Source organism: Salvelinus fontinalis, chromosome 7, assembly GCF_029448725.1.
Source record: "Salvelinus fontinalis isolate EN_2023a chromosome 7, ASM2944872v1, whole genome shotgun sequence".
Classification (NCBI taxonomy): Eukaryota; Metazoa; Chordata; class Actinopteri; order Salmoniformes; family Salmonidae; genus Salvelinus; species Salvelinus fontinalis.
The window spans coordinates 43,961,658-44,538,373 of NC_074671.1; the positions used below are offsets into that span (position 1 = coordinate 43,961,658).

The following is a 576,716-nucleotide window of genomic DNA, read 5'->3' on the forward strand; positions in this document are numbered from 1 at the left end:
CAGACGGGCGGCTCTAATGGCTCGTGGCAGACGGATGGCTCAAAAGGCGCTGGGCAGACGGATGGCTCAAAAGGCGCTGGGCAGACGGATGGCTCAGAAGGCGCTGGGCAGACAGATGGCTCAGAAGGCGCTGGGCAGACAGATGGCTCAGAAGGCGCTGGGCAGACAGATGGCTCAGAAGGCGCTGGGCAGACAGATGGCTCAGAAGGCGCTGGGCAGACAGATGGCTCAGACGGCGCTGGGCAGACAGATGGCTCAGACGGCGCTGGGCAGACAGATGGCTCAGACGGCGCTAGGCAGACAGAAGGCTCAGAGGGCGCTAGACAGACAGAAGGCTCAGACGGCGCTGGGCAGACAGGCAGTGCAGAAGGCGTTGGGCAGACGGCCGACTCTGCCCTGCTGAGGCGCACAGTAGGCCTGGTGCGTGGTGCCGGAACTGGAGGTTCCGGGATGACGGCATGCACTTCAAGGCTAGTGCGGGGAGCAGGAACAGGGCACACTGACCTCTCGAAGCGCACTATAGGCCTGGTGCGTGGTACCGGGCTGAGGGCACGCACCTCAGGGCGAGTGCGGGGAGAAGGAACAGTGCGTACAGGGCTCTGGAGACGCACAGATGGCTTAGTGCGTGGTGCCGGAACTGGAGGCACTGGGCTGGAGACACGCACCATAGGGAGAGTGCGTGGAGGAGGAACAGGGCTCTTAAAACGCACTGGAAGCCTGGTGCGTGGTGTAGGCACTGGTGGTACTGGGCTGGGGCGAGGAGGTAGCGCCGGAAATACCGGACCGTGCAGGCGTATTGGCTCCCTTGAGCACTGAGCCTGCCCAACCTTACCTGGTTGCATGCTCCCCGCAGCCCGTCCAGTGCGGGGAGGTGGAATAACCCGCACTGGGCTGTGTTGGCGAACCGGGGACACCATGCGTAAGGCTGGTGCCATGTAAGCCGGCCCAAGGAGACGTACTGGTGGCCAGATATGTAGGGCCGACCTCATGACATTTGGCTCAATGCCCAATCTAGCCCTACCAGTGCGGGGAGGTGGAATAACCCGCACTGGGCTATGCACCCGTACAGGAGACACCGTGCGCACTACTGCGTAACATGGTGTCTGCCCGTACTCCCGCTCTCCACGGTTAGCCTGGGAAGTGGGCGCAGGTCTCCTACCTGCCCTCGGCCCACTACCTCTTAGCCCCCCCCAAGAAATGTTTGGGTGGTACTCACGGGCTTTTCGGGCTTCCGTGCTAGACGTGTCCCCTCATAACTCCGGTTCCCTTCTCCGGTTGCCTCTGCTCTCCTCAGTGCCTCCAGCTGTTCCCATGGGAGGCGATCCCTTCCAGCCAGGATCTCCTCCCATGTGTAGCAACCTGTCCCGTCCAAAACATCCTCCCAAGTCCATTCCTCCTTCTTGCGCTGCTGCTGTCGTTGCTGTCCGTTAACCCGCTGCTTGATCTGGGTTTGGTGGGTGATTCTGTAACGGCTCTCTTTCGGTGAGTGAGTTGACCAAGGCGCAGCGGGTTGTGAATACATAATGAACTTTATTTAACAAGACGAAACTAAACACACAAAGAACACTTGAATAATTTTACAAAACAACAAAACGAACTAGACAGACCTAAACTATGAACTTACATGAAACGAGGAACACATACACAGGAACGACCGAGAAGAGACAGTACCGTGTGGTGCAACAAACACAGACACAGTGACAATCACCCACAAACAAACAGTGAGAACCTCCTACCTTAATATGACTCTCAATTAGAGGAAAACGCAAAACACCTGCCTCTAATTAAGAACCATACCAGGCAACCCAAAACCAACATAGAAACGGAAAACATAGACTGCCCACCCAAAACTCACGCCCTGACCATCACACACATACAAAACAACAGAAAACAGGTCAGGAACGTGACAGACAGAGAAATTTAAGGACAATCCTCTTTGTGGTTCATTATCCATCAAGTGATGAATCCCATTGACACATCATTATCTCAATCCATAACTTTCTGACTCAACATCCTTCTGTGGCTGTACCCTTAGCCAATTGGTAGAAAACATGTTGGTCATTTTTTATCCAATATCCAATTAGTGTGACCTTTACCACTGTGACAATTAATATGAGGGAGATCCAGTGTAGTCACATGCTCTTTGTAGTGGAACCAATTAATAACCACAATGTTTAATTAGTTTGACCTATAAACCTACAAAAGCACACATTGTTGTATCAACATGATTGAAATTGTACCTGTGCCTTGATAAATGCATGTGCAAACGAATTCCTACAGGCCAACACTACAATCAGACACTCAACATAACACCTTTGGATCTATCTATCTATCCTGATTGAAGGTGCCTATTCCTTTTATAGTGCACTGCTTTTGACCTGGGCCCATAGGGAATATATAGGGAATATGCTGCCATTTGGGATGCAGACTGAGTGTTCAACTCCCTGTGCTGATATATTCACAGTGGTGGAAAAAGTACCCAATTATCATACTTGAGTAAAAGTAAAGATACTTTAAAGTCCCAGTAAAATCCTACTTGAGTAAAAGTAAAAAAAGTATTTGGTTTTAAATATATCAAAAGTAAATGTCATTGCTAAGTAAAAGTATAAATAATTTCAAATTCCTTATATTAAGAAACCAGACGGCACCATCTTCATGTTTTAAAAATGTATGGATAGCCAGGGCCACACTCCAACACTCAGACATCATTTACAAACGTAGCATTTGTATTTAGGGAGTCTGCCAGATCAGAGGCAGTAGGGATGACCAGGGATGTTCTCTTGATAAGTGTTCTCTTGATAAGCATTCAAAATGTAACGAGTACTTTTGGGTGTCAGAGAAAATGTATGGAGTAAAGTTCATTATTTTATTTAAGAATGTAGTGATGTAAAAGTTGTCAAAAATATAAATAGTAAAGTACAGATACCACAAAAAAACGACTTAAGTATTTTTACACCACTGTGTACAGTATATTCACTCCCCATTTCAATTGCAGCATGGACAGTTACAAGCAGTAAAAAAAATCACATGTCTATTTTCTGGGGGGACCAATGTTTATTTTATTTGGGGGGGGTACAGATACAATGGTCACAAATATTCGTACAATATTCAAACAAGAAAACAAAAAAGAAGTGGGCCTCCATCCCCAACACCACCCAGTCAACATGTCTTCATCCAACCACTCACCTCCCCACCCCCTCTCCCTAACACACGGTATAGCAACGTTATAGCAAGAGTAGGAACTACGCTGTGTAGTGGACAGTACTCAAATGTGTTCATCTTCCCTGTTTTCAATTGTGTTTGATGAGCTCATGCATATTCATTTGGTGTGAATTTGCAAATGTCTTATCCACCATAAGGTTATTATCCATAAATGTCAGCCTGTAATGAATTAATCCTGTCTGTCTCCTCGCTCTCCCTGGCTCATTAGAAAAGCTGAGCCTGGCTTATTGTCTTCACGTTCCAATTCCAAATATTATGGCTGTATTTCGGCTCCTTTGGCAGACTTCACCGGACTTCATTAATAGTTTGGTACTGAGTCGCCAGAGGGCCAACTGACTCCCGCCAGCTCGCTCTGCACTCACGCAGTGTCTTGTGATTTTGGGTTTAAAACGCAGACCCGACCCCCAAACCGCTACCATGTTGTGGTGCCGTAGTGGCGTTGTCGCCGGTAATGATAGGACACAAGCGCTGTGCTCACAGTCCCTGAGTCCTCGCAGAGTCAAACAAATGCATTCATAGATGGGCAGTCAAGTTGACTCTCGGTCGAACTGGAATCACCTTCAACAGTAATACAATCCAATAAGACAATTAGGTGGGTAATTGTGTGGTGTTTAGGAAATAGATTTTTTTAAAGCTACCCCAGAGGCATTTCTATTACCGTTGGTTTGCATTGTAATAAAAATCCAATATGAATTTGCACAAGCCGAGAGTGGAGAAGCTTGGGCACATTCTACTAATGGAAGTGAATTCCACTGTCCATAACAATGAAGTCTAATGGTTTAATGTTATCCCCCTCTCCACTCAGTTGGCTGTTCATCAAGATATATTTTCAGTTACAAGTGATTCAAGGGACTCACTGCTATAACAATTGTCATAGGATTTAAAGGGGGAATCTGGGATTGGTACGTCCATTTTTTTACTTTTGAAATTCATGATATATAGCCATTTATTAACATTGTCGTTGTTTGAATCCCAGATTGCTCCTTTAATCATTGGAAGCAGTTACGCTAAATATTTCATAGCTTTTTAATGGTTTGTTGACTTTACATCCAGTCCAATCCCAATCTGTGGAATAGGATAAGCGAGTTAAAACTATGCTTAAATGATACTCTTTAAATGTAAAAGTAACACGGTATCTAATAATATGTTTTCTATTTGTTAAGTATGTCAATGAAATGTAGTAAAAAATAACATAATCAAGAGGCAATTTCTAAAATATAGAGGGCTGTAATAACGTTAGCTCGAACATCAGTCTAGATTACTTGATTCTGTGACTGAGAAAATATTAAAAGTCTGAACGAATCGTCAGCAAGTTTTTGGATACTTTATGCATGGCAATACTCATTTCCGCAGGCATTGACAATAACCAATTGAAATGCTGTGAGTGGGTGGCCTGACCCCGTTCTGAGCTAAAACAAATCTAAAAGAGAGAGCGGGAGGGAGTAAAAGGAAACAAACTCAGCACATTCAGTACTGTAGCTGTCCCTTCCCCTGAGATATTGTAGCATGTTGAAGATGGCACACTTCTAAGATGTAATGCCTCGGCTGTGAGAAAGTCTAAAGAAATAATGGGACAAGTGAAAGCTTTCACATAAGTTGCTGGTGCTGTGTGGTGCACAATTGACGTTTCCATAGTGTGCTCACATAAGTAATTGACTAGGGGGGCTTAGCAATCCCAGGGTGCGATGCATGCATGCCACATCGGACAGACTCACAGGCTCATACATGTATTAGCTTTGTACATGCTTCAAATTATGTTATGACATCAAAAACAGTCTACTCAAACAGTGCAATGTTAACACCTCTTCTTATAGAGTTAGGGAATAATACTGTATGATCACAAACATAGGAACTGTGGATCCAAGTTCCACCAACATGTCTTTGACAGATAAACAGATTTGCTTTTGTTTGTGACTTTTTTATTTTATTTTCCCTCGTAGGATTACCATGCTCGAAAATTAAAAGTGTCTCACTATCCCCATCATGATAGTACCTGCTATGTGAGACTGAGGGCCCAAATAAAGGCAGGGCTTCGGCTGCAGTCAAGATGGTCTCCCCGGTGCTCCACTCCTGCAGCCGGGCACGCCTGCAGCCGGGCGTGAGCTGCAAGATGCAGCCAGAGGAACGGAACATCCCTCCCCCTCTTTAATTAGGAAGTGGTTATCTGCACGTGTCCCTCCGGGGCCACTGACCTCCCCCTCCTTCTCTCTCCCTCCTCTCCCGTTATCAGAGGTAAGGCGAGCCTCAGGATAACCCCCACAGCATCGTGGGAGATTCTGAAAGCGTGAAGATTAAGGAGGGGAGGCAGCACCTGCCAACAGGCTTACAGGATTTGCTCATGTGGCGTAGAGTTTGGGGAGGCCTCTCCGCACTTCAGGAAAAGTCTGACTTTGTTGTGTGTGTGTGTGTGTGTGTGTGTTTGTGAACCTGTGTGTGTAAGTGTGTGTCTATGTGTGTATGCTTGGTTGTGTATCTCTACCTGTGTGCGTGTGTGTGTGTGTGGTAAGTCTATGCAACAGTGACATTAACTATTCCCTTGCAAACTTCCCAGAGTTCTCTCATTGTGCGGATTAAAGTGCTGTCAGCATCATGGGAGATTCTGGAAACAGGGAGATTAGGGGGAAATGTACCTGGCTGAAGGCTCGCTGAGACATCTGTTCATGCAGAGGAGTACATTAGACAGAGGAAGCGGGTGTGTGTGTGTGTGTGAAAGACAGAGAGAGGGGGGTGGAGAGCGAGAGGGAGAAAAGAGAGATAGTCTGTGTATATCATCGTGTTCACTTATGAAATGCATAAAACAACAGTTTATCCTTTATAGCCTAGCCATAGGTACCATGTCATGCACTCGGAATACAGAGACCTTCCTCACTGTCGTTGGCCCAACTGAACACACCCAGTGATTGACATATGGTCATAGAGCACATCTCCCTGCAGCCCCAAGACCATCTGCTGTCTTTCACTGCTTCCCAATGGCATAGCCATTATTCTTTATCAGGCCCTGCACTTTGTAGGGAATAGGGTGTCATTTGGGAAGCAACCACTCACTCACTCACTCACTCACTCACTCACTCACTCACTCACTCACTCACTCACTCACTCACTCACTCACTCACTCACTCACTCACTCATTCACACAAAGAGTACACTGAGTATACCAAACAATTGGATCACCTTCCTAATATTGAATTGCACCCTCTACTGACAATCTACAAGATGTCGAAAGCGTTCCCACAGGGATGCTGGCTCATACTGGCTCATGGGGCGGCAGGTAGCCTAGTGGTTAGAGCATTGGGCCAGTAACCGAAAGGTTGCTAGATTGAATCCCAGAGCTGACAAGGTAAAAATCTGTTGTTCTGCCCCTGAACAAGGCAGTTAACCCACTGTTCCTAGGCCGTCATTGTAAATGAGAAATTGTTCTTAACTGACTTGCCTAGTTAATTAAATACAATTAAAATGTTGGCTCCAATGCTTCCCACAGTTGTGTGAAGTTGGCCGGGTGTCCTTTAAGTGGTGGACCATTCTTAATACACACAGGAAACTCTTCAGTGTAAATAAAACAGCAGCATTTGGCTCTTGAGTGGCGCAGCGGTCTAAGGCACTGCATCTCAGTGCAAGAGGTGTCACTACAGTCCCTGGTTCAAATCCAGGCTGTATCACATCCGGCTGTGATTGGGAGTCCCATAGGGCGGCACACAATTGGCCCAGCGTTGTCTGGTTTTGGCCGTCATTGTAAATAAGAATTTGATCTTAACTGACTTGCCTAGTTAAATAAAGGTTAAATAAAAAAAATACAAAATTGCAGTTCTTGACACAAATCGGTGCGCCTGGCACCTACTACCATACGCCATTCAAAGGCACTTATTAAATCTTTTGTCTTGCCCATTCACCCTCTGAATGGCACACATACACAATCGATGTCTCACTTGTCTCGAGGCTTAAAAATCCTTCTTAAACCTGTCCCCTTCATCTACAATGATTGAAGTGGATTTTAACAAATAACATCAATAAGGGGATCATATCTGTCGCCTGGATTCACCTGGTCAGTCCATGTCATGGAAAGAGCAGGTGTTCTTTATGTTTTGTTTACTCAGTGTCTATGAGCCCTCTGATACAAGTGTTCTCATAGAGCTCATGAAGGAGATAACTGGGGGGGTGGCCATCTCTTTGATGCATTAAAGGTCCCGCAAAGTTATCCTATTTCCCAAGTAAAAATAACCTTTGAATGACCAAAACATCACCACCCATATTTCTGTATGCTATTAATAATTTCACGCGTGAGTTCCATATATCTCTAACAGTTGCCTCAGCCTGAGTTTTTTTGTCAGAATGCACTCACTGTTCCAAAATGTGATTGTTATGCAACAAGCCAGTCAACCCGGGCTAACCAAAACACGCTGCCTGCCTGCTAATTATCTATAGGCTATGTTTCAACTCATTCTCTAACAAGTTCTATTTTCTAACAACAGCTTGAATTGAATTGATGAATTCAAGCATTCACATAGAAGTAGCCGATTTCACTGTTTCAGTCAAATTATGTTTGAGGCTTTACTGAGCCGGACAAACTTCTCTCTATGAGAGCCCAAGCACTTCCCCAGTGTTTCTGCAGATCAAGTATGTGGACATTTGCGCAGTCAAGCACAAACATTTTCCCCCTGGACATTTTCTGGATGGCACTCACATTGCCTTAATTGTTGTTTTCCTTATAAATAATAACTTTGGACATGTGTGTGTTCCTATCGAAGTAAGTGCCTTATTTTCTGTATATTGCATTGTCGTTTCTACTGTAGCATACAGCATACTGTATTTACAGTTTTATTCACATGTTTTCAAGTTCTGATGACAAATCATGCACTCCGATTATTGCATACATTGTAATGGACACCTATGATGTCTGTAAAATACTTGTTTGAAGGTTGTACTGATTATGATGAGCTAATGCTAAGCTATTTGCCAGCTATGTGTGGTGCCATGTTCGTTGTCACAAACCGGTGCGCCTGGCACCTAGTACCATACCTCGTTCAAAGGCACTTAAATCTTCCAATAGGGTGGCGCACAATTGGTCCAGCATCGTCCGGGTTAGGGGAGAGTTTGGCCGGGGTAGGCTGTCATTGTTAAATAAGAATTTGCACTAAACTGACTTACTTGGTGAAATATATATATTTTTTATATCACAGAAACGTCTGTCAGAACAAAGATGTTATAACAAAATGAGGTCATGGAATGGTTCACTCATCTTTTGAGTAAACTTCCGGAAGTGAATGAAGGGAAGTGAATGACCCCCTTCAACATGCATACTGCAAACAGACCAACCTCATCTTGTCTCCTCTTCTTATCTTTGGTTGACACGAAAAAACTAACATGGTGGCGCGCACAAACTATCCCATCGTCAGATTACTTTTGATTTTTAGAAAGTGTTTTACAAAATCATTTAGATCAATTGTAAATGGTAGCTACGTGCTATTAGCTAATTCATATTGTGGTTTCTGTCAGCAGAGAGTTAGCTACATTTAATCGCTTATCAATCTTTCCTCAGTTAGCCCTAGGACTAATGTAGCCTACATTTTATGATTTGGCTGATTGTGTTATGCTGTCGTTACTTCTGTAGGATGTACTCCTTTCTCGGGAACAGGCCCAAATCCCCAGAATTTGCGTGAAGAAAATACGGAGAAAAAAGGGGCGGAGGTCGGGCTGCCTTCTGAGAATTTGTAGGCGAGCGAGTAAACTCCCACTGCCATCCGTTCTATTGGCCAATGTGCAATCATTGGAGGGAAAAAAAGCGATGACCTCCGATCAAGATTATCCTACAAACAGGACAATAAAAACTGTAATATCTTATGTTTCACCAAGTCGTGGCTGAACAGCAACATGGATAGCTGGCGGGATTTTCCATGCACCAGCAGGACAGAGAAGCTACGTCTGGTAAGACGAGGGGTGGGGATGTGTCTATTTGTCAATGACAGCTGGTGCACGATGTCTAATATTATAGAAGTCTCGAGGTATTGCTCGCCTGAGGTAGATTTCCTATTGCTCACTAATTGCTGTTCTGATGTCCAGAAGTTCACTCAACGTCAACAAAACAAAGGGATTGTGGACTTCAGGAAACAGCAGAGGGAGCACCCCCCTATCCACATCAATGGGACAGCAGTGGAGAAGGAGGAAAGTTTTAAGTTCCTCTGCGTACACATCACGGACAAAATTAAATGGTCCACCTACACAGACAGTGTGGTTAAAAATGTGCAACGGTGCCTCTTCAACCTCCAGAGGTTGAGGAAATGTTGCTTGTCACCTAAAACCCTCAAACTTTTACAGATGCACAATTGAGAGAATCCTGTCGGGCTGTATCACCGCCTGGTACGACAACTGCACCGCCCACAACCGCAGGGCTCTCCAGAGGGTGGCGTGGTCTGCACAACGCATTACTGGGGGCAAACTACCTGCCCTCCAGAACGCCTACAGCACCCAATGTCACAGGAAGGCCAAAACGATTATGAAGGACAACAACCACCCGAGCCACTGCCTGTTCACCTCGCTACCATCCAGAAGGCAAGGTTAGTACAGGTGCATAAAAGCTGGGACCAAAAGACTGAAAAATAGTTTTGATCTCAAGGCCATCAGACTGTTAAACAGCCATTGTTTACACAGAGAGGCTGCTGCCTACATGCAGACTTGAAATCATTGGCCACTTCATAAAATGGATCACTAGTCACTTAAATAATGCCACTTTAATAATGTTTACATATCTTGCATTACTCATCCCATATGTATACATTGTATTTTATACCATCTATTGCATCTGGCCTTTGCCGCTCGGTCATCCATATATGTATATGTATATATTCTTATTATTTTTATTTTTTATATTAACCTTTATTGAACTAGGCAAGTCAGTTAAGAACACATTCTTATTTACAATGACGGCCTGTGTTAACTGCCTTGTTCATGGGCAGAATGACAGATTTTTACCTTGTCAGCTTGGGGATTCGAGGCTACCTGCAATCACTTTACTTAGATTTGTTGGTATTAGGTAGTTATTGTGGAATTGTTAGATTACTTGTTAGATATTGCTGCACTGTCAGAACTAGAAGCACAAGCATTTCGCTACGCTCACAATAACATCTGCTAACAATGTGTATGTGTACAATTTGATTTGACCTTATGAAAAGCTGTAGACCACACTATCTACCAAGAGAGTACTCATCTATATTACTCGTAGCCATCTATTTACCACCACAAACCGATGCTGGCACTAAGACAGCACTCAACCAACTCTATAAGGCCATAAACAAACAGGAAAATGCGAATCTAGAAGCGGTGCTCCTAGTGGCCGTGGACTTTAATGCAGGCAAACTTAAATCCATTTGACCTAATTTCTACCAGCATGACACATGTGCAACCAGAGGAAAAAAAAACTCTAGACCACTTTTGCTCCACACACAGAGATGCATACAAAGCTCTCCCCCGCCCTCCATTTGGCAAATCAGACCATGATTCTATCCTCCTGATGCCTGTTTATAAGCAAAATCTAAAGCAGGAAGTACCAATGACTCGCTCAATACAGAAGTGGTCAGATGACGCGGTTGCTACGCTACAGGACTGTTTTGCAAACACAGACTGGAATATGTTCCGGGATTCATCCAATGGCATTCAGGAGTATACCACCTCAGTCATCGGCTTCATCAATAAGTGCATCGACGACGTCGTCCCCACAGTGAACGTTCGTACATATCCCAACCAGAAGCCATTGATTACAGGCAACATCCGCATCGAGCTAAAGGCTAGAGCTGCCGCTTTCAAGGAGCGGGACAATAATCCGGACGCTTATAAGAAATCCCACTATAACCTCAGACGAACCACCAAACAAGCAAAGCGTCAATACAGGATTAAGATTGAATCCTATTACACTGGCTCTGACGCTCGTCGGATGTGGCAGGGCTTAAACTATTACGGACTACAAAGGGAAACCCAGACGCGAGCTGCCCAGTGATGCGAGCCTACCAGACGAGGTAAATTACCTTTTATGCTCGCTTCGAGGCAAGCAACACTGAAGCATGTACGAGAGAATCATCTGTTCTGGACGACTGTGTGATAACGCTCTCGGTATCCGAAGTGAGCAAGACCTTTAAACAGGTCAACATTCACAAGAACGCGGGCCCAGACAGACTACCAGGACGTGTACTCAAAGCATGCGCAGACCAACTGACAAGTGTCTTCACTGACATTTTCAACCTCTCCCTGACCGAGTCTGTAATACCTACATGTTTCAAGCAGACCACCATGGTCCCTGTGCCCAAGAAAGCGAAGGTAACCTGCCTAAATGATTAACGCCCCGTAGCACTCACACCGGTAGCCATGAAGTGCTTTGAAAGGCTGGTCATGGCTCACATGAACAGCATGCTCCCGGATACCCTATACCCACTCCAATTTGCACACCACCCCAACAGATCCACAGATGACATAAGCTCAATTGCTCTCCACACTGCCCTTTCCCACCTTGACAAAGGGAACACCTTTGTGAAAATGCTGTTCATTGACTAAAACTCATCGTTCAACACCATAGTGCCCACAAAGCTCATCACTAAGCTAAGGACCCTGGGACTAAACATCTCCCTCTGCAACTGGGAGGTGTTGACTTCCTGACAGGCCGCCCCCAGGTGGTAAGGGTAGGCAACTACACATCTGTCACGCTGATCCTCAACATATGCCCTCAGGGGTGTGTATTTCGTCCCTTCAGGTACTCCCTGGAGGCTTGCCGAACATGCCCCCATTAACTTCGACAGGGCTGGAGTGGAGCGGATCGAGAGTTTTAAATTCCTTGGTCTCCACATCACCAATGAACTATCATGGTTCAAACACATCAAGATTTGGCATGGGTTCCCGGATCCTCAGAAAGTTCTACAGCTGCACCATCGAGAGCATCCTGACGGGTTGCATCACCGCCTGGTATGGCAACTGCTCGGCATGTGACCGTAAGGTGCTACAGAGGGTAGTGTGTACAGCCCAGTACATGCTGTGGCCAACCTCACTGCCATCCAGGACCTATATACTAGGCAGTGTCAGAGGTAAGCCCAAAAAACTGTCAGAGACCCCAGCCACCCAAGTCATACACTGTTTTCTCTGCTACTGCACGGCAAGTGGTACCAGAGCGGCAAGTCTAGGACCAAAAGGCTCCTTAACAGCTTCTACCCCCAAGCCATAAGACTGCTGAACAATTAATTAAATGGCCACCGGACTATTTTACATTGACCCTCCCAATTTGTTTTCTACACTGCTGCTACTTGCTGTTTATTATCTATGCATAGTCACTTCACCCCTACCTACATGTACAAATTATCTCGACTAACCTGTACCTCTGCACATTGACTTGGTACCGTTACCCCCTGTATATAGCCTGGTTATTGTTATTTTATTGTGTTACTTTTTTAAAATGTTAGTTTATTTGGTAAATATTTTCTTAACTCTTTCTTGAACAGCATTGTTAGTTAAGGGCTTGTAAATAAGCATTTCACGGTAAGGTCTACACTTGTTGTATTCGGCGCATGGGACAAATAAAGTTTGATTGGATTTACAATAGGCCAGCACAGACTAAATATTGATCAACATGAACACTCATGAGTAATAAAGGTGCAAAATAATGGTGAGACATCATTTGACATTAAAAAGAATTAGAACCATAAGCCTAATATAGCCTGTAATGTTTTTTGAAAAGGGAAAAGTTTGTTAAATGGTTAGTGAATTTGATTTCCTTTAATTTACTGTTCAGTTATGACGCTAGCAAAATGTTGATCTAGTGATCGACTCATTCTATGAATGAATAACTATGACATACAGTATGTTGGGTCTGTCTTCACACGCTTCACAGCATATCCCCCCTTCTTTGCCTTGGGAAAGCTGATTTTATATCACAGCATTCGATCTGCGGTGGTTGCCTGGGAAGCTGTGCTGTGACGACCCTCCCACTCTGTCTGCCGTATTCTGTCTCTTTGCTCTTGTTTTCCTTAATAGGATGTCTGCGGGCGGAGCCGGGAGGGTCGTCAGCAAAATTGGACACACCTGGGCTCGGGTGTGTCCCGGGATAAATACACCTCTTCCCCATTCAATGGGGAGACTCTCTCCATGCAGACACACTTACATATTTTGGTTGTGGCATTTTTGTGGCCGGTGGTTTACTTTGGTACCTATTCACAGCCCTCATTATCACATTTATGCACGCAAACACTCACTTACACTACTGATTACTGACTACACACACCATTGTTAATTGTATTTAGTTTACTTCAGTTAATAAATATATTTTGTTATTCCTTATCTCCACGTTGTCTCCCTTTTTGTTACGAACTTCGAGCCGGTTCGTGACATGTGCAGACAGAGTAGATGTTGAATTTCTAAAATGTCTATCATTACAGTGTGGTGATAGTGGAAGGACAAAAGGAGATGGCAAAATATGATTTTCAGAGGTAATTTACAAATACTATACACACCGCAACTATGTGCTGGCAGTTCTAAGACTCAATGTATGGGGCTTAGGGATGGAAGAACAAAAACAATATAGCGACTATCAGGTATGTTACAGAAAATACACTGTTCACAAGTCAAAGCATCTACAGCCACAGTTGCATTATCTAACTTTAATGTTGGCTAACATGTCAGACTCATCAAATGCTGATACTTACATAATGGTCAACGCTTGCAAGATCCACTGTCAATAATGGTACAGCATCTGTCTTCAGGATTAGCTTCCTGGCAAGACCTATCGTATGTTCTCCCCCAACTGATAAAGCAATTTCACTCAAAATATACACTGCACATGCGTGACCATATCGTAATTTTATGTGCAGCCTTTCCACCCAAAATGCAAAGCAGCCACTGCTGTCGGATGTCTTCATTCTTCGGGAAATAGTGTAAGGTTATTTTTACACTACGGCATCCAGTCACAACACAGTGTGCTTTTTCCAGCATGCTGGTAAGTAGCTTTCTAGCTAACAGTCAACCCCCAGATGAAACGTTACCAGTATCTTTGGTAGTACGTTCTGCTTGAGCTTTACGGTTTATAAACAAAGCCAAAGCAAGGTAAAGGTGCACATGTGATAACGTTTTTAAAGCGGTGCATATTGAAATTATTTAAGATGATAAGAGGCTACCATTGGTGTATTACATTTCTGTCTTTATTGCATAAAGCCGGAAGTAAATCCATGGTAATGCCTGCCTCCTCAATCCAATTGTTTGACACGGGGGGAGGGGACCAGTAACTTCCTGATCAAACTTGATCAATGTACCAGTTATTCATTTTTCATATGTGGGTCACCCTACTTTGAACTGGTTTCAGCCAAATATCATCCAATTTGGTGAAAAGTCCATTAACATCGAGCAATAACATAGAGAAGCCCTCAAAGCCAAATCAAACCATCAGTGAACAGTGCCCTCTCGTAGTGAAAACAGAGCAGCGAGGAGAGAGGCGAGTAGTGCGAGTACATGTTATCTATAAACTTCAAATGAGGTTTGAAGAGGGGGCAACTTTGAACCATTTGGAGCCCTTTGAGTTGAGCTCTAAGTTTTTTGGGGTAAGTTATCGTTAAGAAAGCACTTTGTCTCTTGAAATAGAATCAAGTTTAATATGTTTTGCTCGGCCCCTCTCATCCGAGGCTTGCTGATATGGTTTGGAAGCAACCTTGGTGCGATTGAGGTTTATTTACAAATATGCACTTACTGACTTTTCATAAAGTGCTAAAGCATGCTGATAAATGGTGTTTTTGGAATATTCTCAGTTAAAATACTATTTATTGTATTTCAATTACTTTCGCATACATTTCGAAGTGAGTATTTGACTATTTTCTCTTTGAAAATAAAAGTAGTACACTTGTAAAATATTGGCATATATTTGAAAATACTCCAATACAAAGAAAATAAATATTTAAAATACAAATGCTTAAATACAAATGTATTTCAACCCAGGTCTGACATTGAATCAATTCCCATTCAAGTTTTGTGTTGCACCACTACACTCTGTGCTCTGTATGAGGATCTGTGTCCCAAATGACACCCTATTCCCTATATAGTGCACTTCAGTGTACCATTTGGGACACCCCCAATTATTCTTTAATTCTCTTCACATGGGTCACCAAATGTAGTAAAACCAAAACCAAGATAAAAGACGAGATGAAACCTCCTGAATGGCTGACTCCCACATGCATCATCTTTTACCAGGACATGTTTATTTACAGATGATACAATGACAGGAGGTTTGTTACAGGGTGTTCCACAGGTTACAGCCACGTCGACAGTTTCCACCACCTGCGTAAGCACACTCAGTCTGGGGAGTCCAGAGGGGGACAAGAGGGGGGGACACAATCCACGGAGCTAGAAACACACCAGTACTCTCTACAGAGACAGAGACGGAGTCCGAGGGGGAGAGATTTGGGAGGAGGGAACGGGGGAAAAGACTCATATTCAGATGTAAAATTACATGTACAAATCTCATGGCCATCAGGCACTGTGTTCCCTATTTACAGTTGTCTTAACAGGCTACAGAGCAACTCCAAGATTGCAGGTACAGTTTACACATCGTGCTTTGGGGGAGAAAACAAAGCCAGTTTTATGGGGTAAAACCAATGGAGCAAAAAGGGGTAGAGGGGATTCTCAGACACACATGCAGAGCGCTCCAGCCAGAGAATTGATGATAATCCGTTTTTAAATTCAGTGTAAGACACACGCAGCACACATGGACTTATACTTACTTACTTATGTATGTACAGGCACGCACACACACGCGGTATCACACACATTTCAGTGCTCAAATACTGTATGCTGCCTGTGCTAAAACCCCAGTCACCCTAGCAGAGCTAACTGTCAGAGTCCACCTAGCTCTCAAGCAGTGGCAAATACTAAATTTCACAGCATTCACAGCACCACTGTATAATTAACGACAGGTCATTACAAACTAATGGGCAGCACGTCGGTGTCCGTTACGTCAACTCTGCAAGGAACAGTCCAGTCTCCAAAGAGTATGTGTGCCGCTCCCTCGGCTAATGGCAAACAAGCCAATTATTCAATTTTTATTTAATGGTTTACACTGTTGCCACTGCAGCAAGGGACCAGGGGGACAATGGGCCGTGGGAAAACCAAGGCATGCTATTATCTTTGTTACAGCCTCCATTGAAATGCTGTGAAGTGGCCTAAGGGCTCACTGTGTGTGTGTTTTCTTGAGGGTAAAGTGATGAATAGTCAAGATCACTGTCACGTCATCACTGAACTGTCGGACCAGAACTAAAATAAGTGTTTTTTTTTCAGCTGGAGAGCGTTCACACAAGAAAGCCTGTTTTTGCTTTTGAAAAAAGACTCATATTTTCCGGGTCTATTTACATGAGCTTTGTAAAATATCTTTTTTTTCTTTACCTATTTACATGACAACATCGGATACATAATATGACCAGAAAAAAGTTATTGTTTTTTGATCATTAATTTTGGCATTAAACTAAAATCAGCTATAATGTAAGTGTATCTAAATAGTATGACTGAAATACTTTATGCCCGTGTGTTGGAGTCTAGTCTTTAGCTGTTGAGAACAGAACAATTAGACATTCATTGGTTTTCACCTTTAGCCAATAGAATGGTGGCACAACTTTCAAATGAAACAAACAATATCGGGCATGACCGTCTTTTCCTTTTTATAGACTACTTTTTGTCCCAATAACTACTCACAAAACTGCATGACAACCACATTATTTTCACATTTCAATTTCATGTCAACCACAATTGTTTTTTTTCTTGTCTTTGAGAAAAAATGGCCAAAAAAATGTTTTACTGCAAAAAATGAATTAAAATAACATTCAATGTAAAGCAGAGTAACCATGAAATAACACAAAATGGTCTCTGTTGTTTATTGTTGTGTGAGATAACAAGCGCTGTAGCCTGGTTACGGATACACCATGAAGACGGTTAACATATACACAGGAAACATTACCTATAACTCTAAGGGCTCGGTACAGATGATATTTCTGCCAAAAAACAGCAGTACTCTGTTTTTGACATTATTGGTTATGGCATCACATCAAAACCAGTGCTAAAACACAGCCTTGCACAATCCCCTACAATGAAGCCAGCTCATTGGTCAACAGTGGCAGGTGTAACTATGTTCATATTCTGTTCAAAATATTTTAAATTTCCTGACTAACTTCCTGACCACACAGACCATGTGTACTGACCATGTAGTCTTCCCAGATGTAACCACCTAGAACCATAATGAATCTTGGGGGATTCTTTCCGACTGGCTAACAAATAGTTGTTATCATCAGAGATTTTTTTCCTGTCATGCTTTCACCTTATGGAAATACATGGTACACTAGTAAAATAATGGAGACAGACGGTCTGCATAGTTAACGCAAACGATTTTGATCAAATATGCTGAATATATTTACACAAAAATAGCTCTCACACTTATAACAGCAGACACACGCTTCGGTGGAAGCTCTCATTCAGACACACCAAGACGAGTATCACTACAATGTGCAAAGGTACCTTTACAGTACCTGTTCATTTTTTCATCTTCTTTAAAAGAAAAACAAAACAAAATGGTGGCATAACCGATGAGCAAGCTCCACATTCTCTGAGCCGGAAGCTCAAAAGAGGAGTGGGCATACTCAGTCATACAGGGGCGAATGTAGCGTAGTACACAAGCATTAGACAGGACAGCCCAGACATCACATCTTAGACCAGAGCCGCAATAGAATACAGACGAGACTGCTGCAGTGAGGGTAGGGTAGCTTACTCTGTCAATGCTACTGTTGGAGATCTTTTTATCAGGCACAGCAGACTTGAGTGGGAGTTGATAGTGGCGGTACTTATCCGTGTGACAGAGAGCTTTGGTGTGTATGTGTGTATGTGTTCGTGTGTTTATGCATGTGTGTAGGAGCGGGTGTGTTTTTGCAAATGAGGATTGAATAAGAGGGGGAAGGAAAATAAATAAAAGCAACGTATAAGCAACGGCAAAGGCGTAAAAAACAACAACAAAACCAAAGTCGGAGGGAAAAATTACAAACAATATTACAATCACTGATCAACACGAAGTGTCCTCGACTGGAGCCATCTTGGATAGAAACAAAATAATTGATTAGTCACATAAACGCTTGTTGTTGGGGACTTCCTCTCTCTTTCTCTCTGGCTTGCTCTCTCTTATTTGTATTTACACACACTTTTCTTTTTCTCTGGGCCCTTATGGACATTTATTTTTTTATGTGTTGTGTTTTTTTCTGTGTTTTGATCTCAGGGTAAGATGCTCCGAAATGTTCTCGTTTGCAGCGAGGGGCAAAAAGGCACAGACGTTTTATGCTTTACTGTCGTCCTGCTTTGTGTGGATGCTGTTGTCGCTGTGCACTTTGATCTCGATCATGTCGGGCTTGAGCGTCTCCTTCCCGTTCTCCTCCTTCAGCGGTAGCTTCCTGTGGGAGAGAGACAGAGGAGACAGACGCGTCTGAGTGAGAGACCTCAGATGAAAGGGTTAATTATAACTACATATTTCACTAAACCCACGTCTCACTCATGACCATGGCTGTTCATTGTTAATTACGGTAACAGTACAGAGAAGACACTCATAAACAATCAATACATAGAAATGTGGAATGTGAAAGGACTTTATCACCCTGTGAGCCGTATACATTTTGATATGACATTTAGCTAAATCATTTACATAAACACATACAGAGCATGCATCCTTATTGGCAAACTATAAGAGGTGGGATGAGTGGTAGTTTCCATGGCAGCATAGAGTGAGCACGATGGAGAATGATGCAACCATAACATAGGTAACGTTCCCCTACTGCTACTAAATGCATGTAATACATTCAAAGTTAGCACTACCTGACTGACTGTCTAATTCATTAATTTACTTTGTCAATATATTAATATGGTGGTTTATAATGTCAACAGTTTCAACAGCCCTCAAATGACTTACTGAACATACACTACCGTTCAAACGTTTTTGGTCAGTTAGAAATGTCCTTGTTTTTTTTTTGTCCATTAAAATAACATCAAATTGATCAGAAATACAGTGTAGACATTGTTAATGTTGTAAATGACTATTGAAGCTGGAAACGGCAGATTTTTTATGGAATATCTACATAGGCGTACAGAGGCCCATTATCAGCAACCATCACTCCTGTGTTCCAATGGCACGTTGTTAGCTAATCCAAGTGTATCATTTTAAAAGGCTAATTGATCATTAGAAAACCCTTTTGCAATTATGTTAGCACAGCTGAAAACTGTTGTTTCTGTGTTCTTTTGCCCATCTTAATCTTTTATTTTTATTGGCCAGTCTGCGATATGGCTTTTTCTTTGCAACTCTGCCTAGAAGGTCAGCATCCGTAGTCGCCTCTTCACTGTTGCCGTTGAGACTGGTGTTTTGCGGGGCGTTTGTTTCTCAAACTAGACATTCTAATGTACTTGTCCTCTTGCTCAGTTGTGCACCGGGGCCTCCCACTCCTCGTTCTATTCTGGTTAGTCATCTTGCACTGTTCTGTGAAGGGAGTAATACCCAACGTTGTACGAGATCTTCAGTTTCTTGGCAATTTCTCACATGGAATTTCTCAGAACAAGGGTAGACTGACGAGTTTCAGAAGAAAGTTCTTTGATTCTTGCCAATTTGAGCCTGTAATCGAACCCACAAATGCTGATGCTCCAGATACTCTAGTCTGATGAAGGCCAGTTTATTGCTTCTTTAATCAGAACAACAGTTTTCAGCTGGGCTAACATAACTGAAAAATAGGTTACTAATGATCAATTAGCCTTTTTAAATGATAAACTTGGATTAGCTAACACAACGTGCCATTGGAACACAGGAGTGATGGTTGCTGATAATGGGCCTCTGTACGCCTATATTGATATTCCATAAAATATCTGCCGTTTCTAGCTACAGTAGTCATTTACAACATTAACAATGACTACACTATATTTCTGATCAATTTGATGTTATTTTAATGGACAAAAAATTAGCTTTTCTTTCAAAAACAAGGACATTTCTAAGTGACCCCAAACTTTTGAATGGTAGTGTACACAAGAAATACGCAAACAAAAAAGGATGTAACTAAAACAATCCTTACTCTATAACGTCGGAAATACAACCAAGAACAATCTACACCGATTCATTTACAGTACTCATACAAGCTCAGTCGATTAAAGACAACACTACAACTATCAAATCCAGTAGCGTTCAACGATCCCATTGGCAAGGTACACCCTTGTGTTGAAGAGGCCTGTTATAAGATGGAATAAACATTGACTTTGGCCCCTGGCTGTTGAACCATATACTGTAGAACGCTCTTCAATGACTGGACACGGTTGTGGCCTGAATTCACCATACTCTTTCATACTAAAGCACATTTCCACCACTATATGTCCAGTCCATTACTACAACCTATAACCATGTCCTTAAATGATATCAGTTAAGTGAGTGCAAGGGCAACACCATTAGCCAAGACCTAGAAAACACACTAAAACACCAACTCCTTATGCTTCTTGTCATTTTCAGCTAAAGTGCCCTTTTCTACTAATATGGCTGCATATTTGGGTTAGGGTGGGGTTACATTATGCAGCATTTAGACGAGGGACGCAAAACACATCATACCAGTAAGCATAGCTGGACATGAACTCAAGAAAGAGGGGGATGGCAAAAGCAAGCCAGCACGCTCGTATGCGCTGCTAGGGTGATTTCAGTAAACAATCACTGTAAATCAACATCCGGTAGAAAACAACGCTACGGCAAAAGTTTAAATATTTGAACTCTGGGGGAAAGTCCCTTCTAAAGTCGCAACTGACGGCATTCACCGCCTGCCTCAATGGCATTTACCGTCGTGCTGTCATTGAAAACAATGACATTCGGATTGTCGTCTACCTCGTAACCATCTAAATACAGCATTAGGGTGGACAGGGCCTTAGAATCCTAGTGGTTCTGGTTCCTTACTCTGGCTCTGTGAGCGGTGTAGTCTCGTTGGGTTCGTGCACTGGGCTCCCATCGTGGTTAGTTATTCTCTCCTCTTCCGTTCTCATCTCAACGATAGGATCCTTGGACCCATCGCCCCTACGCACAAACACACACAGGCATGAGCATGCACATGCGTGCGCACACAGTTACACACAAACTTCAGCACATCCATTTGTTACACAAAGCAGACAGAAGCAGCGCTTTCCTGTTCTCCTCTCTCCTTCTCTTCTATGATATCTCCAGCGGCCATGTCTCCACGCAACCTTGTATACTTAACCCTCACACAGAATGCTGAGGCGATATCTCAGTGTGCCTGCCTGTAATCTAACAGAGCCTCCAAGTGACACCAAAGTACAGTGGGGAAGCCTCTCTCGTTCCCTCGCTTGCTCTTTCCTACGACAACGTTAATCGCGCCAATAAGGCTATCCACACCAGTGCTTTGGGGCTTGCTGACAATCCAAAGGGATTGAATTGGGCTGAGCCGGGGGAACCTGGCTGGCCCTGGGTTCAACCACTTCCTATCTCAGGGGTTTTGGGTGTTAAGCTCCACAGTATGTCAGTAGTGACTCTGAGGGGGCCGATGTCCTATAATAAGCCTGAAAAATCCAAATTGCCGGGCATACACTGCTCAATTTTTTTGCCACAAATTCGCCACGTTTTTGCCGTACCAGACAACTTTCCATGATCGGGGTGAAATCCTATGAAATAGGGCTAGGATTAGTACGTTGGGTCTCACAAAGTTTGAGCGTGTCAAGGACACACGCATGATGGCTGTTCCATTCTCCAGACCCCTGTCGGTTGTCTGAGAATTTTCTGACATTTGGTCGTACATCTTGTAGTATGTGCAGTACTATGATGCGATTGGGCAAGGACTGCTGACAATAGCCAATGAGTACTCAGCATGTGAGACCAACAATGATGGCGAAGAAGAAAGCAACAGCAACACACACATGGAAGATAGATTGGAGAAGCTGTGGAGAGAACGCAATGCCTTTTCAATGGCAAGTTCATTTTACATGGCCTGGTGACCCGGATGAGCGGAGTTTGCTCATTTTAGACCATTCCATTGGTCCTTAAGTGAAATCTCCACCCACCCGTTGGCACCAATATTACATCTGCATCCTACCATGATAGAAACCAAAAAGATAATTTCATATTATCATTTTTATTTCATATTAAGTCCATACTCTGCTCCTCTGTCTCTTTTTTTAATGTTTCTGCACATAATAATATGCACACTAATAACTCACTGTTTGCGTGTCAGAAATTCTTTCCTATGACAACCGAGAATCTCAGGGCAAGATCAACTAGGGAATCATTGTGTAATGTGAGCAACCTGGGGTTGAGGAGGGACAGAATGAAATATTTGGGACAAGGAAATTGGCGCACGTCCAAGTTGTTAAGATTTTAGAAGCGTGTAGTGTATGCCAAGCATAAGGTTCATTCCTCAAACAGTCTGAGAAGGCCGAATATAAACATGTAAAGACAATTGACAAGTACCATCCACATTAAAGCGGCCCCACTCTGCATTTGGCCTACAGGCTTGTAGTTTGAGACCCCTGCTTTAAAGACAAGGGAGAAATGAGTCCAAGTCCTCTAAACAGCATGTAGGAAGCACATATAAACCATGCTTTTTACGAAGCTAAAGTGCAGTGCTCAAGTCCCACCAGACCTTACATATTCAATTATAACCTAAAAACATAAGACAACACTCCTAAGCCAAAGATTACTATTTCCTCCAAGATGCAGAACTAGTCTTACAAACCTAAAAAAACACGGTCAGTTACTTTGCCACTATATTTCCCACTTAGTGAAAAGTGTACAGTGCTTTAAATGCTAAACAATAATTAAGTATAGGAGATTACTTGTACATTTATCTCTGTAGAAGACATAAATGGGTTAATCAATCATGTTGGGTGTTCATAGTTATTCATAGTAGTATTAGGTCCCCAAATGCATTTCTCTCTATTTTAACATGTGTTAATTTGTTTTTTATAATGCTGTGCTTGTTTATTTAGTTTTTTAAGCACTTTGAGATTATTTTTTGGTACTGAAAAGCACTATACAGTATAAGCTAAATAAATGATTCTGATTATGACTTATTTCTGTTTGTATAGAAACACAATGTGAATCTATTAAAAAGGGCACACCGTTTATTAACACCTTTTCCACATAAGCACGTCCTTGCTCAATACAAAATGAATTATGGCAAAAACACATCAAATATGCAACTAAATAATTATACATTGCTAATGCACATTTGTATGCATAGTCACCTAAAAATGCTGAAAGCATGCATTCCTGAAATCAATTAATAGTTCATTAGCCAGTGAATTAAAGTAATTTTAATTTCATCAAATTGTTTAGTGATAATGTGATTCTTTGGGAAATATAAAGTTGGCCGCTATTGTGCAGGAAGGAGTGGGAAATAATAGCAAATACGGGCTGGTTGGTGTCCCTTTCCCTCTGCCCTTGTTCAACCACCCTGCAGATCTGAGACAATGAGTTGGTATAAGCAGTAGTTCTAGCTATTTTCTTCTATTTTGCTTACACTGATTTTAATCAGATCTAGCGAGGCTGCAAAAAAGGGAACAACTTTTTGGAATGAGATGCTGCCCAAAGCAAACTGGTAAAACACGCTGTATGCTTCCCGTCATAGACATGAACCATACACGAATTACGAATCACAACCCTACACAAGTCAACTCCATCACAATCTAATGTTACTATACACACGGTATCATCTCTTTCCATTCACCACTTACTGTCATCAGTAGGTGGACCATTTACATGTAAGTGTCTTACATAACATATACAATCCTACAGAACATTCAACACATCTCTAAGACTTAGAATCCCATTTTAGCACCACTTAAGCACCGTGGTGGATCTGATTTAGCATCTTAAACTTAAAGCATCTCCTACTTTCCATTAATCCAAATCCCTCAGATGTGTAGAAAGGCCCAAGTCAGAGGCAGTCTGCAGTCTCAGCAGGAAGATACAGTGGCTTGCGAAAGTATTCACCCCCTTGGCATTTTTCCTATTTTGTTGCCTTACAACCTGGAATTAAAATAGATTTTTGGGGGATTTGTATCATTTGACTTACACAACATGCCTAACACGTTGAAGATACAAAATATTTTTTATTGTGAAACAAAGCGTGTATAACTATTCAACCCCTCAAAGTCAATACTTTGTAGAGCCACCTTCTGCAGCAATTACAGCTGCAACTTTCTTGGGGTATGTATCTATAAGCTTGGCACATCTAGCCACTGGGATTTTCGTCCATTCTTCAAGGCAAAACTGTTCCGCTGGTGTACAGCAATCTCTAAGTCATCTCTAAGCCACAGATTCTCAATTGGATTGAGGACTGGACTTTGACCTGCCATTCCAAGACATTTAAATGTTTCCCCTTAAACCACTCAAGTGTTGCTTTAACAGTATGCTTAGGGTCATTGTCCTGCTGGAAGGTGAACCTCTATCCCAGTCTCAAATCTCTGTACGACTGAAACAAGTTTCCCTTAAGAATTCCTCTGTGTTTAGCGCCATCCATCATTCCTTCAATTCTGACCAGTTTCCCAGTCCCTGCCGATGAAAAACATCCCCACCGCATGATGCTGCCACCACAATGCTTCCCTGTGGCGATGGTGTTCTTGGGGTGATGAGGTATTTTTCCTTGATGGCCCAAAAGCTACATTTCTGTCTCATCTGTCCAGAGTACCTTCTTCCAAATGTTTGGGGAGTCTCCCACATGCTTTTTGGCAAACACTAAACGTGTATGCTTATTTTTTTCTTTTAGCAATTGTTTCTTTCTGGCAACTCTTCCGTAAAGCCCAGCTCTGTGGAGTGTGCGGCTTAAAGTGGTCCTATGGACAGATACTCCAATCTCCGCTGTGGAGCTTTGCAGCTCCTTCAGGGTTATCTTTGGTCTCTTTGTTGCCTCTCTGATTATTGCCCACCTTGGCTGGTCCATGAGTTTTGGTGGGCGGCCCTCTCTTGGCAGGTTTGTTGTGGTGCTATATTCTTTCCATTTTTTAATAATGGATTTAATGGTGCTCCGTGGGATGTTCAAAGTTTTGGATATTTTTTTATAACCCAACCCTGATCTGTACTTCTCCACAACTCTGTCCCTGACATGTTTGGAGAGCTCCTTGGTCTTCATGGTGCCACTTGTTTGGTGGTGCCCCTTGCTTAGTGGTGTTGCAGACTCTGGGGACTCTCAATGCAATTGAGAGTTTGTGGTATGACTTAAAGATTGCTGTACACCAGTGGAACGCATCCAACTTGAAGGAGCTGGAGCAGTTTTGCCTTGAAGAATGGGCAAAAATCCCATTGGCTAGATGTGCCAAGCTTATAGAAACATACCCCAAGAACTTGCAGCTGTAATTGCTGCAAAAGGTGGCTCTACAAAGTATGGACTTTGGGAGGGTGAATAGTTATGCACGCTCAACTTTTCAGTTTCTTTGTCTTATTTCTTGTTTGTTTCACAAGAAAAAATACTTTGCATCTTCAGAGTGGTAGGCATTTTGTGTAAATCTAATGATACAAACCCCCCAAAAATCTATTTTAATTCCAGGTTGCAAGGCAACAAAATAGGAAATATGCCAAGGGGGAGAATACTTTCGCAAGTCACTGTATATACTGATATCATGTGACACTTAGATTGCACACAGGTGGACTTTATTTAACAAATTATGTGAATTCTGAAGGTAGTTGGTTGCACCAGATCTTATTCAGAGACTTCATAGCAAAGGGAGTGCATACAAATGCACCCACCAGTTTTCCGTTTTACATTTTTATTTATTTTTTAAACAAGTAATTTTTTTAATTTCACTTCACCAATTTGGACTATTTGGTGTATGTCCACAACATGAAATCACCAAAAAATCGATTTAAATTACAGGTTGTAATACAACAAAATAGGAAAAACGCCAAGAGGATGAATACTTTTGAAAAGTACTGTATCACCTACCCACCCACAGACCAGACAGTCACACGCAAGCACGCACACACACAAACACACACACACACACACACACTGTAGACTCCATTAGACCTCCTTGTAACTCAGCACAATGTCAGTCTAGCTACACGCTGTCTTGTTAGGCTCTTCCCTTCCTTTGCCTTGGCTGAGAGACAGCAAGTAGGCACACTGACAACTCTCCCACTATCCATCTTTCTCCCTCTGTCCCTCTCTCCTCTTTCATTCTCTTTATCTCTCGCTCTCCCTAACCCCTCTCTCTCTTTCCATCTTTCCCAAGCTCTATCACTCTTTCCATCCATTCTGCTGTGCAAGAGTCATCAGTCCTATCTTGCATTTATTAATTATTCATGCTGTTTCAAATTAAACTCCAGCTCCATGGAATGAAAGTGGAGGTAAATAGTAATAGCTGTGGTTTTGTAATGGCATGCTCAGTGAATCCTGAACACAGATAAGCACACACTGTAACCTAGATTTAGACACTCTGAACAAACACATAGTCTTGTATTTCCACTCTTTCACATATACAGATTTTTTCACGTACACATGTATGTGCACACACGCCACAAATGCTGCTTACAAGCAACAATTAAAGCAGGAAGCCCCAGTGACTAGATGAATAAAAAAGTGGTCAGACGAAGCAGATGCTAAGCTACAGGACTGTTTTGCTAGCACAGACTGGAATATGTTCCGGGATTCCTCCGATGTCATTGGGGAGTACACCACATCAGTCATTGGCTTCATCATTAAGTGCATCGATGAGGTCGTCCCCACAATGACCGTACATACATACCCCAACCAGAAGTCATGGATTACAGGCAGCCTCCGTACTGAGCTAAAGGCTAGAGCTGCCGCTTTCAAGGACCGGGATTCTACCCTGAAGCTTTTAAGAAATCCCGCTATGCCCTCAGACGAACCATCAAACAGGCAAAGAGTCAATGCAGGACTAAGATTGAATTGTACCACACCGGCTCTGACGCTCGTCGGATGTGGCAGGGCTTGCAAACCATTACAGACTAGGAAGGAAGCACAGCCGAGAGCTACCCAGTGACACAAGCCTACCAGACAAGCTAAACTACTTCTATGCTCGCTTCAAGGCAAATAACACTGAAACATGCATGAGAGCACCAGCTGTTCCGGAAAACAGTGTGATCGCACTCTCCGCAGCCAATGTGAGTAAGACCTTTAAACAGGTCAACATTCACAAGGCCGCAGGGCCAGACAGATTACCAGGACGTGTACTGCGAGCATGCACTGATCAACTGGCAAGTGTCTTCAACGACATTTTCAACCTCTCCCTGTCCGAGTCTGTAATACCAACCTGTTTTAAGCAGACCACCATAGTGCATGTGCCCAAGAACACTAAGGTAACCTGCCTAAATCACTACCGACCCGTAGCACTCATGTCTGTAGCCATGAAGTGCTTTGAAAGGCTGGTCACGGCTCACATCAACACCATTATCCCAGAAACCCTAGACCCACTCCAAATTGCATACCGCCCCAACAGATCCACAGATGATACAATCTCTATTGCTCTCCACACTGCCCTTTCCCACCTGGACAAAAGGAATACTTATGTGAGAATACTATTCATTGACTACAGCTCAGAGTTCAACACCATAGCGCCCTCAAAGCTCATCAATAAGCTAAGGACCCTGGAACTAAACACCCCTCTGCAACTGGATCCTAGGCTTCCTGACGGGCCGCCCCCCAGGTGGTAAGGGTAGGTAATAACTCATATGTTACGCTGATTCTCAACATAGGGGCCCCTCAGGGGTGTTCGCTCAGTCCCCTCGTGTCCTCCCTATTCACTCATGACTGCACGGCCAGGCACGACTCCAACACCATCATTCAATTTGCCGATGACAAAACAGTGGTAGGTCTGATCACCGACAACGACGAGACAGCTTAAAGGGAGGAGGTCAGAGACCTGGCCGTGTGGTGCCAAGACAACAACCTCTCCCTCAATGTGATCAAGACAAAGGAGATGATTGTGGACTACAGAAAAAAGAGGACCGAGCACGCCCCCATTCTTATCGACGGGGCTGCAGTGGAGCAGGTTGAGAGCTTCAAGTTCCTTGGTGTCCACATCACCAACAAACCAACATGGTCCAAGCACACCAGGACAGCCATGAAGAGGGCACGAAAAAATGAATTCCCCCTCAGGAGACTGAAAAGATTTGGCATGGGTCTTGAGATCCTCAAAAGGTTCTACAGCTGCACCATCGAGAGCATCCTGAATTGTTGCATCACTGCCTGGTATGGCAACTGCTTGGCCTCCGACCGCAAGGCACTACAGAGGGTAGTGTGAACATCACTGGGGCCAAGCTTCCTGCCATTCAGAACCTCTATACCAGGTGGTGTCAGAGGATGGCCCTAAAAATTGTCAAAGACTCCAGCCACCCTAGTCATAGACTGTTCTCTATGCTACCGCATGGCAAGCGATACCGGAACGCCAAGTCTAGGTCCAAGAGGCTTCTTAACAGCTTCTATCCCCAAGCCATAAGACTCATGAACATCTAGTCAAATGGCTACCCAGACTATTTGCATTGCTCCCCCCCTTTTTTACACACCTGCTACTCTCTGTTGTCATCTATGCATAGTCACTTTAATAACTATCTACATGTACATACTACCTCAACTAACTGGTGCCTCCTGTCACGATCGTTTGGAGGATTGACGGACCAAAATGCAGCATTAGGAAAATAAGCCATCTCCTTTTATTGATGAAGAAGGCAAAACAAAACAAACACACTTAAGAACTAACCAAAACAATAAAACGATCGTGAAGCTAAATAAACGATGTGCACACACAGGCTACAAACGTTTAACATAGACAACTACTCACATCAAATGAAAGCCTATGGCTACCCTAAATATGGCTCCCAATCAGAGACAACAGAAATCAGCTGTCTCTAATTGGGAACTCATTCAGGCAACCATAGACTCTCCTAGACAACTAAACATACATAGACAACGCTAGACACATGTACTCAACACAAACCCATATACTACACCCAACACCCCCTTTACCATAGAATCACCCAAAACCAACCAAACACAAACATTCCCCATGTCACACCCTGACCTAACTAAAATAATAAAGCAAACAAAGAATACTAAGGCCAGGGCGTGACATAACCCCCCCCCTTAAGGTGCGAACTCCGGGCGCACCATTACACAGTCTATGGGAGGGTCTGGGTGGGCTTCCATCCACGGTGGCGGCTCCGGCTCTGGTCGTGGTCCCCACGTCACCACAGTCCCTAACCGCCTCCTTAGCTTCCTCCAAATGACCCCCCTCCACATTAACCCCACTGCATTAAGGGGCAGTTCCGGACTAAGGGGCAGCTCCGGACTAAGGGGCAGTACCAGGGTAAGGGGCAGTACCAGGGTAAGGGGCAGTACCAGGGTAAGGGGCAGCTCCGAACTAAGGGGCAGTACCAGGGTAAGGGACAGCACCAGGATAAGGGGCAGCACCAGGATAAGGGGCAGCTCCAGACTGAGGAACGGCAGCTCCGGACTGAGGGACTGCAGCTCCGGACTGAGGGATGGCCCATGGCTGGCTGACAGATCTGGCTGCTCATGGCTGGCTGATGGATCTGGCTGCTCATGGCTGGCTGACGGATCTGGCTGTTCATGGCTGGCTGACGGATCTGGCTGCTCATGGCTAGCTGACGGATCTGGCTGCTCATGGCTAGCTGACGGATCTGGCTGCTCATGGCTAGCTGACGGATCTGGCTGCACATGGCTAACTGACGGATCTGGCTGCTCATGGCTGGCCGACGGATCTGGCTGCTCATGGCTAGCTGACAGCTCTGGCAGATCCTGTCTGGTTGGCGGCTCTGGCAGATCCTGTCTGGTTGGCGGCTCTGGCAGATCCTGTCTGGTTGGCGGCTCTGGCAGATCCTGTCTGACGGACGGCTCTAGCGGCTCCTGTCTGGCGGGCGGCTCTAGCGGCTCCTGTCTGGCGGGCGGCTCAGTAGGCTCATGGCAGACGGGCGGCTTTGCAGGCTCATGGCAGACGGGCGGCTTTGCAGGCTCATTGCAGACGGATGGCTCAGATGGCGCTGGGGAGACGGATGGCTCAGATGGCGCTGGGGAGACGGATGGCTCAGATGGCGCTGGAGAGACGGATGGCTCAGATGGCGCTTGGCAGACGGGCAGTTCAGGCATTGCTGTGCAGACGGCAGACTCCTGCCGGCTGAGGCGCACTGTAGGCCTGGTGCGTGGTGCCGGGACTGGTGGTACCGGGCTGGGGACACGCATCTCAGGGCTAGTGCGGGGAGCAGCAACAGGACGCACAGGACTCTGGGGACACACAGGAGGCTTAGTGCGTGGTTTAGGCACTGGTGGTAAAGGGCTGGAGACACGCACCATATGGCTAGTGCGTGGAGGAGGCACTGGTGGTACTGGGTTGGGGCGGGGAGGTGGCGCCGGAAATACCGGACCGTGCAGGCGTACTGGCTCCCTTGAACGCCGAGCCTGCCCAACCCTACCTGGTTGTATGCTCCCCGTCGCCTGACCAGTGCGGGGAGGTGGAAAAACCCGCACCGGCCTATGTAGGCGAACCGGGGACACCATGCGTAAGGCTGGTGCCATGTACGCCGGCCCGAGGAGACGCACTGGTGACCAGATGCGTTGGGCTGGCTTCATGACATACGGCTCAACGCTCAGTCTAGCCCGGCCGATACGTGGAGCTGGAATGTACCAAACCGGGCTATGCACGAGTACAGGAGACACCGTGCGCTCTACTGCGTAACACGGTGTCTGCCCGTACTCTCGCTCTCCACGGTAAGTACAGGGAGTAGGCGCAGGTTTCCTACCTGACTTCGCCACACTCCCTTTAAGGCCCCCCCCAAGAAATTTTTGGGTTGAACTCACGGGCTTCCAGCCTTGTCTCCGTGCTGCCTCCTCATATCGCCTCCTCTCGGCTTTAGCTGCCTCCAGCTCTTCACGAGGAAGGCGATATTCTCCCGGTTGTGCCCACGGCCCCTTACCATCCAGTATCTCCTCCCATGTCCACGAATCCTGTGTAGGTGGGTCCTGTTGCCGCTTTACATGCTGCTTGGTCCTGTAATGGTGAGTAGTTCTGTCACGATCGTTTGGAGGATTGACGGACCAAAATGCAGCATTAGGAAAATAAGCCATCTCCTTTTATTGATGAAGAAGGCAAAACGAAACAAACACACTTAAGAACTAACCAAAACAATAAAACGATCGTGAAGCTAAATAAACGATGTGCACACACAGGCTACAAACGTTTAACATAGACAACTATTCACATCAAATGAAAGCCTATGGCTACCCTAAATATGGCTCCCAATCAGAGACAACAGAAATCAGCTGTCTCTAATTGGGAACTCATTCAGGCAACCATAGACTCTCCTAGACAACTAAACATACATAGACAACGCTAGACACATGTACTCAACACAAACCCATATACTACACCCAACACCCCCTTTACCATAGAATCACCCAAAACCAACCAAAAATAATAATAAAATAATAAAGCAAACAAAGAATACTAAGGCCAGGGCGTGACACCTCCACACATTGACTCTGTATCGGTACCCCTGTATATAGTCTCGCTGTTGTTATTTTACTGCTGCACTTTAATTACTTGTTACTTTTATCTCTGATTCTTATCCGTATATTTTTTTAACTGCATTGTTGGTTAGGGGCTCGTAAGTAAGCATTTCACTCTAAGTTCAACACCTGTTGTATTCGGCACATGTGACTAATACTATTTGATTTGATTTGACACACATGCGCGAACGTGCAAAAACCAACACATGCGTGCATACACACCGAACATACCACATACAAGTTCACATGAAAAAACAAACTGCCAAGTATATTTCTGCATAATGAAGAGTGAGCATTAAAAGATTGAAGGAGTGATTTACATATTTTGACAGTGGGGAGTGTCCGGGTGAGATATAAACTGTCTCAATAGTCTAAATTGGCTTACTTTCCATCATCTGCAATTATATGTAAAGTTTGGACAGGTGAAAATAAATATGTCAGAAACAAAATGGAGGATTAACTTTCACCTATCCAATTCTTCCAGATCAGAATGTATGAGGGAAAAGGGAGTAGAAAGAATTGAGATACACTCTGAGAGGGAGTGAGTGAGTAAGCAAGTGAGTGAGTGAGCAGGTAAACAATCACTTGCGACTAACTGCCTGACTGACTGACAATGTCACATCACACATTCTATGACACAAGGTCAGTCTTCACAATTCAAAGGTCCACTCACAGGTAGGCGGCCTTGCCCTCCTCCATCTCCTTGCTCTTGCCGCTGGTGGCCGTCTTCTTGCTGCAGAGCTTGCGCGTGATACACATGAGCAGGCCGCACTGGCGCAGGAAGTAGCAGCTGACGTCCACCACCACGAGTACCAGGAGGAAGCCGACCAGGCCCAGGCCCACCACAGGTCCCAACCCCAGGCCGCTGAATAGGGAGTCTGCTGGATGGAGGCCGGACAGAGGGAGAGTACTGTTACTCAATGAGTTACAGAGAAAGAGTAAGTGACACACATCTTATTAACATAACCCTGGCCACCCACAGGCCTGAGTCCAAGGCCCCTGAACAGGGAGTCTGCTGGATGGAGGCCAGACAGAGAGAGAGTATTGTCACTCAACAAGTTATATACCGAGTCACCACCGCCCCTAGACCCAAGCTGCTGAACTGGGAGTCTGCTAAGATGGGAGAAACAGAGAGAGAGCCCTGTGGGAAGCTGCTATAGACCACCAAGTGCTAACAGTCAGTATGTGCTTGATAATGTATGTGATATCAACAGAGTGGCATATTTTCTGGGTGATTTTAATATTGACTGGATTTCATCAAGCTGCCAAATCAAGAAAAAGCTTCAAACTGTAACCAATGCCTGCAACCTGGTTCAGGTTATCAGTCAACCTACCAGGGTAGTTACAAACAGCACAGTAATTATATAATCAACATGTATTGATCACACCTTTACTGATGCTGCAGAATTGTGCTTTAAAGCAGAATACAAACCCATCAGATGTGGTGATCACAATACAGTAGCCATATCTAGGAAAACCAAAGTTCCAAAGGCTGGGCCTAATAGAGTGTGTAATAGGTAATACAATACGTTTTGTATTGATTCCTATGTTGTTGATGTAAAAATTATTTGTTGGTCTGTGGTGTGTATTTAGGAGCAACCAGACACCTCACGTTTATGAAATTGCTTATTCCAGTTACTAATACTCAAGCAGCCATTAACCTTTCTGAACCACCCATCCCGGATCCGGGATAATTGTCAACAGAAACGTTGTTGCAAAATATATTGCAAAACACAGCTTAGCCTTTTGTTAATCCATCTGTCGTCTCACATTTTGAAATTATGCTTTACAGCGAAAGCAATACAAGCGTTTGTGTAAGTTTATCGATCGCTCTACAAAACAATAAGTACACCTAGCATCAGGTAACTTGGTCACGGAAATCAGAAAAGCAATCAAATGAATCGTTTACCTTTGATCATCTTCGGATGTGTTCACTCACGAGACTCCCAGTTAGAGAACAAATGTTCCTTTTGTTCCATAAAGATATTTTTTATATCCAAATACCTCCGTTAGTTTGATGCGTTATGCCCAGGAATCCACCGGAAAGAGCGGTCGCGACAACGCCGACAAAAATTCCAAATTATATCCATAATGTCCACAGAAACATGTCAAAAGTTTTTTATAATCCATCCTCAGGGTGTCTTTCAAATATCTATTCGATAATATATCAACCGGAACAGTTGGCTCTTCACTAGGACCGGGAGTAACAATGACTGCCTTTCTCTTTTGCGCACAAGTCACTCTGAGAGCCCTCACCTATCCACTTACGCAATGTGGTCGTCCACGCTCATTCTTCAAAATAAAAGAACTTCCGGAAGTGAATGGTGGGTTGTGAACGATGGTAGACGACACACCCCCTTCAACATGCATACTATAAACAGACCAAACTCATCTTGTCTTGTCTTATTATCTTTGGTTGATGCGAAAAAACAAACATGGCGGCGCACATACTACATATTGTCGGATTACTTTCGATTTCTAGAAAGTATTTTACTAAATTATTTAGATCAATGGTAAGCTCACCCGTGATGTAATTAATTATACATAGTAATTGCTATTAGCTAATTCATATTGTAGTTTCTGTCAGCCGAGAGTAAAAATATATGACCTCTTGTTTTATGTCAATCTTTCCTCAGTTAGTGCTAGGACAAATGTAGCCTACATTTTTCCGGTTTGGATGATTATGTTATGCTGTAGATACTTCTGTGAATGTCTGAACATTGCATCCAAAAATAAACTGCTCACATTCTGGACATAACTTTGTAAGGACTGTGTTTGTGTAAATAGTTTCTGAAAAAAGTGTTGCCAGCTCAAATGCTGATGGTTGCATCATTTTAAACTGGCCTGTTCTAAATAAGCATTCTAAATAAGAGTATATGAATATGAATATGTTAACAAAAAGTGCAGCTGGTTTCAGAATGCAACTTTAGGGTAAGACAACTTTAGGTATTTTTGAACGTAACTAATCGATACAATTGAAGACGGGATGATCTGTGTACAATACCGGAAGAAAACAATGTGTAGCATGCTTTCTGGTCACGCGCCTCTAACAAACAGTACACTTCACTGGAGCCTCATTCTGAACATGGCTACTTCTTAATTTCTCAAAGGAAAAACATCAACCAATTCCTAAAGACTGTTCACATTCAGTGGAAGCGATAGGAACTGCAGGAAGGTCCCTTAGAAATCTGAATTCCCAATGAAACCCCATTGAAAAAAGAGTGACCTCAAAACAAAAAAATCTGAATGGTTTGTCCTCTGGGTTTTACCTGCCAAATAAGTTCTGTTATAGTCACAGACATGATTCCAACAATTGTAGAAACTTCAGAGTGTTTTCTATCCAATACTAATAATAATATGCATATATTAGCATCTGGGACAGAGTAGGAGGCAGTTTACTCTGGGCACGCTTTTCATCCAAACGTCAAAATGCTGCCCCCTATCCTAGAGAAGTTAACAAGTAGTGATGAAGTCAATCTCTTCACTTTGAACCATGAGAGATTGACATGCATACTATTAATGTTAGCTCCCCATGTACATTAACTTCTCTAGGGTAGGGGGCAGCATTCGGAATTTTGGATGAAAAGCATGCCCAAATTAAACTGCCTGCTTCTCGGGCCCAGAAGATATGATATGCATATAACTGGTAGATTTGGATAGAAAACACTCTAACGTTTCCAAAACTGTTAAAATAGTGTTTGTGAGTATAACGGAACTGATTTGGCAGGTGAAAACCTGAGAAATCCATTCGGGAAGTCGTTTTTTGTTGTTGGTTTTGTAGTTTTCTATTCAATGCCATTACAGTACCCATTGACTTAGGACTCAAATTGCAGTTCTTATGCCTTCCACTAGATGCCAACAGTCTTTAGAAATTGTTTCAGGCTTGTATTCTGAAAAATGAGGAAATAAGAGCAGTCTGAATGAGTGGACCCTAAAGTGTCCCAGAGCTTTTTCATGCGCGCGACCAAGAGAGTGCCTTTCTTGTTTACCTTTTATATTGACGACATTATTGTCCGGTTGAAATATTATCGATTATTTAGGCTAAAAACAACCTGAGGATTGAATATAAACATCGTTTGACATGTTTCTATGAACAATAAGGATACAATTTGGATTTTTTGTCTGCCTGTTTTGACTACGTTTCAGCCTGTGGATTACTGAAGAAAACGTGCGAACAAAACGGAGGTTTTTGGATATAAAGAGACTTTATCGAACAAAAGGAACATTTATTGAGTAAATTAATGTCTGCTGAGTGCAACCATATGAAGACCATCAAAGGTAAGGGATTAATTTTATCTCTATTTCTGACTTGTGTAACTCTTCTACTTGGCTGGTTACTGTTTGTAATGATTTGTCTGCTGGGCTATGTTCTCAAATAATCGTAAGGTATGCTTTCGCCGTAAAGCATTTTAAAAATCTGACACCGTGGTTGGATTCACAAGAAGTTAATCTTTAAACCTATGTAAAATATGTTTTGTTTTCTGAATTTTTATAATGAGTATTTCTGTATTTGAATTTGGCGCCCAGCAGTTTCACTGGCTGTTGAAGAGGTGGGACGCTAACGTCTCACGTACCCAAGAGGGGTTAACGAGTCACTATCTCCCGATTTAAACTCAAAAGATATAAATATCTCTTACATCAATCACAGTCAATTATTAATCATTACCGCATCAGTCTCATTCTGAACGTCGCACAATTCTTGGATATCTGCACAAACCCTAACCTAACGTATAAATCAGCAATACACAAATTGGCTTAATTATTTATTTACATACTCACTAAATAATCACACAGAAATACATAAACACACAGTATAGGCTGAATTGATTATTAACATAATGCAATGAAAAGTCCCTAGTGGACTAACCCGATATGGCGGATAGTTACACAATGGAGAGAGGGTGGGGACAAATAAAGGTTGGGGAAGACAGAAGGGGACCCATTGTACATACAGTTGGAAAACTATGCTCATGGGAATGTGAATACTTTGCACAAGAACGACCGCTCATTCGAAAAGAAATGCAATGTACACTACCGTTCAAAAGTTTGGGGTCACTTAGAAATGTCCTGGTTTTTGAAAGAAAAGCACATCTTTGTCCTTTAAATAACATCAAATTGATCAGAAATACAGTGTAGACATTGTTAATATTGTAAATGACTACTGTAGCTGGAAACGGCAGATTCTTTATGGAATATACATAGGCGTACAGAGGCCCAATATCAAAAAACCTTCGGTCTATATCAAATCTCCTATTCCTCTCAAAGATCTTTAGAAAAAGCTGTCACTGCCTTCCTGAGTGGTTCCTCAGTGGTCCCGTGTGGCTCAGTTGGTAGAGCATGACGCTTGCAACGCCAGGGTTGTGGGTTCGATTCCCACGGGAGACCAGTACAAAAAAGTATGAATGTATGTACTTGTAAGTTGCTCTGGATAAGAGCGTCTGCTAAATGACTTAAATGTAATGTAAATGAAGACAAACAATGTATACAAAACGCTTCTGTCTGGTTTTAGACCCCGAGACTGCACTTGTGAAGGTGGTAAATTACCTTTTAATGGCGTCAGACCGAGGCTCTGCATCTGTCCTCGTGCTCCTACACCTTAGTGCTGCTTTTGATACCATCGATCACCACATTCTTTTGGAGAGATTGGAAACCCAAATTGGTCTACACGGGCAAGTTCTGGCCTGGTTTAGATCTTATCTGTCGGATAGATATCAGTTTGTCTCCGTGGATGGTTTGTCAAATCAACTGTATATTACGGTGATCCTCAAGGTTCCATTTTGATGTGATGTCATTCGGAAACATAATATTAACTTTCACTGCTATGCGGATGACACACAGCTGTACATTTCGATGAAACATGGTGAAGCCTCAAAATAGCCCTCGCTGGAAGCCTGTGTTTCAGACATAAGAAAGTGGATGGCTGCAAACTTTCTACTTTTAAACTCGGACAAGACAGAGATGCTTGTTCTAGGTTCGAAGAAACAATGAGATATTCTGTTAAATCTGACAATTAATCTTGATGGTTGTACAGTTGTCTCAAATAAAACTGTGAAGGACCTCGGCGTTACTTTGGACCCTGATCTCTCTTTTGACGAACATATCAAGACTGTTTCAAGGACAGCTTTTTTCCATCTACGTAACATTGCAAAAATCGGAAACTTTCTGTCCAAAAATGATAAAGAAAAATATATCCATGCTTTTGTCACTTCCAGGTTAGACTACTGCAATGCTATACTTTCCGACTACCTGGATAAAGCACTACATAAACTTCAGCAAGTGCTAAACAAGGCTGCTGGAATCTTGACTAGAACCATCATTTTTGATCATATTACTCCAGTGCTAGCCTCTCTACACTGGCTTCCTGTTAAGGCAAGGGCTGATTTCAAGGTTTTACTGCTAACCTACAAAGCATTACATGGGCTTGCTCCTACCTATTTTTCCAATTTGGTCCTGCAGTACAAACCTACACGTACGCTACGGTCACAAGACGCAGGGCTCCTTATTGTCCCTAGAATTCCTAAGCAAACAGCTGGAGGCAGGGCTTTCTCCTATAGAGCTCCATTTTATGGAATGGTCTGCCTACCCATGTGAGAGACGCAGACTCGGACTCAACCTTTAAGTCTTTATTGAAGACTCATCTCTTCAGTAGGTCCTATGATTGACTGTAGTACGGCCCAGGAGTGTGAAGGTGAACGGAAAGGCACTGGAGCAATGAATCGCCCTTGCTGTCTCTGCCTGGCCGGTTCCCCTCTCTCCACTGGGATTCTCTGCCTCTAACCCTATTACGGGGGCTGAGTCACTGGCTTACTGGTGCTCTTCCATACTGTCCCTAGGAGGGGTGCGTCACTTGAGTGGGTTGAGTCACTGATGTGGTCATCCTGTCTGGGTTGGCGCTCACCCCTTGGGTTGTGCCGTGACGGAGATCTTTGTGGGCTATACTCGGCCTTGGCTCAGGATGGTAAGTTGGTGGTTGAAGATATCCCTCTAGTGGTGTGGGGGCTATGCTTTGGAAAAGTGGGTGGGGTTATATGCTGCCTGTTTGGCCCTGTCCGGGAGAATCCTTGGATGGGGCCACAGTGTCTCCTGACCTCTCCTGTTTCAGCCTCCAGTATTTATATTGCAGTAGTTTGTGTCGGGGGGCTAGGGTCAGTCTGTTATATCTGGAGTATTTCTTTCTTTCTTTCTCTCTGAGGACCTGAGCCCTTGGACCATGCATCATGGCTACCTGGCCTGATGACTCCTTGCTGTCCCCAGTCCACCTGGCCGTGCTGCTGCTCCAGTTTAAACTCTTCTGCCTGTGGCTATGGAACCCTGACCTGTTCACCGGACGTGCTAACTGTCACAGACCTGCTGTTTTCAACTCTCTAGAGACAGGAGCGGTAGAGATACTCTAAATTGTGATCGCCCGCAAAAAGCGATCACAGGAGCGGTAGAGATACTCTGAATGTGATCGCCCACGAAAAGCCAACTGACATTTACTCCTGAGGTGCTGACCTGTTGCACCCTCGACAACCACTGTGATTATTATTATTTAACCCTGTTGGTTATCTATGAACATTTGAACATCTTGGCCATGTTCTGTTATAATCTCCACCCGGCACTGCCAGAAGAGGACTGGCCACCCCTCATAGCCTGGTTCCTCTCTAGGTTTCTTCCTAGGTTCTGGCCTTTCTAGGGAGTTTTTCCTAGCCACCGTGCTTCGACACCTGCATTGCTAGCTGTTTGGGGTTTTAGGCTGGGTTTCTGTACAGCACTTTGAGATATCAGCTGGTGTAAGAAGGGCTTTACAAATCAATTTGATTTGATTATCAGCAACCATCACTCCTGTGTTCCAATGGCACGTTGTGTTAGCTAATCCAAGTTTATTATTTTAAAAGGCTAATTGATCATTAGAAAACTCTTTAGCAAAGCTGAAAACTATTGTCCTGATTAAAGAAGCAATAAAACTGGCCTACTTTAGACTAGTTGAGTATCTGGACCATCAGCATTTGTGGGTTCGATTACAGACTCTAAGTGGCCAGAAACAAATACTTTCTTCTGAAGCTCGTCAGTCTATTCTTCTTCTGAGAAATTAAGGCTATTTCATGTGATAAATTGCCAAGAAATTGAAGGTCTTGTACAATTGTACAACGATGTGTACTACTCCCTTCACAGAACAGCGCAAACTGGCTCTAACCAGAATAGAAAGAGGAGTGGGAAGCCCTGGTGTACAACTGAGCAAGAGGACAAGTACATTAGAGTATCTAGTTTGAGAAACAGATGCCTCCCAAAGTCCTCAACTGGCAGGTTCATTAAATAGGACCCGCGAACTACCAGTCTTGTCACGTTCTGACCCTAGTTCTTGTGTTTATCTGTTGTTTTGTTGGTCAGGACGTGAGCTGGGTGGGCATTTCTATGTGTTGTGTTTCTATGTTGGGTTAAAGGGTTTCCTGGTTTGGCTCTCAATTAGAGGCAGGTGTTTGGCGTTTCCTCTGATTGAGAGTCATATTAAGGTAGGTTGTTCTCACTGTTTGTTTGTGGGTGATTGTCGCTGTGTCTGTGTTTATTGCACCACACGGTACTGTCTCGTTCGTTTTTCCTGTTCATTGCGTGCGTCGTATTATGTAGTTTGCATGTTCAGGTCAGTCTACGTTGTTTGTTATTTTGTAATATTTCAAGTATAGTTCGTGTCTATTAAATTCATTATGTCTACATACCTTGCTGCACATTGGTCTTCCGATCCCTCTCTCCTCTCCTCGTCTGAGGAGGAGGAAGAAGTAGACAATCGTTACAAGTCTCAATGGCGAAGAGGTGACTCCGAGATGCTGGCCTTCTAGGCAGAGTTGCAGAGAATAAGCCACATCTCAGACTGACCAATAAAAATGTAAGATTAAGATGGGCAAAAGAACACAGACACAAGACAGAGGAAGATTGGACATTTTTTTATGGACAGATAAATCTAACTTAGAGGTGCTCACAAAGAAGAACATTTGTGAGATGCAGAAAAAATGAAAAGATGCTGCAGGATTGCTTGACGCCATCTGTCAAGCACGGTGGAGGCAATGTGATGGTCTGGGGGTGCTTTGGTGGTGGTAAAGTGGGAGATCTTTACAGCGTAAAAGATATCTTGAAGAAGGAAGGCTATCACTCCATTTTGTAACGCCATGCCATACACTGTGGACGGCACTTAATTGGAGCCAATTTCCTCCTACAACAGGACAATGACCCAAAGCACAGCTCCAAACTATGCAATAACTATTTCGGAAAGAAGCAGTCAGCTGGTATTCTGTCTATAATGGAGTGGCCAGCACAGTCACCGGATCTCAACCTTTTTGAGCTGTTGTGGGAGCAGCTAGACCTTATGGTACGTAAAAAGTGCCCATCAAGCCAATCCAACTTGTGGGAGGTGGTTCAGGAAGCATGGGGTGAAATCTCTTCAGATTACCTCAACAAATTGACAACTAGAGTGCCAAATTTCTGCAAGGCTGTAATTGTTGCAAATGGAGGATTCTTTGATGAAAGCAAAGTTTGAAGGACAATTATTATTTCAATTAAAAATCATTATTTACGTCTTGACTATATTTCCTATTAATTTTGCAACTAATTTCATGTATGTTTTCATGGAAAACAAGGACATTTCTAAGTGACGCCAAACTTTTGAAAGGTAGTGAATATATTTACGCTTGTATGTCTTTGTCATCTCGCTGTTGAAACCACTCGATCTGTCTATGGTGAGTTCGATGCAAGTCTCTGGTTGTCCACCAGAAGTCACAATATCCTTAGTAGTTGTAGTAAACTTCTTTGTCTCTGAGTGTTCGTTAGACTGGTTCCATCAGCGGTACCCACGCATTTGTCCTCGGTCAAGTTTACGAGGCTACCGGAATTTAAACAGCTGCAGACTGAATGTTCCTGTATAGTCCCTATCCTCTTCACTCGAAAGTTCCAGAGGGTCCCACCATTTTCTGGTCTTGTAGTGTTAAACCATTTGTTATGTATTCAGCTCGCGCTGCAAGTGGACTGGTTTCAAATAGAGCTAGGACCACTTTACACACCGGCAGCAACACGGCATGTTTTGGTCTGATATGTTAATTCTTCAGCGAGTAATTTTAAGCACTCACCTTGGAGGGCGGTTTCATCACATTGCCACAATGTTGGCGCTCACGTGGGCGTGGTTACTGACTTGGCAAAAGATTAGATGAAAAACAATTACCTCATTTAGACGGCTAAAATCACATTTCATCTTCACAAAAGTATTCTTAATCACATAAGTTTTACAACATTTAGATGCAACCCTGGTAAGTCGGACGTGTCTACTTTCAGAGTATATTTATCTTGTTATACTGTCCTTAATGATATCACAAAACAATATACTTTTGACAGGATGTATTGTTTAGATCCCCCACCAAACATTTCCCACATTCTTTATGTTAGAAATATTGTTTCAATGTCCAATTTTTTATGTTAATGTTTTAGCCAAGTGTCTCTCTGTTGTAACACTCAGACATTCCATTCTTAATACTGCAAAGGCAAGAGAGAGAAAGTTTAAGACTGGCGTTAACTTCTTTGGGGTAGGGGGCAGTATTTTTACGTCTGGATGAAAAGCGTGCCCAGAGTAAACTGCATGCTACTCAGCCATAAAATCTAGAATATGCATATTATTAGTATATTTGGATAGAAAACACTCTGACGTTTCTAAAACTGTTTGAATAATGTCTGTGAGTATAACAGAACTCATATGGCTGGCAAAAACCTGAGAAAAAATCCTACCAGGAAGTGGGAAATCTGAGGTTGTTCATTTTTCAACTCATTCCCTACTGAAGATACAGTGTATATTGGTCATGTTTCACTTCCTACGGCTTTCAGTAGATGTCAACAGTCTTTAGAGCCATGTCTGATGCTTCTACTGTGAAGTGGGGCCGAATGAGAGGGGATTGAGTAATGTCTACCATGAGCTGAACATGCGCTGACCATGCGCTGATCATGTGATAGAGAGCTCTGTTCCATCGCACTTCTGAAGACAAAGGAATTCTCCGGTTGAAACATTATTGAAGAATAATGTTAAAAACATCCTTAAGATTGATTCAATACTTTGTTTTTCATGTTTCTACGGACTGTAATATAACTTTTTTCACTTTTCGTCCGTACTTTCCGCTGGACTTGCACGCGCGTCTTGAGTTTGAAAAATGTACTGAATGCTAGAACAACAAGGAGGTATTTGGACATAAATGATGGACATTATCGAACAAAACAAACATTTATTGTGGAACTGGGATTCCTGGGAGTGCATTCTGATGAAGATCATCAAAGGTAAGTGAATGTTTATAATGTTATTTCTGACTTCTGTTGACTGAACAATATGGCAGATATATTTTTGTCTTGATTGGGCTCTGAGCGCCGACCTCAGATTATTGCATGGTTTGCTTTTTCCGTAAAGCTTTTTTGAAATCTGACAGAGCAGTTGCATTAAGGAGAAGTGCATCTAAAGTTCCATGCATAACACTTGTATTTTCATCAACATTTATAATGAGTATTTCTGTAAATTGATGTGGCTCTCTGAAAAGTCACCGGATGTTTTGGAACTACTGAACGTAACGCGTCAATGTAAACTCAGATTTTTGGATATAAATATGAACTTTACCGAACAAAACATACATGTATTGTGTAACATGAAGTCCTATGAGGGTCATCTGATGAAGATCATCAAAGGTTAGTGATTCATTTTATCTATATTTCTGCTTTTTCACCTAACATAATCGTTTGGTTTCCTTTCGTCGTAGTAAAGCCTTTTTTGAAATCGGACACTGTGGCTGGATTTACAACAACTGTATCTTTAAAATGGTGTAAAATACATGTATGTTTGAGGAATTTTAATTATGGGATTTCTGTTGTTTTGAATTTGGCACCCTGCGGTTTCACTGGCTGTTGACGAGGTGGGATGCTACCATGCCACGTACCCTAGAGAGGTTAAAACTTCTCTAGGATAGGGGGCAGAGTTTTCACTTTTGTAAAAATAGCATGCCCAATTTCAACTTCCTTCTACTCATCCCCAGAATATAAGATATGCATATTGTTAGTAGATGTGGATAGAAAACACTCTGAAGTTTCTAAAACTGTTTGAATAATATCTGTAAGTATAACAGATCTTATGTAGCAGGCAAAACCCCGAGGACTAACCATCATTTTTTTTTTTTTAAGTCACTGTCTGTTCAATTAGTTTTCATTGGGAAGCCAGATTTCTAATCACTCTGTTCTCAGTTCCTACTGCTTCCACTGGATGTCACCAGTCTTAGGAAATAGGTTGAGGTTATTCATTTGTGCAATGAAGAAGAAGGCCATCAGGAAGTAGAGTAACGTCATGTGTACTGTTTGAGAGTTGCGCAAGACTAAAGAAAGTAGCGTTAGTTTGTTTATCTCCTGTATTGAAAACAGATAGACCCGTTTTCAATTTGATCGATCATTAATGTTTACAAATTCCTTAAGTTGTATTACAAAAGTACTTTGAAATGTTTTGGCAAAGTTTAGAGGTAATTTTTGAGATATTTTGTAGTGACTTTGCGCAAATTGGAAGCTATTTTTTTTTTGATCAACCACGCCAAATAAATTGACAATTTGGATATATATGGACGGAACTAATCGAACAAAAGGACCATTTGTGATATTTATGGGACATATTGGAGTGCCAACAAAAGAATCTCGTCAAAGGTAATGCATGTTTTATATTTTATATCTGCGTTTTGAGTTGCGCCTGCAGGGTTGAAATATGCTACTCTCTCTTTGTTGACATTGTGCTATCATCAGATAATAGCATCTTATGCTTTCGCCGAAAAGCCTTTTTGAAATCTGACATGTTGGCTGGATTCACAACGAGTGTAGCTTTAATTTGGTATCTTACATGTGTGATTTAATGAAAGTTAGATTTTATAATTTTTTTTGAATTTGGCGCTCTACATTTTCCCAGGCTATTGGCCAAGTGGGACGCTACCGTCCCGTTATCCCAGAGAGGTTGAGGCATAAAACCGGCCCAACTTCTCCCCCATCTTTGATCATCACCCAGAAGCGAGAGTAATTTTTGTACCCACTGTGACTATTAAAACCTACCCTAACCAGAAACAATGGATAGATGGCGGCATTCGTGCAAAACTGAAAGCGCAAACGACCGCATTTACCATGGAAAGGTGACTGGGAAAATGGCAGAATACAAACAGTGTGGTTATTCCCTCTGCAAGGCAATCAAACTAGCAAAATGTCAGTATAGAGACAAAATTCAACGGCTCAGACACAAGACGTATGTGGCAGGGTCTACAGACAATCACGTACTACAAAAAGAAAACCAGCCATATCACGGACACCGCCGTCTTGCTTCCAGACAAACTAAACACCTTCTTTGCCCGCTTTGAGGCTAATACAGTACCACCGACGCAGACCACTACCAAGGAATGTGGGCTCTCCTTCTCTGTGGTCGACGTGAGTAAGACATTTAAACGTGTTAACCCTTGCAAAGCTGCCGGCCCAGACGGCATCCCTAGCCGCATCCTCAGAGCATGCGCAGACCAGCTGGCTGGTGTGTTTTCGGACACATTCAATCAATCCCTTTCCCAGTCTGCTGTCCCCACATGCTTCACGATGGCCACCATTTTTCCTGCAGAAGGCAAAGGTAATTGAACTAAATGAATATCGCCTCGTAGCACTCACTTCTGTCATAATAAAGTTCTTTGAGAAACTAGTCAAGGATCATATCACCTCCCCCTTACCTGCCACCCTAGACCCACTTCAATTTGCATACCGCCCCAATAGGTGCACAGATGATGCAATCGCCATCACACTGCACACAACCCTATCCCATCTGGATAAGAGGAAGACATATGTAAGATTGCTGTTCATTGACTACAGCTCAGCATTCAACACCATAGTACCCTCCAAGCTCATCATTAAGCTTGAAGCCCTGGGTCTCAACCCCACCCTGTGCAATTGGTCCTGGACTTCCTGACGGGCTGCCCCCAGGTGGAGAAGGTAAGAAACAACATCTCCAATTCACTGATCCTCAACACTGGAGCCCCACAAGGGTGAGTGCTCAGCACACTCCTGTACTCCCTATTCACCCATGAATGCGTGGCCATGTACGACTCCAACTCAATCAGAAAGTTTGCAACTCAATCAGTTGTAGGTTTGATCACCAACAACGACAAGACAGCCTATAGGGAGGAGGTGAGGGCACTCGGAGTGTGGTGTCAGGAAATTAACCTCTCACTCAACGTCAACAAAACAAAGGAGATGATCATAGACTTTTTTAAGTTCCTCGGCGTACACATCACGGACAATGGTCCACACACACAGATAGTGTGGTGAAGAAGGCACAACAGCGCCTCTTCAACCTCAGGAGGCTGAAGAAATTTGGCTTTTCACCTAAAACCCTCACAAACTTTTACAGATGCACAATTGAGAGCATCCTGTCGAGCTGTATCCCCGCCTGGTATGGCAACTGCACCGCCAACAACCGCAGGCCTCTTCAGAGGGTGGTGCGGTCTGCACAACGCATCACCGGGGACAAACTACCTGTCCTCCAGGACACCTACAGCACCCGATGTCACAGAAAGGCCAAAAAGACAACAACCACCTGAGCCACTGCCTGTTCACCCTGCTACCATCCAGAAGGCGCAGTCAGACTGTTAAACAGCCATCATTAGCATAGAGAGGCTGCTGCCGACATAAAGAATTGAATCATTGGTCGGTTTAATAAATTGTTACATTAATAATGCCACTTTAATAATGTTTACATATCTTGCACTTCTCATCCCTTATGTATAAACTGTATTTTATACCATCTATTGCATCTTTACCATGCCGCTCGGTCATTGCTCATATGTACAGTTGAAGTTGGAAGTTTACATACACCTGAGCAAAATACATTTAAACTCAGTTTTTTTTTTTTTTTTTTTTTACAATTCCTGACATTTAATCCTAGTAAAAATAACCTGTCTTAGGTCAGTTTGGATTTTAAAAAATCAAATCAAATCAAATTTGTCACATACACATGGTTAGCAGATGTTAATGCGAGTGTAGCGAAATGCTTGTGCTTCTAGTTCCGACAATGCAGTAATAACCAACGAGTAATCTAACCTAACAATTCCACAACTACTACCTTTTACACACAAGTGTAAAGGGATAAAGAATATGTACATAAAGATATATGAATGAGTGATGGTACAGAACGGCATAGGCAAGATGCAGTAGATGGTATCGAGTACAGTATATACATATGAGATGAGTAATGTAGGGTATGTAAACATAAAAGTGCATAGTTTCAAGTGGCTAGTGATACATGTATTGGCAAGATGCAGTAGAGGATATAGAGTACAGGATATACATATACATTATATTAAGTGGCATTGTTTATGGTGGATAATTTCCATCAATTTCCATTATTAAAGTGAGCTGGAGTTGAGTCAGTATGTTGGCAGCAGCCACTCGATGTTAGTGGTGGCTGTTTAACAGTCTGATGGCCTTGAGATAGAAGCTGTTTTTCAGTCTCTCGGTCCCTGCTTTGATGCACCTGTACTGACATCGCCTTCTGGATGATAGCGGGGTGAACAGGCAGTGGCTCGGGTGGTTGTTGTCCTTGATGATCTTTATGGCCTTCCTGTGACATCGTGTGGTGTAGGTGTCCTGGAGGACAGGTAGTTTGCCCCCAGTGATGCGTTGTGCAGACCTCACTACCCTCTGGAGAGCCTTACGGTTGTGGGCGGAGCAGTTGCCGTACCAGGCGGTGATACAGCCCGACAGGATGCTCTCGATTGTGCATCTGTAGAAGTTTGTGAGTGCTTTTGGTGACAAGCCGAATCTCTTCAGCCTCCTGAGGTTGAAGAGGTTGAAGAATGCGAAATGTCAGAATAATAGTAGGGAGAACGGTAGAGAGCGTTAACATACACTCAATTAGTATTTGGGGCATTTCCTTTTAATTGTTAATCTTGGGTCAACCATTTCAGGTTGTCTTCCACAAGCTTCCCACAATAAGTTGGGTGAATGTTGGCCCATTCCTCCTGACAGAGCAGGTGTAACAATCTCAGGTTTGTAGCTCTCTTTGCTCACATACGCTTTTTCAGTTCTGCCCACAAGTTTTCTATAGGATTGAGGTCATGGCATTGGGATGGCCACTCCAATACCTTGACTTTGTTGTCCTTAAGCCATTTTGCCACAACTTTGGAAGTTTGCTTGTGGTCAATGTCCATTTGGAAGACCCATTTGCGACCAAGCTTTAACTTCCTGACTGATGTCTTGAGATGTTGCTTCAATATATCCACATAATTTTCCTGCCTCACGATGCCATCTATTTTGTGAAGTGCACCAGTCCCTCCTGCAGAAAAGCACCCCCACAACATGATGCTACCACCCCCGTGCTTCAAGGTTGGGATGGTCTTCTTCAGCTTGCAAGCCTCCCCCTTTTCCCTCCAAACATAACGATGGTCATTATGACCAAACAGTTCTATTTTTGTTTCATCAGACCAGAGGACATTTCTCCAAAAAGTACAATCTTAGTCCCCATATGCAGTTGCAAACCGTAGTCTGGCTTTTTTTAATGGCGGTTTTGTAGCAGTGGCTTCTTCCTTGCTGAGCGGCCTTTCAGGTTATGTCGATATAGGACTCGTTGTACTGTGGATAGTGTCACGATCGTCAATGGGAGAGAGTGAGGACCAAAATGCAGCGTGTGGAAAGTACATCTTCTTTATTTCAGAAAGAAGATGAAAACGAAACGAACACTATACAAACTAAAAAAATAACAAAACAGACGACCGTGAAGCTATACAAACATAAGTGCTGACACTAAACACTTAGACATAGACAATTACCCACAAATGCATGATGCCCATGGCTGCCTTAAATATGGCTCCCAATCAGAGACAAATGAAAGACATCTGTCTCTGATTGAGAACCACTCAGGCAACCATAGACATACCTAGACACATTCACTCAACCATAGACATACCTAGAAACATTCACTCAACACAAACTCATACACTACACCCAACACCCCCCTTTACCATATAACCACCCAAAATGACAAAACACAAACATTCCCCATGTCACACCCTGACCTACCTAAAAATAATAATGAAAACAAAGAATACTAAGGCCAGGGTGTGACAGATAGAGATACTTTTGTAACCGTTTCCTCCAGCATCTTCACAAGGTCCTTTGCTGTTGTTCTTGGATTGATTTGCACTTTTCGCACCAAAGTACGTTCTACTCTAGGAGACAGAATGGGTCTCCTTCCTGAGCAGTATGACGGCTGCGTGGTCCCATGGTCTCTATACTTGCGTACTATTGTTTGTACAGATGAACGTGGTACCTTCAGGCGTTTGGAAATTGCTCCCAAGGATGAACCAGACTTGTGGAGGTCTACAATTTTTCTTCTGAGGTCTTGGCTGATTTCTTTTGATTTTCCCATGATGTCAAGCAAAGAGGCACTGAGTTTGAAGGTAGGCCTTGAAATACATCTAAAGGTACACCTCCAATTGACTCAAATGATGTCAATTAGCCTATCAGAAGCTTCTAAAGCCATGACATTATTTTCTGGAATTTTCAAAGCTGTTTAAAGGCACAGTCAACTTAGTGTATGTAAACTTCTGACCCACTGGAATTGTGATACAGTGAATTATAAGTGAAATAATCTGTCTTTAAACAATTGTTAGAAAAATTACTTGTGTCATGCACAGAGTAGATGTCCTAAATGTGTGTGTATTAGGTAGGTGTTGTGGAATTGTTAGATTACTAGATATTGCTGCACTGTCGGAACTAGAAGCACAAGCATTATGCTACACTCGCAATAACATCTGCTAACCATGTGTATGTGATCAATAACATTTGATTTGATTTGTGTACCTTTCCAAATCATGTCCAATTGAATTTACCACAGGTGGCCCCAATCAAGTTGTAGAAACATCAAGGATGATCAATGGAAACAGGATGCACCTGAAGCTCAATTTCAAGTCTTATAAGAAAGATTCTGAATAGATATGCAAACATTTCTCAAAACCTGTTTTCACTTCGTCATTATGGGGTATTGCGTGTAGATTGATGAGGAAATGGTTTTATTTATTCCATTTTACAATAAATCTGTAACGTAACAAAATTTGGAAAAAGTCAAGGGGTCTGAATACTTTCTGAATGCACTGTATGTAGTGGTGTAATAATGTTATATCATGTACTGTTTTATCTTGTGTTTTATGTGTAATGTAAGTGCATTAATGTGTTCGGACCCCAGGAAGAAAGGAAAGGGAAGGGGGATACCTAGTCAGATGTACAACTGAAATGTGTCTTCCGCTTTTAACCCAACCCCTCTGAGTAGCTGCTGTCAATAACCTGGACATACATAGTACAAATCATACAGTAAAACACCCCAGTTCCACAACAGAGACTGTTAAGGCAGGACAAGAGGGACAGAGAGAACACTGTCACTCACCAAGCCAGATATTTATAGTCTGAGATGCTTCACGCCCAGGATCCTGCACAGCGAGCCAATAACCAACCCAGACAGACACACACTTCACCTACGCCGGTAACCTGGACAAAGGTGGTCATTACCAAACACATACAATACCCCTCACTGAAATCTACCTCAGCGATTTCCACATAGATTTTTTTTACCCCAGCAAAAATATCTAATTTCATACATATTATGCGAATACACACTCAAGCAGTTAGCTCAGATTCCTCTCCTCTCCTCATCTGGGCTGTGCCCCACTACTGTATTGCCATTCGGGGGACACCCCTGGTGTTTTCTTTTTGTGAGCACTGGTGAGCACCGGTAACTTTGGTGTTGATCAAACAGAACCTGTGGTATGGGGTCAGAGCCGAATACCTACAGACACACCTGAACGAGAACGAACGACGCTGGCGGCGAGAGCAATCAATGGCAAGCACCGTCAGAGCTAACGAGCAGCTTAGCGCAAGGAAGAGAGGGAATAGAGACAGAAGGAGAGAGGAAGATTGAGTGCATGAGAGAAAGAGAGAGAGGGAAAGCCTTGTGGCTAGGAATTTAAATTAAAGTAGTGTGTTTTTAGTGTTGCATCATGGGACGTGAGGCAGCGGCAAACCTCTTTGATTGGATCAATATTTTCCCTACGCCACGGGGCTCTCTCTGTCGGCAAATGTATCTGAATTCATTTGAAGGTAGATGAGCCAAAGCTTAGTAGGTGGTAACCACTTTCCTGTCTCCCATTAAGAATGTTAGCTTGCATCTCAAATGGCACCCTATTCCCTTTATCGTGCACTACTTTTGGCCAGGTGAGCGGTAGTGCAGTATATAGAGAATTGGGTGCCATTTGAGATGCATGCATAGCTTTGCAAGTACTCCTCAAGGGTAAACAGAACAATGATAAAACATGTTTTACCTTATTGACCTTTTCTCATCAAAACTGCACAATGTCGTATTGAACTATTTTGCTCTCAGAGTGCATTAAAACTCAGTTCAATTGACTGTTTTAATATTTTGATGAAACACTCTGAAATCGTTTGTGTTCAGATTAGTGATAACTGCTCTGAATGCGCATCTGAAGGTTGGTCAGAGCAAATCTTTGTGAAAGATTCAATAGATTTAGACAATAGTAATAAAAATAATAGACAGCTTAATGTGGAGCTGTTTTTCTTTGGCGGTAGAGGTGAGGCCTTGAAGACCGTGTCAATGAATGCAATCACTTCAGCATTGGTAGTAATAAAACAGTTAAACAAACATAGGATGAATTGAACTAAATCAATTGAATAAAATAATCACACAAAAGCCGCCGTGTTACGAAAAGAGAAAACCTATGGAATACGTATACAAAAACAAAACAAAACAATAATGGATGATTGCTACAAACCCCATCCTGAACAAAGGATAAGGAGAAAATAATAATTTAAGGACATAGAAGAGACAAATTACTTTTATTTATGCATAGTTACCTTCTAAATAGCACATTATGAGAATTTGGCCATAGAAGGGAATTATACTGGCACATTCTGCACACATCCTGGTTCGTGTCCAATCCACTCCTTTGGTTTGGAGGCTGGTGGCTCATGCCCTCTACGGCTTTAAACCCCTTGTAATCATACTAATAAAACTTTACTATTCAATTATAACCTCTTGAAGGACAGGGCAGATCCTTGTCGATCAAGACAATTACAGGAAAAAAAAGAGAGACAAAACATTGTGTTAGTGCATCACTTTAATGTCGTAGAGTTTGGGGGTTATAATTAAGAAGATTTTTACCTGGTTGTAATCTGACATCTCTATGACTAGAAACCAGTTTACCAGTAGGAAGCAACGTCATTATAATGTCCAATGTCAAATTTGCCGACTGGGTATGATGGTTCACTGACCTCGCTTCAAATAGTTGAAAGAACATTGTCAAAGCATATATAGTAAATTAGAAATAGATAGTGATTGAAAATGGGGCATTCCAAGGGAGAGAACCCATTAACAGTGTCTTTTTTCCTCACAGTGGCACATACTCTCTAAACCATATCAATCTTTCTTGAGCCGCTAGCTCAGCATTCGTTTGCCTTGCATTCCATTGCGAGCCTGGTTGGATCTCTTTATTATTGGAGGGAATCAATGGACGTGAAGCAACACATTTCAAATAAGCGGGACCAAGGAAGGAAGCCAGGGGGAAATACATGGCGCTTTTTTACTTTTCACACCTCCGATTTCCAATTTCCTGAGCAATAAGGTGAAATGAAAAAGAATCCTCGCCAAGTGAATGCAATTCAAATCTTGACAGAGACAAATGTCTATTAGGGGCCTTGCAATGTTCCAACGATGACAGCTGGGTGTCTCAAGGTCTCGGGGTAGCTAAATCTCTCGACTGAAAACAATGAAAATAAAGAAAAAAGGTGGGAAAACGGAAAAGAGGAACAAGGAGAAGTCTTGTTCTGCTGTCAAGTGCCTCTGGGGTTAGCTGCTCTAGCGGCCTACCTTGTGTGTGTTCGAAATTCATTCCAATCTATTCCGCCAAATATATTACCTGGGTTTGGCTTCAAAAGACAACTACGACTACTACTTCCTTTCGCAGTGCCGAATTATGTCTTTGAGGTCGTTGAGAATAACAGAGACCACATCAGTTTCAGAGCCCCAGTGAGAGGATAGACACTCCAAACCTCATAGCTTTTGATCTTATCCTCATAATCCAAGCAGTGACAAATCAGCTCATAGTAGCAGCAAAGAACGGAAGTGACGTTTGTTAACTTCTCTGGGGCAAGTGGCAAAACGTCCCACCGGCCAAATAGCCAGGGAAATACAGTGAGCCATATTCAAATAACATGATATAAAAATCAAACTTTCATTAAATAACACATGTAAGATACCAAATTAAAGCTACACTCGTTGTGAATTCAACCAACATGTCAGTCCACCAACATGAATCCAGCCAACATGCTTAACACGCACCACTGGTGTGTGTTAAGCATAAGATGCTATTATCTGATGATAGCACATCAGTAAACAACAGAGTAGCATATTTCAACACTGCAAGCACGACACAAAACTCAGAAATAAAATATAAATCATGCCTTACCTTTGACGAAATTATTTTGTTGGCACTCCAATATGTCCCATAAACATCACAAATGGTCCTTTTGTTCAATTAATTCCGTCAATATATATCCAAAATGTCAATTTATTTGGACCGTTTCATCCAGAAAAACACAGCTTCCAACTTTCGCCAAGTCACTACAAAATATATCAAAAGTTACATGGAAATTTACCAAAACATTTCAAACTACTTTTGTCATACAATGTTAGGTATTTTTAAACGTTAATAATCGATCAATTTGAAGACGGGATGATCTGTGTTCAATACAAAACGAAACCAAACTGACGCAACTTTTTTCATAACGTGATTCTCTCCAAAAATTTGCTTCATGTGACCCTCATTTACGATAGCCCTACTTCTTCAGTACACAAAGGAATAACCTCAACCGATTTCCAAGGACTGGTGACATCCAGTGGAAGCGGTAGAAATTGCAAGCAAGTCCATTAGAAATCTGGTGTCTCTAAAAAAACTAATTGAAAAGACAGTGACATCAAAAAAATACAAATTCTGAATGGTTTGTCCTCAGGGTTTTGCCTGCTACATAAGTTCTGTTATTCTCACAGACATGATTCAAACAGTTTTAGAAACTTCAGAGTGTTTTCTATCCAAATCCACATATTATGCATAATATGCATATCTTATATTCTGGGGATGAGTAGCAAGCAGTTGAATTTTGGCATGCTACTTTTCCCGAAAGTGAAAAAGCTGCCCCCTGTCCTCATGAAGTTAAAATTCGCTAATTGTGAGTCTTTCTAGTCTTCTACTCTATATCCTATCAAACCGATTAGCGATGTATATCAATTTCCCTGTCCGCTTATTCCATGTGATTAATCTAGAAAGCACGTCCTATTGGCTCTTGATTTATTAGCCCATTAGCGGCTCAATTTGATAGTCTGTTAATGCTAGTCATCCTGCATCTCTCTCGGAGTGGGAGACATCCGTATACATCTACTGACATCAACTCATTAGGCCAGAGCACTCATTGAGTTGGACTTGATTAGATCTGAGAGGTGGTCGGTCAATTAACGATGACAAAACGGGAGCCATTGATTGGGCGGAAACTTGCGGGTGCTAATGGTTTTTAGGGATAAACATCACTGTGAGTGGGTGTGTGCCTGTGAGTGTGACGCCATCATAGCAACACTTAAGGGTCCAATTTGTGCTCTATGCCATGGGGAAGTATTGCTACTCCATTAGAGAAAGCCTTGGAAGAGAATCAGCCCACCCACACCAGATCCTCTTATTTAAGAGATAAGAGGAATGATGAGTCTCCACCATTACTAAGGCTGAATTAAAGAGCCTTGACATAGCTGAAGTACACTTCAATAATCAGGAAATGGAAAACCCATCAAAAACTATTATAATGTTGTTTTAAACTAGAGTGTTGTCTGGAGCAACATAGACTATGTTGTAAATCATTCCACTCATGCCATTTCAAGCAAACTAAGAAGTGTATAACTTTGCACGTTAATGCTTGAATTGCATGTAATATTATAATATCTACTCTATAATTTAATTTTAAACATTCTCCTTGCAGTTACGAGACAAAATTGTCTTGACCAAAAGTTCCCAGTGCATTTACAATGTTCCGTTTATACGGTATACTACATCTCTTCCACATCCAAGATCAAAGGTCACAGAAACATTAGACACAGACATTCAGGCACTTTCTCTCCTTAACCACTCTCCAACAATTCGTCAAGAATGATGACTCGCGAAAAGGCCCCGAGATCTGGCCTGCACGTAACTCCTAAATGGCGAGCCCAAATGGAGCGTTACCACCAAACACACTTTTAAAGAGCAAAGTACCCTCGTTGCCGCTAGGGTTGTGGAACGAAATGGGGCCGGTTATTTGGGCTCGATGGTGTGGTGATTGCTGTAAAGCACAGACAAAAAGTGTTCCTGGGAAAGGAGAGTGATAGGGCCTAGAATCAGCCACTTGTTAAATCACAGCTCAAATGACTCAAAATGGCCGCCTAAATGGGACGCCTGACAATCAAACGACTGTAATCATAGTGACTTGACATGGTCTGTCCATTCGGAGAGTTTCTGTCATATTCAGAGGTTCCACCAGGGATTATTGCCTAGAAATGTTAGAGAAAGTATGGAGCCCCTTAGGGGTCATGGCGGAGAAGAAATAAAACAGCCAGATTAATCTGTTCCCTCTTTCTTTTTATCTGTTCCCTCTGATTTTGTATTCGTCCCCTCTTCTTTTTATGTAGGCTATCATAACGGTCCCACTTGGCCAACAACATATTGCAGCCTAAATGCTTCAAATGGTTGTGATCAATGACCATTCAATAGCTTATTTTCATTTGCCTCCGAATCATAAGGGCATATTAGTAACGAGCGTTTAAAACCACTCAAGGTGCAAATATGGTGCAATGATGCACTCTCATCCCTAGGCAGGAATTCCGTCTGGCTCTGCTTCATGACCTTAGCTGTTCTATATCTATATTCAGAAGGAATAATTGCACCTTTTACCCCCGAAGACTCTTGTAAATTATGCACAATAAATTTGCATGCCTTTACGTTCTGCCTCAGATAAGTCACATGCTCAATTGTAAACAACATAAACACATGCAGGTGCTTGGATGCACCATGTTGTACTGGACTTATATGGCCCTAACTTTATGCATGAGGGGTAAGCACACAAAATTGACAACTGTTCATGTTGTCCAAGTTGCATAAATACGAGTTTGCACAAAGTGTAAACATACAGTACCAGTCAAAAGATTGGACACAAATTCAGGGGGATTTTCTTTATTTTTACTATTTTCTACATCGTAGAATAATAGTGAAGGCATCAAAACTATGAAGAAACACATATGGAATCATGTAGTAACCAACATTTTTTAAACAAATCAAAATCTGTCTTATATTCCTAGGTTTTGGACTTTCTAGGGAGTTTTTCCTAGCCACCGTTCTTCTACACCTGCATTGCTTGCTGTTTGGGGTTTTAGGCTGGGTTTCTGTACAGTACTTTGAGATATCAGCTGATGTAAGAAGGGCTATATAAATACATTTGATTTGGGCTGCAATATCTGAGGCTGGTAACTCTAATGACTTATCCTCTGCAGCAGAGGTAACTCTGGGTCTTCCTTTCCTGTGGTGGTCCTCATGAGAGCCAGTTTCATTATAGAGCTTGAAGGTTTTTGCACAAGGAAATGCTCAAAATTCTTGAAATCGACTGACTTTCATGTCTGAATTAAAGTAATGATGGACTGTCTTTTCCATTTGCTTATTTGAGCTGTTCTTGTCATAATATGGACTTGGTCTGTTACCAAATAGGGCTATCTTCTGTATGCCACCCCATACCTTGTCACAACACAACTGATTGGCTCAAACACATTAAGAAGGAAAGAAATTCCACTAATTAACTTTTAAAAAGGCACACCTGTTAATTGAAATGCATTCCAGGTGACTACCTCAAGAAGCTGGTTGAGAGAATGCCAAGAGTGTGCAAAGCTGTCATCAAGGCAAAGAGTGACTACTTTGAAAAATCTCAAATATATATATATATTTACACTTTTTTGGCTACTGCATAATTCCATATGTGCTATTTCATAGTTTTGATGTCTTCACTACGATTCTACAATGTAGAAAAGAGTAAAAATAAAGAAAAACCCTTGAATGAGAAGGTGTGTCCAAACTTTTGACTGGTACTGTCCATCATTCAGTTATGACTGCCACTGTCACTTTTTTAAATTGAAATTACTTTGGCTAATTGAGGGGTTTTTCACACCCGTTACCTATTATTTGCCCTTATGATTTGGAGGCATATGAAAACACTGAAACTAGAAATAAGCTATTAAATGTTAAGTAATCATCACCATTTGAAGCATGTAATTTACTAAATATAATGATATTTAGGCTGTTTTCGGCAAGTGGGAACAACATATTAGTCTACACAAGGAGAACATGGAACAAATAAAACATCTGAGGGAATGGATGAAAAAAACTAGGGAATGGATTTGCCTGCCAGTCTTTTTTTCTCCACCATGATCCCTAAGTGGCTCTGTAGGAAAGTAAACATTTTCACAGCATTTCTAGGCTGCTTCCCCAACATAGTTAATTTCCAAACTGAAATGACTCTTGATGAAAAAATGTATTGCAACCGTGTTGAGTGTTTTGTATGTACATGCTTGTGAGTTTTTTGCGGTGTAGGGCGTGTTCAAGATAATTGGCTGTACATCACCTTGTCTTGTTTTCCTCTGAAAAAAGAAACGGAATTCATGAGAGCTGCGGTTACATTAATGGGCATCATTATTATTTTGATAGCAACAGTAGTGTTGTACTACAATAGTTTAAGCATGCATATGTTGTATTCTTCCAAAATGAAGGGGAATATTTTAGAAGTTTACATTACCAGTGAAGAGTGGTTCAACTTACAACTTTAATGATCCTTTAAAGGTGTTATAAGGAGCACATAGTTTGCGGGCATTTCTGTTATGTTCTTTTCAATTTATTTAAACCAGCACCACTGGTGTGTGTTAGAAGTGAGTAGCATATGATATTGCACAGGAGAATGATTAACTCTATGGTAGCTTTAAACAGAGACAAACACTCGCCATATCATTCAACATACAAAATGTTCCGTTCTATTCACTTCCATCAGTCCATATGGTAAACACATAGGGGGCATAAAACCAAGATGGATGCCAAAAATCCTAGAAAGGAGATCATTCAAAAAGAAACAGCCGGGACGAGACAGGATTTAGGAGGGAAATCGGGAAGACTCTATAGTGATTCAGGAGGTCTAAAGTGAGTGGTGCTATGATTTAAGAAGGATAGAGGGAAAGAAACCAAGGGCAGAGTGGCAATCAATGACATTTTTCAAAGGGGAGTTCATGGATGGGGGAAAAAAGTAAGGGAGGGGAGGTGTAGTGGCAGTTCATTGCAAGACAATCTAGGAGAGAGAAAGAAAGGGAGTAGAGGTGGGAAAAAGAAAAGCAAGAATTTCAGACCCAGGGAACGCATAATGCATAAAGAGGGAGAATTGAATAGAGATTGTCTAGAAAAGAAACACAGAGGCATATTGTAGATCCTTGGAGGTTATACAGCATATCAGATACACTGCAGGTAGGCATTTAACGGTGTCACTACAATATCAAAAGTCAAACAATTTGGATGTGTTCAGTGAGGGGAACTATTCAGAAGTTTGCAGTAATACATATAATGAATAGAGCTGTCACAAATCCCTATTCAACAGAAAATCATATCTATTCTACATAATATGTTTATCTTATTTTTCTTTAACATTTCACCCTCCTAAATAGACCCCACGGGTGGCGATTAATGACGAATACTGACAGGGGACAGGACTCCATTGTCATTGGTCAATTTTGGCCACTCCTTTCCCTCTCATTGGACCCTTCAACAGGAAATAAACTGGGATAAAAGTAAATGTTTTTTTATTTATTTTTGCCCCGGTCTCTCTCTCCCTCTGTTCGCTAACGAGAGGGGACAGCCAATCGAAGTGACTCGGCTTAAACACTGTGTTCGCAGCCTTGTTTTCCATTTAAGGAGCAGAGCACACACACACAAACACAGACACACAAACTCACAGGCAGTTTAGCCACTCCAGTAATGAGAGAGGCAAACAGTCGCTCCTTCATGAGCAGCAGCAGAAACGACCTAAGCAACAAAAAGAGTAAACACTAAAGAAAACACGCTCCCCTTGTTTTTTGAATCAGGCTCCACAGGGGGGCATATATATGGAAGTGGTGACTCACTGTAAACTGTTCCCTTTGTGACGGTTTGTGTATGTGTGTGTGTGTGGTCTTACATAAAACTCTGGGGACTGTTTGATAATGATAAGCATCCTACAGGTCGGCCTCTTCTCTCCCAGGAACATTGAGAGGCCCAGACAGATACGCTTTTCAATCAGCATGGCCTAATCAAACCAACGCTCTCTGCGTTTGATCCTGCTCCCTTTACCCACACATAACCCCAATAGAAGGAGATTGGAGTGTGTGCTCATAACTCTACAGTGGGTTTAACTGGGTGAGTAGGTACAGTGCAGTGTGTGTATGTACAGTGCCTTCAGAAAGTATTCGGACCCCTTGACTTTTTGCACATTTTGTTACGTTATAGCCTTATCCTACAATTGATTCAATATCCCCCCCCCCCCCTCATCAATCTACACACAATACCCCATAATGACAAAGCAAAAACAGGTTTTTAGGATGTTTTGCTCATTTATAAAAAATGAACAACTGATATATCACATTTACATATGTATTCAGACCCTTTACTCAGTACTTTGTTGAAGCACCTTTGGCAGCGATTACAGCATTGAGTCTGTCAGGTTTGATGGGGAGTGTTGCTGCGCAGCTATTTTGCAGGTCTCTCCAGAGATGTTCGATCGAGTTTACATTTACATTTAAGTCATTTAGCAGACGCTCTTATCCAGAGCGACTTACAAATTGGAAAGTTCATACATATTCATCCTGGTCCCCCCGTGGGGAATGAACCCACAACCCTGGCGTTGCAAGCGCCATGCTCTACCAACTGAGCCACACGGGACCAAGTTCAAGTTCAAGTCCGGGATCTGGCTGGAGAGGACATTTAGACACCTTTCCTGAAACCACTCCTGCGTTGTCTTGGCTGTGTCCTTAGGGTCGTTGTCCTGTTGGAAGGTGAACCTTCGCCCCAGTCTGAGGTCCTGAGCGCCTGGAGCAGGTTTTCATCAAGGATCTCTCTGAACTTTGCTCTGTTCATATTTGCCTCGATCCTGACTAGTCTCAGAGTCCCTGCAGCTGAAAAACATCCCCACAGCAGGAAGCATTGGGCCGACCAACCAGTGCTCCCGCACATTGGCTAACCGGGCTATCTGCATTGTGTCCCGCCACCCACCAATCGCCAACCCCTCTTTTACACTACTGCTACTCTCTGTTCATCATATATGCATAGTTACTTTAACCATATCTACATGTACATACTACCTCAATCAGCCTGACTAACCGTTGTCTGTATGTAGCCTCGCTACTTTCATAGCCTCGATACTGTATATAGCCTGTCTTTTTACTGTTGTTTTATTTCTTTACTTACCTATTGTTCATCTAATACCTTTTTTGCACTATTGGTTAGAGCCTGTAAGTAAGCATTTGTTGTATTCGGCGCCAGAGAATCTTGTTTCTCATGGTCTGAGAGTCTTAGGTACAACGGCAAACTCCAAGCAGGCTGTCATGTGCCATTTACTGAGGAGTGGCTTCTGTCTGGCCACTCTACCATAAAAGCCTGATTGGTGGAGTGCTGCAGAGATGGTTGTGCTGCTAGAAGGTTCTCCCATCTCCACAGAGGAACTCTAGATCTCTGACAGAGTGACCACCAGGTTCTTGGTCACCTCCCTGACCAAGGCCTTTCTCCACCAATTGCTATGCACAGTGTGTGCAAATGTAGAAGAGTAGGGAGATAGGCAATAAATAGGCCATAGAGGTGAAATAGAGGCGATTGCTCAGTTTGGCTGGGCGGCCAGCATTAGGAAGGGTCTTGGTGGTTCCAAACATCTTCCAATTAAGAATGAACTGTGTTCTTGGGGATCTTCAATGCTGCAGAATTTTTTTGGTACCCTTGCCTTGATCTGTGCCTCGACACAATCCTGTCTTGGAGCTCTACGGACAATTCCTTCGACCTCATGGCTTGGTATTTGCTCTGACATGCAATGTCAACTGTGGGACCCTATATAGACAGGTGTGTACCTTTCCAAATCATGTTCAATCAATTGAATTTACCACAGGTGTACTCCAATCAACTTGTAGAAACATCTCAAGGATAGGATGATTAATGGAAACAGGATGCACCTTGGCTCAATTGCGGGTCTCATAGCAAAGGAGCTGAAAACTTATGTAAGTAAGGTATTTCTGTTTTTAATTTTTAATACATTTGCAAACATTTCTAAAAACCTGTTTTCGCTTTCTTATTATGGGGTATTGTGTGTAGTTTGCTGATAATAAAAAAAAATCAATTTTAGAATAAGGCTGTAACATAATTTTTTTGGAAAAAGTCAAGGGGTCTGAATACTTTCCGAAGGCACTGTATGTGTTTGCGCCCAGCAGTGTGTGTCACAGGAGGCTGGTAAGGGGAGGACGGCTCATAATAATGAATGCAATGGAGCAAATGGAATGGTATCAAACACATGGAAACCAGCTGTGTAATGTGTTTGAGACCATTCCATTAATTCCATTCCAAACATTACTATGAGCCTGCCCTCCCCATTTAAAGTGTCACCAGCCACCACTAGTATGTGTGTGTGCGTGCGGGCATCTGTGAGTGTCAGTGAATATAAACACAACTGTGTGTCTGTCTGTGTGCAGAACTGTCTTTGTGTGTGTGTTTGTCTAAGGATTTTTGTCAGTATGTGTGCACATGACGGTCTGTGTATGCATGCTTGAACATGCAGGTCCCACAACTGTGTGTACCTATGATGTCGGGTTTCTGGGGCATGAAGAACTGGTAGAAGGTGGGCTCCGAAAGGCCCTTGACGTTGCGAGCTGTGATCTCCACCTCGTAGCGCATGTTCCACTGCAGCGGCTGCAGCAGGGCAAAGTCATGCTGCCCCGACACCAGCTTCGTCATCCACTGCTCCTCCTTGTCCTATGGAGAGGGGGAGGAGGGTGGAGAGAGCAGAGGGAGAGAAGCAAAGAGAGAGAAAGGGGGAGGGGAATATGGGAAGGAGAGAGACAGAGGGTTAGATGGGGAACAGGGTATTGAGGGAGGGGGAAAGAAGAAAGGGTGAGAGAGAGAGAGGGGAAGAGAGAGGGAGAGAGAGTGTTAAAGACAGTATGAGAACAAGTATGCTCAGTAAGTTACAGCCTTTGTATACACTTCATCTTTATATGATCAAATTCAAATCAAATACAGATCAAAGTACACTACATGGCCAAAAGTAGGTGGACTCCTATTAAAATGTGTGGATTCAGCTATTTCAGCTACAACCGTTGCTGACAGGTGTTTTAAAATTGAGCACACAGCCATGCAATCTCCATAGACAAACACTGGCAGTAGAATGGCCTTACTGGAGAGCTCAGTGACTTTCAACGTGGCACCGTCATAGGAAGCCACCTTTCCAACAAGTCAGTTTGTCAACGTTCTGCCTTGCTAGAGCTGCCCTGGTCAACTGTAAGTGCTGTTATTGTGAAGTGGAAACATCTAGGAGCAACAACAGCTCACCCACGAAGTGGTAGGTCACACAAGCTCGTCACTACCAAGTTCCAAACCGCCTCTGGAAGCAACGTCAGCACAAGAACTGTTTGTCGGGTGCTTCATGAAATGAGTTTCCATGGCCGAGTAGCCATCGGCCGGAGTGGTGTAAAGCTTGTCGCCTTTGGACTCTGGAGCAGTGGAAACACGTTCTCTGGAGTGATGAATCACGCTTCACCATCTAGCAGTCCAACAGACACAACTGGGTTTTGCAGATGCCAAGAGATTGCTGTATAGCGCCAAATGTAAAGTTTGGTGGAAGGGGAATAATGGTCTGGGGCTGTTTTTCATGGTTCGGGCTAATCCCCTTAGTTCCAGTGAAGGGAAATCTTAACGCTACAGCATACAATTACATTCCAGATGATTCTGTGCTTACAACTTTATGGCAACAGTTAGGGGGAAGGCCCTTTCCTGTATCAGCATGACAATGCCCCAGTGAGGTCCATACAGAAATGGTTTGTTGAGATCAGTGTGGAAGAACTTGACTGACCTGCACAGAGCCCTGGACTGAACCCCATGAAACACCTTTTGGCTGAATTGGAACACCGACTGCGAGCCTCACTAATGCCCTTGTGGCTGAATGGAAGCAAGTCCCCGCAGCAATGTTCCAGTATCTAGTGGAAAGCCTTTCCAGAAGAGTGGAGGCTGGCAAAGGGCGGACCAACTCCATATTAATGCCCATGATTTTGGAATGAGATGTTCGACGAGCAGGTGTCCACATACGTTTGGCCATGTAATGTAATTACATTGCGAGTGTACCTAACCTTTATGTTTGTCTGAAAAATCGGAGAAAATATTATTTTGAGCTAGAGTCAAGAACATTGTTGTAATAGATCCAAATCAAATCCAAATCAAATCCGTTTATTTGTCACATGCAACAGGTTTAGACTAACAGTGTTATGCTTTGTTACTTACTTCCGAGCAAAGCAGAGAGACAAATAAAACAATTATAGAAAAATAACAACATAAGGAATAAATACACATTAAGTAACAATAACTATGCTATATACATGGGGTACCAGTGCCGAGTCAATGTGCAGGGGTACGAGCTAATTTAAGTAGATATGTAAATATAGGTAGGGGAAAAGTGACTAGGCAACAGGATAGACAAACAGTGGCAGGAGCATGTGTGATGAGTCAAAGAGTTAGTGCAAGAAGTGTCAATGCTAGTCCAGGTAGCGATTTGGTTAACTATTTAGTAGTCTTTTGGCTTGGGGGTAGAAGCTGTTCAGAGTCGTGTTGGTTCCAAACTTAGTGCATCCGTGCCGCTTCCTATGCGGTAGCACAGTCTATGACTTCGGTGGCTGGAGTCTTTGACAATTTTTAGGGCCTTCCTCTCACACCGCCTAGTATAGATGTCCTGGATGGCAGGAAGCTCTGCCCCAGTGATGTACTGGGCCGTAAGCACTAATGTCTGTCGCGCCTTGCAGTCGGATGCCAAGTAGTTGCCATACCAACTGGTGATGCAGCCAGTCAAAATGCTCTCATTGGTGCAGTTGTAGATCTGAGGGCCCATGACAAATCTTTTCAGCCTCCTGAGGGAGGAAGAGGATTTGTCGTGCCTTCTTCACAACTGTGTTGGTGTGTGTGGACCATGATAGATCCTTAGTGATGTGGACACCGAGGAACATGAAGCTCTCGATCTGCTCCAATACAGCCCCCTCGATTTGAATGGGGGTGTGCTCGTCCCTCCGTTTCCTGTAGTCCACAATCAGCTCCTTTGTCTTGCTGACGTTGGGGGAGAGCTTGTTGTCATGGCACCACAATGCCAGGTCTCTAACCTCCTCCCTATAGGCTGTCTTGTCTCATCGTCGTCGGTGATCAGGCCTACCACCGTCATGTTGTCTACTTAATGATGGTGTTGGAGTCGTGCGCAACCACGCAGTCGTGGATGAACAGGGAGTACAAGAGCGGGTAAATGGATACAAATAGTGGAATCATGCCATATTTGGACTAAATGCTCAACAAGGTTGGAAAGTTGTTATATCATTTCAACAAAAGACATTAATTTGTCAATTGGACAAAAAAAGTACAAATCTGTTAATCACACTGTGGATATATTAGACTTCAGAATTGCATTGGGGGCATACCTATATTTCACTGTACAGCCTTACCTATGGACAACCTTACCTATGGATCAATGAAATAGAGTATTAGTCTACTCAGCGACACCCACAGAACACAACTGTGAAGAGTGTACAGAAATATTAGCGTCACAGCTCTTATTGAGGGAATTTGACTACCCTATTTCATTGATCCACAATCCAAAGGTAAGGATGTACAATGCAATTTCGAATGTCCAACAGGATACACATAGTAGGTTGACTGACAAGCTTAATATGGCTCCTTTTACAGTGGTTTCAGAGTCCCGCAATATGAGGTACAACGCTAATATTTGTGTAAACTCTTCAACGTTGTGTTCTGTGGGTGTCACTGATTAGACTGCACATGAGCTTGGCAAAAGGGGGCATGATTTGTTTACATAATTGTGATCCAAACTCAACCTTATTTTACTCGTTGTGACGTACTGAGGTTCCAAACTTTGTTTTAGACGAGACTAACTTTATGTCCAAAATTATCTTATTTACATTTTGCAGTCAATTTTGACACTAGAATAAATGTTTCTGTTTTGAAAGGGATTAGTTGGCTTTTAGGGGCGGTTGCTCTTGAAAATACATATTTTTTTTTTACCTGTTTGGGCTGCAAGCCCGAGGTCGGTACACCTATGACAACATCCAGCTCAAAGTGCAGGGCGCGAAATTCAAATATATATATTTTTTTTATATTTAACTTTCACACATTAACAAGTCCAATACAGCATATGAAAGGTACACATCTTGTGAATCAAGCCAACATGTCCGATTTTTAAAATGTTTTACAGGGAAGACAAAATATGTAAATCTATTAGCTAACCACGTTAGCAAAAGACACAACTTTTCTAACTCCATCAGTTTCTTACTCCATCAGGTGCATTCACAAATTCGACCAAATAAAGATATAAATAGCCACTAACCAAGAAAAAACTTCATCAGATGCCAGTCTGATAACATATTTATTGTATAGCATAGGTTTTGTTAGAAAAATGTGCATATTTCAGGTATAAATCATAGTTTGCCATTGCAGCCACCATCACAAATCTCACCAAAGCGACTAGATTTACTATAGAGAGCAACGTGTACTACCAATTTACTCATCATAAAACATTTATTAAAAATACACAGCGCATAGCAATGGAAAGACACATATCTTGTGAATTCAGACAACATTTCAGATTTTCTAAGTGTTTTACAGCGAAAACACAATAAATCGTTATATTAGCATACCACATATGCAAACGTTACCCGAGCATTGATTCAAGCCAAAGAGAGCGATATCGTTATCATCGCCAAAATATATTAATTTTTTCACTAACCTTCTCAGAATTCTTCCGATGACACTCCTGTAACATCATATTACAACATACATATAGAGTTTGTTCGAAAATGTGCATATTTATCCAGAAAAATCGTGGTTATACAATGAGAATAGTAGCCAAACTGGTCTGAAAATGTCGTGCGCCATCTTTGAGAGTGATCTAGTCTAATCGATAACTAATCATAAACTTGACTAAAAAATACAGGGTTGACAGGAATCGAAAGACAAATTAGTTCTTAATGCAATCGCTGAATTACATTTCTAAAATTATCCTTACTGTGCAATTTAGGGTTCGCCAAGTGAAGCTACAACAAAAAAAATTGCGGAATATGTTTAACATTTTTCTACAGAACAACGATTTATCATCATAAATAGTTCTTACTATGAGCTGATCTTCCATCAGAATCTTGGGCAATGAATCCTTTCTCCGGTCTAATCATCTTTTGGTCGAAAGATGTCCTCTTGCCCTGTCGAAATGGCCACTAACGTTCGGCATGTACTGGAAACGTGCCCAGCCGTTCAAAGTGCATCAGAAAGAAATGCCTCGAAATCGCACTAAACGGATATAAATTGCTATAAAACGGTTTAAATTACCTACCTTATGATGTTTTTAACACCTATAACGAGTAAAAACATGACCGGAGAAATATTACTGGCTAAACAACAGCTTGGAAAGAGAGCCAGTCCGACGTCCATCGTGCGTCAGGCGCAGGAAGAAAAGAAAGCTACTTCCACCTTGTGCTCTTTCATACAGGCCCTGATTGCGCAATCGACTCCATTCAAAGCGTCACCACGTAATGACATCCAGAGGAAGACGTAGGCAGTGTTTGTATCCTCATAGCATTTACAGGGACCTTAAAACTGACCCCAGAACAGAGGCCAAGATTTCTGAAATCTCACTCCCTGTCAGGAAAAGTGCTGTAGAATGAGTTCTGTTTCACTCAGAGACATAATTCCAACGGCTATAGAAACTAGAGAGTGTTTTCTATCCAATAATAATAATAATATGCATATTGTACGAGCAAGAATTGAGTACGAGGCCGTTTGAAATGGGCACGATTTAACTGGCTACTCAATACGCCCCCTGCAGCCATAAGAAGTTAAAGAAGATATTTTCCTTTTTCAGCACAACATGAAGGAATGCACAGGAAATGGCTGAGTGATGCCCCACTAAGAATGCAGGTAAAAATAAATTTCCAGTTCTCAGTAACCTGAGGGCCCATGAAAAATATTTTCAGCCTCCTGAGGGGGGAAGAGCCATTGTCGTGCCTTCTTCAAGACTGATTTGGTGTTTGCGGACCATGTTAACTCCTTAGTGATGTGGACACCAAGGAACATGAAGCTCTCGACCCACTCCTCTACTGCCCTGTCAATGCGGATGGGGGCATGCTTGGCCCTCCATGTCTTGTAGTCCACGGTCAGCTCTTTCATCTTGCTGACATTGAGGGAGAGGTTGTTGTTCTGGAACCACACTGCCAGGTCACTGACCTCTTCCCTATAGGTCTCATCGTCATAAGTGATCAGGCCTATCCCCGTCATGTTGTCAGCAAACTTAATGATGGTTAGAGCGGTTTGTCTGCACGCTCTAACCACTAGGCTACATGTATTTTGTCAACTTCCTCTGCTTCCTTCTCCTGGTGCCATACAGGCAGACTTTGCAGTGCCTCCGTGTGCAACTACCTTAAAACCTCTTTAGGCTGGGGGGTGCTGTTGTCACTTTTTCTGGAAATCGTGTAATTTTTAAACGGCTTCCTACTCAATTCTTGCTCGTACAATATGCATATTATTATTATTATTGGATAGAAAACAGTCTCTAGTTTCTATAGCCGTTGGAATTTTGTCTCTGAGTGGAACAGAACTCATTCTACAGCAATTTCTCTGACATGGAGTCAGATTTCACACATCTTGGCCCCTGATCTGAAGACAGTTTAAAGGTCGCTGTGAATACTATGAGGATACTAACACTGCTTACGTCTTCCCCTGGATGTCTTTACGTGATGACGATTTGAATGGAGTCGATTGCGCAATCACAGCCTCTATAAATCAGATCAACGTGTAGGTAGTATCTCTTTTCCAGCTGCGCCGGACGCGCGGTGGACACCGACCTGCTCTTTTTCCAAGCATTAGTGTAGCCAGTAATATTTCTCCGGTCATGTTTTTACTTGTAATAGGTGTTAAAGACATCATAAGGTAGTTAATTTAAACCGTTTTATAGCAATTTATATCCGTTTAGTGCGATTTTGGGACATTTATTTCTGAGACACTTTGAATCTCTGGACACGTTTCCAGTTCATGCCGAACGCAGTGGGCATTTCCACATGGCAAGAGGACAGCTTTCGACCAAAAGACGATTAGACCCAAGAAAGGATTCTTTGCCCAAGATTCTGATGGAAGAACAGCTCAAAGTAAGAACAATTTTATTATGATAAATCGTGTTTCTGTCAAAAAATGTTAATCGCTTATGACGCCATTTTGTTAGACGTAGCTTCGCTTGGCGCAAACTGTATTGAAAAGTAAGGATAATTTAAAAAATGTAAATCAGCGATTGTATTAAGAATTAAATTGTCTATCAAACGCTGTCCACCCTATATTTTTTAGTCACGTTTATGAGTATTTATGTATACGACTAGATCACTGTCTAATATGGCGCACGACATTGTCTGACCAGCTGGGCAACTTTTGTCATTGTCTAACCATGATTTTGGTGGCTAAATATGCAAATTTTCGAACAAACTGTATATGTATGTTGTAATATGATGTTACAGGAATGTCATCTGAAGAATTCTGAGAAGGTTAGTGAAAAAATTTATATATTTTGGCGATGTTGACGTTATCGCTCTCTTTGGCTAGAATCAATGCTCTGGTAATGTTTGCACATGTGGTATGCTAATATAACGATTTATTGTGTTTTCGCTGTAAGACACTTAGAAAATCTGAAATATTGTCTGTATTCACAGGATCTGTGTCTTTCGATTAGTGTATGCTGTGTATTTTTACGAAATGTTTGATGATTAGTAATTAGGTAATACACGTTGCTCTATGTATTTATTCTAGTCTAGTTGTGACGGTGGGTGCAATTGTAAACTGTGATTTATACCTGAAATATGCACATTTTTCTAACAAAACCTATCCTATACCATAAATATGTTATCAGACTGTCATCTGATGAGGTTTTTTCTTGGTTAGTGGCTATCAATATCTTAGTTTAGCCGAATTGGTGATAGCTACTGGTGTTGGTGGACAAAGAAAAGATGGTGTCTTTTGCTAAGGTGTTTAGCTAATAGATTTACATATTGTGTCTTCCCTGTAAAACATTTTAAAAATCGGACATGTTGGCTGGATTCACACGATCTGTGTCTTTCATTAGCTGTATTGGACTTGTTAATGTGTGAAAGTTAAATATTAAAAAAAAATATTCTTTTTGAATTTCGCGCTCTGCCTTTTCAGTGGAATGTGGGAGGAGAGCCGCTAGCGGCACCCCGGGGCTAGACAGGTTAAGCAGCAGTTTGAGGGACTTTGCAGGGAAAATAAATCTCAGGTTTTCTCTGTACTTTTGGTAGGGAATTACTTTACCTATAAGGGAGTGGGAAGGATGATGGAAGAGAGAGAATGATGAGGCAGTGGGTAGGTGGGTGAGATATTGTCACTATAATTGCATAATGGAGCTGTATGTGATTTGTATGTGAACTGTACGTCCAATTACAAAAAATACCTTGTTCATGAATCATCTCACCTGTTAGTTGGCAGTGAACTATGTGGCCATTGAGGGCAGCAGTGTTGATCAGATAGAAAAATATCTTCTTATACCACTTGTTCGTTTTCCGAGTGCATTCCACAAAGCTGTTTATCCTGTTTGGGGTGCAAGCCCGACCTCGGACCAAAAATGACAACAGCTGCAGAGCGCGAAATTCAAAATCTATTTTTTAAAAATATTTAACTTTTACACATTAACAAGTCCAATACAGCATTTGAAAGATAAACATCTTGTCAATCCAGCCAACATGTCCGATTTTTTAAATGTTTTACAGAGAAAACACCACATATATTTATGTTAGCTCACCACCAAATACAAAAGTGGACAGACACGTATGAATTATGATTATGAAGTATGAATTATGATTGAAGTAGCATGCACAACCAACCGAAATAAACTAAAACCAACCTAAAGAGCCCAGAAAAAACGACCTCAGATGACAGTCATATAACATGTTACACAATAAATCTATGTTTTGTTCATAAAAAGTGCATATTTTAGCTATAAATCTGTTTTACATTGATGCTACCCAAAAATGCTAACACATAGCTAGAGTCTGAATCCAGCCGGGAGTAGCCAGAGAAAATACATACACCAACGTCGGCTACTAATTACACCTCATAAAACATTTCAGAAAAACATATGGTGGATAACTAATGAAAGACAGATATCTTGTGAATACAGACAACATTTCCGATTTTTGAAGTGTTTTACAGCGAAAACACAATATATCGTTATATTAGCTAACATCATAAGCTAGCATAAGGCAGCATTGATTCTAGTCAAGCGCTAGCCTAGCATAGTTAGCAGCGTTAGCATTCAACAGTTCGACATATATATGAAAAAGCATCCCAAATTGGGTCTTATCTTTCTTGGTACTCCATCAGAATGTTGTAACGGGGTCCAATGTCCAGTAGAGTCTTTAGTTGGGTTCCAGAACGAAGGATTCCCCTCTTTGGTTAGCTAGCACGGTAGCATTGCTGCGCCAGAAAGCGTTTCTTCAAAAAATTCTTCCGTCGTTTCACATCTAAAGTCCAGAATAAATTGCAATAATATAATTAAAGTATATTGAAAAAACAACCTTTAGGATGATTTTGTGACATGTAGCAAATAATATCGTAGTCAGGCATCATATTCAAAGTTACCTACCTTGTTCCAGAAGCCGAGATCAAATTATCCTTCGCGCCCGGATTTTTATTTTAACTGCGCATGTCTCACAAGAAGTTCTGTTATTCAGTCCAGGGACGAGATATTCGACCCCTTTCAATTCTCACTTCCGCATTACAGTCTAAGGTACGCCTCTGACGTGTCCCTATGGTCCTAAGTCAAATGGCCTTTTATAGAGAAGGTCTTAAAGAGACACATCGCATTTTGGGAAACTCAATTCGGCTGGGAAAATGGCTGTAAAAATATTTCTGTTCGACTTAGAGAAACAATTCAAACCTTTTTAGAAACTACAGACTGTTATCTATCCAACAGTAGTAAATATATGCATATTGGAAAATAAAAAGTTTCTTAGGAGGCCGTTTGAAAATGTGCACACATTTTCCAGTTTTTTCAATATTCAGCGTGCAGCCATAACAGGTTATCATGTCTGCCTTATCCACTGCCCCCATTTTGAGGTTATAGTCAAGCACACAGTATGGTTTGATGTTTCTCTCTCCCGTCAGGTGGTCCACCTTCCCTATGGCCGACATGGTTACTGTATGGACAGTGGAGAGGACATGGACGTCTCGTTTGTCATGCCAGTTTACTGCCATCTGTTGACCGTTCTCCTTGAACTCCACCTCCCCTCTCTGCATCTTCCTGCATCCGAATGCCGGCATCCCCTTCCTGGTCGACCTGACTGTGCCACAGGCCCCTGTGCTGTTGGAGAGCAGATACTGGAAGAGTGTGGGACTGCTGTACCAATTGTCCACTTACAAAGTGTGTCCCTTGCCAAGATGAGGAGCCAGAATGGTCCTCACCACGGACCTGGGCACCCCAAGCCCCTCATAATGTTGGATGTCAGTGGTGGACCCTGTGTAAATTATAATGTCTTAGACAAATCCTGTCTTCATGTCGCACATGACAAAGAACTTGACCCCAAACCTGTGCCTTTTGGAGGGAATATATTGACGTAACGCCAGCCTACCTTTCCATAACATCAGGGACTCATCAATGCATAGGTCCTTGTATGGCACAAAGACCCGACCAAATGCTGATGTCAGGCTGGTATGAACATTTCTTATTTTGTATAACGGGTTATTTAGGTTGGCAGTAGCATTGTTGACGAAATGTAGGCTTGCAGCAGAACTAGGAAACGGTCTTGGGAAAAAAAGGTGGCAAAGAAGGGAGTTGCAAACATAGGATCTGTGCTCCAGTATTCTCGTTGGTAGTTCTGCTTTACTATTCCCATGAGAAAGACTGTCACCAGGATGGTATACATTTCACTAATTATGGTTGTCACCCATTTAGTGAGTTTCCCCATCACTCCTGGCTCTCTCTCCTCCTGTAGCTCCAAGGCATAGCGATTGGTCTCTGCTATGTCTCCCACCAGCTCCTCTGTCAAAAACAACTTGAAGCAATCTGCCTCAGATGGAAATGCCAAGGGGCTTTGCACTTCAGACTGGGACTCAACAAAGACAAACAGCAGGGCCAGGAGGGGTGAAATGGCTGGCGGCCTTCCAGCTACCACAGAACTCCTGTGCTTCATCCACTGTCGGTCTGCCTGCAGCACCACCAGCATCTTCAAAGGGACCTGGGACTTCGTCAGTGGACAAGGAGTCCTCAGATTCAGGTTCTCAATGGTTACAAGGTTGGGGGCAGCTCCTCACTGTCAGAATCCGATTCCTGACTTCCAGACTCATTGTCAGAATTTTAAAAAATCTCCTGAATTTCCGCATTTGTGAGTTGCTCCTTTTGAAAGACATTGCTAATGCTACAGCTTATCTCACTAGCTACATACATAAACAACAACACTGAATGGCTCAAAGAGGGAGTGAGAGGTTACGTGATTGACTGCCGGCACATGCCATTTGTATCAATAAATCACTATCAGAAAATGTTTTGTTTGGTAATTATTTATGTATTTGCTGTTTTATTCACATGTTTTCAAGTACTGTGACAAAACATGCATTCCAATTCTTGCATAGATTGTAATGAACACATTATGTGTGTAAAATACTTTTCTGAAGTTTGTACTGATTATGATGAGCTAAGCTAATTCCAGCCTTGTGTGGACACATGTTTGTTGACATACAATGCATTTTGGGGTTCACATCGTCTGTCGTACCAAAGATATTATAACAAAACGAGATGAGTAAGGGTTCACTCATTTTCGAGAACTTCCGTAAGTGAATGGTGGGATGTGAACGATGGTAGACGACACACCCCCTTCAACATGCATACTATAAACAGACCAAACTCATCTTGTCTTCTCTTATTATCTTTGGTTTCTGTGAAAAACAAACAAAGCGATTTCTAGAAAGTGTTTAACTCAATTATTTCGATAAATGGTGAGCTCACCCATGATGTGATTAATTATAACTAGTAATTGCTATTAGCTAATTCATATTGGAGTTTCTGTCAGCCGAGAGTAATAAAAATATGACCGCTTGTGTTACGTTAATCTTTCCTCAGTTAGCGCTAGGACAAATGTGACCTACATTTTTCCGGTTTGGATGATTATGTTATGCTGTAGATACTTCTGTGAATGTCTACACATCGCATCCAAAAGTAAACTCTTCCGGCGCCGACCGAGATGGCCGCCTCGCTTCGCGTTCCTTGGAAAATATGCAGTATTTTGTTTTTTTATGTGTTATTTCTTACATTGGTACCCCAGGTGATCTTAGGTTTCATTACATACAGTCGGGAGGAACTGCTGAATATACGATTAACGTCAACTAACCATCGTTCCTACCAGGAATATGACTTTCCCGAAACGGATCCAGTGTTTTGCCTTCCACCCAATACAATGGATCTGATCCTAGCCGACGACCCTACGCGACACCGTAAAAGGGGCAAACGTAGCGGTCTCCTGGTCAGGCTTCGGAGACGGGCACATCGCGCTCCACTCCCTAGCATACTACTCGCCAATGTCCAGTCTCTTGACAATAAGGTTGATGAAATCCGAGCACGGGTAACATTCCAGAGAGACATCAGGGATTGCAACGTGCTCTGCTTCACGGAAACATGGCTAACTCAAGAGACGCTAACGGAGTCGGTGCAGCCAGCTGGTTTCTTCACGCATCGCGCCGACAGAAACAAACATCTTTCTGGTAAGAAGAGGGGCGGGGGGGTATGCCTCATGATTAACGAGACGTGGTGTGATCAACAACACACAGGAACTCAAGTCATTCTGTTCACCTGATCTAGAACTCCTCACAATCAAATGTCGACCGCATTATCTACCAAGGGAATTCTCTTCGATCATAATCACAGCCGTATATATTCCCCCCCAAGCAGACACATCGATGGCCCTGAACGAACTCTATCTGACTCTTTGTAAACTGGAAACCACACACCCTGAGGCTGCATTCATCGTAGCTGGGGATTTTAACAAGGCTAATCTAAAAACAAAACTCCCTAAATTCTATCAGCATATCGATTGTGCTACCAGGGCTGGTAAAACCCTGGATCATTGTTATACTAACTTCCGCGACGCATATAAGGCCCTCCCCCGCCCTCCTTTCGGAAAAGCTGACCACGACTCCATTTTGTTGATTCCAGCCTACAAACAGAAACTAAAACAACAAGCTCCCGCGCTCAGGTCTGTTCAACGCTGGTCCGACCAATCTGATTCCACGCTTCAAGACTGCTTCGATCACGCGGATTGGAATATGTTCCGCATTGCGTCCAACAACAACATTGAAGAATATGCTGATTCGGTGAGCGAGTTCATTAGGAAGTGCATTGACGATGTCGTACCCACAGCAACGATTAAAACATTCCCAAACCAGAAACCGTGGATTGACGGCTGAATTCGCGGGAAACTGAAAGCGCAAACCACTGCTTTTCACCAGGGCAAGGTGACCGGAAACATGACCGAATACACACAGTGTAGCTATTCTCTCCGCAAGGCTATCAAACAGGCTAAGTCCCAGTACAGAGACAAAATAGAATCGCAATTCAACAGCTCAACACAAGAGGTATGTGGCAGGGTCTACAGTCTATCACGGATTACAAAAAGAAAACCAGCCCCGTCGCAGACCAGGATGTCTTGCTCCCAGACAGGCTAAATAACTTTTTTGCCCGCTTTGAGGACAATACAGTGCCACTGACACGGCCCGCTACCAAAACCTGCGGGCTCTCCTTCACTGCAGCCGAGGTGAGTAAAACATTTAAACGTGTTAACCCTCGCAAGGCTGCAGGCCCAGACGGCATTCCCAGCCGCGTCCTCAGAGCATGCGCAGACCAGCTGGCTGGTGTGTTTACGGACATATTCAATCAATCCTTATCCCAGTCTGCTGTTCCCACATGCTTCAAGAGGGCCACCATTGTTCCTGTTCCCAAGAAAGCTAAGGTAACTGAGCTAAACGACTACCGCCCCGTAGCACTCACTTCCGTCATCATGAAGTGCTTTGAGAGACTAGTCAAGGACCATATCACCTCCACCCTACCGGACACCCTAGACCCACTCCAATTTGCTTACCGACCCAATAGGTCCACAGACGACGCAATCGCAACCACACTGCACACTGCCCTAACCCATCTGGACAAGAGGAATACCTATGTGAGAATGCTGTTCATCGACTACAGCTCAGCATTTAACACCATAGTACCCTCCAAACTCGTCATCAAGCTCGAGACCCTGGGTCTCGACCCCGCCCTGTGCAACTGGGTCCTGGACTTCCTGACGGGCCGCCCCCAGGTGGTGAGGGTAGGTAACAACATCTCCACCCCGCTGATCCTCAACACTGGGGCCCCACAAGGGTGCGTTCTGAGCCCTCTCCTGTACTCCCTGTTCACCCACGACTGCGTGGCCATGCACGCCTCCAACTCAATCATCAAGTTTGCGGACGACACTACAGTGGTAGGCTTGATTACCAACAACGACGAGACGGCCTACAGGGAGGAGGTGAGGGCCCTCGGAGTGTGGTGTCAGGAAAATAACCTCACACTCAACGTCAACAAAACAAAGGAGATGATTGTGGACTTCAGGAAACAGCAGAGGGAGCCCCCCCTATCCACATCGACGGGTCAGTAGTGGAGAAGGTGGAAAGTTTTAAGTTCCTCGGTGTACACATCACGGAAAAACTGAATTGGTCCACCCACACAGACAGCGTTGTGAAGAAGGCGCAGCAGCGCCTCTTCAACCTCAGGAGGCTGAAGAAATTCGGCTTGTCACCAAAAGCACTCACAAACTTCTACAGATGCACAATCGAGAGCATCCTGTCGGGCTGTATCACCGCCTGGTACGGCAACTGCTCCGCCCACAACCGTAAGGCTCTCCAGAGGGTAGTGAGGTCTGCAGAACGCATCACCGGGGGCAAACTACCTGCCCTCCAGGACACCTACACCACCCGATGTCACAGGAAGGCCATAAAGATCATCAAGGACAACAACCACCCAAGCCACTGTCTGTTCACCCCGCTATCATCCAGAAGGCGAGGTCAGTACAGGTGCATCAAAGCAGGGACCGAGAGACTGAAAAACAGCTTCTATCTCAAGGCCATCAGACTGTTAAACAGCCACCACTAACATTTAGCGGCCGCTGCCAACATACTGACTCAACTCCAGCCACTTTAAAAATCGGAATTGATGGAAATTATGTAAAAATGTACCACTAGCCACTTTAAACAATGCCACCTAATATAATGTTTACATACCCTACATTACCCATCTCATATGTATATGTATATACTGTACTCTATATCATCTACTGCATCTTGCCATCTTTATGTAATACATGTACCACTAGCCACTTTAAACTATGCCACTTTATGTTTACATACCCTACAGTACTCATCTCATATGTATATACCGTACTCTATACCATCTACTGCATCTTGCCTATGCCGTTCTGTACCATCACTCATTCATATATCTTTATGTACATATTCTTTATCCCTTTACACTTGCGTGTATAAGGTAGTAGTTGTGGAATTGTTAGGTTCGATTACTTGTTGTTATTACTGCATTGTCGGAACTAGAAGCACAAGCATTTCGCTACACTCGCATTAACATCTGCTAACCATGTGTATGTGACTAATAAAATTTGATTTGATTTGATTTAAACTGCTCATATTCTGGACATCATTTTGTAAGGACTGTGTTTGTGCAAAATGTTTCTGAAAGAACAGTGTGGCCAGCTCAAATGCTGATTGTTGTGTCATTCGAAACTGGACCTTCTAAATAAGCATTCTAATCAAGTGTTGTAATCACACCGGTTTGATCATATGCTACAGGGACCACTGTAGAACGATCACACAAATGTGTTGGTATGTGTGAAAAAGTTAAATAGGCTACACACCTACGGTTCTGTATTTATTTTCTTAGTCAACCTTGTGTTCTGTTTCGTTGTGTTCTTTAAACGTAGCCCTGTTTCTTTGTGTTCTTGAACATAGCCCTGTCTTTCATTTTTGTTTATTGTTTTCACCTGTGTTAGTTACTCACCTGGTCTCATCAGCTCCTTATTTAGTTCAGTTCATTCTGTTTGTGACTTTGTGAAGTATTGCTCGTTTTGACTCTACAAAGCCTTTTCCTAGCTCGTTTGTGAGAACAATTTATAGCCTTCAGTCCTAGTTCTGATTCACCTGCCTGTTTGCCTTCCTGTGTATGACCATTGCCTGCCTGCACCCACGATTCCTGCCTTCTGCAAAGGCGAAATAAACACCTGTCGTGCTCTGCGCATGAATCTAAACCTTTTTCTCCCTGAGTATTCATTACACGCACATGTCCACAATGACAGAGAAGGAGAAATTCACTTTTTGTGTGTTAAAAACAACTGTTCAGATCACCACTGCCACATAGCTTATTTCTTATCCTATTATTTCCTTTCCCTTCCCTCTCCTTTTCTTTACTCTCCATACCCCTCCCAGTTATTTATTGTTTTCCTTTTCCACTCCTTTACTTTCTTTTCCTTTCTGAAATAAACTTTTTTATCTCATCATAGGGAAACAGAGTGAAGTGTCACAGTGTGAGGCCTTTGCTTTGACAGCATGCCAAATGCATATTCAACCATTTAGCGTCCTTGGATTCTTCCACAAAATGTCAAAATAGAAAAGAGAGATAATAGTGTGGAATGGGCTTTAGGAAATGGGCCATGGTTTTATTTTTCAGAGTCATGGAAGGTGGAATAAAGCTAAGGCCATTCAAGCATTGGAAAGCAGTTAGATACGGGTGACTGTGTGTGTTAATACAAATATGTGTGTGTGCATACTGTATATGTGTTTGTGTAAGAGAGTGCATATACACTACCGTTAAAAAGTTTGCGGTCACTTACAAATGTCCTTGTTTTTGAAAGAAAAGCACATTCTGTCCATTAAAATAACATCAAATTGATCAGAAATACAGTGTAGACATTGTTAATGTTGTAAATCACTACTGTAGCTGAAAACGGCAGATTTTTTATGGAATATGTACATTTATCAGCAACCATCACTCCTGTTACAATGGTACATTGTGTTGGCTAATTCAAATGTATCATTTAAAAGGCTAATTGATCATTAGAAAACACTTTTGAAATTATGTTAGCACAGCTGAAACCTGTTGTTCTGATTAAAGAAGCAATAAAACTGGCCTTTAGACTAGTTGAGTATCTGGAGCATCAGCATTTGTGGGTTTGATTATAGGCTCAAAATGGCCAGAAATAAAGCACTTTCTTCTGAAACTTATCAGTCTATTCTTGTTCTGAGAAATGAAGGCTATTCCATGTGAGAAATTGCCAAGAAACGGAATATCTCGTACACTGCTGTGTACTACTCCCTTCACAGAACAGCGCAAACTGTCTCTAACCAGAATAGAAAGAGGAGTGGGAGGCCCCGGTGCACAACTGAGCAACTGAGTTCTTTGTTTCTGGCCATTTTGAGCCTGTAATCGAACCCACAAATGCTGATGGTAAAGATACTCAACTAGTCTAAAGAAGGCCAGTTTTATAGCTTCATTAATTACATTTTTTTTTTTTAGATGTTCTAACATAATTGCAAAAGGGTTTTCTAATGATCAATTAGCCTTTTAAATTGATAAACTTGGATTAGCTAACACAACATGCCTTTGGAATACAGGAGTGATGGTTGCTGATAATGGGGCTCTGTACGCCTATGTAGATATTCCATAAAAACTCTGCCGTTTCCAGCTACAATAGTGATTTACAACATGAACATCTACACTGTATTTCTGATCAATTTGATGTTATTTTAATTGACATGTCACGCCCTGGCCTTAGTATTCTTTGTTTTCTTTATTATTTTAGTTAGGTCAGGGTGTGACATGGGGAATGTTTATGTTTGGTTGGTTTTGGGTGTTTCTTTGGTAAAGGGGTTATGGGGTGTAGTATATGGGTTTGTGTTGAGTTCAGATGTCTAGCGTTGTCTATGTATGTTTAGTTATCTAGGAGAGTCTATGGTTACCTGAATGAGTTCCCAATTAGAGACAGCTGATTTCGGTTGTCTCTGATTGGGAGCCTTATTTAGGGTAGCCATAGGCTCTCATTGGTTGTGAGTAATTGTCTATGTAAGAACGTTAGTAGCCTGTAAGTTTGTGCACAACGTTTGTAGCTTCACGGTCGTTTTGTTATTTTGTTAGTTTGTAAAGTGTTTTTGTGTCGTGTTCATCTTCGTTCGTGTTAAAATAAAAGAAGATGGCATATTTTCCAACTGCTGCATTTTGGTCCGTTAATCCGCCACACGATCGTGACAGAATTACCCACCATAGGACCAAGCGGCATGGAAGGCGGCAACAGGACCTACCCATAAAGGATTTCTGGACATGGGAGGAGATACTGGATGGTAAGGGGCCGTGGGATCAACCTGGAGAATATCGCCTCCCTCGTGAAGAGCTGGAGGCAGCGAAAGCCGAGAGGAGGCGATATGAGGAGGCAGCACGGAGACAAGGCTGGAAGCCCGTGAGTACAACCCAAAAATTTCTTGGGGGGGGCCTTAAAGGGAGTGTGGCGAAGTCAGGTAGGAAACCTGCGCCTACTCCCTGTACTTACCGTGGAGAGCGAGAGTACGGGCAGACACCGTGTTACGCAGTAGAGCGCACGGTGTCTCCTGTACGCGTGCATAGCCCGGTTCGGTACATTTCAGCTCCACGTATCGGCCGGGCTAGACTGAGCGTTGAGCCGTATGTCATGAAGCCGGCCCAACGCATCTGGTCTCCAGTGCGTCTCCTCGGGCCGGCGTACATGGCACCAGCCTTACGCATGGTGTCCCCAGTTCGCCTACATAGGCCGGTGCGGGTTATTCCACCTCCCCGCACTGGTCAGGCGACGGGGAGCATAGAACCAGGTAAGGTTGGGCAGGCTCGGCGTTCAAGGGAGCCAGTACGCCTGCACGGTCCGGTATTTCCGGCGCCACCTCCCCGCCCCAACCCAGTACCACCAGTGCCTCCTCCACGCACTAGCTATATGGTGCGTGTCTCCAGCCCTTTACCACCAGTGTCTAAACCACGCACCAAGCCTCCTGTGTGTCCCCAGAGTCCTGTGCGTCCTGTTGCTGCTCCCCGCACTAGCCCTGAGATGCGTGTCCCCAGCCCGGTGCCACCAGTCCCGGCACCACGCACCAGGCCTACAGTGTGCCTCAGCCGGCAGGAGTCTGCCGTCTGCACAGCAATGACTGAACTGCCCGTCTCCCCAGCGCCATCTGAGCCATCCGTCTCCCCAGCGCCATCTGAGCCATCCGTCTCCCCAGCGCCATCTGAGCCATCCGTCTGCAATGAGCCTGCAAAGCCGCCCGTCTGCCATGAGCCTGCAAAGCCGCCCGTCTGCCATGAGCCCACTGAGCCGTCCGCCAGACAGGAGCCGCTAGAGCCGCCAGCCAGACAGGAGCCGCTAGAGCCGTCCGTCAGACAGGATCTGCCAGAGCCGCCAACCAGACAGGATCTGCCAGAGCCGCCAACCAGACAGGATCTGCCAGAGCCGCCAACCAGACAGGAGCAGCCAGATCAGTCAGCCAGCCATGAGCAGCCAGATCAGTCAGCCAGCCATGAGCAGCCAGATCCGTCAGCCAGCCATGAGCAGCCAGATCCGTCAGCCAGCCATGAGCAGCCAGATCCGTCAGCTAGCCATGAGCAGCCAGATCCGTCAGCTAGCCATGAGCAGCCAGATCCGTCAGCTAGCCATGAGCAGCCAGATCCGTCAGCTAGCCATGAGCAGCCAGATCCGTCAGCTAGCCATGAGCAGCCAGATCCGTCAGCTAGCCATGAGCAGCCAGATCCGTCAGCTAGCCATGAGCAGCCAGATCCGTCAGCTAGCCATGAGCAGCCAGATCAGTCAGCCAGCCATGAGCAGCCAGATCCGTTAGCCAGCCATGAGCAGCCAGATCCGTTAGCCAGCCATGAGCAGCCAGATCTGTCAGCCAGCCATGGGCCGTTCCTCAGTCCGGAGCTGCCATTCCTCAGTCCGGAGCTGCCCCTTACCCTGGTGCTGCCCCTTACCCTGGTGCTGGCCCTTACCCTGGTGCTGCCCCTTACCCTGGTACTGCCCCTGACCCTGGTACTGCCCCTTACCCTGGTACTGGCCCTTAGTCCGGAGCTGCCCCTTAGTCCGGAACTGCCCATTAATGCAATGGGGTTAATGTGGAGGGGGGTCATTTGGAGGAAGCCTAGGAGGTGGTTAGGGACTGTGGTGACGTGGGGACCACAACCTGAGCCGGAGCCGCCACCGTGGATGGAAGCCCACCCAGACCCTCCCCTAGACTGTGTAATGGTGCGCCCGGAGTTCGCACCTTAAGGGGGGGGTTATGTCACGCCCTGGCCTTAGTATTCTTTGTTTTCTTTATTATTTTAGTTAGGTCAGGGTGTGACATGGGGAATGTTTATGTTTGGTTGGTTTTGGGTGTTTCTTTGGTAAAGGGGTTATGGGGTGTAGTATATGGGTTTGTGTTGAGTTCAGATGTCTAGCGTTGTCTATGTATGTTTAGTTATCTAGGAGAGTCTATGGTTACCTGAATGAGTTCCCAATTAGAGACAGCTGATTTCGGTTGTCTCTGATTGGGAGCCTTATTTAGGGTAGCCATAGGCTCTCATTGGTTGTGAGTAATTGTCTATGTAAGAACGTTAGTAGCCTGTATGTTTGTGCACAACGTTTGTAGCTTCACGGTCGTTTTGTTATTTTGTTAGTTTGTAAAGTGTTTTTGTGTCGTGTTCATCTTCGTTCGTGTTAAAATAAAAGAAGATGGCATATTTTCCAACTGCTGCATTTTGGTCCGTTAATCCGCCACACGATCGTGACATGACATTTTTTTTTGCTTTTCTTTCAAAAACAAGGACATTTCTAAGTGACCCCAAACTTTTGAACGGTAGTGTATGTGCACACATGCATCTGTGTATGCACTCCAGCCTGTGCGTGCTTGCCTGAGTCAGGGTCACAGTGTGAGACAGAGGAGGATGGATGGTGTGATTACTGGGGTGTGGAGGATTGTCCTATTCTTCCCCTCGTTCCCATGCCTTTGGCCTTCAAAGGGCCTGCTGGAGAGTCCCTGACCTTCTCTCCACACACACACTTTCATCTGCTATAGTATAACTACACATCGCTGTCAGCCTCCCAATGAGACAGAGACACACCTGTATGGACATATTAACATTGGTTACATCAAATCCCACAGATCAATGTGTGTATGGTTGGATTGTGTGTATGTACATTTCGGTGTTCCTCAAGGTTCCGTTTTAGGACCACTACTGTTTTCACTATATATTTTACCTCTTGGGGATGTCATTCGAAAACATAATGTTAACTTTCACTGCTATGCGGATGACACACTTCAATGAAACATGGTGAAGCCTCAAAATTGCCCTCGCTAGAAGCCTGTGTTTCAGACATAAGGAATTGGATGGCTGAAAACTTTCTACTTTTAAACTTGTACAAAACAGAGATGCTTGTTCTAGGTCCCAAGAAACAAAGAGATATTCTGTTAAGTCTGACAATTAATCTTGATGGTTGTAAAGTCGTCTCAAATAAAACTGTGAAGGACCTCGGCGTTACTCTGGACCCTGATCTCTCTTTTGACGAACATATCAAGACTGTTTCAAGGACAGCTTTTTCCATCTACGTAACATTGCAAAAATCAGAAATTTTCTGTCTAAAAATGATGCAGAAAAATGTATCCATGCCTTTGTTACTGCTAGGTTAAACTACTGCAATGCTCTACTTTCCGGCTAAAGCACTAAATAAACTTCAGTTAGTGCTAAATACGGCTGCTAGAATCCTGACTAGAACCAAGAAATTTGATCAAATTACTCCAGTGCTAGCTTCCCTACACTGGCTTCCTGTTAAGGCAAGGGCTGATTTCAAAGTTTTACTGTTAACCTATAAAGCGTTACATGGGCTTGCTCCTCCCTATCTTTCCGAGTTGGTCCTGCCGTACATACCTACACGTACGCTACGGTCACAAGACGCAGGCCTCCTAATTGTCCCTAGAATTTCTAAGCAAACAGCTGGAGGCAGGGCTTTCTCCTATAGAGCTCCATTTTTATGGAATGGTCTGCCTACCCATGTGAGAGACGCAGACTCGGTCTCAACCTTTAAGTCTTTACTGAAGACTTATCTCTTCAGTAGGTCATATGATTGAGTGTAGTCTGGCCCAGGAGTGTGAAGGTGAACGGAAAGGCTCTGGAGCAACGAACCGCCCTTGCTGTCTCTGCCTGGCCGGTTCCCCTCTCTCCACTCGGATTCTCTGCCTCTAACCCTATTACAGGGGCTGAGTCACTGGCTTACTGGTGCTCTTTCATGCCGTCCCTAGGAGGGTGCGTCACTTGAGTGGGTTGAGTTACTGACGTGATCTTCCTGTCTGGGTTGGCGCCCCCCCTTGGTTTGTGCTGTGGTGGAGATCTTTGTGGGCTATACTCGGCCTTGTCTCAGGACGGTAAGTTGGTGGTTGAAGATATCCCTCTAGTGGTGTGGGGGCTGTGCTTTGTCAAAGTGGGTGGGGTTATATCCTTCCTGTTTGGCCCTGTCCGGGGGTATCATCGGATGGGGCCACAGTGTCTCCTGACCCCTCCTGTCTCAGCCTCCAGTATTTATGCTGCAGTAGTTTATGTGTCGGGGGTTAGGGTCAGTTCGTTATATCTGGAGTACTTCTCCTGTCTTATCCGGTGTCCTGTGTGAATTTAAGTATGCTCTCTCTAATTCTCTCCTTCTCTCTTTCTTTCTCTCTCTCGGAGGACCTGAGCCCTAGGACCATGCGTCAGGACTACCGGGCATGATGACTCCTTGCTGTCCCCAGTCCACCTGGCCTTGCTGCTGTTCCAGTTTCAACTGTTCTGCCTGCAGCTATGGAACCCTGACCTGTCCACCGGACATGCTACCTGTCCCAGACCTGCTGTTTTCAACTCTCTAGAGACCGCAGGAGCGGTAGAGATACTCTTAATGATCGGCTATGAAAAGCCAACTGACATTTACTCCTGATTATTATTTGTGAACATTTATAAACATTTGAACATCTTGTCCATGTTCTGTTATAATCTCCACCCGGCACAGTCAGAAGAGGACTGGCCACCCCTCATAGCCTGGTTCCTCTCTAGGTTTCTTCCTAGGTTTTGGCCTTTCTAGGGAGTTTTTCCTAGCCGCCGTGCTTCTACACCTGCATTGCTTGCTGTTTGGGGTTTTAAGCTGGGTTTCTGTACAGCACTTCGAGATATTAGCTGATGTACGAAGGGCTATATAAAATAAACTTGATTTGATGTGAGAGAGAGAAAGAGAGAGAGAGAGAGATTGTGTGTATGTGTGTGTGTGTGAGAGAGAGAGAGAGAGAGGAGAGAGATTGTGTGTGTGTGAGAGAGAGAGAGAGAGGGGGAAGAGAGATTGTGTGTGTGAGAAAGAGAGAGATTAGTTAGTTCACAGTGTGTAGTTTAAGTAAGTAATAGGCAAGCCAGATTTCGGACACCGGCCATAGTACATACTAGTCTCTCCACAGAATAATATACAGTATTTACCTCCATAGTTTCACTGCCAAAAACACTTCAAAGCAGACATAAATAAAGGTTGGTGTACTTATTATTTTTAGGCATTGAGCGTGTGTGTGTGCATGTCAGCATGAGGACAAAAAAATAGAGCATAAGCCTTGTGCGCACACAGTCAAAGTAATGCGATTGACACTGCTATTTGCTATTACCTTAAGTGTAGGTATGCAACATTATCTACTACCATTAAACTAGAACAAAAACTACTTGTGGTCCCGTGATTGTGTTTTACGAGAGTGCTTTAGAGAAGAAGTGGCCATCTTGAATCTGTGGTAATTGTGTGGTTGAAAATGCGTGGACCAAATTGGCCTTGTTCAGGGGCACTGGCAGTCCGTAAATACTGTGGTTCTTGGCTGTGTCCGCATGGACTCTACAAGGTGTCGAAAGCGTTCCACAGGGATACTGGCCCATGTTGACTCCAATGCTTTCCACAGTGGCTGGAGGTCCTTTGGGTGGTGGACCATTCTTGATACACACGGGAAACTGATGAGCGTGAAAAACCCAGCAGCGTTGCAGTTCTTGACACAAACGATAACCCGTTCAAAGGCACTTACATTTTTTGTCTTGCCCATTCGCCCTCTGAATGGCACACATACACAATCCATGTCTCAATTGTCTCGACTTTAACCTGTCTCCTCCCCTTCATCAACACTGATTGAAATGGATTTAACAAGTGGAATTAATACAGGATCAAAGCTTTCACTTGGATTCACCTGGTCAGTCTATATCATGGAAAGAGCAGGTGTTCTTAATGTTTTGTACACTCAGTGCATGTAATGTATTGCCATAAAACATATGCAAATAAAGCTAACTGAACAGTTCATGGAGGGTTCTAAGAATAACCCTTCAAATATAAAAAGGTTCTTGGAAGAACCCTTTATAGAAGGTTCTAGGTAGAACCTTCTGCAAAGGGTTCTACCTAGCACCAAAAAAGGTTCCCCGATTGGGACAAATTGAAAAACCTTATGGTTCTACTAAGCACCTTTTTTTCTAAGAGTGTACGGTAGTATTTAATGGCAATCCTGACATCCAGCTACTCACTGTCTTGTACTTGACAATGTACTCCACGATGGGCATGCCCCCGTCGTCTTGCTTAACAAGGCCCAGCCGGTAGGCCTTGCCCATCCCTCTCTGGCCATGCACTGCCGGGGGGCTGGGCTCACGTATGGGTAAAGTCTGGAAGGACTCCGTGTGACTGAACTCCCCCTGGCCCTTCCCATTGACTGCAGCCACTCGCACTTCGTAGGTGGTGTTGGGCTCTAGGCCTGTCAGCAGTACTATCGCTGTAGGAGGACAACCAGGGAGAGCGTTAGTTAGCACATTATCATGTTGTTAGCTTGTTCACAGACAGACAGAGAGTTAGAGCGTGAGAGATAGAGACTTACAGAAGGACAGACATACAGTCAGACAGAGGTAGAGAAGAGAAAAGACAGACAAAATAAGAGAAAAATAGAGAAATACAAAGAAACGTAGAAAGTCAGAGGGATACAGACGGACACAGAAGTGGAGTGACAGCGAAACAGATAGCTGTGAGAGTGAAACCTCTCACGCCGTGTGTGTATGTATGTGAAAGACGCCTACCACCTCCCACTCTTCTCTGTTGAATCCCACTAATCCACCCCAGCGCCTCTTTGTTCCACCTGGTAAACAAGCTGGCTTAACGCGCTAACAGCATCGGTTAACAGTGCCACAAACACCACTATCAGTCAATGGGAGGGGGCGGGGTCGCCAGCTACGCTAAAGCTAATCGCTAACAGAGCCGCTAACACCACTATGTGTCAAAGGGGGGACCGCAGCATACGGTAAAACTAATGCTAGTGCCACAAATCCCCTGTTCATATCAGAACACCTCTCTTGTCAATACAGGGGGTGGGACATACCATAGTGGAGTGCCACAGAGGGATCTGTGTACCTAGCTGTGTTGTGTGAGTATTTCACTGCAGCTGAGCTAGCCAGCATTCTTCCTCCCTGCCTCCTTCCATTCATGGCCAGAGAGATAGTATAGAAGGTAAAGCTGTAAGGGCTCTAAGCCAATATGTGGGAGTGCTGTTTGCGTGGAAACAGTATGAAAACAGTAGTACTCCATTGTTGATTCTCTGGGATCAGTAGATAGTAAAGCTTCAGCATCAATGTTCGGAGTTCCATGTCTTTGGAACTCTTGGACTCTACCGAAATACTATGTGACAACTTCACAGTGTGCAGTGAAATGATAAGCATCTGTCAATAACATCTTGAACATTTTCAAATGTAATGATATTGAATATCGGCGTAAAATATTGGCCATCGGCTCCCCCAAAAAACGGTATCGACATCGACCCTACAAAATCCATATTGGTCATTCTCTAACAAAGCCATTAGATCATTCAACCACTCCTAAAATAGCAATACATTAATCAGTAGAGCTTAATAACTTTTTCTCAGCAGTCAGCCCAAAATCATAGATTTCTATGTAAATTCTACAATAAAGTAATTTACATAGTTCCTCATGCGGAAATTACAAAAGGACGTCCATGCCGAGTTAGGTATCCAAGATGGAGTAGCAGTGCAGACGTGGTTTTTCGTCCTCTCGTGTACTTTTTAATTTTTCGTATTTTTTGTATATATTTCAATTTAGTTTCAATCTCTTTCCATTTTTAAATTAAATATACCTTCCGGTAACCCGCCTCACCCAATGTGACACGGATCCGCTATTTCTTTTAGACCTTATAGCCAAGAACCTCCATCAGAAGCTAGCCAGCTAATTAGCTACTAGCTATTTAGCAATTGTTAGCCCTATTAGCGGCATTTCCTTCTGCACAGACACCAACCGTTTTTTTAGCCTGGATAATACTTGCCAGCATCGGACTGTTTTCTCCACTACAACGCTGGATTCCTGCCGTAAACCCTGGACAATTACTCCTGATCACCACAGCTAGCTGCCACCGAGTGACCCAGCCCCGAAGCTAGCCCTGAGCCAGGCCTACCTCCCGGCCTACTCTGTGATCACCTGGCTACTCAGCCGATGTCTTCCGGACTCTACCCCAACATGGCTAGAATCCACCACTCCACCGGATCCTTGCCGTAAGCTCTGAACCTGTGCATCGGATCATCGCTGCTACCGAGTGGCTATAGTGACTAACGCCACTGCCCCGAAGCTAGCACCAGTTAGCCGTGAGCCAGGCGCATCTCCCGGCTAGCAAACTAAATTACTACAACTACAATTACCTCTTTCGCCATCTGGTCTGGACCCTTTGTCGACACGGCGCCCCGCCGTACCACCACGACCGACTTAACTCCATCCGCTGTGCCCTCAATCGCCATTCACCGGACGTCGGAGCAGATGCCGGCCTGCTAACTTTAACTTCTTGTGAATAGGGGGGCGCTGTTTTCACTTTGGAAAAAATCATGCCCAAATGAAACGGCCTCGTACTCTGTTCTAGATCATACAATATGCATATTATTACTATTGGATAGAAAACACTCTCAAGTTTCTAAAACTGTTTGAATTATATCTGTGAGTAAAAAAGAACTCATTTGGCAGCAAACTTCCATACAGGAAGTGAAAAATCTGAAAACGAGGCTCTGTGTCATTCAACTGGCTTTTATTTATGGATCTGTATGCACTTCATATGCCTTCCACTAGATGTCAACCGGCAGTGGAAGATTGAATGGGGTGTCTAGCTTGATGTGAGGCCGAATAAGAGCTTTTGGAGTGGCAGGTCTGCCCTTTTGTCAGTTTTCGACGGCGCGCGAGGGAGCTCCACATTGTCTTCTGAAAAGCGTTCGGTATACACGGCGAATTGCTCCGGCTCTGATTTTATTTGATACATATGAACTTTCGCTGAACTTGAGTGAAGGTTGTTGTTTTGCAACTTGCGCTGCTTTAAACGTGCGCTAAGGGTAATGGTTGCTTTGCAATTGTATAATGGGGGATCTAAATGCAAAATGAGCTAATTACTAACATTTTGTCTCTACCAGGGGTTTGACGAGACCTTTAGTGAGCGCCAGTGGCATTCAGATGAACAAATTGTGCCAACTCATTATACACAGAGCTGTTTTATAGTGTAAAGTGCATCATTACTATTAAGTCCCTGAAGTGACTCCAAATAATATTTGCGACTGGTAATTAGTTGATTTGGCTATCTCCGTTAACGTGCTCACCTCGAGACAAGGAAGGTGGTGAAACAGGTGGGGGTGGAACACAAGAACTAACACCATTTAAGAATTCATACAATATACTTCACAACCTTGATTTCTTTCTCACTGTACATCCCCCTCGAATATATCCCTCTCCCAAATCTCTCTAAAATCCTATTTTCATTTTTTTCTCTCTCCATCTTCTTCATATTTTCTCTTTCATTCTATCCTCTTTAACTCCGTCTGTCTTTCTTTCTGTTCGCATTGCCTGTATATATCACTTTGTTCTCTCTCTATCCCTCAATGCTTTCCATGCTTCTCAGCATTCTCCGCGCTCCATCTCACTATTGTAATAGACTCCAAAATGAGGGATATTAGCGATAAGCCCTTCAGGTTTGTCAGACCTGCTTATCGTCTGAGAATTCGTCCTTCTGAGGTGGTCTTTTTTTGAAGTCCTCCACATCACGCACACCCACTCCCCTGAGTGCCTCCAAAATCAATTTCGAGTCGTGGAGCCAGAGTAGAAAGGGAAAGACAGTTGCTTTTCAGACCTGCTGGTTAGCTGCCTCCCCCTCTCTCCATCCCTCTCTCTCTCTCTCCCTCCCTTTCACAGGCTTTATGACCAGAGAGTAGGAGGCCTCCTGATCTTGTGGAGGCTTGCCGCAGAGAGACGGTTCGCAGCGCGAATCAAGTAGCGACGTCTTCCTGTTCACGCTTGTTTGGCTGGTTCGCTGGTTCGATATGTTTGTGTGAGGACGGGGGACTAATGTGCGGAAACAAAGGTTCATCAAGGATTGAGGGGTCTTAGTCTGACTTAGGTGGGCAGGACCCTGCAGTGAAAGACCTAACCTTACTTAGTCCCCAAAGACGGCAGCTTTTTCTTTGTCTGAGTAAATGTAAAGCATGTAAATGTAAGAAAACATGAGATATGTCGCTGATGGTCATCTAGAATGTCCGTACCATTGTTGATGATGATTGTACATTTTTATGACGATAATGACAATGATGATTGATGATGACAAAAATGTTGTTGAAGATGATGATGATGAACATGATGTCCATTTTGATGTAGATGATGATGATGGCAATGAAAATAACAATGATGATGACATAATGACAGCGACAATGATCAGAATAGGGATAATGAAGATCAGAACAGTGGAAACAGGGGAACACACTCACTCTGGACACCATGTGACTTGACGTCTCTCCAGGCCTGCGAGCCCACATCTTTATAGTTGACCAGGTAGTGGCCAATGGGTACACCGCCATGTGAGTCGGGTTTCATGAATGTCACCGTGGCGATGCGCTGTGACACGGCCGACAAGCGCACCGAGTACGGGTTCGAGGGCACGTCTACAAAAAAGCAGAGAAATAGGGTCACACTCATAAACGTCCCCCATTGAAACAACACACATCCAAACACACATACATTGATGTCTCTATTTGTTTGGAAACATAATATCGTTGGTGTGTCGTTATTGGCAAATCAAAACTCTCACAAGTGATACAAAGATGTTGCTATGGCAACTCAGCCTTATTGGGTTTTACAATGCAGAATGCTTTGTGTTAACCCACATACAGTGTTCAGGCGTAGCAACAAAAAAAAAAAGCCAAGGCCATTATATTTATCAGCGGTTGACTCAATCCCGTTATCACACAAACACTTCCCTTTTATCTGGTGGAGCCACAGGGCTTTGAGCAAATCAAAAGAAACCGTTGCTGTCCTACAGAGCCTCTCTTTTATAAGACCAGGAATACATTAAGGAGAGAGAGGCCTTTCAGCACAGTTGTGGGGCTACACACAATCGGGCACACACATGCACACACGTACAAACACAAGCATAAGCACACACACGTACACACTGATATGCAGCCTGCACACACACTAGTATAAATGCATGCACACACACACACACACACACACACACACACACACACACACACACAAGGCCATGTGCGCGCACACACACACACACACACACACACACACACACACACACACACACACACACACACACACACACACACACACACACACACACACACACACACACACACACACACACACACACAAAGGCAAACCATCAACCACATGGATAAAAGCAAAGTTTGAGCTATGAATGTCTATGTACAAAGCCTGATTCAACAATTGATTCTGAAAACCCAGCACATACCTTCTAAATGTATTTATTTGATTTATTTAACCTTTATTTAACCAGGTAGGGAAGTTGAGAACAAGTTCTCGTTTACAATTGCGACCTGGCCAAGATAAAGCAAAGCAGTTCGACACATACAACAACACAGTTACACATGGAGAAAAACAAACATACAGTCAATAATACAGTACAAAATTAAGTCTATATACAATGTGAGCAAATGAGGTGAGATAAGGGAGGTAAAGGCAAAAAAAGGCCATGGTGGCGAGGTAAATACAATATAGCAAGTAAAACACTGGAATGGTAGATTTGCAGTGGAAGAAAGTGCAAAGTAGAAATATAAATAATGGGGTGCAAATAATTCATACACGTTGCAAAAGTTGCATAGTTACAATGTGTATCTAACGACAAGTTATTATTCACACATAAACTGTATTTCTTTCAATCTCTGTTGCTATATGACACAAAGTTAGAGTGGGAAGGGAGACAAATTGAACTATCTTTGCTAACACTGTGGGTATAAGCAGTTCAAGCCTTTAGAGTCAACCCTTAACAGCCTTATATACTGCATTTTTAACTTGGCACAACCCCATGGTATCTTGAGTAATACATCAAAGACCATATTCACGATACATCTCAGAGTAGGAGTACTGATCTGATTTTGCCTTTTAAGTCATAATGACTAAGAGGGTGGACCTGATCCTACAGTAGTTCAGCACTCCTACTCTGAGAGGCTTTGTGAATTCAGGCCCAAAACTTCTTAACATCAGGGATAATGCATGACTTTTCAACTATTATCTGCCATTTACTTGCATCAGTAAAATTCATAATATCATTCAAGTTACATAAGGAGTTGCATAAGCGGGTTAGTGCTGCGTCACGGTTTCCATAGGAATGAACTGATCATGAATCAAGTGTTAGCATTTAGCGGGGTAGTTGGCTGACAGGGTTGGCTCACAGTCGTCTATCTAGAGTTGTTACACTAGAGTTTCCTCTCTCTTTAATGATCAGACTTTGAAGCCGAATCCAACTGATGGGCGGGAGAGTGTGTGTGAAGGACCCATTGTTTCATTTCATGGATCCCCCAAACCTCTGTTTTAGTCTTATGGTTTGTTATTCACAATGTGGCAACACTCCATTCATTGCGATAAAGGGGAAAGAGATCTTAATCTTAATTGAGCGAAGACTTGTTTACTTTCCTTTAGTGATTGTGTCTGTGTGTGCGACAGAGAGAGAGTTTGTAAAGGTGTCTCTGTGTGTTTGAAATGTGTGTCCCGACGTGTGTGTGTGTGTGTGTGAAAAATGCATACGTATATGGGTATGTGTGCGGAAGAATATCTCCTAAAACTACATCGTAAGTCCTTTTTTCTCAGAATTCTACTTCTAAGAGGCCCTGTGTTTGAAGTAATTGAATCTGCACTAAAGTGAATTGGACTGTGTTATTTTATATTAGCCTGCTCTATGCACCATAAATTAGGGGGTACTTTAGTAAATAGAGGGAACTACGTTAAATCAGCGAGCACTATTTGAGATTAGGTTAGGCTAAATAGAGGTTGGGGGGGGTTGTGGTGGGGTTAGTGGATTTACTGCCATGGAAATGGCAAATAAGTAGGTTATCAACAACAACACCGAGCGAGAGGGGTGCAAAACAGTTGGAAGACACTCTCTGGGCAAGCATAAACGCACACACGTACATACAGTACACATAGTAATGCACGTACACACTAATATGCAGCATACACACAAACACACTAGTATAAATGCACACACACACACACAAAGGGAAGTTTGAGCTATGAAGGTCTGTGCACAAAGCCAGATTCAACAATTGATTCTCAAACCTTCCAAATAAGTCGTACAAGTCGCTAAAGTTGAATAGTTAGAATGTGTATTATCTAAACATAAACCGTACTTAGGCGGTACTTTAGTAAATAGGGGGAGCTACAGTATGTTAAATCAGTGAGAACCATTTGAGATTAGGTTAGGCTAAATAGAGGTTAGGGGGTGGTTATGGGATTTACTGCCATGGTAACGGCAAACAAGGAGGTTATCAACAACAAAAGAGAGAGAGAGAGGGGTGAAAAACAGTTGGAAGATACTATCTGAAGTGGCGCTTTGTTGCTTTGGTCAGCACTAGATATTTCATTGAGTGATTGGGGCGATATTTGGTCGATCATACCACATGGATGATACACAGTTGGAGCTATTTGATGAACTTTGATATGTTGATGGTTTACCCGATTGGTGCATGGTTTACCCGATTCCATATGTATGATATCAAGGGAAAGTCCAATGTGCTATAATGAGGGAGGATTGGTTACTTTACGAGGCCAGCACTTACCTGCCTGGGCCAAGATGAACTCCTGGTATTTCACTCCGATGTTGTTCCGGGCCGTGCAGTTGTAGCGTCCGAAATCCCTGTCGGACACTGGGGTGACCTAGGGACAAACATTTGAGTGAGCACAGAGACCAGAGGTAAGTCAATACAATGGCACTGGCATTACACTAAGTGAAGACTTTGGGAAACACTATTTTAGCCATTATAAAGAATTGTTTATTTCATTCAGCCCTTATTTTACCAGATAAGTTGGCAATGACCTAGGGAAGAGATGCAGAGGAGAGGAAAGGAGTTGAATAGACCACTTGGAAGCTGGGGATGATTTTTATTTCTGAAGTTAGATTGTTACCGGTGGGTGCCCTGTTGCTTCCTATACCCACCTCTAGCAGGGACTTGCCGTCGGTCGTGTGGATGCGTGTGTTGGCAGTGCCCTCGGCTGAGACGGTGAGGCGTTCTCTCTTCCACAGCATGGTGGCGGGCGGGTTGGACTTGACGTCACAGCTGATGTTTACCGGGTTGCCTTCCCACGAGTAAAATATGGTTTGGTTGGTCTGGAACTTGGGCATGTCTATCCAAGACACAACGTGATTGGTCGGTTAGCTTCCAAGTCATGCTTAACCAGGGCAAATAAAAAACAGCCAGAAAATCTGAGATGAAAAATCCAAAAGATGGGTTGTTGGGCGAGTGAAAAGGGAGAGTGTCTCATGAATGCCTCAATACACTCTCGCCAAAGTTAAAAGGAAGCTTAAACTTAATTGAAGACACCTCATGCTGGGCGAGAGATCTCCATTACGATACTCTTTCTGAGTGTGTGTGTATGTGTGTGTGTGTGTGTCGTTGTGTGTGTGTGTGTGTGAATCTGCGGTACCGAGCTGGATGGGCGCTAATGAACAATCCCCCCACTGCATTGGGGGGCCGCTTGCCATAACTGCTCGATGCTGCATTCACCCAGTAGTCAGTAGAGTGGCATTATGGTCTGTTTGATGCTTGCTCGCAGTATTCCATTAGGGAGATTGATGCCTGGCACTTTGTCACGAAGGAAGATATGCCTCTACCTCCTCTCGTCCCGCCACAGACTTAATAAATTAGTTAATTAGCTCTGCGGTGACAGTTGGCTTAGCTCACGCCGCTGCTACGCTCAGTCACACACTTCTTGGGCCCATTTTGTCCATCAACTTTCTGACTGTCATGTGTTGAGGGAGGGCTTGATGGGTCACTGCTCTGAGGGTGTGGCACTGCCAAGGGTGGCGTGGGCAAAGTGAGGGCAGTGTTGTCATGCACGCTAACCTCAAAGGGTGCCACTTATAGCAAGTTTGTTAGAAAATACAGACACCTGGGTCTATATAGTTGCTTATTGCAATTGCACCTCTACTTTGGCAGTTATTACATGTGTGTTTCATGCCATTAGCCTTTCACGCGAGTTCCAAATATCTAAAATGGTCGCTCCAACATGAGTTTTTTATGCGTGTGATGTCAGAATGCACTCACTGTTCCAAAATGTGATTGTTACGCAACAAGACAGTTAACCTACGCTGCCCTCAAACCAAGGCACGCTGCCTGCTAATTTTCTATAGGCTGTTTCAACTTGTCCATTTTTTTGTATTTTCTAACAAGTTTTATTTTCTAACAACAGATTGAATGGAGGTGTATTGCGCCTCCTCATTACTTCACATAAGAAGTAGCCCATTTCACATTTGGTGACAATTTATGTTTGAGACTGAGCCGGACAAACTTCTCTCTTCAACGAGAGCCCAAGCACTTCCCCAGTTTTTCCCTAGATCAAGTATGAAGACATTGCACATCCCTAGGCAGAACAGGTCTTGCACAAACTTTTTCCCCCTGGCACAGTTTCTGGCTGGCTATTCTTCACAGATAATAACTTTGGACACGTGTGCGTTCCTATCAAAGTAAGTACCTTATTTTCTGTATATTGTGTTGTCGTTCCTACTGTAGCATACCGTATGTATGTATGTATGTAATGTATTTACTGTTTTATTCACGTTTTGAAGTACAAGTGACAAATCATGCATTCCAACTCTTGGATAGATTGTAATGGACACATATGTGTACTGATTATGATGAGCTAATGCTAAGCTATTTTCCAGCTATGTGTGGTGCCATGTTTGTTGATTTCATACAATGCATTCTGGTTGTCACATAAGCGTCTGTCAGACCAAAGATGTTAAAAGAAATATTAGGTGAAGGCATAGTTCACTCGACTGACATGACATCAGTGATTTTTAGGTCAGAAAGAGGCCCAATTTCCCAAGTTGGACGACCATTAAAAACTATTTTTCTCAAGTCGGAGATAGTTTTTTTCAGACTTCCCAGTTGTCTTGAACGCACTGAAATCGGAAGTCGGAGATTTCTGAGTTCCCAGTTGTTTTGAATGCGGCATCAGATTGTAACTATGGTACCTCAGGGTTGCCAGCTCAGACCCCCCTTTCAAGGGGTTTTATTTTTGTTTAGCGTATAAACTCTCCTGTGTTTCCTCCCCATTTATTGATAAATCCCCCATTATAGTAGTATTTCCTGCATCATATCTCCACACAATACCTTCCCCCATTTCTACCGCCCATAGACTTGAAAACCCCTCTAAAATGGTTTCATCCCTGTCTAGCTTTCGCGCTACCGCTAGGCTAGGCAGTAGGCTTATATTTGAGGTGATCATCTGTGTCCTTTGTGATTTGTCAAAAACGGTAAACGACTTGTCAAGCCATGTGCTTATATTTTTTTCAGGAAATGGGCGCAGCCATCTTTGGGTTTGAATATGTTTGTTTGTGTCTTATAGTGAATGGCATTCTGGCATTATGGAGTTTTCGCTTGTCAAACATAAACAAACATGGCTGCCATCATAAAGTATTTAGCTGCTGTTAGCTTAGCTGACACACAGCTATTTTCTAAACAGTATTACATTTCTCCCTTGTGCTCACCAGAGATGTGGTACATTGTAAACAAATCTAGCTTTTAGGTCGCTAACTTATGTTTTGTTTCTTGTAAGCGCAACCTGTTATTTAGACTGGTTTATGGAATGAGTTTGGCTGTGGATGTGTTCCATGTGATGTTTGGATGATGAAGATCGCATTTATCTTTTACAATAAAATGTGAAATTGAGAAATAAAGTTGTGAAGACATTTATTTCCCATCAGTACAAAACATTGTTTAGATGCTTTCAGACAAAAATGCTGTTTAGACACGTTTCTTGCATCAGATCTTCTGTTGCTACTGTTTACAATCACATATTTGTAATGGTACACTGCAGGGACCACTCAACAATGATCACAAATATGTGATCGTATGCATCAAAGGTTTAAAGTCCCATTGGGGACTGTGTTCTGAAATGACTGTGTTCTGAAATGAGATGGTGAGATCTTTAGCTTTAATCTTATTATTAAAGAGTACTTAAGGAAGCAGTTTTTTCACCAGGTTGTGTGTGTGTGTGGGGGGGTGGGATAAATGATGCAGCAGGATATCCTCCTACTACTTAGCCTTTCTGGGGGGGCAGACAACTCTGTTGTGATTAATCTAGCATTTGCTAAAAAAGGGAAAACAGAAACAGTGTTCAACAATGGAATATTACAAGTCAGCAGATTTGTGTGTGTGGTTTTGATGTTTTGCTTGGGCAAAACAAGTTGTATTGGTTTTAGATGTAATAATGAAGACGAAGCTTTTTAATAGAGAATCTTATCTCTACTTCAGTTTGAGCCTCAATTCATGCACCTTGGTTAAAAAGCGAGGTAGAGGCTGTGCACTATTCCCTTTGTTTGTATACTGTGCAGATGTGCAAACGTGTGTGTGTATACTGTATCTGTGTAGGCATGTGTGTTTTTGTTCTCAAACTGTACTTACACTCTATATCGAGGAACATGCTCTTTTGGTGGCCCCCGATCCTGCTGAGGGCCTCACAGTCAAAACGGCCTAAGTCAGTTAGCTTCACCCCGCTGATGGTCAACATGGACTTGCCATGGCGGCCCCGCACGTCCACACGCCCATCCTGGCTCTGTGCAGGCACACATGCATGCGCACACAAACACACGCACACACAAACACACACACACGCACACACACGAATGGATCGTGAATCTATTGTATACTGTACATCTCAGGTGAAGAATTTGCTTTATCCACTCCATCCACTCACAGAACTTTCTTCGTTGACCTTTTACTCCAAAACAACCTCACACAACTTCAAAACTGTTAAACCCCCCTGACACTCAGTCAAACCATCTATCTGATGTAAAATCAGTTTTACACCTCTGGCTAGGATTAATGTGATTGACTATCAATTGATTTGCAATAATTAGATAGAGAACTGTGAAGACAGATGGTCTCAATTTGAAGCCAAGGGTCAATTAGATTGGGAGCAGCAGTCATTCCTTGTAATCATCAATGATACTTAACAAAGACAAACTGGCTCAGCGTGATCATCACTTAGAAAGGAGATCTTTTGGGTTCTTCAAATACTTTGAGAGTTTGATCAAGCCTGTCTGGTGTGCCAGATGGGCGGGGTTTGCACTTTTGGGACTAGTCCATTGGTGATTTTAATATTTGAAAGTAAACAAATACTATTTGAACACAGGTCTGCTAGCTGTGCGGACTCCCTAAGCAGATAGTGACTGCAATTGATTAATCAAGTGCTAGGGTTAGAAACCAGCAGGACTGGGCCCAGCATTCGTAACCTCTGGAGTTCCCATGCCAATTTGGCCTATATATATATATATATATATATATATATATATATATATATATATATATATATATATATATATATATCTCCACCCTCTGGGACCCATCTCTGTGTCATTTTCCTCCCTTCTCCTTTAGTCTTGAGCCTTGATGTCTCCTGGGAACTCGCCCCTGCAGTGTGCAGATGTGGCAGACTCACACAGACTCCAACTGACTCCGACGCCCACTCTATAGATCTCCCTAAACAATCGATGCATATCCAGCTCCAGCTGTTTAATGCCCATTATAATGCCTCAGTCGTATTAGCCCTGACTGTGAAGTCTCTTGCAGTCATTTCAGCTCACACAGTCTCTCGCTACTGCCAGGTTAAAGAGGCCTCCCTTTAAGGAGTGATAAAGGGTATAATACAGTTGGTTTGATCTCGGGTGAATCGTCACTTGTGTAGATTAAAGTTGGTTTGATCCTGGTTTTACCTTGAATGTGAATATTTTTAATAAAATTGGGGTTGGCTATGAAAGTGGTGCTTTCAGTAGCATGGTCACAGTGTGCTACTGCACATATACAGCAGGTGCCCTCCACATTCCATTTGAACAATTCAGGAGTGGAACTGGACATTGCATTTGGAGTGAATTGAAACACTGTCAAATAAACAGGGGGGTGGGGGGTACAGAAAGCAAATCTGCCAGAGGAAGAGAATGCTGACTCTGGGCTTTATAAATTCTCTCTCTCTCTTGCTCTCTCTCCTAGATGTGGGTTATTTATTCCCAGGTTCTGCTGGCTGAGGAAGGGATGCTCTCTCTAGGGAGAAGGAGGGAGGCGATGGGGGGAGGAAAGGGAGGAGGGAGAGAGAGAGGGAGGGAGGGAGGGACTGAGACACTAGTCTGTTTGATATGCAGTGCAGAGGAGCTGACATGGACAGGAGACACTGCAGGAGCACACACTCAGACACAGACAGACAGAAGGAAGGAGAAAGAGAGAGAGAATGAGACAGCAAGCCCACATAGCAAGAGGAAAAAGGGAGAGATAGGTAGAGAGAGAGAGGTAAAGGTAGGTGGGAGATGAAAGATGGAGAGCAGAGCAGATCAGTGGAAGCCCTCTCCATCTGATGTGAGGAAACTGGACATGCCCTGCTACACCCTGCAATGATCACACACGATCTTAAATAAGATATATCCAAAGCTGAACTCCAAGTAACCCCACACAAAGTTCTCCGATGGTATTAGTGCTGGCACTGGATCAGTTAAAACAAGATGCATCATCTTTCCTTATCCTCTTTCTTCAGTTAAGATACAGTGGCTGTGGCTGTTGACCTTGGGAGTGTCGTCTCGCTGTAAGACCTTATTAAGCTGTCGTGAATGGGGAGCTGCAGTGGCTCGCTGCTAGTGCTAGCATAACCTCGCCAGTGGCATTGAGACGAGAAGTAAACAGAAACCCACAATGCTCTGTTACTATGTATCATTGACTTTCAGTCAGCGTACACTGTTTCTCAGCTAGTTTGCTTGGTTTGTATTTGCTTTAATGAGAAACAAATACACTAGCTGGCTAGCGACATGGCAAAAAGGAGACAAAACAAAACAATGCTCTTGCTCCATTACCCCGACGTAAAAGTAGTGGCGTTACGTGTTATGGTACTGTATAAGAGAACAGAGAGCAGCACGCTGGCTATGTCTGGATATGCAGATGTAATTTGAAAGAAGGGGCGACTAGCTTTTCACCTAAATAAACATGGCCATCCATCAAGGCAGCAGTAGACACAAAGCCCTGTTTGTTCTTTCCCATACATTTAGGTGTGTTGCTCGGCGCTCACATTTCCATAATTTCATTTGCCTCAACGTGCAAAGAAGTATTTACTCTCATTCGGTGCCTTGATTTATCAAGCCGAGCGGATTACGCCAACGCACACATTCATTTATCTCAGCCATTGACCTTTTTCCCGGGGAAAGCAGAAGCCATCTTTGCTAATGCAGCGCCTCTCGAAAAGCATTAGTGCTCGGCGGCTACTGAGACAATGACAGAAAAACACATGGTAGCTGTTTACTCTTAGCCATGATTAGAGCATTTCTTTAACCTTTGTATGTTGAGGCACTATGTTTCACAATGTATGCTCCGAGAATCTCAGAGATGAACCGTCTTCATTGAAACCATCCTAGTCGTATACAACATGGTTTTGTTTCAAATGAGTGGGTGAGTATAACTAATGAGTATAACTAACTAAATAACTAACTAATCTTTGGATGAGGTAGCTTACGCTATGGCCTACCTTTCTCTCTTTGTTCAGTAACACAATTAACAATCTTTTACTTCACATATACCTTATTGCGTGGCGGATATAACGTAGTGCCTCTAAAGAGCTCTAGGAAGGAGATGTTGGAATTACTGGGCCCACAAAACATATACTTAAAAAATGTCTCAGTACTAAGAATTACTCTGTGACGCAGTCACATCCATCCTCAAAGTTGAGCATTCTCCTCAGACGTGCTCTTTGTTAATACCGGCCATCTGGTCTGTGCATGTGTGTCTGTGCAAGAAATAAAGGGTGAGAGAGGGTTGAGGACGGTACTTTGTGTGACTGTAGGCAGTACGCAGTGAGTGGAAGGTGGACAGTAAAAGCAGGGACAACGGGGTTACCTTGTTTGTGTGTGTGTGTGTGTGTGTGTGTGTGTGTGTGTGTGTGTGTGTGTGTGTGTGTGTGTGTGTGTGTGTGTGTGTGTGTGTGTGTGTGTGTGTGTGTGTGTGTGTGTGTGTGTGTGTGTGTGTGCGAATGTATGTGTCTAGAGAGGGTGATACGGGTACCAGTACAGTGCAACAGTAGGCAACATACAATGAAAAGGGGGGCGGAAGTAAGAGCAGGTGACAGCCCAGTGTTACCTTGTCTCCATCGGCGAAGCTCTGACCGTCACTGGCTCTCCTCCAGGAGATCTCAGGGAGCGGCTCCCCCTCAGCCACGCAGGAGATCATGGCGGCGCTGCCCTCTACCGCCGTCACGTTACGCAGCTGGGTGATGTGTGGCTGGACTGGAGGGACAGAGAGAGATTTAAAAAGAGGGAGGGAGAAGGGGGGAGAGTCCAAGATAGATAATGAGAGAGAAATAGAGAGAGGGAGAGCAGGAGAGAGACCAAGAGAGATAGAGGGGATGAAAGAGAGAGAGGGGATGAAAGAGAGAAAGAGAGAGATAGGGAGTCAGAGTGAAATGAAGAAAGAGAGATAGGGAGAAAGAGAAAGACAATCATTTTAGACAGGAGACGCCTAGGGCTAACACCATGTATTGGAGGATGGACAACTTTGGGCTTGACTATTGAGGCCATACGATCTAAATCTTCTGTTCAGAATCATTCTTTTCCACTTCTGAAAGAATACAGTTTTTTCCAGACAACCCATTTTTTTATGCTGAGCGCCCCCGATAAACAGCATTAAGGAGTGGGGAATTGTGGCTGTGGTGTAGAGGTCCGCTCATCGTTAAGTCACTCTCTCAGATATGGCCATCTAAGCCAGCGCCCGAATGTCACGTGTGTCATGGGCAAATAGTGTGCAATATAAAAAAGAAATGACAACCCGTACAAGTAAACTAAAGTAGCAAGGGCTGTAAAACTGTGAAGAAATGGAAGTGAATGGAGAAATAGGCCTAAAGTGTGTCTGGTTTTTAAGGCTGAGATCAAGAAGTTGTTTGTAATTTTAAAAAGAGTGAACCTTAGGGTGGATGAGCCATCTAAGGTGATTTAGAGCTTGTCACCTAACGGGGTCATACACATACATATGCCTATATGCACCAACACACACACACACATGCACGCACGCATACATATAAACACAAAATCAATTACTTTCTTAATTACTGTCTTAATAGTTAAATTAGCTTAGTCCTTGAAGAGCCAAAAATGGAAGCATAAACAATTATCTTTCGACAGAAATAACAAGTCATTCATATTTTGGTGGATATTCTTTTTTCAAGGTAAGCTAAATACTTTCAAACATGGCCTTGAGACCTGCCTCAAGTACTATAACACTTTTTTATTTACACCCAGAGGCCCTAGTGGGAACCAATCAGCAATAAACAGATGAGGCCTATGATTCATACAATAACTCCAGGGTGGGAAAGTTGCTGTAAAGGATGAACAATATCTTACCCGCTTCAAATTAAATATGATAGTATTTATCAATATGATATGGGAATGGGCTTAAGCTTCTGAACAACAGGTATAAGAGATGGTAAATGCTGTGCAAGTGTGTCTTATCCTTTATAGACGTATAACTGCTCAGTGGAGCAAGCTCAAGATGAAAAAATATTAAGCGACTCTTGGTAGCACAATGGAAGTTTGTTTTATTGTTAAAATCAACGCATTTAGTCAATACCTTCATCAAGGTCTTCTCTTATACACATTAATGTGTAAAATAAGCTTTTGCTTCAAGTTTTTTAACATGAAGATTAGATTCCCATTTCAATATAGCCTACTTTGGTTCCTCCTTTAAAAGTTGCGAGCTTATACCCCGGGACTTAGAGGTACCCAACGCTACGGCTTCATTGCTCCAGACCACAGCAAGGGGAAGTTAGAGCACTCATTATGCATTTGGATCCCAAGGTTTATATTTGACCAATCATATCGAGTGGTTCCAATGACGAATTCGACACGAGCCACCCGTCGCTGGTGACTTTCTTCAGCAAAGATGGCTGACAAAACATTACGGTGGAAGCAAATGTAAGTAATAATGTCACAACGAGTCAAGCAAAAAATGTATAATTCAGAGGAATATGTTAGTAGAGACAAATGATTGTGCATATTTTTTTGTCATAAAGTTAATTTACGAAAATCGCTATTTAGCCTGTTTTTTTTTCAGTCTTATCCAATACCAGGTGTATAAAACTGCTGTGCTGTGTCTGCATGTATGTACTACAATTATACACTTCAACAGTGTTTACCACTCCTGCTCCTGGGACATCAATGATTACACATTGTAATTATGCAATGGACTAGAAACATGATTTAAGTAAAGGCTAAATTGTAATTCATATATACAGAAGAAAAAAAACAGTACAATACACTTCCTATGCATATCTAACTCCCTTCATCTGCATTAATCTGAAGAGGTTCTCCCAGCCATGTGGACGATTGAAAACAGGGCAGCAAAGTTTGTTTGTCACAAGAGCGGTTAAGAGCATATTACTATTTGCCTGTGAATAACCAGACCTTCATACAAGCTTGCTATGCTGAATACTTGACGCATAACCGAAGGTGCTGCCATATCCTGCCAGCACGCCGACAAGCGAGCCACTCAGGGGGAGAATGACGCGTGGAAGAGGGCGAGAAACGAGATGGGAGTAACAATCCAGGCTATTTGCTCTGAGACCAGCACAATAATGTAATGAAATAAGCAGGGAGCATATATCCGACCATGATTGGAAGTGCTATAGAGCAGCGCACAATTGGCCCAGTGTCATCCAGGTTTGGCCGCGAGTGAGGCAGCGGTCTAAGGCACTGCATCTCGGTGCAAGAGGCTTTACTACAGTCCCTGATTCGAAAACAGGCTGTATCACACATCCGACCATAATTGGACGTGCCATAGAGGAGCGCACAATTGGCCCAGTGTCATCCAGGTTTGGCCATGGTTGGCCGTCATTGTAAATAAGAATTTGTTCTTACCTGACTTGCCTAGTTAAATAACGGTTACATTTAAAAAACAACTGGCAACCGCAGCACAATCAATAGGAGGTGAACAGTGGCTGGTGCTGAAAATATAGCTAACTTGTTATGTAAATGTTGCACACCAACAGATGGAGAAAACCTACAGCATTCAAGCAATTCATTTCAACCATAATCTTCATTTTAATTTTACTTCACAAACAACAAGAGGGTTTAATTGGAGTCTATTTCTTCGGCGCCTAGACCTATTGTAACGGTCGTCTGTTGAAGAAGGTGTGGACCAAAGCGCAGCGTGGTAAGTGTTCATGCTTTTTATTGAAACTGAACACTAATAACAAAATAACAAAAACAATAACCGAAACAGTTCTGTCTGGTGCAAAACACTAAACAGAAAATAACTACCCACAAAAACCATGTGGGAAAAAGCTACCTAAGTATGGTTCTCAATCAGAGACAACGATAGACAGCTGCCTCTGATTGAGAACCACACCTGGCCAAACACAAATAAATACAAAACATAGAAAATGAACATAGAATGCCCACCCAAATCACACCCTGACCAAACCAAAATAGAGACATAAAAAGCTCTCTACGGTCAGGGCGTGACACCTATATAAAATAACTTAACTGGCTGAGGTAGGTTATGAGGCTTAACAGCCTTCTAGAAGTAAGATTTTCTTTATTAGGCCTACATACAATTGCAACTGTTCAAAAATGTATTATCCTTCATAAAACAATAATTTAAAGAAAAAAGTCTATAACAATGTAACTAATAATAAAAAGCGAACATTTGTAAATCCCAAACTCTAAAAGTAATTGGAATACAAAAGATACAAATTATTTGTGACATTGTGGTTAAAATAAAGAATGTAAACAAGATGTAAGCAAGATGCTGTGTTTTTATTTACAGTAGTGATGGACAACTGGAGGCATTTTGAAAACAGGTTTTCAAACACTTGTTTTTCACAAGTGTACTGTAGTACTGTAGCAGGTGTAGCCCATCATGCAAATATTTCCTATTAGCAGGACAATATACTTTTTATAGCCCTGCTACTGTTGTGAAAATCCCTCAACTTGCAATGTATTTGATGCTTAAGTACTCTAAAGTGTTACATTTCTAACTCAAAACAGCAGTACAGTATTTCTTCATCACCATCTTTATGCTTTCGTTAATAAAATAACGGGAAAAAATACATTCAAATGCAGATGTTTATTTAAACTACATTTTAGTCACACTTCCACCCAGATCCATGACCACAGGTAAAACCTTGATGAGATGATCAATGTATTTGTTGCATTGTTGTATCGTCAATTTCTCTAGCCAAAACATCTTGATGGCCTTGACCAGTTTATCTTTGCTTGTCGGCTTGGCAGTTACGGATGAATGTTTTCAGTTGATGCCAAACAAGTTCGATCAGGTTTAAGTCAGGAGACCTACATGTAAAGATGAAAAAAATATTTTGAGATATTACTTATTTATTTTTATTACACCTTTATTTAACTACATGAAGCTCTACTTACTCTGCTGGTGTCTTGACCCAATTTATGCGCTCATTTGTAATACAAACCCGGGCGGCAATGTGTTTTGGGTCATTGTCTGCATTTGGAGAATATTTTTTTTAATTTAGCCAACGGCCAACATTAGGTACTATAATAGGAATGTACATGTAAATAGGCCTAAACGTAACAAAATATTGATATAATCCTACCTTGAAAGAAACGGTGTGGTCCCAGAAACACCTCTCTGACATAGGGTCCAGCATATCTCTTGATGATTTGTTCCTCAAAGAAATCTCGAGCCACAATACATGAATAAGGAGGCAAGAGTGAATTATTGTGGAACACATAACAATCCGTAAGGTGTAGGCTACAATATTTTATATACCTTTTGCTTTGTAAATAGCCAAACTTACCATCAAAAATCAAACATGGGCCTGGTCCCTGCCGAGAAATTGCCACCCACACATGGAGTTTGAGCGGTTACTTGGGACTCGGCTTGCTTGATCTTCTTCCTTTTTTTCTGTAGCAATTTTGAGCACATTGCTCAAGGGCCACGGTTGATTCGTCTGTGAAGATGACGTCATTGAATGTCTTGCCAGCTTTGATCCATGCCTGGGCCTGCAGGACGCGAAGTCTTTCTTTGTCAGACAAATTATTGGGTCGAAACTACAGAACATTATGGCTATTAGCAGGGCTATATTTTGGCCTTTATAAATATTATTTTGGCCTTTATACAGATTACAATTGCTCACTGTCGTTTTTCTGAAAACAAAATAATCTCCAAAATATCGTTATAAATAACCTTCCCACTGTGGACATCTATTTCAGGACCGTTTCACGCTGCTCTGAGACAAGCATGGAGAAACGAAAATGTTAAATTCTATTACATGATATTCTTAAGATATATGTGTTGACTGAATATAAGCAAGTGATGTCTGCTAAATAATCCATTTAGGTTTCTCCAGAAATAAACAATTATAAATAACAAACTGGCTTTAGTGAGAATGTCTCACCCCACGTTCAAGAATTGCCTTTTTCTCGCTCACTCTAGGTTAAATGAAAATGAAATCTCCAAAATATAGCTTATTTTTAAACAAAGCAATTAATATTATTAATACATTTAAAATGATATAAAATACCCTTAGATATTCTCAGATATTCTCACAGATCCTAATGGAAAATTCCCCTTCGATATTAATTTAGAATCCTCCAATCCTCTAAATGTAATTATTGGAGGAGAAAAAAATATTAATTAAAAAATATATTTTTAGATATACTGTAGGCTTACCATAGGCGGAATGAGTCTCACTAGTGTTGAGTACTGTGCTGTTAAAAACGGTGTATGTCTGATTTGTTTAAAAACCATATTAAAGTTAGAACCAATATGATTTGAAGCAATAAGATTTTTGAAGCAATAAGATTTCAGCATTATTTCACGCTGCTCTGAGACAAGCATGGGGACTGGTCTTGATAAATTAATGAGATTTTTATTTTCACTGAATCTCCTTTTGGGTATTGGTTAGACTAGAATTAGAAAATTAGGGTGCAGTTCAGTTCTTTACACCCCATCACTATGAGGAATTGTTTGTTTTGTGACAAACGTCTTTCAGAGCTCTGTTTTTCCCGTGAATTACTTCTCTCGTGTATGATAGTTTTTGCCTGCCTCACGGATTTCCTGTTATCTACCTATTACCTGATCTCCCGGACTATGTTACTAGCCGTTTCCCTGCCTGTACTGTTGCCTTTTTGGACCCCCTGTGTATGACCTTCTGCCTGCCCCTGGACACAGCTTCCTGCCTCCTCCTGTGGTCCTTTGCAATAAACACCTGCTGCACCCTGCGCTTGAACCCAGCTCTCTGTCTCCCCTCGTGTTCATTACAAGCACCATATTTTCCGTTCCATCCTAACGGAAACCCAGAGGGTTTTTCGTTTTTCTTGGAATAGAAACACCATTATTTTAATCAAATTAATTAAGCCAAATTTCTTAAAATCAATCCCATGTACTATGTTATTACAAAAAAGGTTTTAAATTCTCTAGTAATGCCAATAATGGGAGACTATCAAATGCTTCTGAAAGATGCCCTCTGGTGGTCAAACTAGCACTAACCGGCATACACAAAACATGGCTGACAATTGAATAACGTGCCATAGAATACTGCAGCAGCCCGCAAGGTGTGTTGCAGTATGACGCATTTTATATTTTTTTTTACCCCCTTTGGCCCCAATTTCGTGGTATCCTATTATTAGTAGTTACTGTCTTGTCTCATCGCTACAACTACCGTACGGGCTCGGGAGAGACGAAGGTCGAGAGCCATGCGTCTTCCGAAACACAACCCAACCAAGCCGCACTGCTTCTTAAAACTTCTTACAGCTGCAATCCCGCTAACGGGATCGATATGACAACAGCCAGTGAAAGTGCAGGGTGCCAAATTCAAACAACAGAAATCTCATAATTAAAATTGCTCAAACATACATGTGTCTTATATCATTTTAAAGGTAATCTTGTTGTTAATCCCACCAACGTGTCTGATTTCAAATATGCTTTTCAGCGAAAGCACTACAACCGATTATGTTAGGTCACCACCAAACCACAATATGCACAGCAATTTTTCCAGCAAAAGATAGCAGTCACAAAAAGCAGAAATAGAGATAAAATGAATCACTAACCTTTGATGATCTTCATCAGATGATACTCATAGGGCGTCATGTTACACAATACATGTATGTTTTGTTTGATAAAGTTCATATTTATATAAAAAAATCTGAGTTTACATTGGCGTGTTACATTCACTAGTTCCAAAAACATCAAGTGATTTTGCATAGCCACATCGTTTCAACAGAAATACTCATCATAAATGTAGATGATAATACAAGTTATACACATGGAATTATAGATATACCTCTCCTTAATGCAACCGCTGTGTCAGATTTCAAAAAAACTTTACGGAAAAGCAAACCATGCAATAATCTGAGACGGAGCTCAGAACAATAGTAAAATTAGCCGACATGTTTGAGTCAACAGAAACCAGAAAATACATCATAAATGTTTCCTTACCTTTGATGAACTTCATCAGAATGCAGTCCTCGGATTCCCAGGTCCACAATAAATGCTTGATTTGTTCGATAATGTCCGTTATTTATGTCCAATTAGCTACTTTGGTTAGCGCGTTTGGTAAACAATTCCAAAGTCACAAAGCGCGTCCACTATAACGTGACGAAATGTCCAAAAGTTCCCGTAACAGTCAGTAGAAACATGTCAAACGATGTATTGAATCAATCTTTAGAATGTTGTTAACATACATCTTGAATAACGTTCCAACCGGAGAATTACATTGACTTCAGTTGAGCGATGGAATGGAGCTGCCTCTCACGTGAACGCGCGTGTTCAATGCGTGGTCACCTCATGGCAGTGGTGAATCATTCCTGTCTCCTTCGGCCCCCCTTCACATTAGAGTCATCAGACAAAGTTCTATTGACTGTTGAAATCTAGTGGAAGCCGTAGGAAGTGAAAACTCATCCATATCTCGCTGTAATTTCAATGTGAGCTTGTTTGAAAATCTAGCAGTCTCAGAAAAAATCCAAACAGGAAGTGGAACTTCTCAGGTTTTTGCCTGCCATATGAGTTATGTTATACTCACATACATAACTCAAACAGTTTTTAGAAACTTCAGTGTTTTCTATCCAATACTACTAATAATATGCATATATTAGCAACTATGACTGAGGAGCCGTTTACTCTGGGCACCTCTGTGCATCTTTCACCCAAGCTACTCAATACTGCCCCTGCAGCCATAAGAAGTTAACACAGCGCGCATCCAACCCGGAAGCCAGCCACACCAATGTGTCGGAGAAAACACCATACACCTAGCAACCTGGTTAGCGTGCACTGCGCCCGGCCCGCCACAGGAGTCACTAGTGTGCGATGAGACAAGGATATCCCTACCGGCCAAACCCTCCCTTACCCGGATGACGCTAGGCCAATTGTGCGTCGCCCCATGGACCTCCCGGTCTCTGCCGGCTGCGACAGAGCCTGGGCTTGAACCCAGAGTCACTGCGATGCAGTACCTTAGACCACTGCGCCACCCGGGAGGCCCATAACGCAACTTTTAAAGGAGAAACCACTGTATATATTGATGTTTCATGGTAGACCAGATGTTGGCCAGTGCAGCGCTCTGCGGGCAACACCAACCTCTCTTCTCTTCATCCCCTGCTCTCTCAACTGTCAGGGATAATAAAACTATCTTACAACTGTGTTTCACGCCGCACTTTGCGAAACAAAACTCAAGCCCTCTGCTAACTTCTTTAATTTAAAATGCGCATTTTGAAGAACAACCGGATACTTCGCCTTGAAAGGATCTTGATGACTAGAGCACAAATCTCCATATATTTTCATAAAGAGGAAAGAGCTCCATCAGAATAATCAGGGAGGAAATATGCTGGCATCTTTATGAAAATATAAATGTAAACTTTTATGAACAGGGTGTCACCGACTGTACAATAAATTAGATGTATTTTTTTCCATCTGGAATTGTATTATATTCAAGTTGTTGGATGATTGGTTGAGGTAGTGGCAACTGTATGCAACTGTATGCATAGTCATATACGCATAGCCACATCTACATGTACATACTACCTCAATCAGCCCAACTAACCGGTCTGTATGTAGCCCCGCTACTGTTATAGCCTCGCTACTGTATATAGCTTTGCTACTGTTACTTTTCACTGTTAATTTTATTTCTTTACTTGCCTATTGTTCACCTAATACCTTTTTTGCACTATTGGTTGGAGCCTGTAAGTAAGCATTTCACTGTTGTTTTCGGCGCACGTGACAAATAAACTTTGATTTGATTTGTATGGTGAAAGTTTTCCTCTGAAATAATATTTTTCCTTGGTGAATAGGAATTGGCTGTTTGTTGCGCTCAAGACGAAACACCTTATATTCAAATCAATATGTATTAATAATAACACAGATAGAACAATGAGCCAGATATTTCACAGGATGTATAATTGTGAAGCATCTGGTTGGCGTTTCCACTCAATGACAAATATGGTGATAAGAAGAAGCCCAGTGGCCAGCAGTGGGAGAAGATGGAACAAAATGGATTTTGGCCGACATTATGCAAATGTACTCATTGATTAAACATTTGATCGCAATATAGGTTTCTGTTCCCAAAACTAGAATCTTTTACAAACAGAGTGGACTAAGTTTTGTCGATTTTACCCTGTGCAAAAGTTTTTAAAAAGGGGGGATATAGTTATTACACACGTGCACTTCACAGAGTATGTGTTCCCCCTAACGGAAATATGGAAATACATTCTAGAAAAAGGCTCTCCAACCCTATTCCCGGAATGCCACCCTCCTGTGGGTTTTTGATTCGTTAGTTACTCCAGTTGTAACTAACCCATCAACCAGCTAATAATTAGAATCAGGTGCGCTAGAATAAGGTTGTAGCGAAAACCTACAGGACGGTATCTCTCCAGGAACAGGTTTGGGGAGCCCTGTTCTAGAACGCTCGTGCTTGGTTCTGCCCCCTTCCATACTTGTTCTGCTCACTATGACTTATTTGTTCTCATTGGAAACAACAGGCTGTGGTCTATCTTGGGTTATTTCTAAAAAATCTTTGGTAATACTCAGGAATATGTAGTTTATGTTGGAATATGTTGCTTATAATGCACAGGAAACATGTAGATTATGGCAGAATTTGCAGTTTGTAGCTCTCAAGACGCAGCATCTTTCATTCCAATCCATTATTCATAGAGAGAGGTGCAAAGGGTCAAAGACTTTACACTCCCGAGGAACATCAAGAAATACACAGTAAACATGTTAAAAGCTTTCTATAGTGCCTAATACCTATAGAAATCTAAAGAAAAACTTAAGTAAATGGGTATGCAAAAATTACATAAATTATTGGTCCAATTCTGGTTTTCTGGTCGAAGCAACATAAAAAAAACTGATAAAATCCAAGTACAGTAGCATGACGACATTAAGAAGGCTGAGAAGGACATTATATTTTGGTTGTAATTGTTAAATGTGACGTGAGACCATTTGACATGTTTACTTAAATTTGAGAATGTCATAACGTAAGTATGGATGCCCACGAAGAACATGCTGCTACACTCACCAAACACTTTGAGGAAGAGCTCCCTCTCCTCTGCCCCGGCCTTGTTGGTGGCTCGGCAGGTATAGTCGCCCCCGTCCCCCTGGATGATGTTGCGGATGGTCAGGGTACTCCTGCCTGCCTCCATGGTGTCGAGGACGTATTGCTCTGACCTCTCCAACTGCTGGCCCTTCCTGTTTACAGAGAGACAGTGCAGGTAGAGATGATTAATTCGTACAATACACATAAAAACATATAGGCTAGAGGTGCACAACCAATTCAACTACACACACATGCAAACATAGAGATAGAACATGTACATCTCTATGCATGCACACAGACATACCCCCCCCCCCCACCACCACCACAACCACCTTCACCTTGATACGATAAGCATAAAAAAAAGCTTTACTGCATTTCAAAATAAATAGTTTGTCACACGCACACATCCCCCACACACATTATAATGATGTTAAAACCCCGTCTCTCAAGGAAAGAGAGAGCGAGAGAGAGGGAGGGTAATTGAAAGTGGACTGGGAGAAACGCTGAGGTATAGTAAGTAATAAGGCTGGAGGGAGCCAAGGAGGAAATGAAGAACTGTGTGTGTGTGTGTACGTACAAGCTGGTCTGTGGAGCGGGCAGCGCGCTAGGTACAGGAAATTACACTGGCCGTATCAGAGTCTATGACTGACTGAAAGCAGGCACAACCGGCCAGCCAGGTGGAAACACCACAACAGGAAATGTAACTGAGGGAGGAGGGGCAGGAGGGTGTATGAGAGAAAGAAGATGAGAAAGAAAGAGGTGTCCTCTAGCTCCTTAATACCATTAAAACCAGAATGGTTATGAGTGCAGTCTTGCAAACCAGTGTGAGGGGGAGGGAGGGGGGTATGGTTATGGTGGCACAGTGGTCAGATTGCAGTTGTCATGATGAAGAGAACACAATGGACATAGTGGAGCTGTGGTTAGAGTTGAGTTGTGGTCAGTGATGACCTGTGGTCAGCGTGTGGAGCGATGATCAAAGTGTTAGGGTGAAGCTGCAGTCAGGATGGAGTTACGGTCCGGGTTGAGTTGTGGTCAGTGTGGAGTAGTGTTCAAGGCAGAACAAAGAGGGCAGTACACTCTTAGACAAAAAGGTTCCAAAAGGGTTATTCGGCTGTTCCCATATGAGAAACCATTTTGCTTCCTGTTAGGACCCTTTTTGGTTCCAGGTAGAACCATTTTTGCTTCCATGCAGAACCCTGGGTTTTACATGGAGCCCAAAAGGGTTTAACCTGCAACCAAAAAGGGTCCTTCAAAAGGAGATCAGCCAAAGAACTCTTGAAAGCATCTTTTTTTCTAAGAGTCACAGTACAGAGTCAAGCTTGGTGGTCAGGATGGTTAAAAACCAGAGCTTTCTAAACCATTTATTTGAACTCAATACAGTGTGACAGTCTACATGGAGCAATTAGGCAAGCCAGTGGTGCAAGGCGAGGCACATCGAGATATCATTTTCACAGGATAAACTTAGATTTAACATTTCAATTCGCTTTGCGTAATTACATGGCCAATTAAAACTCCATCTCTCCCATTGATAGAAAAGCAATTACAAGAGTGAATTTGAGGCGCGGGAACAAAAGAAATTGTCAGTCAAAATCCTTCCCACAGCCAATACAAAAACGGTTATATTTGGAGCCACTCCAAAGGTTAAATGCATGGCACAGTTCAGACTTATCTTCTGAAAGTTGAAAATGAACTTTGACATATACACAACATTTATGAATTCCTCCCACACAACTGTATTAGCATTTGATAGAGCAGCATATATATGAATGCGCATTTGGGAGACCTAAAGTTTCCCAAATCTCTCCTCAAGTGTCTTTAGCCACTCCACTTATTACATCTATTCCAGCACTAGCATACATGATCGAATTAAAGGCCTGATGATTAGTTGACTAGAAGAATCCGGTGTGCTAGCACGGGAATGTACAAAATAAGGGGAAAGGCTGGGGGTCTTTCGCAAAAGAGAGGATGGGAAACACAGATCTAGAAAGAGAAAAGGGGGTTGTTGTCTTGCTGTGAAGAGGGCAGAACAAGCCATTCATTCACGAAAGCTACCAACAAGTTACAGGTGTAGGATCTGTCACAGATGAGTTTTATGATTTACATAAATTCACTGAAAATCTTCACTAACACACAGTAACAGTATTGCACTTTTCACTTTTGTCCACCTAATCGCCTAACCACCGGACAAGCAACATTATGGATTAAACGCTCAAATCCCGTTGCTGCAGGATTATTTTGCTACGACAATACTGGTCAAATTAAGATCCTACATCTGTAACAGGATAACCGTGTTGTGTTCATTAGGGCATACAATGAATAGTGTTTTAAAGCGTTTTGCAATGGAGGAAACATCTGCATTTCTAATTGGACAAGCCCAAGTGGTTCCTCCTTGTTTCAGACTGTTTTCTTCCATTTGGTGCCTAATGAACACAATCCTGTTATTATAGCTTCTAACACCATGCTAATGAGTGTGTCACTCAGGTTCAGGATGTATGCAACAGCTGTTGTATGAATGAATGAGTGTGTTAGATGTAACATGTTACTGATGCAGGTATGACTAATGTGGCACACTCTAGAAGGACATGTCACAGTGTCAATGCGATGTCATCGTTTACAGTGTCTGTCGACAGCACTGGCTTGTGAAGAGTGTGTGTGTGTGTGTGTGAGTGTGTGTGTGTGTGTGTGTATCATTTAGAACATTGCGACATTGAAGGAGGCACTAGTCTGTAACAGTGATATACAGTTGAAGTCGGAAGTTTACATACACTTAGGTTGGAGTCATTAAAACTTGTTTTTCAACCACTCCACAAATATCTTGTTAACAAACAATAGTTTTGGCAAGTCGGAGGTGTACCTGTGGATGTATTTCAAGGCCTACCTTCAAACTCAGTGCCTCTTTGCCTGACTTCTTGGGAAAATCAAAAGAAATCAGCCAAGACCTCAGAATTTTTTTTTTGGAACTCCACAAGTCTGGTTCATCCTTGGGAGCAATTTCCAAATGCCTGAAGGTACCACGTTCATCTGTACAAACAATAGTACGCAAGTATAAACACGATGGGACCACGCAGCCATCATACCGCTCAGGAAGGAGACACGTTCTGTCTCCTAGAGACGAATGTACATTGGTGCGAAAAGTACAAATCAGTCCCAGAACAACAGCAAAGGACCTTGGGAAGATGCTGGAGGAAACAGGTACAAAAGTATCTATATCCACAGTAAAACGAGTCCTATATCGACATAACATGAAAGGCCGCTCAGCAAGGAAGAAACCACTGCTCCAAAACCGCCATAAAAAAGCCAGACTACGGATTGCAACTGCACATGGGGACAAAGATCGTACTTTTTGGAGAAATGTCCTCTAGTCTGATGAAACAAAAATAGAACTGTGTGGCCATAATGACCATCGTTATGTTTGGAGGAAAAAGGGGGAAGCTTGCAAGCCGATGAACACCATCCCAACCGTGAAGCACAGGGGTGGCAGCATCATGTTGTGGGAGTGCTTTGCTGCAGGAGGGACTGATGCACTTCACAAAATAGATGGCATCATGAGGTAGGAAAATGATGTGGATATATTGAAGCAACATCTCAAGACATCAGTCAGGAAGTTAAAGCTTGGGTCTTCCAAATGGACAATGACCCCAAGCATACTTCCAAAGTTGTGGCAAAATGGCTTAAGGACAACAAAGTCAAGGTATTGGAGTGGCCATCACAAAGCCCTGACCTCAATCCTATAGAAAATGTGTGGGCAGAACTGAAAAAGCGTGTGCGAACAAGAAGGCCTACAAACCTGAATCAGTTACACCAGCTCTGTCAGGAGGAAAGGGCCAAAATTCATCCAACTTATTGTTGGAAGCTTGTGGAAGGCTACCTGAAACGTTTGACCCAAGTTAAACAATTTAAAGGCAATGCTACCACATACTAATTGAGTGTATGTAAACTTCTGACCCACTGGGAATGAATTTGGCTAAGGTGTATGTAAACTTCCGACTTCAACTGTATAAACCAGACTACATTTGGTGACATCGCCATAATATGAATCAAAACACACCCCAAATGTGGTTGAGCTAGTGGTCTGGTTGGCTAATAGTTTTGTCAACGAATGGGTGGATTGCATTTGGTTTGCCAAGCCACAAGCGTATGAAGAAGTTTAGATGTATGAATAGGACACATTAATCATGTATATTAGGTCACAAGGTTCCAAATCGTTTTGCAGTGTAAAACGAAAACAAGGGTTTCTTATTGAAGTTCAGGTAATGCCTACTCTGTGTTCTTCCGTTTTGTGATTAATGAACACAACCATGACGTAGTGTGTAGGGGGCTAACTGTACCTGTGCCAGGTGACCTCGGGGTTGGGGGATCCTGATGTGATGCAGGTGAAAGTCACTGACTCCTGGTAATCTGCTGTGGCATTGAATGACTGCTGTAGTACCGACAGCACAGGAGGAACTATAGGAACAAGACAAAGATGACAGTTAGTGGTGAGAACGTCATCAAATTACACATATGAGAGCAAAACAATGGCAGTAAAACAATATGCACACAGGCAACTAGCATTGTCATCTTCCCCACCCCATCTTCAAATGAAGATTGTTGTGACTTAACTAGACAGATCAACACGAATGTCGGCCGTGCACAGTGGTTGTGCAGAGAGTGGTCGTGCTATTGCTTCTGACCATAGAATATCAGCCATTTTTTTCAAATTTCCAAACGATTCTACATGTTAATTCGCCACCGTTTATCATGAGCAAGTGATTTACTGTGCCCGGTCAATGCTTGTGTTGGACTGTCTTGTCCTTAGAAGGGAAATGGGTACACTGTAATGTCACTCTGCAGTCTTCCAAGGGACAGGTAGGCAGGTAATCATGCTAGCAATGGTAGTTAGCATTTAGCCTATCATCTTAGCTAGTTAACCAGGCTAACATTGAGCTAGCATTTAGCCTGTCATCCTAGCCTAGCTGGTTAACCAGGCTAATAGTGTTAGCCAGCATGTAGCAAATCAATCAAGCCTAGCTAGTTAACCAGGCTAACAGTGGTAGATTGCATTTACCCTGTCATCCTAGACCTAGCTGGTTAGCCTGGTTGACAGCAGTAGCTAGCACTAGGCCTGTCGTACTAAACCTAATTGGTTAGCCTATATGAAAGCAGTAGGTGTATTCTTGTTATTACTTGTTAAACAAAATCTCGTTCTCTAAGCATTTGTATTATATACATATATATATATATATATATATATATATACACATATATATATATATATATATATATAAAATAGCATAACTAAGTATTTTAATTATTTTATATAGTCAATATTGCTCATCTTTATCAAGGGACCCCACTGTATATGAATATCAAAACTTTCCAAGCTTCAGGCTATTGAAACGGCCAAGCAATATCAATTGCATGTGTTTTATTCAGTACTACTGTGCCACAGGTTGCGCTGAGACAGAATTTCTCTCTCTCTCTCTCTCTCTCTCTCAGACAAGATTACCATTGATTTGCTTGCCAATCGAATACCACTCTCTCAAGTCCCTGATCCAATACAGTCCATTCCCACATCAGTGAGCCTCATTGAAAACAGCTCAGTTAATGGGAGACCCATACTAGGCACAGAGACAGCAACATGCTAAGTAGCAGAGATAATAAATGTTTAATCTCCTTTATCATTTCAATTTCAAAGACTTGGAGAAGAAGAAAGGTTGAGAGATATATGTGGGGGAAACACATGCTCCCTTGTGCACACAAACATACGGTAATAGACACAAGTGCCCAGAAACACACACATATGCATACACACACGCACATATAATTGAACTAGTTCATTTTTTGATCATACAGTGTAATTGACTGTAATCAATCGCAAAAAAAAATGTGGGAAAAATCGACCTAAATCAAACTTATTTCTGAAGGTCGTCTGAACAATGATGAGTTTGAAAAGGCTACAGCTCCATTTTGTATTTAAAAGTTGTTTCAATTGGAAAGGGTGAGGTAAAAGCAGGTGTAGCCGAAGGGTTTCAGCCTAAAATGACTCAGCCTCTTCCCTGGCGACCTTTTCTTTTCAGCCAGCCAATCAGAAGAGGAGTAGGACACTCTGCTGAGTTGACCCCTATCCACCAGCCAATCAGCGGGAGGCCAGCCCTTAATGATAACGCCGGAGTCTGAGAGGGAAGGGTACGCTAGGCTAGCCACACTGTCTGCATGATAATGTCAATGCTAATACTAATCAAAAACATCTGAGCCGTATCGCGGTTTACTCCATTTTAGACCAACTCTGTACTGACTGACACACTGACTGATGTAATTATTCCCCCCTCAACTAAACTTATAAATATGTTTTTACACAACTATTTGGTTGAATCTATAGTTTCATATATAATTCTGAGGCTTTGGGAAAATGATACCCACTTTGGGACAAGCTGTGTTACAGAGTGAGTAAAACACACAAATGACTACACATATTTATGTTACTTAGGGCCTTACTTTGGGTGTTTCTTTCTTTAGTGTTTCACTTATGGTCTCCTAAGGTCTAGTTCACTTCTTAAGGCACGTGTAACTATACTTCAAATTCCATTAGGGCCACATATACAGTGGGGCAATAAAGTATTTAGTCAGCCACCAAAAGTTCTCCCACTTAAAAATATGAGAGAGGCCTGTAATTTTCATCATAGGTACACTTCAACTATGACAGACAAAATGAGAAAAAAAATCCAGAAAATCACATTGTAGGATTTTTAATGAATTCATTTGCAAATTATGGTGGAAAATAAGTATTTGGTCACCTACAAACAAGCAAGATTTCTGGCTCTCACAGACCTGTAACTTCTTCTTTAAGAGGCTCCTCTGTCCTCCACTCGTTACCTGTATTAATGGCACCTGTTTGAGCTTGTTATCAGTATAAAAGACACCTGTCCACAACCTCAAACAGTCACACTCCAAACTCCACTATGGCCAAGACCAAAGAGCTGTCAAAGGACACCAAAAAGAAAAAATTGTAGACCTGCACCAGGCTGGGAAGACTGAATCTGCAATAGGTAAGCAGCTTGGTTTGAAGAAATCAACTGTGGGAGCAATTATTAGGAAATGGAAGACATACAAGACCACTGATAATCTCCCTCGATCTGGGGCTCCACGCAAGATCTCACCACGTGGGGTAAAAATGATCACAAGTACGGTGAGCAAAATTCCAGAACCACACGGGTAGAGCTAGTGAATGACCTGCAGAGAGCTGGTACCAAAGTAACAAAGCCTACCATCAGTCACACACTACGCCGCCAGGGACTCAAATCCTGCAGTGCCAGACGTGTCCCCCTGCTTAAGCCAGTACATGTCCAGGCCCGTCTGAAGTTTGCTAGAGAGCATTTGGATGATGCAGAAGAAGATTGGGAGAATGTCATATGGTCAGATGAAACCAAAATAGAACTTTATGGTAAAAACCCAACTCGTCGTGTTTGGAGGACAAAGAATGCTGAGTTGCATCCAAAGAACACCAAACCTACTGTGAAGCATGGGGGTGGAAACATCATGTTTTGGGGCTGTTTTTCTGCAAAGGGACCAGGACGACTGATCCGTGTAAAGGAAAGAATGAATGGGGCCATGTATCGTGAGATTTTGAGTGAAAACCTCCTTCCATCAGTAAGGGCATTGAAGATGAAACGTGTCTGGGTCTTTCAGCATGACAATGATCCCAAACATACCGCCCGGGCAACGAAGGAGTGGCTTCGTAAGAAGCATTTCAAGGTCCTGGAGTGGCCTAGCCAGCCTCCAGATCTCAACCCCATAGAAAATCTTTGGAGGGAGTTGAAAGTCCGTGTTGCCCAGCAACAGCCCCAAAACATCACTGCTCTAGAGGAGATCTGCATGGAGGAATGGGCCAAAATACCAGCAACAGTGTGTGAAAACCTTGTGAAGACTTACAGAAAACGTTTGACCTCTGTCATTGCCAACAAGGGGTATATAACAAAGTATTGAGATAAACTTTTGTTATTGACCAAATACTTATTTTCCACCATAATTTGCTAATAAATTAATTAAAAATCCTACAATGTGATTTTCTGGATTTTTTTTTCTCATTTTGTCTGTCATAGTTGAAGTGTACCTATGATGGATATTACAGGCCTCTCTCATCTTTTTAAGTGGGAGAACTTGCACAATTGGTGGCTGACTAAATACTTTTTTTACCCCACTGTAGTATCTATGCTTCTATAGAGGGCCTTACTTTGGGCTCTTTAGTGGGGTTTCCTTCCCTCCATTCTACTTAGTGTTCCGCTCGTTAGGACTCTTAGGTTAGTCTTTCCCTATTTCCTCCCTTTTAGAAAGTTCCCACTGGGCACATTACATAATTTCAAAGTGGAACATTTTTTACATTGTATTTTTTATTTAACCTTTATTTAACGAGACAAGTCAGTTAAGAACAAATTCTTATTTACAATGATGGCCTACCAAAAGGCAAAAGGCCTCCTGCAGGGACAGGGGCCTGGGATTAAAAATAAAAAATAAATAAAATATAAATATAGGACAAAACACACATAATAACAAGAGAGACAACACTACATAAAGAGAGACCTAAGACAACAGCATAACAAGGCAGCAACACATGACAACACAGCATGGTAGCAACACAACATAACAACAACATGGTAGCAACACAAAACACGGTACAAACATTATTGGGCACAGACAACAGCACAAAGGGCAAGAAGGTAGAGACAACAATACATCACACAAAGCAGCCACAACTGTCAGTAACAGTGTCCATGATTGAGTCTTTTCTTTGAATGAAGAGATTGAGATAAAACTATCCAGTTCGAGTGTTTGTTGCAGCTCGTTCCAGTCGCTAGTTGCAGCGAACTGAAAAGAGGAGCGACCCAAGCATGTGTGTGCTTTGGGGACCTTTAACCTGTTTGGGCTGCAGGGGCAGTATTGAGTAGCCGGATAAAAGGTGCCCATTTCAAACGGCCTCGTACTCAATTCTTGCTCGTACAATATGCATATTATTATTACTATTGGATAGAAAACACTCCCTAGTTTCTAAAACCGTTTGAATTATATCTGTGAGTAAAACAGAACTCATTTTGCAGCAAACTTCCTGACAGGAAGTGGAAAATCTGAAATCGATGCTCTGTTCTAGGGCCTGCCTATAAATGTCCACGATATATATCAGTATACATGCACTTCATACGTCTTCCACTAGATGTCGACAGGCAGTGAGAGAAGAAATTGAGTGTATAACTTGATCTGGGGTCGAATAAATGCTCTTTGTATGACGTGTCACCAGTTTCCTGTTTTCTGGAGAGCGCGTGAAGGGACCTGGTTTTGCCTTCTGTACAGCTGTCGTTATAGACAACTAATATCTCCGGCTTTGATTTTATTTGATACATGTGACAATATCATCGTAAAGTATGTTTTTTCAATATAGTTTTATTAGATGATTGAAAATTTTCGGGACGTTAGGCGTGTTTTGCGTTGTCTGCGTTTGTTCACGAAGGAGAGCTTAGCGCCACTTTGCTAGCTTTCCGTGCTAATTGACTGGAGAAGAGGACATTCTAAATCCAAACAACGATTGTTCCCGACAAAGGACCCCTTGTACAACATTCTATTGAAAGAACATCAAAAGTAGGACCCATTTTATGATGTTATTTCATATATCTGTCGAACATGTTGTACTAGTAGTTTGCGCCCAGGTTTTGGGCAGGCTCTCGCCATAACGTAAACTGCATATCATAATGAAGTTACTTTTTAGAATTCTAACACGGCGATTGCATTAAGAACTAGTATATCTATCATTTCCTATACAACATGTATTTTTTTGTTATGTTTATGAATAGTTATTTGGTCAGAATATGTGAGTGCCAGAAAAATATCCGGACGTTGTGGGAAAAAGATGCTACGTTAGCACAATGTATAACCACTGATTTCAGATCTAAATATACACATTTTCGAACAAAACATAAGTGTATGTATAACCTGATGTTATAGGACTGTCATCTGATGAAGCTTATATCAAGGTTAGTCAAAAATTATATATCTTTTGCTGGTTTGTTACGATCGCTAACTTTTGCTGCTGGGGAATGGCTTGTGTTTCTGGCTATTGTGGTAAGCTAATATAATGCATTATTGTGTTTTCGCTGTAAAACACTTAAGAAATCGGAAATATTGGCTGGAATCACAAGATGCCTGTCTTTCATTTGCTGTACACCATGTATTTTTCAGAAATGTTTTATGATGAGTATTTAGGTATTTGACGTTGGTGTCTGTAATTACTCTGGCTGCTTCGGTGCCATTTCTGACGGTAGCTGCAATGTAAAACTGATTTATAGCTCAAATATGCACATTTTTCAAATAAAACATAGATTTATTGAATAACATGTTATAAGACTGTCATCTGATGAAGTTGTTTCTTGGTTAGTTTGGTTGGTTCTTGGTTAGTTAGGTTGGTTTTGTGCATGCTACCTGTGCTGTGAAAAATGTCTGTCCTTTTTTGTATTTGGTGGTGAGCTAACTTAAATATACGTGGTGTTTTCGCTGTAAAACATTTTAAAAATCGGACATGTTGGCTGGATTCACAAGATGTTTATCTTTCAAATGCTGTCTTGGACTTGTTAATGTGTGAAAGTTAAATATTTCTAAAAAATATATTTTGAATTTCGCGCCCTGCACTTGAAGTGGCTGTTGTCATATTGTGCCCGGCTTTGGGCTTGCAGCCAGAAGAAGTTAACCGAATGTGACTGGCAGAATGGGTATTGCATGTGGAGGGCTGCAGTAGATATATCAGATAGGGGGGTGTGAGGCCTAAGAGGGGTTTATAAATAAGCATCAACCAGTGGGTGTTGCGATGGTTATAAAGAAATGACCAGTTTATACTCCTCTGTAGAGTTCAGTGATGTGTCGAATAAGGAGCATTGGTGGCAAATCTGATGGACGAATGGTAAAGAACATCTAGTCGCTCGAGAGCACCCTTACCTGCCAATCTAAAAAGTATGTCTCTAGCATGTGTAGGATGGTCATCTGAATCTGGGTTAGTTTGGCAGCTGGGGTGAAAGAGGAGCGCTTATTATAGAGGAAACCAAGTCTGGATTTAACTTTAGCCTGCAGCTCTGATATGTGCTGAGAGAAGGACAGTGCACCGTCTAGCCATACTCCCAAGTACTTGTATGATGCGACTACCTCAAGATCTAACCCCTCAGAGGTAGCAATAACACCTGTGGGAGGAGGGGCATTCCTCAAACCAAGCCACATGACCTTCGTTTTTGAGGTGTTTAGAACAAGGTTAAGGGTAGAGAAAGCTTGTTGGACACTAAGAAATCTTTGTTGTAGAGCATTTAACGCAACATCCGGGGAGGAGCCAGCTGAGTATAAGACTGTATCATCTGCATATATATGGATGAGAGATTCTTACTGCCTGAGCTATGTTGTTGATGTAAAATGAGAAGAGCATGGGGTCTAGGATCGAGCCTTGGGGTACGCACTTGGTGACAGGCAGTTGCTGAGAGGGAAGATGTTTTTACTTTATACACAGCACGCTTTGAGAGAGGTAGTTAGCAAACCAGCACAAAGACCCCTCAGAGACACCAATACTCATTAGCTGGCCCACACGAATGGAATGGTCTAACGTATCAAATCAAAATAGGTTTGCCAGTTCTTGCTGTGAGATGTTATCCCACTCTTCCACCAAGGCACCTGCAAGTTCCCGGACATTTCTGGGGGGAAATGGCCCTAGCCCTCACCCTCCGATCCAACAGGACCCAGACGTGTTCAATGGGATTGAGATCCGGGCTCTTCACTGGCCATGGCAGAACACTGACATTCCTGTCTTGCAGGAAATCACGCACAGTACGAGCAGTATGGTTGGTGGCATTGTCATGCTGGAGGGTCAGGTCAGGATGAGCCTGCAGGAAGGGTACCACATGAGGGAGGTGGATGTCTTCCCTGTAACGCACAGTGTTGAGATTGCCTGCAATGACAACAAGCTCAGTCCGTGATGCTGTGACAGACCGCCCCAGACCATGACGGACCCTCCACCTCCAAATTGATCCCGCTCCAGAGTACAGTCCTCGGTGTAACACTCATTCCTCCAAAAATAAACGTGAATCCAACCATCACCCCTGGTGAGACAAAACCGCGACTCGTCAGTGAAGAGCACTTTTTGCCAGTCCTGTTTGGTCCAGCGATGGTGGGTTTGTGCCCATAGGTGACGTTGTTGCCGGTGATGTCTAGTGAGGACCTGCCTTACAACAGGCCTAAAAGCCCTGAGTCCAGCCTCTCACAGCCTAATGCGAACAGTCTTAGCACTGATGGAGGGATTGTGCGTTCCTGGTGTAACTCGGGCAGTTGTTGTTGCCATCCTGTACCTGTCCCGCAGGTGTGATGTTCAGATGTACCGATCCTGTTCAGGTGTTGTTACACGTGGTCTGCCACTGCGAGGATGATCAGCTGTCCGTCCTGTCTCCCTGTAGCGCTGTCTTAGGCGTCTCACAGTACGGACATTGCAATTTATTGCCCTGGCCACATCTGCAGTCCTCATGCCTCCTTGCAGCATGCCTAAGGCACGCTCACACAGATGAGCAGGGACCCTGGGCATCTGTCTTTTGGTGTTTTGTCAGTCATTAGAAAGGCCTCTTTAGTGTCCTAAGTTTTCATAACTGTGACCTTGGTTGCCTACAGTCTGTAAGCTGTTAGTGTCTTAACTACCGTTCCACAGGTGCATGTTCATTAACTGTTTATGGTTCATTGAACAAGCATGGGAAACGGGGTTTAAACCCTTTACAATGAAGATCTGTGAAGTTATTTGGATTTTAGCGAATTATCTTTGAAAGACAGGGTCCTGAAAAAGGGACATTTTGAAAAAGGGACAGGGTCCTGAAAAAGGGACAAGTAATATTTCATGATGAAACGCTTTGGATAAATCTAAAAAGATACCAAGAGCATATTCATTGTTTCTAAGGGCTTTAACGATTTTATCCACAAGTTGCAAAAGAGGCATATCTGTGGAGTCCTTTTATGAAAACCATATTGGTGCTCATATGGAATATAGAATACCGTGTTGATTTAAATGTTTCAACATTCTCTTACACACAAATCTTTGTAGGATTTTAAAAAAACATGATAGTACTAATACTGGGCGAAAATTTGTAAAATATCTTGGATCCACAGATTTATAGAGGGGGTTAACTTTGACAATTTTCTTATCTTTAGGAACAATACCAGTTTGCACAGATTTGGTAAAGATATATGTTACAGGCTCAGTGATCGAGGAAGCCACTGATTTCACCAAAGAGACACCAATCTCATCATGACCTGCTGCTGATATCTACCAACTACCTCCATCACCTCCATTACACCAGAAGGATCAAACTGAACCAGAGAAAGGAAATGTCCCTTAATGTAATCCAAGGGATTTCCATCAGTTTTCTCTTTTTGGGGGGACTGAGAGGAACCCACATTCACAAGAAAGTTATTTAATTGACATTAAATAACATCAGGATCACTATAGATCTTAAAAAAAAAAAAAAAAAAAAAGAAATGGAGGGACTTATTCAAGAAAAATCAAGTGTAATATATATGTATATATATATATATATATATAAATATATATATATTTTTTAAAGTGAACTAGATGGAATATGGGAAAAAATGTACCCAATATATTTTTTATCTTCATAGGAACATAGAAATGAATGTATGGAATCACCTTTTTCTCCAAAATATCGCAATTTTTAAAACAAGCAATATAAAGCTGGTTGCAATTTCAATTTAATGCAACAGAAAAGACAGAACAAATATTAGAACAAATATTGTGTTTAAACTCAATATACTAATACACTTTTTTATATTTAAAAGTTAGGGGTTCTCTAAACCAGCTTCATGAGGTAGTCACCCGGAATGCATTTAATTTAACAGGTGAGCCTTGTTAAGTCAATTTGTTGAATATCTTTCCTTCTTAATGCAATTGAGTCAATCAGTTGTGTTGTGACAAGGTAGGGTGGTATATAGAAGATAGCCCTTTTTTGGTAAAAGACCAAGTCCATATTATGGCAAGAACAGCTCAAATTAGCAAAGAGAAACAACAGTCCATCATTACTTTAAGACATGAAGGTCAGTCAATGTGGAACATTTCAAGAACTTTGAAAGTTTCTTTAAGTGCAGTCGCAAAAACCATCAAGTGCTATGATGAAACTGGCTCTCATCAGGAACGCCACAGGAAAGGAAGACCCAGAGTTATCTCTGCTGCAGAGGATAAGTTCAGTAGAGTTACCAGCCTCAGAAATTGCAGTCCAAACAAATGCTTCACAGAGTTCAAGCAACAGACACATCTCAACATCAACTGTTCAGAGGAGACTGCATGAATCAGGCCTTCATGGTCAAATTGCTGCAGAGAAACCACTACTAAGGGGCATCAATATTAAGAAGAAACTTGCCTTGGCCAAGAAACAATGGACATTAGAGCAATGGACATTAGACCGGTGGAAATCAGTCCTTTGGTCTGATGAGTACAAATTTGAAATTTTTGGTTCCAACCGCCATGTCTTTGTGAGAAGCAGAGTGGGTAAACGGATGATCTCTGCATGTATGGTTCCCACCGTGAAGCATGGAGGGGGTGGTGTGATGTGTGGGGGTGCTTTAATTTAGAATTTATTTAGAATTATAGAATTTATTTAGAATTAAAGGCACACTTAACCAGCATGGCTACCACAGCATTCTGCAGCAATACGCCATCCCATCTGCTTTTGCGCTTAGCGGGACTAACATTTGTTTTTCAACAGGACAATGACCCAACACACGTCCAGGCAGGGTAAGAGCTATTTTACCAAGGAGAGGGATAGAGTGCTGCATCAGATGACCTAGCCTTCACAATCACCCGACCTCAACCCAATTGAGATGGTTTGGGATGAGTTGGACCGCAGAGTGAAGGAAAAGCAGCCAACAAGTGCTTAGCATATGTGGAAACTCCTTCAAGACTATTGGAAAACATTCAGGTGAATCTGGTTGAGAGAATGCCAAGATTGTGCAAAGCTGTCATCAAGGCAACGGATGGCTACTTTGAAGAATCTCAAATATAAAATATATTTTGAGTTGTTAAACACTTTTTTGGTTACTGCATGATTCCACGTGTTATTTCATAGTTTTGATGTCTTCAATATTATTCTACAATGCAGAAAATAGTAAAAAGAAAGAAAAACCCTTGAATGAGTAGGTGTGTCCAAATGTTTGACTGGTATATGGGGGATTGGAAATTATGCAGACAATTACACTGATAGAATCCACAATGTATCTGCAATATTAAAGCTGATCTCCCCCTAAAAAATAATTAAAAAATAATACTAAATAAATCAGTTGATGACTCTTTTTAAATCCAATCTATTTTCCACGTCAGAATAAGTTGAAAAATTACATTGAACAATGTTGATTCAAGCAGTTTGTGCCCAGTGGGTTACTTCAGAGTTTTTCCTTATCTCAGTCGGACACACTATAGTGATGCTGCAGTGGACTGTTCCATCTCCGTAGCCGGATGGCGGGTGCCATGTTGCCGGGTGGATAATAGGATTCACCTCATTGAGCAAGCTTATTGGATCTTCCTCACAACTATAAGTGGTGCTCTAAATTGAACGCAATCCGTGTTTTTTTCCCCCACCGAGTGCGTTTATTACATTAGGTGGGAAGAGCAAGATAGCCGAGACAATATTGTGGGCGCTCATGCATAACCGGTGCTTATAGCTCGCGAGAGATCACATTTCAATCACTCCCGAAACACTCTCAGGTGGCTTGCATTCCTGGCTTCACTGGGGCCTTCCTGAGGACACATTAGAGAATGAAAATGACAACCTTTTGCTTTTTGGGCTACAAAGCCCCGAGCTGGCGCTAATTGAAATCTTCAATCACAGAAATAGTGCGACAATAGAGGAAGTCAAAGGAGCGGTGGCAGCAGCTCCTTTGATCATTAAGTAGCTCTTATAATGAGCCTGTCTTGATCGGTGAGTCTGTTCTTCCTCTCAAACTAAGCCGATCTGAGGTGAATGCTCAGTTCTTATGTTCAACACAGCACAATTTAGTGACTCTACAGTTCTACCAGCTGGAGTCACTGCCTTTGTAGCAGTGGTGGTTCAAAACTACACTTGCGTGATGAGTAACCTTGCTTGAGACCTGATGGACAGCTTCAAACCATTGTCCATCACACTTCCAAAATGGCTCATAATAATGTTTGGAACAGAGCAAAGGGAATGGCATCAAACACAAGGAAACCACGTGTTTGACGTGTTTGATACCATTGCACTAATTCTGCTCAAGCCATTACCACGAGCCCATTCTCTCCAATTAAGGTGCCCCCAACCTCTTGTGACCTACACAATTAGCAAGATTAATTCTGAATCAATGACTCGATTCTTACACACCAGGTATGATTATTTTCGTATCAATAACTCAAAAGAGAACCTGAATTGAATCAGATTAGAGAAAAATACATTTTCCATCACTATTGACAATTTAATCCCTGCCACCGGAGAAAGAAGTTCCTTCTTTGTGTGAGACCAAGTGTGTCTGGACCAATAAGCGTTTCATTTTGCCCCTGGTCCTGGGGTGCGATTGTTTGGGAGCTGGCAACCCTGTACCTGTGTCAGTGCTGTGACTGTGGAGTGTAGGAGGGGAGAATGATTCTGTCTCACTAGGTGACTCTATTTTCACCCTGAGAGGAGCAACAATTCTGTATGCCACTGATCGATACACCCCAGTGCCTGGCCTAAGAGAGCCTTTACACTGTGGCTCCGTAAGGGGCTTTTCATCCTTAACATCACTGCTGTATGGCTGCTATTGTAGAAGGGACCACTGTATATGGTTGGATAGGCTTTTGATATGTATAAAACGAGAGCAGGTAGCCGTACTGTATGCTACGCTAGTTTTCATAAGTCTGTTCTGAGATCAGGCCCAGCTGCTACAGTTAAAGGAAAAATATGTCTGGGTAGGGTTTTAATGATTCTGATTTGTTTAGCTTTGTTCCTTCAGAGAACCAAAGTTACATATATAACTGAACGTTTTGGCTATGATAGTCAAGGGGAGATATGATATGCTAGCTAGATGACTAACTCTTCGTTCACCACTGCATATGAATGGATAGGTATTAGCTATAGTGGACTCTATAGCTTCTCACCATTCACCACCAGCTCGATGTCGACAAAGTTGATCTCGCCGCGGGCCTCCACTCGCGCCTCACAGCGGTACACGCCCTCGTCCGCCTTGGTCACCTTGTGGATCTGCAGGTTGTTGTTGGGCAGCACCTGGAACCTGCCTTCAGGGGGAGGGTATAGAGAGAGCGATACAGGGTGACAAAGGGAGTGATAGAGAGGGATAGACAGAGAAAACGGGGCAAGAATAGAGAGGGATAGAGCATGAGAAAGATAGAAAGAAAGAAAGAAGGGTGGAGAGAGAGGGGTAGAGAGAGAGTTAGAAAGAGATGTGAAATAAGGAAAGAAAGATACAAGGAAAACGATAGAAAGGAAAAATAGTGAAAGGAAGTACCATGACTCCAATCACACACTTGCTATCATATAATAATATTTTCAGAAACCTTTATCACTTTTAGCTTTTTAAAATAAAGTTAGCTAAGCGAAGTGAGATAAATACTTTAGCAATTAGGTCGGCAGTTTACAAAAAGTTTCCCATCCTTCTTAATTGTTGTCACTGGCAGATAAGTGATAACCCTATCTCTCTCTGTCGAGCGCAAAGATATTTAAAACCTTGTCCAGTAATTAGCGTGGATTTTTTTTTTAAAGCACCGCTATCTCTACCTTTAATCATTACTGCACGGCAAGGGGAGATAGTGTGTCGAAGGGAAAGGGCCTTTGAATTTCAATTAGAAAACCTGACTTCTTTCAAAGGATTCAAACAAATCATTTGCCTAATCAGCCTAGGAAGTCTGTCTATGTGATGGGTGAATGAGAGGGAAGGTGTGGGAGGAAAAGTAATGATGGGGTGACAGAGTATTGGTAAACAAGTCTGAACCTGCAAATTAACTTCTGTCCATCATGCACGAGCCATGAATGTGTTCCCAATAGTCGAACATTCCTTCTCCTTTCTTTCTCAGCCCCAAGATGCGTTCCAATAATCTACGATACATTACTTTCCCTCTCCTATCCTTCTAGCATTGGAATGTGTTCTAATAGTTTAAAATAACTTTCCCTTCTTCTTTCCTTCTAGGCCATAGGATGTGTTTCAATCTAAGACACTGTTCTTTCCTTATCCTTTCCTCCTTAGTTACAGGATGTGTTCCAATAGTATATGACACCTTTGTTTCCTTTCCTTTTAGGAGCAATGATCTGAAATAACGAATTTAATGAAGAAAAATAAAAGTTGAGAAATATGGTGGAATGATTTCCTGTGCTGTCACTTAAAGTATCAGTGTTCAAGACAGACGGAATATCCACTTCATATCCCCACATACTGTATGTCAACAACATAAGCACACAAAAAATAAGTGAAGAAATAATACAAAATAAAGAAAGAAAAAATAAATAAGGTGGAATAATATCCTGTACTGTGACTTTTCTGCGGCCATGAGAGAAGGAAGTGGAAAGATCTTCTCTCCACAGATCTCAACAACATGGGAACAAAACAAAATAATTGAATAAAAAGTAGAAAGACATATGGAGGAATAATATTCTGTTCTTTCACTATTCAGTAGACATGAAGGAAGGAAGATACAAAAGGAAGAAAGGATGATTCACACAGATCTCAACAGCATGGCAGTGAGCATCGGACCACCAAATGACATTTGCATCCTCTACCCTCCATCTTCTAGGCAGGCTCGTTAACATGTTTTATTGTCCAACAATATGTTTAATGAAATCACATGCTGTGGCTTTTATTGCTAGAACTTGCTATTTATAACGTCAAACCCCTGACAGAATCTGGGGAATACATTTTTCATAAGTAGTTTGTTTAAATAGGTTACATCCCAAATGACACCCTTTTCACAATACAGTGCACTGCATATAAACAGGGACCCATAGGTCTCTTGTCAAAAGTAGTGCACTATATAGGGAATAGGGTGCAATTTGGGAACAGCCATGTTCTACAGTAAGCACATTTATTAAACGGATATGTCTCAAAATGGTGTATGAAGCAATCTGACATGTAAACTGAATTCATTTGATGTTACATTTTTTTGATGCGCTAGCAAACCCGTTAATTGGCTTCTGATATCAATGATAATGTAATTATCAGCTGCTTCATTAAAAGCAGACTGTAAAAATACCATCAAAGAGTGGGCCCATAAAAAAAAAACATTCAATGACATGTTCACATGAAAACATCACTTGATTTCTTTATGGTCTGTACTGCTCAATATATTACTTTTCATGAGTAAAGTTATGTTGCTGTTATGGTCGCTACAGTAAGCACGTCGCAAAGTTAGGCATTTTAACAAGCAAATAAGGTTCATCAACAGAGGCAGCATGTATCAAATGACCATAAGCAGACTTACTGTGGTGCTCCTCTGTGATCTCCATGCTCCTGAAGCCCTTTTGGTAGAACCAAGAGACCGCGGGTGCCGGCGAGGCGATGACATCACACACCACCTCTGCCGCCTCGTCGTGACGGAACTCCTGGGGGGACCTCACGTCGCGGAACGTCAGCTTCTCTGTCACATAGGAAATGAGGTAACAGGAACTGAAGACACATTAGAGATGTCTTTCCAAGAGAGTTTATGTTACAATATTCACACAAGTATACCATTTAGAATGCATGGCCTAACACATCACCTCATTCTAAGTAGTATGCGAGTGTGGACTTTGGAACAAAACTCAAGTAACGTGTATTGATTGAGGGGAACCCTGCAGTGGAGTAGAGAGTAAACTCCATTCAATAGAACAAACTGTTTTACATATTGTTTATGATTCTACACCACTGAGACAACTCGGATTCTCTGTGCTCTAAAATAGTCCCATAAACTTTCCCACAGCATATTGAATGAATCCTCCCACCCCGAAAGTTCTGTTTGTAATCAAATGATTGATTCAACTTGTGTCGGTCTAAAGCTGTGGCACCTGTCTGACAAGCCCTGGCAGAGGGTTGATAGATTACACCTGGGGAAAGCTGACTTGGGACCTGCATTTCTCTTCTCTTAAAAAAAACACTCCACCACCCTCTCAGAACCCGTAGTGCTGGCTAGTGTCGTCAACTTATCACACGGCGTGTGTGTATGGCGTATGGAGAGAAAAAAAGAGTGCGCATGCATGCGTGCGTATTTGGCATGTGGAGTTTGACACCGGGTTATCCACTGTGTGTGGCAAAATGAAAGTGTGCATAAATCACATGCATGGCCTTATTTATTTCAGTCCCATCCACTCGATCACTCTGCAACCTAGCACATTAGCAGTTTTCTATGTGATTTATGTCAGGCGGCTCTCCAAAACATACTTTTCTTTTCTCTTCGCCGCTCTTTAAAGTGCCTTGCATCCTCCTGACTCTGAATGTGAGATTCAACCCTCCTCATCTGCCCGGTTTCATTCCACGGCACGTTTTAGAGCTGTTATTGTAAACACTTTGTTTTTCATTTTCTCAATCCGTCGCTTGGTCTCTCTCCTCTCTCTCTGTGTCTCATTCCCTCACCCCCCTCTTTTGTGCTATGACATTCCCTTTAATTCCCTTACCCCCTCTCTTTCATTCTCTCCCTCTCCTTCTCTCACTACATCTCAAATTCACCCACCCCTCTCTCTCCATTTTTCTCTCTCTTTCGCGCTCTATTTAATTCCCTCACTCCCGCTTTCTCTCTTCCCCTCATTCTCTCTCATTCCCTCTCCCTCTCTTTCCCCCAGTTCTCTCCCTGGGATTCAAACACGTTGTTCTCCCTTGTTCTCCCCCTACTTATTTTCATTTCCTGTCTCCTTTGTCGTTACCCTGCTCGACAAGAAAATCAGTACGAAAAACAAATCCTCTCATGTAACAGTCTACCGCTCGCTTGACACCGTCAAATTGGTAACACAGTGAGAATTCCTCTTCCGTCATTTTGCCCACATAGCTGCAAGGGCAACTGTCAAAGTGGGGTGACATGACAATTTTCTTGGAGCTTCCTCAGGTGGGACATCGACTGCCTCCAATGTCTCCTTTCTGAACTGGTTCTCCGTTGGCCGGTGCTCAAAGATAGACTCTGGAAATTCTATACTTGTCAATTACTCAGCAGTGCGGAAAATTATAGTCTTTCATCCGTGAGCTATAATAAAGTTATAATTTGAGCTTGAATATGGATAGCTTTTGTCAGGTTGTGAGTTGTGATGCACGAACACATATGATAATGTCAAGACGTGTGCACGTGTGTGTGGGTGTGTGTTGACGTCTTCTGGAAATGTCAACACTGACAAATGGTAATGTGCAGCACATTTAAAGTGGCCGTTAATTTTTCGTAACATGTGGTGTTTATGTTTATCACAAGAAATCGCATTCGGTATCGCCTCAGATGGGTGCTGGCTACTACTGGCCTGCTCAAGCCCTTTAGGTGACTATCTTCCTGGTACTGCTCATACATACTGAACACAGAGCTGAACGGTGGCTGACTGATGTTGTCATGGATACAGCTGCCAGCTGCCAAGCTGTGGTGCCGCTGTAACGAGGTGTGTGAGAGAGGAGGTAGGGGGACTTGTGGAGAGGGAAAGAAAGGTAAGCACCCTCCAGAGGGGGTGTGCGTACGTGTGTGTGTGCGTGCATGAGAGCGTACAATATGTACATACAGTTGAAGTCGGAAGTTTACATACACCTTGGCCAAATACATTTAAACTCAGTTTTTCACAATTCCTGACATTTAATCCTAGTAAAAATGCCCTGGGTTAGGTCAGTTAGGATCACCACTTTATTACATTTACATTTAAGTCATTTAGCAGACGCTCTTATCCAGAGCGACTTACAAATTGGTGCATTCACCTTATGACTTTATATTAAGAATGTGAAATTTCAGAATAATAGTAGAGAGAATGATTTATTTCAGCATTTATTTATTTCATCACATTCCTAGTGGGTCAGAAGTTTACGTACACTCAATTAGTATTTGGTAGCATCGCTTTTAAATTGTTTAACTTGGGTCAAACGTTTTGGTGTAGCCTTCCACAATAAGGGGTGAATTTTGACCCATTCCTCCTGACAGAGCTGGCATAACTGAGTCAGGTTTGTAGGCCTCCTTGCTCGCACACGCTTTTTCAGTTCTGTCCACAAATGTTCTATAGGATTGAGGTCAGCGCCTTGTGATGGCCACTCCAATACCTTGACTTTGTTGTCCTTAAGCCATTTTGCCACAACTTTGGAAGTATGCTTGGGGTCATTGTCCATTTGGAAGACACATTTGTGACCAAACTTTAACTTCCTGACTGATGTCTTGAGATATTGCTTCAATATATCCACATAATTATTATATCTCATGATGCTATCTATTTTGTGAAGTGCACCAGTCCCTCCTGCAGCAAAGCACCCCCACAACATGATGCTGCCACCCCCGTGCTTCATGGTTGGGATGGTGTTCATCGGCTTGCAAGCCTCCCCCTTTTACCTCCAAACATAACGCTATTTATTATTGCCAAACAGTTGTATTTTTGTTTCATCAGACCAGAGGATTTTTCTTCAAAAAGTACGATCTTTGTCCCCATGTACAGTTGCAAACTGTAGTCTGGCTTTTTTAATGGTGGTTTTGGAGCAGTGCCTTCTTCCTTGCTGAGCAGCCTTTCATGTTATGTCGATATAGGACTCGTTTTACTGTGGATATAGTTACTTTTGTACATGTTTCCTCCAGCATCTTCACAAGGTCCTTTGCTGTTGTTCTGGGATTGATTTGCCCTTTTCGAACGAAAGTACGTTCATCTCTAAGAGACAGAAAACATCTCCTTCCTGAGCGGTATAACGGCTGCATGGTCCCATGGTGTTTATACTTGCATACTATTGTTTGTACAGATGAATGTGGTACCTTCAGGCGTTTGGAAATTGCTCCCAAGGATGAACCAGACTTGCGGAGGTGCACAATTGTTTTTCTGAGGTCTTGGCTGATTTCTTTTCATTTCCCATGATGTCAAGCAAAGAGGCACTGAGTTTGAAGTTAGGCCTTGAAATACATCCACAGGTACACCTCCAATTGACTCAAATGATGTCAATTAGCCTATCAGAAGCATCTAAAGCCATGACATCATTTTCTGGAATTTTCCAAGCTGTTTAAAGGCACAGTGGATGTAAACACTGACCCACTGAATTGTGATACAGTGAATTACAAGGGAAATAATCTCTGTCAACAATTGTTGGAAAAATTACTTGTCATGCACAAAGTAGATGTCCTAACCGACTTGCTAAAACTATAGTTTGTTAACAAGACATTTGTGGAGTGATTGAAAAATGATTTCAATGACTCCAAAATAATGTATATAAACTTCCGACTTCAACTGTACACACACAGTACACACACCACACCGGTGATTCAAATCAAGCGTCTGCCAGATGGCTACCAGCTGCAAAACTCCTCCGTGTATCACGTCCCATTAACGGCCACAGAAGATTCCCTCTCCCATACGATTAGAGCCTGCCTCCTTCGCCTGCACACATTCAATACTATCCATCACACACACCACCAGACCCAGCGAACATTCACTACACTCTTTAAATGGGCAAGTTATTACGGAAGTGCAATGGAATGTAAATATGGTGTATCTTTATGATCTAACAGAGGAGACGGCGATGTGTTCAACTCATGTCTTTGTATGTCTGAAGGACCCCTACAGAGGCTGGAATGGATACAGAGGGGATGAAGAGAGTGTGGTGTGTGTGTTCTCCTCTGTTACATTTGCATGTAAGTGACACTCACGGTACATCTCCAGCACCATGGTGGCCTCCTGCGTCTGTCCCTGGGCGTCGGTGGCCTGGCAGCGGTAGATTCCCGCGTCCTCCACCTCAGCATTATAGATGGTCAGCCTGGAGCTGTCCTCCCCGGTGTGCAGGGCCACACGCTGGGACGACACGATGCGCTCCCCCTGGGGGTTAAACCACTCCAGGCTCACCGGCTCTCCGATCACTGGTGGGACAGAGAAAACTTATAGGTAACATTAAGTAACTGTAAAAAGAACCGAGCCAAGTCGTAGACTTTAGAGCAGTATTTCCCAAACCTCCCCTTGAGTACCCCACCATTAGTTCCACTTATATTTTCATTAGCACACCTGAAATAAATGGTAACTTAATCAGCCCTTGTTCATCATGGGAAAGTTATGCCTCTTTGAATTTTGATAAACTGTTATCCCACTTTGGAGACGAGTAGGAGAAAAATGCCGTTGAAAGATTTTCACACTTTCGAGAGCATTGGTGCCCAGGACGTCGATCGTAGTCGACCGCAAACTTCTTTCTAGCAGACCGCAAGTCTACAAAAAAGTTTTGAAAATGTATGCACAAAAAATATATGTTTTGGCAATTCACAGCGTTACCATCGAGTCTGCTTAAAAATAATAAAGTCCACAGTTCTGAAGCACCGTATGCTTTGCTTACAGGTTAGCTTCTTTCTCGAATATTATTGCACAGCCAAAATAAAAATAAAAACAGCTTGATTGACATAAAATTTGACCAACCCACGGCACTATAGTTGCTACATTTGTTTTCCAAACTGTCGCTTCCATAGCAACCGTCTGCAGTTAGCACGTTTCCATTTCCACGCTTGCGAGACCTGTAACAGAATAATCTTTGATGTTCCAGTGGCAGTAATTGTTTTACAATGTTTATTTTTATATGAAGTTGCGGTTACGTTTTTAATATGAGCGCTGGACAAAGCAGCAAGAAAACGAAAATCTACCACTTTCACAGTGAGTGGGAAGATCTGCCATTCAAGCATAGCTCTTGCTAAGAAGGAAAATGTCAATAGGCATTTCAAAACCGTTTACAATAAATATGAAAGTGACTTTCCAGGTAAAAGTGAACTACGTAAGACAAAAGTAAAAGAGTTGAAGTCTCAACTAGCTGCTCAACAATCGATCATTACAAGGTCACAGCTCAAAATCAAAGGCAACCACGATTGCATCATTCCGGGTGAGTCGCATACTAGCAAAGCACAAGAAACTGTTCCAGGATGGAAAAATGGTAAAAGATGCCTATTTTAGAGGCAACATAATGATTGTTTGATGATTTCAAAAATAAATCCGAAATCATTTCTGCTACTAAGGATGTTCAGCTATCCAGGAATATGTTTTTGTTTCAGTCTCCTCCATCTCCTCTAACCGAAGCTAGTTTTATGGATTTGTTTTCTATTAGTACAATTAACAGCCATACAGAAAGACTCATGTGAAGGTGAAATTACAGAGGAGGAACTTCTTGATGCAATTAAAGCCTTTAAGTCCGGGTAAACTCCAGGGCTGGATGGCAAACATTTTTTGATGTGCTCAGAGCATTAGCATGTTTTAACCACTCCTATGTAAATGGTAGATTATCAGACACTCAACAAGAAGGTCTGATTTCTTTATTACTGAAACAGGATACAAGTGGGAAATATAAAGATCCAGGCCATTAAAAAAATTGTAGGCTCCTTACACTTCAGTGTGCGATGCAAAAATTCTAGGAAAATGTATAGCGCATAGAATTTCAAAGGTATTGTCGGATATTATTCATTCTAATCAGAAGGCTTTTTACATGGACAATACAGGAAACAATAGAACACAATGAAAAATCTGGGAAACCAGGCCTGCTATTCATTGCAGACTTTGAAAATGCTTTTGATAAAGTATGACTGGAGATTATATTTAAATGCAAGGAACATTTCAATTTTGGATAATCTCTTATAAAACGGGTTAAAATAATGTATAGTAACCCTAGGTGTAAAAGAGTAAATAATGGCTACTTCACAAAATGTTTTAAACTGTCCACTATCGCCATATCTATTTATTATGACCATCGAAATGTTAGCTATTCAAATCAGATCCAACAATAATATCAAGGGATTAAAAATGCAAGGCTTAAAAACAAAGGTGTCAGTGTACACTGATGATTCATGTTTTATTTAAAATCCACAACTTGGATCTTTTTATTGGCCAGTTGGAGATATTGCTGTTTCTTTGCAACTCTGCCTAGAAGGCCAGCATCCCGGAGTCGCCTCTTCACTGTTGACAGTGAGACTGGTGTTTTGCGGGTACTATTTATTGAAGCTGCCAGTTGAGGACTTGTGAGGCGTTCAAGAATGGCCTTTTTCTCACTCACCTTCGGTTATTTGAAAATGAAATCTCCAAAATATCCTCATTGTTTAAACAAAGTAATTATTATTATTAATTCATTTAGAACGATATAAAAGCCCCTTAGATATTCTCACAGATCAGATTTGCCGTAAAGAAAAATGCCCCATAGATATTAATTTAGGAGACTTCCGGTTGAGCAATGTAGATAGAAGTCGCACGAGGTCTGTTCTCCGACAACTTTTGTAAATAATCCTCAATTTCGCCTAAATTCATACTTCTCATGACCTCAAAAGTCATTTTAATTGCCCAGTAATAGTGAACCTAAGTTAGAATGTGCAAACCAGTCACACGCTTTGGAAAATCGACGGAAAGAACTTCACATTCCACCAAATCAACTTCAGCTAAAATGGCTACCACCCCACCTCCATTGAAGGCTTCAATAGCCACTCCGGGTGATAGGGCTAACCCGATAACACTGGAGATCCTTGTCAGAGAGCTGGCAAAATCGCGTGAAAGTTTGGTAGCAGAACTCACCGAATGGCTGAATAACTCACAGGCGGCAATTCAGGCAACCGTGGAAACCATCCGGGGTTCTGTGGCATCTCACACTACCACACTGGCCGAAGTTGAGGCCGGGCTCTCAGGCCACAGCGACCAACTCACTACGCTGGAAACCAGTCTTTTTCAAATTTAATTTAGTTATTTATTTATTTATTTATTATTTATTAAAATAAAACACAAGAAAGGGGTAACATTAAAGTATTAGATCATGAAGGACAAACAATACAGCATCAAGACACTATCAAACATGTATCAGTCTTTCCGCAACAGAGCCATTTTTATGTGTGACGGTGCATGTGCATGTGATATAAAATATATGTCAAAGTTTCCTTTTTCATGATCACAATCTTGTGAAACCCGAACCCCCCACAATTAAATTTTAATAGAGGAAGCTAAATACTTTTGAGGCTATTAAATCCTTTCAGTCTGGAAAAAGTACATTACCTTTTTTGATATACTAAAAGCTCCATTGTTAGATTGTTTTAACTACTCCTATAGAAATGGTAGTCTGTCAAGTACTCAGCAGGAAGGTCTGATTTCTCTATAATTAAAACAAGACCCAGATGGCAAATATAAAGACCCAGTCTATCTAAAAAACTGGAGGCCCCTTACAATTCAATGTTGTGATGCAAAAATAGTAGCGAAATGCATAGCACTCAGAATTAAAAAGGTTTTACTAGGTATTGTTCATCCTGATCAGACAGTTTTTTTAGATGGACGATACATTGGAGATAATATACGACAACTACCAGAAATAATAGAACATCATGAAACATCTAAGAAGCCAGGCCTGGTATTTATAGCGGATTATGAAAAGGCATTTGATAAAGACTGGATTTTATTTATAAATGCCAGGATTTTTTCAATTTCAGTGATTGTCTTATAAAATGGGTAGAAGTAATGTATAGCGACCCCCATAGTAAATAACGGCTACTTCTCAGAGAGTTTTGAATAGTTAAGAGGAGTTAAACAAGGGTTGTCCGCTGTCACCATATCTATTAGTTATGGCCATCGAAAGGCTAGCTATTAAAATCAGATCCAATAACAACACTAGAGGATTATAAATCCAAGGCTTAAAAACAAAGGTGTCCATGTATGCCGATGACTCGAGTTTTAAATTAAGTCCGCTAGCTAGATCCCTGCAATGCCTTATTAAAGATCTAGAGACACATTTCTGGAATCTGGACAAAAACCTAATTATGATAAGTGTACAATATTGTGTATTGGATCTTTAAAAAATACAACTTTTACATTACCCTGCAGTTTACTTACAAAATGGGCTGACGGTGAAGTAGACATACTTGGTATTCATATTACAAAATATATAAATAAGCTTTCCTGTAACGATTGTTCTCCTCCTCGTCTGAGGAGGAGCATGGATCGGACCAAAACGCAGCGTGTTGTGGAGACATAATGAATTTATTTAAACAAGACGAACACGAAGCACACTTGAGAAATTACAAAACAAAAAACGAAGTAGACTGACCTGAACATGAGAACTTACAGAAACACGAAGAACGCACGAACAGGAACAGACTAGACAAACGAAACAGTCCCGTGTGGTACATACACTGACACAGAAGACAATCACCCACAAAGAAACGGTGTGAACAGCCTACCTTAACCTCTTTGGGCTCAAGGGGCAGTATTGAGTAACCAGATAAAAGGTGCCCATTTCAAAAAGGCCTCGTACTCAATTCTTGCTCGTACAATATGCATATTATTATTACTATTGGATAGAAAACACTCTAGTTTCTAAAACCGTTTGAATTATATCTGTGGGTGAAACAGAACTGGACTCAGAGCAATTTTCCTATGTGTATGTCAGAATGCAGAATTTTGCTGGCTGTTCTGAGACCTGTGTATTAATTTGCCTGTCCTCTATTGGTTGAGATGCACTAAATACGCCTTCCACTGGGTGTCAGCGAATAGGGAGAGTTGAAATGGAGTTTCTACATAGGTCCCAAAGGTTATAAATTGCTTGGAACCGAAGTGTCCCATCTTTCCACCCTTCGCTCTGACGCAGGAAGGGTCTTGGCATGTCATTTTAGAAGCTCCCGTATTAGCTCCTAGATATATCCGGCTCTGTTTTTATTCGATATAGGTGTTGAAGACATCGTAATGTTGTTATTTTAAACCGAATTATATCAGTTTATGTCAGTATATTGCGTTTTTCGGGTATTTATTTTCGTGACGTTTTAGGAAGTTGGGTATCTCTGGCCCACATGGCTATTGTTTATTGCTAATTGCAACGTTGAAGACGACGTTCTCCAACCTAGCAATGATTCTTTTGGACAAAGGACACATTTCCCAAGATTCTGATGGGAGTTCATCTAAAAGTAAGAACTATTTATGCTGATAATTCATTGTTCTGTTGAAAAATGTCAAATGCATAAGACGCCATTTCCTGCAGTGTAGCCTTGCGTTATCGCAGCCTGTATTGCGCAGTAAGGTTAATTTTAAAAATGTAATTCAGCGATTGCATTAAGAACTAATTTGTCTTTCAATTGCTGTCCAAGCTGTATTTTTTTAGTCAAGTTTATGAATAGTATTCGATAAGAAAAGGTGCCTTTACAAGATGGCGCCGGACAGATTGCTTGACGTTATGGACACTATTATCATTGTCTAAGCACGATTTGTGCCGCTAAATATGCACATATTCGAACAAACTCTATATGCATTGTGTAATATGATGTTACAGGACTGTCATCTGAAGAATTCTGAGAAGGTTAGTGAAACAATTAATATATTTTGGTGGTTTATACGTTATAGCTATTTTTGCCTTGAATCAATGCTGTTGTTTGTTTGCTATTGTGTTTTCGCTTTAAAACACTTGATAAATCGGGTAAATATTGTCTGGAATCACAAGATGCCTGTCTTTCAATTGCTGTACACTATGTATTTTTCAGAAATGTATTATGATGAGTATTTAGTTATTTGGCGTTGGTGTCTGTAATTTTTCTGTCTGCTTTCGGTGCAATTTCTGACTGTAGCTGCAATGTAAACTATGATTTATACCTGAAATATGCACATTTTTCTAACAAAACATATGCTATACAATAAATATGTTATCAGACTGTCATCTGATGAAGTTGTTTCTTGGTTAGTGGCTATTTGTATCTTTATTTGGTCGAATTTGTGATAGCTACTGATGTAGTAAAAAACTGATGGAGTAAAAATAGTGGTGTCTTTTGCTAACGTGGTTAGCTAATAGATTTGCATATTGCGTCTTCCCTGTAAAACATTTTAAAAATCGGACATGTTGGCTTGATTCACAAGATGTGTACCTTTCATCTGGTGTCTTGGACTTGTTAATGTGTGAAAGTTAAATATTTTAAAAAAATATCTTTTGAATTTCGCGCCCTGCACTTCGAGCAGGCTGTTGTCATAAGTGTACCGACGTCGGGCTTGCACGCCAAACAGGTTAATATGGTTCTCAATCAGAGGAAACGTCAAACACCTGCCCCTGATTGAGAACCATATACGGCTAATTAACAATGAAACTAAACATAGAAACAAACAGACTGCCCACCCAGCTCTAGTCCTGACCAACGAAACACGGCTAAACAGAGGAAAATAAGGTCAGACTACGTGACAGTAGTCTGGCTGCTCATGGCTGGTGGACGGCTCTAGCGGCTCCTGTCTGGCGGACGGCTCTAGCGGCTCCTGTCTGGCGGACGGCTCTAGCGGCTCCTGTCTGGCAGACGGCTCTAGCGGCTCCTGTCTGGCGGACGGCTCTGAGGCTCAGGACAGACGGGCGGCTGTGAAGGCTCAGGACAGACGGGCGGCTCTGAAGGCTCAGGACAGACGGGAGGCTTTGAAGGCTCAGGACAGACGGGCGGCTTTGAAGGCTCAGGACAGACGGGCGGCTTTGAAGGCTCAGTACAGACGGGTGGCTTTGAAGGCTCAGGACAGACGGGCAGCGCAGGCGGCGCTTGGCAGATGGACAGCTCAGACGCCGTTGGGCAGACGGGCAGTTCAGGCGCCGCTGGGCAGACGGCAGACTCTGGCCGGCTGAGGCGCACTGTAGGCCTGGTGCGTGGTGCCGGAACTGGAGGTACCGGGCTAAGGACACGCACCTTCAGGCTAGTGCGGGGAGCAGCAACAGGACGCACAGGACTCTGGAGACGCACAGGAGGCTTGGTGTGTGGTGCCGGAACTGGTGGTACCGGGCTGGAGACACACACCATAGGGCTAGTGCGTGGAGGAGGAACAGGGCTCTGGGGACGCACAGGAGGCTTGGTGCGTGGTGTCGGAACTGGTGGTACCGGGCTGGAGACACGCACCATAGGGCTAGTGCGTGGAGGAGGAACAGGGCTCTGGAGACGCACAGGAAGCCTGGTGCGTGGTGTAGGCACTGGTGGTACTGGGCTGGGGTGGGGAGGTGGCGCCGGATATACCGGACCGTGTAGGCGTACTGGCTCCCTTGAGCACTGAGCCTGCCCAACCTTACCTGGTTGTATGCTCCCCGTAGCCTGACCAGTGCAGGGAGGTGGAATAACCCGCACTGGGCTGTGTTGGCGAACCGGGGACACCATGCGTAAGGCTGGTGCCATGTATGCCGGCCCGAGGAGACGCACTGGAGACCAGACGCGTTGAGCCGGCTTCATGGCACCTGGCTCAATGCCCAATCTAGCCCGGCCAGTGCGAGGAGGTGGAATAACCCGCACCGGGATAAGCACACGTACAGGAGACACCGTGCGCTTTACCGCAAAACACGGTGTCTGCCCGTACTCTCGCTCTCCACGGTAAGATCGGGAAGTTGGCGCAGGTCTCCTACCTGACTTCGCCACACTACCCTTTAGTCCCCCCCCCCCCCCCCCCCAAGACATTTTTGGGCTTGACTCACAGGCTTCCGTGCTAGCCGAGTACCTTCATAATGCCGGTTCCTCTCTCCGGTTGCCTCTGCTCTCCTAACTGCCTCCAGCTGTTGCCCTCATTAACTCTTTAGTCATATCTCAGTTTAGTCGGAAGGTTGAACATAGCCAAATACATTTAAACTCAGTTTTTCACAATTCCTGACATTTAATCCTAGTAAGAATTCCCTGGTTTTGGTCAGTTAGGATCACCTCATTATTTTAAGAATGTGAAATGTCAGAATAATAGTAGAGAGAATGATTTATTTCAGCTTTTATTTATTTCATCACATTCCTAGTGGGTCAGAAGTTTACATACACTCAATTAGTATTTGGTAGCATTGCCTTTAAATTGTTTAAAACCTGTTTGGGCTGCAAGCTGAATATTGAAAAAACTGGAAAATGTGTGCACATTTTCAAACGGCCTCCTAAGAAACTTTTTATTTTCCAATATGCATATATTTACTACTGTTGGATAGATAACAGTCTATAGTTTCTAAAAAGGTTTGAATTGTTTCTCTAAGTCGAACAGAAATATTTTTACAGCCATTTTCCCAGCCGAATTGAGATTTTCAAAATGCGATGTGTCTCTTTAAGACCTTCTCTATAAAAGGCCCTTTGACTTGGGACCATATCAACACGTCACCCGCATTCGTCAGGCTGTAATGCGGAAGTGAGAATTGAAAGGAGTCGAATATCTCGTCCATGGACTGAATAACACACCTTCTTGTGAGACCTGCGCAGTTAAAAAAAAATTCCGGGCGCGATGCAGAATTTGGACTCGGCTTATGGAAGAAGGTAGATAACGTTGAATATGATGTCTGACTACGATATTATTTGATACATGTCACAAAATCATTCTAAAGTATGTTTTTTCAATATACTTTAATTATATTATTGCAATTTATTCCTCGCCCTTAGATGTGATACGACGGAAGATTTTTTTTTTTTTTTTAAGAAACGCTGTGTAGAGCCGCAATGCTATTATGCTGGCTAACCAAAGAGGGAAATAATTCGTTCTGGAACCCAACTAAAGACTCTACTGGACATTGGACCCCGTTACAACATTCTGATGGAATACCAACAAAGATAAGACCCAATTTGGGATACTTTTTCATATATCTGTCGAACTGTTGTATGCTAACTGTGCTAACTGTGCTAGGCTAGCGCTTGACTAGAATCAATGCTGCCTTATGCTAGCTTATGTTGTTAGCTAATATAACGATATATTGTGTTTTCGCTGTAAAACACTTCAAAAATCGGGAAATGTTGGCTTTATTCACACGATATCTGTCTTTCATTAGTTATCCACCATATGTTTTTCTGAAATGTTTTATGAGGTGTAATTAGTAGCCGACGTTGGTGTATGTATTTTCTCTGGCTACTCCCGTCTGGATTCAGACTCTAGCTATGTGTTAGCATTTTTGGGTAGCATCAATGTAAAACTGATTTATAGCTAAAATATGCACTTTTTATGAACAAAACATAGATTTATTGTGTAACATGTTATATGACTGTCATCTGAGGTAGTTTTTTCTGGGCTCTTTAGGTTGGTTTTAGTTTATTTCGGTTGGCTTGTGCATGCTACTTCAATCATAATTCATACTTCATAATCATATCCATACGTGTCTGTCCACTTTTGTATTTGGTGGTGAGCTAACATAAATATATGTGGTGTTTTCTCTGTAAAACATTTAAAAAATCGGACATGTTGGCTGGATTGACAAGATGTTTATCTTTCAAATGCTGTATTGGACTTGTTAATGTGTAAAAGTTAAATATTTTTAAAAAATAGATTTTGAATTTCGCGCCCTGCAGCTGTTGTCATTTTCGTCCGATTTCGGGCTTGCAGCCCAAACAGGTTAACTTGGGTCAAACGTTTCGGGTAGCCTTCCACAAGCTTCCCACAATAAGTTGGGTGAATATTGGACCATTCCTCCTAACAGAGCTGGTGTAACTGAGTCAGGTTTGTTGGCCTCCTTGCTCGCACACGCTTTTTCAGTTCTGCCCACAAATGTTCTATAGGATTGAGGTCAGGTCTTTGGGATGGCCACTCCAATACCTTGACTTTGTTGTCCATAAGCCAAGTATGCTTAGTATGCTTGGGGTCAGTGGAGGCTGCTTCTCAAATGATTGCCTCGCCTGGTTTACCAACTACTTCTCTGAAAGAGTTCAGTGTGTCAAATCGGAGGTCCAGTTGTCCGGACCTCTGGCAGTCTTTATGGGGGTGCCACAGGGTTCAATCCTCGGGCCGACTCTCTTCTCTGTATACATCAATGATGTTGCTCTTGCTGCTGGTGATTCTCTGATACACCTCTACGCAGACGACACCATTCTGTATACTTCTGGCCCCTCTTTGGACACTGTGTTAACTAACCTCCAGGCAAGCTTCAATGCCATACAACTCTCCTTTCGTGGCCTCCAACTGCTCTTAAACGCTAGTAAAACTAAATGCATGCTTTTCAATCGATCACTACCCGCACCTGCTCGCCCGTCCAGCATCACTACTCTGGACGGCTCTGACTTAGAATACGTGGACAACTACAAATACCTAGGTGTCTGGTTAAACTAAAAACTCTTTCCAGACTCACATTAAGCATCTCCAATCCAAAATGAAATCTAGAATCGGCTTCCTATATCGCAACAAAGCATCCTTCACTCATGCTGCCAAACATACCCTTGTAAAACTGACCATCCTACCGATCCTCGACTTCGGTGATGTCATCTATAAAATAGCCTCCAACACTCTACTCAACAAACTGGATGCAGTCTATCATAGTGCCATCCGTTTTGTCACCAAAGCCCCATACACTACCTACCATTGCGACCTGTACGCTCTCGTTGGTTGGCCCTCGCTTTTTATGGAGGTTTTGAAACAGTGCCTTCTTCCTTGCTGATCGGCCTTTCAGGTTATGTCGATATCTATCCCGTTTTACTGTGGATATAGATACTTTTGTTCCTGTTTCCTCCAGCATTTTCACAAGGTCCTTTGCTGTTGTTCTGGGATTGATTTGCCCTTTTCGCACCAAAGTACATTCATCTCTAGGAGACAGAACTCGTCTCCTTCCTGAGCGGTATGACGGCTGCGTGGTCCCATGGTGTTTATACTTGCGTACTATTGTTTATACAGATGAACGTGGTACCTTCAGGCGTTTGGAAATTGCTCAAGGATGAACCAGACTTGTGGAGGTCTACACATTTTTTTCTGAGGTCTTGGCTGATTACTTTTGATTTTCCCATGATGTCAAGCAAAGAGGCACTGAGTTTGAAGGTAGGCCCTGAAATACATCCACAGGTACACCTCCAATTGACTCAAATGATGTCAATTAGCCTATCAGAAGCTTCTAAAGCCATGCCATCATTTTCTTGAATTTTCCAAGCTGTTTAAAGGCACAGTCAACTTAGTGTATGTAAACTCTGACCCACTGGAATTGTGATACAGTGAATTATAAGTGAAATTTGTCTGTAAACAATTGTTAGAAAATTACTTGTGTCATGCACAAAGTCCTAACCGACTTGCCAAAACTATAGTTTGTTAACAAGAAATTTGTGGAGTGGTTGAAAAATCATTTTTAATGACTCCAACCTAAGTGTATGTAAACTTCTGACTTTAACTGTATGTGTTGCACAGTGGAGGCTGCTAAGTGGAGGACAGCTCATAATAATGTCCGGAACGGCACAAATGGAATGGCATCAAACACATGGAAACCATATACATATACTCTTTCTCGTCACACACACACTTTTTAAAATTTCTGCTACACACACCTGTTTCTGCTAAACAGGAGGTTGGTGGCACCTTAATTGGGGAGAAAGGGCTCGTGGTAATGGCTGGAGCGGAATTAGTGGAATGGTATCAAATACATCAAACAATTGGTTTCTATGTGTTTATGTGATGCCATTTCATTCGCTCTGTTCCAGCCATTATTACAAGCCGTCCACCCCTCCACTGACACACGCGCGCAGGTACATGCACACACTCTTAGAGAATACTTCAGGACACTCTGGGAGTCATCCAAAGAGTCAACAAACATGAGACAATTACCGCTCCTTCAGTGGTTCTCTTTCTCTCTCTCTCTCTGCCTAACTAACTTCTTCTCGCTCTCACTCTGTTTGTGTGAGTGTGTGCGTGTTTATGTATGCTTGTGTGCTTGTACACTGTACCTGTGCAGGTGTGTGTATGTATGAACTGCCTTGGCTGTGAAAGGAGAACTGAGAGGTCACTGCACCCCGTGGCAATAAATATATCCTCAGTCATTGAGACCAGTGGAGGAGTGATATGCTATAGAGCTTCCATTCTCCAGCATCCTCCATATTGTCTGCAGAAGGATCTGTTGAGCTAACATGATGTGCAGGGATTGTTTGAAGGCTGGGACACTGGTAAAACTATTGGATGTCTCTGGGAGAGGTATTCACCTGAAGTAAAACATATTTTGACATGTCTTGCCAACCAGCATGTGGTTAACGTGTAACTCGAGACTGAGTGGAGCACTGAGAGGCACCACTTAGCAATGATTTCTGATTAAACCCTGGCAGAACTCTATAATACTATTTTTAATAGTGACAAATGGCAAGCAGATAAACCATGCAGTTTGCTGGATGTGTTTAACTATACTTGCGGGGGACCAGAGGTCCTGACAGTAATTGTAAACGGACATGTTTTGACCAACTGGGGACATTTTGTTAATCCCCACAAGGTCAAATTCTATTTCTAGGGGGTTTAGGGTTAAGGTTATAATTAGGTTTAGGGATAGGTTTAGGGAAAATAGGATTTGGAATAGGACTGAATTGTGTCCCCCCACAATGTAAGTTGTAGAAGACTGTGTGTGTGTGTGTGTGTGTGTGTGTGTGTGTGTGTGTGTGTGTGTGTGTGTGTGTGTGTGTGTGTGTGTGTGTGTGTGTGTGTGTGTGTGTGTGTTTTAGGGTTAAGGTTAGGTTTTGGGGTTAAGGTTATGAAAAATAGGATTTTGAATGGGACTGAAAATGTGTTCCCACATGGTTAGTTATTGTAGACTGTGTGCGTGTGCGCCTCTCTCTCCCATCCCTCTTCTCTCCTCTCCCCCACTTTCACCCCATTATTCTCCACCTACCCATCTCCCCACCCCTCTCCTCTTCCTTCATCTACTCTCCGCACTCTACATCTCCCTCCACCAACCACCCTCTCTCCCTGTCCCTCTCTTCTCTGTCGATAAGCTCTCCTCACCATCTCCACCCCTCACTCCCCTCGCCACCCTCAGTCATTCCTTCTCCCTGCCCCTTTCCTTCCTGTCCCTCTGCTGTTAGCTCCATGTTGTGCTGTGTTGGCAGAAGAAGACAGGGACACAGCAGGGGTGGAACTGTGGACCAAAGCACTGCCAGCCCACACTGCCACCCTACAGAGCTGCAGGTACTTGGCTTGGGGCCCATGGCACATAGACCCCCCAAACAGGGGCGGATAGGACAGGATCTGCAACAGGGTGGGATGGGCAAGGGGTTAGGTGAAGGCTGGGGGATTGGGGAGAGGGTTGATACCGTTGGTTGGTTGGGAGGGATGATTATGTGTGTGATGGGGGGCAACCGTGTCGCCCAAACAACGGTTCCATCCACCCCACCACCTCCATCCAACCCATCGCCCATCTCACCACACACTCAGAATGACATGTCCACATTTACATTCGATTTAACACACAGACAAGCATGTTCTCTTCACCATAGCCATCTTACCTGTGCATTTGAAGAACTTGGACTCTCCCACACTTAGCTCCACCTTGTTCAATGATATGGATACCTGTAGAACAGCTGTGAGGAGAGAGAGAAAGAGAAAAAAGGTGAGTATATACACACACAAAAACTCAGTAAGATAACATAGGAGAATAAGAAAGAGAGAAAAAGTTCTGTTAACATGGGGGGGTGGGGGTGACTGGATTTAAAAATGTGGCGCTGTACAACGTGACCGGTCGGGAATAGGCTATTCAGTGACTGCGGGTGAAAAGCAAAATAATCAGAATATTGATTTATCAAGACCAGTTCCCATGTGTGTCTAAGAGCAGAGTGAAACTGTGCTGAAATAGTTGACCACACGTGGGTATGCTGTTGCTTAAAATCCTATTATAACAATTGGATGACTTTTGGTGTTCCAGTATGCAACAATATGTTGCCTTCAATAGTCTACTTTATTCTTAAAAGAACACCAGCACAGAGAAGAGAAAGGAACCTTAAATAATACAACAATAAAGCGATTCATAAATGCATTTGACTGTTTTTAATATTGGCCATCAACCAAAAACACATAATCTACCATGGTTTTCCATTTCTAGCGAGATGATTCAAGCCATCGACTCACTGATGACAGTTGAAGAAACTTGAGTGGACTAATGGAAAGGCTCTGTAAGACATTTAATATTAATATATACACTACCGTTCAAAAGTTTGGGGTCACTTAGATATGTCCTTGTTTTTGAAAGAAAAGTACATTTTTTGTCCATTAAAATAACATAAAATTGATCAGAAATACAGTGTAGACATTGTTATCAACTGAAAACATTAATCCGTAACTATGCCAAGCCTACAAGCAAAGATGAACTGGTGAACGCCATCAAGACGTTTTGGCTTGAGAAATTGACGATACAACAATGCAAAAAATGCATTGGTTATCTCATCAAGGTTTTACCCGTGGGTGTGGAGATAGGGGGGGGGGGTGCAACTAAAATGTAGTTTAAATAATACATTGCAAATTGTTGGGATTTTCACACATATAGTAACCGGGCTATTCAATTACCATTTTGTTTATAAATCGATGTATGAAGAGTCTAATGTCCTACTAATAGCCCATCATGGAAACATTGTTTGCATGATGGTCTACACCTGCTAGAGTACACTTGTGAAAAACAAGTGTTTGTAAACATGCTTTCAAAATGCCTCCAGCTGTCCATCACCACTTTAAATAAAAACACAGCATCTAAAAAAAAATGCACATAACGCTTGATTCCATTTTTCATCGTAACCACAATGTCATAAATAATTAAACACACACACAACATGAGCAGATTAACTTGGGTCAAAACAGCCAAAGCATTTTTCGTTAGGGCAAATCTGGTCTGTGAGAATATCCAATGGGCTTTTATATAATTATAATGTAGGGTTAATTATAATAATAATAATAATAATTGTTGGATAACAGATCGGCTCTCGGAACTCATTGAGACGTGGCTTCTATATTCAATATAATAATTCATTCAGAAGGTTAAACCCATACGTTTTAGTCCTGCAGTAGGTTATAATGAACTGAAAATGGTGCGTCAATTCATAAAGCTATTTTGCAATCTGTATGTCACAGCTGTCAATTTTTTGGTTCTTAAATTAAACTGGTATATATTTTTAGTTATCGCAATTTTGGTCTTTAATGCAGGGCCGACAGACAAGTTACTTACTTTTTTATTTTCCCCTCCGGGACGGTTGAGCTAATGTGCACTAATGTGAAAAGCATGACATGGTAATTAAGAAAGAACATTTGCCAGGACATAGGCATGTCTTATATGGGCAGAAAGCTTAAATGATTGATAATCTAACTACACTGTCCAATTTACAGAAGCTAATACAGTGAACAAATACCATGCTATTGTTTGAAGAGAGTGCACAACAACAACAAAACTTTTAACACAGTGTATTTTCTGTAGGGAAGCTAATTATCCATCATTTTTGCCATTCCTGGGAGTGTGTAAACTTAAATGCTTTATTACCATATCATTTTTGTATGTTCTCTATAGTTATGTACTTGCAAATATATCAATTGACCAATTCGGCACATTTTGACAGACTTGATACCACATTTTTAACAGTAATAGAATGGCTCATTGGATGAGTCTAAAACTTTGCACGTACACTGCTAAATTGCGCCTAGACTCCTAAGTCATATAATTGCCTTTCTGAAAATGCATGTTTTTTTCTTTGTATTATCTTTTACCAGATCTAATGTGTTATATTCTCCTACATGAATTTCACATTTCCACAAACTTCAAAGTATTTCCTTTCAAATGGTATCAATAATATGCATATACTTGCTTCAGGTCCTGAGCTACAGGCAGTTAGATTTGGGTATGTAATGTTAGGCGAAAAAAAAGGGTCTGATCCTTTTAACTGAAATTGCAACCAACTTTTTTGTAATCTGAATAAAGAGAAAAGGGACATTCTTGAACATGTGGTGAGACATTCCAACTGATTTCTAAATAAAGCCAGTTTGTTATTTAGAATTGTTTATTTCTGTTTGTAGAGGGAGAGAAAAAAAAAGGCCACCGTGTATATTTTTTTCAGAAAATCGTCAGTCCACATGTCAAGTGAAATTCCCCCATTGTATTTACCTAGGTTCTCTCTTAACTCCAGGACCACCGACAGTTGTTGTTGATGCGTGATGCAGGACTCCAGTGCCAGAGGAGAGACTCTCAGACTGAAAACGCCTCCATTAATTGCCACAGTTTAGACTACCGCTAGATCGGCGTTCAAACTCCCCCTTGTGATAGTGTGGTGCAATGACAGAATACCACCATCTACCACTAACGGTCGCGGCATAAGCTTGTAAATTTTAAAGGAAGAACCACTGTACCATTCTATAAAGCTCAAATACTTAAAATTATGCATCACAAGAGGCTTACTTCAATGGCAGTCTTCAAAAGTACAAAGCAATGAGCCGTTCCCCTTTGCTCGGAGACTGCTACTACTAGGGTATCGGGTATCATGCGGAGGTTCACATAGGATGAAGGACTAGGTAATGAGTGGAGTTGCGACACTTCACTTTACCATATAAAAGCTTGAAATCACCCACACAATTCGAATGTAGACGTTCAGCTGTACCTCATTGCAAGGTGTACTTAAGTGCCTTGCTTGCTGCTTACCCCTACCCGAGCCAAGTGTGCATCCCAAATGGAACCATATTCTCTATATAGTGCACTTCTTTTGACCATAGGCCTGTGAGCTGGTCCTATGGGCCCTGGTCAAAAGTAGTGCACAAAATGGGGAATAGGGTGTCATTTGGGATACAGTTGCAGCCAGAGAAGAATAGCGTGAATCTAGTTAGGGAGGAGAAAGCACCTTTGATCTTTTCTCTCTCTCTCTCTCTCTCTCTCTCTCCATCTCTCTGTCCTTTGATTATCCCTTCTTTCCATCTCTTATTTTATTTCGCTACAGTTTGTCTTTATGTTCTGTAGATGCGCACACACACACACACACACACACACACACACACACACACACACACACACACACACACACACACACACACACACACACACACACACACACACACACACACACACACACACACACACACACACACACACACACACACACACACACGTGCATGTACACACACACACACTCTAAGAAATGTTCTGTGTCAGAGAGCTGCCTATAGATAGCAGTAGGTGGACACTACTGTAATGTCAACACCTTGCTTCATGCCTGGTAATACACATCTACATCACAAGAGTTGTGATTTATCTATACTGAAAAAAACTATAAACACAAAATGCAACAACTTCAAAGATTTTACTGAGTTACAGTTCATTTAAGGAAATCAGTCAATTGAAATAAATAAATTAGCCACTAATCTATGGATTTCACATGACTGGGCAGTGGCACAGCCAATCAGAATATGTTTTTCTCCACAAAAGGGCTTCATTATAGACAGAAATACTCCTCATCACCCCCTCCGACCTCTGCTCAGACGATCCCGCAGATGAAGAAGCCGGATATGGCTGGAGTGGTTACACGGGGTCTGCTGTTGTGAGGCTGGTTGGACCTAATGCCAAATTCTCTAAAATGATGTTGGAGGCAGCTTATGGTAGAGAAATTAACATTCAATTCTCTGGCAACAGCTCTGGTGGACATTCCTGCAGTCAGCATGCCAATTGCACGCCCCCTCAAACATGAGACATCTGTGGCATTGTGTTGTGTGACAGAACTGCACATTTTAAAGTGGCCTTTTAAACTCTTGATATGCCACACCTGTCAGGTGGATGGATTATATTAGAAAATGAGAAATGCTCACTAATATGGATATAAACAAATTTGTGCACAAAATTTGAGAGAAATAAGCTTTTTGTGTGCAGGGAATATATTATTTCAGCTCATGAAACATGTGACCAACAATTTACATGTTGCGTTTATGTTTTTGTTTAGTCTATGGGCTCCAGAGTGGCGCAGCGGTCTAATGCACTGCATCTCAGTGCAAGAAATATTACTACAGTCCCTGGTTCAAATCCAGGCTGTATCACATCTGGCTGTGATTGGAAGTCCCATAGGGCGGCGCACAATTGGCCCAGCGTCGTCCGGGGTAGGCCGTCAATGTAAATAAGAATTTGACCTTAACTGACTTGCCTCGTTAAATAAAGGTTCAATTAAAAAAATATACTGTATATATATTCTCCCTCTTTGTACACACACAACCCCCCGGCCCCACCCCACGCAAACACAACACACTGCCCCATCCCCAGGGTAGCATTATATTACATTTGCCAGTTCTGTCCTCTCAGCTCTGCCCCACTTCCTCCTCTTCCCTGTGACATGGAGCTCCAGCTGTGCCTGGTGCCCCTGCTCTCAGAGGTAACAAGTAGACCATCTGCCATACCTTACAGTCGCTCCAACTGGCTGATTAACGAGCAGAGGACTCATATGCACGTACGCAGATACACAGACACACACACAGACTCTGGCCCAATGCCTGCACACACACACACACACACACACACACACACACACACACACACACACACACACACACACACACACACTCCACCTCTCCCTCCATCACCACTGCATCATTAACTACCAGCCAATTCCTGCTTACAAGCAAAAACTCAAAACAGGGAGTACCAGTGACGCTCTCAATACGGAAGTGGTCCGATGAAGAGGATGCTAAGCTACAGGATTGTTTACCACATCAGTTACCGGCTTCATTAACCCTTTGACACGTATGAACCCATATTTGTGATCATTGTTGAGTGTTCCCTGCAGGGTACCATCGCAAATATGTGATTGGAACAGTAGCAACAATACACATGATGCAACAAACATATCTAAACTTCATTGTTGTCTGAAAAGCATCGAAACAATGTTTTGTATTGATGGAACATATAGCTCTTAACTTTGTTCCTCAATTTCACCTTTTATTGTAAAAGAAAAATGCAAACTTCATCATCTAAGCATCACACGGAACACATCCACAGCAAATATAATTCGATAAACCAGTCTAAGGTTACGCTGACAAAATAACTAAACATAAGTTGGCGACCTAGAAGCTATACTTGTTTACAATGGAACATATCTGGTGAGCACAAGGGAGAAATTGAATAGTGTTAAGAAAGGAGATATGTGTCAGCTAAGCTAACAGCGGCTAAATTCTTTATGACGGCAGCTTGTTTATGTTTGACAAGGAACAACTCCCTAATCCCAGAATGCCATTCACTATAAAACGCAAATAAACAAAGTCAAAGATGGCTGCGCCCATTGGCCAAATAAAATCAACTTAGTTTGGCCACAGAATATTACAAATCTTCAATGTGTTTGTTACAGTGTATACACGAACCGGAGCACATGACTTGACAAGTCATTTACATTTTTGGACGAATCACAAAGCAAATAAAATGTTATCACCTCAAATACTAGTATACTGCAACAGTGTTGCCAGATTTGGGTGGAACCATTATAGGGGGATTTGTAGTTAGTAATACTTGAAGTTTATACAAATGTAACCACGTTTTAGAAGGAGATCAATAGCTGGTCCACGCACATAACATTCAGCCCTTAGATGACGCCAAAGCATAAACCTACATAATCCTGTCTAGCTACATCGTTTATGATAACCCATATCTACAACCTCACCTCACTCATGCCACGGTCTCTGCACACAGTACACCGTAGCTGATAACACCAACACACACCATTCAATCTGATCATCCCCACAAACTACCTCACTTTGTTGCTTACATGACTTGGATCCACCCTGTTCACACTCTCCTCCGTCCCGACCAGGCTAAAACCTATCCAAGCCATAATACTCACCACATTTGATGATTGCGAAATATCTTCTTCGCTTGCTGACGACGCAGGCATCTGTAGGCTACATGTCCAGTGGTGATAAAATGTTGATAAGAACAAAAAGTATTTACAAAGCCAGCGTTTACCTTAGCCATGGTTGGCATAAGTCATATATGCTGATACCCCACTCTCACTTTGTTTCTTCGCAACTATTGTGTCAAACACACCGGACTTAGCACCTCAGGTGTTCCGCCCTGTCTTACATGAGCAGACCCCTCAGACAGGCTAATACCAAAGCCTCTTTCGGATAATAATACATGTAACATAGATGACTATAATAATGAAATAATTATCAATGATTCTATAGATACTCGCTGCTACTACTATAGATAGAAAGGATAAGAGATTGAGTGGTAAAAAAAATACAGTTTAATAAAACCTAATACGAAGCAGAAAAATGCAGTCTTGATGCAGTGAGTTGTGCAGAGAATAATGGCAGCATAGAATTCTGGTACCGTGTGCAAAAACAACTCACGTTGTAAGGGTTGTTATTAATATTTAGAACTTACGCATTAAACGTTTAATAAGTGCATCGATGACAGTCCCCACAGTGACCGTACGTACATCCCAACCAGAAGCCATGGATTACAGGCAACATCCATATTGGGCTAAAGGCTAAAGCTGTCACTTTCAATGAGCGGGACACTAATCCGGAAGCTTATAAGAAAACCAAGCTACGCCTCCGACGAACCACCAAACAGACAAAGCGTCAATACAGTACCAAGATCAAATCCTACTACACCGGCTCTGACTCTCGTTGGATGTGGCAGGGCTTGCAAACTAGCACAGATTACAAAGGGAAACGCCGCCGCGAACTGTCCAGTGACGTAAGCCTACCAGATGAGCTAAATACCTTCTATGCACACTTCGAAGCTGGCAACACTGAACTACGCATGAGAGTACCAGCTGTTCCGGACTGTGTTATCACTCTCTCCATAGCCAATATGAGTAATACTTTTACCCTTTTACTGCTGTGTGCTAAATCATTATCAAACAGAGTGTTTCTTGGTAGTCTTAAACAAATCTACTTTAAAACAAAAAAATACACCTCACACACATAGTTATGGGCTTTCAAAAAAGAAGACACCTGTGCCATGTTAGATATAGAGTTGAAATGTATTACATTTTGAGTTTGCATTCCAATATTAAACTTTATATACATCACAGAAGACTGAAATATAACAAAACCGTTTGACATAGAAACACCAGATTTGTGGCGGGTTTTTAAAATAATGTTTATTAAAAAACATTAATAACATTCCACCCATGAGACCACTAGGTAATTTGACTGCAGGAAAGGGCTACACAGGTTAGCATTCAAAAGGCTGCAGGGCCAGACGGATTATCAGGATACATACTCAGATCATGTGCTTACCAGCTGGCAAGTGTCTTCACTGACATTTTCAATCTCTCCCTGACCACCATAGTCCCTCTGTCCAAGAATGCTAAGGTAACCTGCATAAATGACTATTGTCCCATAACACTCATATCTATAGCCATGAAATGCTTTGAAAAGCTGGTCATGGCTCACATCAACACTATCATCCTAGACACCCTAGACCAACTCCAATTTGCATACCGCTACAACAGAGCGGTATGCATCCACAGATCCACAGATCAGTGGATCCACAGATTACGCAATCTAGATTGCACACCTACGTGATAATGCTGTTCATTGACTACAGCTCAGCGTTCAACACCATTGTGCCCTCCAAGATCATCACTAAATTAAGGGCCCTGGGATTAAACACCTCCTATGCAATTGGATCCTGGACTTCCTGACGGCCGCCCCCAGGTGGCGAGGATAGGCAGCAACACATCTGCCACGCTTATCCTCAACTCGGGGGCCCCTCAGGGGTGTGTGCTTAGACCCCTTCTGTACTCCCTGTTCAACCACGACTGTGTGGCCGTGCACGACTCCAAAAACATCATTACGTTTACAGACGACACAGCGGTGGTAGGCCTGATCACCGACAACGATGAGACAGCCTACAGGGAGGAGGTCAGAGACCTGGCAGTGTATTGCCATGACAATAACGTCTCCCTCAAAATCAGCAAGACAAAGAAGCTAATCCTGGACTACAGAAAATGGAGGTGTGTAACAGGTTGAGAGCTTCAAGTTCCTTGATGCACACATAACTAAGGAACTATCATGGTCCACACACAACACAGTTGTGAAGAGGGCATGACAACACCTCTTCCCCCTCATGAGGCTGAAAAGATTCGGCATGGGCCCTCAGATCCTCAAAAAGTTATACAGCTGCACCATCAAGAGCATCTTTAATGGCTGCATCACAGCTTGGTTTGGCAACTGTTTGTCATCCGATTGCAAGGTGCTACAGAGGGTAGTGCTTACCGCCCAGTACATCACTGGAGCCGAGCTCCCTGCCATCCAGAAACTCTGTACCAGGCGGAGTCAGAGGAAGGCCCAAAAAATGGTCAAACACTCCAGCCACTCTCTGCTACCGCATGGCAAGTGGTACCGATGCACAAGGTCTCGAACCAACAGGATCCTGAACAGCTTCAACCCCTAAGCTTTAAGACTGCTAAATAGTTAATTAAATAGTTAACCAATAGCTACTCGAAATATCTGCATTGACCCTTTTTGCAATTATCTCTTTAGACTCATAACATACGCTGCTGTTACTGTATATTATCTATCCCGCCACTTTATCCCTACCTATATGTGCATACTGTATCAACCTCATCTACCTCATACCCCTGCACATCTACTCTGTACTGGTTATCATCTAATTATTTCCTATCTGTATTGTTGGGAAGGGAAAACCGACATGGTCTGGCAGTGTCACTTTTGCAATCATCTTCTACTATCATCCCAAATGATAACTGTTGCCATATCCTCCACAACAAGAGACTGTGCAATCACCACACAATGGAATGCGAACACATACTAGTACTAATTAATTAATTAGAAGGCCCAATCAACAGGCCAATATAAAATACTTCAAGCTGCTAAGTCAATCACATACTCCCCCACTCCTCTCTCCCTCTTTCCTCAAATGATAGAATAACCCAGATCCCCCACTTCCCCCCCAGTCATAACCCCTTGAGGTTTCCTTCCTGACAGGCTGTCACCTCACAGCCTGTGGTCACGTAGTTGAGGAAATTACCCAGAATGCATTTTACTTTCCTTTTCCTCTGTTGCTGTATAGTAGCTCTGTGTCGAGGGGGCTGAATGGTGTGTGTGTGTGTATTGTACACCAGCTATGTGATGTCAAGAGAGGCGCCTGGAACGCCTTCAAGTCCTCTGTGAAATCACAGGGAATTACAGCTGAGCAGTCTCTTTCAGTCTCGCCTCAGGGCACATCTGCACTGTGTGCTCAATTACTGCTAATACACACGCTCTATGCAGGGGTGTTTGTTTAGAATGCCAAGCAATGGAAGTAACAGAGCCTGTTATATAATGGGACTACTGTAGGACTATAATGCAAAACAAATCCTATGCAATATATTGGGCAGTTGATTGGGCACTCTTGTCAATCAATTAATGTACTGGTAGGGAAGAAAGAGAGCAGGTGACTGATGCTCGGACACATCTGTCTGTCCATCCATCCGTCTCACTCCTCGTCCTGTCACTATGGCATCCAATCCTCTGGACACGACAGTGGTGGCTCATGTCACCAAACCATGTCCAATCGCACTGACATATCAGCTCATGTATGGTCCCTGGCAGAACTAGCTCTCTTTCCCTCTCTCAATGTATCCCTCGATGCATTGCTCACCCACTGCTTTTCCAATTTCCCTCTCCTTTCTTTAAGCCTCTCATACCGCAAGCTGGCCTCGTGGAGATGGAGAGAGAGACCACCCTCTATTTGCTTGGACTCCGATGGATGGAATCATACACACACACACACACACACACACACACACACACACACACACACACACACACACACACACACACACACACGTGTGCACGCATAGACCCACAGACACTCACACACACACAAACACACAGGGCTGTCTCTAGCCTTTTGGCGGCCATGAACACTTTGCCATTGAATCAGTCAATCTTGATGAACAATAGATGTGCAACATGTCAAGTACAATGTCAAGTACATGTCATGGTTGCACCTGTCACCAGAGGACGGCAGAGACCGTCCTAGAGACATTAATGACACTCAGGTGTGTCCTATTTACTCGTTATGATTTCCCTGTTAAAATAAGAGTTTTCTGTTGTCCTTTGCAGAAGCTTGGATTATTTACCGCGTGCATTTGTTTCCTGAGGGAGTTTGAGACTTAGTGTTTATTGTTTTTTCAAGTGCACTGTAATCCTGCAGCTACCGTTTCTCAGTAAAGTATGATGTTTATCCTGAACCACTTATTCCTTGTCTGGTCTCTTCTCTGCACCTGGGTCCAACCTCACCACGTCACAGCAAGCTTCTGCCTCAACATGGACCCAGCAGAGATCACCCAGATCCAGAATGCTATAACCCACCAAGGAGCACTGCCGGGGTGGCAACAAGAACAACTCTACCAAATATCAGAGACCCTCCGGGCACTTACCGATTCCACGTCCCAACCTCAACCCAGGAGGAGCCAATGCCCAAGTCTCATCGCCTAGTGCTACAGGCTTCGCCATAGTTCCTCCAGGGAACCTGCACCGGGAACCCAAGATCCCAGCCCCCGAGTGGTATGACGGCCACCCGGAAGGATGCAAGGTGTTCCTCACTCAGTATTCTCTGGTGTTTGAGCTACAGTCCTCCTTGTTCCACACCAATCGGGCCATGATCGCCTACATCATCTCTCTACTCTTGGGCAAGGCCCTGGTGTGGGCAACGGCGGTGTGGGAACAGCAGCCACCATCCTGCAGCTCCATATTAGCCTTCAGTGCCAAGCTGCGATGAGTCTTCAACCACCTTGTCGGCGGACGAGAAAAGGCAAGCTGACTGTTCAACCTCCGCCAAGCGGCCAAGGCACTGGTCACCACTTTCCACCAAGGTCTGTCTAACTCCATCAAGGATGGACTGGCCGCTCGGGAACTGGGAGAGGACCCCGAGACCCTGATAATGCTAGCCATCAGGAATGACAACTACATCCGAGAACGTGTGAGACAGCATCTTTTTGATGCCACCCCTGTATCCCGCTTCCGGAGCCCAGCATTGAGGAGCCTAGGCAGCTGGGATGCACACGTATGAGCACACAGGAACATGCCAGGTGCATGTGTGACGGCTGCTGCCTCTACTGCGGAGGTATCGGCCATCTCTGTGCTACATGCCCAGAGTTGACAGGAAACGCCACGGCTCGCCAGGACAAGGGGAGACCCTGACGAGCTGTGCAGTTATACTCCAGCTACCGCATCACCATCTGACACTACCCACAACCCTCAATTAGGATAACCGTCAGCACCACATTCAAGCCTTCATGGACTCCGGAGCCGCGGATAATTCACCAGAGAATTACAAATCCCCTGCGTGAAATGTCCCATTCCTCTGCCGGCTCCAGCCAGGTGGAATATCAGACCACTGCAGGTTGGGGTGAACAACTCAGAGACTCTCAGTTTTCTTTTGATCACTGCTCCTGAGAACCCCCTTATCCTAGGGTACCCCTGACTAATGTTACATAACCCACTATTATCCTAGTCCACGGGACACCTACTAGAACAGGGTAAGAACTGCCAAACTAAATGCCTAAGACCCCCACCAAGAGCCTCGCCATGTTCCCCGGCATCCATTGAGGACCAAGACTATTCCACTCCGCCACCCTCGCTCTTCATCGTCCATACAACTGTGCAATAGAACTCCTACCCGGCTCCACCCCTCACCGGGTCCGCCTGTACTCCCTGTCGACCCCTGAAGCAGAAGTCATGGACAATTACATCCGGGAGCGCCTGGAGGCAGGTTTCATTCCCTCCTCTACACCCCCATTACAGAGGGCAGATTAACGATTAAGAAAATTAAACCCTATCCCTGATGTCCGCTGCCTTGGAGTTGGCCCATGGGGCCCAATTCTTCACCAAACTGGACCTCCGCAACGCTTACAATCTGGTGAGAATCAGGGAGGGAGATGAATGGATGATTGCCTTTAACACTCCGAGTGGCTACTATGAGTATTTAGTCATGCCTTTCAGATTATCGAACTCACCGGCAGTCTTCCAAGCATTGGTCAATGACACACTTAGGGATATGTTGAATCGGTTCATCTTTGTTTACCTTGACAACATCCTGATCTTCTACAAGATCTTTCCGGAACACACCCTGCATGTCCGCCAAGTCCTGACATTCCTCCTGCAGAGTCAGCTATACATGAAGAAAGAGAAGAGTAAGTTCCATGTATCCTAAGTTTCTTTCCTGGGTCACATTATCTCTACCGCCGACATCCAAATGGACCCCGTAAAGGTGAGGGTGGTCACCGACTGGCCCCGTCCCGCCTCACTCAAACAAGTCCTGCGGTTCCTTGGGTGGCAATGCCTCTTACGGCCCTAACCCGCAAGTCCCAGAACCATTTTTGCTGGACCCCGAGGCTGACAGGGCATTCGGGGAGCTCAAGGGACATTTCACCTCCAGAACCATCCCGGTCCATCCTGATCCTACCCGTACGTTCGTGTTAAAGGTGGACGCCTCAGACATCTTTCACAGCGGAACAACTGCACCCAAGTGCCTTTCTCTCCAAGCAGTTCCTACCAGCAGAATGCAACTACGATGTAGGCAACCGAGAAATCTTGGCAGTTAAGTAGACCCTTGAGGGTTGGAGACACTGGTTGGAGGGAGCACCTCATCCTTTCGTGATCAGGCGGACCACAATAAGTTGGTCTCCATTCAAGAAGCCAAAAGGTTGAACGCTCGCCAGGCTAGGTGGCCTCTGTTCTTTGACAGGTTCAACTTCACACTAACCTTTTGCCCAGGATCCAAGAATCAGAAAGCAGACGCCCTGTCCCGCCAACACGTGTCTCTAATGAGGAGAAGGACTCCGAGTCCATCATCGCCAGCTCCTTGTGGCCCCCGTGATATTGAGTATTGAGACCACGGTCCGATGAGTCAAGGCCTGAGAACCTGACCCCGGCGGGGGTCCCACTAACAGACATTATGTTCCGCGATCAGCCCGTTCCCGAGTACTACAATGGGGACACTCCTCTAAATTAACTGGGCATCCAGGGGTTAATCAGACAGTGGAGTTCCTGAGGCAGAAATTCTGGTGGGCCAACATGAGGATGAAGATGTGAGATCCTTCATTACGGCCTGCTCCACCTGTGCCCAAAGCATGTTCTCACGACAGCAACCGTCTGGGTTGCTCCAACCTCTGCACATCCCCAGCTGGCCCTGGTCACACCTGTCCGTAGACTTTATCACAGGGTTACCCCCAACCCAAGGGCTTACCACTATCCTGGTGGTTGTCGATCAGTTTTCCAAGGCAGCCCATTTCAATTTTCGACTACACAGACTTCCCCAGGACATTGTCGCGGATCGTGGGCCCCACTTCGTTGCACGGTATTGGAAAGCCTTCTGCTCCCTGTTGGAGGCGTCGGTGAGTCTCTCCTCGGCCTTCAACCCCCAGACAGAGCAGGCCAACAAGGAGCTGGAGAAGTTCCTCCACTGTTTCGTCTCCACACAGGCCAGCAACTGGAGCAAGTTTTTCATCTGGGCTGAGTAAAGCTGATTAAACACTGTGATCATTACACAGGTGCCACAGATGTCTCAAGTTGAGGGAGCGTGCAATTGAAATGCTGACTGCAGGAATGTCCACCAGAGCTTTTGCCAGAGAATGTAATGTTAATTTCTCTACCATGAGCTGCCAACCAATGCCCACCCATGGCTGCACCCCTGCCCAGTCACGTGAAATCCATAGATTAGGCCCTAATGAATTTATTTCAATTGACTGATTTCCTTATACGAACTGTAACTTAGTAAAATCTTTGAAAATGTTGCATGTTGCGTTTATATATATTTTTAAGTCTATCATATCATTGTGTCCCAATATACCATTCTCTGAAAGGGGGCACTCTGTAGAAATATTGATGCTACACTGGAAATGGAAATAACTTACTTTGATGTACTGTAGCTGATTGACATGTTCAGTAAAGTTTGCTGAAAGTTCGAAACACTGTCATACACTTGGTGTACTAAAAATAGCAGAAACTCCAGCCCAATACACACTTATAGGGTGAAAGTATACAAAGAATTGGAGCACAGCAATTGTAACACAAAAAAAACAATGATTATAGAGGGGGAAAAAATGCTGTCTCATCGCACAAGCTATATCAACACCGTAGTCTGGTAGAGCTGTGGAAAATAAAATAAGGAAAAAAATGAAAGCAATAGGTTTCAATTACTGCCTTGCAATCACTACTTTCAGAAGGCCTTGCGTCTGTATGGCGTCAAAATGGTTTTATATTCACACAGGGTGATGGGGGGGGGGAACACGGGCATTGAGAGACACACAGTCATTTATTTGTGACCATTGTGACCTCTATAGAGTTGTCGGGTGCCCCCAACCCCTCCCCATTCACAAGCCAAACTGTGGAGTCACACTACGATAGAGCAAATTAAGAGTAATCGCATTGCTTCCAGTATTGTCCTATGTATTTATAGAAACGCATTAGCTAAAATGCGGGACATGCCCCGGTAAACATAGGTAGGAGAAAATGTCCTTAAAATGGTCTCTTTTCAAAATATAAATGAGATTAGCATTGGAAAATACAGTTGGGCATCGTAATAATGCACTCTCTGTTTTATGTCCTCTGTCTACGCCTCTTTCTCCATTTTGTTCTCTATCTCCTCGCACTCATTATATTTTCCTCTGTTGTTCTCTTTCTAAGACTATCAGTAATTCTATAACCTACTGTCTGTATCTCTTTTCCTCTTCCTCTCTCATTGGCTCTCTCTTGCTGACAATTTTTCTCTCCCGCTCTCTCTCACTGATTTTCCCTCTCTCTCTTGTTAACTAGGACAGTATTTCTTGGCCTCTCTTTCTCTCTTCCTCTCTCCTATTTCTCGATCTGTCATCCTTATCTCTCTCTTTCTCCATGCTCTCCCTCTCTCCCTTGGTTAATTAAATCAGGAGCTGCCACATGTTTCTGTGTATGACTACATCAGCCCTTCAGGCGCGCTGGGCTTAGTCAAGCGGATCACAGAGATTCTGCAACTAAAAATACAGGTAACGCTGCTCAGAGATGTCCCTCCTGTCATTACCTCCCCCATCCCTATATCTCTGTCTTACATTCGGAATCATCTTCTCTCTCTCTCTCCCGTCTCCCATCCATCTCTCTCTTACACTTAGCCTCTGCCCCTCTCCCTCTCTATATCTACCTTCCTCCCTCTAACTCCCCATCATTCTCTTACACTCAGTCTCTCAAGCTCTCTTTCTAACTCTCACTCTTTTAGTCTTTCTCTGTATGTCTCTCACTCCCCCTCTATTCCCCACTTTTTCATTGTTATCTCTCTCCCTATCTGATGCTTGCAGTCTCTCTCTCCATCACCATTTAGCTCCCTCTGTCTCTCTCCTCTTTAATGGTGATTTCACAGTGATTATCACCCACTCTTTTTAGCGCTAACCCCTGAGCCCTTGAGCTGGTGAGACATTCTCTTTCTCTCTCTGAAGGAACTGAACAAAACAAAAACAAAACAGTATTTCCAGGAAGCATGCTGATGATGCTTCAGGGGAAATGAAGAAATTAGACTCATTCTAGTTCCATATCCCAGTAAAAGCCTGTGACAACACAGCTACAACCGTTCACTTTACTAAAATTATTTTAATGGGAAATTGCAAATATATCAACAATTCTGGAAAACATTTCAGGAAAAGATAGCGGTAAGGGACGCAATTAGCTGATTTGCCAGGTTACACAAGCATATTAGCAGTTGAGAAGTTTCTAGAGACTTTCACATGCTGAGATCGTCAGAGCAAGGTGGATGAGGAGTAGTCATCAACCTTCTGTATAATTATAATCCGCTATGTAGTTCAGCTCAAGGACCCTAACTTAAGTTGGAGTGAAAGCACTAAGCATAAGCATAGCCTGATGCTGCCTGTTGACTAATCTTGCACAGTCTTCTGCCAGGTCACTGAGCAGATGAGTGTGTGCGTGCGTGTGTCTGTGCATGTCCATGAAAATATAAATTAAACACACCAGCCCGACCAGATCTCAATGAATGACAATTGTTCATCAAAATCTGTCAGATACAAATTCCTTTGGTAAACACAAACTAATCAGAGCCCACTGAATCCACCCCAACTATTTCTGTTCCAAGCAGGCTCTGCCAGTGTGATAGCCTCCTGGGGAAACTAAATCCCAGTCATTTCCCTAAACGACTCCACACTGGCTCATGCTATAGGCTCACAGTAGCGACAGCAGTTAAACACCACTTATCCAGTGACACTGCATTCCCCACACAGCCAACACATAGGCTAGAGTGGCATTCCTCCAGCCCTGTCAAAACACAGCTCTTAGCCTGGGACTCAACTTCCTCCATGCTGTGTCAATTAAAAGCACAGTTTTAGCTCTGACTTCATAACATACTATTTCAGCTGCTAATAGTGTGACTACCAATCAATCCAGACCTTATACAGACACTGCATGTATGTCACTCATGTTATTACCATTCCACACAGGGTAAAATTGCTATACCTGCAGTAGGTAGGTCAAAGTAACTACTCTCTGCAACAACAAAAAAGAGAAGTATCAATGAGATGTACCTGTAATAAAAAATAATAATTATAGACAAGAAAAACAACTAATTAAGCATCCCTGTTTTGACCATGAATTATGTGACTCACCATAACTCTATCTCTTCTTAGTCCAGCAGCTACATTAGTCTAATAACTGAAAATTCTAAGTGGAGGTGAGGTAAAGTATGTAATTGATAAGAAGCTAGCTTGCACTGTTAGCCGTCCGTGTCATGTATCACTTTGTATGGGTCCCAAATGACATCCTATTCCCTACTCCATCCCAAATGACACCTTATTCCCTTTGTAGTGCTCTACTTTTGACCAGGGCTCTGGTGAAAAGTAGTGCACTTTATAGGGGACAGGGTGCCATTTGGGAAGCAAACCCTTCATTCTGCATTAATCAGCTCCTCCATCAGTGGGGAAAAGGTCCCCTGTCACATGATTAGGGCAATCAGCGCATTATAAATGGCCGCCTACTCTCGCAGAACTGGACGTCTAACCAACTGATTTAATGTGTCCCCTTTTCAGAATGAAGACATTTTGAAGAGAGTCGAAGGGAAACATTTCCACGGTGCCGTAGGGTTCAGAATAATAAACAGGTACATGTTTGAGAATAATCAGTTCTGAGATAGAGTGGCACTGAATTCCAAATCTATCCATTTTTAAATTGATATTTTGTTCATTTAGCATACACTTATCCAGAGTGACACAGTGAGTGCATTAAACTGAGGTAGGTAAGACAAAACACATATCATAGCCATTGCAAGTAAAACTTCCCTCAATAAAGCAACTATCAGTTTAATTAAATCAGTACTTAAAAGAAAAGCCCCCTTGCTCCAACGCACTATGGGCTTTACTCCAGTAGATCTGTGATGATTGGATAGATATAAGCATTATAGTAAGAGCTTCATATTGCCTTCCGATTGGCTGGGTGGAAATTGTAGACATTTGTGGAAATTGCATTCACATGTCTTTTTAATTAGCCTACAGTACCTTTCATGTGCCATCTCCCATAGCTTAAGCACCAATTAGAAAAAGGCTATTTGAGTTAGCAATTCAATTGGCAATTGCATCACGTGCAACACAGTTTCACACTGACTAGACCTAGACCTAGATATGTAAGAAATGTACCATCATTTTAATAATCGCTCGCTGAAATCACACTCGTGAAAAATACATTATTTTGAGCGGAGATCTGTGATTTTTCCGTTTTCAACAGAAAATATCGCCCTGCGATTGAACGGCAAACAATCAGAGCAGGAGAGAGTGATGGAGCTCCAACAGCCGCAGAGCTCTGTAGATGATCTTAATTTGTATGAATGGCGCCTTCATGCCCCATTTGCCCCCGATAACGCTCGATTAGTGCACCTGCTATGTGATGAGGCTCACTACCGAGACACAGAGAGGAGACTGTCATTCATTTCACTGAGAGACCCTATCAGATCGCTCACTCGTCAAAATGACCCGTCTTTAGTCTACAGCCTGCCTCTCAGGGCCAGTATGTCAGACACCGATTTAGCCTAGTCCTGGAGTAAAAAGCTAATTCATTGAGCATGCAGTTTAGTCCAGGATTTAAAATAGAAAAGCTGACAGCGAAGACCTGCACCAAGCACTAAATTACCGTGCAACTGTACAACAAAGAGTTTCAGAGTTATGTTATTTTCTGTTTACGCACTGTACTGGTTATGAACATGCATGTCTATTTCTTTTTTGAATTGCCCTGTGTTAGCCAGGTCTCCCTTAGGGAAAGAGGTCTTATGATCTCAATGGTCCAGCTAGTTAAATAAAGGCTACATAAAACAATGAAGAGAGGAAGGCTATCTCCTGCATGTCTATGGTCTTAAGGGAAGAAGTAGTGCTATTATGTTCATCATACATTTCTCAGCGCATTATGTATTAGCAGACATATGGGGCAGTAACGCGGTTCAGTAGGGGATCTTAAATGTAGTACAGAACATGTTGCATTATTATATTATATATTATTACATTATATGTAAGCTGATAAGGTGGCGGGTAGCCCAGAGGGTAGAGAAGCAGACCAGTAGCCGGAAGGTTGCTGCATCGTATCCTACGCCTGGGAAAAAACACGTTTTGTGTAAAATCCCCTACTTGGCAAAAAGGCTCAACTTCTGTATCGTACACCACATGCTCAGTTGAGACCTGACATTGCAACGAAAGGGGAGTGCCTTTATAAATTATTGTCCTAAAACTTTGCCAAACTGAAAGTTGAAAAAAGCGAATAACCCCACTCTCAACAGGCTGGTATGAAACCCTTGAGTCTATCTAGAGAACTGAACCCATGCCGTGAAGAAATCATTATTTTTTAAATATTTCCCATTAAAAATTGCACTCTACAACAATCTGCAGTCTAGTGCACCGAGGACGAGACCTTCTTCGTCTCTGTAGATTTGGCTTCTTCACTCTGCTCCACTCCGTCTAGACTCCAGTTGCACCCACGCCATGACCCTCGAGGTCTCGGGTTCTTGGGATGTGTTGAATATTCAGTGTCGACTCACAATAATGCGATGAGGGGTCGGGACCTGCTGAGTGGAACTGGAGCTCCGAGAGGCATATGTTCTTTTTAAGGCCTCTCCCTAATCCCTTCTTCGATAGATTTCCGGACCTCTCTGCCACTTGTGGGGTAATTAGACTCTAGCCTAAGTGCCAGCATCCCAAATGGCATCCTATTCCCCACACAGTGCACTACTTTTGACCAGAGCCTTACAGTTCCTGGTCAAAAAAGTGCACTACATAGGAAATTTGGCGCCATTTGGAACTCAGTTGAAAACTCTTAGTAACTAGCAGGAGGGGAAGAGAGTGTTCTCTTTGGCTCATTTCTATATAGACCAGGGTTGCAATTATTAAGCACCAAACAGAATAAAGCTGACTTAAAGAGGGAGCCAAATTTACCTGAACTTGTCCAATAAGAAACACTTGAATTCGTTTTCCTATGCTATGTTTTGCTACAATATACACTAATATGACCCTGGTTGTACCATACTATTTTTTAACGGGCTTCTTGATGCGAATGTGAGGACCTTTGAGAACCGCCTGGCTGTAATATAATCTAGGAGAAACACTGTTGTACTCTGTCATTTCTCTGAGAATGGAATTCATTATGGAACCCATTATGTCTCGATAAATCAATGAGTCAATGATGTCTGCAGACTGAACCCCACCCGCACCCGCCCGCACACACACACACACACACACACACACACAATTCGCCAGTCCTTCATTCTCACCAATGCATGATAGAGTAATACCATGATGGAGTATTCCTCTCCCCTTTAAACCAGTGCCCCTTCTTACAGTATACAACCCATTTACGTGACAGGACATGAACAACTATTAAATTCAAAGTCTACTGAACCGGCCTCTTCTCATCTCACAACATTGAATTTGTTAGTGTATGGATGGGAGGCTTGGAGTGTCGTTGAATGGGATACTATTGACAAAATCCAAAAGAAGGAAGTGAAACAAGCATTTTTTTCTGTTTGGGAGCAAATGTGTCAGATTCCAATCCGACCTAATTGCTCTGTAGAAAAGATTGTTTTGCTGAGAAACAAATACCTGCTTTGAGCCCTGTTTCACTTAAAGACACAAAGCACTATTGGGCCTCTCAGCGCTATCCACAGTCCCTTTGATCTTCTGCATCTCTATACAACAATGAATAATTCATGGACAAAAGAAGCCTCTTGTAAAGCAAAAAAATAAGCAAAGCAAGAAGATAACAGCCAGCCATCCTAGTCAGCCTGATTTGCCATAAGTGTCGGAATCTTAATGTTTCTTTTCAACAAGCTGCACCGTGAATGCCTACACAGCTGAATGACTGACATGATTTGGTTCTGGGAAGAAATAGAGAAACGGCCATTGTCATCATTGTTGTGTTGACAGCGTGATTACGTGTTCTCGCTTGTCTCTCCGCCTCGTGCCTGAGACAAGGCCATTATCCTGGATGCTAGGGAATTAATTTCACCTGTGAGAAGGGGTCACTATGCTTTAGCACTGCTAAGCAGGGTGGAGGGATCGGGGGAGGAACGGGGGACTTTAGGGGTCTATGGGAGAGGAGGTGGGGGTCTCATGAGACATTAATAGACATCAAAAGGTCAATTGATTGTAATAGAGGGTTGACACAAAGTCAAGTGACTATGTCCTCCTCTGATTGGTGCAGGTTTGTGGAGCTGTTGTCATGGAAACATATTACTACATTGTGAATGTGATGCATTGTAAACCGGATACAATATTACAATGTAATCTGAATTAAGTGTGTAAAATATTCTCATTCTATTCAGGTGTTAAAATATCAACTGGATTCCAACAGAGTATGGATTCAATTGTAATCGAGATTACATTAATCCGTAATGTATAATTCATGAGATTACATAAAGAGAAAGAGGGGGCGATTTTACACATTGAATACTCATAAACTCATCAAAAAAAGAAACGTCCCTTTTTCAAGACCCTGTCTTTCAAAGATAATTCGTAAAAATCCAAATAACTTCACAGATCTCATTGTAAAGGGTTTAACTTTTACTGCCTCAGAAACCCAGATCCGGGAGCACCCCCCACCACCCCCCCACTGACTAGCATAGCTAGCATAGCGTCACAAGTAAATTGTAGCTTCTAAATATCATTAAATCACAAGTCCAAGACACCAGATGAAAGATACACTTCTTGTGAATCTAGCCACCATTTCTGATTTTTAAAATGTTTTACAGGGAAGACACAATATGTAAATCTATTAGCTAACCACGTTAGCAAAAGACACCATTTTTCTTTGTCCACCATTTTTTCTCTCCACCAGTAGCTATCACCAATTCGGCCAAATAAAGATATTGATAGCCACTAACCAAGAAAAAACCTCATCAGATGACAGTCTGATTAACATATTTATTGTATAGGATAGGTTTTGTTAGAAAAATCGAAAGATGTCGAAAGATGTCCTCTGTCCGTCGAAATGCCCACTAACGTTCGACCGGGACCCCGAAACGTGCCCAAAGCTTCAAAGAGCATCACATAGAAATGCCTCAAAATCGCACTAAACGGATATAAATTGCTATAAAACGGTTTAAATTAACTACCTTATGATGTTTTTAACACCTATAACGAGTAAAAACATGACCGGCGCTATATTACTGGCTAAACCAAGGATTGGAAAAAGGTCAGTCAGATGTCCTTCTTGCGTTGAGCGCAGAGTCCAAAAGAACGCTACTTCCGGTATTTGGTGATTTATAGAGGCACTGATTGCGCAATCGCCTCCATTCAAATTGTCACCACTTACTGACATCTAGAGGAAGGCGTGGGCAGTGTTTGTATCCTCATAGGATTTACAGAGACTTTAAAACTGATCTGGAACCAGAGGCCAAGATGTCTGAAATCTCACACACTGGGAGGAAAAGTGCTGTAGAATGAGTTCTGTTTCACTCAGAGACATAATTCAAACGGCTATAGAAACTAGAGAGTGTTTTCTATCCAATAATAACAATAATATGCATATTGTACGAGCAAGAATTGAGTAGGAAGCCGTTTAATCTGTAGAGCAAATTATGCTAATGCAAAACAGCACCCCCTATAGTGGCAAAAGGTTAAACTCCGTTTCCCATGCTTGTTCAATGAACCATAAACAATTAATGAACATGCACCTGTGGAACGGTCGTTAAGACACTAACAGCTTACAGACGGTAGGCAATTAATGTCAGTTATGACAACTTAGGATACTAAAGAGGCCTTTCTACTGACTCTGAAATAACAACAAAAGAAAGATGCCCAGGGTAACTGCTCATCTGTGTGAACGTGCCTTAGGCATGCTGCAAAGAGGCATGAGGACTGCAGATGTGGCCAGGCAATAAATTGCAATGTCCGTACTGTGAAACGCCTAAGAAGGCGCTACAGGGAGACAGGACGTACAGCTGATTGTCCTCACAGTGGCAGATCACGTGTTACAACCGGTACATTCGGACATCACACCTGCGGGACAGGTACAGGATGGCAACAACAACTGCCCGAGTTACACCAGGTATGCACAATCCCTCCATCAGTGCTCAGATTGTCCACAATAGGCTGAGAGAGGCTGGACTGAGGGCTTGTAGGCCTGTTGTAAGGCAGGTCCTCACCAGACATCACTGGCAACGCCTATGGGCACAAACCCACCGTCGCTGGACCAGACAGGACTGGCAAAAAGTGCTCTTCACTGACGAGTCGCGGTTTTGTCTCACCAGGGATGATGGTCGGATTCACGTTAATCGTCAAATGGAATGAACATTACACAGAGTCCTGTACTCTGGAGTGGGATTGATTTGGAGGTGGAGGGTCTGTCATGGTCTGGGGCGGTGTGTCACAGCATCATAAGAACTGAGCTTGTTGTCATTGCAAGCAATCTCAACACTGTGCATTACAGGGAAGACATCCTCCTCCCTCATGTGGTACCCTTCCTGCAGGCTCATCCTGACATGACCCTCCAGCATGACAATGCCACCAGCCATACTGCTTGTTCTGTGCATGATTTTCTGCAAGACAGGAATGTCAGTGTTCTACTAAGGCCAGATAAGAGCCCGGATCTCAATCCCATTGAGCACATCTGGAACCTGTTGGATCGGAGGGTGAGGGCTAGGGCCATTCCTCCCAGAAATCCGGGAACTTGCAGGTGCCTTGGTAGAATTGTGGGGTAACATCTCACAGCAAGACCTGCCAAATCTAGTGCAGTCCATGAGGAGGATATGCACTGCAGTACTTAATGCAGCTGGTGGCCACACCAGATACTGACTATTACTTTTGATTTTGACCCCCCCCCCCCCCTTTTTCAGGGACACATTATTTCATTTCTGTTAGTCACATGTCTGTGGAACTTGTTCAGTTTATGTCTCAGTTCTTGAATCTTGTTATGTTCATACAAATAAGTATGTTAAGTTTGCTGAAAATAAATGTAGTTGACAGTGAGAGGATGTTTCTTTTTTTGCTGAGTTTATAAAATCACACTAAAAAAAGTCAACTTAGAATCCATTGTGTTCTACAAAAAAATATTTATTTGAATTTGCCCATGGGATAATTATGAACATACTGAGGTACTGAGGGCTTTAAATCAGATTATCACTATCAACATGGGACCAATACAATGAGATAAAATGTGTTGAATAAATAACAAATGGCCTCTCTCTTTTCATGTCCTCACCTCCATTAACGTCGCCTTCCACACCCTTCTTCCCTTATTTTCTCACTCTCTCCTAATGGTCTTTCCCTCATCTCCCTGCCTCATTTCCCTTTTCTCACTCTCTGTCAAGTCACCTAATAACTGATTTATTTGTCTGTTCTGTCTCAGCCTTTTTATCTCTAATTTTCTCTCTTTCTCCTTCTCCCCCTCTCTCTCTCTCACTCTCTCTATCCTTTCCTCTCTTCCCCTCTCTCTCTCTGCCGCGCTCTCGTTGCCTCTCCATCTCTCTCTCTCTCTTGTTCCTTGTCTCTCTCTGCCAGATTCATGGTTTGACTGGTGCTGTAACTGTCAGGGGCTGCCACTCACTGTCATCAGGTTGTCAGAGCAAGCCTTGAGAACGAGATCCTATCATACCAGGGCAGGGTGGCACCATCGTGACATAATGCCCAGATACAGTGTATTCGGGAAATATTCAGACCCCAATACTTTTTCCACATTTTGTAATGTTACAGCCTTATTCTAAAATGTATTAAAATGCTGTTTTTCCCTCATCAATCTACACACAACCCCCAATAAAAGTTTTTGAAATGTTTGCACATTTATTACAAATAAAAAATGGAACATTTTTGGAACATAGGTACTCAGACCCTTTACTCAGTCAGTACTTTGTTGAAGAACCTTTGGCAGGATTCTTAGGTATGACGCTACAAGATTAGCACACCTGTATTTGGGGACATTTTCCCATTCTTCTCTGCAGATCCTCTCAAGCTCTGACAGGATGGATGGGGAGCGTTGCTGCACAGTTATTTTCAGGTCTCTCCAGAGATGTTAGATCAGATTCAAGTCCGGGCTCCGGGCAGGGTCATTCAGAGACTTGTCCCGAAGCTACTCCTGTATACTAGTGGCTGTCTACTTAGGGTCATTGTCCTCTTGGAATGTGAACCTTCGCCCCATTCTGAGGTCCTGAGCGCTCTGGAGCAGGTTTTCATCAAAGATCTCTCTGTACTTCGCTCATATTTCCCTTGATCCTAACTAGTCTCCCATCACTGTCTCTGAAAAACATCCCCACAGCATGATGCTGCCACCACCATGCTTCACTGTAGGGATGGTGTCAGGTTTCCTCCAGACATGACGCTTGGCATTCAGGTCAAAGAGTTAAATCTGTTTCATCAGACTAGATCATCTTGTTTCTCATGGTCAGTGTCCTTTAGGTGTCTTTTGGCAAACCCCAAGTGGGCTGTCATGTGCATGTTAGTGAGGAGTGACTTCCATCTGGCCACTCTACCATAAAGACCTGATTGATGGAGTGCTGCAGAGATGGTTGTCCTTGTGGAAGGTTCTTCCAGCTCCACAGAGGAACTCTGGATGGTCAGAGTGACCATCGGGTTCTTGGTCACCTCCCTGACCAAGGCCCTTCTCCCCTGATTGCTCAGTTTGGCAGGGTGGCCAGCTCTAGGTAGAGTCTTGGTGTTTCCAAATGTCTTCCATTTAAGAATGATGGAGGCCACTGTGTTCTTGGAGACCTTCAGTGCTGCAGAATTTTTTTGTTACCCTTCCCCAGATCTGTGCCTCGACACAATTCTGTCTCTGAGCTGTATGGACAAGTCCTTTGACTGCATGGCTTGGTTTTTGCTCTGACGTGTACTGTCAATTGTGGGACCTTATATAGACAGGTGAGTGCCTTTCCAAATCATGTCCAATCAATTGAATTTACAACAGGTGGACTCCAAACAAGTTGTAGAAAGAGCTCAAGGATAATCAATGGAAACAGGATGCACTGAGCTCGATTTCGAGTCTCATAGCAAAGGGTCTGAATACTTATGTAATAAGGTACCAGTTTTTTTTTATACATTTGCAAAAAATGTGTAAACATCTGTTTTTGCTTTGTCTTTATGGGGTATTGTGTGTAGATTGATGATGGGGAAAAAACTAATTTAATACATTTTAGAATAAGGCTGTAACATAACAAAATGTGGAAAAAGGGAAGTGGTCTGAATATCTGACCAGGTCCCACTATCTCCCACACTGAAACATGTATCCTCTCATTCCACTCCTAATTCTCCTCCTCTCTTCATTCCTCCACTCTCCTTTTCTACTTCTCCCGTCCCCTCTCTTCACCCTTGCTCTCTCCTCCCTCTTATATTTTCCTCACCACTCATCTCTCTCTTGCTCTCCCCTCCATTCTCGCTCTCTCTACTCTCTACCCCACCATCTCTCTCTTTCTCTCTATTTCCCCGGCACTCAAGTGGAGTTGTTTTGTATGCTGTAAGTACACAGACTGTAACGGTCCTGACCTGTTTTCTGTTGTTTTTGTATGTGTTTATGGTCAGGGCGTGTGTTTTGGGTGGGCAGTCTATGTTTTCTGTTTCTATGTTGGTTTTGGGTTGCCTGGTATGGCTCTTAATTAGAGGCAGGTGGTTTGCGTTTTCCTCTAATTAAGAGTCATATTTAGGTAGGGTGTTCTCACTGTTTGTTGGTGGGTGAATGTCTTCCGTATCTGTGTTATGTTTTGCACCATACGGGACTGTTCGGTTGTTCGTTCGTTTATTTTGATGTAGTCTGTTTCCTGTCCGTAAGTTTTACGTTTAGTTATGTAAGTTTCTGTTCAGGTTTCGTCTACGTCGTTTTCTTGTTTTGTATTTTTGAAAGTGTTTTGTTTTTCGTGTTGCCATCGTCGTTACAAATAAAGAGATGGCTTATTTCCCTAATGCTGCATTTTGGTCTGATGATCCTTCTCTCCTCTCCTCATCTGAGGAAGAGGAGAGCGACAGCCCTTACAGAATCACCCACCACGCTAGGACCAAGCGGCAAGGGAAAACTCAACGGAGTAAGGGACAGGAAAAGAAGGAGCAATTGACTTGGGACGATATCTTGGACGGAAAAGGTTGCTACACATGGGAGGAGATCCTGGCTGGTAGGGATCGCCTCCCATGGGAGCAGCTGGAGGCACTGAGGAGAGCAGAGGCTACCGGAGAGAGGAACCGGAGTTATGAGGGAACGCGTCTGGCACGGAAGCCCAAAAAGCCCGTAAGTAACACCCAAAAATTTCTTGGGGGGGGCTAAGAGGTAGTGGGCCAAGGGCAGGTAGGAGACCTGCGCCCACTTCCCAGGCTTACCGTGGAGAGCGGGAGTACGGGCAGGCGCCGTGTTACGCAGTAGAGCGCACGGTGTCTCCTGTACGAGTGCATAGCCCAGTGCGGGTTATTCCACCTCCCCGCACTGGTAGGGCTAGATTGGGTATTGAGCCAGGTGTCATGAGGCCGGCTCAACGCGTCTGGTCTCCAGTGCGTCTCCTCGGGCCGGCATACATGGCACCTGCCTTACGCATGGTTTCCCCGGTTCGCCTACATAGCCCGGTGCGGGTTATTCCACCTCCCTGCACTGGTCGGGCGACTGGGAGCATTCAACCAGGTAAGGTTGGGCAGGCTCAATGCTCAAGAGAGCCAGTACGCCTCCACGGTCCGGTATTTCCGGCGCCACCTCCCCACCCCAGCCTAGTACCTACAGTGCCTACACTACGCACTAGGCTACCAGTGCGTCTCCTGAGCCCTGTTCCTCCTCCACGCACTCTCTCTGTAGTGCGTGTATCCAGTTCGGTGCCTCCAGTTCCGGCACCACGCACTAAGCCTCCTGTGCGTCTCCAGAGCCCTGTAAACACTGTATCTTCTCCCCCTACTAATCCTGATGTGCTTGTCCTCAGCCCGGTGTCACCAGTGCCGGTACCTCGCATCAGTTATAGAGTGGGCTTTGAGAGTACAGTGTGCCCTGTCCCTGCTCCCCGCACTAGTAGGAAGGTGCTTATCCTTAGCCCGGTGCCTCCAGTTCCGGCACCACGCACCAGGTCTACAGTGCGCCGTATCCGGCCAGAGCCATCCGTCTCACCAGCGCCATCTGAGCCATCCGCCTCCCCAGCGCCATCTGAGCCATCCGTCTCCCCAGCGCCATCTGAGCCATCCGTCTCCCCAGCGCCGTCTGAGCCATCCGTCTGCAATGAGCCTGCAAAGCCGCCCGTCTGCCATGAGCCTGCTAAGCCGCCCGTCTGCCATGAGCCTACAGAGCCGTCTGCCAGACAGGAGCCGCTGGAGCCGCACGCCAGACAGGAGCCGCTAGAGCCGCCCGCCAGACAGGATCTGCCAGAGCCGCCAACCAGACAGGATCTGCCAGAGCCGCCAACCAGACAGGATCTGCCAGAGCCGCCAACCAGACAGGATCTGCCAGAGCCGCCAACCAGACAGAATCTGCCAGAGCCGCCAACGAGCCATGAGCAGCCAGAGCCGTCAGAGAGCCATGAGCGTCGAGAGCCGTCAGCCTGCCATGAGCGTCGAGAGCCGTCAGCCTGCCATGAGCGTCGAGAGCCGTCAGCCTGCCATGAGCGTCGAGAGCCGTCAGCCTGCCATGAGCGTCGAGAGCCGTCAGCCTGCCATGAGCGTCGAGAGCCGTCAGCCTGCCATGAGCGTCGAGAGCCGTCAGCCTGCCATGAGCGTCGAGAGCCGTCAGCCTGCCATGAGCGTCGAGAGCCGTCAGCCAGCCATGAGCGTCGAGAGCCGTCAGCCAGCCATGAGCGTCGAGAGCCGTTCAGTCAGGATCTGCCTGAGTATATCAGCCGGGACCTGCCCCTTGTCCCGGTGCTGCCCCTTGTACCGGTGCTGCACCTTGTACCGGTGCTGCCCCTTGTCCCGGTGCTGGTCCTTGTCCCGGTGCTGGTCCTTGTCCCGGTGCTGGTCCTTATCCTGGTGCTGCCCCTTATCCTGGTGCTGCCCCTTATCCTGGTGCTGCCCCTTATCCTGGTGCTGCCCCTTGTCCAGGTGCTGCCCCTTGTCCCGGTGCTACCCCTTGTCCCGGTGCTGCCCCTTGTCCCGGTGCTGCCCCTTGTCCCGGTGCTGCCCCTTGTCCCGGTGCTGCCCCTTCTCCCGGTGCTGCCCCTTCTCCCGGTGCTGGCCGTTCATTTAGGGGATGTTAGTTTTAGGGTGGTCATTGGGAGGGGAAGACAGAAGCGGGGAGTGACTATGGTGGTGTGGGGACAGCGTCCAGAGCCTGAGCCACCACCGTGGTCAACTGCCCACCCAGACCCTCCCCTGGACTTTGTGCTGGTGCGCCCGGCGTTCGCACCTTGAGGGGGGGGTTCTGTAACGGTCCTGACCTGTTTTCTGTTGTTTTTGTATGTGTTTATGGTCAGGGCGTGTGTTTTGGGTGGGCAGTCTATGTTTTCTGTTTCTATGTTGGTTTTGGGTTGCCTGGTATGGCTCTTAATTAGAGGCAGGTGGTTTGCGTTTTCCTCTAATTAAGAGTCATATTTAGGTAGGGTGTTCTCACTGTTTGTTGGTGGGTGAATGTCTTCCGTATCTGTGTTATGTTTTGCACCATACGGGACTGTTCGGTTGTTCGTTCGTTTATTTTGATGTAGTCTGTTTCCTGTCCGTAAGTTTTACGTTTAGTTATGTAAGTTTATGTTCAGGTTTCGTCTACGTTGTTTTCTTGTTTTGTATTTTTGAAAGTGTTTTGTTTTTCGTGTTGCCATCGTCGTTACAAATAAAGAGATGGCTTATTTCCCTAATGCTGCATTTTGGTCTGATGATCCTTCTCTCCTCTCCTCATCTGAGGAAGAGGAGAGCGACAGCCCTTACACAGACTGACAACAGCACTGTAGGGGGACAAGACAATACAAAAAGAGATAGTTGCTGCCATGACTTCCAGTTGCTTCAATCAAATATATTATTGTATGATTGCAAATATAGGCTCAGGGCTCGACATTAACGCTTGTCCGAATGGACAAGTAAAAAAATCACACAAAAATCACAATATAAAACAATTAGGCTACCTGATCATTATTGGATCAGAGTGTCCTCCGGACTGTCGTCCCAATCTCTGCAGAGCGCATTAGAGTATGATTATTGTAGGCCTGCATTGACGTCACAAGTGGTCTTTCAATCATGCAGTCGTGAGCTGCGTTTTTGAGATCAAAGCAGAGCCTAGTCACGTTCGCACATCTGCTGACAATAACTGTTAGTGAGTTATTTGCCCAGTAATTTTTGGTCAACAATTAAAATCCTGGAAAAGTCATGGTGGTTGCATCGAATGCGTAGGTGCCAGTGGGCCGTTGCCAGAGGAGAGAGAAAGCGAGCGACAGAGAGAGAGACATTTGCGTAGCAGGTAAAATAACGATATACAACAGACCAACTACAGAGAGTGTACAAAACATTACGAACTCCTTCCTAATATTGAGTTTCACCCTTTTGCCATCAGAACAGCCTTACATTCGTTAGGGCATGGTCTCTACGAGGTGTCGAAAGCATTCCACAGGGATGCTGGCCCATGTTAACTCCAATGCTTCTCACAGTTGTGTCAAGTTGGCTGGATAGACCATTCTAGATACACACAGGAAAACTGTTGAGTGTGAAAAACCCAGCAGCATTGCAGATCTTGACACAAACCGGTGTGCCTGGCACCTACAACCATACCCCATTCAAAAGGTATTTCAATATTTTGCCTTGCCCATGGCGCACACACACAATTTGTCTCAAGGCTTAAAAATCCATCTTTAACCTGTCTCCTCCCCTCCATCTACACCGATTGAAGTGGATTTCAAAAATGACTTCAATGAGGGATCATAGCTTTCACATGGATTCACCTGGTCAGTATATGTCAAGGAAAGATACATGTTTTGTACCCTCGGTGTAGAGAGCCAATTTAAAAAACAAAAAATGTTCGGGTGGTTCTCACCAGTTAACTATTTAGCATGTCATGTCCGATGTCCTAAAATAACTTTCCACCAGCACTCGTGTATAACCGCGAACTGCCAACACGCAGGTGATATGGGTGCACAGTTGATGAAACCAATGCTGCATATTCTGGTTGTAAAACAGTCTCTCAAGCTCTCAAAATAGGCTAGGATTCTCCTCTGTTCAATACTGGCCATGTCATTCTGACAAAGTAAAAATATATATATTCTTAGAGTAGCTTAATTGACAAGTAACTCCTATGCTGTCAAGATTTCCCTGAAATGTATTTTGTGAAGTGGTTCCTTGCATCATACAACAACATTTTCAGTCACATTTTTTACCAATGGTGTTATAGACCTTTTATTGTTGGGACAAGTGACTTGAGCTTTCAGACAAGTAAAATAAAAAAGTCTACTGGACAAGTGGCTAAAAAAGTTAATGTCAAGCCCTGTAGGCTGCACGTACACAAACACACAATGTCCGAGTGTCACGACTTCCGCCGAAGTCGGCCCTTCTCCTTGTTCCGGTGGTGTTCGGCGGTCGACGTCGCCGGCTTTCTAGTCGCCATCGATCCACTTTTCAGTTTCGTTTTGTTTTGTCTGTATTATCCACACCTGTTTTCAATTCCCCCATCATGTTCCCTATTTAACCCTCTTGCTTTCATTTCTGTTTTGTCGGTGATTGTTTATTACGTTAGTGGTTGTTGTTAGTTCTGTTTTTTCCCTTTGTGGATTTTTTGCTGTATTTTGAGTAAACGTTTTATGTTTCGCTCAAACACCTGTGTCCTGCTTTTGACTCTGGTACTTCGCTACACACAACCCTGACAGAATCACCGACCGGACTTCAAATGGAGTCAGCAGGCACAGCCAGCCCCTCTATCCAAGTCGAGGAGCAAGTTCAACAGCACGCGACCATGTTACACAGTTTAGGGACTGCCATGGATCGCGTGCTGCAGACAATGGACCGATGGGAGAGAGGAGGTCTCCCGGTAAATCAGACCCCATCAACACCACCCGCGCCTATCCTTATTCCACCGGTCATCCCTCCATCTTCAGGACCCAGTGGGATTCGGCTCTCGCTCCCAGGAGCATATGACGGTACAGCAGCCGGGTGTCAGGGGTTCCTCCTACAGTTGGAATTATACCTGGGAACTGTTCATCCGACCCCTTCAGGACGAGAGAAGGTGGGCGCCCTCATCTCCTGTCTGACTGGTAAGGCCCTGGAGTGGGCCAACGCCATCTGGGGAAGAGAGGGACAAACACTGGACAACTATGATGACTTCTCTCGCCGCTTCCGGGCGGTCTTTGATCATCCACCTGAGGGGAGAGCGGCGGGAGAGCGTTTGTTCCATCTCAGACAGGGGATGAGGAGCGCTCAAGATTTCGCCTTGGACTTTCGTACTCTGGCCGCCGGTGCAGGATGGAATGAGCGGGCCCTGATCGATCACTACAGGTGTAGTCTACGAGAGGACGTTCGTAGGGAGTTAGCCTGCAGGGACACCACTCTTAACCTGGACCAGCTGGTGGACTTATCTATCCGGCTGGATAACCTGTTGGCCTCCCGCGGACGTCTGGATCGGGGTCCGCCCGTTCCATTACCCAGCCCCTTGGATCCTACACCGATGGAGTTAGGAGGGGCTGCTAGTAGGGAGACCGGAGGGAGGACCACTCCATGCACCAACTGTGGACGCAGAGGACACACTGCTGTCCGGTGCTGGGGTGTTTCTCCTGGAAGTCGAGGTAGCAGGCGGAGCACTGATGGGTCATCTCCGGTGAGTAGGCACATAATTCACCCAGAGTCTTCTGTTGCGCACATGTGGTTACATATAGAATTTCCTGAGTTTTCCTCGCATCCTCAGCATAAGGCGCTAGTAGATTCAGGCGCAGCTGGGAACTTTATTGATCGCTCTTTAGCACATAGATTAGGGATCCCTATTATTCCTGTTGATGTTCCCTTCCCTGTACATGCCTTAGATAGTCGTCCTTTGGGGTCGGGCCTGATTGGGGAGGTCACAGCGCCCATCGCTATGAGAACGCAGGGGGATCACGAGGAGAGAATTAGTCTCTTTTTGATCGATTCTCCTGCGTTTCCTGTTGTGTTGGGTCTTCCCTGGTTGGCCTCTCATGATCCGATTATTTCGTGGCAACAGAGGACTCTCAAGGGATGGTCCTGTCAGTGTTCAGGTAGATGTGTAGGTGTTTCCTTAGGTGCCACTACGGTGGAGAGTCCAAACCAGGTTTCCAACATGCACATTCCTCCCGAATATGCCGATTTGGCACTCGCCTTCTGTAAGAAGAAGGCGACTCAATTACCACCCCATCGACCGGGGGATTGTGCGATAGATCTCTTGGTAGACGCTAAACTTCCCAGGAGTCATGTGTATCCTCTGTCACAGGAGGAGACGGTGGCTATGGAGACATATGTCACCGAATCTCTGGGACAGGGATACATTCGGCCTTCTATCTCACCTGTCTCCTCGAGTTTCTTTTTTGTGAAGAAGAAGGATGGAGGTTTGCGCCCGTGTATTGATTATCGAGGATTAAATAAGATCACGAAAAAATACAGTTACCCGCTACCACTCATAGCCAGTATGACCGAGTCATTACACGGGGCGCGCTTCTTCACAAAATTGGACCTCAGGAGCGCTTACAGCCTGGTGCGTATTTTAGGGGGGAGATGAGTGGAAGACAGCATTTAGCACCACTTCTGGGCATTATGAGTACCTCGTCATGCCGTACGGGTTAATGAATGCTCCATCAGTCTTCCAATCATTTGTGGATGAGATCTTCAGGGACCTGCACGGGCAGGGTGTAGTGGTGTATATAGATGACATTCTAATATACTCCGCTGCACGCGCCGAGCATGTGTCCCTGGTGCGTAAGGTGCTTGGTCGACTGTTGGAGCATGACCTGTACGTCAAGGCTGAGAAATGTCTGTTCTTCCAACAGTCCATCTCCTTCCTAGGGTACCGCTTTTCAGCATCAGGGGTAGAGATGGAGAATGACCGCATTTCAGCCGTGCGTAATTGGCCGACTCCAACCACGGTAAAGGAAGTGCAGCGGTTTTTAGGGTTTGCCAACTACTACCGGAGATTTATCCGGGGTTTTGGTCAGGTAGCGGCTCCCATTACCTCACTGCTGAGGGGAGGACCTGTGAGACTGCAGTGGACAGCTGGAGCGGACAGGGCGTTTGGTCACCTGAAGGCTCTGTTTACTTCAGCTCCCGTGCTGGCTCATCCTGATCCTTCCTTAGCATTCATAGTTGAGGTGGACGCGTCCGAGGCGGGGATAGGGGCTGTGCTGTCTCAGCGTTCGGGTACGCCACTAAAGCTTCGCCCCTGTGCATTCTTTTCGAAGAAGCTCAGCGCGGCGGAGCGAAACTATGATGTGGGGGACCGGGAGTTGCTGGCTGTTGTCATGGCTCTGAAAGCGTGGAGACACTGGCTTGAGGGGGCTAGACACCCTTTTCTCATTTGGACTGACCACCGCAATCTGGAGTACATACGGGCAGCGAGGAGAATGAACCCTCGCCAGGCAAGGTGGGCCATGTTTTTCACCCGTTTTGATTTCACCCTTTCCTACAAACCAGGTTCCCAGAACGTTAAAGCAGACGCACTGTCCCGGCTGTATGATACAGAGGAGAGGTCCTCAGATCCCACTCCCATCATTCCAGCCTCTCGCCTGGTGGCACCGGTGGTATGGGAGGTGGACGCGGACATCGAACGGGCGTCACGTTCAGAGCCCATTCCACCTGACTGTCCAGCTGGGCGTATGTACGTTCCGTTTGATGTCCGCGATCGTTTGATCTGTTGGGCTCATACGTCACCCTCCTCTGGTCATCCTGGGATCGGTCGGACGGTGCGCTGCCTTTCTGAGAAGTACTGGTGGCCCACTTTAGCTAAGGACGTGCGGGTTTATGTTTCCTCCTGTTCGGTATGTGCACAGTGTAAGGCACCTAGACATCTGCCCAGAGGGAAATTACAACCCCTTCCCGTTCCACAGCGACCATGGTCACACCTATCGGTGGATTTTGTGACGGATCTTCCCCCGTCGCGGGGTAACACCACGATCCTGGTTGTTGTGGATCGGTTTTCTAAGTCCTGCCGTCTCCTTCCTTTGCCCGGTCTCCCTACGGCTCTACAAACTGCGGAGGCTCTGTTCACCCATGTATTCCGGCACTACGGGGTGCCTGAGGATATAGTTTCTGATCGGGGTCCCCAATTTACGTCTAGAGTCTGGAGGGCGTTTATGGAACGCCTGGGGATCTCGGTCAGCCTTACCTCAGGTTTCCACCCCGAGAGCAACGGGCAGGTGGAAAGAGTAAACCAGGATGTGGGTAGGTTTCTGAGGTCCTATTGCCAGGACCGGCCGGGGGAGTGGGCAGCTTACATCCCCTGGGCCGAGATGGCCCAAAATTCCCTCCGCCACTCCTCTACCAACCTATCACCTTTTCAGTGTGTGCTAGGTTACCAGCCGGTCCTGGCACCATGGCATCAGAGCCAGATTGACGCTCCTGCGGTGGATGAATGGTTTCGGCACTCAGAAGAGACTTGGAACGCTGCCCACGTACGGCTACAACGGGCCATCAGGAGACAAAAGGCGAGTGCCGACCGCCACCGCAGTGAGGCCCCCGTGTATGTGCCGGGGGATCGGGTCTGGCTCTCGACCCGAAACCTACCCCTTCACCTGCCCTGCCGGAAGCTGGGTCCGCGGTTTGTGGGGCCATTTAAAGTCCTGAGGAGACTGAACGAGGTTTGTTATAGGTTACAACTCCCCCCTGATTATCGTATTAATCCCTCGTTCCATGTGTCTCTCCTCAGGCCGGTGGTGGCTGGTCCGCTCCAGCAGTCTGAGGTGCGGGAGGTCCCTCCGCCCCCTCTTGACATCGAGGGGGTCCCGGCGTATACCGTAAGGGCCATCATGGATTCTAGACGTCGGGCGAGGGGCCTTCAGTACCTCGTGGAGTGGGAGGGGTACGGTCCGGAGGAGAGATGCTGGGTACCGGTGGAGGACATCCTAGATCCATCAATGTTACAAGAGTTTCACCGTCTCCACCCGGATCGCCCTGCGCCTCGCCCTCCGGGTCGTCCCCGAGGCCGGTGTCGTCGCGCTGCTGGAGCCGCGCGTCAGGGGAGGGGTACTGTCACGACTTCCGCCGAAGTCGGCCCTTCTCCTTGTTCCGGTGGTGTTCGGCGGTCGACGTCGCCGGCTTTCTAGTCGCCATCGATCCACTTTTCAGTTTCGTTTTGTTTTGTCTGTATTATCCACACCTGTTTTCAATTCCCCCATCATGTTCCCTATTTAACCCTCTTGCTTTCATTTCTGTTTTGTCGGTGATTGTTTATTACGTTAGTGGTTGTTGTTAGTTCTGTTTTTTCCCTTTGTGGATTTTTTGCTGTATTTTGAGTAAACGTTTTATGTTTCGCTCAAACACCTGTGTCCTGCTTTTGACTCTGGTACTTCGCTACACACAACCCTGACACCGAGTCCTTTTGTAAGTCATTTCAAAAGTAATAAAGGTCATTGTGTGCATGTATGATGGTGATACATCCTTTGAGAAAATATTACAATGGGGATTTCTATTCTCAGGTTGTATTTATTTTCACCTATGCTCTACCAAGAGATACAGTTATAGTTGTAGCATCAATAAGAATGAGAAGAAAAACAATTATTGGGATTTTCATACTGTTTGTGACCACTCTGGAGATATTTAGCCTGTCTCTGGTCAGGTTTAAGACTGCAGGAAAGTAAAATCCTATCCATGTAACCATATGGGCTTCCTCTAGGCTACTAAAGTCTGACAGGTGGGGAGAGGAGGAGAGGGTAGGGGTGAGGAGGGGACGGGGCAGGGGAGCGGAGGAAAGGGTAGGGGAGAGGTGGGGACAGGGCAGGGGAGCAGAGGAGGGGAGGTGTGGGGAGTGGATGAGAATGGTCAGAAAGGGCTGGGACAGGAGGCAAGGAGACATATATTATAAGGACTACAAATGAACAATTGGTCATATATATATGTACAGTATCTTCAGAAAGTACAGTATTTACACCCCTTGATTTTTTAAACATTTTGCCAAGATACAGCCTGAATTTTAAATTGATTAAATATATTTTTTTGTCACTGGCCTACACACAATATCCTATAATGTCAAAGTGGAATTACATTTTTAGATTTTAAATTTTTATTTTTTTTAATTTCAAATGTCTTGTGCCAATAAATATTCAATAAACCCTTTTCTTATGGCAAGCCTAAATAAGTTCAGGAGTAAAAATGTGCTTAACAAGTCACATAATAAGTTGCATGGGCTCACTCTTTGTGCAACAATAGTGACTAACATGATTTTTGGAATGACTACCTCATCTCTGTACCCCACACATACAATTAGGTCCCTTCGAGCAGTGAATTTGAAACACAGATTCAACTACAAAGACCAGGGAGGTTTTCCAATGATTTGCAAAAAACAGCACCTACAGTATTGGTAGATTATTTAAATCCAGGTGTGTAAAGCTCTGAGAGACTTAAAACTTCTTGCGACTATAGGGGGTGCTGTTTTCTCATTAGCATAATTTGCATTACAGATTAAACGGCTTCCTACTCCATTCTTGCTAATACAATATGCTTATTATTACTATTATTGGATAAAAAACACACTCTAGTTTCTATAGCCGTTGGAATTTTGTCTCTGAGTGAAACAGAACTCAATCTACAGCACTTTTCATGATAGGGAGTCAGATTTCAAACATTTTGGCCACTGATCTGGAGTCAGTTTAAAGCTCACTGTAAATGCTATGGAAAAACAGACACTGCTTACGTCTTCCCCTGGATGTCAGTGCATGATGACGCTTTGAATGGTGTCGATTGCGCAATCAGTTTCTCTATAAGACACCAAATAGCGGAAGTGGCTTCCCTTTGCTGCCTGCGCCTTGCGCGCGAAGGACATCGGACTCGCCTCCTTCCAAGCGTTAGTTTAGCCAGTAATATTTCTCCGGTCATGTTTTTACCCGTTATAGGTGTTAACAGCATCATAAGGTAGTTAATTTGAACCGTTGTATAGCAATTTATATCCTTTTAGTGCGATTTTGAGGCATTGCTTTGTTGTGCACTTTGAAGCGCTGGGCACATTTCGGGGTCCCGGTCGTACGTTAGTGGGCATTTCGACGGACAAGTGGACATCTTTCGACCAAAAGAAGATTAGACCCAAGAAAGGATTCTTTGCCCAAGATTCTGATGGAAGAACAGCTCACAGTAAGAACAATTTATGATGATAAATCGTGTTTCTGTCGAAAAATGTTAAACGCTTACGCCGCCATTTTGTTTTGTATAGCTTCGCTTGGCGCAACCTGTATTGAAAAGTAAGGATAATTTAAAAAATGTAAATCAGCGATTGCATTAAGAACTAATTTGTCTTTCGATTCCTGTCAACCCTGTATTTTTTAGTCAAGTATATGATTAGCTATTGATTAAACTAGACCACTCAAAGATGGTGACCGACATTTCCAGGCTTGTTTTGCTACTATTTTCATTGTATATTTATGGCTAAATATGCACATTTTCGAACAAACTCTATATGTATGTTGTAATATGATGTTACAGGAGTGTCATCTGAAGAATTCTGAGAAGGTTAGTGAAAAAATTTATATATTTTGGCGATGATACGATATCGCTCTCTTTGGCTAGAATCAGTGCTCGGGTAACGTTTGCATATGTGGTATGCTAATATAACGATTTATTGTGTTTTCGCCGTAAAACACTTAGAAAATCTGAAATGTTGTCTGAATTCACAAGATCTGTGTCTTTTCATTGCTGTGTATTTTTAAGAAATGTTTTATGATGAGTAAATTGGTAATACAAGTTGCTCTCTGTAGTAATTCTAGTCGCTTTGGTGAGATTTGTGATGGTGGCTGCAATGGCAAACTATGATTTATTCCTGAAATATGCACATTTTTCTAACAAAACCTATCCTATACCATAAATATGTTATCAGACTGTCATCTGATGAGGTTTCTTCTTGGTTAGTGGCTATCAATATCTTAGTTTAGCCGAATTGGTGATAGCTACTGGTGTTGAGAAAAAATGGTGGACAAAGAAAAATAGTGTCTTTTGCTAACGTGTTTAGCTAATAGATTTACATATTGTGTCTTTCCTGTAAAACATTTTAAAAATGTGAAATGGTGGCTTTATTCACAAGATCTGTATCTTTCATTAGGTGTCTTGGACTTGTGATTTAATGATATTTAGATGCTACTATTTAATTGTGACGCTATGCTAGCGATGCTAATCAGTGTGGGGGGGGGGGGGGGGGGCTCCCGGATCCGGGGTTGAGGCTCGTTAGAGGTTAAACAGAAAGACTCACGGCTGTAATTGCTGCCAAAGGTAATTTTAACATGTAGTGACTTAGGGGGTTGTGTCACGGCCGTCGTAGGGAGGAGACCAAGGCGCAGTGTGGTATGTGTACATTCTCTTTATTATAAGAATGAACACTGAACAAAACTAACAAAACAGACCGTGAAGCTAAACAAAGAGTGCTGAACAGGCAACTACACATAGACAAGAACCCACAAAACCAAAAGGGAAAATGGCAACCTAAATATGATACCCAATCAGAGACAACGATAAACAGCTGCCTCTGATTGGGAACCAATTCAGGCCACCATAGACCTACATATGCCTAGACTTACAAACACCCCTAGACATACAAAAACCCTAGACAATACAAAACAAGCATACCCACCCTCGTCACACCCTGACCTAACCAAAATAATAAAGAAAACATAGATAACTAAGGTCAGGGCGGGACAGGTTGACTACCTAGTCAAGATATTAAGCTCTATTTTTTTTTTACATTTTTAATTTTTTTCCTCCACTTTGACAGAGTATTTTGTGTAGATCGTTGACAAAAAATGACAATTAAATCCATTTTAATCCCACTTTGTAACAACACAATGTGGAACAAGTAAAGGGTGTGAATACTTTCTGAAGGCAATGTATATTATGATTTATGTGTGAGCGATTCTTTGACTCCTTTCATATTTTTCACATTTTCATTTGTTACATTTAAGTGTAAATCAATTATATTAGAGGGGAAAATCAATGTGATGATCTCCGTTTAGATATATGGAAAACTGTTGCCATGGGAAACCATCTCCATCGTCTGACTAAATGCCATGTCTTTGGGAGGGTGATGCCGCCACTTTGAAATTGGCCAGAAATGCCAGAGCTGTCAACATTTTCTTTAGCTATCCAAATGACGCAGAGGAATGGTCTTTTTCAAATGTTTGTGTGTGTATGAGTGTAGAGGGAGAGAGAGAAAAAGAAAGAGAGAATGAGTGTGTGAGCATGCATACTTGGATATGTACTGTATATGGATGGTACTGTATATGGATGTGTTCAGGCTATACATTATCGGAAAGCATTATATGTACACTATCATTCAAAAGTTTGGGATCACTTAGAAAGGTCCTTGTTTTCCATGAAAAAACATACATGAAATGAGTTGCAAAATTAATAGGAAATGTACCCAAGAGTTGACAAGGTTATAAATAATGATTTTTTAAATTGAAATAATAATTGTGTCCTTCAAACTTTGCTCTCGTCAAAGAATCCTCAATTTGCAGCAATTACAGCCTTGCGGACCTTTGGCATTCTAGTTGTCAATTTGTTGTGGTTATCTGAAGAAATTTCACCCCATGCTTCCTGAAGCACCTCCCACAAGTTAGATTGGCTTGATGGGCACTTCTTACATACCATACGGCCAAGCTTCTCCCACAACAGCTCAATAGGGTTGAGATCCTGTGACTGTGCTTGCCCCTCCATTAAAGACAGACTACCAGCTGACTGCTTCTTCCCTAAATAGTTCTTGTGTAGTTTGGAGCTGTGCTTTGGGTCATTGTCCTGTTGTAGGAGGAAATTGGCTCCAATTAAGCACCGTCCACAGGGTATGGCATGGCGTTGCAAAAAGGTGTGACAGCCCTCCTTCTTCAAGATCCCTTTTACCCTGTACAAATCTTCTACTTTACCACCACCAAAGCACCCCCCAGACCATCACATTGCCTCCATCATGCTTGACAGATGGCGTCAAGCACTCCTCCAGCATATTTTCATTTTTTCTGCATCTCACAAATGTTCTTCTTTGTGATCCGAACACCACAAACTTAGATTTATCTGTCCATACTTTTTTTCTCTCCAATTTTCCTCTGTTTAGTGTCTGTGTTCTTTTGCCCATCTTCATCTTTTCTTTTTATTGGCCAGTCTGAGATATGGATATTTCTTAGCAACTCTGCCTAGAAGGCCATCATCGCAGAATCACCTCTTCACTGTTAACATTGAGACTGGTGTTTTGTGGGTGCTATTTAATGAAGCTGCGAGTTGAGGACTTGTGAGGCGTCTGTTTCTCAAACTAGACACTCTATTGTACTATTGTACTTGTCCTCTTGCTCAGTTGTGCACCGGGGATTCCCACTTCTCTTTCTATTCTGGTTAGGGCCAGTTTGCGCTGTTCTGTGAAGGGAGTAGTACACAGCGTTGTACAAGATCTTCGGTTTCTTGGCAATTAGGCAATAGCCTTCATTTCTCAGAACAAGAATAGACTGACGAGTTTCAGAAGAAAGTTATTTTGTTTCTGGCCATTTAGAACCTGCAATCAAACCCACAAATGCTGATGCTCCAGATACTCAACTAGTCTAAAGAAGGTCAGTAATATTGGTTCTTTAATCAGAACAACAGTTTTCAGTTATTTTAATGGACAAAAATGTTTCTTTTCTTTCAAAAACAAGGACATTTCTAAGCAACGGCAAACTTTTGTACGGTAGTGTAAGTCGAGTATATGTGTTTCCATCGGAATGTATTCAGATCAGATGCACATCATTATTCTTCAATGTGTGCGTGTGTGCATGAATATGCCCAGTGTATTGAATGCAGTGGCTCAGTGGAGTGTGTGTATGATGTGTGAGCGGCTGCTGCTGGTGCTCTGGTAGGCACATTAAATAGGAGTCTGAGCGCACGGACGAGTGCCTCATCCCTCCTTCCTATCTCTCTCCCTTCTCCTCCACTCTCTCTGATGGATTGGAGGAACGTGTACATCTGCATACATAGACTGCACACAGCATGGCTTTCAATTACCACTGTCAAAGAAATATATACTCCAGGATCCTATTTGAGATAAAGGTATGCAAACACATGCATATGGATGCGAGCGCACACACACACACACACACACACACACACACACACACACACACACACACACACACACACACACACACACACACACACACGGAATTGTGTTCACACACACGTACACATATGCGCATACACACCAGTGAGCACATACAAATGCATGCATGTATGCACGCACGCACGCACGCATGTGCACATGCACATGCACACACACATACATAAACACACACACACAGTACAATATTTCTCTTGGTACCAATGACTTAGATAATTGTCACCACCGACACTCAAAAGACAACATATCCTCCAGTTTAAGAATTAGCATATTCATGATGGTAGCTGGAAAACTGTCAAATTTGCAAATTAAATGCGTATAACATTGTTTGTATGAATTTAATTCAAGTGAATCTAGGGAATATACCAAAGAAGGAAATTAAAATACATTCATAGGAAAATAGAAGGCAGAAACTAGGCTAAAAACTCAAATCTGCTACAATAAATAGGCCTACCTATTACTGTTATCATTTTGCTATGGATACCTACTCACTAACTATACCGAACAAGAATATAAAAGCAACATGTTCCATGAGCTGAAATAAAAGATCCAAGAAATGTTCCAAATGCACACATTTTTTATTTCTTTCAAATGTTTATTTCTCTCAAATGCCAAGACAATCCATTTACCTGCCAGGTGTGGCATATCAAGAAGCTGATTAAACCAGCAGCCAGCAGCATACCACCCTGCATACCACTGCAGGCTTGCTTCTGAAGCTAAGCAGGGTTGATCCTGGTCAGTCCCTGGATGGGAGACCAGATGCTGCTGGAAGTGGTGTTGGAGGGCCAGTAGGAGGCACTCTTTCCTCTGGTCTAAAAAATATCCCAATGCCCCAGGGCAGTGATTGGGGACACTGCCCCAGGGCAGTGATTGGGGACACTGCCCTGTGTAGGATGCCGTCTTTCGGATGGGACGTTAAACGGGTGTCCTGACTCTCTGAGGTCATTAAAGATCCCATGGCACTTATCGTAAGAGTAGGGGTGTTAACCCCGGTGTCCTGGCTAAATTCCCAATCTGGCCCTCAAACCATCATGGTCACCCAATAATCCCCAGTTTACAATTGGCTCATTCATCCCCCTCCTCTCCCCTGTAACTATTCCCCAGGTCGTTGCTGCAAATGAGAACGTGTTCTCAGTCAACTTACCTGGTAAAATAACGGTAAAATAAATGAAAAAAATAAAAACAAAATGATCATTACACAGGTGCACCTTGTGCTGGAGACAATAAAAGGGGGGATAATAAAAGTTGTCACACAACACAATTCCACAGCCGTCTCAAGTTTTTAGGGAGCGTGCAATTGGCATGCTGACTGCAGGAATGTCCACCAGAGCTGTTGCCAGAGAATTGAATGTTAATTTCTCTACCATAAGGGGGGGGGGGGGGGGATATGCCCTCCCAATGGATTCGCTCCTGCCCAGTCATGTGGAATCCGTAGATTAGGGCCTCATTTATGTATTTCAAATGAATGATTTAATTATATGAACTGTAACTCAGTAAAATTGCTAAAATTGTTGTGTTTATTTTTTTGTTCAGTATACTTAGCAATGGTTGTGTACCTACAGCCTGGCATATTGTAGAGCAGAAAAACAAAGCACGTGAAGATATCGAACAAAAACATTTACTATGAATACTTACTGACTAGCTACTATGCAATAGTGTTCTATAGTAGGCAGTAGTCAGTTGTGAAACAAAGGACAATAGCACACGTTGGAATATAGACCAAATACATTTACCCATCATGCATTGCCAAGTCATCAAAAAAACAGGCGAGGGATTAGAATAAAAGCAAAGCTCAACTCCGGCACAGGTATTTGACTTTAATGAACTGCTGTAGGAGCTGACTGACTAAATCAGTCTGTCACTAAATCAGTGGGGAAGGGGGCCTCATGAAAGTGTCCCCCTTCACGTACCTTACTCCTCTCCTCCTCTTGGCTCATTCAAGTTAATGACACACACTCTCCTGCCGTATATCAGCATCCTGTTTGCTCCAGCTACCGGCCATTAAAGTTTGATGGGCCACATACTCTTCCACTACCCCTGGCTGGGTGTGTCAGGAGGCGTAGGGGTAACGCACTATATTGCGTCCCTGTCGGATAAGTTGCAGGTGGAAATGTTCTGAGTCATGCTCTGGAAGATAGATAACTGGGCATATGTGAATCACCATGCGAAGACTTTGACAGATTTTACCCCAATAAAAACTCCCTGCGAAAAAGTTTGCTACCAATTGAGTGCATTCAGGTCTTAAGAGAAGGGAGGGGAGGATGTTTTGGTATTGGAAGTGTATCATACAGAGCCTTTGATGAATAGCAGTAGAACATAATGGAACAAACAAGAGCGTTGCTTTGTCACACTAGCTTGGGTTTGGAAAGTGTGTCAATCTACTCAAGTCTTCATAATAGACATACTGAGCGTTTCCAACCTATTCCCATCTGATCTACGGATGAGACTTGCCATGACAAAGTCATTTTGTTGTCATTTATTTTCCTTTTCCCTCTCTTTATTCAGTCAGTTATCCTGTATAAAAATGGTGGTTGGATGGCTGCGGCCTAGCATTATCTGGCTGTTGTCTAACCATTGTGCTATACTCAGAAGAGGCGTTCTCCCTACAATGAGTGACTGGCAAGCTTTACCATGCTAACGTGCTAACATCTGTGAGAGAATAGCTGGCCCCTGCTGGCTTTGCGCGATGCTCAAATGTGTCCCCTCCCTTTATCTCCTCTGTCTTTTGTTGGCTGTTTCCAGTTGCTGCTGTTGTTTGAGGATGGTTATTTGTTTTCGGCGGAGTGGGAGATGGTGCTGGCTCCCGCCACTGCACCATGGATGCCCGAAGACATCCATGGTGCAGTGGATGGTGGTGGCTCTGACGGCGAGCGATAATTGTGTTATGAAGAGCTGAGAGGAGGCAGAGCACTGCTCTCAGAACTGGATGGATCTCTAAATTTCTGATTACCATTTGAAATGAGCTACTCCACCAGGACACATGGAACGTATGAGCCTCGAAGGTTGGAAAGACATCTACATGCATTATGCATTGTTTGTTGGCTGGAGCGTGTGTGTCTGTATGTATGTGTGTGTGTGTGCGCGCATGTACGCACGTTCTAGAATTTGTGTGTTTGTTCGCATTTGTGAGTGTGCATAAAAAGTTTTTACTCTTTGGATAATTTCACTGACACAAACATAATAGTTGCAGCGGACAATGAGCACTGACACTAATTCTAACTTATTTATTGTAGAACCCGTTAAATAGAGCCTACAACAGTTGCTAGGCAGCTGAATATTCTCCCGTCTTTAGGGAACGACGTGCTGACAAAAAAAAAAAAACTACATTCAAAGCGAAGTTTTCCTCTCCTTTGCAGTTTGTCCCTCGTCATTAAAGAGCTTTGTTCTCTGTTGCCATTATCACTTGATGGCCTCCTCTATTATTCATGGTGGCCTGTTTCTCCCGCTATTGTCGCTGGGAATCCATCTCAACTGCTGTGGTTTTCTCACTCTTCTGAGAGAGAAATGACTGTGTTTCCATGCAGCCAAGTGAGGGAGCCTCAGTGAATGACAGTTAGAACAGAGGATGCTTGGCTCAGGGTTCGTACAAACAGTGGCAAGTCAAATTCAAGGAGTTTAACCCTTTCAAATGTACCATCACATGGGTGTGATCGTTCTACAGTGGTCCCTGAAGCGTACGATCACACCCGTGTGATCAGAATGCTTATTTAGAACGCTTTTTTACAACGGCCAGTTTCGAATGACACAACAATCAGCATTTGAGCTGGCCACACTTTTTTCAGAAACTATTTACACAAACACAGTCCTTACAAAGTTATGTCCAGAATGTGAGCAGTTTATTTGTGGATGTAATGTTCAGATATTCACAGAAGTATCTACAGCATAACACAATCATCCAAACCGGAAAAATGTAGGCTACATTTGTCCTAGGGCTAAGTGAGGAAAGATTGACACAACACAAGTGGTCATATTTTCTAACTCTCGGCTGACATAAACTACAACATGAATAAGCTAATAGCAATAACTATTTATAATTAATCACATCACGGGTGAGCTCACCATTGATGGAAATAATTGAGTAAAACACTTTCTAGAAATCGAAAGTAATCCGACGATGATTAGTTTCAGCGTGCAGCCATGCTTTTTTTCCTTACAGAAACCAAAGATAATAAGAGAAGGCAAGATGAGTTTGGTTTGTTTATAGTATGCATGTTGAAGGGGTGTGTCGTCTACCATCGTTCACATCCCACCATTCACTCCCTGAAGTTCTCAAAAAATGAGTGAACCCTTACTCACCTAATTTTGTTATAGCATCTTTGGTCCGACAGACAATTACGTGAAACCCAGAATGCATTGTATGTCAACAAACGTTGCTCCACACATAGCTGGAATTAGCTTAGATCCTCATAATCAGTACAACTTTCAAAAAAGTATTTTACACACATACTATGTGCCCATTACAATCTATGCAAGAACCGGAATGCATGATTTATCACTGGTACTTGAAAAACATGTGAATAAAACAGTAAATATATCAATAATTACTGCACAAAACATTTTCTGATAGTGATTATTGATACAAATGGTGCATATAGGCAGTCAATCACGTAACCTCTCACTCCCACTCTGAGCCATTCAGTGTTGTTGTTTATGTATGTAGCTAGTGAGCTAAGCTGTAGCATTAGCAATGTCTTTCAAAAGGAGACAACTCACAAATGCGTAAATTCTGGAGATTTAAAAAAATTCTGACAATGAGTCTGAAAGTCAGGAATCAGATTCTGACAGTGAGAGTGAGGAGCTGCCCCCCAGCCAGAGAACCCTGAATTTGAGGACCCCTTGTCCACTGACAAAGTCCCAGTTCCCTTTGAAGATGCTGGTGGTGATTGAGGCAGACCGACAGTGGATGAAGTACAGGAGTTCTGTGGTAGCCGGAAGGCTGCCAGCCATTTCACCCCTCCTGGGCCTGCTTTTTGCTTTGATGAGTCCAAGTCTGGAGCGCAACGCCAGGCAGAGTGCTTCAAGTTGTTTCTGACAGAGGAGCTGGTGGGAGACATAGCAGAGACCAATCGCTATGCCTTGGAGCTACAGGAGAAGAGAGAGCCAGGAGTAGGGGGGACAACCACGATTAGTGAAATGTATAGCTTCCTGGTGACAGTCCTTCTCATAGAGATAGTAAAGAAGAACTCCCTAAGAGAATTCTGGAGCACAGATCCTATGTTTGCAACTCCCTTCTTTGCCACCCTCTTTTCACAAGATTGCTTCCTAGTTCTGCTGTGATGACTGCATTTCATCAACAATGCTACTGCCATCCTAAATGACCCGTTATACAAAATAAGAAAAGTCAACAGCTGACAGTGAAGTGGCATGACAAACGAGACATCCATGTCCTCTTCACTGTCCATTAAGCAACCATGTCGGCCACAGGGAAGGTGGACCACCTGACGGGAGAGAGAAAAATCTAACCAGACTGCGTGCTTGAGTATAACCTAAAAATGGGGGCAGTGGTTGAGGCAGACATGATAAACAGCTTTTTGGAATGCACTCAGAAAACGACCAAGTGGTATAAGAAGATATTTTTACATTTTTCCAGGGTAGCTTCAAAATACAACAAGCCAATACTTCTCTGACGCAATTAGCATTGTTTGACAGAGCTAATAGAAGAATATAGCTAGCTACATAAGTATTATTGAATATAACACCATAAAGGTTATGAAATGAGTAACGTTACCTCGCGTGTCCGCGGTTATAAGGAATATACACAAATATATTATGCTACAGTAAACGGCATAACACGACATGCAAAAACTATTATAAAGTAATAAGGCACTTACTTTGATAGAAAATAAAAAACTTGTTAGAAAATAATTTGAAATTGACAAATTGAAAACAGCCTATAATTAAAAACAGGCTGCGTGCTTTGGTTTGAGGGAAGCACGGATTAAATGTACTGTTGCGTAACAATCACATTCTGGAATGGAGAGAACGTTCTAATGTCACGTGCATAAAAAAACTCACGCTGGGGCGACCGTTTGAGATACTTGGAACTCACACATGAAAGGGTTAAAGTACTTTTTCAAGCAGTAACATTTATTTTCACGGACCATCCATTTGTAATAGTTCCTATTATGCAATTGTTTGTAGTCGCCACCAGGTGTTCTGTGGTGGCGACTACTGACTATTCATCACTCCCTTACAAGCTCCACTCAATAATACAAGTCTTACAGGGCTCCGGGCAGCCGAGCGGAAATGGAGGAAAACTCGCCTCCCTGCGGACCTGGCATCCTTTCACTCCCTCCTCTCTACATTTTCCTCTTCTGTCTCTGCTGCTAAAGCCACTTTCTACCACTCTAAATTCCAAGCATCTGCCTCTAACCCTAGGAAGCTCTTTGCCACCTTCTCCTCCCTCCTGAATCCTCCCCCCCCCCCCCTCCTTCCTCTCTGCAGATGACTTCGTCAACCATTTTGAAAAGAAGGTCGACGACATCCGATCCTCGTTTGCTAAGTCAAACGACACCGCTGGTTCTGCTCACACTGCCCTACCCTGTGCTCTGACCTCTTTCTCCCCTCTCTCTCCAGATGAAATCTCGCGTCTTGTGACGACCGGCCGCCCAACAACCTGCCCGCTTGACCCTATCCCCTCCTCTCTTCTCCAGACCATTTCCGGAGACCTTCTCCCTTACCTCACCTCGCTCATCAACTCATCCTTGACCGCTGGCTACGGCCCTTCCGTCTTCAAGAGAGCGAGAGTTGCACCCCTGCTGAAAAAACCTACACTCGATCCCTCCGATGTCAACAACTACAGACCAGTATCCCTTCTTTCTTTTCTCTCCAAAACTCTTGAACGTGCCGTCCTTGGCCAGCTCTCCTGCTATCTCTCTCAGAATGACCTTCTTGATCCAAATCAGTCAGGTTTCAAGACTAGTCATTCAACTGAGACTGCTCTTCTCTGTATCACGGAGGCGCTCCGCACTGCTAAAGCTAACCCTCTCTCCTCTGCTCTCATCCTTCTAGACCTATCGGCTGCCTTCGATACTGTGAACCATCAGATCCTCCTCTCCACCCTCTCCGAGTTGGGCATCTCCGGCGTGGCCCACGCTTGGATTGCGTCCTACCTGACAGGTCGCTCCTACCAGGTGGCGTGGCGAGAATCTGTCTCCTCACCACGTGCTCTCACCACTGGTGTCCCCCAGGGCTCTGTTCTAGGCCCTCTCCTATTCTCGCTATACACCAAGTCACTTGGCTCTGTCATAACCTCACATGGTCTCTCCTATCACTGCTATGCAGACGACACACAATTAATCTTCTCCTTTCCCCCTTCTGATGACCAGGTGGCGAATGTCTGGCAGACATATCAGTGTGGATGACGGATCACCACCTCAAGCTGAACCTCGGCAAGACGGAGCTGCTCTTCCTCCCGGGGAAGGACTGCCCGTTCCATGATCTAGCCATCACGGTTGACAACTCCATTGTGTCCTCCTCCGAGAGCGCTAAGAACCTTGGCGTGATCCTGGACAACACCCTGTCGTTCTCAACTAACATCAAGGCGGTGGCCCGTTCCTGTAGGTTCATGCTCTACAACATCCGCAGAATACGACCCTGCCTCACACAGGAAGCGGAGCACGTCCTAATCCAGGCACTTGTCATCTCCCGTCTGGATTACTGCAACTCGCTGTTGGCTGGGCTCCCTGCCTGTGCCATTAAACCCCTACAACTCATCCAGAACGCCGCAGCCCGTCTGTCGTTCAACCTTCCCAAGTTCTCCCACGTCACCCCGCTCCTCCGCTCTCTCCACTGGCTTCCAGTTGAAGCTCGCATCCGCTACAAGACCATGGTGCTTGCCTACGGAGCTGTGAGGGGAACGGCACCTCAGTACCTTCAGGCTCTGATCAGGCCCTACACCCAAACAAGGGCACTGCGTTCATCCACCTCTGGACTGCTCGCCTCCCTACCACTGAGGAAGTACAGTTCCCGCTCAGCCCAGTCAAAACTGTTCGCTGCTCTGGCACCCCAATGGTGGAACAAACTCCCTCACGACGCCAGGACAGCGGAGTCAATTTAAGGAGTACCTAGGATAGGATAAAGTAATCCTTCTGACCCCCCCCCCCCCCCCCTTAAAAGATTTAGATGCACTATTGTAAAGTGGTTGTTACTCTGGATATCATAAGGTGAATGCACCAATTTGTAAGTCGCTCTGGATAAGAGCGTCTGCTAAATGACTTAAATGTAAATGTAAATGAAATGATTTACTACATACATGAGTGTTAAGTCAGTACTGATGATGTTGACTGATTTCCTAATACGAACTGTAACTAAAAGCTTTGAAATTGTTGCATGTTGCATTTATATTTTTGTTCAGTGTACATGATAATATTAAAATTGTCTTTATATTTCACCACAGGCTGTCCCAACACAGAATGATATGAAAATGAATGCTGACAGTGTAAAAGACCCTTAGTTGAAATATACTCCCATTTCAAGAGAAACAAGTAATTAGTGTGTTTGATAGGATTTAAGATTCTCTCAGATTACATTTTAGGGGACCCCACATGGATCCAAGACCCCAAGTTTGGGAACCACTGTATACTACTAACCTCTCTCCCTGCTTGATGCAATGCTTCCTCTCTCTTTGCATCTCCTTCGCCTCAAGTGCAGCCTGATTCCCCACTGTCTGTCTCACTACTATCTGAAAATAAATCCATTTTGTTATGACAACTTATAGTAGCCCATATTTTGATTATAGCTAATTTAATTTCAGTCAACTGCACCTGCTGAGGACAAGATCCATTCAACATTAGCTTCTAACTTCATCCTTCTATCCAGCTAGTTATAGCTAGCTACCTGGCTAACAGCCAAAGCCCTTGAGCTACCTAGCTAGCTAGGTTGACATCTGACTGAAATGTCTGCAACTATTTACCAGTTGTACACTCATTCTCCGAGAGTGAGGGGGGTTATGTTTAGGGAAGGTCTGTTGACATGGCAAGAGTCGAGGTATGTCACAAATAAAAAGGTGAGTGAACGGCGTTTACCCTCCACTACATCCCTGGTTGGGTCTGGCAAAACACATTCATAAACATCAATATCCTGCCAGGCAGGATTAAATCTACATTTGCCCGGCATTTTAGCTATTGATGTGGCATTTTCCGGGGCGCATAATCAGTCAGTTCTGTGCCTGTCTGGCCAGTGCCAGTGTGGGTGGAATGAGCGAGCTCGCCTGGCAACCAGAGCGCGAAATATGTTAGGAAATAAAAATTGGTAGTCTGCCTGGAAATTAATTTGCAAGACGAACACAATTTTCAAATATTTTTCATAAAACATATTTTATCATTTTATCTCACCTTTAAAATACCAATTTGAGAAAACGTCCGATTTTCAAGGTACTCCAGTACTTGAATTTCAGTGCCAAATTAAAGTACTTTAAGCACCTCAAACACCAAATCCCGGGAAAAGATGAACAACAAGAAGTTGGCCAAGATCTCGCGATACATGGCCCCATCCATCCTCCCCTCAATATGGTGCAGTCGTCCTGTCCCCTTTGCAGAAATGCATCCCCAAAGAATGATGTTTCCACCCCCATGCTTCACGGTTGGGATGGTGTTCTTGTGGTTGTACTCATCCCTCTTCTTCCTCCAAACACGGCGAGTGGAGTTTAGACCAAAAAGCTCTATTTTTGTCTCATCAGACCACATGACCTTCTCCCATTCCTCCTCTGGATCATCCAGATGGTCATTGACAAACTTCAGACGGGCCTGGACATGCGCTGGCTTGAGCAGGGGGACCTTGCGTGCGCTGCAGGATTTTAATCCTTGACAGCATAGTGTGTTACTAATGGTTTTCTTTGAGACTGTGGTCCCAGCTCTCTTCAGGTCATTGACCAGGTCCTGCTGTGTAGTTCTGGGCTGATCCCTCACCTTCCTCATGATCATTGATGCCCCACGAGGTGAGATCTTGCATGGAGCCCCAGACCGAGGGTGATTGACCGTCATCTTGAACTTCTTCCATTTTCTAATAATTGCGCCAACAGTTGTTGCCTTCTCACCAAGCTGCTTGCCTATTGTCCTGTAGCCCATCCCAGCCTTGTGCAGGTCTACAACTTTATCCCTGATGTCCTTACACAGCTCTCTGGTCTTGGCCATTGTGGAGAGGTTGGAGTCTGTTTGATTGAGTGTGTGGACAGGTGTCTTTTATACAGGTAACGAGTTCAAACAGGTGCAGTTAATACAGGTAATGAGTGGAGAACAGGAGGGCTTCTTAAATAAAAACTAACAGGTCTGTGAGAGCCAGAATTCTTACTGGTTGGTAGGTGATCAAATACTTATATCATGCAATAAAATGAAAATGTATTTCTTAAAAATCATACAATGTGATTTTCTGGATTTTTGTTTTAGATTCCGTCTCTCACAGTTGAAGTGTACCTATGGTAAAGATTACAGACCTCTACATGCTTTGTAAGTAGGAAAACCTGCAAAATCGGCAGTGTATCAAATACTTGTTCTCCCAACTGTAAGTGTCGTTCGACAAATATCACTCAGTCTTGTCTGTTTAAATGATGAAAGGAGATTGAGCAGTGTTAGCAGAGACTTTGGGGATGCAGTGCTCTTCAGAAGCGTTGATTAATAAATAACTTGGCATATCCTAGATTCTTTGGATTTCACAGACGCTGACTCTTCCATGGAAACCCGAACCTGGCCCATGCAGCGTTCTCTAGTGGCTGTCTCGTCACTGCATGGCAGGTGGGCTCCATTTCAACAGTACATGCTCCCTTGACAGGTAGCATTCTGAGGGGCATGCATATCCTAACCTCGAGCCGAACAATTATACTTCATCCATATTGGAATCATAAGAGTGGATCTATCAATCAAACTTGAAGAAAAACACGTTGTGGTTTTATTAGAACCCCCCCAGAGAGTACCTCCTAGTGACGGGGTGGGGGATTGATACAGTTACATGTCGGGATATTATTGTTGATGATGTATCGTTTTAACAACATAGTAATATTATTTGTGTGCTAGTTGGCTGTACCTGCACCAAAACCCCTGTATTTTTCCTTCATAGCTTGTTCTCCATCTTCTTTTTAAATAGAGAGGCAATTTGTTTCACACATTTGCATTTACATTTTAGTAATTTAGAAGGTGCTCTTATCCAGAGTGACTTACTGGAACAATTAGGGTTAAGTGCCTTGCTCACCTAGTCGGCTTGGCCAGTAACCATTCGGGCCCAACACTCTTAACCACTACCTGCCACCCTTTTCAGCAATTATATTATTGAATATTGAATATATCAATACTATTAAATAACACATATGGAATCATGTAGTAACCAAAAAAGTGTTTAAACAAATCAAAATATATTTGATATTTGAGATTCTTCAAAGTAGCCACCTTTTGCCTTGATGACAGCTTTGTACACGCTTGGCATTCTCACAACTAGCTTCGAGAGGAAGTCACCTAGAATGCATTTCAATTAACAGGTGTGCCTTGTCAAACGTTACTTTGTGTTATTTTTTTCCTTCTTAATGTGTTTGAGCCAATCATTTGTGTTGTGACAAGTTAGGGGTGGTATACAGAAGATAACGCCATTTGGTAAAATACCAAGTCCATATTATGGCAAGAACAGCTCAAATACGCAAAGAAAAACAACAGTCCATCATTACTTTAATACATAAAGGTCAGTCAATCCGTAAAATGTCAAGAATTTTTTACGTTCAAGTGCAGTCACAAAAACCATCAAGCGCTATGATGAAACTGGCACTCATGAGGACCACCACAAGAAAGGAAGACCCAGAGTTACCTCTGCTGCAGAAGATAAGGTCATTAGAGTTAACTGCACCTCAGATTGCAGCCCAAATAAATGGTTCACAGAGTTCAAGTAACAGACACATCTCAACATCAATTGTTCAGAGGAGTCTGTGTGAATCAGTCTTTCATGGTTGAATCTCTGCAAAGAAACCACTACTAAAGGACACCAATAAGAAGAAGAGACTTGCTTGGGCCAAGAAACATGAGCAATGGCCATTAGACCGGTGTAAATCTGTCCTTTGGTCTGATGAGTCCAAACACTGAGTCTTTGTGAGATGCACAGTAGGTGAACAGATGATCTCCGCATGTGTGGTTCCCACAGTGAAGCATGTAGAAGGAGGTGTGATGGTGTGGGGTTACTTTGTTGGTGACACTGTCAGTGATGTATTTTGAATTCAAGGCACACTTAACCAGCATGGCTACCATAGCATTCTACAGCGATAAGCCAGCCCATCTGTTTTTTTGCTTAGTTTTTTAGGGATAGGGGGCAGCATTTTCACTTTGGATGAATAGCGTGCCCAAAGTGAACGGCCTCCTACTCTGTCCCAGATGCTAATATATGAATATTATTATTACTATTGGATAGAAACCACTCTGAAGTTTCTAAAACTGTTTGAATGATATCTGTGAGTAAAGCAGAACTCAAATGGCAGGCAAAATCCTGAGAAAGAAATCCAACCAGGAAGTGGGAAATCTGAGGTATGTAGGTTTTCAACTCATCGCCTATCGAATACACAGTGGGATATGGGTCAGTTTGCACTTCCTACGGCTTCCACTGGATGTCAACAGTCTGTAGAACCTTGTTTGATGCTTCTACTGTGAAGTGGGGCCGAAGGAGACGGGAATGAGTAAGGTCTATCATGACCTGACCATGCTCTGACCATGCGCGTTCACATGAGAGGGAGCTCTGTTCCATCGCACTTTTTAAGACAATGGAATTCTCCGGTTGGAACATTATTGAAGAATTATGTTAAAAACATCCTAACGATTGATTCAATACATCGTTTGACATGTTTGTACTAACTGTTATGGAACTTTTTGACATTTCGTCTGCTTTTAGTGAACGTGCTTCGTGACTTTGGATTTGTTTACCAAACACGCTAACAAAAGTAGCTCTTTGGACAAAAATTATGGACATTACTGAACAAATCGAACATGTCTTGTGGAAGTGGGAGTCCTGGGAGTGCATTCCGATGAAGATCAGCAAAGGTAAGTGAAGATTCATAATGCTATTTATGACTTTTGTTGACTCCACAATTTGGTGGGTAACTGTATGGCTTCCTTTTGTGGCTGAACACTGTTCTCAGATTATTGAATATTGTGCTTTTGCCGTAAAGCTTTTTTGAAATCTGACAAAGCGGTTGCATTAAGAACAAGTGTTTCTTTAATTCTATGTAAAAGATGTATCTGTCATCAAAGTTTATGATGAGTATTTCCGTTATTTGATGTGGCTCTGCAATTTCTCCGGATATTTTGGAGGCCTTTCTGAACATGGCGCCAATGTAAACTGAGGTTTTTGGAAATACATATGAACTTTATCGAACAAAACATATATGTATTGTGTAACATGAAGTCCTATGAGTGTCATCTGATGAAGATCATCAAAGGTTAGTGATTAATTTTATCTCTATTTCTGCTTTTTGTGACTCCTGTCTTTGGCTGGAAAAATGGCTGTGTTCTTCTGTGATTTTGCAGTGACCTAACATAATCGTTTGTGGTGCTTCGCTGTAAAGCCTTTTTGAAATAGGACACTGTGGTGGGATTAACAAGAAGTGTATCTTTAAAATGGTGTGAAATACTTGTATGCTTGAGGAATTTTAATTATGAGATTTCTGTTGTTTGAATTTGGCGCCCTGCACTTTCACTGGCTGTTGTCATATTGATCCCGTTAACGGGATTGCAGCCATAAGAAGTTTAAATTGGACTATAATTTATTTTTCAACAGGACAATGACCCAAAACACCTCCAGGCTGTGTAAGGGCTATTGACCAAGAAGTAGAGTGATGGAGTGCTGCATCAGATGACCTGGCTTCCACAATCACCTGACCTAAACCCAATTGAGATGGTTTGGGAAGAGTTGAACCGCGGAGTGAAGGAAAAGCAGACAACAAATGTTCAGCATATGTGGGAACTCCTTCTACTGTTGGAAAACCATTCCAGGTGAAGGTGGTTGAGAGCATGCCAAGAGTGTGCAAATCTTTAATCAAGGCTACTTTGAAGACTCTCAAATATAAAATATATTTTGATTTGTTTTACACTTTTTGGGTTACTGCATTATTCCATGTGTGTTATATCATAATTTTAATGTCTTCACTATTACTAGAAAATAGTAAAAACAAAGGAAAACCCCTTGAATGAGTAGGTGTGTCCAAACTTTTGACTGGTACTGTAGAATCTTGAGAATCACAATACATATCATATCGGCACCTAAGTATCATGATAATATTGTATCGTGAGGTCCCTGGCAATTCCCAGCCCTAGTACCTACCAGTAAATTGGAATTGCAAAGCACACTAGATTAAAATATACAACATTCAAAACAGAAGTCCTACATGTAAGCAGCTCAACAAAAGATTTTAACTATCGGACTACATAACTGTTAGATCCCTGAACACAGGATATAACTAGTAGCACAACAACGACAAGGAAAGGAAACTTCCCACGCAATGGACAGGTAACCTCATGAAAAAAAAAAGACATCAAACATTGTATGATTTTTGGTCGGTCCCATCCGAGCGTCGCCTGAAAATATTTTGGGTATGTCAGATTGTTCTGGCACTTCTCAAATACAAACTTCATTGGGAGAAAGTATTTTTGACCTGCTTTTAACATTTGTTTCACAAGACATATTTTTTGTTGTTGTTGATGAAAGTGGCAATTTTAGAGCCCTTTTTAGATATATACAGTATATTTGGAAAGTATTCAGACCCCTTGACTTGTTCCAGATTGTCTTTAATACAGTGTTGTGTTAATTAATATGGATTACATTTTTAAAAGTCCTGATCAATTTACACACAATACCACATAATGACAAAGCTTAAACAGATTTTTGGAAATGTTTGCTAATTTAATAAAAATCAAAAACAGAAATACCTTATTTACATAAGTATTCTGACCCTTTGCTATGAGACTCGAAATTGAGCTCAGGTGCATCCTGTTTCCATTGATCATCCTTAAGATGAGCTTCTATAACTTCATTGGCGTCCACCTGTGGTAAATTAAATTGATTGGACATGATTTGGAAAGGCACACACCTGTCTATGTACTGCAAGGTCCCCCAAGCCATGAAGTCAAAGTAATTGTCCGTTGAGCTCAGAGACAGGATTGTGACTAGGCATAGATCTGGGGAAGGGTACCAAAACATTTCTACAGCATTGAAGGTCCCCAAGAACACAGTGGCCTCCATCATTCTTAAATGGAAGAAGTTTGGAACCACCAAGACTATACCAAGAGCTGGTCACCCGGGCCAAACTGAGCAATCAAGGGAAAAGGGTCTTGGTCAAGGAGGTGACGAAGAACCCGATGGTCACTCCAAGTGGACTGTCATGGGCCTTTTACTGAGGAGTGGCTATAGAGCTCCTCTGTGGAGATGGGAAAACCTTTCAGAAGGACAACCACCTCTGCAGCACTCCACCAATTAGGCAATTATGCTAGACTGGCCAGAATTAAGCCACTCCTCAGTAAAAGGCCTGAATGCCAAGCGTCAAGTCTGGAGGAAACCTGGTACCATCCCTATGGTGAAGCATGGTGGCAGCATCATGCTGTGGGGATGTTGTTCAGCGGCAAGGACTGGGAGGCTAGTCAGGATCAAGGGAAAGATGAACGGAGCAAAGTACAGAGATCCTTGATGAAAACCTGCTCCAGAGCGCTCGGCACCACAGACAGGGGTAAAGGTTCACCTTCCAACAGGACAACAACCCCAAGCACACAACCAAGACAATGCAGGAGTGGCTTCAGGACAAGTCTCGGAATGTCCTTGAGTGGCCCAGCCAGAGCCCAATCGAATATCTCTGGAGAGACCTGAAAATAGCTGTGCAGCAACACTCCCCATCCAACCTGACAGGGCTTGAGAGGATCTGCAGAGAAGAATGGGAGAAACTCCCCAAATACAGATGTGCCAAGCCTGTAGCGTCATACCCAAGAAGACCCAGGGCTGTAATCGCTGCCAAAGGTGCTTCAACAAAGTACTGAGTAAAGGGTCTGAATACTTTAGTAAATGTGATATTTCAGTTTTTTTAATTTTTAAAAAATTAGCAAGAATGTAAACAAAAAAAGTTTTTTCATTTGTCATTATGGGGTATTGTGTAGATTGATGAAGGAAAAAAACAATTTAATACATTTTAGAATAAGGCTATAACGTCCTAAATGGATAAAGTCAAAGGGTCTGAATACTTTCCGAAGTAAGACCCTATGATCCGTGAACCTTGAACCGTACATGATGCAGACAACATCTTGGTGTCATTATACTCCTTATACTGTACTGTGCTCTAAAATATGGAGTATGTATAGATTCTGAAATACGATTTTACAATTTATTCAACATTCAAAATATTAATATGAATAACTCAAAAGTACACTTTTTGGATTAGATTTTTTTGTAGGGGTGGGGGAATAATATACTTTCGTAAAATATCAGTTAAAACGATAAGCAAAATGTATAAAATTCCATGTGAATTCACAATGCAGCTGCGGTGCTGCCAGAAACAGTTAGGCTCTTACAGTGCATTCCTTTCAGATGGTAAAACATTGCACCTGTACTACCATTACTGTACCTCAATTCCACCTTGCAAAGTTTGCCTTTTCTTCACATTTAACTTCTCAAAGTATTGCAATAAAGGACTTTGCTGCTGTCACTTGTCTTTCTCTGCTATTTTCCCAACTGTTAACAACGCTGATGTTCTGGCGGATAGTTGACTCCAAAATAATTGATTCCTTGTTTCCTCACACGTAGACTCTATTGATCAATTCCTAACTCTCAAGATTTTTTGAAAGGAGGAGACTGATTAGTTGTCGTACTTCCGATAACACAAAGACTTGCATCTTTCATAGCGAGCTAGTGAGGGATGGAGAGAGAGGGGAGGGGCATAGTCTAGGCAGGTCAGCCACCAGGCAGATAGTCAGAACCGTGCACTAGGCCTATCTATCGGCGATCAAAAGTTGTATCTCACAATGGAATGATGTATCTCACAATTTCTTGGCTTGCAATGTCACGCAACTTCAGTAAAGTAGGGCCTATCATCAATGAATAGGCTAGGATATTGAGATGAGCAAAATGCAACACTTCGCTCTCACACAGTCATACACATTATATGGCATTGTGCACGGGTTCGCTTCATGCTGTTCACAGCGTGGTAGCCAGGGCACCAAAACAGAAAACAATTGGCCCAGCGTCGTCTGGGTTTGGACAGTGTTGGCCATCATTGTAAATAATAATTTGTTCTTAACTGACTTGAGTTAAATAAAGGTTCAATTTAAAAACTATATTTTAAAAGTCCAACTTTTAAATGACAAAACTTTCCCCTGGCCTTTATGGCCTATAGTCTCGTTAAGCTATAAGACAGAAAATCATATGTTTTGTGATAACTGCACTGTGATATTAATTTTGTGAAAAAGAAAAAAAAGAAAAAAGATTTGTGGATTAGGGATTTTTCTTAATGTTAAGGATCCCAATTTGATTAACATTTTATAATGTTTACACCCTTAATCTAGACATACTCCAAATTTTTGCGCCCATTATCAGTATAATGGCACCAAGATGATGTCTGTATCATGTATAGGTATAAAAAGAGCTTAAGTCATGATCATTTTTTAAAAGCTGAATACAAAAAAGCATATCAAACATCCTTCCTCCCAATTAAGTTTATATGTGAGAGTTTCCAGAACAATCTGATATACCAAAAACATTTTCGGTCCACGCTGGGATGAAATCACCCTTTATACTTTCGGGGTTAGCATGAATATTAAGAGCCATGGCGATGATGAGTCATTCATCCTACAATAAAACATATCTAATGAACATACAGTATTGAAGGGCCCGTCTAAAAGCCTGCAGTAGCGTGTGAACTCTACAGCCCCATTTAAAGTAGTAAAGTTCCGCACAAACTAAAGTACGGAGCAATCTGGCCCTGAATCAGCCAATCGTCTGTCTCTTCCAGTGTCTACATCTTTTCTGAGGTGGGAGAATGGGAGTACTAGGGATGACCCGACCATGCATTGAGTGGTGTTACTGGGTCAAGCTTTTGAGACAGCGTCTACACTTGTGACAGTGGGGTTCACGTGGCCGGTCGGTCTGTGTGTGGGCACTGGACGTTCAGGCCGAGGCCTTAATAATGTGTGAAAGCTCAATGACCCAGTTCAACTGACTGGTCGGAGCCTGTGTTGAGACGCAGCTGGGGCCGGTGGTCCAGGGATGGACCGGTGTCACGTGACGAAGGTAATGCAGACTGAGAGACCGCTGACCCGTGGTCACCGTCGAGACATTTCCGGGTAACATACACTCATTGTGGAATTGCTAACGATAGTGGGGTCCAGGTGAGGCTGATGCTGTGCGACATTGAGACAGGCTAGGGAATTTGCTCTGAAAAAAAGTCTGACCCAATAAATGTAGTGCAGAAGAGTGACTGTGCATTGCAGTCACAAAAGACAATATCGGAAATCATTGCCATTGTACCAAAGCTAAATTAGAATGCACAGTGATTGTTTGAGATTAAAGTGGCTGAACCTGGACATGGCAAAAAACGAAAGGTTAACCGGTCAACATGGAGAAGGACCAATGTAGATAAAATCACCTGCAGTCAAGAAAACTGCCCAGAATAGGATTCAGTAGAGATGCATTGTTGAGTCCCTTTGCTCTTCAAGAAGCTAAGAGAAATAATTTGAAGTATGTCTACGAACCTAGACATTATAAAGTTCAAAGTCATATTTCCATTTCAATTATTGTAAATGGCCCATAAAGTTGTGGATTTCATTTAGCTGATGTGCCTAATGTGATCATGTTCCCATGCTCTATTTCCCCTTTGATTCTAATTTACTAATATTCATCCACCCACTGACACAGTCCCTGACATGGATTTGAACTCCTCTGACGGTTTTATTCTGTTCTTCCACTCACACCCAGGGGTCTCCTAAGAGGAGGAGGAGGGTGGAAGAGGAGGGTGTGAGAGGAAGAGGAGGAGGGTGTGAGAGGAGGAGGAGGGTTTAAACTATCTACTAACCCTAACCCTAAACTTAACCCTTTCACTATCCCTTATTCTAAACCTAATCCTAACTGTAACCTTAGCAAGCAGTTGTTTATCAACAGATGGTTTGATAGTATGGTCATCTGTAGAGCAGGACTATCCGGACTATCCAAATGAAGTGTAACCCTTCAAATGTGTTTTTGTTTGTGGGACTGTTCCATTTTACCACTGGCTATCTAAATGTAGTGCATCTCAAGTATTTGAAACTACTGTATATGCATTTGACCCAAGTCAGATATGGATTGAGACAGTGTAGCAATGATGGCGACAATTCTATTATTATTCACTGAGACTTTGAAGGCATTTATCAATCATTCACCAGTCCTTCAATATATCTGCCCTTTTCCACTCACACCACTTCAAAAGAGCCAAGAGAGAGAAAGATATGACCTTTTTTGCCTCTTCTTATCCTATCTAGATATTGGCTTAAACTCATCGTGGGAATGTAGTCCTTTTTTATTCACCTCACACAGTAAGTCAGTTAAAACATTTTTTTACATTTTTTTTTTTTTACATCCATTCAAATTATAAATAGTTCCTCACAGTATTTGAAAAATCATTCCATCACTATCCCCCTCGATAATCAGTGTCACTGATAAATAGGCTATGCTGCGTGTATTTGTTTCCATTTGAATGATTGTCAATAACATTTTCATACTACAGCATTGCTGTCATCTTTATACTTTCCTCGTCATTTCATGATCGTATAGCCTACTTTCAGAAAACCTAAGGTATGATTCCTTTTTGTTTTATATGTTTAAACTATCATGGTCCAAACACACCAAGACAGTTGTGAAGAGGGCACGACAACACCTTTTCCCACTCAGGAGAAAAGATTTGGCATGGGTCCCCAGATCCTCAAAAAGTTCTACAGCTGCAACATCGAGAGCATCCTGACCGGTTGCATCACCGCCTGGAATGGCAACTGCTCGGCATCCGACTGTAAGGCGCTACAGAGGGTCGTGCGTACGGCCCAGTACATCACTGGGGCCAAGCTTCCTGCCATCCAGGACCTATATACTAGGCGGTGTCAGAGAAAGGACCAAAAAATGGTCAAAGACTCCAATCACCTAATACTGTTCGCTCCGCTTCCACACGGCAAGCAGTGCCGTAGCACCAAGTCGAGGTCCAAAAGGCTCCTTAACAGCTTCTACCCCCAAGCCATATGGCCACCCCGGACTATTTACATTGTCGCCCCCCCCCCCCCCCCCCCCCCTTTGCTTTTACACTGCTGCTACTCACTGTTTATTTTCTATGCATAGTCACTTTACTCCTACCTGCATGTACAAATTACCTTGATTCGGTACTGGTATCCCCTGTATATAGCATCGTTAATGTTATTTTATTGTGTTACTTACTATAGTATTTTGTTTGTTTGTTTATTTATTTAGTAAATATTTTCTTAACTCTATTTCTTGAACTGCATTGTAAGTAAGCATTTCACGGTAAGGTCTACCTACACCTGTTGTATTCTGCGCATGTGACAAATAACATTTGATTTGATTTAAAAGGAGAAGTTTCTGCTTGTGTCTGACATTTGCTGGTGGCTTTGATTGACGGGTGCTTTAATGGGGGTGTGCGTGTGTGAGTTCGCTGATTTTCTCTATAGGCATATATGTCCATAGAAAGTTTCCTAAAGTACCCAGTCTGGATGCCATCTCTTCAATAAAAATATAATGCTCCTGTCATGATTTAATCTCGTAAAATGCCTATTTTCAGTAGCTTAGGCTACATTATTTATCTTATTACGGCGTCCTCTCTTTGAAAAACATATGCCAATACCAAAATATGACCGCAGCATGGTTTGTGACGTTATGCAAATATTTCGGGGAAAGTGGGAGAAAATCCACCGCACTTTGTTTAAATGGTTTGGTACTTGGAAATACGATTTGTGTTTATTACTTTCTTCTGCAGAAAAGCCAACAGACAAGGAAGGCATATATCTTTCTTTTGACTCCGTTAATATTGTGTCAATAAAAAAAAAGTGTTGATTGATATTTATAAGTAACAACCTAAATAATAATAACACTTAGGATAGACAGCTGAATGTATGGGGTCATCCCCTGAACGGTTATGTCGGTGACCGTGTACATTGGCCTGGCCAATTGCCGTAACCTCAAATTCCAATACCATCACAGCGCGCATCCAATGTGTCGGAGGAAACACCGTGCACTTGGCAACCTGGTTAGCGAGCACTGCGCCCGGCCCGCCACAGGAGTCGCTAGTGCGTGATGAGACAAGGATATCCCTACCGGCCAAACCCTCACGACGCTAGGCCAATTGTGCGCCGCCCCATGGACCTCCCGGTCGCGGCCGGCTGCGACAGAGCCTGGGCTCGAACCAGAGTCTCTGGTGGCACAGCTAGCGCTGTGATGCAGTGCCTTAGACCACTACGCCACCCAGGAGGCCCCTAATTATTAGCTTTTTACAAATAGTTTTTTAGTATGTTGGCTATTTAGAATTGTGGAAGAGTAGCCAAGTCAGTTGAATGAGGGAGAGCCAACTGAAAACTATATTGAAGAGAGAAGCACCAGATAAACTAAACTCAGCAAAAGAAAGATACGTCCCTTTTTCAGGACCCTGTCTTTCAAAGATAATTCGTAAAAATCCAAATAATCTTCATTGTAAAGGGTTTAAACCATGTTTCCCATGCTTGTTCAATGAACCATAAAAAATGAATGAACAGGCACCTGTGGAACGGTCGTTAAGACACTAACAGCTTACAGACAGTAGGCAATTGTGGTCACAGTTATGCCAACTTAGGACACTAACGAGGCCTTGCTCCTGACTCTGGAAAAAAAAATAATAATAAAAAATAAAATGCCCAGGGTCCCTGCTCATCTGCGTGAACGTGCCTTAGGCATGCTGCAAGGAGGCATGAGGACTGCAGATGTGGCCAGGGCAATAAATTGCAATGTCCGTACTGTGAGACGTCTAAGACCGATGGAATGGAATGGAATGAGCGTTACACCGAGGCCTGTACTCTGAAGCGGGATCGATTTGGAGGTGGAGGGTCTGTCATGGTCTGGGGCCGTGTGTCACAGCATCATCGAACTGAGCTTGTTGTCATTGCAGGCAATCTCAATGCTGTGCGTTACAGGGAATACTTCCTCATCCCTTATCTGGTACCCTTCCTGCAGGCTCATCCTGACAGGACACTCCAGCATGACAATTCCACCAGCCATACTGCTCGTTATGTGCGTGATTTCCTGCAAGACAGGAATGTCAGTGATCTTCCATGGCCGTAGAAGAGCCCGGATCTCAATCCCATTGAGCACATCTGGGACCTGTTGGATCGGAGGGTGAGAGATAGGGCCATTCCCCCCAAAAATGTCCGGGAACTTGCAGGTGCCTTGGTGGAATAGTGGGGTAACATCTCACAGCAAGAACTGGCAAATCTGGTGCAGTCCATGAGGAGATGCACTGCAGTTCTTAATGCAGCTGGTGGCCACACCAGATACTGACTGTTACTTTTGATTTTGACCCCCCCCCCTCTTGTTCAGGGACACATTATTCAATTTCTGTTAGTCACATGTCTGTGGAACTTGTTCAGTTTATGTCTCCGTTGTTGAATATTGTTATGTTCATACAAATATTTGCACATGTTAAGAAATAAACGCAGTTGACAGTGAAAGGACGTTTCTTATTTTGCTGAGTTCATTTAAAATCTTTAAGGTTTCAGACTCCCTTCATTCTTCTCACCATACCCTGTCCAGGTCCCTAGGTTTAAGAGGGTACACTAGACCTACGCTTTGCCATTGCAGAGCAAGTAGTCAATGTTGCATAATGTGAGTACCATAAATTACAACATTTTTGGTCACTTTAGCTGAACACCGATGGGAGACAGACCATCAGACAGAGTGATACACAGAGGCACAGAAAGAGACAGAGACACATAGGACATACAGAGAGATACACACAGCACTATCGCCTAACTACCATCCACAGGATCTTTAGAAAGTAATTCCAACACTATGTGATCCATTGAGATGTGAACACTAGGGTGCCTTTGTGTGATATCACCTGAGGTATTGTATCTCATGCATTTTGTAATCTAAGTGAAGGCAACTGAGTACTGAGTACACAAACTGAGTACACAAAAGTGTACCATGGTAGTACAATGAAAAGAATACTATGGCACTATCATTTGGTCACTACCATAGCAGGAAAATACAATGGTATTGCTGTCACGATCGTTGTTACGTGAAAAAGAGGAGGACCAAGGCGCAGCGTGAAATGAACACATATTTAATCAACGAAGACGAAGAACACTTACAAACTAAACAAAACAACAAACGTGAAGCTATATAATGACAAGTGCAGACACAGGCGACATAGACATAGACAATCACCCACAAACTACCTAATGACTATGGTTGCCTAAATATGGCTCCCAATCAGAGACAACGATAGACAGCTGTCTCTAATTGAGAACCAATCTAGGCAACCATAGACGTACATACACCTAGACTAAACATTGCCCCATAAACATACAAAAAACCCTAGACAATACAAAACACATACATCCCCCATGTCACACCCTGACCTAACTAAAATAATAAAGAAAACAAAGATAACTAAGGCCAGGGCGTGACAATTGCATGGTATTTTCCTGCCATGGTAGTGACCGCAAAAAAAAATTATAGTGCCATGGTCTTTTTTTTTGTACTACCATGGTATATGTATTTAAGGGGTGCCCTACATGGAGAGGAGACAGGAGGCTTCAAAGTCCTCAGTTGCCTTCACTTACTTTAGATGATATTAGATGATATACATGATATACAGTGCCTCAGGTGATATCACACAATGGCACCCTAGTGTTCCCATCTCAATGGATCACAAGGTGTTGGAATGACTATGTCTAACGATCCTGTGGATGGTAGTTAGTCGATAGTGCTGTGTATACAGTTTCTTTATGTCCTGTCCTCTCTCTGTCTCTCTCTGTTTGAGGTCGGCCGATTATGATTTTTCAACACCGATGACGATTATTGGAGGACCAAATAAAGCCAATACCGATTAATCGGCTTATTTATATATATAATATATTTGTAATAATGACAATTACAACAATACTGAATGAACAATTTTATTTTAACTTAATATAATACATGAATAAAATCAATTTAGTCTCAAATAAATAATGAAACATGTTCAATTTGGTTTAAATAATTCAAAAACACAGTGTTGGACAAGAAAGTAAAAGTGCCAAATGTGCCATGTGAAAAAGCTAACGTTTAAGTTCCTTGCTCAGAACATGAGAACATATGAAAGCTGGTGGTTCAATTTTCCCAGTTCTTCAATATTCCCAGTTAAGAAGTTTTAGGTTGTAGTTATTTTAGGAATTATGACACGTCAAATATTTCTCTCTATACCATTTGTATTTTATATACCTTTGACTATTGGATGTTCTTATAGGCACTTTAGTATTGCCAGGCTAATCTCGGGAGTTGATAGGCTTGAAGTCATAAACAGCGCTGTGCTTCAAGCATTGCTAAGAACTGCTGGCAAATGCAGTAAAGTGCTGTTTGAATGAAAGCTTACGAGCCTGCTGCTGCCTACCACTGCTCAGTCAGACTGCTCTATCAAATATCAAATCATATACTTAATTATAATATAATAAATACAGAAATACGAGCCTTTGGTCATTAATATGGTCAAATCCGGAAACTATAATTTTGTTTATTTTTTCAGTGAAATACGGAACCATTCTGTATTTTATCGAATGGGTGGCAATCCTAAGTCTAAATATTGCTGTTGCATTGCACAACCTTCAATGTTATGTAAAATTCTGGCAAATTAATTCACAATGAGCCAGGCGGCCCAAATGTAACGCTCTTCTGAAGAAGTGGACCAAAGCGCAGCGTGGTATGTGTTCATGATAAATTTATTCACCAAAAACGCTCAAGCAAAATAACAAAGTGAGAAACGAAACAGTTCTGTAAGGTGAGGACACAAAACCGAAAACAATTACCCACAAAACACAGGTGGGAAAAGGCTGCCTAAGTATGATTCCCAATCAGAGACAACGATAGACAGCTGCCTCTGATTGGGAACCACACTCGGCCAAAAACAAAGTAATATAACACATAAAATGCCCACCCTAATCACAGTTTGGGCGTGACACCAAACTGTTGCAAATATCCTGAATCTGTTCGCATTGAACGCAAGAGAAGTGACACAATTTCCTTAGTTAATATTGCCAGCTAACATTAATTTATTTTAACTAAATATACAGGTTTAAAAAAATATATACTTCTGTGTATTGATTTTAAGAAAGGCATTGATGTTTAGGTACATTTGTGAAACGATTGGGCTTTTTTCGCAAATACGCTTTTGTTAAATCATCTCCCGTTTGGCGAAGTTGAAGGAGACTGTGATTCGATGATAAATTAATAGACACCGCATTGATTATATGCAATGCAGGACAAGCTAGTTAACCTAGTAATATCATCAACCATGGGTATTAACTAGTGAAGATTTTTATAACATACATTTAATGCTAGCTAAAAACTTACCTTGGCTCCTTGCAGCCACAAGGTCCTTTTGATGCTGCACTCGCGCAACAGGTGGTCAGCCTGCCTCGCAGTTTTCTTGTGGATTGCAATGTAATCGGCCATAATCGGCAACCAAAAAGGCAGATTACCGATTGTTATGAAAATTTGATATTGGCCCTAATTAAATCGGCCATGCCAATGAATCAGTCGAACTCCAATCTCTGTGCCTCTGTCTCCATTTATCACTCTGTCACTATCTCTGTTTACTATCTCTGTTTATCTCTGTCTATGAATTTGTACCATGTGGATATCAAAGGAGGCTAGTTAGTTGAATGTATGGGGTCACCACTTAAGAAGCAGTGCGGCTTGGTTGGGCTGTGTTTCGGAGGACACATGGCTTTCGACCTTCGTCTCTCCCGAGCCCGTACGGGAGTTGTAGCGATGAGACAAGATAGTAACTACTAACAATTGGATACCATGAAATTGGGGAGAAAAGGGGGTAAAATTCTAAAATAATAATAATAAAAAATAAATAATAAGCTAATAATTATCTTATCTCATAGATACATTTTCATCATGTAATTCTCAACATAGCCCTAAAAACAGCAAGTTATAATGTTTCCCTTTATTTAGACTGTGTGAATGTTCGTTGGTCTTGTCGCCATGACAACGACAGGCTAACTTGACTGGAGCTAACTTTTGATGATTTTAGCTTCTATGATAACAGACTTTTTCAATTAATAACCTATCAAAACATCATAAAAAAAGTACAACTATATAATTGCATCCCACTTAACTTGGTGTTACATATCATATGCTTTATAACTCGCTCACTGTGGGGTTTCCGAGTGGCTTAGCGGTCTAAGGCACTGCATCTCAGTGCTAGAAGCGTCACTACAGACCCTGGTTCAATTCCAGGCTGTATCACAACCGGCCGTGATTGGGAGTCTCATAGGGCGGCGCACAATTGGCCCAGCGTCGTCCGGGTTAGGGTTTGGCCGGGGTAGGCCAATTAAAGAAATAAAGTTTCAAATATTTTGTTTATCCGATGCTTCTCTCTTCAGTTGTCACTTTCATTCAACTGACTGACTAGGCAGGTTAGTGCGTGAGTGAGAGCGCCTGAAGCAGCCGCTAGAGCGAGCGGCTCCTTCTGTGGGCCAAAACAAGCCCAACACCCCTTGGCTATGAATAATATTAGGCTACCATATATCTTACATTCTCCCAAATTCCAGGTTGGCAACACAGGGAACCCAAACATTAACAACATTTTTTACAATTAATACAGAATGTATTGCCCCTTTCTCCAGTGTTGTGGTACTCGAGTCTGGTCTCGTGACCACATGTTAAGTGGCTTGGTCTTGTCTCAGTTATACATTTTCACTCAGTCTAGACTTGGTCTCTGACACTGAGGACTCATAATTTCTTCCCGAGACCAGCTGAGACCAGAGAGTAAAAAACTCATAATTAGCAGCTTCCAGTCAGTCAGTGCATGAAATCGCTTTGCCAGGCCAAATATATCTACTCCATTCCCTGAAACATGAATATGTTATTGCCTATTGAAACCTATTGAAATGATTCCTACTTTACTTGTAACATTACTGTCTTATACTTTCATTGAAAAATATCCATATTTCCTTGACTTCCTGGAAGGAAAGAGTGGGAGAACTTGTTGGAATGTTGTGAACTCACTAATAGTGAAGGGAAGACGGAAAAATGGTAAGTCTTTATATCTACTATTGTAAGTCTTTATATTGCGTAGTGGCAAAACTATTGGACCTTCAGTGTGTGACAGGCTCGTGATGTTGAAAGGACAGCAACGGTAATACCAGCACACTCATGTAGGAGTGCACTTTTTGTAACACAAAAAGGGCCGGTGGTGTAGTAGAGGCTATATGCAGGTATACGGCTTAAACCCACTTTTTCTTCAGTGGGCATTGCCTATACTCACTTCTTAATTCCTTCTGTTGCGTATCAAAGTAGTGTAGTGGAGGTATACAAATTATTAAATATGTAGTACAATAGAGAAATCATGAATGCAGAAAGTAGCCTACACAAAGTATGTGAAATATATTCACGTGTGCAGCACACATAGTCTAGTTTCAGCAGAATATCATCTGCAGGCTGCAAAAGCGCACACCTCGCAACTGCTGGTCGCATGGAGCAGCTCTCAGAAGAATGACATCGGTAGCCAGTAGGTAGGAAAGACCTTTCAACTTATGATATCTACCAGTAAATGCTATCTAAAGCAACAATGGGTATGCAAACCAGGTATTGACAAAAAAGTTGCTCCTTAAGTCTTGGTTAGTAGGCTATTTGCGATGTGCAATCCAGTTATCATGCACTGTTTGCATGAATATTTGGCAAGGCTTTCCCAAAAAACCTTACCATTTAAATGTTGACTGCAACGTAGGCCTTCATGACATTAGTACATAATGCTGATGTGCATCAATGGGGAGGGCATTTGTTTTGCTCAATTGAATTAAAAGCAACTTCACCCTCCAAAAAATATATTTTATAGATTTTTCCCAGACCTCAAAAATGGTCTCCTGATGTGGTATAAACATTGTTGTCAACAAATCATATACAGTCAAACATAAGATTTTTCCACATAGGGCACCTTTCCTTCACAAAGGACCCCACTTCTCCAGGCACCACTACATCACTGCATAGGGCCCGATGGAAAGACAGCAGTTCATTCATTCGGATATAATAATCCAGTAGGTCACAAACAAAAACACAACCAATAGGCTAAGCATTTCCCAATCAAAGTTTAAGTAAGTTAGCAGTGATCTAAAGTTTAAATGCAACAATGTTTCACACACAAGTTATTTTCTAAGAGATGGCTAACGACAAAAGCTGCAACAAAAAATATGTTATACCACTTGTTGAAAGTTATTCTTGAAAAGGGAGAAGCTAACAAATTAGCAACAACATCCTATTTCGATAACACAATGCTGCAGCCACGGCAAACTAGCTTACAACAAAAGCTAGCTAGCTAGACGGTGGGAAAACTACTGCTCGCTATTGCACAGTTACCTGTTGGCCATTACAAGTCAATGTGATTGGTTGATTCCACTGTCACTCCAAAATGTTGCCCTAATACATTATCCCAATCTTCTTCTGGATCATCCAAATGCTCTCTAGCAAACTTCAGACGGGCCTGGACATGTACTGTCTTAAGCAGGGGGACACGTCTGGCACTGCAGGATTTGAGTCCCTGGCGGCGTAGTGTGTTACTGATGGTAGGCTTTGTTACTTTGGTCCCAGCTCTCTGCAGGTCATTCACTAGCTCCCCCCGTGTGGTTCTGGGATTTTTGCTCACCGTTCTTGTGATCATTTTGACCCCACGGGGTGAGATCTTGCGTGGAGTCCCAGATCGAGGGAGATTATCAGTGGTCTTGTATGTCTTCCATTTCCTAATAATTGCTCCCACAGTTGATTTCTTCAAACCAAGCTGCTTACCTATTGCAGATTCAGTCTTCCCAGCCTGGTGCAGGTCTACAATTTTGTTTCCGGTGTCCTTTGACAGCTCTTTGGTCTTGGCCATAGTGGAGTTTGGAGTGTGACTGTTTGAGGTTGTGGACAGGTGTCTTTTATACTGATAACAAGTTCAAACAGGTGCCATTAATACAGGTAACGAGTGGAGAACAGAGAAGCCTCTTAAAGAAGAAGTTACAGGTCTGTGAGAGCCAGAAATCTTGCTTGTTTGTAGGTGACCAAATACTTATTTTCCACCATAATTTGCAAATAAATTCATAAAAAATCCTACAATGTGATTTTCTGGATTTTTTTTTCTCATTTTGTCTGTCATTGTTGAAGTGTACCTATGATGAAAATTACAGGCCTCTCCCATCTTTTAAGTGGGAGAACTTGCACAATTGGTGGCTGACTAAATACTTTTTTGCCCCACTGTATTTAGTGGCTCTATTTTCCCTCCGCATAAGTTGTTTCACCATTCTGAATGTCTAAAAAAATCGAAATGTTCTTCTGAAATATGAACACAGAAATACTGGACATTTTGAACTCTTATGGAGACGATTTGACAAAATTACAGTCTCGGTCTTGACTCGGTCTCGAACCTCTTGTCCCCCTCCCGGTGTTGTTCGTGACTCGGTCTCGCCCACCCTCCACTCTAGGTTTTGACTCGGACTCAATTTGCTCTGGTCTTGGCCTTGAATCGGTCACACCAACCGTTTCCCTTTTTCTTTGATGTTACAGAAAAACTAGGACCAACAATAGTAGCCTGACTGACTTCAGAAACATGCCCAATGCAAAATTAACAAAGATGGTACCATATGATAATCATCTTATTTCCATAATCTACATCTACCATCGTTTAAATGATGCAATACCATGGTATTATTTAGGTGCATTGCAGTACCATCAAACTTCAAAGCTAAAATCATGGTCTATTTCCATGATTAAGATTTATACCATGGTAATGATTAGGTACAATGCCAGTACCATGGTAGTGCCATCATACCTCAACGCTAAAACCAATGGTACATTGTAGTACCATGGTATGAATGAAATAACCATTGAATGAAATAACCAGTGCTGTAAGGGACAGCACAAGGCTTCAGCTCAACAGAAACAGTGTGAATAATATACATTTCTATAATACATTCTGCTTTTTCTCTCTTATCAAGTGACACATTTTTGCCTTGTCACAGCACTGAAAGGGAAGTCACACATTGAAATTGAAGAGCAAGTGTGAAGAGAGACGAAATTGAAGAGCAAGTGTGAAGAGAGACATTTCAATCTTTTCTCATAGTTTTTTTTATTTCATATACTTTGTTTTTATTGAGGAACACAAAGAAAGTACAAAGTAAAAGAACAGAAATAAGGATCTGGCAGTTATACATTTATAATTTGATATACAGAAGAATATACATAACTGTCTTATGATTTATATTATCTTGTTTGATATTGCACATTTAATTACACACACACACACACACACACACACACACACACACACACACACACACACACACACACACACACACACACACACACACACACACACACACACACACACACACACACACACACACACACACATCACACAACATCATACATTCACCATATTAGTTACGTTGACATCATCTTTGAATTGGACCATTTTCAAATACGAAACCCATTTTTACCAGTATTCCTGACCTCTCTCCTCTTGACTTCTTAAAGCAAAGGTCATACGCTCCATATGGTGTATTTCTTTTACAATATCTAACCATTGTGTCACGGTGGGAGGGTCTTTTTGTAGCCATTTCCTAGGGATAGCCTTTTTACTTGCTGCCAGTAGGACCTTCAACCGGTACTTTTCTCTATTGTGTAAGTTATCCGGTATTTCACCCAAGTACAAATAAATGAATGTTTGTTCTATGTCAAATCCCATTATTTTTCCAATGTTAGATCTTATTTCTCCCCAGTAAGTTTCGATTGCAGAGAAGGTCCAAAAGATGTGAGAGTGATCCACCCTCGATAGACCTCATTCTCTCCAACAAGGGTGTAGGGAGCCAGTCTGTTTTGATTTCAGTTTAGGTGTTATGAAGAAACGTATAACATTCTTCCAACATAATTCTCTCCATGACCTTGAGTTGGTGGAGCTTTGTTGAGTCTCTAACATGTTCAACCATGTTTCATCAGTTATTTCAATGTTAAGTACCTCCTCCCATTTCTTTTTAATATAGTTTGTAGAATGTTTCTTTTTTCTCTCATAGTTTTGTATGAATTCTGGATAAATAGGGTAAAAGGGTAACGAGTCTGGACAAATTGTGAGTTTGATGGCCAATTGAGAGACTGACTTGAGTCGGGGGAATAAAAGGCCCAAAAATGACGCTATACTGTCGATCTGGATGAACTGTTTTGAGTGCTAGTTGCCCCACCACCACTCAGACTACACTGCCTTCATTGAATCATAGAGAGACAGATGGCTGATCCAATTCCTCCTCCTAAACTCCACACTCCCTGTTCTTTATCCCTATGCCCCCCACTCCTCAACCCCATCCTCCCTTACTCCTTGTTACCTAGTCAATGTGGAGTGATCCATACACGCACATACACGTGCACGCTCAAGTATTCAAGCACACACACACACACACACACACACACACACACACACACACACACACACACACACACACACACACACACACACACACACACACACACACACACACACACACACACACACACACACACACACACACACACACACACACACTTGGCTGAAAGCATGGGTATTACTCGATTAGCCGCCCGGCCTGCCCTTGACTCATCCTCCATGTGTTTACCTGGCAGCCCCCAGAGCCAACACCATCTCCTAAAACACACATTCACTCAGTACCACGCCTCACCTCTTAGCTACCAGCGTTAAAAAACACACACGTAGACACACACACACACACACACACACGCAGGAAAGACACACACACACACACACACACACACACACACACACACACACACACACACACACACACACACACACACACACACACACACACACACACACACACACACACACACACACACACACACACACACACATACCTGTCAGCATTAAACACACACTCTTTATATACCCACACATCACCCCATGGACAAGGTGCCTGGACCGGGCATGGAATAACAATGTGAATAACACTCTAAGCTCTCTGGTAAAGAGACAAACCTCAATGCCCGCTGCTCATTAGCATGGTACTAATTGGTGCCATGCTGGAATGCATTCCTACTATGCTGGCGGGCAACGCTGGGCTGCTCTCCGCAGGGTTCTGTCAGTCTACGTCTTTTTACCTCTTGTGTCTGAGCCTAGCTCTAAAGGAAGGCTCTGGCCTCAGGTTAAAAGAGACAATTTGGGTGTGTGTGTGTGTCAGGTCCATTCACTGCTTTGACAGCATATTGTCAGGACGGCACCCACAATGCTCTGCATCCACAATGCAAAGGGACTCAGTGCTTTAAATATCCCTCAATTCACACCCCCAAAAAAAAAAAAACATTACAGTTTACAATAGAATGCAATAGTACTTACTATATCATTCTGTAGTCAATTTTTGTATACTGTAGAATAATATACTACACACTGTAGTATCCCTCGATGATGTGTAGTACTTCCTGTAGAATTGTGTGGTATACTGTAAAATACTATAGTAAATGTTACAGTATTATATAAAAAAAGAACACGAGTAAATACTACAGTAATGTCTGAAAAACACTGTAGTTTTTAGAACCAAAGTAATAACACAGTATTCAATGTGCACATGCCCTGCCCATTCCCCTGACCCATATCTCAATTTGTGACACCCATAGGTGTCCATGATCCCTTATTGATGTCATTTGTTAAATCCACTTAAATCAGTGTAGATGAAGGGGAGGAGACATGTTAAAGGAGGATTTTTAAACCTTGAGACAATTGAAACATGGATTGTGTATGTGTGCTATACAGAGGGTGAATGGGCAAGACAAAATATTTAAGTGCCTTTGAACAGGGTATGGTAGTAGACGCCAAGCACAGCAGTTTGAATGTATCAAGAACTGCAACGCTGCTGGGTTTTTCACGCTCAACCGTTTCCCGTGTGTATCAAGAATGGTCCACCACTCAAAGGACATCCAGCCAACTTGACATAAGTGTGGGAAGCATTGGAGACAACATGGGCCGGCATCCCTTTGAAACGCTTTCAACACCTTGTAGCGTCCATGCCCCGACTAATTGAACTGGTTATGAGGGCAAAAGGGGGTACAACTCAATTGTGTTCCCTACAGGTTATAGAAAAGAACAGAAGCTCTGACCTATCCATTCAGACGCCAGTCCTACCTACTTACAGGTTATGTAAAATGTGCTAATTTAGTATTTCTCCAGTAGGTTTCCTCAAAGAGAAAGCCCCCACTTCTATAAACTACAGTGATGTCCACAAAAAACACTACAGTAAATACTACAGTCCGCAAAACCACTACAGTAAATACTAAGGTACTACAGTAAATACTATATACTACCATGTTCTTTTACTACAGTATTTATACTATAGTAAACTGTAAATACTACACTACACAATAGTATACTTCAGTGAATAATACAGTGTAAAGTCAAAACATTAAATAATATAGTATTTTTCCTGTGGGCAAAGACAATAGTGTGTCCCAAATTGCACCATATTCCTCATATAATGCACTACTTTTGACCAGAGCCATATGGACCCTTGTGAAAAGTATTGCGCTATATGAGGAATAGGGGACCATTTTGGATGCAGAGAAGGAGACCCTGAGAAAAAGCCAGATTGAAATGTTGGATTGGTCTGTATAGAACTGACATGCACGTGGGCTATCTACTTTGCTCTGTTTCAAAGAGCAATTGTTGTAATTCTAATGTTGTAGAATCATTTAATACAGTGGTACATCACTAACACTCAAAAAGGCATGCAAGCAAGTACATGACCGCACACACACACACACGCTTGGCAATAACCCATTGCTGCTTGCCATGCCTGTGCCGGTGGGAATATCTACTATTGATCTGTCCCAAAGTAAATGTACTATTCAGAATCTGCCTTGGACTCTAATTCATATTTGAGCGATAGTCTGATATTATTGGAGCTTTGCCTGGAGCGGGATCTGTTCCAAGTCTAGAGAGAGTGACTCTATTGTCTCCTGTTTTAAATAGCCTGTTGGGTGAGCCAGAAAAGTGGCCTGATGTTGGAGAACAGTACTGTACTTTAACGGATGAGTTATTGTTGTCTGATATTGACCTGAATATGTGTGTAGTTCTGGCTGTCCTCAGTTGACATCAGTAACGTGCGAAATGTGACATTGAAAATGATGGAGAGCAGTAATGAGTCATACGAGTCACACTACTTTTCCACTATTTCTTTCTCCGGTCTAAAATGAATATGTGTAGGTGAAAAGGATCATGAATGGGTGAATACTGAGAGCGTGTTTTTGCTTGTGTGTGAGTATTGGAGTGTATGTGTAGGTGGTCTTTCTGTTTGCGAATGTGTGGCAATGAACTGGAGAGAGTGGGTGAGTATGTTTGTAGGATGAAATGTATGAATGAAGAAAGGAGGAAAGGAATGAAAGAAGGAATTACACAATTAAAAGGAGGAAGAAGCAGGTAAGGAAGGCATGAAGGAAGGGAGGAAGGCAGGAAGGCAGGAAGGCAGGAAGAAAGAAAGAAAGAAAGAAAGAAAGAAAGAAAGAAAGAAAGAAAGAAAGAAAGAAAGAAAGGAAGGAAGGAATCAAAGTAGGAAAGAAGCAAAGGAATGGAATAATACAAGGAAGGAAGGAACAAAGGAAGGATGGAAAGAAGGATATCAGGCTGGAGACACGGTGCCATCCCTTGTGCCAGCCCTACTCTGCTCCAACCTGTTTACCATGTCCCCTGTCTAACCATCTGCCTGTCTGGCTTTGCGAGGACCCCAGTCTGCTGATAGCTGTCTGAGCGTGTGTCCGTCCTGTCTAAATGGGTCCCAGGGCTTGAGTGGCTGCTCTGGCTGTGTGTGGTTTAATGAGTTAGAGCAGGAAAACACACAGCTAATGAAATGCAAAAAACAGACAACCCCATGCTCCCCATCCATCTGAATAGGGGCAGAGCCGAGCAGGCAACAGATGGTCGGTCTGCATTGTGAGTTGACGGGTAGGCCACACACACACACACATGCACACAACGCCGTGCACATGCATGGACACGCACAGAAAAGGTGCATGTGGACTCCACAGGTTACACAGATTACACACTCCAATGAAAAGCAGGAGTAAACATGACGTAATGTCAAGGCCATTCTGCAGGCTCATTGTTAGAACAGCACTGTGTGTGCCAGTGCAGTTAAAGTGTGTCTTTCCACAAAACAGAGAGAGAAAGAGAGGGAGATGGGCTAACCACACAGACACCATCTCGATAAGGCCCCCCTCAGGAGTGCGGGAGCCAATCGTCAATAACAGCCATCGCAGCGGGAAACCAACCTGGGGGACGAATGGAGGGCTGGAGGAAGTCTCCCAGTATTCTAGCAGCTTTGTGGTCTGGTGGAATCTCAGTCGCGCGACCTACATTCCATTAATTACACCGGGACACCAGAAAACTTTGGGACCCCGCGAGGCCGGGCAAGCGCATAAATCAAATGCGGCGGACTGGGTTCAGATAAGTCCTCAGACCTGGACATCGACCTTATTTCACTGTGCGAACACACACGCGCACACACACACAATATCCATTAACTATGTCTGGCTGCAATCTGGGTGCAATCGTATCAAATGATTAATTAATGTGATTGCTACTGTTTCGTGTCTTATTTGACGTACTGTCTGAGCAACTCGGTCAATATGGCTAACTTATAGTTAAAATGATCGCCTTATGGATGAAAATGAGGGTATTGAAGACTTCAGGATTGGGATTTTGTTGATTAATAGGGGTGTGTGTGTGTGTGTGTGCAAGTGAATGTGAGCAAATGTGTGTGTTTAAGTGTTGGAGTGTGCATGTGTGTCTCTGTCCGTGATTGCACGTGAGTTTGAGTGTGTGTTTACGTGTGTGTGTGAGTAATGGAGTGTATGTGTAGGTGGTCTTTCTGTTTGTGAATGTGCGGCCATGGACTGGAGAGTGGGTGAGTATGTTTGTTTGTGCTTACAGTGAGTGGGCTGACGTGTGTGGGTGGGTGTGTGTTTGTCTAACAATGCATTCATATCTGGACCCGGGGCTGCACTGCTTAACTATACACATTAGTCACCCAGACAGGCTTTGCAGAGATACAGCCACGGTGGACCCTGTATACACACACACACACACACGCACGCACGCACGCACGCACGCACGCACGCACTCGCTCGCTAGCCTCTCATCCCTATACAGAAAATCCCATTATTACTCAGTAAGAGGCTACCTGGGGCTCGCGTCCATGGTCGGTGACCCACACACACACACACACAGCAGTACTCAGCAGCACAGGGAGATGACCAATAATACGATTTTAGTCATTTAGCAGATGCTCTTATCCAGAGCGACTTACAGTTAGTGTAGTCACGCAAATGCCACCCTGCTTCTAGGCTCACCTCAACATCACATATCCTACCAGCCCAGTTGTGCTGGGATAGTAGAGGATATAACTAAAGTACCAAGAAAATACTGCTGATAGACAGTCGTGAGAACCAGGCTGGTACCAAGAAAGAGACGTCAATTTCGGACATTTAAAAAAGGTCCCGAAGACGTCAATATATGCCTTCGTCGGCACTCACCCAAAAAATGGCAGAGCACTGGGATCAAACTCATGAGACTCAGAGCCAGAACACACTACTTAGACCACTGCGCCACAGCAGTTCACAATTCCCTTGCAAGCAGTGAGAGTACTTGATGATACTAAGCCTTCCCCAAACCACAGTCCTAACCTTAAGCACTCTAAATTAATACTTAAACGTAACCCTTTGAGTTGCTTCTGTTTTAACCATGTAACCATGTGGAATTAATAAAAAGGAAAAGAAAATCTATGTTCATCCAATTTTGGCAAATTTGAAGTGAAATAATGAGGTCAAGTTGGAAAACACACACATACACTGTCACATATTCACAACACACTAATGAGCACTCTCTCACACACATGCATGCACACACATGTCCCCTACATCACACACAAACACATTCCCCTGACATAAACACACACACAGAAACAACCACCATCCACCGTCCCACGCACACACACGCCACCACCAGAGTGATAGTTACATCTGAAGAGGCAGTATGTCGGATCACCACTTGCACCCAGTGTGTTCATTTTTTAAATTTTATTTCACCTTTATTTAACCAGGTAGGCTAGTTGAGTACTAGTTCTCATTTGCAACTGCGACCTGGCCAAGATAAAGCAAAGCAGTTTGACACATACAACAACACAGAGTTACACATGGAATAAACAACCATACAATCAATAATACAGTAGGGAAATCTATATACAGCATGTGCAAATGAGTTAGGATAAGAGAGGTAAGGCAATAAATAGGCCAAGGTGGCAAAGTAATTACAATATAGCAATTAAACACTGGAATGGTAGGATGTACAGAAGATGAATGTGCAAGGTGAGATACTGGGGTGCAAAGGAGCAGAAAAATAAATACATAAATACAGTATGGGGATGAGGTAGATTGTTTGGGCTATTTACAGATGAGCTATGTACAGGTGCAGTGATATGTGAGCTGCTCTGACAGCTGGTGCTTAAAGCTAGTGAGGGAGGTAAGAGTCTTCAGCTTCAGAGATTTTTGCAGTTCGTTCCAGTCATTGGCAGCAGAGAACTGTAAGGAAAGGCGGCCCAAGGTAGAATTGGCTTTGGGGGTGACCAGTGAGATATACCTGCTGGAGCGAGTGCACGGGTGGGTGCTACTGTGGTGACCAGTGAGCTCAGCTAAGGCGGGGCTTTACCTAGCAGAGACTTGTAGATGACCTGGAGACAGTGGGTTTGGCGACGAGTATGAAGCGAGGGCCAGCAAACGAGATCATACAGGTCGCAGTGGGGAGTAGTAAATGGGGCTTCTAGCAAGCTAGCAGTTAGCAAGCCGGGGCTTGCAAGCTAGCACAAGGGCCTTAGAGGGAGATCGCGATGGGGGAAAAGTCTGTTTTTGCCTCCTCGTGCGGTGACGTCGATAGACCAGTCGTGGAATTAGTAGGGTTCCAAGTAGCAGAGGGGTCCAAGTCCAATTGGCAAAATGGGTATAGTGGTCCAAAAAACTGTCTCGTGGATCAGCTAACAGCCCAATATGCTATAGATAGCTAGCAGGCCGCGGTTAGCAGAATGGTCCTTCAGGGGACGTCGCGCCTGAGGGGCCTGTTGGGATTATGTCGGTATTCCAGTCGTGAAGGATTGGCGGGGTTCCGTGCCCCGCATCGGCAGTAGAAGGGGTCCGGATATTGTAGCCGAGGAGTGGGCTTCAGGAGTAGCCCAGGAGCCCTAGCCGGGAGATGCACAAACACACACACACACACACACACACACACACACACACACACACACACACACACACACACACACACACACACACACACACACACACACACACACACACACTCAGCAGCTGAATAGATGTGTTCACCAGCCAAACATTAACATGTGATTGTCTCATTAATGTCTCACAAATGTCCTGTTAATTTCTCATCAGCATAGATTATGATCCAACACAAAGCATTCCCGATCCAGATATCTGCCTGTCAGTCAGTGTGTGAGGTGGGGGAGGGGGAGAAAGTTTGTGTGAGTCTGTGTATCTGTGTGTGTTTGTGTTAGTTCTGCTGTCCATCAATGATAAGACACAGAAACATATTGGGTGTGCTGAGACTAGAAAGACAGAGGCCTCAAAGCATCCAAACTGGTCCAAGTCAACACACTCCAACCGTGAGAGAGAGGGACAAAGCATAACCAATCATGCAAGTCCAAGCTGACTGGCTCAATGGCACGTGAAGTTCGAGCCGTTTGGATGAACAGCGCCATGAGGTCCAATGCAATTGGCCAGACTAACCACCAGACTTGAGCGCCAGCAGAAGGCTGCGATAGCTGCACTCCACACTCACATCTCTCAGACACACACTCACACTTTCTCCATCTACACAGGGAGTGATTCCCGGACACTGTCTTGGCAGCATTTCCATTCTGCGTGCAAGGTCACTCTGGCCTCATGTGGCACGGTTGAGCCGTTTGACCACGTGCAAACCTTGTCACAGTTCGTGCTGAATGACAGTCATGTGTGACTGTTACATATGCAGGCCATCTCTGGCAGCCATGGACCTAGAGCGCTAGAACCTCTGCCATTACCATTTAGAGTGGGGAGCGGTCCAACTTGCTAAATACATGGTTCATCTGCTGTGTGGAAATCAACAGATACCCAACTCTGTCTTCCTGTGTCCCAGCTCGCCATCCTTCCCCACACCCAAAAGCTATTAGCTTGAACCCGATCCATCATTGTTTCTCTCTCCTCCAACCAACTGGTTCTCTCGCTCTCCCTCCCTCCTGACAGACAATACACACTATACAGTTTAAGACCACAATTAACCATTTGGTTCATGAAATTTCAACATTCACAAGTAAGGTCTCCAGCTTAGACAACAGAACCTACAGCACAGTAAAGGTAATACACAATGCAGTGGCGATAATAAAAGTGTTCAACCCACTGTGGGTTCCTGTCAGTTCAGTTGCAGAGCAGCAGCATACATTATGGGGAACAGACTGCCTAGCTGTCTGGCTGCCCTTATCGGTCCAACCTGCCCTGGAGCTGGGAATGAGAGCCAGTCACGGTTCTTTGGTCTGCCAGGAGAGGGGTCATTATCATGTGTGTCTGCGGCCCTATCTCCTCTGGAAAATCTCTTTTATATGCTCGGCAGCCTTTCGAACACATTCACCTTTTTTCTTAGGGCCCAATGTGAAAGGATGTCCATAGTGAGCATTGGAGATGGAAATATGTAGCTATAGTACATCGAAAAGGTGTGTTAAGATGTGTTTCACTCCATCCATGGAGTCCGCATCCCAAATGACACCATATTCCCTTTAAGTTATACTACTTTTGACCAGAGCCCAATGGGCCTTTGTCAAAAGGAGTGCACATTATCGTGAATAGGGTGTCATTTGGGACGTAGAGGGAATGTTTGGTAATTGAATGATACAGTCTGGGGAATCGGCGTTTTCTATCTGGCTCATTCATGCCCTCTCCTCTGCAACTATTTCCCAGCTAGTTGCAGTATTTGAAATTGTGTTCTCAGACAATTTGTAAGATAAAGGTTCAATGAATAAATATTATTTGTGACCTGACAATACCTTCACAATTGCCAACAACTGAGGGGAGGTAGACATGTATTTAATTGTAGAAAGTAAATTGGTGACCATAATATGTTTTGGGTCAGTACTCAATGGGGGGACAATGAAACTCGAATTAACAAATACACTTTGTTGACCCCTACAAGGGAAATTGGATTTGTCACCAGTATAAAGATACATACAGGGAAAATAAAGACACACAGGAATAATGCTTAAAGATGAAATTGTTTGTTTTTGTGAAATTGTTATAATTTTTCATTACTGAAAATGTGTCAATTAATCCTGTATATATTATGTATCACTAAGAATGACTTGACACAAACATAAAAACAAGATTCCTTCTTTCCTTCATGAATTAACCCATAACATTTTGTTTTTTGTTCATTCATTCTAAAATGTGGCATTTATTGTTGTCAGTGTACAAATGATGTGCCCTCTCTTTTTGTGAACAAATGAAACACTTGCCTAGAAAAGTACCAGCCAGACCACTACACATATTGACATTACATTTTATACACATGAATCATCTACAGACAGACTGAGTAACATTGTGAAAATGTAATGATGAAACTGGCCGACATGTTTGATCATGGTAGGGAATCCAAAAAACCAAGATCAAAGCGTATAACATATTTAGCCTTTAGGTGTATCACAGCAACAACCCAGGGTGCATTTACATACATGTAGTTCTGAACAAACAAACTGGATTACAGGAGCTGGATCTCGATGCAGGATGCAGACATACATTCAATAATCCTCCAGACACACACACACACATAACACCCCCCCCCCCCCCCCCCCCCCCCCCCATACCCGCGGCAACATTCAGCCATAGAAAAAAAAACGCCATTATCATGATTGGCACATAGTTTTGTTGTCCTCGTGGTCGGTCTCCGCGATTTGATAATTAACAAAACCGTATCCGTTAAGGGCCGCTATTGAATGCCAAGACGGAGGATGTGAATACCAAATGTCAGTTAGTCATGATATTCTCGCCTGGCTCGTGTCTCCACCCGCCGTCATATTATTTGTTTCTGTAATCACCCCTCTTTCAAAAAGTGTGGTTTATTAATGTAATGCTAATCGCTGTGCCCTGGCGTGAAATAAGCCAGGGTGGATGGGGGCCAGATTCGCGCACCGTTTTGTTTGTGTGTGTGTATTGTTTGTTTTCTGTATCACATTTGATTTCCATAACATTTGTTTTCCTCCCACACGATTCAGATTTAGCATTGCCATAGATATTCTGGTGGGAGATGACGAGCGCTGTTCCCCATCACTAGGTTAAAAACCTATTTTAGACAGTGAGAGACAGAGAGCAGCATGCAGATGAATGAGGGATTCTGATCTGTGCATTGAGAGGTAAATGATGAGGTGGGTGTTAGGTGGAGAGACACAGCCGATCGCAGCCTCCGGGGCGTGCTTTGTTTTTCTCTCTGCTATTCCTATGCTGTGGAGAAGGAAATCACACCAGCACACATTAGAGGAGACGTTCATAAAAACAAAATTGTATACGCAAATGTGTGTCTGCGGGTATATACACAGACACAAATCAGCACACACACGCACACACACACACACACACACACACACACACACACACACACACACACACACACACACACACACACACACACACACACACACACACACACACACACACACACACACACACACACACACACACACACACACACACAGTCCTCCACCCCACCCGCACACTGCATTGCTAATCTGAATTGTTCAGTCAAATCCAGCAGTAAAATCTGCATTAGCAATGTGATACTGTACTTACTGAGCAGATACAAGCAGACATCCCAGCTAGCATATTTGGTTCCTTGGAAGTTGTGGGAACATATGTTTTTGGTTTCACATTAGTTGTGGGAATGAAGGCATATGTTTCCTGATCGGTACAACTGGACTTTTATAAACGTTCTGAGAACATAAGTGACATTTTTGCCTATTCTGGGAACATTTATTTTTAGGTTGCAGGGAGGTTTAGATAATGTTTTACTCCAGTTCCTTGAAAGTTGTCCTGGGAGGTTTTAGTAATGCTCTGAGAACGGAAAGTATAGATTATTTTGATGTTTTTGAATAAATTCGTTAAAACTTTCACTGACTGTTTCAATAATACTGCTAGGATATTTTGAGTTAACTTTTTTTATTTTACTCCAAGCACAGATAGGACATATGGAAATGCTTTTTTTTAGGCATTAATCATGAAAATATATATATATATTTTTATTGTGAAACAGCATCAGTGAGATTCAAATATATAACCTTGTGTTCTCTATCCATGGTATTAGTCCACTGCGCCACCAGGATGGAGGTGGCATGCTATATTTTCTTAAGCATACAAAGCCGTTCATTTTAGTCTATTCAAACAGACCCCATTTCAAAGGAAACAATCACTTATTAAGAGCAGGTGTGGCCAATAAGAGGGCAAAGCACCACTCCGGGAAACACTTCACATGATAGAGGTTAGAGAGAGTTTTGTTGATGCTGAAAATGGAATGTAAGAATGTTTTTAAAGAACATTCTTAGAAAGTTCTCTGAATGTTACTAGTTTTCTTGTGGTTTTTAATGGAACATTTTCTTAATATTCTCTGAACAATGAAAAATGTACTTTAAATAGAACCATAAGGAAACATTATGCTGAAGTACTGAAATTCCTACAGAGTAAGTGGTTTTTATGGAACATTTTCTTAACCTTCTCTGAACAATTGGAGAACATTTCCATTGTCAAACCAGTTGGAGAACGTTCCTAGAACATTACCAAAATTGTAATTAAATGTTTGAACTTTAGGGAAACGTTCTGTTAAAGTAATGAAATATGAAGAAAATAGTGTTTTTTGTCAAGTTCCTTAAATGTTCCAAAGCCAAGCAACTATTCTGCACAATTCCCAGAAAGTTATGGTAAGGTTGTTCGCAAAATAACCATAGCACAACCATGCTCTCACCAAGCACTACGAAACATATGGTTCTCAGAACGTTATGTGCTAGCTGGGATAGGAATAAAACCACCCGAGACATTATACCAGTTATCTGATACAATAGCATCATAAAGGGTTCAGATAGGATGAAGGTGACAATTAGAATTATCCCTAGCAAAGAAATCCTCCTTTTCTGCCCTGGTAATCTCAACACATAACAGAACCATTAACTGAGATATGGAAGTAATATGAGCAGTGAGAGTACGGCGGCAGCAGAACACGTGCATGTGCGTGCGTGTGAATATGTGCAGCAATACTTGTGTGTGTATGTGTGTGTGTGGTGTTTGTGTTTTTTTGTAGTGTGAACAAGAGAGCAAGAGCCCCCTCAGGAAACAAAGCATTAAGATCAAACACGGAGGGTTAGTAAACAATCAAGGCGCAATCTGCACACAAAAAGTCACTAATGAGCTAGCAAGCTAGCAGGAGAGCTAGCGAGAGAGACAAAAGTCATGGGGTGGTGGGTAGTGGTGTCATCCCCGTAAGAGGAAAGAGAGCAGGGCGGAGGAGGGGAAAGAGGAGGAGAAATGTTTCGCCTCTGGGTCTCTACTTGTGGCACGTCGTTACATTTCAATTAAGACAGTCGGTACACACACTCGCACCCACCCATGCCATACTGTGAGACAAGTGGGTTACCTATTGCTTTACTGTGGGCGAGGACTGGTGCCAATGTGCTTGAACGGATGACTCGAGCACTGTGCCCAGGCAGTTTCTGGAGTTATGATTATGACTGCTGGTTGTGAGTGAGCGAGAGTGGGTAACTTGCTTACTGTGTTGGGTGATTAACCTTTTGAGAGGGCACTATAAACTCTCTCTTTCTCTCCTCTCTCTCTCTGTGCTAACAGGGTAACGAGGGATGGGTGTCACTAGGAATGTGGTGGTCATGACATTTCGTGGTCATGAAATGACTGTCAAGCAAATAACTGCCGGCCTCACAGTAACTGGCCATTAATTAACATAAATTTGGAACATCTAAATGTAAAAAGTTTAATAAATCCATGTAATATCGCCTACACCATCACAATAAATCCATTATTTATTTTAGACAGGTCTAAAGAAACATGATATGAAGAAAATGTTGTTTATTTCAGAATAACAGAATAGCATAGTCTGAGTTCTCCTCGTGTAAGGCCCTGATTTGGCTATGCCATATGTCTGTGGGCTACGCTAGTTCATCTAGCAGACAATTTTTGCTTAGAATTCCATGGATATTTTCTCCAAATGATTTGAGGGAGTGCGCACATGCGGCTATTCTGTGTTGAGCAGTTAACAATGAAACAGGTACGGAATCTAATATGCGTAATCTATAGTTATTTATGTAACTTTAGTTGTGTTACGTTCTGACCAAAGTTCTTGTGTGTTTTACTTGTTTTAGTGTTGGTCAGGACGTGAGTTGGGTGGGCATTCTATGTTGTGTGTCTAGTTTGTCCATTTCTATGTATGCCTGATATGGTTCTCAGAGGCAGGTGTTTGTCATTGTCTCTGATTGGGAACCATATTTAGGTGGCTTGTTTTGTGTTGGGGTTCGTGGGTGGTTGTTTCCTGTATTTATGTTCTGCACCAGATAGGACTGTTTTCGGTTTTCACATTTATTGTTTTGTAGTTTGTAGTGTTCACGTTATTGTCTTTATTAAACATGTTGAACACTAGCCGCGCTATGTTTTGGTCCTATCCTTCATCCCAGGAAGAAAACCGTTATAGAACCACCCACCATACTCGGACCAAGCAGCGTGGTAAGGGGAAGCAGCGGCAGCAGCAGGAGTTAGCAAGGCAGAGCGGCTGGAAGCCCGAGAGGCTCCTCCAAAAATTTCTTGGGAGGGGGGACACGGGGAGTGTGGCTGGGTCAAGTAGGAGACTTGAGCCAGTTCCCCGTGCTTACCATAAGGAGCAGTTGGCGAAATTGAGGTACGAGTTGGAGAATGTGGAGGAGTTATTGGACAGATTGGAGGAAAGTGAAATGATGGGAGATTGAGACATTCGATGAGTTGTTGGTAGAATTGGAGGAGCTGTTTGTTTGGCGTAGTATACACGGTACTCGCCCTGAGGTGTGTGATTACCGTGGAGAGCGGGAGTACGGGCAGACACCGTGTTATGCGGAAGAGAGCACGGTGTCTCCTGTACGTGTGCATAGCCCGGTGCGGTACATCCCAGCTCCACGTATAGAGTGGTCATCAAGCCAGGTGCCATGAAGCGGGCTCAATGCAGCTGGTCTCCAGTGCACCAGATAGGACTGTTTTCGATTTTCACATTTATTGTTTTGTAGTTAATTCTCTTTATTAAACATGTTGAACACTAGCCGTGCTGCGTTTTGGTCCTCTCGTTCATCCCAAGAAGAAAACCGTTACAAGTTGTGATACAAATGTTGGGTTATATTTTTAGATTTTTTTATACATTCTAAGGCTGCATGATGCGACTCTAATGATGAGTCACTCATTCACAATTTGACAAGCACTTGATAAATGTCTCAAATTTCCTGGCTGCATCCCGTTTGTGTGGCTGTAATGCCCCCTAAAGAAATCCATGCCTTTTGCGGCCAGTCGCCATTTAACCCTTGGGCTGAATATAATAATTATAATTCCCTTCTCCCGGCTGAGTGCCGAAGCACATCTCACTCACATGGCTCTCCGTCACATGATTGGGTCTTTCTCACAGGCTACAAGTGAAGATAGACACATTGAGTATGAATCAGTAGAAGCATCAAACAAGGTTCTAAAGAATGTTGACATCTAGTGGAAGCCTTATGAAGTGCAATATGACCCCATAGACAGTGTGTATTTGATATGCCAAGAGTTGAAAAACTACAAACTTCAGATTTCCCACTTCCTGGTTGGATTTTATCTCATGTTTTTGCCTGCCATATGAGGTCTGTTATCCTCATATACATCATTCAAACAGTTTTAGAAACTTCAGAGTGTTTTCAATCCACATCTACTAATTATATGCATATTCTAGCTTTTATGGCTGAGTAGCAGGCAGTTTAATTTGGGCACACTTTTCATCCAAAATTCATACCCTAGAGAAGTTAAACACAGTTCATTGATTCGATAAAATAAGTCATCACGTTAATGATAGTCACGTCACGACACCCCCATAGTACAAAAGTTGACCTATTCTATTCTGTGCAAGAAATACATATTCCAAACATAGTCTGGGACAGTTGTGGGATGTGATAGATCCCAAATTAATAAAACAACTAGCATCAAAAAACCTGATATAAGCAATAAGCCTGATGCAACAGATGAGAACATTTAAAATGTTGATAAACTTTCAGGCTATTTATTCACATTATCAGCACACCAATGTGCACAAGGCAGTAGGCTATAAGTGTGAATGTTCCACGAGCAGGAAAACACCATTCTCAAAAGTGATGCATGTAATGTTTTTATTATAAATTTTTATGGTGAAAATTATCTTCCCCAAACTTGAAACTCAGGCACTGCCTGAGGTATGCCAGTTAGGCTCTACACCCATTGTAAAGATGATTAATGTACTTCATTTTAAGATGTTATTTGGCCTCTTTAGTTGTTATACAAACCGTATCAAAACATATAGGCCTATGGGCTTGGCTACATGATGTGTGCGACTGTTTAATAAAGCATGCACTGTTTTCCTTAAGCTGGGCATCATTCACAAGTGATAATACTGTACATCATTCACAAGTGATAGGCTAATATTGTCACCCATCACACCATTCTTGATTTAATATTGTCTTTACATATACAAAATTATATACAGTACCAGTCAAACGTTTGCCCACACCTACTCATTCCAGGGTTTTTCTTTATTTTTAGTATTTTCTACATCTCTCATGGGCTCTCAAAGTATTTGATTAGAATTTCGATTACATTTGCATTGATGTCAAAGTGATTACAGGGATAATAGAGTGCTAAGTACCAGGCAGACGGCACGTTTGGTGCTAATGACCATCAGCAGCATCAGAGCTTGGAGAAGCCTAATTGTCATGACTAAAATGTCACGTGGAATTTGACTGCCGTCATGACTCGTGAACGCCGGTGTGGCGGTAATACGGTCACTGTAACAGCCCGAAGTGTCACTTTCTACCTCTGCTATTCTCTCACATCTCTGGGGCTGTGAGTTCTGCCACAAGGCCTCGAAAGGGTCCAAACCTCCAAACAGGTGCTTGTTTCAACCCTCCACTGATCTGCCATACAGCTACCTTTTCTACGACCAATTCACACACACAAGCATGTATGCATGCACGCACGCACGCACACATACAAACACACACACGAACAACGTGCAAACCAACACCCACACACAATACAAAGACACACAAACATTTTCATTCAACTATGTCCTCTGCAAACCGCCTTTGGGTATGTTGTGATTTCTTTCTCTCCAATCTTAATCTGATTACTTTCCAGGCAGATGTTGACAACAAGGTTATCCTTCAATTAACCCAAAAAACATTTGATTTCCTTCATGCTTTTTAAATGTTAATCTACAGATTTCTGTCGATTTATCAATGCTCCCCATGGAAAAACAAATAACCAAACATTAAGAGATGAATCAAGAAGTGGTTACCATGAAATTTGAGTTTTGTGTATTCACATATCATGATCTTTCTGCAAAGTGAAGACCACTTTCAAAGGCCTTGGATATAGGATACCCTTGAGGATAGTTGAGTATACAGTATGTGGCAAAAGCTTTGAAGACATTCCAAAACGCATACTGTGCAAATGTTTTGGGCAGTGTCAGCTCTGTTTGAAGTGTATAACCTCCCAACGTGACTGATTTGACGGGCACATCACTGAAACAATTAAATTGAAAGAAATCAATCACATGACTCATTGATATACTGTACAGTCATTTGTAGCCTAGATGGAACAGTTTCAGCCCCCAAAGCCTGATTAGTTAATACCATAGAGCCGTGTTTCCCAACCCTGGTCCTCGAGTATCCTCAACAGTACACATTTGTATTGTATCCCTGGACAATTACACCTGATTCAACTGTTCAACTAATCTTCAAGCCGTCAATGAGTTGAACATATGTGGACACATTGACTGTAAACACAGTGATCTTTCCAGAAGGGAATGTATCTTCCAGCCTGTTTCTTCTTACTGTCCCTACATTATCTATGACAGGAAGACATTATGTGTTATGGCGGTAAACTTATTCATCAGTTAAAGCATGTTTTATGTTGTAGCAGATTAAAGATAAAGAGATTTGTACTTCTTCGCCTTGCCGAACGTATAATATTTATATTTCCAAATACCCTAATGGATTTCTCTAGATATTATTCAGAAAGCAAGGTTCTTATTCACTTGTTCTGTACACTGGGGGTAAATCATCCCATGTATATTTTGTATTTGGCAGTAGCAAGCGGAACATACAGTTGAAGTCAGAAGCTTACATTCACTTAGGTTGGAGTCATTAAAACTCGTTTTTCAACCACTCACACACAAATTTCTTGTTAACAAACTATAGTTTTGGCAAGTCGGTTAGGACGTCTACTTTGTGCATGTCAAGAATGTTTCCAACAATTGTTTACAGACAGATTATTTCACTTATAATTCACTGTATCACTATTCTAGTGGGTCAGAAGTTTACATACACTAAGTTGACTGTGCCTTTAAACAGCTTGGAAAATTCCAGAACATTATGTCAAGACTTTAGAAGCTTCTGATTGGCTAATTGACATCATTTGAGTCAATTGGAGGCATACCTGTGGATGTATTTCAAGGCCTACCTTCAAACTCAGTGCCTCTTTGTTTGACATCATGGGAAAATCAAAAGAAATCAGCCAAGACCTCAGAAAATAAATTGTAGACCTCCACAAGTCTGGTTCATCCTTGGGAGCAATTTCCAAACTCCTGAAGGTACCACCTTCATCTGTACAAACAATAGTACGCAAGTATAAACACAATGGAACCACGCAGCCGTCATACCGCTCAGGAAGGAGACGCGTTATGTCTCCTAGAGATGAACGTACTTTGGTGTGAAAAGTGCAAATCAATCCCAGAACAACAGCAAAGGACCTTGGGAAGCTGCTGGAAAAAACACGTACAACAGTATCTATATCCACAGTTAAACAAGTCCTATATCGACATAACCTGAAAGGCCGCTCAGAAAGGAAGAAGCCTGCTCCAAAACCTCCATAAAAAAGCCAGACTACAGTTTGCAACTGCACATGGGGACAAAGATCGTACTTTTTGGAGAAATGTCCTCTGGTCTGATGAAACATAAATAGAACTGTTTGGCCATAATGACCATCGTTATGTTTGGAGGAAAAAGCGGGAGACTTGCAAGCCGAAGAACACAATCCCAACCGTGAAGCACGGGGGTGGCAGCATCATGTTGTAGGGGTGCTTTGCTGCAGGAGGGACTGGTGCACTTCACAAAATAGATGGCATCATGAGGAAGAAACAATGATGGGGATATATTGAAACAACATCTCAAGACATCAGTCAGCAAGTTTAAGCTTGGTCACAAATGGGTCTTCCAAATGGAAAATAACCCCAAGCACACTTCCAAAGTTGTGGCAAAATGGCTTAAGGACAACAAAGTCAAGGTATTGGAATGGCCATCACAAAGCCCTAACCTCAATTCTATAGAAAATGTGTGGGCATAACTGAAAAAGCATGTGTGAGCAAGGAAGCCTACAAACCTGACTCCGTTACACCAGCTCTGTTAGGAGGAATGGGCCAAAATTCACCCAACTTATTGTGGGAAGCTTGTGGAAGGCTACACGAAACATTTGACTCAAGTTAAACAATTTAAAGGTAATGATACCAAATACTGATTGAGTGTATGTAAACGTATGACCCACTGGGAATGTGATGAAAGAAATAAAAGCTGAAATAAATCATTCTCTCTACTATTATTCTGACGTTTCACATTCTTAAAATAAAGTGGTGATCCTAATTGACCTAAGACAGGCACTTTTTACTAGGATTAAATGTCAGGAATTGTGAAAAACTGAGTTTAAATGTATTTGGCTAAGGTGTATGTAAACTTCCGACTTCAACTGTATTACTGGTCTTTACAGTGAGGGCAACCAAAGTTGGAGAGCCAAGGTGTTTCAAAATAATTATATTATGTGATTGGGTTCAAAGAAACACACAGATGCATGCATATAACCTCCCCCTTGCACTTTCTGTCTCGCTCTACACACCCACATGAATGTGCATACACACACCTGATACATTATACCATAGCAGGTATAGCAGCATTGTAGTTGCACTAAGGACCACTCACGGTAAAGTTTAAATCAGTTGATCATAGCAATCAGCTTTGTTGGAGAAACTTGTAGAAACTCAACCCAATGGAGAACCATATCAAACCCATCAAGTCAAACCCTGATCCCAGAGCAACTCATAGTTGTAAGCCTATGCAAACTGTCCAATAATTACATAACATTACAGATGCAGGACAGGCAGGTATAAATACATAGTAATAAAGTGATGCAGCGTCCCAAATTGTACCCTATTCCTTATATAATTAACTATATTTGATCAGAGCCCTATGGTTGATAAGTGCAGGGTTACAAGCCCTATTATTCGGTGTAAATTGGACTCAGCTGCGAGCGTTTGTCTAGGGAGAGATGTGCCAATGTACTGTAGTGCCATGTGTCAGCGATGCCACCCAGAGAGAATACAACACGGGTTATCAAACAAGCTGGCACAGAGGGAGGTAGAGAGGGAGGTGAGATAAGCTACAGAGGAGGAGCATAAAAATATATGGCACAGATTGGAGAGAGAGAGAGGTCAGATAAGTTAAAGAGGAGAAGCATGGAAACCGTAGTCAACCGGGTGATTCCTTGATCCACCTCTACGTAGACGACACCATTCTGTATACACCTGGCCATTCTTTGGACACTGTGTTAACAAACCTCCAAACGAGCTTCAATGCCATACAACACTCCTTCCGTGGCCTCCAACTGCTCTTAAACGCTAGTAAAACTAAATGCATGCTCTTCAACCGATCGCTGCCCGCACCAGCCCGCCCGACTAGCATCACTACTCTGGACGGTTCTGACTTAGAATTAATGGACAACTACAAAAACCTAGGTGTCTGGCTAGATCGTAAACTCTCTTTCCAGACTCATATTAAGCATCTCCAATCAGCTTCCTATTTCCCAACAAAGCCTTCTTCACTCACACTGCCAAACATACCCTCGTAAAACTGACTATCCTTCCAATCCTCGACTTTGGCGATGTCATTTACAAAATAGCCTCCAAAACTCTACTCAGCAAACTGGATGCAGTCTATCACAGTGCCATCCGTTTTGTCACCAAAGGCCCATATACCACCCACCACTGCGACCTGTATGCTCTCATTGGCTGGCCCTCGTTTCATATTCTACGCCAGACCCACTTGCTCCAGGTCATCTATAAGTCTTTGCTAGGTAAAGCTCTGCCTTATCTCAGCTCACTGGTCACCATAACAACACCCACCCGTAGCACGCGCTCCAACAGGTATATCTCACTGGTCATTCCCAAAGCCAACACCCCCTTTGGCCGCCTTTCCTTCCAGTTCTCTGCTTCCAATGACTGGAACGAATTGCAAAAATCGCTGAAGTTGGAGACTTATATCTCCCTCACTAACTTTAAGCATCAGCTATCTGAGCAGCGTACCGATCGCTGCAGCTGTACATAGCCCATCTGTAAATAGCCCATCCAACTACCTACCTCATCCCCATATTGTTTTTATTTACTTTTTTGCTCTTTTGCACACCAGTATTTCTACTTGCGCATCATCATCTGCACATCTATCACTCTAGTGTTAATTTGCTAAATTGTAACTACTTCGCTACTATGGCCTATGTATTGCCTTACCTCCTCACGCGATTTGCACACACTGTATATAGATTTTTCTATTGTGGTATTGACTGTACTTTTGTTTATCAGATGTATAACTCTGTGTTGTTGTTTTTTGTTGCACTGCTTTGCTTTATCTTGGCCAGGTTGCAGTTGTAAATGAGAACTTGTTCTCAACTGGCCTACCTAGTTAAATAAAGGTGAAAAAAAAAAATGTGATCATATAAAAGAGGACAGGAAAGAGAGGGATGCTCACAATGCATCATTGCGGGGGAGGAAGTCAGTACTATAGATAGAAAACATACAGCCACATCCATCCAGGCTCCCTCAACCTCTCCTCTACAGTCAATCTAAGCAGTCGGAAGCTATTACGGCTCCATATAGGCTCAGTGTCTCCTCATTGATGTGAATCCACCACAGTCTAGCACACGTTTCTGAACAAACCTAATTAAGGAGTGGCAGCCTGGCTAATGCTGAGCTTAACGCAAACCCTACCACTATGTCATGTGATGGAATGTCAGAGGTATCCCTTATTGGCTTGTTAATGTGACGAGAGCTCTGAGAAAAACACCAGGAGAGAGAGGGAGAGAGATAAATGGGAGGGAGATATAGGAAATGAGTGTGAGAGAGAGAGAGAGAGAGAGAGAGAGATAAATGGGAGGGATAGATAGGAAAGGAGAGAAAGGAGAGAGAGAGAGATCTATCTCATCCTGGAATATCCCAGGCCTGAGGTCATCTGCCTTTGGCCTAAAGAAGCAGTAACCTGAAATTGGAAATACAGACATTGTCATCCTACAAGAAACATGGTATAGAGGAGACGGACCCACTGGTTGCACTCTAGGTTACAGAGAGCTGGTAGTCCCATTCACCAAACTACCAGGAGTGAAATAAGGAAGGGACTCAGGGGGTATGCTAATTTGGTATAGAGCAGACCTAACTCACTCCGTTAAATTAATCAAAACAGGAACATTTTACATTTGGCTAGAAATTCAAAAAGAAATGATCTTAACAGAGAAAAAGTCCTCCTGTGTGCTACCTATATCCCCCTACTAGAACCCCAATACTTTAATGAAGACAGCTTCTTCATCCTGGAGGGGGAAATCAATCATTTCCAGGCCCAGGGACATGTAATAGTCTGTGGCGACCTAAATGCCAGAACCGGACAAGAACCTGACACCCTCAGCACACAAGGGGAGAAACACCTGCCTGGAGGTAACAGCATTCCCTCCCTCATATGCCCCCCTAGGCACAACTATGAAAACATAACTAACAAAAACGGGTCACAACTCTTGCAGCTCTGTCACACGCTGTGTATGTACATAGTTTATGGTAGGCTTCGAGGGGAGGCCTACGTTAGGTACACCTATAGCTCATCTCTTGGCAGTAGTACTGTAGACAATTTTATCTACTTTATCAAGACAAGATCTGTGGTGGCATTGTCTCTAAGTATTTTAGAGTGGCCTTTTATTGTCCCCAGCCCAAGGTGCACTTGTGTAATGATCATGCTGCTGAAGTTAATCAACTTAATGATATGCCACACCTGTTAGGTGTATGGATTGATTAAGGAGAAAGGAGTCAAGGTGAAATGCTCACTAACAGGGATGTAAACACGTTTGTGCCAAACAATTGAGAGAAATAAGATTTTTGTGTGTTTGTAACATTTCTGGGATTTTTTTTATTTCAGCTAATGAAACACGGGACCAACACTTTACATGTTGCGTTCATATTTTTGTTCAGTGTAAATCAGCTAGTTAGCTATGGTGTTGAAGCAATCTGACTAGACCTTACCTGTGATTGGAGTTTTTTTTGCTGCTGACATCTGCCTCTTAGACCAACTAACAAATAGTCGAATTGAAGCCTTCCCTGTTTCTGAATGTACACTACCATTGGCAGGGGCGGTCCTGGCCGTTCTGCTGCCCTAGGCGAGACAAAATTGCAGCTCTCTGCAAAACTAGAATAGTCCCAGTAAGCAAAAATACATCTAAAATATGTTGAAGTTAGGTTCGATATAGGTTCTGAATGAAAGGTCATTTATTTGGCTCAAATCAAATCTGGTCCAGACTGGACAAAATCTTAACCGAACAATCTATGATTGGTTCAGATTTGGTTTGAACCGAAACCAAAAATCAATGTCCGTGGATGTCGAAATCAAGACGGGTCCGTACCACACCAAATCTGAACCAAACATAGACATCTATGATTGGTAGAGACTTGATCCGGACCAAAAACCCATTGTCCGTGGAAATCAAGGCCGATCTGGACTGCAACAAAAAAAGATGTCCAAAAGGCGTCAGCGTCGATCCGTGCTTGCTGAGGTATAGCCTACGGTGTTGCCTGAAATTTAATTTTAGGCCCCAACGTTTCTAAAACAGACCTTTACATTGGATTTATTAGTCCTGATTCCTGTGACTCATCACTTTGGCTATTTAAACTTAATATCAGCTACCAAACATTATCAGGAGGAGTTATCCTGAGCCTATTTGCGATGTGTTTACGCAGCGGGAAATGCAAAGTATTAATTTTTTTCGCTTTGATCAACTCGTCAAAAATGTATGGATACAAACTTGAAACCACTGATCATGACAATTTAGCCCATGGGATGAAACTCCTTGACATCAGTGGTGAGTAGCTTGACTGTCCATTCCATATTGTCCATTTTACTTTGACCTGTCCATAACATGTCCAAAATTGTATTTGATTAATTGGGGGGCATTTAGGTTAGGCTATTTGATCAGAGAAACCTGCATGATGTAAAATATTTGTCTCATTACATTGCCAGTATCTCAAGCCTGTAGTCTACAGAAAAGGCAACATACTCTTTCTATATCTGTTACATGATTTATGCTAGATAATTTTTTTGACGAAACGTTGGTGGAGCACCGCAGCGATGCGTCTCTCCAACAGCACCCTGGAGAGGCGCGCTGGGAATGGACAAGATAAAAGTGGGCACTGCTTATCACAGGGTGGCATCAGCGCTCACATAAAAAGCCCATATGCTACTGGTTGAGAGAAATTGTCATTATTTTGGGGCAGAATTATGTGAGGTTTTACGTGTTGTTGGAGGTGCATCTTGGTCAGTTTAGCTCATAAAATGCTATCCTCGTCAATCTACCGCCATAGGTGGATGCCTTCCTAATGAGCAGGCCGTCTCTGACCGCTAGGTGCCAGTAGCTTCTGTCTTCAGGACGAGTGCTGTATGGGGACGACTGCTTGCATGGGGGCAGAGGAGAGGGGGAGAGGGGATTTTCAAATATATATATATTTTTTTAAATAGCCAGTTTGATGGTTAATTAATTAAAATAGTAAAAAGAGAAAATAGACTAAAATGCAATAATTAACATTACGCCACCAATCTGAAAGGGCACTTTTCTCATAAGAGGTTAAAAAGGCAGCTGCTCAGGCACCCTTAAATATCCATCTGTGCACGTGCCTGGTTGTAGTTTTTCTAGTTTTATTTTGTTTATTTTGTTCACAACAAGCTCCAGTTTCTGCATCCTGTGTTTTGCTGCTTTGGCTTTCCCAGAATGCATTTTGTTTAATCCCAGTCCAGTCCTGGGGGGGCTTCTTTATGTTTTAACACAACACTTGGGTTAACCTGTTGAGGATGGGGGCGCTGTTGTCACTATTTATGGTAATCTTGTAATTTTTGAAACGGCTTCCTACAAAACTCTTGATCGTACAATATGCATATTATTATTATTATTGAATAGAAAACAGTCTATAGTTTCTATAGGAGTTGAAATTTTGTCTCTAAGTGGAACAGAACCCATTCTACAGCAATTTCCCTGACATGGAGTCAGATTTCAGAAATTTTGGCCACTGTTCTGGAGTCAGTTTTAAAGCCAATGTTATTCCTATGAGTATACGGACACTGCTTACGTCTTCCCCTGGATGCCTTTACGTGATGACGATTTGAATGGGGTCGATTGCGCGTTCACAGGCACTATAAATTAAAAAACCCTGTAGCTAGTCACTCTTTTGGAGCTGCGTTATGCGCGTGGAGGACACCGACCCGCACCTGTTCCAAGCATTAGTGTTGGGAGTAATCTTTCTCCGGTCATGTTAAGACTCGTTATAGGAGTTAAAAACATCATAAGGTAGTTAATTTAAAGCGTTTTATAGCAATTTATATCCGTTTAGTGCGATTTTGGGACATTTATTTCTGAAACGCTGTGAATTGCTGGGCACGCTTCCAGTTCATCCCGAACGCAGTTGGCATTTCCACATGGCAAGAGGACAGCTTTCCACCAAAAGACGATTAGACCCAAGAAAGGATCCTTTGCCCAAGATACTGATGGAAGAACAGCTCAAAGTAGGACATTTTTATTATGATAAATCGTGTTTCTGTCGAAAAATGTTAGTGGCTTAGGACGCCATGTTTTTTGACGTAGCTTCGCTTGGCGCAAACTGTATTGAAAAGTAAGGATAATTTAAAAAATGTAATTCCGCGATTGTATTAAGAATTAAATTGTCTATCAATCCCTGTCCACCCTATATTTTTTAGTCACGTTTATGAGTATTTATGTATAAGAGTAGATCACTGTCTAATATGGCGCCCGGACATTTTCTCACCAGCTGGGCTACATTTCACATTGTCTAACCATGATTTTGGTGGCTAAATATAAACATTTTCGATCAAACTCTATATGGATTGTGTAATATGATGTTACAGGAGTGTCATCTGAAGAATTCTGAGAAGGTTAGTGAAAAAATTAATATATTTTGGCGATGTTGACGTTATCGCTCACTTTGGCTAGAATCAATGCTGGGCTGCTATGTGCTATGTGCTATGCTAATATAACGATTTATTGTGTTTTCGCTGTAAGACACTTAGAAAATCTGAAATATTGTCTGTATTCACAGGATCTGTGTCTTTCGATTAGTGTATGCTGTGTATTTTTACGAAATGTTTGATGATTAGTAAGTAGGTAAACACGTTGCTCTATGTAGTTATTCTAGTCCATTTGTGACGGTGGGTGCAATTGTAACCTATGCCATCTACCTGAAATATGCACATTTTTTCTAACAAAACCTATCCCATACCATAAATATGTTATCAGACTGTCATCTGATGAGTTTTTTTGTTGGTTAGGGGCTATAAATATCTTAGTTTAGCCGAATTGGTGATAGCTACTGGTGTTGGTGGACAAATAAAAGATGGTGGATTATGCTAATGTGTTTTTAGGTAATAGATGTACATCTTTACATATTGTGTCTTCCCTGTAAAACATTTTAAAAATCGGACATGTTGGCTGGATTCACAAGATCTGTGTCTTTCATTAGCTGTATTGGACTTTAATGTGTGAAAGTTAAATATTTAAAAAAATATATTTTTTGAATTTCGCGGCTCTGCCTTTTCAGTGGGGGTGGGGGGGGAGCTAGCGGCACTCTCATCCTAGACAGGTTAAGGCTAGGGATTCCCCTTGTGTCGTTAGACCTACCTTTCCCCGTGCACTCCTTAGATAGTCGACCATTAGGGTCAGGAGTGGTCAGGGAGGCCACGGTACCGCTGGACATGGTAGCCATAAGGAGCAGATTAGTCTGTTCCTTATCGATTCACCTGCGTTTCCAGTGGTGTTGGGAATTCCCTGGCTAGCTCAGCACAACCCGGTGATTTCTTGGTGACAGGGGGCTCTTAAGGGGTGGTCAGAGTAGTGTTCAGGCAGGTGTATAGGAGTTGCCGTAGGTGCGACTACGGTGGAGAGTCCAGACCAGGTTTCCACCGTGCGCATTCCCTCTGAATATGCCGATTTCGCTATCGCCTTCAGTAAAAAGAAGGCGACCCAATTACCACCTCATCGTCGTCGAGGGGACTGCGCGATAGACCTCCTGGAGAACGCTGCACTTCCTAGGAGTCACGTGTATCCATTGTCCCAGGAGGAGACAGTAGCTATGGAGACATATGTTACTGAATCGCTGGGACAGGGATACATTCGGCCCTCCGCATCACCCGTCTCCTCGAGCTTCTTTTTTGTGAAGAAGAAGGAAGGAGGTCTGCGTCCGTGCATTTATTATCGAGGTCTAAATTCCATCACAGTGGGGTTTAGTTACCCACTACCTCTCATCGCTACAGCGGTGGAATCATTTCATATCTGGGGAGGAGATGAGTGGAAAACCGCATTCAGTACTACATCTGGCCATTATGAGTACATCCTCATGCCATATGGGTTAAAAAATGCTCCAGCCGTCTTCCAATCCTTCGTAGATGAGATTCTCCGAGACCTGCTCGGGCAGGGAGTGGTAGTGTACATCGATGACATCTTGATCTATTCTGCCACACGCGCGGCGCATGTGTCTCTGGTGCGTAAGGTACTTGGTGCGACTGCTGGAGCATGACCTGTATTGCAAGAAATGTGAGAAATGTGTGTTCTTCAAACAGGCCGTTTCCTTCCTGGGTTATCGTATTTCCACCTCCGGGGTGGTGATGGAGGGTGACCGCATTACAGCCGTGCGTAATTGGCCGACTCCGAACACGGTGAAAGAGGTGCAGCGGTTTTTAGGGTTTGCCAATTATTACCAGAGGTTTATCCGGGGTTTTGGCCAGGTGGCTACTCCCATTACCTCACTGCTGAAAGGAGGACCGGTGCGCTTGCATTGGTCAGCAGAGGCGGGCAGATCTTTCAGTCGTCTGAAGGAGCTGTTGGCGCATCCGGACCCCTCTTTAGCATTCATAGTGGAGGTGGACGCGTCCGAGGCGTGGGTCGGGGCCGTGCTGTCCCAGCGCTCGTGCGTGCCACCCAAGCTCCGCCCTTGTGCCTTCTTTGAGGAAACTAGGTCCGGCGGAGCGGAACTATGACGTGGGGGACCGGGAGTTGTTAGCTGTAGTCAAGGCTCTGAAGGTGTGGAGACATTGACTTGAGGGGGCGAAACACCTTTTTCTCATCTGGACTGACCATGTGGAGACTAAATGCGCGTCAAGCTAGATGGGCCATGTTTTTTACCCGCTTTCGGTTCACCATCTCGTACCGGCCAGGCTCCCAAACAGCAAAGCCGACGCGCTGTCCCGCCTCTATGATACCGAGGAGCGGTCCGTTGAGCCAACTCCCATCATTCCACCTTCATGTCTCGTGGTACCGGTAGTATGGCAGGTGGACGCGGAGATAGAGAGGGCCTCACGGTTGGAGCCGGCTCCCCCTAACTGTCCAGCGGGGGCTCAGTATGTGCCAGGAGGGGTCCGGGATAAGCTAATCCGTTGGGCTCATACTCTCCCCTCCTCGGGTCATCCTGGCATCGAGAGGACAGTGCGGAGTCTTAGAGGGAGATACTGGTGGCCCACGTTGGCTAAGGACGTGAGATTTTATGTCTCCACCTGCTCGGTGTGCGCTCAGAGCAAGGCTCCTCGGCACTTGCCTAGAGGGAAGTTACAGCCCCTCCCCGTTGCACAACGACCGTGGAAACACTTATCGGTGGACTTTCTTACCGACCTTCCCCCGTCCCTGGGAAGTACTACGATCCTGGTCGTTGTGGATCGGTTTTCTAAGTCCTGCCGTCTCATCCCGTTGCCCGTTCTCCCTACGGCCCTGCAGACTGCGGAGGCCTTGTTTACACGTGTCTTCCGGCACTATGGGGTGCCTGAGGACATCGTTTCTGATCGGGGCCCCCAATTCACGTCCAGAGTTTGGAGGGCGTTTATGGAGAGACTGGGGGTATCTCAGCTTGACCTAAGGTTTTCACCCCGAGAGTAATGGGCAGGTGGAGCGCGTAAACCAGGATGTGGGCAGATTTCTGCGGTCATATTGCCGGGGCCGGCCTGGTGAGTGGGCGAGGTATGTTCCTTGGGCTGAGCTCGCTCAGAACTCCCTCCGCCACTCCTCAACGAACATGTCCCCTTTTGAGTGTGTGTTGGGTTACCAGCCGGTCCTGGCCCCATGGCATCAGAGCCAGACCGGGGCTCCTGCGGTAGAGGAATGGGTACAGCGCTCCAAGGACACCTGGAAAGCCGTCCAGAAATCGCTAAGACTAGCGGGAGAGCAGCAGAAAAGGAGCGCTGACCAGCACCGCAGTGAGGCCCCCGTGTTAGCACCGGGGGACCGGGTCTGGCTCACGACCCGAAACCTGCCCCTCCGCCTGCCCTGTCGGAAGCTGGGGCCGCAGTGTGTGGGGCCGTTTAAAGTCCTGAGGAGAATAAACGAGGTGTGTTACAGGTTACAACTTCCTAGGTATTACCGTATTAACCCCTCGTTTCATGTGTCTCTCCTCAGGCCGGTGGTGGCTGGTCCCCTGCAGGAAGGTGAGGCGTACACAGTACGTGGCATTTTGGACTCGAGACGCTGGGTGAGGGGCCTACAGTACCTCGTGGACTGGGAGGGGTACGGTCCGGAGGAGAGATGCTGGGTTCCGGTGGGGGACATTTTGGATCCTTCTCTCCTGAGTGACTTCCACCGCCTCCACCCCCACTCGCCCTCAGGGTCGTCCTCGAGGCGTCAGGAGGGGGGTACTGTCACGACTTCCGCAAAAGTTGGCTCCCCTGCCTGTTCGGGCGGTGCTCGGCGGTCGTCGTCACCGTCCTACTAGGCGCCACCGATCCCTTTTTCGTTTGTCTGTTTGTTTTGTCTAATTAGTTTCACCTGTGTTTGTGTTGTTTGGTCTAATGAGCTTTCCTATTTTTAGTAGGTGGACCCGCCCTTGTTTTGTGCGGGATTGTCTTTATGTTACGTGTCTGTGGTTTAGGTAGAGGTGAATTATTTTGCTATTTACTTGGCACCCTGTGTTTTTGGGTTGTCAAGTTGTTCTCTGCGCCCTGTATGTTTGGGCTTATCATTTTTTTTGTGTGCAATAGTAAAAGAGCACTTTTCCCAAGTGGAACTCTCTGCGTCTGATTCCTTCACCCACCTAGTCCCACGTGACAGAGAGAGAGAGAGAGACAAAAGACAAGAGGTGGTGAGGTCATGTGAAAAGATGTAGTTGAGGAGAGACAGAAACAGAGTAAGAGAGAGTGAAAGAGAGTGAGAAAGAGAAGGAGAGGTGGGGGGTCACTCTTTCTCTCTCCTCCTTGCTGTAAAAAAGCCACTGCCTGAATTCCTACTATCTCCTGCTGTCAGCTAATGGACTCCTAGGGAATAGAACTCGGTTTTCCTTTGGTCTGCAATGAAACATTTATGAAAGGACCAATATACTGCATAAGTCCTCCCAGAAGAGAGGAAAATATATGCAGGTCTAATGGTTAGCAGCATAGGTGGAGGGTAAACTCAATAAACAGAGAAAGGGGAGAGAATATGCCCTTGCTCACTCATATAACAATCTCAACTTTTAATATAGTAAACAAAAGTCATTTGAGCTATTCTACAGATTACTTTGTTGTCCAATGTACAGTACTTGGAAAGGTTGGAGCAGAGGACAACCATCTTACGGAGCTATTATATGACATTATTATCTTTCTACAAATAGTACAAAAATAGGATGATGGTGAACCCATACCCACTTGCGCCTCAACATGCAATTTCTTCCATTACCCCTTAATGTAGCCATCAGAAAGCAGAGTACAGTAATTGCAATTGTGGACTGTTGTTACAAAGAACTTCCCCCTGCTCTGAACCACTTGAGCCCTCAATGACTCTCCGACTCCTAATTTTGCTCTTACCTCGCCCATTCCATCTCTCCACCCCTCCCTCCTCGACCTGATCTGCCTGTACATAGTCACTCTACTGACATCCGACAAACGCTTGTCACTGTGTACATAGTCACTCTACTGACTATGTACACAGCGCGTTTCTTTCCGAAACGCGCTTGTCACTGTGTCACTAATCAATTGCATGCGGTGTCGCCCAACAGGCTCTGTTTCGATGGTCAAGGATGAGGGTTAGTTAAGTGGGTGTTAACTGCCGGATGAGCCAGGCTGTGTTGGCTTGTTAACTTCGTCTTTCTACTCCAAACCTTTTATCATTGGTGAGCAAAGTGTTCACCACAGTAGACACCGCCGTCCTGCATAGTCACAATCCAAGTACACTCAACAGGGTCAGTTGTTGGCACAATGAGAATCTGTAAAATGTATCAGGGGATGAGAACTAATGGATATTTTAATGATATGGACTTGGCATTCTATGTTCTGTATACCACCACTACCTTGTAACAACACAACTGATTTGCTCAAACACATTAATAAGGAAATAAATTCCACATATTAACTCTTAACAAGGCACACCGGTTAATTAAAATGTATTCCAGGTGACTACATCATGAAGCTGGTTGAGGGAATGCCAAGAGTGTGAGAAGCTGACATGAAGAATTTCAAATATAAAATATATTTTGATTCGTTTTACACTTTTTTGGTTACTACATGTGTTATTTCATAGCGTTCATGTCTTCACTGCTATTCTACAATGAAGAAAATAGTCAAAATAAAGATAAAACCTTGAATGAGTAGGTGTGTCCAAACTTATGACCGGTGTTGCATATTTTTGCTGCTACTTAATTACCTGGGCATCATAGCATTTATGTAAATAAAAAGGATGCTTCATAACGTCATATCGACTGCAATTGTCATCATCCCTCGGATACACTTTTGAAGTTTAACTGGGATGGGAGTCGATTGAGGTTTGGTGAAAGAGCACATGGTCTCCTACTGCAGTGGCCCCCGAAATAGCTCTTTCCTTGAGTCCCTTCCCTGCGTGCGGGTCCTGTCGGCTCAGCCATTCTACAGTTTCATGGATCACTTCCCTCAGCATTTCCTTATTATGCCGACATCATCAACAGGGTGGAAGAAGAAAGGGAAAAGCCAGCAGTGCCACACAGGACAGTTGGCTCACTTTGATGATGCGTCTTTGATGTGCCTTGGCGTTGGCACCATTTCAGACATCCCGGCTAATTTGACAGCCCACTTCGGCATCCGTTGAAGTTGCGATGCAGGCGTCGGGGGAAAAAACACCAAAAATAGCAATCAAACATGAGGTTTACAGGCAATCAATCACACTAAAGCTTGGCGATATTGACAAAAATACATATCGTGAAAAATATGATGAATTGATGCGATAAATAGAATGATAAGTTTAGAACATTAATGTGCCCCACAGTTGTTTTTAAATTATCCTTTAAAACTACTACTACTAATTATCCTAATGAACGATATTAGCAAAATGTCTGCGATAAGTGTTCGGTATGGTTGGTGTCGATACTTTTCAATTTATCGTCCCAACTCTAAATCACGCTGTTAATGGGTTTAAGATTAACCTGTTGGGGATGGGGGCGCTGTTTAGACTATTTATGCTAATGTGGCTAATTTTTTAAACGGCTTCCCACAAAATCCTTGATCGTACAATATGCATATTATTATTATTATTGGATAGAAAACAGTCTATAGTTTCTATAGGAGTTGAAATTTTGTCTCTAAGTGGAACAGAGCCCATTCTACAGCAATTTCCCTGACATGGAGTCAGATTTGAGAAATGTTGGCCACTCTTCTGAAGTCATTTAAAAGGGCACTGTCGTTGCTATGACTATACGGACACTTCTTACGTCTTCCCCTGGATGCCTTTACGTGATGACGATTCCAACGGGGTCGATTGCGCGTTCACAGGCCCTACAAATCAAAAAACCCTGAAGCTAGTCATTCTTTGGGAGCTGCGTCATGAGCCTAGAGGACCCCGGCGCGCACCTGTTCCAAGCGTTAGTTTAGCCTGTTATATTTCTCCGGTCATCTTTTCACTCGTTATAGGAGTTAAAAACATCATAAGGTAGTTAATTTAAAGCGTTTTATAGCAATTTATATCCGTTTAGTGCGATTTTGGGACATTTATTTTTGCAACGATGTGAAAAGTTGGGCACGCTTTTCAGTTCATCCCGAACGCAGTTGACATTTCCACATGGCAAGAGGACAGCTTTCCACCAAAAGACGATTTCTCCCAAGAAAGGATCCTTTGCCCAAGATACTGATGGAAGAACAGCTCAAGGTAGGACATTTTTATTATGATAAATCGTGTTTCTGTCGAAACATTTTAGTGGCTTAGGACGCCATGTTTTTTGACGTAGCTTCGCTTGGCGCAAACTGTATTGAAAAGTAAGGATAAATTAAAAAATGTAATAACGCAATTGTATTAAGAATTAAATTGTCTATCAATCCCTGTCCACCCTATATTTTTTAGTCACGTTTATGAGTATTTATGTATAAGAGTAGATCACTGTCTAAGTGGCGCAAGGACATTTTCTGACCAGCCTGTCTACATTTCACATTGTCTAACCATGATTTTGGTGGCTAAATATAAACATTTTCGATCAAACTGTATATGCATGTTGTAATGTGATGTTACAGGAGTGTCATCGGAAGAATTCTGAGAAGGTTAGTGAAAAAATTAATATCTTTTGGCGATGTTGACTTTTATCGCTCACTTTGGCTAGAATCAATGCTGGGCTGCTAATTGCTATGTGCTAAGCTAATATAACGATTTATTGTGTTTTCGCTGTAAGACACTTAGAAAATCTGAAATATTGTCTGTATTCACAGGATCTGTGTCTTTCGATTCGTGTATGCTGTGTATTTTTACGAAATGTTTGATGATTAGTAGTTAGGTAAACACGTTGCTCATTGTAATTATTCTAGTCCATTTGTGATGGTGGGTGCAATTGTAAACTATGCCATCTACCTGAAATATGCACTTTTTTCTAACAAAACCTATCCCATACCATAAATATGTTATCAGACTGTCATCTAATGAGTTTTTTTGTTGGTTAGGGGCTATAAATATCTTAGTTTAGCCGAATTGGTGATGGCTACTGGTGTTGGTGGACAAATAAAAGATGGTGGATGATGCTAATGTGTTTTTAGGTAATAGATGTACATCTTTACATATTGTGTCTTCCCTGTAAAACATTTTAAAAATCGGAAATGTTGACTGGATTCACAAGATCTGTGTCTTTCATTAGCTGTATTGGACTTTAATGTGTGAAAGTTAAATATTTTAAAAAACTATTTTTTTTGAATTTCGCGGCACTGGTTTTTCAGTGGGGGGGGGGGGGGTGTGCCGCTAGCGCCACGCTGATCCTAGACAGGTTAAGCGATTGGTCTCTTCGTCTCTCTGTGATCTGCCTTGACAGATCATATTGACATAGCTATAGCGGCTGGGGATATAGGTACTTGATCCCAAGAGCCCGGGTTGCATCTGTGATCCATGTTAATTAAAAATACAAAGAAATGCAGAGGATTTCATCTAAGATATTTATTCCCACTGTAATTCCTTCTCATTCAGGTTCTGGTGGCAATTTGTGATTGGCTTCATGGTTGACATCACACCACTGCCCTGTGGCCCGCTTGAATATGAGAGTGAGATGGCGTCCCGAAAAGTGTTGAACTGCCGTCACAAACTTGGTGTATTGAATTAGTTATGAATAAAAACTAATTGTGCCAAAACCAACAAACCCATTGAACTGGTATATTTTATTCGGTACATGGGAATTTAACCGCAAAAGTAATTTTTATGTGCACTACGTCATCACACATAGCCTTTTATCCGCAACAAGTCAATTTGATGGTAACATCTCTGGCGGGAAAATGTGCATATTGTTTTCATGCAGATTTCAGAATATTCGTATTAAAATCTGTCGCCAATTGGATGGAAACCTACTTACACTGTACAATTTCCTCATACCCCGTCATCTCTCCAGAAGGCATTACATCACATTGGTTGCGTTCCAGATCGTCTTGTTGGCAGTGGAGCTGCACATCTCAGAAGATTGCATTGTCATATTCATGCGGTTCCTGATATAATTAACGCAGTGTGACTGCAATAAAGTCATCCTGTAACGTGGTCCTTCTGAGAGAGAACCCAAAATCAATATTTTAAGATAAAGGGAGAACGTGGATACAGCATGAAGAGCGGCGTCACCAGTAATAATGACTCCAAAACAGATGTTAAAGGAAGGAGAGGAAGAACGCCTTATGGCTCATTAGATGGATTATTGGCTACAGTTGGAACAATTAAATGAAGGTGGCTGAGTGAGATGAATTGAAGTCTGCTAAAATGCCCGGGCCGTGTACTCCTATGCCTCAGTGCCGTAATGGAAGCCCGAAGTATTCATCACCATCATATCTAATACCCTTTCGATAATGTTGCCACACGAGGGACGTATTAGTCAGACATTCTCCCCCAAAATTACAACACTGCATTATTTGAACGTTTTGGAGGGTTATTTTGGCAAACAGGCACTAGATTTGTGACTCATATGATGAAATCTAACCTATTTAGGCATATAATGAGGGACTGGGACAGAAATATAAAGGACCGTCAGTGTAGTGCAGAGATATTGCTCCAGAAGGTTGATTAACAAAAGAGTTTTGATGAGGTACTCAAGTTGTCATATGAGACAAGTGTGCTTGGATGATGGCAAGCCTCCATGCTGCCTCCAAACAAAGGAACCACAGGTCACAACATTGCAAACTGTTAAGGACTAATAAAAGGACTGAGGAAACAGTTTGACTAAGAGAAGTAACTTTTCCCATTTCACTATATATTCATAATTGTCTTAGTCATTGCATGGTTGATGTTTACGCATATTGTGACTTACTGATACCGGCTGTGTGAAAGAAAAGGGATTTAAAAAAAGGGCCAATTTGTGTTGAGTATATACACACAATTTTGCATCTTCATACAGCTGCCAAAAGTTGATAAAAAACCCTTTTCAACTTCAAAGTCCTTGTGTGAACCTTCTAAGAAAAGCAATTTGTTCAAGAGTGAACAGTAATTTGCCCCGGGACAACAGCTTTGAAAAATCAGCTGTTTTCGTGAACGGACCATTATGTTGTTACTGGGAAAAACGCACGCTTTTGCACAAAATATTGCACCCATATGCTGTGTGATACAAGTAATGTATTCCACTGCCTTGGGATGACCTGAGGGAACCTGAGGGAATATCACCAATGTCATTTTCTCAATTAAACAGTGTTCATCTCTGAATAATTATGCATGCCATTAGTCATTAAAGCTGCAATAGCTACAGCCTGTAAGGGTATAAATAATATGATGATATGATGTTTTCATTTAATTCTCCTTTGGGGTTTCAAAACATTGCAACTAACCTACTGAAACCAAACCTTTATAGCAACAACATTTCACTATGTACTGGTAACTAGTTCAGTTAAATCGGACTATGCAAAGTAAGAAGAGAAACAGAGCAAGTGCATAGCACAGCCCTTTTTAAACATCATAGTATGTAGATCCCCCCCCCCCCTGTAGAATTCAAAATCAAACTCACACTGCAGAAACCCACCCAGCAAACTGACAGCATGTTTAATTTCATACTGGGTTCTTGGCTCCAACAGTCCATATTAAGAGAGGTCAATGAAGTCCCCTCAGAGGAGTTGTAACGGTATGTATTGAGGTAAGGAAGAAAACATTTCACCTCATTCGTAGGGGTTAATGCCAAGGGCGGTCACATGTCAAACTGGGTCATGGAGAACACCTGCAGCTGTCTGGATGTGAAACGGTGCGTGTGTGCACATTGCATTGTGCATTCTAGAATGGGGAACGGTGGGCACTTTCATTACTGGAACACTGAAGCACATAGAACTATATTACAAAGAGTTGATAACGAGTATTCGCCAAAATAAAAAAGACAAGTGTACAAAGAAGAGCAGAACAATACCGAAGACAGTGCCGGAAAATAAAACACTACACCTTCATTCAGCTGTTTAAAAAATAACATGAGTCATTGTCGACCAAGCATTTGAAATCCATACTTTAACACAAATCCCATCTTCAGAGACATTACAAAAGGAATATTCCCCTTGAAGAGAGAGAGACATATTGACATGTTTGCCAGACATTTTTGCTACCTTTGAACAGTGGAGTTGAGTGAAATGTTGATTGGCACATGTCAACTGAAGGACAGTTAAGGTGCCACATCTCAAACTGACTACTGCAATGCAGTGTTCACTTTTCCTTCATGACACCTGTGACTGAAACCAATATAAAACACTCAACAAGCCAACTGGATAACCACAATGTAGCAAAATCAACATATAAAAACAGTGTGCAGTTGCTTGCTACGTGACTATGTTCTCTTGGGTGAACTTTCCTTGATCATTGATTAGTCAGAATTACCCTTCAATGGACGATCAAACATCGTCATCATCTTCATAATTTATCTGACACAACCACTGAGCCTCTAAAAACAGTCATCACTTAGGGTTTTTCCCTTTAGCTCATCTCATGACTGTAATTAACACCAATTAGTACATTTCATAATCTACCTTAATTGACAATGTGGAGTTAGTTGCCTGACAACGAACGATAGGGTTGATCTCCCTAGCTGAGCACAGCTCTGTCATCACTCATTAATTGTGCAGCCCACCATCCACCCACAGCAATATTCCTAAAGATGCCATTACATCTATGGAATATAATTACTAGCCTGCATTAAATCTAATCAATCCTCCCAACTGGCCTCTATATTCTGTGATATCTATTGGCAGCTATTGGATCGGAAGCAATGAATTAGCCAGAATGCCCTCATGACCATATTGCTGCAGTAAATATATATTGAGGCTATGTCTCAAATGGCACCCTATTCCCTGTATAGTTCACTGCTTTGGACCAGAACCCTATGGGCACTGGTCCAAAGTAGTGCACTATGTAGGGAATGTGGTGACATTTGGGACACATCCTTAGTGATGCACATCTGTCAACCACTCCTTGTAGATAAACTGGAAAGATCAGTCTACCTGGGGCATAAATTGATTCTTAAGCAATTTCAAACTGCTAACAGATTGGTGTTGACTGATATCCAATTGTGTCAGAGTTACACCTTTGTGAGTTAAACCTTTGTAATTTTGGCTTGATTGTTTGGTTATTGTCCTCGGCAATGGCCAAATGGGGTCAATTGAGGCAACCTATTTCCCTAAGCACCGGGAGTCTAGGAAACCAAGGAAAGAAAGAGAGAGAGAGAGAATGGAGAGGGAAAAGAGACATAGAGAAAGAGGCATCTAGAGGTCCAAATCAATGTCAGAATAAGAAAGAAGGAATAAGGCAAGAAAGAGTTTCAGTGAATATTGACTGCCGAGGTGGGGAAACCAAACCGTTAATAACAAGTAAAAGAGAACATAAAATGTAGACAGACAGACAGACAAAAATGCCATTAAGCTAGGGAACAGAGAGACATAAATCCAAGAGAGAGAATGTGAAAGCAATAGAGCGGGAAGGAGGGAGAGAGAGAGCGGGAAGGAGGGAGAGAGAGAGAGAGAGAGATGAGGGAGAGAGGATAGGAGGGAGGCAAGCGGCCGGGCCTAATGTCAGACTGACAGGTGATAAAGATTAGGTTGTCAAAGTACAGGAGGGGCTGTCAGCTTGATGGTGTGCAAGCTTCACTTCCCTCTGACAGATACAAGAGTGGCATTGAGCATGCCAGGAAAAAAGAACACTGCAATTGTATTCCCCCCCATCGCATTTCTCAGCAATTAGCAGATGGGTGAATATGGCCAACTGCAGTTTATCCATTTCTGTTACATTTAGAGGGGGGGGGGTTTCAATGGGAGTTTAACAGTTTTCTCCCTACTGCGGTCTACACTCGCGGTCAATAGGCTACAGCTATGCTATGAAGATCAATACGATTTGGTTTGATGTTAAGAGACTACATAACACTTACATTACCAAGAATATAGACCAATAAAGAATAGTTCTACACATTTGTATCCTCTGTTATGCTTGTCTCTACAGTTTATTGTACATTGCTGTGCGATGTCCTCTTAATTTGAGTATTGAGAAAAGACTCAATAAGGTGTAGTACTTGCCTTCTCCAGACAGATTAAACTGTCTTCAAGTATTACATTATCAAACCTTGTGTATGGCTATTCTATAGGATCGTTGTGGATTTTTGACCGACTGGGTTAAAACCTCAATTCTATGTTAGCAAGCTGAGCTAAAGCATATTAAATAAATCTAAAGCTAAAATAAGACCAGTCTAGCGCAAACTACTAAGTAATTCTATGCAACCACACACTGTATGGACACTACATAGTCGGATGAGATTTTATTTATTTTTATTTATTTAACCTTTATTTAACCAGGTAGGCAAATTGAGAACACGTTCTCATTTACAATTGCGACCTGGCCAAGATAAAGCAAAGCAGTTCGACACATACAACAACACATAGTTACACATGGAGTAAAAACAAACATATAGTCAATAATACAGTGAAAAAAAAAAATGAAAAAAAATAAGTCTATATACAATGTGAGCAAGTGAGGTGAGATAAGGGAGGTGAAGGCAAACAGATATATGTATAAATAAATAAAAATATAAAAAGGCCATGGAGGCGAAGTGAGTACAACACAGCAAGTAAAATAAAAACTTTAAAAAAAAACACTGGAATGGTTGGTTTGCATTGGAAGAAAGTGCAAAGTAGAGACAGAAATAATGGGGTGCAAAGGAGCAAAATAAATTAATAAATAAATACAGTAGGTAAAGAGGTAGTTGTTTGGGCTAAATTGTAGATGGGTTATGTACAGGTGCAGTAATCTATGAGCTGCTCTGACAGCTGGTGCTTAAAGCTAGTGAGGGAGATAGGTGTTTCCAGTTTCAGAGATTTTTGTAGTTCGTTCCAGTCATTGGCAGCAGAGAACTGGAAGGAGAGGCGTCCAAAGGAAGAATTGGTTTTGGGGGTGACTAGAGAGATATACCTGCTGGAGCGCGTGCTACGGGTAGGTGCTGCTATGGTGACCAGCGAGCTGAGATAAGGGGGGACTTTACCTAGCAGGGTCTTGTAGATGCAACCTCTGTGTAAAGTATATTCTACTGAGGTATCCGTCACTGTAATTTGTATGTTGTGAGTTATAGCAACTGTCTTTCATACTTGGTTCCAGATTGATTCTGGCTAGCCTGTGTTGGCCTGGGAGCATAGCGGTCTGTTTATGATCATATTGATCCAGCCTCAGCCTGATAAACACTGGTAAACCCGGCCCATCAGAACAGAAAGGTCACTAACGTCCATCAGCAACTCAAGACATGACTGATATACACTACATGACCAAAGGTATGGGGACACCTGCTCATCAAACATCTCATTCCAAGATCATGGGCATTAATATGGAGTCGGTCCCCCCTTTGCTATTATAACAGCCTCCAGTCTTCTGGAAAGGCTTTCCACTAGATGGAACGCTGCTGCGGGGACTTTCTTCCATTCAAACACAAGAGCTTTAGTGATGTCGGGCAATGATGTTGGGCGATTAGGCCTTGCTCGCAATTGGCGTTCCAATTCATCCCACAGGTGTTTGATGGGGTTGAGGTCAGGGCTCTGTGCAGGCCAGTCAATTTCTTCCTCACTGATCTCAACAAACAATTTCTGTATGTACCTTGCTTAGTGCACAGGGGCATTCTCATGCATTCTCATGCTGAAACAGGAAAGGGCCTTCACCAAACTGTTACCCCAACGTTGGAAGAACATAATTTGTCATTGTATGCTGTAATGTTAAGATGTCCCTAAACTGAAACTAAGGGGCCTAGACGAACCATGAAAAGCAGCCCCAGACCGTTATTCCTTCTCCACCAAACATTACAGTTGGCACTATGCATTAGCATTCTCCTGGCATCCGCCAAACCCAGATTCGTCTGTCAACTGCTAGATGGTGAAGCGTGATTCATCACTCAAGAGAATGCGTCTCCACTGCACCAGAGTCCAATGGCGGCGAGTTTTACACCACTCCAGCCGACACTTGGCATTGTGCATGGTGATCTTAGGCTTGCGTGCGGCTGCTCGGCCATGGAAGCCCATTTCATGAAGCTCCCGACAAACAGTTATTGTGCTGACGTTGTTGGCAGTTTGGAACTCGGTAGTGGGTGTTGCAACCGAGGACAGACTATTTGTTTTAGCACTCGGCAGTCCCGTTCTTTGAGCTTGTGTGCCCTACCACTTCGCAGCTAAGGCCATTCTACTGTCAATGTTTGAATATGGAGATTGCATGGCTGTGTGCTCGGTTTTATACACCTGTCAGCAACGGGTGTGGTTAAAATAGTCGAATCCACTAATTTGAAGGGGTGTACACAGTTTCGTAGAAATATTTTATCAGTGCATTATTAGACATGCCTCGCACATATCTCACCGTCTGTACATACAGATGGAAAACAATGTGACACATGGGCTGACACAGTCCAGTGTAGTATTTTAGTACTCTAAATGAGTGCCCTCTTTCTACTGTGATCTGAAAACAATGATAATTGGACAAGGAGAGCGAAAGTACAGTTGACGTACAAAACTACAAAGACCAAAAGTAACACTCTTGTTCTAGAGACTACAACACTACAGCACTCACATGGCAGTAGCACCATATTCCAAAAGGCCCAGTGCTTATACTCTTGACACAGCATTCCTGTCTTCCTCAACGCTCAGGTGGAGAGCATATGATGAAGCCAAGGTCAGAGTCAAGAGCAAACCTATCCGGCACGGGAGGGGAGGTAGGGCGTTCTAAAAGACGGAGGGGGAAAGTTAGAAATGTATTATTGTAATCTTAATTAACACAACCCATTTGCCTTCAGGCTGCGATGGAGGAAATTTGAGTGCATTCTACAGAAAAAAGTGAGGACACAATTAAAAAAATTCTTCAAAAATGGGTGTCGAAAATCAGAGTGAAATGGATGTCTTTTGATATAAAAGAAAATGAAAGACCTCGGGTTGGGGAGAGGAGGGGAAGGAGGGATAATTGTTCGACTTTGAGGGCAGGGAAATGGTCCAGTCTTACACTCAACTAAGTGACTTGGTTGGAGGGGAAGGCCGTAACGGTTTAAATATGATCTGAAAAATCGGAGAGCAGTCATTGAGTATTAACTAAAGAAGAGGGAAGGTCAGGGTCATATATACAGTACCAGTTTAAAGTTTGGACACCTACTCATTCAAGGGTTTATCTTTCTTTTTACAATTTTCTACATTGTCGAATAATAGTGAAGACTTTAAAACTATGAAATAACACATATGGAATCATGTAGTATCCAAAAAAGTGTTACTACATGATTATATTTTAGATTCTTTAAAGTAGCCAACCATTGCCTTGATTACAGCTTTGCACACTCTTTGCATTCTATCAACCAGCTTCACCTGGAATGCTTTTCCAACAGTCTTGAAGGAGTTCCCACATATGCTGAGCACTTGACTGCTTTTCCTTCATTCTGCGGTCCAACTCATCCCAAACCATCACAACTGGGTTGAGGTCGGGTGATTTTGGAGGCCAGGTCATCTGATGCAGCACTTCATCTTCTCGTGCTTGGTCAAATAGCTCTTACACAGCCCGGAGGTGTGTTGGTTATTGTCATGTTGAAAAACAAATGGATAGTCCCACTAACATACAGTCGTGGCCAAATGTTTTGAGAATGACACAAATGTAAATTTCCACAAAGTTTGCTGCTTCAGTGTCTTTAGACATTTTTGTCAGTTGTTACTATGGAATACTGAAGTATAATTACAAGCATTTCATAAGTGTCAAAGGCTTTTATTGACAATTACATGAAGTTGATGCAAATACAGTGATAGGTGATAAATATTGAGTGAATTGGATTTGAAATTATCGGTATGCCATTATAGGAGGTCTGTGGTCTATACACAGTCCTATCTCACATGCAATACCTCTGCTAGCATATCACCTACAGTATTATATTGTGAGAAAGCAACATTTCCATTCAAATGTTGTGATTTAGCAGACACTTTGCAGTCAGTGAATATAACTAATGTAGGTAAGACAACCACATATCACATTTCACAGTCATTGCATGTCAAACTTCTACATTTACTAACGAGACAGAATTATTCGACAGAAATTGGACACCACCAAAGATTTCCACTGAACAAAAATATAAACGCAACATGCAACAATTTCAAATAATTTAATGAGTTACAATTCATATAAATTAAAATAAACTCATTAGGCCTTCATCTATTGATTTCACATGACTGGGTCTATGCCCTCCCAATCAGAATAATTTTTCCCCACAATAGGGCTTTATTAAAGACAGAACTAACTGACTAAGTGCTGGGACAATCCCTTCTTTAGATAGGGGAGGAGCACAGCAAGAATAAGCCCTCGAATGGCTACAGTTTGTCTCAGTTAAGGTATGTACTATGTGTGTGTGTGTGTGTGTGTGTGTGTGTGTGTGTGTGTGTGTGTGTGTGTGTGTGTGTGTGTGTGTGTGTGTGTGTGTGTGTGTGTGTGTGTGTGTGTGCGTGCGTGTGCCCTCTCACTTTGCCTCTTCTTCTCTGCTTATGGTGAATGACTTGAAAGAGAGGCTTGTAGAATCAGGACACCTCCGAGTTTTCAGTTTATCGTTCGCTGATAGGGGTTTCTGAGTGCTCTGAGCATTGCTGACTCAAATCAACGAAATTAGTAGAAAGATTTGTTTGACAGAACGACCCATCACTATCTGTCATTACTTGCTGAAGAATGAGTGTCACGACTTCCGCCGAGGTCGGCCCTTCTCCTTGTTCGGGTGGTGTTCGGCGGTCGACGTCGCCGGCTTTCTAGTCACCATCGATCTATTTTTCAGTTTCGTTTTGTTTTGTCTGTATTGTACACACCTGGTATCAATTCCCCCCATCATGTTCCCTATTTAACCACTCTGTCTTTCATTGATGTTTGTCCGTGATTGTTTGTACGTTAGGTGTTGGATTCGATACGTGTTCGTATTTGTTTCTTTCCATTTTATGGAATTGTGCATATATTTTGAGTAAAGACTCTGTGGTTTTCACTCAGACCTGCTTCCTGCGTTTGACTCCAAACATTCTCCTCACACAACCCTGACAGAATCACGGACCTATTTCAAATGGAGTCAGCAGGCGCAGCCAGCCCTTCTCTCCCAGTAGAGGAGCAGGTTCAACAGCACGCAACTATGTTGCATAGGTTAGGGACAGCCATGGATCGTGTGCTGCAGACTATGGATAGATGGGAGAGAGGAGGTCTCCCGGTACATCAGAACCCAGCACCAACCCCAGCACCAACACCAGCACCTCTACCTACACCACCATCCATCCCTCCACTGGTCGGAACCAGTGGAATTCGGCTCTCGCTTCCGGGAGCGTATGACGGAACAGCGGCCGGGTGTCAGGGTTTCCTTCTACAGCTGGAGTTATACCTGGCATCTGTTCATCCGTCCCCGTCGGGACACGAGAGGGTGGGCGCTCTCATCTCCTGTCTGACTGGTAAAGCCCTGGAGTGGGCCAACGCCATCTGGGGAAGAGAGGGATCTACCCTGGATGATTATGATGACTTCTCTCGCCGCTTCCGGGCAGTGTTTGACCATCCACCTGAAGGGAGAGCGGCGGGAGAGCGATTGTTCCATCTCAGGCAGGGGATGAGGAGCGCTCAAGATTTCGCTTTGGACTTTCGTACTCTGGCCGCTGGTGCTGGATGGAATGAGCGGGCCCTGATCGATCATTATAGGTGTAGTCTACGAGAGGACGTTCGTAGGGAGCTAGCCTGCAGGGACACCACTCTCAACCTGGACCAGCTGGTAGATTTATCTATCCGGCTGGATAACCTGTTAGCTTCCCGCGGGCGTCTAGATCGGGGTCCGCCCATTCCAGAACCCAGCTCCTTGGATCCAACCCCTATGGAGTTGGGAGGGGCTTCTAGGAGGGAGACCGGAGGGGGAACCACTCCATGTACCAACTGTGGACGCAGAGGGCACACTGCTGTCCGGTGCTGGGGTGTTTCTCCTGGGAATCGAGGTAGCAGGCGGAGCACTGGTGGGTCGTCTCAGGTGAGTAGGCACATAACTCACCCAGAGCCTTCTGTTGCCCTCATGTGGTTATCTATAGAATTTCCTGGGTTTTCCCCACATTCCCAGCATAAGGCGCTAGCAGATTCAGGCGCAGCTGGGAACTTTATTGACCGCACTTTGGCTCATAGCTTAGGGATCCCTATTATTCCGGTTGATGTTCCCTTCCCTGTACATGCCTTAGATAGTCGTCCTTTGGGGTCGGGGCTGGTTGGGGAGGTCACAGTGCCCATCGTTATGAGAACGCGGGAGGATCACGAGAAGAGAATTTGTCTCTTTCTAATTGACTCTCCTGCGTTTCCTGTTGTGTTGGGTCTTCCCTGGTTGGCCTCTCATGATCCGATTATTTCATGGCAACAGAGGGCTCTCAAGGGATGGTCCTGTCAGTGTTCAGGGAGGTGTGTAGGTGTTTCCTTAGGTGCTACTACGGTGGAAAGTCCAAACCAGGTTTCCACCATGCACATTCCTCCCGAATATGCCGATTTGGCACTCGCCTTCTGTAAAAAGAAGGCGACTCAATTACCACCCCATCGACCGGGGGATTGTGTGATAGATCTCTTGGTAGACGCTAAACTTCCCAGGAGTCACGTGTATCCACTGTCACAGGAGGAGACAGTGGCTATGGAGACATATGTCACCGAATCTCTGGGACAGGGATACATTCGGCCTTCCATCTCACCTGTCTCCTCGAGTTTCTTTTTTGTGAAGAAGAAGGATGGAGGTTTGCGTCCGTGTATTGATTATCGCGGATTAAATAAGATCACAGTAAAATACAGTTACCCGCTACCACTTATAGCGAGTATGACCGAGTCATTACACGGGGCGCGCTTCTTCACAAAATTGGACCTCAGGAGCGCTTACAACCTGGTGCGTATCAAGAAGGGAGATGAGTGGAAGACAGCTTTTAGCACCACTTCTGGGCATTATGAGTACCGAGTCATGCCGTACGGGTTAATGAATGCTCCATCAGTCTTCCAATCCTTTGTGGATGAGATTTTCAGGGACCTGCACGGGCAGGGTGTAGTGGTGTATATCGATGACATTCTGATATACTCCGCTACACGCGCCGAGCATGTGTCCCTAGTGCGCAGGGTGCTTGGTCGACTGTTGGAGCATGACCTGTATGTCAAGGCTGAGAAATGTCTGTTCTTCCAACAGTCCATCTCCTTCCTAGGGTACCGCTTTTCTGCGTCAGGGGTAGAGATGGAGAATGACCGCATTTCAGCCGTGCGTAATTGGCCGACTCCAACCACGGTAAAGGAAGTGCAGCGGTTTTTAGGGTTTGCCAACTACTACCGGAGATTTATCCGGGGTTTTGGTCAGGTAGCGGCTCCCATTACCTCACTGCTGAAGGGAGGACCGGTGCGACTGCAGTGGACAGATGGAGCGGACAGGGCGTTTGGTCACCTGAAGGCTCTGTTTACCTCAGCTCCCGTGCTGGCGCATCCTGATCCTTCCTTAGCATTCATAGTTGAGGTGGACGCGTCCGAGGCGGGGATAGGGGCTGTGCTGTCTCAGCGCTCGGGTACGCCACTAAAACTCCGCCCCTGTGCATTCTTTTCGAAGAAGCTCAGCCCGGCGGAGCGAAACTATGATGTGGGGGACCGGGAGTTGCTGGCTGTTGTCATGGCTCTGAAAGCGTGGAGACATTGGCTTGAGGGGGCAAGACACCCTTTTCTCATTTGGACTGACCACCGCAATCTGGAATACATCCGGGCGGCGAGGAGAATGAACCCTCGCCAGGCAAGGTGGGCCATGTTTTTCACCCGTTTTGATTTCACCCTTTCCTACAAACCAGGTTCCCAGAACGTTAAGGCAGACGCACTGTCCCGGCTGTATGATACAGAGGAGAGGTCCTCGGATCCCACTCCCCTCATTCCAGCCTCTCGCCTGGTGGCACCGGTGGTATGGGAGGTGGACGCGGACATCGAACGGGCGTCACGTTCAGAGCCCATTCCACCTGACTGTCCAGTTGGGCGTATGTACGTTCCGTTTGATGTCCGCGATCGTTTGATCTGTTGGGCTCATACGTCACCCTCCTCTGGTCATCCTGGTATCGGTCGGACGGTGCGCTGCCTTTCTGGGAAGTACTGGTGGCCCACTTTAGCTAAGGACGTGCGGGTTTATGTTTCCTCCTGTTCGGTATGTGCACAGTGCAAGGCACCTAGACATCTGCCCAGAGGGAAATTACTACCCCTTCCCGTTCCACAGCGACCATGGTCACACCTATCGGTGGATTTCGTGACGGATCTCCCCCCATCGCGGGGTAACACCACGATCCTGGTCGTTGTGGATCGGTTTTCTAAGTCCTGCCGTCTTCTTCCTTTGCCCGGTCTCCCTACGGCTCTACAAACTGCGGAGGCTCTGTTCACCCATGTATTCCGGCACTACGGGGTGCCTGAGGATATAGTTTCTGATCGGGGTCCCCAATTTACATCTAGAGTTTGGAGGGCGTTTATGGAACGCCTGGGGATCTCGGTCAGCCTTACCTCAGGTTTCCACCCCGAGAGTAACGGGCAGGTGGAAAGAGTAAACCAGGATGTGGGTAGGTTTCTGAGGTCCTATTGCCAGGACCGGCCGGGGGAGTGGGCAGCTTACATCCCCTGGGCGGAGATGGCCCAAAACTCCCTCCGCCACTCCTCTACCAACCTATCACCGTTTCAGTGTGTGCTAGGTTACCAGCCGGTCCTGGCACCATGGCATCAGAGCCAGATTGAGGCTCCTGCGGTGGATGAATGGTTTCGGCACTCAGAAGAGACTTGGAACGCTGCCCATGTGCGGTTACAACGGGCTATCAGGAGACAAAAGGCGAGTGCCGACCGCCACCGCAGTGAGGCCCCGGTGTATGCACCGGGGGACCGGGTCTGGCTCTCGACCCGAAACCTGCCCCTTCACCTGCCCTGCCGGAAGCTGGGTCCGCGGTTTGTGGGGCCATTTAAAGTCCTGAGGAGACTGAACGAGGTTTGTTATAGGTTACAACTCCCCCCTGATTATCGTATTAATTCCTCGTTCCATGTGTCTCTCCTCAGGCCGGTGGTGGCTGGTCCGCTCCAGCAGTCTGAGGTGCGGGAGGTCCCTCCGCCCCCTCTTGACATCGAGGGGGTCCCGGCGTATACCGTAAGGGCCATCATGGATTCTAGACGTCGGGCGAGGGGCCTTCAGTACCTCGTGGAGTGGGAGGGGTACGGTCCGGAGGAGAGGAGCTGGGTACCGGTGGAGGACATTCTAGATCCATCCATGCTACAAGAGTTTCACCGTCTCCACCCGGATCGCCCTGCGCCTCGTCCTCCGGGTCGTCCCCGAGGCCGGTGTCGTCGCGCTGCTGGAGCCGCGCGTCAGGGGAGGGGTACTGTCACGACTTCCGCCGAGGTCGGCCCTTCTCCTTGTTCGGGTGGTGTTCGGCGGTCGACGTCGCCGGCTTTCTAGTCACCATCGATCTATTTTTCAGTTTCGTTTTGTTTTGTCTGTATTGTACACACCTGGTATCAATTCCCCCCATCATGTTCCCTATTTAACCACTCTGTCTTTCATTGATGTTTGTCCGTGATTGTTTGTACGTTAGGTGTTGGATTCGATACGTGTTCGTATTTGTTTCTTTCCATTTTATGGAATTGTGCATATATTTTGAGTAAAGACTCTGTGGTTTTCACTCAGACCTGCTTCCTGCGTTTGACTCCAAACATTCTCCTCACACAACCCTGACAATGAGCTTGGACTGTGCTTTTATACGCGTCCCGGTCCCACCTACCTATTGGACAGATGCCCTGAGGAGATGCCGATGGGCAGGGTCAAAGGTGGTGATGGGCAGTCAAATGTCCCAATCAAAGGTCACTGGGTGTGGTATGTAACTGGAGAGCTCCAGAGGTGCACACAGACTTGCCTGTAAACAATGGGGGCCCATCCCCCACATCTGGCAGGGTGAGGAAGTCAGGCAGAGCTTGGGGCAGGTAGGCTACTTGTTTCAAAGGTTAGAGACGACTTTGAGTTAGTGTTCAGGAGAGGGACTGTAAGGGTTTTCCATACACACACACACACACACACACCGAAGTACAGCAGGATCGAAGTGCCTACAAAAGCTGTTCTTGTTACCCTTTGTAAAACTGCACAGATCAATGCTTCTCCAGTCATTTAGATTTGGATAATGCACTCAGAGTGTATCCCACATGGCACCCGATTCCCTATACAGAGCACTATTTTTGACCAGGACTCTATGAGCTGGTCGTATGGGCCATGGTCAAAAGTAGTGCACTACATAGAGAATAGGGTACAATTTGGGATTCAATTTGGGATTCAGCCAGACACAGACACAGCTGCTTCAGAATTGTTCAGTGTCTCTCCACTCCAGTGTCATCTGGCCATTCAAGCACCTCAGTGGAAAAAGGGTGCCGCGAGCCAAGCAAAACACTCTTCTGAGGTACAGAAGAGGAGAGGAGAAAGGGATGATATGCAGAAGAGTGGCAGTCTAAGTGAGAGATAGAATAGTGAAACGAGATGTGGACAGATACGGAGGAGTCTTTTTTATGTTACTTACATGCATGATGTTAGGAATGGGATGAACAGGCTCTGTAATCTGCATTGATAATAACCTATTGGTTTTCCTTCAAAAACGTAAAACAAAAAAATGTGAAACAAGTATCTGGAGGATATCAAAGAGCCTATGTATTTGACCCACATCTGCTAGCTACAAAGTAGTGTGTCCCTTTCCCCAATCTAGCATAAGGAGGCCTTGAGCCTTGAACATTATGCTCAAATCTGTTTACTTGTCCCCTAACCCCAATCAATATTGTCAAAAAACCTTTTACCACTGAGGTCTGGAGTGCCCAATATCGACCCCTGTGCACTTTGAAGTCCACTTAATCGACAAGGGCTGATGGATCCATCCCTCTATGGGTGGGTATCTGCTAATCAAACATCTTGTGTGTGTGTGTGTGTGTGTGTGTGTGTGTGTGTGTGTGTGTGTGTGTGTGTGTGTGTGTGTGTGTGTGTGTACTCATTCACAGTGTAGTTTATTAATCGATGCAGAACAACCTTAGTGCAAAGTTACACACAGTTACAGGCATGCCACAGAAATACCTAAATAGTGGCGGTCACTGGATCCCTGTGCAGAATATGGGAGATATGATATGAAGCCTTGTTAGTGGGTGGCAGATAGACCACTATTGCATACAGCAAGAAAGAGAGGTGTCCCAGTGAGACCCAGATGAAAGGAAAACAGAGGGGGAGGGAAAGAGAGGGGGATGAGAGAGAGAAAGAGATATAATAGTCTGTGGAAAATACACAAAGCAGGTGGAGGGGATTCAAGAGTGAGAGAGAGAGATCTAGAGACGGATAAAAAAAAGAGAGTGAAAGAATAATCACAGTGGGAGATAGACACAAAGGAGGTGAAGAGGATATTAGAGAGAAATCAAGGTGGAAGAGAAACATTGTAAATGGTGTGGGCATACAGAGCACAGACAAAGACTCCTCGGCAGATATGAAAACACTCTCAGAGACAACTACATGACAACAACATGATTAGTGTGGGTGGAAGAACAGCAATTTGCTCTGAAGGAAATTATGTGCTGTGTTGGTGATCATCTATCTGCTATGTGTGTGTGTGTGTGTGTGTGTGTGTGTGTGTGTGTGTGTGTGTGTGTGTGTGTGTGTGTGTGTGTGTGGTTGTGAGTGTGTGTGCATGCATGTGTGTATGTGTGTGAGAGAGAGATACATAATTTTGATAACTATTTGACAGTCACAACACATATCATGACCATTGATTACCACTCCAGTATATTAGTCTGATGAGAATGAAGCACACACACCATTATGGCCTTTGATAACATCAGATGACTGTGACCTCTTAGTTGAGAAGTGACGCAGAGCCATGTTCTAATTACAAGAACAGTTTGCACATTTTCCCTGTCACAGATTGTGATCACGGGTAGACCTGGAAAAAAAGCATGGTCTCTACAGAGATGCACTGATACGCGCACGCACACGATTGCGCGCATGAAAACAATCGCAAGTGCACACGCACGCACGCACAAACACACACACACACAAACTTCAAAACTCACCAAACCCCTTGCCCTGTTCCCATATACTGCACAGTTGCTTTGATACCACTCTGACATAACCTTAACCATTACCACAAACGCTGACGTAAAATGACAATTTATAATAAACAACAAAGTGCAAATCCGACAATCCCTCTCGGCGGCTCCAGTGGGGTTCCCCAAAACCTCATGCCTACAGTAGAACATATTACTGGGTAATCCGTACTGTGCCCTGACACATAGCTATCAGAAAGTGTGGGACAAGGAGGAGGGGAAGAGGAGAGAAAAAAAGAGAGGGAAGAGAAAGAAAGAGGACGATGCGGCTTGTAATCCTGTAAAAGGATTAAGAGATGGAACATCTTCAGACAAAAGGGATGCGTGGCAAATGGCACCCTTTTCCCTATATAAGAGCACTCTTTTTGACTAGGGGCCATAAGGATCTGGTCAAAAGTAATGCACTATGCATTCAATAGGTTGCCATTTGGGGCACAGCCCCAAAGAGATACTGCTGTGGGCCTCCTGCATGTAATGTTACTCAACTCTACAATACCGTTGAAACAGCGTTAAAAGAATGTTAGACATGGGACTGATGACCCTTTGATACATTTCTGTTTATCGGATACCTATTACATACAGTATTGCCTATGAGATAGGCAATGTTCTGTATTTTTTATTTATTTTTTTATTTCACCTTTATTTAACCAGGTAGGCTAGTTGAGAACAAGTTCTCATTTGCAACTGCGACCTGGCCAAGATAAAGCATAGCAGTGTGAACAGACAACAACACAGAGTTACACATGGAGTAAACAATAAACAAGTCAATAACATGGTAGAAAAAAAGAGAATCTATATACAATGTGTGCAAAAGGCATGAGGTAGGCAATAAATCGAATAATTACAATTTAGCAGATTAACACTGGAGTGATAAATCATCAGATGATCATGTGCAAGAAGAGATACTGGTGTGCAAAAGAGCAGAAAAGTAAATACATAAAAGCAGTATGGGGGTGAGGTAGGTAAATTGGGTGGGTAGTTTACAGATGGACTATGTACAGCTGCAGCGATCGGTTAGCTGCTCGATAGCAGATTTTTAAAGTTGTTGAGGGAGATAAAAGTCTCCAACTTCAGAGATTTTTGCAATTCGTTCCAGTCGCAGGCAGCAGAGAACTGGAAGGAAAGGCGTCCAAATGAGGTTTTGGCTTTAGGGATGATCAGTGAGATACACCTGCTGGAGCGCGTGCTGCGGGTGGGTGTAGCCATCGTGACCAGTGAACTGAGATAAGGCGGCACTTTACCTAGCATAGCCTTGTAGATGACCTGGAGCCAGTGGGTCTGACGACGAACATGTAGCGAGGGCCAGCCGACTAGGGCATACAGGTCGCAGTGGTGGGTCGTATAAGGTGCTTTAGTAACAAAACGGATGGCACTGTGATAAACTGCATCCAGTTTGCTGAGTAGAGTATTGGAAGCTATTTTGTAGATGACATCGCCGAAGTCGAGGATCGGTAGGATAGTCAGTTTTACTAGGGTAAGTTTGGCGGCTTGAGTGAAGGAGGCTTTGTACCGGAATAGAAAGCCGACTCTAGATTTGATTTTGGATTGGAGATGTTTGATATGAGTCTGGAATGTGGGTCTTTATATAAACTAAGGTACCAGTGAGGGTTTCCTACACTGGACAACTTGTTACAGCTGTTTCATGTCATTACATTAAGATAAGATAAGGGGGGGATCATGACTATATTCAATAAAACATTTTTTATCATGGTTGGTGTCTTGACAGAAAGGTTAAAACCTAAATCTATACTGTCATTAAAGGGATAGTTTGGGATTTTGGCAATGAGGCCCTTTCTCTACTTCCCCGGAGTCATATGAACTCGTGAATACCATTTTTTGTGTTATGCTAGCAGATACCCATAGACTTCCAGTTATTGTGCTAATGCTAGTTAGCATTGGCTCACAAAACTACCTCTAACTTCCTTCATACTGGACAAAGAGACATTAAAAAGTTATCCACAAGTTAATCTGACTCTGGTTAAGTAAATACCCCAATTCCGAAGTTTCCCTTTGACGTGGTTCTTCAATAATTATGCATAATACTTGTTGGATGTGCATTTGGTGTCCAGTTCATTAGTTATGATATTTTCACACATCATCATCTGATCTAGTAAGCAATTTTCTCAATGACAGTCAGTGGCGAACAGCTGTTGTGATAGCGCCTGCGATACAACAACAACCCAAGTGCTGGGAAAAAAAGGTGTTTGCGAGGAATGTCCAGAAAAATTTGGTGTCTTATTCGCTACGCCGGTGAAGACACTTGTGCCTGGATACACATTGGATCTAAAATTCCTAGCGAATTGACGTTGATCATCTGTTGTTGTCTGCTTGATTTACAGCAGGGTCTCGTTAGACTTAACAGAGAAAGCATCAAGGTAATGTGTTAATGTTTTCATGCCTCGGATTGGACACCAAGTCTACTGTGCGCAATTGTGTAGGATAGACTACTGCGCAACAACCAACGCAATTCCTATTAATTATTATGGATATAATGACAACAAATCATATTGCCTATTGGGCAATATGATCTGGAAATCAAATAACATGAAAAGTAGGTATTGTTTTCCATGTTACACCTGAAATTTTTAACAATACAAGGGTCTTGAACTTGAATTTGGATCTACTCTAAAATCTCTAAAATCCCTACCTTGAAATCAGGCATTCCCTCAATTGGGTGCTTGTAATTATTGTTACCTTATAATTAGTGATTTCATTTTTTATTCGTTTTAGTGATAGATGTGGCCACATTTGTTTGTTTCCCACTGCTTCAATTGAAGGGTGTTGCCATACTCTGTTGTGGTAAAACCACGTGTGGTTATTATGAGGACGACAGCATCTAACGCTGGCTTCGACTTGGCTTTCCATACAAGCAATCCATTAAAAAAGTAACCTACCTGGTTGTTGGTCACTTTCTCATTATAAAAACAGTCCTTGAAAGTGCTTACATTTGGCTTGACAATGTCTGTATGAACCCTTCTTATTAAAGGATGTATATTCCCCTAGGCCTATGTTGTTGTATAGGTGGAGTTATGGGTCAATTTACATATATTTTAATTCCTCTAAGCATACATGTGGAACTGCATGAAAATCCTTTTCATTTTTGTTTCAAAACATTTTAGAAATGTTTATCTCAATGTCAACACATTGGGTCCATTATTTATAGCAAGACTCATGTATGCACGTATATGCACACACCCACCCACCGGAAGAAAGCCAGCTATTACCTTTGAAAATATTATATTTGCTACAGTGTGCCATTTAGTATACCGTTTTATACGTACAGCCTCTCTACGAAAGGGAGCATCAATACTCTTTAGGAATGGATCAATCTGTGCTTCAGCTCTCTGTCCTATAAGTAAAGCAAGCTTAGCATATCATGCTGAGACCACACACACACACATACACACACACTCCAGGATTGATAAGCAATTGAAACCGACAGGGGGGAGATCTAAATCTTTCTCAAAGATTGCTAGAGAAGGATCAAAGACAGGCACATGCACACACACACCTTTGGGCACTTTGATTGACAGCTTTGTGTTGCTACCCCAGGGTCACTACTTTAATGCTTTGCCTTTTTTGATCCGTCTGCCATGGGCTAAATTGATTGCATGTTGTTCAGAATGCCACAAACTAAAGGCCTATACAATCTCCACTTAATCCTGGGTCTTACTCTCTATTGAAGCATAAAGTCAATAGAAAGGCTGTAAGACTCTCCCCTGCCCAATCAGACGCTTGACAGGCTATTCAGGCCTGTAGGGTGATGTACACAAAAGGATCCTAAAGGACCGAAGAGGTGAGTATTTGGGCACATTTCTGGTCATCTTGACGATTGTGGTATCATGTTAATGTGTGTTGTGAGATCTGGTGCAGCAAAGACCTGGAGCAGGACTATTAAATGTTATATTCACAATGGGTCCATCTTTCCAGTAAGCACAGGATTCAAACATTCAATATAAGGACTCAAAACAGATTTGAATCCAAATATGTCTCATCAAGTCACACAGAAAGCTAGACTGGCAGGTCTAAATGCCAGAGAGATAGAAAAAAACGAATCTCATTCATAGCATGAAGCAAAATACCAGTCAGTCTGGTATCAGCGGTCTGTACAGCGACATTGAAAACTGCATTTCAGTCCTGTTTTAAACATATAAATAATTTCTTACCTGGGTAGTCAGTAAGGAGGAGGGAAGGGTTGCCATTGGACAGGGGAAAGGATTCCAAGTAAGACAGGATGACAGAGAGAGAAAGAAGAAAAATTATTTCTCACCTTGCTCACACCTCTTATGAATTCTTAAGAAATTAGGTGTTATCTAACATCCTTAACGAGGTGATATCATTACACCATTCACACCAGGGGTGTAATTTGGGTATGGCAGAGTCTGGAAGTCACTATACCCTAGCTCAAAACCAAGAATTTAAAATAGGCTAGTATGTGCCTAGGATGCTAGGTAACTGCTGTTTGACTTCATGAAACTAAACTGAACAAAAAATATAAACACAACATGTAAAGTAGAGGTCGACCGATTAATCGGAATGGCCGATTAATTAAGGCCAATTTCAAGTTTTCATAACAATCGGAAACGGGTATTGTTGGACACCGATTTGGTGTTCAAAATGTTTATATATATTTTTTAAAAAGGTTAAAAAAAAATGCAAAAACTAGGCAAGTCAGTTAAGAACACATTCTTATCGTCAATGACAGCCTAGGAACGGTGGGTTAACTGCCTTGTTCAGGGGCAGAACGACAGATTTTTACCTTGTCAGCTCGGGGATTTGATCTTGCAACCTTACGGTTAACTAGTCCAACGCTCTAACCACCTGCTTTACATTGCACTCCACGAGGAGCCTGCATGTTACGCGAATGCAGTAAGAAGCCAAGGTAAGTTGCTAGCTAGCATTAAACTTATCTTATAAAAAGCAATCAATCAATCAATCAATCAATCATAATCACTAGTTTATCTAGCGTGTCCTACGTTGCATATAATCGATGTGGTGCGCATTCGCGAAACAGGACTGTCGTTGCTCCACCGTGTACCTAACCATAAACATTAATGCCTTTCTTAAAATCAATACACAAGTATATATTTTTAAACCTGCATATTTAGTTAATATTGCCTGCTAACATGAATTTATTTTAACTAGGAAAATTGTGTCACTTCTCTTGCAACAGAGTCAGGGTATATGCAGCAGTTTGGGCTGCCTGGCTCGTTGCAAACTGTGTCAAGACTATTTCTTCCTAACAAAGACAGCCAACTTCGCCAAACGGGGGATGATTTAACAAAAGCGCATTTGCGGAAAAAAGCACAATAGTTGCACGACTGTACCTAACCATGAACATCAATGCCTTTCTTAAAATCAATACACAGAAGTATATATTTTTAAACCTGCATATTTAGCTAAAATAAATCCAGGTTAGCAGGCAATATTAACCAGGTGAAATTGGGTCACGTCTCTTGCGTTCATTGCACGCAGAGTCAGGGTATATGCAACAGTTTGGGCCGCCTGACTAGTTGCGAACTAATTTGCCAGAATTTTACATAATTATGATATAACATTGATGGTTGTGCAATGTAACAGGAATATTTAGACCTATGGATGCCACCCGTTAGATAAAATACGGAACGGTTCCATATTACACTGAAAGAATAAACGTTTTGTTTTCGAAATGATAGTTTCCGGATTTGTCCATATTAATGACCTAAGGCTCGTATTTCTGTGTGTTATTATATTATAATTAAGTCTATGATTTGATAGAGCAGTCTGACTGAGCGGTGGTAGCAGCAGGCTCGTAAGCATTCATTCAAACAGCACGTTTTGCCAGCAGCTCTTCGCAATGCTTCAAGCATTGCGCTGTTTATGACTTCAAGCCTATCAACTCCCAAGATTAGGCTGGTGTGAAATGGCTAGCTAGTTAGCAGGGTGAGCGCTAATAGCAATTCAAACGTCACTCGCTCTGAGACTTGGAGTAGTTATTCCCCTTGCTCTGCATGGGTGACGCTGCTTCGAGGGTGGCTGTTGTCGATGTGTTCCTGGTTCGAGCCCAGGTAGGAGCGAGGAGAGGGACGAAAGCTATACTGTTACACTGGCAATACTAAAGTGCCTATAAGAACATCCACGGTATATGAAATACAAATCGTATAGAGAGAAATAGTCCTATAATAACTACAACCTAAAACTTCTTACCTGGGAATGTTGAAGACTCATGTTAAAAGGAACCACCAGCTTTCATATGTTCTCATGTTCTGAGCAAGGAATTAAACGTTAGCTTTCTTACGTGGCACATATTGCACTTTAACTTTCTTCTCCAACACTTTGTTTTTGCATTATTTAAACCAAATTGAACATGTTTCATTATTTATTTGAGGCTAAATTGATTTTATTGATGTATTATATTAAGTTAAAATAAGTGTTCATTCAGTATTGTTGTAATTGTCATTATTACAAATATATATATTTTTTAAATCGACTAATTAATCAGTATCGGCTTTTTTTGGTTCTCCAATAATCGTTATCGGTATTGGCGTTGAAAAATCATAATCGGTCGACCTCTAATGTAAAGTGTTTGGTCCCATGTTTCATGAGCTGAAGAAAAATGGCCCAGAAGTGTTACCTGTCGGACAAAATGCTTATTTCTCTCAAATTTTGTGCACAGATTTGTTGACATCCTTGACAGTAAGCATTCCTCCTTTGCCAAGATAAAAACCCATCCACCTAACAGGGGTGGCACATCAAGAAGCTGATTAAACAGCATTATCATTACACAGGTGCACCTTGTGCTGAGGACAATAAAAGGCCACTCTAAAATGTACAGTTACAGTTTTGTCACCTATCACAATGCCACGGATGTCTCAAGCTTTGAGGGAGCGTGCAATTGGCATGCTGACTGCAAGAATGTCCATTAATGATGTTGTCAGAGAATTGAATGTTCATTTCTCTACCATAAGCCGCCTCCAAAGTTGTTTTAGAGAATTTGGCTGTATGTCCAACCGGCCTAACAAACTGCAGACCACGTGTAGCCACGCCAGCCCAGGACCTCCACATCTTGCTTCATCAGCTGCGGGATCTACTGAGACCAACTACCCGGACAACTGATGAAACTGAGGAGTATTTCTGTCTGTAAAAAAGCCCTTTTGTGGGGAAAAACTAATTCTGATTGGCTAGGCCTGGCTCCCCATTGGGTGGGCCTATGTCCTCCCAGGTCCACTCATGGCTGCACCCCTGCCATCATGTGAAATCCATAGATTAGGGCCTAATGAATTTATTTAAATTGACAGATTTCCTAATATGTGACCCGATTCAGAAAACTAGGCGTATGTCGCAGGTCACGACTTCACAGGGGAGCCGTTTGAACGTAAAAAATATTTTTGCAAAATGCCTTTTTTGGCAGAAATGCCTTCTGGAACATGTGAACTTTCATGTGCCTTAATAACAAACTTGTATGACATCTGTAAATACGAATAACATTTTTAAATTACGAGCCTAGTTGGTTAAGCCACAGAAAAAGACAGAAAACTTCCCACTAGACATGATTGGTTGAGATAATGAGTGGGTTGGACATGCCGAGAAAGGAGTTTGGATTGGTCTGCCATATAAAAGGCTTATTTCTGTCTATTTGAGCTGGTTAGTCTGTTGGTAATCCTGTCGAACGCGGATTTTAAAAAAAATGTATTGTGTAGTGGAGCTGCATACATGCTGCTCTCCACTTTCTGGAGGATCAAGTTTTGAAATCAGTGGAATTAGAGTATGATAGCTAAAGAGATAGCGAAAACACCTGTCTCCGGATTACATCTTCAAACTAAGGGCAACTGTGGTATGGCATTCGTGACAGGGATATGCGTCCATCATGCATGATGATGTATACAGGTAAGACAGTCTAGCGTTAGCTAGCTACATTTTCAGATATTACAAGTTTCTAATTTTGACAGAAAGTGGTTTCATGTCAAGCTAAAGTGTACTGTTAGCTAACGTTAGCTGGCTGGCTCCATAGCTGACATTATTATTCGTATCCCAGAGCCATTTGCTTTTCTAGTTAGTTTCTAGCTAGTTAACATTGAACCTGCTTGGTTAGCTCCCAACATATTCATGCAAGGCAGTAATGACATGATTTGGCACTGTGTTCATTGTTGTTTAACTAGCTAATGTTAGCTGGCTGGCTCGTTAGCTAACATTACGTGATGTGTGTGATCTTACACGTTGTTTACCTAGCTAGGTTAATTGTTTACCTAGCTAGCTAGTTACATGTCTTAAGCTAAAGTGTACAACACCTGTTGAATACTGCCGATGTCAGTAGACGTCAGCAAAAAAGTGCAATGAAACTGATGCCATCAGAGCTGGTTAGGCTATTTTCATGTTATCCAGAGGTAAACAAATCATCGGCCAGAGCGTCATCAAGTGTGCATTCTGAACGCTCCTAGAGTGAAACGAGATGGGTGGGGCTAAAACTTAAGAGGGTGTGAACGATGCTGAATGGGTGTAGACAAAGAAGATTGCCTCATGAGATACCAAAACATTCAAAGGCCATTTTCTCAAAAGTGAGTTTACAAGTTTATAAACTTTCAAAGCAGAATGACTTTCCCATTGTTCTTCAAAAATGCAGTGTATGATATACCATGTCGTAGCTTAGTCTCTACTTTTATCCAATGTAAAAAAAACACAATATCAAATTTTGCTACATAAGACCGCATCCAGGTGGTGAGTCACATATGAACTGTAACTTAGTAAAAGTTCAGTAGTGTTTAATCCCGGTGCTGAGCAAGGGCGTAGCAGATGATTGCTGTATGATGTTTGAGGTGAACGAAGCTACAGCAGCTAAGTTATTAAATTGTGTACAAATGCAGTATATGAGCGTGAACGGAATTTAAAAAAATCTGTGGATACCCTAGGTTTAGCTGAAATTACACCCCTGATTCACACTGCACTTCACCATACACTTCACCCAAATGTAAGATGCAGCTGTAAGTGTCACCGTAGCCTATATGTTATTATTGTCCTTTGAGGTGATTTTGGTTTGTTGTCTGTTTTCTGTGTCTTCTTAATTAACTGTGTCCTCTTTTCGGTATCTTCCCGACATCTGGGAGCTGCTACACCTGAGCCTGCTGAGCTTAACAAGCCATGTGAAACATAACTAAAGGAGCTCCCTGCACACTTCCTTCTCTCTTCTGCTGGTGAGAACATTGACCACGACTGAAGCCGCCACTGCCATGCTGCCACCTGGAAGGGATGGAGGACAGAGCTGAACGATGAGTGCTACAATGCACAACTCCCGCTCTTGACCAGATAATAAGGGTTGGTATTTCCTGAACTGAGTGAGTGACTGTGTGTATCTGAGAGAATGCTCTCCCGTGCTCTGTTCTTTCCCCCTGTGCCAGTGGCGAGGCAGCATTTGCCAACAATGGACCGACGAGATGGGAAACCTACAGATGGGCAACCTATTGGCGGTGGTGGCCATCTTGCTCACCTCACCAATAGATGGGACCTAATTTTGGGACTGTCTTTTGTCTTGTTGGTCTCGTGTGTTTGCTTTGAACTTTGTAAACCCCAAGTCTTACGAGTAAAAATAGTTTGCCTTTTTAAAACTGCCTGTGGTGGCCTGGGATCCATGAAACATGTTTTTGACAAAGTTAAACGTAAAGGTGCTAGCTAATTTTCACAAAATAAACGTAATTATGTTGCTCAACATTTCTCTGACTACCTAACGGAGAATTCGATATAGCTAGCATGACACGTAACAATGCTAACAATACTTGTTCCATCACACTTTCTCCCTCACTTCAAACTTTCCAAATGCCAGTTGTTTTTCAGTTACAGCTCATGAAGTACGCTTCATCACCTTCTCACCCCCGTCTCCATGGTCAGGCTTCTCACCTACCTCTTCGACGTTATCGTTCAGGGGATGCGCTGCTGTAACTGGCAAACTGCCTTTGCACTCGCTGCTGTCTTTCCAGAGCGCACACTCATTCTGTAACTAGCAAATTGGTTTTGGTTGTCACTTCTCTCTTCCGTCGCGTGCTGCATTTTGTTATGTGAACGATTGGCTGAGCCTTGGATACAGCCAGTATTGCTCCAAACGCCCATCACTCGTTGACTTACAAACGCGCATCACTTGTTTGCTTACAGCCAGTAGTGATCCAAGCCCACCCCCAAAAAACATTAGATCTACACGATTCACTATTTTGGAAAGGTGACTAGTTTGCATCCATGTAAAGCGCTACAAATCCCAGGCGATACTGTCGACAAAATCAAACTCTAACGTGTACACCGTTTCGAAAGTAGATGACAGAAATATCAGTGCCCAATCGTTGCCAAATTTGCATTATTTAAAGATAAAATAATGGTTCAAATCCAGGGCAAAAGACTCGCTGGCACGAAAATAGGCATGAATGATCAGTTCCCGAAGGAAATTGCAGAACGGCACAAAGTTCTCTACCCACTCTTCAAGGTGAATAGATTAAAAGGGAAACGTGTAGCTCTCGTAGTCAATAAACTGTATATTGATAACCAACTGTTCTGAGACATCAAGACGACTCCATGGCTATTCTAAATATTACAAAAGTTTCCATAGAGAAGTCAAATAATGGAACACACAATACTATCCATGTTAGGGAATGTAAAACAAAAATAAAATCAGGAAAACAATAAAATACAACTATTGATAAAGAAATAAACTACAAATACAGTATACCTTTCATGATAGGGAATGTTGTAAAATAATTAGTATTCAACTCTCTATATATAGTATTTATAAATAGCTAAAAGACTGCTTTAGAATAAAGGATGATTATTAAAAATAATACATCTTCAGATATAAGGAACTCGAACACAAAAGTCCTCACAAGCCTGAAATAAGGTAGGAATCAACATGGTAGGGATAAAAACACAGCAAACAGAGGACATAGTGATTGTGAGTTAAGTGACTGAAAATGGAACCAAAATGCCAGAGCCAATGTGTGTCTGTAAGAAGGAGTTGTGACAGAGAGCTTTCAATTTGGTGCAGCTATGGGATATACATTTTAAGGAAATTATAAATATAGTTTATTTATTGTCCTATCATGATGGAACAGTCCCCAACCCTATACACCCACCTGAGCGACCCATACACTAAGGGGAAGTCTGCAATACCGCCCCCTCAAGATTCTCAGCCTGCCTGGCAGGGTTGGTCTTACAAAGCCCCCGGATGGGTGAGCATAATATACAAGGAATTTCACAAAGCTGCTAATGAGAACCTTGACGACCTCGTACCTAGCCGGTGGGAATTCCGGTGGGGTGCACGCACCCAGGTAGTGGCAGTGCTGGCAACACTAGCTGCAGTAACCCATGGAGAGGGGGTCACACTTGGACAATCAATCAAAATGATTGTGGCCCTGGTGGCACACAATTACTGCACAGAGATGCTTGGAAAAATATAATTGAGGTGAAGGTGCTGGAAATGCTTTTGGTAGTTGATCTGCTTCTGTTCTGTGTTTGGCACTGTGTACTGTGTACTCTTTTTAATGGATGGGTCCCAATCGTTCAAAGGCCCTAGGATCCAGGGGGACAGGGGTGGTCTGCTAGTCACTGGGACGACAACCCAACTTGGGACGAGGGTCGATTGTAGAGGGTGGAATATTGGAGAACAATTGGAGGTTTACTTAGTAGCAAATAAAATATTATGGTACAGCTACAATATGTGGACACTCAATCATTATGGAACTTCTTTAAGTTTACAAACGTACACTACCGGTCAAAAGTTTTACAACACCTACTCTTTCAAGGGTTTTATTTATTCTGACCATTTTCTACATTGTAGAATAATAGTGAAGACATTAAAACTATTAAATAACACATATGGAATCATGTAGTAACCAAAAAAGTGTTACTAAATGATTATATTTTTGATTCTTCAAAGTAGCCACCCTTTGCCTTGATGACAGCTTTGCACACTCTTGGCACTCTCTCAACCAGCTTCACCTGGAATGCTTTTCCAACAGTCTTCAAGGAGTTCCCACATATGCTGAGCACTTGTTGGCTGCTTTTCCTTCACTCTGCTGTCCGGCTCATCCCAAACCATCTCAATTTGGTTGAGGTCGAGAGGTTGTGGAAGTCAGGTCATCTGATGCCGTACTCCATCACTCTCCTTCTTGGTAAAATAGGGGGGGTCAAAATATAGTTATTCCATGGGCAAAGACACTAAAAAGGGGTGATATTAATTAGAGGTCGACCGATTAATCGGAATGGCCGATTAATTAAGGCCGATTTCAAGTTTTCATTACAATCGGTAATTGGCATTTTTGGACACCGATTGTGGCGTTTTTTTTTTTACCTTTATTTAACTAGGTAAATTGAGTCACTTCTCTTGCGTTCCATGCAAGCAGTCAGGGTATATGCAGCAGTTTGGGCCGCCTGGCTCGTTGCGAACTGTGTGAAGACCATTTATTCCTAACAAAGACCATAATTAATTTGCCAGAATTGTACATAATTATGACATAATATTGAAGGTTGTACAATGTAACATCAATGTTTAGACTTAAGGATGCCACCCGTTAGATAAAATATGGAACGGTTCCGTATTTCACTGAAAGAATAAACGTTTTGTTTTCGAAATGATAATAAACCGATTTGGCTCATTAATCTATATTGTTCAAGTAATGATGATACACGCTTCATTGAAAATATAGATAATAATTGATTGTCTATTATTATGGTGGGAGATTATAATACAGTTTTAAATACCTCAAAAGGAAATAACACTACAAACATTCCCCCTCATGCACTCAAGGAAATCACAAATATCATGGATATATTGGAATTAGTGGATATATGAAGGCTTAAATAGCCTTACCTAGTGAGATATACATGGCGGAGGCTCAATCAAGCTAGTCGTCTTGACTACTGTACTTTCTTAAGTCATTCTCACTGGCACCGAAAGTTTAAAAAGTGTTGATAGGGTACAGAATGCAGTCGGACAATCAAATATTTGGTATATATATATGACTCTTACAAAATGTCCACGTGTGCGAGGATATTGGAAATGTAATCAAAGCCTACTGGATGATAAAAACAAGTTAACTACTTTTTCCTGACATAACATAGGTAAAGCAGATCCCTTTATTGTATGGGACACTTTTAAAATGTGCCTTTAGAGGTCATGCAAATCAATACCAATCCTTAAAACAAAATCAATTTAGGTCAAAAGAGCTCATATTAGCAAAGGAAATAGAAGGACTAACAGTACAGATAGCAACAAAAACTGTACCATAGAGGAACAGAATATGTTATAGGGATAAACAAAAGGAAATTGTGGAATTTATTCAAGAAATATCAAGTGCACCAAATTATTTTTTAATCTTCAACATAGAAATGCTACCAAAACTAATTTTGTGAAAATTGTTACAAATGACACATCCACGATTCACCAAACGATAGTTTGAAAGAGGAAGCAAAGTACTTTAACCATGTGTTTTCATTTCAGTCTTCTCCATCTCCAATAGCCAAAATTAAGTATATGGATTTTATTATATTAATAATGTAAAATTAACAGCTGTACAGAAAGACTAATGTGAAATACAGAGGAGGAACTTCTTGACGCAATTAAAGCATTGGGAAAATTCCAGGACTGGATGGTATACTAGTTGAGGTATACCAAACCTTTTTTTATGTACCCAGAGAACCGTTATTAGCACGTTTTAACCACTCCTATAAAAATGGTAGATTATCAGATACTCAATAAGGGTCTGATTTCATTATTACTGAAACAGGACCCAAATGGTAAATATAAAATTCTAGCAAAATGCATAGCATTAAAAAGGTATTGTCAGATATTATTCATCCTAATCAGAATGTTTTTTTCATGGACAATACATTGGAGATAATATCAGACAAGTACTGGAAACAATAGAACACTGTTAGAAATGTGAGATACCAGGCAAGAGCAAGACCGGAGGGGGGGACAAGGGGTCTGAGACAGAGTCAAGACCGAGACCAGAAGAATGTGAGTCCAATTCAAGACCATGATTGTACATTTTTCAAATAACCACCATAATAAGAGTTATTAATGTCCAGTATTTATATGTTCATATTTCAGAACATATGGATTATTTACACATTCAGAATAGTGAGAAAAAAACATGCTGAGGGAAAATAGAGCCACTCTAAAAATTATTACTAACCCAAACATAGTGGGGAACAATGGGCCTTCTACACCCTCAGAGAAGGGCTAAGGATTTATAAAATAATTATAATAATCTAATTATAATTATTGTATTGATTTCAATGATGTTCTGATTTAATCTCTCCAGTTTGTGTTGGAAAGGAAAGGGTTAACACTGAAGAGAAAAAAATACACCGATATAGGTTCAATAGGTTCACCTACATAGGTTAAATTACTTGAATTCCATTTCGTTTGGGGTGTTTCAGTGAACTCGATGCCCTATTCTCTAGAGATAAATCAGATCAAGTCCGAACTGTGCGATGTAGTAGGGAGTTGTAGTTTCCATAAGGCCAATATTCTATATAATTACCATGTTGTCTGCACTAAACTAACTACAATAACCAAAAATCCATTGCGCACCCGCCTACTTCTACGGTCTGTGTGGAGCAGACACTGAGGAGAGAAAAGAGAACCAACGACCGAGAGGGATAGAAAGCAGTTGCTTCATGAGGTATCTCTACCAAAGAAATACTAAGATCTAAGTGATTGATAATTGGTATTCAGTAGTCATAAAAGTATGCCTTATTTACTTTGAAGAACTACTAAAATAGTGATATTGTCAAAACAGCATAGGCAGCAGTTCTATAGAGATTCGATGATGACATGGACATAAATAATAATGTCATCAAATAAAACAAATGTAATTAATATACGACTGAAATATTTTATTAAAGTAACGTAAATAAATAACCTTGTCACATGTGAGTTCCAAATATCTCTGACAGTTGTCCCAGGGTGAGTTTTTTTAACACTACATGACCCAAAAAATGTGGACACCTGTGCGTTGAACATCTCATTCCAAAATCATGAGCATTAATATGGAGTTGGTCCCCCCTTTGCTTCTATAACAGCCTCCACTCTTCTGGGAAGGATTTCCACTAGATGTTGGAACATTGATGCATGGACTGGCATTAATTCAGTCAACAGAGCTTTAGTGAGGTCGGACACTGATGTTGGGTGATTAGGCCAGGCTCGCAGTCAGTGTTCCAGTTCATCCCATAGGTGTTCGATGGGGTTGAGGTCAGGGCTCTGTGCAGGCCAGTCATGTTCTTCCACACCGATCTTGACAAACCAGAATCACCTAGAATGTCATTGTATGCTGTAGCGTTAAGATTCCACTTCACTGGAACTAAGGGGAGGAGCCTGAACCATGGAAAATAGCCCCAGACCATTATTCCTCCTCTACCAAACTTTACAGTTGGCACTATGTATTGGGGAAGGTAGCTTTGTCCTGGCATCGGCCAAACCCAGATTAGTCTGTCGGACTGCTAGATAGTGAAGCGTGATTCATCACTCCAGAGAAGGCGTTTCCACTGCACCAGAGTCCAATAGCTGCAAGCTTTACACCACTCTAGCCGATGCTTGGCATTGTTTATGGACATTTTAGGCTTGTGTGCACGTACTCGGCCATGGAAACCCATTTCATGAAGCTCCCAGCAGGTTGGAACTCTGTAGTGACAGTTGCAACCAAGGACAGACTATTTTTACACGCTTCAGCACTTGGCGTTCCAGTTCTGTGAACTTGTGAGTCCTACTACTTCGCGGCTAAGCTGTTGTTGCTCCTAGACGTTTCCACTTCACAAAAACAGCAATTACAGTTGACCGGGGCAGCTCTAGCAGGGCACAAATTTGACAAACTGACTTATTGAAAAGGTGTTGTCACATTGAAAGACACTGAGCTCTTCATTAAGGCCATTCTACTACCAATGTTAGCCTATGGAGATTGCATGGCTTGCATTGAATGTGTGTTCGATTTTATACACCTGTCAGCAACGGGTGTGACTGAAATAGCCAAATCCACTAATTTAAAGGGGTGTCCACACATTTTGTATATAGTGTATGTGCGTGATATCAGAATGCACTCAATGTTCCAAAATGTGATTGTTACGCAACAGGACAGTTAACCCATGCTGCCATTAAACCAAGGCACGCTACCTGCTATTTTACCTATAGGCTTTTTCAACTTATATATTTCAAATTATTTTCAAACAGTTTGAATTGGGGTGTGTTCCACCTCATTAATTCACATAGATATAGCCCATTTCACTGTTGTGGACAATTTACGTTTGAGGCTTTCCCGGTGTTTCCCCAGATCAAGTATGCAGACATTTGCGCATCTCCAGTCAGATCAGAACTTGCACAAACTCCCCCTGAAACATTTTCCTGCTGGCGCCCGCATTGCCTTCATTGTTGTTTTCCTTACTAATAATAACTTTCGACATGTGTGCATTCCTAATCAAAGTAAGTGCCTTATAATGGTATCATTATAGTTTCTGTATATCATGTTGTCGTTTCTACTGTAGCACACCATATGTACAGTATGTGTGGAGCATAATGTATTTACTGTTTTGTTCACATGTTTTCAGGTACTAGTGACAAATCATGCATTCTGATTCTTGCATATATTGTAATGGACACATGACCCGTTTCAGGAAACTAGGCGTAAGTCACGGGTCACTACTTCACAGGAGAGCCTTTTGAACTGTAACTTTTTTTAATCAAAATGTTTTTTGTTGTTGTCAGAAATGCCTTCTCAAATAAAAGACATGAACTGGCACACACCTAGAGAAAATTATTTTATGTAGATGTGCTGACTAATCGTGAATAAACTATAAGCTATACAAATAAATAGACTGGCACACTCCATATATAAACTCCCAGTAATGTATGGGGTAAATCACCAACGTTTCAGCACTGTGTCTTCTACAGGGTAATGTCATGAATGCTTGAACCAGGTTATGTAGACAAACAGTGCAATTAGTGCAACCAATGACAATAGTGAGGGGTGTGTCATAATTATTAAGTTAATTAGAATGCATTGATTGAAACTGTTAAAGAACAATAGTTTATGGCATATTGAATATATTAGGCTATTGATATCATATGGACACATAATTGAAAATTGTACATAATATTAGCATCAACATACATTGTTTCATTCAATGTAACATATTTAATGGTTTCCTATTTCATATCATTTTAGTGTTACATGTAATATTTAGATTAAACCATAATGCATAATAAGCATCATCAACAGGGGGAACATATTGGGTGTACACTGATAAGCTGTAGAAAGAATATATCAATTTACAAGACTTGTTCATAAAAAAGAGAATTGTTCATAAGAAGAGCCTGAGATCAAAGTCAATATTCAGACCACCAGGGGTCAATGTTTTAGACAGGATATCCAGTAAGCCTCCCTTTGTAGTAGTAGGATCTTGATGGTACCTTCTCTCCTTGGTAGAGCAACATGCTCAATGCCTGTGTATTTGAGGGAGGAGATTGGCTGGTTAGCTTCAACAAAGCGAGCTGCTACTGGATAGTCAATGTTCTTATACCTGATTGAGCTGTGGCGTTCAGCTATGCGTTGTTTTGTCTTTCGTTTCTGCAGCATTGAAGGTCCCTACGTAGGCTTTCCCATATGAACAGGTGGATGACATGATACCCCTGACAGGGATTTTCCGCCCTGTATGTGGGTGTCTGAAGAAGGATGTTTTTATAGTGCTATTGCACTGTGCGCATGAGCCACATTTGTAGTTCCCATTTGGAATGGGTGTCAAGAGTGTCTGAGCGGGCTCAGGGGGCATGTCAGATCTCACCAAGCTATCTCCAATATTGCGACCATGCTTATAGACCACCAGTGGGGGTTCCTTGAAGAGGTGTGCGATTGTTTTGTCTGATTGCAGAAAATGCCAGTGCTTTTTCAGGATTGCTTTCATTTCCTCCGAACACTTGGTGCAAAAGACGGTTACTTTGTTTTTCTTCGTTGGTTGAGCTTTTAGCAGTTCCTCTCTTGGTTTTTGAGATATTTTCTTAATTGCAGCATCAAAAGCCACAGATTAGTTTAACCCTGCATAACTGGCTATATGGTAGACCATTCTTGAGGGGAAGAGGATGCATACTATCTGCACATAGCTGGGTATTGCGGTCTGTGGGCTTTGTGTAATGCATCATTCTCTTTGATGATCCATAAGTCCAGGTAGTTTATTTTTCTCTCATCAGTCTGCATGGTGAATTTGAGGTATTCAGAGCTCTTGTTTAGTAGAGTTTGGAATTAATTTAGTTCCTGCGGACTTCCTTCCCAAAGCAAAAAGACATTATGTATCTCTTCCATAGGAGAATTTTAGAAAGTAGGGGGTCTCTCTGCTTTGTAAAGGAGTGCTTCCTCAAATTGTCCAACAAACAGGTTTGCATAGTTGGGGGATAAGGTGGAGCCCATGGCTACACCCCGAATTTGAAGGAAAAAGTCTGACTCAAAGACAAAGTAGTTATTGGACAATACCAGTTCAGTAAACTGTAAGATGCAATCATTGGATGAGGCAAGGGTAGAGTCTCTCCGCTGAAGGAAGTGTTGCAGCGCCTGCATGATGTACAGCATCATGTCAATGTGGAGCAGCATAATACACTGAACAGAATTATAAAATGCAACATGCAACAATTTATAAGATTTTCCTCAGTCAATTGAAATAAATGAATTAGAACCTAATCTATGGATTTCACATGACTGGGAATACAGATGCAACTGTTGGTCACAGAATCCTTAAAAAAGGTAGTCAGTATTTGCTGTGACCACCATTTGCCTCATGCAGCGCGACACATCTCCTTCGCATAGAGTTGATCAGGCTGTTAATTGTGGCCTGTGGAATGTTGTTCCACTTAGGTTTGGGCTGTATCCAAATTGTCATACCTTTATACTGACCTTGTGCCATAATGGGATATTCGGAAATACTGGCACTTAACACAAGGGGCGCTATTTTCAAACTCCACTTAGACTCTGTAATTTGAATGTTAGCAATCAGTACATGTAAAATCAGTACATGTAAAATCCCATAGATAATGCCAATTAAATGCTATCGATGGCATTCCAAACATTTTATACAGTCTCAGACCTACACTATTTGCAAGACCGACATATATCCCAGCTCAAAGTTATACAAGTAACTCAAAAATACTACTACCAGGTTCCTGCATGCACAAAACAAATATTAGAGCATGGCTCTTGATCCAGGAAGGGATTATCTGCTGTTACCAAGCGAACCTTGATTTTGGAAGATGCTAACCACTTACCTAGATAAATTAGCAAACCAGTTGCACAACTGCAGAACATTTAGCACATTTTAGACAGTTAACTTAACAGTCATAATATATCTAGCTGGTGAAGAAGCCGAATGTGGAGGTCCTGGGCTGACATGGTTACACGTGGTCTGCGGTTGGGAGGCAGGTTGTATGTACGGCCAAATTCTGTAAAACGACATTGGAGGTGGCTTATGGTAGAGAAATGAACATTCAATTATATGGCAACAGTTCTGGTGGACATTCCTGCAGCCAGCATGCCAATTGCACACTACCTCAAAACTTGAGACATCTGTGGCATTGTATTATGTGACTAAACTGCACATTTTAGAGTGGCATTTAATTGTCCCCAGCACAAGGTGCACCTATGTAATGAGCATACTGTTTAATCAGCTTCATGATATGCCATGTAGGAGAAAATTCATGACTACGGGTGATTTTCCAGTATCTGGACTGTTATCTCAGAAGTAGTGAGCAGAATCAACATAGGGTTAATTAATTCTGTGTAAGCAGAATAAAGGCTGAGGCCAGGTGAATGAACAGAGCTGGATCAACATAGAGTTAATCACTAGACATGTAAAAAAAGAACGTAAGCAGAAAATGTATGTCTGTGCTGTTATAGGCCTGAGGGAAGTCATTACCTGGTCCTGTGACTAGCATTGAGACACGCATTTGCATTATGTATGTATGCCTATGCTGTTATAGGCCTGAGGGAAGTCATTGCCTGGTCCTGTGACTGGCTTTAGGACATGTAGTTGTATTGTATATGTATGTATGTGCCATTACAGGCTTGGGGAGTGCCATTGTGTAGTCCAATGAGTATCATTGCACAGACACTTGCATTATGTGTGCGTCTTATGTGTGTATCAATGCTATGGATACACCACCAATAGAATATGTAAACAAGCAGGAAATGAGACAGAAAGATGATGGTGGCGGGATGTTAATCATCTACATAAAGGGGAGTGACCATGTGTGCTATCTGAAGGTGGAAACCTGAGGTCTGTAGCAAGAGAGTTTAGTTGTTCTGGAATTGCTCAGCTTAGTTACTTTTTGTAATAAAGTCTATTTGAATTCACAAGCTCCGGTATCTGAGAAATATTTGATTCAATATTTCCACGACAGCCACACCTGTCAAGTGGATGGTTTATCTTGGCAAAGGAGAAATGCTCATTAACAAGGATGTAAAAAAAGTGTGCACAAAATTTGAGAGAAATACGTTTTGTGTGCGTAATGGACATTTCAGGAATGTTTTATTTCAGCTCATGAAAAATGGGTCCAACACTTTAAATGTTGTGTTTATGTTTTTATTCAGTATAATAAAGGGGAGATTATAATTAGATATGATGCAGAGGCATAGAATACAGTAACTAGTATATTTTACACTGGTAGCTGACCTTGTACCAAACTTGGTGTATGTTGGCTGGTGTGTGTGTGTTTTGGCAGGTTTTAGTGTGTCGACTGGTGTGTGTGTTTTACATATCCCAGCAGGTGGTGATGTTACAGAGAGAGGTCCTTTAGATCTTAATAACAGCTTGAGGGGAATACACGTGCCATCAGCATCCTCCATCACCGCCCACATGCATGTCACAACTAATTTACAAGGCATGCTATCCCACTCCCAGCCTCTGTCCAGGTGTATTAGCACAAGTCATAGCCACTCAGACCATCAACATGATTTTTATCTTAGAAAACTCCTTGAGACTACTTGCGAGTAGAGCCTCTTCCTGGATGGCTGGGTTCTTTACTTTCCTACTAGCTGGATGGGTAGGACATGGTTATGATCTAATAAAATATGTCTGTCTGGATGGACTTGACATTGACAGAGGAGACATGAGAGGGAGGGACAGAGGATAAAGAGAGAGAAAGTGACAGAATATAAAAAGAGACAGAGGATAGAGAGCCATTAACTGTCCTGATTCTTCACCCTGCTGCCTTGCAGCCCTGCCAGAGACCTGAAGGATGGAGGGAGAGAGATAGAGACAGAGGTGTGTGTGTGTGTGTGTGTGTGTGTGTGTGTGTGTGTGTGTGTGTGTGTGTGTGTGTGTGTGTGTGTGTGTGTGTGTGTGTGTGTGTGTGTGTGTGTTTGAGGGACATCTGAGGTGAGAGACAGATCAGACCACTTTCCAGACAAACCTATTTTATCAGGTAATTTTGATGTCTGAGACAAGGCAGTTAGTCTCAATGTTGAAACAACAAATGTACTGTAAAACTTCCATTGATCATAAAGTCTCCTGCAAGAGATAGACTCTTACAATAGTCAACACGATGAGTAGGTATGTGTACTCACACAAACACAAACTAGGCTATATCAATGAAGGCTAACATGAGGCAGACTATAACAAACAAGTGCCATTTTACAGTGGAAGTAAATAACAGACAACAAATGGGATTAGTGTACTGTATTATTGGAGAAAAGGTATGGAAGGAATAAATTGAAGAGTGGGACAGTGAAGGGTTAAACTCTCAAAAGAAGGGGTCAGAGAGTAACGGATATGGATGATGGTATGGCATGTTATACTCCATGGCATTGCACCACTGTCAGTGTATGCACACTCATGTCAGCCTGCCTGCTTGCCTCTGTCTGTATGCATGTGTATGCATGTGTGTGTGTCTATATATACACACACACACTGAGTGTACAAAACATTAAGAACGCCTTCCTAATATTGAGTTAAAATCCTTCTTTTTAATTAATAAATCTTCTTAGGGTTAGGGTCCTTTTTTCTGAATTTCCGCCTGGCTGACATGCCCAAAGTAAACTGCATGTTACTCAGGCCCAGAAGCCAGGAAAGCACTTTGAAGTTTGTAGAAATGTTAAAATAATGTATGAGACTATAACACAAAGAAAAACCCATGCTATTTCAATGTAAAGCTATGGCTCCTATGCAATTCCAGCTTCCACTAGATGTCAACGGTCTTTGTTCAAGGTTTCAGGGTTGTTTCTTCCAAAATGAGGAAGAATTAGAGTTTTGGTACAAGGAGTCACAGTTGGAAATCAGTCAGTGGGTGCGCTAAGAACAGCACGCGTACTTGCTAATTTTACTTTTCTATTGAACTTACTTCTTTCTGTATGAAATATTATAGTTTAATTACATTTTAGGGTACCTGAGGATTGAATAGAAACGTAGTTTGACTTGTTTTAAAAAGGTTTAGCGGTAGCTTTTTGGAATCCTTCGTCTGCATGTTGAACGAGTGGATTACTGAAATCGATGGCGCCAACTAAACTGACTTTTGGGGATATAAAGGACTTTATCTAACAAAATGACCATGCATGTTGTAGCTGGGACCCTTGGGATTGCAAACAGAGGAAGAATTTCAAAAAGTAAGTGATTATTTAATCGCTATTTGTGGAAGCCAGCCTGTGGTGGTTGAAAAACATGTTGATGTGGGGCGCCGTCCTCAAACAATCACATGGTATGCTTTCACTGTAAAGCCTATTGTAAATCGGACAATACAGTTAGATTAACAAGAATTTTAGCTTTTAACCGATCTAAGATACTTGTTCATAAATGTTTAATATTACGATTATTTATTTGAATTGCGCGCCCTCCAATTTCACCGGATGTTGTCGACAGGTGTCCCGCTGACGGGACGCCTAGCCCTAAGAAGTTTCCTCTCTTCATCTACACTGATTTGAAGTGGATTTAACAAGTGACATTAATAAGGGATCATAGCTTCCACCTGGATTCACCTGGTCAGTCTTTGTCATGGAAAATTTTATTTTATTACCCCTTTTTCGTGGTATCCAATTGGTAGTAGTTACAGTCTTGTCTCATCGCTGCAAATCCCGTACGGACTCGGTGAGAGGCGAAGGTCGAGAGCCATGCGTCCTCCGAAACACAACCCAACCAAGCCGCACTGCTTCTTGACACAATGCACGGAAGCCAGCCGCACCAATGTGTCAGAGGAAACACCGTTCCCCATGGCGACCTGGTCAGCGTGCACTGTGCCCGGCCTGCCACAGGAGTCGCTAGTGCGCGATGAGACAAGGTAATCCCTGCCAGCCAAACCCTCCCTAACACTGACGACGCTGAGCCAATTGTGCGCCGCACCATGGGCCTCCCGGTCGCGGCCGACTGCGAACCCAGAATCTCTGGTGGCACAGCTAGCACTGCGATGCAGTGCCTTAGACCACAGCGCCACCCGGGGGGCTATGGAAAGAGTTCTTAATGTTTTGTACACTCCATGTATATTATATGTGTGAGCGCAAGTGCAAGTGTGTAACTCTGTCCTTACACTGAATGGTGTAAGACCTGTGATTCAGTGTAGGTTCAATGACAATGGTAACACTTGTGGAAAGCATTAGTGATTGATTCTCAGTCATGTTTCAGAAATCCTCTGATCCAATCCCATTACCTTTGGTCCAAAATAGTGCACTATAAAGGGAATAGGGTGCCATTTGAGATGTAAACTTAGTCCCCCATACCACTCTGCTAGCCTTAGAGTATCTAAGTGTGATCCTTCCAATAGCAATTCAGGGTTATATCAGCTTAATACAAAATTATATAATACAAACGTGAGTTTGTGGTCCAATTATTGCATAGGAAATAAATTATTGCATGAGGAAATAAAATATGTAATCAGAGTATCAACCTGAGTGGTTAAAATGATGACTTACATATGGTAAACAAAACAAACATTTAACAGTATGAGGAGAGAGAGAGACAAAATAAGAAAAAATAGAGGGATGTGGGTTAGAGATACTGTATGTGTGATGATACGGGTGAGATTAAGGATGTACATGTAACTGCCAAAATAATGGAAACCCTTAAGTAAATGAGGGATACAAAGTAGGTGTGGTGCCTTAGTTAATTAACATCCCAACATGGTTAGGATAATGTATACAATGCTGGGCAGGCCATTATTTTGGCTACCATGGCTATGCCCCAATAGGATGACAATTCCCCCATCCACAGGGCACGAATGGTCACTGAATGGATTGATGAGCATGAAAACTATGTAAACCATATGCCATTGCCATCCCAGTCACCAGATCTCAACTCAATTGAACACTTATGGGAGATTCTGGAGTGGAGCCTGAAACAGCGTTTTCCACCACCATCAACAAAACACCAAATTATAGAAGTTCTCATGGAAGAATGGTATCGCATCCTGCCAGACACTTGTAGAATCTATGCCAAAGTGCATTGAAGCTGTTCTGGCGGTTTGTAGTGGCCCAACGCCCTATTAAGACACTTTATGTTTGTGTTTCCTTTATTTTGGCAGTTACTTGTAGTGTTAGAGAAAGAGAGAAAGGGGGATAAGACACAGGTCAGTAAGCAGCACCATTTATCTTCCTGCATCATTAGCCCCGGCGATGTAGCCCAGGATCCTGAACCACCATGGAGTACGCTCTGACTCTTTATCTCTCTGTCCCTCACTTCATCTCTCTTTCTCTCCCTCTTTCCCCCTCCATCTCTCTACCCCAATATATCTCTTTCCCTCTACCCCATCTCTCTCTCCCTCCCTCCCTCGCTTGCTCTAGCCCCATCCTTCACTCTCTAACACTGGCCATGAATGTCAAGGAGGTTTGGCTTGGCATAAAGCCTGGTCAGCTCTCTGCCCACCACCAAACCCCTGCCACGCTGCAAGGTCATACCAGACCCTGCAGGTACAACCCCTAAATGTTCTACCAGTGAAAACTTCCAGTACATAAAACTACTAAGAGAGAGCGAGCGTAAGAGAGATAGAGAGATGCCCTGTTATCTATTATATCTGATTGATTCCATCTGGTCCAATGTGTTACGGTCGAGCTACAGGAAGATGATACAGCTTCAGAGTTCGGTAAGGTGTTTGTGTGTGTGTGTGTAACCACACAACAGCCATTTCGTAGGGGTTTAAACTAGACCTGTCCTTCAACCCGTTCTCAACCCGTTCCCCAAATACCTTTCCCAGTACTATTCTATCACCCCCTAAATGACTAAATTGTATTAATTTACATTAAACCTCACGAGGAACAACTCAGTGCGACATAATCTCCATATTTTACACACTAAATTGCACTTCATCGCAATTTGGGGGATTGGGAACAGGTGTTGTAGCACCACCTTCTATTTGATTCCATAGTAACTATATATTCTAGTGAATGAGGTGTCACTTGGCTGCTTAACCGTGTGTTAAAACACCTCCAATCTTCATATTCCTAAAAAGCGGGAATGAAGCCACATCCTCTGCCCCCAGCTGTGCTCTGGACACCATATGTGAACTGATTTCCCCCCATCTATCTTCAGAGCTTGTGCTGCTAGGCGACCTAAATTGGAACATGCTTAACACCCCAGCCATCCTACAATCTAAGCTTGATGCCCTCAATCTCACACAAATTATCAATGAACCTACCAGGTATCACCCCAATTCCGTAAACACGGGTACCCTCATAGACATCATCCTAACCAACTTGCCCTCCAAATACACCTCTGCTGTTTTCAACCAAGATCTCAGCGATCACTGCCTCATTGCCTGTATCCGTAATGGGTCAGCGATCAAACGACCTCCACTCATCACTGTCAAACGCTCCCTGAAACACTTCAGCGAGCAGGCCTTTCTAATCGACCTGGCCGAGGTATCCTGGAAGGATATTGATCTCATCCCGTCAGTAGAGGATGCCTGGATATTTTTTAAAAATGCCTTCCTCACCATCTTGAATAAGCATGCCCCATTCAAGAAATTTAGAACCAGGAACAGATATAGCCCTTGGTTCTCTCCTGACCTGACCTTAACCAACAGAAAAACATCCTATGGCGTTCTGCATTAGCATCGAACAGCCCCCGTGATATGCAACTTTTCAGGGAAGCTAGAAACCAGTATACTCAGGCAGTTAGAACAGCCAAGGCTAGCTTTTTCAAGCAGAAATTTGCTTCCTGCAACACAAACTCAAAAAAGTTCTGGGACACTGTAAAGTCCATGGAGAATAAGAACACCTCCTCCCAGCTTCCAACTGCACTGAAGATAGGAAATACTGTCACCACCGACAAATCCATTATAATTGAGAATTTCAATAAGCATTTTTCTACGGCTGGCCATGCTTTCCACCTGGCTACCCCTACCCCGGTCAACAGCACTGCCCTCCCCTCTGCTACTCGCCCAAGCCTTCCCCATTTCTCTTTCTCCCAAATACAGTCAGCTGATGTTCTGAAAGAGCTGCAAAATCTGGACCCTTACAAATCAGCCGGGCTAGATAATCTGGACCCTTTCTTTCTAAAACTATCTGCTGAAATTGTTGCCACCCCTATTACCAGCCTTTTCAACCTCTCTTTCGTGTCGTCTGAGATTCCCAAAGATTGGAAAGCAGCTGCGGTTATCCCCCTCTTCAAAGGGGGAGACACTCTAGACCCAAACTGCTACAGACCTATATCTATCCTACCCTGCCTTTCTAAGGTCTTCGAAAGCCAAGTCAACAAACAGATTACCGACCATCTCGAATCCCACCATACCTTCTCCGCTATGCAATCTGGTTTCAGAGCTGGTCATGGGTGCACCTCAGCCACGCTCAAGGTCATAAACGATATCTTAACCGCTATCGATAGGAAACAGTACTGTGCAGCCATATTCATTGACCTGGCCAAGGCTTTTGACTCTGTCAATCACCACATCCTCATCGGCAGACTCGACAGCCTTGGTTTCTCTAATGATTGCCTCGCCTGGTTCACCAACTACTTCTCTGATCGAGTTCAGTGTGTCAAATCGGAGGGTCTGTTGTCCGGACCTCTGGCAGTCTCTATGGGGGTGCCACAGGGTTCAATTCTTGGACCGACTCTCTTCTCTGTATACATTAATGATGTCGCTCTTGCTGCTGGTGAGTCTCTGATCCACCTCTACGCAGACGACACTATTCTGTATACTTCTGGCCCTTCTCTTGACACTGTGTTAACAACCCTCCAGGCGAGCTTCAATGCCATACAACTCTCCTTCCGTGGCCTCCAATTGCTCTTAAATACAAGTAAAACTAAATGCATGCTCTTCAACCGATCGCTGCCTACACCTGCCCGCCTGTCCAGCATCACTACTCTGGACGGCTCTGACTTAGAATATGTGGACAACTACAAATACCTAGGTGTCTGGTTAGACTGTAAACTCTCCTTCCAGACTCACATTAAGCATCTCCAATCCAAAGTTAAATCTAGAATCGGCTTCCTATTCCGCAACAAAGCATCCTTCACTCATGCTGCCAAACATACCCTTGTAAAACTGACCATCCTACCAATCCTCGACTTCGGTGATGTCATTTACAAAATAGCCTCCAAAACCCTACTCAATAAATTGGATGCAGTCTATCACAGTGCCATCCGTTTTGTCACCAAAGCCCCATATACTAAACCACCACTGCGACCTGTACGCTCTCGTTGGCTGGCCCTCGCTTCACACTCGTCGCCAAACCCACTGGCTCCAGGTCATCTGAAAGACCCTGCTAGGTAAAGTCCCCCCTTATCTCAGCTCGCTGGTCACCATAGCAACGCCCACCCGTAGCACGCGCTCCAGCAGGTATATCTCTCTGGTCACCCCCAAAACCAATTCTTCCTTTGGCCGCCTCTCCTTCCAGTTCTCTGCTGCCAATGACTGGAACGAACTACGAAAATCTCTGAAACTGGAAACACTTATCTCCCTCACTAGCTTGAAGCACCAGCTGTCAGAGCAGCTCATAGATTACTGCACCTGTACATAGCCCATCTATAATTTAGCCCAAACAACTACCTCTTTACCTACTGTATTTATTTATTTTGCTCCTTTGCACCCCATTATTTCTATCTCTACTTTGCACCTTCTTCCACTGCAAACCAACCATTCCAGTGTTATTTTTTACTTGCTACATTGTATTTACTTCGCCACCATGGCCTTTTTATATTTTTATTTATTTATATATATATTTTGTTTGCCTTCACCTCCCTTATCTCACCTCACTTGCTCATATTGTATATAGACTTATTTTTCACTGTATTATTGACTGTATGTTTGTTTTACTCCATGTGTAACTATGTGTTGTTGTATGTGTCGAACTGATTTGCTTTATCTTGGCCAGGTCGCAATTGTAAATGAGAACGTGTTCTCAATTTGCCTACCTGGTTAAATAAAGGTGAAATAAAATAAATAAATAAATAAATAAAATCTGTGTGGATGTTCAAATCGCTACCTAGCGCCGCTGAAAATTGTAGAGCCGTTAAATGAAGCAAAAGTGAGGACACTCCGAAAGATGGAAGTTCCTTTTTAGCACAGCGAAGACTTCAGAGTTTGCTCGTTTCACGATGAGATGAGGAGCTCTTGTCATTAGACTAGGAGGGTGACAGAGGACTCGGTAAGGACATTTGTCGTGTGACTGACACCCATTAGACACTAACTTTGACTGACTCACATGAAGGCTGGTGGCGGTCGCATTGCAACTCGTGGACTGGGGCTTCCAGCCTAAACCTTATGACATGTTTGCAAGTACTGTCTTAGGCTTGAATTTTATAGTATTTTTTTATTTAAAAAAGAATATAATTTTATTTGTCACATGCACTGAATACAACGTGTAGACCTTACCGTGAAATGCTTACTTATAAGCACTTACCCAATAATGCAGGGTTTTTAAAAAGTTAGTCAGAAAAATGTGCAAAATAAATAAACTACAGGAAAAATAGTAACGCAATTAAATACATGACAAGGCCATATAAAAGGGGTATGGGTTAGTCGAGGTAATAGAGGTATTTGTAAATGTAGATAGGGGAGGGGTAAAGTGACTATACATAGAAAATAAAACAGAGTAGCAGCAGCATATGTGAAGAGTGTGAAGGAATGTGAATGTACTGTATGTGTTTGTGTGTGTGTGCCCCATGCCAACTCTTTTCAGCCTCCTGAGGGGAGAGGTTGTTGTCCTGGCACCACATTGCAAGGTCTCTCACCTCCTCCCTATAGGCTGTCTCATCGTCGTCTGTGATCAGGCCTACCATCGTTGTGTCATCTGGAACCTTAAAGATGGTGTTGAAATCGTGCCTGGCCACACAGTTGTGGGTGAACAGGGAGTACAGGGGGGGATTAAGAACGCACCCTTGAGGGGCCCCCGTGTTGATGGTCAGCGTGGTGGATGTGTTGTTGCCTACCCTCACCACCTGGAGGTGGCCCATCAGGAAGTCCAAGATCCAGTTGCAGAGGGAGGTGTTCAGTCCCAGGGTCCTTAGCTTTGTGATGAGCTTGGAGTGCACTATGGTGTTGAACGCTGAGCTGTAGTCAATGAACAGCACTCTCACATAAGTGTTCCTTTTGTCCAGGTGTGAAAGGGCAGTATGGAGTGCAATAGTGATTGCGTCATCTGTGGATCTGTTGGGAGGGTATGCGAATTGAAGGGAGTTTAGGGTTTCTGGAAGGATGATGTTGATGTGAGCCATGATCAGCCTTTCTGTAACGTCCTGACCAGAGTTCTTATGTGTTTTGCTTGTTTAGTGTTGGTCAGGACGTGAGCTGGGTGGGAATTCTATGTTGTGTGTCTAGTTCGTCTGTTTCTGTGTCCAGCCTAATATGGTTCTCAATCAGAGACAGCTGTCAATCGTTGTCCCTGATTGAGAATCATATAACGGTGGCTTGTTTTGTGTTGGGGATTGTGGGTGGTTGTTTCCTGTCTCTGTGTTTGTGTTCTGCACCAGATAGGACTGTCTCGGCTTTCACGTTTGTTATTTTGTTATTTGTTAATGTCGTTTATTGTTTAATTAAACATGTTGAACTGCGCTGCATTTTGGTCCTCTCCTTCATCCCAGGAAGAAAGCCATTACACTTTCAAAGCATTTCATGTCTACAGATGGCTACAGATGTGAGTGCTACAAGGCGGCAGTCATTTAGGCTAGTTACAAACGCAACAAAAAAATACCAAACATTTTTTGTAACACAATTGGTCAGGAGCCCGTAAAACGGCGGCATTCTTCCATCAGGGTTATCATTAGGGCGTCGTCCGGGTTTGGCCGGTGTAGGCCGTCATGGAAATAAGAATTTGTTCTTAACTGACTCTAGTTAAATAAAAGGTTAAATAAAAAATAAGAAAATAAGAAAGGGACAGCCAGGACCACGCTTACCACATGCTCAGGAAAAAACTCTGGGCCCAGCTAAGGTAGAACCTACAATTATGGCCAGGTATTTTTACTGGTTAGGTCATGTGATGAGAAAAAATAAATGTGGGAGTTTTTCCAGACCATGTACCCCCGGACCAAACTCTTGGCCCACATTCTCAATATGGACATGGTTTACCCCTAGGTTCTTATCTCCCTGTAAGAAAGAAAGTCTCTCTCTCTCCTTTTGGGTGGACAGGTAGAGAGGGTAGTTTTTCTGTCAGCACGAGATGGAGAGTGTATTTATCTTGTCGTTGAAGATAGACAGCATATTTATTTAGGAGTTTAGGATGGAGCACTGTTTATTTAGAGAAGAGCAGTGCTGGCTGGTCCCATATTGCGGCGACTAGTGTTCAGGGAGTATCCCTCCACGTCCGAGTGAGGGAGTGATTTTCCATCGGTGGGACGGCACATGCACACAGCAAACAACACACACACACAGAGACACAGAGAGAGAGAGACTGAATGTTCTGACTATGAATGTGGGTTGCCAGACAGGAGACAAGCAGCATATTGCCTTTCACCTGCCCTTGGGGTGCGATAGGAACAAACAAACACAAAGACGTATAAACAGTGTTTTGAGCACCATAACAAACTACAGGTCCCGTAACAAACTACAAGCACCACCATGCAATTATATAACCACAGAATTAAATAAAAAAATTAATTTGATCATTTATTTCTATTAGAGCCCGACCGATTCCGGTTTTAGTGTGGAAATATTCACCGATATATCTTCCAATATTTGTATTATTATAGCTGGAATCAGGGGCGCAACTTTCATTGGGGACATGTCCCCCACACATTCTGAAATTGCATGTTTGTCCCCCTCAGTTATATCATTGGAATGTGAAACAAAACAAGGCAACAATGTGATTTAGGACCATGCGGACACCTCTGAGTGGTCGGGTAGGCTGCATGTTGATCTGACTGGATACAAAAATATATATAATTGCACCCCTGGCTGGAATATATATATATATGGACATGGTGTATATATATATATATATATTTGTTTTTGTAACGGTCCTGACCTGTTTTATGTTGTTTTTTATGTGTTTATGGTCAGAGCATGTGTTTTGGGTGGGCAGTCTATGTTATCTGTTTCTATGTTGGTTTTGGGTTGCCTGGTATGGCTCTTGATTAGAGGCAGGTGGTTTGCGTTTTCCTCTAATTAAGAGTCATATTTAGGTAGGGCGTTCTCACTGTTTGTTTGTGGGTGATTGTCTTCCGTGTTTGTGGTATGTTTGCACCATACGGAACTGTATACGGTTTGTTCGGTTTATGTAGTCTGTTTCCTATTCGTGCGTTCTTCGTGTCTATGTAAGTTCTCATGTTTAGGTCAGTCTACGTCGTTTGTTATTTTGTATCATTTCAAGTGTAGTTCGTGTTCGTTTTTCGTCTTAGTTTGTTTTGTTTATTTAATAAATCAATATGTCATCACAATTCGCTGCGCCTTGGTTCCCTCAATACTCCTCCTTTTCCGAAGAGGGAGAGGAGGAGGATCGCCGTTACAGTTTTGTGCTTAAAAAAGCCCTACAAAGATACTCAGAAAGTGTAAGAATTTAGGATCATCAGAAAAGTCATATTTGTTTATGGAAAAACGGCTTTACCTAGTAAAAGGAGGTGCACTGATTCCAGCCAAAGAGTTGCCTAGGCACTGAGGAATGAGCTGCTAGAAAACAACATATTAGTATTTAGCTATGTTTCCATTGATTGAAGGGCTGTAGCCAATGAATTCTGGTAGTTGTCACTTGAAAGGAAAAACATCAATAACAAAATTCACCGTTCGCACAATGCTGCCTCTCGCACAAAGGGTTAGAGTTTAGCGTAGAGACGTCCCGAGGATCCCAGATAGCATGAACTGTGTCAAGTACTCTCAGTGAACTGCATCAAGTACTCTCACACAGCTAGTTAGCTGGCTGGCTAGCTAGCTAGCTAGTATCTAGCACTCATCATGGAAATGGGGGTGGCGTCTGGCGAAACATGAATTTGGACCAGTCCCTATCAAGTGACAATGAACCCATACATCAAAACGTAGTGACGAAGTGCTACTTTGTAACCTGCAAAGTATTGTTTTGGCGCTACATTAGTGTCCAGACTTAGTGTAGCGCGCCAAGGCAAGATAGACTTATTTTTGGGATCCCGAGTGGCACAGCGGTCTAAGGCACTGCATCTCAGTGCTAGAGGCGTCACTACAGACACCCTGGTTCGAATCCAGGCTGTATCACAACCGGCAGTGATTGGGAGTCCCATAGGGCGACGCTCAATTGGCGGGTTTGGCCGGTGTAGGCCGTCATTGTAAATAAGAATTTGTTCCTAACGGACTTGCCTAATTAAACAAAGGTTAAAAAAACATGAAAATATATAGCCATGCAAAGAGTTCAAAAAGGTTCAATTCTATGAAGTGCTTTTTTGCAGAGCGTTTACTCAGCATCTAATATTGGTCCTTTTCAATGGATTAAACGCTGATACAAATACATTGGTAAAAGGCTAATATTGGCAGATAATATCAGTCAACTGATAAATCCGTCAGGCTCTAATTTCTATGGATATAGCATTGACGTAGTCACGATATCCTAATTTGGAGCCATCTAAGAGCAATCTAAATTAATCTTCAAATTAATAACTCTACTTTATCTAGGGAATAAGTCAGCATCACTCTATCCACTTGAGGTGTTCAACTGTAGTTAGCATAGAGGCTAATGTGATGTACTGTCTAGTACTTAATGCAATGACTCATTCTCATAACAATGCTATAAGCCTCTGCCGCATACCTCATGTGTCTAACTTATACCGTTTAGTTTCCAGGCTGCCTAAGGAAAACAGATCTGTTGGAATGCATCAGTTAAACACATAGGGTACCACTCTCCTCCCAGTCACCTCCCAGCTCATTATCCACAGGGCAACTGCGTTGGCAACCGGGTCAAGCCTCTATGGTAAAAGAGCCGTAATGGAGGAAGCTAGAGGGGGTTCACAAGCTCCTCAGACATGGTAACAGAAGACAGAGGCCAAATGTTCCATGTGTTCCACAGCGTTCCTCACCACTACACCACCTCAAACGCTGTCAAAGGAAACGCCCACTCAGACAGATGACTGCTGGGTTTCTAATCATACAATCCACAGAGGATCGTCTTCCCTGGGAAGACAGTGAAACATCAGCAGGTAGTTGGGAGATTGCAGAGATAATGTCGGAGCTAGCATTTCTCGCAGTGGGAGACTGGTCAAAAGATAACCTCCATTATACAGCCCGCAAGGAATCAGATGTCTAATTGTAGCTGTGAACGCGTCCATAACTACCACGGAGGGGAAGAAACAACAACACATGCAATTGATTGCAGTGCCTAAAAATTGTGATAAATAGTGTGGTTTATAACAAGGGACATTTGCACTAGAAGTACTTCATACAGCAACTACATATTGAGCTACTGTGCCAATCTAATACTGAACTACTTAGTATTAAACAGTAAGTAAGATGGTTAGCAATGTAAATCGGAATGTATATACATTTGTTTTACATTTTTTTTAAAACTCATTTTTGTTTTCCCTTGCAAAAAACATTTAGCTACAGAGTGCACTAATAAACATGACCCAGTCTTCTGTCCCCAGCAAGAACAATTTGACAGAAAAAAAACAGTCCATACCTTCCAGATGAGTAGATTTTTTTTTACATATGGGGAAATTCAAGATTAATCAAACAAACTCATACTGAATGGCAGGGTGACTTTGGAACTCAACTGTAGTTTCAAAGACAGTAAGGGGGCATAGGGGGCAGGGCAGACAGGCGGGCTATTTTTGGCCCTTGTCCAATCACCATCACTCACTATGTGGTGTGGGTGTGACCCTTCTATTTCCCAGACCTGCTGGGGTATCGATCGGCATTGCCTCTCCAGGTACCTTGCCCCTCATCAATCGGGCAATTTGAGAGGTGGAGAGGCGGAGAGAGAGAGATGAATCAGTAAAGAAAAACTTAAATTGCCTTTTCTGTCTCAGTGAGAAGGCCCCTCTGACTTTGACATTTTGAGTTGATGTCACAGGAGGTTGGTGGCACCTTAATTGGGAGCAATGAAGTGGTGACACAGGTTACTGTACTAAACCTCAAATTACCTCTAAGCAACCACTATCCACAAAGAGTAAAATTACTCATTTTGAATGGGTGTCGAAGGATCCATATGCTCATGATCATTAGGCACCAAACATATTTTTTGGGGGATTGAAACACCTTGACTCGTCCAATGAGAAACACTCATTTTTGTTTTCCCTTGCAAAAAACATTTAGCTACAGAGTGCACTAATAAACATGACCCAGTCTTCTGTCCCCAGCTAGTCTCAAGAGTCCATGTGCTATGAGGAGCATGGGCTGGTACTGCTGATACAAAGTAGCTGACATGTTACACAAGTAATTACTGGACATGCTGCTGGACATCTATCTGGATGGTGATTGATAAGATGCACTCATTGACTAGGCCTTCAAAATCTATTTGTTGTCACTGCATTTACTGCCAGGGCCATTATTGACGTGACAAAGGATTTCTGGTCAGGATATACAATGCCTTCAGAAAGTATTCAGACCCATTGACTTTTTCCACATTTTGTTACGTTACAGCCTTATTCAAAAAAGTATTGAATTGTTTTTCTCCCTCAATCTTCAAAGAATAACCCATTATGACAAAGCAAAAACAGGTTTTTGGAAATGTTTGCCAATGTATGTATATATATGTAAGATACTACTTTTCTCTGAAGAAGCACGAATTGTGCGAAACGTCAGGAACCTTTTCTTTTTAAAATACCACTGTGAAATACCACTGTGTTCTTGGGGACCTTCAATGCTGCAGAAATGTTTTGTTACCCTTCCCTAGATCTGTGCCTCGACACAATCCTGTCTCGGAGCTCAACGGACAATTCCCTCGACCTCATGGCTGAGTTTTTGCTCTGACATGCACTGTCAACTGTGGGACCTTATATAGACAGGTGTGTGCCTTTCCAAATCATGTCAAATCAATTGAATTTACCACAGGTGACTCCAATCAACTTTTTAGAAACAGCTCAAGGATGATCAATGGAAACAGGATGCACCCGAGTTCAATTTTGAGTCTAATTGCAAAGGTCCTGAATGCTTATGTAAAGAAGGTATGTTTTTAATTTTTAATACAATTTTAAACATTTCTAAAAACCTGTTTTCGCTTTGTCATTATGGGGTATTGTGTGTAGATTGCTGAGTAAAAAAAAGAAAAAGTAATCTATTTTAGAATAAGGCTGTAACGTAACAAAATGTGGAAAAAGTCAAAGGGTATGAAATATTTCCGAATGCACTGTATGGAGACAGCTAAATCCTGATGGAGAATAGGGTTCTTGAATAGTTTTAAAATGCATCCTTCCTACCTTGATTCCCTAACATAACTATAAAATGCCTTCCTAAGAAAAATTGGGAATTGCCTCATTTCATTCATTAATGGGCACTTTTTCTTCATTTTTTCTCTACACAAGATGGCCCAATACAACAAGCTATGGACTAGTCACAAAATGGAATTTGGAAGTTGAAAAGCCAGGCCGACATAATGTCCTTAGAGTACAATAGCCATCTTCACACCACTGCCTGGGTTCCATCTTTCTCCACAGTAGCAATAATGGTATGTCAGGATGGTCTTGAGAACTATTAGCTTAGATTCTAAATGACGTGGGGTATGTCCCAAATGGCATCCTATTATGTATATAGTGCACTACTTTTGACCAGAGTTCTATGGGACCTGGGCCCACATCCACAAAGCATCTCAGAGTAGGAGTGCTGATCTAGGATCTGTCCATATAATCTTACTCACTGATCTAAAGGCAAAACTGATCTTAGATCAGCGCTCCTACTCCAAGAAGCATTGTGGTTACAGGCCCAGGTCAAAAGTTGTACACTATGTAGGGAATAGGGCGCCATTTGGGATGCAGCCACAGTGTGTCAGACAATGGAGTGTATTTCCCACTTTACAAGCCCTGACTGGTAAAAAGATAGCAAATATAAGAAAGCGGGAGAACGTCAACTGCAATCATGGAGAACACAGTCCTACTACCCACGTGAGTTTGTGTGTGTGTGTGTGTGTGTGTACACTGCCAATAACTGTTCTGTAAGTAGAACACTTCCACCCACGCCCTGCTTGTGGAATGAATAGAACATCTGCAGGCAATTGCAAGAGAGGGAGAGAGGCACAGAGAAAAAGAGAGCGTGAGAGAGATGGCGAGAGGGAAGAGAGAGCGGAGATATATAGATAAAGAGTCAACGAGAGAGCGAGAGAGGCTGAGCGAGAGAGAGGTAGAGAAAGGAGAGAGAGAGAGACCTGGCTCTCAAGAGAAGACAGGCTATGTGCACACTATCCACAAATTTAGGTGGAAACTGAGCTGCACTTCCTAACCTCCTGCCAAATGTATGACCATATTAGAGACACATATTTCCCTCAGATTACACAGAACCACGAAGAATTCAAAAACAAATACAATTTTGATCAACTCCCATATCTATTGGGTGAAATACCACAGTGTGTAGTCACAGCATCAAGATTTGTGACCTGTGGCCAGAAGAAAAGGGAAACTAATGAAGAACAAACACCATTGTAAATACAACCCATATTTATGTTAATTTATTTTGTACTTTGTGTATTTTAACTATTTGCACATCGTTGCAACACTGGATATAGACATGACATTTAAAATGTCTTTATTATTTTGCAACTTTTGTGAGTGTAATGTTTACTGTTAATAAATCCCCTTAAAAAAGGAGAGAGATATTCTCCCTCACAGCCTCTTCATGCCTCGTGCCAACACCATATAATTATCCCTCTAGGGTGGAGGAGAGAGGGAGAGAAGACTCATCCCATTTGTTCCTGCTCTCTCTCTGTGTTCCGGGGTGTCGGGAGCTCTAACGGACCTGGGTCTTATCCAGAGGTGTGCGATGCAGCATGAGAAAAAGAGGAGAGGTGATGACAGACGGCCCTGTCTCGCACCCAATACGGCCCGTCTTCAGAGAGCTTAGCAGGAGCTCTCCTCTGCTCCCTCTTTCTGAGTTTCTGTCTCCCAATTTCTGCTTCTCCTTCTCTCAATCTCTCTTTCTCTCCCTCCCTCCCGATCGCTCCTTCTGTTTCTCTTTCTCTCCTTCTCCTTGTCTTCCCTTTTTTAATCTCACCCGCTCATTGTTGTTTGCCAGCTGTAAAGCCAGTGTGGGGTTGAGAGAGAGCCCGGTGGCTGAGGTTGCTGCTGAGCCCCTCTCACTTTGTTTAATCCGTGGCACTGGGAGAGTTGGAGGAACACAATGATAGTGTGTTTGGCTACTGATATCTCACTAATACTGCCACAATCCCCTACTAGTCCCAGGGGATACAGGCTCCATGCCTTGTCCAAATCCCTCTAAACCCTGATCTTTTTGTATACATTTACATTGGATGAAAAATACTCCTTCCTTAAAAATATGAATGGTGTCACTTGTAGAGGATTCATTGACCCTGGACTTTGTAGTGGTATGCGTTGCTAGCACAAAATAACGAATGAGACGTTTGTGCCTTTTTCTCCAAATGAAATTAGAGGGTTTTATGCAAATCCAAGATATTCACAGGAACTGGACAAAATTAAGATATAATATCAAGGGAAAAGAGGAATGTCTGCTTTGCTGTTTTCAAAGTTAAAGGTTTTCAATTCCATTATCTCAGATGCGTTTCAATTTCAGGGCTCTTGATGTACTACTAATAGTGTACTTATACATGTATTCCAGCTGTGCCCTTGACTCATTGAGTGCTTCCTAATAATATCTCCATCCTCCTGAAGTGTATACTCATTCACTAATTTCCACAAATCTAAAAGCATTTCAATGGTGGAGGCATGGGCTGCTGGGATATTCTAACATTTCTTACATCAGTAATTTCCTTTCAAATAAAGGGAAGTGAACAATGCACACTTTGGAAGTGAGGACAGATAAATTGAACAAAGCCATTGGTTCTCGTAAGGAAAGAAGGAAAAGCAAGATGGCTCCGACAGAGATGGTCGCCTCACTTCACGTCATTAGGAAACTATGCAGTAATTTGTTTTTCATGTATTACTTGTTACGTTGTTAGCCCAGAAAATCTTAAGTGTTATTACATACAGCCAGGAAGAACTATTGGATATAAGAGCGACATCAACTTACCAACATTACGACCAGGAATACGACTTTCCAGAAACTGATCCTTTGTTCGGACCTCCACCCTGGACATTGGATCTAATCCCAGAGGCTGACCCAAAACAACGTCGTCGCCGCAGGAGAGACAGACCGAGCGGCCTCCTGGTCATACTTAGAAGCCGAGCACACCATCCACCGCTTCCAAGCATATTACTCGCCAATGTCCAGTTTCTAGACAACTCTAGGCACGAGTTGCCTTCCAGAGAGACATCAGAGATTGTAGCATTCTCTGTTTCACGGAAACATGGCTCACTCGGGATATGTTGCCAGAGTCGGTACAGCCACCGGGATTCTTCATGCATCGCGCCGACAGAAACAAACATCTCTCTGGTAAGAAGGGCGAGGGCGTATGCCTCATGATTAACGACTCATGGTGTAATCATAACAACATAGAGGAACTAAGACCTTTTGTTCACCTGACCTAGAATTCCTCACAATCAAATGCCGACCGCATTATCTTCCAAGAGAATTATCTTCTATTATAGTCACAGCCGTGTATATACCCACCAAGCAGATACCTTGACGGCCCTGAAAGAACTTCACTGAACTCTATGTAATATGGAAACCATATATCCTGAGGGTGCATTTACTGTAGCTGGGGATTTCAACAAAGCTAATTTGAGAACAAGGTTACCTAAATTCTACCAGCACATTGATTGTTGTACCCTTTCAAGCAAAACATTTGACGACTGCAACTCTAACGTCCGCGATGCATACAAGGCCCTCCCCCGCCCTCCCTTCGACAAATCTGACCATAACTCCATCTTGTTGCTACCATCCTATAGGCAGAAATTAAAAAACACGTTGCGCCCGTGTTTAGATCTATCCAATGCTGGTCTGACCAATCAGATTCCACGCTTCAAGATTGCTTCGATCACGTGGACTGGGATATGTTCCAGGTAGCCTCAGACAATAACATCGACGTCCACGCTGACTCGGTGAGTGAGTTTATTAGGAAGTGCATTGGAGATGTTGTACCCACTGTGACTATTAAAACCTTCCCTAACCAGAAAGTGTGGATTGATGGCAGCATTTGCGCAAAACTGAAAGCACGATCATACAAGCAAAGTGTCAGTATAGAGACAAAGTAGAGCTGCAATCAACGGCTCAAACATGAGACGTACGTGACAGGGTCTACAGACAATCACGGATTACAAAAATAAAACCAGCCCCGCTGCAGACATCGATGTCTCGCTCCCAGACAAATTAAACAACTTCTTTGTGCGTATTGAGGACAATACAGTGCCACCAACATGGCCCGCTACCAAAGACTATGGGTTCTCCTTCAACGTGGCTGACGTAAGTAAAACATTTAAATGTGTTAACCCAAGCAAGGCTGCCGGCCCAGACAGCATACCTAGCTGCGCCCTCAGAGCATGCGGAGACCAGCTGGCTGGTGTGTTTACGGACATATTCAATCAATCCCTATCCCAGTATGCTGTCCGCACATGCTTCAAGATGGCCACCATTGTTCCTGTTCCCAAGAAAGCTAAAGTAACTGAACTAAATGACTATCGCCCCATAGCACTCACTTCTGTCGTCAAAGTGCTTTGAGAAACTAATCAAGGATACCCTAGACACACTCCAATTTGCTTACCCCCCCCAACAGACGATGCAATCGCCAACACACTGCACACTGCCATATCCCATCTGGACAAGAGGAATACCTATGTAAGAATGCTGTTCATGGACTAAAGCTCAGCATTCAACACCATAGTACCCTCCAAACTCATCATTAAGCTTGAGACCCTGGGTCAGGACCCCGCCCTGTGCAACTGGGTACTGGACTTTGAGGGGCTGTCCCCCGGGTGGTGAACGTAGGAAACAACATCTCCACCCCGCTGATCCTCAACTCTGGGGTCCCACCGGGGTGCGTTCTCAGTCCTCTCCTGTACTCCCTGGTTCACCCATGACTGCATGGCCATGCACACCTCCAACTCAATCATCAACTTTGCAGATGACACAGTGGTAAGCTTGATTACCAACGACGACGAGACAGCCTACAGGGAGGAGGTTAGGGCACTTGGATTGTGTTGTCAGGAAAATAACCTTGCACCCCCCTATCCACATTAACGGGACAGCAGTGTAGAAGGTGGAAAGTTTTAAGTTCCTCGGCGTACTCATGGACAAACTGAAATGGTCCACCCACACAACAGCGCCTCTTCAACCTCAGGAGGCTGAAGAAATTTGTCTCGTCACCTAAAACCCTCACAAACTTCTACAGATGCACAATCGAGAGCATCCTGTCGGAATGTATCACCGGAAATGTGCATCTTGTAGCACAAACTCCAAAACGTTCTGGGACACTGTAAAGTCCATGGAGAATAAGAGCACCTCCTCCCAGCTGCCCACTGCACTGAGGCTAGGAAACACTGTCACCACCGATAAATCCACAATAATTGAGAATTTTAATAAGCATTTTTCTACGATTGGAAATGCTTTTCACCTGGCTACCCGTACCCCGGTCAACAGCCCTGCACCCCCCTCAGCAACTTGCCCAAGCCTCCCTTTTTCTCCTTCACCCAAATACAGATAGCCAATGTTCTGAAAGAGCTGCAAAACCTGGACCCCTACAAATCAGCTGGGCTAAACAATCTGGACCCTCTCTCTCCAAAATTATCAGCCGCAAATGTTGGAACCCCTAATACTAGCCTGTTCAACCTCTCTTTCATATCGTCTGAGATCCCCAAAGATTGGAAAGCTGTCGCGGTCATCCCCGACTTCAAAGGGGGAGACACTCTAGACCCAAACTGTTACAGACCTATATCTACCCTGCATTTCTAAGGTCTTCGAAAGCCAAGTTAACAAACAGATCACCGACCATTTCGAATTCCACCGTTCCTTCTCTGGTCTCTGGGTGCACCTCAGCCACGCTCAAGGTACTAAACGATATCATAACCGCCATCGATAAGAGACAATACCGTGCAGCTGTATTCATCGACCTGGCCAAGGCTTTCGACTCTGTCAAACACCACATTCTTATCGGCAGACTCAACAGCCTTGGTTTCTCAAATGACTGCCTCGCCTGGTTCACCAACTACTTCTCAGATAGAGTACTGTGTGTCAAATCGGAGGGGCTGTTACCCGGACCTCTGGCAGTCTCTATGGGGGTTCCACGGGGCCGACTTTTTCTCTCTAAACATCAATGATGTCGCTCTTGCTGCTGCTGATTCTCTGATCCACCTCTACGCGGACGACACCATTCTGTATACATCTAGCCCTTTTTTGGACACTGTGTTAACTAACCTCCAGAAAAGCTTCAATGCCATACAACTCTCCTTCTGTGGCCTCCAACTGCTCTTAAATGCAAGTAAAACTAAATGTATGCTCTTCAACCGATCGCTGGCACGCACCTGCGCGCCGTCCAGCATCACTACTCTGGACGGTTCTAACTTAGAATATGTGGACAAGAACAAATACCTAGGTGTCTGGTTAGATTGTAAACTCTCTTTCCAGACTCACATTAAGCATCTCCAATCCAAAATTAAATATAGAATTGGCTTCCTATTTCGCAAAACAAGGCATCCTTCACTCATGCTGCCAAATATACCCTCGTAAAACGGACTATCCTACCGATCCTTGACTTTGGCGATGTCATTTACAAAATAGCCTCCAACACTCTACTCAGAAAATTGGATGCAGTCTATCACAGTGTCATCCGTTTTGTCACCAAAGCCTCATATACTACCCACCACTGCGACCTGTACGCCCTCCTTGGCTGGCCATCGCTTCATATTCGTCGCCAAACCCACTGGCTCCAGGTCATCTATAAGTCTTTGCTAGGTAAAGCCCTGCCTTATCTCAGCTCACTGGTCACCATAGCAGCACCTACCCGTAGCACGCGCTCCAGCAGGTATATTTCACTGGTCATCCCAAAAGCCAACTCCTCCTTTGGCCGCCTTTCCTTCCAGTTCTCTGTTGCCTATGACTGGAACGAATTTCAAAAATCACTGAAGCTGGAGACTTATATCTCCCTCTAACTTTTAGCACCAGCTGTCAGAGCAGCTCACAGATCACTGCACCTGTACACAGCCAATCTGTAAATAGCCCAACCAACTACCTCATCCCCATACTGTTATTTATTTTTTTGCTCCTTTGCACCCCAGTATCTCTACTTGCACATTCATCTTCTGCACATCTATCACTCCAGTGTTTAATTGCTAAATTGTAATTATTTCGCCACTCTGGCCTATTTATTGCCTTACCTCCCTTATCCTACCTCATTTGCACACACAGTATATAGAGTGTTCTATTGAGTTATTGACTGTATGTTTGTTTATTCCATGTGTAACTCTGTGTTGTTTGTGTTGCACTGCTTTGCTTTATCTTGGCCAGGTCACAGTTGTAAATGAGAACTTGTTCTCAACTGGCCTACCTGGTTAAATAAAGGTTAAATAAAAAATAAAAAAACGTGATTGAAGAATGCACTGTGCATGCAGAGGGTTGCAATTCCATTGAATTGGGGATAGATTAACCAAAATATGCCACAAAACCTAGAATTGTCTTATGTGTATCCCACAAAAAAATGTTCACTGTTATAAGCTAACATTTTTGATGAATTTATGCAATATTCCCCAAAATTCACAGACTTAACTGCCATTGGAAAATTTCCCGAAAATTTCCCGGAAAGTTTCCAACCCTTTGCAACCCTATGTGACCAATAAAATTGGATTTGATTTGACTCACTGACATGTTCTTTACCTCACCTTGTCGTGTACATTACTTATACAGCTTGTATGGTGTTGTGCATTACAAGCCCAGCTAGCACATAGACTGAATATAATTTTTCTGATGCTTTTCAAACCCATGACCTCAGAACTGCAACACTGCTATTTGCGTATTTTCTATAGCGTTCTTCACCCCTTTCTGTACATGAAACATCAAGCTAGCACAAGACTGAATGTTCTGTTCACGTCTTCTCAAAACCATGACATCTGATGTACTACTAATAATGTGTATAATGTGTCCTACACTTAGTTAATCATCAAACTAAAATACACATGTAATTATACGTGAGTGTGCAGGCAAACATAAAGGAGACAGTGATAAAAGAAGTCTTCTTTCAAAAAATAATAAGAAAAACTGTGTGTGTAGAAAATAATTGGACGGTATAGTGCAATGAAAGCATGCCACACATACACACACAGTTTATAGGGTGCCAATTAGCTGCTGATCAGATGAAAGCAAAGTAATGAAAGGATATATTTCCACGGAGAGAAACGAGAGAAGCTCGGGGGAGGTGGAGGTCTGTAGGGAATGGCACCCTCCGCTTCACCTCACCCAACACTAATAATAACAGCAGAGTGAGGCTGAACACACACACACACACACACACACACACACACACACACACACACACACACACACACACACACACACACACACACACACACACACACACACACACACACACACACACACACACACACACACACACACACACACACACAAAGGGGCGTATAATAAGAACACATTGATCAAAGGGCATCCCTTTTAACTGCCTGATCAAAAACATCCCCGTAACCATACCGATAGAGACAAATAGGCCCACCTCCTGAATCCAATCCGGATGGGGGATAGAACCCAATGTTCCTCCGCTCCTCAACTTGAAGGATGGCCTCCACCTCCGTTGCACATTCCACTGAGATGGACCGCAATGATGCAATATTAATATCAACGTTTCCTACACTTTGGCGAATGCTCAGGAGTGTGCTCCAGAGACACCAGGTAAATGTGTGTGTTTGGGACTGGTGTTTGAGGAGGGGTGTGTGTGTGTGTGTGTGCTCCTTTCTGTCTAATTGGATACTTGGACACAGGGTAGCAGGGGGGCTATTGTCCATTCAAGTGAGAAGTTTTCCTTTAAGTCAGACTACAATATACATTTTGGGGGGGGGGGGAGAAATGGACAGGCCACACCCAACCCTTATGCATTTTCACCACTCCTTCCTATTCAATGTAATCATTAATTCACTTTAAATTAGAAAATGTCAGTGTATCAGCCTGAAGTGAATTACAATTCTCAACTGGAGAATTCTATTCCCAGATACTCTTGAAGAGTGGTAATGTTTGTCTCAACCTCAATAAATCTCCCTTATTGTGTGACAGGTAAAGAAGGTCATGAAATGTAGCACAGCATTCAAGACCAAACAAATACAACATTCCACTTTTATGAGATCGTGTCGCACTGAAAAAACCCAGCTATAAAGCAAATACACTGTAAGGCAATCAAGATTGGGCATCGCAAGGGAGGAAAGCAATCTCTTTCACAACCTTGCAATACTGAGTTTGACATTCGGATTTAAATTCTTGGAATAGCTCAAACTTCAATAAGTATATTATGCCCCTAGCATAAGTGCATGGTGAGTATGTTTATGTGCATCTTCCAGTTGAGTAAACCCTCTTGGGACTGATGTTTGTAAGCTTGCCTTGGAACCAGATAGGAAATTTGAATCCCAAGTTCAAATGCTCCCACAGGTCACTGCAGTATATCCAATGCTGAATTCATCCCTTCCGTTGTTTCTACACTTATGTTACAAGGCTAACATGAATTAAGTATTTAGACAACTCTACCCATGCAGACTAGTGACAAAGTGACAGGCCAAACACAGAACATTTAATTAGAACACTCAGCAGGACTCCACGCACCTCGTTAAGACAATTAAAATGCCTGTAAATGACATCACCTACGAGGCTCAGTGCTAGCCAGAGAACTTCATTCCCTACTATTAACTGCAAATGCTGTGCTTGAAAGTTCCAAATGCTTACCGGCACCAAGAATAATCTGCAAGGAAACATGATGCATTTACTGAATTTAATGTAACAAAACAGTTCAAATTGGTGTGTGTTCTTCAAGTATTGTACATTCCCCACAATCTGAACACTACAGTGTTTTCTAAAAATGCTTGCTACAGTGTTTGCTATAAATCTTCTTAACTGAAGAAAGTGACTGTGGGGTCGTTCCATGTCATTTCAGCAAAACACGACACCCACCATCTCAGAGTGTTCAGAAATTGTTTGTGTAGTTAGAATCAGATAAGACTAGCATTCCTGCACCATTATTTTGTTGAAATATGATTTGAACTCTGAGAAATTAAGCTAACTGATTGAACCCAAATTGGCCATTTTAAATGATCAGATTCATATAATTTTCAATAAATATAGTACATAACATCCAATTTGGATCAAACTTTATTTTAACTATGAATAACGACATGAGGAATCCAATTTACAGATGCCACCCACGGACCCCCGACACCCCACCCCCAACCTAGCAACAAGTATACAATATCAGTTATGGAGTTGCGACTCTAAGTATTGTTTCTTCATCCTATGTAATGTATTCTCAGTGAATTTGGCAGTATCATTTATTTTTATATTCAGAGAAATTACTAATTGAAGTGTGGTTTATGTCCCATCCTACATGCTGATATTACCAGGTTCTGACTAATAGATGGTGCTGTTCCAGATTATATATATATATATATTTTAAGAACCCCCCTCGGGTAAAGGAATAGTGCATCCACATTACGAAATGACAAATTGGTTTCCTTACCCTGTAAGCAGTCTTTGGACAAGGTATGACAAAACCAAAGCACGGATTGCCAAAGGTATGTATGTATGTGGCCAAAAGTATGTGGATTCGGCAATTTCAGCCACACCCGTTGCTGACAGGTGTATACAATTGAGCACACAGCCATGCAATCTCCATAGACAAACATTGGCAGAAGAATGGCCTTACTGAAGAGCTTACTGACATTCAACGTGGCACCGTCATAGGATGCTACCTTTCCAACAAGTCACTTAGTCAAATTTCTGCCATGCTAAACCTGCCCCGGTCAACTGTAAGTGCTGTTATTGTGAAATGGAAACATCTAGGAGCAACAACGGCTCAGTGAAAAAAAGTATTTATTTTTGGGGTCAAAATCCTCTTTCTTGTGCTTTTTGAGGTGGAAACACCTTGTGTTTTTCTTTGAAGCCAAAATGACTTGAGCAGAGATTAGAGAGAGGTCTATAATTGAGTAGTATAAATGACTACTATTGAGGTTGAGTGAACAGAACAAATTGCCACCAAAAGGGTCATTTTACCCCACAAAGCATCTGTGATTATATCTCCATAAGCGCTGTTCAAAACCTACCATTTACTAGGCTTTAAAATGGTGTTTGCCTTTACTAAAACGCCATCTAACAATTTTAACAGGTTTAAGTCGTTTACCACTCTCATTCACTGTTAAATTACTTCAGCCTGTCATACGGAGTTAAAATAGAGTAGAAAGGAGAGTGAGTGAGTATTCCATCGCTTTAAGAGACATGGCACCCGCACCTCCATTCAAAACAATAATTTCCCTTGTTCAAAGTCACACCACCAAGGACAATGCTCAGTAAGTGCACAGCGTGTGCCCATTGAGCAGAGAGTGACGTGACCTGAAAATGGCGCCGGAAGAAATGGCAGCAGTTTTACGGGTGCCCAACCAGTTGTGCTACTATGTGGGGTTTTTTCACGTTATTTGTAACTTATTTTGTACATAATGTTTCTCCAACCGTATCTTACAGAAAAAAGAGCTTCTGGATATCAGGACAGCGATTTCTCACCTCAGATTAGACAAAGATGTTTTCTTCAACAAGCAAGACGCACAGGACATTCTCCAAACACCGGACAAGGCCAACATCCGCGTTATTTGCAAGAGGAAGAAACGCAGGCACAGAGGACACAGAGCGGGATGCCTCGTGAGGTCCGGCAGAAGGCGAGGGGGAAAGCTGCCGTTACCGTCAATATTACTCGCCAACGTGCAATCATTGGACAATAAATTAGACGAGGTACGATCACGAATATCCTACCGACGGTACATCAAAAACTGTAATATCCTATGTTTCACGGAGTCGTTGCTGAATGATGACATGGATATTCAGCTAACAGGATATTTGACCTATAAATCAGACCACATATAAAGCATGCATTGTGAAAGGCGGTCATCAATGGATCCAGAGAAAGGGACTTGCGCGAACACACACACAATGTTACAGTGTTGAAAGCCGCTAACCATTGCGTGTCCATCTGTTTGAGTTGCCCATGCAGTGAACGCCACAGAAGTAGCTCCCTGCGACAGCCCTAAAAGCCAAAAAACCTCCACAGAGTCATTCCATCTCTGAATCATCACATTTTCTCCCGCCATAACAAAGTGGCAGCTCATATATTTTTGTATGACAGTGTAGCATTGTGATTTACGATAACTGAAACATTGAAAAGAAAATCAGAGGCATGCTTAGTCCAGTTACCCAGCATGCTGTGGGAGATAGCGCCCCAGTGGTGGTGCCCGATTTCTGGCAGGCATGTGAAGGCAGACCAGGGCTGCACCTCAATAGTTTGAAGTAGCTTCCTCTCCTGTCCTTGTGTTAGGGACAAAAAAGGGGAAAAGGGAAGGGGAAAGGACAGGTGCTTGCCAGAGGATTGGGATACACCCATCCAGTTCCATCAGATTGGTGCAAATGAAAGAAAGGATACAAGGACAGGAAGCCACATTTTGATTACCAAGATGCATCCCAGGACTGACTGTTGTCTCAAGGAATTGGCCAGGATTCATTAGACTGGTCAGACTAGCTAATTACCTCCAGTGACCCAAAGCCTCTCTCCCTGACTGTGGGACCAGACTGAGCTAATGTACAGGTTTAGGTTCTGAACCAGATTCACTATTCTGCATTAACATGATAATGTACCTGTTAATCCATTTTGTTTAGATGTTCAGATGATTCATAGATCAACACCTATGTTGAAGCCTACATTGATGAAGGAGCACCAAGTATTTTGCCTCTCCTCTCCGTTAAGCCATTTACCAGGGGAAGTAGATAAGTATCCATGGTGACTCAATTGTTGTTTCAGAGAAACAGATTAGGTTTGTCCTTTTGTATTGTGCTTTAGCACAGGTGTTCCCAAACTTTCACTCGGGGCCCCCCTTCCAGCATTGTGGAACATCCTGCGCTAAACCCCCCCCCGCCACATCCATTTCTGTGGGCACAAGAACTGTTCATGACACAAACTGTTCACACCCCTCATTGGCGGAAGGAGAACATTTAGCAGGTTTAAATCTTATTTCCTGCAATTCTACATATTTTGTCAAGGGGTTCAAATAACAGTTTTAAAGCTGATTCCCTTACAATTCTATTCATTTTGTCATGTCTAATGTGTATTCGTGTGATATGAGGGACAATATTTCTGATAACTTAGCTCTCTAAGATATACAATGACTAACATGACAAGAGAAACTGAGATCTTCTGCCCCACAGTTTGGGAACCACTGCGTTAGCACACCGTTAATGTGAGGTAGAATACTCCTGAGGGCAGTGAAAACACAAGGTAACATCTCAATGGATTTTCGACTTGCGTGAACGGACGGTAACTTTCGAAGCTCAGATTCAATACATGCATAATCGTCTAATAACAGGTAAACATGCAAAAGGCACACCTATCTTGGTCACTGAGACTTTCAGGGTAAAGAAATAGCTGTTCAAATGTAAATGCATGATCATAGTCATACCCCCTCACAGCAAAGGCATTGGGTATAACCATGTGTTTTGAATTCAATCAATTGAGGTTGGTCAACATAATTGAGACAGAATGGTAAAGCTAACAGCGTGAATGACAGCTATTTAACCTCATGTGATTTAGTATTAGCTACACTAGCAGTAGCTACATTGGCTCAGGGGTTCCCCAGGGTCTGTGATGATGACAGTGGTTAGCACATTATCACAGTGAGGCTGTTGAGTGGCCTCTAATCTATATACTGCCTTCATGTGTCAGCTGTGAGGCCAGCTGCCAACAGACCAACCAGAAGCAGATGCAGTTGTAAAACATACTGTGGGTAAACGCAGAACAAAGGTGAAGATAGTTGGTGGCGAGTAACATAGGGCGCTCATGCTAACAATGCTAATTTGGTGTAATATGTATGCAAATGCTATTCACCAAACCAAACATTGTGTGAAAGGCAATTATATGCATTTACCCTTGACTACATCCCTGCAATCAATGTGTTGTCTTAAGCAGCTGAAGCATTTTTTAGACCGTCTTATGAGAATGATGATCCTATTCAGCTTTCTGCTCAGGTAAGACCATTGACAGTGATCTAGTTTTGAGGCAGGCCAGGTATAGAGGAACGTGTCTCGGAATACCAAGCAGCTCATCCAACAAACATCTCACGTTCACAAGAGTGAGGTTCGAGAACGCTGTTGAACTTTCCACTTTATCTTTCTCAGGTGGAGATCAAAAGATGGAGGGGACTTGAAGTGTCCTGAAGAGAAGCTGTTTCTAGCCCATCAAAGCGACGGTGGATCTCAGCAACTCAGTGAGATGACTTTATTTAGTACACGACCCCCCTGACCCCATCTCCAGGGTCATATCGAGTCATCGCCACTGAAACCTTTCGGCCAAGACGAGCGGCTCTAGGCCCAATTAACTGATAAAGGTTGGGCGGCTGGGAGCCGAGCCATGAGACACTGAGACATCTGAGTTGACGGATCAATCATCTATATCTGGGCAGGTTTCTCCCTCCGTCCTTCCATACTCTCCCTCCTACACTCTGGCTACTGTAGACAAGCAAAAAGACCCATGGGAGAGCAAGCCCTTCATCCCCCTCCCCCAGCGTCCCATCCCTCCTCTCGTTGCAAATGTCACGGCTGATTAAGATGGAGTGGCATATACACGCCACGGTGGCCCCCAGAGGCTCTGTTTTTTTCCCCCAACACATCCATCCCCTGTGCTAGCTGCCACAATCCCCATCCCCTCCTTACCTATACCTTCTTCACCCTTATACATTATATATCACATATAAGTCCTGTCACGACGCTCCCTGACCATCTCGCTTAGCAAAACTCCAGGCACCAAGCGTGTGTGTGTGTAACAGGCAGAAAAATGCCTATCGCTTGTAGCGCTTGTATCTCGGCCACGTCCTCTACACCTCTTTAAAAATAATGATTTGATGGGCGAGGGGGTGTTTTTGGGCTTTTATGTTACACTGTCGGTGTCAAAAATACTCCAACGCAAACGTGTAGTGATGCAAATACACGTGTATAAACTCAGACCTGAGTCAAACATGTACATCAAGTACATTAACCTATTTGAGGCGTACTTTTGGCACTTTTCCATTGGTTCCACTGCAAAGGAGAAACTCAATCAAGAGTATCTAAAATATTTGAAATATGTACAGTTGATGTCAGAAGTTTACATACACTGAGGTTGAAGTCATTAAAACACATTTTTCAACCACTCCACAAATGCCTTGATAACAAACTATAGTTTTGGCAAGTTGGGTAGAACATCTACTTTGTGCATGACACAAGTAATTTTCCCAGTATTTGTTTACAGACAGATTATTTCACTTATCATTCACTCTATCACAATTCAGGTCAGAAGGTTACATACACTAAGTTGACTGTGCCTTTAAACAGCTTGGAAAATTCCAGAAAATGATGGCATGGCTTTAAAAGCTTCTGATAGGCTAACTGACATCATTTGAGTCAATCGGAGGGGTACCTGTGGATGTATTTCAAGGCCTAGATTCAAACTCATTGCCTCTTTGCTTGACATCATGGGAAAATCAAAAGAAATCAGCCAAGACCTCAGAAAATTAATTGTAGACCTCCACAAGACTGGTTCATCCTTGGGAGCCATTTCCAAACGCCTGAAGAGAACACGTTCATCTGTACAAACAATAGTATGCAAGTATAAACACCATGGGACCACGCAGCCATCATACCGCTCAGGAAGGAGACGCGTTCTGTCTCCTAGAGATGAATGTACTTTGGTGTGAAAAGTGCAAATTAATCCTAGAACAACAGCAAAGGACCTTGTGAAGATGCTGGAGGAAGCAGGTACAAAAGTATCTATATCCAGAGTAAAACAAGTCCTATATCGACATAACCTGAAAGGCCACTCAGCAAGGAAGAAGCAAGGAAGAAACCGCCATAAAAAAGCCAGACTACGGTTTGCAACTGCATATGGGGACAAAGACCATACTTTTTGGTATGTCCTCTGGTCTGATGAAACAGAAATGGAACTGTTTGGCCATGATGACCATCGTTATAATTGGAGGAAAAAGGGGGACGCTTGCAAGGCGAAGAACACCATCCCAAGCGTGAAGCACGGGGTGGCAGCATCATATTGTGGGGGTGCTTTGCTGCAGGAGGGACTGGTGCACTTCACAAAATAGATGGCATCATGAGGGAGGAAAATTATGTGGATATATCAGTCAGGAAGTTAAATCTTGGTCGCAAATGGGTCTTCCAAATGGACAATGACCCCAAGCACACTTCCAAAGTTTTGGCAAAATGGCTTAAGGACAGCAAAGTCAAGGTATTGGAGTGGCCATCACAAAGCCCTGACGTCAATCCTATAGAACATTTGTGGGCAGAACTGAAAAAGCGTGTGCGAGCAAGGAGGTCTACAAACCTGACTCAGTTACACCAGCTATGTCAGGAGGAATGGGCCAAAATTCACCCAATTTATTGTGTGAAGCTTGTGGAAGGCTTCCCGAAATGCTTGACCCAAGTTAAACAATTTAAAGGCAATGCTACCAAATACTAATTGAGTGTATGTAAACTTCTGACCCACTGGGAATGTGATGAAAGAAATAAAAGCTGAAATAAATCTGAAATGTCACATTCTTAAAATAAAATGGTGATCCTAACTGACCTAAAACAAGGATTTTTTTTCTCAGATTAAATGTCAGGGATTGTGAAAAACTGAGTTTAAATATATTTGGCTAAGGTGTATGTAAACTTCCGACTTCAACTGTAGCTATTTGATCAAGGTAGGCAGGCAGGCAGAGTATATAGCTAGTAGTTAGACAAACACACTCAGACACAGACATAGAGTAGCCACATTCAATGGTAAATAGCTTATTTCAGGATGAACAGTGGCACTATAGTATTAGCTAACACACTTAATCTCCATTGTTATTTGCAGTTTGTCATAGCATACCCTGAATATAATGTTTGATGACCACTGAATAAGCGGGGAAAAAAGTTGAAAAAGAGCAATTAAAACAGCCACCACACTAAATCCTACAAAGCAAGCCGCTCTCTCCCAGTGAATGTTCCAATTACTCGCTAACATGCGGTGAAACTTTGCCTAATGCCCTGTGGATCACCGTCCACCGGCTAATTATCCACTTTCAGCATGTACCAATCTTGCAACTCATCATTAGTTTACTTATTTGGACAATTGCCCCCGACTCCAAATCCAATGATAAAAAAACTGCACCATGACCAAAGATGAGATAAAAACACAATAATGCTAATAACAATAATATGATATTTGAGTGCTCCGCAAGACCAACAAAACAAAGAAGAAAAAGAGAGGTAGAACTTAAATGGCACCCTGTCACTATACTTAATAGTGATAGAACTTTGGATATCTTGTCTAGTCATGGGGTGATTTGCCTGCTCGAGGATGGTGGGAATGGGACACTTGTTGGATGCTGGTGGGATGGGTTTGTTAGAACATTCCGGAATACAGGTCACATATTGGAAGTCAAGTACAGTTGGCTTCAATAAAAAAAGTGCTATCTATGTTATCATTCCCACTGTATTATAAATCGTGTGTATGTCTTGACGCAAGGGGTTAGGAGAAAGCAATTGAGAGTTTACATGTTTATGTTGAAAGTGCACACCTTCAACGAATTCAAAGTGGATCAAGAAAAGCAGCTTAAACTTGTATTTTCTCCTATTTAAGTGTGATTTAAAAAGCCTTATCAAACTACAAAAAAAGATAAACGCAACATCTCTGCTATTGAATCTAGTATTCCAAGAATAGTTGAATACTTTACACAAAGCATAGTGACTTTTGGCTCAAAATGTATGTTGAATAAAATGGCCAATTCAAAAAGGTTAATTCACAATCACACTGGATTCAAGAGAAACCCATTACCTATACGCTGGAATTGAATATTATAATTTTTTTTACTATGGAAATATCTCAGGGATTATATCTGCACCCAGTGGTGTAGTGAAGGGTATATGCCGTATGCCCACTTTTTTTTCAGTGGGCATTGCGTATAGTTCTTATGCCCACTGATGCGTATAAAAGAAGTGGAGGTATACGCTGTATCAATTATGTAGTATAATAGAGAAATCATGCACTGTCTGGCTAATTTCAATAAAACTTCCTCCATTTGAACATCCACACACTGATACACCTTCTGTCATTCCACATCCATACTGGACCATGCAGATAATACATTTTCTGCATTAAAACTGAGCAATTGGCAATATGAAAAACTGACAACTGAAAAATTGCTTGTTTTTTGTTCTCGTTTTTGCATATAAACCCCCAAAAAATTTCATGTTACGATTTTCACATGTAGGTGGGTTTAAATGTGGAATAGAAAATATAGAAAACATTCTGAAGTTTCTAAAACTGTTAAAATAATGTATGTGAGTATAACAGAACTGATATGGAAGGCGAAAACCCGAGGAAAATCCATCCGGAATGGTTTTCTTTAGGTCACCACACATTGAAAATGCTTGTCTATGGGAAATTCAAAGGAAAGCCTCCCAGATTGCAGTTCCTATGGCTTCCACTAGATGTCAACAGTCTTTAGAAACGGCTTCAGGCTTGTTTTTTGAAAAATTAGCTAGAATTTGTAGTTTTTCAAGGTGGCTCTCATTTTGACTGTAATCTTTTGGAGCATGGATGAGGGCGCACACTTAGTTATTTATCTCCGATATTGAACACACTATTCTCCGTCTTAAGTTTTATCGTTTATTTACATATTAGGGTACCTGAGGATTGATTAGAAATGCTGTTTGACTTGTTTGGATGAAGTTTATTGGTAAACTTTGGGATTCAATTCTATGCATTTTGAACGAGTGGAACAGGTGGATTACTGAAGGACTTTATCGAACAAAACGACAATTTGTTGGGTAGCTGGGACCCTTGGGATTGCAAACAGTGGAAGATCTTCAAAGGTAAGTGATTTATTTTATCGCTATTTCTGACTTTTGTGACGCCTCTGCTGGTTTGGAAAATGTTTTTAATGCTTTTGTATGCTGGGCGCTGTCCTCAGATAAATCACATGGTATGCTTTCGCCGTGAAGCCTTTTTCAAATCTGACAAAGCGGCTGGATTAACAAGAAGTTAAGCTTTTAAATGATGTATGACACTTGTATTTTCATGAATGTTTAGTGTTACGATATTTTATATTTTGAATTTCACATTCTGCAATTTCATCGGATGTTGTCGAGGATGTTGTTTATCTTTCCCAGAGAGGTTTTAAATAAACTTTTCTGTGGTTCCCCAGATTACTACTTAATTAATTGTTATATGATTCATTGCATAATAATTGAACGTGTTATGTAATTATTCGATGAATAGACGTCATCGCATTAATGGTACCAACGTCACGACAACAGGATGCATGTTTTGGAAAAATGGTGAAATCAATGAGCAGTTTCCTTCCTCTCCGGCAACCGAGTTAGGAAGGACGCATGTATCTTTGTAGTGACTGAGTTTATTGATACACCATCCAAAGTGTAATTAATAACTTCACCATGCAGGGATATTCAGGGTTTTTATACCAAAATATGTCTCTCTCTCTCTCTCTCTCTCTCTCTCTCTCTCTCTCTCTCTCTCTCTCTCTCTCTCTCTCTCTCTCTCTCTCTCTCTCTCTCTCTCTCTCTCTCTCTCTCTCTCTCTCTCTCTTCGGAGTGCATGCTGGGAGTGAGTCCTCAAGCAGGAGTGTTTGTGAGAGCGACTGGAAATTCTTTTCACTCTATTGGGTTTTGGTATGTATATATATATATAGTGATTAGTTTAGTTGTTTTTAGGGTATATTGGTTAACTATCATTAAGCACGTATAAGGGTGGTGGGATCGTTTGAGGTTGTTTGTGGTTTTTTTCGCGAGGGCACAACCAGCGGGTGGGGCTGGTTTCTAATGGCCACTCGCGGATGTGTAGAGTTTGAAAGACTTAGTAGGAGGCATGGCGTGAAGATTCTAGCCGAGACCGGGTGTTCAGTAGAAGAATGTAGTCTTGCTGTCGGTGCTATCATTGGGTATGATAGCATAAAATCAGCCTCAAGGATGAATAGCGCCGTAGTGATCTTCTTAGATTCTATTGAAAAGGTGAATAAAATAGTTGAGACGGGTGTTGTGTTACGGGAGACACAGACGCAGGTGTTTCCGCTTATGAATCCGGCGAAAAAAGTGATACTTTCTAATGTGCCACCTTTTGTTAAAGATGAAGTGTTGCAGCGAGAGTTAGCGCGTCATGGTCAAATCGTATCTACAATAAAGAAGGTTCTTTTTGGATGCAAATCTCCGTTGCTGAAACATGTCGTGTCTCATAGGAGGCAAGTGCACATGATATTAAAAAAGGACGTAGATGAACTGAATTTAGCGTTCAGTTTTAAGATTGATGGATTTGATTACGTATTTTACGCTTCGACTGAATCAATGAAATGTTTTGGTTGTGGAAGAGAGGGGCATTTGGTGCGCAGTTGTCCCGAGAATGAGCGCGCTGAGACCGGTAGTAGTTATAGTGCTGGTGCAAATAACGAACCACCGCGAAGGGATGAAAATGCTAAGGGTGCAGGGGAAGGGAGAAGGTGGGCAGATGTGGTTGGAAAAGTAGGAGAAGAAGGCATTGTGGATAAGGTGGAAATTGTGGTAGATCAGAAAAAAGAGGGAGGGGAAACAGGTGGTGAGATTGCGACTGCAGTCGCTGAGGTGGTGCTGGAGAATGAAATTGGAGGGCAAGAGGAGGTCGAAATTATGGAAAAAGAAGCAGATGTGTTCAAAATACCGAGGAGTAAAAGGAAGAATGTAAGGGGGGGTGAAGGGTCTAGTTCTAAGAGAAAGGTAGAGAGTGATTAGTCAGTTGAAGATGAACAAGTGGTAGAGATGGGGGATTTTTCTTCTGGGGAGGACAGCGAGGGTGAGTCATCTGACGCGTCACAACAGTATAGCGAGATAAATGGGGTGGAAGGGAGATATGGAATTGAGAAGATACGTCAATTTCTGAAGGTGACAAAAGGGAAGAAATATATGCAGGATTACAATGTCAATGATTTTTTCCCTGAAAGTGAATTGTTTATTGAATCAGCAAAGTTTCTGATGTCAAAAATTACAGGAGGAGGGTTGAAAAGCCCTGAAATTGCTAGACTCAAGAAAGTGGTCACGAGAGTGATAAGTGATGTAAATTCGAAAGAAAATGAAAGAGTTTAGTTTCAGTTTTAACTCTGTAAAGAGATGGGGTGGCTGTATCATCTTCTGTATTTTTATTTCATCCATGAGCAGTTTTAAGATTTCTTCTTTAAACGTAAATGGTGGAAGAGATGGTAAAAAAAGAGCCATGGTGTATGAGTTAATTAGTGGAAAGGGAAGTGACATAAATTTTCTACAAGAAACGCATAGTAATTTGGAAAATGAAGTTATGTGGAAAAAGGAGTGGGGGGGGACAGTGGTGTGTAGTCATAAAAATTCTAACAGTGGGGGTGTGGCTATATTGTTCTCAAGGGGGTTTTTGCCTTTGTCTTATGAGGTTGAAGAGGTAGTTGAGGGGAGGTTATTAAAAGTTAGAGCAAGGTATGAAAACATCACTATGTGTCTGATAAATGTCTATGCCCCAGTGGTGGCAGTTGAGAGGGTATGTTTTTTAGAGACATTATCAAATACCATTGAGAAATGTAACAATGAAGATTATTTATTTATTGCTGGGGATTTTAACTGCACAGTCAGTGATTTAGATAGAAATCACCAAGAACCTCATATAGCCTCAAGGACCTTTTTAAAACGCCTCATTGTAACACATGAATTGTGTGATATTTGGCGGAGACAAAATGGAGGCACAAGGCAGTACACCTGGGCGCATGTGAGAGAGAACATCATCTCTATGGCAAGGTTAGATAGGTTTTATTGTTTTGAGCATCAATCTCAGGTCTGTAAATCAAGTGTGATAACCCCAGTGGGATTTTCTGATCATTGTTTAATAACAGAGGTGGTGTTCATTAATGATGTAAAACCCAAAAGCGCATATTGGCATTTTAATATAACTTTATTGAGTGATGCTCACTTCAGGAAATGTTTTTGTTTTTTCTGGGAGAGGTGGAGGTCTCAAAAGGACAGTTTTGTATCCATTCAACAGTGGTGGGATATAGGGAAAATCCAGATTCAACAATTTTGTAATCAATACACGAGGAATGTCACCAAGGATATCATCAGATCAATGAAAGCCCTAGAGTTTGAAATAGTGGAACTCATGACGTTGGTTGAGACCACAGGAGATCGAGGCCATACGCAGGCACTCAAGAAAAAAAAAGTTGAATTGGCAGACCTGCTGGGTATCAGAGCACAGGGGGCATTGGTGAGAAGTAAGTTTCAGGGAATATCTGAAATGGATGCCTCATCCAAATTTTTCTTTGGTTTAGAGAAAAAGAATGGACAAAGAAAAATTATTCATTGTCTCAAATCAGCTGTTGGACAAGAGCTCACTAGCCCTAGTGAAATTAGAAAGAGGGCAGTAGAGTTCTATGCTGAGCTCTACAAGTGTGAGTACAAAGAGGATAAAACAGTGACACAGCAGTTCCTTGATGGGCTCCCAAAGGTGGATGCAGAAGCTCAGGTTGAGCTTGAGCAACCATTGTCTTTGCAGGAGTTATACTCTGCATTACAAGGCATGGAAAATGGAAGGGCACCAGGCTTTGATGGGCTTCCCGTTGACTTTTTTAAGTCTTTTTGGACTATGTTGGGAGAAGATTGGCTGGCAGTAGTTAGTGATAGTTTAACCGGAGGGTTACTACCATTAAGCTGCAGAAGGGCTGTCCTCACCTTACTGCCCAAAAAGGGAGACCCTAGGGAGGTGAAAAACTGGAGGCCGGTGGCTTTATTGTGCACTGATTATAAGATCCTGTCCAAGGCTTTGTCCAACAGGCTGAGGGAGGTGATGGGGCAGATCATACATACGGACCAGTCCTACTGTGTTCCTGGCAGGCAGATAGGGGATAACATTTCTCTGATTCGTGACTTTTTGGACATCTCTAGGGCTATTGGGTTGGATGCAGGTCTAATTTCAATTGATCAGGAAAAGGCATTTGACCGAGTTGAACATCAATATTTATGGCATACGCTTGAGGCGTTTGGGTTCAGCTCTGGTTTTATTGACATGATAAAGGTGATATATGGTGACATTGAAAGTGTATTGAAAGTTAACGGTGGTTTGAGTGCTCCTTTTAAAGTGTGTAGAGGTATTAGGCAGGGATGTTCTTTATCAGGGATGCTGTATGCCATTGCTATAGAGCCACTACTAAATAGCATTAGAAGTCGCATTGAAGGGGTGTACCTTTCCAAGGATATTCCTCCTATTCGTCTTTCAGCCTACGCTGATGATGTAGTTGTTTTAGTGAAAAATCAAGCGGAGGTGGATAGTTTGAGTCTAATGGTTGATCGGTTTAGGGGAATATCCTCGGCAAACGTAAATTGGGAAAAGAGTTGTGCTTTACAGATTGGAGAATGGTCTGGAGGGATCATGGCTTTGCCGGGGGGATTGGAATGGTGTAAGGGAGGGTTTAAGTATCTTGGAGTGTACTTAGGAGATGAGGGGATTATGGAAAGAAATTGGATTGGGGTGGTTGAAATGGTGGAAGGGAGGATGAGGAGATGGCGTTGGTTGTTATCTCGAATGTCATATAGGGGGCGAACTATTATAGTTAACAATGTGATTGCCTCTGCATTATGGCATCGGTTGGCAGTTTTAGAACCACCATCTGGTCTTCTGGCTAAGATACAGGCAATTATGGTGGATTTTTTTTGGGATAAATATCACTGGGTTCCACAAAGTGTTTTGTATTTGTCAAAAGAGGAGGGGGGACAAGGTCTGGTACATCTTGCTAGTAGGGCTGCTGCTTTCCGTTTTCAGTTTATTCAAAGGTTGCTTTATGGACAGGAAAATGTGGTGTGGAGGGGGGTAGCAGGCCTTGTGTTACAGAGGGTTGGAGGTTTAGGTTTAAAGAAGGCTTTATTTCTGGTTGATAGTAGCCAGATTTCTAGGGAGGGAGTACCTCCGTTTTACAGAGGCCTTCTCAGAGTGTGGAGCATAATGAAGGTGTCCAGACGAACTTCAGCGGAGTCAGTGCATTGGCTGTTGGAGGAACCTCTGGTGTGTGGGGCAAGACTGGATTGTACAACTGCAGCTGTTCCACATTTCTCCAAGATTCTGGTGAAGGGAAAAATAATCACATTAAGACAGTTAATGGCAATGGCTGGGCCCGACTTAATGGATGGAAGACGGTTGGCTGAACATTTGGGGGTGAGGTCGGAAAGGATTGTTGGACAAATGCTGGGAAGCTGCAGGAAAGCTCTGTCAGCGGAAGAGTGGGGAATGCTTAATAGCCACAAGAAGAAGGAACAAGATGAAGACGTCTCATTTCCAAGATTAGGGATTACACCAAATATCACAGAGTCAGAGAGAAAGGGCATATTGTTGGATTTGAGAGGGTTGGAGGAGGTGGGTTTGGATGAGGTGAATGGGAAGGATTTGTATAGGGGGTGTGTTAAGGTGTTAAACAAAGAGAAATTGAAAAATAGAAAAGACACTCCATGGAGGGTAAAATTGGGAATTGATGACAAGGTAAAGCCAGCATGGAGAGCACTGTACAAACCACCGTTACAAAAGGGTACTGGTGATATGCAATGGAGGGTGTTACATGGCATTATTGCAGTTAATGCTTTTGTATCTGTAATTAATTCAGATGTTAGAGATGAATGTCCTTTTTGTAATATAAGAGAAACCATTTTTCACTGTTTTATGGAGTGTGAGAGGATAAAACCTTTATTGGAAATACTGGAATCATTGTTTAGAGCTGTAGGTGAGATTTTTAATAACAATGTTTTTATTTTGGGGTTTCAATATAGTAAGCAACAGAAAAGAAAATGTCAAATGTTAAATTTTATTTTGGGACAAGCTAAGATGTCAATTTTTTTGAGTAGGAAACATAAAATAGACACGGGATATGAGAAGGATATAAGATGTGTTTTTAAAGGATTAATAAAAGCAAGAATAAAAGTGGATTTTGAGTTCTTCTCAGCTGTAAAAGATCTCCCTGTGTTTGAGGAGAAGTGGACATATGAAGGAGCGCTTTGTTTTGTAGAGGAGGGGAAATTATTTTTTGCTGAGGAAATAAGTTGAATGTATATGTTCTTTTGTATTTTTATTTATTTTGTGTAGGAATTACTTTTATTGTTTCATTTCTGAAAAGGCAGTGTGTCATTATTGATGTTAACAATTGAGTAGAAAATAAAGGTTTTATAAAAACTCAAACTCTCTCTCTCTCTCTCTCTCTCTCTCTCTCTCTCTCTCTCTCTCTCTCTCTCTCTCTCTCTCTCTCTCTCTCTCTTTTATTTTTACACATCTACCAATTGGAGCCCTTTTTTGTGAGGCATTGGAAAACCTCCCTGGTTTTTGTGGTTGAAGCAGTGCTTGAAATGTACTACTAGATTGAGGGACCTTACAGATAATTGTATGTGTGGGATACAGATGGGGTAGTCATAAAAAAATATTGTTAACCACTATTATTGAACACAGAATGAGTTCATGCAACTAATCATGTTAAGCACATTTTTACTCATGAACTTATTTAGCCTTGCCATAACAAAGGGTTTGAATACTTATTGACTCAAACATTTCAGCTTTTCATTTTTTATGCATTTCTAAAACTTTCTACAAGAGAAATTCCACTTTGACATTATGGGGTATTGTGTGTAGATCAGTGACACAACATCTCAAATTCAGGCTGTTCCACAACATGTGGAAAAGGGGTGTGTATACTTTCTGAAGGCACTGTATAAAAGACAATATCCAGGCCAATACAGTTTGTGTTGACCTGACTGAAATACCAATATGGGATTGATCATTTTAGGTACAGATTTGAGTATACCCACTTTACCAGGTACCACCTAAACCACTGTCTGCGTCAGGTTACCGTGGGTTACCAAGTCTGTCACAACTATTGAAATAGAAACACATTTTATCTCTAAGGATACAACCAGCCGTCATTCAAAAAGGCTTTTCATTCAGCATCCCATAATTAACCACTCATTGTCGGACTAAAATACCATTGCCGTTTCTATAGCAACCAGTCTCAGGGCCACCACTTTTACTGTTAACATTCCGAGAGTGGGAGGGCGAGGAGAGGTGAAGAGCGAAAGAACAAAAGAAGAGTGCATCTGAGATAGAAATGGATAAGATACTGTAAGATTAGATAGTTTTATCAAAGCAATGGACATTTATTAATGTAACAAAACCATAGTGTGGATTGCTGTCTCACCTTGTCCATAGGCTACTGTCAAGGTAAGGGAGCAAATATAGATCTGTAATTTGACTGAACTATCCCTTTAAGACAACATTCAATGCAACATCAACACAATATCTTAGGTCTTATCCTGACATAAATAGCAACCACAATAACCTAGAGACACAGTTCGCTATCCTACAGCAACAAGATCTCATAGCACAGTATCAAACCAACAATTCATATTCCAATAACGGGAGTCGATGTTGACTTCCTTCACCAAACCAACTCTGTCTCAGTTCATCAAAATTACATTTTCCATGGGATTCCAACGGCGTTGTTCTGATTTGTTGCCTAATTCTGGAACATTCCAGAAAAATATTCCTAGCTTTCCCCCCCTCACAGGAATGGTCGGGCTGTCTAATATAATTAGTTAAAAAACAAGCATTAAAGCATTACATGAAAGACTCATTTAGAAAAATCCGTCTTTCCAATTGAGCCTGATTAGAGGGCCTCCAGAGGCCTTGTGGGGGGTGAGTGGAAGCGCATGGAGGGAGGGGAATGAAGGAAGCAGGGAAGACTTCTGTTTTCCTCTTTATAAACGAGTGAAACCAGGCCATGAGGGCTAATTAGACAGCAAGGTGTGTTCCTTTTCTTTCCAAATACCTCACTCTCTTGTTCCTTCTCTCTGAGAAATCGGTCTAGTAATTAGACTTTCAATCTTTCTCTTCCACTCACCTGCTCAGACACTCACTATATCTCTTAACCTCTGTCTTTCTCTCTTCTCTTTCTTGCAATCTCCTTCTCTCTTTTCTCATCTCCTCTCCTTCCTTTCTCCTGTCTTTCACTTTCCCCCAGCAGGAAGAAAAGGCAGGATGGAAGTTTAACTGGGTTCCTGTAATGGGAGCAATAGGAGATGGGCCTAATAGCGCAACAGGAGACTTCGGAGAAAGTTCAGACTCTGCATGCATCTCAAGTCATGCTGCCCTGGTCTAACAACTTAAAAGTCTATTGAACTGAGGGCATCTCACTGGGTCATTTTTTTACACCTCAAAATGAGTCCACTGTAATAAGAAATCATATGAGTTATTTAACTGTGAACAATGTTACAAAATAGCTAAGGGTAATGAAGTACAAGCATTTTGCTACACCCGCAATAACATCTGCTAAATATGTGTATGTGACATATACGATTTGATTTGATTAGATTTAAAAAAAATGTGTTCTTCAATTCTCAGTATATTCTTGTAATGAACTTAAATTCTAAGTATACTATCAAATCATTCTTGGTAGTGACAGTGCATGTCCTTTGTTGGCCAATACCATCATAACTTTTTTCCTGTGCCATTAGAGAGTAATGTGCCTAAGAAAAAGTCATATCAAGTACGGTATCAGCTCAACAGCAAAGCTTGTGAGTGTTTGATTCTTTTGTTGGTCTCAATAAAAGTAATGGTTACCTTGTTACGTTGATGTATTTCAATGGCCGCTGACTGAGTCACACTTTGTTATGGAGAATGGAAAAATGAAGGATGGAAAAATACAGTGGTAACATCCCAAAGGCACCCTATTCCTTACATGTTGCACTACTTTTGACCAGAGGCCTACGGGCCCTGTTCAAAAGTACTGCACTATATAGGGAATAGGGTGCCATTTGGGACACATACAGACTCTTTAAAAGGTCTGTCACACAGAGAGTAGAATTACTCTTGATTGGATCTAAATCAGCCAATCACTCCTTTCACTTAATGACAATGGCTGAGAGGAGTGCTATTTGAGTGTTCGTGGGTGTGTGTATTCGTGTGTGACAGTATGTATCCATAATCATTTTTTTTTGTTGCTCTGAATCTTTTTAAATGCACACAATTACAAAGCCATTAAAAGTAATGAAATAAACCCAGGAAGAACTCATTAGTCTAAGAGCTAGTGATTGAGGAGAACTTGGAGTGGAAAACCACCCCCCTAAGTTTAAATCAAGGAGCAGATTAAGACACAGAGACCATGTCTGCATCTCAAATGACACACTATAGGCCATGAGAGAAATCCTAATGCACTATAAGGAATAGGGTGCCATGTGGGACACATCCCAATTCTGTCATTAAACTGGACTGTCTTTGTTTCGTGTGGAAGCAGTAAAAATACAGTACAGGGCACCTTGGCTGCCAATGTCATGGACCAAGCCAGGAGCCAAGGGCTGGGAAGACGTGGCTTGGGCCCAATAAAAACCAACCGACAAGCAAATAATTAATTCATACACTCATAAAAAAAAAGGTCCATAAAGGCACCATATATTGTGCCATGCTGCCATTGTTTCATGGTAAACATTACATCACAATAGAAAAACTAAGATTCAATCAAAAACGGATGATTTTTATATTTGTGCAAAGCCTATGACAATAGGCCTACATAGGCTAGGGAATGAATCGATTTATCATTGGTACTACTACTAATGTCACTCATACTATCATTCATTCACATAAAGTATGTGGATCATGTCCAATCTTTATTGAATGACAACCCCATGGCCCAAGATTGGTGGTGGTGATATGAGCTTGGTTTAGGCCTAAGAAATCCTGTTGCTGCCACATAATACAGAGAACGAAAAAAAGCAAGTGAGCGAACGAGGGGCTGCTCAGGAAAATCTGCTCAGGAGAAACAGAGAGAGACATAGACAGAGAGACAGAGACAGAGACAGACAGACAGAGACACAGAGACACACACACAGGCACAGACAGAGACACACAGACACAAATACAGACACATAGACACAAACAGGCAGTCACAGACAGACACGAAGACAGACAGAGACACACACAGACAGACACATAGACACAGAGACAGACACAGAGACAGATACATATAATACAAAGAAAGAAAAAAGCAAGTGATCGAGAGGCTTAAATCTGCTCAGGAGAAACAGAGAGAGACACAGACAGAGAGAGACACATACAGACAGACCGACCGACCAACCAACCAACCGGACGGACGGAGGGAGGGAGGGAGGGAGACATGGACAGACAGAGACACAGACAGACACACAGACAGACACAGAGACACAGCCAGACAGCCAGACAGACAGACAGACAGACAGACAGACAGACAGACAGACAGGCAGACAGACAGGCAGACGCACAGACAGACAGACAGACAGACAGACAGACAGACAGACAGAAAGAGAGAGCGAGAGAGAGAAAGAGATGGACACAGAGAGAGAGACACAGATACAGACAGACAGAGAGACACAGATACAGACAGAGACAAAGACAGACAGAGACACAGACAGAGACAAAGACAGACAGAGACACAGACAGACACACAGACAGACACAGAGACACAGACAGACAGACAGACACAGACAGAGAGACACAGACAGAGAGACAGAGAGAGAGAGAGAGAGAGAGAGAGAGAGAGAGAGAGAGAGAGAGAGAGAGAGAGAGAGAGAGAGAGAGAGAGAGAGAGAGAGAGAGAGAGAGAGAGAGATGGACACAGAGAGAGAGATGGACACAGAGAGAGAGACAGACACAGAGAGAGAGACAGACACAGAGAGAGAGACAGACACAGAGGGAGAGACAGACATTTTGGTATGATGCAGGGTGGCTGCTCCCCCGCATATTTCCACTGAGACTGGTGAAGGACACACTGTACTGTTCCTCCTCCGGTAGAGGGATGAGCAGGATGACAGAGAGATACGGAGAGGGAGAGGGGGGAGACTGAAAAGTAGAATAAGGAAGTGAGAGGAGAGTGAAAGGGAGAATGTGGGACAGAATGTAAAGACAATGATGATAGGCATCATGATAATGTATTGCATGTAGAGTTTTCTGTGCTTCTCAAGTATCAACATTTACTGCCGTTTTGTACTATAACACTCACTCCACGTCAGCTATCACTGAATTAGTGAAGACATATTTTTCCAAATTGAACGTGGGGATGATTAAATGGCTACGATACCGTGAGGGCCAGATTGGGGAATATAGCCAGAACACCGAAGTGCACAACCTTAATCTTCCCCAAAATCCCATGGCTTCCACAAAAAGCCAGGACATTGGTTAAACATCCATTCTGAAAAACAACCGTTTTGCTAGGAAGAAGACTAACCAAATTAATTCTGAGGAGAAAAATGGAAGACTCTGCTGTCGGGCCTATAGATAAAGTACCCCAAAACCTACATTCCCGGACCGAAGATACTATATCATATCTAGATATAGATAATGTATGAAGTGGCTCACCTCTTGAACTCCGAGATATACTACACCAGTGCAGTGATAGTTACAAATGTCCCATCTCCCAGAACATCCCCAAGTCTCCTCTTCTGATATATTTATATTTCATCAACAGCCAATATAAATCATATAGCCTGCTAGAGAAGCTATGGGGTAAACAAAACATAGGTTATGTGAATGTTTCCAGAACGTTATATTAGGTTGTGGTAAAGGTACTAATCAGAGAGACTACCCAGCAAACCAAAAATAGATGATGTGAATGTTCTCAGAACGTTCCATTAGGTTGTGGGAAAGGCACCAGAGACACAAGGCTAACACCACTGTTTGCTGCTTCGCCACTGCTACAGGTAGAGAGGATAGCCAAAATATGTTAAGTGAATGTTACCAGAACATTCCATTTGGTTGTCGGAAATAGGCTTACCACTATTTGTCGCTTTCACTATTGCTATGTACCGCTATTCACTACAGGTTGACAGTATTTCAAGGCGTATTTCAAGCCGAAGTAAAAACACGGCAGCCGATCAAACGTGCCGCTTCAGTTAACGTTAACTACGAAAGATCAAAAGGCATGTTACGTGCGCAAGCTACGTGGAAAGACGGGATTCTAATTGGAGATTAAAAACAGATAAAGGTCAGTCTTCCCCCGAGTGACAGCACGGGAAGCATCTGTCGCTGGTAATAAATCGATCCATCTGCGCATGAAGAAGATCACTTGATATACCAGAAGTAGACAGACAATCTGAATTAAACACGTCGCTCAAGGACAAAGGGACGAATATGGTGCCTTTTTTTTTGGTAGCATCCCTAGGGAATATGAACAAGGTTGAACAACGGGGGCGAAATAAGGGTAACAGTATGGGAAGGAATGAGGTATCAATAAGACACGTAGGAGATCAATGGTGTTTTATGCAGTACTAGAAGAAATAAATAAGGAGGATACTTTTGGTGCAACAAAAAACAAGTCAAACTCTGTGTGTTTGGGCTTAAGTCTGTGCAAGCACGGGTAAGCATCCAAAATCATTGACGACGGCCTGCCTTCCTCCATAGCAACACTACACACACATGCACGCACGCACGCACACACTCCCCTCTTAAAGCTCACTCTGCAATCAACCTTTCATACCTCTGTTGGATGGCTGAACTCTACTCTGGTTCCATTCTAACCCTGCAACCCGGCTGAAGCCAAGACTTTTTGTTTTTCCCTTATCACTCCCCCCCTATCACGTGAATGTATCGGCCCGCCGTGGGAGACGGCATTAAGACTAAATAGACATGAAGGCAAAACGAGTTTTAATCCAGCTGGTGAGAGGTGGTCTGGACCTGGATGGTAATGTGGGGGGACAGGAGCGGGGACGGGTGTATGCTACCAGCAGGGGGTGCCACCTTCTATGGGTGGATATGAGGTGGACGGGGGTATGAGGGGGTATCGGACACAGGGATGGGTTAGGGAGCAAGTGGAGGTCATCGACCAGGCATGACAGCGGGGGGTGGCTTAGAATGACGGGGTGAGAAATAAGGACAAAGCCTGTGAGGCAGGGTTCGATGCAGTCTCTTTCTACCGCTCTCTCTTTTCCACTCTCTCTTTCACTCTCTCTTGCGCTCTTTTTTTCTCCTGCTCAGACTCAATTTCGTTCTCTTTTTCTCTCTCTCTGATAAAGTAAATTTGTTTTCCTTCAGTTCGCTCTGTTGTATTCTGCGTCCTCCGATAGCACATGCCTTTCCCCTCTCTTCCTGCAGAGTTGTCCCATTTTAATTCACTCTCTTCTTTTATTTTGTTCATTTCCTTTCTCAACCTCTTCCCATTAGTCCTTGCATGCAATCTCCTTTGAGCCATTGGCGCCATCTGGTTTTATGCCCATCATTGCATCTCCTCTGATTTCCTGTGTGACTGACTGGCTTGAAGCTTCCTGTTGTAGCTAAATAATAAGGAGTAGAGGGAAGCTGATCGTGGTTCAGTTTGGAATTTCCTCCACTAATGATTAAGGTTAGGATTTGGGGACGGGAAGCTGATCCTAGATCTGTACATAGGGGAGACTTCATACTGAACCTATATGATAATGAAGGAAACAACATAGCGTGGGGAACACAAAATGTTGAGACTCAGTAAGATGGCAACAGGCCGCGCCAGGAGACCATTCTTATGGTCACACTGTGGTCACACTGTCTGCAGTTTCACACCATGCTGCAGTCTGGAGAGGCTGAGTGCAATCACACATCTCTGACATAGCACATCGTTAACACTCCTTTCACACCAGGCTGGGGATGTTGTTACAGTAACAGAAGAGAGCAGATAACTTACACATAAATCTGCTTTATTACAGTATCTAAATCAACTAGCCACTACCAGCTAAGCTCTCCTGCAGATCTGAAATTATTGGAAAGGCTAAGCAATATGGTAATATTCCCACCCAGTTTTAAACGTAGTCTACGCACATCCAATAACTTGCATTTGCTTGGTACCAAAAGATAAACTGAATCAAGAAAAGATACCCGGACAATGATGAATTATCCAGTCATTCATCAGTGTGCAGGTATCTATTCTTTATTTCAATATTTCCATCAAGCCAATCAGAATACAATGTGAAGCTATTAGCATTACGCTTACTGTTTATCTATCCTAGGGGTGAAAATGGGCAGAAATCAGCATTAGTCAGCTGCACCAGCAACCCATAGGAAGAGACTACTATTAACTGGATCAATGATTTGAGAGCTTGTCACTGAAGCCATACCAACAACATGACTCAGTTAAATCTGTCCTTACCATTAGTAATGGCACTGACGAGAAAAAACACAGACAGAGACACAGAGGAAGAGAGACACACACACACACGAGGACACACGCAGTGACTTACAAAAACATTTGTTGAGTTCAAAGAACTTTACCAAACTCTGGCCAAATCAACTATGGTAGCTGAAAATGCACACACAATAAGGTATTTAGTGAGGGCTAAATAGCAAACATAACAAAATACACACACAAAGATAAGCAAAAACACATGCACAAGAGATATGTTAGGGGCTCTGCAAAAAAACATGTTTTTTTTTCAGATTTTCTCCACCTTTCTCAGGAAACTAAATTGCAAATGATATTGTTCTAAAGAGTAAAAAAAACGAATGGCAGAAATTGAGGGGAAAATAGCGATAAAGTACATGCATACAGTGAAAACACGTGTTTGCTAACATGTTTGTGTGCATCTGGGACTCTGTTGGCCACCTGAGCCACCTGTCTCTATCTGCCGAATGCCAGCTGTGGACGGGCTGCACGGCTGCACTGGGCTACGGAGGGAACACACACACACACACACACACACACACACACACACACACACACACACACACACACACACACACACACACACACACACACACACACACACACACACACAAGCATGGGCACGGAGGCACGCACCCATGTACACACCCTCTCTCACACACACGCACACCACGGTCCTGTAGGCCATGTTCCTCCATTAGTGGTGACACACACACCCCAGGTCCTGATGTCAGACGTTACATGGAGATCTGCCGCCCAGACAGGTGTTGCCATTGATCACCAGAGGGCTCTTTATGACAGCCATAATTATAAAGCATGGAGTGTGTGTGTGTGTGTGTGTGTGTGTGTGTGTGTGTGTGTGTGTGTGTGTGTGTGTGTGTGTGTGTGTGTGTGTGTGTGTGTGCGTGCGTGCGTGCGTGCGTGCGTGCGTGTGTGTGTGCTTGTCTGCACTTGTGTGTGTGTGTTTTTCTTGTATTTATTTTGAGGGCAGACAAAAACTAAAAAGATGACTATCCCTCTTTGTTGTTGCATCTAATCAATCATCTGCTGTCAGTGACATTATACAAAATGGCACCCTAATCCCTACATGAGCCCTGGTCAAAAGTAGTGCACTATGTATGGAATAGGCTGCCATTAAGGACGTAACCATTGTTATGTTTTTCTATTAGATTTAGGTTAGTGACACTGTAGCACCGTTTGTACTTTGCCTTAATACACTTGAAGAGCACCCCTTTTCCAGGCAAGTTATAAAAAAGCAATTGGTTATTTTTTTCTCCCTCGGTTTGCTTTTACAGCTTTGTGCTCAGAGAACAGCGAACCTTACATAAAATTACAGGCAGGCCCTATGAAAATGTCAATGAGATGTGGCTTCCCTTGAGTGAGTGAGTGAGTGAGTGAGTGAGTGAGTGAGTGAGTGAGTGAGTGAGTGAGTGAGTGAGAGAGTGAGTGAGTGAGTGAGTGAGTGATGAGTGAGTGACTGACTGAGTGACTGAGTGAGTGACTGAGTGAGTGACTGAGTGAGTAAGTAAGTGAGAGGTGTGTATGTATATGTGAGTGGTAGCTGGCAAGAAAGAGATCGAGAGAAAGAGATGGAGAGATAGCGAGACAAAGAGTGAGTGGAAGAGAGAGAGAGAGAGTAGGGTGACCATGCCGGTTTGGACGAGGGTGGATGTGAACATCTCTTTCATACTCCTTTCACATTGAGTGGCCTGATTCATCTCTCTGCGTTCGCTTTGTCATCCTTTATTTCTGATCTCTACTCTTCCCCTCCAACAGATACATCACTGCGAGAGTGATCTGTTGATCTGGCCTGGTCTGAGCACAGCAGTGTGCCATAGGGCTGTAGGTTCAGAATCTGGATCACTGACTATCCCTCTGTGTGCGTGTGCGCGCATGGCCTGTGTCTGTGCAAAAAAATAAAAAAATAAAAAATAAAAGAGGGAGGGACAGAGAGAGACAGAGAAGAGAGAGATGTAGACAGCCAGGCAGACACACACACACGCACTCCCTCCTTCCTATCATGGGTCGTAATTCGAATTGTATCCAATACCGCAGCAATTAGCAAAATGGAGGAGGACCGAGGTCTCTGTCCACACACACAGCACACCCGCTTCATCCCACTAATCACCATAGGGAGAGTGTGTGTGTGTATATATATGTTTGTGAGTGTGTGTGATTTAGCCTCTGCGTCCACAGAGAGGGCCCAAATAGGTCAGTGGGGATGGTCCGTAGCGCGCACATACACTAGCTAGATAGTCCTGGGGGATACAGGATACTGTATATAACCACTATATAACCACAGAGGTAAAACACACGGGTGCATCCCAGATGACACCCTATTCTCTATATAGTGCACTACTTTTGACCAGAGTACTGTACTACATAGGGAATAGAGTGCCATTTGGGAGACATGCCATGTTTAGAAATAGGTTTCAGGAAACATAAAGTCTCAGACTATGACTCTGCAGCCCCACACATTCATTTAAAATCAGACACGAGCAGATATTCAAACAGCACTTGCAGACTGGCTCGTTTTGCCTGCGTCCCAAATCGCCTCCTTTTCCCTATATAGAGCACTACTTTTCACAAAGGGCACATAGTGCACTACTCTATGTACAAAAAAGGGTGTGATTTAGGGCACACAGTTAGAAAGAGAGGGCTGGCGGTATAGGAAAAGGATAGACATTGAATAAATGATACCTGTGACATGGAGTAGGTAATTTTAATATTCTGCACAATGAAAATACAACATACATGTTTGTACTTATAAATGAATATGTACCCATTGATTATTGGAGAATATAACTTGTAAACGTCTCATGAGCTTAGTGTCACTTTTGCATCCTATCAGAACCCAAAATATAAGCTTGTTTAACTCCAATGTTTGAAAGCAGTAAAAGTAAACAAAAACTGTACAGTCAAGAAATATGGTTAAAAGTAACATTTTGTCATGGGATGGTCCGTCCTTGCATCCATATCTCTGTCTATGAATTTGAGGTACTTCGTTTTTCTGTTGTGCATAGGGCCTCTACCTCACATTTTGCAATGACTTGGGTCAATTCCAGCTGGAAGAGAGCCACAACTGCTCCAAGCTTGAGGAGTGTGTTATTATCACTGGCCACTAGTGTTGCACGGTATACCGAAACTTCTGTACTTTTTCAATACTAGAACATGAAAAACGGTACTAGAACTTTTGTTACCTTCGGTAATTCTGTCAAATGTGTCTCACTGATCAACTCTGTCTATCAGCGCAGGTAATATCCCCCTTATAGCACGAGATCAGCTTGCCTGCTTCACTTAGCCTCCACTGGGAGTCTGGACTGCATCATGTTTAAATCCCCACTCATGTTGCACAGAAGTTAACACACTTGAATAATGTAGATAATGTTGAAACAGTTAATTACTGTTCGCAAAACAATGTCAATACAAGCTAGAACACTTTACAATGAAGAAGATACCGGTAGCTTCCAGGTTTGTAGGCTAGCTTTTCTTGCTAGCTTACAGCTGAAGTTATCAAATCACTACCCTCTGGTACTTTGTAATAATATGCAAATCAAAATGCAAAATGTATGATTTCAAAGCCACCAAAACTTTATATAATCACTTAATCAATCTCTCTCTCCCAAAAATTATCTATTGCCTCCCTCTTGCCTTGTGGATTACAGTATGTCATTACTGGTTAAAGTAAGCTACTTCTATGCAAATGTTGTTGATCAGTATAATAAAAAAATTCCAAAATGGAAGAGTCATCTGTAGCCCCATGAAATCAGCCAAAACAAGTGCAATAACTCAATGCATGCACACACTACTATTGAATACACATTCACCTGTATTGTGAATAGGCCTAGGCAATCTCTTGATTAACCCACTTTATCAGCAGAGGTTTACCATTCAAATACATTATTACCATTATGCAGTTATGTAGTTAGATTGGTAAAAACAAAGTAAAATTGTTTGTATGAGTTATAATTGATTCATTAATGCATTTATGGCTGTATCTGAAAAATGTCAAATGTAATGATATTGAATTTAAAAGATGCCCAATGATTGAACAGAGCAGAAGCTGAGTTTCTGTCTAGATCAAGTGCCATTCTGTGCCTATGTTAATATGGCTTATTCTTTTGCAGTGGTATTGTTTTGGTAGTAAGTATCGTGATGGTATTGAGAATTGTGATACTAAACCTGGTATGGAAGTCAAATGTGGGTATCGTGACAACACTACTGGCCACACATGCAAAAATACACACACACAAACACACACACACACACACACACACACACACACACACACACACACACACACACACACACACACACACACACACACACACACACACACACACACACACACACACACACACACACACACACACACTAGAAGTGTGCTACTTTGGCTGACACACACAATGAAGCTACCTTTGGGATCGTGGTAGTGTGAAAACAATGCACACCATAGCCTTAATGATGTGTGATGTTGGCCTCCAGCTCCAGCACTATAAGCAAGGTTGTTGTTGAGTGGAATTTCCGTGACTTAGGTTGCATCCCAAATGTGTCACCCTATTCCATATGCAGTGCCCTGCTTTTGTCCAGGGCCCATAGGGCTCAGGCCAAAATGTGTGCCCTATGTAGGGAATAAGGTGCCATTTGGGACACATTCAGCCTGCAGTGGCAGATGGTGGATGTGCTGCTTGGACCCAGGGAGTCAAAACTACAGGATGAGTGGGAGTGTAACTTTTAAAACACCTTAATTTTTCCAAGTACAAACACACAAAAATATGACACATCTGCTACACAGCTGGGTATACATTACAGACACATATGTGCACGCACCCTCACATCAAAACCCAGCAGGAGTAGGACATGGGTGAGCAAACGTGATGCAGAGCCACCATCTTCCACTGTTTGTGTGTGTGGGCGTGTAGAAAACGTGTGCTGACTGCTTGTCGTGGGGCTGCTGATATGTGCTAGCCACAGCCTGCGCTACTCTATCCCTTCTCTGATGATTCTCTCACATCCAATCACAGGACAGATAAATAAATCCCGCCCGTGGCAAGGAGACACTGTTTACATCGCCGTGTGTCGTCTGGGGCTCTGGCCAGTCAGGTGGTGTTTACAGGAACCTAAGGAATAAGGGTATGGGGAATGGCGTTTGACTTGAATGGAGGTGGTAAGTTGCAGTGACAGTGCTATAGACTCAACACTAGTGGAGACAAAAGCCTTCCACTACCTGAGACCAACTGTCCAATCCAGTAAAGTCTTAAGTACGATCCTAGTTCAGCTGTGCACTGTTCTTAGGGCTAGGTTCCCAACACTGGTACAGACTAACACCTCTCGCTGCAGGCTTCATGAACAGCACGTTCTAAGCGATCTCCTTAGGCAAGGCAATGCACAGATTTTATTGAAATGAGTAGTTGTTTAGGATGCCAGGTGATGTACAGCAGTAATTCTACCCAGCACTTTTCGCAGGCCAATCCACTTAAACGCAAAGTTTCTCCCTCATATCAAGTGATTCAGGATTAACTTCAGTACCTAACCATGGATCGCGTTTGAGATCGACTACATTGCAGTCTGACTGCGCAGAAACAGTGATTTCACATAATGTGATAATGTGATCAAGATAAAAAATTCTGTGCCTCGCCCTGCTCAAACTGATCCCCTGAAACACGTTGACGGTCTCTAGGTAAATCCAATACTGATTCTGGGTGGGAGTGGAGTGGAGTGGGAGAGATTCAGCAGTTGTGCTCGGGTAGAACAGCACCACTTGAACCCCTCCAATTGGCTCAGGTGTAAATGAATGCAAAATGAAAGCAGACAACAAAAGTGCTCGCTAATTATCCATAATAGCAGGAATTTAATTCAAACCGGAGACGATAGCTCCCAACCAATGTAGCTATCTGAAACATTTGTTTGTGGCTGAATGAGTCGCGGAACCAAAAAATACGACATAATTAAAAGTAAACAGTCTGAACTCCCTCTTTTCTTTCTCTCTTTCTCCGAGACACACACAAGCACAGAGTACACGTACACAAAAATAGTACACACACACACACACACACGGCAAGTATCAGTGCAGCAGCTGGCATAGCCCTAGGCAGTGGGACTCCTCTCTGGCTCGCAGCGCTGTATTTAAGACTCATCGCCTGGGGGGCCTGCCAGGAGCTGTCTATCACTGGGACTAGACACACACACAAACACACACACACACACCAGGGTTTCTGTTAGCTGGTAATAGCCGGCTTTTGGCCAATAAAAAAAATGAAAAGTCGTGAAAATTGGCACCCAAACTATAAAAAAATCCCATTGCAAAATGATGGATTTTAACCTATTCGTTGATTGAAATACCAGTCGATGTAGCACGAGAGGTGATACAGATCAAACAACTGTGTGTTGCTGCTAAAGTGAAACGTGCTTTAAAAGCCGAATCATTGAGCAACAATTGTACAGGCAATCACCTGTAAAAACAACTATGGCCACGACTAAAAAGAGCAATTATTTTTATTTCTCTGTTATTGAAGCACGGTTCCCATTCAAGTGCAAATAGGCAACTAGCCTGGCTTCAGAGCGTCAAACACCATTTTGCAATGAGCTGGAAGTAGTATGCATTTTGAAAATATATACTTAATTGTTTGAAACCTGAATGTTGTACTACAGTACATCTTATTTTTATTAAAAAAAATTATTTCACCTTTAATTAACCAGGTAGGCCAGTTGAGAACAAGTTCTCATTTACAACTGCGACCTGGCCAAGATAAAGCAAAGCAGTGCGACAAAAACAACACAGAGTTACACATGGGATAAACAAACGTACAGTCAATAACAATAGAAAAATCGATATACTGTGTGTGTAAATGTAGTAAGATTAGGGAGGTAAGGCAATAGATAGGCCATAGTGGCAAAATAATTACAATTTAGCATTAACATTGGAGTGATAGATGTGCAGATGATGATGTAGAGATACTTGGGGTGCAAACGAGCAAAAATAAATAACAATATGGGGATGAGGTAGTTGGGTGGGCTATTTACAGATGGACTGTGTACAGGTGAAGTGATCGGTGAGCTGCTCTGACAGCTGATGCTTGAAGTTAGTGAGGGAGATATAAGTCTCCAGCTTCAGTGATTTTTGCAATTCGTTCCAGTCATTGGCAGCAGAGAACTGGAAGGAAAGGCGGCCAAAAGGAGGACTTGGCTTTGGGGATGCCCAGTGAAATATAACTGCTGGAGCGCGTGCTACGGTGGGTGTTGCTATAGTGACCAGTGAGCTGAGATAAGGTGGGGCTTTACCTAGCAAAGACCTATCGATTACCTGGAGCCAGTGGGTTTGGCAACGAATATGAAGCAAGGGCCAGACGATGAGAGTTGTGAAGAGGGCACGACAAACCTATTCCCCTTCAGGAGACTGAAAAGATTTGGCATGGGTCCTCAGATCCTCAAAAGGTTCTACAGCTGCACCTTCGACAGCATCCTGACTGGTTGTATCACTGCCTGGTATGGCAACTGCTCGGCCTCCGACCGCAAGGCACTACAGAGGGCAGTGCGTACGGCCCAGTACATTACCGGGGCCAAGCAGGACCTCTATACCAGGCGGTGTCAGAGGAAGGCCCTAAATATTGTCAAAGAATCCAGCCACCCTAGTCATAGAATGTTCTCTCTGCTACCACATGGCAAGTGGTACCGGAGCACCTAGTCTAGCTCTAAGAGGCTTCTAAACAGCTTCTACCCCCAAGCCATAAGACTCCTGAACATCTAATCAAATGGCTACCCAGATTATTTGCATTGCCCCCCTCTTTTAGACCGCTGCTACTCTCTGTTATTACCATCTATGCATAGTCACTTTACTAAATCTACCTACAAGTACATATTACCTCACCTAACTGGTGCCCCTGCACATTGACTCTATACCGGTACCCCCCTGAATAGTCTCGCTATTGTTATTTTACTGCTGCTCTTTAATCACTTGTTACTTTTATTTCTTATTCTTATCCGTACACCTGTTGTATTTGGCGCATGTGACAAATAACATTGTATTTGATTTTTGATTAGATCTTTGCTACACGGACACATTCCAAGGTCAAGTGATGCTCTTCCTGCTTAAACCGCCGACCTGGTGTTGTTTGTTTAAGGGAGGAATGTTTGTATTCTGAAAAACAGCACCTTCTGTTTGTGTCAAAGGAGTCATGCTCCCCACCTCTTCAAGGAATACCTAGGATAAAGCAATCCTTCTGCCCCCCCCCCCCCCCCCCTTAAAATGATCTAGATGCTCTATTGTAAAGTGGCTGTTCCACTGGATGTCATAAGGTGAATGCACCAATTTGTAAGTCGCTCTGGATAAGAGCGTCTGCTAAATGACTTAAATGTAAATGTAAAATGTAAATGTTAGCACTTGGCTGTGTGTGCGTGCGTGCGTGCGTGCGTGCGTGCGTGCGTGCGTGCGTGCGTGCGTGTGTGTGTGTGTGTGTGTGTGTGTGTGTGTGTGCGTGCGTGTGCGTGTGTGTGTGTAAGAGTTGACTACTACCTCCCGTCAGATCGTTGGTGTGCATTTAAATAACTACTGTGTCTGGTAATGCGTTCCAAGGCTTTGAATACATCTCCTCTCCATCTGTCCATGTCAAAGCATCCACTCTCACCAAAATGAATAATTCAACTCGTAACATTGTTATTTTCTTATGTTGTACATGTTTTGTTATGGATATATTCCGAAGGTGCTTGGGCTGATCTTTGAGAAGGCATGCATCAAGACTCATGCTCATTCAATGCCGCCCACATCCAATAGAATAAGACTTTTTGTTGTGACACTGGAGGAATTGAGACTTCCCTTTCAACGGAAAATAGAAAAAAAAGTATTCACACAAACATCTCAATTCAACCCGAGTGTAGGCCTATATCATATTCATCCCCGTATTGTTAGCAACAAAGTGACGTCAATGCCCAAGGCAGGGTGAGACAAGATAAGAGAAGGGATGAACACAACCATTGAAGGAGGCGAGTCATCGGTTCAAATTATGATCGAAAAGTGCATACACGCCCCCCAAACATATCCATATTGTTGCCTACAAAAAGGCCCAAGGCAGGGTTAAACAGTCAGAGTGAAAGGATGAACAAAATGAGTGAAAGCAGGAGAGAAAGCTACAAGGTGCAAGGCCTAGCTGAGAGTAAACTGAAGGCGGGCAATGGAGGGAGTGCTCGCTCAGGGACATCCTGTCATCTCCAAGAGAAAAGACAGGAGGAACAGAATGGGTGAAAGGACGAGAGAAAGGTGCAGGTGGATGCCCTAGCTTGGCACCTTTGTTTCCCTCTAACCAGCAGTCAGGCTGTCAACCGGTCATATTCACTAAAATAGTAGCCAACAAATACACAGTTACAAACAGTAGCTTGGCTCACTGCCTTATCACTGTGGGTATCCTGGACTTGAGTGGGATACACATGTGAACATTTGGACCACTGAAGGAATAGGATGGAGAGGGGGAGAGAAACATGTTTTGGGGCTTCATAAAAGTTTGATGCAAATGTACTAAAAGTGTTTGCGTCTTTTGCATCGGTCAATGCTATTTTACCCCAGAGGGAATTAAACATTGAAGGAATAAGCCATCCAACCATGTTGGTCAAAATATACAAACATTGTTTGAAATACATTCTCTAGTATCTAAAGCTCTTTAAAATAGGTACAATACTGTTAAAAAGTTTTGAGTCACTTAGAAATGTCCTTGTTTTCCATGAAAAAACATACATGAAATGAGTTGCAAAATGAATAGGAAATATAGTCAAGACGATGACAAGGTTATAAATAATGATTTTTAATAGAAATATTAATTGTGTCCTTCAAACTTTGCTTTCGTCAAAGAACCCTTCATTTGCAGCAATTACAGCCTTTGTCACGTTCCTGAACTGTTTTACTTGTTTTTGTATGTGTTTAGTTGGTCAGGGCGTGAGTTGGGGTGGGCATTCTATGTTAAGTTTCTATGTTGGGTTAAATGTGTTGCCTGATATGGTTCTCAATTAGAGGCAGGTGTTTGACGTTTCCTCTGATTGAGAACCATATTAAGGTAGGCTGTTCTCACTGTTTGTTTGTGGGTGATTGTTCCTGTGTATGTGTCTGTTGCACCACACGGGACTGTTTCGTTTGTTCGTTCGTTTGGCTAGTCTTTCCTGTTTGTGCGTTATTCGTGTCTATATGTGAGTTCTCAAGTTCAGGTCTGTCTACGTCGTTTGTTGTTTTGTAGTTTGTGTAAGAGTTTTCGTGTTTCGTCGTTCTTTAATAAATTCCATTATGTCTGCATACAACGCTGCGTTTTGGTCCGACCCTTACTCCTCCTCCTCATCCGAGGAGGAGACATTAGACAGCCGTTACAGCCTTGCAGATCTTTGGCATTCTAGTTGTCAATTTGTTGAGGTAATCTGAAGAGATTTCACCCCATGCTTCCTGAAGCACCTCCGACAAATTGGATTGGCCTGATGGGCACTTCTTACGTACCATATGGTCAAGCTGCCCCGACAACAGCTCAATAGGGTTGAGATCTGGTGACTGTGCTGGCCACTCCGTTATAGACAGAATACCAGCTGACTGCTTCTTCCTTAAATAGTCCTTGCATAGTTTGGAGTTGTGCTTTGGGTCATTGTCCTGTTGTAGGAGGAAATTGGCTCCAACTAAGCACCGTCCACAGGGTATGGCATGGCGTTGCAAAACGGAGTGATAGCCTTCCTTCTTAAAGATCCCTTTTACCCTGTACAAATCTCCTACTTCACCACCACCAAAGCACCCCCAGACCATCACATTGCCTCCACCATGCTTGACAGATGGCGTCAAGCACTCCCCCAGCATCTTTCATTTTTTCTGTGTCTCACGAATGTTCTTCTTTGTGATCCGAACACCTCAAACTTAGATTTGTCTGTCCATAACACTTTTTTCCAATCTTCCTCTGTCCAGTGTCAGTGTTCTTTTGCCCATCTTAATCTTTTATTTTTATTGGCCAGTCTGAGATATGGCTTTTTCTTTGCAACTCTGCCTAGAAGGCCAGCATCCCGGAGTCACCTATTCACTGTTGATGTTGAGACTGGTATTTTGTGGGAACTAATGAAGCTGCCAGTTGAGTACTTGTGAGGCGTCTGATCCTCAAACTAGACACTAATGTACTTGTCCTTTTGCTCAGTTGTGCACCGGGGCCTCCCACTCCTTTTTCTATTCTGGTTAGAGCCAGTTTGCACTGTTCTGCGAAGGGAGTAGTACACAGCGTTGTACCAGATCTTCAGTTTCTTGGCAATTTCTCGCATGGTATAGCCTTAATTTCTCAGAACAAGAATAGACTGACGAGTTTCAGAAGAAAGGTCTTTGTTTCTGGCCATTTTGAGCCTGTAATCGAACCAACAAATGCTGATAATCCAGATACTCAACTAATTTAAAGGCGGCCAGTTTAATTGCTTCTTTAAATCAGAACAACAGTTTACAGCTGTGCTAACATAATTTAAAAAGGTTTTTATAATGCTCAATTAGCCTTTTAAAATTATAAACTTGGATTAGCTAACAACGTGCTATTGGAAAATAGGAGTGATGGTTGCTGATAATGGGCCTCTGTGCGCCTGTAACGGTTTTCCTCTTCCTCTTCATTAGAAGAGGAGGAGCAGGGATTGAACCAAAATGCAGCGGAGTTTGAAGACATGATTTATTAAAGAAAAAACACGAAAACACGAACTTGACTAAACTAACAAAACAACAAACGGTGTAGACAGATCTGGACGACGGACTCACATAACACGAAGAACGCACAAACAGGGAAAATAGCCTACACATAAAAATGACGATGAACAAAACAAAAACCGAACAGTCCCGTATGGTGCGACAAACACAGACACAGGAGACAACCACCCACAACGAACACTGTGAAACCACCTACCTAAATATGCCTCTTAATTAGAGGAACGCCAAACACCTGCCTCTAATTAAGAGCCATACCAGGCAACCCATAAACCAACATAGAAACAGAAAACATAGAATGCCCACCCAAACTCACGTCCTGACCAACTACCACATACAACAAACTAACAGAAATAGGTCAGGAACGTGACAGCGCCTATGTAGATATTACATAAAAAATCTGCCATTAACAATGTCTACACTGTATGGCTGATCAATTTGATGTTATTTTAATGTACAAAAAAAAAGTATTTTCTTTCAAAAACAACGATATTTCTAAGTGACCCCAAGTCATACAGACAGACACAGAGCCTTCAAAGCTCTATAGTATAGGTGTCCAGCAAGCAGTCAACAATCAGCTCGCTCAAAGGACAACAGGAAGTTGCCATTGTCCATTTTATGGTGAGCAGAAAAAGGTGAAATGACATCCCAAGGGTCAAAGGTCAACGTATATTCATAACTCACACCTTTAAGAGAGACCCTGGGGTTATTTGATTTATAACACAACTAATCTGTTCATCGAGAGATAAAGTGCACGAGAGGAAGAGATGAACGAGGGGCAAACATTTAATTTAATTTTGCCAACAAGGGGAGGGGGAGGGGGTTACCAGCATTTGTAACTTGAATCTTATAATAATCTGTACCAAACAGTTAATCTGATAATACCTGGAATATAATATAAAAATACTTGCTTGATACATGTTTTCCAGGGATTTAAATACTTTGCAAGTGCAACTTATTTCTATCAGAAAAATGGTCTGTTCATTCCTTTTCCATTTTTGTAGACACTGTTATCCAGAGCAATTTACTGTTATCCAGAGCAAGTGTGTGCATACATATTCATATTCTTTCACGATGGTCGCCCATGGGACTCGACCCCACTACCTCTACCATGTCTCAATGTACTTAATTACTGTATTGTGCTTTGCTTTCCTTCATGGTGATGGAAAGTCTACAGGTACAAACCTAGATGACCGGCCTATGTACAATACAGTAATGTACATTTACATTAAGTGTTTTTTTAAGGATGGTAAATAAATACTGCACAAAAATGTTTTGTTTTCCATGTCTTTATAAAATAATTGCTTCATGTATGTCTATAGGCTACTCTGAAGAACGGTACAATATGCCTCGTGAAATAAAACATTCAGATTTCAAACAACTACATTTTCGGGCTTCCCGAGTGGCGCAGCGGTCACTACAGACCCGGGTTCGATCCCAGGCTGTGTCGCAGCTTTCCGCGAACAGGAGACCCATGAGGCAGCGCACCATTGGCCCAGCGTTGTCCGGGTCAGTGGAGTGGTTGGCCATCCGGGATGTACTTGTCCCAACACGCTCTAGCGACTCCTTGTGGCAGGCCGCACGCATGCAAGCTGACTTCGGACGCTAGTTATAAAGTGTTTCCTCTGACGCATTGGTGCGGTTGGCTTCTGGGTTAAGTGAGCAGTGTGTCTAGAAGCAGTGCAGTTTGGCAGGGTCGTGTTTCGGAGGACGCATGGCTCTCGAACTTCGCCTCTCCCGAGTCCGTATAGGAGTTGCAGCGATGGGACAAGACTGTAACTACCAATTGGGGTGAAAAAGGGGTAAACAATGTATAAACAAGAGAAGGGAAAAAATGATATTTTCTAAATGTATACTGCCTACAGCTCACATTGTAAAGTGATGGGTGATGCGCTGATAGCGTGTTGCCTGCACTTGAATGGTTTATAAAAACAGGTATTTTTAATTGTGCGCCAAAACTGTTTTTATCACGCGACTGCATTTAGAAGTGGTATGCAATGAATGAGCTTATAAAAGCTCATGTTGTAGTCCAGCAGCAACCAGCTGAATGAGCCGCAGAAGAAATCCCATTAAAAATAGGCTCTGTATGCTGTGCGCGTGTGATAGTTGTGTTGGATAAATAAGGTAACAGGATGACTAACGAAAATACAAACAGGCCAATTTAATTTAATTATGCAAATGAACCTATAGACCGACAAGCATGATGGTCAAAAGTATGTCCATCATCTGGTATTTCCATCAATGAATAAAAAGCATTATTTTGCAATGGGATTTTTTTTCTCCCAGTCATTTTGGCCGGCAACAGTATTATTTATTGGTAAAAAAATAAAAATAATTGTGGGGTCAAAAGCGGGCAATTGCCGGCTAATGGAAACCCTGATTGTATTTCTTGACAATGTCAAACAAATCCATATTCTGCAGCATACAGAGTGGTAAAAGAGTGAATTGCCAAGAGATACAACGTTGGAACAAATCATATTGCTGGGACCCGAATGCCGTATTTGAGTAGAGAGAAAACATATAGTCTTGAGATTGATGATTCTTTAGGGGGGGAAAAAACTAGATAAAATGTGTGTGTGTGTGAAAACAAGATTACATTTGGGTGTGAGTTATGTGGGAAATATAAGTAGATACTGTATGTTTATGTGTGTGTGTGTGTGTGTGTGTATGCCTGTGTGCATACGTTTGTGCGTGTGTGTGTGTGTGCGTGCGCGCGCGTGTTTGTAAGTGTGCTGTAGTACTGATGAAATGGGGATTCAGCCACGGCAGCAGCAGTAGCAGCAGGTCCCCTGTCCTGTGATGAGGCGAGGGCTGATCCTATCACTGCTCCTGTGAAGGGTCATCAATAACCCAGCCATGAGCAGCCAGGGGGAGGGAGAGGGAGCACATGCCCTTCACTCTGGTTCTACTGATGAGGGGTAGGTTGTGTGTGTGTGCATGTGATTGTATGTGTGTGCCTGCGTGAGTGTGTGGCGACAGGGACAGCCAACCAGTAAGCATAAACTGATGGCCCGAGAATGGCAAGAAACTGCAATATGTATGATATATTATTTGTGAAGGAAAGAATAGCCGTTTCCATATCTTTTCCTCCAACATAACAATGCAAATTAATTCCAAATATTTAATCAGCATTGTAAAGGAGATGCTATTTATTACACAATCTACCTCCCAAGATGCCTGAACCACCAGAGCCGAGATGGAGGGGTAAAAGCAGGGAGAAAGAAGGTGCATCCCATATGGCACCATTTTCCCAATATAGTGAACTAATTTATCAGGGCCCATAGGGTGCTGGTCAAATGTAGAGCACTATATAGTGAACAGGGTGCCATTTGGGATACATCCAGAGGATAGCATTATGCTACTACATCCGCCTAAGGAAATGGGACCCTGGATGATGGGAGAAAAAGGAGACCACATAAGACCGACCAAAGCTGCTTGCCCGCTGGGGTAATTCTCTTCACATCTCCTTCCTATGACCTCCTCTCTCCCTCTTGCCCTCCCCTTGCACTCATTCCCTCTCTTTGTCATCCCCTTGAGCCCTCTTTTCTTCTCTCATTTTCTTGTCAGTCTGGGTGGGTGGCTAGCGTCCCTGACAGACAGACAGACACAGAATGAGGGAGAGAGGAATCCCACTGCAGATGAGTTAACATAGTCTGGAAGTGTGACTAGCTGCATAATATCTCCTATTCCCTTTCAAAGAAAGCCTCCTTGCTCCTCTGAGAGAAATTGAGAGAGAGAAAAGTGAAGTGAAAGAGAGCAAGAGAAAACACATCACTGCTACGAAAGAAGTCCTCCGAGCAAGGGTGTCCACAGATCTGAGAACAACCAAGCTGAGGACGGCAAAAAAAAAAGCGAGCTAGAGCGCTTCGAAGCTCGTTCGACTGCGCGAGTCCGTTAAGCCATTACCATTAGCCTCCGGGGAGAGTCGGCACCAGAGGGACCGGCTAACTGGTTGGCTGAAGTACAATCCATTATTTATGATATAATGGCCATTTACAGCTTTGTGAAGTTTAGCAGCCCGAGAACAGAGTTTGCCGTATTGCCTTTGTTTTCCAAGCCAGTGGCAGAGCTTAGCTGTGTTAGTTGTGCTGTAGTAGTGTAGCAGCCATTATAGTTTTTTATTCCCAGTGTATTCACAGGTCAGAGGTAAGCTGGTGTCAGACGTTTGCAGTCCTAAATTTGCCTTTACATTTTTTTTGTTTTAGGCAGCCATTTTGGATTAGCATTGTCAGCCTCACACGTTTGAAACGGGCTTAATTACTGTCATCCTTAAACAACGCAAAAGTACAATATGTCTTCAATAAATAATGATATGTTACAACAACCCAGATGATTGGAGAAGTTGTTCAGGGTGGCACCCTTGAACTTTGTCATAGTCTCTAATCTAAAATCATGACTAACATGGAAAGCTATTTGTTTTATTGGTGAATATAAATAGACCTTCAAAATGGAACACAGCTGTAAATTAACTTACGCCTACGTTTCACATCGCCTATATTTCTTTGTTGGTATAGATTTCCCATCCATTACATTTACAACACCACCTGACACCGCCATTGCTTTATCAAATAAAAATGTATCATTTGATTGATATGGTCCTGTCAGGGAAAATAAATTTAGCTTGACATGGATGATGGCTAATTTGATCTAGGCTCCAATTGCAGTGTTGGTAGCCAAGGAAATAAGGTGAGTCCTCTCTTACTGTCTAAGGGAAGTTACTGTGGAGAGACAATGTCACTTTTGTCCGGCTAGAACAGCGACGACTTTGGGCAGACGTGTGACTTTGTGGCGTCCTCCCCCATCCTTCGTCGTCGTCCGCAGCTGTCGGATAAGACAACAGCTTATCTGGGCCTGTCCGTCAGCTTATCTACCACTCACCTGCACATTGATAGCAGATCAATAAGTAGCCTTCGATGGCGCTGTCAATGCAACCGATTCAACCCAACACCTACCCACTGCTCTCACACCCCGTAACCCCCCCCAATGGGACTGTGTCTCCAACAGCCCACATATGGATCGAATCCCCCGCAATCCACTATATTCCACTTCCCCCTGCAATGTGCCTCTGTGGCTATTTCATGGTACATTTCTCAACCTTCTCTTTTTTGCGATTCTCAGACCAATATGGGTAGTGTGAACAGCTGGTAAAATCTTTACCCTTTGATTCACAATCTTTACCCTGCTGTTTGCTGTAGAGAATATGTGCAAAGTTATCTTTCTTTTTGAAGTGTCAGACTCACCGACCTTCACCGAGCTGGAGAAAACCGTACAGAGAACAGCACGGGAGAGGATGACACTCCAACCGAGTAGTCGATCAATAATGTCGTCAATCAATAATGTACCTGGGGAACGAGGTACAGGGGAGCGGTAAACGGCTTCCTGCTGTGTGTGTGTGTGTGTGTGTGTGTGTGTGTGTGTGTGTGTGTGTGTGTGTGTGTGTGTGTGTGTGTGTGTGTGTGTGTGTGTGTGTGTGTGTGTGTGTGTGTGTGTGTGTGTGTGTGTGTGTGGCCTCAAAAGCAGATGCACTGTAGCTTGTCAGTAACCTTCATCTCATAATGAGAAAGCATGAGGCCATTTATGGATATACTGTACTAGTGGATCCTCTGGGACCCTGAATTGTGATTACATTTTTTGTCATAGGCTACCAGGTTAAAAACAGTGATTCCCAGTAGGCAAAACGTGTCATGGGTCATCATAAAGACGTTGTTTTTTGGTTGGTATATTCATTTTCTGGTCACAAAGTTGTCATTTTCTGGTTGTACACTGATTTTCAGGTGGAAGAAAATACACTGGGTTGTGTGTATTTGGTTGATTCTATATCCAGGCACAACAACAATCACTCATCATTGATTCATAGAACGACTGCTGGTTTTGATCATGGCTACATTTGGTCTCATCACTGATTCATAAACAGTGGGATCAGACCGGCTGCTTCTCCAGACACTGTTGCTTTATTTTCTCCCTCTTCTTTGGTTTGCTTCCCAAATGGCTCAATCACACAGAGCCAGCTTCTGCTGGAAATGAACAGGGATGTGTCCCAAATGGCACCCTATTCCCTTTAATTGCACTACTTTTGACCAGGGCCTAAAGTAGTGCACTACATAGGGAATATGCTGCTATTTGGGACACAACCCTGTTCATTTCCAGCAGAAGCTGGCTCTGTGATTGAGCCAGTGCTGTCATCGCACAATCAAGGCATACAAGGATACTCTGGAATCTTCCACCCTCTGTCTGCCAACATCTCCATCAGTACGAGATGAATATGAGACGAGAGCCAAGATGAGCTTCAATCTAAGGAGAGGAACGACTGCCAAACCACCGACGTCAAACACCAAGCACAACCCGATTCCATTCCTTCGTAATATTGGATATCAAAAGGTGCAATAAGCACTCTTTACAAGAGCACATTGGCATTTTATGCATTCACAAAAACATGATAAAGACACTAAAACGATGAGACGAGAGACGAGTGTTCGGAAAAAATACTGACAGAGATCTGTGGAGAGAGATAAGAGAGGTAGTTACGGACGCATCCTTAAAACACCCTACTACTTAGAAAAAGGCTATTAATATATCGGCGGGCAGGTTTAAGCTTGGGCAATGGCGGGGAGGCCGTAAAAAAAGCACTTAGCGTGGTAATGTGCGATCTTTGGGTGTAAAAGGTAACCTTTCGAACTCCCGGAGAAAAGCATTACACTGGAAAAGTATCAATTCTAAAGGCTGGTGCGAGACTTGGGGGTTGCGTCCCAAATGGCACCCTATTCCCCATATGAATCTCCCTATCGGCCCTGGTCAAAAGTAGTGCACTATGAAGGATATAGGGTACCACTTGCAGCTCAGCCTGGTTGCAGGTGCCATTAGGGTGGCTGCGTTTAAACAAGGTATTAAGAGAGACTGATGGAGAAGGATGTCTTGGATGACTGACTACAATAGAGGCATTGTGTAGCCCATCTCTAATAGACAGGTACTTAAACCTGTCTAGAAAATAACCAGTAGAATCAGAATGGTCCTCTCAGTGAGTTCATAATAGCTTCTGGATCTAATTATGTACAGTGCCGCGAAAAATTATTTGCCCCCCAATCTGATTTTCTCTATTTTTACATATATTTGATAGTGAATGTTATCAGATCCTCAACTAAAACCTAATATTAGATAAAGGGAACCTAAGATGATACTTATTTGATTTATTTAATTAACAAAAATGATGCAACACCCAATTCCCCTGTGTGAAAAAGTTAATTGCCTCCTTACACTCAACTATTTGTGCCACCTTCAGCTGCAATAACTGCAAACAAATGCTTCCTGTAGTTGATGATCAGTCTCTCATATCGCGTTGGAGGAATTTTGGCCAATTCGTACGTGCAGAACTTATTTAACTCAGCGACATTTGTAGGTCTTCAAGCATAAACTCCTCTTTTCAAGTCCTCCCACAACATTAGGTCTGGACTTTGACTAGGCCATTCCAAAACTTGAAATGTGTTGCTTTTTAGCCATTTTCATGTAGACTTGATTGTGTGTTTTGGATCATTGTATTGCTGCATGACCCAGCTGTGCTTCAGCATAAGCTCACAGACAGACGGCCTGACATTCTCCTGTAGAATTCCCTGATATAAAGAGAATCCATGGCTCTTTCTATTAAGGCATGTCGTCTAGGTCCTGAGGCAGCAAACTATCCCTAATCCTTCACATTACCACTACCATGCTGGACCGTTGTTTTAAGAGGTTCTTACTGTGGAATGCAGGGTTTGGTTTTCGCCAGCCATAATGGGACCTGTGCCGTACAAAAAGTTTTAATTTTGAATCATCTGTCCATAGAACATTCTTCCAAGAGTCTTGATGATCATCCAGGTACTTTTTGGATTTCATCTGGTGACCGACAACAAGCATATTATGGCCCAATGAGAGAGCCTGGTGCTGCAAGTGCTGTCGGTGCCGAGCTAACTGATTGGTGTTATTAGCAGGGTAAGTTCCACACTGCACTGTTGCAGAAGGAATGTAATTTTCCCATGGCCACATAGCAGACAACATTACCCTGTGTATGTTAGGAAAAATAACCAATGTGCTTCTAAGACTAATGATATCCTTGAAATGGTAGCCAGTGAGAGAATGCGAGACCTAAATGCTGCTCGGCCTAGTTCCAAGGAACAATTCGTGAGATGAGGGGGGAAAGAAGGAAGTTTCTCTCTTAAAAAACACACTTCTTGAATGATCACTCCAAGCCCAGGCCTAAGGGGTTAATGAACCCAGTGTACAATATAATCTACAGCTCTGGGCATTTAAAAGTTAAGCTGAACAACAGCGAAGTAAAAAACACAATGGAGTAACATTGAACTACCTTCTAACATTTACTGCCTTCTAACACACATGCAGGAAAGCCATTGTAGAGCAGTTGATGTCGAATCTCTCAACACGCTTTTCTAAGGTGTACGAGTGTGAAGAAACACACACCCATACAGATGAACACACGCACATACACGTTATGGACACACTCATGTGCACTGTACACACACACACACACACACACACACACACACACACACACACACACACACACACACACACACATATGCACACAGATACCGCGCATACATACATAAATAAATGTGCACACACCACAGGGAGCATGCGCATACACAGAAGCATAGACACACACACACTCGTATGCAGTGCACACACACAAATCACTTCTACGTATGGAACCTCTTTCACATGCACAGCCAACAGCATCCACTGTCTCTCTAAGTGATAAATGGTTTTCTACATGCATTCTAAATACACCACACACACTCCTGCGGCAGTGCAAACACAATCTGTCAGATTTAATATGGAACAACAAATCTCTTCTTTGTTATGAGCCATATGTTGCTCTCACTTGGCAGTGAGGTGTAACACTGCAGGTAGGTCCATTCATCTGAGTGCAAAATAGATATTAATGCTATTACCGGTGTGTGTGTGTGTGTGTGTGTGTGTGTGTGTGTGTGTGTGTGTGTGTGTGTGTGTGTGTGTGTGTGTGTGTGTGTGTGTGTGTGTGTGTGTGTGTGTGTGTGTGTGTGTGTGTGTGTGTGTTGGTTGACATGGTTGACTTACCTATGTAGACAGATCCATGAACATCAGCAAGCATGGTGGAGGGAGAAAGAGATAAAGATTGTAATTAGTTCAATGGCAAATTGATCCAGGTAGCGTGAAAATCAAAGGGATGCTATGATGTATCTTTGGCAGAACTTTTTTTTTCATTATAGAAAGAAACAAACACTAATATTGCCATGACTTCATATTCATATTTTTTATTTGTGCTGGATCTTCACTGACTCATTTGAATATGTCGAGCAAAACTTTCCACCCTCAGACGCATTAGTGTACAACAAGCAAGCAACAGCAACCAGCAACACCCCTCCCTCTGAAAACCTGAGTTCCCCCCTGGGCTCCTACAGTTCTCCTTAATGAATTCCTTCTCCAGTTGAGAACTAATTAGCATCTCTGCTAACGTTCTCGTAATCAGGCTTCTGCTCACTGACACTGCTCATCAGGGTGCTACTGGGAATCGCAAAGATGGCGGGGGTTAAAAAAGAAGCGAGCGAAAAAGTTTACTCCGGCGGTTGACGGAGAGTCTGATCGATAGATGGCTGGAGGGAAAGGGGGAGGAGGAAAAGAGATGGGGGAGAGACGGAGATCACTAGGGTCCCTAGGATAAGGCGAGGTGCTGTAATTAGTTAAAGAAGTAGAAACTTTAACGGAACCGGGGGGAGGGGGCTTAGTGATTGCCGATATGCCTTTGATGTCCTTCTTTTCCGGCTGCTCTGAAGGATGCTTAGAGGGAAAGGAGATAAGCAGGGGAAGTGAAGGTGTGTGTAGGGGGGGGGGGGGGGGGGGCTTGGATATCCCTTGGCAGATCAAACCGTGTGAGCCCCTAGACCAAGATCCATACAAGACCCGATGAGAGCATATGTGGCTGTGAGTGTAGAAGACAAATGACACCAACCTAATATCTCAGCAAACAGTGTGTGTCTCGTAGATGAGCAATGACTTATGTCCACCTTTTTCATTGAGGGAAATGTAGTCTTTCATTAGCCACCATGTGATATACCCTCCAAACGCCACGAAAGCATTGCCACTTGGTGTCAACCGAACTACATGTGGTACTAATGCCATGACTGAACAGGCACCATTCTCCACATCAATGCTACATTTGCAAACCTTGAGACAAAACCCACTCACTAAGGGTTTTTCTCAACAACATACTGTCATGACGTGACTATCATTAATGTGATGACGGCTATGAGCAAAGGTGATTGCATATTGGGCAAGAGACAGAGGCTATAAGTTAGAAGCTTATTATGCATAACCCATCATTAATTGGCTAAATATAAGGCTAATACTGCATTGAATATATTACCTAAACGAGGTGTAGGCTAGGACAACTATATACATTGATATATATATATATATATCAATCTAGAAAATGATTATCTATTTTGGACACAATTTAAATGGAGTTGATGGAGAGAGAAAGACTGCAAGAAAGTGCTCGTGCGTGCACTGATTTAAAGCAACGATGTGATAAGCTGTTTTAAAACTCTGCAGCTACAATTTTAAAAATGTAATCTTTCAAATTAAAAAAACCCGAAAGCCAGATGGAAATGGGTAAATTAGACGAACTCGGGACATGTGACCGCCCTCCTGAAGCATCTTACTAGTCGGCGCCACTCAAAAAAGCTAGGTATTCGCCTGCGCAAGTGGGGACACTTCAGGCTGAGGAGTAATTTTCACACATCCCAATGTGTTACACTCACACATCCCATCTGACTCATAAAAGACTCCTAATCATCCTCATCGTCACTACAGGCTAAATCAGGAATAATCGTCTTGATCTTTGTCCCGTTACATGTCCTCTATACCTATGGCCCAGTCTCACAACCCCTGCCACACACCCATATATGCCCAGACAACTGATGTCTCTATAGGAAGTAGTTCCTTATCTGTCCATGAATTATCTAATATATTTCATATCCAGAGTTAACTCTGCTGCAGAGGATAAGTTCATTAGACTTAGCAGCCTCAGAAATTGTAGCCCAAATAAATGCTTCACAGAGTTCATGCAACAGACAAATCAACATCAACTGTTCAGAGGAGACTGAATGAAGCAGGCCTTCATGGTCAAATTCCTGCAAAGAAACCACTACTAAAGGACACCAATAAGAAGAAGAGACTTGCTTGGGCCAAGAATCACGAGCAATGGACATAAGACAGGTGGAAATCTGTCCTTTGGTCTGAAGAGTCCAAATTTGAGATTTTTGGTTCCAACCACCATGTCTTTGTAAGACGCAAAGTTGATGAAAGGATGATCTCCACATGTGTGGTTCCCCCTGTGAAGCATGGAGGAGGTGGTGTGATGGTGCTTTGCTGGTGTCACTGTCTGTGATGAATTTAACGAACATGGCTACCACAGCATGGCTACCACAGCATTCTGCAGCGATACGGAATCCCATCTGGTTGCACTTAGTGGGACTATCATTTGTTTTTCAACAGGACAATGACCCAACACACCTCCAGGCTGTGTAAAGGCTATTTTACCAAGAAGGAGAGCGATGGAGTGCTGCATGAGATGACCTGGCATCTACAATCACCCGACCTCAACCCAATTGAGATGGTTTGGGATGAGTTGGACCGCAGACAGAAGGAAAAGCCACCAATACGTGCTCAGCATATGTGGGAACTCCTTCAAGACTGTTGGAAAAGCATTCCTTTGAAAGTGGTTGAGAGAATGCCAAGAATGTGCAAAGCTATCATCAAGGCAAAGGGTGGCTATGTGAAGAATCTCAAATATAAAATATATTTTGATTTGTTTCACACTTTTTTGGTTGCTACATGATTCCATATGTGTTATTTCATAGTTTTGATGTCTTTGCTACTATACTACAATGTAGAATTATTACATTTTTTTAATGAGTAGGTGTGTCCACACTTTTGACCGGTGCAGTATATAATATGTCTAAGCTGGAAGTAGAAGCATAATTGTTGTTGTCAATCAGTTTACTCCAATTAGGTGAGGGGTAGTGGGGTTAGGGAAAAATAATAAAGGAAATACTTTTATACCTCTCTGTTTCTATCTCTTTCCATCATTCTTTTTCTGTGTCTCCCTCTTGCTCCCTCTCTCCAGATGGACCATTTGAGAATTGGGATAGGAATTAGCTATGATACTGGCATCTAATATTTAAAATGGTTAAAAAAGATATATATATATCCAAAAGTAGGCCAAGTGCTCCTTGCCCAGGGTCTATAATCTCTCCTCTGGCCTTCTTCCGAAGGCCCAAGCTGTTCTTGATTATCAACAACTTTACGTGGGAGAGGGAAAAACAATTAGTTGGTGTGTGTGTGTGTGTATATATGCTTGTGTGTGCCTGTCTGTATGTGCATGTGTCCGAATATTGTAAAATGTGAAGTACATGGCCATAAACGTCAATAGTATCTAAAAATGTACAAGAATATACCTTAACATCAATGATGTCGCTATTGCTGCTGGTGAGTCTCTGATCCACCTCTACGCAGATGACACCATTCTGTATACTTCTGGCCCTTCTTTGGACACCGTGTTAACAACCCTCCAGACAAGCTTCAATGCCATACAGCTCTCCTTCCGTGGCCTCCAAAATACTCTTAAATACAAGTAAAAACAAAATGCTCTTAAATACAAGTAAAACTAAATGCATGCTCTTCAACCGATCGCTGCTTGCACCTGCCCGCCCGTCCAGAGTTCTTACTAAGAATATGTGGACAACCACAAATACCTAAGTGTCTGGTTAGACTGTAAACTCTCCTTCCAGACTCACATCAAACATCTCCAATCCAAAGTTAAATCTAGAATTGGCTTCCTATTTCGCAACAAAGCATCCTTCACTCATGCTGCCAAACATACCCTAATAAAACTGACCATCCTACCGATCCTCGACTTCAGCGATGTCATTTACAAAATAGCCTCCAATACCCTACTCAATAAATTGGATGCAGTCTATCACAGTGCCATCCGTTTTGTCACCAAAGCCTCATATACTACACACCCCTGCGACCTGCCAAACCCACTGGCTCCAGGTCATCTACAAGACCCTGCTAAGTAAAGTCCCCCCTTATCTCAGCTCGCTGGTCACCATAGCAGCCCCCACCTGTAGCATGCGCTCCAGGAGTTATATCTCTCTGGTCACCCCTAAAGCCAATTCCTCCTTTGGCCGCCTCTCCTTCCAGTTCTCTGCTGCCAATGACTGGAACGAAATACAAAAATCTCTGAAACTGGAAACACTTATTTCCCTCACTAGCTTTAAGCACCAGCTGTCTGAGGAGCTCACAGATTAATGCACCTGTAAATAGCCCATCTATAATTTAGCCCAAACAACTACCTCTTCCCCTACTTTATTTATTTTGCTCCTTTGCACCCCATTATTTCTATTTCTACTTTGCACATTCTTCCACTGCAAATCTACCATTCCAGTGTTTTACTTGCTATATTGTATTTACTTCGCCACCATGGCCTTTTTTTGCCTTTACCTCCCTTATCTCACCTCATTTGCTCACATTGTATATAGACTTGTTTTTCTTCTGTATTATTGACTGTATGTTTGTTTTACTCCATGTGTAACTCTGTGTTGTTGTATGTGTCGAACTGCTTTGCTTTATCTTGGCCAGGTCGCAATTGTAAATGAGAACGTGTTCTCAACTTGCCTACCTGGTTAAATAAAGGTGAAATAATTGTAAAAAACAAGACCTGAAGCGATACAATACCATCAGCATAGACAAATCAATGACAGTCGCTTCAAACACAGCACCACACTCTACACACCAGAAGATTCAGCCATATTCTAACTCATCATCGCTCAATCCAAAAGCCCCTCAATCTCCCTTGTTGAATTATGAAAATGCTAATCATTCTCCCTCAGTACTCCACATATTAAGGAGTACAAAAGTACTCCCCATTCTGACTCTTCTATTACTGCAGTTAGAGAAGGTTTATATTTGTGATAATGTTAACGCCCGCCCAGGGCCAGTGGTGGCCTTTTTCAATGGAACCAGGCTTTCATTGTGTTGTACACCGAGGCAATTTAGCATTCTGAATAGGATCCCGTCATAGTCAGAGACTGTCAGGGTCTGTGAGTCCATACTAACTGAGGGTGTGTCTCAAATGGCACCCGAGTCCATATAGAGCAGGGGTGGGCAACTCCAGTCCTCAAGGGCCTGATTGGTTTCATGCTTTTTCTCCATCCCTAGCAAACACTGCTGATTAATCAAATTGCATTCTAAACTGAAGATCATGATTAGGTGATTATTGGAGTCAGGTATGTTAGCTGGAGCAAAACTGTGACACTAATCAGGCCCTCGCAGACTGGAATTGGCCACCCCTGCTATAGAGTGTACTACTTTTTAACAGGGCCCAAATGGCTCTGGTCAAAAGTAGTGTCCCTAGTAGGGAATATGGTGCCATTTGGGACGCAGTCTGAGAGTCAGAGAGACCATGAGTCAATGCTCCTAGGGCAGAGTCGCCGATAATGTGATATCTGGTGAACGTGGGAGGGAGGACGATAAGCAATGGTACAATGTGTTCAGAGAGTCCGATTGAAATGGGAGAACGTCGGAAGGGAATTTAAGAAATTAAATCAGTGACTTGAGTAGAGAAATAAAAGGTCGGCACCTAATAGAAAGAGAGAGAGGGGAGGAGAGATTAACGTGGTTGAACAGAAAGGATAGGGGGAATATAGAGTGAGTTAAAGAAAAAGAGAAGGAAAGAGAAAGTGAAAGTGAGAGAGAAAGTGAAAGAGAGATTGAGAGAGAAAAAGCGAGAGATCAAGAGAGAAAAAGCGAGAGATCGAGAGAGATGTGCCAGTTGGTTGAAGGAAAGAGAAACAATGATGGATCGGGCTCAAGCTTATACCTTTTGGATGTGGGGAAGAAACAGTGAGAATTCAAATGAGAGATGGAGAGAATTCTATTGACTGTCCTTCGTTACAGCTTTGCAGTTGACAGACAACCAGCCGAGGCCATGCCGACCCAAAAGCAGCGAGGACAGTTACATTAAGTATTAACACATGGCCGATGTTGCACGTGAATACTTCTCCCCGGGTCTCTATGTCTCACATGCAAATTCCATTCCAGCACCACTGCTGCTATGCAAATGTAACATATTTGTATGCAAATGGGGTGTTTTGTCAATGTGTAAGTAAATTATGGTCTCTCCGCCCCACCAAGCATGCGTGTGGTGGGTACTGGGTAGGACTGACGTTGATCCAACGCTATTTCAACGTTGTGTTCAGACCCGGGGCCCGTTGCCCTACTGTCAGGGTGGTAATATACTGGCTCGCGCCCAGTCTTTAGCCTCTCGCTGGTGATTGTGCTTGGCGTGTTTGTGTGCATGGCTTGGTGTGTTGGTCACTGTTTAATATGTATAGATGCAGAGACGGGTGAACGAGCCAATCTTTACCTGCATACATATGCACAAACACACACACAGCCTCGATACACACCCCCACTCATCTCTGCATCTTTTCTTCGTTGTTTTGAAAGCCCTGTGCAGAAATTGCTTGTAATTGTATTCTCTATCGCCCCTCTCTCTCCAGTCTCTATCGACTGCATACTAGCTCCAACTCCCTCAGTTTTACTCAAGCAAAAGGTAGAGTTGTAAATGTGTCCGCATTATAAATGGCACCCTATTCCTTACATAGTGGCCCTAGTCAAAAGTAGTGCACTATGGGGTGCCATTTGGGATGCAACCTGTGTTTACATGTGCATTTCTATTGTTATGTAGGGAACACAGGGTTAGATAATAATTTAGTTGGGTGCAGAATAGGGTTAGCCAGTTACTGGCCCTGGATCTGTGTTAGATGTTCATTGCCCAGACCCAGACAACCCTTGTCTGCAGGTTCACTACCCTGATCAAAGATGGGTGTTCTATCTACTATAGTGTGAGAGGTCATGAGTCAGCCGGAGACCCAAGGACCCAGTCATCCATGTATAGTGGTCTTCAGTGTTGGGACCTCCTTTGTCTGTGTCTATGGGCTGAATCCTAATTGTTAAATGTGGATGTTTCTTACCTTGCCATGCAACAAAATGTTTTCTGGAAGTTCTATCGTAGCTACAAACAGGTATCTCAGATTGTGTGTGAATAATCCATTGGGTTCAATGAAACATTCACACAGACATTCGAGGTAGACCTATGTACACACATCTCAAGCATCTTTAGTTACTAAATTATTTGGGGAGAAAGGGAAGATGGAGAAGGGTGCGGGGCAGGGGGGTTTGTAAAAGTTTTCGAACTAGAATGCCTCATATTCCTTGTTTCCAGGGAAACAGAAATCCTCCTCTGGTGCTGACAGATTCCAAACAGGCGTAGGATTTTTATCTATTCTGTTATTTTCTTTCTCTGTATGTAGTAAAAAAAAGCTAATTACACCTCCTCTTCTACACTCCATTCCCTTTCTTTTTTCCTCTCTCGTTTTTCCGCTTAGATGAGCCGTGGCTTTGCTAGCGATCTGGCTAATTACGCTAACAAGACAATTTCTCCTTTGCACCTGAACGGCTTGTTTCAATGGAAGACATCTCACGTATCTAATTAGCCACATTGTGGCTACGCTCGTCCCGTGTTCCATATTCTTTTTTACAACTGAAGTAAGCTATCAAAATGAATGGTGGCAGTGACCACCTGTAACCAACACTGGATGACACTTTATTGTCAGAGTCCCTTACACACCGTTTGTAAATGTTCAACTACAAACTGTTCAACTGACCTATATTACAATTACATTTTGATAGTTTTGCAGAAGCTCTTATTCAAACTGACTTATAGTCTGTGCATTCAACTAAGGTAAGACAACCACAAATGTCATATTTTCTCCAGACTTAGGGAAAAAAAGCTTTTAGTTTTGTTGCACCCCCTCTGCTGAGGAATGTGGTTGTTTTTCTTGTGTGTATGTATTTAGTCTTTTGTCAATTGTGTGTAATTGTAAAATGCAGGATAGAGACATTTGTCTCAATGGGACTCCATGTTGAAATAAAGTTAGAATAAAATATGACAGTCAAGTAAACTTTCCTCAATAAAACAGCTATCAGGGAAATCCCTGCTAGTAAGAAAAGACAAGTGAGCATGTTAGCGCAAGAAAGACAAGTACAGGACTATCCACTAACCCAGGGGTGGGCAATACATGTTTGCCCGAGGGCAAAATTCAGCGGAGGTGCGCACAGAGTTTTGGGGGACGGACTTGTTCGTCAAAGACATTTTGCGGGCCAGAAAAATTGCAGTTATTTGAAAGAGTCCATTATAATGTCTACATACTTTCTATCTAGTTTTAGATGTTCAAGAATGGCATGGAGTGTATGTTTTTTTTTTTTTTTTACTTAAATCTCCCGCAGGCCAAATTGAATGGCCGTTTGTTGCCTAGCCCTGCACAAACATTTACCCAGCGTTTTGACAGTGCTTGACTATTTAGAGTCAAATATTTAGTGTTGCTGCTGTTATTCACAGGTCTCAGGTCTTTCTAACTTCAGTCCTATTAACCTTTTCACACGTGAGTTCCAAATATCTCTAACGGTCGCCGCAGCGTGAGACGTTATATGCACGTGATGTCAGAATGCACTCACTGTTCCAAAATGTGTTATAACGTAACAGACCAGTTAACACGCGCTGCCTGCTAATTATCTATAGGCTATGTTTCAACTTGTCAATTTTCAAAATATTTTCTAACTAGTTGTATTTTCTAACATTTTGAATTGAGGTGTGTTCCGCCTCTTCATTAATTCACATAGAAGTAGGACATTTCTGCTTAGCGGACAATTTATGTTTGTCACGCCCTGGCCTTAGTATTCTTTGTTTTCTTTATTATTTTAGTTAGGTCAGGGTGTGACATGGGGAATGTTTATGTTTTGTTGGTTTTGGGTGTTTCTATGGTAAAGGGGTTATGGGGTGTAGTATATGGGTTTGTGTTGAGTTCAGATGTCTAGCGTTGTCTATGTATGTTTAGTTATCTAGGAGAGTCTATGGTTACCTGAATGAGTTCCCAATTAGAGACAGCTGATTTCGGTTGTCTCTGATTGGGAGCCTTATTTAGGGTAGCCATAGGCTCTCATTGGTTGTGAGTAATTGTCTATGTCAGAACGTTTGTAGCCAGTGTGTGCACATCGTTATTTAGCTTCACGATCATTTGTTGTTTTGTTAATTTGTATTAAGTGTTTCGTGTTTATTTTTCGTCATCTTTTAAAATAAAAGAAGATGGCTTACTTTCCAAATGCTGCGTTTTGGTCCATCAATCCGCCACACGATCGTGACAGAATTACTCACCATAGGACCAAGCGGCATGGAAAGCGGCAACAGGACCTACCTACACAGGATTCATGGACATGGGAGGAGATACTGGACGGTAAGGGGCCGTGGGCTCAACCGGGAGAATATCGCCTTCCTCGTGAAGAGCTGGAGGCAGCTAAAGCCGAGAGGAGGCGATATGAGGAGGCAGCACGGAGACAAGGCTGGAAACCCGTGAGTACAACCCAAAAATTTCTTGGGGGGGGCCTTAAAGGGAGTGTGGCGAAGTCAGGTAGGAAACCTGCGCCTACTCCCTGTACTTACCGTGGAGAGCGAGAGTACGGGCAGACACCGTGTTACGCAGTAGAGCGCACGGTGTCTCCTGTACGCGTGCATAGCCCGGTTCGGTACATTTCAGCTCCACGTATCGGCCGGGCTAGACTGAGCGTTGAGCCGTATGTCATGAAGCCGGCCCAACGCATCTGGTCACCAGTGCGTCTCCTCGGGCCGGCGTACATGGCACCAGCCTTACGCATGGTGTCCCCGGTTCGCCTACATAGGCCGGTGCGGGTTATTCCACCTCCCCGCACTGGTCAGGCGACGGGGAGCATACAACCAGGTAAGGTTGGGCAGGCTCGGCGTTCAAGGGAGCCAGTACGCCTGCACGGTCCGGTATTTCCGGCGCCACCTCCCCGCCCCAACCCAGTACCACCAGTGCCTCCTCCACGCACTAGCTATATGGTGCGTGTCTCCAGCCCTTTACCACCAGTGTCTAAACCACGCACCAAGCCTCCTGTGTGTCCCCAGAGTCCTGTGCGTCCTGTTGCTGCTCCCCGCACTAGCCCTGAGATGCGTGTCCCCAGCCCGGTGCCACCAGTCCCGGCACCACGCACCAGGCCTACAGTGCGCCTCAGCCGGCAGGAGTCTGCCGTCTGCACAGCGATGACTGAACTGCCCGTATGCCAAGCGCCATCTGAGCCATCCGTCTCCCCAGCGCCATCTGAGCCATCCGTCTCCCCAGCGCCATCTGAGCCATCCGTCTGCCATGAGCCTGCAAAGCCGCCCGTCTGCCATGAGCCTGCAAAGCCGCCCGTCTGCCATGAGCCTGCAAAGCCGCCCGTCTGCCATGAGCCCACTGAGCCGTCCGTCAGACAGGAGCCGCTAGAGCCGCCAGCCAGACAGGAGCCGCTAGAGCCGTCCGTCAGACAGGATCTGCCAGAGCCGCCAACCAGACAGGATCTGCCAGAGCCGCCAACCAGACAGGATCTGCCAGAGCCGCCAACCAGACAGGATCTGCCAGAGCCGCCAGCCAGCCATGAGCAGCCAGATCCGCCAGCCAGCCATGAGCAGCCAGATCCGTCAGCCAGCCATGAGCAGCCAGATCCGTCAGCCAGCCATGAGCAGCCAGATCCGTCAGCCAGCCATGAGCAGCCAGATCCGTCAGCTAGCCATGAGCAGCCAGATCCGTCAGCTAGCCATGAGCAGCCAGATCCGTCAGCTAGCCATGAGCAGCCAGATCCGTCAGCTAGCCATGAGCAGCCAGATCCGTCAGCTAGCCATGAGCAGCCAGATCCGTCAGCTAGCCATGAGCAGCCAGATCCGTCAGCTAGCCATGAGCAGCCAGATCCGTCAGCTAGCCATGAGCAGCCAGATCCGTCAGCTAGCCATGAGCAGCCAGATCCGTCAGCCAGCCATGAGCAGCCAGATCCGTCAGCCAGCCATGAGCAGCCAGATCCGTCAGCCAGCCATGAGCAGCCAGATCCGTCAGCCAGCCATGAGCAGCCAGATCCGTCAGCCAGCCATGAGCAGCCAGATCCGTCAGCCAGCCATGAGCAGCCAGATCAGTCAGCCAGCCATGAGCAGCCAGATCCGTTAGCCAGCCATGAGCAGCCAGATCTGTCAGCCAGCCATGGGCCGTCCCTCAGTCCGGAGCTGCAGTCCCTCAGTCCGGAGCTGCAGTCCCTCAGTCCGGAGCTTCAGTCCGGAGCTGCAGTCCCTCAGTCCGGAGCTGCCCCTTACCCTGGTGCTGCCCCTTACCCTGGTGCTGCCCCTTACCCTGGTGCTGCCCCTTACCCTGGTGCTGCCCCTTACCCTGGTGCTGCCCCTTACCCTGGTACTGCCCCTGACCCTGGTACTGCCTCTTACCCTGGTACTGGCCCTTAGTCCGGAGCTGCCATTCCTCAGTCCGGAGCTGCCCCTTAATGCAATGGGGTTAATGTGGAGGGGGGTCATTTGGAGGAAGCCTAGGAGGTGGTTAGGGACTGTGGTGACGTGGGGACCACAACCTGAGCCGGAGCCGCCACCGTGGATGGAAGCCCACCCAGACCCTCCCCTAGACTGTGTAATGGTGCGCCCGGAGTTCGCACCTTAAGGGGGGGGTTATGTCACGCCCTGGCCTTAGTATTCTTTGTTTTCTTTATTATTTTAGTTAGGTCAGGGTGTGACATGGGGAATGTTTGTTTTGTTGGTTTTGGGTGTTTCTATGGTAAAGGGGTTATGGGGTGTAGTATATGGGTTTGTGTTGAGTTCAGATGTCTAGCGTTGTCTATGTATGTTTAGTTATCTAGGAGAGTCTATGGTTACCTGAATGAGTTCCCAATTAGAGACAGCTGATTTCGGTTGTCTCTGATTGGGAGACTTATTTAGGGTAGCCATAGGCTCTCATTGGTTGTGAGTAATTGTCTATGTCAGAACGTTTGTAGCCAGTGTGTGCACATCGTTATTTAGCTTCACGATCATTTGTTGTTTTGTTAATTTGTATTAAGTGTTTCGTGTTTATTTTTCGTCATCTTTTAAAATAAAAGAAGATGGCTTACTTTCCAAATGCTGCGTTTTGGTCCATCAATCCGCCACACGATCGTGACAATGTTTGAGGCTTTACTGAGCCAGATAAACGTCTCTCTTCGAGGAGAGACCCCGCACTTCACTTATGTTTGCACATATCAAGTATGCATATATTTGCGCAGTCTTGCAAGAATTGGAACATTTTCTTGCCGGCGATCACTTTGCCTTCCTTGTTGTTTTCCTTACACATAGGAACGCACACGCCCAAAGTTCCTTATTTTCTGTATATCGTGTTGTCATTTCTACTATAGGCGCATACGGTTTGTGTGTATATATATATGTATGTATGGAGCATAATGTATTTACAGTTTTATTGACATGTTTTCAATTACTGGTGACAAATAATGCATTCCGATTATTGCATATATTGTAATGGACACCTATGATGTGTGTAATATACTTTTTTGTATCTAGTTTTAGATGTTCAATAATGGCATGGAGTGTACCTGCCGGGGCAGCAGGTAGCTTGGTGGTTACAGTGTTGGGCCAGTAACCGAAAGGTTGCTAGATCGAATCCCAGAGCTGACTAGGTAAAAATCTGTCATTCTGCCACTGAACAAGGCAGTTAACCCCCTAGGCCGTCATTGTAAATAAGAATTTGTTCTTAATTAACTGACTTGCCTAGTTAAATAAAGGTTAAATAAAATAAATGAGTTAAGCTATTTGCCAGCTATGTGTGGCGCCATGTTTGTTGACATTAGACAATGTTTTCTGGGTGTCACGTAATCTGTCAGACCAAAGATGTTATAATGAGGTGAAGGAATGGTTCACTCGTCTTTCGGGTAAACTTACGGAAGTGAATGAAGGGAAGTGGATGATAGTAGAAGACACAACCCCTTCAACATGCATACTATAAACAGACCAAACTTATCTTGTCTCATCTTATTATCGGCGTGCACAAACTACCCATCGTCTGATTACTTTCAATTTCTAGAAAGTGTTTAACTCAATTATTTCGATAAATGGTGAGCTCACCCATGATGTGATTAATTATAACTATTAATTGCTATTAGCTAATTCATATTGTAGTTTCTATCAGCCGAGAGTTACAAAAATATGACCGCTTGTGTTATGTCAATCTTTCCTCAGTTAGCGCTAGGACAAATGTGGCCTACATTTTTCCGGTTTGGATGATTGTGTTATGCTGTAGATACTTCCGTGAATGTCTGAAAATTGTATCCAAAAGTAAACTGCTCACATTCTGGACATAACTTTGTAAGGACTGTGTTTGTGCAAAATGTTTCTGAAAAAAACATTGTGGCCAGCTCAAATGCTGATTGTTGTGTCATTCAAAACTGGAAGTTCTAATCACACCGGTTTGACCGTATGCTACAGGGACCACCTTAGAATGATCACACCTGTGTGTTGGTACGTGTGAAAAGGTTAACAGAGTATGGAATCATCCTTTTGTGCCACTTGTCAACCACTTCAATGCATCCTGCTAATGTATGAAGACACAGCGTCATCAAACAAGGGAAGAGAAGATGAAATAGAAAGTTTTCAAAAGTGTAAATAATATTGTGTCGACAACAGACAGCACAGACCAAGCACACACACGCAGAACACACACGCAAACACACACACAAAACACGCACGGACACACACACACAGTGGAAGCCAGGAAGAGCTCTAACTGGATTTCTGATTAGGCGTCTCAGACAACAGTCTAGCACTACCTTTGATCCTAAAATGACTGCCGCCTCATCCTCACAACTCAGAAAGAAGAAAGAGAGACAGAAACCAGAGTCTCAATAACAGCAGCTAGCAAAGAAACGAGAATCCATATTACACCACTAGAGATGCAGCTAGTGCATTCTATTCTCTAATGTGCAATCTTGGCACAGCAGAGAAACTCCACTTTATCCATAACACAGGTCTGCAATCAAGCTAAAGCTAAAACGCTTGAGATCATAGTGTCGTTTTGAAGATACCTGAAGTGTAAATTGTACTATGTCTAAGTGGCAATGCCTCAAATCTCAGTGTTACAGACAATATGTAACTGGTGACTGTTAGTGAGAGGCGTCCTTTCTCTTTCTCCGTCGTCCCTCCTCGTTCTTCGTCTGCCTTTCTTCTCCTCCCTCCCCCAACTCTCTCTCTCTCTGTGTACCTCTACCCCCCTCTCTCCTTCTCTTTCTCCTTCCTTCTTTCCTTCCTTCCCTCTCTCTCTCCCTTTTTCTCTTCCTTCCCATAAATAGTTTTTAGACTGACCCTTTATTCATCTCCCTCCCTCCCTTACATCTCTCTCCCGCTCTTCCTTCCTCCCTCCCTCCCTAAGACTCTTGGTACAGTGACTATCATTGATCGATTTTATCGGATGATTCATCTTCATTAATGCTGACCAGCCCTGATCCAGTCCCTGTGGTGTGGACGATGCGGGGCAGAGTGGAGGAGATTGGAAAAGGTAGTGAAATGGCCTGGGATACACTAAACCAAGCAGTGCATTCACAGCACAGGAGTGTTGTGGAGATATTGAACCCTCCAGTCAATGGATGTTATTTATTAACATCTCTATGGGAAGTGATTCCCCGTGATTTCAATATTGAGCGAACAAGCCTGGGATAAACTAAATGACACTACACCCAGCAGTGCATTTACAGTTCAGGAGTGAAGATTTTGGATCCCCCAGTCAAAAATTATTCCCATGATTCCAACATGGAGTGAACAGGCATGGGATACATTAAATTATACCTAGCAGTGCTTTTTACAGCACAGGGGTGTCATGTAAATATTGGACACGTCCCAGTCAATGGATGCGATCCCCCATGATTCCAACATAGATCATAAGCTAAATTGTTGCTTCCAAAAGGTAGAAGTTTCCAAAATTTGCTATGAAATCTACGTTGACACATGTCAAGATGGTTTATGTAATATTGTTGTTGATGCACTTTAAATTACCTTGTCTTAAATTACACAAACGCTGCAACAGATAATTTAATCAGTTTTAACTTTCTGATCGACAACAAGGAAAGCCACGTCTAATCCTGAAGAACAAGTCAGAACTTATTTGCCCGAACCCGACACAACTGGTTATGACAGTGTGGACGTTTGTGATGGCGTATCGAATGCTTTTTAATTAAATCTGACTCACGTTAAACACCTTTTGTCTCTTTCCATCGTGTGTCTCTGTGTGTGTGTGTGTCTCTGTGTGTGTACCTGGCCGGTCCCGACCCGTCTTGTCAGCCAAGCAGGCACTAGCTAGGGCTCTACTCGTCGCTAGCTGTCACTTCTTATCACGCTAATAGATTGTCAGTTTGTCAGAGGACCGCACACACACACACACCATAGCATGCATGGGTCTCCCTACCAGAACACATTAGCTCACTTTCTCAGCGGGGAAAACATAGCAACAGCAGGAGTGAGAAAAATAAAAAGAGGGAGAGATTTATTTTGTTTATTAAATGAGGAAAGGCAGGGGGGTGGTATTTATTTTGGTGCTACTCAAGGATAGCTTTAGTTAACAGCTCTGGTGGGTTGGTGGTTGATATGGGCATGTGTGAGATGGAGGGTGGGGAGATGTTGAGTTGGGAGGGGGGTAGTTCACATTGAGTTCAGTAACAGTGTCAGGGGTGACATCTCCCTCTCTCCATCTTCCTCTCTCCAGCTCGCTCACAATCTTTCTTTAAATCTGTCTCTGTTTAGCTCACTCTCTTATCCCTCTCTATTCGTCTTGCTTTCCAGCAGGCTGGTGTTCCTGCCTTGTTGCAGCGGGAGCCCAACTCAATGCATCTGAATCATTCACACTTGTCATGTCTCATATGCAGTGTGTGCAGGTGTGGAAGCAAACCACGACAGCCACAGAGAGGTAGAGCGTGAGAGAGTAGAGCGAGAGAGAGGGAGAAAGAGAGAGAGAGAGGAAGATTAGAGGTTATAGAGAGGAGAAAATGAGGACAGAAAAAACAAGGGTGCTAGTGTGTGCGAGCATGCATCTGCTTGTCATGGTACAACTTTTAAGTATACATTTAGAAATAAGAGCCTCTTTCTCTCTAACCACTACTCTAACCATCATCCATCCATTAGTCCCATGTTTGTTAGGACCTGGAGAAATATGACCACCCACTAAAACTCTAATCAGAACTTCCCTGTTCACCTCTTATGCAACGAGATCATTTGTATAGGTGTACTTCTCTGTGTCATCACACCGCTGATGGAGCACTGCCTCTGCACTGTAACATTATATAGGTATCATCTAATGCTCTGTTAGATGCACTCATCCACTCTGGCCTTAAAAGGTTTAGGTTAGCTTAGCTCAGATATGCTAAAATTGCTTGTGTGGATCCTCTCCTCCCATGTCCAGCTACTGTTGTTAGCTGTACTGCAGGGCTATTCAACTCAAGGCCTGGAGGAGTGCTATACCAAGGCTTTCATTCTATACCTCTAATCAAGTAGTGGCCCGAGTGGCCAATCAGTGATGTTAAATCACTATTTACCAGAGAGAGAAGAGCCTTACTGTACTGCAGTGGGCATATTGAATGACCATTGTAATAGTCACTGCTGCACTAACTATGCTGAAGTAATATCACCTGCATACAATGCTCTTCCTACTCAAGGTGACATTGGTTGTATCTTCTATTCTACTCTTCTATCCTATCATATCCTGTGAGCGGAGGACACTACTTTAAACCTGGAGTTTATGTCTGTGTGTGTAGAAACCTGTTTGTTTGTGTGTTCACACACTTGAGAGTCTGTGTGTGTACATGCATCCCTGCATGTTTGTGTCTGTGTGACTGTGCATGTCTAAGAGGGACAAAGCACTTTGGGGTCACAAGAGAGCCGCTTATAAACTGTCCTGTTATCAAAGCCTCTCCCTCAGGGCCCATTCTAATGACTTGGTCACGCACACTAAAGAAGCCCACATGCCACACATACTATGCCAAACCCCCACCACACACAAACAGCGTGTAGAATCCGTGTAGAATCAGGATACAGAGAGAAAGAGAGAGTGTGTGTGTGTGTGTGTGTGTGTGTGTGTGTGTGTGTGTGTGTGTGTGTGTGTGTGTGTGTGTGTGTGTGTGTGTGTGTGTGTGTGTGTGTGTGTGTGTGTGTGTGTGTGTGTGTGTGTGTGTGTGTGTGTGTGTGTGCGTGCGTGCGTGCGTGCGCGCGCGTGCGTGCGTGCGTGCGTGTGTGTGTGTGTGTATTCGAGATTGTGTGAGTGTGTCGTGAGCTGAAACCCAATTTGTAGCATTTGCCCAGAGCTCTGTGTATAATGTTTTATATGTATGAGACTATTGCTGTAGCAGCACTGCTATGAATATGCATCTGGCCCAGATGGCAGGAAGTGGAGCATTACTAAGATATATTTAGTTATATTTAACTATCCAAGGTGGAGTAAAATTTCCACTCAAAGTTTGGTTTGTGTGGCTGTGTGCACGCACGTGTGTGTGTCTGTGTGTGCGAGAGAGAGAGAGAGAGAGAGAGAGAAAGAGATTTCCTCTCACCCCAACTTCCCACTCCGACCACTGTGATCTCTTAGATCCCCATCATTGTCACCATCAACCATTAAAGGGGCAATCAGCAGTAGAAACAATAACAAATCCGACTTCCAGCCCCTGGTTGCCAAAAAGCTGAGGTGTGGGGCTGGAGAAATGTAACCACTCTCGAATTCATAGACAGAGCTATGGATGCAAAGACTGATTATAGCTTTAACCATGTTCTGGGGCTATATAATGTTTGTTTACATTTTATTTGTTTACAAAGGTTGGAGTAAAACAAGCTTATATTTTGGGTTCTGATGGGGTACAAAAATTGAACTAAGCTCATGAGGCATTTTTAAGTTATAATCTTCAAGAACCAATGGGTACATATCTTTAATTTATAAATCCAAAACATGGTTGTAGCAACCGCTGATTGCCCCTTTAAAGGGACTTGTCAGGGACACCCACACCACACCCTTCCCCTGTCACACAACCATAGCTTTACAGTGCAACTTTCACACTGTTATATCCACGTCAGTAATCACTACAGTCTATCCCATATGGACATTAGACACATCATGTTTAACAAACATTCAACGACTCGGATTGGACAATAATGGTTGTATTGTATTGATGGATTCTGGGTACTAACTCCTAAACTTGGGATAGGGTTAATTATCAGGTATCCTATTGAAATATTGAGTGCTTAGGTTTAGAGGGTCTACACCAGAAGTTACTGGTTATCTGTAGGAGGAAGGTATATAGCGTCTGCAATTAAGCTTGGAATGTGCTGAGTGCAGGGAAAGCGATCACGTGGCAAGCATTGATAAGGGGAGAGAGCCATGGATTAGTGATGAAGGGGTCGAGGTCAGGTCAGGTCACATTACGTTAAGGGAGAAAGAAAAGTTTATGGCAGTATTACTTTGTATCTTTACTGCTAGGCAGGAAACTATGTTCGTTCAGATGTGTAGGAGGAGACTCAGCCTAGAGGAAAGGGTTAAATATCAGTGCTTGTGTGAACAATGTCTTTGTCTTAATGCAGCTGTATTGATTCTCTGGGAAGAATAAACTTGGTGTAAGCTTTCATTAGTATCTGTCGAGTTTTTACTCTGAGAAATTGGGTTCTAACCGTATGCACTGTGCATCTACTCACATTGGCCTTGACTGACAAACCCATAGGAACATCTTACTGTCCCACCCTGATCTGTTTCACATGTCTTGTGCTTGTCTCCACCCACCGCCAGGTGTCTCCTATTTGTCCCAATTATCTCCTGTGTATTTATACCTGCATTTTCTATGCCAGTTCGTCTTGTCAGGTCTTACCATTGTGTTTCCAGTTTCTCCTGCTCTCAAGTTTGCTTTTCTAGTTGTTTCAAGTTGTCTTCCCGGATCTGGCCCATCCGCCTGTCCTGACCCTGCCTGCCGTTCTGTCCCTGTTTGACCCTGCCTTGGATTACGAACCTCTGCCTGCCCTCAACCTGCCCTTTGCCTGCCCCCTTTGGATAACAAATATTCTGAGTATCAAACTATCCGCCAGCTGTGTCTGCATTTGGGTCATATCCTGAGTCGTGATACTTATAGAGTTCACTAGTGAAAAAACCCCACTTCAAATAGATCCATCTATTCAATGTATTGTATTTTTGGGTACTATACATCTACTCACATTGTCCCTAACATGACTCACAGTACATATGCATCCATTCAAGCCTGCTCTGCCAGAACCCTCTATTAACCTGAACACATACATGTTTTGTAACCTGTATCTCTAAGAATGTGTACTCAATAGAGTAGTAGTTTTCACACTCTTCCATAGCAGGCTGAATCAAGGCCTGTATGGCATACTCAATGAATGACTAGCGGGCTGGTTCTACCTATTAACTCTACCCCCTCCATCTGTCTTTTGCTCGCGCCCTCTCTCCACAGGTGTTGCCTTTCATTAGTTCTACTTACCTCCGTACCCATCACTCTCTCCCTCCCTACCTCTTACTCCACATCTTGTTCCCCCCCTCTCTCTCTCCCTTCCTGCCTCCCTCCCTCTTTCCCCCTCTCTTTTTAACCATCTCTCTATCCCCCCTCCTCTCTCCACATGTGCCATCTCTGAAACCGTTCACATGCAGCCAACACCACTGAAGACAGCTTGAATGGCAGCTCCTTTCATCTTTCCTTCCCTGAAACATCGCTTTCAAAAGAAAGAAAGAAAGAAAGAAAGAAAGAAAGAAAGAAAGAAAGAAAGAAAGAAAGAAAGAAAGAAAGAAAGAAAGAAAGAAAGAAAGAAAGAGCTGAGCCTCTCAATGCCTCCTCTTCCTCTTGACCTGGGTGAAAAAGAAAAAGCCTTGGTTCTTAATGCCACCTCACTGGGCACACACTGGTTGAATCAATGTTGTTCAAGTCAATTAAATAAATAAAAAATTACGCTGACAAGTGGAGTAGACGTTGAATTGACGTCTGTGCCTAGTGGGCCAGTAACAGCACTAACCCCTGCAGTTGCTAACAAGCGGATAGATATACTGCCTGTTGTGACAGTTGAAGTCTCTGTCCCTTGCTTGTGTTATTATCCAGGTGGATTTCACATGTCTACTGGGCTCGGCTTAGCACTCGGCTTAGCACTCAGTACTGTTGGACCTAGGGATGAGACAAATGGACAATTTTGCTTAACGTTTAAACTGGCATCTTTTTTGGTGGTGGGGGCATTTTGTTAAAACAATAAGAAAAAAAACATTAAATTCCAGGTCAATTCACAGCGCAGAATAATGGCCATATTACGTGTGTATAACCGCTAGGGCCGGGCAAATATCTACCATAGTCATATGCCCTTGAAAGCACCTTGGCTACGTCCTTTTTGTCTGTAAGGGTACACTACGTCTTCTTAACACTAGAACCATCTGACCTTTCAGTCTATAAGTACCCACTAAAGAACATTGAGAATGTTGCTGGGTGTCCTCTTTAGCATAATGTACACATCAGATGCATTTAAACCCACCAGGTGCGTAAACATTAGCCACAATGTCTGATAAATAGTGCATTAATAAAGGATGAATTGCATTAAGAAATATTCTCAGAAAAATATCCACGTAAAAATAAAATAAGAGTTATTTGTTTAGACAAAGTCAGGGATATGTTTTGTATAATTCTACAAAGTCCTAGTTAAAAACGTAGGTCTGAAGCCTATTATCGACACCATTTCCAGCCAATGATACATCAACATTCTAACAGTTTAATAAATACATTTCATATATGCTATGCTATCGGAATAATAATCATTTTGTTGTGTTTATGAAGGTCTTAGTTAACATTACAATCCTAAAAAAACGATTGTTTCATACAACATAATAGCATTGTTATTAGTTTATGTTACTCTAGGCTAAAATGACAAATTAAAAACCACTAGTTCGAGAGTTAAATCCACCACAAAGAAAGCCATTATACTTTTGTGTTGGCAGGTCTAAAGAAACATTGTGGAAATAACAAAAAGTATTTAAACAAAAATAACGAAAGCCTATTTTCAGTTTGTTATGTTAGTAGTCTTTGCTTAGTAGCCAGAGCAATGCTGCTGCGCGAGAGGTCATGCGCTTGACGCATGGATAATGTGGATATTCTTGGAAAAGTGGTATTTGGAAATAGAACGGCACCTCTTGAATTGAGAGTTATATGACAAAGGTAATTGTCAAAGAAACAGCAGAATATATATAAAATAGTACATTCAGAAAGTATTCAGACCCGTTCCCTTTTTACACTCCTCAGTAAAAGGCACATGACAGCCCACTTGGTGTTTGCCAAAAGGCACCTGAAGAACTCTCAGACCATGAGAAACAAGATTCTCTGGTCTGATGAAACCGGTATTGAACTTTTGGCCTGAATGTCAGCATCACGACTGGATGAAACCTGGCTCCTTCCCTACGGGGAAGCATGGGTGGCAGCATCATGCTGTGGGGATGTTTTTCAGCGGCTGGGAATGGGAGACTAGTCAGGATCGAGGGAAAGATGAACGGAGCAATATACAAAGAGATCCTTGATGAAAACCTGCTCCAGAGCGCTCAGGACCTCCGATTGGGGTGAAGGTTCCCCTTCCAAAAAGACAACGACCTTAAGCACACAGCCAAGACAACACAGGAGTGGCTTTGGGACAAGTCTCTGAATGTCCTTATTAAGTGGCCCAGCCAGAGCCCTGACGTGAACCCGATTAAACATCTCTGGAGATATCTGAAAATAGCTGTGCAGCAACACTCTCCATCCACCCTGACAGAGCTTGAGAGGATCTACAGAGAAGAATAGGAGATACTCCCGAAATACAGATATGCAAAGCTTTCAGCGTCAAACCCAAGAAGACTCGAGGCTGTAATCACTGCCAAAGGTGTTTCAACAAAGTACTGAGTAAAGAATCTGAATACTTTTGTAAATGTGAAAAATCTAAATGGCGCCGGAAGAAATGGCAGCAGTTTTACGGGCACCCAACCAATTGTGCTATTATGTGGGGGTTTTCCGCGTTATTTGTAACTTATTTTGTACATAATGTTTCTGCAACTGTATCTTACGACAAAAAAGAGCTTCTGGATATCAGGACAGCGATCATTCACCTCGGATTAGACTATGATTATTTCTTCGACAAGCAAGACGCACAGGGCATTCTCCAAACACCCGATAGGGCCAACATCGCCGTTATTTGCAAGAGGAAGCGACGCAGGTACAGAGGACAAAGAGCCGGATGCCTGGTCAGGACCCAGAAAAGGCGAGTGGGAAAGCTGCCGATATGTCAATACTACTCGCCAACATGCAATCATTGGACAATAAACTAGACGAGGTACGATCACGAATATCCTACCAACGGGACATCAACGGAATCGTGGCTGAATGACGACATGGATATTCAGCTAGCGGGATTTACGCTGCACCGGCAAGATAGAACAGCACACTCCGGTAAGACGAGGGGGGGCAGTCTGTGCTTATTTGTAAACAACAGCTGGTGCACAAAATCTAAGGAAGTCTCTAGATTTTGCTCGCCTGAAGTAGAGTATATTGTGATAAATTGCAGGCCACACTACTTGCCTAGAATTTTCAGCTATACTTTTCGTGGCTGTTTATTTACAACCACAGACAGATACTGGCACTAAGACCGCACTCAGTCAGCTGTATAAGGAAAAAAGCAAACAGGAAACCACTCACCCAGAGGCGGCGCTCCTAGTGGCCGGAGACTTTAATGCAGGGAAACTTAAATCACTTAAATGTGCAACCAGAGGGAAAATAATTCTAGATCACCTGTACTCCACACACATAGACGCGTACAAAGCTCTCCCTCGCCCTCCATTTGGTAAATCCGACCACAACTCTATCCTCCTGATTCCTGTTAACTAGCAAAAATTAAAGCAGGAAGCACCAGTGACTCGGTCTATAAAAAATGGTCAGATTAAGCAGATGCTAAACTACAGGACTGTTTTGCTATCACAGACTGGAACATGTTCCGGGATTCTTCCAATTGCATTGAGCAGTACACCACATTAGTCACTGGCTTTATCAATAAGTGCATCGAGGACGTCCCCCCAACAGTGACTGTACGTACTAGAGGTCGACCGATTAATCGGAATGGCTGATTAATTAGGGCCCGATTTCAAGTTTTCATAACAATCGGTAATCTGCATTTTTGAACACCGATCATGGCCGATTACATTGCACTCCACGAGGAGACTGCGTGGCAGGCTGACTACCTGTTATGCGAGTGCAGCAAGGAGCCAAGGTTAACTACACATGGATGATGATATTACTAGTTTAAAACCTGTTGAGGATGGGGGCGCTGTTGTCACTATTTATGCTAATCGTGTAATTTTTGAAACGGCTTCCCACAAAATTCTTGATCGTACAATATGCATATTATTATTATTATTGGATAGAAAACAGTCTATAGTTTCTATAGGAGTTGAAATTTTGTCTCTAAGTGGAACAGAACCCATTCTACAGCAATTTCCCTGACATGGAGTCAGATTTCAGAAATGTTGGCCCCTGATCTGGAGTCAGTTAAAAGGCCACAGTTATTGCTATGAGTATACGGACACTGCTTACGTCTTCCCCTGGATGCCTTTACGTGATGACGATTTGAATGGGGTCGATTGCGCGTTCACAGGCACTACAAATTAAAAAACCCTGTAGCTAGGAACTCTTTTCTTGCTGCGTAATGCGCCTGGAGGACATCGACCCGCACTTGTTCCAAGCATTAGTGGAGGGAGTAATATTACTCTGGTCATGTTTCTACTCGTTATGGGAGTTAAAAACATCATAAGGTAGTTAATTTAAAGCGTTTTATAGCAATTTATATCCGTTTAGTGCGATTTTGGGACATTTATTTCTGAAACGCTGTGAATTGCTGGGCACGCTTCCAGTTCATCCCGAACGCAGTTGGCATTTCCACATGGCAAGAGGACAGCTTTCCACCAAAAGACGATTAGACCCAAGAAAGGATCCTTTGCCCAAGATACTGATGGAAGAACAGCTCAAAGTAGGACATTTTTATTATGATAAATCGTGTTTCTGTCGAAAAAAGTTAGTGGCTTAGGACGCCATGTTTTTTGACGTAGCTTCGCTTGGCGCAAACTGTATTGAAAAGTAAGGATAATTTAAAAAATGTAATTCCGCGATTGTATTAAGAATTAAATTGTCTATCAATCCCTGTCCACCCTATATTTTTTAGTCACGTTTATGAGTATTTATGTATAAGAGTAGATCACTGTCTAATATGGCGCACGGACATTTTCTCACCAGCTGGGCTACATTTCACATTGTCTAACCATGATTTTGGTGGCTAAATATGCACATTTTCGATCAAACTCTATATGGATTGTGTAATATGATGTTACAGGGGTGTCATCTGAAGAATTCTGAGAAGGTTAGTGAAAAAATTAATATATTTTGGCGATGTTGACGTTATCGCTCACTTTGGCTAGAATCAATGCTGGGCTGCTATGTGCTATGTGCTATGCTAATATAACGATTTATTGTGTTTTCGCTGTAAGACACTTAGAAAATCTGAAATATTGTCTGTATTCACAGGATCTGTGTCTTTCGATTAGTGTATGCTGTGTATTTTTACGAAATGTTTGATGATTAGTAAGTAGGTAAACACGTTGCTCTATGTAGTTATTCTAGTCCATTTGTGACGGTGGGTGCAATTGTAACCTATGCCATCTACCTGAAATATGCACATTTTTCTAAAAAAAACTATCCCATACCATAAATATGTTATCAGACTGTCATCTGATGAGTTTTTTTCTTGGTTAGGGGCTATAAATATCTTAGTTTAGCCGAATTGGTGATAGCTACTGGTGTTGGTGGACAAATAAAAGATGGTGGATTATGCTAATGTGTTTTTAGGTAATAGATGTACATCTTTACATATTGTGTCTTCCCTGTAAAACATTTTAAAAATCGGACATGTTGGCTGGATTCACAAGATCTGTGTCTTTCATTAGCTGTATTGGACTTTAATGTGTGAAAGTTAAATATTAAAAAAATAATAATAATTTGGAATTTCGCGGCACTGGTTTTTCAGTGGGGGTGGGGGGGGAGTGCCGCTAGCGGCACCCTCATCCTAGACAGGTTATCTAGCTTGTCCTGCATTGTATATAATCGATGCGGTGCCTATTAATTTATCATTGAATCATAGCCTACTTCGCCAAACGGGTGATTTAACAAGCGCTTTCGCGAAAAAAGCACTGCTGTTGAACCAATGTACCTAACCATAAAAAATAAACGCCTTTCTTAAAATCATCACACAAGTATATATTTTTAAACCTGCATATTTAGTTAATATTGCCTGCTAACATTAATTTATTTTAACTAGGAAAATTGTGTCACTTCTCTTGCGTTCTGTGCAAGAGTCAGGGTATATGGAGCAGTTTGGGCCGCCTGGCTCGTTGCGAACTGTGTGAGGACTATTTCTTCCTAACAAAGACAGCCAACTTCGCCAAACTGGGGATGATCTAACAAAAGCGCATTTGCAGGAAAAAGAGCACAATTGTTGCACGAATGTACCTAACCGTAAACATCAATGCATTTCTTAAAATCAATACACAGAAGTATATTTTTTTAAATCTGCATATTTAGTTAAAAGAAATCCAGGTTAGCAAGCAATATTAAACTAGGGAAATTGTGTCACTGCGTTCAATGCACGCAGAGTCAGGGTATATGCAACAGTTTGGGCCGCCTGGCTCGTTGCGAACTAATCTGCCAGAATTTTACGTAATTATGACATAACATTGATGGTTGAGCAATGTAACAGGAATATTTATACTTATGGATAACACCCATTAGATAAAATATGGACCGGTTGTAACGTTCGTCTATTTCTTCCTCCTCCTCGGATGAGGAGAGGCGAGAAGGATCAGACCAAAATGCAGCGTAGGTGGAATACATGATGAATTTAATAACAAGACGAAACACGAAAAACACTTGAATAGATTACAAAACAATAAACGAAGTCAACAGACCTGAACAAACGAACTTACAAAATAACACGAAGAACGCACGAACAGGAACAGACTACATACAAGAACGAAAACGAAACAGTCCCGTGTGGTGCGACAGACACGGAAGACAATCACCCACAAACAAACAATGAGAACAGCCTACCTTAATATGGTTCTCAATCAGAGGAAACGTCAAACACCTGCCTCTAATTGAGAACCATATCAGGCAACACATTTAACCCAACATAGAAACACATAACATAGAATGCCCACCCCAACTCACGCCCTGACCAACTAAACACATACAAAAACAATGGAAAACAGGTCAGGAACGTGACAGCGGTTCCATATTTCACTGAAAGAAAAAACGTTTTGTTTTCTAAATGAAATTTTCCGGATTTGACCATATTAATGACCTAAGGCTCGTATTTCTGTGTGTTATGTTACAATTGAGTCTATGATTTGATATTTGATAGAGCAGTCTGACTGAGCGGTGGTAGGCAGCAGTAGGCTCGTAAGCATTCATTCAAACAGCACTTTTGTGCGTTTGCCAGCAGCTTTTCGCTGTGCTTCAAGCATTGAGCTGTTTATGACTTCAAGCCTATCAATTCCCGAGATTAGGCTGGTGTACCAGATGTGAAATGGCTAGCTAGTTAGCGGGGTGCGTGCTAATAGCGTTTAAATCGGTGACGTCACTCGCTCTGAGACCGTGAATTAGTTGTTCCCCTTGCTCTGCAAGGGCCGCGGCTTTTGTGGAGCGATGGGTAGGGGCGAGGGAGAGGGAAGGAAGCTATACTGTTACACTGGCAATACTAAAGTGCCTATAAGAACATCCAATAGTCAAAGGTATATGAAATACAAATGTTAGAGAGAAATAGTCCTATAATTCCTATAACTACAACCTAAAACTTCTTACCATGGAATTTTGAAGACTCATGTTAAAGGAGCCATCAGCTTTTATATGTTTTCATGTTCTGAGCAAGAAACTTAAACGTAGCTTTTTTACATGGCACATATTGCACTTTTACTTTCTTCTCCAACACTTTGTTTTTGCATTATTTAAACCAAATTGAACATGTTTCATTATTTATTTGAGGCTAAATTGATTTTATTGATGTATTATATGAAGTTAAAATAAAAGTGTTCATATATATATATATATATATATATATATACACTGCTCAAAAAATAAAGGGAACACTAAAATAACACATCCTAGATCTGAATGAATTAAATATTCTTATGAAATACTTTTTTCTTTACATAGTTGAATGTGCTGACAACAAAATCACACAAAAATGATCAATGGAAATCAAATTTATCAACCCATGGAGGTCTGGATTTGGAGTCACACTCAAAATTAAAGTGGAAAACCACACTACAGGCTGATCCAACTTTGATGTAATGTCCTTAAAACAAGTCAAAATGAGGCTCAGTAGTGTGTGTGGCCTCCACGTGCCTGTATGACCTCCCTACAACGCCTGGGCATGCTCCTGATGAGGTGGCGGATGGTCTCCTGAGGGATCTCCTCCCAGACCTGGACTAAAGCATCCGCCAACTCCTGGACAGTCTGTGGTGCAACGTGGCGTTGGTGGATGGAGCGAAACATGATGTCCCAGATGTGCTCAATTGGATTCAGGTCTGGGGAACGGGCGGGCCAGTCCATAGTATCAATGCCTTCGTCTTGCAGGAACTGCTGACACACTCCAGCCACATGAGGTCTAGCATTGTCTTGCATTAGGAGGAAACCAGGGCAAACTGCACCAGCATATGGTCTCACAAGGGGTCTGAGGATCTCATCTCTTCTCATCTCGGGACCTAATGGCAGTCAGGCTACCTCTGGCGAGCACATGGAGGGCTGTGCGGCCCCCCCAAAGAAATGCCACCCCACACCATGACTGACCATGCTGGAGGATGTTGCAGGCAGCAGAACGTTCTCCACGGCGTCTCCAGACTCTGTCACGTCTGTCACATGTGCTCAGTGTGAACCTGCTGTCATCTGTGAAGAGCACAGGGCGCCAGTGGCGAATTTGTCAATCTTGGTTTTTTCTGGCAAATGCCAAACGCCCTGCACGGTGTTGGGCTGTAAGCACAACCCCCACCTGTGGACGTCGGGCCCTCATACCACCCTCATGGAGTCTGTTTCTCACCATTTGAGCAGACACATGCACATTTGTGGCCTGCTGGAGGTCATTTTGCAGGGCTCTGGCAGTGCTCCTCCTGCTCCTCCTTGCACAAAGGCGGAGGTAGCGGTCCTGTTGCCCTCCTACGGCCTCCTCCACGTCTCCTGATGTACTGGCCTGTCTCCTGGTAGCGCCTCCATGCTCTGGACACTACACTGACAGACACAGCAAACCTTCTTGCCACAGCTCGCATTGATGTGCCATCCTGGATGAGCTGCACTACCTGAGCCACTTGTGTGGGTTGTAGACTCTGTCTCATGCTACCACTAGAGTGAAAGCACCGCCAGCATTCTAAAGTGACCAAAACATCAGCCAGGAAGCATAGGAACTGAGAAGTGGTCTGTGGTCACCACCTGCAGAACCACTCCTTTATTGGGGGTGTCTTATACAAAATAAAATTGTATAAATCGGCCGATTAATCGGTATCAGTGTTTTTGGTCCTCCAATAATCAGTATCGGCGTTGAAAAATCATAATCGGTCAACCTCTAGTACATACATACCCCAACCAGAAGCCATGGATTACAGGCAACATTCACACTGAGCTAAAGGATAGAGCTGCCGCTTTCAAGGTGCAGGACTCTAACCCGGAAGCTTACAAGAAATCCTGCTATGCCCTGCGACGAACCATAAAACAAGCAAAGCGTCAATACAGGGCTAAGATTGAATCAAACTACACCGGCTCCGACGCTCGTCTTATGTGATAGGGCTTGCAAACTATTACAGACTACAAAGGGAAGCACAGCTGCGAACTGCCCAGTGACACAAGCCTACCAGATTAGCTAAATAACTTCAATGCTCGCTTCGAGGCAAGTAACACTGAGGCATGCATGAGAGCATCAGCTGTTCCGGACGACTGTATGATCACGCTCTCCACAGCCAACACAAGGTCAACACACACAAGGCTGTGGGGCCAGACGGATTACCAGGACGTGTGCTCCGGGCATGTGCTGACGAACTGGCAGGTGTCTTCACTGACATTTTCAACATGTCCCTGATTAAGTCTGTAATACCTACATGTTTCAAGCAGAACACCATAGTCCCTGTGCCCAAGAACACAAAGGCAACCTGCCTAAATGACTACAGACCCGTAGCACTCACGTCCGTAGCCATGAAGTGCTTCTAAAGGTTGGTAATGGCTCACATCAACATCATTATCCTAGAAACCCAAGACCCACACCAATTTGCATACCGCCCAAACAGATCCACAGATGATGCAATCTCTATTGCACTCCACATTGCCCTTTCCCACCTGGACAAAAGGAACACTTATGTGAGAATGCTATTCATTGACTACAGCTCAGCATTCAACACCATAGTACCCTCAAAGCTCCTCACTAAGCTAAGGATCCTGGGGCTAAACACCTCCCTCTGCAACTGGATCCTGGACTTCCTGATGGGCTGCCCCCAGGTGGTGAGGGTAGATAGCAACACATCTGACACGCTGATCCTCAACACTGGAGCTCCCCAGGGCTGCGTGCTCAGTCCCCTCCTGTACTCCCGACTCCAACACCATCATTAAGTTTGCAGACGACACAACAGTGTTAGGCCTGATCACCGACAACGACGAGACAGCCTATAGAGAGGAGGTCAGAGACCTGGCCAGGTGGTGCCAGAATAACAACCTATCCCTCAACGTAACCAAGACTAAGGAGATGATTGTGGACTACAGGAAAAGGAGGCCGAGCACGCCCCCGTTCTCATCGACGGGGCTGTAGTGGAGCAGGTTGAGAGCTTCAAGTTCCTTGGTGTCCACATCAACAACAAACTAGAATGGTCCAAACACACCAAGACAGTCGTGAAGAGGGCACGACAAGGAAACTAAAAAGATTTGGCATGGGTCCTGAGATCCTCAAAAGGTTCTACATCTGCAACATCGAGAGGATCCTGACTGATTGTATCACTGCCTGGTACTGCAATTGCTCGGCCTCTGACCGAAAGGCACTACAGAGGGTTGTGTGTACGGCCCAGTACATCACTGGGGCTAAGCTGCCTGCCATCCAGGATTTCTACACCAGGCGGTGTCCGAGGAAGGCCCTAAAAAGTGTCAAAGACCCCAGCCACCCCAGTCATAGACTGTTCTCTATACTACCGCATGGCATGCAGTACCGGAGTACCAAGTCTAGGACAAAAAGGCTTCTCAACAGTTTTTACCCCCAAGCCATAAGACTCCTGAACAGGTAATCAAATGTTACCCGGACTATTTGCATTGTGTGCCTCCCCCCCCAACCCTTCTTTTTACGCTGCCGCTACTCTTTGTTTATCATATATGCATAGTCACTTTAACTATACATTCATGTACATACTTCCTCAATTGGGCCGACCAACCAGTGCTCCCGCACATTGGCTAACCAGGCTATCTGCATTGTGTCCCACCCACCACCCGCCAACCCCTCTTTTACACTACTGCTACTCTCTGTTCAACATATATGCATAGTCACTTTAACCATATCTACATGTACATACTACCTCAATCAGCCTGACTAACCGATGTCTGTATGTAGCCTCGCTACTTTTATAGCCTTGCTACCGTATATAGCCTGTCTTTTTACTGTTGTTTTATTTCTTTACCTACCTATTGTTCACTTAACTTCTTCTGGCTGCAAGCCCGAGGCCGGACACAATATGACAACAGCCACTTCAAGTGCAGGGCGCGAAATTCAAAATATATTTTTTAGAAATATTTAACTTTCACACATTAACAAGTCCAATACAGCAAATGAAAGGTACACATCTTGTGAATCCAGCCAACATGTCCGATTTTTTAAATGTTTTACAGCGAAAACAGCACGTATATTTATGTTAGCTCACCACCAAATACAAAAAAGGACAGACATTTTTCACAGCACAGGTAGCATGCACTAAGCCAACCTAACTAACCAAGAACCAACCAAACTAACCAACAAACAACTTCATCAGATGACAGTCTTATAACATGTTATTCAATAAATCTATGTTTTGTTCGAAAAATGTGCATATTTCAGGTATAAATCATAGTTTACATTGCAGCTACAATCAGAAATTGCACCGAAAGCAGACAGAATAATTACAGACACCAACTGTCACGATTGTCTTCTTTAGAGAGAGTGGACCAAGGCGCAGCGTGTGCAAAATACATCTTCTCTTTATTTAGAAGATGAACACTGAACACTAACCCATCTACTCTATTTAACCCCCTAAACCATACAACACCCTAGACAATACAAAAACACACAAACTTCCCCATGTCACACCCTGACCTACCTAAAATAATAATGAAAACAAAGATAACTAAGGCCAGGGTGTGACATAACCCCCCCCTTAAGGTGCGAACTCCGGGCGCACTAGCATAAAGTCTAGGGGAGGGTCTGGGTGGGCGTCTGTCCACGGTGGCGGCTCTGGCACTGGTCGTGGTCCCCACCCCACCATAGTCACTACCCGCTTTCGTAGCCTCCTCCAAATGGCCACCCTCCACATTAACCCCACTGGACTAATGGGCAGCACCGGACTAAGGGGAAGCACCGGACTAAGGGGCAGCACCGGACTAAGGGGCAGCACCGGACTAAGGGGCAGCACCGGACTAAGGGGCAGCACCAGGATAAGGGGCAGCACCAGGATAAGGGGCAGCTCCGGACTGAGGGACGGATCCTGGCTGGATGGCGGATCCTGGCTGGCTGGCTCTGGTGGATCCTGGCTGGCTGGCGGATCCTGGCTGGCTGGCTCTGGCGGATCCTGACTGGATGACGGCTCTGGCGGATCCTGACTGGATGACGGCTCTGGCGGATCCTGGCTGGATGACGGCTCTGGCGGATCCTGGCTCGACGACTCATGGCTGGCTGACGGATCTGTCTGCTCATGGCTGGCTGACGGATCTGGCTGCTCATGGCTGGCTGACGGATCTGGCTGCTCATGGCTGGCTGACGGATCTGGCAGATCCTGTCTGGCTGACGGATCTGGCAGATCCTGTCTGGCTGGCGGCTCTGGCAGATCCTGTCTGGTTGGCGGCTTTGGCAGATCCTGTCTGGTTGGCGGCTCTGGAAGATCCTGTCTGGTTGGCGGCTCTGGCAGATCCTGTCTGGTTGGCGGCTCTGGCAGATCCTGTCTGGTTGGCGGCTCTGGCTGATCCTGTCTGGTTGGTGGCTCTGGCAGATCCTGACTGACGAATGGCTCTAGCGGCTCCTGACTGACGAACGGCTCTGACGGCCCGGGACAGACGGGCGGCTCTAATGGCTCGGGGCAGACGGATGGCTCAGATGGCGCTGGGTAGACGGATGGATCAGATGGCACTGGGCAGACAGATGGCTCAGATGGCGCTGGGTAGACGGATGGCTCAGATGGCGCTAGGTAGACGGATGGCTCAGATGGCGCTGGGTAGACTGATGGCTCAGATGGCGCTTGGCAGACGGGTGGCTCAGATGGCGCTTGGCAGACGGGCAGTTCAGGCACCGCTGTGCAGACGGCAGACTCTGGCCGGCTGAGACGCACTGTAGGCCTGGTGCGTGGTACCGGAACTGTAGGTACCGGGCTAAAGACACGCACCTTCAGGCTAGTGCGGGGAGGAGGAACAGGACATACTGGACCCTGGAGACGCACATTAGGCCTAGTGCGTGGTGCCGGAACTGGTGGTACCGGGCTGGGGACACGCATCTCAGGGCTAGTGCGGGGAGGAGGAACAGGGCATACTGGACCCTGGAGACGCACATTAGGCCTAGTGCGTGGTGCCGGAACTGGTGGTACCGGGCTGGGGACACGCATCTCAGGGCTAGTGCGGGGAGGAGAAACAGGACGTACTGGACTCTGGAGACGCACAGGAGGCTTGGTGCGTGGTGCCGGAACTGGAGGACTGGTACGAGGGGCTGCCACAGGAGGTGCAGGACTAGGGAGGCGTACAGGGGGCCTGGTTCGTGGGACTGTCATTCCCAGACGGTTAGCACGCACCTCAGGATGAGCAAGGAGAACTGACTCAGGTAACATCACTTCCCGCACACGCTCTGTCGGGTGGATTTTGTGCCTCACGCACCAACACAGCAGCTCCCTCACTTCACTCTCCTCCAACCTCCCCAATAAATCTTTAACAGTCTCTGTATCATTCCCATTGCTCACCTCCAATATCAGCCCGACTGGCTCAGGTTCCTTCTTAGGGTCCTCACGGGTAGCACGGGAAGTTGACGCAGATCTCCTATCTGAACTCGCCACACACCCCATGAGCCCCTCCCCAAGAAATTTTTGGCGTTTCCTCGAGGGCTTCCTACCGCGCCTTCGTGCTCCTTTCTCTAACTCCATAATCCTGTAACCCTCCTCGCACTGCTCCAGCGAATCCCAGGCAGGCTCCGGCACTTTCTCTGGATCGCACGCCCACCTGTCTATCTCTTCCCAGGTTGTTCTCCACTTATCCTTTTCCCGGGTCCATTCCTCCACTAAGCGCTGTTCCATCCTTTCACGCTGCTTGGTCCTGGTTTGGTGGGAAATTCTGTCACGATTGTCTTCTTTAGAGAGAGTGGACCAAGGCGCAGCGTGTGCAAAATACATATTCTCTTTATTTAGAAGATGAACACGAAACGAAACACTTATACAAACTATACAAAACAACAAACAACCGTGAAGCTACAAACGAAAGTGCACACACAAGCTACTTACATTCAACATAGACATAGACAATTTCCCACAAAAAGCTAAAGCCTATGGCTGCCTTAAATATGGCTCCCAATCAGAGACAACAATAACCAGCTGTCTCTGATTGAGAATCAATTCAGGCAACCATAGACTTTCCTAGACACCTACACTGAACACTAACCCATCTACTCTATTTAACCCCCTAAACCATACAACACCCTAGACAATACAAAAACACACAAACTTCCCCATGTCACACCCTGACCTTCCTAAAATAATAATGAAAACAAAGATAACTAAGGCCAGGGTGTGACACCAACGTCAAATACCTAAATACTCATCATAAAACATTTCTGAAAAATACATAGTGTTCAGCAAATGAAAGACAGGCATCTTGTGATTCCAGCCAATATTTCCGATTTCTTAAGTGTTTTACAGCGAAAACACAATATAGCGTTATATTAGCTTACCACAATAGCCAGAAACACAAGCCATTTACCAGCAGCAAAAGTTAGCGATCGCAACAAACCAGCAAAACATATATAATTTTTGACTAACCTTGATAAGCTTCATCAGATGACAGTCCTATAACATCAGGTTATATATACACTTATGTTTTGTTCGAAAATGTGCATATTTAGAGCTGAAATCAGTGGTTATACATTGTGCTATCCCTCTAGTGGTGTGGGGGCTGTGCTTTGGCAAAGTGGGTGGGGTGATATCCTGCCTGTTTGGCCCTGTCCGGGGGTATCGTCGGACGGGGCCACAGTGTCTCCCGACCCCCATCTCAGCCTCCAGTATTTATGCTGCAATAGTTTATGTGTCGCGGGCTAGGGTCAGTCTGTTATATCTAAAGTATTTCTCCTGTCTATCCGGTGTCCTGTGCGAATTTAAGTATGATCTCTCTTTTTTTCTCTCCTTCTCTCTTTCTCTCTCTCTAGAGACAGCAGGAGCGGTAGAGATACTCTGAATGATCGGCTGTGAAAAGCCAACTGACATTTACTCCTGAGGTGCTGACCTGTTGCACCCTCTACAACCACTGTGATTATTATTATTTGACCCTGCTGGTCGTCTATGAACATTTGAACATCTTGGCCATGTTCTATTATAATCTCCAACATGCACAGCCAGAAGAGGACTGTCCACCCCTCATAGCCTGGTTCCTCTCTAGGCTTTTTCCTGGGGTTCTGGCCTTTCTAGGGAGTTTTTCCTAGCCACCGAGCTTCTACACCTGCATTGCTTGCTGTTTGGGGTTTTAGGCTGGGTTTCTGTACAACACTTTGTGACATCAGCTGATGTAAGAAGGGCTTTATAAATACATTTGATTGATACATTTTTATGGGTTCATCTAAGTTAAGTTATATCCTTGATGCTATACGCATATGCTAATGAAAGTTCCTGAGAGAGCAGAGATTCCCGGTTTCCCTCGCGACCACATGCAGGTGTTTAAATTCCGCTAAATGTGAATGAGTGCCCTTGAACAGGCCAAGGTTGGCAATGTGTTTAACATCCACAGCAGTGCTCCATTCACACGCACACACCTACGCATAAAGGAACACACAATGCTTGAGAAACACACACACACACGCTTGAAGACACAAAAACACATGGGCATGCAGGTACGGACACACCACACACGGAGACAGAGACAAACAGAGAAAGAGAGAGGATGCCAACATTAACGCAGAGCAAAGGTTTCTATGTAAATTGAAGACCTGCTTTGCTACAGCAGGTCCTACAATCAGCAAGTCAATCTGATTTGGTTAACAGCTGATCAGATATTCAAATGAACTCTGTCTGTTCCCAATCAGTGCCAAGCCAGGGTGACAGAGCGGGGCAAAATATTATTGTGAGAACAGGGAGGTCTCATTTTCAGAGGATCAGTTGTCACTCACTGGAGTCCAAGGCAAAAGGAAAGACAGAACCTTATGTTTTGTGTCTTCTATTTAAATCTCAGAAAGTAGACCTATATTCAGAAATCATGGAGTTCCGAACCAATTATTTAAATATACATTTAATTTAAAAACAACTGTACTATGGTAAGGAATAAACTGGAAGATGGACAGTACCACGTATAATACAATATGAAAAATATTAGATATACACTGAGTATATCTGAGTGCCCTTTCGCCCTCAGAACAGCCTGAATTTGTCTGGGCATGTCCAAAGCATTCCACAGGGATGCTGGCCCATGTTGACTCCAATATTTCCCACAGTAGTGTCAAGTTGGCCAGATGTCCTTTGGGTGGTGGACCATTCTTGAAACACACGGGAAACTGAGCATGAAAAACCCAACAGGGTTGCTGTTCTTGACACAAACTGGTGTGCCTGGCACGTACTACCATACCCTGTTCAAAGGCACTTAACACTTTGGCTTGCCCATTTACTCTCTGAACGGCACACATACACAATCCATGTCTCAATTGTCTCAAGGCTTATAAATCCTTCTTTAATCTGTCTGCTACCCTTCCTCTAGACTGATTGAATTGGATTTAACAAGTGACATCAATAAGGTTCATAGCATTCACCTGAATTCACCTGGTCAGTTTATGTCATGGAAAGAGCAGGTGTTCTTAATGTTTTGTATCCTCAGAGCATAGTACCAATCCAGTACAATCAAAAAAAAGACGACTTCTTCACGGTTTCAGCATTCTGGAATAGAGTGCCTACACATAACAACTCTGTCTAGCAAAAAGGGCCATCAATATTATTTTTGTTTCTTTTTCCACTGATTTCCTCGCTGTCTCAACTTTCTTTGTCTGGCCTTCATCAGAGACTGAGCACGCAGACACCACTTAAGCTGCGTCATCATTTGTTCGCTTTCCAAAGGTGCTTTTGAGAAGATAATCAACAGGGGGAAAACAAAGAGCGTTTGTTGTGTTGAAGTAGTTAATTGCTATTGTCATGCCACCACCGCCACCATTTGCAATCACAAAATGTTGCTAAACCTAGTTGAAGGTCAGACAAAATTAGGGACGCATATCAAATATTTAGAGAAATACTGAAAATGCAAACAAACAATAACAAATCAACAATGTGCAGGGTTAGAATTTGGACTTTGTAGTGTTTATATAAAGCCTCCTAGTCCCCTCAAAAGTCCTCAAAGGCTTGACATGTTTGTCGGCATAACAACGGGAGATTGATTAAAATCCTAGTTTGTTGTTCTGATTATGATTATGCTGATGATGATAATGAGATGTATGAGGACATATTCCATATTAGCGGCCACTTCTGTTTTTTGTTGCTGTTGATAATGAATTAATATTTCCTACGACTTTTGACGGACACTTTTGTGTTCATCTTCTCTGGCCAGGTGGGAGGGGGGAAGAGTGAAAACTACACACACACACAACATCCAAACGAACAACAAGAGAGATCGCTCTGTTCCTTTACGATATGACGAGATTAAATAAAACCTATAAAACAAAAAATGATTAAAGTCGGCATCGGAGTGTTATAGCGAGATACCCACTCATTGCCGGCGGTAGTGACGTTTATTACATCTGTTTAAAGTGGCATTTGATAAAATAAAACAGCTTTTTACATTGTTCCTCTGACGCACACATCAGCACAGAGTGCTGGATGAACATTGTGAAAGTTAAGAGCTCGGGAAATCACTGAGGCTTATAATTAAACGTTCAAACAGGACATTTAATATTTATGAACTCTCAACTCGTGTCATCCTTCTCTCTGTTCTCCCTCTCCATCATCTACCCTACTCTCTTCTACCTTCATCTCGCTCTTGCTTCTCTTATTCCTCACCCCTCCTCTCCTGCCCTTCATTTCTTACTCTACCTCACCCCCACTCTCTTTATCAAAACAGTCTTTATATTAGCTATTTCTTCCCTATCTCTGTCCCTGACTAGTTTCTCCTTATCTCTTCATTGAACTCAACATGATAGGAAAACATTAGCCCACCAGAGGCAACGTGGGGGATGTCATGACCCCAGACTATGTATAGGCAACCTCTCCCAAAGGAAAATGATTATTGGAAAAGGTGTGTGTGTGTGTGTGTGTTCCTGTGTGTGCATTTGTTTGTATGTGTGTGTGCGTGCGTGCGTGCACGCTTTACAAGCCTACATGCATGAGCGTGTGCGCTTACATTACATGCATACAACTGTGTGTTACACAAACTCCCCTTTGGGCATAACGGAAGTTACACAGATCAGCAATAACAATTATCCATGGATTACTTCCGCTGAGTCTCGGATAGCTTCTCAAATGGCACCCTATTCCTTTTTTAGTGCACTACTTTTGACCAGGATCATTATGGTTCTGGGTGGAAATAGTGCCCTTTATAGGGAATAGAGTGCTATTTAAAACACAAATACAGTTTGTAAGAAGAAGCAGAGAAGCAGCCCTAACTATGATAAAACAGCCTAATCTCAGCTGCGCTTGATCTTGATTAAACGTCTTATCAAATTAGTGTCGTTAAATTAAGCTCGATGGTAAATCTTCTAGCGACATTATGTCTAGTGAAAAGTCCAATTCCACACTATAATCGGCATCAAATAGAGCAAGACGATTATTTGACTCCGACATTCCTTGAAGACTAGCCTAGCACACATTCTAATTGGGGGTTCAGGAGATGTATTCATAAAGAGTGCTAGGATCTAGGATCAGGTCCACCATCTGCATTCATTATAAGTTAAAATGCAAAACTGATCTTAGATCAGCACTCTATTGTGAGATGCTTTACGAATACGGGCAACAGAACAAAGTCACACCCTTTAAGACCCAATATGTGGTATTTACTGCTGTTTTGATCATTTAAATGGATCATATATACACCATACATACATTGGTGATTGATAAAACCTAGCTGCTGTTGTGTTATTTTTCATATAAATGTACTCAAAGGACTCTAGTTCCAATTCTAGCATAGGTTGTTAACAACCTGGTTTAAGGGGAACGACAGAAACTAGAGAACAGAAAGTCTCTTTGACTTTATTACATCATAGTGTGAAATCGCTCTATGGAGATAGAGGACATATCATTGCTGTATTTCCCACAGTGGGGAGATGTTGCTGTATGAGCCTATTGAGAACCGAGGCACCCCTGCTGTGTAGAGCATGTCTTTGAACCACAGTCACACACACACACACACACATAGAGACTCGGAGACACAGGCTTGCACGTGCAAACACATGCACACACACAGAGAAACACGCTCCTACACACACAAAAAACATTTGAGACTCAGACACACAGTTCACTTCTCATTTGACATTCTCACAACACTGATTCCACTCCCTACCATCTTCATGATTTCCCTCTATAGTCTATAAATCCTTTTGAGAGAGCAATCCCCAGAGATGAGCTTCTGGTCCTCTTAGAGTGAGAGATGTGTTTACGGAATGCTTAAAGGCCCAGTGCAGTCAAAAACCAAATGTTCGTGTGTTTTAAATATTTTTCCACAATATGAGGTTGGAATAATACAGAGAAAATTATGATAATGCCCTTTTAGTTAAGAGCTGTTTGAAAAGAAATGTCAGGCTGTTTTGGTGGGATGCAGTAATTAGTTAATAGACCAATAAGAAAGTTCCAAACCTCATTGCCAATACCTAGATTTCAGTTTTCCGTTCCCCACTACCAGACAATCCTAGCAACAAAAAAAATATTTTAAAAATAATACATTCACAGAAAGGTGCTTAATTGTTAACCAGAAACAATTTGATATTGAGATAAAAAAACGTCTGCATTTGTCCTTTAAGTGACACATACTATATGTACTTATACACTCCCTAAAGTAGGTTTTTGTTCTTGTTGCAAAGCCTGGCTTGTATTTTCGTTCATGCCCTTTCTGAAGCTCTCTTGCTTGCTTCCTCTGTCTCTTTTGCGCTCATCACACCCTCTCATTCTCTATATTTATATCTCTCTCTCTCCTTATCTAAAACACCCACCTGCAAATATGTCACTACTAATCAATCACATCAACATCCCTATTAAAATGTGATCGTCTCAACCTACTTACAATGGGAGACACAGGATCCATTGCTAAAATAGCCAGCAGCACATACGAAACTAGTTATCCTTGCTAACTGTACTCAGCACCAGGGCCAGCACTAGAGTGGCACTAGCACTGGACAGCTCCCCTCAGCTCCCTCTTAGCTCTCCCAGAGTGATGAGAGGTAGCTGGGGATGCGTATCTACTGTAATCACACACCAGGGGCAGGGCTAGGGACAGGACCCGGCAAGAGAGTATGACAGAAAAAGAGAGAGTAAATGCAGTGACAAAAAGCTAGAGGCAAAAGTACACAGAAACACACACAGAGAAAAGAGGGATACAGATTTCGGACGTTATTATGGAGACGCCTGTGAGTAAGAATGATATGGGAGTGTGTGTGCTGGCCTGGTGACTGCATTATGGTAGCCATTTGCTGCAATATCCCAGTGGTTGTTAACGACTTCAGTTTGACAGCTTTAAGAGAGCATGAAGACATGCTACCTTAACTTTACACTGATCTCTATGGCTGGTGTGTTTGCGGATATATTCAATATCTCCCTATCCCAGTCTGCTGTCCCCACATGCTTCAAGACGTCCACCATTGTTCCCGTACCGAAGAAGGCAAAGGTAACTGTACTTAATGACTATCACCCCGTAGCACTCACTTCGGTCATCATGAAGTGCTTGAGAGACTAATCAAGGATCATATCACCTCTACCTTACCTGCCACCCTAGACCCACTTCAATTTGCTTACCACCCCAATAGATCCACAGACGATGCAATCGCCATCACTCTACACACTGCCCTATCCCGTCTGGACAAGAGGAATACCTATGTAAGAATGCTGTTCATTGACTATAGCTCAGCATTCAACACCATAGTACCCTCCAAGCTCATCATTAAGCTCGAGACCCTGGGTCCTGGACTTCCTGACGGGCCGCCCCAGGTGGTGAAGGTAGGAAACATTACCTCCACTCCGCTGATCCTCAACACTGGGGCCCCACAAGGTGTGCTCAGCCCCCTCCTGTACTCCCTGCAGACAACACAACAGTAGTAGGGTTGATTACCAACAATGACGAGACAACCTACAGGGAGGAGGTGAGGGCTCTGGGAGTGTGGTGCCAGGAAGACAACCTCACACTCAACGTCAACAAAACAAAGATGATGATCGTGGACTTCAAAAAACAGCAGAGGGTGCATCCCCATATCTACATCGACGGGACCGCAGTGGAGAAGGTGGGAAGCTTCAAATTCCTTGGCGTACACATCACTGACAAACTGAAATGGACCACCCACACAGACAGTGTGGTGAAGAAGGCGCAACAGCGCCTCTTCAACCTCAGGAAGCTAAAGAAATGTGGCTTATCGCCTAAAACCCTTATAAACTTTTACAGATGCACACTTGAAAGCATCCTGTCGGGCTGTATCACCACATGGTACGGCAACTGCACCACCCAGAACCGCAAGGCTCTCTAGAGGGTGGTGCGGTCTGCCCAATGCATCACCAGGGGCAAACTACTCAACCTCCAGGACACCTACATCACCCGATGTCACAGGAAGGTCAAAAAGATCATCAAGGACATCTACCACCTGAGCCTGTTCACCCCGCTATCATCTAGAAGGCAAGGTCAGAACAGGTGCATCAAAGCTGGGACCAAGAGACTAAAAAACAGCTTCTATCTCAAGGCCATCAGACTGTTAAACTGCCATCACTAACACATTAGAGGCTGCTGCCTATAGGCATAGACTAGAAATCACTGGCCACTTTAAGGAATGGAACACTAGTCACTAATAATGTTTACATATCTGGCATTACTCATCTCATATGTATATACTGTATTCTATACTATTCTACTGTATCTTAGTCCGTTCCGCTCTGACATCACTCATCCATATGTATATAGTCGTAATTCATTCCTACTTAGATTTGTGTGTATTGGGTATATGTTGGGTAATATGTTAGATATTACTTGTTAGATATTACTGCACTGTCGGAGCTAGAAGCACAAGCATTTCGCTACACCCGCAATAACATCTGCTAATCACGTGTATGTGACCAATAAAATTTGATGTGTCATACAACCCCCCCCACCACCAAAACACACACTCACACATAGGTTCACAAAGGTGCAATAGCAAGCAGACACAAACACACACAGAGGTGGGTAGTAATGCACTACAAGTAATGCAAGTACAAGTACATTTTTGGACAAACAAGTACTTTTCTAGTTACTCTCTGTGGGCTGTAGGAAGTAACTTCATTTTTACTCAGTTACATTTTACCAAATCCCTTCAGTTTCATAGATATTATATCATAGCTCTTACTCCAAAACATGCATTTTTTTCCAAGAATCGATACTATTGGTTCCCCTTTACGTCTGTAAAATGTTTCACGACCCATTGACCAAAAAAATGTATTCTAAATAGCTTGTCATCAAAACTCTTAAGTCCATTGCCTCTCAAACCCTGTATCTCCACCAAGGCTCTTGAAGTGAAGTGCACATCTTCACTCGAGGAGACTTTTGTTCGTGGGTTCTTAGCCAGACACGATCAAAGGTACAGCGCATTCTAAAAGTATTCAGACCCCTTGACTTTTTCCACATTTTGTTACATTACAGCCTTATTCTAAAATGGATTACATTGTTTTTTGTTCCCTCATCAATCTACCACAATGCCCCATAATGACAAAGCAAAAACTGGTTTTGACAATTTTGCAAATGTATTATAAAAAAATTAAATAAAAAAATATGACATTTACATAAGTAGTCAGATCCTTAACTCAGTACTTTGTTGAAGCACCTATGGCAGCAAATACAGCCTCGAGTCTTCTTGAGTATGACGCTACAAGCTGGCCACACCTGTATTTGGGCAGTTTCTAGCGTTCTAGCATTCATTCAAGGGCATTCATAGACTTGCCCCGAAGCCACTGAATACTTACAGAATATTTCCATCTTTTTATTTTTAAGGAATGTCCAAACATTTCTGAAAACCTTTTTTTTTTTTTTTAAAACCTTTTTTGGGGTATTGTGTGTAAATTGATGAGGAAAACATTTTATTTAACCATTTTAGAATATGGCTGCAACATAAAATGTGGAAAAAGTCATGGGGTCTGAATACTTTCCGAATGCACTGTAAAATGCACTGTAAATTGGACTTTAATATCGTTGCACTTTAATGACCGAGTATATATGTCTGCTGTTGAAATTATGTTTTGAGGGAGAGTTCAAAGGAAATGGCTAGGTAGCTAACTAGCTAGTTCGCTTTGGCTAACCCAGAATCTGACAGAAAGTTGAATCTCCTGTTTTTAGCTCCCGGTATGATCTCTACGTGTTAGCATACCACCCTGCATACCACTGCTGACTTGCTTCTGAAGCTAAGCAGGGTTGGTCCTGGTCAGTCCCTGGATGGGAGACCAGATGCTGCTGGAAGTGGTGTTGGAGGGCCAGTAGGAGGGACTCTTTCCTCTGGTTTAATAAAATATCCCAATGCCCCAGGGCAGTGATTGGGGACACTGCCCTGTGTGTAGGGTGCCGTCTTTCGGATGGGACGTTAAACGGGTGTCCTGACTCTCTGAGGTCATTAAAGATCCCATGGCACTTATCGTAAGAGTAGGGGTGTTAACCCCGGTGTCCTGGCTAAAGTCCCAATCTGGCCCTCAAACCATCATGGTCACCTAATAATCCCCAGTTTACAATTGGCTCATTCATCCCCCTCCTCTCCCCTGTAACTATTCCCCAGGTCGTTGCTGCAAATGAGAACGTTTTCTCAGTCAACTTACCTGGTAAAATAACGGTAAAATAAAATAAATAAAAAGTTAACTAGCTAGCCATCTTTTCATTGGCTTAAAGAGTGAACAGATAATCATATGTGTGTGGCGATAGCCAACTAGAGGTGAAATTAATTGTAATTCATGCTAATTAATGCTATTGAAATTGTGAAATTATTGCACATGTCGAGTACCATTTACCGTGGTACTGGAATTGGAATTGAGCACATTAGCTACAGTAGGTTTCAATCCAATTGGTGACAGATTTTCATGTGAATATTCTAAAATCCGCATAATTTAAAAAAAAAGAAGCATTTACCCACCAGCTGTGCGTCTTCACCAAACTGACTTGTTGCTTTTCCGCTTTCATGTACCGATTACATATCTAATGTTCAATGTGTTTCAATCGCATTTACTTCGGTCTTGGCAAGTGCGCTCTAGCCAACAGCTCGCATACAGTGTGGGAAGGCTCTGCGGGGATGCTAGTCTACATGATAAGATTATAGATAACAGTGAGAATGTTTATTTGTTAAAACGTCAGTCAAGCTTCGTTCATCGTGTCACCAGAATAAGGCCCTCGACATTTATTGGAAAGAAGCATCAAGCTTTAACCATGCACTTTCAACATCCTGTGAAGTTCATAATATATTTAATCTTTTACCTAATAAACTGCATGGTTTCCCCGAGTTGTAGTGGGAGGACCACAACCCATGTCATCACGTGACTCCAATTTTATTTCGATATGGTTATTAAATCAATATTTGCGCATAAAAAGGCATTTCCACCACAATTTCTCAGCTGTCGTGATTTGTTTTAAATATGGTATGACTTTACTCGCATGAAAACTGTGGATGGAAACGTGGTTTCTGATAGATATTATGTCAACTTTGACTGTAATTGAAACAGTGCAGCCTACAGACTTTGATGTCAGTCTTCATTGGATACTACCTGTGTTGAAACACGGTGCTGGCAGGCTTAATGAATAAATTCATGAAAAATCAATTGCACTGTTCTTTTTGTTTACAGTCACAGATAACAATAAGGTGTAAAAAAATTACCAATCTAAATTTGTAACTACTACTTAAGTAGTTTTCTGAACGGATATTTTTTTTACTTTAGTTTCTTAAGAGGGCTAATTTTACTTAAGCAAACTCTACTGTTACTTATATTGTAATTTGCTCAATTACAAATTTGCAGTACTCTACCCACCTCTGTGCGCACGCACACACACACACACACACACACACACACACACACACACACACACACGCACACACGCACACACTAACCAAAGTCACAGAATGGCACTTGATCCAGACAGGAAAAACGTGCTGTTCAATTGTTGGGCATCTTTTAAATTCAATACCATTCAAATGTGAAAATGTTAATGTCATTTTTTCTGAGACAGCAATATATGCATTAATGAATCAATTATACCATGTGTCAAACTCATTCCACGGAGGGCTGAGTGTCTGCAAGTTCTCTCCTCCCTTGTACTTGATTGATGAATTAAGGTCACTGTTTAGTAAGGAACTCCACTCATCTGGTTGTCTAGGTTTTAATTGAACGGAAAATCCCAAAACCAGCTGACCCTAGGCCCTTCACGGAATGAGTTGTACCCCCCTTAATTATACAATCATACAATCAATTTGACTTTGTTTTTTGAAACCTAACTACACTGAACAAAAATAAACAATTTCAAAATGTTTAATGAGTTACAGTTCATATATGGACATCAGTCAATCAAAATAAATTCATTAGGCCCTAATCTATGGATTTCACATGACTGGGCAGGGGCGCAGCCATGGGTACCTGGGAGGGCATAGGCCCACCCGCTGGGGAGCCAGGCCCAGCCAATCAGAATGAGTTTTTCCCCAAAAAAGGGCTTTATTACAGACAGAAATACTCCTCAGTTTCATCAGCTGTCCGGGTGGCTGGTCTCAGACGATCCCACAGATGAAGAAGCCGGATGTGAAGGTCCTGGGCTGGCGTGGTTAAACGTGGTCTGCGGTTATGAGGCCAGTTGTACGACTTGCCAAATGATCATTCTGTTTAATCAGCTTCTTGATATGCCACCCTGTCAAGTGGATGAGTTATCTTGGCAAAAGAGAAATGCTCACTAATGTAGTATCTGGGATCTACATCTGTTTATATTAGTTACTATGCTGTTACTAAGCAGTGATGTATTACGACAGTGCACGTTACTACACCTAATAGGAAATGCACATGCGCACTAGTGTGCCCGGGAAAAACTGTAGAGTGAGGAGGTTTTGACTAAAGGAAAACTAACTGTACTCCCGTCTCCTGCCTTGTTATTTCTCCACAACACAAATATTACAGTGGCGACGAGGTGGTTAAACTTCTTTAACGGACATTGCTTGAAGGGAAGAATGTTGCGTGAGTAATGAAACTCAAAATAATTACGTAATTCGTCAGTTATTTTTTATTTTCTTTCGCCAGTAAAAAAAGGCTAAGCACTGCTAGCAGGTACAGTGGTCAGGAGCTGCCAAGTAGCAAGACTATTGGAGTCCAGAATAGCGACACTGCCCTCTGGTGGTAAAATAAAAAGAACTGTCATTGAACCCATTGAAATTAGGCGATCTCAGTGGAGAAATATTATCAAGAAAGAAAAAAAAAATGAAGAAGGAACGTAACACGGTGTGTACATTATTACAAATGAGTGCAGTGAACGAAGTAATTGCAGAAACTTCTGAAGTGAAGAATTAGATGAAAATTAAGGAATACAAGGAATAAGGAAACTGAACAATTAACTGTGAAAATGGCAACCATTAGTCAAGTACCGGATTTTGAGGCTACAAAAGAGGATTTTGATTCCTATTTGGAGCGTTTTGAGCGTTGGCTGGCTGCAAATGAAATCAAAGATGAAAAGAAAGCAGACGTATTTCTCAGTGTTTTGGGTCCAACTGAGTATGGATTGCTGAAAGGTCTCATTGAACCAATAAAAGCAGTGGAGTTGAACTATGCAGAACTGACTGAAACTATTTCAAGGCATTTCAAGCCTAAGCCAATTCTCATTGCAGAACGTTTCAGATTTTACCAACGTCACCAGAGTCAAGGGGAAACCGTGGCTGACTACATCCTTGCTTTGAAAAGGCTGGCAAGTACATGTGAGTTTGCACAATTTCTTGATGATGCTCTTCGAGACAAGTTTGTATGTGGTCTCACAGGTGAAGCATATCACAGAAGGCTTCTGTCAGAGAAGGACCTGACCTTTCGGAAAGCCTGTGATATCGCACTTGGACTCGAGCTTGCCCACAGGGATACTATTGAGCTATCGGGATATGCAGAACGTCAGAAAGGTGTTCACAAGGTCAGTGATGCACGTGGTGAAAAAGGCTCACAAAAGTCACACTTTTCTCAGTTCCGTCCTCAAGGTTACACAAGAACAAAGCAGCCCACATCTCAAAGGTCTAAGCCAAGTTGCTACAGATGTGGGGGAGATAATCATCAGCACAGTGAATGTCGATTCCAAAATGTAAAGTGCCATAATTGTGGAAAGTTTGGATATTTACAGAAAGTGTGTAAAGCCTCAAAACGCACAGCAAGAGCGCACAAAGTGTCAGACGCAGCACAAGAAGAGGAAGGTACAACTGAAACAGTATTGGAACTGTTCACAGTATACACAGCTCAACAACAAAAAGATGGAATCTATCTCAACATGGAGTTAGCGGGAAAACCGGTAAAAATGCAGCTGGACACCGGAGCGTCTGTATTTCTGGTTCCAGAGAGACTCTACAAAGAAAAACTGAAAGAGTGCCCTCTTCAGCCAGCGTCCATCCGCCTTTCTTCATACACTGGTGACACTATTCCTGTGTTAGGGCAGATCCAGGTACCAGTCCGGTATCAGGGGAAGGAGTGGACGCTACCGCTTGTCATTGTTAAAGGAGAAAAATCAGCCTTGCTAGGCAGAAACTGGCTACAAAAGATCAAGTTGAACTGGGGAGAAATCTTCAGTCTGAGAAAGGACAAACCAGTGAGTCAAGCTACACTCACTAACATGCTGGAGAAGCACAAAGAACTTTTCAAAGATGGCTACGGCGAAATACAAGACTTCACAGCAAAAGTCAGAGTGCAAGAAGGAACCAAGCCTATCTTTCACAAACCACGTGCAGTTCCCTATGCTCTTAAGGAAGCAGTAGAGAAGGAACTGGACCGCCTACAGAAGAATAACATAATCACGAAAGTAGCGAGGAGCGACTGGGCCGCTCCGATTGTTGTAGTCCCAAAGAAAGACAAGACCGTCAGAATATGTGGTGACTACAAGGTCACAGTAAATCGCTGCATACTACCAGAGGAATATCCACTACCAAACGCTGAAGATCTGTTTGCCACTCTAGCTGGTGGGAAGGTTTTCAGTAAGCTGGACCTGGCATTCGCTTATCAGCAACTGAAGCTGGATCCGGAGTCAGAACAGTATCTGACCATCAATACACACAAGGGGCTATTCAGATTCAATCGCTTGGCCTATGGAATCTCGACAGCTCCAGCGATATTCCAACACACAATGGATCAGATCTTGGACGGTATAGACAACGTTGTGTGCTTCATGGACGACATCCTCGTGTCAGCACCAACCATTGGAGAGAACCTTGTAGTGCTGGACAAAGTGATGTCAAGACTGGAGAAATACGGAGTGAGAATGAAACGCAGCAAGTGTGAGTTTCTCCAGGACTCAGTGGAGTATCTCAGATACAAGATTGATGCACAAGGCCTGCACCCAACCAACAGCAAGGTGGAAGCAATCGTAAACGCACCAGCACCCACAAATATCTCAGAGCTGAGGTCATTTTTGGGGCTCCTGAACTATTACGGAAAGTTTGTGGCAAACTTGTCCACATTGTTGCATCCGCTTCACCAACTGCTGCAGGCCGATACAAAGTGGAATTGGTCCCCACAATGCGAAGAAGCATTCAAGACTTGCAAACAGCGTCTGCTAAAGAGCAAGTGGCTTGCCCACTACAACACAGAGATGAAGCTGAGACTCGCGTGTGATGCATCTCCATACGGAGTAGGAGCCGTCATCTCACATGTTCTATCGTCAGGTGAAGAACACCCTATTGCATTTGCATCACGGACTCTGTCACCAAGTGAGAAAAATTATGCTCAAATTGAGAAGGAAGCCCTGAGCATAATATTCGGAGTGAAGAAGTTTCACAAATACCTGTACGGAAGGAAGTTCCAACTGCTGACAGATCACAAGCCTCTGTTGGCCATCCTTGGACCAAAATCAGCTATACCAACCCTTGCTGCACTTCGAATGCAACGTTGGGCTCTGATATTGTTAGCCTACGACTACGAGATTGAGTACAGACGATCCAGTGATCACGCAAATGCAGATGCACTATCAAGACTACCATGCAATAGTGACTCCGACAGTGAAGATGATAGAGCAGTCTTCCAGATCTCTCTCATTGACGAACTGCCCATATCTGCTTCAGACATAGCAGAGGAAACAAGGAAAGATCCAGTGCTTTCCAAAGTCTTGGACTTAACATTAGGAGGTTGGCCAAACTTCGTAAATGACGATAAACTTCGTCCATTCATCGACAAGAAAGACCAGTTGTCCACTGATCAAGGATGTGTTCTATGGGGATCAAGGGTGGTGGTACCTCAAAAATTCCAGAGGAGACTGCTATCTGACCTGCATGAGGGACATCCAGGGATCACTCGAATGAAAGCACTCGCTCGCAGTTATCTGTGGTGGTCTGGACTGGATCAGGACATTCAACAGCATGTAGGCCACTGCTCACCTTGTGAAGCTGTTCGCAACAAGCCTGCTGCTGCACCTCTTCATCCATGGTCCTGGGCTGCGACACCTTGGGAACGCATCCATGTGGATTACGCCGAGATTGACAAGCAACATTTCCTTGTTGTCGTCGATGTCCATTCCAAGTGGATGGAAGTGTTCCCTACTCAACTGACCACAGCTGAGAAGACCATCAATCTTCTCAGACACCTGTTCGCATCCTTTGGACTAGTCAAGGAGCTCGTATTGGACAATGGCCCTCCTTTCACGTCAAACGATTTTGAAATGTTTCTCAAGAACAATGGGGTAAGGCACATCCGGTCACCACCTTACCATCCGGCATCAAACGGAGCAGCGGAAAGAGCCGTGCAAACCTTTAAGAAGGCCTGGACTAGACTCGAGGTTCAGTCTGTGCCCACCCACCTAAGGCTTCCCCGGTTCCTGTTTACTTACCGTAACACACCACACACAGTAACGGAATGTACACCGGCTGAACTGTTTCTGAGACGCCAACCACGTACCCGCCTGACATTGTTGAAACCAGACTTGTCAAGCACTGTGGCAAAGCACCAGCTACAGCAGAAGAAAGCTCATGACAGACACTCAAAGACTGTCAGAGAATTCAAAGAGGGAGAGAGGGTGATGGTACGTGATTTCAGACACCCCAAGAGCCTGTGGAACTCAGGTGTGATCTTGCAACGCAAAGGACCTTTGACTTACCAAGTCCAAATTGGTCATCGCCAGGTCAACGTTCATGTGGATCATCTGCTACGGTCCAACGCCCCAGCAGAGACACGCCGAGAGAACAATAACGACCCCCAGGACTATTCTCCTGACTGTGGACGTACGGGAGAGACAGAGCCTGACCTTCCACCCGAACCTGGCCCACCACCGGAAGCCCAGGAGGAGCGGAGATATCCTATTCGACAGCGAAAGGCACCTCAAAAGCTTGACCTGTGAGTTGAGCTGTTTGAGGTAACAGACAGTAAAACAAACAAACACTTTAATATGTCCTAGATAAAAGGAAAGAAAAAGGACATTACCTGGGTTAGTTATTAGGACACAAACTCCATCTTCGGGGCAGAATAATCCCCTGGATTTGTGCTGGGCTCTGAAAAGTCTGCTTCAACCCAGTAGTTGAAAAATGTTAAGAATGCATTGTTCAGATATTGCATTAGTAGTTCCCTAACATATTTACCTTGTTCTCTGGGAGTTAAACACTATGGGGGAGAAGTGTAGTATCTGGGATCTACATCTGTTTATATTAGTTACTATGCTGTTACTAAGCAGTGATGTATTACGACAGTGTACATTACTACACCTAATAGGAAATGCACATGCGCACTAGTGTGCCCGGGAAAAACTGTAGAGTGAGGAGGTTGACTAAAGGAAAACTAACTGTACTCCCGTCTCCTGCCTTGTTATTTCTCCACAACACAAATATTACAACTAACAAGAATGTAAACACATTTGTGCACAAAATTTGAGAGATATATGCTTTTAGTGGGTATGGAATATTTCTGGGATATTCATGAAACATGGGAGTAACACTTTACATGTTGCGTTAATATATTTTTGTTCAGTATACTTAAGGCTAATATTTTATTTGAATGGTAACTATGATAAACTGGGTAAATAAACATGTACTGTAGCTTACGCCTATTCACAATACAGGTGAATGCATATTCATTAGGAGTGTGTGCATGCATTAAGTTATTGTGCTTGTTTTAGCTGTTTTCAGTGGAGTCTATGGGGGCTACAGTTAACAACCTGTTTCCCTTCCATTTGGGACTTATTATACTGATAAACATAATTTGCATAGAAGTAACAATCTCTTATGTTATAAACGTGCTCTGTTTCTTTAAGACCAAGTCATTCAAGAGGAACATGCAGCAAGTTCATGTGACAAAGAGACGTGAGGGAGAGACTAGGGACCTCATTTATAAAACTTTGCAGAGGATCCACATCAAAAGGTGGTGTATGGACGAAACATAGAAAGTGCTGACGCCAAAAATATTCTGATTTATAACACAGTGCGTACGCACGTCCCACGCCGGTTTCACAATCACCTCTAAATTTGGCGCATGTGAGCGAGCGTCTTGTCCCACCCTTTTAACGCCCATAGTTGCCTATAGTCAGTGAAATGCCCGTAATTAATATTCATCCATACTGACTGCATGACGACAAATCCCGACAAAAAGGAAACAAAAAAATTCACCCAGTGTGAAATGAAAGTTCTTGTAGAGGAGGTTGAAGCAACAAAAAAATATATTGTTTGGTGGACACAGTGTGGGCATTACAAATGCCAAAAAGCCGTTAGAGTGGCAGCTTGTGGCGGACGCTGTGAATGCTGCTGGCTCAGAAGGTCAAACCCTCTCAGAAATCAAAAAGACGTGGTCCTACATAAAAGTGGAGGCCAAAAGGCGCATAGCCTTACACAGACAAAGCGTTTGTGCCATGGGTGGGGGACTGGGGACACCGGAGCTCAACCCCCTTGATGAGCGACTTGCCAGTATTATAGGAGAATCCCTCCTGAGTGGAGTAGTGATGGAGGTGGAGGGTGACATCGACATGCAAGATGCACCGGATGATCCAGGTATGTACTTGTAGCGGGTCTTATATGTACCACAGGATAACCAAGAAATGAAGAGCGACACCACGGCTGTCTTTTAGGCTTTTATATTGATCTGCAATAGTGTTGTGAAAAGACAGGACAGGAACACATCAGTCTCCAATGCACCATCTGACAAGTTGTTCTCTCTCTCAGTGTTCTCTCGGACTCACACAAATCACATTCATACATAAAGCCATAATGTATAGTATAAAATAATAACCAGTCCTTAATACAACAAATGTATAATCTTAATTCTTAGACAATAGAACCATACCTGCAATAGTATTGTGAAAAGACAGGACAGGAACACATCAGTCTCCAATGCACCATCTGACAAGTTGTTCTATACGGGAGCATGAAGAAAGGTAAAACATATCCTGTCTCACATCCCCAATACATTGCTAGGTGCTTTCAGTGTTGACAGTACCAAAATACAACAACAAAAACGACATCTCCCATAATACAATGCCATCACCAGTCGGCAGCTCAGCTAACCGTCTGCATCACTGTTGCAAGATGTGCTGCTGTTGCTAGCTAGCATGCCTTTTTAGCAATCTGTAAACTATATTAATAACAACAATAAAACTCTGAAAGTTACATGTTTCAATAGTCTCACACTCCCTTATAACAATATCTACAGCATTAACCTTGGGATGTTTTATATATTTCACGTTATGGTCTTCTACAAAGGAGTAATCTGCAACACAACTTTCTCTCTCAGTGTTTTCTCGGACTGAGGATAATGGGAGCTACGGGTGGTACCAGGGTGTTTGTAGGTGATGCAAGCACCCAGAAGAAATAAAATACATTTAATGAAACACAACCCGATGATGTTAACATCTTCCAGCTACTGTAGCTGCCTACCTAGCATCAACAGGCAGCACCAGTTGCGCAACAATTAAAAATAGACACCAAAAGTAAAGTTCCTGGCGATCATCGCGATCTGACTCCCCCCTTCTGTCTGAACTTGGAATATTCCTGTTCGCGGGCTTTGGCCACTGACCCTCAACCTGGTTGTTCTGTTCTGCCTTGTGTACTATTCTAATAATTTGAAGTTTGATGGAATAACCATTTTAACTCTACTACATAATTTGTATTCGCTCGTTTGAAAAGAGTAAACCAAATGCATTCACATTGCGTTTTAAACATTTATTTACACAATTGTGACATTTTCTATTGTTTTTAGTCGCTGCGTGCTCCAGCGGGGTTGGTGGTGCTGCAGCTGAGCAGGAGCTGAGTGCGCCCAGCCCCGGCGACTCCACTGCACCTCACAACCCACCAGCGGCCGTGTCCTCCCAGATGCAGTCCTGCAAATGCAGAGAGACACCATCAATGCTATTAACGAGGTTGCCATGGAGTTGAAATGGGACAGGCACGGCTACAGCACAGAGATCCAAGAGAACAGCTCTTGGTAATCGGAACCAGTTCATAAGCCACTCATCATCATTGGCCAGTAAATCTTGCTGGTCTCTGAAAATTCGCTCTCTCCGAATTTTTCCATTCGCCAAATCTTCCAACAGTGCCAAAGCAGCCATTGTAATTGCATGCCTTTTTATACCCACCCATTTGATTCTCAAAGCAACCCAACTGCATAACACCTTCAGGTGTGGTAATTACCCTGATTGTAACTGACAATGACAGGGCCATTATCACATTGACAGTTCTGCGCAACGAACATGTATGAATCTGTGCACTTGTATCTGCCCGACATCGAAAACGGCATCAGTTGAAATGTAATTTGTCTTACTGTTCACCTTATTATTTATGAGAATACATTTCATAACATGCAAGTATTGTTTAATAATTACAGATCCAATTAAATATGATTCCCGAATAGATTATGAGGGGTTATTTTGCAAAAACAGATCAGTTTGTATGTATTATCCTAAATCATGTTTTTTTGTGTGTGTGCACTCCGGAGAACTCTTCATATATAATATGTGAGAGGTAATATTTCGATTCCTTTTACACAATGGTATCAATTTCAAAGAGTTTCTCGAGTTTCATCCTTCTGCCATCGGAGTCGCAGTTTCTCATTTCTCCAGGTTATGTGCGTACATATGGGTCGAAGTGTCGTGGAGGACCACACATTCTCCCGTCAAGTTATTATTCATTTTTTTAATAAATCTCCAATTTGGCAGCGTTATCAGAAATCACAACATTGATTTTCACTGCTACGCAGACGATACACAAATCTTTACATTTGTGTCACCAGAGGATTTTAGCTCCACAGACTAATTATTAGAGTGTATTAGTGATTTAAATACTTGGATGGCTCACAACTTCCTCCAGATAAATCAAGACAAGACCGAGGTACGTATTATTGGAGCCAAAGCACAGAGAGAGAATCTGGCCGCACATCTTAATTCACGGACGGTAAAGAAAAAAAACACCAGGTATAACACCTAGGTGTCATTTGCGATTAACTCAATTTCAAATCACACATTAGGAATGTGACCAAAATAGCTTTTACCACCTGAAAAACATTGCCAAAGTGCGGCCGTTTCTATCTCAGCCTGATACAGAGAAACTCATCCTTTTATTACAGCTTGACTACTCAGCTTGACTACTTGACTAATGCTCTCGAGTCTGGTCTACCCATGAATGCCATTGCCCAACTGCAAAACATACAGAAAGCATCAGCAATGGCACTGTCCAAGACCTGCCGGAGAGCACACATTACACCTGTTTTAAGGTCGCTGCACTGGCTGCCTGTGAGTTTTAGAATTCCTTTTAAGATTATTCTATTGGTTTTAAATCGATCCACGATTGTGCAACCCAAAACATATCACACATGCTTTTAAGTTATGCACCCAGTAGGTCCCTCAGGTCCTCTGGCACTGGCCTTTTAACTATCCCAAAGCCTAGGACCAAGAGGGATAGACAGGCAGATTTGAATTATTATGGCCTCTGTCTCTGGAATAGCCTGCCAAAGAACCTGAGGGGTACTGAACCTGTGGACATATTTAAAAGCACATATTTTTAGCCTTGCTTTTCCTTGGGGGGATTTTTTTAGTCTTTCCGTTTTCAAAATTGTTATTCTTACATTTTTTTTATCCTCGTGTTTTTTGTGTTGTAAATATTTCAGTTTTTATTAAGTGCACTGTTGCATTCATGTCTGAAATGTGCTACATAAATGAAGCTTGATTTGATACCGGTCGTGTTGCATTATTCAAGTATGTTAACTTCTGTGCAGCATGAGTGGGGAGCTAACATGATGCAGCCCAGACTCCCAAAGGTTCCGCAGGACTGACTAGCTAGCAATGAGTAAGTGGAGCAGGCAAGAAGCATGAACGGTGTGTAGAAAAACACACCCCACAGAGTTCTGTTCATCATAAAGAGATGCTCTTTCCATGACAGACTGACCAGGTGAATGCTATGATAGCTTATTGATGTCACGTGTTAAATCCACTTCAAAATCAGTGTAGATGAACGGGAGACAGATTAAATAAGGATTTTTAAGCTTTGAGACAATTGAGTCATGGATTATGTATGTGTGCCATTCAGAGGGTGAATGGGCAAGGCAAAAGGTTTAAGTGCCTTTGAACGAGGTATGGTAGTAGGTGCCAAGCGCACTGGTTTGTGTCAAGATCTGCAACGCTGCTGAGGTTCTCTCAACAGCTCTGTGTGTATCAAGAATGGTCCACTACCCAAAGGACATCCAGCCAACTTGACACAACTGTGTGAAGCATTGGTGTCAACATGGGCCAGCATCCCTATGGAATGCTTTCGACAGTTTGTGGAATCCATGGCCCGACAAATTGAGGCTGTTCTGAGGGCAAAAGGGGGGTGGGTGCACCTCAATATTAGGAAGGCGTTCCTAATGTTTGGTATACTCAGTGTACAGCACCATAACAAACCAAAGGAGTAACAATGACAAATTGCATTGAATGAAAGGAGTGAGATAGATCAACATAGAGGAGAGAGAAAATAAAGAGAAAAATAAATGATAGACAGAGGGATCGAGAGAGAGAAAAAATGAGAGCGAAAGATTGAGACAGAGGTAGAGAGAGACTCTTGGAGCGATGCTGATGTGTAATCAAAGGCATGTAGACGGAGGGAGTCCTTGCATGTTTTGATGTGATCAGACAGGTCGTTCTCACAGACATTCCGATGCATTAGGATCAGGACTCTGCCACCACCTGTTTCCTCTGTCTAAGTTCACAAGTACACTGACTCCAGGGCTCTCCCTATACACACACAGACATAAGTGCTTCAAGATAAGTAGGCACACACACCAGGAGAACTAAGCCCTATCATATATACTGAACAAAAAATATAAAAACGCAACAATTTCAAAGATTTTGCTGAATGACAGTTAAAATATTAAAGGAAATATGTTCGTTGAAATAAATGAATTAGTCCCTTATCTATGAATTTCACGACTGGGCAGGAGCGCAGCCCTGGTTGGGCCTAGGAGGGCATAGACCCACCCGCTTGGGATCCAGTCCGACCCACTGAGGAGCCAGGCCCAGCCTATCAGAATGAGTTTATCCCCCACAAAATGTCCTTATTACAAACAGAAATACTCCTCTGACGAGTGCTGAAGTGCGTAGCGTGTAAAAATTGTCTGTCCTCGGTTGCAGCACTAACTACAGAGTTCCAAATTGCCTCTGGAAGCAACGTCAGCACAAGAACTGTTTGTCAGCAGCTTCATGAAATGGGTTTCCATGGCCGAGCCGCCGCACTCAAGCCTAAGATCACCATGCTCAATGCCAAGTGTTGGCTGGAGTGGTGTAAAGCTCGTCGCCATTGGACTCTGTAGCAGTGGAAAGACATTCTCTGGAGTGATGAATCACTCTTCACCATCTGGCAGTCTGACAGACGAACCTGGGTTTGTCGGATGCCAGGAGAACGCTACCTGCCCGAATGCATAGTGCCAACTGTAAAGTTTGGTAGAGGAGGAATAATGGTCTGGGGCTGTTTCTCATGCTTCGGGCTAGGCCCCTAAGTTCCATTGAAGGGAAATCTTAACTCTACAGCATACAATGAAATTCTAGACGATCCTGTGCTTCCAACTATATGGTACCAGTTTGGGGAAGGCCGTTTCCTGTTTCAGCATGATAATACCCCTGTGTACAAAAGTGAGGTCCATGCAGAAATGGTTGGTCGAGATCGGTGTGGAAGAACTTGACTGGCCTGCACAGAGCCCTGACCTCAACCCCATCGAACACCTTTGGGAGTCCAATTCACAGACATAAGTGCGTGAAGTCCAATGGTGGGATGAATTGGAATGCTGACTGCGAGCCAGGCCAAGTCGTCCATCATCCAGCAGCATACCACCCTGCATACCACTGCTGGCTTGCTTCTGAAGCTAAGCAGGGTAGGTCCTGGTCAGTCCCTGGATGGGAGACCAGATGCTGCTGGAAGTGGTGTTGGAGGGCCAGTAGGAGGCACTCTTTCCTCTGGTCTAAAAAAAATCCCAATACCCCAGGACACTGCCCTTTGTAGGGTGCAGTCTTTCGGATGGCATGTTAAATGGGTGTCCTGACTCTCTGAGGCCATTAAAGATCCCATGGCACTTATCGTGAGAGTAGGGGTGTTAACCCCGGTGTCCTGGCTAAATTCCCAATCAGGCCCTCAAACCATCATGGACACCTAATAATCCCTAGTTTACAAGTCTCATTCATGGCTCATTTGGCTCATTCATCCCCCTCCTCTCCCCTGTAACTATTCCCCAGGTCGTTGCTGTAAAAGAGAACATGTTCTCAGTCAACTTACCTGGTAAAATAACAAACAAATAAAATAAAATCAGTAGCCTACCACACTAATGCTCTTGTGGCTGAATGTAAACAAGTCCCGCAGCACTGTGCCAACATCTAGTTGAAAGCCTTCTCAGAAGAGTGGAGGCTGTTATAGCAGCAAAGAGGGGACCAACTCCATATTAAATGTCCATGATTTGGGAATGAGATGTTTGACAAGTATGTGTCCACACAATTTTGTCAATGTAGTATATGTCAAGTCTAATGGTCAATTATCTGATGAATAGACAAACATTAAGTTGGAGCTCATTATGAAAGGCGTCTATTTGCTGCTGTCAACATGCTCCCGCACCACAAGCTTCCATTAATTCAAAATGGCAATCACGTTCTCCCACCACGAGCGTGACAGTTTGTCTGACGAGAGAGATAGAGAGCAGATGGGTAAATAAGGCTAGAATGGTGTGAGAGAAAAAAACAAGTAGATTTGTTTTTGTCAAAGCTGAGAGTGAGTGGAGAACCATGTATGGTAGTTAACTTCATTAGCAGGAGGCAGTCCTCCTCCTTCCCACCATGCACTTCACAGCGAGCGCCATTGACATCCCGCTGGCTTACTGTCACACACACATCCTCAGTGTCTAAACGCTATCGAGTGGCCGCGGTGCATGAAGCAGAAAAGACAGGCGTATTGGATTCTAACGCTTTAGATTAAACTGATCAATAAGGCCCATTTGAGTTCTGGTGAAGAGAGAGAGCACTAGGGGAGAAAGCGAAAGAGAGCGCTGGGGTTGTTTGAGTGATGAGAAGAGAGATAAGAGAAAGAGAAGGGGAGAGAAGGACAGGCTGAGAGAAGGAGCGAGGGAAAAAGTGTGTGTGTTGGTAGATTGCTGTGCAGTTGCAGGGGTTGTGGGAAGGAACAGGTAGTAGGTGGGGGGCAAGGGAGTGTGTGTGTTTTATAGTACAGTGTGAACGTCAGTCAGTCAGTCAGTCAGTGAGTGAGTGAGGTGAGGAGAGCTGCAGCAGGGTCCAGAACAGCAGGAAAATAAAATCTCTTACAGCCGCTGATTTCCCCAGAGAGAAGGGAGAGAGAGAGGAGGATGAGGAGCAGTAGTGGGGAATGGACATTTGGCCTTGGCTATCAGTAGAGAGATACAACTAGTCTCATCTTCACCACTCCAATCCTGTTACTAACCTTACTGCATCCCTTTCTACAAGTCACCCAATCTCTTGTATCTAATGTGTGTCTACGAGGCTAGTTTTTAAACATAGGCTATTACAAGTATGAAATAATGATTAGAGATGTGGAACAGACATTTCCTGAAGGAACAAACCCAGTTAACAATGTAAATATTAGAGGGAGATTAAGCCGGAGGCCTTATACCTTGTGACCAGAGTTTTACAGGCACAGTAAAATTAGACCACTGTCTAAAAGGGAATCAATGTAAGCTGTGTGTGTGTGTGTGTGTGTGTGTGTGTGTGTGTGTGTGTGTGTGTGTGTGTGTGTGTGTGTGTGTGTGTGTGTGTGTGTGTGTGTGTGTGTGTGTGTGTGTGTGTGTGTGTGTGTGTTCTGCTGTATCCCAAACGATTACATATTTCATTACCCCAAATCTACAAAACACTGGGTCAAAGCCAGGAGAGCAAACAAAACCAGACAGGGTGTGCAGATGAGCAAAACAACCCTCCAATCACCACCTAGAACCAGACACACAAGCATATGCAAGATGGCAACACAAGCACACAAACTCACGATAACATACAAAAGAAGCTACAAATTAGAAGGTAAGCACACACACACAATCACAGGGCTCTGGCACAGCCCAGCAGCGGTGCAGGCTAATAGCGTTAGTGCCTTATCTATGTAACCCTTGTGTAGTCTTAACATTCTGTATAGTCCCTTTGTCCTTAGGGTAAAAAATGACCCGCCTACACTAAATCCCTAAAATCAAGCAGCTTAATCTCATTTTAAACCCCAAATCTGTTTTGCATGAAGAAACAACCTGTCATTCATCACAAACTTTGTGAATATCAGGGTTTTCCCTCTTCACAATGCAGAAAGAATGCATTTAATTAGTGGACACCACTCATTTTTATTACAACACACCTGTCATAATTGTTTTCTGTACTAAAGTAGATTATTATTAAAGGTACTGCATAGGTGTAAACATTCATTTTTTAGCAAGAGACAGCACTTGTATAGCCTAAGGAACTAGCATAAATGTGCAGAAAGTAGTTTTGAATGCATTTTATTTAAGGGAAACAACAGTTATGAACTTTTTTGGCAACATAGTAATATATTCTTATATTACTGTACAATGAGAAATCAACTACAAAATACTAGTCTTCTCCCATTTGACGAACCATTGCCCCACAGCTTTCACATGCGCTGCAGAGGCTGCTGTGCGGGGGAGGAGGTCCCTTCTTTGAATGTGTGGGGTTACGTGCCTTTCCCAGCTGCTCCAGGAACACCCTCCTCTTGTTCCGCTTTTCAGGCATCCAGGTAGGGTTGATCTTGTTTCATATCATGAAGGCATTGTATGAGTACACATCAATGATGTTATGGAAGATGACCAGGGGCCAGTCATCCACCTGCAGCTGTAAGTTACAATCACCTTGTCCAGGTTGTCCATGCCTCCTTTGTTGTGGTTGTAGTCCAGGATGATAGCTGGCTTCCTGTCCTCACGATCAATGATCTCAGGTGTTTTGTGCAAGGAGGACCACATTATTGTTCTTATTTGGGAGTTAAGAAACTAGAGTGAAGGTGAAGGCAAACTTTGATGAGAAGGCTTCTCTCCCGTTTGTTGCGAGGAGTGCAGGGGGGAGCTCAGGCTTGTTCTTTCTAACTGTGCCAACCATGGTGATATTCCTCTTCAGGACCTGCTGGCTGAGTTCAATCAGTAGCACACAATCTCAATTTCTCATTGTGTGTGTATATATGCACGCATGCACAGCGTAGATAGAGAAACCAAAACACACAGCAACAACAGTGTTCCAGATGAAGGGGATTTGGGAACATGGCGAAACGGTTGGAGCTAATGAACGCTCTGTTTTTGTTCCATGTGCGCCATTACAATCTTCTCCATCCAAGAGTGTAGATACAAATTGACATGATACAGTGAGTGGGTAAAGTAGGACAAAAATAGCCAAATGACCCAGATTAGGAAAAAGTCCAACTTTCACTAGGTGAAAACCTGACAACCAGTCCCCTATACAACATACTACTTTTCATTGCCCTAGAATTTAGATGTTCATAATCTAGACAGAAATGGAATGCTATTCACATTTACATATTATCCAAATTATATCCCAGCTACAGGTACACAAGCAGACTAGAGTCCAGTGCAGACTTAAGTCCACACTATTCATGGTTTGCACATTGTCACAATATTGTTTTGAACATTCGTTTAAGGACTGATGCCCGACTGAGTATTCTGAGCATTGTAAATGAGCATTGACGAAGATTATCAAAAGTGCATAACAGTGGCTTGGAAATACAATGACATTTTTCAAAAGGAGGCAAATAATTAGTAAGAAAACCTTTTGTCATAATTTTGATGTCGTATATTTACTTTATATGCAGTATAACGTTAGCTAGCTAGCTAAGTTTGAGGGGAGACCATCGGATTTTAGCTAGCTGACGATAGCACTGCTAGCTATTTTGGATGCAATTTGCTAGCTAATGAAAACATTGCTATCTGTATAAAGTACATTTTATGACATAATAATGAGAGCAAAGTTGTTTCCTACTAAATATTTGCCTACTTTATCAATGTCATCGTATTTCCAGGCGACTAGTGTAATTTAGATGAAACAGTCATGAGCCTCAGTTCAGAATGACTGGGCTTATCACAAATTTTGTGCACCACTATGGCGGAAGACGAGATGAGAACGTTCATAACAGTGACGGAGGTGCACCCTACGAATACAGTGTATTTGTCTAGTCTCGCCATTACATGGATCAATAGGGACAGCTGCCCCAGCAAACATCCCATTCTCGCAGGTAATGCTATCCCCGTCGTATCACTCCTTCATGGCTGAATCCATGTGACACTGTCACAGTACTGCCATGCCTGACAAGTTCATAATCTCGCCAACACAGCTGGGCTAGGGGACAACCAACCCTGGTGATATTCACACTGTTAAGATGCAGTTGTCGGGTGCTGTAAGAAAACTAGAAAATAAAAGGTCCCTGGTACGTCGAGAGCTGTCGTGGTAACACGCACAGACTTCACAACAGAGAATAGATGTCCCCGGTACATCAGGCTTCTGTGGTGACACACAGTTCTCTAAAAGCACAGTGGGGGCTGGCACAGATGGCATTCAACAGGCAACTTTAGAATTGTGCCCGCCATGTGCCACCCTCTGGGACACACAGACAACATTAACGAGGCAGTGAAAGTCTGTTGTGCTGGGGGTTGTGTGTGAGAGAGACCGAGAGAAAAGGAGAGAGAAAGCGCATGAGAGAAAAGGAAAGAGGAAGAGCATGAGAGAAAAGGAGAGAGAAAGAGCATGAGAGAAAAGGAGAGAGAAAGAGCATGAGAGAAAAGGAGAGGAAGAGCATGAGAGAAAAGGAGAGAAAGAGCCTGAGAGAAAATGAGATAGAAAGAGCATGAGAGAAAAGCATCAGGCTTCTGCAGATGAGGTGTGAGTTTTGCATGCATGTAACTGTGCCTACCTCTTTCTTCCCCTTTTGTTTGTAATCTCTCTCCCTTTCCCCCTCTCCTTCTGTCTCTCTCCCTACCCCTTTTCCTCTCTCTCATCCATCCATTGATCCAGGATAAATTTATTCTCCCTCTGATAGACACACCATCTGCATCCCGTTACAGTACTTTCAAATCATCTTAGAATAATAAAACAAGCTCACCCCTTGAGCAGGATCAGTGTGCTCAGCACTGCTCACTGATAAAACAGGTGTGGATCAGATGAAAACCGCATGCAAAATAGGGCTGGGAATTGCGATACTTTGATGCCGATATAAAGTGCGTCAGAAAGTATTCAAGCTACAGTTGAAGTTGGAAGTTTACATGCACATTAGCCAAATACATTTAAACTCAGTTTTTCACAATTCCTGACATTTAATCCTAGTAACAATTCACTGTCTTAGGTCAGTTAGGATCACCACTTTATTTTAAGATATGTTATATGTCAGAATAATAGAAGAGAGAATGATTTATTTCAGCTTTTATTTCTTTCATCACATTCCCAGTGGGTCAGAAGTTTACATAAAAAATTTAAAGACAATGCTACCAAATAGTATAACTTGGGTTAAACGTTTTGGAAAGCCTTCCACAAGCTTACCACAATAAGTTGGGTGAATTTCGGCCCATTCCTCCTGACAGAGCTGGTGTAACTGAGTCAGGTTTGAAGGCCTCCTTGCTCGCACACGCTTTTTCAGTTCTGCCCACAAATGTTCTATAGGATTCAGGTCAGGGCTTTGTGATGGCCACTCCAATACCTTGACTTCGTTGTCCTTAATTTTGCCACAACTGTGGAGGCATGCTAGGGGTCATTGTCCATTTGGAAGACCCATTTACGACCAAGCTTTAACTTCCTGACTGATGTCTTGAGATGTTGCTTTAATATATCCACCAAAATTTCCTCCCTCATGATGCCATGTATTTTGTGAAGTGCACCAGTCCCTCCTGCAGCAAAGCGGAAGTGCACCAGTCCCTCCTGCAGCAACAACATGATGCTGCCACCACTGTGCCTCACGGTTGGGATGGTGTTCATCGGCTTGCAAGCCTCCCCTTTTTCCTCCAAACATAACAATGGTCATTATGGCCAAACAGTTCTATTTTTGTTTCATCAGACGAGAGGACATTTCTCCAAAAATAGATCTTGTCCCCATGTGCAGTTTCAAACGGTAGTCTGGCTTTTTTATGGCGGTTTTGGAGCAGTGGCTTCTTCCTTGCCGAGCCGCCTTTCAGGTTATGTCGATATAGGACTCGTTTTACTGTGGATATAGATACTTTTGTACCTGTTTTCTCCAGCATCTCCACAAGGTCCTTTGCTGTTGTTCTGGGATTGATTTGATTTGCACTTTTCAAACCAAAGTACGTTCATCTCTAGGAGACAGAACGCGTCTCCTTCCTGAGCGTTATGACGGCAGCGTAGTCCCATAGTGGTTATACTTGCGTACTATTGTTCATACAGATGAATGTGGTACCTTCAGGCGTTTGGAAATTGCTCCCAAGGATGAACCAGACTTGTGGAGGTCTACAATTTGTTTTCTGAGGTCTTGGCCTATTTCTTTTGATTTTCCCATGATGTCAAGCAAAGAGAGAGAAAGAGGCACTGAGTTTCAAGGTAAGCCTTGAAATACATCCACAGGTACACCTCTAATTGACTCAAATTATGTATATTAGCCAATCAGAAGCTCTAAAGCCAGGACATCATTTTCTGGAATTTTCCAAGCTGTTTAAAGCCACAGTCAACTTAGTGTATGTAAACTTCTGACCCACTGGAATTGTGATACAGTGAACGATAAGTGAAATAATCTGTATGTAAACAATTATTGGTAAAATTACTTGTGTCATGCAAAGTAGACGTCCTACCGGACTTGCCAAAACTATAATATGTTAACAAGAAATTTGTGGAGTGGTTGTAAAACGAGTTTTAATGACTCCTACCTAAGTGTATGTAAACGTCCGACTTCAACTGTATGTACTGTGTTTTCAACTTGGCTAAGTTTCTCTGCGATAGAGATAGAGATAGTCTTTCCCACCCACACAGTTGGTTGATGTAAGCACAATGCATACACTCGGTATGCGGCTAGCCAGCTTGCATACCGAGCTTGCAGCTTGCAGCTTGCGGCTGGCTGATGCTCAATTATGCTGTGCCAGCCAGATTTGAGAAATTTCACATGCTGAAGCAGGAACACACAAACACAGTGAAGACAACAGCCAGATATGCGTGAGCATCCATTTACAGTCAAACAAACCAAGAAATACACACATAACAACATGTACCCACCCCCCCACACACAAGCAAACAATCAGGTATCTACACACACACACACACACAGGCTAGAGCGACAGGTATATCTAAACACAGTGAAGGGTTAGTTAATAATTAATGGTGTTTTTCCTGGATTGTCAGCTGCACTAGGAGAGTGGAGACTGCAGTGTGGGTGTGTGTGTGTTGTTCTCTTCCCTTTATGCTGAACGCTCCCAGGCGAGGCCAGTGGCAGCAGCACTGACGTCAAACAGAGAGCTGAGCACAAGCCAGAGTCCGAGATATCCACCATCACTACAGCTCAGCAAACTGCTCTAAGGTGCAATGACAGGGAATGGGTGCCCACTCCTGTATACTATTTGTATATCCCCTAGATACCCACAAAGCAGCATCTATCAAGACTCACTGCTGTCTACTCTTTTTACTGTCCTTACTTTTAATTTTCTTCCCTCTCTGTTGTATGCCATGCACCAACACCACACACTATATTTAAGAAGGCAAGTCAGCTAAGAACAAATTCTTATTTACAATGACAGCCTACCCCGGATGACGCTGGGCCAGTTGTGTGCCGCCTTATGGGACTCCCAATCACAGCCAGATGTGATGCACCAGGGACATTCGAACCAGGGACGGCAGTGACATGTCTTGCACTGAGACACAGTGCCTTAGACAGCTGCGTCACTCAGGGGCCTCCTTTGTTTCTTACCTCCCTCGTTCTTCCCTTCACCCCTGCCTCCATCAATCCGTTCCTCCCCAGATACCATTCACCAATACAAAACTTTCACAGCTCCTTCCTTCCCTCCTCCTCCTAACCCCCCCCCCCCCCCCCCCCCAAATAGAGCTCATACTCTATGAGGTGGAAAGGCTTAATCTCCTCTCAGGTTGACAGGCCACTGCTCTTTGCATATCAGTGGGAGAGAAAAAAATTGTGTGGATAACTGGAAATCAATAGGTGGGAGCATGCACTTGCACATGCAACTCACACAAACAGACACACACAGCCATACACAAACACACACACTGCCCCACCATATATCTGCTCCCTCACTTGTCCTCTATAATTGCTGCAGTGCCTGGGGATGCAGGGGTAACTTTAGGTCATCACTGAGATAGTGATCTTACTGGGGCCAGGGCACATACACACGCACAGACTGACACACACAAATACATGCACAAACACAGTGACACACACAGACTGGGAGTGCCACACACACACACAAAGCCATGGACACCCTCTCTCCACCCCAGTGGCTCACTGTAGAGCCACTAGCTCACAGCACAATCCCACTACCGGCAGATTAGCCGCGATAGCATCACCGGCCCAGCAGTACAAACAAAAGCTCCCCTCTCTGTGCTCTGCCACGGGGCACTGTGCATGACTCACATACACTCGTAAGAGCCCACGTAAGAAAACACATATAGGTACACAGACACACAAGCATGAATGTACATACACACTCTCGGTCATACACACACATCTTTACAGACAAGATGAATTCAATCTGTTAGTCAGTGAATGTGTTAATGGTGTGTAGAGGTTAGTGGTGGTAGAAATCAATCACATTGAAGACAATTATCTACACAGACACCATTATTTACTTCACAGTAGGGTTCTTCATAATTTATTAACTCAGTTTGGCACTGTTCACACTTAAAACGTTCACTAGACCTTGAAGCTTAAATTTAGGTTGTATACCAGGTCATATTCTGGATTCAAACCGATTTTCTGGTTGTGGAGATGAACAAATCTGCTCAATTAGGTTGTATTTATACATATCCCATTGCCACCAATGCATGTTTTATGCAAAAGTCTGAGTTGCACAAATCAAGTTAGGATGTAGCCCTCTGATCATACACTGCATGGCCAAAGGTATGTGGACACTGTTTCAGCCACACCCAATGCTGACAGCTGTATAAATATCGAGCACACAGCCATGCAATCTCCATAGACAAAACACTGGCAGTAGAATGGCCAGTATTGAAGAGCTCAGAACTTGACTGGCCTGCAAAGAGCTCAGACCTCAAACCCATCGAACACCTTTGGGATGAGTTGGAACGCCGACTGAGAGCGAGGCTTAATCGCCCAACATCAGTGCCCGATCTCACTAATGCTCATGGCTGAGTGAAAGCAGCAATGTTCCAACATCTAGTGGAAAGCCCTCCCAGAAGAGTGTAGGCTGCTATAGCAGCAAAGGTGGGACCAACTCCATATTAACGCCCATGATTTTGGAATGAGATGGTTGACAATAAGGTGTCCACATACCTTTGGCCATGTAGTGTATATTATATACACTACGCTCGTGTGTACTGGTATGTCTGCTGGTACTAAGGCTATATGCTAGTGTGTGGTGGTATATCTAGCTGAACAACACATTTAGCCAACAAATGGGTGATAGATTGATGACATCTGGAGGAGAGCAGTACAGCTAATGACTAGTGAAGGAGTGGGATCCAGGAACAGAAAATGTCAGCGTGTGAAAGTGTGTGGACTGCTTTGCATGCCGTTTTGCTGATGCCGTAAGATGCAAGAGCAGCATCGTGAGTCAATACTCCGGGACACCAGCCATAGAGGAGCAATCTGACACATTGAGAACCAGAGAGTAAGCAAAATTCACAGATAAAACACACACATTTACACATCTCGCACCCACACACACACACACACACCTTGGTTTTCACCCTAACACTAATATCAACTCTCTCCCTTGTACTGTCTCACTTCATCTCATGTTCCAACTTATGGATGAGATTTGGATAGCCATCAAATTTGATTTACACAGAAACGGTGTTAAAACTTCACAGAATGATGGCCCAAGCGGTGTATTCAGTATAACCAATCATTTCAGCAGCACTCATATTCACGACAGCCTGCTCAGCGTAGGTAGGCCCATCTGTGCATCTCAGTGCTCAGGGGATGTATATATCAGACATCTCAAAATAAGAGTGCTGATCTAGGTACCATGTAATCATATTCATTGGGATCTACAAGACAAAACCAATCCTAAATAAGCACTCTTACTCTCAGATGCTTGAAACATTAGGCCCCAGGTGCTACAGTACAGTAGCAGAGTCTGAACTGTTTGGAGTCCTTCCAATCTATTACAGGTAAACTGGTTCGTTCAGCAGCAGGGAGACAGAGCATCCACCAACGGGTGATGCCTCACCCGGCTTAACACGATACACTTCATCACGGCATACATTTCTGGTCTCATCACCTCTCATCTTACAGAACACTTGCACCCCCAAACAAATGGACCTCTCAAGAGGTGCAATGCACACCGACAGTGACAAGAGGGAGTTTTGCTTGTTTTTCCTCATCCTCTCTTGTTCGAAGTGTTAAAGAACTAAACTGTTTTCCTGGAGTTCTAGAAGTAAATTGCTTCTCCGAAGTTAGACAAACCGTTGCTCTGGAGTTAGAAAAGTAAAGTGTTTCCTTGTAAAGCGTTGTGTAAGCAGTAGGGCGGTAGAACTAGGACGAAGTTAGGTAAGTTAGGTAGGCCGGCCTATAGAAGAGGGGGAAATTCTAGACTCTGGAGGAAGATGCTAGAAACCCTGTCATCAGCGGCACACTGTTAGGTAAGAGTTTAAAAATAAGCATCCTCTATCCACCAACATATTGCAGACCGTGTGTCATGCACACAGAAGCAGCAGCCAATAGGGATCCTAATAAATACAATATATATTAAAGAAGTGCTGCTGTAAATTCAATGCATGATGTCAAACAATACAAAAAAAGGTTGAAATAAGCATTTCCCCCAAAAAATATTTTATTTTTGTATTTTTAAACAGAAGGACAATCATTAAATTCCAAAGCATGAAACAGTCGTCCTGACAATAGAATTCTCCATTGAACTACAGCTATTATTTCTGCTAAAGGCCAAGTCTACAATGACAGGCAGAGGTCATGTGCGTTCAGAAGCCGACAAAAGAAACCACTCACATCTTATAAGTGTAAGGGTGTCGAGCTCAGAAATGGCTATAGAAAAGCATAGGTATTCATACCTGCTGCCCATGTTCACTCAAATAGCACAAAGTAGTAAGTTGTGATTGCTCCTTTGCATGAGGGAGAGGTGTGGTAGCACTTGAAGCAGATGCTGCGCTTTCTGTACAGTTTTATGCGTAGTCATTCTGTTAATCCTTCCTTCCCACAATTGTGTGTGTGTGTGTGTGTGTGTGTATGTATGTGTGTAACAGACAGAAAAAGAATGAGCAAGAGAGAACAAGAGAACAAGCGAGTAAGTCTAATATTCATGTAGCCTGGTGAGCGTTGACAGCGTGGAGAACAGCACACACTATCAGCCCTACTAGTCTTCATAGTGACCCCAGGAGGTGCAGTAGGAGAGTGAAATGTAGAGAGAAAATGAGAACGAGAGTGTGAAATAGAGATTGAGTCAGACCAGGCATCACGCTCCTCAGGGGAGAGGGACAATATATCAATGATGTTGCTCTTGCTGCTGGTGATTCTCAGATCCACCTCTACGCAGATGACACCATTCTGTATACATCCGGCCCTTCTTTGGACACTGTGCAAACAAACCTCCAAACGCGCTTCAATGCCATACAACACTCCTTCGAGGTCTCCAACTGCTTTTAAATGCTAGTAAAACTAAGTGCATGCTCTTCAACCGATTGCCGCCCGCACCCTCCAGCCTGACTAGCATCACTACTCTGGACGGTTCTGACTTAGAATATGTGGACAACTACAAATACCTAGGTGTCTGGTTAGACTGTAAACTCTCCTTCCAGACTCACATCAAACATCTCCAATCCAAAAATAAATCTAGAATCGGCTTCCTATTTCGCAACAAAGCATCCGTCACTCATGCTGCCAAACATACCCTCGTAAAACTGACTATCCTACCGATCCTTGACTTTGGCGATGTCATTTACAAACTAGCCTCCAACACTCTACTCAGCAAATTGAATGCAGTCTATCACAGTGCCATCCATTTTGTCACCAAAGCCCCAAATACTACCCACCACTGCGACATATATGCTCTCGTTGGCTGGCCCTCACTACATATCCGTCGCCAAACCCACTGGCTCCAGGTCATCTATGTATTTGCTAGGTGAAGCCCCGCCTTATCTCAGCACACCGGTCACCATAGCAACACCCACCCATAGCACACGCTCCAGCAGGTATATTTCACTGGTCATCCCCAAAGCCAACACTTACTTTGTTCGCCTTTCCTTCCTGTTCTCTGCTGCCAATGACTGGAACGAAATGCAAAAAAATGTAATTATATATATTTTTTTTTAAATCACTGAAGCTGGAGTCTTATATCTCCCTCACTAACCTTAAGCATCAGCTGTCAGAGCAGCTTATCGATCACTGTACACAGCCAATCTGTAAATAGCACACCCAACTTCCTCATCCCCATATTGTTACTTATCCTCCTGCTCTTTTGCACCCCAGTATCGCTACTTGCACATCATCATCTGCACATCTGTCATTCCAGTGTTAATGCTAAATTGTAATTATTTCGCCTCCATGGCCTATTTATTGCCTTACCTCCCTACTCTTCTACATTTGCACACACTGTACATCGATTTTTCTATGGTGTTATTTGTTTATCCCATGTGTAACTGTGTTGTTGTTTTTTGATGCAATGCTTTGCTTTATCTTGGCCAGATCACAGTTTTAATGAAAACTTGTTCTTAACTGGCCTACCTGGTTAAATAAAGGTGAAATAAAAAATAAAATAAAAAGGAGAATGGGTGGGTGGCCATGTGCGCACACACACACACACCAGTATCGCCCAGGTTTTTTCACTCCAGGACTGCCAGTGAAGTCTAAGGCCTACACTGAAAGTCTAACCATTTCTACTTGGGTTTTATGTTGCGTGACTGTTTCAAATGAAACTTCCCTATCGTCCAGGAAACTCTATTAATGTGGCTCTGACCACCACCACCTCTAAGGCTGTGTCCAAACGTGCAACAAACTTGCAAGCCCTATGGGTCCTAGTCAAAAGTACTATACTATATAGGGAATATGGTGCCAATTGGGAAGCAGCCTCAAGGGCGCTCTAGCTGCCTATATCCTCCCCTTGGCAGTCTGGTTGTATGTGGACATTGTTCTTATTGACTCGAGAGTGGAGCTGCAGAGAATTTTTTTTCCTCCATTTGTTGCTCTGATTTCAGCCCGGAGTCCAGAAATGTCTCATTCCCCATGTCGCTTACCACTGCCATGTGGATAAGGAGCAGAGAGAATGCTTAAAATACATATACTCAGCAAAAAAAGAAACACCACTTTTTCAGGACCCTGTCTTTCAAAGATAATTTGTAAAAATCTAAATAACTTCACAGATCTTCATTGTAAACGGTTTAAACACTGTTTCCCATGCTTGTTCAATGAACCATAAACAATGGTGAGATGTGAGACACCTAAGACAGCGCTACAGGGAGACAGGACGGACAGCTGATCGTCCTTGCAGTGGCAGACCACATGTAACAACACCTGCACAGAATCGGTACAACAGAACATCACACCTGCGGGACAGGTGTGATGTTCTATTGCGGACAGAGAGGCTAGACTGAGGTCTTGTAGGCCTGTTCTAAGGCAGGTCCTCACCAGACATCACCGGCAACAACATCGCCTATGGACACAAACCCACCATCGCTGGACCAGACAGGACTGGCAAAAAGTGCTCTTCACTGACGAGTTGCGGTTTGGTCTCACCAGGGGTGATGGTTGGAATCGCATTTATCGTCGAGGAATGAGCGTTACGCCCAGGCCTGTACACTGGAGTGGGATCGATTTGGAAGTGGAGGGTCCGTCATGGTCTGGGGCGGTATGTCACAGCATCATCGGACTAAGCTTGTTGTCATTGCTGGCAATCTCAACGCTGTGCGTTACAGGGAAGACATCCTCCTCCCTCATGTGGTATCCTTCCTGCAGGCTCATCCTGACATGACAATCCAGCATGACAATGCCACCAGCCACACTGCTCGTTATGTGTGTGATTTCCTGCAAGACAGGAATATCAGTGTTCTGCCATGGCCAGCGAAGAGCCCGGATCTCAATCCCATTGAGCACGTCTGGGATCCGTTGGATCAGAGGGTGAGGACTAGGGCCAAACCCCCTAGAAATGTCCGGGAACTTGCAGGTGCCTTTGTGGAAGAGTGGGATAACAGCTCACAGCAAGAACTGGCACTGCAGTACTTAATGCAGCTGGTGGCCACACCAGATACTGACTGTTACTTTTGATTTGAACCCCCCCTTTGTTCAGGGACACATTATTCAATTTCTGTTAGTCACATATCTGTGGAACTTGTTCAGTTTATGCCGTCTCATTTGTTGAATCTTGTTATGTTCATACAAATATTTACACAGGTTAAGTTTGCTGGAAATAAACGCAGTTGACAGTGAGGACGTTTCTTTTTTTGCTGAGTTTATTTTCTAAAAGCCACAGAAATTAAGGACTAGGTTCTAAATGCTAGTGCTGATCGAGGATCAGGTTCCATCTTATTATGATTTAAATTACACCTACTGAGACCCAGATGATTACATGGACAGTGCTCTATCCATGTCATTTTGTTGGTGAACTGCCCCTCACAAGTGCCAATTGGACTGATCCTGTTATTTTGTCCAGATCAAGTTACAACTGCCAGTCTTGGATATTCGACTGATCCTCCATTTTGGCTTTGTGTGTGTTTGTTGTGGTTGCTCAGTTGCTAAGCTGGCCCAGGTCGCTGTGGGGTTCTTTATACCAGTGTGTCAGTACAACAGCCATCAACAAGGGGCTTATGTGCAGGAGAGGGGTGTGGGCATGCACGCTATCCAAGACCCTTTGAAAGGCTTTTATCTCTCTGTCTCACTCTCCCTCCCTTCCTCCATCATTTGAAAGTCAAATAATTTCAAACCTGCTTTAGTGGCTTGCACGTACACTTTATTGGCAAGACCACAAACATAAAAGTATCAGACAAATGAACATCAACTGGATACAGAAATTATTCAGTGGGCAGGATTCCAATCTGTTCTTTCTACCTTCTTGTTCTTAACTCCAGAGAATAGTCCTCAGATGCACGTGTGCACAGACACACACAAACACATATGCACACACACTCCTTCCCTGTGTGTGATAGTGTTGGTGTGTCATCTGAAGTAGTGTGTGTGTGTGCATGTGCGTTTTTACAGATCCACAGATGATGCAATCTCTATTGCACTCCACACAGCCCTTTCCCACCTGGACAAATGGAACACCTATGTGAGAATGCTATTCATTCATTACAGCTCAGCGTTCAACACCATAGTGCCCTCAAAGCTCATCAATAAGCTAAGGACCCTGGGACTAAACACCTCCCTCTGCAACTGAATCCTGGTGGGCTGTAATACATGTATCACTAGTCACTTTAAGCAATGCCACTTTATATAATGTTTAGATATCCTACATTACTCATCTCATATGTATATACTGTACTCTATTCCATCTACTGCATCTTGCCTATGCCGCACGACCATCGCTCATGCATCTATTTATATGTACTAGAGGTCAGCCGATTAATCGGCATGGCCGATTTCAAGTTTTCATAACAATCGGTAATCTGCATTTTTGGATGCCGAATACATTTCAATCCACGAGGAGACTGCGTGGCAGGCTGACCACCTGTTACGCGAGTGCAGCAAGGAGCCATAGTAAGTTGCTAGCTAGCATTAAACTTATCTTATGAAAAACAATCAATCTTAACGTAATCACTAGTTAACCTAGTGATATCATCAACCATGTGTAGTTAACTAGCTTGTCCTGCGTTGCACATAATCAATGCGGTGCTTGTTAATTTATCATCGAATCACAGCCTACTTCAACTTTGCCAAACGGGTGATGATTTAACAAAAGTGCATTCGTGAAAAAAGAACAATCATTGCACCAATGTACCCAACCATAAACATCAATGCATTTCTTAAAATCAATACACAAGTATATTTTTTTAAACCTGCATATTTATTTACATTTACATTACATTTAAGTCATTTAGCAGACGCTCTTATCCAGAGCGACTTACAAATTGGTGCATTCACCTTATGATATCCAGTGGAACAAACACTTTACAATAGTGCATCTAACTCTTTTAAGGGGGGGGGTTAGAAGAATTACTTTATCCTATCCTAGGTATTCCTTAAAGAGGTGGGGTTTCAGGTGTCTCCGGAAGGTGGTGATTGACTCCGCTGACCTGGCGTCGTGAGGGAGTTTGTTCCACCATTGAGGTGCCAGAGCAGCGAACAGTTTTGACTGGGCTGAGCGGGAACTGTACTTCCTCAGAGGTAGGGAGGCGAGCAGGCCAGAGGTGGATGAACGCAGTGCCCTTGTTTGGGTGTAGGGCCTGATCAGAGCCTGAAGGTACGGAGGTGCCGTTCCCCTCACAGCTCCGTAGGCAAGCACCATGGTCTTGTAGCGGATGCGAGCTTCAACTGGAAGCCAGTGGAGAGAGCGGAGGAGCGGGGTGACGTGAGAGAACTTGGGAAAGTTGAACACCAGACGGGCTGCGGCGTTCTGGATGAGTTGTAGGGGTTTAATGGCACAGGCAGGGAGCCCAGCCAACAGCGAGTTGCAGTAATCCAGACGGGAGATGACAAGTGCCTGGATTAGGACCTGCGCCGCTTCCTGCGTGAGGCAGGGTCGTACTCTGCGAATGTTGTAGAGCATGAACCTACAGGAACGGGTCACCGCCTTGATGTTAGTTGAGAACGACAGGGTGTTGTCCAGGATCACGCCAAGGTTCTTAGCACTCTGGGAGGAGGACACAATGGAGTTGTCAACCGTGATGGCGAGATCATGGAACGGGCAGTCCTTCCCCGGGAGGAAGAGCAGCTCCGTCTTGCCGAGGTTCAGCTTGAGGTGGTGATCCGTCATCCACACTGATATGTCTGCCAGACATGCAGAGATGCGATTCACTACCTGGTTATCAGAGGGGGGAAGGAGAAGATTAATTGTGTGTCGTCTGCATAGCAATGATAGGAGAGACCATGTGAGGATATGACAGAGCCAAGTGACTTGGTGTATAGCGAGAATAGGAGAGGGCCTAGAACAGAGCCCTGGGGGACACCAGTGGTGAGAGCACGTGGTGCGGAGACAGATTCTCGCCACGCCACCTGGTAGGAGCGACCTGTCAGGTAGGACGCAATCCAAGCGTGGGCCGCGCCGGAGATGCCCAGCTCGGAGAGGGTGGAGAGGAGGATCTGATGGTTCACAGTATCAAAGGCAGCCGATAGGTCTAGAAGGATGAGAGCAGAGGAGAGAGAGTTAGCTTTAGCAGTGTGGAGCGCCTCCGTGACACAGAGAAGAGCAGTCTCAGTTGAATGACTAGTCTTGAAACCTGACTGATTTGGATCAAGAAGGTCATTCTGAGAGAGATAGCAGGAGAGCTGGCCAAGGACGGCACGTTCAAGAGTTTTGGAGAGAAAAGAAAGAAGGGATACTGGTCTGTAGTTGTTGACATCGGAGGGATCGAGTGTAGGTTTTTTCAGAAGGGGTGCAACTCTCGCTCTCTTGAAGACGGAAGGGACGTAGCCAGCGGTCAAGGATGAGTTGATGAGCGAGATGAGGTAAGGGAGAAGGTCTCCGGAAATGGTCTGGAGAAGAGAGGAGGGGATAGGGTCAAGCGGGCAGGTTGTTGGGCGGCCGGCCGTCACAAGACGCGAGATTTCATCTGGAGAGAGAGGGGAGAAAGAGGTCAAAGCACAGGGTAGGGCAGTGTGAGCAGAACCAGCGGTGTCGTTTGACTTAGCAAACGAGGATCGGATGTCGTCGACCTTCTTTTCAAAATGGTTGACGAAGTCATCAGCAGAGAGGGAGGAGGGGGGAGGAGGGGGAGGAGGATTCAGGAGGGAGGAGAAGGTGGCAAAGAGCTTCCTAGGGTTAGAGGCAGATGCTTGGAATTTAGAGTGGTAGAAATTGGCTTTAGCAGCAGAGACAGAAGAGGAGAATGTAGAGAGGAGGGAGTGAAAGGATGCCAGGTCCGCAGGGAGGCGAGTTTTCCTCCATTTCCGCTCGGCTGCCCGGAGCCCTGTTCTGTGAGCTCGCAATGAGTCGTCGAGCCACGGAGCAGGAGGGGAGGACCGAGCCGGCCTGGAGGATAGGGGACATAGAGAGTCAAAGGATGCAGAAAGGGAGGAGAGGAGGGTTGAGGAGGCAGAATCAGGAGATAGGTTGGAGAAGGTTTGAGCAGAGGGAAGAGATGATAGGATGGAAGAGGAGAGAGTAGCGGGGGAGAGAGAGCGAAGGTTGGGACGGCGCGATACCATCCGAGTAGGGGCAGTGTGGGATGTGTTGGATGAGAGCGAGAGGGAAAAGGATACAAGGTAGTGGTCGGAGACTTGGAGGGGAGTTGCAATGAGATTAGTGGAAGAACAGCATCTAGTAAAGATGAGGTCAAGCGTATTGCCTGCCTTGTGAGTAGGGGGGGAAGGTGAGAGGGTGAGGTCAAAAGAGGAGAGGAGTGGAAAGAAGGAGGCAGAGAGGAATGAGTCAAAGGTAGACATGGGGAGGTTAAAGTCACCCAGAACTGTGAGAGGTGAGCCATCCTCAGGAAAGGAACTTATCAGGGCGTCAAGCTCATTGATGAACTCTCCAAGGGAACCTGGAGGGCGATAAATGATAAGGATGTTAAGCTTGAAAGGGCTGGTAACTGTGACAGCATGGAATTCAAAGGAGGCGATAGACAGATGGGTCAGGGGAGAAAGAGAGAATGTCCACTTGGGAGAGATGAGGATCCCAGTGCCACCACCCCGCTGACCAGAAGCTCTCGGGGTGTGCGAGAACACGTGGGCAGACGAGGAGAGAGCAGTAGGAGTAGCAGTGTTATCAGTGGTAATCCATGTTTCCGTCAGTGCCAAGAAGTCGAGGGACTGGAGGGAAGCATAGGCTGAGATGAACTCTGCCTTGTTGGCCGCAGATCGGCAGTTCCAGAGGCTGCCTGAGACCTGGAACTCCACGTGGGTCATGCGCGCTGGGACCACCAGGTTAGAGTAGCAGCGGCCACGCGGTGTGAAGCGTTTGTATGGTCTGTGCAGAGAGGAGAGAACAGGGATAGACAGACACATAGTTGACAGGCTACAGAAGAGGCTACGCTAATGCAAAGGAGATTGGAATGACAAGTGGACTACACGTCTCGAATGTTCAGAAAGTTAAGCTTACGTTGCAAAAAATCTTATTGACTAAAATGATATAGTACTGCTGGCTGGTGAAATAGGCTAGCTAGCAGTGGCTGCGTTGTTGACTTTGTTTGAAAGTGTAGCTGGCTAGGTAACCTCTAACTGGCTAGGTAACCTCGACAATTACTCTAGACTACACAATTATCTTGGATACAAAGACGGCTATGTAGCCAGCTAAGATCAAACAAATCAAACTGTTGTACTGTAATGAAATGAAATGTAATACTACCTGTGGAGCAAAGCGGAATGCAACTACTCGCTCCAACCCGGAGGTGCGTATCGTAGAGGGAGAGGCAATAGAAGTGTTGTTTCTTGTATTATTGTCTTTTGTGTCTTTAGAGGACTGCTTCACCTTAATGTCCCCTTTCCCCCCTTTCCCTTTTCTTCTGTCCTTATTTTGTCCCACTTTGTCCCTTCTTTGTCCCTTCTTCTCTTCTGCCAACTAGACACTCCTTGTTAGCTAGCTAGCTTCTTCCAGGAATGTCCCTGGCAACTGCCTAGCAACAGGTAAACAACTTAGCTAGCTAAGAAAACGGTATAATTTTATGAAAAAATTGTTACTTTTTCAAAAGCCTTTCTTCTTTGTTTGCTGCTTGTTTGGTCTCCTATTCAGTTTGCAGTTTTCTTTTGATTTTTTTCGATGTACTTTACTCTAAAAAAAACATTTAAATTTCAATATTTGTAGGAGCTCATCTTTTCAGCTGCTGCTGCTTAATTTGGAACTCCGGAAATTTAAGAAATTCATGTTAGCAGGCAATATTAACTAGGGAAATTTGACATAATTAAGACATAACATTGAAGGCCGTGCAATGTAACAGCAATATTTAGACTTGGGTTGCCACCCGTTTCACTGAAAGAATAAACGTTTTGTTTTCGAAATGATAGTTTCCATATTCGACCATATTAATGACCTAAGGCTCGTATTTCTGTGTGTTTATTATATTATAATTAAGTCTATGATTTGATATCTGACAGAGCAGTCTGACTGAGCGGTGATAGGCAGCAGCAGGCTCGTAACCATTCATTCAAACAGCACTTTCCTGCATTTGCCAGCAGCTCTTCGCAATGCTTGAAGCACAGCACTGTTTATGACTTCAAGCCCAACTCCCGAGATTAGGCTGGCAATACTATAGTGCCTATAAGAACATCCAATAGTCAAAGGTATATGAAATAGAAATGGTATAGAGTGAAAGAGTCCTATAATTCCTATAATCACTACAACCTAAAACTTCTTAACCGTTAATATTGAAGACTCATGTTAAAAGGAACCACCAGCTTTCATATGTTCTCATGTTCTGAGCAAGGAACTTAAACGTTAGTTTTTTTTACATGGCACATATTGCACTTTTACTTTCTTCTCCAACACTGTGTTTTTGCATTATTTCAACCAAATTGAACATGTTTCATTATTTATTTGAGACAAAATTGATTTTATTTATGTTTTATATTAAGTTAAAATAAAAAAGTGTTTATTCAGTATTGTTGTAATTGTCATTATTACAAATATATATAAAAAAATAGTCAGATTAATCGGTATCGGCTTTTTTGGCACTCCAATAATCGGTATCGGTGTTGAAAAATCATAATCGGTCGACCTCTAATATGTACATATTCTATTTATTGATAGTCTTTGTATATATCCATAAACATTGAATTCTGCTGATTCATGATTTCGACTAGCTGAGAGAATCTGCCAGCCTGTCTCATCCCAACACCTAATGTTAGACTCAAGGAAATGTGAGATACTATCTAGATGTTTTTATAGTGAGATCAATTTTATAAATTGCCTGGCTGGGCTGATGATAGTGGATTGCGCAGTCAGATGTAACATAGCAAATAGGCATTTTAACATCATAGATTTTTTCCGGTGTTGACTTGTGGAATAGACACCGGCTGGAATGCGCTTTTAACCAATCAGCATTTAGGATTAGACCCTTCCGTTGTATAAACAGGGAATAACACATAGCTTGCAGAACTAGCACCTGAGGGAGAGGGGAAAGTCAGGTATGTCTACAAAGCTAATCTGCCTGGTGTCTCAGTGGCATGCTAGGGCCCAGGTGCATTCTACCAAGAATAAACACACACACAGACAGAGCGAGAAACAGACAGAGATAGCGAGAAACAGAGAGATAGAGACAGACAGACACAGAGAGAGAGACACAGACAGAGAGAGACATGCAGAGAGAGAGACACAGAGAGAGAGAGAGAGAGACACACAAGACAGACAAACACAGAGGCAGACAGAGAGAGACAGACACAGACACACAGAGACACAGACAAACAGAGGCGGAGCGAGAGACAGACACACAGAAACAAACAGACAGACAGAGAGGCAGACAGACAGACAGACAGAGAGAGAGAGAGAGAGAGAGAGAGACAGACAGACAGACAGACAGACAGACAGACAGACAGACAGACAGAGGCACAAAAACAAACAGAGACAGAGAGAAACAGACAAACAAAGAGAGAGAGAGACAAACACAGAGGCAGACAGAGAGAGACAGAGACAGAGAGAGAGCGAGAGACAGAAACAGACAGAGAGAGAGACAGAAACAGACAGCGAGAGAGACAGAAACAGACAGCGAGAGAGACACACAGACACAGAGAGAGAGACACAGAAACAGACATAGAGACACTGAAACAGACACAGAAACAGACAGAGAGAGACAGAAAGACACAGAGACAGACAGACACAGAGACAGAGACAGACAGAGGAACAGAGAGAGAGAGACAGACACAGAGGCAGAGGCACAGACAGAGACACACAGACAGACAGGGGCACAAAGAGACAGACAGAGAGACAGACACAGACAGACACAGAGAGAGAGACAGACAGGCAGACACGGAGAAATACAAGAAACAGACAGACACAGAGACAGACAGGACACAGAGAGAGAGACTCAGACAGGACACAGAGAGAGAGACTCAGACAGGACAGAGAGAGAGAGACTCAGACAGACACACAGAGAGAGAGAGAGAAACAGATAGACAGGGAGACAGACAGAGGCACAGGCACAGAGAGAGACAGACAGACACAGAGACAGACAGACAGAGATACAGACAGACTGGCAAACACAGAGGCAGAGGCAGACAGACAGACAGAGGCACAGACAGAGAGGGCGAGCAGACACACACACACAGAGAGAGAGAGACAGACACATATACACAGAGAGACAGACAGACACAGAAACAGACAGACAGGGAGACAGACAGAGACACAGACAGACAGAGACACAGACAGAGGCACAGACAGACAGACAGAGAGAGATAGAGAGAGACAGACACATAGGCAGACACAGAGACAGACATAGGCAGAGAGAGAGCGAGAGAGAGGAACAGAGAGAGAGACAGACACACAGAGAGAGCGAGACAGAGAGACAGACAAACAGAGGCAGAGAGATACAGACAGAGAGGCACAGACAGACATAGACACATATACACAGACAGAGGCACAGAGAGAGAAAGACACAGAGACAGAAAGACACAGAGACAGACATACAGAGACACAGAGACACAGAGAGAGAGAGAGAGACACAGAGAGAGAGAGAGCGAGAGAGCGAGAGAGAGAGAGAGAGAGAGAGAGAGGCACCGACAGCGAGAGACAGACAGCGAGAGAGACAGACAGACAGACAGACATACAGACATAGACAGAGACAGACAAATAGACAGAGACAGAGAGACACATACAGACAGATACACAGACAGAGAGGCACAGACAGACATAGGCACATATACACAGACAGATGCACAGAGAGAGACAGATGCACAGAGAGAGACAGATGCACAGAGAGAGACAGACAGACAGACAGACAGACAGACAGACAGACAGACAGACAGACAGACAGACAGACAGACGTGTATGTATATGTGAGTGGTAGCTGGCAAGAGAGAGAGAGAGAGAGAGAGAGAGAGAGAGAGAGAGAGAGACAGACAGACAGACAGAGACAAACAGACAGAGACAGGAGAGAGACAGACAGATGTGTATGTGTATGTGAGTGGTAACTGGCAAGAGAGAGAGAGAGAGAGACAAACAGACAGAGACAGGAGAGACAGACACCTGGGGATAAGCTGTTATTCCATCTGGAGGCAGCAACATGTCCATAAACAGGGCCAGCACACACAGCTAAGTAAATCCTGGCTGAGAATTAATGAATTGTATTCCCATGAAAGAGGTGCATGCAGCACCGCCCAGGTTACGCATCCACGCATCGTGGGCGGAAAGACGAACGCGATCCCAGTGGTGCCCCCGCAACGGGAGCAGGAGAGAAGATTCATTCTGGAGAATAACGGAGGAGAGGAAGAAAAATAAGAGATGCGTGTCAAAGATAAGATGTAATTTAAAAAATAAAATAAAATAAAACGCCCACTGTCTGCCCGACACACTTGGCGAGGCCGCCCCATTGGATTCTGGGAAGATTAACGAGAGAAGTCGAGTAAACACTAAACAGTGAGAGAACGTTGCCCCCGGATTCACATGGAAGATGTGGGTATGATCCCAGAGGGATTGTGGGAAAAAAAAGAGAAATGTCCAAAAAAAGTCAAACGAAATCCTTATCTAGAGTATTAATATGTGTAATGAGTCTCAGCAATGACAAACATCATTCACTTCCTCTGTGAAGACAAACAGTTTCTCTGCTTGAGAAACTGGTCAAATAGGGAGAACGGAGATACCTCTTCTCTGCAGACCTCGAGAACTGAGACGAGAGTAGCAGGACCAAGAAGAGCACAGCCTTGCCCACACGTACAGGGAGATTTTGTTTAAAGCCCCTGCATAGTGGCAGAAGGTACTGGACTTCTGAGAAGCCATCAAACAGACATGAGGATTTATCCATACCCCGGATACACCCGGCCCTAATGTATAGCACCAGGTCTGAGTAGGGTTCATTAGGCACCAAGCAGAAGAAAACGGACTGAAACAGGGATGGACTACCTGGAATTGTCCAATGAGAAATACTAGTTTTCAATTACTGTAGCAAAATGTTTTAAATGAGCGTCTGTTGCGTGCCCTAATGAACACAACCCAGCTGTTAGGCCTATGCAACACTTTCACTTTCCATTGCAAAACGTTTTAAATAATCATATTTTGCATGCCATAATGAACACAAACCAGCAGTAGACAGCCTATATCTCTGTTGGGACATGCCAAAGTGGGCTAAGTTTCCGTCCCATTAGTAATGCTGAGCTGTGATTGGCAGACTGGGGCCGTGTTCCCGGGCAGGTCAACGGCGGACGGCCCCACGGCACTCACTGGAGAGCCCATCAATCACAGTTTGGGATAATTAACCAGCAGGAGACAAGCCAGGAGCTACTTGTTCTGTTCCCCCACTCTAAGGGAGGGAGGGACGTAAAGAGAGGAGGGAAGGAGATTAGATTGGGAGAGGCAAGAGAGAGGGAGACTGAAGAGACAGAAAGGGAAAGAGAGGGAGATGGAGAGATATACAGAGAGACGGCTATGAGTATGGGGTTAATGTGTGCACTCTTTCTCAGGAAGACATAGAGAAAGCATTTTCACATCAACTTGAAAACAAGAGAGTTGAAAACAATATTTTACTACCCAGTGATTATCAACCGATACAAAGAACATGAATCCTAACACACGAAGAAAAGAAAAAAGATTCCCTTAATGATTGGGAGAGAAACCACATTGTGCTATGTTGGCAGGCCAACAGGTGGCTTCCTGCCACAAGCTAAGGGACAGTGACCGGAACAACAATAGGTATAAATAAATGTATGCAGTTATTTCTGTTTTGTTATTGCGCTCATTACTGTGAAGTTAATTCGGATAATTGCTATTTGTAGTACAGCATGATTATATTGTATCCCTGTGTAAGTTACTGAGTTATCATGACATTAAAGCTAATTTAATTCGAGAAGGGGAGAGCGTGAGAGAGACAACATGAGAAAGAGATCAATGTTTTAAATGTACGTGTGTGTGTGTGTGTATGTGTGTGTGTGTGTCACGTTCCTGACCTTGTTTTCCTTTTGTATAGCTTTGTTTTGTTGGTCAGGACGTGAGCTGGGTGGGCATTTCTATGTGTTGTGTTTCTATGTTGGGTTAAAGGGTTGCCTGGTATGGCTCTCAATTAGAGGCAGGTGTTTGGCATTTCCTCTGATTGAGAGTCATATTAAGGTAGGTTGTTTGTGGGTGATTGTTTGTGGGTGATTGTCGCTGTGTCTGTGTTTATTGCACCACACGGTACTGTCTCGTTCGTTTTGCCTGTTCGTGAGTTCTGCGTGTTTTATGTAAGTTCCATAATCAGGTCTGTCTACGTTGTTTGTTTGTTATTTTGTATAAGTCAAGTATAGTTCGTGTCAGTCTTCGTATTTTCAATAAATTCATTATGTCAACATACCTCGCTGCGTATTGGTCCACCGATCCTTCTCTCCTCTCCTCGTCCGAGGAGGAAGAGGAAGACGACAGCCGTTACAGAATCCCCCACCAAACTAGGATCAAGCAGCAGGGAAAAGGGCAGCGACAGCAGTGGGAGAAAACCCAGGACTCCTGGACTTGGGAGGAGATCCTGGACGGTAAAGGACCCTGGGTTCAGCCAGGGGAATATCGCCGTCCCAAGGCGGAGTTGGAAGCAGCGAAGGCAGAGAGGCACTGGTATGAGGAGGCAGCGCGGCGACGCGGTTGGGAGCCCGAGAGTCAGACCCAAACATTTCTTGGGGAGGGGGGCACACGAGGAGTGTGACAAAGCCGGGTAGGATACCTGAGCCAACTCCCCGTGCTTACCGTGGAGTGAGAGGGCGTCGTACTGGTCAGACACCGTGTTATGCGGTAAAGCGCACGGTGTCCCCAGTACGCGTGCTTAGCCCAGTGCGGGCTATTCCACCTCGCCGCACTGGTAGGGCTAAGTTGGGCATCGAGCCGGATGTCATGAAGCCGGCCCAACGCATCTGGCCACCAGTGCGTCTCCTCGGGCCGGCATACATGGCACCAGCCTTACGAATGGTGTCCCCGGTTCGCCAGCATAGGCCAGTGCGGGCTGTTCCACCTCGCCGTACTGGCAGGGCTACGGGCACCATTCAACCTGGTAAGGTTGGGCAGGCTCGGTGCTCAAGAGCACGTGTCCTCCTTCACGGTCCGGTATACCCGGTGCCACCTCCATGTACCAGTCCTCCGGTGGCAGCCCCCCGTACCAGGCTGTCTCTCCGGGTTCTCTCTCCAGCTGCTCCCACCTGTCCAGCGCTGTCAGAGCTTTCCTCCTCTCCAGCGCAGCCAGTGCCTATACCACGCACCAGGCTGTCTCTCCGTCTCCTCCCTACAGAGCTGCCCGTCTGTCCAGAGCCGTCCAGCCAGGACCAGCCAGAGCCGTCCAGCCAGGACCTGCCAGAGCCGTCCAGCCAGGACCTGCCAGAGCCGTCCAGCCAGGACCTGCCAGAGCCGTCCAGCCCGGACCTGCCAGAGTCCCTCAGCCCGGACCTGCCAGAGTCCCTCAGCCCGGACCTGCCAGAGTCCCTCAGCCCGGACCTGCCAGAGTCCCTCAGCCCGGACCTGCCAGAGTCCCTCAGCCCGGACCTGCCAGAGTCCCTCAGCCCGGACCTGCCAGAGTCCCTCAGCCCGGACCTGCCAGAGTCCCTCAGCCCGGACCTGCCAGAGTCCCTCAGCCCGGACCTGCCGCCCCTTATCCCGGAGCTGCTGCCCCTTATCCCGGTGCTGCCCCTTCATTTAGGTGGGTTTAGTTGGAGGGTGGTCATTGGGAGGGGGATACGGAAGCGGAGAGTGACTATGGTGGTGTGGGGACAGCGTCCAGAGCCGGAGCCGCCACCGTGGACAGATGCCCACCCAAACCCTCCCCCTGAGGTTGAGTTTTGCGGCCGGAGTCCGCATCTTGGGGGGGGGGGGGGGTAATGTCACGTTCCTGACCTTGTTTTCCTTTTGTATAGCTTTGTTTTGTTGGTCAGGACGTGAGCTGGGTGGGCATTTCTATGTGTTGTGTTTCTATGTTGGGTTAAAGGGTTGCCTGGTATGGCTCTCAATTAGAGGCAGGTGTTTGGCATTTCCTCTGAGAGTCATATTAAGGTAGGTTGTTCTCACTGTTTGTTTGTGGGTGATTGTCGCTGTGTCTGTGTTTATTGCACCACACGGTACTGTCTCGTTCGTTTTGCCTGTTCGTGAGTTCTGCGTGTTTTATGTAAGTTCCATAATCAGGTCTGTCTACGTTGTTTGTTTGTTATTTTGTATAGTTCGTGTCAGTCTTCGTCTTTTCAATAAATTCATTATGTCAACATACCTCGCTGCGTATTGGTCCACCGATCCTTCTCTCCTCTCCTCGTCCGAGGAGGATGAGGAAGACGACAGCCGTTACAGTGTGTCTATCTACTATTGTGAATGTGTGAAATACCTGCATGTGTGTGTGTCTGCTTGTCAATCTGCAAGCATGTGAATTTGCTATAACATGCACGTGCAATACGACACTTCCTTTCTCTCTCGCCTCTTTATTATGATGGGTGTGTAGTGAAGCTGCCTGGGTCTGGGTCACTGAGTAAGGAGGAAAAAAAATCAATGCAGAATCTTGAGCAAGCTCTTTAGTGTCTGCTAGACCAACACTGCCATCATTAGCATTAGTCCCATCCACCATCTCACTGATTGACCGTCCAATAACAAAGCGCTTTATTTGCTTACGCCACACTTTTTCACTGTATATACTGGATAAAGTCTGGCATCAGCTCTAAAAGGCGGGATGGTATGGTTTCTCTTTGCCAGTCAATATACACTTCCCAACTATCTTACAGTACTGTAGCCTATAATCTCTCTGCCATTATCTCTATCTATCTATCCTGGCAGGTTGTCAGCCTTTTTGGCCATCCATCTGTCATTTGGTTTTACCAATCCGCCGTCGATACGGTTCTGTTTGGTTTGGGAGGAATCTATTTTAGAACCTGGCAGAACTTCAGTGTGATGCTTCTTTCTTGTCAAGATAAAACTTGCTTTTGAAGTTAAATCGACGACGCTTGTTTTACGCTCGTCTGTCTACGGTGACACTCAGTCTCTGTCTCAGTGTCTGTGTCCACACTCCCTGTCTTTCCACCTCTCTGGGAAAGTTTTTTTTTTTTTTTTTTTTTTGCAGAGTTTTAGATGTGTCCATTGCCAGTGTCCAGCGGATGCACCAAAAACCTTTCAGCCAATTGCAATATATTTTTTAAGTGTACAATAAACTTTAGCTTGTATATTTTTATTATCCAAAATGGATAGAGCACATACCCCATCAGTTTCAATGGGCATGACCCCTCTGCTCTGACAATGGTCCAGTGTGGCTCCTCCAATCACAGTTATTAATACTATCTAACTGGGTCATCCCTACACAGTCCCATTGTGAAGCTGCACTGCCATCCTCACCGCCCTCAATGCTTCATTTAATCATGCCCGCCGGTGCCATGCCCCATGCCCCGGCCTACAACACAGTGGATCCCAAGAGAGGGACAAGAGAGATGTAGGCCTAAAGGCTTTGGAATGATGGCCGGTGTGTGTGTGCACAAGTCTGTGAGTTAGTCCATTCCATCTTCCTCTGTGCCTGTCAGGGGGAACTAGTCCCCCCCCCCCCCCCCCCCCGTCTATAATAAGGAGCCTGGGGTATAACCCTGCTGCCTCTGTGGTGCCCATTAGACTGCCTGACCATAAGACAAGGCCAGACTCAAGGACCCCTGTTGAGGACACAGATCATTCTAATGTGGGAACACAACAGAAGAAGCCACGGGAACACGTCAGAATGTAACATCCAGCTGCCTCTTCTAATCACGTCAGTCGGTCCTAATTCAATTCTGTCCCAGCAGGATTCAATTACTTTTTATTAATTTTGGCACAGCCAGACTCCATAGAGTGGGATTCAATTCTGCCGAATACAATTTGACTAGATGCAATCGGATTCACTTCAATTGAATGAATCTAAACTTAATATCTTTCTTCTCTCCCCCTCACTCTTAGCCCCCCTCTTGCTTTGTTTTTTTACCCCTGCTTTCCTGTTCCTATTTTACACACACACACACAAACACACACACACACACACACACACACACACACACACATTTTACTTGTTACTGAACGCACATGCAGTTTGGTGTACATAACATGTCTATAAACAATGGTTCAGCTGAGAAGAAAGAGTTTCACCTGTAACTCATAAAAGCAAGCAATGTACAACATCCCAATGCAATGTTCAAACAAACACAGCCAACACACACTACATGACCAAATGTATGTGGACACCTGCACGTCGAACATCTTATTCCAAAATCATGGGTATTAATATGGATTTGGTCCCCCCTTCGCTGCTATAACAATCTCCACTCTTCTGGGAAGGCTTTCCACTAGATATTGGAACATTGCTGCAGGGACTTGCTTCCATTCAGTCACAAGCGCATTAGTAAGATGGGCCCGCACTGATGTTGGGCGATTAGGCCTCGCTCGCAGTCAGAGTTCCAATTCATCCCAAAGGTGTTCATTGGGGTTGAGGTCAGGGTTCTGAACAGGCCGGTCAAGTTCTTCCACAGTGATCTCGACAAACCATTTCTGCATGGACCTCGCTTTGTGCATGGGGGCATTGTCATACTGAAACAGGAAAGGGCCTTCCCCAAACTGGTACCATAAAGTTGGAAGCACAGAATCCTCTAGGGTGTCATTGTATTCTGATTTGACTTTTTAAAAGGTGCCTATGACAGTGCCACATTGAAAGTCACTGAGCTCTTCAATACGGGCCATTCTACTGCCAATGTTTGTCTATAGAGATTACATTGCTGTGTGCTTGATTTGATACACCTGTCAGCAACGGGTGTGGCTGAAATAGCCAAATCCACACATTTTAAGGCGTGTCCACATACTTTTGTATGTGTTAAATCTGTGCGTCAATGTACTGAACCCCGATAGAATGACTCAGTCGTGGCTAGCATGTGGATCAAAGAGACAGATTTACTAAGCATTAACATAAGTATAACGTTTGAAGCTGTCCATTATCAATGTCGAATCCAACAAACAAAAACAAAAACTCTCAAACCTTTCTGGCAACTTTATGTTCTCCCTGTAAAGCTACACTGCCACTTATTCCCAACAGGTGCAACCTGCACTATAGTACCAATGCTTTATAGATCTTCCACATGTATGCCCACACATACTGTATCACAAGAGAGTCCAGATGAACTGTGTGCAGTCTTTTTTTTTTCTATGCAAAAAATCCGCCCCTCGATTCTAAAACATTATGGGATTGACTGCTAAAGGGCATGTAAGAAAAATCAAAAAACAGCAAAGAAAGGGTGAAATAAATAATAACATATACATAACATTGAGATTGGCCTTTGGACTATTTCGGAGGCCCTGTCGACTCCAGTCGTTCTTTACATTGATTTTTCACATGAGAGTCCCCTCCGGGGGACATTCCATTTTCATATGTGCATCTGTATATGTGCTCCCCCCTTCCCACTCTATTAATAAAATAATGCAATCAATTCCTGTGTGCACCGAGCAAAGACATGGGCCATTCCTTATGTGAAAAGCATTTGCATGTCTTTAATGGGACTTTCTGAGTGCTGTTACATAATGTAAAAGGACTGTGTGTGCTCAACTACTCCCGGAAAATGTTAGCCTAATAGGTTCATGCAGAAATTAGAATGATGTGATTTTTTCTCGGGAAAGAAATGGAAAAGGTGTTGGTTTCAGCTTGAGGTTCTGACGACGAGACTGAGAGGGTCTTTAAAATACTGTGTGTGTGTGTGTGTGTGTGTGTGTGTGTGTGTGTGTGTGTGTGTGTGTGTGTGTGTGTGTGTGTGTGTGTGTGTGTGTGTGTGTGTGTGTGTGTGTGTGTGTGTGTGTGTATGTCTGTATATGTACATGCACCACCGTCCAGGTTACGGACAAAATATCGTGGGTGTACAAACCTTTAGGAACACCTTCCTAATATTGAGTTGCATCCCCTTTGCCCTTAGAACAGCCGTAATTCATCGGGACATGGACTCTACAAGGTGTCAAAAGCGTTCCACGGGGATGCTGGCCCATGTTGACTCCAATGCTTCCCACAGTTGTGTCAAGTTGGCTGGATGTCCTTTGGGTGGTAGACCATTCCTGATACACACGAGAAACTGTTGAGCATTAAAAACCAAGCAGCATTGCAGTTCTTGACACAAACCGGTGCGCCTGGCACCTACTACCATACCCCGTTCAGAGGCACTTAAACCTTTTGTCTTGCCCATTCACACTCTGAATGGCACACATACAAAATCCATGTCTCAATTGCCTCAAAGCTTAAAAATCCCTCATTAACCTGTCTGCTCCCCTTCATCAACACTGATTGAAGAGGATTTAGCAAGTGACATTAACAGTGCATCAAATCTTTCACCTGGATTCACCTGGTCAGTGTATATCATTGTGTTCCTAATGTTTGTACACTCAGTGTATACACATGCTCCTGTATCTGTGTGCTGTCCTCTCGGTGCTGTGCATTACGCCTGTGTGTGTGTGTGTGTGTGTGTGTGTGTGTGTGTGTGTGTGTGTGTGTGTGTGTGTGTGTGTGTGTGTGTGTGTGTGTGTGTGTGTGTGTGTGTGTGTGTGTGTGTGTGTGTGTGTGTGTGTGTGTGTGTGTGTGTGTGTGTATAGATGTGTGTCTGTGCACACGTCTCCACTGTGGAAAGAGTGCACACGGGCAAACATCTTTTAAATCCTCCTCGACTGACATTTTTCCCAGTGGATCAGAGAAATATCTTAATTATGCCACTTAACATCTCACTGAATGGTCTTTGGGCGAGCACTGGCGAGCATATAATTAATTTCACTGAGCAGCAGAAAAACTCAAAACACATAAATAACCGATGACCTGCTGAGAGGAAGCCTCGCTGGGATTTCTAATGCTAATGTTGCTCTAACAGAGAGAACACTGCCCAGGCAACAACAACAAAAATCAGTCAAATGGCATTGCGAACAAATAGCTAAATTAATTCTTGAAAGGTTGTAAAAGCCGAAAGTGTATTGTAAGGTGGGTTGGCTATAGATAGAGGGAATCCCTGTTGAGACACTGAGCCAATGTGAGAAGGTTGTGTCAATGTCAGAGGTGCCAGGGAATGGGAGTTTCATTTGTCAACTGTAATGTATGTTTAAAGCACACAAACGTAACTATAATATACCTTTTTGTTCAGAGTCAGAAGAAAACCAACTGAAATAAAGTCTGTACAGCAGGGATCATCAACTAGATTCAGCCGCGGGCCGATATTTTCTTGAGGGGATGGTCGGGGTCCGGGAACATAATTACCATTCATTTGTAGACTGCAAATTGACCGCAATAAGCCCAAACAGATATAATATATCATTAAAACATAATTTCAAACCTTGCTTACATTTGTATACATGTCAATTATACGTCGGGAAATTTGGCAGCAGATTTCCAAATTTTGAAATAATTTGAAGGTGATTCCCTGGTGTTTTTACAATATGTTATGTCCAACTAAGATTTTTTTATTTTTTACATGTCTTCTGATGTTGCGGCTATTGTAAATCGGCACTAAAAGAAAACAAGTTGGCTCAGAGTTCAAAATTACATTTTTGGGGGGGGGTCCAAGGTTCCTTGAAGGATTTTGTATCTTTAGCCCCTACTCCTACATTTTAGTCAGGGTGTCACCACAGATTATCTTTGGGGCAACCCTGGATTTAGCCTCAAATCCAATATGGTGTCCAAAATCCAATATGGCTACCATAATACCATTTGATGGAGGTCAAATCATATGTACAGTTGAAGTCGGAAGTTTACATACACTTAGGTTGGGGTCAATAAAACTAGTTTTTCAACCACTCCACAAATATTATTGTTAACAAACTATAGTTTTGGCAAGTCAGTTAGGACATCTACTTCATGCATGACACAAGTAATTTTTCCAACAATTGTTTACAGACCAGATTATTTCACTTATAATTCACTGTATTACAATTCCTGTGGGTCAGAAGTTTACATACACTAAGCTGACTGTACCTTTAAACAGCTTGGAAAATACCAGAAAATGATGTCATGGCTTTAGAAGCTTCTGATAGGCTAATTGACATCTGAGTCAATTGGCATCATTTGAGTCAATTGGAGGTCTACCTGTGGATGTATTTCAAGGCCTAGATTCAAACTCATTGCCTCTTTGCTTGACATCATGGGAAAATCAAAATAAATCAGCCAAGACCTCAGAAAACAAATTGTAGACCTCCACAAGTCTGGTTCATCCTTGGGAGCCATTTCCAAATGCCTGAAGGTACCACATTCATCTGTACAAACAATAGTACGCAAGTAAAAACACCATGGGACCATGCAGCCGTCATAACGCTCAGGAAGGAGACGCGTTCTGTCTCCTAGAGATGAACGTACTTTGGTTTGAAAAGTGCACAGCAAAGGACCCTGTGAAGATGCTGGAGGAAACAGGTATAAAAGTATCTATATCCACAGTAAAACGAGTCCTATATCAACATAACCTGCATGGCCGCTCAGCAAGGAAGAAGCCACTGTTTCAAAACCGCCATAAAACCCAGACTATGGTTTGCAACTACACATGGGGAAAAAGATCGTACTTTTTAGAGAAATGTCCTCTGGTCTGATGAAACAAAAATAGAACTGCTTGGCCATAATGACCATCGTTATGTTTGGAGGAAAAAGGGGGAAGCTTGCAAGCCAAAGAACACCATCGTAACCATGAAGCACGGGGGTGGCAGCATCATGTTGTGGGAGTGCTTTGCTGCAGGAGGGACTGGTGCACTTCACGAAATAGATGGCATCACGAGGGAGGAAAATTATGTGGATATATTGAAGCAACATCTCAAGACATCAGTCAGGAAGTTAAAGCTTGGTCACAAATGGGTCTTCAAAATGGACAATGACCCCAAGCATACCTCCAAAGTTGTGGCAAAATGGCCTAAGGACAACAAAGTCAAGGTATTGGAGTGGCCATCACAAAGCCCGACCTCAATCCCATAGAACATTTTTGGGCAGAACTGAAAAAGCGTGTGCGAGCAAGGAGGCCTTCAAACCTGACTCAGTTACACCAGCTCTGTCAGGAGGAATGGTCCAAAATTCACCCAAGTTATTGTGGGAAGCTTGTGGAAGGCTACCCGAAACGTTTGGCCCAAGTTAAACAATTTAAAGGCAATGCTACCAAATATCAATTGAGTGTATGTTGACTTCTGATCCACTGGGAATGTGTTGAAAGAAAAAAAAACTGAAATAAATCACTCTACTATTATTCTGACATTTCACATTCATAAAATAAAGTGGTGATCCTAACTGACCTAAAACAGGGAATTTTTACTAGGATTAAACGTCAGGAATTGTGAAAAACTGAGTTTAAATTTATTTGGCTAAGGTGTATGTAAACTCCCGACTTCAACTGTAAATATGCATTTTGTATACGAGGATTTTTTTCCAGAATTGTGTCCACTCATGGCCATAAAGACTTTTTTGTAAATCATTCTTATTCCGAATCCAATATGGCCGACATAATTACTCTCAGACACCGTAAAAAGGGTTTCATACGACTCTTGGCATAACCAGAACTATGAGAGGCTCTACCATGCCTCGTGTTTGAATAGCTGAAGCCAACTAGCTTTTCAATGTGTGTTCATGTTTTTTTACAACACAAGCACATAGTAGCGTCACCAAGTTACAGGAAAGCAACCTGTAATACAACAGTCAGCCACTCCAGTAGCATATATGTAGAGCTTACATTTCCCCTATTTTCCCAACTGAAACTAAGTCTGCAAGGTTGATTCTAAGTATTTGAGGTGACAGGACATGAGTGTGTCCTAACAGGGTGAGGTAGCCAGGGTGAAGTAGCCAGTAGTGGTTGTAGTTCTGGGGCCTGACCAGGTTGCACAGCTACCTGGTCTTTCTGGGCAAGCTGCAGCGACAAGGGCAGTATCCTTCCTGTATGACTGGCAGGGTATTCAGGGCTGGGTGGGTTTTTACAACAGTTGGGTGCAGGCACTCAGCAGATGCGGTTTGCATGCTAACAAGACCCACTGACAAACTGAAATGTTATCTCAGCCTGAATAATGCTGGGGATTCTCCAGTAGTGGAATGATTGGTTGTTGTTTTTTATGTTGAATGTGGTAAAAAGTATTGCATGTCACATCCTGCATATTCCTTTGGAAGTCGGGTAGGATGATTATATGGCCGATATTTACTGTGGGTAAATGGCCACTAGCCTAAAAATGTCCACTAGCCTAATTTTACAATCATACATCGCCCATCTTCCGACTGAATATTAATTTGCAGCGCTCTACCCCCATCTGCCGTTCCACCTAAAAAAACTAATGCGGCCAAACGAACAAGAATCCCCTTTCCCTTTCTAGTGCTTGACTGCCCGCAATTGACTGCTAACTTCAGAGGTACCTTTGGACACGATAATGAAACCGGGTTTACTTTGTGTCCATTGGTGCGCCAGTGACATGCAATCCCTCTCAGGGGTGAGCAATACTTCCCACCATTCATAAATGTCCACCTGCGCAAATCTGGGATTACATGTTCACCCAAAACTAAACTAGCTACATCTCGTCTATACCTACTCAGTTCTTTCTTGTTAAATCATCGATACTCTGTCACCGAAGAATGCAAATTCTGCGCCGTGTCCCGTTCACCCATTCGAAAGCCTATGATAAAAAAATGAATAAAATTGAAACGCTAAACACCTAAGGGTAATGGTGCATTTGAATTGTTCCACAAAAGCTTAGTTATTTATCAAACAAAGTATAAACAGTTTGAATTTAAATAGCTGGCCCTGAGGCTGTTGTGTTACGATGCGCTGTGTGTTAACAAAATAAAGCCAAATAATCAGCGCAGTGCCAACTGCATACCACGGACACCTTCTGTTTTCCCTAGGCAATCACCCATATCATAACATTGTTTTTTGTGATTTGTTGTTCTCCTTGAGGAAAAAAACTAAACAAAGCACAGCCTATTGTTGTTGTTCCACAGCCACATGCATATATCCACAATTCTTTCTCTCCTACTGATGAACAACAACAACAAAAATTGACCAGATATAGCCACTCTACTAATCGATGGATGTCACATTCAATGGCGGAATAACACCAGAACAGTTCAATGATGTCAACGGGTCTTGATAATCCCCTTTTCAAAGTAGCAAGCGTTCCAATCTTTGGAATACGTGCTGAAACTACAAAACACCAGCGGTCAAACAATCCGCCCCTCTCTCTCTTACTCGCTCTCTGCGGTCTCCTTCTCCCAAATCTCCCTAACATAATTGTTCCCGCCGAAAGGGATATATGGACAAGAGCGGGCGAATACAGCAACTTATCCATCCACGAAGTCCACAACGCCAAGAGACATGTCTCCCTACCTTGACTGCCGCAGACAAGAAACCATAGGAGTTGGATAATCATTTTGAGCAGGTTTGGCTGATGGACCGCTTCCAGCGTTCACTGTTAGTGGAGGTTTTTAGTAGCTGTTATTATAGCAGGAACCGCGACACTCCTTTCGCCCTCGGTCTTGAGGTCCGCTGGCGTTCTCTCGCTCCCTCTCTGGCGCGCGCTCGCTCGCTCCCCAGCTCGCACTTACTTTTTACTCCTTCGCTGCCTGACTCCACTGAGCAGTCCACATTTATACATCACTCAGTTTACCCATCGAGAGAAAAATGAAGTAACTTTCGTTTAAAGGTCCAAATCACCCCAATTATTGTTTCACTATGGTTTATCAAAATTATAGTTTAAATGATTGTTCAATAATTTGTTCGGGAGTCAAACTAACGGATGATGGATGATGGACTGTGCAACTTGCAGTGTCACATCTTATCGCTGAAATCCGTGTGACATGAACTGTTTCATTATTAACGGGTTGTGGAGTGCACTGTTCGGACTGCAGGTAACTTCTCCCCATCCTCTCTCTCGCTGTCACGCGCGCGCACACACGAGAACAGCGAATGGTTGGCTGTATGTTTATACAAATTATATGCATATTCAGCTGGGGAAAAAAGCTTCTTCTTTATTACATTTTTTTGCATTTTGTTTCTTGGCACACACCTAGTAACTCACTTGCGGTACGCTAACCAAACGAAATCTGCATGATACATTGAACATCTCATTCCAAAATCATGGGCATTGATATACAGTTGGTCCCCCCTTTGCTGCTATAACAGCCTCCACTCTTCTTAGACGGCTTTCCTAGATGTTTGAACATGTTGGAACATTGCTGCAGTCACATTTAGCCACAAGAGCATTAGTGAGGTCGGCACTGATGTTGGGTGATTAGGCCTGGCTCGCAGTCTGCTTCCAATTCATCCCAAAGGTGTTCAATGGGGTTGAGGTCAGGGCTCTCTGCAGGCCAGTCAAGTTCTTCCACACCAATCTCGACAAACCATTTCTGTATGGACCTCACTTTGTGCACTTGGGCATTGTCATGCTGAAACAGGAAAGAGCCTTCCCCAAACTGCTGCAACAAAGTTGGAAGCACAGAATCATCTAAAGTGTCATTGCATGCTGTAGCGTTAAGGTTTCCCTTCTCTCGAACTAAGGGGCCTAGCCTGAACCATGAAAAACAGCCCCAGACCCTTATTCCTCTTCCACCAAACTTTACAGTTGGCACTAAATTTGACAAATTGACTTGTGGGAAAGGTGGCGTCCTATGACAGTGCCACATTGAAAGTTACTGAGCTCTTCAGTAAAGCTTTTCTACTGCCAATGTTTGTCTATGGAGATTGCATGGCCATGTGCAACAGGTGTGGCTGAAACAGCTAAATCCACTCATTTGAAGGGGTGTCCATATACTTTTGTACATATAGTGTATGTGGATGCGATTGACATTGGAGTCTGAAATTCATAGGATAGTGACCCTACATGCCTCATGCCCCCTCCTACACCACAAACACTCTCTCTCCCTCTCCCACACACACACAGGTGGTCACGATCAATTCATTTATGTATTCTCCACCAGTCTATTGTAGTTCTTTCATCTGGCAGTGCATGCTAACAACCCAAGATACGTCCAACGGTAATATGAACACAAATGTAACTGAGGAAAGGTGTGAAAGTGACATCATGTAAGTCAGCAGATTCCTCACTACATTTAGGCAGAATCAATATGCCATTTGAGATGTGTGACAATAACAATATCAAAGCATTTGACACACTTCAGCATTCTCCTCAGAACAAGTGGTTGTGGTTTCTGCCTCGACAATGAGAGGTATGTGACTTAACCCCTGCCACTGTCATGGTGTTTAAGGCTAAATCACCCCTTAAAAGGTTGATAATTGTGTTGCTCCTTTTCCCCATTGAGCTGTTAAAGTTCAAAGCCATTCAGCCCAGAAGAATATCAAATCTATCTCTGCCCTCTAACAATATGATGTAGAAAAGAGACATGAAACGCAGGCATTCAGCCTCTTGTCTCAAAGGAATAGCTGTGACATCCATTAACTCCATTGACATTTATATGCACCAGGATCGCACTGTGAAAACATTCTTTTATGGTCTTTGTACTCTGGGAAAGAGGCCATTTTTAAGTTCATGTTGTCTCTCTAAACGTCTGGGTTGGAACATGCATTCAAGGAAATGTAGCAGAAGTTGAGCAAGAATAGCAGCTTTGTCATGCTAGCTTTATGTTGTGCTTGAGCCGTTTTCTTCTAGATATAGCTACTTTATCATACTGTAATAGAATATGGAGAACTGGGGTCTGTCTGGTGGTGGGGGTCGCGAGGAGCGGGGATTATATAAAAATGGACTCCTCTGACACCTTGTGCCACTATTAGGGACATGGGTGTGACTGAAGAGCATCCATTTCAGCACCATAGACAGCTCCACTCACTACAGTATGACTGGTCTATGACACTGCAGCAGCAACACTCATTCAACAACACACTCTTGCAGCATCACTAGTCAAAACACCTAAGCCATTCTGTCTTATGTCTAATCAATCCAGTAGCTTAAGAGAGCAAAGTCATTCAGATGGTGCACACTGGCACAGGCATGTGGTTTCAGCCAAAGGTTGCATATGTAAAAAGTAGATCTGATCACTACTCTTCATGCACGCAGATGGCTTAGTGATGATTGGATCAAATATATCCATAAATTAAACTGTGCAATCACATTATCGCCCTTGTTTCAATCTAGCGATGACGACCGAGGAGATGTCAATCAGACAGTAAACACTCAGAATGGGGTCAAGAAAACCGCCCAGAACAGAGTTCCCTGGGGATGCACCGTTGAGGCCCTTTGCTCCATTAGGAGCTGAAAGGAACAAGCCAAATCAAGTCTAAAATCCAGTATGCCTGACACATCCTCAAAGATATAATCCACCACAGCTTCAAGCTTTAGGTAAATAAACATCTCCTTTATTTACCTGACATCTAGTTCTACACTACTGCTGGGCTGCCCGTCCTGTTCGCTCCAATTAAATGCCGCTCAATGAGTGTTCCCTAAGTAATTCCTATTTTGTGCACTACTTTCGACCAGGGCCCTATGGTCTCTGGTCAAAAGTAGTGCACTATAAAGGGTGCCATTTGGGAAGCAGACAATGTGTTTTGGTGACCAAACACACATGCTGGGTTGTTTCCCCTCATGGGGATCTGCCTTGGAAGAACTTGAAGCAGTACCTTGATGTTTTCTAGAGACTGGAAGGAGATAGTATGGTAACCAGATCTCCACAGCCACCATCATCACAAGGGACCTGTTCACTGGCTCATCAACAGTGTCCCTCCAGAAACTCCGTTGTTTCCCCAGCAACCCGTTTTCTGATAGTCTGTTATCAATAGCAGTGTGTGTACGTCAGAGAGTGTGTCTCTGTGTGTGTGCGCGTGTGTGCTACTCCCTTTCTACACTTTCTTGTTCACTAGCTCCATCTCTTTATTCCCCTGGCCAGCGGTTATTGACTGGATTTTGTCGGATACAGTGTGTGTGTGTGTGTGTGTGTGTGTGTGTGTGTGTGTGTGTGTGTGTGTGTGTGTGTGTGTGTGTGTGTGTGTGTGTGTGTGTGTGTGTGTGTGTGTGTGTGTGTGTGTGTGTGTGTGTGTGTGTGTGTGTGTGTGTGTGTGTGTGTGTGTGTGTGTGCGTGCAAATGGAAGCTCATGTAGGGTGGAACTGTGTGTGTTACACGTGTGTGCGTATGTGTGTTTGTGTGTGTTCATTTCCATGCATGTGTGTGTGGTGCCAGAAAATTCACAGCACACTGATATAACACCTTGTTGCGAATAGTGATTAACAAGAGATCATTTGGTGATGATGACATACTGTATAGTGGCATAAGTCAACTGCACAAGCGATGCATGAAGACTGCTGTTACAATGGCCGCCCGGAGTCAGAGACCAGGTTCTCCGTGGTAACACATCACAACAGCTGTTCCCTATTCCTCTCAATGTCATGTGCCCCACTTCAGCAGTGCCATGGAGGTTATAACGTTCAGGCGTGGGCGAAATGAAAAGAGCAGTGTACCCCAAGGCCCTTCAGTGCCTGGGGTCTTTGTGTCATGAACTGCAAGAATAAAGAACAGCATTTACAAAGATGGTTTAGTTTGAAAATATGTAGAAACTACTACTCTATTAGAAATCCCTGATCACGCTTGTAGGCAATGAAATGCTAACGTTGGCTAGCTAAGCTCATGCGTAGAAACACGTAATCGGGTCAAACGGTTGTCTCACGCCGAACTGCGCATGTGCAGGCCGTCAGTCAAAGGCACTCCTTTAATATAAAGTTTTTTTTGACTAAAATGAAAACGTGTAGTTTATCACTTAGACAAGGTTGGAGTAATAACATGTCTAGCTACTTAAGACACTGGCTCGAATCTAGGTTGCGCATTTAGACTTCGAGAAAATTAACAACTTAAGGAATCACTTTTTACTTCTTGTAACGTCAGGTGAATGATGGGTGCAGAGTCAGGCACAGAGAGAGCAAAAGTATTCTGGGGAAAAAACGCTTTAATGTCCACAGCATGAAACAGGAACAGGTACAAAAGGGTGGCGCCAAAACACAGGCGTAAAACAACCCACAGTCCACTGTTTAAAATAAAGCTGGATAGCGAAAATCCCACAATCAAAGAATCACTCACGACGTACAACATGAATACACAAAATAAGCCCGCACAAACACTAGCGGGCGAAACTAACCTAAATAGAACCTCTCCCAAAACCCTAACAAGAAACAGGTAAAAACAATTAGACAGACATAAACGAAAAGGAAAAAGGGATCGGTGGCAGCTAGTAGACCGGCGACGATGACTGCCGAGTGCCACCCGAACGGGAAGGGGAGTCACCTTCGGTAATATTCGTGACACTTCTATCATTGACTTCTCAAACCCCAAACCCCAAACCGGTCTAGTCTGCTTTGCAAGCGTTCAAGGAAGTCTCGCAATATTGGGCCTCGCGATGTTAGAAACTCTGTGGTATTTATCTCCACTTGGGTGAGTGTGTGTGTCTTCAAGGCATTCTTAGAATCAACAATGTTATTTGTTTGGATCCCTATTAGCTTTTGCAGAAGCAGCAGCTACTATTCCTGGGGTCCACAAAAATAGGCTAGTTGTCATGTCCTGACCTTAGTTCCTTTTTTAATGTCTCTATTTTAGTTTGGTCAGGGCGTGAGTTGGGGTGGGCATTCTATGTTTTGTTCTGTGTGTTTATATTCTATGTTGTAGGTCTATGTTTTCTATTTCTATGTGTTTGGCCTGGTATGGTTCTCAATCAGAGGCAGCTGTCTATCGTTGTCTCTGATTGAGAGCCATACTTATGTTGCCTGTTTTCCCATTATGATTGTAGTAGTTGTCTTCTGTTTTTGTATTAGTTACCCGACGGAACTGTTTCGGTTGTTCTTTGTTTGTTTATTTTGTATTTTAGTGTCCAGTGCATTTTAATAAAATGACGAACACTTACCACGCTGCACATTGGTCCGATCCTTCCTACTCTTCATCAGACGAAGAGGAGATCCGTTACACTAGTAACCAATCCTCAAAAAGGGCTTTAGTATTTGAGCTACCCCTACCCGAGGTATAACAAAGCACAATCATGTTTTAACATATGTCTAAGGTCTCACTTCATTTCGTATATGAAATGGATCGTTGTATACACATATTTTACTGCAAACGTGGTTAAATTGATAGATATTGTGACACACCCCCTTAATGTTACAGTAACTTCCCAAAGTGGGATAAAACGTGAACTTTTAAATGAAAACAGTTGATAATAATTGAATAATAGAGAGAAAGGTGTTGTTTGTGTGTATAATACCAATTAAGATGACAAGTACTTCAGAGAAAGCCTGTGTCATTATAGATGTGATAAACTCCAATACCCAATTCATTAATTATTATATTTTCTTATTTTAATTCAAGTTGCTTTTCTTACTTAATAAATGCCTGCACTTCAATGCCAGAGTGTAGGTGTACGTAGATCGCATTGCTATATTTGTCATCTGTAATGTTTGATGAGGATCAGAAAACAGGGCCTACCTGTGATTGAATTACCACACAGAGTACAGAGTCAGCAAGCAATGTGGGCAGGATTCGAAGGAATCACTGAGGCCCTCTATAATTAAACACATTCGGTACACACACAGACAGACACGGACACGTGTACATGCAAACACACACACAACACACACACACACACACACACACACACACACACACACACACACACACACACACACACACACACACACACACACACACACACACACAAAATCAGACACACACACTCAAACGCACTCATAAACTGCCAGGCACAAATATGAACGCACGCAAACACGCACACACTCAAATTCACACACACATACCAGATTTTTCTATTTCTTTTCAGGAATGTTTGTGAGCAAACCGTTGTCTCTAAGAAAACCTTCACCAGTCACCACAAATATTACTAATTTGACCTTGCTCTGGTTACTCGAGACCTTGGAATTGTCTTGTGTTCAATATTATACAAAACGCTTTCCCTTACATTTAATGTCTGCGATGGCATGTGTGATTCAAGGGCCCCCAGCCATATTGGCTAATTGGCTGATGTTGAAGAGAGGATGTCTGTAGCAGGTCCATTGACTGCACTATGAAGGCTGATGTTTGGTTATTATTTATCTATTACTGACCTTGCTACTGTCCCTTTACGGTATATACTGTAGTTGTTGAATAGTTATTGCAAGAATGGTCTTGCAACACAGACGCTGAACCATTGACTCGTTCAAACCGGTAACCTTAATCGTGCTGTGCACAACTTCTATTGTTGTCCCTTGTCAACAGATATAATGAATGCGTCAGAAAGAAACCCTTACTACGGATAATCAACAACCCTATCCATTTTCAGAATCTTATGTACAATACATCAAAGAGAAACTTGAAGATGGTAATTATCTAAACTACCATTAGACATACAGTTATATGTTCACTGTTCCCTGAGTTTATGCCTAGACTTTAGCTCAACGGGCTAACAACCCTAAAACCCGGATGGTCACATAAATCCCTGATAGATACCAGGCCCTAGTATACGTACTGTAAATCAGCAGATGCTGAATACATGAGCTGTAACCTTCCTCATCCAATTCTAGGTTTCCACAGGAACCTCACAGGAAGTAATACCCCGTTGCACGGAGAGGCGCGTAGATCCATAGAGTCGGCTCAGGGAGACATTATGGTCAAAGCCCCCGTCGGCTTTGGTTGGTTCTCTCATTTTAAACTCCATTTTCTTTTTCTCGCTCCCTCATACTGGGTTAGGGTCGAGGGGTCAACCAGATTATCTCCTAATCCCGTTAATCCATCCTCACATCAGACTAGGATTACGAGCCGTTGTAATTGAAGGAGCCACCGCCTCAATAAAAAAAAGACAGGAAGGCTGAGGATGGCTGATGGTTGAGGAAATGCTGTGAAATGAGGAGAGGGAGAAATTATGGTACATTATCATGGTGTGTGTGTGGAGGGTGGGAGTGTTTGAAGGGGGTCAGTGCCGTCCTCATGCTGAGATGCCAGTCATATTTCATTAAGCTGAAATTAAGAGAAGATGGCTTGACCCCTGCCTGCGGCCTGGAGTAATCTCTCACAGTAACATTGACTCTCCCTTAATACATAAAAGCAGACGATATATGGACAAAGACTGACAGATAGTTGGACAGATGGATGGACAATGTGTGTGTGTGTGTATGTATGTGTGTATGTGTGTGTATGTGTGTCTGTGTATGACTTTCCAAATTTTAGTAGCTGTGTGTCTATGCGTCTGTGTATCAATGTGAGTTGTCAAGTCTGTATATGTGTGTCGGTGTGTGTACACAGACTTGAAAACTCACAATGATACACAGACACATACACACACACAGATTAACATGTGCAAAGTCATTTCACGTCTGAGTGTGTGTGTATGGCTCCCATATGCAGCTTCCATTTGCCCTCTCATATGTCGGCTGTTAGTGTTAGGGGTCAGTGGTCAGTGCCTTCTGATGAGTGGACATTTTGTTGATAAAACATCTATTAGTAAGTACTCTGTCAGATTAGTGGATTTAGAGGTCTGCGGCCAAGCAGGGTCACGGAGCAGCAGGCCTCTCTACTGGATCCCTGAAAAGTTTGACTCTAAGAGACTCCTATAATCTCCAAACACTAGCTCAAGTTATCTTTCCGCTTGGGAAATTAAGGTCTTGGTAGAACTTGATCCTCTGCAATCTATGAGATGTACGCTGTACCTAGATGGAAATGGTACATTTTCAAAAGAAGACCGGTGCAGTACTATAGTTTTCCAGGAAATTAGTGCAATTCATAATTCAATCAAAGATGAATTTAGAAAGAAGAGAGGCAGAAAAGAAAGATAGACAGTGATTGGATGAATCATGGGGAGGGTTACGTTTGTGTGTGTATGTGTGCACTTGTGCCTATGTGTGTACATGCATGTGTGTTTGCACACGCACGTGTATGTGTGTGCGCATATGCATATCTGTGTGTGTGTGACCGGATCGACCCAATTAATCGGTGCGTGCGGATGTCGTTTACCTGAATGGATCACCCCCTCAATCTCTCTGACCTTCAAAGCTTCCCCCTGCAAGTCTGAAGGGTGGCCTGTGTGACCTTTCATTTTTGCGCCACGTTCCCCCTTTTATTCGTATCTTCCGCGTGTACCGATGATGCCTCTTTTCCCCTTCACTCCTCCTGATGTAATTTAAACAGGATTTTCTTCATATCAGGATCTGGGGATAAGAAAGATAGCAGTGCTAGGATGGAGGGAGAGAGGGAGAGAGAGGAGGGGGAAGGTGAGCGTGAGATGACAGAAATGTCTGGACTAGGCTGAGATTTGGACTGTGACCCTGTTGTATCTGTGGCCCTGTTGTGAAGAATGAACATCTCACAGCATCTTCATAATGTTCTAAAGGATGAATGTGTTAAACATACCACTGAATCTAACTTCAAATTATGATTGAGTACTTTAATACGTGTGTGTGTGTGTGTGTGTGTGTGTGTGTGTGTGTGTGTGTGTGTGTGTGTGTGTGTGTGTGTGTGTGTGTGTGTGTGTGTGTGTGTGTGTGTGTGTGTGTGTGTGTGTGTGTGTGTGTGTGTGTGTGTGTGTGTACGTGTCAGTACACGTGCCCGCGCACGAGTCACGACCACAGTATGTGTCACAGCTCCTCCCTGTGACATTCCCACAACAATCTTGACATTGATTTAAGATTTCCATCGATCACCCTCCCAGAATTTCCCACAGCTTTGACTCTTAACTAAAATATGTTGTTATTATTGATGTAGGACATAGGCCTCCTGGGTCCTGTGTTAGACAGGGATGCAGAGAGAGAGAGATGCGAAGAGATATGCAGAAACAGAGAGAGAGAGAGATGATGTGGAGGCAGTTTTATACTTCCCTGATACATCCCTCCCTACATCGCTGCTGCCCCAAACAAGAAACACAATTGGACAGGGATGAAATACTGAACCATGGGGCCTGGCCCCTTCGTAACCTTTTAAAGCCATCTATCTCACTCCACTGCCTCAGCAGCGGCCAATGGATCTCCCTGATTGAATTCCCCCTGTCCTTAACTGATCTGGGGGTGTTAGCTTGCAACAGGCTGGCCATAAATTCCTCAGGCTAGAGGGTCGGTAAGGTGTATTTGCTGATAGTTTCATGACATTTTCCATAGACACTAGTTTGTAAAAACAATTGTCAGGAAGAATGAATTACCTTGTTACCAACAATACCAGCTTTTTGATGTGTGTATCAGACACACACATGAAAAGACATCAGACTTACACTAAAACAAACTGGCCAAACTCATGATATTTCTGACATATCTCTCCCAGCAATTCTACCAGGCGTTCAGCGCTCCTTTGACAGCATACTCACACACTGACTAGTCTGGCAAAGGGTCTTTCTCCTCTCTTGCCTCTCCCCTTAGTGGTTGGCTCTCTTTGTGTGTGTGTCTCTGTGTGTGTGTGTGTGTGTGTGTGTGTGTGTGTGTGTGTGTGTGTGTGTGTGTGTGTGTGTGTGTGTGTGTGTGTGTGTGTGTGTGTGTGTGTGTGTGTGTGTGTGTGTGTGTGTGTGTGTGTGTGTGTGTGTGTGTGTGTGTGTGTGTGTTTGTGCTCCTGTGTCCAACCCTCTCCCTGCCCAACCCTGATTTATTTAACACTAAAACACTTGTTATGCAACGCGCTTATTAAACCTGCGAAGGGGAAGATCAATAAAGCATTCTTTATGGCTACAGCTTAAGAAAATGTGGTGTGGGAGAGACAATGGGCAGGATCTCGTGTGATTTACCGCCTCCCAGGGTCAAAATTAATTTACTGATGCGGACATGAGAAACACCAGAACCCGATAAAATGGCAGGATGGGCGATTATGAATCAGACTGCGATGCTGCCTGTAATCATACATTTAAAACATATCATTAAAGGCTTAAAGAGGAATACATTAATTATAATGACTATTGGCTTGGGAGATATACGAGACTACGGGGATGCAGGGAGAGGAGAAGGAGAGGCCTATAATGACAGGGAGGAATGGGTGTGTGTGTGTGAGAAAGAGTGTGTGTGTTTGTACCTGTCCAAGTGCATGTGGGTGTCTGCATTTGTGTTTCTGTTTTACATGCACACAAACTCCCATATGTGACAGCTCTGCAATATATTTAACAACCTCAATCACAGATATGTGTGCATGCTTTGATTGTAGAATCATATAAAATTATATAAAATATCAAATGATGAATACACCGCTGTAGGAGCAGGGGTAGTGGTGAGGGAATGAAGAAAAGTCACTAACAATCATATATCCCTGCAGAGTACAACGATTCAGTTGGAGTTATAATTGGATCCATTATAAACTCCAATTTCATCAAGTGCCAATATAGGCTTTTAATGGTGAAGTGCTCTGCTCAAAATGAATTGTGCCATTTTTACAGCTACCTGTTATTATTGCCTCCAGAGATTTTGTTATTCAAGCTTTTGGTGTTTTATTTTAGAATAAATTGTGGGATTGTGGGTCTTGGAGTTGGTGGTGGTTGAGGGTGGGGGAGGCATTGAAAGATTTGAGAACATTTTTGATCGAAAATGTGCCTTTCAAACTGCCATGGCAAAATTCTATTGTTATCGTATTGCCATATTGCCATATATATTGCCATATGCCATCCTGACCCTTTTTACGTTCCGAATGTCACACATTACATTTTCATCATGCCAAAGTGCACAGATCTGTAAAACTCCTCACAATCCGCAGCTTCTGAGTTTAGTCAAGTTTCAGTATTTGGATAGTATGTCTTCCAGTTATTTTAAATGTTATGGTTATTTTGGTCACTGCTCACAAAATATGCAAAATGTCACCCATAATGTTTTGAATGAGTACAGGTTTATCGATCTACAGTTCTCATGAGAGTGGTTAAACTTAGGTTAGGTTTGGATAGGTTAACTAAGTGCTATAGATGCTGTAAGTGCCTATTAGAAGAGCATGAATGAATAACTGCAAATTCATCCATGGCATTTAAATGACTTGGGCCACCAAAAGAGTGAAGTACCAACACCACTTTGCACCTTTGCAAGAGGCTGAATAAAGCGCCATTAAAGTTAAATTGAGTAATTGTAGTTAAAAGAAAATCAAACTACTCAATAGATATTATGTTCTAGATTTTCATAATCTAGGCAACCCAGAACCAAAATCTCACGTGAACAATCCAGATTCGATTCTGGAGGGAGAGATATGAGATATAAGACTAGTGCAAGTGGTGAAACCAGGGTGGATCCTCTTTGGTAGCTCCACCCCTCTCTGCTGCAAGTGTCAGGCAAGTCTATGGGCCAAATGTCCCCTCCCTTTCCGAAATTCAAAAGATGCCAAGTACTGTTTACCTCCGCGAAATCGGGATTTGTCCTTGTAACCTAGTGACACAAAACCAGTGCACCAGAACAACTGCTCCTTGTTATTCGTCAGATCTCATAGTCCCGGTACAGGTGATATATTTATGTTAGTCTGCCCATGAGAGATTAAGATTTTCTCCAATTGCTAGAAGCTTCTGACTTTAGAATTTCAAAAAATCATCATAATCAATCATAGGTTTTACAGACAGAAAACTACAGGTGACTAGCTACATTTGAAGTTCCCAAGCAAACCTTTTGAAAACTTCAGATCAGAACATTTCTCCATTAATACGTCATGCTAATTGTCAGCTCCAAAGTGTGTAGGTAAGAGGAACACAAAGTGTGTCAGTGTCATTGGTTTGACGGCCACTCATACCCTCTACGCTGCCCTTCAATCAGTATGTTTACACATGTAAACTTGCTGTATTTTAGATACTCTTTCGTTCAATGAGGATAATTGGTCATTGGATCCTGTCATGCAGTTATGTGATGAACTATAATATTAGGTGATGCCAGGTGACGTGGGATGGATGCTTTGGTAACTAAATATTTCCGGTCTCTTTCGCAGGATCACATTTTTAACCCTTTCATTCGTGAGTTCCAAATGTCTCTAAATGTCGCCCCAGCGTGACTTTTTTTATGCAGAGAACATTCTTAGTTAGAACATTCTCTCCATTCCAGAATGTGATTGTTACGCAACAGTACATTTAATCCGTGCTGTTCTCAAACCAAAGCACGCAGCCTGTTTTTATTTATAGGCTGTTTTCAATTTGTCAATTTCAAATTATTTTCTAACAAGTTTTTTATTTTCTAAGAGCAATTTGAATTGAGGTGTGTTCCACCTCATTCATTCACATAAAAGTAGTCATTTTTACTTTTGCAGACCAATTCATTTTTTTTTTTTACATTTCTGACCCGTACAAAATTTGCCAAACACTTCCAATTGTTTGTGCAGTTCAAGTGTCACGACTTCCACCGAAGGTGGCTCCTCTCTCTGTTCGGGCGGCGGTCGTCGGTCATCGTCACCGATCTACTAGCTGCCACCGATTCCTTTTTCTTTTCTGTTAGTTTTGTCTTGATTGTTTTCACCTGTTATTTATTTGTTGTTAATTATTGTCCTATTTAAACTTCCAGGGCCCGTCTGCTTTTGTGCGGGCTTATTCTCACTGTCAGTGTTGAGATTGTTGTGCTTACGTATTTTGCTGTCTGTTATTTTCCCTGGTTTTGGGGACATACCTGTTTTGGGGTATTTTTGCCTGTTTGTTGGCTAGACCCAGCTTAATAAACGTATGCATTGGAAGCATTGCTCTCTGCGCCTGACTCCACACCCACCACTCCTAGCTATCCGTGAGACATTTGCTCATCTCCCATCCTGCACACACGTGTTCACATTTGTCGTCTGTTGCCTGCATCGCAGTCAAAGTTGTTTTCGTTACCAATAATAACTTTGGAAATGTGTGTGTTTCTAAGTTATAATAGTTTCTGCATGTCGTGACATAGGATCTGTACTCCAGTACTCTCTTAGGGAGTTCTTCTTTACTTTCCCCATGAGAAGGACTGTCACCAGGAAGGTATATATTTCACTAATTGTGGTTGTCCCTCCCACTCTTGGCTCTCTTCTCCTGTAGCTCCAAGGCAAAGTGATTGGTCTCTGCTATGTCTCCCACCAGCTCCTCTGTCAGAAACAACTTGAAGCACTCTGCCTCAGATGAAAATGGCATTGGCAGTTGCACTCCAGACTGGGACTCATCAAAGCAAACAGCAGGGCCAGGAGGGGTGAAATGGCTGGCAGCCTTCCAGCTACCACAGAACTCCTGTGCTTCATTTGTGAGTTGTCTGCTTTTGAAAGACATTGCTAACACTACAGCTTAGTTCACTAGCTACATACATAAACAACAACACTGAATGGCTCAGAGAGGGAGTGAGAGGTTACGTGATTGACTTGACATGTGCCATTTGTATAAAAAAAAAATCACTATCAGAAAATGTTTTGTTTGGTAGTTATTGATATATTTACTGTTTTATTCATGTTTTTCAATTACCGGTGATAAATCATGCATTACGATTCTTGCATAGATTGTAATGGGAACATAGTATGTGTAAAATACTTTTTTGAAGGTTGTACTGATTATGATGAGCTAAGCTAATTCCAGCTATGTGTGTGGAGCCATGTTTGTTGACATACAATGCATTCTGGGTTTCACGTAATTTTCTGTCAGACCAAAGATGCTGTAACAAAATTAGGTGAGTAAGGGTTCACTATTTTTTTGAGAACTTCAGGAAGTGAATGGTGGGATGTGAACGATGGTAGACGACACACCCCTTCAACATGCATACTATAAACAGACCAAACTCATCTTTCCTTCTCTTATTATCTTTGGTTTCTGTGAGGAAAAAAAAGCATGGCTGCACGCTGAAACTCATCATCGTCGGATTACTTTCGATTTCTAGAAAGCGTTTTACTCAATGATTTAGATAAATGGTGAGCTCACCCGTGATGTGATTAATTATACATAGTAATTGCTATTAGCAAATTCATATTGTAGTTTACGTCAGCTGAGAGTTAGAAAATATGACCTCTTGTGTTGCGTCAATCTTTCCTCACTTAGCGCTAGTACAAATGTAGTCTACATTTTTCCGGTTTGGATCATTGTGTTATGCTATAGATACTTCTGTGAATATCTGAACATTGCATCCAAAAATAAACTGCTCACATTCTGGACATAACTTTGTGAAGACTGTGTTTGTGTAAATAGTTTCTGAAAAAAGTGTGGCCAGCTCAAATGCTGATTGTTGCGTCATTCGAAACTGGCCGTTGTAAATAAGCATTCTAAATAAGCGTTCTAATCACACGGGTGTGATCGTACACTTCAGGGACCACTGTAGAATGATCACACCCATGTGATGGTACGTGTGAAAGGGTTGATGGCATCAAAAGGAGATGAAAGGTTCCGGTGAAAACATCTGAAAATGAATGTGTCCCTAATGGAGCAGTAGGGGGGCAAGTCTTTTAAAATCCACTCTTTGAAAATGGGTTCTAACTAGAACCATAAAGGGTTCTTCGGCTTGTCCCTGTGGGAGAAAGGGTCCATCGGCTTGTCCCTTTATGGTTCTCGTCAGGTGTCTTCAACCTTTTCTTGACCCGGCAAACCAGGGACCCTATATATTGATATTATTCACTTTTTCTTTTTTTATGACTTTCCCCAGATGAGCACCATATTCCATAGTGTGCAAGCATACTTAAACCCCTATCATATGTTCAAATATAAAATAATCTTGGTTGAACCCTACCCCTCATCAAATAACCCTTTTGAACTCTTTTTTCAAATGTGTGAGAGAGACAGGAATGGGTTTTTCCAAACAGGCTACTTTGTAAAAACAAGGATTCCTATGACACAATAACTTGTGACCTTTTCATGTTTGCCTCAGTTAAATAATGCTGAACGAGCCAAACAAACAAACATTTGTAGAGCGTCACCATAAAGATGACAATAAACTAGGTCATGAGTGTTTTCCTGAATGTATGTGTAACCGACGATGTTCGAACACGTGTCTCCTGAGCGTCGGAAGAGTAAAAAGGTTAAAGATGTAAATGGTTGTGAGTGTTTTCCTAAATGCATTGTGAAATGGAATATATTTGTTTTCTCTCTCTTACAGTATATACAGGCAGCAAACTGGGAACTTTCCTAGAACATTAGCTAAGATTCCCTAATCTGTTTCACCTGTCTTTGTGATTGTCTCCACCCCCTACAGGTGTCGCCCATCTTCCCCAGTATCCACTGTGTATTTAGACCTGTGTTCTCTGTTTGTCTGTTGCCAGTTCGTCTTGTTTGTTCAAGTCAACCAGCGTTTTGTGTCTAAGCTCCTGCTTTTTCCTGTCTCTCTTTTCTCGTCCTACTGGCTTTGTCCCTTGCCTGTCCTAGCTGCAAGCCCGCCTGCCTGGCCTCTCTGCCTGCCCCTGACCCTGCCTGCCGACCTGTACCTTTGCACCCCTCTGGATTACCGCCCTTTGCCTTACCCTGACCCTTAGCCTGCCTGCTGCCCGGTACTGTTGCCCCACCTCTGGTTTTCTGACCCCTGCCTGCCTTGACTTGTCTATTGCCTGCCCCTGTTGGGACTTCTACACCTGCATTGCTTGCTGTTTGGGGTTTTAGGCTGTGTTTCTGTACAGCACTTTGAGATATCAGCTGATGTACGAAGGGCTATATAAATACATTTGATTTGATTTTTGATTTTGGAACATTAAACTATTGTTTATTCGTTGTGGTCTACATCTGGGTTTTACTTTCACACCTGATAGTACAAACTGGCCATGACTGATCAAGCAGACCCGGACCAACTGCGCAGCGCCATCTCCTCCCAAGGAGCCTCCATTGGTCGGCACGAGGAATTGCTTCGTGGGCTGATGGAGGGGGTCAAAACATTGGCTGAGCACCATGACCGGGCGTTAGACATGCTGCTTAAATTAAATGCCACGGGTCATCTTGTGGGCAACCTGCCACGGTGGTAACCCCACTGCCCCTCAGCAACTCGGCGGTTAGCAGCGCCGCTCCACCGGCCACACCACCTTCCCGGGAGCCTCGGTTACCTCCTCCAGAACGCTTTAATGGAGATGGTGTGTCCTCATTTTTAGAGTTTCAGCCCTCCTCCTTCCCCTCGAATCGCTCCAAAATAGCCTACCTCATCACGCTGATGTCTGGAAAGGCTCTCACCTGGGCTACCGCTGTATGGCAACAGCAGCCGGCCACATGCACGAGCCTGGAGGGGTTCATGGGCAAGGTGAGGAAGGTCTTTGATGTCCCGTTCTCTGGGAGAGAAGCTGCCCGGAAGCTAATCCAGCTCTGGCAGGACGTGCGCACTTTGGCTGACTATGCGATGGATTTTCGTACGTTGGCAGCGGAGAGTGCGTGGAACTCGGAAGCAATGTTCGACATGCTCCTGCACAGCATCTCGCAGGAGGTTAAGGACGAGCTTGCGGCTCGTGAGTTACCCACAGATTTTGACTCCCTCATCACTTTGACCATCCACATCGATGGCCGATTGCGGGAACGACGGATAGAGAGGAAATTCATATTCACTCGCACGTCCAGGGATTCCACCTCGCCTCTGAGTCATCCCGGGAGGCCCTGGTTGTCCCGTGGCCGAGAGAACCTGAGATTTCCCAACCTTCCTCGAGAGTCACGAAGCACTGTTTCCCGAGCCCATGCAACTAGGCAGGGCTGGGCTGTCGCCAGCGGAACACCAACACCGGATCAGCACAAGGAGCTGTCTGTATTGCGGGACTTTTGGTCATTTTGTGTCCTCTTGCCCAGTAAAATTGAACCAAGAATGCATAGCAGTAGGATGTGTGTATTTGTCTTTGTCTTTGTATATCGCTGATTCATGATTTTGGCTAGGGTTCGTACAGATAGATATCCAAGGGTTTGCGACTTTCAGTAATGAGAAATGATGAGGCAATTAGTAATTCATTAATATAAGACTAATTAATCAGATATTAAAATATCTCAAGAGTTATATTCGGAAAAGTATAACTTTGTAATCAACATTTTCCGTGGTGCCCTGACTTCCTAATTAATTAATGTTTACATGATTAGTTTAATTACGTAATAATTCAACCTAGAGAACTGATTTGATATAAATAAGTCTTCACATTTAATGATAGTCCAGACACGACACAGTACATAATCAGATTGTGAATGTTTGTCAGCTTATATCCACAATCTCAAGTTGTTGACCAAAGCAATTATGAAACGCTAACGTACTGGTTATGAATGTAGCATGTATGGGTTATGAATGTGTTATGAAGTGTTACCGGGTATTACATGGCCAATGTTTAAACCCAACAACAAATGTTGACGCTAGCAGGAAAAAGTGGATGGAGGGATTTTTCTAGAGGCTAAATAAAGAGGGGGCATTTAGGGTAGGTTAGCTCCCAAGGAAACCTTAGGGTCAATACATTTATGAGAAAACAAATTCCACTAATGAGCAATGGCAATACAATGTGAGTGGAAGAAGCAGACAAATATGAAGAAGTAAAGGGAAAGAAATTAGAATAGATACAAACATGACTGTACTCAAAACTGATCAGACAACCCTGATTAGATACCTTTCTAGTGCCATGAATATTTAGTAGCAATTTGTTAATTAATGTTTAAGTGTTTATTGGATCGGCAATGATATGAACTGATTTGTAAAGTTGAGTCAGTCAGCAGTGTTCGTGAGAATAATTTTATGTGTTGGGTTGTTTTAAAAATATGATATGTGGTTAGTAAACACATCTGATTTTACACGCATTGTAGATATGAGCTTCATATCATGTAGACCTTGTTTTTATTGCCAACACTAATGGGTTCTCCTAACCGGCCATATTGGGCTTATTTGCATTTTGCAATCTCTTTTTATCATCCCTAATACTTTTCCCCTCACTGTGTTCGCTCTAATAGCGTTTCCACACCCTGCGGTGTGGGTTGGAGTCCATATATATAGTTTTATTGCAAACAAGGTGTACAAAAATAGAAAAATAAGTGTACATCTCTTTTGCAAGCAGTTGACACATTAGGTAGAAATCCATCAAAATCCCACATTAGCTCATGTGGGACATTGACACTTTGAAGCTATTCAAAGGACAACAATTGAATCTTAATTCAACGGCTCAGACACAAAAAAAACTACTAAGGTAGTAGTTGTGGAATTGTTAGGTTAGATTACTCATTGGTTATTACTGCATTGTCGGAACTAGAAGCACAAGCATTTCGCTACACTCGCATTAACATCTACTAACCATGTGTATGTGACAAATAGAATTTGATTTGATTTGAGTTTTGATGAATCATAAAATCAAAGGACAATGTTTATGAATGGGAAAGAACATCTGCTTCGGTAGCTGAGAGTGAAATTAGCTCAGTGTGAATATAATCGAAAGGTCATGCAAGTTCATACACGGAAACATGCTGCTACCTGGGTAGGTGGCTGTTGGTGAGTGTGTGTGTGCCCGCATATGTGCACCTGTTTACTTTTAATATGCCAGTCAAGGTTGTGCCAATCTGGATGCCCGTGGTCATGTTTGTCGCCTAGCTGACCAGGGGTCCCTCTGGATTGCCCATGGGAGATGCTTCGATGTCAGATGCAGAGCTGTAATTGGCCAGTGAGCCTGAGGACATGCCTGTGGGTTCCTGAAGCTAGATGGGAGACCGTCCAGTTTGATGAAATGCCTGGCTCCAACATCCTGGGTTATGTTCAGTAGGTATAAAATAGATTTTTTTTGTTGAAAAACAGCGAAATGGGGACAATTGTCCAATAATAAAAGCACATTTTCTGTTGTAAAACTATCTAAAACATTTTGTTACAGTGTACCCTAATGAACACAAGCCAAGTCACTTTATAGGACATTTTTTGTATTGTATATACTGTTTTTGGAAATCAACTCAACCAAATAGCTGAATGACCAAACAACGCTTGAGCTGGCCTGCCCAGATGATCAACACTATTGGTCCAAGGTCAGAAGCTGGAGGAGGTGGCCTGCCTACATTGGGGCACAACACCTGTCTGCTTACTGTACCTTTGTACATACAGTTGAAGTCGGAAGTTTACATACGCTTAGGTTGGAGTCATTAAAACTCGTTTTTCATCCACTCCACAAATTTCTTGTTAACAAACTATAGTTTTGGCAAGTCAGTTAGAACATTTACTTTATGCATGACACAAGTAATTTTTCCAATAATTGTTCACAGACAGATCACAATTACAGTGGGTCGGAAGTTTACATACACTAAGTTGACTGTGCCTTTTAACAGCTTGGAAAATTCCAAAAAACGATATTATGGCTTTAGAAGCTTCTGATAGGCTAATTGACATAATTTGAGTCAATTGTAGGTGTACCTGTGGATGTATTTCAAGGCCTACCTTTAAACTCAGTGCCTCTTTGCTTGATATCATAGGAAATCTAAATAAATCAGCCAAGACTTCAGAAAAAAATTGTAGACCTCCACAAGTCTTGTTCATCCTTGGGAGCAATTTCCAAACGCCTGAAGGTACCACGTTCATCTGTACAAGCAATAGTACGCAAGTATAAATACCATGGGATCACGCAGCCGTCATACCACTCAGGAAGGAGACGCGTTCTGTCTCCTAGAGATGAACGTACTTTGGTGCGAAAAGTGCAAATCAATCCTAGAACAACAGCAAAGGACCTTGTGAAGATGCTGGAGGAAACAGGTACAAAATTATCTATATCCATAATAAAACAAGGCCGAGATCGTCATAACCTGAAAGGTTGCTCAGAAAGGAAAAAGCCACTGCTCCAAAACCGCCATAAAGAAGCCAGATTACGGTTTGCAACTGCACATGGGGACAAAGATCGTAGTTTTTGGAGAAATCTCCTCTGGTCTCCTGAAACAAAAATAGAACTGGTTGGCCATAATGACCATCGTTATGTTTGGATTAAAAAGGGGGAAGCTTGCAAGCTGAAGAACACTATCCCAACCATGAAGAATGGGGGTGGCAGCATCATGTTGTGGGGGTGCTTTGCTGCAGGAGGGACTGGTGCACTTCACAAAACAGACGGCATCATCAGGAGGAAAATTATGTGGATATATTGAGCAACATCTCAAGACATCAGTCAGGAAGTTAAAGCTTGTTCGCAAATGGGTGTTCCAAATCGACAATGACCCCAAGCATAATTCCAAAGTTGTGGCAAAATGGCTTAAGGACAACAAAGTCAAGGTATTGGAGTGGCCATCACAAAGCCCTGATCTCAATCCTATAGAAAATGTGTGGGCAGAACTGAAAAAGTGTGTGCGAGCAAGGAAGCCAACAAACCTGACTCCGTTACACCAGCTCTGTCAGTTGGAATGGGCCAAAATGCACCCAACTTATTGTGGGAAGCTTGTGGAAGGCTTTCCGAAACGTTTGACCTATGTTAAACAATTTAAAGGCAATGCTACCAAATACTAATTGAGTGTATGTTAACTTCTGACCCACTGAGAATGTGATGAAAGAAATAAAAGCTGAAATAAATCATTCTCTCTGCTATTATTCTGACATTTCACATTCTTAAAATGAAGTGGTGATCCTAACTGACCTAAGACAGGCAATTTTACTAGGATTAAATGTCAGGAATTGTGAATAACTGAGTTTAAATGTATTTGGCTAAGGCATATGTAATCTTACGACTTCAAATGTATATCATGTTTATGGACCTGTTAACCAGGGCTAGGACACTATACAAAGTGAGTGTAGGCTTTTCAGTAGTCTGGCTAACTGGCAGGAATTTTAGTCCTGTCTGGTCTTGTGATGGGCCTGGTTTCCCAAAAGCATCTTAAGGCTACCTTCGTAGGAGCTTTGTTGAATCTCCGAGCTGTTGACCAAAACCATTGTTACTAAAGCGGCACTTTAAAATGCTTGTTATTTACCGACTGCCTCAGACCACTCAGAGCAGCTAAGTACGTTGTTAAGTGCTTCAAATGAACCGAGATGACTGAATTAAAAGATAAATACAGTAGACCTATAGGCTACATAGGCACAGGTAAATGCCAAATTAATGGAAACACTTGAGTAAATGAGGGATACAAAGTATATTGAAAGCAGGTGCTTCCACACAGGTGTGGTTTCTGAGTTAATTAAACAATTAACATTCCATCATGCTTAGGGTCATGTATAAAAATGCTGGGCAGTCCATTATTTTGGCTACCATGGTTATGCCCCCATAAGATGACATTGCCCCTATCCACATGGCACGAGTGGTGCCTGAATGGTTTGATGAGCATGAAAACAATGCAAACCAAATGCCATGGCCGTTTCAGTCCCCAGATCTCAACCTAATTGGTGTCACATCCCTCTAATAGAGGTCCAGACACTTGTAGAATCCATGCCATGGTGCATTGAAGCCTCGTGGGGGCCCAACACCCTGTTAGGACGCTTTATGTTGGTATTTCCTTTATTTTGGCAGTTACGGTGCCTATAGAAAGTCTACACCCCTCTTGGATTTCTTCACATTTTACTGTGTTACAAATTGGGATTAAAATAGATTAAAATAAAATAAAAACGATCTATACAAAATTATCTAATGTCAAAGTGGAAGATCAATTCAAACATCTTTTAAAGATGAATGAAAAATAAAACATTAATATATCTTGATTAAATACGACTTTACCCCCGAGTCAATTCATGTTAGAAACACCTTTGACAGCGATTACAGCTGTGAATCTTCTTGGGTAAGTCTCATAAGAGCTTTGCATACCTGTATTGTGCAAAATTTGCCCAATATTCTTTTCAAAAATCTTCAAGCTCTGTCAAGGTATTGAGGATGGCTAGACAGCTTTTATCTTGCCATAGATTTTCAAGCAGATTTAAGTCAAAACTGTAACTTGGTCACTCAGGAATATTCACACTCTTCTTGGTTAGCAACTCCAATGTCTATCTGGCTTTGTGTTGTAGGTTATTGTACTGCTGAAAGGTGAATTCCTCTTCAAGTGTCTGGTGTAAAGCTGAAGCAAGTTTTCCTCTAGGATTTTGCCTGGGCTTTGCTACATCCCATTTATTTTCATCCTGAAATACTCCCCAGTCTTTGCTGATGTCAAGCATAACTATACCATGATGCAGCCACCAACAAAATAAGAAGGCAGTTACTCGATGATGTGTTGTGTTGGATTTGCCCCAAACATAAAGCTTTAGGCCAAAAGGTGTATTGCTTTGCCAAGTTTTTTTTGCAGTATTACTTTAGTGCCTTGTTGCAAACCTATGGATGTTTTGGAATATTTTTATTCTGTATATTTTTATAATTATAGTAGCTATGTTGTTGACTTGACGTTAGCTAAGATGGTTCCAACAATGTAGGCTGTGTGTAATGGTTAGGGTTTATGATATGAAGTTTTGACTTGGAAACAGTTGATGTGTTGTGCATTGAAGTCCACAAGCGAAGGGTTAAAGTGAGAGGAGGAGAGCGCGTAGATGTGAGAAGGAATTAAACCACGATCTGGCTGCTATGAAAGTGAACTGCTTTTGCGTGTGATCAGGGCTGTATTCATTCAATGTTTCTTTAACGAAAGCAAATGAAACGAAACAGGGATAAACATCTGAATTTGTCCAATAGAAACTCTTATTTGCAACTGTTGGACTAATGATTACACCCTAGGTCAGCCAGATACAGGCAAGACTGTGTAAGGCGATATCGAATGTGTCAATGTCTGTCACGTTCATTACTCAAATTTCTGTTGACCTGTGCACCTACATTGTAAACTTTCCTTAAAAGGTTGAAGCAACCTCGTGATGGGTATAGGGAACATTTGAGTATCATGTAGTAAGTAAACTAATCATATCCATGTTACCTTGAGCTGGGTGAATGGAATATGAATGACTGCATGCAATATGCTGTAATAGAAATAAGGCCATGCCACCCCCCCCCCCCCCCAATTTTTTTTTGTCCCATCACCTTAAACGCTCCGACTGCCACTGATATACACAGTACATTCATTTAAAAAATGTGACAGGGAAAACACAATTGAGTCAAAGACTTAATTCCATGCATGAAGAAAAACAAACAACACAATAAAATAAAGATGAAGGAGATGAAGATTGAATGTCTCTAACTGGCTTCAGATGATGAAAAGGCTGAGAGTTGAGGCAGTTTGGATTGGAAATCTAGAATATCTTCAATGGAGTGGGCATCGATGATACAGCCAGAGAGAAAGAAAGACAATCTGACAAACAGGACTGTAGCTCTTCATCAGTACACCACACCTGCTTCTCCGACAGTCAGTTCCTTTATAGGAGCCGCTTCTCCTCCATTGCCGAACATGTAACACCTGCCTGGGTGATGCCATGGATGCTGAAAAGTGCACAAAAAAGACACTACATCCTGGCAGTGGTTAAGAACAGTCCATGAGCCTCTGCCATCTCTGGACACAGCATGCAGTCCTTGATTGTTATTCTTCCCGACAGATGAAACAAAAAAGCCAGGGCTGCATTATTAAAATCCAAACAGCCAGATAGCTAGCTAGCTAGCTATAAGCCATATAGTGTCGATGCGCCATATATGTGGCATATATTATTATGATAGTGTAACACAGAGAGCAGTTAAACATGGTTAAACATGATTCACAATCTTGGACAAACATTTAATCTGAATGTAACTCACAGTATGGACACAAAGAGAACAAACTAGATTAACAGTGTGGGTTTACATATTAGACCTGACTCACACTCAGAATGGACATGACACGGGTTGAGTGTTAAGACAGGCTGAACAGTGCCTCCCAGCAGAGAACACACAGGTTGACTGTGCTTTCCACCCTGTGCAGCCAGAACTAGACTCCTGGTGCATGTCAGGACGGTGAGTCACTGGAATAATTCCTGTGTGCTATAGAGAAAGATTAGTCCTCTGTGCCATCTCTCTCTCTGAGCCAGAGGGACGAGAGGGTCACAACTGACTGCAGTCAACAGACACTCGTATTTTACCTTCTCATTAGCAGTAAAGGAGGATGTGATAATTACTCTGCGTGTGGCAGAACCCTGCTCTGATGTAAAAGCTTACAAATGATGAGATGTGTATTTTACAACCGCTAAACTCTGGACAGTGCGCTTGGGAAACACTGTAAGTGTGAAGCTGTGTGTGTGTACAGTATGTGGGTATGAGGGAGGAGTGTAGGGGTGTGTGTGTCAGGTGTGTGTGGGTTTGTGTGTGTGGAGGCCCGTGGGTGGTTTCATTTGGCTCCCTAAGTAACTTTTTTTCATTGTTGGACATTAAAGACTGTAAAAACACCAGTAAATCAGCTCCAAGTGATTTTAATGTAATAAGTCTGTTCCCAAGTAATACCACACAGAATAGAGAGACGTGATTGTATACACATGTAAGCAAGATTTGAAATGTTTATGTTTTAGTCAAAGGTAAAATTATTTGTAATTATGTTCCGGCCCTCTGTGCAATGAACACGATGGGAGACAGAGAGCTGGTTTCAAGCGCAGGGCGCAGCAGGTGTTTATTTGTCGAGGACCACAGGAGGAGGCAGGTCGCTGGGTCCAGGGGCAGGCAGAAGGTCATACACAGGGGATATCCAAACAAGCAAACGTACAGGCAGGGAAAAGGCTAGTAACGTCATCCGGGAGATCAGGCAATATGTTGATAACAGGAAATCCTAAAGTACAGGCAGAGAATAAGCATTGTTAGTGAGGCAGGCAAAAACTATCAGACACAGGGTGATTAAATCCCAGGGCAAACCCAGCCCTACACAGAAATGTATCACAAAACAAACAATACCTCACAATGATGGGGTACAAAGAACTGAACTAAATAGTGTGTGATAATGACAAGTGATCAGAATTCAGGTGATTGGGATCTGGAGAGTGAGCTGCGTTCAGGGGATCTATGTGTTTGAGAGTGTGAGCTGGAAAGTGGGCTGGAAAGTGAGCTGCGTTCAGGGGATCTACGTGTTTGAGAGTGTGAATTGGAAGCAGACGTTACACTCTGACCATCCGCTCAGCAGAAAATCGTCCGGCTGCTGAATCTAGTTGATAATGTTGAATTAACACATGTCTACATGTGTATAGGGGGATATTCTTCTGTCACTGGCCGTGTCTGAAATCTGTCTTGCCTACTACTTACTTAAACTACATACTGTGTACTAATCATACTACATACTATGTAGAACGCATTGTTTAGTGCAAAATATGCAGTAATCAACAAATATCAACCTACTAGGCTCACCCATACTGAGAATGCCTCATCTAATACGCAATTGCATTGCTTTCCACCATTCGCTCATTTTGTTACAACACCTCCTCTTCTCTGATTATCAGCTGATTGTAAGCTGTTGTCAAACACACATCGGTCGGAAAAGCCAATTCTCTTTCTCAATAGCATGCTGCGAATTCTACTACATGTAAAGCTGAAATGAGTATGCCATCCTGGCATTTAAAGCATACAATCAAAAAGTCTGCTATTTGTAACCCAAGTACTGTTATTCGGACACGGCCTATATGTTTACCAGTCCCTTACACACCAAAAGGGGAGATACATAATGATCAAGCATATGCCTTCATAGAGCACATCAATGGATCTGCAGACATCTTCTCTTCGACATCAGCCAATTAGCTCTGCACAGCCGCCCAAAGTAAATATAGCTTGGAGCCTTGGATTCAGATATGGGCTGCTTCCCAAATTCCACCCAATTCAATATACAGTTCATTACTTTTGACCAGGGCCCTATAAGTAGGTCCTGGGCCTTGGTCAAAAGTAGTGCACTATAGAGGAAAGAATGTGCCATTTGAGACGCAACCATGCTATCTCAGACATCAAATGTAGGGGAAAAGGAGTGATTATAACCCAGCAACGCCCTGTACCTCCTCACATAACACAACCACCACAGACATAATCTATTTTAGGTCTGATATGGCATCCTGTAGCGCTAAGCATTAGCATTTAACCACATTTTATCTTAACCCCACACAAATAATTGTCTGCATGTTTCCATCCAGTGTTAATAATGAATTGTGGAGAATAAACAGCATTTAGCCTATCACTCAGTAGCAGTAGAACATTTGGCACTACTGCTCCCTGATAATATATCTGAGATATATCCTGTGTAGAGCGAGCAATCATTACATATCAAAAAGAGCAAATGTCACCAGCTAAATGTCACATGCTAATGCAACGTTATGTAGTTCTAGCGTTTGTGTGTGTTTGTGTGGGTGATAGAGATAGACAGAGGGAAAAAGAGAGAGATGGTGTGAGAGAGATGGAGGGACAGAGAGAGGTACAGGAAATGGAGAGGGATAGAGAGAGCGAAGTAGAGAGAAAGGGAGAGGAGAGAAAGAGGGAGAGGGATAGAAAATGAGAGGGAAAGAGAGAGGGGCGGAGAGAGAGAGATGGGGATGTTAGAACACTTGTCTGTCTGTTAATCATCTCTCTGTCTTCCTGCTAGTCTTTTTAAAGGAACAATCCTCTGACAGCTAAATAACGTATGTTTGTTCTCCGTGGTTTAATTATACATATTCCAATAAGAGCAACCTGCCAAGAAGCCGAATAGGAGAGATATTTTATCCTCCACAGTTATTCCACAGTCACTTTACACACAGAATAGCAGAAGTAAAAGACTCTAGCTAAACTGAGTCCTGCAGGTCCTCACAGAAAGCCACAGGGAGGACACAGGAAGTGTCACATTTAGTGTCTTCCTGACAACTTGTCACCGCTTAGGTAGGGTTGTCATTACTTACCACAGCAGTAAAAATTAATGATTTTTTATTTATTTAAGGTTAGCGTTAGGCATAAGGTTAGCAGTGTGGTTAAGGTCAGGGTTAAAATCTGATTTTAAGAAGTTCAATTGCAAAAATAGGTGGGGTTTAGCCATTTGTGGCTGTAATAACTAGTGATGAGCCGTAGGCAGGAGAACTTTCAACGTGGCGCACAATCTCACTTATGCTATCATTATCATTATTAATGGGACTTGACATAAGCCACATGACGATCACCCTCAGTTAGTTGACAAATGGCCTCCCACTGTTGGAATTGTTACGGCTCTGTCAAGTGTTTCCATTGGATGGCATGCTGATATGTGTCATGACATTGCTGGGTTGTTTGACATTAATTTACAGACCAGCAACATAAGTACAAATCAGAGTAGTGTTCAGTAGGGAGCACAATGGAAAACATTTTTTTTTTAAAGAACAGAAAAATCTATTAAACATTTCTTTTTGGATAAATAGGTCCAGGAAGTCCCTCACTATTTCAGTATTTTTTTTCAATTTGGTGCCTAATAAACATGACCCTGGCATATTAAGAAGGGGTTAAATTAAGAGTTAAAGCATGTCTTATGCCCAATTAGATGGCAAATGGTGGTACATCGGGTAAATGTTAAAGAACAAGTGAAGATGGCACCAGAGGGGATGGCTGTGGTCTTATCGGCTCTTAACCAACCATGCTATTTGTTTTTGTTTTTGTGTTGTTCGTTACTTGTTTTGTACATATATCGAATTTACAATGCTTTAATATTCCAACAGAGGCAGGCAATAGACAGGTCAAGGCAGGCAGGGGTCAGTAAACCAGAGGTGAGGAAACGGTACCGGACAGCAGGCAGGCTCAGGGTAGGCAGAGGTCAATAATCCAGAAGTGGGGCAAAGGTACAGGTCGGCAGGGTCAGGGGCAGGCAGAGTGGTCAGGCAGGCTTACTCAGAGTCAGGACAGGCAAGGGTCAAAACCAGGAGGGCGAGACAAATAGAGACTGGGAAAAGAAGGAGCTGAGAACAAAAACGCTAATTGACTTGATAAACAAGACGAACTGGCAACAGACAAACAGAGAACACAGGCATAAATACAAAGGGGATAATGGGGAAGATGGGCGACACCTGGAGGGGCGTGGAGACAATCACAAAGACAGGTGAAACAGATCAGGGTGTGACAACATCATGTTGCCGCTACCGTCTCTTACAACCAAAAAAAGATTCTGGACATCAGAACTGCGATTACTCACCTCAGATTAGAGTTTTTCTTCAATGAGTCCATCCTGCTAGCTAACGTTCAATCACGGGAAAAGAAATGGGATGAACTGAAAGCATGTATATCCTACCAACGGGACATTAAAAACTGTAATATCTTATGTTTCACCGAGTCGGGGTGGAGCGACAACATTAAGAACATACAGCCGGCGGGTTACACAATCTATCGGCAGGATAGAACAGCAGCCTCCGGTAAAACACGGGGCGGGGGCCTATGCATAAACAACACGATATCTAAGGAAGTCTCGAGGTTTTGCTCGCCTGAGTTAGTGTGGTCTACAGCTTACCATGAGATACTCTATCTACCTAAAGAGTTTCATCTGTGTTTTTCGAAGCTGTCTACACCACATCAGTCACTGGCTTCCTCAATAAGTGCATCGAGGACATCATCCACACAGTGACCAAACGTACATACCCAACCAGAATGGATTACAGGCAACATCCGCATTGAGCTAAAGGTTAGAGCCTCCTATTTCAAGGAGCGGGACTCTAACCTGGAAGCTTATAAGAAATATTGCAATGCCCTCTGACGAACGATCAAACAGGCAAAACTTCAATACAGGACTAAGATCGAATCATACTACGCTGGCTCTGATGCTCGTCAGATGTGGCAGAGCTTGCGAACTATTACAGACTACAAAGGGAAGCACAGCCGAGAGCTGTCCAGTGACAAAAGCCTAGCAGATGAGCTAAATATGTCCGCTTTGAGGAAAGTAACACTGGAACATGCATGAGAGCATCAGCTGTTCCGGACGACTGTGTGATCATGCTCTCCGCAGCCATCTGTGAGTAAGACCTTTCAACAGGTCAACATTCAGACGGATTACCAGGACGTGTACTCCGAGCATGCGCTGACCAACTGGCAAGTGTCTTCACTGACATTTTCAACCTGTAATTCCAAAATGTTTCAAGCAGACCACCATAGTCCATGTGCCCAAGAACACTAAGGTAACCTGCCTAAATGACTACAGACCCGTAATACTAACGTCTGTAGCCATGAAATGCTTTGAAAGGCTGGTCATGGGTCACATCAATAGGATTCTCTCAGAAACCCTATACCCACTCTAATTTGCATACCGCACCAACAGAGCAATCTCAATCGCACTCCACACTGCCCTTTCCCAACTGGACAAAAGGAACACCTATGTGAAAATGCTATTCATTGAAGACAGCTCAGCGTTCACATCACTAAGCTAAGGACACTCCATCTACAACTGGATCCTGGTCTTCCTGACAGGCCACCCCCAGTTGGTGAGGGTAGGTAACAACACATTCACCACGCTGATCCTCAACATGGGGGCCACTCAGGGGTATGTGCTCAGTCCCGTCCCGTACTCCCTGTTCACTCATGACTGCACGGCCAGGCACGACTCCAACACCATTATTAGGTTTTCTGATGACACAACAGTGGTAGGCCTAATCACCGACAATGATGAGACAGCCTATAGGAAGGAGGTCAGAGACCTGACCGTGTGGTGCAAGGACAACAACCTCTCCCTCAACATGATCAAGACAAAGGATATGATTGTGGACTACAGGAAAAGGAGGACCGAGCACGCCCCCATTCTTATCAAAGGGGCTGTAGTGGAGCAGGTTGAGAGCTTCAAGTACCTTGGAATCCACATCACCAACAAACTAACATGGTCAAAGCACACCAAGACAGTCTTGAAGAGAGCATGACAAAACCTATTAGCCCTCAGGAGATTGAAACGATTTGGCACGGGTCCCCAGATCCTCAAAAGTTCTACAGGTGCACCAATGAGATCATCCTGACCGGTTGCATCACCGCCTGGTATGGCAACTGCTCGGCATCTGACCGTGAGGTGCTACAGAGGGTAGTGCATACGACCCAGTACATCACTGGGGAAAAGCTTCCTGTCATCCAGGACCTATATACTAGGTTGTGTCAGAGGAAGCCCCCAAAAATTGTCAAAGACTCCAGTCACCCGAGTCATAGACTGTTCTCTCTGCTACCGCAAGGTGAGCGATACCGGAACACCAAGTCTAGGTCTAAAAGGCTCCTTAACAGCTTCTACCCCCAAGCCATAAGACTGCTAAACAATTAATCAAATGGCCACCCCCCTCTTCTACGCTTCTGCTACTCACTGTTTATTATCTATACATAGTCACTTTAACCACTACCTACGTGTACAAATGACCTCAAATAACCTGTACCCCTGCACATTGACTTGGTACCGGTACCCCCTGTATACAGCCTCGTTATTATTATTTTATCTTGTTACTTTATGTTAAATTTCTTGAACTGCATTGTTGATTAAAACTTTTTATGGATAGGGGGCACTATTTTCACGTCCAGATGAAAAGCGTGCCCAAAGAATACTGCTTGCTACTCAGGCCCAGAAGCTAGGATGTGCATATTATCGGTGGATTTGGATAGAAAACACTTTGAAGTTTATAAAACTGTTTGAATAATGTCTGTGAGTATAACAGAACTGACTTGGCAGGCGAAACCCCGAGCCCAATCCATCCAGGGATTTCTTTTTTGAGGTCAATCTGTTTTCCATTAGGATGTCTATGGGAAGCCCTTTTTAATAGGAATCTGGTTGCAATTCCTATGGCTTCCACTAGATGTCAACAGTCTTTAGAAATTGGTTGATGTTTTTCTTTTGAGAAATGAAGAAGTAGTCCTGTTTTTTTCCATGTGTCACTCAGATGGACTCACTTCTTTTGGTGCCCGTGACCTGGAACGTGCTTCACGTTGTTTTTATCCGGTATTGAACACAATATTTCCTGTCTTAAATTTGATCGATTATTTACGTTTTGAGGGTACCTAAGGTTGGATTAGGAACATTGTTTGAAATGTTTGGACCAAGTTTACAGGTAACTTATTAGATACCTTGTAGGCATGTTGGGCGAGTTGAAACCGTTGTATTTCTGAATCAAACGCGCCAAATAAATGGACATTTTTGGGACATAAAGAAGGACATTATCGAACAAAAGGACCATTTGTGATGTTTCTTGGACATTTTGGAGTGCCAACAGAAGAAGATCTTCAAAGGTAAGGCATATACACTGCTCAAAAAAATAAAGGGAACACTTAAACAACACAATGTAACTCTCAGTCAATCACACTTCTGTGAAATCAAACTGTCCACTTAGGAAGCAACACTGATTGACAATAAATTTCACATGCTGTTGTGCAAATGGAATAGACAAAAGGTGGAAATTATAGACAATTAGCAAGACACCCCCCAAAACAGGAGTGATTCTGCAGGTGGTGACCACAGACCACTTCTCACTTCCTATGCTTCCTGGCTGATGTTTTGGTCACTTTTGAATGCTTCCGGTGCTCTCACTCTAGTGGTAGCATGAGACGGAGTCTACAACCCACACAAGTGGCTCAGGTAGTGCAGTTCATCCAGGATGGCACATCAATGCGAACTGTGGCAAAAAGGTTTGCTGTGTCTGTCAGCGTAGTGTCCAGAGCATGCAGGCCCTACTAGGAGACAGGCCAGTACATCAGGAGACGTGGAGGAGGCCGTAGGAGGGCAACAACCCAGCAGCAGGACCGGTACCTCCGCCTTAGTGCAAGGAGGTGCACTGCCAGAGCCCTGCAAAATGACCTCCAGCAGGCCACAAATGTGCATGTGTCTGCTCAAATGGTCAGAAACAGACTCCATGAGGGTGGTATGAGGGCCCGACGTCCACAGGTGGGGGTTGTGCTTACAGCCCAACACCGTGCAGGACGTTTGGCATTTGCCAGAGAACACCAAGATTGGCAAATTCGCCACTGGCGCCCTGTGCTCTTCACAGATGAAAGCAGGTTCACACTGAGCACATGAGCACATGTGACAGACGTGACAGAGTCTGGAGACGCCGTGGAGAACGTTCTGCTGCCTGCAACATCCTCCAGCATGACCGGTTTGGCGATGGGTCAGTCATGGTGTGGGGTGGCATTTCTTTGTGGGGCCGCACAGCCCTCCATGTGCTCGCCAGAGGTAGCCTGACTGCCATTAGGTACCGAGATGAGATCCTCAGACCCCTTGTGAGACCATATGCTGACACATGCACATTTGTGGCCTGCTGGAGGTCATTTTGCAGGGCTCTGGCAGTGCACCTCCTTGCACTAAGGCGGAGGTACCGGTCCTGCTGCTGGGTTGTTGCCCTCCTACGGCCTCCTCCACGTCTCCTGATGTACTGGCCTGTCTCCTGGTAGCGCCTGCATGCTCTGGACACTACGCTGACAGACACAGCAAACCTTTTTGCCACAGTTCGCATTGATGTGCCATCCTGGATGAACTGCACTACCTGAGCCACTTGTGTGGGTTGTAGACTCCGTCTCATGCTACCACTAGAGTGAGAGCACCGCCAGCATTCAAAAGTGACCAAAACATCAGCCAGGAAGCATAGGAACTGAGAAGTGGTCTGTGGTCACCACCTGCTAAATCACTCCTGTTTTGGGGGGTGTCTTGCTAATTGCCTATAATTTCCACCTTTTGTCTATTCCATTTGCACAACAGCATGTGAAATTTATTGTCAATCAGTGTTGCTTCCTAAGTGGACAGTTTGATTTCACAGAAGTGTGATTGACTTGGAGTTACATTGTGTTGTTTAAGTGTTCCCTTTATTTTTTTGAGCAGTGTATTATATCGCTATTTCTAACTTTTGTTGCGCACCTGTCTGGTTGAAATCTGATTTTCATGTTTTTGTATACGGGGTGCTGTCCTCAGATATTTGCATGGTTTGCTTTCGCCATAAAGCCTTTTTGAAATCTGACACAGCGGCTGGATTAACAAGAAGTTAAGCTTTATTTTGATGTATTACACTTGTGATTTTATGAAAGTTAAATATTTATAGTAATTTATTTAGAATTTTGCGCTCTACAATTTCATCAGATGTTGTCAAATCGATCCCGCTAAAGGGATTTGATCCCTAAATTGGGCTGGTAAGTACGAATTTCACGGTAAGGTCTACACCTGGTGCTCTATGATATGGGTGGTGTCCTTCAGTTGGTCATAGTTTTTCGCCACAGTGTTGACAAATCTAGAAGTGAAATTCCAACGTGTTGGTGCGTTTTTCGGCAAGTGTGCACATCCAGCCTGTTCAAGCAACATCACCCTCTTGGTCGACTTGCAAAAGTGGTGAAGCCGCCCAGTGTCGCAAAGAAATCCTTAACTTTGGGAATTAACTTCGTGCTCTTACTCAGAACTAAATTTAGCCAGTGTGCATACCAATGCACAAAAGAGCTACTTCTCTTACTTTAACCTGCAGGTCAGAAGCCATTACAGCAGCACCATCACAGGTTTGGGCAACACATTTCTCCATGAAGATATACTCAGACATCTCAGAATTCAAAAAGTCAAACAGACTGCGCATTTCGCCCAATTGACACATCAAAGTAGCCCAAGAAATGTTCCTGAATAAAGCCCTGATCATCCACATACCTGACGATATCTGACAACTGCGAGTGACAGCTGATGTCTGTGGTTTCATCCATTTGCCATGCGAAAAATGCCGCTGCATCCACCTCTCTTTTAATCTCACTTTTAATGGATTACGCGGTGGAAGCTATCAAATCATTCTGAAATGATTTTGACATCCCATAAAAGAAAGTAGAAAGTTCCATATGTTCAGCAAGTAACGCATCATAACATGCTATTAACTCAGCAAGCTCCTTGTAGTTGCCCATGTTAGTGGAACTGTCCCTCTCGTCCTGTCCTCTAAAAGCGAATTCTTGCACTCCCAAAAATGCAGTGGTGTCAATAAGCCACTTGAGTACATCCCGTTTTCTTCTTACTTTCTCGTTGTGTTGCGCCGTCTGAATACACAGACCTTCGTCCATTACATGGTCGATTTGGCTTTTTCCCAGAAGCTTGAATCTGATGCGGGCATTTATATGCTCCCTGCTTTTGTGATGTAATTTACCTGAACGATCGATGTTATTGAGGTCACAATACCCCACTTTTGCCCAAGGCTCAGACTTTCCAAAAAGCAGGCAAGGCCAGTAATACAGGCGGCTTGATGAAAGGCTCCTTGTTAACCAGATATACCTTTGATACCAATTGGTCTTGAACGCCCTCACCTTTTCCTCCTTCTTCATGAAACTAATCTCAGGCAGAGGTCGACCCTCGTTTTTAATTTGCACCTTTTCCCTGTACCCCAGAGAATGAAAGGGGTTCTTCAACAAAAAGTCTGCAACATTTTCGGTAGCGTTAGTCATTCTGGCGTAGAAAACTGCTCGCTCACGCTGCTAACTAGCTAGCTAGCTTCTGCTACTTGCTACTGAAGATAGTGCAATTTATTTTAATTTGCCTTGCTAACTGGACACAAAACAACATTTCTAAAACCAAGAAAACAATTTATAATTATACCCCTTCCATCTCCTGCAATTTGAAAAAACTGATTTGAATTGAATAATATCACAAAAATGCTCAATTATCACTCTTCACTCTTCATCTTTATCCAACAATGTCACCAAGCGTCTCAACACATAGAACCCACAATCACAGTACAATAACAGTACAACACAGTTGGTTCTTTCTCTGATCCTAATTTTATGATTGGATGGGCAAGATGTCAGTTCATACTGCAAAAGCTTTGATTGGTTGGAGGACGTCCTCTGGAAGTGGTTACCGTGTATGTCTATGGAATGGGTGAGGCCTACGAGCCTCCTAGGTTTTGTATTGAAGTCAATGTGGCCACCAGAGGAGGACGGAAGCTAGCTGTCCTCCGGCTACACCATGGTGCTACTCCAGACAGTGCTGTTGAAGTTACAGTAGACCTTCATTGAAAAACTGTGTATTTTAATCAATTATTTGATGACATATGAATATATTTAGTATATTTGTATCTATTTTTATTTTTATGAAATTTCCCTGAGGAGGATGGTCCTCCCCTTCCTCCTCTGAGGAGCCTCCATTGATGTACAACATGTCAGCCATATCTCGGGGTGAGGGAGAGGACAGTGGGGACGTCTATTCCATAATCGTCCTATTGTCTCACTTTCAGGGTGAGCCAGCACTGTCATAGGAGACTTTAAACCTCGGTTTGACGACAGCTTAATAACGTTGTCCTCATTAACACTGTTGGCCGGCTGTGTGTGTGTGTGTGTGTGTGTACAGTGCCTTCAGAAAGTATTCACACCCCTTGACTTTTTCCACATTTTGTTGTGTTACAAAGAGAAATTAAAATGGATTTCATTGACTTTTATTGTCAACAATATATACAAAATGTATAGATTCATATAATGTCAAAGTGAAAGATAATGGAAAATAAAACACTAATATATTTTGATCAGATAAGTATTCAACCCCCTTTTTACAATGTTTCAAGCTCTGTCAAATTGATTGTTGATCATTGCTAGACAGCCATTTTCAAGTCTTGCCATAGATTTTCAAGCCGATTTAAGTCAACACTAGCTACTGTAGGCCACTCAGGAATATTCAATGTCTTGATAAGTAACTTCAGTGTATATTAGGCCTTGCGTTTTAGGTTATTGTCCTGCTGAAAGGTGGATTTGTCTCCCATTTTGTGTTGAAAAGCAGACTGAACAAGTTTTTCCTACAGGACTTTGTCTGTGCTTAGCTCCATTACTTTTCTTTTTATCCTAAAAAACTCCCTAGTCCTTGCCGATGACAAGTTTCCTCCTATCATAGCCATTTAACTCGGTAACTGGTTTAAAATCACTATGACATCATGAAATCATGAAATCCATGAGCAGTTTCCATCCTCTTCATCAACGGAGTTAGGAAGGACGCCTGTATATTTGCAGTGACTGGATGTGTTGATACACCATCCAAAGTGTAATGAATAACTTTAGCATGATCAAAGGGATATTCAATGTCTGTTTTTTTTTTTTTTACAAATAGGTGCCCTTTTTTTTTTACAAATAGGTGCCCTTCTTTGTGATGCATTGGAAAACCTCCCTAGTCTTTGTCGTTGAATCTGTGTTTGAAATTCACTGCTCAACTGAGGGATCTTACAGATAATTGTATCTGTGGGGTACAGAGATGGGGTAGTCTTTCAAAAATCACCATTATTCTACACAGTTAGTCCATGCAACTTATTATTTGACTTATATGACTTGTTAAGCACATTTTTTACTCCTGAAGTTATTTAGGCTTGGCATAACAAAGGGGTTGAATATTTACTTTCAGCTATTTTTATTAATTTGTAAAAATGTCTAAAAATATAATTCCACTTTGACATTCTGGGGTATTGTGTGTAGATCTGTGACACATAATCCAATTCTAATCCATTTTAAACTCAGGCTGTAACACAAACTGTGGAAAAAGTTTAGGGGTGTTAATACTTTCTGAAGTCACTGTATATGTATCTCTGTGTGTGTGTGTGTGTGTGTGTGTGTGTGTGTGTGTGTGTGTGTGTGTGTGTGTGTGTGTGTGTGTGTGTGTGTGTGTGTGTGTGTGTGTGTGTGTGTGTGTGTGTGTGTGTGTGTTTATTTGTGCATGGAGACATTTGATGGGACCTATAATGTTGGGCAGCATGGGATAGAGACTTAGATTGGAATAGTTTTGAAATCACTGTATAGTGTTCACACAGTTTTCTTTCTCGGGTAGGCTACAGTGTATTTTTTGCGATGTTTTAATTTTATTTTGATTTAACTAGGCAAGTCAGTTAAGAACAAATTCTTATTTATAATTACGGCCTACCCTGGCAGAACCCTGACCTAGGCGATGCTGGGCAAATTGTGCGCTGCCGATTGGATGTAATCAGGACCCTTTCAAAATACACGTTTCCATCACTGACCACTGCTGGCAGTTCTAAAAAAGGGGTTAGTCCTAAGTAGAACTAAGTAAAGCCTTACGCTAACTCCTTCAAACTGTCGCAGGGTCCAATTTACAATGGATGAACATAACAGTTTATTAAATGTGAATTTTGTACGTCACAAATTCGCAGACACCTAGTCAGAGAGTAAAGTACAGTATTACTTAATTGATCCCAAGTTTGGAAATTATTTTATCACTCGGCATCATCAATAAATTACAAGGACAACATAAATATCAATGACAAACACATGATAAAAAAACACATAATAAAACACAGATGAACCAACCATACCAACCAAATGTACATAGAAAAGTAGGGTACAGATCTGTCATTCTTATTGAAAGCAAGTCTAAGATGTCGTAGATCTAATCTACATGTGCTATTTCTATGCATCAAATTCTTAAGTTTAGTTTTTGTGTCTTTTACTTTCAGGTTTGGACACTAGCTTCAAACAGCTGAAAATACAATATTGTTGGTTATAGAAAATATATTTCACAGCGGTTTAGATGGTACAATGATTCTCTACACTATTCTACTTGCTTTTCTGTCACAAACTGAAATTAGGCGAACTATTAGAATTTTAGCAACTAGGAAATGGCAGAGTGATTTCTGCATATTGCATCTCTACGATACTCCCAATTTCCCTCTTAATCTCATTAGTTCATAAATCCTCCTTTAACGATGCAGATGAGCTGTCCTTTCCCAGTTGGCAAATCCACAACAATCCATCTCCCATTAACACAGAGCTAGCATTACAAGCAATATGGAACTACAAATGGAGATGAACAGGATTGGCTGTCCATTGGCCATGATAATGTGTGTCTAATAGCTTTCAGCTTTTTTATGACCATAACGTCTATCCACTGGGCACAGACATCAATTCAACGTCTATTCCCACGTTGGTGCAACGTAATTTAATTACAATAATGTGGAAACGACATTGATTCAACCAGTATGTGCCCTGTGGGTATTTTCTACCTGTGTGGTACATGTGTGAAGTTCTGACAAAAGCTGTCACCTCCTTCTTCCTGTTCATAGAATAATGCATTCTGGGATCTAACGCTCCTCACAGTTTGGTTTGTATTAATACATTCAAACTGAATGGTCACTGGGCCACTGTGTTTAGAATTATTCACACTTAAAAGCAATTATGCTTAATTTCTCTCCCTTCATTCAGGTTCGGACTCTGATAAAAAAATAAAAGAGGGAAAAGAAGAGAGAGTCTAAAGCAGGCTAATTACTTCCCAGGGTTTGAACCTGTTGACTCCCATTAAAGCTAAGCCGGGGTGCAAATTGAGGTCGGGTATCAGAGAGAAGAAGGCGGCCGCCCTGTCACTTCACTCTATTGGGTTTATATGATGGCTGGTCGAGAGGGTTAGGCGGGTGAGGAGATGGTGGAGGTGGAAGGCCAGGAGTGGATGTAGAGGCTACTTTAGTCATTCCTACACTATAGATGTGACTTGTTTTTATATGGCATCTGTTCGAGAGGGTGAGGAGATGGTGGAGGTAGAAGGCACGGGAATTTGGGAAAGTTTCCAGAATTTTTAAACCCTACTTCTGAGATAATTGTGAGTCTGACAATAGGGTGTAAGCTTGTGTCTTGACAACAAATGGGTTACCCTTGTCCTCATATACTTCCAATAAGATAATGAAGATAAACTTTATCACAAAAAAACAATATATCTTCACAATTTCTCTTTGTCCTTTTCTCTCTTGCTTTAAAGCGACAATATATAACTTTTTGAGATACCGACCAGATTTACATAGAAAAGTAGGTTACAGATCTGTCATTCTTATTGAAAGCAAGTCTAAGATGTCATAGATCTGATCTACGTGTGCTATTTCTATGCTTCCCATTCTTAAGTTTAGTTTTTAGTCTTTTACTTTCAGGTTTGGACACTAGCTTCATACAGCTGAAAATACAATATTGTTGGTTATGGAAAATATATTTCGCAACGGTTTAGATGGTACAATGATTCTCTACACTATACTACTTGCTTTTTGTCAAATAACTGAAATTAGGCAGACTATTAGAATTTTAGCAACCAGGAGATGGCGGAGCGATTTCTCCATAGTGCATCTCTATGACAATCCCAATTTCCCTCTTAATCTCATTAGTTCTTAAATGTCACGTTCCTGGCCTGAGGCCTGAGCCACCACCGTGGTCAGACGCCCACCCAGTCCCTCCCCTAGACTTTTGGTGGTGCGTTCGGAGTACGCACCTTGAGGGGGGGGGGGGGTTATGTCACGTTCCTGACCTGTTTTCTGTTAGTTTTGTATGTGTTAGTTGGTCAGGATGTGAGTTTGGGTGGGCAGTCTATGTTTTCTGTTTCTATGTTTGTTTAAGGGTTGCCTGGTATGGCTCTCAATTAGAGGCAGGTGTTTGGCGTTTCCTCTAATTGAGAGTCATATTAAGGTAGGTTGTTTCACATTGTTTGTTGTGGGTGGTTGTCTCCTGTGTCAGTGTTTGTCGCCCCACACGGGACTGTATCGGTTTATGTAGTCTGTTCCTGTTCGTGAGTTCTTCGTGTTTTATGTAAGTTCCATGTCCAGGTCTGTCTACTCCGTTTTGTTATTTTGTTAATTATTCAAGTGTTTTCGTTTCGTGTTTTTTTCGTCTTGTTTAAATAAATTATGTCTAAGTATCACGCTGCGTCTTGATTCAATCCATGCTCCTCCTCTTCGGATGAAGAGGAAGAGGAGAACCGTTACAGAACCACCCACCAATCCAGAGCCAAGCAGCGTGAGTTCGAGCAGTGGACATGGGAGGACGTGCTAAATGGAAAAGGTTGCTACACATGGGAGGAGATCCGAGCTGGAAGAGATCGCATTCCATGGGAACAGCTGGAGGCGATTAGGAGAGCGGAGGCAACGGGAGAGAGAGACCGGATTTATGAAGGTACGTGGCTAGCACGGAAGCCCGTGAAGAAACCCCAAAAATTTCTTGGGGGGGGGGCTAAGAGGTAGTGGGCCAAGGGCAGGTAGGAGACCTGCGCCCACTTCTCAGGCTAACCGTGGAGAGCGGGAGTACGTGCAGACGCCGTGTTACGCAGTAGAGCGCACGGTGTCTCCTGTACGTGTACATAGCCCGGTGCGGGTTATTCCACCTCCCCGCACTGGTAGAGCTAGATTGAGCATTGAGCCAAGTGCCATGAGGCCGGCTCTACATATCTGGCCACCAGTACGTCTCCTTGGGCCGGCTTACATGGCACCAGCATTACGCATGGTGTCCCCGGTTCGCCTACATAGCCCGGTGCGGGTTATTCCACCTCCCCGCACTGGTCGGGCGACGGGGAGCATTCAGCCAGGTAAGGTTGGGCAGGCTCAGTGTTCAAGGGAGCCAATAAGCCTGCACGGTCCGGTATTTCCGGCGCTACCTTTGCGCCCCAGCCCAGTACCACCAGTGCCTACACCACGCACCAGGCTTCCAGTGCGTTTTCAGAGCCCTGTTCCTCCTCCACGCACTCTTCCTATGGTGCGTGTCTCCAGCCCAGTGCCTCCAGTTCCGGCACCACGCACTAAGCCACCTGTGCGTCTCCAGAGCCCTGTACACACTGTTCCTTCTCCCCGTACTCGTCCTGATGTGGGTGCCCTCAGCCTGGTGCCACCAGTGCCGGTACCACACACCAGGCAAATAGTACGCTTTGAGAGTCCTGTGTGCCATGTCCCTGCTCCCCGCACTAGCATGAAGGTGCGTGTCCTTAGCCCGGGGCCTCCAGTTCCGGCACCACGCACCAGGCCTACAGGGCGCCTCATCCGGCCAGAGCCATCCGTCTCCCCAGCGCTGTCTGAGCCATCCCTCTCTCCAGCACCGCCTGAGCCATCCGTCTCCCCAGCGCCGTCTGAGCCATCCGTCTCCCCAGCGCCGTCTGAGCCATCCGTCTCCCCAGCGCCGTCTGAGCCATCCGTCTCCCCAGCGCCGTCTGAGCCATCCGTCTGCACAGTGCCGTCTGAGCCATCCGTCTGTCCCGAGCCATTAGAGCTGCCCGTCTGTCCCGAGCCGTTAGAGCCATTGGTCAGTCAGGAGCCGCTAGAGCCATTGGTCAGTCAGGATCTGCCAGAGCCGCCAAGCAGACAGGATCTGCCAGAGCCGCCAACCAGACAGGATCTGCCAGAGCCGCCAACCAGACAGGATCTGCCAGAGCCGCCAACCAGACATGATCTGCCAGAGCCGCCAACCAGACAGGATCTGCCAGAGCCGCCAACCAGACAGGATCTGCCAGAGCCGCCAACCAGACAGGATCTGCCAGAGCCGCCAACCAGACAGGATCTGCCAGAGCCGCCAACCAGACAGGATCTGCCAGAGCCGTCAGCCAGCCATGAGCGTCCAGAGCCGTCAGCCAGCCATGAGCGTCCAGAGCCGTCAGCCAGCCATGAGCGTCCAGAGCCGTCAGCCAGCCATGAGCGTCCAGAGCCATCAGCCAGCCATGAGCATCCAGAGCCGTCAGCCAGCCATGAGCGTCCAGAGCCGTCAGCCAGTCATGAGCTGACCCTCAGCCCAGAGCGGCTATTTATCCAGAACTGCCCCTCAGTCCAGAGCTGTCTCTCTGTCCGGAGCTGCCCTTCAGTCCGGAGTTGCCCCTCTATCCTGAGCTACCTCTCTATCTTGACCTACCTCTCTGTCTTGAGCTATCTCTCTGTATTGAGCTACCTTTTCCTGGTGCTGCCCCTTATTTTGAAGTTACCTATTAAGTTAAGTAGGTGTAATAGGAGGGTGGTCATTTTAAGGGGGCGTAAGCTGGGATTGACTATGGTGGGGTGGGGACCTCGCCCTAGGCCTGAGCCACCACCGTGGTCAGACGCCCACCCAGTCCCTCCCCTAGACTTTTGGTGGTGCGTTCGGAGTACGCACCTTGAGGGGGGGGGGGGGTTATGTCACGTTCCTGACCTGTTTTCTGTTAGTTTTGTATGTGTTAGTTGGTCAGGATGTGAGTTTGGGTGGGCAGTCTATGTTTTCTGTTTCTATGTTTGTTTAAGGGTTGCCTGGTATGGCTCTCAATTAGAGGCAGGTGTTTGGCGTTTCCTCTAATTGAGAGTCATATTAAGGTAGGTTGTTTCACATTGTTTGTTGTGGGTGGTTGTCTCCTGTGTCAGTGTTTTTCGCTCCACACGGGACTGTATCGGTTTATGTAGTCTGTTCCTGTTCGTGAGTTCTTCGTGCTTTATGTAAGTTCCATGTCCAGGTCTGTCTACTCCGTTTTGTTATTTTGTTAATTATTCAAGTGTTTTCGTTTCGTGTTTTTTTCGTCTTGTTTAAATAAATTATGTCTAAGTATCACGCTGCGTCTTGATTCAATCCATGCTCCTCCTCTTCGGATGTAGAGGAAGAGGAGAACCGTTACATTAAATCCTCCTTTAACTATGCAGAGGAGATGTCCTTTCCCATTTCACAAATCCTCAACAATCCATCTCCCATTAACACAGAGCTAGCATTACAAGCAATATGGAACTACAAATGGAGATGAACAGATGGCTGTCCTCATAATGCATGTCCAATTAATGCACATGCAGAAGTGTGAATTGTTTTTATAGTGAATCATTCCTCTACCTGTGTTCTGGTGGAGTTGTAATGGAGGTGGTTCTAGGCTTTAGCTCAGTGGGCTAACAGTCTTGTGGTTGGCACATTACCCGGATTCGACCCTGGCCAGTCACAGAGAAATGGTTAGCGGTCACCAAAAGCTAATGATTCCTACTTGAGTTTTCCATTCAGCCAATAGTGTCACGCCCTGACTGTAGAGAGCTTTTTATGTCTCTATTTTGGTTTGGTCGGGGTGTGATTTGGGTGGGCATTCTATGTTCATTTTCTATGTGTTGAATTTCTTTGTGTTTGGCCGGGTGTGGTTCTCAATCAGAGGCAGCTGTCTATCATTGTTTCTGATTGAGAATCATACTTAGGCAGCTTTTTCCCACCTGTGTTTTGTGGGTAGTTGTTTTCTGTTTTGTGTCTGCACCAGACAGAACTGTTTCGTGTTGTTCCATTTTGTTATTTTGTCTCAGTGTTCAGTTTAAAGAAATAATCATGAACACTTACCACGCTGCGCTTTGGTCCGATCCTTCTCATTCCGACGACGAATGTTACAAATAGTTCTTATAACACAAACAATTTGCCATGAAGCTCAAACACCTTTGAATCTCTGAAGCCGTGAAGTGATCGTATTGGTTAGCACTTAATTGGGAATGATAGACAGGGTTTAAGGCTGGACTGGATGGATGAGGAAACACACTGCACCTGGCCTATGTATTATGCATAGTGATATCTCCCTGAAGCATGCTTTAGTCTCCCTACTAATTGCTCTGTGTGGTGAGGGAGAGAGGGAGGGGGAGAAAGAGAGTGACTGGGAGAAAGAAGAATATAATCGCCCATCTGTTGTCAAGGTCACTTGCAAACATTACAAATACATTTATCATGACTAAAAATCTGCTCAATCCAGGGTACGAATTGAATTGTTATATTTTTATCGACAATGATTTTATTCACTGGTAATTGATGCGATGTCATAGAAGATGCCTCAGAATTGTGACAATGTGACTTTACAAGTACAGTAGTTAGTAGAAAAATTAAAGCATTCAAGTGTATGCAATCCATTTTTGGCACAATGGAACCATAACTTGAACATGGACTTTCCATTTCTAAAACCTTGAGTCTTATCTTACACGACACTTAACTAGTAAGCTACAAGTGTAAGCAATTGACTGTTGGCATAATGGTTATGTTTTATAGTCACTTGAATTTTATAGTACTGTATGTAATTTCCATTTCTCAGACCTTGAGCCTTATTCAGTTATTACAACCATATTCTTCCAAGCTTCTCACACAATACGTATAATTATTCTGTAAGGATGAGGTTGGATTCATATCATGAATGAAGAAATATATTTAACTTCATATACGCTCAAATATTGTTGTTATAGTGGACAGGCAATCTTGTTTAAGTCTTTGGGCTACATATGTGAAAGCAAATAGCAATGTGCTCTGAGTACACTCACCATATCATTTTAAATTGATATGATCTAAATATATAAATATATAAATTGATTTAGGATAAATTCAGAACACACCAACTCGTGATTGGATGCCACACATCATGCAGTTTTAAAATAATGATCTCCTTTACATGCACATTGTTAAAGTGCTTTATTGCATGAGAAAAATGTTGCCCTTTAGCTCTGAAGAAAGAATGGATGGAAAGATGGGTGCCCATGTGTCACAGGCAGGCAACACAGAGAGACTGATTGGAAGCAATGATAGGTAATGACAGTTCACTGGGTGTCATCCTCTGCCAGCAGGCCGCCCAAGACAAATTGACCTCCAATTTTCTCTGATTGTTTCGAGAAAGAACAGATATCTGTAGACAAAGGTTTTACGCACACACATGCACATACACACAAAAGCACAGGCACACAAATGCATGTGCACACACCCACACAAACCAATATAAAATCACACACACAGGCACACACGCAAGCGCATTCCATCTCTATCTCACACACACACACGCCTGAACGGAATGCACCCTGTTTCATTAACAACACGGTACAAGTATGATCAAAACCTGCTAACTTACTGTACACATTTGATGGCAGTTTTACATGCTCCTAACCAACTGTGCATATTTTCTTATTTTTTTTGCGTTGTTTGTAACTTATTTTTTTTACTTATTTTGTACATAATGTTGCTGCTACCGTCTCTTATGACCGAAAAAAAAAACCTTCGAGTTGGATTACTCGCCACGAACTGGAAGAAGCTTTTTCCTTTAACGAGACAGACAGGCCCAAATCCCCGTCAGTTGCGTGAAGAAAAGACGGAGGAAAAGAGGGAGCAGATTGGGCTGCCTTCTGAGAATTCGTAGGCGAACGAGTAAACTCCGATTGCCATCCATTCTACTTGCTAACATGCACATATGGGAAAATAAAATTGATGACCTAAGATTACGATTATCCTACCAACGGGACATTAAAAACCGAGTTGTGGCTGAACGACAACACGGATAATATAGAGCTGGCGGGATTTTCCATGCACCGGCAGAACAGAGAAAAAGCTACGTCTAGTAAGACGAGGGTGGGGTTGTGTCTTTTTGTCAATAACAGCTGGTGCACAATGTCTAATATTAAAGAAGTCTTGAGGTATTGCTCGCCTGAGGTAGAGTACTTTGTCACACCCTGATCTGTTTCACCTGTCCTGGCTATTGCCTCCACCCCCTCCAGGTGTTGCTTGTTTTCCCCAGTGTATTTATCCCTGTGTTTCCTGTCTATCTGTGCCTGTTTGTCTTGTATGTTTCCAAGTCAACCAGCGTTTTCCTGTTCTCCTGCTTTTTGCATTCATCTTTTTCTAGTCCTCCCGGTTTTGACCCTTGCCTGTTTCTGGACTTTGTACCCGCCTGCCTGACCATTCTGCCTGCCTTGACCATGAGCCTGTCTGCCACTCTGTACCTCCTGGACTCTGATCTGGTTTTGACCTCTTTGCCTGTCCACGACCATTCTCTTGTCTACCCCTTTGGATTAATAAACATTGTAAGACTCCAACCATCTGCCTCCTGTGTCTGCATCTGGGTCTCGCCTTGATAAGCTGTAGACCACACTATCTACCAAGAGTGTTCTCATCTATATTAATCGTAGCTGTCTATTTACCACCACAGACCCGATGCTGACACAAAGACCGCACTCAACCAACTCTATAAGGCAATAAGAAAACAAGAAAATGCTCATCCAGAAGCGGCGGTTCAAGTAGACAATGACTTTAATGCAGATTAACTTAAATCAGTTTTACCAAATTTTTACCACCATTTGCAAGCAGTGGAAAAAAAACTCGAAACCACCTTTACTCCACACATAGAGATGCATACAAAGCTTTCACTCGCATTCCATTTGGCAAATCTGACCATAATTCTATCCTCCTGATTCCTGCTTACAAGCAAAAACTAAAGCAGGAGGTACCAGTGACTCGCTCAATACGGAAGTGGTCTGATGAAGAGGATGCTATGCTACAGGACTATTTTGCTAGCATGACTGGAATATGTTCCGGGATTCATCCAATGGCATTGATGAGTATACCACCTCAGTCATCGGCTTCATCAATAAGTGCATTGACGACGTTGTCCCCACAGTGATCATACGTACATATCCCAACCAGTAGCCATGGATTACAGGCAACATCCGCGTCAAGCTAAAGGCTAGAGCTGCCGCTTCAAGGAGCGGGACACTAACCCGGACGCAAATAAGAAATCCCGTTATGCCCTCAGACGAACCATCAAACAAGCAAAACATCCATACAGGATTAAGATAGAATCCTACTCCACCGGTTCTGACTCTCGTTGGATGTGGCAGGGCTTGAAAACTATTATGGACTACAAAGGGAAACCTAGACGCAAGCTGCCCAGTGACATGAGCCTAGCGAAATGCCTTTTATGCTCGCTTCGAGGCAAGCAACACTGAAGCATGCACGAGAGTACCATCTGTTCTGGATGACTGTGCGATAACGCTCTCGGTAGCCGATGTGAGCAAGACCTTTAAACAGGTCAACATTCACAAGGCCGCGGGGCCAAATGGATTACCAGGATGTGTACTCAAAGCATGCACCGACCAACTGGCAAGTGTCTTCACTGACATTTTCAACCTCTCCCTGACCGAGTCTGTAATACCTACATGTTTCAAGCAGACCACCATAGTCCCTGTGCCCAAGGAAGCGAAGGTAACCTGCCTAAATGATGACCGCCCGTAGCACTCACGTCGGTAGCTATGAAGTGCTTTGAAAGGCTGGTCATGGCTCACATCAACAGCATCCTCCTGGATACCCTAGACCCACTCTAATTTGCATACCGCCCCAACAGATCCACAGATGACTCAATCGCTATCGCACTCCACACTACCCTTTCCCAACTGGACAAAAGGAACACCTATGTGAGAATGCTATTCATTGACTACAGCTCAGCGTTCAACACCATAGTGCCCACGAAGCTCATCACTAAGCTAAGGGCCCTGGGACTAAACACCTCCCTCTGCAACTTGATCCTGGACTTCCGGACTGGCCGCCCCCAGGTGGTAAGCATAGGCAACAACACGTCTGCCATGCTGATCCTCAACACTGGTGCCCCTCAGGGGTGTGTACTTGGTCCCCTTCTGTACTCCCTGTTCACCCACGACTGCGTGGCAAATACGACTCCAACACCATCATTAAGTTTGCTGACAACACAACAGTGGTAGGCCTGATCACCGACAACGATGAGACAGCCTATAGGGAGGAGGTCAGAGACCTGACCATGTGGTGCAAGGACAACAACCTCTTCCTCAATGTGATCAAGACAAAGAACCTGGTCATGGACTACAGGAAAATGCGGGCAGAACAGGCGCGGCTGTAGTGGAGCTGGTCTTGAGTTTCAAGTTTCTTGGTATCCACATCCCCAACGAACTGTCATGGTCCAAACACACCAAGACAGTCGTGAAGAGGGCATAAAAAACCTTTCCCCCTCAGGAGACGGAAAAGATATAGCATGGGTCCCCAGATCTTTAAAAGCTTTTACAGCTGCACCATCAAGAGCATCCTGACATGTTGCATTACCACCTGGTATGGCAACTGCTCGGCATCTGACCATAAGGCGCTACAGAGGGTAGTGTGTACGGCCCAGTACATCACTGGAGCCAAGCTTCCTGCCATCCAGGACCTACACTACCGTTCAAAAGTTTGTGTCACTTAGAAATGTCCTTGTTTTTGAAAGAAAAGCAATTTTTCTGTCCATTTTAAAATAACATCAAATTGATCAGAAATACAGTTTAGACATTGTTAATGTTGTACATTTTTGTAGCTTGAAACGGCAGATTTTTTACTGGAATATCTACATAGGCGTACAAATTCCCATTATCAGTAACCATCACTCCTATGTTCCAATGCCACGTTGTGCTAGCTAATCCAAGTTTATAATTTTAAAAGGCTAATTGATCATTAGAAAACCCTTTTGCAATTATGTTAGCAGAGCTGAAAACTGTCGTCCTGAATAAAGAAGCAATACAACTGGCCTTCTTTAGACTGTTGAGTATCTGGAGCATCAGCATTTTTGGGTTCGATTACAGGATCAAAATGGCCAGAAACAAAGACCTTTATTCTGAAACTTGTCAGTCTATTCTTGTTCGGAGAAATGAAGGCTACTCCATGCGAGAAATTGCCAATAAACTGAAGATCTCATTCAACGCTGTGTACAACTCCCTTCACATAACAGCGCAAACTGGCTCTAACCAGAATAGAAAGAGGAGTAGGAGGCCCCGGTGCACAACTGAGCAAGAGGACAAGTAGTTTGAGAAACATACACCTCACAAGTCCTCAACTAGCAGCTTCATTAAATAGTACCCGCAAAACACCAGTCTCAACGTCCACAGTGAAGAGGCAACTCCAGGATACTGTCCAGTGTCTGTGTTCTTTTGCCCATCTTAATCTTTTATTTTTATTGACCAGGCTGAGATATTACTTTTTATTTGCAACTCTGCCTAGAAGGCCAGCATCCCGGAATCGCCTCTTCACTGTTGATGTTGAGACTGGTGTTATGCGGGTAATTGATCAATTCTGAGGACTCAATTCTGTATGACAATCAGTGCAATTCACTAATTAAGCAGCATAACAATATAAGCAACATCAATATGAAATCAACATGCATTTTCAAAGCAGGGATTTGCGTGCATCATTGCATTCCCTAAGCTAGGAAAATGCTTATTAATTTAAAACCATGAAAATCTATATGAAATCAACATGCGTTTGCAATGCAATAATGTGCATTCAACATGACATTCCCTGAGCTAACACATGGAGATAGACAGAATCAGAATGAATTCACACATTTTGCTTCCTACCTAGTAAATGTCTACAGACTCATTGGTACAAAACACAATTCAAATGCACCAAAGGGGTAAACAGAGGTCAAAGCATTAGGCTTGTTGTCATTACATTGTAGCTAAACACTAACACACTGTCTAGATAGCTAGAATACTAGAGCCAGGTAGCAGTACCCTGCACAGGTGAACCAAAATGTTCTATTCTCTGACTCAACTAAAACACACATGTTTGAATTGTGAGGTGATTTGCTGAAGGCAGTACTCAAAGCCACACTTTGAAAACAGTTTATAGCATTGAAAGCTAGATTCTCCACTCGTATGATCTCTCATTCCTACCTGATTTTAAAAAAAATACGTTTTGTGTCTGTGGTGAAATAGATGCGTAATTCAGTGAAATGCCCGGCTTTCCTTTTGCCTGCCAGACTAGTCAGCTAAATTGTGAGACAATTCACTCACTTTGTTACTAGCTGACAAGCTACCTGCTGTCATCAAAACACACACACACGTCGACACACACAACACACAAAACCATCTCAAAATGCGGACAAACGCAATAAAAGACACTAAAACAATATTTGGTTAAATCTATCTATTTAGTCAAATCTATCTGAATATCTATCTCTTCCCACACAAGTTGTTTAGCTGCCAGATCACATTAGTCTCTCTCTGTCGCTCAAACATTGCAGGGTGCTGCCACTACTGCAGCGTGTCACTGCTGTGTGAATAACTCGATTGGCTAGTACTGCTGTTTGTAAGAAATGGAGGGGTCTATGTTGATTCTGCTGTAACGATTGCCCCTTTTCACCCTCCCTCCTCCTTTCCATCAGGGCCGGCTGTCATTTTGTCTCCGTAGTGCCTCTGCTAAGGATTTCAGAGATGTAAAAAAAATTATAATCTTAACCTAACAAGTTTTTGCCAATTTCTCTAACAAGAGGTATGCCGTACACCCACTTTCCCCCCTCAATTGGAGCACTGCCAATAGTTGAAGAGAGGTAGATTAACTATCAGCATTACATGGATGAGAGTATACCACACCTGTCTGAGTGCATTGTGTCTCTTGCAATCTTCTAGTGATGGTGCCATCTTCTAGAATGTTGTTAAAGGAATTTAATTCCTATATGTTTCTCAACCAATTCAATTAAAACACTCTGCCCATATATGAGCATTTGTAAGATACTTATCAGCATTAAATGGACAGAAACCAGTCTCAAAATCAATCAATCAATAGCGTGTATTCTCGAGAGTACTGACCATAGTACAATTTACATCAGGTTATATAATAATAATGATGTCATAGGTTTTAAAATGTCCTTCCTCCTCTCGGATACAACGGCAGTACAGTTAGCGTTCTTATTTTGTCTGCCACCTGTTAGACAATCTGCAACCAACCCAAGGTCTCTCCCCTCCCTGGGTAGAGACAGAATTTCCTGTAAGGAACACATCATTCCAGCCTGTCTGAAGATAACTCCATTCTTTCTAACAAGGAACACATTATATTCAACATTATGATTCATAGGTTCATTCATCCATACAGTAACATAGTAGTATTCTGTTTAGTAATAATTCTAAGTCAAATGTATACATATTTTAGTCATTTATTCATAAAAATCCCGTAACAAATGTGTTTGCTTTCCATTTCCTCGCCCTTGTCCTTAGCTCTGTAACCTTTCAGGCTATTATCGCTATTATCGCTTATGACAGAGATGTCATAAGAGGTCATTGTAAGTTACAATTTGTAACTTATTTTGTCCACTGGGACCATTGACTTTATTTGTTGAATGTTCTTCTTGTTTTACACCACAGAGGCCAAAGAGAGCTCAAAGACCAATGACCAGAGACCAAAATGTCCCAGTGTACTGGCTGTTCAGAGTGTGTGACAGGTCAGATATATTCGTTCCATGGTTGCTATGGAGCCTAGTGGCAGCCTTGGTAGTTAATTCCTGCATATTTTAGTTTTTTATGTGCATTGTCTTTATCAACATTTCGTTTTTTTTAATAACTATTCAAGTATAGAATACAGAGATCTAGTTTTTATATCAACAACATTGAATTGGTTTGGATATTTTACTTCTTATCCAATCAACTAGCTAGTTGTTTGGATTTGAAATACCAGCCTAGATTTTGCTAGATCATCTCCTCTCCTGGAGCCAAGGACCAATATGTTTTCTTGCGTGCAGTTTTCTGTACATTGCATTGGTTGCTTCAACTGCTGGATGACAGGTTCTCAATTAGAGGCCTTTTTGCTACATTTTTGCTGCTTTTGATGTGCATCTCATCTGTGGAAACCATGGGAACAAAAGATGCAACTAGACACCGGTACACAAGAGAGAGCCTGCTTCATCATAGGCATCAATACAACTCTCCATTAGGACTGGAGAAGATGTTGGACATATTCAAGCCACACCAGCAAGCCCGTGTTTGATTAGGACAGCCCAGGAAGCGAGGGATAAGAGAGGGAGTGAGGCTGAGGCTCAAGAGGCTCGCTGGCACATGTCATCAACTCTGGCAGGTGCCAGGTGGAGGGGGGGGTGGTCACTCCACCATCAGAGATGGAGGCCAAATGCTGCATGGGGATGGACAGAGCTGAACCCTTTGTGGGACAGCAGACAGAGGACCAGTCAATTCAGTTTGCAGCCTTGGTTAAGAGGAGAACACGGGGCAAACTGCTACACTTTAAGTCAAGTCGAGGCAGGCAGAGAACAGAGGAGTCTGAGAGTGCAGATCTGGGGTCTTGCTTTGAGGTAAGAGCTATTTACTTTTAACATCTAATACTGAACAAAAAAATATAAACGGAAACATGCAGAGTTCTGGTCCCATGTTTAATGAGCTGAAATAAAAGATCCACACATCCCTGTTTGTGAGCATTTCTCCTTTGCCAAGACAGTACCATTCATGACTCCGAAATTGAAATTCAAAACTATTAAAAAAGGTGGGGGGGCTGTGTATATGTGAGAACTGATAATGGATTTAATATCAGGACTGATATACACTGAGTGTGCAAAACATTAAGGACACCAGTGGAGGCTGCTGAGGGGAGGAGGTCTCATAATAATGGCTAGAATGGAGTCGATGGAAGGGTATCAAACATGTGGTTTCCATGTGGTTGATGCCATTCCATTGACTCCATTCCAGTCATTACTATGAGTTGTCCTCCCCTCAGCAGCCTCCACTGAAGGACACCTTCTTAATATTGAGTTAAACCCCCCTTCTGCTCTCAGAACAGCCTCAGTTCGTCGGGACATGGACTCTGGACATGGTGTTGAAAGAGTTCCACAGGAATGCTGGCCCATGTTGACTCCAATGCTTCCTACAGTTGTGTCAAGTTGGCTGGATGTCCTTTGGGTGGTGGAACATTCTTGATGCACACAGGAAACTGTTGAGTGTGAAAAACCCAGCAGCGTGCAAAAGGCACATATTTTGTCTTGCCTAGCCACCCTCTGAATGGCATACATATACAATCAATGTCTCAATTGTCTTAAGGTTTAAAAATCCTTCTTTAACCTGTCTCCTCCCCTTCTTCTACACTGATCTATCTATCGATTGATCGATCGATCGATCTGTCTATCTATCTACAGTGCATTCAATAAAGTATTCAAACCTCTGGACTTTTTCCACATTTTCTTACGTTACAGCCTTATTCTAAAATAGACTAAATTGTTTTTTTCCCTCATCAATCTATACACAATACCTCATAATGACAAAGCAACAAAAGGTTTTTATATATTTTTCAAATGTATTAAAAATACAAAACTGAAATATAACATTTACATAAGTATGTAAATGTCCTCAGTACTTTGTTGGAGCACCTTTGGCAGCAATTTCAGCCTTGAGTCTAATCAAATCAAATCGTATTTGTCACATGCGCCCAATACAGCAGGTGTAGACCTCACAGTGAAATGCTTAATTACAAGCCTTTAACCAACAACGCAGTTTAAAAAAAATAAGTGTTAAGTAAAAAAGATAAGTAAAAAATAAAAATAACAAATGAAAGAGCAGCAGTAAAATAACAGTAGTGAGGCTATATACAGGGCGTACTGGTACAGAGTCAATGTGCAGGGGCACAGGTTAGTCGAGGTAATTTAGGTAATATGTACATGTAGGTAGAGTTAAAGTGACTATGCATAAATAATAAACAGAGAGTAGCAGCAGCGTAAAATAGGAGGGGGGAAAATGCAAATAATCTGTGTAGCCATTTGACTAGCTGTTCAGGAGTCTTATGGCTTGGGGGTAGAAGCTGTTAAGAAGCCTTTTGAACCTAGTCTGTCTGTCTGTCTCTATCTATTCAATTCAAGGGGCTTTAATGGCATGGGAAACATGTGTTAACATTGCCAAAGCAAGTGAGGTTGATAATATACAAAAGTGAAATAAACTAAACATTTACAGTAAACATTACACATACAGAAGTTTCAAAACAATAAAGACATTACAAATGTCATATTATGTATATATCCAGTGTTGTACCAATGTAGAAATGGTTAAAGTACACAAGGGAAAATAAATAAGCATAAATATGGGTTGTATTTACAATGGTGTTTGTTCTTCACTGGTTGCCCTTTTCTTGTGGCAACAGGTTACAAATCTTGCTGCTGTGATGGCACACTGTGGAATTTCACCCAGTAGATATGGGAGTTTATCAAAATTGGGTTTGTTTTCGAATTCTTTGTGGATCTGTGTAATCTGAGGGAAATATGTGTCTCTAATATGGTCATACATTGGGCAGGAGGTTAGGAAGTGCAGCTCAGTTTCCACCTCATTTTGTGGGCAGTGTGCACATAGCCTGTCTTCTCTTGAGAGCCATGTCTGCCTACGGCGGCCTTTCTCAATAGCAATGCTATGCTCACTGAGTCTGTACATAGTCAAAGCTTTCCTTGAGTTTGGGTCAGTCACAGTGGTCAGGTATTCTGCCACTGTGTACTCTCTGTTTAGGGCCAAATAGCATTCTAGTTTGCTCTGTTTTTTTGTTAATTCATTGCAATGTGTCAAGCATTTATCTTTTTGTTTTCTTGTGATTTGCTTGGGTCTAATTGTGCTGCTGTCCTGGGGATCTGTGGGGTGTGTTTGTGTTTGTGAACAGAGCCCCAGGACCAGCTTGCTTAGGGGACTCTTCTCCAGGTTCATCTCTCTGTAGGTGATGGCTTTGTTATGGATGGTTTGGGAATCGCTTCCTTTTAGGTGGTTGTAGAATTTAACGTCTCTTTTCTGGATTTTGATCATTAGTGGGTATCGGCCTAATTCTGCTCTGCATGCATTATTTGGTGTTCTACGTTGTAAACAGGAGCTATTTTTGCAGAATTCTGCATGCAGAGTCTCAATTTGGTGTTTGTCCCATTTTGTGAAATCTTGGTTGGTGAGCGGACCCCAGACCTCACAACCATAAGGGGCAATGGGTTCTATGACTGATTCAAATATTTTTTGAAATATTGGTATGTCAAATATTTTTTGAACACATTGGTATGTTGAATTTTATATTCCTTTTGATGGCATAGAATGCCCTTCTTGCCTTGTCTCTCAGATCGTTCACAGCTTTGTGGAATTTACCTGTGGCGCTGATGTTTAGGCCAAGGTATATACAGTGGGGCAAAAAAGTATTTAGTCAGCCACCAATTGTGCAAGTTCTCCCACTTAAATAGATGAGAGGCCTGTAAATTTCATCATAGGTACACTTCAACTATGACAGACAAAATGAAGGAAAAAAATGCAGAAAATCACATTGTATGATTTTTTATGAATTTATTTATAAAAAAATTATAAAATTTTGAGTTGTGGGTGATTATTTTCTGTTTAGTGTTTTTTCGTCACCTTACAGGACTGTTCGTTTGTCGTTTTTGTTGTTTTGTTCAGTGTTCAGTTGTTTTATTAAAAATATGAACACTTACCACGCTGCACCTTGGTCCTCCTCTCCTTCTCCCGACGACAAGCGTGACAGTGGTCCTGGTGACTGGACCTTTTTTGTAACACCATTATTTTGGTCTTATTGAGATTTACTGTCAGGGCCCAGGTCTGCCAGAATCTGTGCAGAATATCTAGGTGCTGCTGTAGGCCCTCCTTGGTTGGTGACAGAAGCACCAGATCATCAGCAAACAGTAGACATTTGACTTCAGATTCTAGTAGGGGGAGGCCGGGTGCTGCAGACATTTCTAGTGCCCGCGCCAATTCGTTGATATTTCTGTTGAAGAGGGTGGGGCCAAAAGCTGCATCCCAGTCTCACCTCACGGCCCTGTGGGAAGAAATGTGTGTTTCATTTGCCTATTTTAACCGCACACTTTTTGTTTGCGTACATGGATTTTATAATGTCGTATGTTTTACCCCCAACACCACTTTCCATTAATTTGTATAGCAGACCCTCATGCCAAATTGAGTCGAAGGCATTTTTGAAATCAACAAAGCATGAGAAGACTTTGCCTTTGATTAGGTTTGTTTGGTTGTCAATTAGGGTGTGCAGGGTGAATACATGGTCTGTTGTACGGTAATTTGGTAAAAAGCCAATTTGACATTTGCTCAGTACATTGTTTTCATTGAGGAAATGTACGAGTCTGCTGTTAATAATAATGCAGAGGATTTTCCCAAGGTTGCTGTTGACGCATATCCCACGGTAGTTATTGGGGTCAAATTTTTCTCCACTTTTGTGGATTGGGGTGATCAGTCCTTGGTTCCAAATATTGAGGAAGATGCCAGAGCTAAGGATGATGTTAAAAAGTCTTAGTATAGCCAAATGGAATTTGTTGTCATTTCATTAAGGATACCATCAACACCACGTGCCTTTTGGGGTTGGAGGGTTTTTATTTTGTCCTGTAGATCATTCAAGACAATTGGAGAATCCAGTGGGTTCTAGTTGATTCTAAGAATTGTATTTGATCCTGTATATGTTTTTGCTCTTTGTTCTTTGTTATAGAGCCAAAAAGATTGGAGAAGTGGTTTACCCATACATCTCCATTTTGGATAGATAACTCTTCGTGTTGTTGTTTGTTTAGTGTTTTCCCAGAAGTGGTTAGAGTCTATGGATTCTTCTACTACATTGAGCTGATTTCTGACGTGCTGTTCCTTCTTTTTCCGTAGTGTATTTCTGTATTGTTTTAGTGATTCACCATAGTGAAGGCATAGACAATCTATCTATCTACCTACCAACCACATTGCCACTTCCCTTCTCAGAAACCCATTCAGCAGTTGCCAAGCAACTACCTAACATGGCACTAGTTTACAGAGAGAGAAAAGTCCAACCACACAAAATATGATTTTCACAGAACACCTCAAAGAAAGGGGGGAAATAATTGAACATTATGCGAAGTGTGCTTTAAAACTTTAATTCCCTGTAGCAGTGGCTTTGTAGTGGGTGTAAGAAAAAGGAAATCGACAATTAAACCAGTCACAGTCAAAATCCTTGGGCGAAGCCTCACTGGTTGTTTTAAAAAAAGACGGAATTCTACTAGAATAAGACACAGAGAGATTGAAGGCATAGCTGAAGGATGGACTTGATTGAGTTGAACCCCAGTCTCTGGTGGTGAGCAGTATGTGCACAGAGCCAGGAGTGTTACCACTAGACCATGGGCTCTGCACTCAGTTGTTTCTAAACTATTGTACACAGCCTTATTTCAATTAAAAACAGGCAGGATACAGTTGGGTAGACTATTTTAACAGTGAGTTGTGTGTGGCGACATTTCACATGAAGCCCATAATGTATTTTGTATTTTGTAGAACGTAACACCGTTGTTTCCCTCTATGAACTCAAATGTTCTAATGAAACATTGTTGCCAACTACACTGAACAAAAATAGAAACGCAACATGCAACAATTTCAAAGATTTTATTGAGTTACAATTCATATAAGGAAATCAGACAATTGAAATGAATTCATTAGGCCCTAATCTATGGATTTCACATGAGTGGGAATACAGATATGCATTTTTTGGTCACAGATACGTTAAATAAAAAGTTAGGTCTATGGATCAGAAAAACGTATCTGCTGTTACCACCATTTGCCTTATGCAGCGTGACACATCTCCTTCACATAGAGTTCATCAGACTGTTGATTGTAGAATGTTGTCCCACTCCTCTTCAATGGCTGTGTGAAGTTGCTGGATATTGGCAGGAACTGGAACACATTGTCATAAACGTCAATCAATAGCATCCCAAACATGGTCAATGGGTGACAGGTCTGGTGAGTATGCAGGCCATGGAAGAACTGGGACATTTTCAGCTTACAGGAATTGTGTACAGATCCTTGCGATATGGAGCAGTGCAATTTCATGCAGAAACTTGAGGAGATGGCTGCAGATGAATGGCATGACAATGGGCCTCAGGATCTCATCATGGTATCTCTGTGCATTCAAATTGCCATTGATAAAATGCAATTGTGTTCATTGTCCGTAGCTTATGCCTGCCAATACCATAACCCTGCCACCACCATGGGACACTGTTCACAACGATGACATTATCAAACTTCTCACCCACACAACACCATACATGCAGTCTGCCTGCCATTTGCCTGATTCATCTATGAAGAACACACTTCTCTAGCGTGCCAGTGGCCATGGAAGGTGAGCATTTGCTCACTGAAGTCGGTTACGACACCAAACGGCAGTCAGGTCAAAACCCTGGTGAGGACAACGAGCATGCAGACGGGCTTCCCTGAGACGGTTTCTGACAGATTGTGCAGAAATTCTTTGGTTGAGTAAACCCACAGTTTCATCAACTGTCCGGGTGGCTCGTCTTAGACCATCCCGCAGGTGAAGAAGCTGGATGTGGAGGTCTGCGAATAGTGATGCCGGTTGGATGTACTGCCAAATTCAATAAAATAACATTGAAGATGGCTTATGTTAGAGAAATTAACAGTACATTTTTCTGGCAACATTCCTGCAGTCAGCATGCCAATTGCACGCTCCCTCAAATCTTGAGACATCTGTGGCATTGTGTTACAAAACTACAAATTTTAGAGTGGGCTTTTATTCTCGCACAAGATGCACCTGTGTAATGATCATTCTGTTTCAAATTAGCTTTTGATATGCCACACCTGTCAAGTGGATGGATTATCTTCACAAAGGAGAATTTATTTTACCTTTATTTAACTAGGCAAGTCAGTTAAGAACAAATTCTTATTTTTAATGACGGCCTAGGAACAGTGGGGTAACTGCCTTGGTCAGGGGCCGAATTACTGATATTTACCTTGTCAGCTCAGGGATTCAATCTTGCAACCTTTCAGTTACTAGTCCAATGGTCTAACCACTAGGCTACCTGCCACCCCATGCTCACAAACAAGGATGTAAACAAATGTGTGTTCAAATTTGTGCACGAAATCAAAAAAAAAAATATTGTGCATACGGAAAAGGTCTGGTATCTTTTATTTCAGCTCATGAAACATGGGACCAAACCGTTGCAAGTTGAGTTAAACATTTTGTTCAGTACAGTATATTAACATTATAGACTACATCACCCTTATCTCTCACCCAACAACAACCCAAAATGGTGATTCCTGCCAATAAACCAAGTTAATAATATGCAGCACAGGGGAAAAATAACTAAACATGTATAACAAAGAATATGCTAAAGTCAAACTGTGAAGGAATTATTCCTGGGTGCATACTTGTTTCAATTTCAGCAGTGAGCAGAGTATTCAGCAGCGTGCATAATCTATGCAACCAAGGGAAGAAAATGCAAGAACGGAGAGAACAAGCACACATAATAGATCTCATTCTCTTGTCTCCATGTTTCTCCGTGTTTTTAGGCTTTTTTCAAAATAGCCTCCACTGTGTTCCACACCGGAGTTATACAAAATGTCTTCAATTACACAATGGATTATGCAGAAAATCTATTCACAACTGGTTAACCTCTACAAACAAGTTGACAGACATGAGAAGTACAATGTTTTTCCCACACCGAGCTGTTAAATCGTCAAGCATTTCAAGACTAGTCTCTTTTACAAGCTGAAAATCGCACCAAAAACCTGCCTGGCTTTCACTACAATTGACAAGACAACAGTTTTAAGAAAGATACTAAAACATGTCACTTGGACTTGGAACCATTTGAATCACGACTCCAAAATGAGTGATATCTGCAAGCAACCTCCAAGGCAAATGGAGACATTTGCTATAACTGCAGGCAACAGAGATTACGGAGTGTGTTGGCCTTTTTAATTACGGAGTGTGGTGCCATTTGTAGATTATGAAGAGTTTTGCCTTTTTAATTATGGAGTGTTTTGCCATCAGTTAGCTGTCAGTCAAACTGTGCAAACGTGAAATGTAAGCATAGGCATAAATTCTGCGTGGTTAAGGTCAGTGTAACGGTCCTGACCTGTTTTATGTTGTTTTTTATGTGTTTATGGTCAGGGCATGTGTTTTGGGTGGGCAGTCTATGTTATCTGTTTCTATGTTGGTTTTGGGTTGCCTGGTATGGCTCTTGATTAGAGGCAGGTGGTTTGCGTTTTCCTCTAATTAAGAGTCATATTTAGGTAGGGCGTTCTCACTGTTTGTTTGTGGGTGATTGTCTCCTGTGTCGTGTAATGTATGTACCATACGGGACTGTTTGGCTGTTCGTTTTCGTTTCGATGTCGTCTGTTTCCTGTCCGTGAGTTTACGTGTAGTTATGTAAGTTTATGTTCAGGTTTCGTTGACTTCGTTTTCTTGTTTTGTAAAGTTGAAAGTGTTTTGTTTTTCGTGTTGCCATCATCATCGGGTTAAATAAAAAGATGGCTTATTTCCCTGAAGCTGCATTTTGGTCTGATGATCCTTCTCTCCTCTCCTCGTCTGAGGATGAGGAGAGCGACAGCCGTTACAGTCAGCGTTATCCCCAGGAGCGCCACTTTGGTTTTAGAAGTGTGGGTGACATAACCTGATAGGGGTCTGGGGTTCCTCCCCCCAGCATGTTTTGGGCATCTAAAGCTAATTTCCTGCATTTCAACTAATCCAATATGCCATCTCTATTTAGAACATAAAGTAAGCAAAAATGCCCACAGTCATCAAGCTAGGTAAGAGATCATTATTAAATATGTGTGTGATTAAATACGACTGAACTATATCAAAAGTAATTCAATAATAAATATTGTGTTGCACCTTTAACCAATAGCCTTACAAATGAACAGCTCTTGAAAAATTACAAAGACTTTTGATTGTCTTAAACATGATCTATATCAAATTTCAGCCAGACTTAGCCGCCTGCACGTCCAACAGTCTAATCAAAAACTCAACTCTCTCCCAACAGAAGTTCCTTTTTATTTATTTATTAACCTTTACTTAACTAGGCAAGACAGTTAAGAACAAATTCTTATTTACAATGAAGGCCTACCGGGGAACAGTGGGTTAACTGCCTTGTTCAGGGGCAGAACGACAGATGTTTACGTTGTCAGCTTGGCGATTCAATCCAGCAACCTTTCAGTTACTGGCCCAATTCTCTAACCACTAGGCTACCTGCCGCCCCTAGAGGAAATATCAATCAATACGTTTTGCATAGGCCTATAGGATATAGCTTACATTTTAGGTGAACGATTTTCAGGCAGAGACAAATAAATGGGTAATAAATACTTATTGAAAATGAAAAGGCGCAAGGCTGTTCCTTTTCCTTTTCAATGATGATTACATTTTTGGATTGCACATCGAATCATGTTGGTTGAGCACCCTCCACTTCTTTCCATTATCAATATTTATTTACAGACACTGCAGTAAACTACAGTCTAATCATATTTAAGTTAATTTCATATTTAAGTTAACTGCCACGTGATTCTCCCCCCATGTAGGCAGCCTACTCTATTTCAATAAGACCACACATACTAGGCACACTTGAACTCTCACGTCTAACTAGGAGAGAACTTGAAACAGCAAATGCTGTGTGTGAATAATGCAAAAAATATGTGCTTTTAATACAATAGGTAAGCTAACGCATACAAAGCAGAAAGAGGACCGTTTCCAAATAGTCTGTGGGTCAACAAAAATACACTAAACAAAAATATGCCACAGATGTCTCAAGTTTTGAGGGAGCGTGCAATTGGCATTATGACTGCAGGAATGTCCACCAGAGCTTTTGCCAGATAATTGAATGTTCACTTCTCTACCATAAGCTGCTTCCAATTTGGCAGTATGTCCAACCAGCCTCACAACCGCAGACCATGTTTAATCACACAAGCCCAGGACCTCCACATCCGGCTTCATCACCTGCGGGATCGTGCTGATGAGTATTTATGTCTGTAATAAAGCCATTTTGTGGGCAAAAACTAATTCTGATTGGCTGGGCCTGGCTTCTCAGTGAGTGGCTTTTACCCCTACCCAGTCGTGTGAAATCCATAGATTAGGGCCTAATGAATTTATTTCAATTGACTGATTCCCTTATATGAACTGTAACTCAGTATAATCTTTGAAATTGTTGCATGTTGCATTTATATTTCTGTTCAGTATATTTTCATCCCAAAGTCGTCTGTCTGACCGCCCGCTCCCACCCACAATGATCTCTGTCGGAATCCACAGGTCCCTCAGGCATCCTGCGCGAATGCAGCTCTCTCGTGCTCATTCAGTACACAAGACTATATACTCATAATGTCTTAGCAGGATCAGATGGTGACAGGCGTCCCAGCAGGGTCAGACAGCCAGGGAGGACCAGTCTACAGAGTTCAGGTGAATTTTGCAGTATATTAACAATATCAGTGAACAATACAAAGTTCCATCTTGAATTGATGGGTAGACCTACAGTTGCTACAGGACAGCAGCTTAAGCTCTGGGATCTGGGAATAATGGATATTTCAATTACTGAACTATTGACTCTTTTCTTTGATAAAATAATATATAAATGTAGACCAAAGTAATTCTTTGTCATGCATCATTTTAGGAGGATCAGATGGTGACAGGGGTCTCAGCAGTGTCAGGCAGCCAGGAATGACCCGACTGTGACTGAGCTGAGGTGAATTTTTGCAGATACAACACTTTATTCTTTGCAGCAAACACTGGACACGCCAGATGCTATGTTAAGGCAATCTGACAAGCCTACAAAGTTAAACAACTGTATTACGGGTTGATAGAGGCTTTTCCAGATGACACAAAACATGTCAAACAAAAATGTGAGGAAGACCTGGTAGAAGATATTCATGATGATGAATGGATACAGATATGTTTGAATGTCCAGTTATGTTCATATAATTTCAGACATAAATGAATGCAGTTTTAGGCCACCCATAGAATGTACTATATGCCAGGGAAATTAAATTACATGAATTCAGAAATGTAATTCCTCTGCTGGAGTTGTAAAACACTAAAGGGGACATATTTGCATATGTTATGGTCTTGTGAAGGCTGACTGAATTCTGGCAAAGAGTATGTTCTATTATCTCAGCATGTCTACAGATTCTCCCTTCTTCCTTCCCTGTTTTTGTTTGCTTGGAAATGTTGACAGTCGAGACTGTTATCTGAAAAAACTGTGTAACCAAGCATTTATAGCAGCTAAGAAATGCTTTGCCATTAATTGAAAGGTTGGTTCTCCTCCCACAATCTCAAGTTATGTATCACTAGCTTTGATATATTACAATATTAATGGTATACCGGGCAACTTTCATAAGGTCTGGCTTGAATACAGTACGACTAAAGGAGTCTGTATTGAAGACATGCCCACGTCAGAGGAGATACCTATTTAGGCAATCCCTAGCTGCTTGGCTGCTGAGTCCTGGCCCTGGGTGGGTTGTCACTCTGGCCTTTGCCTAACACATCTGAAACCAAAAATGAATGTTTCACTAAGATCCTAAAGCTGAGTGGGGTGTCTCGGGTTGGGGCTCTGCAGGTTGGTGGAACCCTAGGGACAGGATGGGATGACCCAGATATATTGTGTGCAAGTAAAAAGAGCTCTGCAGTACTACTAGGCCTATGAGATTAATTATATGGAGGATTTTCTCTTTCTGTGTGTTAATGTATATTTGATGTGCATGTGTTTTTGTGTGCGTGTTTTTGTTGTTTCCAAACCTTTCCCTTGGGAATTAAAAAATTAAAGGTGTTAACTGGGAAGGAGCAGCAGGTAGCCTAGTGGTTAGAGCATTGGGCCAGTAACTGAGAGGCTGCTAGATCGAATCCCTGAGCTGACAAGGTAAAAATATGTTGTTCTGTTCCTGAACAAGGCAGTTAACGCATGGTTCCTAAGCCATCATTGTAAATAAGAATTTGTTCTTAACTGACTTGCCTAATTAAATAAAGGTTAATAAATAGGGCACAAAATAGCTGGGACCATGTCTGGCAAGTGAGATGTGTTAGATCTGCCTAAAATAACATTACTGGACTGCAGTTGGGTTTGGAACCAGTTATTGCGTTGCGAGTCGGACAGAAAGCCAGCAGGTGGGGCAGGGTGTGGTATGAAAAGATGCAGGTATAAGTGGGATGAAGAAATTGGTCCAGCGCAGACCTCTACTGTGCACCATAAAGTGAAGCCTGTAACAATTGAGCTGTTTATTGCTGTGTCAGTGTGAAAAGTAGGGAATTAAGAACTAGTGTATCTATCATTTCCTATACAACATGTATTTTTTTGTAATGTTTATGAATAGCTATTTGGTCAGAATAGGTGAGAGTCCAATAGAAATATCCGCACGTTCTGGGAAAAAGAAGCTACGTTAGCATAATGGATAACCACTGATTTCAGCTCTAAATATGCACATTTTCGAACAAAACATAAGTGTATGTATAACCTGATGTTATAGGACTGTCATCTGAGGAAGGTTTATGAAGGTTAGTGAAAACTAATATCTTTTGCTGGTTTATTCGTGCCTAACGTGCCTATTGCTATCGCTAACGTGCTAGGCGACTACTACTATAGGCGACTACTATCTCAGGCTTTGATTTTATTTGATACATGTCACAATATCATCGTAAACTATTTTTTTTTCCAATATAGTTTTATTCGATTATTGAAATTTATTCGGGACGTTAGGCGTGTTGCGTTGTGTGCCTTTGTTCAGAAAGGAGAGCTTCGCGCCACTTGGCTAGTGTGCTTGCTAATTCAAGAGGGAAAAACGATGTTCTAAATCCAAACAACGACTGTTCTGGACAAAAGACCCCTTGTCCAACATTCTGATGGAAGATCAGCAAAAGTAGGACACATTTTGTGATGCTATTTCATATATCTGTCGAACTGTGTACTAGTAGTTTTGCGCCCAGGTTTTGGCCACTCTCTCGCTATAACATAAGCCTTATGTCGTAATGAAGATATTTTTAGAATTCTAACACTGCGATTGCATTTACTTCTTATGGCTGCAGCCCGACGCCGGTACATTTCTGACAACAGCAAACTCAAGTGGAGGGCGCGAAATTTCAAAATCTATTTTTTTTTAAATATTTAACTTTCACACATTAACAAGTCCAAGACACCAGATGAAAGGTGCACATCTTGTGAATCAAGCCAACATGTCCGATTTTTAAAATGTTTTACAGGGAAGACAAAATATGTAAATCTATTATTTGCTAACCACGTTAGCAAAAGACACAACTTTTCTAACTCCATCAGTTTCTTACTCCATCAGGTGCTATCACAAATTCGACCAAATAAAGATATAAATAGCCACTAACCAAGAAACAAATTCATCAGATGACAGTCTGATAACATATTTATTGTATAGCATATGTTTTGTTTGAAAAATTTGCATATTTCATGTATAAACCATAGTTTACATTTCAGCTACAATCCGAAATTGCACCGAAAGCAGCCATAATATTTACAGACACCAACGTCAAATAGCTAATTACTCATCAAAAAACATTTCTGAAAAATACATAGTCTGCAGCAATTGAAAGACAGGCATCTTGTGATTCCAAACAATATTTCCGATTTATTAAATGTTTTACAGCGAAAACAAAATGTATCGCTATATTAGCGTAGCTACAATAGACAGACACAATTGGGCTCCCACGACCAGTTCACATGCACGACAGATATATGAAATAACATCATAAAATGGGTCTTATTTTTGCTGATCTTTCATCAGAATGTTGAAGAAGGTGTCCTCTGTCCAGATGAGTTGTTGTTTGGATTCAGAATGGCAAATTTCCCTCTTCAATTAGCATTGGCACTAGCCGAGTGGCATAAATTTCTCCAACGTAAACACAGTCAGAGGACGGAACGCGGCAAAACTCCCGAATAAAGTTTCAATAATCTGATTAAACTATATTGAAAAAACATACATTACGATGATATGGTCACATGTATCAAAAAAAATTTGAGCCGGAGACTTTAGCCGTTCGTTACCAAGGCAAAACAGAAGTCAATCCCACTTCCTTCAGAGTACCGGAAGTGGACGGTCACGTCAAAGAAATAGTTTTTTTCCCACCACAGAATAAGATGAGCACAAAAATTTCTTCTCTGACATCCTCTTTACACCAATAGGAAGGCGTGTAGAGTGTCAGCAGACTCCTAAGTGTCAAGACCATGTATAGGCATCAAGTTGAAAAGAGCATCGATTTCTGACATTTCACTTCCTGGTCAGGAAAAGTGCTGCAGAAGGACTTCTGTTTCACTCAGAGAAATAATTCCAACTCTTTTAGAAACTAGAAAGTGTTTTCTATCCAAAAAGAATAATAATATTCATATTGTACGATCAAGATTTGAGTAGGAGGCCGTTTGAAATGGGCACGATTTTACTGGCTACTCAACACTTTGCCTTGCAGCCATAAGAAGTTAAATTGGGCACGTTTTTCCCCCAAAGTGAAAACAGCGCCCTCTGTCCTCATCAGGTTAACTTCTTATGGCTGGGTGGCAGTATTGAGTAGCTTGGACGAAAAGGTGCCCAGAGTAAACTGCCTGCTACTCAGGCTCAGAGGCTAAGATATTCATATTATTAGTAGATGTGTATAGAAAACAGTCTGAAGTTTCTAAAACTGTTTGAATGATGTCTGTGAGTATAACAGAACTCATATGGCAGGTAAAAACCTGAGAGAAAATCCAACCAGGAAGTGGGAAATCTGAGGTTTGTAGGTTTGCCTATCCAATATACAGTGGGATATTGGTCATTTTGCACTTCCTAAGGCTTCCACTAGCTGTCAACAGTCTTTATAACCTTGTTTGATGCTTTTACTGTGAAGAATGAGGGAAGGAGAGCTCTTTGAGTCAGGTGTCTGGCACGAGCTGAACATGATTACTCACCTGAGAGCGACCTGCTTTCCATCGAATATCTGAAGACAAAGGAATTCTCCGGTTGAAACATTATTGAAGATTTATGTTAAAAACATGCTAAAGATGGATTCTATACATCGTTTGACATGTTTCTACGAACTGTAATGGAATTGTTTGACTTTTCGTCTGACCTGCGCGTCATGAATGTGGATTACTGGACTGAAAGCGCAAACAAAATTAAGGTATTTGGACAAAAATGATGGACTATATCAAACAAAAGAAACATTTATTGTGGAACTGGGATTCCTGGGAGTGCATTCTGATGAAGATCATCATAGGTAAGTGAATATTTATAATGCTATTTCTGACTTCTGTTGACTCCAAAACATGGCGGATATCTTTATGGCTTATTTGGGCTCTGAGCGCTGTACTCAGATTATAGCATGGTGTGCTTTTTCCATAAAGATTTTTTTAAATCTGACACAGCGGTTGCATTAAGGAGAAGTTTATCTAAAGTTACATGTTTAATACTTGTATCTTTTATCAATGTTTATTATGAGTATTTCTGTAAATTGATGTGGCTCTCTGTAAATCAGCGGATGTTTTGGAGGCAAAACATTACTGAACATAACGCGCCAATGTAAACTAAGATTTTTGGATATAAATATGAACTTTATCGAACAAAACATACATGTATCATGTGTAACATGAACTCCTATGAGTGTAATCTGATGAAGATCATCAAGGTTAGAGATTAATTCTAACTCTATTTCTGATTTTTATGACTCCTCTCTTTGGCTGGAAAATGGCTGTTTTTCTGTGACTTGGCTCTGACCTAACATAATCGTTTGTGGTGCTTTCACCGAAAAGCCTATTTGAAATCGGACACTGTGGTGGGATTAACAAGAAGTGTATCTTTAAAATGGTGTAAAATACTTGTATGTCTGAGGAATTTTAATTATGAGATTTCTGTTGTTTTGAATTTGGCGCCCTGCACTTTCACTGGCTGTTGTCATATCGATCCCGGGAAACTGACATATAAATAATGTTACACTGACATACTGACTATTAAAAACTCACATTGCACTGAAAACACGTCACAATTTCAATCTTCAATCGTTTGGCTGATGGTTTCATCGTTTGATTGAGGCAAAAAATATATATACCATTTGCCATCTCTCTCCCGAAGTTTGTTTTACTTACTGCTTTAGCACCCTCCACTAACCCTGATGTCCTTGCCATGTCTGAATCCTGGCTTAGGGAGGCCACCAAAAATGATTTCCATCCCTAACTACAACATTTTCCGTCAAGATAGAACTGCCAAAGGTGGAGGAGTTGCAATCTACTGCAGAGAAAGCCTGCAAAGTTCTGTCGTACTAACCAGGTCTATGCCCAAACAGTTCAAACTTCAATTTTTTTTAATGAATCTCTCCAGAAATAAGTCTCTCACTGTTGCCACCTGTTATAGACCCCCCTCAGCTCCCAGCTGTGCCCTGGACACCGTATGTGAATTGATTGCCCCCCATCTGTCATCAGAGTTCGTTCTGTTAGGTGACCGAAATTGGGATATGCTTAACACCCCGGCCGTCCTACAATCTAAGCTAGATGCCCTCAATCTCACACAAATCATCAAGGAACCCACCAGGTACAACCCTAAATCTGTAAACATGGGCACCCTCATAGATATTATCCTGACCAACTTGACCTCCAATTACACCTCTGCTGTTTTCAATCAGGATCTCAGCGATCACTGCCTCATTGCCTGCAACCGTTATAGGTCTGAGGTCAAACGACCACCCCTCATCACTGTCAAACGCTCCCTAAAACACTTCTGAGAACAGGCCTTTCTAATCGACCTGGCCCGTGTATCCTGGAAGGATATTGACCTCATCCCGTCAGTAGAGGATACCTGGTTGTTCATTAAAAGTAATTTCCTCAGCATCTTAAATAAGCATATCCATTAAAAAAAATATAGAACTAAGAACAGATATAGCCCTTGGTTAACTCCAGACCTGACTGCCCTTGACCAGCACAAAAACATCCTGTGGCATACTGCATTAGCATCGAATAGTCCCCCGCGATATGCAACCTTTCAGGGAAGTCAGGAACCAATACACACAGTCAGTTAGGAAAGCAAAGGCTAGCTTTTTTCAAACAGAAATAACTCTAACACGAAGAAGTTCTGGGACACTGTAAAGTCTGTAAAGAATAAGAGCACCTCCTCCCAGCTGCCCACTGCACTAATAAGCTGACCACACTGCTCATATCGCGTACGCGAGCGTTGCAAAATAAATTTAGAAATCTATGTTATTCAATTATTGCACCCACACTGCTCACGCGCGCCAACGAGCGCCTGCGTTGCCAAGGGCTAAAACAGAACTCCATTCTATTTCTGACACAGATCGCGCTGCAAGTCCTGCCTCTCCCATCTCCTCATTGGTTTATAAAAGCAGATACCCACGTGCCATCTCCTTATTGGTTATACCCACGTGGGTGATTGAAAGACGAACTGTGTTGCCGTTTGCTGTAGTAATACTATGAAAGTTTAGATGCCAATCACCATATTAGTTCAAAGATGAAAAATCCTGGAAGGAGGAGAGATGACTAGAAATGATTCGGTTGACCGTTTTATGTGTGGATTAACTGTCGGAGCAGAGGACCTTGTGCATTTCACGTAAAATAACAACTCAATGTTTATATCCGAGGACAAGTTAGCTAGCAACAGCAAGCTAGCTAAATAAGACAAATTAGCTTGCAAGCTAACTAGCTAAATTGGCATACATGTTTAATGCTTTTCGACTTGTTCCCAAATTAATTAAATTGGTTCAGAGTTTGTTTTGGTATTTTAACCTGTGTATCATGATCGTGTTTGGTGTAGGGGGACAAAATAAATGTATGCACGATGGCGCACACAGGCAGCCGGTTTGGGTTCCGTGTGAGGCTAGGAAACACTGTCACCACCGATAAATCCACAATAATCGAGAATTTCAGTAAGCATTTCTCTACGGTTGGCCATGCTTTTCTCCTGGCTACCCCAACCCCGGCCAACAGCTATTTTCACAAGCCTCCCCAGCTTCTCTTTCACCCAAATTCAGATAGCAGATGTTGTGAAAGAGCTGCAAAACCTGGACCCGTACCACAGCTGGGCTAGATAATCTGGACCCTTCCTTTCTAAAATTATCCGCCGCCATTGTTGCAACCCCTATTACTTGACTGTTCAACCTTTCTTTCGTATCGTCCGAGATTCCTAAAGATTGGAAAGCTGCCGCAGTCATCCCCCAATTCAAAGGGGGTGACATTCTAGACCCAAACTGTTAAAGATCTATATCCATCCTGCCCTGCTTTTCTAAAGTCTTCGAATGCCAAGTTAAACAGAATACTGACCATTTCGAATCCCACCGTACCTTCTCCGCTGTGCAATCCGGATTCCGAGCTGGTCACGGGTGCACCTCAGTCACGCTCAAGGTCCTAAACGATATCATAACCGCCATCGAAAAAAGACAGTACTGTGCAGCCGTCTTCATTGACCTGGCCAAGGCATTCGACTCTGTCAATCATCGTGTTCTTATCGACAGACTCAAAAGCCTTGGTTTCTCAAATGACTGCCTCGCCTGGTTCACCAACTACTTCTCAGATAGAGTTCATTGTGTCAAATCGGAGGGCCTGTTGTCCGGACCTCTGGCAGTCTCTATGGGGGTACCACAGGGTTCAATTCTCGGGTCGACTCTTCTCTCTGTATATATAAATGATGTCGCGCTTTCTGCGGGTGATTCCTTGATCCATCTCTACACAGACGACACTATTCTGTATACATCTGGCCCTTCTTTGGACACTGTGTTAACGAGCTTCAATGCCATACAACACTCCTTCCTTGGCCTCCAATTGCTCTTAAATGCTAGTAAAACTAAATGCATGCTCTTCAACCGATCGCTGTCCGCACCCGCACGCCCGACTAGCATCACTACTCTGGATGTTTCTGACTTAGAATATGTGGCCAACTACAAATACCTAGGTGTCTGGCTAGACTGTAAACTCTCCTTCCAGACTCATAATAAGCATCTCCAATCCAAAATTAAATTAAGAATCGGCTTCCTGTTTAGCAACAAAGCCTTCTTCACTCACGCTGCCAAACATACCCTCGTAAAACTGACTATCCTACCGATCCTCGACTTCGGCGATGTCATTTACAAAATAGCCTCCAGCACTCTACTCAACAAATTGGATGCAGTCTATCACAGTGCCCTCCGTTTTGTCACCAAAGCCCCATATACCATCCACCACTTCGACCTGTATGCTCTCGTCGGCTGGCCCTCGCTACATATCCGTCGCCAGACCCAATGGCTCCAGGTCATCTATAAGTCTTTTCTAGGTAATGCTCCGCCTTGTCTCAGCTTGCTGGTCACCATAACAACACCCACCCGTAGCACGCGCTCCAACAGGTATATCTCACTGGTCATCCCCAAAGCCAACACCTCTTTTGGCCGTCTTTCCTTCCAGTTCTCTGCTGCCAATGACTGGAACGAATTGCAATTATCGCTGGAGTTGGAGACTTATATCTCCCTCACTAACTTTAAGCATCAGCTATCTGAGCAGCTTACCGATCGCTGCAGCTGTACATAGCCCATCTGTAATTAGCCCATCCAACTACCTACCCCATCCCCATATTGTTTTTATTTACTTTTTTGCTCTTTCGCACACCAGTATTTTTACTTGCATATCATCATCTGCACATCAATCACCAGTGTTAATTTGCTAAATTGTAATTACTTCGCTGCTATGGCCTATTTATTGCTCTACCTCCTTACTCCATTTGCACACACTGTATACAGATTTTTTTATTGTGTTATTGACTGTACTTTTGTATCTCCCATGTATAACTCTGTGTTGTTGTTTTTTGTTGCACTGCTTTGCTTTATCTTGGCCAGGTCACGGTTGTAAATGAGAACTTGTTCTCAACTGGCCTACCTAGTTATATAAAGGATGGAAAAAAATAAATAAATACCCATACACATTGAACTATGCTCAACTCTCCCATGCTTGTCCAGCCAGCCTTCCAAAATGTTTGCCTTCATATAGCCCGTCAGCCACTATGTGATGCCTGCCTGGTCCCAAATCAAGCTGTCTGAACACTCTAAACAGCCTACTCAACCGCTCTGAGTTGTCCTTATGCTCCTAAAGCACAGCATTGCCACTTTTTTTATGACATGGGGGGGACAAAAATACAATTTCCGAATGTGGGAGAAGGACATGAGCCCCCCGTCCCAAGTGAAAGTTGAGCCTGGGTTACACCCTAGCTAGATGGTAACTTGCCCTTGCGTTGTCCCTAGTGGATGACTGGAAATTGCCATGGAAATAAAATTCCAAACCATTTTTATAATGGCCAAACAGCACATAATCCACTGCAGTTTGGCCTCAAAATCAGATATAATATGTGGAGAACTGTGTTTGTCATTCAATGGCAATTTGTCTTTATTGTATTTGACTGGGAATATGTGTTTCCTACCCATTTAAAAGCAGCTGTAGTCAGATGAGAAAAGGGATCATTTGAAGCCACATTCTTAAAGGCATGTCCTGTACTTTGTGCCATTACATCTAATCAGGTACTTGTTGAGTTGAAGATGTTGATTAAGATGTCACATTGATAAACATGTGGAAAGGTAGCGAGGGACAAATCTTACAAAACGAGAGTGATGAAAGGAGAACAACCAAAACAGAAAAAAGATAGAGCAAGAGAAAGGTAGAGGCAGAGAGTCAGTTGGAGAGAGAAAACTGTACAGTAGACCAATGAAACAGGCTAGAGAGTTGATGGCAGAGTGAAACCACATAATGACATATAGGCTACCGATTCCACATCTATTCCACTCTCTCTATTTAGTTGGGAAGCTGTAGCTGGCTTCCCTCAGGCTCGGCTACGAGGCTGATTGAGGGGGAAGGGGATGGGAGAAGGAGGAGGTGTATAGTCAAACGAGGTGATATTTTTCATAGGTTGTTCAAGTAAGGTGTGCATTCAGGCCCTTTTCTGCCCTTTTCTGATCTCAGGCCTGCAGACAGTGAGAGACAGAAGGCGAGTAAGGGATACATGTGACTGAAATATGACTCTCCATATCTATCCTCTTCCCTCCCCTCTCTCCCCTCCTCTTTTTGGTATGAGTGATACTGCAGTGCAGGTATCTGGCAACCCTTAGCCAGACCACCACTGAGCTGTCTAGGATAACACTTTTGGAATATCGGGCAACACTAGACATACAACCACTGAGCGGGCTGGAAGGACACCTGGCTCTATCTTTTGGAGTTCCAGAGCAGGAGTATGTCTAAGTCATGTCCACGTATGCCATATAACTAGAATGACTAGAACAGGCTTGAAACTTACAGACTTTGAGTTTGAGTCTATTCTTAAAAATAGAAAAGTGGCTGAGCCAGTAACAATGCATAGTCAATTATAGGAACTACAGTACAATTGCCACACAATATTGTCATAGGATGACTCAATCAAATACTGCATCGTTCCCTAAGTTCTAGACCGCAGCTGAATCTGGCAATGAACAAGTTGAGGAGACTAAATTACTTGGTATTGAACAAGTTGAACAAGTTGAGGAGACTAAATTACTTGGTATTACCATAGATTGTAAACAGTTATGGTCAAAACATATAGATTCAATGGTTGTAAAGATGGGCAGAGGTCTGTCCATAATAACGAGATGCTCTGCTTTTTTGACACCCCACTCCATGAAGGAAGTCCTGCAGGCTCTAGTTTGATTTTATCTTGATTATTGTCCAGTCGTATGGCCAAGTGCTGCAAAGAAAGACCTATTTAAGTTGCAGCTGGCCCAGAACAGAGTGTCAAATCTGTCTCTTCATTGTAATCAGAGGGCTAATTTGAATGATATGCATGCCATTCTTTCTTGGCAAAGAGTTGAGGAAAGACTGTCTGCGTCACGTTTTATAAGACACCTTAATGTGTTGGAAATTCCAAATTACTTGCATAGTCAACTTACACACAGCACTGACACACACACACACACACACACACACACACACACACACACACACACACACACACACACACACACACACACACACACACACACACACACACACACACACACACACACACACACACACACACACACACACACACACACACACACCACCAGGGGTCTTTTCACAGTCCCAGGCCCAGAACAAATTCAAGGAAACATTCAGTATTATACAGAGCCATGAGTGTATGGAACTCCCATCTCATTTAGCACAAGTGAACAGCAAACCTGGTTTCAAAAAACAAATAAAGCAACGCCACACGACTTGTGTGTACGTACTGGCATGTATAGATGCACACACACACTTCAGTACATATTCATGTTTTTAAATGTATGTAAATGGTAAAGTATTTTGTCTGTAATGTCTTATTCGTTATGTGTTGGACCCCAGTAAGACTAGCTGTCGCCATTGATGTCGGCTAATGGGGATCCTAATGAAACATTTGAAATAAATAAAAATATCTGAGCATTATTTTAAACATTGGTCCGTCGAGGCGTATGTAAAGTCCTGCCAGAATTAGCACAATTAACCACTACTGAATATTGATCGCTATTCGCTATTCAAGTGAATAGCGAAGGGGAGCCTTTATCCACAGCCTTCATGACTTAAATTTCTACATGTCAGCTCTTTCAATACTTCATGATGCCTCATAATGAAAAGAGGAGAGCAACAGATCCATTCTGTCGCTCTCTTAGAAATATCCAGCAACAATGTCACGACGGCTACTGTTTGGCTACACGTTGGGACTGGTTTTGTCCCAAACGGCACCCTATTTCCTATGTAGTGCACGACTTGGGTCCTGGCCAAGTGCACTATATAGAGAATAGGGAGCCATTTGGGATGCAAATATAGAAATACTTCTCAGAACAGGAGAGAAGTAATTTGAAGGGAAGGGAGGTATATGATGGATTAAATAGGCAACTTGTTCTCCATGTCTGCTGTTTCAGCTATTTATAATTGCTGTTGAGATGGAAATTGTTGACAGTCCCTCTTCCAACTTCCTTGAAGGGAAGAAAAGTTTCAAATAATTCAAAAGCTTAATAATGGGAGAAAGATATTGGAACGGTTTCCGTTATCTGGTAGGATTGCAAGCTACAAATCGGGGTCACAGACCTCTTGTTTGTATCTTTATTGTTTTGAGTGAAATGATGGTATCATCGCTTAAAACTAATGATAATTGCGTATGGGGATAGACTGAGAAGTCAAAGTTAATCATGTGGATGAAAGCTTGTGTTGTTTTGAAACTCTCTGTGCCAAAACAATTATGGATAATTAGGATTATGGATAATTGTGTTACAATTATGGATAATTGTAACACAATTACAATTTTAGAGGATCAATTCAAACAAATGCTGTAATGTTCAAAACTGACTCTGTTCATTAAATTCAGGGGCTATCTGTTCTTTGAATGAGACAGGAACTTGCATACAGTTCCTACAGAAAGTATTCGTACCCCTTGACTTATTCCATATGTTGTTGGGTTACAGCCTGAAGTCAAAATTGAATCAAAATATGTTGTTTTCTCACCCATCTACACACAATACCCGATAATGAAAGTGATAACATGTTTTGGGCAATGTTTGCATATTTATTGAAATGGAGATAAATATCAATAAATATCTAATTTACATAAGTTAGCAAACAACTTTGCTATGACAAATCCTTATTGAGCTCAGGTGCATCCACTTTCATTTGATCATCCTTGAGATATCACTACAACTTGGAGTCCACTTATGGCCAATTCAGTTTTTTGGACATGAACTATACCATGAAGTCCGTAGATCTGAGATAGAATTGTGATGAGGCACATATCTGGGGAAGAGTGTTGAAAGTTTTCAAGAGCACAGTGGTTTCCATGATTGGCAAATTAAAAAAAATCTGGAACTACCCAGACTCTGCTCAGAGCTGGTTGTCCTACCAAACTGAGAAACTGGGCAAAAGGACCTTGGTCAGGGAGGTGAACTAAGAACCTAATGACCACTCTGACAGAATTCCTTGGCTGAGATGGGTCTACCCGCCAGAAGGACAATAGTCTCTACAGCACTTCAAAAATCTGGGCTTTATGTGAGAGTGGTCAGATAGGAACCACTCCTTAGAAAGAAAGCACATGACAGCATGACTCTAACCTAACTACTTCCGACTTCAACTGTATATTTTGAGGTTGGACTTTAGCACGTGGGGTGCACCGATTGGTGTCACCGTGTTAGTCAGTATGTGTTACACCTGTGCTGGTTTGTCATAAAAGGACAATCCTTTATTTGATCCTACCTGTTTTTGTTTTGCCCCACTTTTGTTTTGCAAATTTAGTGGGTGCTCATGGTGGGTGTCTTTTAGGTCCCAGTTGTTGTTGCTAGTGAATTTTCAGTGGACACTCCCATGAGTGTCTTTCAGAACCCCTCCTAGAACCCCGATTGTTTCATTTAGCTTCTTTTCAGTTACTCTTTGTTAGTTCAAATCAAATCAAATTGTATTTGTCACATGTGCCCAATACAGGTGTAGACCTTACATTGAAGTGCTTACTTACAAGCCCTTAACGAACAATGCAGTTTTATGAAGGAAAAAAAAGTGTTACGCAAGTATTTACTAGAATAAACTGAAGGAAAAAAATGAAAATAGAAAAATAACAAATAATTAGAAGCGATTTTTTTTTTGCAATAGCTAGGCTATATACAGGGGATCCCGAAACAGAGTCAATGTGCGGGGCACCGAATAGTTGAGGTAATTGAGGTAATATGTACAAGTAGGTAGAGGAAAAGTGACTATGCATGGATAATCAACAGAAAGTAGCAGCAGTGTAAACATGGTGGTGGGAGGGGGACAATGCAAATAGTCCAGGTAGCCATCATTTGATTTGCTGTTCAGGAGTCTTATGGCTTGGGGGTAGAAGCTGTTAAGAAGCCTTTTGGACATAGACTTGGCACTCCGGTAGTTCTCCTTTCTGTTTGAGCGAAAATGTTCAACTTTAACGGGCAGATGGCGTTTTGTGGGCGAGAGGTTTGTTGATGTCAACGTTGTGAACAGGGTGTCCCATGGTGGTGTTATAGTATGGGCAGGCATGAGCTATGGACAACAAACACAATTGCATTTTATCGATTGCAATTTGAATGCACAGAGATACCTGACGAGATCCTAAGGCCCATTGTCGTGCCATTCATCCGCCGCCATCACCTCATGTTTCAGCATGATAATGCACAACCAGCTGTCGTAAGGATCTGTAAATAATTCCTGGAAGCTGTTCTTCCATGGCCTGCAAACTCACCAGACATGTCACCCATTGAGCTTGTTTGGGATGCTCTGAATCAACGTGTACAACAGCATGTTCCAGTTCCCGCCAGTATCCAGCAACTTCGCACAGCCATTGAAGATGATTGGGACAACATTCCATGGGCCTAAATCAAAAGCCTGATCAACTCTATGCGAAGGAGATGTTGAGCTGCATGTGATGCAAATGATGGTCACACCAGATACTGCCTGGTTTTCTGATCAACGCTCCTACATTTTAGTAAGGTATCTGTGACCAACAGAGGCATATCTGTATTCCCAGTTATGTGAAATCCATAGATTAGGGCCTAATGAATGTATTTTAATTGACTGATTTCCTTATGTGAACTGTAACTCATTAAAATCCTTGAAATTGTTGCATGTTGCGTTTCTACATGTTTTTAGTTAATAGATACAAGATAGCACCAAAGCGGTAAGCCCCAAAAAACTCTATCCAGCTTCTACAAGCCTATTTCTCAGAGGGGAACTGGGACCTTGGTAGGCTTAGACTATTGTGTCGAGCCTGGGAATGACACAATCTTTATTACATGGGTAGTGACTCAGCGAACATTCATGGAGAAGTACAATAAAGTCCATGACAGGTTTTTGTCTGTGTTTGCAGTGGGAGAGATGTCAGTTGATTCCAGTCCAGGGTGGTCCAGTCTTAAAATCAGACTGTGGTGTAAGTACAGTAATACAGTGACACATATTGGAAATGGGAAGTACTGTATATCCTTCTTTGGTGGCTGGTGGCCGGAGATATCAGAGGGTGGGCTCACTGTGATTGCTTGATGGAATAAATGGAACATCGTCAAACACATGTAACCATTCCAATCAAGCCATTACAATGTGTATGTCCTCCCACTCTTAGCTATGATGTGGGCGTGCCCCAAGGGTCAATGCTGGGGCCCCTCCTGTTCAGCCTGTACATTATTGATCTGCCTTCTGTCTGTACTGGGTCTGAATTTCAAATGTATGCAGATGATACAGTGATATATGTGCATGCAAAGAGCAAACAACAAGCTGCACAAGAACTCACTACTGTAATGGTCCAGGTTACAAAGTGGCTCAGTGACTCGTGTTTCCATCTCAATGTGAAAAAAACTGTTTGCATGTTCTTCACAAAGAGTGCAACAGATGCTACTGAGTCAGATGTCTATGTGTCAGGGGAGAAGCTCCAGGTGGAATCTGATTTTAAGGACCTTGGCATCATACTTGATTCCAACTTCTCTTTTAAAAAGCATGTGAAAAAGGTAATTCAAATAACCAAATTCAACCGAGCTAATTTCCGATTTATACGAAATTGTTTGACAACAGAGGTAGCAAAACTATACTTCAAATCTATGATACTCCCCCACTTAACATACTGCTTGACTAGTTGGGCCCAAGCTTGCTGTACAACATTAAAACCTATTCAGTGTGTCTACAAACAGGCTCTCAAAGTGCTTGATAGGAAGCCCAATAGCCATCATCACTGTTACATCCTCAGAAAGCATGAGCTCCTGAGTTGGGAAAATCTTGTGCAATACACCGACGCATGTCTTGTATTCAAGATCCTAAATGGCCTAGCTCCCCCTCCACTCAGTATTTTTGTTAAACAGAAAACCCAAACATATGGCAGCAGATCCACAAGGTCTGCCATGAGAGGTGACTGTATAGTTCCCTTAAGGAAAAGCACCTTTAGTAAATTTGCTTTCTCTGTGAGAGCTTTCCATGTCTGGAATACATTGCCATCAGACACACATAACTGCACCACATATCACACTTTCACAAAATGCATGAAGACATGGCTAAAGGTCAATCAGATTTGTGAACATAATCCCTAGCTGTGTATTGCTGCTTTCCATGTTGTCTGTTGTCTGTAGCTTGTGAGGTGTGGAAACACTTTGTTGCTTTTATGAATATTGTCTTGCTGCTTTTTGTTCTATGTTGCTCTGTCTGTATCCTACGTCTTGCTTGTCCTATGTTGCTCTGTCTGTATGCTATGTCTTGCTTGTCCTATGTTGTTCTGCGTGTGCTCACTGCTCAATGATTGTCTATATTGTAATTGTTTTTAAATAACCTGCCCAGAGACTGCGGTTGAAAATTAGCCGGCTGGCTAAAACCGGCACTTTTACTCAAACGTTGATTCATGTGCACTGTCCCTGTAAAAATAAAATAAACTCAACTCAACTTCCGCCCACCAGCCTCCTCTATTCTCCTTAAGTACATTATACATATGAAGAGTTTCATTCCAAAATGCGATATATCCATTTTCAGACATGTTTGTACATTTATATTTACAAACATTCATTTGGGTGGTGGACCATTCTTGATACACACAGGAAACTGTTGAGCGTGAAAAAACCAACATCGTTGCAGTTCTTGACTCACTCAAACTGGTTCGCCTGGCACCTACTACCATACCTTGTTCAAAGGCACATAAATATTTTGTCTTGCCCGTTCACCCTCTGAATTGCACAAATACACAATCGCTATCTCAATTATCTCAAGGCTTAAAAATCTTTCTTTAACCTGTCTCTTCCCCTTCATCTACACTGACTGAAGTGGATTTATTAACAAGTTACAACAATAAGGGATCATAGCTTTCATCTGGATTCACCTGGTCAGTCTTATGTTTTGTACACCCAGTGTATTTGGAACTGCCAACAATATTACACTTACTCAGGGGAGAGCTATACCCAGAGTGACAGATGGCATTGAGGCAGCAGTCTGAATTGGAATATGCTGTAGCGCCACAACCGGCTGTCCCATCCCATCCCGAGAGCGGGCTGGTCACGTGCTGATGCCAAAGCAACGGCTGTCCCAAATTCTTCCAAATTTCTCTAAACGACAACAGACCCATCTTGGAGCGCCACAAGGCTCAGACGTGGTACCGACATTGTTCGCCGATGCCAAAATGATGACCATCAATAACCACCACCCAGGAATCTCCCTAATTGTAATGACTCTGCAACAAACGAGACGTCACTCCTCTTAGTTAAATTTGAGTCAACTTTTATTGACATAATTGTTTGAGACAAGCCATTTTCCCAGTCTCGGACTGAGGATCTGACAGTGCCAATGATACGGCGACGAGTAATTAATGTGTTTCTTAATTGAACTCGAAGCGGAGAGGATTATGTGTGGATGGGTGGCGAGCTGAGAGTGGGACCCCAGCATGCCAGCCCGCTCCGTTCAAGAAACGATTATGTTTTAATATAGAATGCTGCGGTAGCCCGCAAAGTGTACCACAGTATTACATAACTTTTAAAGGAGGAACCAGCGTAGGAAGACTTCTTAGGCTGTTGCAGGTATACAAATAGAATGCAGACCAGTGTTCAAATGGTATTTGTTTTACTTCAAATACTTGAGCAAGCATGCCTGGAGAAATGTAACCAATAAAATAGGCCCAGAAGTACACACTGTGCCCATCTGGGATCTCAAGGCATGCACAATCAAACGCTAAAATTATTTGAAAAAATATATATATATATTTGAACCAAGGAAACCCATTAGCTGTTTTAACACTTCCTGTATGTTTGATTCGGCCTATGTTCCGGGTAAATGTGACCCGTACAGTAAGTACATCAAGATCATAAATATATGTTTAACCTCCCAAAATCTTTTTCCAGTAGCTGAGAATGTCCTCTTTCATATGCTTTTTTCCTGAGTTGATAGACCGATTTGTTCAAATTACTGTATGACTTTTTTTCTTCTTTTTTTTCTTCTCCCCAATTTCATGGTATCCAATTGTTAGTAGTTACTGTCTTGTCTCATCGCTACAACTCCCGTACGGGCTCGGGAGAGACGAAGGTCGAGAGCCATGCGTCCTCCGAAACACAACCCAACCAGCGCGCATCCAACCCAGAAACCAGGCACACCAATGTGTCAGAGGAAACACCGTACACCTAGCGACCTGGTCAGCGCACACTGTGCCTGGCCCACCACAGGAGTCGCTAGTGCACAATGAGACAAGGATATCCCTACCGGCCAAACCCTCCCTAACCCGGACAGCGCTAGGCCAATTGTGCGTCGCCCCATGGACCTCCTGGTCGCTGCCGGCTGCGACAGAGCCTGGGCTCAAACCCAGAGTCTCTGGTGGCACAGCTAGCACTGCGATGCAGTGCCTTAGACCACTGCACCACCAGGGAGGCCTACTGTATGACATTTTAAACCTTTTTTATGACATTTATGATTTTTTTGGGCATATTTTTTGCCAAACCTCCGATCCCTGTCCCTCGGCCAGTGAATTTCACAGGGAAAACATATGTATATCCTTGTGATCATAATGCTTAGCTCTTTACTGTGCAGAATACCATTTGTCTCTAGCATCAAGGTCAAATTGAATGCAAATTGACTTCAGATCAGCTAGCTAGCTGCAAACGGTGTGTCTATTGGCTTACGTTGATCCTGGAGCAAACTTAAATTATTTCGGAGCTAGCCTTAATCGCCATCGATAAGAAACAATACTGTACAGCCGTATTCATTGACCTGGCCAAGGCTTTTGACTCTGTCAGTCACCACATCCTCATCGGCAGACTCGACAGCCTTGGTTTCTCTAATGATTGCCTCGCCTGGTTCACCAACTACTTCTCTGATAGAGTTCAGTGTGTTAAATCGGAGGGTCTGTTGTCCGGGCCTCTGGCCGTCTCTATGGGCGTGCCACAGGGTTCAATTCTTGGACCGACTCTCTTCTCTGTATACATCAATGATGTCGCTCTTGCTGTTGGTGAGTCTATGATCCACCTCTACGCAGACGACACTATTCTGTATACTTCTGGCCCTTCTTTTGACACTGTGTTAAAAACCCTCCGGGCGAGCTTCAATGCCATACAACTCTCCTTCCGTGGCCTCCAATTGCTCTTAAATACAAGTAAAACTAAATGCATGCTCTTCAACCGATCGCTGCCTGCACCTGCCCGCCTGTCCAACATCACTACTCTGGACGGCTCTGACTTAGAATATGTGGACGACTACAAATACCTAGGTGTCTGGTTAGACTGTAAACTCTCCTTCCAGACTCACATCAAACATCTCCAATCCAAAGTTAAATCTAGAATTGGCTTCCTATTCCGCAACAAAGCATCCTTCACTCATGCTGCCAAACATACCCTTGTAAAACTGACCATCCTACCAATCCTCTACTTCGGTGATGTCATTTACAAAAATAGCCTCCAAAACCCTACTCAATAAATTGGATGCAGTCTATCACAGTGCCATCCGTTTTGTCACCAAAGCCCCATATACTACCCACCACTGCGACCTGTACACTCTCGTTGGCTGGCCCTTGCTTCATACTCGTCGCCAAACCCACTGGCTCCAGGTCATCTACAAGACCCTGCTAGGTAAAGTCCCCCCTTATCTCAGCTCGCTGGTCACCATAGCAGCACCTACCTGTAGTACACGCTCCAGCAGGTATATCTCTCTGGTCACCCCCAAAACCAATTCTTTCTTTGGCCGCCTCTCCTTCCAGTTCTCTGCTGCCAATGACTGGAACAAACTACAAAGATCCCTGAAACGGCAAACACCTCAGAGCAGCTCACAGGTTACTGCACCTGTACATAGCCCATCTATAATTTAGCCCAAACAACTACCTCTTTCCCTACTATATTCATTAATTAATTTTGCTCCTTTGTACCCCATTATTTCCCTCTCTACTTTGCACATTCTTCCACTGCAATTCAACCATTCCAGTGTTTTACTTGCTGTATTGTATTTACTTCGCCACCGTGTCCTTTTTTTTGCCTTCACCTCCCTTATCTCACCTCACTTGCTCACATTGAATATAGACTTATTTTTCTACTGTATTATTGACTGTATGTTTGTTTGACTCCATGTGTAACTCTGTGTTGTTGTATGTGTCGAACTGCTTTGCTTTATCTTGGCCAGGTCGCAATTGTAAATGAGAACTTGTTCTCAACTTGCCTACCTGGTTAAATAAAGGTGAAATAAAAAAATAAATGAAAGACAGTCATCCAATATGCTGTAATAGAAATAAGGCAAAGCTCATTAAAAAATGGTCGTCCCTCATCTTCAACTGCACTGACTGCCACTGCTATGTATACTTTGTAATTGTGTTGAAATTTCCACGCACAAAACCTTTCATCCAATATTATGTCCTCAGGGCACCATTGAAAATGAGAACGTGGTCTCAATTGCTCCCCTTACTAAATAAAAGTTAATTTCAACCACCATAATATATTGTATTTAATATGTTGAATTTCAAATTGGATTAAACATTTTATTTGACTTTGTTTCAATGTTGATAGTAAAATGGTATGTTTGAATCAATGTCATTGTTTTAACGTCATGCCTTCAACCTAAATAAACAGTCCAATTCATGCCTAAACTTTGACTCCTATTGGTACATGAGGAGTAATGCACTTTATTGAGAATAACTCTACCATCCAGAGGCCTGCTTCTACAGTGACTTTAGAAAGTATTCCCACTTCTTGACTTTCTCCACATTTAGTTGTGTTACAAAGTGGGATTAACATTTATTTAATTGTTATTTTTGTCAATGATCTACACAAAATACTCTAATGTCAAAGTGGAAGACAAATTCTAACATTTGTTAAATAAATAAATAAAACACTAATATCTTGATTATGTAAGTATTCAACCCCCTGAGTGAGTCCAGTGTATGTTATAATCACCTTTGGCAGTGATTAGAGTCTTTCTGGGTAAGTCTCTAAAAGCTTTGCACATTGGATTGTACAATATTAGCACATTATCATATTTTAAATTCTTCAAGCTCTGTCAAGTTGGTTGTTGATCATTGATAGACACCCATTTTCAAGTCTTGCCATGCATTTTCAAGCTGATTTAAGTCAAAACTGTAACTAAGCCACTCAGGAACATTCAATGTCGTCTTGATAAGCAATTCCAGTGTTTACTGAGAATACAAAACATTAAGAACATCTACTCTTTCCATGACATAGAATGACCAGGTGAAAGATATACTTCATATTTATTTCAGTATACAGTGCCTTGCAAAAGTATTCATCCCCCTTGGTGTTTTTCCTATTTTGTTGCATTACAAACTGTAATTTAAATAGGTTTTTCTGGACATACACAAAATAGTCCAAATTGGTGAAGTGAAAAAAACTAACTTGTTTCAAAAAATTAATAAAAAGTAAAAAAACGGAAAGTGGTGTGTGCATATGTATTCACCCCCTATGCTATGAAGCCACTAAGTAAGATCTGGTGCAACCAATTACCTTCAGAAGTCACATAATTAGTTACATAAAGTCCACCTGTGTGCAATCTAAGTGTCACATGATCTCAGTATATTTACACCTGTACTGAATGGCTCCAGAGTCTGCAACGCCACTAAGCAAGGGGCACCACTAAGCAAAGGGCACCATCAAGCAAGGGGCACCATCAAGCAAGGGGCACCATCAAGCAAGGGGCACCACCAAGCAAGGGGCACCACCAAGCAAGCAAGCAGCACCATGAAGACCAAGGAGCTCTCCAAACAGGTCAGGGACAAAGTTGCGGAGAAGTACAGATCAGGGTTGGGTTGTAAAAAAATATCTGAAACTTTGACCATCCCACGGAGCACCATTAAATCCGTTATTAAGAAATGGAAAGAATATGGCACCACAACAAACCTGCCAAGACAGGGCCGCCCACCAAAACTCATGGACCAGGCAAGGACGGCATTAATCAGAGAGGCAACAAAGTGACCAAAGATAACCATGAAGGAGCTGCAAAAATCCACAGCGGAGATTGGAGTATGTGTTTATAGGACCACTTTAAGCCGTACACTCCACAGAGCTGGGTTTACAGAAGAGTGGCCAGAAAAAAGCCATTGCTTAATAAAAAATAAGCAAAAACGTTTGGTGTTCGCCAAAGGCATGTGGGAGACTCGGTGAAGCATGGTGGTGGTAGTATCATTCTGTGGGGATGTTTTTCATCGGCAGGGACTGCGAAACTGGTCAGAATTGAAGGAATGATGGATGGCGCTAAATACAGGGAAATTATTGAGGGAAACCTGTTTGTCTTCCAGAGACTTGAGACTGGGACGGAGGTTCACCTTCCAGCAGGACAATGACCATAAGCATACTGCTAAAGCAACACCCGATTGGTTTCAGATTCTCAATCCAATTGAGAATCTGTGGTATGACTTAAATATTGCTGTACACCAGCGGAACCCATCCAACTTGAAGGATCTGTAGCAGTTTTGCCTTGAAGAATGGGCAAAAATCCCAGTGGCTAGATGTGCTAAGCTAATAGAGACATACCACAAGAGACATGCAGCTGTAATTGCTGCAAAAGGTGGCTCTATACAGTATTGACTTTGGGGGGGTGAATAGTTATGCATGCGCAAGTTCTGTTTTTCGTCTTATTTCTTGTTTGTCTCACAAGAAAAAATATTTTGCATCTTCAAAGTGGTAGGCATGTTGTGTAAATCAAATGATACAACCCCCCCCCAAAAAAATAATTTTAATTACAGGTTGTAAGGCAACAAAATAGGAAAAAATTCAAGGGGGAATACTTTCGCAAGCCACTGTACATCTTTATTTAGATTGAAGGCATGATGTTGAAACAATGACGTTGATTCAAACATACCATTTTACTATCAACATCGAAACAAGGTCAAATAAAATATGTCTAATGAAATCTATAAAATTCAACATAATTTCAACCACCAAATTGAATATTGTAACGGTAGTCTATTTCGTCCTCCTCATCGGACGAGGAGAGGCGAGAAGGATCGGAGGACCAATGTGCAGAGTGGTAAGTTTCCATGGTAATTTAATGTACATGAAAACAATACACGATACAAAACAACAAACGAACATACCGTAACAGTCCTGTGTGGCGAAACACTGACACAGGAACAATCACCCACACCCCACACGTGAAACCCCGGCTGTCTAAGTATGATTCTCAATCAGGGACAACGATTGACAGCTGCCTCTGATTAAAAATCATACCAGGCCGAACACAAAAAACCCAACATAGAAAACACACATAGACAACCCACCCCAACTCACGCCCTGACAATACTAAAGACATACAAAATAAGGGAAATCAGGTCAGGAACGTGACAAATATAGGATGAAAAATATATATATAGTTTCGGTGTGGAATTTAATTTAATTTCAATGTATACATAGTTCTGATGATTATGTTGAAATTAGATGTAACAACCTGTTAGGTTAAGTCAATGTATTAACCCTATGCTGTTTTTCCACATCAAGCAAACATGACTCTAGATTGATAACAGCAGCCTATATTTACATTAATCAGAGATTTCTGCTTGCAGAATACTGAAAACCTACTCTGAAAATAGAAGGGTACCATTCATGAAAAGTGACTCTTTAAACGCATATTCAAATGAACAGCTCCTCATTTTGTAGACTCCAACCCAAACACACTGCATCCCAAATAGTACCTTGTTCCCTTTTGTAGTGCACTACTTTTGACCAGGGACCATAGGGGGCTATATAGGGGAATAGGGTACTATTTTGTATGCACCCACTAGCAGAGAAAACAGCAAGGCGCCTCGACAGGAAAATCTAAAGTACACACCTGTCCAAATAAGAGGCCTCCCTCCGCATTCAGGAAATAATATTTTTGTTGAAAGGGAATGATCATAAATTGCCTACTGTTCATGTTTTTCTCTTCATTTGGTACAGTAGTGTACAGATATAGGATCTTAATTCGATCACTCTTTTGATGCTAAGAATTTTCCTGTAAAGCTTGAAGTGTATTTGAATTTTTAAAAGGGTTCTAAAGATTAGTAATTTCCACTTTGACATTTCAGACTTGATTTTCCCTAACGAAAAATGTATCATCCCCTACAAAAATTTCCATTAAGTATGACACACATAATAATTCACATTTGCTGTTTCAGCAGGATTATTTTCCTGCTGTAGCAAACTGGCTCAAATTAAAATCCTACATCTGCTAGACGTCAGGTTTTGCGTGGACGTAGGTATGAATTAATTTTGCTGTGATGTCAGATCTGTCAGATTTTCTCAGGCCAAAATAGTTTGGCCATTTTCCAGGCTGACTACGGTGCAGACACCAATCTCATGACACCTGGATAGGTATTTAACATATCAGCTAACCACTTCATATGATATTCACAGTCGATGATGTGGTAAGCAAATCATTGGTTGAAGCAATGCAACTTCTGCAATGTAGTTGGCCTTGAACGCAATCTTTGTTTTGGTTCAATCCACAATATGTGTTGCTTTCCTAAATGTTTCTAGACTAGATTTAATTCTTTAGTAAAAAATAAACATTTTTCTAGTCAACTTTGTCCTTTAAGAGTGGCTGAATCGTTTTCCTCTCTTCAATTTGCTCTTCTAGTCTATTGGAGAGTGAAGTATATAGGAAATGTTCTCTTTCCTAATTCACACCATGTCACAGCTCACTCGATCTTTATCAGGCCTTCACATCCTTTTGATTGATGTGGCAGACATAGATGATACATTTTTTATGATGAATTCCACTCATTGTTGATATGGTTAATGCTGAGTGAAGCCGACATCTCTGACAAGCGACCAATGATGTAGATAGTGTTTCGTCAGTTCCAGTAGTTTGACCTACCAACTCTCACAGTCTCATGTCAAAATTAGACGTTCATCCAAGTTTCTCAAATGTCAAATTTTTAAGTTGTTCCAAACGTCAAATTTCTAAGTGTTAGGCATTAACTCCAAATGTTTAAGCTTAGGGTTAAGTTCAGGCACTCAAAATTATTACGGTTAGGCATTGACTCCAAATGGTTATGGTGAGGGTTAAGGTTTGGGATAGGCTTAAAACAAAAACAGCTTCATATCACTTGATTTGAACTTGCAACCTTTAGAATTAGATGCTTATGCCCATCTGCCATCTCCATCCACAACACCCTAGCAAAACCGAAGCTTACTTAAAGGTAAAAACACTCACTCTTGCCCCTAGTGGACAGTTTCCAAATCATCTCACGACATCCTCAGACATGGATGTTGAATACTGACTTGTATCACGGGTGACCTGGCTGAGTTTGACATATAGATAGATGTAATGTTCTGGAGAGCACCTATATCCCTGTACCTACATTCCTGATAACACCCTCCGTAATTCAATGTGATGGAATGCCCACATACAGTACATTCACATTATTCGATGAGCTCTACCTGTGTTGGATGGGGCCTACTCATTGTATGTACAGTATGGTGTTGAAGTTCTGGATGGTAGAACTCTTATGCCATGCACTGTGCTGCTAAGCATCCCAAATCCCACTTTATTCCTTATGTAGTGCATTACTTTTGACCAGGTAGTGCAAAAGTAGTGCACTAAGTAGAGAATAGGGTTCTGCTGAGTGGCGACCGACCAGTCTTCCAGGGTGAACACAGGTTATCTTCCTCTGAGGTAATGAGAGAGTGGGAAGAGCTGTGGTATAACGAGGCAGGAAAACCAAGATAACGAGGTGTTTGACGGACAGGGAGAACCGAGCAGGCAGCGAGCTGCTAGAGACCCCTCTCATTACCACCCCACTCGCTCGATCTCACTCTCCAATCCCAAACAGGGACAAATATTTCCCCCACTGACTTCATTTAGAATGATATGTGACCATGTGGGACACACATCTGCCATGTCCTTGACCAAGATTCAAGGGTGACATACAATTTCCCCTCATGCTAATGCCTTGTCTTGGTGTTGATATACATGCTTGTTGACAAATTCACATTTGGCTAATGAAATGAATGTACTTTTATTTGGGTAAATAATCAATATTGGTCAGTGTAGACTTTCAACATGAGAGAAGCTCCTTGGATTATATGTTCTGTAGACCTAACTGAAACAACTATATACACACACACACACACACACACACACACACACACACACACACACACACACACACACACACACACACACACACACACACACACACATACACACACACACACACACACACACAAATCACCAGACACACACACACACACACACACAATTCACCAGACACACACACACACACACACACACACACACACACACACAATTCACCAGAGAGACACACAGGGAGGTGTTGTTGAACATCACCTGTTATGTCACTCCTAGTTTGAGGCCTGTCATCACTGTGGCAAAATAACAGTTGGCATTCGAGGGGCGGTATGTTTGTCAACAGACAGCATGGCAGATGCTAGCGGGCAGGGTACCAGGGAGAATACAGACATTTATCTGCCAACGTTCTGTCACTCTGTTTCTAGGTTACCCCAAACCATCATATTGCACACGTTGTTATAACAAATTGTCATATTTCTAAGGTGTGTGTTTGAGCGTTTGTGTGTGTGCGAGAGAGAGATTTTGAATTAAACTCTAAAACTCTCAAATCTGTTTGATTGTGAACGAATATACATATTTATTTTCACTCACAAATGTGTATTTTGAATTTCTACAAATATGTATCTTCAATATGCCTGTTATCCAATAGCTTATTGGCCAAACGTTCAAAAGCTTCCTATCAGCATGACAGCTGTGGTGAAACCAACCTTGACCTCTCTTGTACATGCTACAGCAATTTATTTATTTTGTAACTTTTTTTATTTGCTAGCAATATTTATCTTTCAAAACAATGGTGTCATTGTATGCTGATGATTCATTTTTTCTTTTAAATCCACAATTTGGATCCCTCTGCAGCCTCATAGAGGGTCTAGATAATTGCAACTTTAAATTACAGTGTAGTTTACCAATAAAATGGTCCGACGGTGAAGTGGACATACTCGGTATTCATATCCCAAAAGAAAGAAATGATCTCACTATAATGAATGTTAATAGAAAGTTAGCAAAAATAGATAAGATCTTGCTACAGTACCATGGAAAGGAATACCTGTTTATTTGTGGAAAAATCACCCTGATTTAGCCATATCCCAGTTACCTATTTCCTTATGGCCCTGCCTAAACCTGGAAATTTGTTTTTTTAATTATATGAACAAAAAATACATAATTTTATTTGGAACGGCAAACCATACAAAATCACATTTGCATATTTATATAATTAATATGAATTCGGAGGGGAGAAAATATGACATTTTAAAACATTAGACCTCTCAATAAAGGCTTCTGTCATACAAAAACTATACTTAAATCCGAACTGGTTCTCTAACAGTTTAGTAAGAATGGCTCACCCCGTATTCAAGAATGGCATTTTCCCCTTTATTCAGATTACAACCTCTCACTTTAGGTTATTTAAAAAATAAAATAATCTCCAAAATGTGTCATTTTTTAAAAGAAAGTTGTTTGCAATTTCAGTTTGATCCACCAGAAATGACAGAACAAATATTAAGTTAAAACTCAAATATACTAATTGATAATGTAACGATCTTCGTTGGGAGAAAGAGAGGAGGGCCAATGCGCAGCGTGGTACGTGTTCATTTCCTTTAATAACGAACAAACACAGAAACAAAACAATAAACGATACGTGAAATACAAACTGAAACAGTTCCGTGTGGACAAACACTGACACGGAAAATAACCACCCACGAAACCCAGGTGGAAAAAGGCTACCTAAGTATTATTCTCAATCAGAGACAACTAACCAGAGACAACTAACGACACCTGCCTCTGATTGAGGATCATACCAGGCCAAACGAAAAAAACAACATAGAAAACACACATAGACAACCCACCCCAACTCACGCCCTGACCATACTAAAAGAAAGAAATAACAAAAGAACTAAGGTCAGAACGTGACAGTAAGCCCCCCCCCCCCCCCCCCCAGGTGCGGACTCCGGCCACAAAACCTGAACCTATAGGGGAGGGTCTGGCTGGGCATCTGTCTGCGGTGGTGGCTCTGGCGCGGGACGTGGACCCCACTCCACCATAGTCTTTACCCGCTTCAGTGGCCTCTTAGGAACGGCGACCCTCGCCGCCTACCTAGGACTGGCAACCCTACTAAAAGGGCCCCACTGGACAGAGGAGCGCCTCTGGACTGAGGGGCGGCTCCGGACTGAGGGGCGGATCCGAACTGAGGGGCGGCTCCGGACTGAGGTGCGGCGCCGGACTGAAGGGCGGCTCCGGACTGAAGGGCGGCTCTATGCGCCTCTGGACTGAAGGGCGGCTCAGGCGCCTCTGGACTGAAGGGCGGCCCAGGCACCTCTGGACTGAAGGGCGGCTCAGGCGGCTCTGGACTGAAGGGCGGCTCAGGCGCCTCCTGACTGAAGTGCGACTCAGGCGGCTCCTGACTGAAGGGCGACTCAGGCGGCTCCTGACTGAAGGGCGACTCAGGCGGCTCCTGACTGAAGGGCGACTCAGGCGGCTCCTGACTGAAGGGCGACTCAGGCGGCTCCTGACTGAAGGGCAGCCCAGGCGGCTCAGGACAGACGGGTGGCTCAGGCGGTTCAGGACAGACGGGCGGCTCAGGACAGATGTGGCGCATTGTAGGCCTTGTGCGTGGTGCCGGAACTGGTGGTACTGGGCTGGGGACACGCACCACTGGGCGAGTGCGGGGAGCAGGAACAGGGCTTACTGGACCCTGGAGGTGCACTGTAGGCCTGGTGCGTGGTGCCGGAACTGGTGGTACCGGGCTGGGGACACGCACCTCAGGGCGAGTGTGGGGTGCTGGAACTGGAGGCCTGGTACATGGCGCCGCCACCGGAGGGCTGGTGCGTGGGGCTGCCACAGGAGGGCTGGTGCGTGGAGGTGGCACGGACCGTGAAGGCGCACTACAGGTCTCGAGCACCGAGCCTGCCCAACCCTATCTGGCTGAATGCTCCCCGTAGCCAGGCCAGTGCGGTGAGGTGGAATAGCCCGCACTGGGCTGTGCTGGTGATCCGGGGACACTATGCGTAGGGCTGGTGCCATGTACCCTGGCCCGAGGAGACGCACTGGAGACCAGATGCGTTGAGCCGGCTTCATGGCACCTGGCTCGATGCCCACTCTAGCCCGGCCGATACAAGGCGCTGCTATGTACCACACCGGGCTATGCCTGCTCACCAGGGACACCGTGCGCCTCCCGGCATAACATGGTGCCTGCCCGGTCCCTCTCTCTCCAGGGTAAGCACGGGGAGCTGGCTCAGGTCTGCTACCTGACTTATCCACACTCCCCGTGTGCCCCCCCAATACATTTTTGGGGCTGCCTCTCGGGCTTCCAGCCGCGCTGCCGTGCAGCCTCCTCATAACGCCGCCTCTCGGCTTTCGCTGCCTCCAGCTCTGCCTTGGGGCGGTGATATTCCCCAGCCTGTGCCCAGGGTCCCTTGCCATCTAATATCTCTTCCCAAGTCCAGTTCTCCAGGTATCGCTGCCTCTCGTCACCACGCTGCTTGGTCCTTTCTTGGTGGGTGGTTCTGTAACGATCTTCGGTGGGAGAAAGAGAGGAGGGCCAATGCGCAGCGTGGTACGTGTTAACTTCTTATGGCTGCAAGGGGCAGCACTGAGTAACCTGGAAAGAGGTGGCCATTTCAAACGGCCTCCTACTCAATTCTTGCTCGTACAATATGCATATTATCATGCATAATATGCATATTATCATTGGATAGAAAACACTCTCTAGTTTCTTAAACCGTTTGAATTATTTCTCTAAGTGAACCAGAACTCTCCATTTCCTATCCTCTTTTTTCAAGAGCTTGTCTATAAAAGGGCATGTCACTTGGAACCATAGAAACACGTCATACGCCTTCCCCTGGGTGTCATGCGGAAGTGAGAGCAGAAAGGACTTGAATATCTCGTTCAGGGATTGAATACAGCCTCTTGGAGTGAGAGGTCCGCCATAATTTTTTTTCTCGAAGGCGCGAAGTTGGTACTTGTATTGCCTCCTGGAAAACCGTCGTTATAGGTGAATATAATCTCCGGCTTCGATTTTACTTGATACATGTCACAATATCATCCTAAAGTATGTTTTTTCAATATAGTTTAATTATATTATTGAAATTTATTCGGGACTTTAGACGTGATGCGTTGGAAGAATTTTTTCAAGAAGGAGAGGTTAGCGCCGCACGGCCAGTGTGCTTGCTAATTCAAGAGGGAAATAGTTCGTTCTGGATCCAAACAAAGACGGCTCTGGACAATGGACCCCTTTACAACATTCTGATGGAAGATCAACAAAGATAAGGACCCAATTTGGGCTGCTATTTCATATATCTGTTGAGCTGTGCTATCGCTACCGATTACTTGGAATCAATGCTGTTGTGTGTTAGCCATTGCAGTAAGCTAATATAACGATATATTGTGTTTTCGCTGTAAAACACTTAGAAAATCGGAAATATTGTCTGTATTCACAAGATCTTTGTCTTTCATTTTGCTATACACCATATATTTTTCTGAAATATTTTATGATGAGTAATTAGGTAGTTGACGTTGGTGTCTGTATTTACTCTGGCTACTCCTGTGCTATTTCTGACTGTAGCTATGATGGTAGCATCAATGTAAAACTGATTTATAGCTCAAATATGCAAATTTTTCGAACAAAATATAGATTTATTGTGTAACATGTTATAGGACTGTCATCTGAGGAAGTTGTTTCTAGGTTTGTTTGGTTGGATCTTGGTTAGTTAGGTTGGCTTTGTGCATGCTACCTGTGCTGTGAAAAATGTCTGTCCTCTTTTGTATTTGGTGGTGAACTAACATAAATATACGTGGTGTTTTTGCTGTAAAACATTAAAAAAATCGGACACGTTGGCTGGATTAACAAGATGTTGATCTTTCAAATGCTATATTGGACTTGTTAATGTGTGAAAGTTAAATATTTTTTTTAAATAGATTTTGAATTTCGCGCCCTGCAATAGAGCTGGATGTTGTCATAAGTGTACCGATGTCGGGACAGCCCGCCTAACAGGTTAATTTCCTTTAATAACGAACGAACACAGAAACAAAACAATAAACGATACGTGAAATACAAACCGAAACAGTTCCGTGTGGAACAAACACTGACACGGAAAATAAACACCCACGAAACCCAGGTGGAAAAAGGCTACCTAAGTATGATTCTCAGAGACAACGAACGACACCTGCCTCTGAATGAGAATCACACCAGGCCAAACAAAACATAAAAAAACATAGAAAAACGAACATGAAACCCACCCAACTCACGCCCTGACCATATCATACCATAATCTTTGTAAATTATATCATAAATAGCACTGGTGGAGCTTACAAAAATGTGGAAATGTCTGCTCCATACAAAATTATCACCAACTAATTGCCGCATTACTGCAAAAATGGAAGAGGCAAGTGGAAGGGGAGAAAGTAAGGAACTTACATTAAATACCAAAATTGGTTGAAGAAAATTGTAATCAATTAAAAAGTATACCAGTTTAATTTTAGGACCAAAACATGACAGCTGTGCCAAACAGATTGCAAAATAGCTGAGAAGAGATTTTCGATGTACCGATTCCATGGTTTGATTCCATGGTTTAGGAACCGAGACACAAAACGACACCGGATTCAAAATTAGAGTTTTTCTGTCCGTATGTAGCTTGTTTTTAGTCGCAGGGTCTGGAATGGCTGTAGAATTGAAATTTTTACCTGGAGCTAACTCTGCAAATACACTGCTGGGTGATTTGAAAAGCCATAGTCAATAATAAAATAATATAACTCTTGGCAAATAATAAAACTCTTGGCAAAAATGTTTATCTTTAATTTAAAATCTGTAGAAACTTGTCACGATCGTGTTGACATGAATGAGAGGACCAAGGCGCAACATGACTTGAATACATCTTCTTTAATTATAACGACGAAGATGAACACGTAACACTTACACACACTAACAAAAACAACAAACGATCGTGAAACTTAAAACGCAAGTGCACACACACACACACACACACACACACACACACACACACACACACACACACACACACACACACACACACACACACACACACACACACACACACACACACACACACACACACACACACACACACACACACACACACACACACACACACACACACACACACACACACACACCTTACGTTCGACATATACATATACAATGACCCACAAACAGCTAAAGCCTATGGCAGCCTTAAATATGGTTCCCAATTAGAGACAACAGAAACCAGCTGTCTCTAATTGAGAACCCATTCAGGCAACCATAGACTTTCCTAGAAAACTACACACACCCATAGACACAGCTAGATACATACACTCAACACAAACCCATACACTACAACCAACACCACCTCTACCATATAATACCCCAAACACACACATACCCCATGTCACACCCTGACCTAACTAAAATAATAAAGAAAACAAATAATACTAAGGCCAGGGCATGACAAAACTATGAGAATAGAAAGGTAGAACTGTTGTGAAACATCACAACACAGTTGAAAAATATATTTTCACTCATTGCAGGAAACTATGCTTATGTCGCACATCACTACTTCACAGGAGCGCCATTTGAAAGATTTTTTGTTTGTTTTCAGAAATGCCTTCTGGAACATGTGCGTTAATAACAACTTGTATGCCATCTGTAAATACAAATAACATTTTAAAATTACGAACCTAGTTGGTATAGCCATGGAAAAATAATGCAACCTTCCTGCTAGCCATGATTGGCTGAAATAAAAAGTGGGCTGGACATGCTGAGAGATGAGTTCTGATTGGTCTGATTGGTCAGTATGTTTAGCTAATCTTTTCCAATGCTTAAAAAAAACATCACGTAGTAGAACTGCATAAGTGTTGCTCTCCACTTTCTGGAGGACCAAGTTTTGAATTGAGAGTTAAAGTATGATAGCTGAGGAGATGAAGAAAATTCTGGCATTTCATTGCAAATATGCAGACGGAGACGAAAAGAGAACACACAGAAGGCTGTTGTATAAAACACCTGTCTTCTTACTACAGAACGCTCAGACCAACCCTTAAATAGATGGGGGGGTCTAAAGCTTAAGAGGGTGTGAACAATGCGGAATTAGTGTAGACAAAGAGGGGCTCTCCAGTAGTAGTACCACAACATTCAAAATGTATCAACTTTAAAAGCAGAAATATTTTCCCATTGTTCCTCAACTGTAGTGTATGATATAGCATTTTGTAGCTCTGATTCTGTACTTTTATCCAATTTAAAAACACAATTTCAGTTTTTTAACGGTCTTTAACATTTACACAACTATTCAGTCACTTTACACAGTACTTTGTTTTTAACACCTTTGGTAGCGATTACAGCCTCGAGTCTTCTTGGGTATGATGCTAAAAGCTTGCACACCTGTATTTGCACACCTGTATTTCTCCCATTCTTCTCTGCAGATGCTCTCAAGCTCTGTCAGGTTGGATGGGATGTGTGACTGGACAGAAATGTTCTTGTCTCTCTAGAAATGTTCAATCGGGTTCAAGTCCGGGCTCTGGCTGGGCCACTCAAGGACATTCAGAGACTTGTCCCGAAGCCACTCCTGCGTTGTCTTGGCTGTGTGCTTAGGGTCATTGTCCTGTTGGAAGGTGAACCTTTGCCCAGTCTGAAGTCCTGAGCACTCTGGAGTCAGTTTTCATCAAGGATCTCTCTGTACTTTGCTCCGCTAATCTTTCCCTTGATCCTGACTAGTCTCCTAATCCCTGCCACTGAAAAACATCCCCACAGCATGATGCTGCCACCACCATGCTTCACCGTAAGTATGGTGCCAGGTTTCCTCCAGATGTAACGCTTGGCATTCAGGATAAAGAGTTGAATCTTGGTTTCATCACACCGGATAACTTGTTTCTAATGGTCTGAGAATCCTTTAGGTTCCTTTTGGCAAACTCCAAGAGGGCTCTCATATGCCTTTTACTGAGGAGTGGCTTCCATCCGGCCACTCTACCATAAATACCTTATTGGTGGAGTGCAGCCGAGATGGTTGTCCTTCTGGAAGGTTCTCCCATCTGTCCCCAAGATCTGTGCCTCGACACAATCCTGTCTCGGAGCTCTACAGACAATTCCGTTGACCTGATGGTTTGGTTTTTGCGCTGACATGCACAAATGTGGGACCTTATATAGACAGGTGTGTGCCTTTCCAAATCATGCTCACAGGTGGACACCAATCAAGTTTTAAAAACATCTAAAAGATTATCAATGGAAACAGGATGCACCTGAGCTTAAGTTTGAGTCTCATAGGATCTGAATACTTATGTAAATAAGGTATATATACAGTACCAGTCAAACATTTGGACACACCTACTCATTCCAGGGTTTTTCTTATTAAATATTTTCTACATTGTAGAATAATAGTGAAGACATACCAACTATGAAAGAACACATATGGAATCATGTAGTAACCAAAAATTGCAAAACAAATAAAAACTCTATGTTATATTTGAGATTCTTCAAAGTAGCAACACTTTGCCTTGATGACAGTTTTGCACACTCTTGGCATTTTCTCAACCAGCTTCGTGAGGTAGTCACTTATAATGCATTTCAATTAACAGGTGTGCCTTGTTAAAAGTACATTTATTGAATTTCTTTCCTTCTTAAAGCATTTGAGCCAATCAGTTGTGACAAGGTAGGGGTGGTATACAGAAGATCGCCCTTTTTGGTAAAAGACCAAGTCCATATTATGGCAAGAACAGCTCAAATAAACAAAGAGATATTACAGTCCATCATTACTTTAAGACATGTCAGTCAATCCGGAAAATTTCAAGAACTTAGAAAGTTTCTTCCTGTGCAGTCGCAAAAACCATCATGCGCTATGATGAAACTGGCTCTCATGAGGACCGCCACAGGAAAGGAAGACCCAGAGTTACCTCTGCTGCAGAGGATAGGTTCATTAGAGTTAACTGCACCTCAGATTGCAGCCCAAATAAATACTTCACAGAGTTCAAGTAACAGACTGTTACGGTTCTCCTCCTCCTCTACAACCGAAGAGGAGGAGTAGTGATTGAACCAAGGCGCAGCGGGTTGTGAATACATAATTTATTTAAAGAAAACACGAAAACACGAACTTCACTATAAACTAACAAAACAACAAACGGAGTAGACAGACCTGGACGACGAACTTACATTAAACATGAAGAACGCACGAACAGGGAAAATAGACTACACAAAATGATGATGTACAAAACAAACCGAACAGTCCCGTATGGTGCGACAAACACTGACACAGGAGACAACCACCCACAACGAACACTGTGAAACAACCTACCTAAATATGACTCTCAATTAGAGGAAAACGCCAAACACCTGCCTCTAATTAAGAGCCATACCAGGCAACCCTTAAACCAACATAGAAACAGAAAACATAGAATGCCCACCCAAACTCACGTCCTGACCAACTAACACATACAACAAACTAACAGAAATAGGTCAGGAACGTGACATAACCCCCCCCCTTAAGGTGCGAACTCCGGGCGCACCAGCACAAAGTCTAGGGGAGGGTCTGGGTGGGCATCTGACCACGGTGGTGGCTCAGGCTCAGGGCGAGGTCCCCACCCCACCATAGTCAATCCCAGTTTACATCTCCCCCTACAAATGACCACCCTCATATTACACCCACTTAATCTTTTGGGTAACATCGAGACAAGGGGCAGCACCGGGATAGAGGGATAGCTCAGGATAGAGAGGTGGCTCAGGATAGAGGGGAAACTCCGGACTGAAAGGCAGCTCCGGACAGAGAGACAGCTCTGGACTGAGGGGCAGTTCTGGATAAATAGCCGCTCTGGGCTGAGGGACAGCTCATGACTGGCTGACGGCTCTGGACGCTCATGGCTGGCTGACGGCTCTGGACGCTCATGGCTGGCTGACGGCTCTGGACGCTCATGGCTGGCTGACGGCTCTGGACGCTCATGGCTGGCTGACGGCTCTGGACGCTCATGGCTGGCTGACGGCTCTGGACGCTCATGGCTGGCTGACGGCTCTGGACGCTCATGGCTGGCTGACGGCTCTGGACGCTCATGGCTCACTGATGGCTCTGGCAGATCCTTCCTGGTTGGCGGCTCTGGCAGATCCTGTCTGGTTGGCGGCTCTGGCAGATCCTGTCTGGTTGGCGGCTCTGGCAGATCCTGTCTGGTTGGCGGCTCTGGCAGATCCCGTCTGGTTGGCGGCCCTGGCAGATCCTGTCTGGTTGGCGGCTCTGGCAGATCCTGTCTGGTTGGCGGCTCTGGCAGATCCTGTCTGGTTGGCGGCTCTGGCAGATCCTGACTGACGAATGGCTCTAGCGGCTCCTGACTGACTAACGGCTCTGACGGCTCGGGACAGATGGGCGGCTCTAATGGCTCGGGACAGACGGATGGCTCAGACGGCGCTGGGGAGACGGATGGCTCAGACGGCGCTGAGGAGACGGATGGCTCAGATGGCGCTGCGGAGACGGATGGCTCAGATGGCGCTGCGGAGACGGATGGCTCAGATGGCGCTGCGGAGACGGATGGCTCAGACTGATCCTGTCTGGCGGAAGGCTTTGGCTGCTCCTGTCTGGCGGAAGGCTCTGTAGGCTCATGGCAGACGGGCAGTTCATGCGGCGCTTGGCAGACGGACAGTTCAGGCGCCGTTGGGCAGACGGCAGACTCTGGCCGGCTGAGACGCACTGTAGGCCTGGTGCGTGGTGCCGGAACTGGAGGCACCGGACTGGAGACACGCACTTCAAGCCTAGTGCGGGGAGCAGGGACAGGGCACACTGGACTCTCAAAGCGTACTATATGCCTGGTGCGTGGTACCGGCACTGGTGGCACCGGGCTGAGTGCACGCACATCAGGACGAGTACGGGGAGAAGGAACAGTGTGTACAGGGCTCTGGAGACGCACAGGTGGTTTAGTGCGTGGTGCCGGAACTGGAGGCACCGGACTGGAGACACGCACCATAGAGAGAGTGCGTGGAGGAGGAACAGGGCTCTGGAAACGCACTGGAAGCCTGGTGCGTGGTGTAGGCACTGGTGGTACTGGGCTGGGGCGGGGAGGTAGTGCCGGAAATACCGGACCGTGCAGGCGTATTGGCTCCCTTGAGCACTGAGCCTGCCTAACCTTACCTGGCTGAATGCTCCCCGTCGCCCGACCAGTGCGGGGAGGTGGAATAACCCGCACCGGGCTATGTAGGCGAACCGGGGACACCATGCGTAAGGCTGGTGCCATGTAAGCCGGCCCAAGGAGACGTACTGGTGGCCAGATATGTAGAGCCGGCTTCATGGCGCTTGGCTCAATGCTCCATCTAGCCCTACCAGTGCGGGGAGGTGGAATAACCCACACTGGGCTATGCACACGTACAGGAGACACCGTGCGCTCTACTGCGTAACACGGTGTCTGCCCGTACTCCCGCTCTCCACGGTTAGCCTGGGAAGTGGGCGCAGGTCTCCTACCTGCCCTTGGCCCACTACCTCTTATCCCCCCCCAAGAAATTTTTGGGTAGTACTCACGGGCTTTTCGGGCTTCCGTGCTAGACGCGTCCCCTCATAACGCCGGTTCCCTTCTCCGGTTGCCTCTGCTCTCCTCAGTGCCTCCAGCTGTTCCCATGGGAGGCGATCCCTTCCAGCCACGATCTCCTCCCATGTGTAGCAACCTTTACCGTCCAAAACATCCTCCCATGTCCATTCCTTCTTCTTGCGCTGTCCCTTCCTCCGATTACACCGCTGCTTGGTTCTGGTTATTTGGTGGGTGGTTCTGTTACGGTTCTCCTCCTCCTCTACAACCGAAGAGGAGGAGTAGTGATTGAACCAAGGCGCAGCGGGTTGTGAATACATAATTTATTTAAAGAAAAGACGAAAACACGAACTTCACTATAAACTAACAAAACAACAAACGGAGTAGACAGACCTGGACGACGAACTTACATTAAACACGAAGAACGCACGAACAGGGAAAATAGACTACACAAAATGACGATGTACAAAACAAACCGAACAGTCCCGTATGGTGCGACAAACACTGACACAGGAGACAACCACCCACAACGAACACTGTGAAACAACCTACCTAAATATGACTCTCAATTAGAGGAAAACGCCAAACACCTGCCTCTAATTAAGAGCCATACCAGGCAACCCTTAAACCAACATAGAAACAGAAAACATAGAATGCCCACCCAAACTCACGTCCTGACCAACTAACACATACAACAAACTAACAGAAATAGGTCAGGAACGTGACACAGACACATCACAACATCAATTGTTCAGAGGAGACTGTGTGAATCAGGCCTTCGTGGTCGATTTGCTGCAAAGAAACCACTACTGAAGGACACCAATAATAAGAAGAGACTTGCTTGGGCCAAGAGATACGGGCAATGGACATTAGACCGGTGGAAATCTGTCCTTTGGTCTGATGAGTCGTGTCTTTGTGAGACGCAGAGTAGGTGAACGGATGATCTCTGCATGTGTGGATCCCACCATGAAGAATGGAGGAGGTGTGATGGCGTGGGGGTGCTTTGCTGGTGACACCGTCTGTGATTTATTTAGAATTCAAGACACACTTAACCAGCATGGGTCCACAGCATTCTGCAGCAATACTCCATCCCATCTATTTTGCGCATAGTGGGACTATCATTTTTTTTTTTTAAAGGACAATGACCCAACACACCTCCAGGCTGTGTAAGAGCTATTAGACCAAGAAGGAGTATGATGGAGTGCTGCATTGGATGACCTGGCCTCCACAATCACCTGATCTCAACTCAATTGAGATGGTTTGGGATGAGTTGAACCGCAGAGCGAAGGAAAAGCAGCCAACAAGTGCTCAGCATATGTGGGAAGTTCTTCAAGACTGTTGACAAAGCATTCCAGGTGAAGCTGGTTGAGAGAATGCCAAAAGTGTGCAAAGCTGTCATAAAGGCAAAGGTTGGCTACTTTGAAGAATCTCAAATATAAAATATATTTTGATTTGTTTAACACTTTTTTGGTTACGACATGTTTCCATTTGTGTTATTTCATAGTTTTGATGTCTTCACTAATATCTACAATGTAGAAAATAGTAAAAATAAAGAAGAATCCTTGAATGAGAAAGAAACTGTTTTTGCTTTGTCATTATGGGTTATTGTGTGTAGATTGATGGGGCGGAAACTATTTCATACATTTTAGACTAAGCCTGTAATGTAACAAAATGTGGAAAAAGCCAAGGGGTCTGAATACTTTCCGAATGTACTGTATATATGAACTCAGAAAAAAAGAAACACCGTCTCACTGTCAACTGCTGTAACGTCCTGACCAGAGTTCTTATGTGTTTTGCTTGTTTAGTGTTGTGCTGACAAACTGCCTGGGAGCTCCTCAGTGGTGAAACTCCTCCTCCTTCAATCAGTGGTGAACCAGGTGGAACAAATCTTCCAGGCAATCTGGGCGTGCCAGCACCTGGTTCTGCTGTTGTCTTTAGACCGCAGTGAAAGGAGCATTTATAAAACCACAAGACCAAGGAAACTTCATCTTTGTGATCAAGGTGACTGTGCAAGTCCAAGCCCTCCACAAAACTGTGAAAGACAGCCGGTAAGCGCCATATTGGCCATGTTTTGTTAGACTGACTTAAGCAGTGCACTGCTAATGATACTCTGGAAAACACAGACTTAACTCTTAACTTTGATAGGACTTTTGCAGTGGTATTTATAACTTCAAATGTTGTTTGTGGGGTATAAAGTAAGAAGAGCCAAATTCATTGTTGATAGAACTTGTTTGAAATGGTTAAAAGTAATTTAAACTTTGTAGAAATCTTAGTAAACCAAGTTCTTAATTCAGTAACAAATGTATAGTCTGGCTAAAAGATGTAGGATTTGTCTGCTTAACTGCTGATTAGAAAATAAGTGTGGTTTTTTGCTACTAGAGGTATTTTGAATGTGTTTGGCTAAAATGCAAATTTGGATAAAAGTGTACTGATTAAAAATGGTGGGTTTCTATTTTGGGAAACATTTGCTTAACAGTGGAAACCTTGTATTTGATAATGGCAGAAATGTGTTTCTGAGGTGAATGTGGATAATTTTGTGTATTTAATTAGGCTGTCAACTCAAATAATCACTTGTATTTGTCATCTCTTTTTTGAGGTTTTTCACCTGTTTACTGCCAACCAAAGAATGGTAAATAAAAGACAAACGACTGATTCTATGGCTGTTTATTGAGTGAAATCCAGTTAAAATCTTCATGTGGAGGGATTGTCCTTTTCAAGTGGGGAATTGCACAAGAAAGTGGTCAACTTGACAGTGTTGGTCAGGACGTGAGCTGGGTGGGAATTCTATGTGTGTCTAGTTTGTCTATTTCTGTGTTCAGCCTAATATGGTTCTCAATCAGAGACAGCTGTCAATTGTTGTCCCTGATTGAGAATCATATATAGGTGGCTTGTTTTGGGGATTGTGTGTGGTTGTTTACTTGTCATTGTGTTTTGTCTGCACCAGCAGGGACTGTGACGGTTAGTTTGTTTTGTCATTTTGTAAAGTGTCTTGTTTTGTGTTAATTAAATCATGGAAAATTACCACGCTGCACATTGGTCCTCAGATCCTTCTCGCCTCTCCTCGCCTGAGGAGGAGGACGACTTAGACTGCCGTTACAACTGCGTTCATTTTCAGCAAATTTAACATGTGTAAATATTTGTATGAACATAACAAGATTCAACAACTGAGATATAAACTGAACAAGTTCCACAGACATGAGACTAACAGAAGTGGAATAATGTGTCCCTGAACAAAGCGGGGGGGGTCAAAATTAAAAGTAACTGTCAGTATCTGGTGCTGCATTAAGTACTGCGGTGCATATACTCCTCATGGACTGCACCAGCTTTGCCATTTGTTGCTGTGAGATGTTACCCCACTCTTCAACCAAGGCATCTGCAAGTTCCCGAACATTTCTAGGGGGAATAGTCCTAGCCCCCACCCTCCGATCCAACAGGTCCCAGACATGCTCAATGGGATTGAGATCTGGGCTCTGGTAGAACCCTGACATTCCTGTCTTGCAGGAAATCACACACAGAACATGCAGTACGGCTGGTGGCATTGTCATGCTGGAGGGTCATGGAGGGTCAGGATGAGCCTGCAGGAAGGGTACCACATGAGGGAGGAGAATGTCTTCCCTGTAATGCACAGCATTGAGATTGCCTGCAGACCAGGTGTTAACCTGTCTAGGATCAGCGTGGCGCTAGCGGCACCCCCCCCCCCCCCCCCCCCCCCACTGAAAAACCAGTGCCGCGAAATTCAAAAAAAATATTTTTTAAAAATATTTAACTTTCACACATTAAAGTCCAATACAGCTAATGAAAGACACAGATCTTGTGAATCCAGTCAACATTTCCGATTTTTTAAATGTTTTACAGGGAAGACACAATATGTAAAGATGTACATCTATTACCTAAAAACACATTAGCATAATCCACCATCTTTTATTTGTCCACCAACACCAGTAGCCATCACCAATTCGGCTAAACTAAGATATTTATAGCCCCTAACCAACAAAACAACTCATTAGATGACAGTCTGATAACATATTTATGGTATGGGATAGGTTTTGTTAGAAAAAAGTGCATATTTCAGGTAAATGGCATAGTTTACAATTGCACCCACCGTCACAAATGGAATAGAAAAACTACTTAGAGCAACGTGTTTACCTACTTACTAATCATCAAACATTTCGTAAAAATACACAGCATACACGAATCGAAAGACACAGATCCTGTGAATACAGACAATATTTCAGATTTTCTAAGTGTCTTACAGCGAAAACACAATAAATCGTTATATTAGCATAGCACATACCACATAGCAGCCCAGCATTGATTCTAGCCAAAGTGAGCGATAAAAGTCAACATCGCCAAAAGATATAAATTTTTTCACTAACCTTCTCAGAATTCTTCAGATGACACTCCTGTAACATCATATTACACAATGCATATAGAGTTTGATCGAAAACGTTTATATTTAGCCACCAAAATCATGGTTAGACAATGTGAAATGTAACTCAGCTGGTCAGAATATGTCCTTGCGCCACTTAGACAGTGATCTACTCTTATACATAAATACTCATAAACGTGACTAAAAAATATAGGGTGGACAGGGATTGATAGACAATTTAATTCTTAATACAATTGCGGAATTACATTTTTTAATTTATCCTTACTTTTCAATACAGTTTGCGCCAAGCGAAGCTACGTCAAAAAACATGGTGTCCTAAGCCACTAAAATGTTTCGACAAACACAATTTATCATAATAAAAATGTCCTACCTTGAGCTGTTTTTCCATCAGTATCTTGGGCAAAGGATCCTTTCTTGGGAGTAATCGTCTTTTGGTGGAAAGCTGTCCTCTTGCCATGTGGAAATGCCAACTACGTTCGGGATGAACTGAAAAGCGTGCCCAACTATTCACATCGTTGCAAAAATAAATGTCCCAAAATCGCACTAAACGGATATAAATTGCTATAAAACGCTTTAAATTAACTACCTTATGATGTTTTTAACTCCCATAACGAGTAGAAACATGACCCGAGTAATATTACCCCCTTCACTAATGCTTGGAACAGGTGCGGGCCGGTGTCCTCTAGGCGCATGACGCAGCTCCAAAAGAATGACTAGCTTCAGGGTTTTTTCATTTGTAGGGCCTGTGAACGCGCAATCGACCCCATTGGAATCGTCATCACGTAAAGGCATCCAGGGGAAGACGTAAGAAGTGTCCGTATAGTCATAGCAATATCAGTGCCGTTTTAACTGACTTCAGAACAGTGGCCAACATTTCTGAAATCTGAATCCATGTCAGGGAAATTGCTGTAGAATGGGCTCTGTTCCACTTAGAGACAAAATTTCAACTCCTATAGAAACTATAGACTGTTTTCTATCCAATAATAATAATAATAATATGCATATTGTACGATCAAGGATTTTGTGGGAAGCCGTTTCAAAAATTACCCAATTAGCATAAATAGTCTAAACAGCGCCCCCATCCCCAACAGGTTAAGCCACTCGAGTGTTGCTTTAGTAGTATGCTTAGGGTCATTGTCCTGCTGGAAGGTCAAATCTCTGGAAGACTGAAACAGGTTCCCCTCAAGAATTTCCCTTTATTTAGCACCATCCATCATCATGCTGCCACCACCATGCTTCACTTAGGGGATGGTTTTCTCAGGGTGATGCGAGGTGTTGGGTTTTTGCCAGACATAGCATTTTCCTTGATGGCCAAAAAGCTACATCTTACCAGAGTACCTTCTTCCATATGTTTGGGGAGTCTCCCACATTCCTTTTGGCAAACACCAAATGTGTTTGATTATTTTTGTCTTGAAGTAATGGCTTTTTTTCTGGCCACTCTTCCGTAAAGCCCAGCTCTGTGGAGTGTGCGGTTTAAAGTGGTCCTATGGACAGATTCTCCAATCTTAGCTGTGGAGCTTTGCAGCTCCTTCAGGGTTATCTTTGGTCTCTTTGTTGCCTCTGAATAATTCCCTCATTGCCTGGTCCGTGTGTTTTGGTGGCTGCCCTCTCTTGGCAGGTTTATTGTGGTGCCATATCCTTTAAAACAATTTATAGCGATTTAATGGTGCTCCGTGGGATATTCAAAGTTTCGAAAACATTTTCATAACCCAACCTTGATCTGTACTTCTCCACAACTTTGTCCCTGACCTGACCTGACCTGTTTGGAGAGCTCCTTGGTTTTCATGGTGCCTCTTTCTTGGTGGTGTCCCTTGCTTAGTGGTGTTGCAGACTCTGGGGCCTTTCAGAACAGGTGTATATATACTGAGATCATGTGACAGATCATGTGACACTTAGATTGTACACAGGTGGATTTTACAGAACCTATTATGTGACTTCTGAAGGTAGTTGGTTGCACCAGATCTTATTTAGGGGCTTCATAGCAAAGGGGTGAATTCATATGCATGCACCCCTTTTTCGTATTTTTTGTGTGGAATTTTTTGAAACACTTCACCAATTTGGACAATTTTGTGTATGTCCATTACATGAAATCCAAATAAAAATACATTTAAATTACAGGTTGTAATGCAACAAATAAGGGAAAACACCAAGGGAGATGAATACTTTTGCAAGGCCCTGTATAAGAGCTTAACTGGACAGACTGAGGCAACTCATGCTGAGAATGAAATAACTCCTGCTGCGATGTGCTGTCCTAATATGGGCACCATACTTGTCACAAAGTCACTTTGACACAGAAATATGAAGCATGTTTCATTCTGGTACCAATAAGTAAAATAGTTTTGTTTCGGGGTGGAACATTTTCAAGGGTGAACCTTGACAACCTCCTCTTCTTCTAGAGATTGTGTGTAAAATGTAGCACCCTCCTATCCACATCGACGGGACAGTAGTGGAGAGGGTAGTAAGTTTTAAGTTCCTCGGCGTACACATCACGGACAAACTGAATTGGTCCACCCACACAGACAGCGTTGTGAAGAAGGCGCAGGAGGCTGAAGAAATTTGGCTTGTCAACAAAAGCACTCACAAACTTCTACAGCACAATCGAGAGCATCCTGTCGGGGTGTATCACTGCCTGGTACGGCAACTGCTCCGCCCACAACCGGAAGGTTCTCCAGGGGGTAGTGAGGTCTGCACAACGTATCACTGGGGGCAAACTACCTGCCCTCCAGGACACCTACACCACCCGATGTCACAGGAAGGCCATAAAGATCATCAAGGACAACAACCACCTTAGCCACTGCCTGTTCACCCCGCTATCATCCAGAAGGCGATGTCAGTACAGGTGCATCAAAGCAGGGATCGAGAAGCTGTTCTTCAGTCTCTATCTCAAGGCCATCAGACTGTTAACCTGTCTAGGATCAGCGTGCCGCTAGCGGCACTCCCCCCCCCCCCCCCACTGAAAAACCAGTGCCGCGAAATTCAAAAAAAATATTTTTTTAAAATATTTAACTTTCACACATTAAAGTCCAATACAGCTAATGAAAGACACAGATCTTATGAATCCAGTCAACATTTCCGATTTTTAAAATGTTTTACAGGGAAGACACAATATGTAAAGATGTACATCTATTACCTAAAAACACATTAGCATATTCCACCATCTTTTATTTGTCCACCAACACCAGTAGCCATCACCAATTCGGCTAAACTAAGATATTTATAGCCTCTAACCAACAAAAAAACTCATTAGATGACAGTCTGATAACATATTTATGGTATGGGATAGGTTTTGTTAGAAAAAAGTGCATATTTCAGGTAGATGGCATAGTTTACAATTGCACCCACCATCACAAATGGACTAGAATAATTACAATGAGCAACGTGTTTACCTAACTACTAATCATCAAACATTTCGTAAAAATACACAGCATACACGAATCGAAAGACACAGATCCTGTGAATACAGACAATATTTCAGATTTTCTAAGTGTCTTACAGCGAAAACACAATAAATCGTTATATTAGCTTAGCACATAGCAATTAGCAGCCCAGCATTGATTCTAGCCAAAGTGAGCGATAAAAGTCAACATCGCCAAAAGATATTAATTTTTTCACTAACCTTCTCAGAATTCTTCCGATGACACTCCTGTAACATCACATTACAACATGCATATACAGTTTGATCGAAAATGTTTATATTTAGCCACCAAAATCATGGTTAGACAATGTGAAATGTAGACAAGCTGGTAAAGAAAACGTCCTTGCGCCACTTAGACAGTGATCTACTCTTATACATAAATACTCATAAACGTGACTAAAAAATATAGGGTGGACAGGGATTGATAGACAATTTAATTCTTAATACAATTGCGTTATTACATTTTTTAATTTATCCTTACTTTTCAATACAGTTTGCGCCAAGCGAAGCTACGTCAAAAAACATGGCGTCCTAAGCCACTAAAATGTTTCGACAGAAACACGATTTATCATAATAAAAATGTCCTACCTTGAGCTGTTCTTCCATCAGTATCTTGGGCAAAGGATCCTTTCTTGGGAGAAATCGTCTTTTGGTGGAAAGCTGTCCTCTTGCCATGTGGAAATGTCAACTACGTTCGGGATGAACTGAAAAGCGTGACCAACTTTTCACATCGTTGCAAAAATAAATGTCCCAAAATCGCACTAAACGGATATAAATTGCTATAAAACGCTTTAAATTAACTACTTTGTGATGTTTGTAACTCCTATAACGAGTGAAAAGATGACCGGAGAAATATAACAGGCTAAACTAACGCTTGGAACAGGAGAGGGTCGGTGTCTTCCACGCGCGTTACGCAGCAAGAAAAGACTTGCTAGCTAAAGGTTTTTTTCATTTGTAGGGCCTGTGAACGAGCAATCGAGCCCGTTGGAATCGTCATCACGTAAAGGCATCCAGGGGAAGACGTAAGAAGTGTCCGTATAGTCATAGCAACGACAGTGCCCGTTTAAATGACTTCAGAAAAGTGGCCAACGTTTCTCAAATCTGACTCCATGTCAGGGAAATTGCTGTAGAATGGGCTCTGTTCCACTTAGAGACAAAATTTCAACTCCTATAGAAACTATAGACTGTTTTCTATCCAATAATAATAATAATATGCATATTGTACGATCAAGGATTTTGTGGGAAGCCGTTTAAAAAATTAGCCACATTAGCATAAATAGTCTAAACAGCGCCCCCATCCCCAACAGGTTAAACAGCCACCACTAACGTTGAGTGGCTGCTACCAACATACTGAACTCCAGCTCACTTTAATAATGGAAATTGATGGGAATTGATCAAAAATGTATCACTAGCCACTTTAAACAATGTCACTTAATATAATGTATATGTATATACTGTACTCTATATCATCTACTGCATCTTGCCATCTTTATGTAATACATGTATCACTAGCCACTTTAAACTATGCCACTTTTATGTTTACATACCCTACATTACTCATCTCATATGTATATATTGTACTCTATACCATCTACTGCATCTTGCCTATGCTGTTCTGTACCATCACTTATTCACATATCTTTATGTACATATTCTTTATCCCTTTACACTTGTGTGTATAAGGTAGTAGTTGTGGAATTGTTAGGTTAGATTACTCGTTGGTTATTAATGCATTGTCATAACTAGAAGCACAAGTATTTCGCTACACTCGCATTAACATCTGCTAACCATGTGTATGTGACAAATAACATTTGATTTGATTTGTTGAATACGTTTTCTCCACCATGGTAGAGGGCTAAAGGATTGTGGTCATATTAAAGGGATTTGAAACGTGTAAAGTATTGCCATGAAAGAGAGGTTTGATCCAAAAGGGAGATTCTTAACAGAGGGGTCAATGAAAATAGACATGCATGTTCTTCTTTACACAAAAGACTGTATCGTCTGAAAATGTTTGGGTTGCCCCAAAAAAACGGTCATGTACCAACAAACATTGATATATGAGTTTACTTTACACCCATTTTAAACAGCACTTCATTGGGGCTAGTAGGTTGTCCCTGCCTGTTTCAGTCCGGTTTCTTCTGTTTAGTACATAATGAACACGGCCCAAAGCTTCCTAAGTGAAATGTCCTCTGGGTTCACTGCCCTGTCTCTAATTGACCTATCTGTCACTGTGGCAAAGTTGAAGGGGTTAATGGACAATCACCCTGTCGAGGGCCTTCCCGTAACATGTCTCAGTGAGAATGGCCCCTGTGGGAAATGTAGTCAGCAGGTTGAGCTCCTGCTAATTGCTGACACAGGACTCCTGTTCCAATGTCCCTTGGGACACCTGACTCCAGGTCAGCTCTAAATCTCTTAACAGGAAGTTCAGCCGTTGTGCCACAGCGGTCTGTAAAAGCATAGCAATGAAACTGGATCAGTATATGACTATGGGAGCGGTAACTCTATAATTGCAAACCTCTGAGAGCCAATGTTGAGTGAGAGGCTACAATAATTTTTGATTACATATTCCTATGAAACAGATCTGACATCCTTTATCATTGACTACAGTAATCACCGTTGGCATGTCAGCCTTGTGTTTTTAGCCTGTCAATCTGATGTCAGTTGCCAAGTGTGTCATGATCACTAAATAATGTCACAGGGCCAGGGGACCTCACATTTAAAGCCAGTGAGAGCAAACTAGAAATGTAAAGCCATTCAAACTGACACATGGATATTTGTGTCAAATTACTTTGAATCAACATAGAAGTAGTTAAACAGGTAATAGTGCCGTAATTGTACCTAGGTTAGGTGGAGTAGGAAATAAATGTTTGGGGGAAGGATGAGGGGAGGTCAAAATGATAATTGCGATGGCACGCAATGGGATGACACTCCCCATAATAAAATATCACACTATGAAGTCTTGTAACACTCTTACCATAACTCCACCTAAACTGTAGCTATATTTAATACAATTAAGGCAGAGGGACATGCTAACACACCAGAACACAATAAATTAATTTGTACAATGTGTTCCAATGACTAACTAGTTTTAGCAGCAAAATGAGACAAGCAGAGGAGATACAATGACATAGGTAACGGGAATTAATTGGTTTTCATTAGCATGCGCGGCACCAGCATTTATCTTGGTAAGAATCTGGTGACATTTGTCCTTGTAGTACACAACAGTACACCGTCTTTAATTTCCGACAATTACGGTGAAGGGCAGAGGAGGAGAAGGGCTCTAATCACTAAGGGGAATTAGTTATTAAAATCCAATTGTATTTAAACAGATGTAATGAGCGAGAGCAAGCTCACCTCGCCTGTGTGGAGAGATAAGGATCGGCCAAGAATGTATAGGATGCACCCTATTCCCTGTATAGTGCACTGTCTCTTCGATGTAGATGGGGGGGTGCTCCCTCTGCTGTTTCCTGAAGTCCACGATCATCTACTTTGTTTTGTTGAGTGTGAGGTTATTTTCCTGACACCACACTCCGAGGGCCCTCACCTCCTCCCTGTAAGCCGTCTCGTCGTTGTTGGTAATACAGCCTACCACTGTAGTGTCATCTGCAAACTTGATGATTGAGTTGAAGGCGGGCATGGCCACGCAGTCATGGGTGAACAGGGAGTACAGGAGAGGGCTGAGAACGCACCCTTGTGGGGCCCCAATGTTGAGGATCAGTGGGGTGGGGATGTTGTTTCCTACCCTCACCACCTGGGGACGGCTCATCAGAAAGTCCAGGAGCCAGTTGCACATTGCGTGGTCGAGACCCAGGGTCTCGAGTTTGGAGGGTACTATGGTGTTAAATGCTGAGCTGTAATCGATGAACAGCATTCTTACATAGGAATTCCTCTTGTCCAGATGGGTTAGGGCAGTTTGCAGTGTGATTGCGATTGCATCGTCTGTGGACGTATTGGGGCGGTATGCAAATTTGAGTGGGTCTAGGGTGTCAGGGATGGTGGAGGTGATATGATCCTTGACTAGTCTCTCAAAGCACTTCATGATGACGGAAGTGAGTGCTACGGGGCGATAGTCGTTTAGCTCAGTTACCTTAGCTTTTTTGGGGAACAGGAACAATGGTGGCCCTCTTGAAGCATGTGGGAACAGCAGACTGGGATAGGGATTGATTGAATTTGTCCGTAAACACACCAGCCAGGTTGGAGTCATTAAAACTCATTTTTCAACCACTCCACAAATTTCTTGTTAAAGAAACATAGTTTTGGCAAGTCGGTTAGGACATCTACTTTGTGCATGACACAAGTAATTTGTCCAACAATAGTTTACGGACAGATTATTTCACTTATAATTCACTATATCACAATTCCAGTTGGTCAGGAGTTTACAAACACTAAGTTGACTGTGCCTTTAAACAGCTTGGAAAAATCCAGAAAATGATGTCATGGCTTTAGAAGCTTCTGATAGGTTAATTGACATCATTTGAGTCAATTGGAGGTGGACCTGTGGATGTATTTCAAGGCCTACCTTCAAACTCAGTGCCTCTTTGCTTGACATCATAGGAAAATCAAAAGAAATCAGCCAAGACCTCAGAAAAAAATTGCAGACCTCCACAAGTCTGGTTCATCCTTGGGAGCAGTTTCCAAATGCTTGAAGGTACCACGTTCATCTGTACAAACAATAGTACGCAAGTATAAACACCATGGGACTACACAGCTGTCATTCCGCTCAGGAAGGAGACGCGTTCATTTTCCTGGATGAATGTACTTTGGTGCGAAAAGTGCAGATCAATCCCAGATCAACAGCAATGGACCTTGTAATGATGCTGGCGGAAACAGGTACAAGTGTATCTATATCCACAGTAAAACGAGTCCTATATCGACATAACCTGAAAGGACGCTCAGCAAGGAAGAAGCCACTGCTCCAAAACCGCCATAAAAAAGCCAGACTACGGTTTGCAACTGCACTTGGGGACAAAGATCGTACTTTTTCGAGAAACGTCCTCTAGTACGATGAAATAAAAATAGAACTGTTTGGCCTTAATGACCATTGTTATGTTTGGAGGAAAAGCCAAAGAACATTATCCCAACCGTGAAGCACAGGGGTGGCAGCATCATGTTGTGCAGGTGCTTTGCTGCAGGAGGGGACTGGTGCGCTGCTCAAAAAGGAATCCATCATGAGGTAAGGAAATGATGTGGATATATTGAAGCAACATCTCAAGACATCAGTCAGGAAGTTAAAGTTTGGTCACAAATGGGTCTTCCAAATAGACATGACCCCAAGCATACTTCCAAAGTTGTGGAAAAATGGCTTAAGGACAATAAAGTCAAGGTATTGGAATGGCCATCACAAAGCTCTGACCTCAATCCTATAGAACATTTGTGGACAGATCTGAAAAAGCGTGTGCGACCAAGGAGGCCTTCAAACCTGACTCAGTTACACCAGCTCTGTCAGGAGGAATGGGCCAAAATTCACCCAACTTATTGTGGGAAGCTTGTGGAATGCTACACAAAACGTTTGACCCAAAGCAATGCTACGAAATACGAATTGAGTGTATGTAAACTTCTGACCCACTGGGAATGTGATGAAAGAAATAAAAGTTGAAATCAATCATTCTCTCTGCTCTTATTCTGACATTTCACATAAAATAAAGTGGTGATCCTAGCTGACATTACAGGTCATTTTTTAAACGTCAGGAATTGCGAAAAACGGAGTTTAACCTGTTAAGGCTGGGGGCGCTGTTGTCACTATTTATGGTAATCGTGTAATTTTTGAAACTGCTTCCTACAAAATTCTTGATCGTACAATATGCATATTATTATTATTATTATTATTATTGGATAGAAAACAGTCTATAGTTTCTATAGGAGTTGAAATTTTGTCTCTAAGTGGAACAGAACCCATTCTACAGCAATTTCCCTGACATGGAGTCAGATTTCAGAAATTTTGGCCACTGTTCTGGAGTCAGTTTTAAGGCCAATGTTATTCCTATGAGTATACGGACACTGCTTATGTCTTCCCCTGGATGCCTTTACGTGATGACGATTTCAATGGGGTCGATTGCGCGTTCACAGGCACTACAAATGAAAAAACCCTGTAGGTAGGAGCTCCTTTCCAGCTGCGTCATGCGCGTGGAGGACATCGACCTGCTATTTTTCCAAGCGTTAGTTTAGCCTGTTATACACTACTCAAAAAAATAAAGGGAACACTTAAACAACACAATGTAACTCCAAGTCAATCACACTTCTGTGAAATCAAACTGTGCAATTAGGAAGCAACACTGATTGACTATAAATTTCACATGCTGTTGTGCAAATGGAATAGACAAAAGGTGGAAATTATAGGCAATTAGCAAGACACCCCCCAAAACAGGAGTGATTCTGCAGGTGGTGACCACAGACCACTTCTCAGTTCCTATGCTTCCTGGATGATGTTTTGGTCACTTTTGAATGCTGGCGGTGCTCTCACTCTAGTGGTAGCATGAGACGGAGTCTACAACCCACACAAGTGGCTCAGGTAGTGCAGTTCATCCAGGATGGCACATCAATGCGAACTGTGGCAAAAAGATTTGCTGTGTCTGTCAGCGTAGTGTCCAGAGCATGCAGGCGCTACCAGGAGACAGGCCAGTACATCAGGAGACGTGGAGGAGGCCGTAGGAGGGCAACAACCCAGCAGCAGGACCGGTACCTCCGCCTTAGTGCAAGGAGGTGCACTGCCAGAGCCCTGCAAAATGACCTCCAGCAGGCCACAAATGTGCATGTGTCAGCATATGGTCTCACAAGGGGTCTGAGGATCTCATCTCGGTACCTAATGGCAGTCAGGCTACCTCTGGCGAGCACATGGAGGGCTGTGCGGCCCCACAAAGAAATGCCACCCCACACCATGACTGACCCATCGCCAAACCGGTCATGCTGGAGGATGTTGCAGGCAGCAGAGCGTTCTCCACGGCGTCTCCAGACTCTGTCACGTCTGTCACATGTGCTCATGTGCTCAGTGTGAACCTGCTTTCATCTGTGAAGAGCACAGGGCGCCAGTGGCGAATTTGCCAATCTTGGTGTTCTCTGGCAAATGTCAAACGTCCTGCACGGTGTTGGGCTGTAAGCACAACCCCCACCTGTGGACGTCGGGCCCTCATACCACCCTCATGGAGTCTGTTTCTGACCGTTTGAGCAGACACATGCACATTTGTGGCCTGCTGGAGGTCATTTTGCAGGGCGCTGGCAGTGCACCTCCTTGCACAAAGGCGGAGGTAGCGGTCCTGCTGCTGGGTTGTTGCCCTCCTACGGCCTCCTCCGCGTCTCCTGATGTACTGGCCTGTCTCCTGGTAGCGCCTGCATGCTCTGGACACTACGCTGACAGACACAGCAAACCTTTTTGCCACAGTTCGCATTGATGTGCCATCCTGGATGAACTGCACTACCTGAGCCACTTGTGTGGGTTGTAGACTCCGTCTCATGCTACAACTAGAGTGAGAGCATCGCCAGCATTCAAAAGTGACCAAAACATCATCCAGGAAGCAGAGGAACTGAGAAGTGGTCTGTGGTCACCACCTACAGAATCACTCCTGTTTTGGGGGGTGTCTTGCTAATTGCCTATAATTTCCACCTTTTGTCTATTCCATTTGCACAACAGTATGTGAAATTTATTGTCAATCAGTGTTGCTTCCTAAGTGGACAGTTTGATTTCACAGAAGTGTGATTGACTTGGAGTTACATTGTGTTGTTTAGGTGTTCCCTTTATTTTTTTGTGTAGTGTATTTCTCCGGTCATGTTTTTACTCGTTATAGGAGTTAAAAACATCATAAGGTAGTTAATTTAAAGCGTTTTATAGCAATTTATATCCGTTTAGTGCGATTTTGGGACATTTATTTCTGAAACGCTGTGAATCGCTGGGCACGCTTCCAGTTCATCCCGAACGCAGTTGGCATTTCCACATGGCAAGAGGACAGCTTTCCACCAAAAGACGATTAGACCCAAGAAAGGATCCTTTGCCCAAGATACTGATGGAAGAACAGCTCAAAGTAGGACATTTTTATTATGATAAATCGTGTTTCTGTCAAAATGTTAGTGGCTTAGGACGCCATGTTTTTTGACGTAGCTTCGCTTGGCGCAAACTGTATTGAAAAGTAAGGATAATTTAAAAAATGTAATTCCGCAATTGTATTAAGAATTAAATTGTCTATCAATCGCTGTCCACCCTATATTTTTTAGTCACGTTTATGAGTATTTATGTATACGAGTAGATCACTGTCTAATATGGCGCACGGACATTTTCTCACCAGCTGGGCTACTTTTGTCATTGTGTAACCATGATTTTGGTGGCTAAATATGCACATTTTCGAACAAACTGTATATGTATGTTGTAATGTGATGTTACAGGGGTGTCATCTGAAGAATTCTGAGAAGGTTAGTGAAAAAATAATATATTTTGGCGATGTTTACGTTATCGCTCTCTTTGGCTAGAATCAATGCTGGGGTAATGTTTGCACATGTGCTATGCTAATATAACGATTTATTGTGTTTTCGCTGTAAGACACTTAGAAAATCTGAAATATTGTCTGTATTCACAGGATCTGTGTCTTTCGATTAGTGTATGCTGTGTATTTTTACGAAATGTTTGATTAGTAGTTAGGTAAACACGTTGCTCATTGTAATTATTCTAGTCCATTTGTGACGGTGGGTGCAATTGTAAACTATGCCATCTACCTGAAATATGCACATTTTTCTAACAAAACCTATCCCATACCATAAATATGTTATCAGACTGTCATCTGATGAGTTTTTTTCTTGGTTAGGGGCTATAAATATCTTAGTTTAGCCGAATTGGTGATAGCTACTGGTGTTGGTGGACAAATAAAAGATGGTGGATTATGCTAATGTGTTTTTAGGTAATAGATTTACATCTTTACATATTGTGTCTTCCCTGTAAAACATTTTAAAAATCGGACATGTTGGCTGGATTCACAAGATCTGTGTCTTTCATTAGCTGTATTGGACTTTAATGTGTGAAAGTTAAATATTTAAAAAAAAAATATTTTTTTAATTTCGCGGCTCTGCCTTTTCAGTGGGGGTGGGGGGGGTGTGCCGCTAGCGGCACCCTAGTCCTAGACAGGTTAAATGTATTTGGCTAAGGTGTATGTAAACTTCCGACTTCAACTGTACATCAATGTTGTTGTCTGAGGCTATCCGGGACATATCCCAGTCCACGTGATCGAAGCAATCTTGAAGCATGGAATCAGATTGGTCAGACCAGCATTGAACAAACCTCAGCACGGGCGTTTCCTGTTATAATTTCTGTCGATAGGCTTGGAGCACAAAATGGTGTCGGTCAGATTTGCCGAAAGGAGGGCGAGGGAGGGCTTTGTATGCATCACGGAAGTTAGAGTAGTAATGATCCAGAATTTTGCCAGCCCGGGTCGCGCATTCGATATGCTGATATAATTTAAGGAGCCTTGTTTTCAGATTAGCCTTGTTAAAATCCCCAGCTACATTAAATGCAGCTTCAGGATATGTGGTTTCCAGTTTACATGGAGTCCAATGAAGTTCTATCATGGCCGTCGAGGTGTCTGCTTGGGGGGGATATACACGGCTGTGATTATAATCGAAGATAATTCTCTTGGGAGATAATGCGTTCGGCATTTGATTGTAAGGAGTTCTAGGTCAGGTGAACAAAAGGACTTGAGTTCCTGTATGTTGTCATGATCACACCACAACTTGTTAATCATAAGGCATACGCCCCCTTCTTCTTCTTACCAGAGAGATGTTTGTTTCTGTCGGCGCAATTAGTGAAGAAACCGGGTGGCTGTACCGACTCTGATAACATATCCCGAGTGAGCCATGTTTCCGTGAAACAGAGAATGTTACAATCTCTGATGTCTCTCTGGAAGGCAACCCTTGCTCGAATTTCATCTACCTTGTTGTCAAGAGACTGGACATTGACGAGTAGAATACTCGGGAGCAGTGAGCGATGTGCACGTCTACGGAGCCTGACCAGAAGATCGCTCCATCTGCCCCTTCTCCGGCGCCGTTGTTTTAGGTCGCCTACTGGGATCCGATCCATTGTCCTGGGTGGTGGTCCAAACAGAGGATCCACTTCGGGAAAGTCGTATTCCTGGTCGTAATGTTGGTAAGTTGACGTCGTTCTTATATCCAATAGTTCTTCCCGGCTGTACGTAATAAGACTTAAGATTTCCTGGGGTAACAGTGGAAGAAATAATACATAAAAAAAACTAAATACTGCATAGTTTCCTAAGAACGCGAAACGAGGCGACCACCTCAGTCGGCGCCCTCCAAACATGGGATGGTAGAAGACAACAGGTTGTCAAACACTGAGCTAGCCTTGAGGTAGTCAAGCCTCTGTTTGTCACTTTCCAAGACAGCATAGAGGCAGGCTACAAAAGCAACAAAGTTGGGAGAATATGCCAGCATGACTTGGGCCTGGTATTCCAAAAAGTCTGATGCTTCACCAACCCACTGACAAAGCTCTTCTTTGATTCATGGAGACTGTACTGAGAGACGAAAGGCGAGGTAAAAATGAGGGAAAGAAAGGAGAAAGAGGTCCCTTCTTGAGGTTTGTAATGCACAGCAATCTAGTTAACAACACAAGGGGCAAAACACAACAACATAGCTGTCTTCACCATCAGAGATTAAGATTGTAATGGCTTTATTGGCAAATAAAACGAAGTGTGTCTGGCAACGCAGATACTTGAACTGGCAACCCTAGTGTAATTCTTTCCTTACTCAAATTACAGAGTCTTCAAATTCAACAGGTTTAACCTTTTACTGCAGTGGGTTAAATCAGGGTCACACAGAGTGACTCTTGGTAGTCTTATGACTGCAGGAAAGGGCTACACCTTAAAGATGATTCAATAATGCATGCTGTTTTAACCTGTCTAGGATCAGCGTGGCGCTAGCGGCACACCCCCCCCCCCCCACACTGAAAAACCAGTGCCGCGAAATTCAAAAAAAATATTTTTTTAAAATATTTAACTTTCACACATTAAAGTCCAATACAGCTAATGAAAGACACAGATCTTGTGAATCCAGTCAACATTTCCGATTTTTAAAATGTTTTACAGGGAAGACACAATATGTAAAGATGTACATCTATTACCTAAAAACACATTAGCATAATCCACCATCTTTTATTTGTCCACCAACACCAGTAGCCATCACCAATTCGGCTAAACTAAGATATTTATAGCCCCTAACCAACAAAAAAACTCATTAGATGACAGTCTGATAACATATTTATGGTATGGGATAGGTTTTGTTAGAAAAAAGTGCATATTTCAGGTATATGGCATAGTTTACAATTGCACCCACCATCACAAATGGACTAGAATAATTACAATGAGCAACGTGTTTACCTAACTACTAATCATCAAACATTTCGTAAAAATACACAGCATACACGAATCGAAAGACACAGATCCTGTGAATACAGACAATATTTCAGATTTTCTAAGTGTCTTACAGCGAAAACACAATAAATCGTTATATTAGCTTAGCACATAGCAATTAGCAGCCCAGCATTGATTCTAGCCAAAGTGAGCGATAAAAGTCAACATCGCCAAAAGATATTAATTTTTTCACTAACCTTCTCAGAATTCTTCCGATGACACTCCTGTAACATCACATTACAACATGCATATACAGTTTGATCGAAAATGTTTATATTTAGCCACCAAAATCATGGTTAGACAATGTGAAATGTAGCTCAGCTGGTCAGAAAATGTCCTTGCGCCACTTAGACAGTGATCTACTCTTATACATAAATACTCATAAACGTGACTAAAAAATATAGGGTGGACAGGGATTGATAGACAATTTAATTCTTAATACAATTGCGTTATTACATTTTTTAATTTATCCTTACTTTTCAATACAGTTTGCGCCAAGCGAAGCTACGTCAAAAAACATGGCGTCCTAAGCCACTAAAATGTTTCGACAGAAACACGATTTATCATAATAAAAATGTCCTACCTTGAGCTGTTCTTCCATCAGTATCTTGGGCAAAGGATCCTTTCTTGGGAGAAATCGTCTTTTGGTGGAAAGCTGTCCTCTTGCCATGTGGAAATGTCAACTGAGTTCGGGATGAACTGAAAAGCATGCCCAACTTTTCACATCGTTGCAAAAATAAATGTCCCAAAATCGCACTAAACGGATATAAATTGCTATAAAACGCTTTAAATTAACTACCTTATGATGTTTTTAACTCCTATAACGAGTGAAAAGATGACCGGAGAAATATAACAGGCTAAACTAACGCTTGGAACAGGAGAGGGTCGGTGTCTTCCACGCGCGTTACGCAGCAAGAAAAGACTTGCTAGCTAAAGGTTTTTTTCATTTGTAGGGCCTGTGAACGAGCAATCGACCCCGTTGGAATCGTCATCACGTAAAGGCATCCAGGGGAAGACGTAAGAAGTGTCCGTATAGTCATAGCAACGACAGTGCCCTTTTAACTGACTTCAGAAAAGTGGCCAACATTTCTCAAATCTGACTCCATGTCAGGGAAATTGCTGTAGAATGGGCTCTGTTCCACTTAGAGACAAAATTTCAACTCCTATAGAAACTATAGACTGTTTTCTATCCAATAATAATAATAATATGCATATTGTACGATCAAGGATTTTGTGGGAAGCCGTTTAAAAAATTAGCCACATTAGCGTAAATAGTCTAAACAGCGCCCCCATCCCCAACAGGTTAAGTCAAAGCATACTTTTCTCTGCAATGGTCTTCCATGGCTGCGTCCTGATTCTCCACCCTTCTTACACTTTCTTACTTGTATGATTGTGGTCCGTAGTAGTGGTTAGTAGTTGTGTGGTCAGTCGTTGTGTGGTTGTGGTCGGTAGTAGTGTGGTTTTGGTCAGTATATGTGGTCAGTAGAAGTGGTCAGTAGTGGCGGTCAGTAGTGGCGGTCAGTAGTGGCGGTCAGTAGATGTGGTCAGTAGTTTTGGTCAGTAGGTGTGGTCAGTAGATGTGATCATTAGTTATGGTCAGTAGGTGTGTGGTTGTGGTCTGTAGTTGTGGTTGTTTTCAGTGTAATCAGTAGTTAGTTATGTGGTTGTGGTCAGTATACAAGCACACTATTCTAGACCAGTCTCCACATTTAAAGTTTGAATGTCATTTCCAGCTGAAACGGTTGAAGACTAGTATTGACCAGAATTTTTCCCATTCAAATCTATGGCACCTGAAACGCATTGTGATTCAAGCAAATATGGTGTGCCAGTCTTCACAGTCTACACATTTTGGTGTGAATAGCTTTAACAGTTCAAGAGAAGTGGCAAATCCAAAAATGTCCCATTGATATCTATGGAGTTTTTATGTACATTTAAATCTGTTATAGTTCAAAGAGTTTAAATGGTATCAAATAGTTGTATACAAGCAACAAA

The 576,716-nt window shown here is 43.1% G+C and overlaps 1 protein-coding gene across 3 annotated transcripts; it reads right to left on the bottom strand.

Annotated features, from left to right (window-relative positions):
* Positions 1-15,412: 15,412 nt before the first annotated feature.
* On the bottom strand, positions 15,413-456,453 carry LOC129859509 (neural cell adhesion molecule 2-like). 3 transcript variants are annotated; one of them, XM_055929372.1, is made up of 17 exons: positions 455,954-456,453; positions 148,625-148,699; positions 135,164-135,370; positions 130,817-130,972; positions 128,486-128,623; positions 115,680-115,797; positions 111,334-111,503; positions 100,944-101,089; positions 97,239-97,389; positions 93,770-93,957; positions 93,393-93,489; positions 90,075-90,248; positions 85,818-86,059; positions 61,729-61,903; positions 32,434-32,638; positions 21,170-21,286; positions 15,413-18,653 (listed from the first exon to the last, which is right to left on the bottom strand). In XM_055929372.1, the coding sequence occupies exons 1-17, from the start codon at positions 455,994-455,996 to the stop codon at positions 18,539-18,541; spliced, it is 2,517 nt and encodes an 838-aa protein (XP_055785347.1). In that variant the 5' UTR covers positions 455,997-456,453; the 3' UTR covers positions 15,413-18,538. The 3 variants fall into 3 exon arrangements, with proteins under 3 accessions (XP_055785347.1, XP_055785346.1, XP_055785348.1); XM_055929371.1 differs by having other exon boundaries at positions 32,434-32,641; XM_055929373.1 differs by lacking the exon at positions 21,170-21,286 and having other exon boundaries at positions 32,434-32,641.
* Positions 456,454-576,716: the final 120,263 nt, after the last annotated feature.

Excerpts from the sequence above, each read along its gene's own strand:
- LOC129859509 (XM_055929371.1), bottom strand. The coding sequence starts at position 455,996 with ATGATTATCCAACTCCTATGGTTTCTTGTCTGCGGCAGTCAAG. Across the intron at positions 148,700-455,953 it reads TCTTGTCTGCGGCAGTCAAG|CTGTTCTACAGGTATCCATA; the intron begins GTAGGGAGACAT and ends CTCTCCTCACAG. Across the intron at positions 90,249-93,392 it reads GTTCATCTTGGCCCAGGCAG|ACGTGCCCTCGAACCCGTAC; the intron begins GTAAGTGCTGGC and ends GCTTTTTTGTAG.